Below are 552,450 nucleotides of genomic sequence, written 5' to 3' on the forward strand. Positions count from 1 at the left end.
TTGTTTTGAAGCCTTATAATGTTTTCATTCATTAATTGGAGTGGTTTTATCCTGGGGTGTTTGATTTTATTGTCTGTGATGGTATGAACAGTTGTTTTGAAGAAAATAAGACATTATAATAGCTAGTGCTGATTTAATATCAGCTTGTTTTGAAGTCCCATCAAGCTTTTGTTCTTCTGTCTCCATTGGTTTTATAATGTTATATCTTATTGGATTTTATTATATATGATAATATAAGCAAAATTTTTATAGACAAGGAGATATTATAGAAACCATTGTTTATTTTCTATTAGTTGGTTCTAAATACCCTGTAATACTGTCATTCTCTTGAATGGTTTTACACTGTCTTGTTATGTTTGATGCTATAGTATATGAAGGTATACTCAAATATTTCAAGGAAAGAGACACTATGGTAACTACTGTTATGTCAGGTTACCTTGTGGTAAAACACTATGTTGCTTAAATTGTTGACCTGTGTTATTATGTCCTCTTTTATCTTAATCTCCTTTATTTAAAAAAAAAAAAAAAAAAAAAAAGGATAGCCTGGGGCAGCTATTGGCCAGGAAAAGAACCAGCATGTCAGCCTGCACTTCCTGTGAGTCAGCAGCGGCCTTGGGCCAGGAAAAGAAGATCAACCTGAACTACACAGTCAGACTCTATCTCAAAAAACCACACACACACACACACACACACACATCAAGATTTAGACACAATTCCCCAAACTATAAAACAACTAGAAGAAAACTAGGAGGAAATTTCCATTATATTGATATGTGTAGTAATTTCTTAGATATGACCTCCAAAACAGAGTAAACAAAAGCAGATGTGCAAACGAAGTTGCATCAAAGTAAAATATTTCTACACAACAAAGGAAGCAATGAACAGAACAAGGAAACAAAAGAGAGAAAATATTTGCAAATCCTACATTGAATAAGGACACAATATCTAAAATAACAAGAAAACCATTCCTTTAAAAAAATGAGCAGAGGGCCCAAATAAATATTTGCCAAATCAGGAATACAAATGACCAACAGAAAATGAAAAAGAGGGCTGAGGATATGGCTCAGTGGCATAAATGCCTGCCTGACAAGTGCAAGGTCCTGAGTTTGATTTCCAATACAAAAAAAGAAAGAAAAGAAAGGAAGGAAGGGAGGAAGAAAGGAAGGAAGGAAGGAAGGAAGGAAGGAAAGAAAGAAAGAAAGAAAGAAAGAAAGAAAGAAAGAAAGAAAGAAAGAAAGAAAGAAAGAAAGAAAAGAAAGAAAGGAAGAAAATGAAAAAAATACTGAACATCACTAATCATCAGGCAAATACAAACTGAAACCACAGTGAGATGTCACTTCCTACCTTAGTTAAAAGGGCTATTGCCAAAAAGATGAAAGGTAAGTGTTGGTAAGAAGATTTAAAGGGAACCCTTGTATACTGTTGATGTGAATGTAAATTAGAAAAACAATACTGAAAACAATTACTATGTGACTAAGCAATCCCACTTTGGGGTACATGGAATTTTGAAATCAAAACATTGAAGTGGACTGGTCTCACATACAAAGCATTGGAGCTACGACAGAAATTTTAGGTTTAACTTACAACCAAAGTCTTGAGTTACACCCAAATGCTGGCTCCTTGTCCAGTTGTAAACAAAGACTGGTAATGCCAGAAAAGCATGTGTAAGCTTGCTTAGCATCACTCTGAGCCTATATGGATTTCAGTCAGTGCTTTGTATAATTGCTATGATTACTGCTATCAAAATGGTCCCAAAATATCTAGAAAAGAGGCTAAGGAAGGGAAGAGTAAAAAAAAACCAATCACAATAGAAAAGAAGAAGAAAATTGTGGAGAGATATGAGAGTGGCATTCGTGTGACTGATCTCACTAATTATATACAACACATCAAAATCCACAATCTCTCAGCATAAGCACCTGCCTGGCAAGCTCTAGGTTGTGAGTTTAATCTCTAGTACCAAAAAAAAAAAAATCCACAATCTCAACAATAATACAGAGAAAAGATTTATATAAGGAAGCTAGCATTGCTAAAAAGTGTTACTCAAATTAGTAAGCCATCATCAACAATGTTAGATCAAGGTGGAAAGGCTGTTATAGTGTAGATAAAAGGCAGATGGCAGGTGACAGCCTCTGTCAGTCTACAACTTGTGAAAAAGCTAGGGGTATAAATATAGACCTCTAAAGGACATTCCATTGACAAGTGATAATGGTGAAACATTTTGTGCCAATAAGGAGTGGTTTCACAATTTTACTATTTAAAAACTTTTTTATTTTAAAGATAATAAAACCAAACCAACGAAACAGAAGCGACTTTAGATCAAAGCAAAGTAGTGAAATTGGTACAGAATTTTGAAGTAGGATAATAGGAAATCAACAATGGCTACCATAGTATTTCTTATCTTTACAGTAGTTGTTCATTCCATCAGAAATATCAAAATCAAACCAAACCGAACAGAATAAAACCAACCCAAGCAGGACATTGAATAAAGCAAAACAATAAATCAGAACAAAACAGTGAGAACAATATTGGATTTCAAAAACAAGACAGAAAGAAATCCCCCATATTTGCCATACTGCATACTGTTATCTTCCCAATAGATGCTCAGTCCACCAGCCCAAGACTTGCAAAGTCAACCAAACAATTCAAGCATTCAGCTGCTTTTTGTACTTCAGTTGCTATCAACTCAGTCTGTCCTCCAAACAGGTGGTTGCTTGTGGACGGGGGGCGGGATTTGGTGGGGATAGTTCTTGATTCTCAGCCTGCACAGGATAGCTCAGAGGAGGTGCTTTCTGGCTTCTCTCTTCCTGGACCCTACATGGCTTGTTTGCATGGCTTACTGGAAGGTCTCAGTTTCACAATTTTAAAGTAAGAACTGAGATTCCTAGCATAACTAGCATGATGAAGTAGCCAGGGCTGATAAAAGGGCTTTTGAAAATTATATACACCACTTTGAAATGATGACACAGAGAAACAGCTTTTGCTGTCATGAAGTTTTCAACTGTGATGAGGGGATTACCACATGCAGGAGTTAGAATAGTATTGGTTTCAAGGTACACTGGGAACCCACATGAGGGGGCAGAATAGGCAATTCAGAAAAGAGAATTGTTTAAGGTGAGACATAATGGATGGCAAGAATAACTAGACTCAGAGGAAATGAAATCTCTTGGCTTGTATTTGAACTGCAATAAGGTAACATAAATGTCATCCTCTTTAAGGGACAGACAGTGGAGATTCTAGCAGAGAAAAAGGAGAGAGCATGCTAAATAGTAATTGAATTTGTACTGCCCCTTTTAAATGTCTTAAAGTTATTTTTCTGTTTTGTTTTGTTTTGTTTGAGACAGTAGCTTACTGGGTATGCAAACTGGCCTTGAACTTGTTTATGTAGCCCAGGCTGACCTCAAACTGATGAAAATCCTCTTGCCTCAGCCTCTTGAGATGCTGGGATTTCAATCATGTACCATTACATCTGGTTTAATATTCTTAAACTTGATATTTCCTATAATATATTTTTAATGAACATAAAACATTTCACAGGAGAATAAAAACTAAAAAGGCTTCAGTTTTTCTACTTATTTCCCATAAATTTTTTTTAGAGGGCATGGGTATTGAACCTAGGATCTTGTGAAAATTACTTTACCATTGAGCTATCTCCCGGTACCCTTAATTTTATTTAGAGACATAATCTTACTAAGTTGCCCAGGTTGATCTCAACTTTCAGTCCTCCTGTATCAACTTGTCAGGTATCTGGGATTACAGGCATATGCTATACCATATTTATCTTAATTTCCTTTCATATATTAATTTTTCACTGCTTTTGGTGTCTCCTAGTCTGGAAGTTTTCACATAACCTCTAAGTTAGAAACTCTTAGCATATATTTTGTATTTATTAGCATGGCAAAATGGAAATCTTGGTGAAACACAATAGGATAACCAGCTAAAAAAAAAGGACAATAGATATCAGATTCCTAAGAGAAGTACTAACCCAGGATTTACTAGATAATTGACCATTGAATTTTGAGGGTAGATAGTGGTCAAGGAGAAGAAAATACCAGCCCTTTTTATTTCTTGTATTTTGAGACTGTGTATTGCTAAATTGCCCAGGCTGGGCTTGAACTCAAAATCCTCCAGGCTCAGTCTCCCAGAATGCTGGAATTACAGTAGTTCACCACCATATCTAGCTGATTTTTGTGTCCTGTATGTAATAGATTATAAATGTTTTATTTCATAGTATCTACCACCTGAACACATTTGTGAGTTAATACTACTATTTCTTAGTTCAGGACTTGGATTTCACAAAATAAATCATACAGCTCAATTTTCTAAATTATTTAGTTTAAACCGGGTGTGGTGGTGCATACCTGTAATCCCAGCACTTGAGAAGCTGGTATAGGAGCCTCACCATGAGCTTGAGGCCAGCTTGGGCTACATAGCAAGTTTCAGGGATAACCTGAACTATGTAATGAGACCCTGTCTCAAGAGAAAAAATTAAATTCTTAATTTAGAATATTATCCTCCAGAAAGAACTAATGCAGACTCTGAAGTTCTTTACTTCCATTGAAATAATTTCCAGTGGTTAACATGAGACTCTAATTCAACAGATTTTGGAAATATGGAGCTATAATGATCATTTCACCTGTTTTTTTTTTCTATCTTGTCAGTGTATTATCAAATATAAGTACTTAATTTACCTCAAGTCGTTTTGATTTTTGTTTTTAATCATAATTTCACTATGCTGCCCAAGCAGGTCTCAAATTTGGGAATTCAGATAATCCTCTTGTGATCAGCCTCCCGAACAGCTGAGCCTTCAGGCATGGGAAGCCACACCTGACTCATTTACTGAGTGCACCAATCGAATGTTAGATTAGGTTTATGATATTATAATTGTCCATTTTATATTATTCAGTAGTGACATCATAGGCCTGTAATAAGAAACACTAGTTCTCTACGTATCTCTGTCTTGTGACCGGTATAAATCTAACCTCACGCTATACATTTATTTTTGGTAGTTTGAAAGAGAAAGTTTAGGAAACAAAAAATGTATAACCAAAGGCCCATTTACCAGAATGCTTCCAGTCCTTTACTTACTGTGACTGAATGGACGCAAGAGATTTTCTGAAAGTAGACTGAATATCAAACTGGAGCAGTCTAGGAATATCTGGGTATCCACCCAGCTGGGCCCAGAGTGATGTTATTGATGTCTTCTCTGTTATTGGATAGCTTGAGGTGGACAGATCAGCATTCCAAATGGCCTCCTTCACAACTTCTTTTTGTCTATAGGATCAGAGAATATTAGGTGGAAGTGTCAAATTCTCATGAGCTCCCCACCAATAAAATATGAGTCTTATTCTTCCTTCTTCTCTTTACCATCACTTTGTCCCGTAATGCCCTTCCTTTGCTGTGCCCACTTTGACAGAGGAATGAATTAAAAGGCTGATATAGTTAACAAAGCTGTATTTCCATAAGTTTACCTAGTAACATTTTTAAAATTACCTTCTTAGCTTCATCAAATATATAGGCCATATATCTTTTCCCCTGTTCTTCCCCAAATTCCCCCCTTCTTAGGAAGGAAGAAAAAAAAAGAAAGGAAAGAAAAGCAGTAGAGGGAAGAAAAACCAAAAAGGAGGGGGTTGATGTTTCTCAGTTTATTAGCTATTCTTAAAATAATTAGTTTCTTAGAAGAAATCAGCTTTATAGTTTTAAAGGAACTCAAAATCAAATGTTAAATATTTAAGTAGAAGTGTAAGTAAAACAATGTCTTGATAAATTAGCTAAGGAAATTGACACTCCCACATACTCTCCCTGGTATGTATCATCATGGGGAGTAAAAGGAAGTTCTTCGGCAGAACTAAAAACAAGCAAATAAATAAATAAAAAGCATTGGGTGCCACACATCCTACAAAGTTACAAAGTTTTATGCCAGTCCTTCTATTACATACCTAAATTTCTTGAAAACATCAGATTTTTTGTCCTCTTCAGTTAGTAACTCTAGGTATGGCTGTGTAACAAATTTGGTAGCGGCAGGTATCTGCTTTTTGGCAACTATCAAGGGGATAGGTTGACTAAGATTCAATTTATACATCTCTTGGAGCTACAAATAAGAAGAAAAAAGAGGAGTCACCTTATCATTTCACAGTCTTTTGACTAAGATCAGATAAAACAAAGGAATCATGAAAACATAGGGCCAAGATTTTTAGGAAAGTCTTCTAAACTGACTGAGACTAAACTATAGCTTCTTTTCTAGAGGTCTGAACATCTTCTTCCCATACTCTACTGCCAACGTGCAGTTTCAGAGGTAGTGGTTATGATCTATAAAAACCTTGGTCTTACTTAAACTCCACTCCTGTTCATCTGATTTCATAACTATGAGACTTTGGCTTATTAGCGTAATCTAGCCTCATCTCTTTTCTTCATTTCTTTCTTTTTTTGTTTGTTTTTCTTTTTGAGTCAGGCTTTCACTGTGTAGTTCACACTGTCTCAAACTCATCTAGTTTCTGGCTTTCCTGATGCCACATCCATATTCATCTTCTGTAATGTCCCAGACATTGTCATTCCTGTGAGATAGCTCATGTCACTGCCAACCCATCTTGCTGTACTCAATCTACATGGGCCCTATATGCCAAACCAAAAGCAAGCATATTGATTTTTTTTTTTTTTAACAAACGGCCATATTATTTAAAATGTAGCAGTGCTGGAAAATTCAGAATATTTGGTTTGGATGAGGTCATGATGAGAAGTCTCCTTGTGGCTGCCAAAGTAGCAAGTAAGTAAAATTTATAATTAGTGCTAAATGAAAGAATGTATAGATAGACAAGTGTTCCTAGGATTCTAGCTTGTGGTATTCATTATTAGTACTCTAATTTGTGCTAGAAGATTCATAACATATAATCCCAAGACAAAGAACCTAATCATAATTCTATAACCTTTTTAAAAGTTGCTATCACACCCAAAGGCATATTTATATTTACCTCAGAAGAATTCCTGAAAAAAAACAAAAAGAATTCCTGAACATAATGAGTGGATACTATGGTATAACAGGATCTTCTGTCCTTGGTGCTGTGTCACTAAGTTAAACAAATTCTTTTTTCCTTTGTTGTAAATTCATAATTTTTTGGTAAATTCATAATTTTTAACAATTTTATTTGTTTATTTTCATGTTTTTGAGACACAGATTTGTGATGCAGTTTAGGTTGACCTTGAACTTACTTTGTAGCCTGGACTGTCCTTGAACTCACAGCTGTGCCTTCTGTCTCATTTTCCCAAATGCTGGGATTACAGGCATGTGCCACAATTCCCAGCATAAATTCATGATTTAAAACTAACTTCTTGACAGTTTTGAGGTCAGAAATAACCACTTAGAATCAGTTAGAAAGCAGAAAACTCAAGTCATCTAGAAGCTGGTAAATGTGAGTTGAATAGGAAGCAATTGAGCATTTCTGGAAGTCTCTTCTATTCTCATTCTTTTCTCATCTAGAGATCCAGAAAATATAACTGTTAATCTCACTAGTGGCATGGCTTAGTGAGTTGAATGGTGTTCCTCAAAATATGTATCCATCCAAACCTGTGAATGTGTCCTTTTTTGGCAAAAGGGACTTTGCCAATGTAAATAAATTAAGGATCTTAAAATGAGATCATCCCAGATTAATCAGATGTGTCCTAAATCCAGTGACACTTGACCTTCTAAGAGTCAGAGGAAGTGGGGGAGTGGTGCATACCTAAAATCCTAGCATGCTAAAGCAAGGATCAAAAGTTGAGCTCAATTTGAGCAACTTAGTGGTTTAGTGAGACTCTGTCTCAAAAAAATAAATAGTAAAAATAAAAAGAGATCAGATACAAAACACACAAGGCCATTTGAAGAAAACAGAGATTGTAGTAATATGGCTACAAACTAAGGAATGCCAGTAATTGCTGATAGCCATACAATTTAGGAGAGAGGCATGGAAAAGATTGCTCAAAGTTTCCAGAAGGAACTAATCCTGACACTTCAATTGCATGAATTCTGGATTCGAAAACTATGAGAAAGTGAATTTCTGCAGGATTTTTGTTTCATTTGTGAAGCTGTGTTTATTTTTTTATTTTTATCTTTTTACTTGTACACGTTTGTGACATATAATAAATGCATTCCTTGTAGGGAACTGGTATGTATGTATCCATACCACATCTCAATCGTTTTGATTCCCCCTTCCCCTCCATCCCATCTCTTTGTAGCCCTAGATCCCTTTCCTGTTCCACAGAGTATGTAGTGTTAAATCAAACTTGTAATGTGTCATAGCAGCCCTAGAACCCTAATACACATAGTCTCTTCAGGTAAAGTGTTTTTTTGTTTTTGTTTGTTTTTTTTTTTTCCGGGGATTGAACTCATGACCTTGAGCTTGCCAGGCAGGCGCTTAGGCCACTGAGCTAAATCCCCAGCCCCCAGGTAAAGTTATTTTTCAAAGTTTGCCACTTTTGTTTACTGTTTGCAACACACTAGAGGAAAAGAGAGAATGGAAAACAGGTTACCTGGCTAAATAAGTGCACCATTTTCTGCAGGCCTTGATTTCGTTTCTGCTCTAAAGACTTCTGTTTTTCAGTCCAGACTCTCAACACCTTTTTCTGATAATCATCAATTCTGCTAAGCATGACGTAGAGGTTCTGGATCTCATAACCTTTCCCAGTGTTTTGAATGGCTTTTAATCGTTTGATTATGTTGTTTCTTAAAAAAAAATTAACAAGAATTAGATTGATACAGTTACTGAATCTGGCTCAGCAAACTTGCCCTTGGTTTCTTTTCACTTCCATCTTATCCCTATTAAGTAAAGAAGTAGGGGATGAGAAGCTTATCTAAAGGGACTTTATTCTAGTTCTCTATACGAGTAAACTTCTAATAATCTACCAAATATGAACTCTTCACAGTTTTTTTTTTAGTGTTACAATAGTGTTGCTTAATTACTATTTTATTAAAAATTCATGTATACTGATTTATAATAGAAATTATCTTAGGTGATAAAATACTTAATTTTTTAAAAAGCGGCAAAAAAAAAAAAATACTGGCATAGAGGCTGGGGATTTAGCTCAGCAGCATAAGTGCCTGCCTTGCAGGCGCGTGGTCAGTTCAATCCCCAGTACCAAATAAATAAATAAGAGAAAAAATAGGACCAGGGATTTAGCTCAGTGGCATAAGCGCCTGCCTGACAAGCACAAGGTCATGAGTTCGATCTCCAATACTGAAAAAAAAAAAAGAAAAGAAAAGACAAAAAATACTGGCATGTATAGGACCCATGGAATTATGAAAAATATTGTCCTTATCTTTGAAACATTTACAACCCCGAACAGAAGATTAATAAATCAAGAAATACAAACACGCAGTATGAGTGAAAAGAACACATAATTAGTTCTAAAAAGAGTAATAAAGGAGGCTTTATAGGAAAGCATAAAACCATGTATTTTTGTTGTTTTTTTGGAGACAGGGTCTCACTATGCAGTTCAGGCTGGGCTTGAACTCACTTTCTAGCCCAGGCTGGCTTCGAACTCACAGTGATCCTTCTGCCGCAGCCTCCTGAGTGCTGGGGTTACAGTTGTGTAGCACCATGCCTGTTTTTTTGTTTGTTTGTTTTTGAGACAGGATATCACTGTGTAGTTGAGGCTGGTCCTGAATGCATTGTGTAGCCTAGGCTGGCCTTGCAAATAGTTATCAGGCAACTGGGTAGTCAATGTTAAAAAAAAAAAAATGAGGTACGTATCTCATAACAGCAAATTATAAATCACAGACTTAACTACAAGATGAAAAATAATAACCAAACTTAGAAAATACTAAAGAAACTTGGAATTTACTTATTTATTTTTTATTTATTTATCGAGACAGGATCTTGTTAGGTAGTTTAACTGAACTCGCTATGTAATCAAGGCTGGCCTTGAACTCCCAATGATACCTCTGCCTCAGCCTTCTGGGTGCTGAGATTGTAGGCAATCGCTACCATACCTGGCTCAAGAAAGAATTACTAAAATGTAATTACTAAAATGTAAATTCTCTCAGGGAGAGAATTTCAAAGAAAGTACAATCCATTATTTAAAATATTGGTGTATTTAAAGATGCACAAATCAAATTTTTCTACAAAGCAATGTTGCAAAAAGAATCAAAATACAAGTGGAGGAAATTTAGCAATTTATATCAAGGACAAGAAGTTAATTTTCCAAATATTTAGATAGGCTATATAAATCAATTTAAAACCTTTTTGACAATCCAATTTTATTTTATTTTTATTTTTTTACTTTCTTAAGACAGGGTCTTGCTATGCAGTTCAGGCTGCCCTTGAGCTCACTTTGTAGCCCAAATTGGCTCGAACTCGCAACAATCCTCCTGCCTCAGCCTCCCAAGTACTGGGATTTACAGTTGTGCACTACCACTGCCAGATTACCAATTTTAAAAATAGATATCGGATTTGAAGAAGGTCTTCCAGAGAAAATAAAATACAGATGGATTTTAAATCTATGAAAAATGCTTAACTTTACATATGATAAAAGAAATGCAAAATAAAACAAGAAATGTTATATACTGTATTTCATCTATCATATTGGTAGTGAACAAAAAAGTTTGATAATACTCTTTGCTTTTGATGTGTAAAAATATTCTTTCATAATACTGATCAATATGTACATTATTATAATTTTTTGGAAGCAACTTGACAAAATATTAAAATTTAAAAAGCATTTACTCTTTGAGAAGTTCTAAATTGTAATGTATATGTAAGATTACTCACTGAAGTCTATTTTTTTAATAGCAAGATATTGAAGAATGCTAATATCCCACCAAAGATTAAATAAATTCTGCTAAGTCTAGACTTGGGAATACTCTGTAGCTATGTAATAAATGAGTACATTCTTTAATAATTTAATACCTATAAATACATCAGTTATGCTATAAAATTGTATGGTTAAAGTATATAAAAAGAGGAATAAAAGTATATGTCCTGTTCTACGCATGCAGAAAGTACTTCTGGTTGGACATTCATTAAAACTGGTGGTCCACGGGAGGAATCTGGCTGGCCAAAAAGAGGGTTATTAAAGAGAATTTCACTGTACTATTTGCATTTTTTGAGTCTTGTTAACACGTAATGTATGACTTACTTTTAAAAAATTAAATATAAAAAATGAAAAAAGAAATAGCAAACATGAAGATAACCAGTTCCAGAAATGTATCACTTAACATTCTCAAGTGAATGAAAATGTTTACATGTAAAATTTAGATTTTAAATTTCCAATTTTAGATTTAAAATTGGAAAGAGAGGGGCTGGGGATTTAGCTCAGTGGCATAAGCACCTGCCTTTCAAGTGCAATTGTGAGTTCTGTCCCCAGTATTGATTAAAAAAAAATTGGAAAGAGAGAACTAAATACAAGTATAGAACATTTTTCAACAGATCTCAGATGACACATTAAAATTAAAAATTCAAAAATTTAAATTACGTTAAAATTCTGCAGGGTATGATTGTACATGCCTATAATCCCAGTGCTCAGGAGACTGAAACAGAAGGACAACAAGGAGTTTGAGGCTAGCCTGGGCTGCACAGTGAGTTCAAGGCATCTTGAGCTACATAGCAAGACCCTGTCTCAAAGAAAAAAATGAGTAAAATTAAAAATACCAATTATAACTTGGAAAGGTTATCCTTTTGTATTTTGTTCCAATTCTTTGTTTCCAAATGAATTTGGTTCAAAAAATGTAAATTTCAAACCAGGCATTGTAATGCAAGCTTCTGATCCTAGCACTCAAGAGACTGAGGCAGGAGGATTACAAATTTAAGACCAAGTTGGGTTACACAGTAAGCTCAACAAAGACAGCCTGGACAATATTGTGAGATGCTGTCTAGATAGATAGATAGATTGATTTCATGAATAAAGGTCTTTGTTTTATTCCTCATTGTATCCTTAGCACCTAGAACAACAGTGGGCAAATTTTAAGTATTCAGTAAGTACTTCTCAAATGAATTATATAAATTATTCCTATAATTAATGAAAACCAGTCCTGTTACTGTTTTACTTAAGCATCCTGTTATTTTAAATGTACAAACTTCTAATAAATAATGAATTTGTAACCTCAAATGCAAATGTTGAGGATAGCAGGCCAATTGTTATTTACCCTGACCCATTTTTGATACATATTAGCAATTTAAAAACAAGCAAGGGCAGCAGCAAATTTACAGTGGCAATACTTTATGTAACCTATCATTCCCATTCAAAAGGTCATACATCTTTTGGTGAACCAAAGATGAAAGAAATTCAGAATAACTGGCATACATCTCTGAACTTTTGAAGTTGATACTTTGGAGATCAACCATGATCCACAAAATATACCTTAAAAGTTCTGCTAGAGATATAAATGGATGATATTGATCACGTTATATACCATTTCTTATTTCCAAAAACAAAAAAATCCTCCATTTGCTATCTGTTTTTTGTTTTTGTTTTTGTTTCTTTTTTTTGGGGCAGGATCTTGCCATGTAGTTCAGACTGGCCTTAAACTCACTGTATAGCCCAGACTGACTCCAGATTTGTAGCAATTCTCCTGCCTCAGCCTCCTAAATTCTGAGATTATAGGTGTGTATCACCACACCTGGCTTCTCCTTTTGCTATTTTAAATAAGCTTCTGTCCTACATTTCTTCTACAAGAGGATGTTTTAGAGCATATGGTCTGACAAATATGAATAGACTTCTAGGCAATGCAAGATACAAAGAAAAAAACATAATTACATCTACCTGGCATGTTGGATTAGCCTATAGGCGATATACTTGCGGGCCAGGTATCCCAGCCGGACTGTGTCCATGTGAAGTGTTCCAATTATGAGATTCCTAGCTGCTGTGTATTGCTGCAGTGGGAGTCCAGAAGTTTTTGTGGCCTGGTTTAATAGTATCAGGTTCTTCCTCTGAGCCTCTACATCCACAAAATATCTCTTCTCTATAATCTCTCTAGGAGAAGGAGGTACCATCATTTTGTGTTTCTTGGTATCTGAAACCAAAGTCAGCATCCAGGGTTGTTCTATGGAAGGGAATCGAGATTTCTGGTCCCCTTGAGGAGGTGAACTTCGTGGCTTTTTGGGTAGCGGAGCAACAAGAGACGGTAATGATGTTTCAGGCTTCATGAAAGTGGAAAGGACCCCCTCATCAGTGTAAGAGGTTTGTGAAACTGGTATCCTATACCCGGTGAGAGACAACTGAAATGTTCCAAATGGTTCCATGACACCAGTGTCTTGGAGTATCTGGGTTTCTTCATAAGTGTCGGAAAGCTCTGATATCTGGAACTTCTTACTGATGAAAGGAGCTTGAGATACCTTCAAATCTGAAGCCCTTGCCTGGACCACTGCTGATTTAGATTTTAGAGCAGAGGTAATTCCCAGTCTTTTCTGAGTGACAGAAGAAGACAGAACTCTCTGAGGCTTCCCTGGGGCTGAGGAGGCCCATAGTGTGGAGGGATGCCTAGTAGTGGGAGGGAGCCGTAATGGGGAAACTTGCCCAGGAAGCGTCCATGGTGCCAGAGGGTGCCTGAAGGTAGAAGGGGTCTGCAGAGGCTGCTCAGGAGTGGCAGGAGGCTGGAATCCCTGGGACTGCTCAGAGAAGGATAAGCGTTCAGATTCGCTGAACTCTTTCCTACCAATGGAAGAAACTTCTGGAACCAAGTACTGCCCAAGAGAGAAAGGAATCTGTCCAAAGTTGGGTGGGACTCTAGATACAAGAGGTGGCCTGAGGGTGAGACTGGCCTGAGAATCCAGAGGTGGCCAGGGAGTCAGAGGCCCTCTAAATATGAAGTGACCATCGCTAAGGGCCTCTGGTTGAAGGGGCTGCTTTATAGCAGGAGGGGCCCCAGATATTGGATGCTGCCCAGGAATGGGAGAAACTTCTTGTGGTAGAGGCTCTGCAGAAATGGATTGACCTTTAAGTACTAGCATCTGTCTGGAGGTAGGAACAATCTGTGGGCCCAGGAGCCTTCCAGGGGCAGAACTAATGCTCATTCGTAAGTGTTTCCCAGGAGTAAAAGGGGCTTGGCTGAGAAGAGGTCTTAATTTTTGCAAAGGAGAAGAAATCTCAGATACAGAGATCTTCTCAGGAGGAGGAGGAGCAGATAATGTCAGGGGCAGTCTAGCCTTTGGAGATAATCTTGATGTAGTGGACTTCTGAATGGAAAAAGCCTTCAATTGCTGAGATGGCCTAAGAGTGGAAAGAGCCAATGAGGCAAGCTTTTGCCAGGTGAGAGGAATGCCAAATGCCCGTACCTGCTGAGGGGTGAGTGTGATCCTTTGGAGCTGTTTCTCCTGAGGACTGAATGTAATCCCCAGGTCCTGGGCCTGCTGAGGAGTCACAGTGATCCCCAGGTCCTGGGTCTGCTGAGGAGTCAAAGTGATCCCCAGGTCCAGGGCCTGCTGAGGGGTCAGAGGGATCCCTTGAGCCCCAGCCTGCTGAGGGGTCAGAGAGATCCCTTGAGCCCGAACCTGCTGAGGAGTCAGAGTGACCCCCAGGTCCAGAGCCTGCTGAGGAGTCAGTGTGATCCCTTGAGCTCCAGCCTGCTGAGGGGTCAGAGTGATCCCCAGGTCCTGAGCCTGCTGAGGGGTCAGAGTGATCCCTTGAGCCCCAGCTTGCTGAGGGGTCAGAGTGATCCCTTGAGCCCGAACCTGCTGAGGAGTCAGAGTGACCCCCAGGTACTGGGCCTGCTGAGGGGTCAGAGAAATCCCTTGAGCCTGAACCTGCTGAGGGGTGAGTGTGATCCCTTGAGCCCTAGCTTGCTGAGGGGTCAGACTGATCCCCAGTTCCTGGGCCTGCTGAGGGGTCAGAGTGATCCCTTGAGCCCGAACCTGCTGAGGGGTTAGAGTGATCCCTTGAGCCTGAACCTGCTGAGGAGTCAGACTGATCCCCAGGTCCTGGGCCTGCTGAGGGGTCAGAGTGATCCCAAGGTCCTCGGCCTGTTGAGGGGTCAGAGTGATGCCCAGGTCCTGAGCCTGCTGAGGGGTCCGAGGGATCCCTTGAGCCCGAACCTGCTGAGGGGTCAGAGTGATCCCTTGAGCTCCAGCCTGCTGAGAGGTCAGAGTTATGCCCAGGTCCTGAGCCTGCTGAGGGGTCAGAGTGATGCCCAGATCCTGGGCCTGCTGAGGGGTCAGAGTGATCCCTTGAGCCCCAACCTGCTGAGGGGTCAGAGTGAGCCCCAATTCCCTCGCTTGTAGAGGGGTCAGAGGGATCCCTTGAGCCCAAATCTGCTGAGGGGTCAGAGTGATCCCCAGGTCTCGGGCCTGCTGAAGGGTCAGAGTGATCCCTTGAGCCCCAGCCTGCTGAGGGGTCAGAGTGATGCCCACGTCCTGTGCCTGCTGTGGGGTCAGAGTGATCCCCAGGTCCAGGGCCTGCTGTGGGGTCAGAGTGATCCCCAGGTCCAGGGCCTGCTGTGGGGTCAGAGTGATCCCCAGGTCCTGGGCCTGCTGAGGGGTCAGAGTGATCCCTTGAGCCCCAGCCTGCTGAGGGGTCAGAGTGAGCCCCAATTCCCTTGCTTGTAGAGGGGTCAGAGGAATCCCTTGAGCCCAAATCTGCTGAGGGGTCAGAGTGATGCCCAGGTCCTGGGCCTGCTGAGGGGTCAGAGTGATCCCCAAGTCCAGAGCCTGCTGAGGGGTCAGAGTGATCCCTTGAGCCCCAGCCTGCTGAGGGGTCAGAGTGAGCCCCAATTCCCTTGCTTGTAGAGGGGTCAGAGGGATCCCTTGAGCCCAAATCTGCTGAGGGGTCAGAGTGATCCCCAGGTCTCGGGCCTGCTGAAGCGTCAGAGTGATCCCTTGAGCTCCAGCCTGCTGAGGGGTCAGAGTGATGCCCAGGTCCTGGGCCTGCTGAGGGGTCAGAGTGATCCCTTGAGCCCCAGCCTGCTGAGGGGTCTGAATGATGCCCAGGTCCTGGGCCTGCTGAGGGGTCAGAGTGATCCCCAGTTCCTGGGCCTGCTGAGGGGTCAGAGTGATCCCCAGGTCCTGGGCCTGCTGAGGGGTCCGAGTGATGCCCAGGTCCTGGGCCTGCTGAGGGGTCAGAGTGATGCCCAGGTCCTGAGCCTGCTGAGGGGTCAGAGTGATCCCTTGAGCCACAGCCTGCTGTGGGGTCCGAGTGATGCCCAGTTCCTGGGCCTGCTGAGGGGTCAGAGTGATCCCTTGAGCTCCAGCCTGCTGAGGGGTCAGAGTGATCCCCAGGTCCTCAGCCTGCTGTGGGATCAGAGTGATCCCTTGAGCCCCAGCCTGCTGAGGGGTCAGAGTGAGCCCCAATTCCCTTGCCTGTAGAGGGGTCAGAGTGATCCCTTGAGCTCCAGCCTGCTGAGGGGTCAGAGTGATCCCTTGAGCTCCAGCCTGCTGAGGGGTCAGAGTGATCCCCAAGTCCAGAGCCTGCTGAGGGGTCAGAGCGATCCCTTGAGCCCCAGCCTGCTGAGGGGTCAGAGTGATCCCCAGGTCCTGAGCCTGCTGTGGGGTCAGAGTGATCCCCAGGTCCAGGGCCTGCTGTGGGGTCAGAGTGATCCCCAGGTCCAGAGCCTGCTGAGGGGTCAGAGTGATCCCTTGAGCCCCAGCCTGCTGAGGGGTCAGAGTGATCCCCAGGTCCTGGGCCTGCTGAGGGGTCAGAGTGATCCCTTGAGCCCCAGCCTGCTGAGGGGTCAGAGTGATCCCCAAGTCCTGGGCCTGCTGAGGGGTCAGAGTGATCCCTTGAGCCCCAGCCTGCTGAGGGGTCAGAGTGATCCCTTGAGCCTCAGCCTGCTGAGGGGTCAGAGTGATCCCTTGAGCCCCAGCCTGCTGAGGGGTCAGAGTGATCCCCAGGTCCAGAGCCTGCTGAGGGGTCAGAGTGATCCCTTGAGCCTCAGCCTGCTGAGGGGTCAGAGTGATCCCCAGGTCCAGGGCCTGCTGAGGGGTCAGAGTGATCCCTTGAGCCCTATCCTGCTGAGCAGTCAGAGTGATCCCTTGAGCCCCAGCCTGCTGAGGGGTCAGAGTGATCCCCAAGTCCTGGGCCTGCTGAGGGGTCAGAGTGATCCCTTGAGCCCCATCCTGCTGAGCAGTCAGAGTGATCCCTTGAGCCCCAGCCTGCTGAGGGGTCAGAGTGATCCCCAAGTCCTGGGCCTGCTGAGGGGTCAGAGTGATCCCAAGGTCCTGGACCTGCTGAGGGGTCAGAGTAATCCCTTGAGCCTGAACTTGCTGATGGGTCAGAGTGATCCCCAGGTCCTTAGCCTGCTGAAGTGTCAGAGTGATCCCTTGAGGCTGAGCCTGCTGAGGAGTGTGAGTAATCCTGAAGGCCTCATGCTTTCCTTGCACACTGGGGACCCCAAATATCTGTGACTGTTTCATTGTTGACGGAGTCTGAATTGCCTGAGTTTTTTCTGACATGAGAGATTCCTTTAGTGTCTGTGCCTGTTCCAGGGTAATTGGGGCCCTATAAGTTTGAGGTTGTTCCTGCATTCTTATGGTTTCTACTTCCTGTATCTGTTTTCTTATGAAAGGGAACTGCATTTCTGAAATGTGTTCAAGAGTAAGAGGTGCCTTCAAAGCCTGTGCCTGCTCAGAGGTAAGTGTTACCCCCAAGGTCTGAGGTATCACAGGGAGAGTGGTGAACTCTGTTTTCTGAACCTCCTGATATTTGGGAGTGATCCCTAGTGCCAGGGCCTGCGCAGGACTGAGAGTGAAGTATTTTGTGAGCGGCTGCCCAGAAACAAACTGGGTATCAGTTGGGGAGGATTCGGCAGAAGTGGGAGAAGTGACTAGTTTGGGGGGCTTTCCATCTGGAAGACTTTCTAATGTCTTAAGATTCCTTTGCATCTCTTTTCCTTGGTATAACTGGATCTTATTTTCCATTGCACTCTTGCTTCTTGAAGATAATTTCACTGGAGTTTGAGTAATTATTTTTGCTAGCTCTTCAGGTTCTTTTATCATCTGATACTCTGTCGTCTTCGGTGTCTGCATTTTGAGGTCCTGTATGTCTCTGCTCAACTTCTGCTTCTCCTCATCTTTTTCCCTACTCATTTTCAGGTCCTGGTGCCTCCTTTCTGTCTGAATATGCTGGATCATCCCTCTATCCTCCTCTTCCTCCAAGGACACTCCCTGTTCTTTCATCTTTTGCTTCCGTGCTTCTAGCTGCTGCTGCTTTGACTTCTGATAGTCTTCTCTCTCACTTCCCCATTGTTTTTGCTTCTCATCTTGTGGAGTCTGCTTTTGAATCTTCTGTTTTTGCTGTTCCTTCCCCATCTCTTCTTCCTGCCTCTGTTCCTGCTCCTGTTTCCTTTGCTTTATCTTCTTTATCTGGAACAATCCCTTTTTCTCCTCCAAATTCTCACTTATCATCTTATAGTTCTCCTTCTCAAGATTTTTTACTTCTAGTTGATGTTTGAGATCCGCACCAGACATCTGTTCTTGACCTTCTGGCAAATATTTTTCCTGCTGCTTTTTTCCTTTCAGAACTTTTGGAACATCTCTTTCACTCTCCATTTCATCCAAGATCATTTGTATTAAAGTGTTAATTAATGGATCTGTGCTCTCATTTGAGAGGAAGGACCTAATTTCAGACTTTGCATCAATCGATGACTCCTGAAAATGCAATCCTGGCACAGATGAGGTTCCTTGTTTTTGTTTTACAGGTTTCTCTCCAGCTTCTTCCATTTTTATATCTTTGTATTTTCTCAAGATTTTATTTACAGTTTGAGCCACTTTTTGGAAATATTCCTCCATTTTTGCCTTTATATCTCCTAACTTTTCAACTTCTGCTTTTATAAGTAAGTCTTCTTCCTTCAGCACACTCTTTTTATCAAGAGGTTTTCCTATGTTGTCAATTTTTTCTTTTAGAAAAGCCAGTATAGCTTTTTGAAATAATTCTAGATTTTTCTGTTCACTTTTGCCATCTGGACTTGTTAGAGTCTGTTTGGTGATCTCTGATGGTGCGTTAGCAAGTTGCTGAGACTGGGCTTGTTTGGTGAGGGCAAGCATCTCTTTCTCACCAGTTTTCTCTTCTTTGCTTATAATAGTTCCCAAAGAGATCTTGTGTTTCTTTCCTTCCATTTCAACTTTCTGTGGCTCAGAGGTGACACCAGCCTTAGTGGTGTGTTCTATATCAGTCTCTGGAACTGGGCCTTTTCCAAGTAAATATTCAGGTTTGAGCTTCCTGAGTTTCTCCCACAAACCTTTTCCACTTCTCAGTTCTTGGTCCTTTGTCTTTGTAGAAGAGATATGTTGGCTTTTTGATTCAGTAGATGACTTTGATTTGGCTTCAGAAGATGATTTTCTCCGTTTTCTTTTCTTTTGTGGGGTCTGTTGCTCAGAGTGTTGACCAGGTTTGGTCTCTAAGGCTTTTTGTCTATCTTTACCAGTACTCAAATTTGATTCAGTGGTCTCCTGTGGATGTGAGTCTTTTGTGAGATCTCTGTTTTGTGATAAATACCCGCTAGTGCCATCTTTTTTATCATTATCATCTTTCTTCATTGAGACGCTATCTCCAGAAATTTCTTGAGACACAATTTTCCGCTTTTTCTCAGGTATAATATATTGCTGGTCTGTTAAATCTGGAGTCATTTCAACTTGGGGTGTATATGAAACCCACTTTATCCCAGTGCCTTTGGTCCCTTTTCTTTGAGATTCATCTATATGTTCAAAATCTTTGTTTAAAATACTGTCCAAAGTGTCCTCTATGGTCATGGATGATGGTGGAGAAATTCCAGGTGGTACTTTCATGGTTGAGAAAGTGGATGATGATATGTATGCTCGGGGTCCTGGAACAACTTTAGATTGAATAAGTTCTTCATATTTTTCTTCTGCATCTTTAAGTTTCTGAGTAAGCATTTCATTTTGTTCACTGAGATCTTTGATTATTTTTAGGGATGGAACTATTTTTTCTTCTTTTGCTTCATCTACATACTTTACGGCATTTGAAAAGTTCATAACTTTTAATTCATCATTTAGCATATTCAAGGCTTTAGAAAAATTTATTATTGTTGATGATATATATTTAATAGCACTGTTTTCCAATTTGTTGAACATTGCTGTGCCTATGAGTTCCTGTAGCATATCTTGAATTTCTGAAACCTTTGTATCTGTTGCAAGTTGATCACTAATCATCTGCTCTGGTCTTAAAGCTTGGGCTGTTGCAGGTCGCTTTATAGCTCTATCTTTCCACAATTTCCATAGAGTACCTCTAGATACTGGAAGAAAAAATATAAAATGATAAAGTTGTATTTCTTCTTTCATGCTATGGTCTATCTATGTTTAAGCCTAAAAACTTTAGCTTAAATTAATGAATAACTATAGAATGAAGATTCCTGAAATATTAGCCCCAAAATAAAAACTATTATTTTAGGAAAAATGATTGCTTTTTTGTTTTGTTTTGTTTTTTTGAGGCAAAATTTGTAGTCTCAGTCTGTAGTTTAGGCTGATTTTGAGTTCACTACATAGCCCTGGCTGGTATAAAATTTGCACTGATCCTCCTGCCTCAGTCTCCTGGGTGCTGGGATTACAGGTGTGCTCTGCCACATCCAGAAGAATGATTGTTTTCCCACATCTACTTCAAGGGTTTAGGAAACTAACTCAGTGGTTACCTCAACTGACTTTCAGTTATAAATTTGGGATTAGATAAAATGTAAGCCAAAATGTTCCTCTGGCTTTGACTGTGCTTAGTATTTTCCGTTTCTATCTTGGGTTTCTGTCTCCCTACCTTTTTGGAATCAAAGTTAATTTTGGTTCATTCAAAGGGACCATAAATTAACAAGCAGAAAAGACCTGAAGTGATTTTCAGAGTGTGAGAAACTTAGTAAAAAATGTATCCCTAGAAATAATAATAAAACTAGAAAAAATTCAAAACAACCATTTTAGGATTTTGGAAATTGATTAAAGGCATTCAACAAATTGAGAAGTATTATTTTTTAAAAATTACTAAGCCTCAGGAAAACAAAACAAAACAAAACTACTGCAAGTCTGAAAACTTGGAGCTGTTTCTGTGCCCAACACCCTTTCCCAACGCTAAGATCCACGGCCTTAGCTGAACCCCAGTGAAGCAGGATGTGAACATCCACAGCCCAAAGCTGCACCACAGCAAGGCAGGATATGAACCTTAACAATGCTACTCCCTGAGAGGAGTGGCTTGATCTGGAGCTAAACTGGCAAGATGGTGATGCACACCTGTAATAGAGACTAAGATAGGAGGATGGCAAGTTTGAGGTCAGTCTGGGAAATTGAGCGAGATCGTGTCTCAAAATAAAAAACAGAAAGATTTTGGATTGTAACTCAGTGGTAGAGTGCTGTTTAATACTTACTACAGAAAAGAAAAATCCTTAACTCACACAAAGACTGATTTGCAGAATGAAAGCCTTTCTAGATTAATGCTTGACTAAGCACTGAGTGATTACTAAATTTTACTCATCCAAGAATGACCCTGGGAAGAAAGAAAAAAAGAACTGAGCAGAGAAATTAGACACTGGGAGAAACAGATTTCATAGAATTAGTTCAGGCACTAAAAAACAAAGGCAACAAAAACAAACCCCAGAGGACGTCAGAGAATCAGAACCTATGTACAGTATATAAAGCATCTAGTTGTCAACAACAACAAAAGAAAAACATGCAAAAAATCAGGATAATGTGATTTGTATAAATAGGAAGGAAAAGCAATCAATAGAAATTGTATCTGAAGGGGCCCTGGTACTGGACTTATCAGAAAAAATATTTCAAAACAAACAAACAGATCTGCTCACCTCATGGTGGCCAGTTAGCAGAAAGAGAGAGGGAGAGGAAAGGGAGCTGAAATTCTAATCTCCTGCCAAGGGCACAACCCCAGCAACCCAGTTCCTTCCACTATGCCCCACCTCCTAAAGTTTCTACCCTACTCCCAGGAGTACCATCAGCTCAGGCCCCAGCCTTCAATATATGAGCATTTAGAGGTCATTTAAGATCCAAACCAAAATACTCACTATCTGGGACTTTACAAATAAGCAAAAGAAGGAAAATATGATAGAATGATCCATATGGGTAATGAATTAGAGCTGGAGACATCAATAAAAATGTTTGTTTGCTTCTTTTGGCAGTACTGGGTATTGAACCCCGCTGGGCTATATCCTTAATTTCTTTTATTTTTTATTTTGAGATCCAGCCTTGCTAAAATGCCAAGGAAGATTTGAACTTGCAATTCCCCTACCTCAGCCTTCCTTAGTGCTGGGATTACAGGCTTGCACCACTAATCCTAGCAGTAAATACTGTACTTATATTTAGCTATTAGTTGCAGCTGGTTATGTACAAAAGTATTACTAAATTTCTTTATATTCAGCAGTTATCATACACATATTTCTTTTCTGTCAACTGAGAAGGGATAAACGAAATGAAACCCCAGTAACAATGAACACACCAAGCACTTAGACTTTGATTTTTCCAGTGAAAGGAGCCAGAACCTATTCCTTGGAGAAATAATTGATTCTGGAACTGAGACAGGAAACACCACATAAAACTAAAGCATGTGTCTTGTGTAAATAAAGTGCTAAAACAAGGAAATAAACAAAAACAAACCAACATGGATAGGAATTTGTCAAAGAGGCACAGGATCAGAAAAGGCACTCAGTGGCCAAAGCTAGGACAACTTGAGCAAGAAATAAAGATGTATTGTCCAATGTGTAAGATAGCCATCAGTCTATTTTTACATATCTAAATAGTGCATAAATTAATATAAGAGACAATCCTCCATATACAAGAATTTTAAATATTTTTTTCTTTTTTTGAGACAAGGTCTCTCTATATAGTTTGAGCTGAATTTGAACTCACTTTGTAGCCCAGACTACACTAATCCTCCTGCCTTTCAGCCTCCCGAGTGCTGGGATTACAGGCATGCACTACTACACCCAGCTTCAAATAATGTATGTAGATATTCTACTGTAAAAGAATGGCAGCTGGGCTTTCCATTCCTTAGTTGTGGGCTGCACACACAGATTTCCCTCCAAAGATTACAATATGGGAAGGGAAGAAAAAGTAACTTCATAGTAGAGAAAAATCTGATCATCTTAGCCTGGTAGTCAAGGTCAACATCAAGCCATAAATCATTTGATACCCTTGGTGTGGCATGATGATGAAAATAGCATTTTACCTCTGTGCTCTTTCTTCTAAAAATCCACAATTCCAGGCTAAACATGAAAAATCAGACAAGTTCCAATAAAGGAGCATTTTACAATATATCTGACTATACTTCTCAAAACTACCAAGGATATCAAACACAAAGGAAAGTCTGAGAAACTGTCATAGTCAAACAAGGCTAAATGGCTGGGGCTGACAGCACACACCTGTAATCCAGGCACTCTGGGAGACTCAGGCAAAAGAATCAAAAGTTCTCTATAGAGAGATCCTATTTCAAAATTTAAAAATTTTAAAAATAGCTTGGACTGTAGCTGAGTGCAAAGTTTCTGTATTCAATCCCCATTGCTGAAAAAGAAAAGAAATAAATTTAAAAAGCTAAGCGGACATGAAAACTAAAGGTAATTATCTGAAATATAAAAAGGTCAAAAACAATAAATTCTGAATGGTGAAATTTAATAATAATACTATCCCATCCAGGCTTTGTGGTACTTGCCTGTAATCCCAGGACTCAGGAGGTTGAGGCAGGAGGATCACCATGAGCCTGAACAGTGAATTCAAGGCCAGTCTGAACTACATAGCAAGACCCTGTCTCAAAAAAATAATAATACCTGGCAAACATGAGGTTGTGAGTTTGAGTCCCAGTACTATAATAATAATGTTCCAATATTGCTTTCATAAATATAAATTATGAAGTCATGGTTAGGTGGTGCACATGTGTAATCCCAGCTATTCAGAAGCCAGAGGCAGGAAAATCACAAGTTCAAGGCCAGTGTAAGCAACTTCGTAAGATTCTGTTTCAAAATGAAAAGGAATGGGGATATAGCTCAATAGCAGAGCGCTTTTCTAGCATGCATAGAGCTACAGGTTCAATTCCTAGTACTTCAAAAGAAGAAAGTATCCTAATAGCAAGTTTATACACTAATATAAGATATCAATAAGAGGAAGAAATGGGGAGGCTTATCATAACTCTTGTTTTTTTCACAAAACCTAAAACTGTTCTAAAAATTAGTTTGTTTAAAAGTGAAGGTGACATAAAGACATTCCTAGATAAAGACTGAGAATACTTTTTGCCAACAGATTTGCCTTACAAGAAGGATCAAAGAAGTTCCTCAGATCAAAAGAAATGACACCAGCTAGGAGCAGTACAGACAGGCAGGAGGATCACAAGCTTGAGCTCAGCATGGGCAATATAGCAATTTAGTGAGATCTTGTTTTAAATATGAAACAAAGAAAGGAAGGAAGGAAGGAAGGAGGGAAAGAAGGAAGGAGGGAAGGAAGGAAGGGAGGAAGGAAGGAAGAAAAAAAAGAAAGAAACTATAGAGATGTAGTTCAGTGAGAAGGTTCTGTGTTCACTCATGAAGAAACAAACAAAAAACAGAGTCTGGTGGTGTAGTGCATGCCTATAGTATCAGCACTCTGGAGGCTGAAGCAAGATTTTTTTTTTTTTTTTTTTGGTCTTTTTGTCTTTTTGAGACAGGGTCTCGCTATGCAATTTAGCTGGCCTTGAGCTCACTTTGTGGCCCAGGCTGGTCTCAAACTTACAATGATCTTCCTACCTCAGCCTCCCAAAGCAGTATTTAAATGATGATATATTTTAGTCTATTCAGGATGCTATAACAAAATATCATAAACATAAACAATAGAAAGATATTTCTCATAGTTCTGGAGGCTGGGTAGTCCAAAGTGTGGCAGTAGGATATGGTGGCACATGCCTGTAATCCCAGCTTTCAGGAGGCTGCGGCAGGAGAGGATCGCCTTTAGTGAGAGGCTAACTTAGGCTACATAGTGAGTTCAAGGTAAACCTAAACTACATAGTGAGATTCTGTCTAAAAAATAAAAATAAAAACTTAAGGTGCTGGCATAGTCTGCATCCAGTCAAAGCCTGCTTTTATAGATGGCACTTTTTGTTTGTTTTTGTTTTTGCTATGTTAGAGGGTAAGGATGCTCTCTGGAATCTTTTTTTTTTTTTTTAAGAATAGTGAGGGCTTTCACTTTAGGACATAATCATATTCTAAAGGCCAACCTCCTCATACTAGTACATTCATGACTAGATTTCAACACATGAATTTGGAAGAATTGAAATATTCAATTTATAGTAATAAAGAATAATTATAAAATTATATTGATTAACTTATAAATGTGTGCTGTGTATATCAGTGATAACACAAAGGAGTGGAAAGGAATGGAGCTATTGAGGCAAAGATTCTACATTTTATTGGAATTGGGTTAGTACTAATCTGAATTTAAAATACAAAGCCAAGCCTGATGTCGTGTGCCTATAGTTCTACTTTCTTGAGAGTCTGAGGCAGGAGGATCACTTGAGCCCAAGAATTTGAGGCCAACCTGGGAAACAGTGTTACCTCCATCTCAAAAATAAAAAAGGTTTACAGGGCTTTTAGCTCAGCACCTACCTGGCAATCAGGAGGTTATGAGTTCAATTCTTAGTACCCCAAAAAATAAATAAATAAAAATTAAAAATAAATAAATTAAATAAAAAGGGGGCCGGGATATAGTTCAGCAGCACAGCATGTGCCTGGAAAACATGAGATCATGAGTTTGATCCCCAGTACCAAAATAAATGAGTAAATAAGTAAATAAATAAATAAACTTTAAAAATGAAAAGCAAAGGAAAGGAAAAGAAATACCTACTATCCCTTTCCTATATGATGAGGGATACACTACAAGACCCCCAATAGATGCCTGAAATAACAGTGTACCATATACTATATATACTATGTTTTTGCTTATGCATATATACCTATCATAAAGCTTAATTCTTAAATTAGTTGAACAATAAAAGATTAACAATAATAACATAGTAAAACAATCATAAAAATATACTGTAATAAAAGCTGTGTAAATGTGGTCTTAGAATTTTTTTTTTTTTTTTTTGGTACTGGGAATTGAACTCACGACTGCATGCTTACAAGGCAGGCTCTTATGCCACTGAGCTAAATCCCCAGCCCAAGAATATTTTATTGTATAGTACTCATCTTTATTCTTTTGATGATGAGATGGTGAGGCGCTTACATGTTGGGATGAGGTGAGTGACCAAGTACATATCACACATGCAGTTTGAGGTATGACAGCAAAACTAATGTGAGTTGTTTTTCCTCCTTCACAACTTTATGGATAGAAGATTCAGTCTCACCATAGATCTTACAACCTCAGCATGTGGCTATTTTTCTTTCTCTAGTAATTCTAGAACTTTCACCTTCACTTGAAGGCAGCACTTTATAGCTTCTCGTTGGCATATCCAAACTGCCAGTATTACTGCTCTTCACTTCGGGACAATTATTATTGTTATTATTTCATACAGTGACTGTGGCCTGACATGGATCATTATTAAGTTAAATAAGGGTTACTTGAACACAAGCACTGTGATACCATGACATCAAATGATAACAACTGCAAAAAGACAAGAAGACAAAACCCCGGATGGGGACACTACTGTATGCCATGTTAGACAAATGTCTAACACAGAAGGCAGTAAAAGAAGATACAAGGCGTACAGAGCACAGAAAAATGGCAGGCGTAACTCAAACCATGTCCATAATTGCATTAACTACCAATGTTTCAAACATTCTAAAAGTCAGAGATATCAAACTTGTGTTTTTAAAAAATATTCCACAGGATCCAACTACAAACCGCATACATACATAACTTGAATTCAGGCAAATAGGTTGAAAGAAAAGTGGTAGAAAAGGATACTTTGAACAGATTATATTGATATCAGACAAAACAGACTTTTTGAAAAAAATAGCTCTAGAGACAGTAAAGGACATTTTATAATGATAAAGGGGCAATTCTTCAGGAAGCTAGTCAATTAAAACCATTATACTCCATACATACTCTGGTTTCTCCTCAGATCAAATATATCTTTCACCTTTTACTAAAAAAAAAAAAAAAATACACTCTAGCTTGCATCTAACACGTAAGTCCTCAAATACATGAAGCAAAAAATGGATAGAATTCATGGGAGGGAAAGATGAATCACCAGTAATACTACAGTTGGAAAGTTCAAAATTCCATTCTTAACAGTAGATGTAGAATAACTAGACAAAATTGGTAAGTATATAGAAGACTTAAATAACACTAAATACCAACTTTTTTTCACTACGAGACACTGAACCAAGGGATTTACACATGCCAGGCAAGCACTCTACTACTAGCTATAACCCCAGCCCTTTTTATTTTTTATCTTGGAACAGTCTTCCCAAGACTCTAAATTGCCCAAGCTGTGCTCAAATGTGCAATCCTCCTGCCACAGACTCCTAGAACCGACAACTTGGATCCTATCCCTTCTTAAAATTTTATTTTGATATGTCTTGTTAAATTGTCTGGGTTGGTCTTGAACTTACAGTCCTCCTGCCTTAGCTTCCTAAGTAGCTGGGATCACAGGAGTGCACCACTATACCCAGCTTAAACCAACTTTGGGATACTCCACTCCAGTAGAAATATATTCTTTTTTAAGCACCCGTGGAACACACTCCAGGATAGACAATCTGCTAGGCTAGAAAGCAAGTTTCAGTAAAGTAAAAGAATTGAAATCAAGCAAAACATGCTCCCCAAATGCAGTGGAATATATATATTCTCCTGCCTCAGACTGCTGAGCAGCTAGGACTATAGGCATCACTGTGCCTGGCTTAATACAAATTCTTAGTACAATACCAAAACCATGATTCATAAAAGAAAAAAAATTTTTGAGACAAGGTCTTGCTATGTAGCCCAGGCTGGCCTTAACTCTTGGCAGTCCTCCTGCCTTAGCCAACCAACTGCTGGCATAAAGGAAAATATTGATAAATTGATTGAACTTCATCAAAATTAAATGCTTTTGGGCTTCAAAATTACTACCAACAAATGAAAAGATAAGCCACAAAATATCCACAAATCATTTTTCTGATAAAGAACTTATATCCAGAAAATATAAAGAATTATAAAATTCAATAATATAAAAAGGGCAAGTCCCTAATTTGAACATTACACAATGTATATATGGATGGAAGCGTTATAGGTTATCTTGTAACTATGTATATTTTTTATGTTGCAGTTAAAAATGAACAGAAAAGGCAACTATTTATATATTTCATCAAAAAAGATAAAGGTTAGTAATGAGATGTTCAACGTCATTCATTATTAAGGAAATGAAAACTAAACCCCAGATGATACCACTTCACACTACTAGAATTGATATGATTTTTTTTGTCTTTTTCATTTTTATCGGTACCAGGGATCGAACTCACGACTGCACACTTGCAAGGAAGGCACTTATGCCACTGAGCTAAATCCCCAGCCTCTAGAATTGATATGATTTTTAAAAGACACAAAAATAGCAAGTGTTGAGGATATGGAGAAATCGGAACTCTCCTACATTACCCATGAAAATGTAGCAGTCACTTTGGAAAATGGATTTACCATATGATTCAGCAATTCTACTTCGCAGGTGTGTACACACCAGATAATGAATACATGTATTTATAACAATCTTATTAGCTGGATGTGGTGGTACATACCTGTAATCCCGGTACTTAAGAGGCAGAAGTAGGAAGATTACCATGAGTTTGAGCTGGGCTACATAGTGAGTTCAAAACCAGCCTGAACTACACAGTGAGACCCCATCTCAAAAGGCAAAACAAAACCAGGCATGGTGGTACATGCCTGTAATCCCAGCACTCGTGAGGGTGAGGCAGGAGGATCACTGTTAGAGGCCAGCCTGGGCTACATAATGAGACAATGTCTCAAAACAAAACAAAGCAAAGCAAAGCAAAACAAAACAAAACAAAAAACCTTAATTATAAAATCCAAAAGGTAGAAATATCCAAATCTCCCAACAACTGGTATATGAGTCAATAAAATGTGACATATCAAGCAACCATATTCAATTAGCAAAAGAAAGAGACTACCAATATTTACTGTAATGTGGCTAAAACTCAGAAGCATTATACTCATTTTTAAAAGGTAGCTATTAAAAGACAACATACAGTATGATTCTATTTGTATGAAATATCTTGGAAAAACAAATACATTAAGACAGAGTAGGTCAGTGATTATCTGGGGCTGTGAATGCGAATGAAGACATTTCAAATGAGCACAAAAGATCTTGTTGGAAAAATGGAAATGCTCTAAAACTGGACTGAGTTGATTATTGCATAACTGTACAAATTTACTGAAAATATTTGTGCACTTAATATGAAACATGCACTCAGGAGGCTGAAGCAGGAAGATTGCCACCAGTTTGAGATCAGCTTGGGCTACAAAGTGAGTTCAACCAGCCTGAACCATATAGTAAGACTCTACCCCAAAAAGGACAAAAACAAAAATTAAGGCAGGCAGATTATACCTCAATAAAGCTATATTTTTAGAAAAAGTCAAACTATTTCCAATTTCATAAAGCATGCTTACATGTTTTTTTCTTTTGCTTCGTCTTGTCGTCAAGAAAATATCCACCAATTTTACACATTATCGTGACATCATTGCTAATAATCTTTAATGTCTCTGGTAACATCTCCATTTGTGCTAGCCAGTGGTAGTGTTCATCAACATCAATTACAGTTATCTCAGATAAAATGGCATCTTGAAGAAAGTAAAAAAAAATTATTCGTGTGCAGAAAAATACATTGCAATGTAGACTTATAATATTAGACAATTATTTAATATAGATACTGGAGAATATAGTTGTCTTGCACTAATTGTTATTCTGAGGCTTTTCTCTGTGAAGAAATTATGAAGGAAGAGACTTAGAGTGAAGGGTTAAATACGTGAAAATATGAATCAGGTTAAAAACTATCGATCTGTTCGGTTTATTTTCCTAACTCATCTAAAATACAAGTGTATGACTTCTTTCAACAAATGAAATCCCTTTTTCCCTGTATTCTTACCTTATACATTCTTTAATTCCACCTATGTCTACTCTACTTTGTACCATTCTAGATGTTGTAGATAAAACATTAATTAAAATAAGTTCTTGACTTCATCCTACTTACATTTTAGTAGAAAGGAGACAGGCAAAAATAAAATATGGGGGGGGGGCAAGAAAATTCAGTTATATCATATATCAGATAGTAATCACATAGAATTTAAGAAGGGTAAAGAGTAATAGAGAGTGACTGGTAGGGTACTAGGAGACCTTGTTTTTAAGTAGGAGTAAAGCAGCGTATGGGCCATGGGGAAAATTGCTCTACGCAAGGAAGCTTCAAGCTTGGGGGCACTGGCCAGGAACATGCAAGCAACCTTGAAGGAAAAGACACCAGACTGGCATGAAAGGAATAAGCCTGTACTTGTCTTGTTCTTGCTTGAACAGAGGAAAATTATTCTCTGAATAACTTCCTTAGTCTTTCCTTCTTTAGGCTGATTAATGCCTCAAAATTTACTTATGGATTCTTTTCTCTATCATTTTTTATTAACTTCGTAGTTTTCCTCTGAACCACTTATGGAAACTTACTCCATTCTTCCAACCAGGCCAGAATGTGGGCAAGAGTCTTTTCTCTAAGATCAGCATCCTTAGCATAAGCGGCCATTTTCTCCAAAACAAGATTTCTTTGTGTTTTCTTGTCTTCTGCATAGGAGGTCTTTCTTCCAGGTGCGTTAGGATCAATAGAGGTATAGCGAGCTATTATTCGATGCACATTGTTCATTATGTCATTCAGCTGTGCATGAATGTCCTATTAGAATAAGAAAGAGCAAAATGTTAATAAATTTTTAGGGTTTTGTGGTTTTTTTTTGTTTTTTGTATTTTTACCGATACCAGGGATTAAACTCATGACCACACGTTTGCAAGGCAGGTGCTTATGCCGCTGAGCTAAATCCCCAGCCCCAATACATCTTTAGTTTGAAAATAAGCTTTGGTCACCTTTTTCCCCCAAAATGTTAATATGAAGCTGTCTAATTAAAGTCTTGTAATTTTGGCTTTTCAGTGGTCTCAGATTTTCCCTATTTAAAAAAATTCTTCATTATGTCAGAATTTTAAAAGATCTGGGAATATAGTTACATGGTAAATTGCTTGCCTACCATGCTCAAAGTCCTGGGTTTAATCCCCAGCACTGCAAAAATTAAAAAAAAAAAAACATTTTTTCTGTTTTCATCATCCTAGCAATGCCATGATACAATGGAAAGTGTACTGGATTTGAAGTTGTACTTGTATTATAAGTTTAACTCTGATTAAAATGAGTTTTAGTTCTTAGCATTGCAAAATCTCTGCCTCATTTTAGCTGCTAAAAGAAAGAAGAGAAAAAGAAAAAATAAAAATAGCTTTTTTTCATTTTTTACGTGGCCCTCAGACCTAAAATAAAAGTAGTTACCAGAATATTCCTCAAACTTTTTAAAATTATTTCTTCTGAGATAGAGTCACACTATATAGCCAGGCTGGCCTTGAATTTGCTATATAGTGCAGGCTGACCTTGAAGTCCTGATCCTCCTGCCTCAGCTTCCCAAATTATAGGATTATAAGGATGTGCCACTACTCCCAGCTTTCAAGCATGGCTTTTATTTCATTACCTGCTTTGTTCAACAATCTATCAGCAGATTTCTTCCATTTATCACCTTATCCCATTAGTTCTTTATGGGGATAACTACTGCCTCATGTGTAGTATTTAGAAATTTATGGAACCACTTTTGATTGTCACAGTGATTAGAAGAATATTCTACTGGCATTTAATAAAAGGTACTAAAGGATTGTAGCCCATGCTATAATACAGTGGACAGTCTTACACAATAAATTGTCCCACATCCTATTGCATTTTGAAAGTTCCATGGGACATTCATGTAGGTAAAACTCTTTTTATAGACAGAGTGTGGCAGAGCATGTGATGTGTATGTTACTATACCCAGAGATGTTCTAGGCGCCAAGCAGACCAAACAGTCACATACTAAAAATCAAAGGCTAGATATTACAAACTTCTAAGGTACACCTAAAGAGAGATGTATTCTTCTTGGATGGCATCCTATTGAAGGATAACAAATTAGGTGAGAATTTCTTTGTGTCATGTAATATCTCATGAGCAGACAGAGATGTTTGACTAAGTGGCTATTCTATACTAAGATGGATATTAAATATGTTTGAAGATAATATCATCATGATTGTCATGTTGAAATACCATGTGTGGCTTTTGATCTCAAGTTTTCTCTGTGAAACTATATAAGTGTGGTCTGTTAACATTGTACAGGGATTAAACTACTTAGAAAACCATGGGGAAAAAATAACAACCATGATTGATAAGAAATAATAGTCCTCTGATATACTTCATATTTCAAAGTACTTGATATTCAGATGAGATTGTAATAGTTAAATTCACAGCTCGCTCTGCAGTACTAATATAACTGATCTTCTCTTCTAGGTGTTCAGCAACTGAAGTTTGGAAATTAGCCCTAGAGAAGTAACTGGGCTAAGAGTTTGGGCCCTGGCTGTCCAAAGTCAATGAGGACCCCCAACATGAAGGAACATTTATACAGGATCCTACGATTTTGTTGAGTCACCCAACCTCCTGAGCAGAGAGATTGGTGGACCCCAGAGAACAGGAATCAACAAATATATAGTGTGCCAAAAGAAAGTCAAAAAAGAGTGACGAGTCTCCCATGTTTTCACAGAAAGCAACATGATCAAGGAAGACCATGACCCATTCTGACAGCTGACACTGACAGATGAGCTAGGAGGCTGTGTACATAGTTTCAAGAGTAATGCCTGAGGGACTTAACTGACCTTCATAGGCAGCAAGAGGTTAATTTTGATTTTCATGGGTTTTCATTTAACTTGGTTTTAAATATGGCAGAAAAGTATAACCAAGGACTGGGTATTTAGCTCAGCAGTGTAAGTGCCTGCCCGGCAAGCACAAGGTCATGAGTTTGATTCCAGTATTCCCCCCAAAAATCTTTATGGTGGCACATGCCTGCAATCCCAGCACTCAGGAGGCTGAGGTAGGAGGATCCTTGCAACTTGGAGGTCAGCCTAGGCTACAAAGTGACCTTGAGACCAGCCAGAACTCATAGCAAGACCCTGTCAAAAAAAAAAAAAAAAAAAAGCTCAATAAGTGTCTTTAAATTCTTTAGCCAAAAGTGTCCTTCAAACCAATGAACTCTCGATCTTCTTACAGCTAAAACTAGAGACACTTATGACAAGAAGTATCAGATTTATAATCTCCATTAGCATAGATCCAACTGGTTACAACTATTATTCCAATTCATTAAGAGCACTTTCTGAACATGGCTCTTTCCACAAACTGCCTTTCCATTCTACTGCTCATTCTTAATTGTATATGCTTTCATTTCTTGGGAGATTATTTTATTCCTTCCTAAAGACTGTGTCTGGAGGTACATCTGAAGATTAAAATCACAATAATCAGATTTGCTTGATTCCCTGAAGGATAAACAGAAGTTTGAAATTACTAGTATCACTTCTTTGAGATTTCCCATGATCTCATTAGAGGAAGGCTACCTTCTACTCACTAAGACTAACACCATTGAGACTAAGACTAAAACCATGAAGAATAAGACTAAATACAAGACTACAGATTTTTGAGTTGAGCCTGGTACTACAAGCCTGTAATCTGAGGCAGGGGGATCACCATGAGTTTGAGGCTAGCCTAAGCTACATAGCGAGTTCAAGGCTAGCCTGAACCACATAATGAGACCCTATCTTAATAAAATAATTTTTAAATATTATTAACCAAGGTTAATGATGTCAACCATATGCCCTTACTACCACTGGATCAATATTACATAAGCAGCTATACTTATAATCTTTTTGGTTGATCGTAATTTGTTTGTTTGGTTTTTGTAAGGGTTTGGGCTTTTTTTTTTTTTTTGGTTGATCATAATTTGACCTGTGTTGTACCTGTCTTGTGATCTTGGGCTATTAAACTTCCTTGAGAAGTGGGCTCACTGGCAAACCATTTGGGACCCTTCCATCTTAGCAATTTCTATCCCCAATTCCTATTCCCTGTTTCTTTTCTCTAATTAATCTTCCTACTCTTTTTTTAAAAAAATATTCCTACTCTTTTTAAAAAAATAAAAACAAAACACCCTTGGAGGCTGACAGGAGGATTGTGAGTTTAAGCCAAGCCTGGGCAATGCAGTGAGACTCTTTCCCAGAATAACAATATAGAAAGGGGGGTGATGGGATGTAGTTCAGTATGAGGTTCCGTGGTTAAGTCCCTGGTACTATGAGGAAAAAAGATGGAAAGGGAGAAATAAAACGTTATCTTTTTACAAACAAAAAAGTTTGTCAAACTCCTAAATTATTTACTGAAAGCTATCATTTACATGTTTAACATGTTCTTGATGAGAGAGGAGACCTCCTCCTCTTAGGTTGAAATGGGGTAAGTATGGGTTAACTGTACAGCCAGGCTCCCTAGGGAAACTGATGTAGCCAACCTCCCTGAGGAGGTGGATGATCATGACCTCAGGTGGGTACAGGTACAGCTATGAGGTAATGTCAGTGGAGGACAGCAGATTTGGGAAGCGCCATTTGAACAGATGCCAAGTGTGGTAACACGTATCTGTAATCCCAGCACTCAGGAGTCAGGAGGATTGCCATGAGTTCGAGGCCAACCTAGGCTACATAACAAGACCCTGTCTCAAAAAAAAAAAAATCAAACTAACAAAAAAGTTGAACATGTACTGACCATATAATTTGATCCATCCATTCTTTAATTCAGTATGCCCCCAAGAGAAACAAGGGTATATCTACATACAGATTTGTTTATATCAATGTTCCTGGCAGCACTATCGTAATAATCCCAATCTGGACACAATCCAGATTCCTGTTCATGGTTAGATAAATGGATACATGACTTATATATATCCATATAATCGAATACGACATACATGGGGGGGGGAATGAGCTATTATTGTAAATAACCACACAGACAAATTTCAAAATAATTATGCTGAATGAAAGAGGCAGATGAAAAGAGAGTGGATAGATGATTTTATTTATATATTTTTCTAGAAAATGAAAACCAGTCTATTGTAATGGAAAGCAGAGCAGTGGTTGAGAATGGGAAGGAGAAATTATGAAAAAAAACTTTTAGAGATGATGGATACGTTATGTTGCTTGTAATGGATGCCTTTGTGGGGTATACATGTGTCAAAATTTACCAAATTATGTAGCCTTAATATCTACCATTTATTGTGTGTTAATTATACTTCAATGGAGCTGTTAAAAATGGCAGTATCAGGTGCAGCCAAACATATGGAAGAACCGGACATCTCATACATTTCTAGTAAGAGTAGGAAATAATGAATCTACTTTAGTTATGAATTTGTTGTTTTTATTTTTTTGGTACCAGGAAGTGAACTCAGGACCTTGTGCTTGTCAGGCAGGTGTTTGTCACTGAGCTATATCCCCAGCCTTGCTTTCTTATAAATAAATACATGGTAACCACGTGTCCTAGCAATATTTACATCTAGGCATTTTTTCAACAGAAGTGAAAGTTTATGTTTATACATAAACTTATAAGTAAATGTTTTCTTAGAGACTTTATTCATAATTCCTGCAAACTGGAAATAACCCAAATTTCCTTCAACTAGCAGATGAATGTTTTATGCTAAGTGAAAGATAACAAGACTCCAACTGGGGGTATAGCGTGGTACCTGGCAAGGGCAAGGTGAAGAAGAAAGAAAGAAAGAAAGAAAGAAAGGAAGGAAGGAAGAAAGAAGAAGAAGAAGAAGAAGAAGAAGAAGAAGAAGAAGAAGAAGAAGAAGAAGAAGAAGAAGAAGAAGAAGAACTGACAGAACTATATACCAAAATGTGCATGTTTTTGGATGTGAATTTTACCTTAAGTTTTTAAAAATTTAAAATGTCCTGGAAGAATGTACACACCATACTGCAATAGACTCAAACTACCACACCTTGGTTTAATTTCAGGTTCTACCCATGACCTTGAGGCAAATTACCCAACCAAGCAAGTCTCAATTTCCTCATGTTTGAAATAGGATACCAACAGGATACATGTCCATATTGTATTATTATAAAGATTAAATGGGATAAACTACTTAACAGATAATGTGGTCAACATTGATCCAGGAAGGGAGTGGAAGTTTAATATAAGAGGGTAAATACAGAAAGCACCATAATCTGAGCTTCTAACCTGGACCAAGATAGAGCCTAAGATGAGATGACCAAATAATAGCAAAAATGAACTTCTGTATTATCTCTAGATACAGAAACAGAGCATCTTTAAAGGCTGTTGTTTCCCTTCCCAATGCCTGGAGATAATTATTATCCTGGATTTTATTTTCTCCAATTTTAACATTGTAGTACCAGATTGATGCTCTCAGCATCAACACCTATCTAAGAAGCATAAATGTTCCCTGATGGAAAAGAGTCTTTTCAGATGTGATGTTAAAGACTTTAAAATGGACAGATCATGTTGAGATTACTAGAGTGTACTCTAATGTAATCAAGTGTCTTAAAGAAGTAGAAGATTAAAAAAAAAAAGAAGTAGAAGATTCCATACAGACACAAATAGAAAGCAATGTGAAGATGCAGCAAAGACTGTAAATGCTGACTTTGAAAACTGGAGTGTTGTAGCCACAAGCCAAAGAATGTGACAGCCACCAGAAGCTGGGAGAGGCAGAAACAAATTCTACCTGAGAGCTTTTAGAGGAACAACAGCCTATTTATAACATTATGCTTTTGACTTGGTGATGGATTTCAGACTTTTGACTTCCAGAACTGGGAGAATAAATTTCTGTGTCTTCTACCACCTGTTTGCAGTTATCTGTTACAGTAGATAGATACACAGACAATAAATTTCATAGTTCTGTCTGTTTTTGACTGATTCTCCATACAGATGACCCCTTACTATAGTATCAAATTTTTTTTCTATAGAGAGACCTTTTGATATACCCATTATACATTGAAAGTATTATAATTTAAAAATGTACATTTCGGGTGTGAGGATACACACTATAATCCCAGCACTTGGGGAGGCTGAGGCAGTTTGCAATTTTGCAAGTTTGCAAATTTAGGACAGCTTGGGCAATTTAATGAGAGCCTATCTTAAAAAACTAAAAAAGGGGTTCACTAACTGTGAAGACCCTGGGTTCAATTTCAGTGCTGAACATATGTATATACAAATGTATATACATGCATCCATGCAATTAATACACCTACCCTACCTATCATAGCTTAACAATACATTACAGCTTCTCATCATGTGGCTCATGTGGGAGCTACAGTTGTCACTGCCTTCTATGTCGCTAGCCCGGAAAAAGATCAAATTTCAGAATTAAAAGTATGGTTTTTACTGAATGCACATAGTTTTTATATCAACATAAAATGAAAATATTGAAAGACAAATCATGGTCAGAAACTATCTACATAATTCTGTACCTTGATTTTTCCCCCTCAACATTGTTTTTGGCTCATCCATTTGAAGCGTATAGCTACAATTTATTCATTTTCACTGGTGTGTGCTTTGTATTTTATTGTACAAATAGATTATAATATAGTAAATCATATGGTTTATTCTCTACTCCTGTAGCAGAAAATGCCCCAGCCAGTCTGTTGGTTGCCCAGGTAATAGTTCCTGCTACAAGTTCCTGTTACTTCCATCTCATGTGGTCATTGTGATGTGTAGCTGATCACTATGGTACGTATGGTAAGAACCAATCAAAGACAAGCACGTATTCTGCCTTGTACTTCCCTTTGAAACCAACCCCATAAAAACCTCCCTCCCTGAACCTTTGAGGCCTGACATTTTGAGGATCTATTAATGCCCCATCAGTACCCACCCAACACCTCCAAATTCTGGGTGTTGCTTCTGTGTTTCTGCTTGTTGTTGCACTCCTGCATTGCTTTGGTTTTGCCTTTAAAAAATGAATTAACCTTTTTTAGTTGGAAGTGGTGACACACACCTGTAATCTCAGCAAGCAGGAAGTCAAGGCTGGAAAATCTCTTGAGTTCAAGGCCAGCCTAGACTACATAGTGAGTCGCTGTCTCAAAAAAAGAAAAAAAAGACAAAAAACAAAAAGGAGGTGAAGAGGAAAAGGTGATAAGAAAAGAATAGAGATGTTATGTACATGTACCACTCCCCACAAGGATGGAATCATATATTATGCATAGACTAATAAAAAATAAAACTAGGGCAACCCATTCAGGACCTTCCTGTCACAGAAGCTATGCCTATTCCCCATCCCCGATTCCTAGTGCCCATTCCTGTTCTCTAATAAATGATGGTGCACACCTGCAATCCCAGCACTCGGGAGGCTGAGGCAGGAGGATCATCGTGCATCCAAGACCAGCCAGGGCTACAAAGTGAGCTCAAGGCCAGCCTGAACTGCATAGTGAGGACCCTGTCTCAAATAAACAAACAAACAAGTGAAAAAATTTTAAAAACAATGCTAACCTTTTGAATATGCCTCCTGGGGCACCTGTTTGCTACCATGTTTCTAAAACCATGCTTTTAGTATGGCAGACACCAGCCACACGTGACTGTTGAAGAACTGTGATGTGATTAGTATGACTGAAGAAATAAATTTTAAGTTAATCAATACTTGATTCATTTATTCAAACTTTTCAGCACTGAAAGTATAATGTGGGTTAGGGATATAGCTCAGTGGCACAAGGACAAGATCCTGAGTTTGATTCCCACTACCCCCCCCAAAATGTAATGTGAGCATAACTTTTCAACTATAAATTTTATAAGTTATAAATGGAAATTTAGTATAGAACTTGAGATGTACTGTAAGTGCAAAAGACATACTGGATTTCTTTATTTTTCTTTTGAGATATGGACTCACTACATAGTTCAGATTGGCATCAAACTCACTAATTAGCCTAGAATTACCTCAAAATCATAGTGATCCTCCTGCCTCAGTCTCCGAAGTGCTAGGACTATAGGCCTGCGCCACCACACCCAGGTCAAATAGTATCTTGTATATATCATTAATAATTTGTATGCTGATTAAATGTTGAAATAATGTTATAGATATTCGGAGTAAATACACTAAATTACTGAAATTAATTTTACCTATTTTTACTTTTTATATTGTAGTTTCTAAAAAATTAAAAGTTATATGTAGTTAACATTTAATTTCTCCTTAATAGTGCCTCAAACTAATATTAAAACAGTCGAATTGTCAGATTATGCATTTTCAGCTTTATCTAATGAAGCCAAAGTGTTTTCCTAAGTCATCATACTAGTTCATATTTACCTGTCAAAGTATGAGTGTCCCTATTGCTTCACATTCCTGGCATCACATGGTAATTAGATGTTAAAAGTTTTTATCAAGACTTCCGGGAGAACATGGCGGACAGATAGCAGATACTACGGAGGCTTGGTTCAGAAGTCAGGAATGGTGCAGACTAAGGAGACATAGCCGGTGGAGATATGCTCTGCTGACTCAGGAACGAACTGGGCTGAGAGAAACCAACTTGGAATGCAGTCCTGGTGCTAAAACAGGAACAGAAAAGCCTCGGTGTGGAGGTTGGACCCTGCGCCATTGGAAGCCACGATTTGGGTTTCCCACCGCACGGCGACTGCCTCTACAGCGGCTCGGCAAGGAGAGAGACGCGCAGAAACTCTGAGAACGGGAGTCTACGAACGGAGTTGAAAACAGGACGGACAGGGAGGCGTACACTGACTTGTGGTGAGGTAAGTGAGAGAAACTGACACTACCACAGTTTGACTCCAGCGGAGGACTTTCTGGGCTCGGGCAGTTCTGCGGGAGCAGGGCGCGGTGGCAACTCCAGCCACACATTCCCCTCTTGGACGGGATTGGTGAAAAGTGCCTGGCCTGCGTGACGCTGCTGGCGGACTCGGTAGGCTGGCCCAACCCAGATCCCAGAGCCTGACGGTGGCCCGGAGGGGCGACTCCTGCGTAGGCTGCCTAGTCTGTAACTCCCTGGTGCGCTGCGGTGGGCAGGAACACCTAGCCAGCGCAATTCGATCAGGCTGTGGCTGACAGGGAGGGAAGCTGGGCCTCCTATGTAAGCTTGCATATATAAGGAACAGAGAATATGGGAAAAGGCAGCAACAAGAAAGGCTCCTCGGCCCCCAATTCTGAGAAACAGGCAATAGCGGACACCGCACCAATAGACATAAAGCGCCATATAGAGAGCCTCATAGACCAATTCAGGAATGAAGTTATCAACGACCTGAAGCTAGAAGTATGCAGAAGCATCACCCAGGAAAAAACAGATGGTGGAATGGAAGAACAGAAAAAGAGGGGAGAATTGTTTGATGGAGAAAACAGAGAAAGCATAGAGTACGTGAAGCAGGTTCAAAGGGACTACCAAGAAACTAAGAAGTCTATCCAAGACTGGCATAACAGCTTGAAAGAAACTAAGGACAGACTATCTGAACTGGAGGGCAGACTTGTAATATGGGAGAATGAAATGAAAAACTTCTTAAAAATAACAAAGAAACAAACAGCAATAATACAAAGACAAGAAGATGATAAGAGGATCCATAACTTAAGGATTAAGAACATAAAAGAAGAAGTAGGGACACAAACAAGTGAACTACAAAAGCTATTCACAGAAATAATCCAGGAGAATTTTCCTAATTTAGCAAAAGGTAAAGATACTCAGATGTATGGGGCATACAGGACCCCAGCTACCTACAACCCAAACAGAGCAACACCCAGGCATATAATAATAAAAATTCCAGAAATTCAATACAAGAACAGAATATTAAAAGCTGTCAGAGACAAGAAACAGACCACTTACAAGGGAACACCCATCAGAATTACAGCAGATTTCTCTGCACAAACCATCAAATCATGAAGAGCGTGGGGGGAAATAATTCAAGCTTTGAAAGATAATAATCTCCAGCCAAGATTGAGATATCCTGCACAACTGTCCCTGGAAATTGATGGAAAAACAAGGTGCTTCCAGGATAAAGAGGAACTGGGGAAATTTGCAACCACCAAATCAACCCTACAGAGAGTATTGCAGGATATTCTAAAAAAATAAAAATACAAAGAACCCAGAAATAGTGGTGGGGAGGCCACAATGAATGGAGCAGAGAACAAAATGAAGAAGACAAACTGACAGCTACTGACAGAAAAAGAGCTCAACAGAAATGAGACAGAGAAGATTGGATGATAGGAACAACTATTTTGGAGAAAATGACATCTTAATAGGTAATACTGATTTAGTATCATCTTGTTTTGAAGTCTCATCTAGCTTTTGTTCTTCTGTCTCCAATGGTCTAAATAGGTTGTATCTTATTGGATTTTATTATGTACGATAGTATAAGCAAAAACCTTTTAAAGACAAGGAGATTATACAGAAACCATTGTTCATTTTCTGTTAGTCGATTCTAAATACTCTGTAATGCTGTCATTCTCTTAAATGGTTTTACATTGTTTTGATATACTTAATGCTTCAGTATACGAAGTTGTACTCAAGGATTTCAAGGAAAGAGTCAATATGGTAACTACTTTTGGGTCGGGATTATCTGGTGGTGAAACACTATTCTGCTTAAATGGTTATGTTTTGATCTGCGCTGTTTCGCTGTTATGCCCTCTTTTATCTCAATCTCCACTCCATTATTTACTTTTTATTTTTATCTGTTTAATTAAAGGAAAAAAATAGCAGGATATATTATAGTAACCCACTTTGACTTTCTATTATCTCGATTTGAAGCCCTGTATTACTCTCGCCATCTTGTTTTTGACTGATGTTCCCCTATTCTGTTTTGCTGGATAGTATCAGGTTCGAAAGTTTAGGCATCAGCTGTGAAGATAATGAAATTAATTATAACGCCCATTCTCGTTGACTTTTATCTACTTTTGAAGACCTACAATGTCTCCAATGGTTTGGTTTTGTTGGTTTTATTCTTTACTGTTTTGTTCAATTGTATTATAACTAATGATATAGGCAATTCTATTAGAGATAGCGGGAGGCATTATGGTAACCATTGTTGATCACCTTGTATTATGTTTTTACATTATCTATTGTGTCCACCCTTTTGACTTGACCGATTCTGTTCTGTTATGTCACATTTGGTTTTACTCTCTTCCAAAAAAGCAATAAGAACCGTGGGAGCAATGAAACCCAAAATGTGTAATAGTCATTGTTCAAAAGAGAGGAAAAGAAAGTGCTCTAAACTATATAACTGCATGTATATTTAAGTGTATAAGATAGAAAATTATATCACAGAGTTTTATTGGATCATTGAACAGAACTGTTTGCAGTATCATTGTTGGAATGTCCACTCTACAAGCTTTAATTTTGTGACTTGAACAATTATTTCTAAGATGGCAATATGTAATCCATTAACTAGTGATTTCCCACTGTTCACTTTTTTTTCTGTAAATCTGTATAACTTGTACCCTTTCACTGTTTTTTTTCTTTTCACCTTAAATAAAATTTAAAAAAAAAAGTTTTTAATCAAACTGGTGGATTTAAGTAGTATGCTATGGTGGATTTAACTTGAATTTTCATGATAACCAATAAAATATTATGAAACACCTGTATTTATTTTGTGAAATGCTACTTTTTTCTGATTTTATTTTTCTTTCATTCATAGTAATTCTTTATGTACCCTATGTCTCAATCTGTTTTTTATTGCCATAGCCAAATACCTGAGAGGTCTACTTAGTTTACAGTTCTGGAGATTCAAAAGCATGGCACCAGTACCTGTTTGGTTCTGGAAACTGACTCTATGCAAGAGAGAGATTACATGGAAAGACAGAAAACCAGAGACATTCAAGGGCCAGAACACCCTTATATAATAACCTGCTCCCAGATGAAATAACTTGGGTCTTCATGTAACTATATAATCCCTTGAAAGGATGCAGTTTCCCTGAGGCTCCACCTCTCAAAGGTTCACCCACCTTGCAACATTTCTACAACAATGACCAAGTTTTCAGCACAGAAAGCTTTAGGAGCTTACACCACATCTAAACTATATCACTTTGCACACTTTAAAACTTATGATATGGTTGTAAATATTTTCTCCAGTTTGTGATTTTATTCTTTCTCTCTGTATAGAGTTTTGAACAACAAAAGTTCTTCTCTTTTTTTTTTCTTTTATTTGTTTAATGGAGGTGGAGAGGTTGTAGCCCAGTCTGGCTTCAAATCCGTGATTCTCTTCCCTTGGCCTCCTATTGTATATTACATAATGCTTTCCTAGAAAATTTTCCATTCCACCTAAATTTTCAAATTTACTGTCCCAAATTGTACTTAATAGTCTACTTTTTAAAAAAAGATACTGGTAATTAACATAGGGTCTTCACGCTGTGGTTTTGTCTTGTCTTTAGACAGGGTCTCACTAAATTGCCTGGGCTGAGTTTGAGCTTGTGATCCTCCTAGTTCAGCCTCCCAGAGAATTGGGTTTATAAGTATATTAGTTATTTTTCTCATTGTTGAGACAAAAATACCTGACACCGAAAGTTAAAGAAGAAAAGGTTTACTTGGCTCACAGTTTATAGAGGTTTTACTGCATAATTGATTGACTGCAGGGCAGGTGGCATGTCAGAGGGGCATTACAAAGGAGAAACAGTTCATGGCATAGCAGGGCAACCAGAAGGCAGCAAGCGGCAAGTCCAAGCAATCTTAGCAACTTCTGCTCCTTTTATATTCTGTGTAGGTCACTGGAATTAGGGTGGTGCCAAACCAATCAGTGGGTTGATTTAGTAGTCACACTTCCTTAATCCCATCACCCTTTATCTTAGCATTGCACCATGAATCAACAGCACACTCTAGATCCAGCCACTTGTGATAAAGCCCCACCTATAACCACATGAGGCTTTGGGGGGACATCTACACACAAACCATAACAATAGGGTGCCCACCACACCTGGCTAATATTTAACATTTTCTTAATAGTTTTTCAATTTTTGGTGCATCTGTTGTTATAGTATCTCTTTCACTCCTAGAAGTGAACGTGGTTTTTTTTCCTTGACCAACTATCGCAAATTGTTCAATTTTATTAGAGTTTCAAAGAATTATCTTTTGGCTTTCCTGAAGCTTTTTTTTTCTTCTTTTTGAGACAGGGTCGCACTATACAGTTCAGGCTGCCTTGAGCTCGCTTTGTAGCACAGGCTGGTCTCAAACTTGGAATGATGCTTCCTTGCCTAGAGCAATTTTCCTCATGGTCCCTACGCTGCTTTACTCCTACTTGAAAACAAGATCTCCTCATTCCCTATCAGTCACTCTCTATTACTCTTTACCCTTTTTTTTTTTTAATCTTTTTGAGACAGTGTCTCTCTATGCAGTTCAGGCTGGCTTTGAGCTCACTTTGTAGCCTAGGTTGGCCTCGAACTACCAATGATCCTCCTGCCTCAGCCTCCTGAGTACTGGGATTACAGGCGTGAGCCACCACGCCTGGCTTTTCCTGAAGGTTTTCAAGGTTTTTTTTTTTTTTGTATTTTATTTAATTAATCTATGCTCTATGAGTAAAAAGAAATTTAACCAGGAGAGGCAGTACATGTTTGTAATCCCAGCACTCAAGAGGCTGAGACTGGTAGATTGTCATGAGTCCAACGCCAGCCTGAGCTATATAGCAAGACCCTGTCATAAAGAAAAGAAAAAAGAAATGTAGAATGATTTTTTTTTGAGACAGGGTCTCACTTTGCGGTTCAAACTGCCCTGGAACTCACTATGTACCCCAGGCTTGCTTCAACTTGTGGTGATCCTCCCACTTCATCCTCCCAAGTGCTGGGACACCACTATGCCTGGCCAAGTGACCCATTTTTAAAGATAAAATAGCTAAACTTTGAGTGAAAAATTACTATCAGTTTTCCTGGAAAGTCTCTGAGCAAATGGAACCTTGGGAGAGAAAGATAATGAGTAAAAGAGTCTGTTAAGCCAGGGATGATAGCTCAGTGGCGTAAGCATTTGCCTGGAAAGTGCAAGGTTTTGAGTTTGATCCCTGGTACCAAATTAAAAAACAAAAAACAAGAGTCTGTTGAAAGTTGGTTTGAGTACAGTAATTAGTCACACTGTGATCCATAGTTGTCCAAAGCATCTGCTTCTCAGAAAGTCCCCCCAAAGAAAAAGACAATACTGTAAAGAAATCCAAACTCAAATTGGGAGGAAGACAGAGAACACACTGGAGTCACTTGGGAAAACTGTATCATAGTTTTCAGACAATGAAAAAATTGGGGAGAGAGACCTGCATGTTAGGGTTATGAATTGTTTGCTTTTGCTGCTCTGTTTGTTCCTATCCATCAGCTACTCAGGCTGGAGAGACCAACTGCATTAAAGCCTGTTCTTCCTGCCTCTACAGTGGAATGGGAGGCTGTCTAGACAAGTGAAACTATTTCTTGCAGTTCAAATTTTTATTTTATTTTTTGAGACAAGAGTCTCGCTATGTAGTTCAGGTTGGCGTTGGACTCACTGTGTAGCCCAGGCTGGCCTTTGAACTCATGGTGATCCTCCAGCCTCAGCCTCCTGAGTGCTGGGATTACAGATGTGTGTCACCACACCTGGCTCAAAAATTTTTTTTCTTTTTTTTTTTTTTTTAAGACTAGTCAAGTGCAGTAGTGAGAAGGGGGGAATGAGTAGAACAAGGAGTTCAATCTGTACTGACTGTGAACCATCAATTGAGATAACTCGCTGCCTTCAGACCAGCCTCAAAATTTTTATTATGTATTTCACTCTATATTAAGTAGGCTTAATTTGTTGTTTTTCCAATTTCTAAATTGTTCCTCTAGCTTAGACTTATTTTAGCATTTAGTCTTTAAGTGCATAAAACTGTACTATTTTGTGTATTTTTCCATGAACTGTTTCTGAATGTCAAATCACTGTGTATAACTTACAAATCTTTTGATTTTCTTCTAACCATCTACACGTTTTGCACAGTTCTTGAAGGCAGCAGCATCATCGCCTTTTATTTTTAAAGTTGGCCTGAGGCTGCTATGAGATTGAGGAGAGGGTTTCCACTTGTGTTTTCCACATGAATCCTTTCTTCTTCAACTTTGGTTCTTGTTCCTTCTGGACCTGCTCTTCAGTTCTTGTGTGTGTGTGTGTGTGTGTGTGTGTGTGTGTGTGTGTGTGTGTTGTTTTTTGATACAGGATCTCACTATCAGATTCAGTCTGGCCTCAAACTCACTATGTAGCCTAGATGGGCCTAGAGATCCTCCTGCCTCAGGCTCCATAGTGCTGGGATCCCAGGCATGTGCCACCACACCTAGTTTCTTCAGCTTTCCTTTTAAATTTTTTCCAATTCTGCAAGAAAAGCTCCAAGTATCATCATCATCACTCTCCTCTTCAAAATCTTCATCTTCCTCATCTGTTAGAGAATCTTCTGTGTCAAGGTTGACAGTGGGAATCTGGTCTGGCTGAGGCTTCTCTGACCATGAAGAAGGGGTTCTGTGTTGTTGGGGTGAAAGTGCCCTACTTTATTCTTTTGTAACCTCTCTCTCTGTCTCTCTAACTCTCCTAAAGTCATAGTCATGAGCCTTGTCAGGGCTTTCTCACTATTTTGTCTGTGTTTTATCTTTGAATGAGAGGGAGGCTCTTGAATCCTACTGTTTTGTTTTGGTTTTTGGTTTTGAGACAGGGTCTCCCTATGTAGTTCAGGCTGCTCTTGAACTCACTGCGTAGCCCAGGATGGCCTTGAATCTTCATCAGCCTCCCACCCAGCCTTCAATACTACTTTGACAGTTAGCTCAAATAGCCTCCCTTTCCTTTTCCACTGCTTGCAGATTTAGTGCAGGTAACACAATGGGCAGCAGTGCCACTTCCCCTCCACCCACTTGACTTGGGGCAACACCACAGGGCAATGCTCCTTCCCGTGTCCTAAGGGAAACAAAAATAATAGCAGAGACCCAGAAAATCTGTAAAGCTCCAGGCCAGAGCAGGTGTGTGTGAGCTACACAGTAGCTTGACGTATTGTAACCTTTTCCCCCACTGGAAATTCAGAGTGCATTATAACAGTGAATTATGGAAAAGTCATGTACTCTAGTTTTGAGATGACTCAGCACCCTGTCAATTATTCCTGTTAATTGTATCCAAGAGATTCAATGAGAGATACCTTGTTTGGGGGCGCCTGTCTTTTAAGTTCAAAAGCCTGGCTTATTATTTCCCCCTACTCTCCCCACCATCCCAGCATCGCATTCTCCCCTTTTTATTTCTGCTGGCACAAATCTCCTCTCCTGAGCACACTGCCCTATTGACTTCAGAAAAGGTAGCTGCTTTTCCTTTTGCCGTGGGTGTATTCAGTACTTGCAGTTCTTTGCTCGACATACACAAGAACCTGGAATCTGTCTCCTGGAACTTATCACACACTGTATCAGGTTCAAAAGTTGGCCTGGCTGCTTTGTCATTTTTTTATGCTTGGCTCTGGTCCCAAACAGCAGCCTCCAAAGGTCATACAAACATCACTGTGACTCACAGCTCCCAGAATCTTCTACCTAACTTACACATTTTATATCTTCTACCTAACTTACACATTTTTTTTTCTTTTTTTTTTTATTTAAGAGGAAAAAGAGAAAAACACAAAACAAAACAAAGCAGTGTAAGGTTACACATAATATAGAACTACAAAAAAAAAACATAACAGTAAGAAATCACCTGTTAATAGATTACATATTATCATCTTGGAAATAGTTGCTCAAATCACAGTATCAAAGAATACAAAGTAAACATTCAAACAGAGAGACTGCAAACAGCTGTGTTCAATGATCCAAAAACATTAATATAGTCAGCTATTTAACACACCTAAACACACTTGCTGTTATATCCGTTAGAGCTCTTTTTTTTTTTTTCCTCCCTCTCTTTTTTACAACAAAATTTACACATTTTGGATTTTATTACTCCTTAGTTCTTATTACTTTTTTTGGGGGGGGAGAGAATAAAGTCAAATATGGCAAAACAAAGCTGTAAGTCAAAACCAAGGATAGACATAGCACATGATGTAGAACAGAGTACAAGGTTATCAACAATGGTTATCAACATTGTCTCTTGTTTCCTTAAAAGGAATTGTCTATCTCATTAGATATTATAAAGTTGGACAAAACAGTGGAGAACAAGACCAATAAAACTTAGGCATTGTGAACATTACAGGACTTCCAAAGGAGACAATAGTCAAACCAGAATGGGCATCTTTGTGAATCTTATTGCCTTCAAATTAGTTGCCTATACCTTCAAACTTGCTACTATCGCACAGAATGGAACAGAGTCTAATCAGTCAAAACAAGATCTTGGGAGTATTACAGGACTTCAAAACAAGTTAATAGGAGATCGAAAAGAGTTACTATTATATATCCTAATTTTTTTAATTTTTCCCTTAATTAAAATAAACATAAGAAATAGCTAAATAATTTTTTTAAAGAATAGTAGTTACCATAGTGTCTGTCTTTTTCCTTAAAATATTTGGATAAAACTTCATATACTATAGCTTCAAATATTTCCATATCAAAAAGCCCAGAATAAAGCCTTTCTAATTAATAAGTGAAAATTTTATAAGGCTTCAAGGCCACATAATGGGGAATCATATTTTAAACCCTTTTTTCTAATATATAGTGTAAATTTCCCTGTAAGTAATGTGTATTTACATCCCATATGCATTTGCATTTAGTAAATTTGTTACTATACTGTTTGAATTTCTTTTTTTTTTTTTTGATATGGGTACTCACTGTGTAGTTCAGGCTGGCTTTGAACTCACTATGTAGTCCAGGTAGGCTTCTAACTTGCAAGGATCCTCCTGCCTCAGCTTCCTGTGTGCTAAGATTACAGGCATGTGCCACCACAACCAGCATGTTCTTCTTCTAAATATGTTCTAATTTCTTCACCTGATTTCAAGTGTGTGCCACCACACCTGGCTTAGTACAACTTTTTGATTTAGACTATTTTGTCTAATGCTAAATCAACAATAACAACTTTCATTTGGTTAGCATTTATCTGGTACACTGACCTGCTATCATTTTACTCTTTCTTTTAATTCTACAGTCTTTTTTGTTTAGGTTACTGAATTTTATCTGTTCATTCAAATAATCTTTGGGTTGAATTCTCATTTTTACTTGGGTGTGGAATACATCAAGCAGGGTGTACGCAGAAAAACATGATGTTTGGTATGTGACACATTTATACATTTAATGCAGAAAATTGTTTACATAGGTTGTAGAAGAGGTGAGAGATGCCAGTCAGGAAATTAAAGTGAAGAACCAAAGATTAACAAATCTAGGAAACCTCTTCCACTCCTAGGTTCCAAGAACAAAAAGATAGGGAAAAGTATTTCTGGAGCTCAGGGGCTGGCATGTCGTAGGCTTATAAAAAGCTGGAGTGATGAAAGAGACGCCCCTCCTCACACCTGGAGGTTCCTATCTTTCTTACTCCTAGCAGTGTTTTGCTTTTTGTCTTCCTGTGTCCCAACTCAGTAGACATCAGCTGACATAGGGACTTGGGAAAAAGCCTGTGGCATCTTTCCACTTCCTCCCCATTTCTTTCATGTCACATGATACAGAGAAGATTAAGGAAAATCTAAATGGGGCCCAGTAAAGTGATACATTTGCCTGATTTATACCATCTTATTTAGTGCTAATTATTCTTATTTATAATTCAAATGATTAGGAAGTACTAAATAAGACTGAATATGACACTTATTTTTCTGATTTTTCTTCTTTCTCCTACTTTTTAAATAAATATAGTTGTCTTTTTGAGTCAGGATTTCACTGTCCAGTTTAGGCTGGCCTTGAACCCTTCTCCCAGGCCCTCCTGTCTCATCTCAGCTTCCTGAATGCTGGGATTACAGGCATGTGCCACCATGCCTGGCTCTCTTGCTGCTTTTTGTATTGTCTTTTTTGTTTTGTTTTGTCTAGTTTAGTCTAGTTTGTTTAGTCTAGTTCCTTAGACTTTCAACATACGTATTTACAAACCAACACAATGTAAGGTAAATCAGTATCTAAAGCTACCTAGAACAGTTCAAAGATCTGAATGCTTTGACTCTGACCTTTATCCTTTTAGTATTCTATTGCCCAGTATTTTACATTTCTTATAAAACTCCAAAGATTGACAAATTGTTTTGTTCTTACTATTTTATAAATTTTCATTTATTTTTCTTTACAATATTATTTTCCACTTTCTTTTATGTAAGGTTTCTGCTCTGTAATAACCTTCCTTCTTCTGGAACATCTTTTAGGAATCCCTTTAGTGAAGGTCTGTTACTAGTTAGTTAATCCTCTAAGTTACTGATTGTCTGAAAATATTTTTATTCACTCTCATCCTTAAAAGATGATTTCACTGTATATTTCATTATCTTTATTTCCATTACTACTGCTATTAGGGAGACAGAGCTCAAACTGAACATGGCAGTGCATGCCTGCACTCCAGCTACACAGGAGGCTAAGGCAGGAGCACTGGAAAATCAAGGCCAGTCTAGGTAACTTAATGAGCCTCTGCCCCCCACCAAAAAAAATAAAGAAAAAGAAGATTGATTAGATAATAGCTGATAACTTTACATATTTTGGGGGACGTAAGGTAACAATTCTCAAATTTAGCACTACCAAATGATTTCAAGCAAGATAGTAAATCCATTCTTATACAGTAGTAAAATTACAGAAGACTAGATATAAATATTGCATCTTAAAGTAGCCAGAAAACAAATTCAGATTCCTATAAAGTAATGACATTTATACTCTTAGCTACTTCCTCAACAGTAGTAATGGAAACTGAACATCTTTCCAAAGGATACGACATAATTTCACCTCTATGAAACTTCTATGCAAATTTACACATTGAGGATCACTTAAAGACAGAGCACGCTGAGAATGCAAGATAACTATAGGTAAAGAGAGGAGGAAAACTCCCTGGTGCTCAGTCTTACCTACTTTGATTCCCTTCCGTCCTCCCCCAGAGCTCTACTATGAGCAAGGATAGTCTGATAAAACACAGAGACGACACAGGAAAGGCGCTAGCAAAGGAGTCAGAGAACGAACTGGAGCAACCACAAGAAAAGTTAAGCCAGGCATGGTGGTGCACGCCTGTAATCTGAAGCACTGAGGTGCTAAAGCAGGAAGATAAGTTTAAAGCCAGCCAATAGATAAATAATAAAAAGAGCTAGAGACATGGCTCAGCACTTCCTTGCTTCAACTGTCTGTATCAAGAAGAGGAGGAGGAAGATGAAGGAAGAGAAGGGAGAGGAGAGGAGAGGAGAGGAGAGGAAAAAAATCACATTCATTCTAAAAGTGGTATGTGACACATTTACACATTTAATGCAGAAAATACTAAAATAATTGAGCAGATGAGAACACAGGCATGACACAGGAAGTTATGCAGGGTAGTACTCACCTGTAATCCCAGTATAATGGAAATTTTATAGCAAGAAATTTTAAAAATCAATTAGTAACTTGTTTCTGTATTGAGACAAGATGTGCTCACCTTGCCTGTCACATAATTAGACTGTTAAACCTAGTCACCCTTGACTGTCTGTGTGCAGCTGCTTTTCATAAACAGCCTGGTTCAGGTCAGCCTGTCCCAGTCCAGCAGCAAGCACTATATTCTCTACCTAAGAATGTAGCCTGTTTTTCCAATGTGCTTCAAGAACTTTCTACCTGGGACAAAATACCCCAGCAAAGGACACATTTAACTCTACCCTCCCCCTCAGCACCACATCTTACTCAAGATTTCCCTACCTCATAAAAAACAATTCCCTTTGGTTAATTCTGCCTGACAATGTATGATTTAATTCATGTAACCAATGATATGATAACCTGCTATCAGCTTTTGTGCTTCCTGCTTACAAAATGTAAGTTTCTGTTTCACTCTCAGTTGGGGGTGGTGATTTAGAACTGATTCCCACCAGCCCACTAGTGTAATAAATCATTGCCTTCCAAACTCCTCAGTGCAAAGTGCCTTCCTTTTGGTTTAGAACTGCGTTTCTGCAACACCAGAACTCAGGGAGGCTGAGGCAAGAGGTCTGAAATTTCTAGCCCAGCTTGGGCAACTTAACAAGACTGTCTCAAAATAAAAACTAGAAAGTGTTATTTATGTAGCTCAGTGAGAGTGCTTGCCTAGTGTTTGAGTTACTTGCCCATCACTGAGACACAAACATGACACCTACAACTCTAAGGGAGGAAAGGTTTATTTTGGCTCACAGTTTGTAGAGGTTTAAAATCCATAGTTGGCTGGCTCCAAGGCAAAGCAGCATGGTAGAGGAGAAACCAATCATGGCAGCAAGGTAGGAAACAGAGAAGGGCAGGAAAGAGATGAACCCTTGCAGGCCAACTCCCAGTAACCCATCTCCTCCGAGCAGGCCTCACCTCCCAACATCACATTTAGTTACACACTCATCAGAGGCCTAACAGATGAATGTATCCCATGATGCAATCACCTCCCCAAAGGCCTGCCTATCATGTTGATGGGGGACATCAAGATATAAACCATAATGCCTATGTAGCATGTGTGAATCCTGGATCTGATCTCCACTAATACATGCACACATACATGTTGCAGAAGAGATTTGTAAGTTCCAAAGTCCTTAAATGCCAGATGCTATAAATAGTCACATCAGGGTTCTAATGAGATAACTTCTTTTTTCTAGATATAGAATTTAAAGAGAAATCAAACTCCAGGACAGGATTCTCTTAGAAGGGGTATTTCTGGAGAAGCAAAAAAGCTACTAGGAGAGAAGAAACACCCTGTAATCATTGGGTAGTGACTGAAGGGAGAAAAATAGAGAACTATATGGAAGCCAAATCTCAGAGAAAAGAGAGAAGCACTATCATATCAGGATTTATATTCCCTTACCACTAATGCAAACAAATAAAAGAAAATCCTCTGAAAGATTTGCTTGACTGAAAGAAATAATCAGAGTTACTCTAGAAATTTTTTTTTTCTTTTTGAGACAGGGTTTTATTATGCAGTTTAAGCTGGATTTGAACTCACTTTGTAACCAGGCTGGCCTTGAATTTGCAGTGATCCTCTTTCCTCAGCCTCCCAAGTGTTGGGATTACAGGCATGAACTACCACACCCAGCTCTAAACTAGATATCTATTTTTTTTCTTTTAGTCATTTTTGAGATGGTGTCTTGCTATGCAGTTCAGGCTGGCCTTGAGCTCACTTTATAGTACAAGCTGGTCTCAAATTTACAACAATCCTCTTGTCTCCGACTCCTGAGTGCTGGGTAGAAATCTTGTTAAACATTCTAATACCATAAAAGAAAATACATAATAACTATTACATAAAATTAAGAAATAAATTTACATACAAATCAAGTGATAAAACTTATTTCCCCCTCAAAATAATCAAGAAGTAGAAAAAAATTTAAATATGCATTACAAACAAAATTAACTATGTACAACGAAGTATTTAAAACTATGAAGCTGGGTGCAGTGGCACATACCTGTAATGCTCACAAATGGGAGGGTGAGGCAGGAGGATCACTGTGAGTTCGAGGTCTATTTGGGCTACATAGTGACACCCTGTCTCAAAAATAAACAAATGAAGAAAACTCAACAAAAATAATAACAAACTCAATTCAAAAATAGGCAAAAAAAAAAAGCTAGGCATGCAGGCATAGTATATACACAAGAAATTCCAGCACTCTGGAGGCAAAAATAGGAGGACCTTGAGATACTGAGACTCTGTCCCCAAAAGCAATACAAAAAGGCAAAGGACTTGAACAGACATTTCTCCAAAGAAGATATACATTAGAGCAATAAATCAATGAAAAGATGGTTAGCGTTAGAAATCATTAGAGAATTACAGATGAAAAGTACATTCTATACCTATTGGGATACTTATTATTTTTAATATTTATTTATTATTTATTTAGATTTTTTGAGACAGGTTCTTACTATGTAGTCCGGCTGGCCTTGAACTCATTGTATTATCCAGACTAGCCTCAAACTCACAGGGATCCTCCTACCTCAGCCTCTCAAGAGCAAGGATTACAGGTGAATGCCACCATGTTCAGCTATATATGATTTTAAAAAAACATAATAAAAGTTACGAGGATATGGAAAGCTGGAACTTTCTGCTACTGATGAGAATGTAAAATTATACAGCCACTATAGAAAACAGCATGACAGCAGCATGATGTTTAATATTTCCTCAAAATATTAAATGTAACTGTGAAGTTGTGAGTTCAATCCCTGCTATAAAAAAATTAAGCATAGGGGCTGGGGATTTAGCTCAGCGGCATAAGCGCCTGCCTTGGAAGCAGGCAGTCGTGAGTTCAATCCCTGGTACCGATAAAAAAGGAAAAAGACAAAAAAAAAAATGTGAAAAAAAAATTAAGCATAAAATTACCAAATGATAGGGCTGGGGATTTAGCTCAGCAGTGTTAAGTGCCTGCATGGCAAGCATGAGGTCGTGAGTTCGATTTCCAGTACCAAAAAAAAAAAAAAAAAAAAAAAAAAAAACATTACCAAATGATCTAGTAATTCCTGTTTTGGGTTTATAAAATATTGAAAGTAACAAATTGACATATATTGGTATGCCCATGTTCATAGCAATTTTACTCACAATAGCCAAAAATTGGGAGCAGTCCATCAATAGATGAATGAATAAACAAAATCTGGTAAATACATATAATAGAGTACTATTTAACTGTAGCTCTTGGACCATAAGACTGATTTTATCATCAAGCTGCATAAGTGTGCTCCCATCAGACCACGTTTTTTCCTCTTTCTTTCTTTCTTTTTGTCATTTTGAGACAAGGTCTCACTATGCAGTGCAGTATAGCCTTGAGCTCACTTTGTAGCCCAGGCTGGTCTCACTTGCAATGATTCTCGTGCCTCAGCCTCCCCAGTGCTGGAATTACAGGCATGTGCCACCACACCTGGCTTCCCATGTTTATTCTTTAAAGTATTTCTATTGATGATTTATTAATTTTAATCTTATGAATTTTACTATAATAAACAATGAGTACTTAACAGAACAATATCACAAAAATAAAGTATACAACTTTTAATGTCTATTGAGTGTTTATAAAAAAAGAATCAAAATTTCAGCCTTGACTGGTTTTTGGTGTACAAAGTCTAAAAAAGAACATCAGAAATAAATTCTCACATGAACTACAATGAAAATATCAATAGCACTGTACAAAATAAATAAACGTTATCACAGCTACAGCAGTCTGCACACGTGACAACAGCATATTGTATACACACACGTTGCTTTCACTGACAGCACGTGTCTTTTGCTTTCCTGGCCTTTTTTGTAGAACATACCTAACATCTTGCTGTTTTTTCAGGAAGTTCTTTTTATGTTATACAGTATGTAGTTAACAGGGGCATAAAACATCAATAAAATAAGTTATTACATTTTTATACATAGTATGCATTTAGAATAGACATTATCAACATTTTCATATCAGCTGTGTACTTGCTTACAAAACCTAAAAGAATGGGCTGGGATTTAGCTCAGTGGCATAAGTGCCTGCCTTGCAAGCAGGCAGTCATGAGTTCAATCCCTGATAAAAATGAAAAAGACAAAAAAAAAAAAAACCCTAAAAGAAAACATCAGAAATAACTACCTAGGTGAACTACAATGCAGATGCCAATGGAGCTCTACCACAAAAATAACCTGTGCTTCAACTGTCACGTCCAAAGCAGTCTTCACACATGATAACTGCATGTTCTATGAACATGTCTCGCTTACACAGGCAGCACATGTGCTTAGCTTTCCTTTCCTATGTGACAGTCCTGTCACCTCTCTTCTCTTCCTCTTTTGTCTGGAGCTTCCATATTGTACAACATGTACTTAACAGGGAAATAAAAGGTCAACAAAATACTATATCAAATATGTAACAAGTGGGCCATGGATATAGCTCAGCAGCATAGCACCTGCCTGGCAAGTGCAAGGCCCTGAGTTCAATTCCTGATACCAAAGGAAAAAAATATGTAATGAGTGCTTAGGATAGACATCAGCATTTTCACATCAACTGTTTACTTGCTTCAAAACCTAAAAGACAGCATCAAAAAATAAAAACCTACATGAACTACAGTGTATATACAAACAAAAGTCTACCACAGAGTGAGCTTTGCTTCAACTGTCACACCCAGGTCAGTCTTCACACTTGACAGCTGCATGATCCATACACAAGCATTGCTTACATTGATGGCACATATGTTTTGTTTTCCTGTGCTTTTTTGTAGAACATACTTGACTTCTTTCTTGTTTTCCTGTTCGCATAGTGTTTGTGATGCTGCTCCTGCCTGTTCACCTGTCAGCTCTCCAGTGTGCTCCACAATTTCTTTGTGTAGCTCCCTGGGCAGAAACATTTTGTTTTTCTTCTGCTATAAATGATCTCTTATGAGCTCCATTCCTGATCCTCTAAGAAAATTTCTCAATGATGTTTGCACTTGTTCTTTTCTTTTTTCTTTCTTTCTTTTCTTTTTTTTTCCACACTGGAGATTGAACTCACGACCTCATGCTTGCCAGGCAGGTGTTTATGCCACTGAGCTAAATCCCCGGCCTGCACTTGTTATTTTCTTTGAAAATTATCTAATTATTTATGACACATATGTTTAGGATGGAGTCAACACAACCATCAGCCAATGCTTTGTGTTTCGAGCGACAGTGGTTGCTGCATAACTCATCACTACATCTACTCCATGTTTAATTTTGTTGTTGAAAGTTTCTATCTCAGGCTTCTGTTTTATCAAAGTTTCCCTACCAATATTTCCACCATGGTGAAACACTGACATCAGCAGTACTAGTTTGCTTTCCTTTGCCATATACGAGGGCCAATGTTGTATCTTTTTGAAATCCTAAGATTATACTATACTGCTTTGAAACTGCATCATTCATTTGGAATTTCTGCTTTGTTCCTGTGTACAGTTCCTGGCGGGTCAACTTGTGCTCTGTTAGCAAATGTAACATCAAGTAGAAACTGGTAAACCAACTGTTCAATGTCACATTCTAATTAGTTTGGATGATGATAGCAACAAATCTGGTCACAACATCATATGGTTTATTAATATATGAATAAGAACTGATAGTTGAGTTCCAGGAAAAATGCCTAAATTGAAATAAAGAATAAGTCTCCACATCTACAAGAGCATAAATTTTTATGCATATTTTGATTCACTGCTTTTCCATAATTCTTTTACATTCCAGTAATCACCATGAGAAATCCCCCCTAAGTACAGCACATGTATGAATGCTTTCAGTTCAGCCAGTAAGGTGTCATAAATACATATTTTAATATGGCTATTGGTGCATACAGAACATTTTACTTACATTTCAGTCTTTATCTGTTTCACAGCATTTTGTAACATTTCCTCTGTTACAATTTCCAACACTGAATGGCAGTTCTGGAATTCTGTCTTATATGTTTCATTCCTGCCAAGACCTTCACTATATTTTCACACCTAATCCTAACATTGGATTCTTGCATTTGGTTGGGTGGCCATTTTGCAACATTGTAACTACTCAAATATGTACTCACATTGTGTTTTCTTTGTCATCTGAATCAAGGAGGTCTGCATTCCTTGTGCCTGCATCAACCCACTCTTGCTCTATTTCACTGTCATGGGAACTTTGGCTCACATGGTCAACATCAAAGTTATCATCATCATCATACACACACCACTCTTCTGTTATGAAACAGTTTTACCATAATGGATCATCTTCATCATCCACACATGAGTAATCTGATGATTCACTTTTGATCTCCCCTAAAACTTGCAAAATCTGGTTTTTCATGTGCCATTGTACTAAATTGGACTACTTGTTCCAGAAAAAACTAAAGAAAACTTTTCATTTTTAACAAACCCTGAAGTGTTGTGGGTCTATTGGATTTTCTGTGATGCTTGGGTAAATATACACAAGATCAGTTAGATGGAGTCTAAAAGTGGGTCCAAATCGCATTTTAATGCTTTTGCACATGTTCATATTCCTTGGTGTTAGCCATATCAAGTGAGTAAATACATAGATTGCTTCCTGTAACCTTCACGGAAAGGTACTGAGTTGCATAGCCAGATACTATTACACTGGAGTAAAAATTTACAATAGAAAAATGAGGGATGGGCCCCTGAACCCAGTCTTATGTCTTGAGAGAGCAGAAATTTTGACATGTAACTCAGATGAATCTCAAAAGCATTCTAAGTAACATAAAATAGTCACTAACGGACAACCTCATCATTTCACTTGTATCATGTACCTAGAGTATGAAAATTTTTGGAAATAGAAAGTAAATCCTGGCTGGCGGGAGAACATGGCGGACAGATAGCAGATACTACGGAGGCTCTCTGAAAGGCTTGGTTCAGAAGTCAGGAATGGTGCGGACTAAGGAGACATAAGCCGGTGGGGATATGCTCTGCTGACTCAGGAACGAACTGGGCTGAGAGAAACCAACTTGGAATGCAGTCCTGGCGCTAAAACAGGAACAGAAAAGCCTCGGTGTGGAGGCTGGACCCCGCGCCATTGGAAGCCACGATTTGGGTTTCCCACCGCGCGGCGGCTGGCTGCCTCTACATCGGCTCGGCAAGGAGAGAGACACGCGGAAGCTCTGAGAACAGGAGTCTGCGAACGGAGTCGAAAACAGGACGGGCAGGGAGGCGTGCACTGACTTGTGGTGAGGTGAGTGAGAGAAACTGACACTCTACCACAGTTTGACTCCAGCGGAGGACATTTTGGGCCCGGGCAGTCCTGCGGGAGCAGGGCGCGGTGGCGACTCCAGTCACACATCCCCCTCTCAGACAGGATTGGTGAAAAGTGCCTGGCCTGCGTGAGGCTGCTGGCGGACCCGGTAGGCTGGCCCAACCCAGATCCCAGAGCCTGACGGTGGCTGGGAGGGGCGGGCCCCGCGTAGGCTGCCTGATCTGCAACTTCCTGGTGTGCTGCGGTGGGTGGGAACACCTAACCGAAGCAATTGGATCAGGCTGTGGCTGACAGGGAGAGAAGCTGGGTCTCCTATGTAAGCTTGCATATATAAGGAACAGAGAATATGGGAAGAGGTAGCAACAAGAAGGGCTCCTCGGCCCCCAATTCTGAGAAACAGGCAATAGCGGACACCGCACCAATAGACATAAAGCGCCATATAGAGAGCCTCATAGACCAATTCAGGAATGAAGTTATCAACGACCTGAAGCTAGAAGTATGCAGAATAGTTAGAGAAATGCTAAGCACCACCCAGGAAAAAACAGATGGTGGAATGGAAGAACAGAAAAAGAGGGGAGAATTGTTTGATGGAGAAAACAGAGAAAGCATAGAGTACGTGAAGCAGGTTCAAAGGGACTACCAAGAAACTAAGAAGTCTATCCAAGACTGGCATAACAGCTTGAAAGAAACTAAGGACAGACTATCTGAACTGGAGGGCAGACTTGTAATATGGGAGAATGAAATGAAAAACTTCTTAAAAATAACAAAGAAACAAACAGCAATAATACAAAGACAAGAAGATGATAAGAGGATCCATAACTTAAGGATTAAGAACATAAAAGAAGAAGTAGGGACACAAACAAGTGAACTACAAAAGCTACTCACAGAAATAATCCAGGAGAATTTTCCTAATTTAGCAAAAGGTAAAGATACTCAGATGTATGAGGCATACAGGACCCCAGCTACCTACAACCCAAACAGAGCAACACCCAGGCATATAATAATAAAAATTCCAGAAATTCAATACAAGAACAGAATATTAAAAGCTGTCAGAGACAAGAAACAAACCACTTGCAAGGGAACACCCATCAGAATTACAGCAGATTTCTCTGCACAAACCATCAAATCACGAAGAGCGTGGGAGGAAATAATTCAAGCTTTGAAAGATAATGATCTCCAGCCAAGATTGAGATATCCTGCACAACTGTCCCTGGAAATTGATGGAAAAACAAGGTGCTTCCAGGATAAAGAGGAACTGGGGGAATTTGCAACCACCAAATCAACTCTACAGAGAGTATTGCAGGATATTCTAAAAAAATAAAAATACAAAGAACCCAGAAATAGTGGCGGGGAGGCCACAACGAATGGAGCAGAGAACAAAATAAAGAAGACAAACTGACAGCTACTGACAGAAAAAGAGCTCAACAGAAATGAGACAGAGAAGATTGGATGATAGGAACAGCTATTTTGGAGAAAATGACATCTTAATAGGTAATACTGATTTAGTACCATCTTGTTTTGAAGTCTCATCTAGCTTTTGTTCTTCTGTCTCCAATGGTCTAAATAGGTTGTATCTTATTGGATTTTATTATGTACGATAGTATAAGCAAAAACCTTTTAAAGACAAGGAGATTATACAGAAACCATTGTTCATTTTCTGTTAGTCGATTCTAAATACTCTGTAATGCTGTCATTCTCTTAATTGGTTTTACATTGGGTTTTTTTTTTTTTTTTTTTTTTTTTTTGTCTTTTTCGATACCAGGGATCGAACTCACGACTAACTGCTTGCAAGGCAGGCGCTTATGCTGCTGAGCTAAATCCCCAGCCGGTTTTACATTGTTTTGATATACTTAATGCTTCAGTATACGAAGTTGAAACTCAAGGATTTCAAGGAAAGAGTCAATATGGTAACTACTTTTGGGTCGGGATTATCTGGTGGTGAAACACTATTCTGCTTAAATGGTTATGTTTTGATCTGCGCTGTTTCGCTGTTATGCCCTCTTTTATCTCAATCTCCACTCCATTATTTACTTTTTTATTTTTATCCGTTTAATTAAAGGGAAAAAAATAGCAGGATATATTATAGTAACCCACTTTGACTTTCTATTATCTCGATTTGAAGCCCTGTATTACTCTCACCATCTTGTTTTTGACTGATGTTCCCCTATTCTGTTTTGCTGGATAGTATCAGGTTCGAAAGTTTAGGCATCAGCTGTGAAGATAATGAGATTCATTATAACACTCATTCTCACTGACTTTTATCTACTTTTGAAGACCTACAATGTCTCCAATGTTTTGGTTTTGTCGGTTTTGTTCTTTACTGTTTTGTTCAATTGTATTATAGCTGATGATATGGGCAATTCTATTGGAGATAGCGGGAGGCATTATGGTAACCATTGTTGATCATCTTGTATTATGTTTTTACATTATCTATTGTGTCCACCCTTTTGACTTGACCGATTCTGTTCTGTTATGTCACATTTGGTTTTACTCTCTTCCAAAAAGGCAGTGAGAACCGTGGGAGCAATGAAACCCAGAATGTGTAATAGTCATTGTACAAAAGAGAGGAAAAGAAAGTGCTCTAAACTATATAACTGCATGTATATTTAAGTGTATAAGATAGAAAATTATATCACAGAGTTTTATTGGATCATTGAACAGAACTGTTTGCAGTATCATTGTTGGAATGTCCACTCTACAAGCTTTAATTTTGTGACTTGAACAATTGTTTCTAAGATGGCAATATGTGGTCCATTGACTGGTGATTTCCTACTGTTCATTTTATTTTTCTGTAAATCTGTATGACTTGTACCCTTTCACTGTTTTTTTTTCTTTTCTCCTTAAATAAAATTTAAAAAAAAAATGAAAGGGGGCTGAACATGAAAACATAAAAAAAAAAAAGAAAGTAAATCCTAATTGTCAAGGGTAAGAAGAAGGAGTAAATGGAGAGTTACTGTTTTGTGTTTTGCTTTGGTTTGTTTGAGACAAGATCTCCTTACGCAGCACAAGTTAGACTCAAAATTGTGATCCTTTGGCCTCAGCCTCCCAAGTGCTAGGATTACAGGTGTGCACCATCATACCTAACTAGATGTTACAGTTTAATGGGTGCAAATTTTCATGTGAAAAAAGTTTTAGAGATAGATAATGGAAATAATTACATCACTTAACACCAGTGAACGGTACATTTTTAAATGGGTAAATGATAAATTTTATGTTATATATGTTTTACCACAGTTTTAAAAAAAAAAGCACCAGAGCTTTTTTTTGGGTGGCTGAGGTGGGAGGATCACCTGAGCCCAGAAGGTCAAAGGACACCAGCCTGGACAACATAGAGACCCTGCCTCAAAATTAATTAATTACAGTAAGTCCTCAATTTATAAACATTTGAGTTGTGAACTTGCATTATGAACACTTACAGATGCAAACACATCTCGAGAACAGCTCATGAGTCTGCCAGATGTTGCTGCAGTTGTGCTGTCGTGTGCTAGGGATAGTGCATAGTAGTGCGGGTCTCACTCCAAGCCCAGTATGTTGGGAAGTGAGGAGGAGCAGTGGTGACCCCAGTATTTGGGATATTAAGGCAGGAAAGGCGAGGCTGGGTTACATAGTGAGTTCAAGACCAGCCTGAACTATATTGCGAGACTCTGTCTCAAAAAAAAAAAAAAAAAAAAAAAAATGGTGTGAGGCGGTGGGAAAGGAGTTTTGAAGTTTGATATAGCTCAACGGTGGAGCACCCTTTGGTTTGATCCCATTTCCATAAAAACAAGAAAAACCCCTAAAACAGTAGCCAGGCCTGCTGGCACATGCCTGTAATCCAAGCTATTCAGGGGACCGAGAGAGGAAAATTGAAAGTTTTGAGACCAACCTGAACTACATAGCAAAATCCTATCTCAAAAGTAAAAAGGAACTAGGCTGGGGATTTAGCTCAGCGGCATAAGTGTCTGCCCGGCAAGCGTGAGGTTGTGAGTTCAAACCCTGGTACCCAAAACAAAAAGTAAAGTAAAAAGCTGCTAGGTAAGGTGACACACCTATAAGCCCAGCATTCTGAGAATCTAGGGTAGGAAGGTTACAAATTCCAGCCCTGCTTTGGCAATATAGGAATGTAGCAAGATCCTCTCTCAAAATAAAAACTAAAAAAATGCCGGGGATATAGCTCATTGCGAAAGCCATGGGTTCAACCCTCAGGACTTCAAAGGAGGCCAAAAAACAACAACAAAAAAACCACTGGGAATGTAACTTAGTGATAAGAGTGCAATGTGCAGGGTCCTGGGTTCAACCCTCAGTACCACCAAGGAACTGGATATTTACCTACTATATAACGTAGCCCAAACCAAGGTATTTATGCAAGAGAAATGAAAGCACATAACCAGCTAGTAACTAGACAACATCTAGAGCAGCTTTATTTATAATAACTCCAAACTAAAAATAGCTCAAAAACCATGCTATACTATGTGTGGCAGTGCATGCCAATAATCCCAGCACTCTGGAGGCTGAGGCAGGGGAATCACTATGAGTTGGAGGCCCAGCCTGGGCTACAAAGTGAGTTCAAGGACAGTCTGAAGTACATAACAAAACCCTGTCTCCAAAAAATAGATAATTTTTTTTAAAAAACATGCAATGGAAAAATATACAGCAATAAAAATTTAAGTATTCATACATTCAAGAATGTAGATAAATTTCAAAATAATGCAAAGTGAAAGAAAGCAGAAGGAGTCAGGCATGGTGGTGCACACATGTAATCCCAGCATTTAGAAGACTGAGGCAGGAGGATTGCCATGAGTTAGAGGCCAGCCGGGGCTACATAGTAAATTCAAGGCCATCCTAACCTATACAATGAAATCCTATCTTAATAAAAAAAAAGGGGGGGGGGCTGGGGATTTAGCTCAGCAACATAAGCGCCTGCCTTGCAAGCAGGCAGTTGTGAGTTCGATCCCTGGTACCGATAAAAAGGAAAAAGACAAAAAAAAAAAAAGTCGCATAATTCCACTTATATAAAATCCTTTTTTTGGTTAGTTGATTGGGTTTTTGTTTGTTTTTTAATTTTTTTTGACAGTTCTGGGGATTGAACCTGATGCTTTTGTACCAAGATATATCTCTACATCCTTATTTTTTGAGACAGAGTCTCACTAATTCACTAAGTGGCCTAGACTGGATTTAAATTTGTCTTTGTTCTGCCTCATTCTCCAGGAGGGCTGAGAGTAGAGGCATGTGCTATCACATCTGGCCTCGTGTATATAAAATTGTTAAAAATGCAAACTAAACTATGAAGACAGACTATGAAAACAGATCAATGGTTCCCTGGAGATTAGGATGGTAGCAGAGAAGGGTCCATGGGAAGACAGATACAGGCAAGAAGAAATTTGGGAGGATGATGGGTAAATTCAAGATTGTGATTGTGAATGTACCCATCCTGCTTCATGGATGTTTGTGTAGTAAAAAAAAACTTGGATATTCACTGCATGAAAGGTATCTCAATAAAGCTATTAAAAGCAAACATGGTGGTGGCTCACACCTGTAATCTCAGCACCCAGGAGGCTGAGATACGAGGATCCTTGTGAGTTGGAGACCAGCCTGGGCTACACAGGGAGCTGAAGGCCAGCCTGAACTGCATAGTGAGACTCTGTCTCAAAAAAGACAAAAAAAAAAAAAAGCAAAAAAGCAAACATGGTTATTGTTGCTGGAGTAATACCAAAATTATACCAATATTTCTATTCTTTTTTTCTTTTTTGGTTTTTGTTTAAGTCAGGGTTTCACTATGTAGTTAAGCCACTCTTGAATTCCTTAGGCAGCTCTACAGGCCTTGAAGTTAAAATCCTCCTAACTCAATTTGCTGAGTATGGGATCCTCATGCATGAACCACTATACCTAGTTTATTTACCTCTTAAATGGTTGGGGTAATTCCAGTATGAAGAGATTAATATCAAGTGAGATGAAATTGTCATTTGAATTCACAGTTATTTCAAATACAGGTAAATAACATGAACATAACATGCATTCTAAAAGAGAAAAAGTTTTTTAAAAAAAAGGCTTGTGCCAGGTGTGCTGGCACATACCCAAGAAGATTAACAATGAGTTCAGTCCAGGCCAACCTGGGCTACACAGTGAGTTCAAGGCCACCCCGAGTTCATAGCGAGACCCTGTCTCAAAACCAAGCAAAACAAACAAAACCCTATCATCTGCGAACTTCTGATTCGTGACCTACCTGTCTGGCGCGAAGGAGCTGAGCTTGCTGAATCCGAGAGATGACTGCCTGTACGGAGAATGGGATTTCAAGTTTCGGGCCCGTTGAAAGATCAAACGAAGGTTTGGACCATCTTTTTGTGATGCTGGAATTCCCGACTTCTTTTTCTGCTTCAGAGTCATTGCCTATCTCACTTTGCTTTCGGGCAAACATTTTGAGCGATTTTCTTTTACTTGTTTCCCACAGAATACAGGCAAACGCTACTAGGAAGCCAGAAGGCTGCTTCCAGAGGTTGCGTCTGAGCACTCTGCTGCCGACTGCTCACTCGCCATGGTGTTCTAGTCCTGCTGATGTCATAAGAGATCCGCTGTGACATTTTCATTGACTCGAATGTTTCAAGAGTGCTTAACGTATGCAGAGAACGAGGCATTCCATGTGCCATGATGGTAGCAGGGGGAAGGGGGCAGGAGGGAGGGAACAACAGACAACAGGAATGTTAAAAGACATAGAAGACATGGCCTTGCTTATGTGAATTTAAAACACAGGTGTGGAGTTCAAGGTCTGTGGTATCAAATGTAATTCTTGACTCCTCTTTCTAGGGTTTTCTTTTCTGGTACCAGAAATCAAACTCAGGATCTCACGCTTACCAGGCAGGCACTGTGCCGCTGAGCTCTATACCTGGCACTTTGTAGGGTTTCCTTAAATATTTTAAAGCTTGTAATAGTAGAACATTAAGTTGTCCCTGAGATTTTCCTACATATGTAGTAATTTGGAAGGTATTTAGATAAATATTACCCTCTTTGCACTACTTTTTTTACTCATTTTTTAAAGGAATTTGATGGAAGAAGACTTTAAAACTTGATACATGGTTCAAAAAAATGTAAAGAAATGTTAGAAGTCTTTCTACTTGAGGAGTGTGCTGGGCTCCTTGCAGAGATGATGAAAGGATTTAGGAGAAGGAGCAATTAAAAGACTGTATGGTTTTGTTGGCTGTGTTACTTTTTAATTAAAAAATATGAAAAAAGTGTGGGGGCACATGCTTTGAACTCTAGCACTTGGGAGGCTGAGGCAGGAGAATTTCCATGAGTTCAAGGCCAGCCTGTGCTATATATAACAAGCCCTACTCTCAAGAAACAAGGCAAAACAAAACAAAATGTACAGAAAGTGATACGTGTAACAAATGGCTATGTGCTCATCTTGAATTAGCAGATATTAACATTTGTCATGTTTGCATCAGATAATTTTTTAGCTTTTTCTTTCATTTATTTTCTTGAAATTTTGCTTCATAAAAGAAACATTAGAGAAAAACATTAGACAACACTTTTGTTATCCTCCGGATTCTTTCCTTTGCCTCTGTCTCATCCCACAATGACAATCATGAATTTGAACTCTATGTGCCTGGTCTATTTTCATAGTTTTACTGAGCTTATATATATATATCAATAAATTAAACACTATGCTTATATGTATTCATAAATGGCATGTTATATGGTATCATTTTTGTTTTGATGTTGGGAATCGAACTCAGGACCTCATGCTTGCCAGGCAGGTGCTGCGCCTCTGAGCTATATCCCCATGGTATCACTTTCAAATATTATACAAATTGTGAATGTTAAGTTTCTTTTACAAAAACTTTCTATGTTGAGTCTTAGCGTTTTGTTTTTGTTTTTGTTATTTGAAATAGGACCTCATTTGTAGTGTAGGGGAGCCTTGAACTCAAAAGGAGTCTCCTACCTCAGTCTCTGGAGAGCTGGGATTACAGGCTACATTATCACACTCAATTTGAGTATTTGTAAATTGATTGTAATATTAGTTCTATAATGAGTCCTAGTAAATTTAAATTTATGTTTCATAAATTGTAAAAACAATATAACTGTTCTGTTGTCTCTTAAAAATGGTAGCAAAAGGGGCTGGGGATTTAGCTCAGTGGCATAAGTGCCTGCCTTGAAAGCAGGCAGTTGTGAGTTTGATCTCCGGTACAGATAAAAAGGAAAAAAGACAAAAAAAAAAAAAAAAAAAAAAGATAGTAGCCAATTAAATATTTCCTCTTTTAAAATGTCATTGTCGGGGGTGGGGATTTAGCTCAGCGGCATAAGCTCCTGCCTTGAAAACAGGGAGTCGTGAGTTCGATCCCCGGTACAGATAAAAAGGAAAAAGAAAAAAAAAGTCATTGTCTAATTCCTTCTATGTTTCCAAAGCACTTTGTAAGCTATTCAGTACTCATCTCATTGAAGTGTAACGATTATTTATCTCTGTCCACTAGCTGGTGAATTTCTCAAAACTAGATGCTACATTGTGTTTTTGTGTTTCACACATTAGCTTATTCTTCATCAGTGCTTTCAGAGAAACTGGCTACAATGAAGAGATCAATTATGAGTTTCATAATCTCCCTCTCCTTCCAGAAAATTTTCTAAGCCACAGTTGCTTCGTTCTGATTGTTAAACCAATCTTACTCTCAACTCCTACAGTCATAAATCTCCTTTACTTTCCTATAAATCACGTCTATTTTCTGTATGAAGTTTGCATGCTCTTTCTTTCTTTCTTTCTTTCTTTTACTTTTTTCTTTTGAGACACACACTTGCTATCTAGTTCTGGCTAGTTCTGGCTAGTATCTTGAACTCACTATGTAGCTCAGGCTGGCCATAAACTCACTCAATCTTTCAGCCTCAGCCTCCAGAGCGTTGGAATTATAGGTGTGTGAAATTCATATTTTTATTGAAAGAATTGAACATCCCCAGCATGGCGACAAATGCCTGTAATTCTAGCACTCCAGAGCCTGAAGCAGGATGATCAATTGCAGTGAGCTGGAGGCCAGCCTGGGTTACATAGTGAGTTTAAGACCAGCCTGAACTATGCAGCGAGACCCAGTTTCAAAAATGAAAGGACTGAACAATTCAGGAGAATTATTTATTTTTATAAATGTGAAGTCTGATTAAAAATATTCTTTATTATATGTTGCTTTTTAGAATTATGAATTCACCTAAGTACTTTGCTGATACCATTAAGTTATGATGATCTGGGTCCAGGGTTTTACCTCAGTGTCTGCCTGACAAATGTGAGGTCCTGAATTCAAGTCCTGTACCATTTCCCCCCAAAAATTAAATAAATAAATAATGAAGGCCTTACATACTGTACCTTTTATTTCTTTTCTTGCTTAGGAATTTACAAAACAGCCTAAATGCTTATTGACTATTTTAGCACTATTGCTCTCACTGTATTTTTAATTTTTTTGTTATTTAACTTTTAAATTTATTGTACTTACTGTATTTGTTGTATTTATTGTATTTGTCATGCAGCATGGAATTCATCAGCAACGGGAAATGAAAGTATTTGAAAACAAATTTTAAAATCCTGCTAATCACTGAATTCAACCAGCATTCATTGCAACACTATTATCCTAAACCAAGAAGAATATCTAATAGGGGTTCCTGAAAAAGACACTGAAAAGAAAACAAATTAAAATATAGTAAGTGCTAACGCGGGACATGAAGAGATCTGTGGGGGACAAAAATCTTTGTCGGGAAATCCCTATGGAGAGAGATGGTTGATTAACACATGAAGGCGCTTCAGATAGGAAAGATACCTACCTTGAAGCCATGGCTTTGGAGGTAAGTACTTAGAAATTTGTATCTTAGGGAGTGCAGATTGGTTTAATCACTGAGACAAAGTAATGAGAGTTTTACTGGGGATTAGATGAGGGAAGGTCTGGGATGCCCACAGGAGCAATTTGATGGCAGGATGAATTTGGTATCCACTTGAAAAAGTGAGGAATTTTCTCTGATGTAAAGTAAGGAAGACTACATCGGGTCAGAATGGGAAAGTCTTGAAAACAACAGCAGCTTGCTGGAAAGTTTCATTTTAGGAGAGTTTAAAAAAATAACGAATGGAAAAATATTCGTTGGAAAACATTTAACATATTATTTCAAAAGATGATTATGTGAACTAGGGTAATTTTTCGTATCTTGTTTTAATATGAGAACATCAATGAAACAGCTTTCCTAGACTAAATATTAACATATTAAACGGAGATGTGGAGTAGCTTTATATTAATTAGGAGATTTGTTTCAAGTAAGCTCTGTGCAATAAAGGTCTAAAACCCAGTGCTAGGTGTGGTAACAACACACGTTTGTAATCCCAGCACTCAGGGGGCTGAGGCAGTAGGATTTACTGAGAGCTGGAAGCCAAACCAGCGTTATAGTGAGTTCAAGGCCAGACTGAACTGCAGAGTGAAACCCGGTCTCAAAAAAACACACAAGGGCGGGGGTTTAGCTCAGCTGCTTAAGTGCCTGCTTAGTAAAAGCGAGGTCCTGAGTTCAACCTCTGGTAAAAAAGAAACGAAATACAACCTATCCACCTAAAGGGCTACCTCCACTGTAAAATGGGGAATAATAGGATTTATGTATAGGGGTGTTTCAAGATTAACTCACGCAAAATGCTTTGTAGCGGTACTAACAGCTTTACCACAGGTTTTTGTTTTGTTTTTTCCTCTTCTATTTTTTTCCATAAACCACCACGTTTTCAGCAGAGTTGGGCAAACACTTTAATATACTATGCACAGAGAGGTTTTTACCCAGATCTACATTTGGAACTATTAAAACCGCAAAATTAACAGGGCTGTCGTGGCCACCTCTTTGGCAAATGATAAAATGTGTCAGATTTTTTTTTTTTACACAACCCTGTGGTTCAGAGTGGTATCTCCTTCTGAGAGTCTCCTCCCACGCCTCGCACACAATGGTACATTCCATGCTGCCCCTGGAAAAGCTGGTGCAAATATTGAGCTTGCCGGGGAATTTCTCTTCTCCCGGAAGTAATTTTTCTCCAGACCCGGAAGCAGTTGCTGTTTCAAGGGAGGCGAGACTGGGCTGGTCTGGCTGCAGCGGCTGACGGCGGGGGTGGAGCCGCATCCACTGCCGGGTGGAGGGGCAAAGTGAGTGTCCTTATCCTAGCGATTGTGGCTCGGGCCTGTGAACCAGTTGGAGTCGCGGCGGCGGGAACGATTGGGCCGAGCGGAGGGAAACATGTTGCTCTTCGTGGAGGTAAGTGGGTTTGGTACTCTGGTGCTGCTTTTTGGGAGAGATGGAGTGTGGAGACGCCGGCCGGTCCCACCGCCATGTGACTTTCCAGGCCGTACACGCCGCGGAACCGGCAGATAGGCTGACACAGCACCTGGGCCATGCAGGCCTGCAGCTCCACTCTACGCGTTCCCAACACTTTAGGAAGCTCTGAGGGAAGCTGTGGGGGTGAAGCCCAAGGCGAAAGTGCCTGGAAGGTAGAGGACGGAGGGATGGTCTTTTGGGGAATGAGGATCTGAGGAGAGGGAAAGTGTCCCATATGGACCTCATGAGGGGGTGCGGGGGAGGAGTCTGCGGGAGAAAAGGGGAATCAGGTGGGCGCATGCTGGGGCGACGCCAGGCGGGGGGGAGGGGCTGTGGGAGAAAGGAGCAACATGTGGGACCGGAGGGAGTGGGTGAAATGCGGCTGGCGTGCCCTTTTTGTTTAAGTGTTTTCCTAAGGAAAGTGGAAATCTTTTCGAAACCTCCGCCAGATTTTGTTCGGTCCTTATCGGTGGGTCTCTGGAACGTTCTGTGGGTGAGAGCAAGTTAATGTGAACACAGGAGAAACCAATAGGGGTTGGAGCCTTGAAAGGCACCGCTTTGACCTTTTGTAAAAGTTACTCGGGCAGCAGCTGCGTGATGCGGATTGGTTCTGCGAACCGATTAAAAGGCACTTTAGAAGGAAAATTCCAGGAATGAGAGAAACGTAGTCTAGGGAAAGCCTTTCTCTTTCTCTTCTCCCCTTTTTTCTTTCTTGCTTTTCTTTTTTTCATTGTTACTTGAACAACAGGAATACTTTTAATACGTATGACTGTGACGTCTACCTTTGGCCTATTTTAGGTTTCAAGGTAATGATACCTGCCTTACACAAATACCAAGCTTAATTTCTCTTATTTCTGTCCATCTGTCGTGTGCATTGAGCATCAGCTGACTGCCTGGCTAACACGCTGAGCAGATTCCAGATCATATTATTCCTACATTGTGAAAACGTGAAGCCAGCGAAGCTGCAACTTTGCGACTTGACGTTTGTTAAACTGTTCGTGAAAACATACCTTTTCAATGAGGGAAGAAATTTACATGTTATATAGTGGACCTGGGGCCAGCCTGTGGCGGGTGTTTTTCAGGGACGATGGGACACGCACATAAAGTAAATACGTGATTTAATTTTTACTTTATTTTTTGAGTGGAAGAGTTTGAGACAGGGCCTCCCTATGTATCACTCAGGCTGACTTTAAACTCACTATGTAGCCCAGGCTGGCCTCAAACTCAACCACAGTCCTGCCTCAGCCTCTCAAATGCTGGGATTATAGGCGAGCACCAAAAGTTTTTTTTTTAACCTTAATCTGATATCCTGTGGTTTATAAAGTTAGGCTTTAAAAAGACGTTGCTACCTTGTAGTATATCCAACATTAATGATAAATACTCGTTGGGATATTCCAAGCAAATCATTTAAAAATTTTAAATTACCTAACTCACAGGACATGGTGGCAACACATGCCTATAATCCCAGCACTTGGAAGGAGGTTGAGGCAGGAAGATCTCTGAGTTTGAGGCCAGCCTGCCCTACATAGTGAGACTCTTATCTTTAAAAAGCTCCAAAATTTGGGGCTGGGGATTTAGCTCAGCAGCATAAGCACCGGCCTTGCAAGCAGGCGGTCGTGAGTTTGATCCCCAGTACCGATTAAAAAATTTTAAAAAGCTCCAAATTTTAGCTAACTCATTCTTTCTGGGTTTTTTTTTTTTTTTTTCTCGTTTTTACCGGTACCGGGGATCGAACTCATGCCTGCCTGCTTGCAAGGCAGGCTCTTATGCCGCTGAGCTAAATCCCCAGCCCCCTGTTCTTTGTTTTTTAAACCCATGTTGTTTTCCTTTGGCAGAATTAAGAAATCAGATTTGATTTTTTTTTCTTTTTTTCAGATTTGATTTTTAAGCAAGCCTGCTTTGTGTTAGGAATGTTACGAGTTACTACAGATTTTAAGTGTAGTTATGATTTGATTTGCAAAGGCAAAACAAACCTAAGTTCCAATTATGTTGATGTGAATTCCAAAATAGAGTTTCAAGTTGATTCCTAGAGTTTTATTAATATTAGAATTTTAGTAATAGGTATATTTGTTGAGTGTTTAAAACTGGATTCTGTCCCCAAATCAACATTGCTTTGTTTTACAGGTGAGGAAACTGGGGCCAGCAGGTTAAAAGAAACAATATTTTGCGACAGGGATTTAGATCAAATCATTTTAATGTTAAATGAGTATTCTCAGTTGGAACAAACTACCACATTTCACTAAATTTATATGTAAACTTAGTATTCCCAGTAGTTATTTCTTTGTGAATCAGCACATCTTTCTTTTTCTCATGAGTTTTATTAAAAATAAGCAATTATTAAATGTTCGGGGGGATTAATATATAATATTAAAATCTCTTGGAAACAACACATTGGTCATTTGGCATTTTGTTAACTAATATTTAGTTCTTTGACCTCAAGATATAAGAATTATTCTAAATGATTCGGGAAGCAAAGCTCAGATGTTTAAAGTCATTGAAATGTAAATAATGTAGGGACTAAAGTCTGAAGTCTGGCTTTTAGAACCGAAGTCTATGGCTCCAAAACCTATTTTTTTCCACTTTTACCTGAGGCACAGATTCTTCATCAGTGTTCTTGGTAGAATTGAAGAACTACTTGCATTTCTTCTTCAGTGTTCTTGGTAGAATTGAAGAACTACTTGCATTTGGTTAAAGACAAAAATTTGCCAACTTATTTTCCCTAGCTTCTAACTGGAATCTAGATAGAAAAGATTTGAAAATTCTTTAAATTTCAGTGGAGGCAACAGGTTTGTGACTTTGTCACCCTCCCCCCTTTTTTTGTCTTTTTGAGACAGTGTATTCAATTTGGGCTGGCCTTGAAGTTGCAGCAGTTCTCCTGCCTCAGCCTCTCGGGAGTGCTGGGATTACAGGCATGAGCCACTATGCCCAGTGAAATCACTTATTTTAATATTGTATTTCAGATTTTGCAGATATTTTGAAATACCACTAACAAACTGTTACTTAAAAATGTGAAATGCATTATAAAGCACATTTACTAGCATACTGCAAATTTTTAAATATTTTGATGACTTCTTATGTAATTGCTGTCCTATAGAGTCCATATACTATTTTTAAATTTTTTGAGAGCATTATCCATAGATTAATTGAACTAAAGTGATCTGTGGCACAAACTAAGTTAAGAATCACTTTATTGCCGGATGTGGTGGTACATACCTGTAATCCCAGCACTTAGGCTAAAGCAGAAGGATTGCTGCAAGTTTGAGGCTGGCCTTGGCTACAAAGTTCGTTAACCAGCCTGAACTGCACAGTGAGACTCTTATCTCAAAAAGATTATAAAAAAACAACAGTTTGCTAAACCAGGTTGGTATAGGTCATCTTTGGTAAGGTTATCTAAGATCTGTGACTCCTCAGTAGTTGTTAAAATCACTAGCTCTGCTGAGTGTGGTGGCACATGCCTGAAATCCCAGCACTTGAGAGGCTGAGGCAGGAAGATCAATTGCTTATTTAAGGCCAGCCTAAATTACATAGCCAAATGTGTCTCAAAGAACAGAACAAGCAGGGCATAGTGACACACACCTGCAGTCCCAGCCCACAGATACTGAGGCAGGAAGATTGCTGTGAGTAGGAGATCAGTGTGGGGTATATAAGTGATTTAAAGGTAGGTCTGCACTACATAGTGAGACCCTGTCTCAAGAAAAAAGAAAGCCCAAAAGAACAAACTAAAAAATGCTCACTTATGTGCATTTTTCTGGAGAAACCCCAGCAAAATTAGTTTTAACTACAGAAAGCTACATGCTAGTAGTGATATCTATTATTAATATAAGGATATATACACATGTGTGATATTTACTGTGTCAGACCCATTAGATGTTTTTGCGTGTATACATGTATGTACATCTTCACAATATCTCTTTGAAATATATGTATTCATTTAGATGTAAGGAAACCACAAGGCTCAGGGGATTGTTTTTGATTTTTTGAGACAGGGTGTCTCACTATGTAGTTCAGGCTAGCCTTGAACTGTGTGGCCTATGCTGGGCTCGAATTCATGGTGATCCTCTTGCCTCAGCCTCGTGAGTGGTGCTAGGATTACAGCTGTGAGCCACCATGCCTGGCAACACAGGGAATTTAAGCTTGTTCAAGATTTTTTAGTTAATGGATGTTTTTTCTTTTTCTTTTTTTGTACTGAGGATTGAATCTAAGGCTTCACCAGTACTACAAGCACTGTACCGCTAAACTGCATCTTATCCTTCTAATTTTAAGACAGAGTCTCATTAATTTGCCTCAGTTAGCCTCAAATTTGCTGTTCTTCCTCATCCTCCCAAGTAGTTTGAATTTACTAGCACATGCCATTGCACTCAAACTGATGTAACTTTTTAACCTCATCATTCATGCAACAGCCTATGTTGATTTCAGTAGTTAATTGTGGCTGTGTATGTGTGTGTGTGTTTTCGGTTTTTGTTTAGTTTTTGTCACCTGTGTTCTGAAAGAGGCAGTGTCAGCTTCGGGGAAGAGGTTAAGTTTGGGAAAATCACAAAATTGTCAGACTTGGTGACTTGACTTTCTGGGAGTAGGGATGCCTGCCTGTAGTTTCAGCACTCTGAGAAAGAGGCTGAGGCAGAGGAGGATCACAAGTTCAAGTGCATCCTAGACTAATTACCAAGACCAAGTCTCAAAATTGAAAAAAATTAGCAGAGAACTGGGGATATAGCCTATTTCAAATGCCCTGGATTCAATCTTGAATACAGAAAAACAAAACTGATTTAAACTCTTTGACAACAACTTCTGTAAGTTTGAAACAGCAATATGTGCCTTCTTATGAATGCTATTGAGAGGTGTAAGCTTTGGAGCATCAAAGAGACAGATTGCATTTTTTTTTTTTTTCAGTTAATGCTTTCCTGAGTTTCTGCCATATTTTTCTAGTGTCTCATGATTTATGCTTGTTCTAGTTATTGGTTTTTCTTGACTGTTAAAACTGGATTTGTATTTTGTGTTATTCCTTGAAAATGAATGCTTTTTTGATGATAATGACTTGTACACCCTAGTTTGCTTTAGTATTACTTATCGTCTTAAAACTTTGTAATAGTGCAGTTCAATAGGATGTCGCTGGGATAATTGTTACTAATTTTGGGGGGCATGATTTTTTATTTTGAGACAGTGTCTCACCATGTAATTCAGGCTGTCCTTGAACTCACTCTGTAGCCCAAGCTGGCCTACAAGTCTTGATTCTCCTGCGTCAGTCTCTTGCATGCTAGGGTAGTAGGCATATACCACCATGCCTGACAGTTACTAGTTTTGTCTTAATCAAAGACAGTTTTTATTACTTTTATTTTAGAGAGAGATAATTTTGTCCCAAGTACCATACTCAGGGTTTTTTGTTTTTTTTTTTTTTTTTTTTTTTTTTTTTTTGTGGTTAGTAGGTTCTTGATTTGTAGCATTATTAGATGTCACTAGCTGAAAACTATGTTTTTAAAAAAGAATAGTTTGGATTCAGTACATGAGCATGTGAAATGTAAGTGAATGAGTGGGGTTTTTTGGTTTTGTTTTTTTTTTTTTTTTTGTCTTTTTCCTTTTTATCGGTACCAGGGATCGAACTCACGACTGCCTGCTTGCAAGGCAGGTACTTATACCGCTGAGCTAAATCCCCAGCCCCGAATGAGTGGTTTTTTTTTTTTAAAGCAGTTTGATTTTTGGAGTTCTTATTGGAGCTGGATGCAAAATTTAAACACGAATGAAAGCATTGCCAGATAATACAATGAAAATGTATACAAAAAGTGGAAATTGGAATAAATTCTCAGAAATGGGTATAAAGCTAGGTGTGGTGAATTGTGACTATAATCCCAGCAAATTGGGAGGCTGAGGCAGGAGGATCTCTGTGAGTCCAGGCCAGCCTGTGCTGTAGTGAGATCCTGTCTCAAGAAATGAGTATAAAGATGTGAAAGTACCCTCAATAGTGCTTCAGATTATAGTATGTAACAAAACCAATAATTAGAAATACTAATATTCATCTGTTTTGTTTCAGTCAAGTTAAATTTGTTTGAGCTGCTGGCAGACTCCATGTTTTTTTCCCAACTAATGGAAATATTGTTTGATACTATGAATGTTTCAAATCTGTAATTTTGGTTTTCTGTTGTGGTGCTGGATTGACTTAGTTATGCATTTTTAGGCCCTTTTTTTTTTGGTTCAGGGTTTCACTATGTAGCCCTGGCTGGCGTCGAACTCAATTTGTAGCCTTGGCTGGCCTCAAACTTGCAGCATTCCTCCTGCCTCAGTCTCTGTGTGCTGGGGATTTCAGTCCTATGCCACACTGGGCTATTAAGCTTTTTCTAGAGAGTGGATCTCACTATGGTCTTGAGCTTTTGATGCTATTTATAATTTGTTCCTGTCTGTCTTCAGACAGGTTGTGTTTGTAGTGTTTATGTATTAAATCTTATAATAAAGTCTGGGTGAGCTTAAAATAATGTATCATTTAAATCTCAACTGTATTGAATGTAAATGGTTGATACATAGTAGTTAGTAGTTGCCTTCAAAAATCACTGATCTTACTACTGTTTCAATTTTTTATTTTTTATGCTACAGAGACAATACGATATTTACAAATGTGAGTCTGATTTATTTTACTTATGAGGATAGTCTCAAGTTGCCTCCATTTACCTGTAAAGGCCTCAAGATCATCCTTTTTATAGCTGAGTAATAATTCTATTGTATAAAACACCACATCTTTTTCCTCCATTCTGTAGTTGTTGGGCATTTTGGTTGTTTCCAAGATTTAACTATTACAAATTGTGCTGCTGTAAACATGGGTGCACGTTGATCTTTTCAATTTTTCTGGGAAAATACCCAGGAGGGGAATAGCTGGATTGAATGGAACTTCCAATCCTAGTTTCTTGATGAATCTCCATACTGACTTCCACAGTAGCTGTGCTATCATTGTCTGTTCTTTTTTTTTTTTTTTTTAAACACATCGGTACTAGGGATTGAACTCACGACCACGCACTTGCAAGGCAGGCGCTTATGCCGCTGAGCTAAATCCCCAACCCCTTGTCTGTTCATTTTGTATGCTTTAATTTTATAGCTTGAACAACTTACTTCTAAGATAACAATACGTAATGTATCAACTCGTGATGATTTCTTAATGTTATTTTTTGAAATTCTGTAACATTTCTACCCTTTTTTCTGTTTTGCTTTTTTTTTAAATTAAACACTAAAATAAGTATATGTAATTCTGCAAAATCTATGAAATTCTGTGATGGTAACACCAATAATTGCAAAAACTTGTGAGATATCACTGATTAAGTTCTAATGCAGGCCTTTTTGCTGGTTTGCTCTGACTTTGGGCAAATTGAACAAGTTAATTTTCTTAAAATTATTTATAGTTGAGGACTGTACTTTGGCTGCACAAATAACATTTAAGAATGAAGATGATTGCAGTGTTAAAATAAACGTTAGATATAAAGAAATGCAAGTGATAAAAGCAGATAGTTTTCTGATACTTTGTTCTGTTTTTTGAGATAGGGTCTCATGTAGTTGAAGCAGGCTTACTGTATACGTAAGGTTGGCTTGGAATTTTGTGATATTTCTGACTCAGCCTTCTAAATGCTGGGATTACAGGTGTGCCTGGTTTAATTTTTTTTTTCTTTTTTTTTTGGTACTGAGAATCAAATCTGGGGGTACAATAGACTCCTGAAATTCACATGGGATATGTCCTTACAGCACCCATGAATTGTGAAAAACTGCAAATTTCAAATATGGTAGAAAAATACCTATTCTTAAAGTTTACTATGTCTAAGTATACTATGCCTCCCATAATTATGTAATTTAATTTAATAAAATACTTGATTAATAAAGCCTTAGATGGTTCAGGGTGTGGGAGAGACATCTTAGGGGTCTTAGGGTTTTAAGAACAAACGGAGAACAGTCAGTTACAACTGGTATAGCATCCTGTTATGATTGGAGAATGCTAGTGCATCTGCCAGAGATGTTTACACAGCATCAGCTAGTCAGTAGCAAGAGCTAAATAACACTCTCAGATTGGCTACTTGCAAATCTCCTACCAAAAGCAATTGTGGAGGCTATTTACCATTTCCAGAACTTTCTGTAAACAATTATTAGGTAGGTTCTAAGGAAAAATCCATGAACCATTTAGGCATGTACTCTGAACTGTGACTTTGAAGGGGGTATACTCTATCACTGAACTGTATCCTCAGCCATATTTATCTATTTGGTTGGTTCATTGGTTTTCTGAGGCAGGATCTCGTTCAGTACTTGAGGCTAGGCTCAAATTCAACACAATCCCCTTGCCTAAGTCTCCTTAGTGTTGGGATTACAGGTGTGTGCCACCATGCCTGACCTTTGTTTTTTATTTTTATTTATTTGTTTGTTTATTTTGGTACTGAGGATCTCAAGATCTCATGCTCAGGACACAGGTGCTTATACCTATACCACTGAGCTAAATCCCTGGCCCTGTTTTTATTTTTGAAACAGTGTCTCACTTAGTTGTCCACTCTGACTTCAAATATTTGATACCTCTGTCTCAGCTTCTGAAGTAGCTGGGATCACATGTGTGTGGTGCTACACCTGTCAGTTATTTTCTTTTTCTTGCTGGGTATTCAACCCAGGATCTAGGTAATGCTTTGCATATTAAAGTTTGAGAAACATGACTAGCACTTCTCATTGTTTTGTTTGACAAATTTTACTGTGGGTCTCTATGTTCTTGTCACTCACTAGAGAACAGTAAATCGTAGACAGGGTCACTGCCATTGAGTTTTCAGGCAATGTAATGTCAGATTAGGATAAGTACTTTGTGATGTAGAGTATGTTGTATTACATGAATTACATGAATATTATTTTCTTCAAATGAAATTTACTTGTACCTTTGCCCTAGAGTGGAAATTATCATGGCGCTATATTTACTTCTGCCCTGGGAACCCTAGTTCTTTTTTTTTGGTGGGGGACACCCTAGTTCTTACCTTTGGCTATTTTTTGTATCCATTCTTTTTTATAGATCAGCTATAGACAGAGCTGAGGCCAGAGGCCACTTGGCTTGGAGAGAGTTATAATATTCCTATAAAGTATAATTGGCTGTTTCATTTAAAATTTCCTCTCAGAGGCAGTAGTAGTATAGTGGCCAAGAGCATGGACTCTCCAAGACTACCTGTGTTCAAGTCCTGACTATTCTGTCTTTATTAGCTATTAGAAAGTGTCACTTTGTAAACATTACTTGGATATATAAAAACTGAACTTGAATGACTGATCTGCCAAGAGACAAGTAAGTTCAAGCAATTTATATATTTTATTTCTGTTTTACAGCATTTAGGGGGGTAAGTGGCCTGGGGTTTCTGTTTCAGAATAGTAAATAAGTAACTAAAACAAAAGATTGTATTTGCCCAAAAAGAGTTTTGCCATGTTTACAATAACTTTCCCCAATTCTTTGTACTGTTATCTTACAGTTGCACTTAAACAATAAAAGTAACAGTTTGATGGGAATTTGGTGTCTCCTTTTTTTCTTTTTCTCTCCTGACAAGATTTTGCATAGTTGAGTATAGTAGTAGTACACACCTGTCATCCCAGCACTCTGAGAAGCTGGGGAAGGAGAATCAAAAGTTTGAGCCCAGCATGAACAATTTAGCAAAATTTTAAAGGGAGGAGAGGCTTGGTTGTAACTCAGTGTGAAGTCCAATTAGCCTTAGGTTCAATTCTTAGGACTAATCCCAGCCCTAAAGATACATAAACTAGAAATAGGAATGATAGCTGATGTGTCAGTTTTGGGGGTTTTCTAGTATTTTTGAATGCTAGATTATGTATGATGGCAGATAGTTTTGGTGTACGTTTAAGTAAATCTTTAATTGTTATTTTATGCAATCGCATGATCTCACCAGCTTATCTCTGTATAGGGTTTTTGGTGGAAGGCTTTATTAAACCTTAGTCGAAGATAACTGTTTAGAACTTAAATGAAAAAGCTTTGTTTTGGTTTGTTGGGTTTTGTTTTTTGTTGGACAGAGTCTTGCTATGTAGTTCAGGCTGGCCTTGAACTCATACTGATCCTTCCTTATCCACCCAGAGTGCTGGGATCACAGATATGGGTCACCACACCTAGCTTGTTTGTTTTTCTCTTCAATTATTAGGTTCTGTTTAAGGTTTCTTCTTTAAAGACAATGATTGATCATTTACATCATTTTTCAAGAATAATTTTCCCAGTTGAGGTGTCTTTTAATTTGAATCACGTGTGTTTGTGTATATTTTCTAATTGTACCAGTAAAAATAACATTACGCCAAAAAAGTAATTCATATGAATGTTTCATGTAGCCATCCCATAATGTATACATACTTCAAAAAATGTTGTATACCAAAAACAGCTCGTTTTTTTTAAAGCCACAATATTTGTTAATTTAAACATTCAAAAACAGTATGGTGTTACATACAAGGAAAGAAGGCTGGGGGTGTAGTTCTAGGTTAGCAGGCCCGGATTTCAGTCTCTAGCATCATTGCAAAAAAGATGGAAAAATGCAGAAACCTACAAAAATGAAAATAGAAAGTGCTTAATACATAAGGATAACTCATGATAATTTATGAACATTTTCCAAATCTTTTTTTCCCTCTCCCATTTGTAGATTCCTAAGGACTTGGAGAACAGCATATAGGATTGTCCTGTGTATGCTGCCAGTTCCCATCAATAGTGCTAACTTGAATTGACTGTAGTATGGAATAAAAAGCCAGCAAATTGACGTTGATACCCGTCACGGAGCTAACTAGATTTCAAAAGTTTATCTATACAATCTGCTCTGGGATATGGGAGGACTGAAGTTACTCAACAAAACAGTAACTCAAGTTAGATTTTGTTTATATATTTATTTTTGCAGTGCTGGAGATTAAACCTAGGGTCTTCGTACAGGTTATCAGCTTCCCATTTTTATTTTTAGCTAGGGTCTCACGAGGTTGCCCAGGCTAGGTTTGAGCTTGAGATCCAAGATCCTTCTGCCTCAGCCTAAGTATAGTGAGGATACTGAGATGCTGGATTGCATAAAATCTACCACCAGGTCCAGCTACTTTTGTTTCTTTTCTGAAATTTTGTGTTAGTGTATGCTTGCAGTGCATATTGGTTACATTCCGCATGCGAAGTGTTTTTTAAATATTTTTGAGATAGGGTCTCACTATGTGGTCCATACCAGCTTTGTACTCACTATGTAGCCTGGGCTGGCCTCAACTCCCATCTTGATCTTTCTGCCTTGGCTTCCTGTTTCTTGGGGTTATAGGCATGTGCCTCCATGGTCAGTTTCAGTTATATATTTCTAACTTTTCACTAGTATAGAATTAGTGTGGGTAAACATCCTGGCTTAAATGTATTACCTGTATTTTATTTATTATTTTCAAGTAAATCTAACAAGTAGAATTTCGGGACTAAAGACTATATATTTATGGCTGTTTATAAATGTTGTTGAGAAAATATTCCTGAATTATAGGAGTGAACATTATCTTTACACTTGTCAAAGGGGTTTTAAGACTGCCATTCAGTAGATACAAAGAATTATTAGTGTGTGTTTGTAGTATTTAATGTTTACATCCATCTTAGGGAGTAGTGCATATACTTAACATCTTAATTCTTTTTATTCCTTTTCTCTGCCCCAAATGATTTTTTTTTTTTTTTTTTTTTTGGTACCAGGATCAAACTCATGACTTATGCTTGCCAGGCAAGTGTTTATGCCAGTGAGCTAGATCCCCAGCCCCTGATTTTTTTTTTTTATCACTATTCTCACCTATTATTTGCATATTTTCCCTGTTTGGGAAACAGTTTGTTATTCCATTATTGATAGGTTTGTTCTGTGTTTTTATATGGCTATATGTTTGTGCAGTAATTTTATGTGTTTGGTAACATAAATGATAAATCGCTTACATTGTTTGATTTTTTTTCACTGAGCAATATGCATATCTTATAGTAGTCACGTTTTATCCACCATGAATACCTTCCAAAACCGCTAGTACACGAAACTGCAAATAGTAGGAAATGTTATTTTTACTATTTTTTTTTCTATGTACATATACCTGTGATAAAATTAAGTGTTATTTGAACACAGCAGGGTCCACAGTACCTCAACTCACCCCATCCTACAGGTAAGGTGTAGGTTTGCTGATTCTTGTCACAGGAAAAGAATATGCAGGATGTGTCATATTGAGAGAGAATACCTTGCAGGCTCCTAACGTTTTGCCTTTTTTATTAGTGTATGTTTAGACATGGATGGTGGCCAGTTGGTATATAAACATATTGTATCTTGATCTTTTCTACTTTATCTTCTCACCCCTCCTCCTTGTCTCTAGTACTGTATCTTTCAGCCTTGAGAATGAAAGTCTAGGAAAGAAAATACAGGTGGGCCAGGAATATAGGTTGGGGGTATATCGCCTGCCAGGCAAGTGCAAGCTCCTGAGTTCGATTCCTGGCACACACACAAAAAAGAAGAAAAGGGCCAGGGATACAGCTCAGTGGCACAGCATCTGCCTGGCAAGTATGAGGTCATGAGTTCAACTGCCGGTACCCCCAAAAAAAGGTACATGCTCATTTTATAGGTGAAAAATATGACCCAAGCTTACAAGCTTATTGCATCTTTAAGGCCTTTAGGTATCTTTTTTGGAATGAGTATCCTGGAAGGAAGAAAGGCATTGTAACATTGGGTAACTTTGTGTCCTAACGCTGCTTTTTTTTTTGTCTTTTTCCTTTTTATCGCTACTAGGGATTGAACTGCATATTTTTTTTTCACAAGTGCAATTTTAAGATTATGATTTTTCGGGGCTGGGAATTTAGCTCAGCGGCATAAGCACCTGCCTTGCAAGCAGGCAGTCATGAGTTCGATCCCTGGTACCGGTAAAAAGGAAAAAGACAAAAAAAAAAAAAAAAATATGATTTTTCTTGTCTCCTTTATGTCTATCTTTATTCTGTCCTGCCTTCTTTCCCCCAAAGACTTTGACCCTTTTATTCTTAAGGGATTCTGGGGGCCACAGGTCTGTCTTTGGTTGTCTCAGCCTGATAGGGAGAACTGATTTCCCTAGTCAAAGACCAAAAAGTCTCCTGCTGACCGATTTAAGGGAGATGTAGGAAGATCAGGCTTATTGTGTGAAGAACTAATTTATTGATGATAAAGCTTTTAGAACATTCAATGATAATAAACAGTCACACATGCACCATAGGTTTGGCACCATTGGTATAGTTGTACCAGGACATCAGCAAGTCACTAAAGCTTAAGGCAGATTCTAACATTTAACTTACTAAGTCTTTTAAGGCAAACCACGGTCTTCTTAGAACATAATTTAAGTTGTCAGGAATGTATGGTATACATAATATTCTGCCTTAAGTTGGGCATCAACTTGACTTGGAGGTGGAGAAATATGGAAGATAAAAATTTCACAAGCACATTAAACAAGGAAGGAACAAAAGTTAAAAAGTAGAATAATGGCGAGTAGTGGTCCACAAAAGGATAGAAATCAGATAAAATTAGGTAATATTTGGCATAACTCTATTAATCTTTATTTGTCTTGGTACTTACTCAAATATAACAACTAAAAGAGCATACAGACTTCTCCCTGTTTTGCCCATAAGAAATCCGGTGCATTTCTAGTTTTAATTATGATAATGGTCAAGGAATAAAGTAAGAAAGAATGTTTTTATGTGGCCATTGAGCCATTCAAACTCCTATTAAAGGGCTCAGAACTTGAAAGCTGGCTACTACTTTATAGCTATTGTCTTTAACATAAACATAAAAAACAAGGTTTTTTTAAAGTCCTAAATGGACACATAAAGTTAACACACACAAAAAAAATAATGTTTAATAGCTAAAATACCTGGCAGGCAGATTTATATTAGGCAGCAAATCTTTACCAGAGGGATACTTCAATGTGCATCAGGATAACATAATGACAGTACTCTGAAGATAGGCTGCATGACAAATTGGGAGAGCTAATGGAACAGGGAATATGCACCTCTCATGGTTCTGGCTTTTGTTTCCTGGAACCTGCCAATAACGGTTGGCACAATATTTGGAGCACTTTTTAGACCTAGTTTACCCCCTTTTAGACTCTGTTTTCATGTTATTATAAATTACTGTACCTTTTGATTATACTTTTTTGCTGGGTATTTAAGACTACATTGAAATAAGATCTGTGTCAATCAAAATCAATCCCCCTTCCCCCAAGGTCAGACAAGACTCCTGAGGGTTACTTTTGGAGCCATCTGAGGATCCCTTTGGTGGCTCTTAGGTTTTCCCTCTACCAATTGCATCTTCTGCCAAGATGTCAGTGTAGCTTGACCATATAGCTTCTCTTGGAACCATGGAAACTTGTCCCACTGGCTAGCTGACTCCTAACCTCTGGAGTCTTAATAATTTCCCTGCTTATGATGTTAACTGACCCACAGTAGTTGCAAAGCCCTTTTAGAGGGGTCTTGTTCCCTGAGTGGGTCCTAGTTGATTTTGGCAGACAGGAGACAAAATACTGGCTATCCTCTTAACTTTATTTATTTGTTTATTTATTTAGCTTTGGTCTTCAAGTTTTGCCTGTTGAACCCCCAGGAGGCCAATTACACCAGTCTTGAAGTAGGAGCAGTTTTACTCCCAACTATTGTAGCTCTTTGTTGTTGTTGTTGTTGCACTTTTGAAATATAAAATGAGACTGAAAGACGTTTTTCCTTTTGTTTAACAGGGTTTAGTATTGGGAATTGATGTTATCTATATGTGCCCTGTAGGTGAAGCTGTCAACTCAAAATGTTGTTCAGGGGCTGGGGATATAGCTCAGTGGCACAGCACCTGTCTGGCAAGCGAAAGATCCTGAGTTATATTCCCAGTACCAAAAAAAAAAAAGAAATAATGCTCAGATTTCTATAGGAGAGCAGACAGTTGTTGTCAAGAACAGTCAGTACATACACTTGAATCAAAAAAATCCAATAAATCTACTTTTGTCAGAAAGCTATATCCAGGATTCTTTCAAATTCTTTTTATAAATCTGGCTGTAAATATTTTATTTATTGTATTTTATTTTGGTACCAGGAATCGAACTCATGACCTCACACTTGTCAGGCAGGCAATTATGCCACTGAGCTAGATCTGCGGCTCTAAATATTTTAAAGAAAAACAAAATTAGGGGCTGGGGATTTAGCTCAGCGGCATAAGCGCCTGCCTTGCAAGCGGGCAGTCGTGAGTTTGATCCCTGGTACCGATTGGATAACAAAAGACTGAGTAGGTGTGGATAAGACATTAAAGAAAGCTTTTAGCAACTGACCAGTTATAGCATTTTAGAATAATAGTTATGTCATGACACCATTATTTCAGGGCTATATTAGATTCATTATCTCTGCTCAAAGATAATGATCATAAGATAATTATGGGCACATAAATCTAGGAAAATCTTCAGTTTTAGTGTGGGAAGCACCAGTATGATAAGGTACTTACCTAAACTCTGATTTAGAAATTTTGTATGCTTGGGGAAGATAAATGCATTTTAGCACACTAGAAAATAATAGTATAAAACCCGCATAGAAGTCTTTTGTGTATTATTTTAGTTTTTGCATTTGAGGAGTTAGATAGGGTAACAACACAAAGAAGAATCAGGTTAACTGTAGACTGCTTACAAGTTTAGGAAACAGTTTTGGTGAGCATAGTCATCCAATAAACACATCCTATTTATATAGAACAAACTATTATTCAATTAAAACCAGTAGATGCAGGTCAGTTTTAAATGACAGGGCTATCCAAATTGCCCAGTCTTTTCTTATCTGAATGATACTGAAAATAAATGACAGAAATGCCAAAAAGTTTTACTTACCTTATCTGTTTAAGGTCTAGACAGAATATCTATTGTATAATAGAGAGCCCTTTATGGTTACTTTATACATACTAAATTTATATACCTTATGTTTTACAAACTTCTGTACATAACACAGAACTCAGGCATACAGCTTTTTTAGTCCTCTTTTGTATACACACCTCTAGTTTTAGATATATAGCGTCAAATATAATAATCTGAAATATTTTACCAGTTATAAACTGATTCACATTTTACAACATTCATGTGTAAATAAACCATAACATTTTAAAAACTTTTCTAAGCAATTGTAAGGCTAATAAAGTTACCTTGATCCTCATTTTTTTAGACCAATTTTTGTAAATTTTTACCAAGAGCAGATCAGCACTTTAAGAAAACTTTATTATTTAAATAATGAGCCTTTGGATTTACATAAATGTATTAAATTTTGAAAACTATATAACCTTTTACTTGTAGCTAACTTAATTACACACAAGTTTTTTTAAAGTAATATTTATTGAGATGTGGGATACTGGAAAATTGAAGCAGTTACCCATTAGTGGAGAAAACAGAAGCAATTTTTTTTTTGTACCAGGGATCAAACTCATGACTTCACATTTGCCAGGCCAAAAGAAGCAAATTGATTGAAGAAGCATTTATTTTTCAGCCTTGAAGGACTTTTAATCTGGTATTTTCTCAGGTTCAAGGGGAACCTGAGAATTTAAGGGGAAAATTTTTCCCTATTTACTAATTTTATAGAGGATTATAGCTTCAATTCTTCACAACTGTTAGTAAGCTTTTTTATACATTAACAGATTAGGAAGCCGGGCATGGTGGTGTAGGCCTGCAATCTCAGCACTGGAGGATTGAGGCAGTGGACTGCTTTGAGTTCGGGGTTAGCCTTCTACCTAGTGAGTTAAAAGTCAGCCTGAACTGTATAACGGTACCATGTCTCAAAAGAAAAAAGAAATTAGGAAAAATATTTAGTAGTTTTGAATACATTGTATATAAAACCTCAAGAAATTAAGACCACTTGAACTTAATATTTAACAACAGATTATTCAGCTATTTTATTATAAATATTCATTTTTAATCTACCTGGCTTAATAACCAATTTTATATAACTCTGGAAATCAAGATGTTAGACAAATCTGATGGGTTTTTTAAATTTTGTTTTGTTTTTTTCCTAAAAGCTTTTATATTTGAAGCATAGAAAACAATGGACATTATATCTTCATTATTTTTTCCCTAGTGCTGGGGATTTCACCCAGGATCTTCCAACTGAGCTACATTTCCACCCCTTATTTTATTATTTTTCCTTTTTTTTTTTTTTTTTTTGTCGGTACCAGGGATCGAACTCAGGACTGCCTGCTTGCAAGGCAGGCACTTATGCCACTGAGCTAAATCCCCAACCCCCTTATTTTATTATTTCGAGACAGTCTTGCTAAATTGTGCGTGCTGATCTTGAACTTGGATCTTCATGCCTCCACATAGAAATCTAGAATTAGAGGTGTGCCCTACTATGCACAGTAAGTTGTCTTTTTTTTTTTTTTTTTTTTTTTTTTTGTGGTACCAGAGATCAAACTCATGACCTAGTGCTTGTCAGGCAGGTGCTTTAGCAGCAGAGCTAAAGCCCCAGTCTAAGGCTTTTTTTTTGTTTGTTTGAGACAGGGTCTCTCTATGCATTTGAGGCTAGCCTTGAGCTCACTTTGTAGCCCAGGCTGGTCTTGAACTCACAAAGATCCTCCCACCTCAGCCTCCTGAGTGCTGGGATTACAGGCATATGCCACCACACCTAGCTGGCATTACTTTTTTAAATAAAGGTAAATAGGTTGACTGGCTGTCAACCTAGCTAAAATGTATATTAGCAGTTTTAAAGACATCCTCACTTTTATTTTCCTTAGGTAATTTAAATGAACCTGTTTGTTAAACTATGAACGAAAAGCATTTAGGCTAATTACATGAATATAATTTATCTATAAGTCAGCTTAAATAGAACTTTTGGCACAATAATGTATACCCAAGGTAGCATATAAACAAGTATACATTAAATAAGATAAAGTATAAGTTTTATGGCTTTAAAATTTTAGGGTTTTACTTACAGGGGGAGCCCAGCAGTTTGTGTGCCAGTGGTTGGATTTTAAAAAGATTTCCATTAATTTCCAAACTGAGTTTTGTAACCTGTGAATATATGGACAGTCTTTTTTTTTTTTTTTTTTTTTAAGAGTCCAAACATAGATCCAGAAAAGCCAACGAATGGATAAAAACTTAAAAAGAAAAATAAGGGCTGGAGATTTAGCTCAGCAGCACGAGCACCTGCCTGGCAAGCACGAGGTTGTGAGTTCAATACCCAGTACCAAAAAAGAAGAAAGAAAAACAAGAGGGAACGGGAAGATAAGATCAAAAGATGTTATAAAAAAAAAAAAATGGAGCAGCTCAGATACAGTGCTATAGCCAAGTATTACAAACACATATTAGCAAGCATGCAAACAGGGAAAAAAGTATGATGCGTTAAATACATTAATAGCTGGTATGTCAAATGCCTATTATCTTAGTAAACTGGGAGGTTGAGGCAAGAGGATTGAGAGTTCAGGCTAAGCATGGGCAATTTAGCAACTTAGCAAGACCATGTTTCAAAATTTAAAAAAAAAAAAAAAAAAGGAAAAGAAAACATATATGTAAAAGAGCTCAGTGCAAAGACCCTGAGTTCAGTCCCCAGTACCACAAAAATACATAAATCAGAATGTATTTCTAGATATATTGACTATGCTGGATTAGAATCTTTGTCTTAGTTTTAGGTCTATAATTTTGACCTAGTCAGTTAGAATTCTTAGGAAATGGTACTTTTTAGGGCATGGTAGCACATTCCTGTAATTCCAGCATAATGAGTTCAAGATGAGCCTGAAATACATATTGAGACCCTGTCTCAGAAAACAACAAAAAAATAAGGGTCAGGCTTGGTGGTGGTACTCACTTGTAATCCCAGTACTCAGGAAGCAGAGGTAGGAGGATCACTGTGTGAGTTCAAGGTCAGTCTGAATCCTGTCTGTGTGTGTGTGTGTATGTCTTTCTCTTTCTCTCTCTTTCGCTCTCTCTCTCTCTCTCTCTCTCTCTCTCTCTCTCTATATATATATATATATATATATATATATATATTACAAAATTGGGCCCATTTTATATATAGGCCCAATTTTGTGAAATACATTTTAGGGTGATCTTTTGTGCCTAAGCATTTTGTGGTCCATAATCTTTTAGGATGTGTATCTTTTAAGATCTGACTTGTGTACTTTTGAAAAGAGATTTAAAAAACATCCTTTTAGGTCCCCCATCTGGGTTCAGCTAACATGGTTTGCCTCAACTTTCATCACTGAGGTCAGACAATACACAAAGCCCGCCCCTGTTTTCCTGGAGTTGGACAATGAGACCAGTCCACCAGTTTTGGGTTCTGACAGCATTGGCCAGTTCCATTTCTGTCACAGCTAGAAAATAAAGGCATTCCTGCCCCTAGCACACAGCTGCTTCTAAACATTCCTGGAACCCCTAAGAGTATAGAGACTTGTTTGCCTTTTCATGTTAGGTGTTTTGGGGTGTGTGTGTTTTGTTTTGTCTTTGAGATAGGGTCTCGCTATGCAGTTCAGGTTGGCCTTAAGCTCACTTGGTAGTTCAGGCTGGTCTTAAACTCTTAAACAGTCCTCCTGCCTCAGCCTCCCAAGTGCACAGTATGCAACATACCAAAGAGTTGGGTTTTATTCAAATAGTTACTCTCAAAATCTGTAGGGACCTGCAATTGGTATAAAGACCTCATAGAGGGTATGTTAGTCATTTTGAGTCAAGAGGACAAAATACTTGATGTTTACAATTTAAAGGAAGAGAGTTTTATTTATATTCCCTTTGGTTTTTTGAGACAGAGTCTTGCTGTGTAGCTCAGACTGGCTTGTTAAACTCACTTTGTAGCCAGTCAGATTGGCCTGGAAATCAAAGTCATTCTCCTGCCTCAGCCAGTGCAAGGATTTTAGGTGTGCTCCACCAATGATTCAGTCCATTGTTGACTGGCTCCAAGGTAGAAAGGGCATACTTGAAGGGCTGGGGAAGGGAAACTGCTCACATCATGGTAGTCAGGAAGCAGAGAGAGAAAGGAGGATATGATGAGCAGAACACTGTTCCAAGTCACACTGCCCCAGTAACCCTTCTCCAGTCATGCCCAACCTCCTAAACAGCACATTCATCTCTGAGCTTCTCAGTGGGTGAATCCACTGGTGAGTATAGCCGCTCCACAATCCATTCTCTTTTTCAAACATATAAGACTTGGGAGATATTTTAGATTTAAATCATAACATTCTACTCCTCATTCCTAAAAGGCTCATGTGCATCTTCTGAAAAATGCATTTAGTTCATCTCTTAAAGAGTTGCCAAAGTTTTAATGTTTCTAACATTGCTAAAAAGTTCAGAGTCTCTGAGATTCAAGACAAACTCATAGTTATAAGCTCCTGTAAAAGTAAAAAGGAAATTTAAGTATTTCAGATATACAGTGCACAGAGTAAACTTTTCCATTCCAAAAGGAAAGAACAGGAGTATAGAAAGGAATGGGACCAAAGCAAGATCGAAACCCAGCAGGGTAAACATGAAATCCTGTGGCTGCATGTCCAGTACCCAGAGGAGGTTGTATTTAGATGTTAACTCCAGAGATCTTGAGCATCTCTGCCTCTGTGGTCTTGCTGGTTGCAGCCTACGTGATCTTTCTGTGTCTGTCTGTCTCTCTCTCTCTCTCTCTCCCTCTCTTCTCTCTGGCTAATTGGCTGACTGACTCACTGTGCTCACTATTGTACAACTTTCCCAGCAGGAATTCTGTGTTTCAGGCCAGGCAAGGTGGTGCATGCTTATACTCCCAGCACTTGGAAGGCTGAGGCAGGAGGATCACTGCAAGTTTAAGGCCAGCCTGAACTACACAGCAAAACTTTATCTAAAAAAACACAAAACAGACAAAAATACCTCACCACCCTGAAATACCGTGTTTCTGGCATCTCTAACGTCCTGCATTTCTGGTACATCTTCGCAGTCATTACTTTTAGAGAGCTTCATGCAGTGATCTCTCAGGGGCTCTTCATCTGGCTCCCAGATCTTCATTTAAAATTTTTTAGTTTGTTTTTGCTTTGGATTTTTTTTTTTTTTTTTTTATCTTTTTGAGACTGTGTCTCACAGTACAGTTCAGGCTGGCCTTAAACTCATTAAACTCATTTTGTAGCGTAGGCTGACCTCAAACTCCACAGTCCTCCTGCCTTGTAATATTAGGACTACAAGCATCCACCACCACACCTGGCCTTTATTTGCAATAAGGGTGGAAGCCTCTGTGACCTCAGTGTGCTTGCATCTTTGCATACCTGAAAAACTGGCAGCACCACATAAATGGCATCAAGAACTGTTTGCCAGCATGAGCAGTAGCCTGGCACCCCATGGATTATGGCTGTGTGTGCCTGTCAGTGCCTGCATTTTGGGGCACTGTGAAGTGAATTTTGGGGAATAAGTAATGAAAGATTTTAATTTAAAGTGAGGTCATTTGGAAAAAGTTTATCAATTTTAATTTCTAGCTATCAATGGTAAATATAGTCACAAATGCTCTTTTTTTGTGTGTGCATACACCCTTATTTTGTTAAAATGGTTCTAAGGCTTTGGTTTATGTTACTAGCCTAAATACAAAGAACACATATTTACACTATTATTGATACAGGGCAGTGATACAGGTCTCTAACCTCATTTCTCTGGGAGATTGAGGCAAGAGGACCACAAGTTTGAGACCAAGACCCTGTCTCAAAGTATTTTTAAAAGGACTAATACGTAGTTCAGTGAAAAAATCCTAGGTTCAATATCATTAGTTTTTAAAAAGCAGCAACAACAAATCTTACTGAAAAATAGTAGCAAAATAGAATACAATTGAGGGGAGGAGGAGGATGCAGTGACCAAAGCAAATGAAATTAAGTATTCAAGATGTATAGAAAGTATAAGGAGTTTTGATAAGGCATACATACTTTTAAAGATAAAGCATATGCTTTTCAGGATGATTACAAACTTTTATAGAGCAGCTTAATTTTTTGTTGGTGGTATTGTTATGACATAGTTGGCCCTCATTTGTTGAAATTACTCTTTAATTTTAAGAAAAAATATTGGCCTCTGCAGTCTGAGAGATTGAGTCAGGAACTGGAACCCAGCCTAGAGCAATTTAGCAATTTATTGAGCCTGTCTCAAAGAATTGAAACAGTTGGGAATATAGCTCAGTACAAAGTCCCAGGGTTCAATCCCTACTATTAAAAAGGAAGGGATGGGGAATAATGGTTGGATTGGGTCAGTTCAGAGGTTGGGTCATTTTATTTTTGCTTTTTGAGATGGTATGTAGCTCTTGCTGGCCTGAGTCTTACTACAAAGGGAACACACATCACTCCTGCCTTGACCTCCCAAGTGTTGGGATTATGGGCATGCACTGAGTTGATGCTATCTGAGTTGATACTTTTCCTGGAAATATGAATGGGAGAAATATTTCTTTGTTTGTTGGTACCGGGGATCAAACTCAGAACCTTACACTTGCCAGGCAGGTGCTTGCACCGCTGAGCTATATCCCTGGCTGAACCCGATGTTATATGCTAAGATTTGTCCTTCAAAGGTTCATGTGCTGCAGATTGGTCCCAAGTGTGGTGTTGTTGAGGTGGTATCTGATGGGAAGTTACTTATTAGCTCATTGGGGCTTCACTGTCATGAATACATTCTGCTAATCTGAAGTCAAGTCTACTTTGAATAGGCAAGTTCTCTCCAGCAGGTTGCAGCAAAACTACCCTGTGGGCTTGGTTTTTTTCTGCAGACTAATGCTCCTTTTTGTTTTTCTGCTGTGTTGCCACACAGCCTTTGCTAAAGGTTGGCACTCTGATGCTATTTGGGCCCTCAGAAACATGAGCCAAACAAACCTCTTTACTTTGTAGGTGCCTGGCAGCCAGGTATTTTGTTACAGTAGCATAAAATAACTAAGACATTTGGAAAACAACAGAAAATATTGGGTAAAGTGATTTTTTAAAAAATTTAAAAGCAAAGCTGAGTGTGTAGGGGACACCAATAATTCCAGCACTTGGGAGGCTGAGGCAGGAGGACCTTTGTAAGTTTGAAACCAGCCTAGTCTACAAAGTGAGCTCAAGACCAACCTGAATTTGCGTGGCAAGACACAGGAACACAAAGAAAAATAAAATTAAAAACAAAGCTGTGGGTTAGAAAGAAAGCAACTGAAATCTTCAGAAAAATAGAAAATACCAGAGAGATAAAGCTGTACTGAAGCTGAAGCTATCCTCTGTATCTTTTGGTCCTTAGGTGGCCTGGAGCTACAGTTTTGATTCAGTGCCCAGAGGCAGGACACAAAATAAGGGGGTGGGAGACTTTCCCAGAGAAATGGAAACTTGTCAGTTTTAGCCTGGCTTCTAGGTTGCTATAAGAGAGGTCTTTGATAATTGTAAACAGAAATCCTCTTTGATGCCAAAATAGAACTAAAATTCACGCTACTGTTGTTTCCAGAAACCCAAATTGAAAAATTTAAAGTGATTCTTAACTGGTAGTGTTTCTGGGCAGTCAATAGGAAAAGGAAAACAAATTCTTTCTTTAAGAGCCAGTTTCGTATATTTATAAACAGCCTGGGCAGTTTAGGAACTTAGTGAGACCCTGTTTCAAAGTTTAAAAATGGCTGAAAGTGGGTGTGTATCAGTGTGAAGACTTAAATTCAATCCCTGGCACTGTTAGAAAAAGAAAACAGAAAAACTTTACAGCTTGCAAGAATTGATGAGCTGGGATAAATATATTAAGAAATTGCTTAGAGTTGTCAGGAGTAGTAAACAGCACATGCCTGTAATCCCAGCCCTTGGGAGACTGGGGCAGAATTGCTGTGAATTTAAGGCCAGCCTGAAGTACATAGTGAGTCTTTGTCTCAAAACAACAATAATGAAAAAAGAAATTTCTCAGAATACTACTAGAAACAAAGAAATGGGAAAAAAGAAAGGTAAATACTGTACATGGAAGATATGAGAGGATGTAACATTGACTTTTATTTTATTGGAATTCCAGAAAAAAATAATAGAACAGGTGGTGAAAAGGCAGTGTTCGTAGGAGTAATGGCAATCTTCTTTTCATGGAATTGATGAAAGACATCAAGTTTCAGAGTGGTATGGGGACTTAGTGAATCCCATGTACAGTAAACAAAAAGAATTTCACTGTTTGGATGGGAATTGGACTCAAGGCTTCATGCATGCTGGCTAAGTGATTAGCCACTGAGCTGTACCTCAAGCCCAGGAGTTCCACATGGGGACAAAGATTGCAGAGTGGCATATCATTGGCAAAGATTGAGCAACAAGAAGGAAAAGAGTAAAAGTAGCAGCTAGACTGATAGCTGCTTTCTTTTTAACAATAAATATAAATCAGAACGGAATTGTCTTTAATATGCTTAATTTGAATATAGCAAGGATGTAGAATAAAAATAAGGGATATATGTATTTATTTATTTATTTACTGAGGCAGGGTCTCCCTGTAGTTCAGTTCAGGCTGTCCTTGACCTCCTTGATTAGAGGCCTGTTGTACTAGACCTGGCCAATAAAGGTTTGGGGTTTTTTTTTTGTCTTTTTTGAGATGGCGTCTCACGATGCAGTGAGGCTAGCCTTGAGCTCACTTTGTAGCCCAGGCTGGTCTCGAACTTGCAAGGATCCTCCCACCTCAGCCGCTTGAGTGCTGGGATTACAGGCATGAGCCACCACGCCCGGCTCAATAAAGGTATTTTAGAGAAAGTACAATTTGAGAGAAGTTACTAAATTCTGAGTGTTTTCCTTAGAGCCAAAGGATTTGAGAGGCAAGAAAGAATGGTGAGCATGGGGTGTGGTAGTGCACTCTCTAGTACTCTTGAAGACTAAGGCAGGGGGATCACTGAGCTTAAGACCACCCTGAACTATATAACAAGATCCTGTCTGAAAAACTAAAAAAAAAAAAAAAAGGAATCAAAATGTTCAGTAATTATGTAAAATGTAAGTGTTGTCATATAGAACTAAACTTTTAATGTATTAGGCACTGACATTTATACTCAGGTTTTCCAATAGATATGGTATATCCTTTTTTAAAAAGTTGTGTGTGTGTATATGTAAATGGATATTTTGGCAGGGGTTCCTGGGGCTAGAGTGGGACCTTAAGTATATAAGACAAGTACCCTGCTTACCACTGAACTGTTAACCCCATCCCAAGCTTTGTAATTTTTTTGACTCTAATGTAAAGTGGCATTTTAATACAATGGTTTATAAGGAAAAGAATTCTGGTCTGGATAATTTAGCTTATCATGTTCCCTTCCAGCCCATATCTATATAAATTTGCAGTTGTAATAATCTGTGAATTGTAATCATTTTGTGTAGTAAATGTAGCTTCTGAAGTTAGGGCCACTTGAGTTTGACCCTTGACTTTTAAAGTCTCTCTCTCTCTTTTTTGGGGGGAGGGGGACTTTACAGTCTTGTCTGTTTCCCTCTCCCCCATTCCCTCTTTGTGCAAGCTAAGCACATTCCCTGTGAAGGAGCTGCATCCCCAGTTTTCTTTCTGTATCTCAAAATGGGTAATCTGCAGGGTAGCTATACTGGTATTAATATGTGTTGTTTGACAGTAGTGCCTAGCCTACAGAATTGCCTAGCATATGCTTTTGTCATTATGGTGGTTCTGGATTTTCCCCCTTCGTTCTGTGAAAGCATTTTTAAAATTTGGTATTTATTGATCCTAAAGTACACATTTTAACTTTTCTGAAAATTAGGATACATTCTAAAATACTTGATGTGTCACCATTTAATAAGCAGCCTTTTTTCTTTGTGATACGCGTATCGTTTCACATTTTATAAAATGTGATATTATAACTTTGAATAGCTGTAAGTAATCTAGTGAGTATATCACAATTTCTTACTTGCCTGACTTTGGTTTATTCCCATTTATGGACTTTTACAAATGCTCCTAATATGTGGGAGTATGAGTTTCATTATTTTGTACAGTCTCCAGTGAAGGATATTTGCTAGACTTGGGGATTATATTTAGATGCATGCTAATCTAAGAAGTAAAAATGGTACTTCTAATTTTCCTGTTGTCTGTTTACCTTTTTCTTGATTTTCATTTTTTCAGTTTTTTGTTGCAATTTTCTAGTCATGTAATGTGATTTTTGCCCCCCTTTTTAAAATTAGTTTTTGTCTCTCCCTTATTCATCAAAAAATTATTTAATTTTTTAAAAAAATATATATTAACCAATAAAAAATGCTCCTGGATCTGTAGGGAAAAAGAAATCCTTTACAACTATTGGTTAGAGAGTAGACTAGTACAAACACTGTGGAAATCAGTGTGGAGATGCCTCAAAAAATTAGGATTAGAGGTCCCGTTCAACCCAGGTATTCCCCTTCTGTGTATCTTCCCAGAAGGATTGAAAAACATCACACCACAGTGACATATGTGAAACCATAAGGTTCAAAATATACAATAGTCACTGTGAAATGGGAGGAAACTGTTCAATAAAAAGAAGAAACTAAGATAGGGGAAAAGAGAAAGGATAGAAGGGAAAAGAAAAAAATGCAAGTTAGTTATACCATTAGTGTCACTTAGTTCATTGAATAGGAAAGGTTGTGCTAATATTGATTGAAGAAATTTTTATGCCCATATTTTGTACTTGAGTGACTAAAGATAATGATGTGTAATTTATCAACAATTGTTACTTTTTCATTATTTGGTTGTGAAAATTTGTTTTACCTTTTCTTCTTAATATTAACTAATAAAATAATTTTTAAAAATTAGTTTTTGCATTTCACTTTTGAAAGTGGAAGTGAGACAGGAAGAGAGTTGCTTTCCTTTCAGAACTAACATGCTGCATGAAAAGATTACAGAAGCTGGGTGTTTGGTTCCCACTGATCACAACATGAGTGAGTGAGGCAGGAAATGTGCAGTCAAGGCCTCAGCCTGGACAATTTGGTGGGACCTTTTCTCACAAATAAAATGAAAAGAAATGGGGATGTAGCTCAGTGGTTGGTGCTTTACTTAGTATGCCTGAAGCTGTGGGTTTATTTCCCAGCACTGTGGGGAAGGGGGCAAGAATAACAAAAAAAAAGACCCAAAATGCTTTATCTCAAGTACTATTGATATAGTAGTAGGGAGCAAGATATGGAGTGTTTATACTGAGCCTTAACTGCTTCTCCAGCACTGATGTAATTGTTAAAATAAGAAATTCTTAGGCAGGCATGGTGGCTCCCAGCAAGGGAGGCTGAGGCAGGAGGATTGTTGACCGTTTGAGACTAGCCTGGGCTACAAAGTGAGCTCAAGGCCAGCCTGAACTGCATAGCGAGACCCTGTCTCAAAAAGACAAAAAGAAAAAAGAAAAGAAATTCTTCAGGTTACAATTTAGGCACAGGTGAATTAAATTTTCTCAACTGTTTTAAATTCACGTGTTATTTCTAGAGCCTCAATCATTGTGTTTAAACAATAATTGAAAAAAAAAATTTTGTTTTACTAAAACACCATATATCAGTCCTCTGGGCTAAGAGTATTATTTCTGGATATATTACTCTTTCATTGTATGTTTCTCAGTTACAGATTTTATTCATTAAATGAATATTGTAATTTTTTAAATCAATATTCAGAAGTTTGATCTCTTTTCCTAAGAACCATGTTTCTAGGGTCATGTGTTTTCTTGGGCAGAGACATAACTTGTATTGTCAGAATTGGAAAGAGAAGGAAGATTATGTATGTAAAATACATAAATATTCTTATTAATTAAAAATCTTGTGAGGAGCTGGCACAATCATACATGCCTATACCCCAACAGTCAGGAAAGCTGAGGCAGAAGGACCATGAGTTCAATTCCAGCCTGGATAACTTACAGACTTTCTAATCCTGGAAATTCTGAACAGTGTAAGTGATAAAACACCCCTACAGCCATCATCATTGGAGACTTTTAGCTCTTATCCTTGAGATATGAGTGAACCTGAACATGGGAGATGGTGTTATATCTGGTCTTTTTCCCAGATTATCAGAACTTTTCAGTTGATATGAGGAAGCAGTTGCAGTAGAGTATAATTAAACTTTTCTTTCTTTCTTGTCTTTTGGAGACAGTTTCACTATGTAGTTCAGGCTGGTCTTGAACTCATCTTGTATCCTAGACTGGCCTCAAATGCTCAAAGCATTCCTCCTGCCTCAGCCTCCTGAGTTCTGGGATTACAGGCATGGACCATTCCTCCTGGTCCTCAGAAGTGAATCTTAAATGAGCAACTTTGTTTAGGGGTTCTGCAGTTCTACCTACCCAGTTTTACCTTGATTAAACATACTTAGGTGTTGGTGATACCTTAAAGGCTGAATTTGTTTTGTTTTTAACCTGTAATTTAGTGTCACTTGTAAGAACCTCTTCAGAAAGGAAGTTTTGACAACCTTCTAATAAATAGTTTGCTGTGCAACAGTTATTTTTCATAAAAGCTGAATTTCCAGTATCTTGTTACAAACGAGTTAATTGCCTGCTCTTTTCACCTACCCTCTTATTCCTACCACGGAGGGAGCGGGGCGCTGTGGCTGAAAAAGAAAGTCAAAAGTAACTATAGAGAGGGATAAACTTTTCATAACATTATTAATGTACTTGAAAAGGACTAAGTTATATTGTTTGGTCACAAGAGGTGAGAGAAGAGTGTACGTACATCCCAACATTTCTCCTTCCTTCCTTCCTTCCTTCGTGTCATCTTTTCATATTTTTTTCCTTACATACTCAATCCTCTTGCATAATTCCTGCTTTCATCTTCGTGTTTTTATGATTAGGTAATGCATGGAAAAGGTCACTTTAAACAGAAATATTCATAATTATATTATGGGCAATCAAAGTATACACTTTGTACCAAAAAAAGTACAAATCACCTTTTCTGTGACAGTTGGGGTGAACGCAAATGTACTCTACCGCTAAGCTATATTCTCACCCATTTTTATTTTGTATTTTGAAATGTATTTTCTTTAGTTGTCTGGGCTGTCCTCAAATTTGTGATCCTCCTTCCTCAGCCTCCTAGTAGCTCAGATTGTAGGCATGCCCCAACCATGATAGAAACAATCAGATTCAAAGTTTTTGGCCTAACTACAATAGCAGTAAAAATATTACATTCTGAAGCCACAATAAGAGTAAGAATAAGAGCATTATAGCATTTTGAAGATAGGTGAATACTTTGAATAAAATTTGTGAAAATTTCCAAGTAGGTTGGTGTAAAACACTTTTATTTTTTAATAACTATTAAAATTATAGGCATTTTTACAATATAGGTAATATTTACTGTATAGGAGTATTTATTAAAATTAAAATTATTCCAGTTTCTTCATATGTAAGTAATGGGAAAGCCCATTATCTACATTTATAACTTTGATGTACCTACTTTTAAAATTTACAAATAGATCCTTTGATTGTTTAGCAGGTAACATCTAAAGGGACTGGTTTAAATCCTAATGCCAAAGTATGGCAAGAAATTCCTTCTGGAAATCCTGATGCCACTCCTGTAACTCACGGAACTGAAAGCTCTTGGCATGAAACAGCAGCAACATCAGGGTCTCAGACTGAGGGTAAGGCCAAAATATTTCATTGGCAAAATTACATTTTGATTAAATATATGGCCAAAGAGGTATATAGAACTTTAGATACATCTTTTGATTATTTGTTGGGTTTTTTTGTTTGTTTGTTTGTTTAGGTTTTTGAGACAGGGTCTCACTATACAGTTCAGGCTGGCCTTGAGCTCACTTTGTAGCCTCGACTGGTCTTGACCACAAAACAATTTTCCTGCCTCAGCCTCCCAAGTGCTGGGATTAGAGGCATGTACCACCACACCTGGCACTCCTTTGATTATTTAATTACAATTCTACTTTATATATAATTCTTTTTGTCTTTTTTGAGAGTGGGTCTCGCTATGCAGTTCAAGCTGGCCTTGAGCTCACTTTGTACCAACTCGCAAGGATCCTCCCACCTCAGCCTCCTGAGTGCTGGGATTACAGGCGTGAGCCACCATACCCGGCTCTTATATGTAATTCTTATTTATACCCAACATGAATGGATTGTCACTAATTTGAAGTATTAGCTATAAACGTGAGATCCTGCATTTAATGTATTTATATTTATTTATCATTTGTAGCTTATTATTTTAGATTTTTGTTTGTTTTTATTTTTGGTTTTGGTATAAGGCCTGAACCAAGGGCCTCATGCACGCTAGGCAAGTGCTTTATCATTTAACTACACTTCAGCCCTTTTTATTTTATTTTGAAACATGTTCCATGTTGTTTTGACTGGCCTTAAACTTTTGATCTCACCTAGTCAATCATGTAACCTCAGCTTCTTGAGTAGCACTGGAATTACAAGTATATCTTACCAAATCAGGCTTATAGTTTTAATCTACTATCATTAGCTTTGAAGTTTAGTTACTATTTGATCATGGGCAAATGACTTTTTTTTTTTTTTTTTTTTTTTTTTTTTTTTTTTTGGTCTTTTTCATTTTTATCGGTACTGGGGATCGAACTCATGACTGCCTGCTTGCAAGGCAGGTGCTTATGCCGCTGAGCTAAATCCCCAGCCCCAGCAAATGACTTTTATAAACTATGTGTTTCCTCCATCTGTAGAACGAAAGTAATAAGTGCCAATAGTATAGGATTTTCTGAAAATTAAGTGTATCAAGTACATGGAACACACTGTTGCATAAGTTTTAGTTGTTGTTAATCATCTTAACTTACCTATAGTGGCCCAAACTTTTGTGTAAGTTTTTTTTTTTTTTTTAGACGGCTTCTTACCATGTAGTTCAAGCTGACTTTGAATTCACTATGTAGCTCAGGCTAATCTTAAAATCATGGTGATCTTCCTGCTTCAGCCTCACAAGTGCTGGGATTATGGGTGTGCATCACTACCCACACCCTAATTAAGTAAATATAATTCTTAAAACCATGTGGAGTTGCATATGGTATCACATGGCTGCAATTTTATGTACTTGGGAGGCAGAGGCAGAGTTGCAGATTTGAAGGCACCTTGAGTATGTAAAACCCTGTCCCAAAAATTTTTTAAACTGATATTCAGTCATGGCAGTGCATGCCTATAATCCTAGTGTTTGGGAGACTGAGACAAAAGGATCACTGCTAGTTTGAGGTCACCCTGGGCTACGTAATAAGTTCACGTCCAGCCTGAAATACATAGCAAGACCTTGCTAAGAAACAAAAACAGAAAAACAGTGCAGTGAGGGGATGACATGTCTCTGTGAATAAGGCTCTAGGTTCAGTCCCTTGGGTGGGGGAGATCTGTCCTTATTCAATTAAAAAAAATAATCTATGCTAAGGATATAACTCAGTGGTAGAGTGCTTTCCTAGCATGCATAAGGCCTGGGCTTGGTCTCCAGTGCTCCAAAACTACTAAAACCATGTGAACATTTTTCCAACTGATAGAATTTCTTGAAATTTTGTTCTAGAAGATATATTACCTCTGGAGATAGGATTAAAATTTTTTGTTTACTTTTAATACAGAAAGTACAGAGCTTTCAGAAGACATGTGTAAAGAATATGAAATAATGTATTCTTCATCTTGTGAAACCACAAGAAATACTACTGGCATTGAAGAACCAACTGAAGGAATGATTTTAGGACCCGAAGATATGAGTTACCAAATATATGACATTTCTGGTAAACTTCTGTTTTTATTGCTACAATCACAATTCAGCACACACACACACATCAAAAACTACTAAAAGGGAGAAAAAGAGACTAGTAAGAGAGATTAAAGAGCATGACTCACATCAGATAGTAAAAGAGATATACAGTAGTTACATAACTATATCCCAATTAGTTAAGTTAGAATCTGTCTTCAAATGTAGAATATGTTCACCTTTTGTTCTTTTAGTTGCTGTTAAGGAACACAGTACTTACAACATTTCTTAAATGTGATGGTGTTTTGCAACAATAACCAAGTGCTTTTGGTATTAATAGTTCTTTGTTGATTTCTTGATAAAGTAACTTTAATATGAAATTATCTGGAAAAGGGGATTTAGTTCAGCGGTACAGGCGCCTGCCTGGCAAGCGCAAGTCCTGAGTTACAAGGGTTTGGGTTTTTTTTAATACTACAGTGTTGTAAATTTTTGTTTTGTTTTGTTTTTTGTCTTTTTGAGACAGGGTCTCCCTATGTAATTCAGGCTGGCCTTGAGCTCACTTTGTAACCCAGACAGGTTTTAAACTCACAAAGATCCTCTTACATGCTGGGATTATAGGTGTGCTCATCCCCAGCTAGTATTATAAATTTTAATTTGTGGATACTTTGTGATTTCTGAGTATAACTTGTCAATTTTACCACCTATGATAACTTAGTATTAACTTTTGTTTTCTACTATCAGGAGAAAACAGTGCGGCAATCTCTACAGAAGACCTGAAAGAATGTCTGAAGAAACAGTTAGAATTCTGTTTTTCACGGTACAGAATCTTTTTCAGTTGATATATCTACTGTTCTTGAATTAATTTGGTTAATACATGTAAAATGCCTATGAAATATAGAAGAAAAATGGTAAATGTTGTTTCCCTTTTTAAAATTAATTAACCAGTTTTTAAATTGTTACCTTTAAATGGTAAGTTTTGGTATCATTTTTCAGTACATTTCTTAACTAGATTTCTAGGCATAGTCTCTGATTTAATATGCAAAGGATATAACCTGTGTTGTCTATTAATTTCTTCTATTAACAGAATACTTTCAGCCAAATGTTTTTGAAGTGTCTTATGGATATATGTATTTGCAGTTTAGATATTACGAAACTTCAGTATGTAGAAATGTCCCTATTAAAATAAACAAATTTGGGTATGAATGCATGTGCTTTTCTTTTGTTCTATCTCTGGTGAATGATGAGCCAGTTTTTCAAGCTACAAACCCGGAGTTTTAATCTTAGGCTTATTTATTTATGTACAATACACTGTTAACTCAGATTTGGTTGATTTTTCATCCTAAATATTTCCCATGTCTTTCTTCCTCTTTAATCTTTATCTTTATATTCCAGTACAGTTAGTAGTATGAAAGCAAGAACCTCTCAGCTTTCTTAAATCAGTTGTATCTGTGATACAGTTCATTTTCAGTAACACAGTAGTTACAGTAAAATCCTTGACTACAAACTGGATCATTAGATGGTCTTTCTAGTCATAATTTCTTGCCTTTTTGCATATCTTAAAAATGTAAATGTTGACTGTATGCTAGGTATTACATAGGAAGGAAGTGTAAAAGCAGCAGCTAAGAGTTTTCTCTCTGGACAGGGATTAAATTTCTGTTAGGCCATTTAAGTGAAACTGGATTGACTGAACTGGATCAGAACTGAACAGCCATTTTTAAACAGCTCACCTCTGATTTATCTGTTTTTAGGCATAGACCTCTTGGACTTTTAGAGTGTGGCAGTTTCCAGTCACTGTATTCTTTTGTTTTTGGTCTTTTCTCACTATGTAATTCAGGCTGGCCTTGAACTCAACTTTGTAGCCCAGGCTGGTCTCAAACTCACAGCGATCCTCCTGCTCTAGTGTTCCAAGTGCTGGGATTACAGGCATGCAACACCACACCCAGTCACTTTATTCTTAAAGTACCAAGACAAATCAGATGTTTTTAAAAGAGATTTGAGAATAGCTTTTTTAAAAAAACATTGAGGGACCAGGGATTTAACTCAGTGGCATAAGTGCCTGCCTGCCAAGCATAAGGTCGTAAGTTTGATTCCCCAGTGTCATACATACATACATAGAGGAAGGGAGTTTTTACAAAGGTGGTCAAGTCAGGCCTATTTGAGAAGAAAGCTTTTAACCATGGACTTCTATTTATTTTTAGACAGTCTGGCTAAACAAATACTTGATATGAATAAGAAGGCAAGAATTTGATTTTAGGGCCAGGGATTTAGCTCAGTGGCATAAGTGCCTGTCTGGCAAGTGTGAGGTCTTGAGATCAATCCCCGATACCAAAAAAAAAAAAAAAAAGAATTTGATTTGATTTTTGTAACATTTATGAATTAAACATCTTAGCGTGGTGATGTACACTTATAATTCCTGCACTCTGAGAAGCTGAGGCAGGAGAATAACAAGTTCAGGACCAGTCTGGGTAGTTTAATGGCTTTGAGAGATCCTGACTTAAAGAAAAAAATTTTTAAAAAACAGTCTAGATACAAATTCAGTCCCCAATCTTGGACAAAGGAGCCAAAACATACACTGGAGCAAAGATAGCCTCTTTAACAAATAAATAGTACTGGGAAAACTGGCTATCCATATGCAGAAGATTGAATCTCAACCCACAGTGTTCACCATATGCTATCCTAATATCAAATGGTTCAAAGACCTAAACATTAAAAGAAACACTTTACCTGCTAGAAGAAGGTAACACTCTTAAATGCATAGATGGGAATTTTCTCAACAGAACACCAGCTGTGTAAGAAATAACATCAAGAATCAACATAAGAGATTATGTCAAATTAAAAATCTTAACGCAAAGGAAACAACAAACAGTGAAGAGACAACATGCAGAATAGAAAAAAAATTTTGACCGCTACCTCTTGGATAGAGGATTAATATCTAGAATATGCAAAGAACTGAAGGAAATTAGACCATCCAGAATAAAAGACCCAATCAAAAAATGAGCAAATGAGATGAATAGACTGATTTCAGAAGAAGTACAAAATGATCAGGAAATACATGAAAAATGCTCATCTCTGGTCAACAGAGAAACGCAGATTAAAACAAGACTGAGATTTCATCTTACTCCAGAAACAAAGGTTATTATCAAGAAATTAAAGAATAACAAACGTTGGCAAGGGTGCAGGGGAAGAGGGACCTTTCCTTCTACACTGTTGGTGGGAATGTTAAAACTAGTACAGAAGTTCCATTTGACCCAGCTATTCCCTTCTAGGTAACTTCCTAGGGTTAAAGTCATCATACCACAGTAATAACTTATATTCCCATTTTTATAGCAGTACAGTTCATAATAGCTAAATGTTAGAACAGCCTATTTGCCACCAGCAGATAAATGTATTTGTACACAATGCTATAAGGAAGAGTAAATCTGTGTCATTTGTAGGAAAATGAGTACATCTGGAATCTATTGTGTTAAATAAAGCAGACACATGAGCTTAAATATGTTATGCTTCCCTTACAGGAGAAACTCAAAGTATAAATAAGTCAAAATAAAATAAATGATAGACAATGGGAAATGGAGAAATGGGTTCTTGGTAAATGGAAGGGACTAAGAGATGCTGGAAAGAGGAGTGGGAAAGGGTGGGGATGTAAAAAGATTTAAGATGTATCTTGTACATGCTCCAGCTATCTACCAACCAGTGTGTCAACTATGTATTTTAAACACATACTTATTTAGTGATGTAGTTCAAGAAAAACCCTGGATTCAATCCCCTGTCCTGTTTACCTCCCCCAAAATCCTTATATTTAATTCATAGGTAAACTTCCATTTTTTTTTTCCAAATGTATATAATAACACTGATGCTGAAGTGTTTTTTTTTTTTCTTTTTATCAGTACCAGGGATCAAACTCACGACCGCCTGCTTGCAAGGCAGGTGCTTATGCCGCTGAGCTAAATCCCCAGCCCCCAGATGCTAAAGTGTTTATAAAGTGAAACACTGATTCTTTTATACATGTTATTTAATATTAAGCTACTTTCCATAGCAATATAATTCCATAAAGTTCTTTGTCCAGTACTTTGGGCCAAATACTTTTGGAGAGTCAGACATTTTGTGAAAGTGTTACCAATGTATGTTACGTTAGTACCTTGGACGTTGAACTTTTAACTGAACTTTTCAGAGTTCAGCCTTTTATTTCTAATAGCATAAATGTGTTGCCCTGAACATACTGATAAAAATGAATAAAACTTCTTGAGATGGTTTTTAAGAATTTCTTGTTATATTGCTTTTGTTTATTTCTTTCAGAGAAAATTTATCAAAGGATCTTTACTTGATATCTCAAATGGATAGTGACCAGTTTGTCCCAATATGGACAGTTGCCAACATGGAAGAAATAAAAAAATTGACCACAGATCCTGATTTAATTCTTGAAGTGTTGAGATGTATGTAATAATACCTTTAAACTTGTGTTTGAATTTTAAGAAGTTAAACATTCTCTGGCTTTCAGGGAGTTTTAATGGTTCTCTCTCATTCCAGTAATTTATTTTCCCTGGTTGCTTGTCTATTGTATGTGTGTGTGTTCAGCTTCTGTAGTCTATATTTTGGTTGTTGTTCTTGCTGCTCAATTAACAAGTATAGGCAGTTAAATCTCATTTTTTATGGGCTGTTAGAAAGAGTGTCACCCTTATATCTGTTAAAGCAGTCTGTTTCAAAGTTGAACCCAGTGGGCCAGGGATTTAGCTCAACACATAAGCACCTACCTGGTAAGTGCAAGGTCGTGAGTTCAATTCCTGGTACCAAAAAAACAAAATGTGACAAGAACAACTTACTCCACAGCTGTCCATCTCTACCGCGTGCCTCATACAACTGAACTCAGTTTTATAAGTTAATACTGTTGTATTTCTTGATTTAGGTTCTAATTTTTAATGGTGTTTGTATCTTGTATTAATGTTTCTTGATAACTTCTCAAGTTTTTTTTAATTAACTGCTTGAATAAATAAAAGAGATCTTTACTTTTATATGAAGTCTGTTCAGAATGCTCCAAAGTTAAATATAATCAATATAACCATAGACCTATATGGGAGTATAATACATAGAGTATTATATAGACATCATTTCTTAAAATGTCTCAGTCTTGTCTACAAAGAAAATTATCAGAGGGCTGGGGATTTACCTCAGTGGCCATAAGAGGTGCATGCCTGGCAAGTGCAAGGTCATGAGTTCAATCCCCATTTCCAAAAAAAAGAAAGAAAGAAAGAAAATTATCAGTGACAAGCAAAATACTTTCTCTATTCTGCTACCATTTACCCATCACTACTTTTTAAAATTTGTTTACCTCAGGGAAATAATGCCATATTGCTGCTCTGAAGAAACTGGAAATACAAGTTTTAGCTATATGGAAGTATCTGTTTCCACTATTCCTCAAAATCAGCATCCAAAAAATGACTTTTGGCTCTTTGTTGTAGTAGATAAAAGTAAATATATTATTTTAAAAAGATGCACCGTATGAAGTCATAATTAAAAATATATGCTGCCTTAAGGCTTTTTTTCAACCGCAACACAATGCTAAGTTAAAGTATGTATTCTGAATATTTACTCAATGAATAACCTTTGAGGATATTTATTTGTAAGCCTCAGGTTGTTTTTTTCCCTCCCTTAATGATAATCATTGGCAGTTAACCTCTAGTAATTTATTCATTTGAAAATTAAACTAGTCTTTTGATGGCATTATTAATATCACTATCTATCACTTTTAAACAAGATCCTTCTTTTTACAATTTCAGCATCTCCAATGGTACAAGTTGATGAGAAAGGTGAGAAAGTGAGGCCGAGTCATAAACGTTGTATTGTGATTCTCAGAGAGATTCCTGAAACAACACCAGTAGAGGTAAACCATTAGTTACTGTTAAGTGTTCTTTAACTGTTTAAATTGGAGAAGTTATACAAGTGAAGTATAACTCTGACTTCGTATCAGTTATTGTCATTGAGATAAATACTAATGTTTTGTTAAGGCTAATTTTTAAAAAGATTAGTGAAATCAGACCCTACTGATAAATGATACATAAAAAAGGTGCAGTTATAAAGATGGTAAAGTATGTGCTAGAGAATGAAGTAAAATGGAATGAAACAATATAACCCAGAAACATAGTATCACATAATTATATATAATGATATTTAATAACTAATTCTATTTGCTGTTGTTTATAGTTTATAGTCATTTAAAGCCAAACATTTTATTATCTGTTTTCAGCTAAGAATCTGAGCCTTTGAATGGTTAAACAACTTGGCCCAAGGGTAAATGGACTATTAAATGACAGTCTGGGGGGGGGGAATGACAATCTGGACTTATAAAGCCTATGTTTCTTAACCATTATGCCTCAGCTTTGCTCTGAATTGCCATATTAAGCCACTTGCCAGATGACAAATATGATATCTTGATCATTTTGCCCATTCAGCATTAAATCTCTACATAAAAATTGCTAAATTTAGGATCAGTGAAAGAAATTAGAAAAAAAATTGTTTCAAGATCTTTGACTTAGAGCTGCACGTCAAAAGTAAACTAGAGCCTTTACACTGAATTATGTCTCTAACCCTTCTTAATTGTTAATTCTTTATTCCTAGCTAAGTCATGAATTTGCCCAGGTTGGGCTCAAACTTACAGTATTCTTGCCTCAGCCTCCCAAAGTGTTGGGGTTTTGACCAAGTACCCCCACACCCAGCTTTTTAAGCTTGTTTATTTGACTGGACAATGAAAAGATGGGAGAATTTTGTATAACAAAAATTTAGCGTGCCACCAGAAGTGAAAAACTTTTGTTTTGCTGATTGTAAAATAAAACTCCATCCTTAAAATTTACTTAGTTTTGTCCAGATTAAGTTACCAAATGAAAAAATAGGACTAAAAGGCTCAGAAATGCTCATCCTCACCAAAACAATAAATGCCCTTTACTGATACTTTGTTTTTAAGAGTTGACTACAAATTTTCTTTTTTAGGAGGTGAAAGCTTTGTTCAAAAATGAAAACTGCCCCAAAGTGATAGGCTGTGAGTTTGCACACAATAGCAATTGGTACATCACTTTCCAGTCAGATACGGATGCACAACAGGTAAGAAGATTTTTCTATTTTATCTTACTTATTTTTGGTATATTTTAATTAAGCCAAAGATACAGCTCAGTGGCATAGGTGCTGGCCTAGCAAGCACAAGGTCATTTTGATTCTTGGTACCAAAAAAAAGAAAAGTGCTTGCTCTAATGTTATAAAGACTAGTGGGCACATTGGTCACCTTTTTGTTTTTGCTTTGTTGGTTTTCTTTTTTTATTATCGTCATAAAGATTTTTCTATTTCAATTCTAAAGTTTACAGGTTTTACTCTTCTTGTGTCATCCTTAAAGGAAACATATATATTTAAAACAAAAATGATAGCATTATAAAATAACTCAGATTTTATTGTTCTTTGTTTCTTCATCTTTGAAATTTATCCTGATTGAATCAGATGATATCTAGTGCTCTTTTAGGTTTGTTTTGAATCTTGCATATTTTATCTGCAGTAATTCATACATGTGAACTGTAGCTGAGAATGTCTTGAGTTTTTACTTTTCATTCTCTTATCACCTTAAAATTTTTAAAAATAACTTCTGGTTGTAAACTCTTGATGAATAAAGATGATTTTAATAAAATGTCTGTCTGAATACTAATGAAAGTTCTTTCTGCTTTAATAGGCATTTAAATACTTACGAGAAGAAGTTAAAACATTTCAGGGCAAGCCAATCATGGTAAGAAACATTTGTACATATAGTAGAGGACAGTGAAACAAAAGCATTTTTCATTTTTTGCTATTCGAGAATTTAAGAAAATACAAATAGATAATATAGGCCTGTAGTAATTTTAAAGATCTTTTTGGATTGTATTATATGTTAGTTCAGAAAATTCGGTGATAGGGCATTAAAATATTTTGTTTATAGTAGTTCTTTCCAAATAACTTCATAAAGTGTTTGTTCAGTAGTTTACAACCTATAATTTCAGATCTCAAAATGAACAGCAGGTCTAATTTTCTAATTTTTTAAATTTATTTATTTATTTATCTTTTTTGAGATGGGGTCTCACTATGCAGTTCAGGCTGGCCTTGAGCTCACTTTGTAGCCCAGACTGGTCTCGAACTCGCAGTGATCCTTCCACCTCAGCCTCCCGAGTGCTGGGATTACAGGCATATACCCCATACCTAGCATACTCTTGATGTGATATTGTAATTTTATTATTTCCATATTTGTTTTTGTACCTGGTTTATTGTAGTTTTTCATGTGTACTGCACATTAATTAAAACTATCTTCTCTGTCTTTTGTGATTCCTTTTGTTTTTCATGTTTTCTTTCTCTTTGGCATTGAAGTACAATAAGTAGAAATAGTGTAGTATACTGTAAAATATTGAAATGTAAATTTAGTACTGGTTTGAATATATTTATTCTTTTTATTATAATATATTCTTTTTGCTTCTAGGCAAGGATAAAAGCCATCAATACATTCTTTGCTAAGAATGGTTATCGATTAGTAGATTCTTGTATGTACAGTCATCCCATTCAAACGCAAGCACAGTATGCTTCACCAGTCTTTATGCAGCCTGTGTATAATCCTCACCAACAATACTCAGTTTATAGTATTGTGCCTCAGTCTTGGTCTCCAAGTCCTACACCTTACTTTGAAACACCACTGGTAAGTGAGATCCTTACAGAATAATGTAAAATAACAAAATTTTAAATTCAAGTTGAAATTTGAAGAAATAAGCCAGAGTAATTCATTCATTGATACTGGTGATTTTTTTGGCGCGCGCGTGTGTGTGTGTGTGTGTGTGTGTGTGTGTGTGTGTGTGTGTGTGTGTACTGGGAACTGAACTCAGGACCTTGCGCTTGCCAGCCAGCTGCTATACCACTGAGTTATATTTTTGGCCCCTATTAGTTGGCTTTTAAATAGTGATACAGCTATCTATTCCTCCTTAATCTGTATATAGATTGGAAGATAGATAGAGGCTTTAGCTGTTGATTTCCACAATTTAAAATTTCTGAAATGATTTGAAAATAGTGTAAGAAATCAGTGCTAGGTTCTCTCAAATGTCTTTTTGACCCTCACTCCATGTTTCCCATTTATACAATGTAAACATAAACTTTTCTTCTAGGCTCCCTTCCCCAATGGTAATTTTGTGAACGGCTTTAATTCACCAGGATCTTACAAAACAACTGCTGCTGCTTTGAATATGGGTCGGCCATTCCAAAAAAATCGGTGAGATAAAAATCAGTTGAAATTTATTTTAAACAGTTCCCAATGCATCTTAAGGAATTGCTTTTGTTAGTAGCAGTACTTCTTGGTAGAGTCCATTAAAAATTTTCACTTGTTTTTCAAGAAGTATATAAGCAATTCAATCTAGAATTCACAAAGCCACTTCAACCTCAGTTGATAATAGATATGAAAAGAATGACGACTCAGTAGTAAAAGGAATAAGAAAAAATATAGTAGCCACTGTGTTCGCTCTTGCCTGGTGGCCATCCTCACTGCAGGGTTGCTTCTTTCCCTACTTTTACTTGGCCCAGACTCACTCTGCAAAGCCTGTTTCTTTTCCTACTTTTTTTTTGCTTTTCCTACTTCTAATAAATCTTTGCTACCATTAAACACATCTGTTTTTATATGGTAGCAATCTTACACATAGTTTAGTGTCTAAATGTTGCTTAGTATATTGATTAATATGTTAGAAATGTTAAGTAACATAATTTGAGTGATAAATATTGGGATATATATCATCAGATTTTGATGAATTGTCTTTTAAAGTGATTTCTATGCTACACAACATAGCAGATGATAACTAACATTTAGTATCTCAAGCTCTGATCCTAAGAGCTTATTTTTTAAATCAATTTTGTATAGAATAATTTATTAGGAGTCTTAGGGGGCTATTCCTCCAGCATGCTTGAGGACCTTGATTTGATCACCACCACTGGGGATAAAATTACTAGGAATCCTGGAAACTATTGCCTGTTAAACAAGAGGTAAATAAATCTTTCATGTTTTATTCTTCTTAGACATCAGATGGCAATCACATTATTTGGTGTGTCATGAGAGTATATGTGACTAGTCACTGAGTAAAGGGCTGATACATAAATGGTTTAGATTTCATATATATTATTTCTTGTGTGTTTGTTTTGTAAGCCCGTTGATTTCAGTGATTTCTAGTCTCGGCCAGATCTGATTTGTCCATTTGTTTTGGGCAAAAAAACCATATGGGATATATTTTGTGAGATTTTTATGAAATATACTTTATTGGAGAAAAGAGTTTACAGTATCAGAAGTATTCTCAGTGCATTCTATATGCGTCCTTCTGCACTACCATGCTCAACATTTTTGGACTCAGTTTTTGACTGAGTCGGGGATCCCTTGGTCCCAGAAGTTCAAGTCACAGCTCAAAAAGCAGGGTCCTTGTAGATGACTCATTTAGTTTGTACAGGGCTGTTTTTGTATCAAGAATCAAACTGACGACCTTAATGCTTGCCAGGAAGACATTTGTGCCACTGTATTATATTCCCAGCACTCTCGTTTAGTTTGATTGATAGTGGTTAACTGTAAAATTCATCATTGCTGTGACATAGAAATACAAGTACACAGACTCTTTCATCCTCCATCTTGATACTTGAAAAACATTAATTTCCATGGGCACACAGGGATGATAAAGAAAGTAGTTTTAACTTATTTATGAGAAAAAAAGTGAAAGATAAAGAAAAAATATCTTGGGCCAGGGATTTAGCACAGTGGCCTAAGTGCCTGCCTGGCAAGTGCAAAGTTGTGAGTTCCATCCCTGGTACCAAATGGAATAATAAATACCTTGCCAGAATTGTATAGCTTGGGGCTAGGGATTTAGCTCTACAGCATAAGTGCCTGCCTGGCAAGAGTGAGGTCGTGAGTTTGATTCTCCGTGCTGGACAAAAAAAGAAAAACAGAACTGTGTGGCTAGTTATTATCACTGGGCCTAAGATTACATTATCTAAATACCTTTTTCCTTCTACCATAAACTGGCATAATTTACTCTTAAAAATAATTTCATTAGAGTAAATTAAACCTCACAGCTTTTGTGAGAACACATTGCTCGTGATTATGTTAGGACTGGGCATGTAGCACAGTGGTAGAGAGTATCTATTACATATTTCACTGATTGGGGTATAGCTCAGTAAAAGAGCACTTGTCACCAGGTAGCACAGTAGCAAACACCTGTGGTCCCAGCGCTCAAGAGGCTAAGGCCAACCAATTGAAGGCTAGCCTGAATTACATAGCAAGAGCCTGTCTCAGAAGAAAGAGGAATTTAAAAAAAAAAAAAGAGCATTGCCTGTAAGTGCAAGACCCTAGGTTCAATCCCCAACCCTCCAAAAATAAGTACTTTGCTTTTTTTTTTTTTTTTTTTTTTTTTTTTGTCTTTTTCGTTTTTATCGGTACCAGGGATCGAACTCACAACTGCACACTTGCAAGGAAGGCGCTTATGCCACTGAGCTAAATCCCCAGCTCCAGTACTTTGATTAAAGATTACACTATACCAGACATGATGACTCATACCTATAGTCCAGCACTCTGGGAAGCTGACCTAGGAGAATCACATAAGCCCAGCTTCAACAATTTAGCAACTTTATGAGACTTTTTCCAAAAAAATAAAGGACTATAGATATAGCTCGGTGCAGAGGCTCTGGGTTCCATTCCCAATACCACCCAAAAAGAAAAAAATTAGGTGAATTTCTGATTCCTCCTTTGTTACTGGTATTGTTTTCTTGCCTTCTGGATCAAAGAGGTGAAATTATAAAACAAGGAATGAGCCAGGCGTGGTGACACATGCCTGTAATCCCAGCACTTGAGAGGCTGAGGCAGGAGGATTAGTGAAAGTCTGAGACCAGCCTGGGCTATAATGAGCTCAAGGCCAGGCTCAACTGCATAGTGAGATCCTATCTCAAAAAGACAAAAACAAAACAACCCTAGGAATGACAGAGAAATCACCTTGGCTCATATGGAAGCACATCTGTGGCTTTGAGGATATGGGATAGGTTTTCTACATAATTTTGCAATTTTCTGTGTTATATGAAATGATTTTTATACATTGGTCTTTTGTGTTTTGTTTTGTTGGAAATCAAGATTTCTTTACACAGTTCAGGCTCCACCTTGAACTCATTTTGTGGTTCTGGCTGGCCTCAAATTCTCAGCAATCTTCCTGCCTCAGCCCCCTGAGTGTTGGAATTACAGGCCTGTGTCCCCTTGCCCAGCTTTTTTTGTATTATTTTTCTTGAGAATCTTTATATATTTTTTTATTTTGCATCTTCCATATATTTGACCAATACTGTACAGATTGTAAATTTTTAATTACAGGAATAATACAAGAAAAAAATTTTTTAAAAAAAGAAAGTACACGAATGTTTCCCCTTATAAACAATAGAAACAGGGGCTGGGGGTTTAGCTCAGCAGCATTGCCAGCCTAGCAAGTGCAAGGTTGTGAGTTTGATCCCTGGTACAAAAAAAAGAAATACAGAAACATTCCACAGATGAAACTAAATAGCTTTTTTACCACCAACCCAATCTTTGTTTCCTTTTTGCTTATAAGAAGTGATGGCTACCAGGCCTTTATGTTTTTAAAAATTATTTATCAGAGCAGGGAAATGGAGGTGCACACCTGTAATCTCAGCACCCTCAGAGGTTGTAGCAGGAGGAACATAACTTCAGTCTGAGCAACTTAATGACTTAGCCAGACCTTATCTTGAAAAGTAAAAGTGAAGAATGTAGCTCAGTACAAAGGAGAGGCCCTGGGTCCAACCCCCAATACTGCCAAAAAGACAAGGCTTTCTAAAAGGACAAAGTAACAGGCCTTTGGAGGTTGTTGAATTAGCTTTATGACAGCCCAGTGATGATCACTAATCCTAGAGAGAATTGGACTAACTTTCAGATGTCCGGGCATTTTCCTACCTTTTTTATTTTATTTTTCTTTCACTTCTCTTTGCTTTTAATCTTTTGTCTGTCAATTCTTCATTCTATTTTCTGTGTGGCCTGGATTGAGATTGTAAGTCCCTCTCAATGAAGGGTAAGATTATGAGATCTGAGGGCTGTTTAAATTTAGCAACATAACCTTGAGGCCTGCTGAAATGCACGGTGAATGAAAATTGGGTGAGTAGTAGTTTCTGAACTAATTTAGTAGCATCTCTTTCACAAGGCCATTTTCAAATATAATAGATAATATTTTAAAATCTCCTGTTATGGGATATTCTGTACTTTTCATTGTAATTCTCTGAAAATGTATTGTCAAGCTGGATTTTTTATTTTCTATCTTAAATGTTAAATCTTTTTTTCTTTAATACTGGGAATAGAATTCAGAACCTTCACTGAGCATCGACAACCTTTTGACATAAGGTCTTCCCAAGTTACCAAGGCCTTAACAATCTCTACAATAAAATAGGACAGTTATAGATATGTCTTTTTTTTTTTTTTTTTTTTTTTTTTTTTTTTTTTTTTGTCTTTTTTGTTTTTATCGGTACCAGGGATCAAACTCACGACTGCCTGGTTGCAAGGCAGGTGCTTATGCCGCTGAGCTAAATCCCCAGCCCTTAGATATGTCATTTTGAGACAAGGTCTCACTGTGTAGTTTAGGATTTCTTGAACCCAGGCTGGCCTTGAACTTGGCATTAACATCCTGCTTCAGTCTCCTGAGTGCTAGGGTAATAGGTGGGCACCACCATGCTGGGCTATTACTGCAATTGTTAATCTCTGTTGAAGAAGCTATCAATGAGCAATGTGTTATTAATATGATAAATATGGAACAAATTTATTAAAAACAGGTTATATAAACTGAAAGCAAGGGACCAAATATGCATATCACATTTCCTTTTTAATTGATTATAGAGCCACAATCCTCAGTTGCTTAGGGTCACTTTAAAAGTTTTTGATGTTGATTAACATGCATCCTCTCTCCATTACCCTACCACAGTTTTATCTACATAAAGTGTTTTAGGAAGATGGTTCCTTACAGTTATCATCTAAGATAAAAGCTACTTTTATAGAAACAGGTTTGTAGATAGGGTGTTTTTTGTTTTTCTTATTATTTTTTTCTTGTTATTTTTACTGCATTGCACATCTGATTCATGAATTCATGCTGGGCTCTTAGTTGTGTTGCTGTATTTCCCTAGTTTTCTTTCATATGGATCATAAACAATTGACTTCATTTAGTGAAAGGTGAGATTTTAGTATATTGTATTTTTCACCCTTTTCACTGTCACACCCATAAAAATCCTTCTTAGACATTATTTTTTATAATGTCTCCTATAGTATGGATTATTATATATCTGCTTTAAAATGTTATCTATTACATTATATATACATAAAATGAGTATGCTGTCTTTGGTCTCACACAACTGTCAGTTTTTACTTGCATTAGTTTTGCCATTATTGAGAGCATGTGGTATAAACTCATTAATAAATTTAAAACCTAAACTGGGTGTGGTGGCTCACGCCTGTAATCCCAGCACTCAGGAGGCTGAGACAGAAGGATCATTGGGAGTTTGAGAACAGCCTAGGCTACAAAGTGAGTTCAAGGCCACCCTGAACTGCATAGTGAGACCCTGTCTTGAAAAGACTCCCAAAGAAAGGTCATAGCCTGCCTAATGTAGCAAATTTAAGAGCGCAGTTGGTTTAAACACAAAACAAAATGTTTAAATCCTAAATATACTTTTGACTTTTGAAGTAGAAGTAGTTTTATCTCCAAAGAACCTTGGATTTTCCCCCAGTATGTCTCCAGACACAAATTTATTGCAGAAATTCTTTTGCCTTTTAAAATATTGTATTGGGACATAAAAGAGTAATGTTTTTATATAACATTTTTGTTTATGGAAAATGAGAGTTTAGTTATAAAGTCAGTTTTTTCTGTCCTGATTTATATTTTCATGTATATGATCTTACATTTCTTATAGTGTGAAGCCTCATTTTAGGTCATCCAGTGGTACAGAACAAACTGCAGAGAGCTCTGTGCCATTGGGGGATGGACCATTGAACAGATCTAATTCAAGGAATTTTGCACCTGAACGGCATAACCCTACAGTAACAGGTCAACAAGAGCAAACTTACCTTCCAAAGGAGACTTCTGCTTTACAGCTGGAACAAAATGGGGACTATGGTAGAGGCAGGTAAGGAAATAACTGTGTATGAAATTTCTTTGATCATCAAGTGATCATCCTAAAATTTCAAAGACTATGATCTGTTGATCTTTTTTTTTTTTTTTTTTTTTTTTTTTTTTTTTTTTTTTTGCCTTTTTTCTTTTTTATCAGTACTGGGGATCAAACTCACGACTGACTGCCTGCTTGCAAGCCAGGCACTTATGTCACTGAGCTAAATCCCCAGCCCCTGATCTGTTGATTTTTGTTGTTTTAACTTAAAGTACAAAGTCATGCTGATGAATACATTGATTGTATGACATGGGGAAATAGTTTCTTTTGTCTTTTGGTGGGTTTTTTGTGGTGCTAGACATCAAACTCAAAGCCTTGCACATGCTAGCTAGGCAAGCACTTTGCCACTGAGATACCTCCCCACTCCCAGTAGTTTTTGTTTATTTTTTGTTTTTTCATAATAAGGAACTTAAGAGTATCTTTATAGAATATAATTCTGTATCAGGGGTTTATAGTGTGAAGTTCCATATAGTTTGTTGAGGAAATAACAGCTTAGAAAAATAGGATACCTGTCTGCCTTAGTTTTAATTTTTCCCCACCCCTGAACTATCGAAGTGGTGGTTATATATTGCCCACCATGTCTAAATTACACTTCAATTTGCTTCCAGTAATGGAGGAAATATTCTTAATAAAAGTGATCTAAATAACTTGGTGGTTGGTGGTGGTGATGATCATAGTGAAATTTAAGTAGCAGTCATTCCATCTTTGATACAATGGTATAACTGAAGAATCTTTTAAAGAGTTGTTTTACCTCTTTTGTTAAAAGGAGAGCTCTTTTCAGAGGTCGAAGACGACGAGAAGATGAAAGAATCCCAGTGAGTATTTTTAACCTTTGAATTTATCTGGGTTTTTTGGTTTGGTTTGGTGTTTTTGTTTATTTGTTTACTGTGGTGTTGAGTTGTTTATGGTCTTTCTTTTCTGTGCTTTAATCCCAGCACTATAGGATGCTGAGGTAGGAGTATCAAAACTAGCCCAGGCAATTTAGTGATTTAACAAGAGCCTTTCTCTATTAAACAGTTGGAGATGTAGCTCATTGTGAATGCTCTGCTCATTACAACTACAAAATAAATGAAAGAGAAGATTATATAACATTTACATTTTAAAAATAAACTTGGAAAGCTCAACTATTACATTATTGGTGGGCATTTAATAGTTTCGATCTTTTGCTCTTATAAACAGTACTATCTTGGTCACTTTTTACTTGTCGCTGAGACACAATACCTGATGCCCCGGTTTATTTCTTGCAGTTTTGGAGGGTTTCAGTCCATACTCAGTTGGCTCCAAGGCAGGGTGGCGTGTTGGGGCTGTAGTTCATGGCAGCTGCAAACAGCAAGGCGGCAATTGGCAAGAGAGACAGACACACCTTCTGGCCACCATTATATTGTATGCTATGTGGGTCTATACAGAGCACTGACACCATCAATCCAAGCTCTAGACAATGAACCAGTCACAAATGCATAATGCAAACACATGAGGCCTAGGGGCTACCGACATAAACCATGACAAGTACAGTTAGAAGTTACAGTAATAACCTTGTAACTGTCATTTGCCCTATGTATATTTATGTCTGAAAGAGTCCCTTGGATGTGGGATTTCTGGATCACAAGTCAATGATCAGTAACCAATATCGTTCTGTAAGGGTTGTGTCAGCTTTTATTCCCATAAACAATAGACAAAAGTTATTGTTCTGTGGCTTGTCCTATGGCTTTAGAATGTAAGTTGTTGGGGCTAGGGATTTAGCTCAGTGGCATAAGCACCTGCTTTGCAAGCAGGCGGTTGTGGGTTCAATCCCCGGTACCAATAAAAATGAAAAAGACAAAAAAAAAAAAGAATATAAGTTGTTTTATTTTTTTCAATGTGAGAGAGTATATAATTTCTCCTACTCTCTTCCCCAGTACTGGTGTTTGAACACACACCCTTTACACTGAACTGCATCAGTAGCACATCCTGACTTTGTTTTATTGTTGTTTGTTTGTTTTTGGGTGGTGGTGGTGGTGGTTGTTGTTGTTATCATCGGATTTTTTTGAGAGCATCTCACTAAATTGTTTAGCTGCTCAAGCTGGGCTTGGGTTTGTGATCTTCCTACCTCAGACTCTCAGAGTGGCTGGCATTAGAGGCATGTGCCACCACACCTACTGTCATTCTTCAAACTCTATATGATGTTAGAAATTGCTATATTGTTTATTAATTGTTTGAGGGCAGTTTTCTACCTACTAGCAATTCATATATCTGCTAGTCTTAGAAAACTTTATTTTGGTACCAGGAATCAAACTTAGAACCTCGTGCTCACCAGGTAAGCACTTATGCAACTGAACTAACTAAATTCTTGGCCCACACAACATTTTATAGATTTCAAAAATGTTACATTTTAATCTTAAATATTCTAGTTTCAAATTATTAATATTTTTGTTTCGTATAATTTGTTTATAATAAATGGCTGCCATTTCTTCCCTGCTTTTTTTTTTTTTTTGTCTTTTTCCTTTTTATCGGTACCGGGGATCGAACTCATGACTGCCTGCTTGCAAGGCAGGCGCTTATGCCGCTGAGCTAAATCCCCAGCCCCATGGTTGCCATTTCTTAAGTAGAAGTAAAAACAATTGGAAAAAAACATGAGAAGGCATGAAGTTCTCAAGAATCCCTCACTTGAATAAATAGTATTAGTTTTCCTTTATAGCTTTCTATATTGTGGGCAGCTATGAAAATTATAGCAGTGACATACTATCCACATGGGTTTTGTTTTGTTTTTTTCTGTGAGACAATATCTCACTATGAACTTCTGACCGACTTTAAACTCCTGGCGATTCTCCTTCCTCAGCCTCCCAAGTGCTGAGATTTCAGTCATGGAACATGTCTAATTCCATATGAATCCTTACATCACCCTCAATGATTAGAGAGAAGAGAAACTAGAGTTGGAGTCTGTTCAATGCTGAAAATGTCTAAATTGAATTCTAAAATTTAGAGTAAAGGAAAAGGAGGCAGACTTGCCTTACAGAAGGAAGGGCACATTAGAGGAACTCTTGTGGAGGAGGGAGATCTTAGCGAGAAGTGAAATTTAAGATTTGCAAGTTTATACATAGTTAATTTTAGTGATAAAAGTAGACTAAAAATGAGATGATTCAGTGTGTTGTTTGAAATATCCAAGTGAAATTTGAATGGAGACAGCTAATAGGCCCATGGATATCTGGGTTTCATGTAAAGGACTAGCCTAAAAGTGTACAATTCATTGATTTTGTGTGAATAATTTTGTAGCCATGACCAAAAAAGTGAAAAGGGTTATTTTAAGCAGTATTTGCCCTGGGTGTGGTGACGTACAGCAATAATCCCAGCATTCTACGAGGCTGGACAGGATTGCAAGCCCAATTTAGGCAATTAGTAACTCAGCCCAGACCCTGTCTCAAAATATAAAAGGTTGGGGATTTGGCTCAGTGCAAAGGGCTTAGGTTCAATTCTCAGTACCACTGATGAATGAGTGAATGAGACATGGCAGCACACAATTGTGGTCCCAGCACTTGAAGTTCAAGACCAGCTTAAGCTACACAGTAATGGTGTCTGAAAAAGGGGAAGGTGGTGCATCAGATTGGCGGAAACTAACGAAAGCTTAACTAAGGTAAGATGCTTAGAATTTATAGGGAAACAATTATGTGCATTAGATTAAGGGATTTTTGTTTGTTTTCTTGGAGTTTACAACTTCTGAGATGGCAAAGAATTAAAAGAATGTGATAGGCATATGATCTGTTAATTGATTTGTATCTTTTAGAGACCCCATCCTTCAGCTGAATCAAAGTCGCCAACACCAAAGTTTGACTTACTAGCTTCAAATTTTCCTCCTCTACCTGGGAGTTCATCAAGAATGCCAGGGGAACTCCTTTTGGAGAATAGAATGTCTGATGTCATTAAAGGTGTCTGCAAAGAAAAGGTGAGCACCAAAGCATGCAACATAGTTCTTTCACCAAATGATACTATATCTTATTTATATTTTATTTTTATCTCTTTACTTTCAATTTTAGGTGTTATTCATTAACTTCAGGTTTTATAATTGAGATCTTCCAGCTATCCCAGGGATTTAACCCAAGGATGCCATACCTCTGAGCTCCATTCTCCAGCCCTTTTTAATTTTGAAGTATTATTTCACAAAGTTGACCAGACTGCACTCAAAATTAAGATCTTTCTGTTCAGCTTCCCATGTAGCTACAGTGATGGTCATGTGTCACCACAGCCAGCATAAAGCTCTATTAAAGAACCACACATTAAAATTGTCCCATTCGGAGGCTGGGGATTTAGCTCATCAGCATAAGCGCCTGCCTTGCAAGCAGGCAGTTGTGAGTTTGAAGTCCCATTCACTGAGTGTATTGTGCATTCTCAAACCTAAGATATCATCAATTTTTTCCTTTTTTTGGGGGGGGTGGGGGGGTATGGGGGATCGAACTCATGACCTCGTGATGCCAGGGAAGCACTTACACCACTGAGCTATATACCCAGCCCTGATATCATCAATTTTAAGATATCCCTTATGGTAGTGTCACTAAAGGCATTGCAAGTTAGACTATAACATACCATCATTTGTAACACACTTGGTAATACATATTTTTTAAATAGCTGACACAGAATACTGTGATTGCTTATTTCTTCTTCTTTTTTTTTTTTTTTTTCTTTTTTGAGACAGGGTCTTACTATGTAATTCAGGCTACCCTTGAACTCACAGTCGTCCTCCTGTCTCAGTCTCCCAATTGCTGGAATTACAGGCATGTGCCACCGTGCCTAGTCTCTTCTTCTGTATTCTGAGTTACCTTAACATGGCTGTGTTCCTTGGACTTCCCCTAACCATCATCTTGGGAACTTTTTTTAGTCTCCTGTATTGGAGCTTGTTTTCTTCTTGTTTTAGTTTTACTCTCGAGTATTACAGTGTTTGTTTCTTCTTCTTTTTTTTTTTAATCTTTTTATAGGTACCGGGGATTGAACTCACGACCACCTGTTTGCAAGGCAGGTGCTTATGCCGCAGAGCTAAATCCCCAGCCCCTACAGTGTTTGTTTCTTCCAGAGTATCCTGAATAAGTGGTTGTGAGGCCTAAATTTCTTCTCTGATCTTGAATTCTGGAAATTTATTTATTGTCTCACCATCTGTAGTTTGTCTCCATGCTTACTTCTCTTTTAGAAATAATTTCTCTGGGCTGGACATGTGTTGCAGTAGTAGTGCATTTACCTAGCAGGTGCAAATTCATGGATTTTGTTTTTGTTTTTTTAAGGATCTGCCAGGTTGTTTTCTAAAGCAGCTATGTAGGCTGGGCATGGTGATGCACACCAGTTAATCCACCATTCTAAAGGTTGAGACAGGAGAATTGCCACAAGTTCAGGGCCAGCCTGAGCTACATAGCAAGACCCTGTCTTAAAAAACCAAAACAAGGGGCAGGGATTTAGCTCAGCACCAAGTGCCTGCCTTGCAAGCACATTGTTGTGAGTTCGATTCCCATTACCCAAAAAAAAAAAAACCCCAAAACATACATAGAGCAAATTTCCAATATTCTCATATCACCTCTTATAAAGATCTGTCTCATTTATTGCAGTCACTCTAGGAAGTTTAAAGTGATTTTTCACTATGGTTTTAATTTACCTTTCCTTAATAGATAATTGAGCATCTTTTCATGTATTTATTGATTATGTGTGTATCTTTTAGGAATAAAGCTTAAAAGTAATTTTGAATTATTTTTTACTTTAAGGAGAATGAAGATTTGAGAGCTAATGGCCCAGTACCTGAAGAAGATGCACAGGTAGACTGTACTTCAGCCCAGCAACTCAGTATGAGTACCAGTCCTCCATGTGCAGCTGAACTTCCTGCATTAAGGTACAAGTTTTAGCGCCCAGAATATAGCTCAGCAGCAAAATTGCTAGGGTTCTGAGATCAATTCCTAGTAACAAAGTAAAAAATGATACATGTTCCAGTATAAAAGATGACATTATGTTACTTCCTTTGCAGTAGCTTAACTGTTCTTGTGTACTGTACTAATTCTAATGCCAGGCTCTTTTTTTTCCTTAGCACAACTCAGCAAGAAAAGGATACAACAGATGATTCAGCTGTTCAGAAGGATATTCTTATTCAGATGACTACACCAGTCTCTTCCCCAAGTATTACAAAGCCATCAAGAGCAAATACAGCTTTACAGTGTAATAGTAACATAAATGTACCTACAGCTGTGCCCCTACAGGTAACTCAAAAGTTTACTATGTGAGGGGGCTAGAGGTTTAGCTCAGCCGCATAAGCGCCTGCCTGCAAGCAGGCAGTCGTGAGTTCGATCCCCCTTATCGATAAAAAGGGAAAAGTCAAAAAAAAAGTTTACTGTGTGAAAAAAATACATATTAGATTGGAGATGTAAAAAATTTTTTTCACATAGTACTTTGTTGGCACAAGAGTTATTTGGAATTAGTTCAATTAGAACTGCTTGCATTAGAAAAAAAGCTGAAGCAAGTTAAGGTCACTGAAGAAATGGGAAATTTACGTGAAAGAGTGAAGAATTTACTCTTCGGCTCTTTTGATTGTTTTTTTGTGATCATATCGTAGTAAGGCGAGCTTATTCAGATTGTGGTGAATTTACCATTTTTAAGATAATGGAAATGTACTTCAGCTCTCCTAATAATTTTGTATTACTGTTTTGCATATTACACTTTACAAATCATTGGAAACCACAGAGGCTACTGTTGGTTGTATTTGCTACCTTCCCAAAATCACACACATACACACACCCCTTTTAAAATTTTTAGTGAGATATCATCTCAGATGCTGATAGCCAGGCTGGACTCAAACATGCTATCTTCCTGCCTCAGCTATTTACTAGCCTGAGATTTAATCTGGTCTACTTTATTAGGCATTTATGAAACTTTTGTCACTAAACGTTTTTCTTATCCCTTCAGGAACCCCGAAAGTTAAGTTATGCTGAAGTATGCCAGAAACCCCCTAAAGAGCCATCTCCAGTTCTTGTGCAGCCACTACAGGAACTTCGATCCAACACAGTATCTCCCACCAAGAACCAAGAGAATGGAGCTCCTGAGAAGTCCATTGAGAAACCACAGGAAAAGCCAGAAGCAAGGGCTAGTAAGGATTATTCTGGCTTCCGAGGCAGTACCATTCCCAGGGGAGCTGCTGGGAAAATCAGGGAACAGAGACGCCAGTTCAGCCATAGGGCTCTACCTCAGGGAGTGACTCGACGTAACGGCAAAGAACAATACGTGCCACCCAGATCACCAAAGTAAAAACAAAACAAACAAACAAAAAAACTACTCAAAAACTTTCTCTCTTCCCATTAAACTTGAGCCAAGGCTGTTTGAACTGCTTTGGAAGGGGGAGGGAGTAGCCAGGAAGGATATGAAAAATGTATCCTTAAATCAGTATGAATTTTGGAGTTATGAGCAATAGGGTCCCAAAATTCATCTCTAAAGTGATTTTTAAATGCTGGAGGATTCTAATCAGTATAAATATACATATATAAATATATATATATATATACACATAAAAATATAATTTTTCTATTTTTGTTTTGGATTTTAATTTGCAGAGATTTTCTGCCTGGAATCAATTTTGAGGGTTCAGATTTAACTTGGGGGAGAACCATACATCCTTCAGTATAGGAGGTGAGGGAACGAGAGAAAATATTTTTTGAAGAAGCATTTCTGTAAAAATTAGAAATTACTTTTTTTAATCTATTTAAAGTTTGGCTTCGAGAATGCCATTTCCAACTACATGGCCTTGTGTCACCAAGCAGATGGGTGACTGCGGTGTCCGTTGTGGGTTGGAGCGCGTGGGAGAGTGATTTCAGCCAAATCTGTTGTGAGAGTAAATGATTTGAAAACTGAATGTAATACTTGAGTAGGTTTTAGTTTGAAATTTCATTTGTCCTTCTGACTTTACTAATATTTCATTCAACAGGCTGTTAAAGCACTGATTATACTTGGAGATGTGACTACCAATCAGTTTGATACTCAAGGAAAGACTAAAGTTACTCAGAATAAATTTAAATTCACGTCCCCCCTCTTAAAATGGAAAAAATTTTATTTCATTTGTCATTCTATTCCTTGATTAGAAATTGATTGCCCATTCCCAGAAGCAAAATCACCAATCACCTTTGGATTATACATTTCTGACTGCTTTGACCAGTCTAATCAAATCATAGCTGTTGTAAATTTCAGAATTGAATGAAGTATTTTATCCTTCTGTTGTCATACTTAGAAATAATTGAAGAGAAAATTTTTAAAGGATTAGAGAACTTTTTTCTGTTTACAGTTTATTGCCTTCAGTTCCTTGTCAAAAAAAAAAAGTTTGTAATTCACCGAATCTGAAAAAGCAAAAAGTTGTGAGATAAGATGATTGAAGAAAATTAATGCATAATTTTTCAGTGAATGAAATTGTAGCTGTCATATCAACTAGGCAAGTTTACATGCTGGTATTTAGAAAATGACTAAAATATTAAAAATCATGTTATATCTATTTTAAGTCATACCATGTTCAGAGTTCTGTGTAGGGTGTGGTTATATTTTTTCTTTTAGGGATAGTTTGTAATAGTAAGAACTGTCCCTTATGTTAGTGACTTACATATGTACAAATTGAAACTGTAAATTGTGAACACTGGAAAGCACCATTGTGACATAGAATATAAACATCTTAGTAATATATTAAAACGAATGTAAAAGGAGGTTAAAATTACATTACTGTGAAATTCATCTTCCAATTCTAGTTTCAGCTTTGGAGATTTCTATTAGTGGGTAACTGTTAAAAGCTTTGAAAACACTGCACATTTCTGTTCAAGCCAGAATTGTTATTTATAACTTATTCAGCTTGGCAATTGCTTATGGTTTAGTGGATTGATAACATGGCGTAATATATTTACATAGTTTGAAAAATCTTCATTTCTACACACTATTTTTAAAAATCGTCTACTAGATGAAACAATAAAACTACCTGTGCTAAATTTTTGGAGTGTAGGCCTTTAAAAAACAATAATAATTGGCTACATCTATGATAAAAGCAATTTTGGTTTACTTAGATAATACTGCAGTTGGTGGAAATGATAAGCATTTAAAATGTTAACACCCTGTGAATGCATTGGATATAAGAGAATAAACTTTTTGTAAAAATCACTCGTAAAGATTATAAACTTAATTATTGCATTTGAAATGAAATTTTTTTTTCTGCAGTGTATCACAGGTTAGGCTCAACTTTCTTGTATGCTTGTGTGATTTATTGTTAGCCCACCAAGTTCTAAATTTCTAAAGATTCTGTTTTGTGTTTTGTTTTGTTTGTGGTGCTCGGGATCAAACAGACCCAGAGCCTTACCACATGCTAGCTAGCCAAGGGCTCTACCAGTGAACTATATATACCCCTGGTCCTAAAGATTATAACTAAAACACAAGAAAGGAGTTTCTTTGTGAAGGAAGTAAATATATACTTTTTCTCTAGACATTACTGAAAGTAGAAATTTAAAGACATGACCAGTTTTTAGTTTGTTCAAAATTTTAGTATTTTTAATATAACTTGCCTCATTATATGTTTTAGTTCCCATATGATGGGATGATATATAGGGAAGAGAGTGTGTGTGTGTGTGTGTGTGTGTGTGTGTGTAAAATATATATATTTACAATCTGCATTTAGTGTTTATTTTATTATAGCAGATTTAAGGTTTGTATCCAAAAGATGCCTGTGAGTTACGTGAAATTACTGACTTTTCCAGCATTACTGTCACAGGGTTAGTGTTCATTTTAGTTCAACTATTTATTGATTCTTTAGATGGTGGAATTTAAATGTCAGATTTTTCTCTTCACACTTACTACTCAACATTTTCTTGGGCTCTTGAAGCCTAAAAGTAGATAGAAATGATACTGATTATATGGTACGGTGACCTGCCATAGTTATTACTGCATGAAAAGTCACATTGTCTCATCACCTTGCACTTCAAAGAGAAGATACATAGAAGAAGGCATTGTAAAACCTGTCCCCACTTCTTTAAGGTTTTCACAATATCTAGAATCTGTCTGTAATCTAATAATCTTAGTTTTGCCAAATATAGCCATTTAAATTCTTTTTCAACTGGATTTTGAAGGAAGATAAGATCTTTCAGTGAAATGGGTTTGTCATCATTTATGCTTAATTTGCAGGTGATCAAATGACATGCAGAATCCTAATTTATTTTTGGTAAATAAGGCTAGTTTGGATATGTTTGACATTCCTTTTTCTTTTAAAATAACAAGATTTGCTTTAAAAAGGCTTAGTGATAGAATGTTGGCATCTTCACTAGTGTAAAGGAGAACAAGAATAATACTGTTAAAACAGAAAATAGTATTTAAAAATTACTGAACATTTTACTATCGTTAGTTATGGCCTTAATAATTAGTCTCTTGGCTTATATGTCCACTGGTTTTACCTTGAAACTACAACACTGGGGTTGTCTCTGATATTCGTGTTGGCAATATACATCAATCATATTTTTTAAAGTACCAGGTTGTTTTTAATAGAAAACATAAAACTCGAATGAGAGTAGTGTATTCCTTCTGAGGGATTTTTTATAAATTCTTAAATATAATACATGATGGGAGATTTTCTAATTTTTATATATCCTTAGCAATTTGATGGCCATTAATTTAACTTTTTGGTATATGCTAATATAGCTGGTCTGAGCTTTCAAGAAGACACATTTCCATTTTATTAGCTAAATGACATTTTAAAGAAGTGAGTTTTTTAAGTTGAGAATAAATTCTCCTTGGAAATTCACCTGATAACTTCAGGTGAAATTTTTATGAATCTTTAATTTAGATAGTTCCTAAAAGTACAACTTAGACAATTACTAGCAGCATATTTTATTTTCAGTTTTGCGATAGGACATTCATTAGTATATGGAAAAAATATCACCATCAGTTTTGGTTGTTTTTTTTTTTTTTTAATCTGAATCAAGTGTCTCAAGTGACACCTCTCAAATGTTGGGGTGTGGTGGATCAGAATCAGTTATTTGATTTCTATTTTATCCATTGCTTAGGTTTGTTTCTGTTTCAAAACTGTTCCCCACCCTGCCAATGGTATGACATATGCTCATGCATAAGATGTTAAAATGGGTACATCCTTGTATTTGTATGTTTCCAACATTGCCAAGGTGCTATGGGAAATTAACAAAATTAGAAAAAAATAAAATTATTAAAAAGCAGGACTGGTTTCCTTTTCTCCAAGATGTTGTACATCTAATGACTACTCATATTTACTTTTCAGTAATTTCATATATTACTGACTCTTTAGTTCTATCATCATTTTGGTTTCAGATGGGGTTTTTTATTGTTGTTTTGTTTTGGGGGGGAGATATTTGTGGAATAAGAACAGAGAAATACAAGAATCAGCTTTATGATTCTGAGGTTTTCTTACCGTTGTTGGAGGGAAAACAAATCAGGTTAATACGCAAATTAAAGATTTTTGTCTCCATAAGGGCAGATTATGGCCTGACTTGAGTATTTGAATATTAATACTTAGCTAAAGGGGTTTTAGAGCTTTGGGGTGGGAGGAACAGTACTGGGGATCAAACCCAAGGTCTTGCACCTGTGAGGCAAGTGCTTGACCCTGAGTTAAATTAAGCCCAAAGTTTTAGAGCACCTTAATGAATAAGTTCAAACTGCACAGCTTAAAGAGAATTTTAGTCCTTTTTTTTTTTTTTTTTCTTCCTTTTTAGCAGCTGTATTGATTGATTGTTGAGACAGTCTTGCTATGCTGTTTAGGCTGGCCTTGAATTCCCTTTGTGTAGCCCAGGCTGGCCTCAGCGATTCACAGTAATCCTCCTGCCTCAGCCTCCCAAGCGCTGATTCCAGGCATGTACTACATCATGGCCTTAATAGCTGTAAATTAATGTGACATCTCAACTTTGATACACTGCATTGCTGGGTAGATGTGGTGGTGCAGCACTGGAAAAGCTGAGGCAAGAGGATTGCTGCAAGTTTGAGCCCAGTGTTGGCAATGTAGTGAGTATGGACTACTGGAAATTACATGGCAAGACCTTGTCTCAAAAAAGAAACAAACTTTAAAAAATAGGAAGATACAGTGTTTCATGGATAGTATACCAATTTATTTTGATTGTCAAAAGTTTTTCATGGTAAAAATCTGTGTCTTTTAAATGTGGCCAGATTGCAAATTAAAGTGTAATTCTTAGGGCTATTCAGTGTTCTCTGAGGTGACTGTGCAGCTTAGAGATAGTGCTTGCCTAGAGGGTACAAGATACTGGGTTCAATGACCTGTATGTCTACTCCCCACCCCACTACATTTAGTGTTCTTTTAAAAAAAAAAAAGCAAAAACAAGTATTTAGTATTCTGAGTTGTGATATGATTATACACAACATTTAATGTGAGCATTTATTTCAATGACGGGTCATTCAGTAGTAGTCTTTAACCTGTCACTTTGCTAATAGGTGCTTGTTTCAATGAAGGTCACTAATACCAGCCTTAAAAGGGGCTTAAATGGCAAGAAACCTATAGAAACCTTTGTGTCATTGTTTATTTGGCCAAGAAAAGTTACTTAATTTAAATTTGTCATATCAGTAACTAGTATAATTACATATGTTTGTGAATTAACAGCCAAATTGGTAATCGGATCTACCTAGGCTCCATTGTATTTAAAACCAGTGGGCTCAGGGGTGGGGTTAGGGTTAGGTGTGAGGTTGTGAGCTTGATCCTCAGTACCAACAAAATGAACTCAACAAGAGATTCATCTCAGATGTCTGGTATTTAACTGCACCCTTGTTAGCACTAATCTAACTGTCATGGCTCCAAGTTTCAGTTCTGTATCTGGAGATCATTATGAAAAGTTCAACAAAGCCTAGTGTGGTGGCGCCTCCTATAGTCCCATTACTTGGGAGGCTGAGGCAGCAGGATCATAGCAAGTTTGAGACTAGCGTGAGCTACGAAGTTAAGTAGAAGGCCAGCCTGAACTGCGTAGTGAGACCTTGTCTCAAAATGACAAAAAGAGAAGTTTAACAGTAAATTATCAAAGAATTGTGAGGTATCTTAAATTTTAAAACTACCAAAATAACCTTTTTTTTAAGATAGGGTCACACTGCATAGCCCAGGCTGACCTTGACCTGGGCAGCATCCTCCCTCAGCCTCTTAAATGCTGGGATTGCAAAAATGTACCACCATGCTCAGCCCAAGAGGGTCTTTAGTTTTTATGCAAGTGCAAAGAAATGGATTGTTCATTTTCTATACTGTTGGCCAAGGAAGGACTTCCAGTTTCTTCTGATCTTGTAAGGAGCAAGTTATTTAATTTTTTTCTTCCTCCCAGTACTGGGGATTGAGTTCAAGGTCTTTGCAAGGAGCTACATCTGTAATCCTTTTATTTTACATTTTTGAGATAGGGTCTTGCTACATAGTACAGGCTATCCTTAAACTCAGCATCTTTCTACTTCAACTTCACAGAGTGCTGGGATTACAGAGGTATGCCACCATACCTAACTGAGATGTGCTTTCCTGTGTTCATTGTGTACCTATTTTGTTAAATTTAGTGAGTTATATAGTAGGACTGTGGCCCTCTACCTTTGCATAATGCACATTGTTACGTATCTTTACACACTATTTTGTTTGGTGCTGACTGGTGATGAAAACAGCCTGGGACGGGGCTGGGGATTTAGCTGAGCAGCATAAGTGCCTACCTTGCAAGCAGGCAGTCATGAGTTCGATCCCTGGTACTGACAAAAAGGAAAAAGACGAAAAAAAACCAGCCTGGCATATGCTAGACAAACTTTCTGTTAGCTAAATCCCACAGCCCAACACACATTTTTGGTTTTTCCAGTCTCACTATGTATTTCAGCCAGGCCTTGAACTTGTGAAGTCAAGGCTGGTTTTGCACTTGAGATTCTCCTGCCTCAGCCTTCTGAGTGGTTGGGTTACAGGTATGTAGCACCACACCTGAATGCACTTAGCATTTTGAATGTTAAACATCTTTCTTTGCTAAGTGAGGTGGCACATGCCTATAATCCCAACACTCCAGAGGCTGAGGCAGGAGAATCACCACAAGTTCAAGGCCTGCCTGAACTGCATAGACCCTGCTCAAGGGAAAAAGGAAAAAGAAAGTCAGTTAATTAGGTCGGGAAAGTCCCTGCACCTACAGGATAGAACATGTTACCTTACAAGACAAGGCCAAAGAAGTAAAAGCCAGGCTCCTGGGAGAAGTGTTCATCATGGTGAACATCTGAGAGTCCTGTTAGATTATGCTCAACAATGATATGGCTGAGACAAAGTGGAAGATTTGAGTAATGAGCACAATCAATACCTTGGTGAATTAGATGGAGAGCAAGGCATTTGAGCATGGTACTGTGTCCTTGTCCTAGCTACTCAACAGGCTAAGGTAGGAAGAGTCTTTGGGCCCCAGGAATTGAAGACCTACTTGGAAAACAGCAGACACATCACCCAGAGATGTTGTTACAGGAGGAAAGGGAGGCATAAAGGCTGGCTGAATTAATTCATGGCCTACAGAGTAGATGACTATTTGGACTATTTACCATAATCATATTCATTACAAAGAACCATTTTGGAGCTGGGCATAGTGATGCACTGCTATAATTCCAGCATTCAGGAGGCTGAGGCAGGAGGACTGTTAACAAGTTCAAGACCAACCTGGGCTACGAAATGAGCCCAAGGCCAGCCTAAACTGCATAGCAAGACTGTCATGAAAACAAAAAAAATTTTTTTTGCACGAAGAGATTTTGATTGAAATTTTGAAATGATTATTTCTACAAGATTCTCTGCCTCCTCTGGTACTGGAGATTGATCCAAGGGCATTCCACAGAGCTAAATCCATCCCTGATACTGGTGTTTTGAGATGATTGCTCATGAAGATGCCTCATGAGAGTTGTGATCCTGCTGCCTTACTCTTCCTCATTACTAGGATTACAGGCTTGCAATATTGTACCCAACTCCTGCTTGATTCATTTTTTTTCCATTTTTATTATGTGATTTTTTAAAAATTTTATTTGAGAAAAAAGAAAACAAAAAGGGTACAAGTTATACAGAATTTCAAAAAAACAGGAAATCACTAGTTAATTACATATTGTCATCTTAGAAATAGTTGTTCAAGTTACAAAATTAAAGCATATAGAGGGGACTTTCAAACAGTGAGACTGCAAACTTTTGTTCAATGATACAACAAAACTCAGTAATATGGTTATCTATCTTATACACTTAAATATATATGCAGTTATATCTTTTAGAGAACTTTCTTTTCCTTTCTTTTGTACAATGACAATTACACATTTTGGGTTTTATTACTCCCACAGTTCTTATTACTTTTTTTTTTCTTTTTTTTTCTTTTTCTTTTTTCTTTTTTTTTTTTTTTTTGAAGAAAGTAAAACCAAATGTGACATACCAGGACAGAGTCAGTCAAATCAAAATGATGGACATAATACATAATGTAAAAACAAAATACAAGGTGATCAACAATGGTTACCATAATACCTCTTGTTATCTTAAAAAGAATTGCCTATATCATCAGTTATAATAAAATTGAACAAAACAGTAAAGGATAAGACCAATAAAACCAAAACATTGGAGACATTAGAGGACTTCAAAAGAAGATAATAGTCAACCAGAATGGGCATCACAATGAATCTTACTGTCTTCATAGTTGTTGCCTATTTCAAACTTGGTACTATCAAGCATAACAGAATAGAGGAAACTCAGTCAAAACAAGATGGTGAGAGCAATACAGAGTTTCAAATCAAGTTAATAGGAAATCAAATGGGTTACTATAATATATCCTGCTATTTTTTATTTATTTTTCCCTTAATTCAAAGGATAAAAATGAAAAAGTAGATAATGAGATTGAGATAAAAGAAAAAAAAGAGGGCATAACAACAAAACAGCGCAGGTCAAAACATAGCCATTTAAGCAAAATAGTGTTTCACCACAAGATAATCTCGACATAATAGTAGTTACCATAGTGTCTCTTCCCTTAAAATCTTTGGGTATAACTTCGTATACTGTAGCATCAAACATATCAAGACAATGTAAAACCGTTCAAGAGAATGACAGTATTACAGGGTATTTAGAATCAACTAACAGAAAATGAACAATGGTTTCTGTATAATCTTGTCTATAAAAGTTTTTGTTTATATTATCACATATAATAAAATCCAATAAGATACAACATGTTAAAACCAATGGAAACAGAAGAACAAAAGCTTGATGGGACTTCAAAACAAGAGAATATTAAATCAGCATTACCTATTATGATGTCTTGTTTTCTCCAAAATGGCTGTTCCTACCATCCAGCCTTCTCGCCTCATTTCTGTTGACCTCTTTTTCTGTCATTAGTTGTCAGTTTGTCCTCTTCATTTCGCTTTCTGCTCCATTCATTGTGGCCACTCTGCCACTATTTCTGGAATCTTGGTATTTTTCATTTTTAGAATATCCTGCAGTAATCTCTGTAGAGTTGAATTGGTGGTTGCAAATTCCCCTAGTTCCTCTGTATCCTGGAAGCACCTTGTTTTTCCATCAATTTCTAGGGACAGTTGTGCAGGATATATCAATCTTGGCTGCAGGTTATTATCTTTCAAAGCTTGAATTATTTCCCCCCACGCTCTTCATGATTTGATGGTTTGTGCCGAGAAGTCTGCTGTAATTCTGATGGGTGTTCCCTTGTAAGTGATCTGTTTCTTGTCTCTGATGGCTTTTAATATTCTGTTCTTATATTGGATTTCTGGAATTTTGAGTATTATATTCCTGGGTGTAGCTCTGTTTGGGTTGTAGGTGGCTGGGGTCCTGTATGCCTCATACATCTGAGTATCTTTACCTTTTGCTAAATTAGGGAAATTCTTTTGGATTAACTCTGTGAATACCTTTGTAGTTCATTTGTTTGAGTCCCTACTTCTTCTTTTATGTTCTTAATTCTTAAGTTATAGATCCTCTTATCATCTTCTAGCCTTTGTATTATTGCTGTTTGTTTTCCTGTTATTTTTAAGAAGTTTTTCATTTCATGCTCCCACATTACAAATCTGTCCTCCAGTTCAGATAATCTATCCTTAGTTTCTTTCAAGCTGTTATGCCAGCTTTCAATAGAGTTTTTAGTTTCCTGGTAATCTCTTTGAACCTGCTTTACGTATTCTGTTTTCTCTATTTTCTCCATCAAACAATTCTCCCCTTCTTTTCTGTTCTTCCATTCCACCATCTGTTTTTTCTTGGGCAGTGCTTAGCATTTCTCTAACTATTCTACTTATTTCTTGCTTTATTTCATTAAATACTTCACTTTTGAACTCATCTATGAGGCTCTGGAGATATTGCTTTATGTCTATTGGTGCCGTGTCTGATATTGCATGTTTTCTGTCTTCATTCTCTTTTGCATTTACCTTTCCTGGATCAGTGTTCTCAGGATTGGGGACTGAGGACCCTTTCTTGTTGCTCCCTTTTCCCATACTTTTTGTTCCTTCCATACAAGGGTATGTAGGAGGCCCAGTTTTTTTGTTTTTTTTTTTTTTTTTTTTTCTCTCTGTCTGTTACAGTTTGTTTGAATCCCCCGGCCAGGTGTTCCCGCCCACTGCAGTGTACTAGGGAGACACAGACCTGGGCAGCCTCTGCTGGGCCCGCCCCTCCAGGTCAACCTACTGAATGCTTCACTTCTGGGTGCACCGCCAGGCTCAGGGACCTGATTTGGGCTAGCCTACTGGATCTTAGTCCGTGGTGTCACCAGGCCAAGCGCTCCCCACCACTCCCACTTGAGAGGGGAATATGCGACTAAAGTCACTGCAGGGTCCTGTTCCGGCTAGTCTGCTCATTCCCAGAATGTCCTCTGTTGGAGCCTCCTAGTCTATGAAAGGGTCCCCATTTCTCTTACCACAGGTCGATGCAGGACTCTCTGCCAGTCCCACTCTCAACGCCGTTTAGTTCGCTGATTCCTGCTCTCAGAGCTTTTGCGCATCTCTCTCCCTGCCGTGTGGATTGGAACCCAGTAGGGGCAGCAGGAAATTTAAATCGCGGCTTCCAATGGCATGGGCTTCAGCTTCCACACTGAGATTTTATCTGTTCCTGTTATAGCATCAGGATTGCATTTCCAGTTGGTTTTTCTCAGCTTAGTTTGTTCCTGGGTAGGGAGGGTACATCTCCCCTCACGTAGGCCTCCTCACACGGCACCGCTCCTGGATTCTAAACTAGTAATCTCAAGAGAGCCTCCTTGGCTGCTGTTATTTGTCTGCCATGTTCTCCCAGAAGTCTATTATGTGATCTTGATTCATTTTTAAAATCTTAACTCTGGGGGCTGGAGATTTAGCTCAGCAGAATGAGCGCCTGCTTTGTAAGCAGGCAGTCGTGAGTTCGATCCCTGGTACCGATAAAAATGAAAAAGACAAAAAAAAAATCTTAACTCTGACAAGATTGGAAGGGGAGTAAAAACCAGTCCTTTGAGGCTTAGTTGTTTGATTTTTGGTTTGTTTTTGGTTTTTTTCATGGGGATTTTGGTTTTGGTTTTTAGACAGGTCTTATATAGTTTAGGCTGGCTGTGCTAGGTAGTCCAGGGGATAAATCTTGCCTCAGCCTCCCAAGTGTTGCAATTACTGGCATGTGCCAATTGGCCTGACCTTTCTGTATTTACTGATTTGTTTAATGTTTTTCATTTTGATGCAGAACCTTGCTAAGTTGCCTAGACTATGTTCCTCCAGCCTCAGCTTCCCATAGTGCTGGGCTTACATGTGTGCACCTCAATGCCCAGCAAAAATTTGGCTTATATTTGCCAGCTGTACCTTGATTTCATTGTTGCATTCTTAATCTCAATCATTTTCTTTTCCATCTGGGTAGTATCTGATTTCATTCAAGACTTACAATGTGATTTGACTTCGTCAGTATTACCAGGCACTGGATAAGAATAGAAACATTAAAATCATTATATATGTATGTGTGTGTGTGAATATATATGTGTGTGTGTGTGTGTATTTATACTCATTCATTCATTTAGTTTTTTGAGACAAGGTCTCATTGTATAACTAACCCTGATGCCTCCACCATGAAATCCTCCTGCCTCAGCCTCCTGAGTGCTGAGATTACAGGTGTGTGCCACCATGCCCAGCTTGCCTTTTTATTGTTTTACAAATATTTTCTTTACCAACTTGCCATTTTTCTGTAAATTCTTAAAAGAAGTCATGTAATGTACCCACTAATACAGTTTGAAGTTTGCAGAAAGTCTTATCAAAACTTTCCCCACTTTGTTGAATGAATAAAGCTTACCACAGTTACAGCCAACTCTAAATCTTGGGTGTAGTCAAGCTGTTTGTTTCCTCATACATAATATTAAGTAATAGCAAATACTTAGAAACTCTCCAGATGTAGACTTAAAGTTGCTTAAAGTGTTACGTACTGTTTTTCACCATCATTCAAACTTTGAGAAGATACCCACATGCTGATTTTCCATGACCTTAATAGTGTATTTACAACCACTTGTCTTTTAGAGTTTTTGTTGTTTTTGGTACTGGGGATAGAACTTGATCCAGCACTCACCAGGCAGGCACACTGTTGAGCTAAATCTCTGGCCCCATTTATGCGCAGTTTTATTTCAAATGTCTATGACAAATCAAGGCACTACAGTAGGTGCACAGAATGCTAAAATACAGATCCCTAGGCTTCATCACTAGAGTCGGGCATTAAGATCCAAAATATTGGCTGGTCCAATGGCAGTGGGTTATCAGAACTTATTAACATTAGTGTCACTAAAGTTGGTATACCCCCCCCCCACTGCTAAATTTGACTGACTTAAAAAAAAAAAAGATCCAAAATATTGCCATGAGAAGAACTGAATGCTGCTGTAGAATTAGGAATACACAGGTAAGAACGGCCCTCCTGGAGGGGAAGGAAGGTTCACTGTGTAGTCTGCCTTGACCACTTTATGTTGGTGACAGATGGCCCCTGCCAGCTGAGACAAGTGAGTCAAGGCAGAATGGAAAGCTGAGCACAATAGTTTGGATGGGTAGAGCATAGGTCTCAATAAGGTATTAACGAAATCTGAAAAGTTACGAGTAGTCAAGTCATGATGCTAAGAAAAGGAGTTTTCATTTGATTCAGTAGCGGATGCAGCACAACAAGAAGTTTAGGCACAGGACGAATGTGTGTATGAAATTGGATATGCTGCAAGCAGTGTCCCAAATTAGTTTGTCTAACAACAGTTGTATTGTCAACCTAAAATGTACTTTTATTTTTTAAAAATGTTTAAAAATCAAATTAGATTGGAATATAAAAGTACTATTTGAGGGGGTATGTGCGTGTATGTGATGCTGGGGATTAAATTCAGGGCCTTGTGCATGCTAAACAAGCACTCTACCACTCCTGACCCTTCTACTGTAATTTCACAGTAACCACAAATGAGGTATTTGGTGGTACACATCAGTAATCTCTGCTACATAGAAAGTTGTGGCCAGAGTGGAATGGGATATATTTCAGTGGTAGGTTGTCTAGCACTCATAGGGCTCTGACTGCCATCCCTAGTACTGCAAATTAACAAATTAACTACAGATTATTTATGGATCCATCTACTAAAATAATAAAAATGTACCAAGGCACTTGGAAAAATAACCTCAAGAAGACACATACCGGACATGAGGGTGATCTGGCTGCGACATCCATCTCCCCACTGATCTCCAAGTGTCCCCTTAGCCCATCACCCCTCCATGTGCGTCATTCCCAAACCTGTGAACTGGGTCAAAGAGGATTCTTTCCTTGGTCAAGGGGTTAACTACGCACCCCTGTGAGCACCTCCACACAAGCTCTCAGGATGGTAGCTACATTCGCCAAATATAGTTGTGCATGCCTGTAGACCTGGCATTCTTACTCTGTTGGCTGAGACAGTAAGACTGCAAGTTCCAGCCCAGCCTGGGCAGTTAAGCATCTTGATTGAGACCCTGTCTTAAAGTTTAACAGTGGGCTGGGCATGCACTCAGTGTAAAGGTCCTGAATTCAATCACCAGTTTAAAAAAAACCTTTTAATTCATCTTTGAGGAAGAAGAGAGGCTGTATATACAGTGTAGGATCTTCTATGTAAAGGTTGTTTTTGTTTTTGGTGGGGATCGAACTTGCAATCTTGTGCTTGCCAGGCAGGCGCTTATGTCACTGAGCTAAATCCTTGGCCCTGTCTTAAAATTTTTGAATCAGAAATGGTGAAAGCTATTTGTTAAATCCAGGTGGTGAGAGAGGTGTCTACGTTTGGATTTTTTTTTCTACATTTGGATATTTTTAAAAATATAAAGAGGACTCATGGTTTCCAGTCCAGCTTACCTTGAAAGTCACAATTTTATACAAATAATTAAAAAACTAAATCAACCAAAAGGTTAGCCAGTCTTAGGTACATAAGAAAATTGAGATCACGGGGAAAAGCACATCCCCAAAGTTGGAGAGACAAGTACAGAAATTCACATCTTGCTGCAGCAGAAATTTCTGCAGAAACCAGGACTGAGGCAGAGAAACCACAACTGCAAGTGATGCACTGCCGAAGCCCCAGAAGCTCCTGAGGGGCTGGGGATTTAGCTCAGCGGCATAAGCGCCTGCCTTGCAAGCAGGCTGTCGTGAGTTTGATCCCTGGTACCGATAAAAACGAAAAAGACAAAAAATAAAAATAAAAAAAAAAAAAAGAAGCTCCTGAGAAAACTCGCGAGAACTTTGTCACAGGGTCTCACTTACATAAGTGCTTCCTGCAGTGCTGGCCATTTCTCACAATCTCCTGGAATTTCCCTCCTTCCAGGGAAGGTAAAAGCCCTTTTCCAAAACATCTGCCTGTTAATGAGATCTACCTTCTGGGGAAAGTAACCAGACCCTCGTGGAAGTGGGGAGAAGAAAATGCAAGTGTGTCCTATCTGCCTTCCATACAAAGGGCAGCGGCCTCGTGCACCTTGGCCTGCTAAAGACAAAAGGAACTGAGCAGCCCTTTTAAGAGAATTTACAGTCCAGAGAATATATTGGAAGACAGACGTTAGTGATGTTTTCTAATTAAGTTTATTGGTACATGTTAGATATACACAGTGATCACATTCATTACAGGGAATTTGTATCTGTACATTATATATCTCCATTCATTTCTTCCCATTCCCCTCCCTTCCCTTCAAACTCTTCTATTTACAAAAGCTTAGTTTCCATTTCTTTTTTTTTCCTTTTGTTCCTTCCTTCCCCTCTCCTCCCTCCCTAGCTCCACTTTCTATTAGAACATTTTCTTCCTATTTCACAATATCTATTAAACATTTTGGTTCTTATTACACTTTGGTTTCTCACACTACAGAAACTGCAGTATTTGCATGTGTGTCCAATTTAATTTACTTAAAAGTGTATTCTAAAAAAAGAGGCAAACAGTGAGACATAGTGACACACGTCTATAATCTCAGTACTTGGAAGGCTGAGGCAAGAGGATTGCCAGGAGTTTGAGGACAGCCTGGCATACATAGTGAGTTCAGGGCCAATCTGGACTATAGAGCAAGACCCTATCTCAAAAAGAAAAAAAAAAAAAAAACTGTTCTCAAGGTGCACCCATTTACCTAGAAATGTCTCAAGTTTATCTTTCTATATGGCTGAGTATATATATATATATATATATATATATATATATATATATATATTCTTTATCCATTTATCAGTTGATGGGCATCTGGGCTATTTCTACAATTTAGCTACTATAAACTCTGCCACTATAGACATAGGTGTACATATATTACTCTCTTATGATGCTTTCCATTCTTTCAGGAAAATACCAAAAAGGAATAGCTGGATCAAATGGGATCTCTAGTCCTATTGTTTTGAGGACTCTCCACATTGACTTCGACAGTGGTTGCACCAATCTACACTCCCACCAACAGTGGCGAAGGGGTCCTTTTTTCTCACAGCCCTTTTCCTCGCAGGTCTTTTTTCCTCACAACAAATGCTGATGTTATTTGTTATTGGTTGATTTCTTGATAATAGCCATTGCTTCTGGAGTGATATGTTGTGTTGTTTTAATTAACATTTCTTGAATAACCAATGATATTGAACTTTTTTTCATATATTTATTTGCTCTTTCATTTAAGAAGCATCTGTTTATCAGGATGCCCTTCTTTGGACTGGATCTTTAAATTTCCTGGTATTTTCAAATTCTTTATATATTCTAATAGTGGTTCTTTGAGGAACAGCTGGAGAAAAAAATTTCCCCACACTGTGAGTTGTCTCTACACTCTTAGTGGTTTGTCTTGCTGTAGAAAATCTTTTCCTATAAGATGAGATCTCAACTGGGGATTTAGATCAGTGGTATAAGCACATGGCTGGTAAGCGCAAGATCACGAGTTCAATCTCTGGTACAAAAAAAAAGAAAAAAAGATGAGATCCCAGTTGTTGATTGCTTGTGATAGTTCCTGTGCAATTGGGGTTTTATTCATAAAGCCTGCTAAGTTACTTTTTACTCATTGCTGAGACAAAATACTTGAAGCACAAAGTTGGGAAAAGAAAGGTTTATTTATTTCTTACAGTTTTTGGAGGTTTTAGTCTATACTCAGCTGGCTCCAAGGGAGGGTGGCATAGCAGAGCCACACTTTATGGCGGCTGTAAACAGCAAGGCAGAAACCAGCAAAAGTGTGAGACACACCTTCTTCCTGCCATTACATCACATTGCTCCACCCCTATGTGGGTGTAGCACTGACACCATCAATCCAAGCACTAGACAATGAACAAATCACAAATGCACAATGCAAATGCATGAGGCCTGGGGGCCACTGACATAAACCACGACATTCCACCCCTGCACCCCAGGACTCATGTACATCTTTTATATAAAAAAATTTAGTCCATCTCCAAGAGTTGCCAAAGTCCTTAGTTTTAGCATTGCTAAAAAGTCTTAGTCCCAAGTCTCCTCCAAGATCTATGGTAAACTTTTAACTGTAACCCCCTGTACAAATGAAACAAAGTTAACCATTTCTGAAATGCAAAGGCACAAGATAAACATTACCATTCCAAAAGTTACAAACAGGGGAATATAAAACATTGGAAACAAAGCAAGTCCAACCTCCAGCAGGACGAACATTAAGTCCTAGAGTTTTATGCTCAGCATCTGAAGCAATCTGGTTGCAAGCTCCAAAAGGCTTGGGTGCACTTTTAGGGATTTTAGTTCCTGCAGATTTTTAAAAAAATCTTCTCTGCTTGCTTTTTGTAACTTTCCTTGGATTATCCACGTTTTTGGCTTTTCTAAACTTCTGGGGTCTCCACTGCACCTTTGGGTTTACCTCTACTTCGTTACAAATTGCCCTCTCAGGGGCACACTGCTTGGCCTCCCAGGCCCCTTACAATCAAGGTGGAAGCCGTCTTACCCTCAGAATTTGTGCATTTTTCTTGTATGTAAAATCAGGACCATATGGTGGTCGCCAAGGTTTGCTGCTACCTGGAGCAGTAGCCAGGCTTTTCTCTCTCTTGGCTGTAGGGGTCAGTTGCCTGGATTGCAGGGCTCTGTTTACTGGATTGTGAGGAAAAGCTTCTCTATGTTGCTGCCATTTTGGAACCTGATGTGGCCTCCATTGCCTTTCTGGAGCATGGTGCTCTGCAGCTTTTTCCTCTGAGCAAATTCTTTTATCCTTTTGTTTCTCCTCAGCAATCAAAGTCTCAACTCTGTCTTTACAATTCACAGCTTTCCTGGAATTTTCCTTCTGGCCAAACTCACAGTATTGCAAATTGTCCTGCTGGGTGGGCTCTTTGCTCTTTGCCCACAAGCCAATTCCAAAGCCTCTGGAAAAACATGGTCAGGTATAGTCACAGCAAAGGACCCCACTCTCTTTACCAAATTCTGTCTTAGTTACTTTTTACTGGTTGCTGAGACAAAATACTTGAAGCACAAAGTTGGGAAAGGAAAGGTTTATTTCCTACAGTTTTTGGAGGTTTTAGTCCATACTCAGCTGGCTCCAAGGCAGGGTAGCATGGCAAAGCCACACTTTATGGCAGCTGTAAACAGCAAGGCAGAACCCGGCAAAAGAGCAAGACATACCTTCTTCCCTGCCATTACATCACATCATGGCTCCACGCCTACGTGGGTGTAGCATTGACACCATCAATCTAAGCACTAGATAATGAACCAATCACAAATGCACAACGCAAATGCATGAGGCCTGGGGGCCACAGACATAAACCATGACATCTGCCTACCTCAACGTCTTTGAGAGTGCTACCTCTTCTAACAGCAAATTTAGTGTTTCTGTTTCTATTTTAATATTTAATATTTGGTCCATTTTGAATTTAATTTAGAACATGGTGAAACTGGCCTGCTGTTGGGGACCATGAGTTCATAATGGCTAATTTTGCATACTTCCCTATGGGATAAAAATGGAGGTTTGGGATGTATGGGTGTCACCCAACTGAGATTTCCTGTTGACTCTTCTTAGCATAAAATCATCCATGCCCTCTTATGTCATCCCAGGGTTATACTCCAGGACAATATGATCATCTACAACCTCTTGAGTAATCCTAGGATTATTCTTGCCCACAGAGTCATAAAACTCAAGTTTTCTGCTGAATTGGAATCAACTTTTTTTTACCTGGTACAGGGGCTGAACTCATGACCTTGCCCTTGCCAGAGTGGCTGAGCCATATCCCTGAAGCTGAACTGGAATCTTTCAACTAGCCCCACCTATCACTGTATACAGCTAATAAGTAATGGCTGTTGAGTGTGAAAGGAGGCCCCGTCAGGAGACATTGACTTCCCAGACATTCCCGTGTTACTTGCCTCTGTTTTTTGTTTTTCTCACCATATCCTTAACACGATTAGGACTCTTCACAGGGTCCCCAATAGCCTGTAGTTCTTTTTTGGTCAGATCCTTCTCTGGTTCTGGTATTGGGATAACGCTTGCTACCAGGAATGAATTTGTGAGTATTGCTTCCCTTTCAGTTTCATTAAAAAGTTTGAGAAGTAATGATATTAGATTTTCTCTAAATTTCTTGTAGAATTCAGCAATGAATCCATCAGGGTCTGGGCTTTTCTTTGTTGGTAGTTTTTTTTGTTTGTTTGTTTTTTGTTTTTGTTTTGTTTTTATCGGTACCAGACCAGCCCAGGTAGATTTTTAATTACATCTTCAATTTCATCAACTGATACTGGCTTATTTACAATTTTATCTCTTTTTTTTTTTTAACTTTTTTTTTTTTTTTGTCTTTTTCCTTTTTATCGGTACCAGGGATCGAACTCACGACTGCCTGCTTGCAAGAAGGCAGGCGCTTATGCCGCTGAGCTAAATCCCCAGCCACAATTTTATCTCTTTTTTTAAAGTCTTATGTGCTTCTAGTATTTTTATGATTCTATTTTATTTGGTGGGGGTGTCTGGGAATCAAACTCAGAACCTTGTGCTTGCCAGGCAGGTACTTGTGCCCCTGAGCTAAATCCCCAGCAATTTCTATCTCTTCTTGATTCATTCAGCTTTGGTAATTTATATGTATCTAGCAATATGTCCATTTCTTCTGTTTTCCAACTTGTTAGAATACAGGTTCTCGGGGCTGGGGATTTAGCTCAGCGACATAAGCGCCTGCCTTGCAAGCAACGCGGTCATGAGTTTGATCCCTGGTACCAAAAAAAAAAAAAAAAAAAAAAAAAACAGAATACAGATTCTAAGTAGGTCAGATGATCTGCTTTTCTACATGATCCACAGTGGTTTCACCCTTTTCATTCCTAATTCCATCAAAGAACAAACTCTTTGATTCATTGAGTCTTTGTATTGTTTTCTTAGTTTCCATTGCATTAATTTGTGCTCTGATCTTTAGTTTAATTACTGGGTTGATGCTTGTAAATTGCAAGTAGCTTTATTGCTAATAATCAGAACCCTTAAGAAATGACCACTTCTCAGAGGTATTTTCCAGGTAGCTGACTTTTGTGTTTTGAGTATGTTGCAAGATCCTATCTCTTCAATTTATTGGGGGTGAGAACTTGCTGCCTATTTGGCCTAGCCCCTGGTTCTTTGGCACTGGCCTGTACTTTATATTTTTATGACCCTAGGGAATCTCAGCCTGGCACACCAGGAAGAAGTACTGACTAGAATAATTACATCATCTTGGCTAAAGAAATATAATCAGTAATAACAATAGCATAAAACACAGCTTAGGAAATGACAAACTGTGGTAATTATTAATTTGCTACCTTTAACTGGAGGAACTAGATTTGTGGTTTTATAACAAAATCTAAAACAAACCAGAAAATTGTGTAGAATAAATATTACCTCAGTGTGGTGATTTTATCCTCAGGGGAGAAAATTTTAAAAGGGTTAGGGGAAAAAATAGACAAAAGGGGGCTGAGTTCGATCCCTGGTACTGATAAAAAGGAAAAAGACAAAAAAAAAAAAAATTCTGCTTCTGTGGGGCTGAGGATTTAGCTCAGCAGCACAAGTACCTGCCTGAAGCATGTGAGGTTTGAGTTCCATTCCTGGTACCACAAAAAAAAATCTGCTGCTATAAACATAGATGCACATATATCAGAGTGGTATGATGTTTTTAATTATTTGGGAACGATACCCAGAAGGAGACTAGCTTAGTTCAGTGACACCTCCAGTTCTAGTTTTCTGAAGAATCTCTACACTGTGTTCCACAGTTGCACCGGTCTGCATTCCCACAAACAATAGAGAAGGGGTTTTTTTCCCCCCACACCCACTCCAGCATTTCTTATTGCTTGATTTCTTGATAGTGGCCATTCTTTCTGGGGTGAGATGGGATCACTGTTGTTTAATTTTGCATCTCTCAAATAACCAGTGATGTTGTACATTTTTTCACATATTTATTTACAATTTGTATTTCTTCATCTGAGAAGTGTGTATTCATCTCAGATGCCCAATTTTGGATTGGGTCTTTAAATCTGGGAGGGTTTTTTTTATTTTTTGTGTATGAGTTCTTTATACGTTCTCAGTAGTATTCCTTTGTCTGAGGTACAGCTAGTAAACATTTTCTTCCATGTTGTGAGTTGTCCCTTCACTCTGTTGGTGGTTTCTCTTGCTATGCAAAAGCTTTTCAATATCAGTAGGGTGAGACCCCAGTTGTTGACTCTTTATCATAGTTCCTGTGCAATCAGGGTTTTGTACATAAAGTCTTTGCCTACACCAATGTCTTCAAGAGTTTTATCTATTCTATCTCCCAGCAGCTTTAATGTTTCTCTTTTTTTTAATTTTAACTTTTATTTTTTTCCAGTCAAATTTAGCAGTGGCGGGTGGTATACCAACTTTAGTGACACTAATGTTAATAAGTTCTGATAACCCACTGCCATCGGACCAGCTAATGTTTCTCTCTTAATATTAGGATCTTTGATCCATTCTGATTTTAACTAAATACGTGGTGAAAGTTTTAATCTTCAGCATGTATAGAGCCGTTTTTCCAGCACTATTTGTTAAAGAGGCTATCTTTCTTTCAGTGAATGTGTTTGCACTTTTGTCAAAAACAAGGTGGCTTAGTGTGTCTGCAGTTGTTTCTGCATCTTCTAATCTGTTCCATTGATCTTTGGGTCTGTTTCTTTGCCAGTACTATGCTGTTTTAATCACAGTATAATTTCAGTATAATTATAGTATAATTTCAAGTCAGAGATTGTGATTCCCTCTGTCTTGTCTTTGTTGCCTACATTTGCCTTCATTATTCTAGGTCTCTTCTGGTTCCAGATGAATTTTAGGGTTGTTTGCTCTCATCCTGTGAGATATGCTATTGGAATATTGATCAGAATTGCAATAAGTATGAGTTTTGGAAGTATGAACATTTTTACTATATTGGTTCTTCCTACCCAAGAATAAAGGATATCTTTCCATGGTCTATTAATCTCTACAATTTCCTTTTTCAGAGAACAGTGGGGTTTTTTTTTCTTGTTTTTTTTTTTTTCTTTTGTCTTTTTATCGGTACCAGAGATCTACCAGAGATCGAACTCACGACTGCCTGCTTGCAAGGCAGGCACTTATGCCGCTGAGCTAAATCCCCAGCCCTGAGAACAGTGGTTTTAATGTAAAGCGTCCTTCTTTATATGGATTCCTAGGCATTTCATTTATTTATTTTTGGATGCTATTGTAAGAACTCCCTCAGAAAGTTTGTTATTTGTGTGCAAGAAAGCTATTGATTTTTGAGTGCTGATTTTTTTTTGTTTGCTTGTTTTTGGTACTGGGGATTGAACTCATGACTTTGCGCTTGCCAGGCAAGCTCAAGTACTGCCTTTGTAACCAACTACATTACTGAATTTTGGTGGCGTTTTTGGGGTCTTCTAAGTAGAGTATCATGTCATCTGCAAATAATGATAATTTAACTTTGTTCTTTCCTATCTTTATTCTTTTTATTTCTTTCTCTTTTCTAATTGCTTCAGCTAAAGTTTCCAAGACTATGTTGCATAAGAGTGGAGACATTCTTGTCTTGTTCCTGATTTTAGAGTGAAAGCTTTCAGTTTTTGTCCATTTAGGATGAAGTTGACTGTTGGTTTGTCATAGATGGCTTTTATCAGATTGAGGTAAAAAGTATCTATTCCGATTTTCTGTAGGTTTTTAATTATATCATGAATGAGTGCTGGACTTTATCAAAACTTTTTCTGCGTCTATTGTGATGATCATGGCTCTGTTAATATGGTGGATTCCATTTATGGATTTATGCATATTGAAGCATCCCTGCATCCCTGGAATGAATCCCACTTGATTATGGTATACAACCTTCTTGACAATTAGCTGCAATCTGTTGACCAGTATCTTATTGAGGATTTTTGCATCAATGTTCATTAGGGAGATTGACCTGTAATTCTCTTTCTAAGTTGGGTCATTCTCTGGTTTTGGTATCAGGGTAATGCTTGCTTCCAGGAATCAATTTAGGAGTATTCCTAATTCATTAAAGAGTTTCAGAGGTAGTGGTGTTAGGTCTTCTCTAAATTTCTTGTTGAATTCATAAGTGAATTCATCAGAGACTGGACTTTTTGTTGTTAGTAGGTTTTTAATTACATCATTGATTTTATTGATTGATACTGGATTATTTAGGATTTTCATATCTTCCTGGTGCAGCTTTGGTAATTCATATGTATATAGGAATTTGTCCATTTTTTCATTTTATTAGATTGTTTTCAAAATAGGTATAGATGATTTTCTAGATTTTGGTATGATCTGTTGTGATTTCACCCTTTTAATTCCTAATTGTATGGATTTGAGTCTGTTCTTTCCTTCTTTTTTGGTTGAGTAAGGGTTTGCCAATTATATTTAGTCTTTCAAAGGAGCAACTCTGATTCATTGATTCTTTGTCTCCAGTGTGTTAATTTCTGCTCTGATTTTTGTAATTTCCTCCCTTGTAAAAGTTTTGACTTATCCTGCTCTTTCTTTTCTATATGTTTGACTTTCAACATTAAGTTGTTTATATGTGTTTGCTCTGTTTTCCTGATGTTGGTGTTTATTGCTATAAATTTCCCTCTTTTTAAAATTTTTTATTTTTATTTATTTTTTATAAATTTTCCTCTTAAGACTGCTTTCCTCATGTCCCACAAGTTCTGGTATGTTGTATTGTCATTATCATTCAACTGTAAAAGCTTTCTAATTTCAAAAAAAACCTCTCTAATTTCTTCTTTAATCTTATCTGTGACCGAGTGGTAGTTCACTAGGGTGCAATTTAATATCCGTGTTTACGAAGTTCTTGTGGTTTACTTTGACATGGATTTCTGATTTCATTGCACTGTAGTCTGATAGTATGCATGAGATAATTTGAGTTCCTTTGCATTTATTTAAGCATGTTTTATGAGCTAGTATTGGTCTATTTTGAACAGTGCCCCATGTGCAGCTGAGAAGAAGCTGATGTGGGGTAGAACACGCTATAGATATCTACTAAGTCCATTTGTTAAAAAGTTTTAGTTCTACTATTTCATTATTGATTTTTTGTCTAGTTGATCTGTCTTTATGAGACTGTGGGGTACTGAGGTCTTCCAATACAATTATTTGATTTTTCATGTCTGTTAGTAATTTTTTTTAAAGGCTAGTCAAGTGAAGCAGTGGGAGTGGAGAAGGAACAAAGAAATCTGTAACTGATTGTGGTCAATTAGTTGTAAACACCACTGCACTCGGACCAGCCAATAATTGTTTTATATAATTGGATACATAGTATTTATTGCATATATATTTATGATTGTTATCTCTTCCTCTTGGATTGTTCCCTTTACAAGGATGTAGTGACCTTGTTTATCTTTCTTAATCAGTTTTGGCTTGAAATTCACTTTTTCTGTAAATAAAATAGCTGTCCCTGCTTTTTTCTGGGTTTCTGTCACATGGAGTATTGTTTTTCGTCCTTTGACTCTCAGTCTATGAATTTATTTTTTAATTAAATGTGTTTCTTGTATGCAGCATATTGTTGGATCTTGCTTCTTGATCCATTCTGCCAGTCTGTTTCTTTTCCTTTTCTTTTTCTCCTCTCTCTCTTTCTCTTCTACTGGGGATTGAACTCATGACCCTGCATTTGCTAGGCAGATGCTTTCCCACTGAGCCATTTCTCTGGCAAGTCTGTGTCTTTGATTGGTGAATTAAGACCATTTACATTGATGGTTATAACTGAAATGTATTGACTTATCCTTGTCATGTTATTTTCCTGTTGTTGGCTTTCTCCCAGATTTTTCCTCCCTTTTTCTTCTAATTGTTTGCCTTCCCTCGTGGATACCTTCTGTTGGGGTTTGTGGAGCTGTAGTCCTTATTATCTTTTTCTGGAGTGCTGGTTATAAATTTCCTCAGATGTTCTTTGTCATGGAAGTATTTTATTTCTCCATCAATTTTGAAAGATAGTTTTGTGGGGTACATCAATCTGGGTTGAAAGTTGTTTTCCTTTAGAAATTGGAGTACTTCATTCCAAGCTCTCTTTGACTTAAGAGTTTGTGGTGAGAATCAGCTACATTTCTGATGGGCTTCCTTTTATAGGTGATTTGTTTCTTTTCTCTAACAGCTTTTGAGATTCTATTCTTTTTATTGGGGGGGGGTGCTGGGTATTGAATTCACAGCCTTGAGATTGCCAGGCAGACCCTTATACTACTGAACTAAATCCCCAGCTCTAAGATTCTATTCTTGTGTTGAATTTCTGGAGTTTTGACTATGATACGCCTAGCTGTAGGTCTTTTCGATCATTGCTAATTGGAGTTCTATATGTCTTGTTTATCTGCCTGTCAAATTCTTTTTTCTACCAGGAAAGTTTTCTGTCATGATGTCTGCAAACAGTTTTTATTAATTTTTTTATTATTTTTTTGGTACCGGGGATTGAACTCACCACCTTGCACTCGCGGGGCAGGCACTTATGCCATTGAACTAAATCCCTAGCCCTCTGCAAACAGTTTTTTAATGTCATTTGTGATGTCTCCTGCTTTTTCATTGGCTCCAATTAATCTTAAATTATTCTTCTTTGTGTCATCTAGCACCTGCTGGGTTGATTTCTTATAGTCCCTTGCTAGTTTTGAGAAATCTTTGTTTTCCTGGTTTAACTGCAAGCCTGTCTTCAGTATCTGAGATCCTGTCCTCACATTGGCCTAATCTGCTTCTAATACTTTCAATGATGTTTTTATTCTCCCGAATATCTGCTTGAATCTGCTTTATAGAGTCCATTTGTTCCCTATGCTGATTTTCCATAATTTTCTTAAGCTCATCTAGTTTTTTTGTCTATGTCCACTCTCATATTGCTAAGCATGGTGTGTATTTTATTAATCTCTGTGTTATTTGAGAGATTAATTCTGATTTCCTTTTCTCCAAAACCTCATTCAATTGCTTTGTTGTTATCACTTCAGAGAGATCTGGTGGGGGTCTCTGGGATTGTCCCATCTCATTGTCCCCTGGATTTGCCTTTGGCTAACCAGATGTCTGGGGTTGCATGTTGATGAAGTATGTTCTCATTTTATTTTCTCTCTCTCTCTCTCTCTCTCTCTCTCTCTCTCTCTCTCTCTTAGCTTATCCCTAGGGTAATGCTTGTATGTTGCCTATGGTGGGTTGCTTTATTGGTAGTATTTAGGACCCTCACATGATGATTTCTCCTCTGAGGTACCTTCCAGGTTATTAAGGTTTATGTCAGATGGCCTCCCAAGTCTCATGCAATCAGGGACATGGCTGAATCTAGCATTCATGTTGATTCATTGTCTGGCACTAGGATTGGTGGTGTGCTACACCCACCCAGGGGTGGAGCCAGCATACAGTCTAATGGCAGGAAGAAGGCATGTCTTTCTCTTTTTTGTTGTTTGTACTTGCTGTTTGTAGCCATGAATTACTGTCCTTCAGCCATGTCATTTTGCTTTGGAGTCAACTGAGTATGGACTGAAACCTTGTCCAACTGGTAAGAAGTAAACCTTTCCTTCCCTAACTTTGGGCATCAGGTATTTTTGTCTTGGGCTGGGGATTCAGCTCAGCAACATAAGTGCCTGCCTTGCAAGCACTCAGTTGTGAGTTTGACCCCTGGTACCAAAAAAAAAATTTTTTTTTGTCTCAATAACAAGAGAAAAGTAACTAGGAACAGGTGTAGCTGGCTTTTGGATTTTGAGTTTGTTGGAAGATCTTACCTCTTCATTTTGTTGGAGGTGAGAAGTTGCTTGTTGGCCTGGTCCCTGGTTTTTTGGCATCGTGACACCGTATTTTCTGTGACCCTTTGTTAATCTCAGTCATAGAATATCAGGACCAACAGCTGTTTAGAAGAATTATATCAATTTTGGCTATAGTGGTACCAATAGCATCAAACACAACCTAGAAAACAACAAAGTAAGCTAACCCTTAATTTGCAACTTTTGGCTGTGTGAACTAGATTTGTGATTATCTAACAAAATGTAAAACAAACCAGACAATCATATGCAATATGTAAGTTCATAATGTGTCAATTTTGCCTTTGACAGTTCAAATTTAAAATGGATTAAGGAGAAAATAGAGAAGTGGAAGAAGAGAAAGAGATTCAAAGTAAGTTTGGAGGACAAGTGGGGATCACACCAACTTGGGGGAACTGGTGAAAAACTGAAGGATATGAGAGATGGATGAGATAAAAGGAAGAACAGAATTACACTCACAAAGAGGTTAGGAACCACTTTCCTTATGAGGTTAGGAACACTCCTATAAAAACAGTGCAGGAGAAAGGAAAGAAAAAAGCAAACAGTCCACTTCCAGGATTCTCTCTGGGTTCACTAGTAGACAGCCTGTGGAGACAGAGTCCCAAATTGTGCAGCTCTATCCCAGCAAGCCAGCAGTTGCTTTGTGGTGCAGTAGTGGATAATCTCGGCAGGCCTGCCCTGAGGCCAGACTCACTTGGTTTGCCACATTCCAAGAAATTCTGGATTCTTGGCTTATCTGACCCATCTCCAAAATGGCTCCCAGCTAATTGCTCTCTCTCTCTGCAAGAGTACTGAGTCCTCTATGTCACCGCCAGCCAGTGCAGTCCCCCATGTCCGCCACTTAATTCTACTGCTGTGTCTCTCTGTAGAGGCCTCTAAGGTCACCAGCTGACACTGTCACTGTGATTGTACATCCCCAGGTTTAAACAGCTACTTGCATGCTAGAGTCCCATCTCAGAGTGAAGGTGTGTTACAAATTAAGAACAGGTGGTCAACTTAACACCAGCTGGATCACATCAGCATGGCACTGAGTGAAGATGCTCCACCTGAGGAAAGTTGCCAGCATAAATAGGTGGAGAAGGAGAAGGAGGTGGTTAAGGCATTGAGGTGTTAATGCTTTGTTCCATGGAGATATTGTGGGTTCTCCTACATGTTGCTGTTTGAGCCGCTGGTTCTCCTGGAGAAGCTTTGGTCCTCACATCGAGCATTGCTTCCTGGCTCCGGAGGGGAAGATGTGTGCCACTTGGTCTCCAGGATGAACTTGTCAAGCTGGCTTCCTGGTATGTACTCAACTGTGCTTATCATCAGAGGAGATCGGGGCCTCCATGTCACTGAGGATGGCTGTGGTGCTTTTCAGGACAGCCCTGGTCTTTGTTATGAGTGTGACTTCTCGGCTCCAGCGCAGAACCCTCTTCCCACCACTACAGCTCCTTCACCCCACTGGCATGGACTTTCTGGCTTCCACCAATGACCTTTGGGCATTCCCAGCATGGATCCGTAAAAGAGACTGGTGTGAGTCCTTCTTGTGGGCTCTAGACCTCCAGTTAGAATCATGGAAAGCATTGTCATGAGCTCAGGGTTTTCATTTGGACTCAAGTGTGGGACATTGCTGTGGGATTCAAGCCCTTGCCTAAATATTCTATGTCTTTAGTGTTGCAGATAGATTACCTGCATTTTCTTGTGTTAACTCCTGGTGACCCTTAGAAAAATAACATCATAAAGTCCATGTCTTGATTCTAATTGTTCTCTGCACAACCCCTATGACAAGGTGCTGCCAGGTACTGCCTTCTACCTTGAAATTTTTCTTTTTATTCGCTCTGTGGGCTTCAATTCATTCAAACTTCAGATTTTCCCTGGGTCCAGGGGACTCCCTTCCTTCCTTCCTGTCTTCCTCATGATGCTATATTCCACTATATAGTCATAGCATCTTATCTTGAGCCTTGAATCCAACTGACATTCCTGGAGCATTTTCTCTGCCATCCTGCTTTTAGAGGGTGATACAGGCAGGGAAACAGGGCTGTCCTTGGCTTCAAAGATTATACATCAGCACTTCAGCTAGCCCTATTTACATCGAGTAGAGCCAACTGAAATGCAAAGAAATAGTTCAGGTCTGTATACATCAGTACATGGAGATAAGGCCAGGTTTAGCTAAGAAGGAGGTAATTGCTCTTTATTTAAGGAGAGCTATTCTGATGGCCTCTACAAAGGGGAAGAGGAAGAGGAGGAGAAATCAGAAGAAAGGTTGGAGGGCAAAGGAAGATAATGTGAATTTTGAGAAACATAGGAGAGAAAGAGAAGGAAGAAATAAAAAGAACAGAACAACAACAAAAGCTAAAAACAATGTCTCTGTAATATAAAAACAAAAACAATTGAGAAAATGAAACAAAGCAAAAACAAGAAAAGAGAAAAAAAATCTCCACTTCAAGTCATATTTGCTGTCACCAGTAGACAAAGTAAGCAGATAGAGTCCAGATCCATGTTGATTAATCACAGCAAACTAGCTGTAGATTTATGGTGGAGTAGTAGATAATCCTAGCGAGCCTGAGCTTCCAGTTTCACTGAAGTTCAGGCGTATTTATTTTTAGATGTGAACCTGATTTGTTCAGCCTGCTATACTCTGTGTACCTCTTGTCAGTTTGAACTTGGCTCCTTGACCTCCTGCCAACTTGAACTCTGTTCCACCTCACCCTGACACTGGGAGCCACCAACAGAGCTGCTCTGATCTCTGAGTTTACTTCGTACCTATTCTTTTTTTTTTTTTTTTTTTGTCTTTTTCCTTTTTATCGATACCAGGGATCGAACTCACGACTGCCTGCTTGCAAGGCAGGTGCTTATGCCGCTGAGCTAAATCCCCAGCCCCTTGGTTCCTATTCAAGATGAGTGCGAGCCAACTGCCTTCTCCTGGGAGGCATCTGCACCTGAATTAACTTACCAGCCACTATAGTCTGCTGCATCACTACCCTGTTCCACTAGTGCATTTCTCCTTGCAGGCCTCTGGGGTCACAGGTAGTCACTGTCCATCTGCAGGTTTGAGCTGTCCCTCCCATGCTGTGGGTCAGGGCTCGGGGAGAAAGTGCCACCTGCTACCATCTTCTTCATTGATTCTCACTTTGCTCTCCCTGTGGGCTTCCATGCTTGTTTCAGATTCTTGCTGGGTCCTGGGACCCACTTCCTTCCTGGAGGAAGGCTAATTGCTAGCCTAGGTAGCATAGCTACCTCACTGGACAACTCAGCGACTTCTGTGCACTGATTGGACTCACCAAGCAAGGATAAATTCCAAAACCTGAAACATAACATTTTTTGTCATCAAGTGGCATAACCATAAGTGTGTTCCATCCATATTTATTAGTTAGAATATTTTTATTGATGAATTATTAATTGTAACTATGAGTTTTATTAAACAATGACTACTTGACAGAAAATAAGTCACAAAAATAAAGTATTGCATTTTTTATATGTATTGTATATTTATAAAAAAGCATCAAAATTTTCAACATCAATTGGGTTTTGTTATATAAAGTCTAAAAAAGAACATCAGAAGTAAATTCCCATTTGCACCATAATGAAAATATCAATAGCACTCTACAAAAAAAAATAGTCCACTTCAATTATCATACCTATGGCAGCCTGCACACATGACAAGAGCATGTGCCATACACACATCATTTACACTAATAACTCATGTCTTTTGCTTTTCTGGGCCTTTCTGTAGGACATATTTGACAATCCTGGTGGTCTTGCTGTTTTGTCAGGAGGTTATTATATGATGTGATGTGTGGTCAACAGGAACATAAAATATTTATAAAATAAACTATTAAATCCTTAATATTGTTGTACATTTAGAATAAACACCAACATTTTAAATGTGCACTTGCTTACAAAACCTGAAAGATAACATCAGAAATAAATTACTATATGAACTATAATGAAAATATTGATAACACTGTATGCCAAAATATTTACTTCAGTTACCACAGCTAAATAATTAGAAAATAAGATGTCAATAAAATAAAATATCAAATGTGTAATGAATTCTTAGAATAGCCATCAACATTTTCAGTTATATGCTGTATGTGCTTATAAAACCTAAGAGATAACATCTGAAATAAAAACCTATTGTCCTATCTTTTTGTTTTGTTTTGTCTTTTGGAGTCAGGGTTTCATTATGTAGTTCAGACTAGCTTTGAAAGGTTCATTTGTAATCCAGGCTGGCCTCAAACTCACAGTGACCCTCCTGCCTCAGCCTTCCAAGTGCTGGACTTACAGAAGTGTGCCACCATGCTTGGCCTTTCCTATCCTTTCTTATAAGGTGGAACTGACATCTTTTTGAGTTTCCTGTTATCATAGTAGACTTTGGGATGTTGCCTATTCACCTCTCTGCTAACCAGTGTGATCCACAACTATTTTGCATAGTTCCCTTGTCAGAAACATTAATTTTTTTTCACTGTAAATGATTGCTTATGAGCTCCAGTCCCAATCCTCTAAGAAAATTTCTCCATGGTATTTTGCACCCATTATTATTATTATTATTATTATTTTTTTTGTCTTTTTTTCCTTTTTATCGGTACCGGGGATCGAACTCACGACTGCCTGCTTGCAAGGCAGGCGCTTATGCCGCTGAGCTAAATCCCCGGCCCCCACCCATTATTTTCTGTGTAAGCTATTAAACTATTTATTCCACATTGTTCAGGATGGAGTCAAACACAAGCATTGGCCAATGCTTTGGGTTTCGAGTGACATCATCGTTGTTGTATAATTTGTCAACAACATCTGTACTGCCTTTGGTTTGTTGTTTCAACCTCAGGCTTCCATTCTGAAGTTTCCCCATCAGTTTGTCCACCATGGTGCAGTACTGACATTAACACTACCAGTATATTTTTCTTTGCCATGTAAGAGGCCAATGTAAATCTTTCAGAAATCCAAAGATTGTACTACACAAGTCTCTATTTTGAAATTGCAACATTCCATTGAGAAGGCGCAAACAAGAGAGGGGGAAGGGAAAAGGAAAGAAGGGACAAGTAAAAAAGAAAAGAAGGAAAAAGTGGAAACAAAGTTTTTGTAAATGAAGAAGGGAAGAAGGATTGAGGAGAGGAGAGGGGAATGGGAAAAAAAAGAAGCAAGACAGATTATGTACAGGTACAGGCTCCCTAAGATGCATGTTATTATTATGTACATCTAAAATATACCAATAAAAAGAAAAGGGAAGAGCATTGGAAAAAAATGAAACCCAACATTTCATTTCTGCTTGTTCCTGCTTACTGTTCCTGCACTGGTCTACTTGTGCTGTTAGCAAATGTAACATCAATTTGAAACCACTGTCAGGGTCACCTTCCCATTAGTTAGGGAGCAACAAGTCTGTTTACAAAGTCATTCAGTTTATTATTTATGAATAAGGACCTGATGGCTGAGTTCCAGGATAAATTTGTAAACTGCAAGCATAATAAGCCTTTGCGTTTCTAAGGGTGTGGCATCTAGTGACTCATCCTCTTCCATAAGTCTTCTTATATTCTTGTGAATATCATGAGAAATCTTCACTAAGTACAGCAGGCCTATAAATACTTTCAGTTCAGCTAGTGAGATTTCATAATAAATACATTTACTAGAAATTTTGCAACTATAACTAATTTCCCATTTTGTTCACAATAATATCTGTTTTAAGTAATAATTCAGTATCTGATGGCAGTTTTCAGGCAAGGAATAGCAACATAAACTGAAAGAAGTTTAAATCTATTTTCTTTGTTGTTACTTCTTATTGTGTAGTTCAGGCTGAACTCACTATATAGCCCAGGCTGACCTGAGACTCATAGCAATCATTTTGCCTCGGCTCCCATGTGCTGGGATTAGAGCTATACACCACTGTGCCTACTTTAGGATTTATTATTTTAACCGACCAATTGTGTGAAGTTCTCTGGCTCTCTTGTGCTTCTCTTAGTTAACCTCTTAGGACTGATTACAGGGTAGGTGGTGGTGGTGGGGTGTGCACTGAACAGGGAACATCACAAAACAGGAATGACGGGGCCAGGGGTATAGCTCAGGGGTACAAGCACTTGCCTGGGAAACCCAAGGTCGTGAGTTTGATCCCCAGTACCAAAACCAAAAAAACAATAAACAGGAAGGAAGTAAAAGGACAATTTTCCTTTGTGCTGCACTTATCAAGGAGGAAAACGCTGCCCAGGTGCTCTTGTTTTATCCATTTCCTTAGTCGGGGGTGGTGTGGTCTGGCGGCTGAAGAAGGCCCTCTGCTCAGTCCTTCTGATGATCTGTGTCACACAGCATTCCACACACGGTGGTGTACAGGGAAGACCACGTTAGGAGGCTCGCAGGCATTTAGATAGGGTGCAACAGTGAGGGGCTGTCTGTACCACATAGTTTGGGACTCAGCTGGGAAGAGTCACAGGTTAGGAATCAACTCAGCCTGGGTTAGGATGACTAGAGCTGTGAGTTGGGCACAACTTCCATGGCCTTCAGTGCAGCATAGGCGGCTCCCAGCGCAGCTACTGGATGTGGTGGGAAATGTGAGTGTGGGAAGGAGAGAACAGAGTTCTGAGAGGGCAGATGGGAGTACATGGCCCTCAAGGAACTGACCTCTCTGTCACAGTGTCATTCTGCAAAGTAGCTATACCCTTATCCACATTGAGAGCTGGGTGAAACTCACTCCTTCATTTCCGAAGGGTCAAAGAATTAGTGGCCTTAAAACTCCCTGCAAATGGGGATTTAGCTCAGCGGAATAAGCGCCTGACTTGCAAGAAGTATGTGGTCCTGAATTCAATCCCCAGTACTGATAATAAAGAGAAAGACAAACAACAACAACAACAACTCTCAGCTATAAACATGTGGAAAAAAAACAAAACAAAACAACAACAACAACAACAAAACCTCCCTGCAAATGGCCAGGGATTTAGCTCAGGGGCATAAGTGCCTGGCTGGCAAGTGCGAGGACATTGTTCAGTCCCTGATACCAAAACAGCAACAACAACAAAAACTCCCTGCAACAGGCCTCATGTGGTCCAGACCCTCTACAGTGTCTCCTTACATTGTTTCAGTTAAAACATTGCAAAGTTCACCCCCTCAAATACTTACGATGTTACATGCCTTTTTTGTTTGTTTTCTGGTTGGTTTTTTTGTTTGTTTGTTTTTGTTTTTTGTCTTTTGTCTTTTTGAGACAAAGTCTCACTATGCAGTTCAGGCCTTGACATCACTTTGTAGACCAGGCTGGGCTTGAGCTAGCAATGATCATTCTGCCTCGGATTCTCAAGTGCTGGGATTACACGTGTGCAACACCATGCCTAGTTTACATGCCCTGTTTTTAAAACTGACATTCTTGGACTGGGGATTTAGCTCAGTGGCATAAGTGCCTGTCTTGCAAGCAGGCAGTAGTGAGTTTGATCCCTGGTACACGATAAAAACCAAAAAGACAAAAAAAACCAAAACTGACATCCTTGTAGGGGTGGGGATTTAGCTCAATGGCATAAGTGCCTGCCTAGCAAGCATGAGGTCCTGAGTTTGATCCCCAGTACCCCACCCTCCAAAAACTGACATTCATTTCTCAATTTGTTTTTGAAGTTTTCCTTCCAGCCCATGAATGATATAAAATACTATTTAGAAATTCCTACTAATACATGTTGGGACCTGGTCTCCGAAGGACCAATTATAGAGCAGTGAGAAAAGAAAGTGAAAAGGCTGGAAATACATTAATAAAACAATCATTTTCACACCAAAACCATTTCAGTACCATAAACCAGAGCCCTAAAGACAATGTTAAAACATCTGTCTCAAGCTGGGTGTGTTGCTGCACACTTGGAATCGGGAGGCTGAAACAAGAGGATCACTTAGTTCCAGATCAGCCCTACATAGTGTACATAGCTCTACAGGCCTATATAATGAATTGAAGCTCACCTTCAAACACAGAAGTGAGAATCTGTCTCAAAGTAAAAACAATCTGTCTCTGTGGTAGAAATAGGCTATTTTTTTCCTCTATATTAAATAATGATGTTTTTGGATCACTCATCAGGCTGCACACTCAGAGGACGAAAAAGGAAAAAGATTGTTCTCTTGCAAATCATTAGATGTCTAGGTGGAAAACGAGTTCCCCCTCCAGCTTTTAGAAGCTGGAATTAGGCCAGGGATTTAGCTCAGCGGCAGAAAGTGCCTGCCTTGCAAGTGCGTGGTCTTGAGTTCGATGCCCGGTACCAAAACAAAAACACCCCCAGCTGGAACCTAAACATACAGGTGTTCAGGAGCATGCTTGTAATCCTTGTATTCTGTGAGGCCACGAATTGCAGATTCCCTAACTGCCCAGTTTGGGCAAATAGAGATTTAGCTAGAGAACTCAGTAACTTAGCCAGACGCTGTCTCAAAATAAAAAAAGATCTGGGGATGTGGCTTAGTGAGATGGCCAGGGTTTAATCACCAGTATGGAAGAAAAAAAAAAAGAAAAAGAAAAAGAAAAAGAAAGAAAGAAAGCTGTAACCCAAATAGATAAATACTCCCTGGCAAATGGAATCTCCTAAGTTCCAAGCGAAGGAAGTGGCTTGTGAAAAGGTCCTATAAATGTCCATCAGGAAATAGGAGAGGACGACAAAGACAAACACTATTAAGTGAAAAAAAGTACAAAAATAATACCCAGGCTCCCAACCCCCCCCCCCTTTTTTTTTTTTTTTGAGACGGTCTCTCTATGCAGTCCTGGCAGGCCTTTAGCTCACTTTTGTACCCCAGGCCGGTCTCACACTAGCAACAACTCTTCTGCCTCAGCCTCCCGAGTGCTGGGATTACAGTCCTGAGCCACCACGCCCAGTTTAACCCCTTGCTTTGCATTCCACCCTGTTGGCACGGTACCATCGCCCAGGTACACAAATCCTTCTCCCGAGGGGCTTGCCAGCAGAGGGCGCCTTGGGCCCGCGCCTCCCGTGCTGGACCGGGCGGCGGGGGCGGTGCGTCCTCAGGCCCGGGGCGTGGCCTCACGCTCACGTGACCCTTGCTCATGGCGGCTGCGGCTGTGGCGCTTGCGGCCGAGCGCCGGAGCCGGATCCTTTAGCCGAAGTGTGGGCCCGCGTGAGTCCGCCTTTCCTTCGGCCTCCTCTGTCGTCTTCAGGAGTGCAGCTGGCGGAGCTGGGATGGCAGAGCGAGGCCTGGAGCCGTCGCCGGCTGCGGTGGCGGCGCTGCCTCCCGAAGTGCGCGCCCAGCTGGCGGAGCTGGAGCTGGAGCTCTCAGAGGGTAGGCGCGGGGCGCGAGCGGCCGCGGGCCTCGGTCCCGTGGGTCCCGTCTGCGGGGGACGGGAGGCCGGACCCCGAGCTCTGGGGCGGGCGGAAGCGGGCGGCGGGGACTCTGGGCTGGCTCCAGGCCGCCCCTCGCCTTTGCCCCTGCGGCGTGTTTGTGGCGGCTTTCATTGTTTTCCCCTGCGGCGGCCAGGCTGAGACTGGGACAGAGGTCCGCCCGCCCCGGGCTGCTTCCGCGCTCCCCGGACCCCCACCCCCAGGACAAAGCTGCGCCCTCCGGCTGCTGCTCGGGCGTCGGGCCGGAGGGGGGTGGCGGCCAGGCGGGCGGCTGACACCTTCCTCTGCCTTGGCTTCATGGAGGGCCCGCGCTTGATCCAGCCCACCTCTCCGTGAGAAACGAGACTTGGACAAGCGGCGCCTGCGTTTCTTCCTCTCTAACAATGCGAGGTGCCTCCTCACTGCTGGAGGGAACTAGGAGCGGGGGTGCCAAGGGAGAGTGCAAGCGGTGGCTCTGATCCCGAGAGACGCACCGCCGTACCTTTAGACCACCTTTGTCATTAGGGCTTTTTGCTAGTGCTTGTGTAGGCGCTGAATTTTCTGAATCTTTCGGTCACCTTTTGGAGTCTCTGAAAACGGGGAGAGAGGTGACTGTCGGTAATGAGCAAATCCTGGCCCGCAGTATACTGGAAAGGTTGGATTTATTTTGAGAATTTTAAAAAATGCGATACAGTAAATCAAGGCAGTATTCTTAGAGTCCCTTTAACAACAATGAGAAACAGTGCTCTGTTGTGGCCGTGAGATCAGGCTTGTGTGTGCAGTTTTTGTAAAGTTCCTGTTTTTGTCTCAGGCCGCCTCTGAGACAAAAGCAGCATTTTTTCCAAGCGTGGTGTCAGTACTCTGGTGGTGCCCGCATAGTTACATATTGAGTTCCTTGCTAGAGGCCGTCTACACTGCCATTTTTGAAGTGAATTAAAAACTGGATTGGAATAGAAGAATGTGACAGGTCGCCAGGAGAGTTCTGACTTTTTTACTTGCCAAGGCACTGTGGTGTTCAAAATCCTTTACAGTGAAAAACCAGGAGTAGATTTGAGTGATACAAATCTGTTCAGGCATTGAAGGAAATAATTACCTTTAATAAGCCTTTTAGACTTTCCCAATGTGTAGGGAGGTGCTGTTTTCACCTGCACTTAATTACCAGCGTATTATTTTTCAGTTAATCATTTGGGAAGTGTTTAGGAAGATAGGGATCCTTTGGGCTTGTCTGCCCGGTGCTGACCTTCCACTAAAATATGCACCCAGGGGACCCGCTGGTAGGTGACATGAATGACTGAGCTTTAGTTTGTTAAACTGTAAATTTCTCCATTTTTTTTTTTAAACTCCTGCAAATTGAGAGGCTTTTGCTTTGCCCTCTCAAGAGATCTCATTTTTTTGTCCTGAAGTATTGTCTTTAAATCTCTGGTGACTTCCATTCAAATCTTTTAAAAGTTACTTTATACTAAGTCAGGTATCTCTGATTAGCTAGAAGGAGTGGTTTGGATGGTTGGTTGCCTCAGAGGAGATTAAAAATAGGAGTTGATTGCGTCTACATGGAAGGGGAAAGCCTGGGAGCTCCTTATTTTTGGTGCCTATTTGCTTCCAGCTGATTTTGTTTACATCTCTGGGTATTTCTAGACATAATCACTAGAAACATTTGAGGAACTATTTCTAGGACTCACTACTGATTAGCTCACCTTTTGCTCTTTTAGAAAGGTGTGAAACTCTGACAAGCTGTGAATGCCAGAGCTTAAGGGTTTTATGGACAAATGAATGGTTTGTTTTCCTATGCAGTATTGTTTTGGTTGGCGGGTGCCTTAGTTTGAATTTGTTTTGTACGCATTTATATTGTGTTACCTTCTATTTTATTTTCTTTAGCTCTGGAAAAAATACAGTTGAAAAAATGTGACTCTACCCTGTAATGTAAGCATATTGGCCATCTGTCTGTCTGTCTCTCTCTTTTTTTTTGTCTTTTTCATTTTTATCGGTACCAGGGATCGAACCGCCTGCTTGCAAGGCAGGTGCTTGTACCACTGAGCTAAACCCCCAGCCCCTGTCTCTTTTCTTTAAAGTGCAGAGCTGGGTGACTGGAGAACAGGTAGACATTAGGAATTTAACCTAACAGTCTAAGAGCCCCCTAATCTGTGCTATGACTTGAGGTACCTGTAGTATAGTTTGTATCACATTTTCTCTGTATTTCCTACTTGAACAGGAGCTCTTGCCTTAAAAAAAAAAAAGTGACTGTGTTTGTAATGACTGGTGGCATTGTTGTAGTTATTCTCTATTTCATTCATGTTTTTTCAGTTCAAGGCTTAAGCACAGGGGTGATCTGAGCTATATACTGTTAGAGAATTTTCTCCATGCTTGCTGATGTGCTCGGTTGCTGGCTTTGGTCTTAGACAAGCCAACTCTGAGCAGAAATGTGGGCTGGTGCCTCCTTCGGGCTGTTTGCTGCAGAGTGTATTGCAGAGGCTTGTGATATGTCTGGTACTTCAGGCAGGTCACTGTGACACGTTGCTTCCGGTTCTGCCCCAAAAATGACAGCCTGAAACTGTCTTGAGAAGCATTTAGTAATTGAATTAACGTGTAATTGTTTTTCCAGTGGATGTTGAATAGTAGGTTTCTACACATTTCCATAACTGTTCATACATCTGTGTATGTATCAGTCAGACAGCAAGCTCTCTCTCTTTTTTTTTCTGTCTTTTTGAGACAGGGTCTCGCTATTGCAGTTCAGGCTGGCCTTGAGCTCACTTTGTAGCCCAGACTGGTTTTGAACTCGAAACAATTCTCCTGCCTCAGCCTCTGGAGTGCTGGGATTACAGGTGTGAGCCACCACGCCCGGCTAACAGCAAGCTCTCTTGTCTGAACTTTATTCATATGTACATAAAGTAGCACTAATTTGGGGAATTCATTTTTAAGTCTTTCTACTAATATGTTTGTAGAATGATTTTCTTACACTTTGTTAAAGCTTTACTAAACTTATTTTTTTGAGACAGTATCTCATGTAGTTCAGGCTGCCTTTGAACTTGCTTATGTACCCCATTCCTCACACTCTCGGTGAACCTCCTGACTCAGCCTCCTGAGTGCTGGGATTATAGGAGTGCATCATCACACCCTGCTCAGATTTACTAAATTTAATGATTGAGTAGAATAGGGATCATTATCTTTCCCTCCTCCACTTTGCTGTTTAGCCGAAGGTTTTTTTTTTTATTTTAAAAATGGTTAAATGTTTTATCTAAAATTGCACATCTAATAAGTGCTAGTATCTCATGCTGCCATGTAATTATGGCATCTGAATGATTTAAATATCTAATCTGTTATTACACAAGCTGTTAACTGTATTTTTACTCTTAAGGAAATACAATCATACAGTTGTATACAGTAATTCTGAAGAGTCCTGTTGATTCTCTTTCTGACATCCCTCAAAAATCTGTCATGTCTGTGTGTTGATCAGCTGAGATACAGAGGTAAGTAGGGTGCTGTGTGCGTGCTCAGGGTGTGCTGAGCCCTAAGGAAACCACTAAAAACTATCAACACAACAGTACACGAGACCAAGGTACCTTCAAAGAGAAGAGGAGGCTATTTGCTTTGCTTATGTGAAAAAGGAATAGCAGAGAACTGTAAATACAATACTGGATTGTGTGGTTAGTAGAGAAGGCTGTGATTTCGCCTGTACAGTTAAGTCTAAGGGTCAGGAAAGAAGGTTGTTAATCATATAGATCTGCGGCAGGGCTCTGATGAACTCAAGTCTGAGAACCATCCAGAATTGGACTGGAAAGGTATTTAAAATAAAGTAACACTTACCAGAAGGAATCCTATCTTTTGTTCTTTGAATACTTCTCTGATCACAAAGAAACATAGATACATCTTGCCTTTCCTTACTTGTATCATTATTTATTTCTGGGCCCTTTCTTTTATTTTATAAAAATAAGGGCTATATTCTCAGTCATTCTTTGAAACTGGGTTTCATTAAGTTATTTGCCCAGGATAGACTCTTAACTTGGATTTCTCTTGCTTTAGTCTCCTATGCTAGGATTACAGGTGTGGGCCACTCTTCCTGGCTATACTGTGGCCCTTAAAGTATGGCACAGGGTCCTCCTTGCAGAGGGATAAAGGGAGGCTGCTTCCTGGGAGTTGCAGTGAATTCTCATCAGTAGTGAGGAAGAGCTACGTAGGAGAGTCTAAGAGGGATGGAAAAGATGCTGGGTAAATATTGTATTTTAGTCTCAGAAGTGGACAGGTAGACTTAAGCAACTGGAAATCAGTGAATCCGTTCTGCTGTCAGTGAATCCCATCCTAGAATGGGAAGCAAGGCCACTTATCCTCAGTAATTTAGCTATGGATTCATAGATTACACCTTACCACAGAGTGCATCCAAACAGTTTTACTACTTGATACTAGGCATTTTAAGGAAAGCAGGAGTGTAGTTTTTATGGATTTTTATCTTTATAGCACTGAGGATTGAACCTAGGCCTTCACGTTCTAGACAGATGCTTTACCACCAAACCACATTCCTCTCCCTCCTTCCACTCCTGTTACTAGTTTTATTTTTGTTGTTATGTTTTTTGAATCAGGGTCTCACTGTGTAGTTCATCCTAACTTTGAATGCACAGCTATCCTGTTGCCTCAGCCTCCCAAGTGCTGAGATTATAGGCGTGCGTCAGTATACCTGACATTTAAAAAAAATACTTGGATACTGACCAGGCTGATCTTGAATTTGCTGTAGCTCTCCCTTACCCTTCATAGTAACTTGTCACAGGCATGTGCCACTGTGCTAGGCTTTGTAGTTTTTTTTGTTTTAAGGTCCTAGGGATTGAATTCAGGGGCTTTTCATTAAGCTTGACACCCCTCCCCCCCACGCCTTATTTTGGTGACAGTGACCGAGTTTCCCAGGCTGGGCTCAGATCTGCCTTAGTTTCCCACAGTGCTGGGATTTTAGGCATGTGTCATCATACTCAGCTCTATAGAGTTTTTTTTTTTTTTTTGAGTGCTGTGTCTAGTGCCCTGCAAGCAGTGTACCACAGAGCTGTATCTGCAGCCCTCTGTAGATTTTTTAAATAACCAAAAATGAGCATTAATTAAGTGATCTGCCTCATAAAACTTGGATGGATACATGTATTTTTGCTGTGCTCTACTCTGTGTATTAGAATTCATTTTTAGAAATTGTGAGAGCTGTTGACACATTTCTTTGAAAATCCTCATGGTGACAAATTTTAATTCTTTGAAAGTGTTTCATTTTATAGGTTATTTGAAGTAGAGAAAAGTAGATTATATTCTTTTGAAGTTCAAACTTGCTGTGGACTGAGAAGATTGATATAAATTGATTTTAGTTGTAATTATCAGAACATTAGGGTGACTAAACTGGTTTCGAGGGCAGTTTCAGAAGAGAAGTGACAAATTTATGGAAGAATGGTTCATTTTATTGAAAGGATAGCACTTGTTCAGATACTCTGATATAGTTTATATTTCAAAAGTTAATCTTGTCCTCTGATTGTCTCATAGTTTTTTCTTTTTGTTAAAGATAGAATCTCACTGTGTAGCCCAGGCTGGCCTTGTGATCCTCTGGTCTCAGCCTGTGGAGTGCTAGGAGCTGGATTTTTAAAAATAAATCATTAACCTGGCATTGTTAGTTCAGTCCTTCTTGTTACTTTCTTTTCTGGCCTGGGAAAGGCCTAACAGCTGGGGTTTGAGAGTTCAAATGATTGACTGAAAGATTTCACTGTATGTTTATATTATAATTACTGTAGTTTTCTGCAGTTCTCTCGTGTTCTTTTTTTTTTTTTTTTTTTTTTTTTTTTTGTGGTGCTGGGGACCTAACAACCTCATGATTGTTAGGTAGGTGCTTATTCTGCTCAGCTAAACCCATGGCCTCTCTCATGTTCTTGAACCAGGATGCACTTTGAAACTAACCTTTTCCCGTATCTGCATATTTTCGTGCAATTCCATGAATTCAACTAAATATTAAACCTATTCTTGACCACTGTGATTTCCCGACCTTGAACCTTGTAGTACTTCCAGTTTATGTTGTTTAATCAATCATGTATTTCCTAATGATTAAAACTGCCTTTCACTTTGCCTTAATGTTGTCTCCTACAGAGGTCATTGATGTCTTAAAGTTCTTTGAATAACTTCAAACTGTATCTTTCTTATATTGGTTTAGGAGGGCAATAAGTTTTTGCTCATTTTAGTATGATTTGAATTGAAAAATCAAAATCTTTGACTTGTGGACCTGATTTTGGCCTAGGGCAGGATTGCATAATCATTTGAGAAACACATTTTGGCATCAGATGGGCCTAGGTTCAAGTCTTGGTAGTATCACTTTAATTCTGTGACACTGGACAAACTACTTAACCTCTCTGGATTCAGTTTCTTCTGTCCTTACAAAAGGACTGACACCTTTATTAGAGTTGTAAGGAGGTTAAAAACTGGGTAACAGGAAAGCTGAGTATAGTGTGGAGTGTAGCACATTAGTCTTCAATGCTCCTGATACGAGTGCTCAGTGACTTGGCTGTTTTTAGTATCCGGTGCTACTTGGTAGAAACAGGTTGTATGTGAAGTGATGAGTGGAGTCAGTTTGAGGGTATATTTTGTGTACGGTGGATGTATGCTCCACTTGTCAGTTGTTCCTGTTGGCAGCCATATTGTATGTTTCATGTAGATCTCTGGCATCTGCACATTTGTGAGCAGGTGCACTCAGGCTTTGAGTGATGGCTTTGAGATGGCTTTGACGCGTAAGCATGGTTCCTGAGATGCAAGCATCTACAGGCTAGGAACAGGCACATGTAGATACTCAGAATCTTCAAGTAGTTTTTGGCTGTTTCTTAGACTTCTATTTGTGCTTAGTGAACGCAATTGTTTCCTTTCATTTTTTTCTTTTCTTTTTAGTTGATTTTTTTCATCAGTCTTGAATATTTTTTATCAGGTCCAGCTGGCCATCAGTAGTATTCTTTAGGTTGTATGTTAATTTTTTGTCTTTGTAAGATACACTTTTATTTAAAACTATTGCCAAATCTAAGACTGTCACTCATTGCCTTCTAAAGGTAGTGGTGGTCTCCTGCATTCTTTTTGTTTCTTTGGTATTGGGGATTGAATTTACAGCGTCACACTTGCCAGGCAGGCACTTAGGCCACTGAGATAAGTCCTCGGCCCCATTTCTCCTGCATTCTTTAGGTTCATAGTTAGTGCCTTGTACATGTCAAGTAGCCTGCCTCTTTCTGTTGATTGTGATTTTTGGTTTTGAGGCAGGGACTTATGTAGCTCAGTCTGGCCTTTTTAACTCACCATGTTGCCCACACTGGGCTCAAACTTGCTGCATTCCTGCCTCAGCCTCCTGGGTCCTGAGATCCTGCCTCAGCCTCCTGGGTCCTGAGATCCTGCCTCAGCCTCCTGGGTCCTGGGATTACAGGCGTAAACTGTGATGGCTGGCTTGGTTGTTTTAGGTTAAGTAAAAATTTTTTATATCCTGATGTTTATGGTGAATAAAATGCTTTCTAGTGTGGATGTTCTGTGCAAAGTAGGCTCTGAAAGGCAAAAATCTTTGGATATATGAATTGGCTTCCTTGGATCTAAAATTGCACACAGAATTTTGAGTGTGTATTCTTACTGTTTTTGGGAGCAGCATCTACAGCTTTCATTCTTGAAGAGAATAATGAAGCAAAGTGCCAAGTGTTACTGCCTTTTATTTTCACTATCTTCTAGGGAAAGCCTGATCCCTCAGTTTCCCTCCCTAATACAAACTGATCCGTATCAGTTCCCACCCTTATCCTAGAAGAAGAAATAAAATATGTCTTCCTGTTCCTAAAATGTTTCCCCCTTCCTTTCTTTTCCCATTCTTTTGAGACAGGGTTTCACTGTGTAGTTTAGGCTGACCTTAGACTCATTTTGGAGCCCAGACTGGCCTCAGCCTCACTTTGATCCTTCTGCCTCAACCTCCCCAGTGCTGGGATTAGGGACATGTGTCACTTTGCTGATTTATCTCTTTTGTTTTCTTACTTCATCTGTCGTCTTCTGGGATCTTGGGATCTGCTTGCTTGCATGCTTGGTTTTTTTCTTTTTGTGTGTGTGTGGTCCTGGAGATTGAACTCAGTGCCTTGTAAGTGCTAGGCAAGCACTGTGCCACTGAGTTGCATCCCCAGCCAAAAGATCTGATTTCATTGATGATCCTTTCATTCGTAAGCTTTTTTTTGTCTGTCTCTTTCAACTTTAGCCTCACTTACACTTGATTGTCAGCCCTTTTTCTTTAGCCTATAAATTTGCTCCAGTTTTATTCCATTTGAAATAAGGAGAAAAAAAAAAACAACCCAGAAACCAAAACAAAACCACTCTCTAACCTGTCCCCCCCCAAAAAAAACCCCAACTTCCCACAATCTTTTGCTTTGTTTTGTTTTTTGAGATAGGGTCTTGCTATATAACCCAAGTTGCCCTTGAACTCACAGCAGTGCTCATATCTCAGCCTGCCAAGTCATACTCTTATATGAACATCTGTTGTTCCCTTGTGCTAGTGTTCTCTCTCCTCTAGACCTGAGGCATTTCCTTCTTTCATACCTTCATTCACTGCTCAGTTCATTGCTTCTACCTCATCCTGCCTCTAAAACATTAATCTTCACAGATAACAGGGACTTACAACTTTAGACTGATCTGATGCTGGATATGGTGTCTTTCTCTGCAGCATTGTATACTATGGGCCATGATCTTTTTGAAATTCTTATTCCTTAATTTTAATGGTATTGTTTCCTCTGGCTCCCTGCTTTCTTCTTGTGATGGCTTCCTCTCTCTGCTGATGTGTGTGTTTCTCAGGTATCTATTATTATTTTTTGCCTCACTTACATATACTTGCCCAGGGCTTTAGCTGTTGGTAGTTGCGCAGTTGGCTCCATAGCCTGTGTCTGGCCCGACTCTTCTCGGCTCTACACATCTCATTAGTGCCCCCCGGCTGATGAACCACTTCCTCCTTTAACCTCTCCCCCAGTATTCCCACTCTTCTTTCCAAAGGTAGTGTCTGCTTCAGAATGTCCACTTACTGTCTCAGGCTATTGTTGCTGCAGTGAGGTATCTTGGAATAGGCGAGTTACAAATAGTAGAAGTTTATTGCTCACAGTTCAGAGGCCAGAAATTTCAAGATAAGTTGCTCCCACATTTGATGTTTGGTAAGGGATTGCTCTGTGCCTCAAAGGGGCTGTATCTTCTAGCTTCTTCCTCACATAGTGGAAGGCAGCAGACTGGTGGTCCTTAGGTCTCTTTTGTAAGCACACTAATCCCTTTCCTGTGAGCTCTGTCACCTAGCTACCTCCTACAGGCCTCTTCTCTGGACACAGTCACACCGGGGATGAGGTTCAGCATACAGACTGAGGGGAGACATGACCTTCGATCGCAGCCACTTACCCATGTTAAAACCTTGGGGGTTATCCTCAGCTTCTGATCCTCACTGAGTCCTGTTAATTCCACTTCTTCCATTCTCCTCCTTTGCCTTAGGCGTTTAGCTCTTGCTTAGACTACTGTTGCGGTCTCCTAACTCATCAGCTTGCTTGTAGTTTTTTCTCCACAGACCAGCCTTCTGAACCTGTGGTGATCATTCTGATGCTTTCCTCATGCATAGGATAAAATCCAGGCTGGCTAGCTTTATTTATTTAGAGTTATGGGGAATTGAACTCGGGATCTTGCACTTGCCAGGCAGGCGCTGTGCAGCTGAGCTGCGTCCCCAGCCTCTGCAAATTATTGAGTGATAAGGAATAATAATGAAAATTCACCTCATTTCCTACTCCTTCTGTTTTCTTTCTGGTCACGTGACTTGTTCTTCCCTACATGTGCTGTGCGTTTCACTGCTGTGCCTTTGTTTATGCTGTTTTTCTGAAATGCCCACCTTGGCCTGTTCTTCCCTTTTTTCCTGTCTATAGTTAACTTCTCTTCCACTCAGTTTCCTATAAGAAACCTGTTTTTCCTAAGCTGTCCAAACAAGTTTAGATCTCAGTATAAGTATTATCAGGTATAAAATGCTTAATATATAGCTTTGTGTACCCTACTGACCTGTAAGTAGATGCTCAATAAATAGCTTCTGTTGTCATGACGAAGAGGGAACTGAGCTAGCAGAAAGCACCTCCTGAAGCCATGTGCCACTGTACACACCTGTGATGTCAGGCCTGAGGGAGTCTGAGACAGGAGACTCAGAAATTTGAGTCTGCCTGGGCACCTTCAGTAAGACACCCTTAAAAAAGCAAAAAAACCACACTTACAACAAAATGAAACTCAAGAGACTGAGGCAGGAGGATCACTATGAGCTGAGACCACACAAGCAAGACCCTCTCTCAAAAAACAAAAACCAAGCCAAACCAAACAAAAAAGCATGTGACAGCTGAATAGAACGAGCTGTATGCCTAGGTTAGATTTGAATCTGTGATCTTTGTGCCTCAGTCTCCAGTAGCTGGCATTATGGGCATGCACCACAGTGCCCAGAGAGAAAAATATTTTAGTTGTTACATAGGAGAGCCCTAAATAAAAATCTGTAGGCTTGCCATCCTTGTTTCTTTTTGAATCAGTGTCTCACTGTGTTACTTAGACTAATTTCAAACTTCTGGGCTTGAGTGAAGTGCCTGCTTCAATCTCCCCAGTGGGTGAGCCTACAGTGCTACAAGACAACAATTTAGAGAAAGTTTCCTTTTAAAGTGGAGCATGTAGAAAATTGTTGGTTGAGTAGTTCTGTAGTTCTTTGCTTGTTATTTTTCTTCAAGGAGGCTGAAGGAAGTACTAGAAAATGAATTTCCTGATAAAAAGACAACTTCCCCATTTTTGGTTCTCTGAGCTGTGATTTCTTTTATTCCCATAATGTGGTTATTTTTCAAATTATGTTGAAGTTATAAAGTTATCATTTGTATAAATATTCTCATCTCTCCTACGTAAGTTGCGTGAGGCTAGCACAGCCTGTCCTTTAGCATGAATGCTTTTTGGTTCATCTAGTTAACAAATCAAGATGCAATCTCTGCCTCCCTGTCCTTATTTCCTTTCAGTGTCTGACCCATTCTTGTAGAGCTGTCAGATTGCTTTCCTCATTCTTTTTCCTGGTAGGCTCATATTCTCATGTCATTGCCTTGCAGTGTGGATATTTTCTGGCAGGGCTGCCTTTTCTCCTTTTACCATCCTACCCTTGTTTCCAGGCCTGACCTGTGTACCCTGCATCATGAAAGTAGCTGACTGCTTCAGTTCATATTAGTCTCTTCTATTTTTAGACTATTATTGTATTCAGCTACACAATTTAACACTTAACTGGCCACTATCTGTTTCATTTACAGTAGGTTTACCCCCTCAGCTAAGACTTTGGATTTTTTTTAATGTAACACAGGTTTTCGTTTTAGAACCTCTATCTCTAGTAAGTTGCTGAACATGTCAGTATGTTAGTAAAGATGTATTGAGCCCATCTGTATTGATAAGATCAATTAGAAAAGAGATGTATGGATGCATATTCCTTGTTCTCAGCCACCTTTCAATGTAGTGACTTCTCAATATTCAAAAAAAATTTTTTTGGGGGGGGTCTTTATGAGACATGGTCTCCCTGTGCAGTTAAGGCTGGCTTTGGGCTCACTTTGTATCCCAGACTGGTTTTGAATTTGTAGTGATCCTCTTGCTGCAGCCTCTCAAGTGCTGGGATTACAGGAGTGTGCCCCCCACTCAATGTTCAAATTTTGAAAACATTAGTTGCCTTTGAGCAGTTAGAAATGTTTTTATTTCCTACTTGAGTGATAACAATTCAGAAATGACTCTTGAGATAATTCTGGGAAGATGGCAGCTTGATCACAGCCCCAATTTTTTTTTGTTTTTTGAGATAGGCTCTCATTATGCAGTCTAGATTGATCTCACAGTGATCCATTCTCCTGCCTCAGCCTCCCGAATGCTGGGATTACAGGCAAGTACTATCATGCTAGGTCCATTACTCTTTTTAATTTTTATTGTATTTGTTTATTTATTTGCTTTTTGACATAGGGTCCACTGTGCAGTTCAGGCAGGCCTTGAACTCACTGTGTGCCCAGACTGGCCTCAAACTCAGTTGTCTTCCTGTCTCAACCTCTGGATTATAGATGTGGACCAATGCTCCTGGATTTAAAAAAAAAAAAAAAAAACTTTATTAAAGTAAATAATTTCAAAACTAAAAGAAAAAGTACTTTGAGGTAGAATGGGAACTGATGAAGGTCAGATTTTAAAGCACTGGGAATTCAAATAAAGGAAACAAAAAGTATAGGTAGGCTGGCTTGATGGCCCGAGTACTCTAGAAGGCGGAGGCAGGAAAATTGCCAGATTAGAGCCCAGCCTGGGCAATTTAATGGTTTAAGAGACTCTGTCTCAAAATAAAAAATAAATTGGCTAAGGACATAACTCATTGTGTAGGTCCTGAGTTCAATCCCTAGTACAAAAAAGGAAAGAAAAAAAAAAAAAGAAGTGAAAGTAATAATTTGAGAAGGATAAATAAGTAATAGGAGGAGTTTTTTTAATATCCGGAATTGAACTCAGGACTTTATGCTTGCTAGGCAGATACTTGTGCTGTTGAGCTGTATGCTGGACCCAAGAAGATTTTCTTGAATTGAAAAAAAAAATTACAGGATTGTGGAACCATGTGGATATGAGAGCCAACTGTATTTCTGACTGGTGTAAAAAAACTTGGATCTTTGAGGACAGGGCCATAGAGGGGTGAGTGGGAAGCATTCATTGGAGTATTGGCTCAGGGACTGTGGGATTGAAATACTTGGACGAGAAGAAAAACATTTTGTTTATAATACTGTAAAATTATAAAATACTTCAGTTCAAGGCCAGCCTGAATTACATAGTAAGACCCTGTCTCAGAAACAACAACAATAGCCAACAGAGCCAGGCATGGTGGCACACTTCTGTAATCCCAGCACTTGGGAGGCTGAAGCAGGAGGATCATTGCAAGTTTGAGACCATCCTGGACTACAGAGTGAGCCCAAGGCCAGCCTGAACTGGATTGTGAGACCCTGTTTCAAAGAGACAAATAAACAAAATCAAAACAAAACATATTCTAAAATTGCTAAATTGAAAGCAGTATGCTGTTTACTTTAAAAATTAGAATGGGTAAGCAGAGTGCCTTGTAAGAAAAGCAGTTATGAAAATATGGTAAGTTTCTTTAGCTCAGACTAGCATTTCTCGTCTCAGACTAGCATGTCTCGTTTGATTTCTCTCTGAAATCAGAAAATATTTTAAAGTTGGCTAGGGCTCCATAGGACATCAGAAATCGTGACTTTCTTGATGTTCTGTTACCCTACTGAGCATGCTGAATTGTGAAAGGTAAGCCCCTTTTTTTTGCACTATCTTTGTGGGGTGCTCCACAGACAGGCTCAAAATTTAACACCATGGCAACCAGCAAAGGGTGGAAGTCTGCAAGGCCCATCTTTTTTTTTTTTTTTAAATGTACCACCGTGCCTGGTTATGCAGGGTGCATCTTAATTTTCACAGAGCATTCAGTGAAGGATGTACTTGGAACTCAGAGGCAATACATTGATAATAGACAGTCCTTGATTACTGTCTTCTCTTCCATCCAGCTCTCGGTGTCAAATCCCTAAGTGAGACTTTTGATCGTACGTGGAGAATATATCCTAAATCTTCCTCTGTTCATTGCTTGTCATTGCCTTGCCTGGGTAACCACATCTCTATCTTTGGTAGCACTTAATTTGGTATTGCTGTTTTCTTTTCTATAAACAATTTCCCATGGAACAGTCAGAAGACTTTTTTCTTCTCCTATTTATTCAATTGTTTCCTCATCTGTCCCTTTACTGTTCTTCTGTGCTCACTCCTGACCAGTTCCTGACTTTTTTTTCTTTTTCCTTTCTCTTTTCTTCCTTTCTTTCCCTTACTTGTTTATTTTGTATTTATTGAGCATCTGCTGTGTGACACATAGTTGCAGGTGATAGATACAACAATGGTTAACATAAAAATTCCTGCTCTTAGTTGGCTCAGCCCACCCCTGCCAAAGATTGATCCCTGAGCCTTTGCACTGAACTATATCTGCTGCCCTTTGGCTCCACTCATCATCCTCCTGCCTAAGCCACCCAGTGTGCTGGGATTATATTCTTTAGGAGTAGACAGAAAATAATACATACTGCTTACCAGATAGAAGTTTCAATGGAGAAAAATCGTAAAAAAGGGACAAAGAATAGTGGGACCAGGTTAGTGGGAACAGTTTAAAGTATTGTAGTCGGGGAAGGCATCATTATAATACATTTTAAGAAGTCTGAGGCTGGTCAGAATTTGTTTCTTAAAGTCGTTAAGCTCTGAGTGTTAAGTCTTATTTCTTGCTTTTTTTTTGCTTGGGGTACTTTGCTTCGAGATATGTGCTAGGCCTACAGTGTTGCTTCTTTTTCTGTCTCAAATCCAAGTTAATTTTTTTTTTCATTTTTTAAATTAATTTGAAGGTAATAAAATACAACAGAACAAGACAGAACAGAGCCAGTTGAGACAGTGCAGTAAAATTGGTACAGAACATCATAGCAGGATACTGGGGATAACAGTGATAGTTACCATAATATATCTCATTATCTTCACAATAGTTGTCTTTTCAATCAGGTATAGTAAAATCAAACCAAATATAGAACATTATAGAACTTATCAAAACAGAACATTGAATAGAGCAATATAGTTAATAAGAACAAAGCAAAACAGTGATAACTATTTGCTTTCAAAGAGATGGTAGAAGGAAATCCCCCATATTTGTATATTGCATATGTCAACCTCCCAAGAGATGCTCAGACCTCTGGCTCCCATTTGCTAATGGGGGTGTGATAGGGATGGGAAATGGGATGTTTGATTCTCAGCCTGCGCAATGGAGGCTCATGACTGCTTACCAGGGAGGTGAGCCTGGGTTGCTTTGTTTCCCAGTGTCCTAAGTTCGAACATGGCAGGATCTCAAGGGATGCTGGCTGGTTCTACCCCTGGGGTGCTTGCTGCTTGCTCAAGCCATGGCTGCTTACCCGGAAGGCCAGTGGGTTCCCAGTTTCTTCCCTCTTTTTTTTTTTTTTTTTTTTTTTTTTTTTTGGTCTTTCTCATTTTTATTGGTACGGGGGATTGAACTCACGACTGCCTGTTTGCAAGGCAGGCGCTTATGCCACTGAGCTAAATCTCCAGCCCCTCCCAGTTTAATTCTTAAGAGATGCATTTCCTAATGTCCAAGTTTGTTATTTTTATTTTTTTTTTGTTTTTGTTTTTGGTTATTGAAACAGGGTTTCACTACGTAGCTCATATTGGCCTTTTACTTGGTAGCAGTCCTCTTTCAGCCTTCTTAGTGCTGGGATTACAAATGTGTTCCATCATGACCAGCTAAAGCCCTATCTTTAAAGAAAAAAATATTCTGTCATGAACTTGAAGCTTATCTGTAGGACTGAGAGATAGAACTTGTGAAGTCTTAATAATTAAGATTATCCTATTTCAGTAAACACTGTAGAACCATGTTTAAAATGATTATTAAATGTATAAAAGCAGTGTATTTGAGGTGCATTGGGGATATAGTTCAGCAGTACCATGCTTGGGGAACTCAGGATGCTGAAAAAAAAAGATTAAGGTGATTATTAAATGTAATTACTAGAAGACCATCTTTGTCAGAAGTAAGTTGCTCATAATTCTGAGTTTTACCTATCTTGTAACTTTTCTTAATACTTGTAGAAAATAGTTTTTTTCAGTATTGATGGAGAGTCTTTCCTTTGGTTCATAATCACATTTAGCTGTCTCAGTTTTCTTTCTCGTAAAAAGATGAGGGGCTGGGGATTTAGCTCAGCGGCATAAGCGCCTGCCTTGCAAGCGGGCAGTCGTGAGTTCGATCCCCGGTACCGATAAAAAGGAAAAAGACAAAAAAAAAAAAAGAAAAGATTATAATAGATTGAGGATTATAATATATTGAAGTGAGCACAGAGTTAATATGTGAAAGTATAATTTTGAGGACATATAAATTATCAGGCTGCTTTTTAAAAAAAAATATGTCCAGATTTTCATCCACATAGAACTTGTGATTAGTAAACGGTAAGCTAGGTGTGTTGATCTGTTTGGTTTCTAGTTTTATCAAAGCAGAGTGACAGTTAAAGCAGTGAAGGTAATGGGAGCCTAATGGGTGCTGGGAGAGGAGGAGGACTTGGTGTGAATGACAGGAGCGCTCAGATGGTGTGCAGAAGAGTGGCACCCACAGAGCACTTGGGAGACAGAGCTGGAGGCTTAGCAATAAAGCCGGGGAAGGAGGGGTCAGGAGTCCTGCAGACAAAAGATTGATCAAATGTTGCAAACACAAAAATGGTGAAGATTAAGATGAATTAATTGAATTTTAGCTGCCAGCTGATTTATGAATTTAGTGTTTCACTGCTGTGGCATGAAGGTTAGAAGTTATGTTATAATGGGTTAAGGACTGAATGGGAAGAAATGGATGAATTTTAAAAACAACAGCTTGAGGGGGGTGGGGAAAAAATAAAAACAACAGCTTTCATAGTAATTTGATAATGTTTAGGAGTGTTAGGGCATTGGAATAGTTTCTTGTTATTAGGGAAAGTAAAATTTTGTGAACATTACCTTTATTTCCATAAAGGAATGTTGTAGGCAACGTACAGGGAAAGGATTTAATACAGGACACATAATTTATAGGATTATTTTATAATAACCCAAAGATTTAAATGCAGAAGAGTGTAGGAGATGTGTTCATACACTAACATCTTTTCAAAGAATTCAGCTGAGGGCCTGGATCCTGCGACAGTGTCCTGCACAAGTCCAGCTGAAGACCTGGAGCCCATGGCAATATCTGTGCAAGACTGTTTCACTGATCTGTACTGAGAATGCCGGAAGATCAGTGGTAGAAGCTAGAAAGTTTGTGCTAGTGGAATGAAGGCTCTGTGCCAGAGATGAGGGCTCTGCATTGGAGCCAGGAAGTGACACTCAAGGAAAGGATCAGAGCTCCTCCAATGATGAGAACAGCTGAGTTCATATCATGAAAATCAGTGTGACAAGCTTCTCCAGGAGAATTAACAGCACACTATCCCCCGCTCCAGTTCTCTTTTTGTGTTGCTGGTAACAATCTTCAAGTGGGCCTTCCACCACGCTAACTCAGTTTACTGAGTGTTAATTATGCTTATTAGTTATTTAATTTGCCAGAAGATACGTATAAATACTTGGAGGCTCATTAGGTGTACTTGTAGATTCTGGGAAGGATTTCCTGAAGTAGTAATACTGATATTGATGGACAGGGGTGGAGAATATTTTAGATTTGGAAAAAGGCATGGATTCGTGAATCATTGCAGCATGTTCTAGGAATGATGATTGATTTTTTTTTTTTTTTTTTATCTTTTTCCTTTTTATCGGTACCGGGGATCGAACTCACGACTGCCTGCTTGCAAGGCAGGCGCTTATGCCACTGAGCTAAATCCCCAGCCCCGATGATTGATTTTTCATTTTTTAAAAATCCGTTTTATTAGGGGCTGGGGATTTAGCTCAGCGGCATAAGCACCTGCCTTGCAAGCAGGCGATTGTGAGTTCAATCCCTGGTACTGATTAAAACAAAAACAAAAACATTTTATTCAAAGATAAAAAGAAAAAAGAAAAACTACAACAAAATTTCAAAGCACATCATTTAGGGGGCAACAGTGGTACATACATTGCACTTTGTTATCCCCAATTCAGAATGATGATTTAGTCACATTAGAACATTTAAGTTTAGGTTCAGGACGTCTGGTAACCTGGATAGGGAGCCCAGCTGAAGGCACTACTGGGGCAAGGGTGGACATTGTGGACCACAGAAACTCAGTTCTGTGCCTGCAGATCTTTGTTTCCCACTGTGGAAGTGCATTGTGGCAGGAGGAAGCAGCACTAAAGGAAAGTGTGCTCCCCTCTTGTAGGATCTGTTTGAGGTCTGGGAGAAGTTACTGCTGCATTGAGACATGAATAGACTTTAAGGAAGAATTGAAATACAATTACTTTCTTTTGATTTTTGTTACTGGAGCTCTGTATCAGGGCCTTTGTACTGAGCCATATCCCTAGCTCTGTTTTTTCAAATTTTGAAACAGGGTCTTGGTAAAAACTAAACTGCCTTGGCTGGGCTTTGATTTTGTAGTCCTCCAGCTGCAGCCTCCCAGAGAACTAGGATTACCGGCATAAATATAATATTTTTATTTTAAATTAAAAAAAAATTTTTTTTGTCTTTTTTGAGACAGGGTCTCATTATGTAGCTCAGGCTGGCCATGGGCTCACTTACTTTGTAGCCCAAGCTGGTCTCAGAATTGCAGTGATCCTCTAGCCTCAGTCTCCCAACTGCTGGGATTAACAGGTATGAGCCACCATGCCTGGTGATAAATATTCTCTTAAGGGTAAAGTTTATAAAGAATACATTTTGTTCTAGTGGCTGACTTCTTTGTGCTGAGCCCCTTCTAGACTTCTGGGCCCTTATCATTTTGTTCAGGGGAGAGTTTAAAGACCATCCAGGTAGGTCATAGAGGATTAATGAAAAATTATAGGCAACATTTAGTGACATCTTTATTTGGTGACAGTCACTGAGAGGAATAGTTTAAGACTCCTGCGTCACACAACCAAGGACACACCATTCTCATTGAAGACAATGCATGATAGCCCAAAATAGGTAAGAGCAGGCCTGAAGGAAAGAGAGGGCACAGATTCTTAAGGAGGCTGCTGAAGTGAGCTGTGTCTGCTATAGGATTAGAGAAGACTGAGTGAAAAGAGGTATTTAAGGAGGCAGAACTGATGACACCAGTGATGCATGTAAGTGTAGAAGTGATAGAGGAATCTACATGGACTCGTTTATATCTCTGATTTAGATATCTTGAAAGAAAGATAATTCTTGATGTAGAGAATGGGAAAATAGTTTTGAGTATGGGGGAGACAGTCAGTTTTGTTGACTTTGGGGTTATGTTGATAGAGATCCGTAGCCGCCTTGGAGTGCTTTAGAAAGGCCTGTCCTGAAATTACCCATTCAGTACTTTTGGTGTTACTGAAAATGGAAATGATGAACATGATTGAGGTTGTGTAAAGAGAGCATGTAAAGTGAAAAGAGGCTAATTACAGAGATCTGGGAAGCACCACCATTGAAGAACGAAACAGAAAAAAGGAACCTGGAAAAAAGTGGCCAGAAAGAGAGACAGAGTGATGGAATTTTCAGTAAGTATCTATTGTTACAGAGTTAGATTAAGGTGTGGATTGAGAAAATGCCTCTGGGGAGGTCATTGGTGGTAACTTTAGCCTGAATTGTTTCAGTGGCACTGAAGGAAGGCTGGGGTTGTGTGGAGAGGATGGTAACCTGTCCTGAGTGAGCCAGGATTCCTGTTTGAGGCAAGAGGAAGTGGAAGTAGAAGCTGGCAGCGTAACCTCCTCTTTCAAACCTAGCAGTGTGAAGTGAAGGAAAGATCAGTAGCTAATATGTGTATACATTTATCTGTGCTGTGTTTGTGTCCCCACTGGAAAATGAGTTGCAGAGGGCAGGAACTTGTTTCATTCACTGCTTTATCTCTAGGTAAAGAGCTGCTGAAGACCAGGCTTGGTGGTACATACCTGTAATCCCAGCACTCAGGAAAGTGGTGCTCAATGACTATCTGGTGAAGTGGGAGACCTGAGCTTCATTTGTGGGATATATGGATAACAGGGCTAGGAAAGAGGGATTTTTTATTTTATGTTTTTCAGTACCTGGAATTGAACTCAGGCGCTTGCCAGGCAGGTGCTTGTGCTGCTAAGCTATATCCCCAGCCCAGAAAAAGGGATTGAAGATTTAGAGGAGAAAAATGTAACGGAACTTGCTTTCCCTGAGTTGGCAAAGTTTGAGATCCTCAGGTATGCTTGTGTGATTATTCAGGATAGCAAGAGTGACTATTTTCTTTTTTCTTTCTTTCTTTATTTATTTATTTATTTTGTTTGTTTGTTTGTTTTTTTGTTTTTTTCCTTTTTATTGGTACCGGGGATCGAACCCACGATTGCCTGCTTGCAAGGCAGGCACTTATGCCGCTGAGCTAAATCCCCAGCCCCAAGAGTGACTATTTTCTAATACAGGAGAGAAGGAGGAAAGGACAGGAGCAGAAGCAGCTATTTATAGGTGGCAGAGAAGGAAGTTGTTTTCTCTTGATGGCCTTGAGTATTCTCAGTTAAATTAACAGGGAGTTGTGTTTCTTTGAAAGACACACACACACACACACACACACACACACACACAACCTCCCCCATTTGAGCCCTGTGCTTACGTGGAAAGTCTCTGTGTGACTGTAGGCACACACAAAGCTGTGGTCAGTGACTGGGTAGGTTGGGTAAGGATGTGCAGAGAGGATGAGTAAGAGTTGGCGAGACAATAGAGGTGGTTTCGGACTTGAATGTTGGGCTTGGCTGGAGCAGACAAGGAATGCATCGCACACCTGTGTGTGTCCCGTTTCATTCTGCCCACTAGCAGAATGCTGTTCTTGGGCCCTTAGGGAAGTGGGCGAGAAAGGGTAGTACAGGAGGCTTCCTTCTCTGAGAAACTGGAGACCAGAGTAAGTTAGAGTTGCTCTTTGTTAGCAGTTTCTCAGGTCTTCACCAGGTTGGCTTTCCAGTGTGATCTGTTTCTGATTCATTCAACAGGAAACTGCTTTCCCCACTTTGAATGACCTGTTTTAGAAGTAAAGGTAGTATGGAGAAGAAGGATGTGACACTGTTACAGTGAGTCAGAGAGCAGCAAGGCATGACCATATTTGTCTGTTGCACCAAATTTTATGTAGAAGCAATTTAAAGAATATTTAAGTGCTTGCTTACTAAGAAGTTCGTTTTTAGTTTAATAAAATTTGTCAAGAACTTTCTGAAAGTCAATAGAGAACAGTAAGGATGGGTTTACATTCTAGGCTTTAGCTGAAATTAAGTAACATAATCTTACCAAGCTGGTGGTTTTTTCTTTTGCTGATGTTTTATTGCAGATTGACCTCTGATAATTAAGCCATACATAGCAGGGTGGAATTAGACTCCAGTTCTGGCTGTTTCTGCTTTTGCATATTCGCAGTTAGAATGTGTTACCTATAAAGTGAGCAGAGGATCATTGAGAAAGAGAACAAGTTCTGAGGGAACCAAGCTGCAGATTCTTAGCATGTATTTAACTCTCCTACCAGGGAAAACAACTTTGTAGTGTAAAAAGTCCTGTTTCTTTCTGGAGAGAAGAGAAGTAACTTTTTCTTTCTCTTATAGAAGGTGAAATCAGAGATTGACTATGAGATAATTTTGAATTTGGTATCATTATGATTGGTTCAGTAATACTTCTTTGTTTTGTGGGAAACAGGGTCTTATTATGTATTTCAGACTGGCATTGAACTCACTAGTAGCCCAAACTGGTTTTGAACCTTTGGTAGTCCTTCTGTCTCAGCCTCTTTTTTTTTTTTTTTTTTTTTTTTGTCTTTTTCGTTTTTATCGGTACCAGGGATCGAACTCACAACTGCCTACTTGCAAGGCAGGTGCTTATGCTGCTGAGCTAAATCCCCAGCCTGTCTCAGCCTCTTTAAGTGCTGGGATTACAAGCCTATGGCACCACACTCAGAATGGATTCTTTTTTTTTTTCTAAGCCATGCCACCTCTATTGGGAGGTGGGGGAAAACTGTGTGACTCCAAATCTCGCTTCCCAAATTCCAAGGATTTCCCCCCATCTTTAGTTGAATAGTGGTCCAATTAGGGAATTATTTCAGGGAATAAAAAATGACTTTAGCTGGGCGGTGGGGGGGCGGTTCATGCTTAAGATCCCAGCTCTTGGGAGGCTGAGGCAGGATAATTACTGCAAGTTGTAGGCCAGCCTGGGATGCATAGTGAGTTCAAGGCCCGCTGAACTATATAGAAAGACCTGTCTTTTTTTTTTTTTTTTTTTTTTTAGTACTAGGGATTGAATTCATGTCCTTACACTTACAGGTCAAGTGCTGGAACTACTGAGCTAAAACCCTGGCCAAAAAGAACCTGTCTTTAAAAAAAAAAAAAAAAAAAAAAAATTTCAAGCAGCACTTTGGGGAAAACTCAGGCAACAAGAGAGTTATTTGACCAATTTTTCATTTTCATAGAGAACTAAATTACAGCTGAACAGAATATATGGAGAGCGAGAGAAAGAATGAAATGATTACTTTCTAGAAAGATTCTGAAGTTGGGCATGGTGGCATGCACCTCTAGTCTCAACTACTTGGGAGACTGAGGCAGGAGGATTGCTTGAGGCTTGAATCCAGGAGTTCAAAGGCAGTCTGAGCAATAGGGCAATAACCTGTTTTTTTTTTTTTTTTTTTTTTTTAAAAAGAGCATCTCCCGAGATCCAGCCATGTTGGAACTTAGGAGGCTGAGCAAGAAAGCACCACGCCCACCTTCCTAGTAAGCAGCAGACTGGAAAATATCTTAATCATGTTTGCTTTGCCTGTTGTAAGTCAAGAAGAGAAAGATGGTGAGCTGTGAGACATTAGGTAGAAACAGGGTCAAAGCGCATATTTTGAGAATGATGGCGAGGTGCTGGTTTGCGGAGAAGAATATAGTCTTGTCACAATGGATTTCATGGCATTGGCACGACTTTTGGGTAGGTTGTTGAGCAGGTGGCTGGTAGTGAAATATATCCTAGAGCAGGTTAGGGACCTGAGCATTGTCTTCCTGAGGTTCAGTAGGGTCACATATTTGAGGGGGAAAGTTGTAAAAGAAGCCAGTGAGAAAGGCCCATGTTTTGGAAGCCAGGGTGCCAGAGGCAGTCACCGGGACAGAGTTGGAGTGGGTAGAGTGTTACTTTTTGGTGGAGAAAATAGTCTCCATGTGAAAGTTATTGAGAAGTTAGGAAAAGGAGATGGAGGTATAGATTATCACTTACGTTCCTGTGGCTGAATCGGAGGCCAGCTTGAAAAAGATGATGAGAACATAGAAATAATGAATGTGGGCTACTCATTTTGAATAAAAAAAACAAGGTCAAGTTCATTATTTATGTTACTCGGCTGTTATTTTTAAATGACAGGATCCAAAGTCTCCTGAGGAATCTTTCTAGGCCAAGGAGGCTGAGAAAGAGGAGTTGAGTTAGTTAGGTAGCCGAGGAGCAGGTTGGACCCCCTGGGTATAGAGGAGGTGGCCTGAGGCAGGAGAGAGGACAGACTGGTTGGAATGGAGGAAGAGCACTGCTTCCTCTGAGCTATGAGGAGCTTTTGAATGCAGTGGCTCATTTGGGGAAAGGAAGTTGGTCCTGGGATGAAGGAGGAGGCATGAGGATTTGTGATTGTGAAGAGAATTGTAGCTATACTACAGGATGAGAGTGGGATCCCTAAGACCACAGCAGCATCGCCTCGCCCCTGCTGCTATGGTTGTCCGCGTGGATTTGGATGGCACTGTTGCATGATGTTTCTGCGGAGCTGACAGTCAGATGTCGTGGAGCCTATTAATGTGAGTGTCAGTGGCCCAAGGGTGATGGTAGGTCTAGAGGAAAGCAGAAGCCTGGATGTAAAAATGGAGTGTCCTGTGAGAAGAACTCTGAGGATTGACTACTGTTGACCTCAGCTTTATAGAGACTTTCTGTATTGGTAACTGCACATTCCAGTGTTGCTGTGTTTGTGTGCAGGTATGTGAAGCATAAAAAATTGTCTTATTTTAGAGTTATTGAGGGGAAATAAGGCATGCAAATGATTTTTTTCTTTCTTTGTTTTTGCAAATGCTTTTAAGGGTACTATGCATTATTTATTTATTTATTTATTTATTTATTTATTTATTTTTACTGTTCAATAGGATTGCTTCAAGTTCAAGGCCATGCTGGGCAGCATAGTAAGTTTAAGACCAGTCTTAACTGTAGTGAGTCCTTGCTTCAAGAAATAACACATCCCAAACCCAAAACTGTATTATGGAGTGTCTTGTACAGATAACTGTGTATAATGTGTGTGCACAGGTTGAGAGTTACAAATTGAGTACTGCTATGCGTATGATGTATATGATCTTGGTTAAGAATTAAAACTATAAGGGGCTGGAGATTTAGCTCAGCGGCATAAGCGCCTGCCTTGCAAGTAGGCAGTCGTGAGTTTGATCCCTGGTACTGATAAAAATGGAAAAAGACAAAAAAAAGACCCTCTTGCTTTCAAAAACAACATTTTTAAACATTGAAAAGATTTAAGAGATTTATTGCAAGTGAATTAGATTTTTAAGTTGTAAAGATTTTTAGTGTTAAAGTGTTTTTAAAATAAGGCATACTATACATTTGATAATGATTTTGGAAACTGCCTAAGTTATATAGGCTACTTGGAGGAACAGGTTTCCTGTATCTTTTTGAATAAAAGACAGTTGAACAGATAGAAGCACTCAAAGCAGAATTGATCATAGTGCTCAAGAAAATTGTACTCAGTTTTGATTGACTGAAAATAGATGTGATAAACTTAGCCTCCAGTATGTAAAAAAAATCTTTTTAAATACCTCTAAACTTCAGGGAAGCACTTTAGTTCAGTCTTTTAAAATTACTGCTTATTTAGTTTTGAGGCAGGACTTCCTCACAATGTTTAAGCTGGCTTTGAATTTACTATGTAGCCCAGGTTTGCCTTGAACTCTGCAGTGATCTTCCTGCCTCAGCTTCCCAAACAGTGGGATTACTGATGTGTGCCACCATGCTCTAATGTAGCCTTCTTTCAATTACACTTTGTTTCTTTTTTTTTTTTTTTTCAATTACACTTTCTGATAATATAACACAGAAGTCTCTGGAGTTCCTGTCCTAAGACAGACAGCATAATTCCTGAAATACAAGCATATGTACATTCATTTCAATGTGTTATGGGAGTTGGTTGGACATTTTCTGATGATCGCCGTAGTAATTAAACTGGGATAAAGGAACTTGTTTGAACATGAGAAACTGTAAGCAATTTTCCTCACTTGGGCTTGTGAAAGAATCTACAACCCGAGTTTTGGAGGGATCCCAGGTGTCCTCTTTACTGGCACCTTCTTTTTGCATCAGCACGCACTGTGTGAAAGAGAGAACAGTTTGGTCATGATGCCAGCCTACTTCAGGAAAGTCAAGTTTCAGAGTCAGGGTGGATGAAGAAAGTTTCCTGAGAATAGGTTAGATTTAGTATGGCTCAAGAGATTAAAAAGTAAAAATTGGGGTTGAAGTAACAACTCACTAAAACTTCTAAAATGCATGCACTTCATTTCTTATAGTCTTTGCACATTTCACCAAACAAAATACGATCCTTCTGTGCCCTGTTGTGGAAAAGCCTGATTTAAAAATAGTAAGTTTAGGGCTGGCGATTTAGCTCAACGGTGTAAGTGCCTGCCTGGCAAGTGTGAGGTTGTGAGTTTGATCCCTGGTAACACCCCCCCCCCCAAAAAAAAAATACTGTCGAGGAGGGTTATCTGCTAGCCCTGTCCCTACCTACAGAAAGGCTGGAGATTTAAAAAAAAAGGAAATGACCAAAACACTATATTTAGTGTTTTTTATTACTTATAAGAAAAATTAACAAGTAAGCTGGGTGTAGTAGCACACACCTATCATCCTAGTAATCCTAGCCCTCAGGAGGCCAAGGCAGGAGGTTTGTAGTCTGTTCCAGACCTACCTGGGCTACATAATGAGTTCACAGCCAGCCTGAATATATAGTGAGATGAGACCCTTTCTCACCTACTCTTGCGCCAGGAAAGAAACATTAAGTCAGAGTGCTTAAGCTGTTAGTAATAGTTGTAACTCTGGTTTGAAAGGTATACAGTTGTACAAGAACTGATCCTCTTACAGTTTGAAGGAATTTTCTGTTTTAATCCATGGTCACAAAGCAGTGTGTGTGGAGAACAGAAAATGTTTAATTCTATAGTGTAGCTTACTGTAGTCTGCCTGCCTGTCTTTCTTTTTCCTCTCTCCCTGCCTGCCCTTCCTCCCTCTCCTAGCTTTTTCAGACAGTCAGGCTGACTTTGAACTTGCTGTGTAGCCCAGGCTGGCCTTGAATTTGAGGTGATACTCCTGCCTCAGCCTCTGGAGTACTGGAACTACAGGTGTGTACTGCTATGCCCAGCGTTAGCACGTTTCATGTTTCCTTAAATTTTATAATTCCCAATATCTGTAAACCTGGACAATGTGTCTGATTGGTAGCTGTCTTGACACCTTTCTTGATGTGGAATGTTGTGGAATCTGACTCCTCCACTAATGTTTAGTTCACAGAAAAAATACACAGAACACACATACAGTAAGAGGGCAAACTGGAAAGTCTTATAAATAAGAATGCAGCATTTTTGTTAGAATTTGTAAAATTTAAGTGGTTTTTTTTTTTTTTTTTTTTTTTTGTCTTTTTTGAGACGGGTCTTCTATGCAGTTCAGGCTGGTCTCGAACTCACAATGATCCACCTCAGCCTCCCGAATGCTGGGCAGGCATGAGCTACCACGCCCAGCTCTTAAATCATTGTTACGTGTTTTGGTAATAGTTTTCCTTGTTTCCATTTTTCCTCCTAAATGGCAAAGATTTGTTATTCCTGAATTATCACTCTCCTAAAATCTACTCAGTTTGCTCAGACTTGTGTTATGTATAGAGTTTTATGTTCAGGTCCATGTCTGATGTGCAAGGATGACTGACTCAGATATGAATGATCTTATTATACTTGAGCTGTAGTCACACCTAGAAACCTTAGCAACAACAGGGCCAGTGTTTGATATACCTCACTTGTTAGATCCTGTCTGGGTTTTAGCATGTCTTCTGTGTGTTGTTCCTCAGCAAAACTGAACAAGTGCTAGAACAATTACATAGCTTTAATCAGATCTGTGATGACACTTTCTCACTTGGACCATACAAAGAAAATGAAACACCAAAACAAGTTTCTGATTGTTTCTTGTGTTGTTGCTTCTAGTTCAGTGGTTTCAGTGCCATACATTGTCTGCGAAGATAGGTTTTCATGGGTAAACTAAGGTTAAGACAGTCTTTCAATGTCTGGTGGCAAGTATATACCTTATGTGTTTATACATTTATTTAAGTGAGAAAGGATCTTGGTGTGTAGTCCAAGCTGGCTCAAAGACGCAGTCACACCTGGCAGGTTGTTAATGTGTTTTTTCAGACAGGATTTTACTGTGTAGAGCAGGCTGTCCTTGAATTTAGTATATAGTCCCAGGTTATTCTCAAACTCTCAGCATTCCTCCTGCCTCAGCCTCGCAAGTGCTGGGAATGCAGGTGTGTGCCACCATGCCCTGCTAAGTTGTTAATGTTTTAAAAACAGTTTTTCTTTTATTGTAGGAACAGCATGTACTTGGAGATATGAGTATTTCCTTAATCCTAATACCTAAACTTAAACAGTTACTTGTTTTATTTCCAGTTACTTTTTCCTTAAATATCTTTTGAAAAAACTGGATAACACTGTAAATTACACTGTAAATTCAGTTCTATTGAAAACAGTTGTGAACATTTTCTGTTTCATTGTTTAAAACAATGAAACATATTCTGTTTCATTGACTGCCATTGGTTTTGATACCCAGTGATAATATTCAGCTACTATTGGCTAGCTATATCTTTCAATTTTTTTTATAGTAAACATTTTTTTTTTCCTCTTGGTGGTACTAGGAATTGAGCACAGGATCTCCTGCATGCATGATCCTTTTATAATTTTTGAGAGAGGATCTTACTATATTGCCTAGGCTGGCCTTGAACTTTTCATCCATTGCTGCTATTACTGGTGTGTAGGTTGCCACAGTATTTATTTTAATTGAAATACAAGTTACTAGAAAGTCTAATAGTAAACATAGCTTATTAAATGTAGGGTATATTTTTCAGACATGTGAAACCAATCAAAGGTACATCTAGAAATCCAGCTCTTTCCTAGTTGTTGCCTCCCTCAAAGTTAGCAATGTTCTGACCTCTGTCATCATTGATTGTTTGCATTTCTCTTGAAATAGTCATATAAACATTCTCTTTCTGGCTGCTGTTGTTCAGTGTACTATGAATTTCACATATGTTAACTTATAGCAGTAAATTCTTTTTCATTCTGCATAGCAATTAGTTTATCCAGTTTATCCAGTCTACTTTTAGTGGACGTTTGGATTGTTTCTAGGTTTTTATTTTTTATTTTTATTTTTCCTTTTGAGACAGGGTCTCACAGTGCAGTTCAGGCTGGCCTTGAGCTCACTTTGTAACCCAGGCTGGTCTTCCAATTTGCAACGATCCTCCTGCGTTACCTCCTGATTGCGCTTGTAAACTCATGCCCCCCTAGTATTTCTAGTTTTAGCTCTAATGAGTTACCAACAGTGCAGTCATTTGTTCAAGGATATGTATGTGTTTGGCTTTATATAATAGATATTGCCAAGTATTTTTTTTTAATCTTTATCTTTATCTTTTTTTTTTTTTTTAAGATAGGAGCTTGCTATGCAGTTCAGGCTGGCCTTGGGCTCACTTTGTAGCCCAGGCTGGTCTCAAACATGCAAGGATACTCCTGCCTCAGCCTCCTGAATGCTGGGATGCATCTGAAAATCCCAAATGCTTTAAAAAACCTCAAAAGCTTTGAGTGTCAGCTCACTATAATACATGGGGACAAAAAGGCAGGAGCGCTAATTTTGTATCCAGCTATCTTCAGGCTTTATGTGTAAAGTGCACATAAAACATAATTTGGATTTAGACTTGGGTCCGATCCCTAGTAAATGTCATTTCACATAGGCAAAAATTCCAGGATCAAAAACAAACAAACAAACAAACAAACAAAGAAACACTTTTAAGATGCTTTTCTGCCCAGTGGTGTTTTTTTTTTTTTTTTTTTTTTAAATGGGGAGGGTTGGGGGATGACCAGGAATTGAACTCACAAACTTTGCGCTTGTCAGGCAGGTGTCCAAGACACTTTCAATCCTAAACGTTTGAGATTAGGTATAGCATCTTTCACTCACATCATCAGTGAATGAACCAAGTGTGGTGGTTCATGCCTGTAATCACGGCATTCAGGAGGCTGAGGCAGGAGGATCATTGTGAGTTTGAGGCCAGCCTGAATGACATAGGAAACCCTGTCTCAAAAAGACAAAACAAAATTTTAAAAAAATTTGTATACCATATATACTAACACTTGGTATTGTAGGTTTTCTTAGTTTCTATTATTCTGATAGGTTTGCAGTGATATTTCTTAGTGGTTTTAATTCACATTTTCTTAATGTCTAATAATACTGAGTAACTTTCCATATGTTTCTTGACCTTTTGTATATCCTTTGTGAAGTGCCTATTCAAGTGTTTTGGAAATCCTAAAAAATTGTGTTATTTTTCATTGTTTTTTAGTATTCATAAAATTTGGATATGAGTTTTTTGGATGTATATATTGTACATATTTCTCAGTTTCTTTTAGAGTCTTTATTAGTGACATTAATTACACTCTAAGCTAGAAACTGACATTGTTAATTTGGTAAAAACTGCACACACATAACTTGTTCTAAGGGTCATTGCTTGGAAGATAACAGGATAAGAAGAGTAGAAGTTCTGTTGTAGTTAGCTTTGCCTCAGCAATGCCAGATGTCTAAAAATTAAATGTGGGCCCTGGTTAGCATGGGGAACCAGCCTAGTGTATGGATATAGCAAATAAATTCATCTCTACTCTGCAGACTAGAAGCTCAATCCCTGATGATACTAGTTTGGAAAAGCTGTGCTTTTATATAATCTGTAGGTATAACAGAATAATGCTTAAATTGTGCACCACTGCTTAGGATCTTGATACATTTTAGTCTAGCCATTAAAAAGCATTTATGAACAAGTTTATGAACAAGTGAAAAAGCATTTATGAACAAGTTGGATGTTCATGCCATATGTGTGAGATGTGCTTCACTTAAACTTTGTTGCAGTGTTGGCATATTACCCACCTGAAGAAAAAACAAGTTAAACTGACAATATTTTTCTTCAGAGTTAGATTAAAATCTAACATAGTTGAAAGCCAAAAGTTAATACAGATACTAAGAGCTAAAAGACAGAAGTAGGTTTCATTTTCTGGTTAAGAGCTTGGGCTCTGCAGTAAGTGCAAGTTCTAATAGTTTGGCAATTTTGGCAGGTGGTTTAGCCTCCTTAAGGTTAATTTGTCTTTTCAAATCCACCTCATCAGTTTTTGTCAGGATTAAATGAAATAATTCAGCTAGGGGAAGGATGGCAAATTGGAGGCCAGCCCTGGCACTTTAAGTAGACCCTGCCTCGAAATTAAAAAAAAAGATTGCTCATTGTAAGGCACTGGGATCAAATCCCAGTAACACCAAGAAAACAAAGCAACACAATTTGTAAGGATGAGAAGAATTTTCATATTCTTTTGGAAAACAATTTGAGAGACCAAGAATAAAGTTACTAGTCATTGCAGAGGACTAAAATATTTTTCATCCTACTTTTTTTTCCCTTCTCCCAAAGAGTCATATCTGGGTTTAAAGTTGTCTTCCTTGTTGCTTTTTTTTTTTGAGGGAGGTTCTTGAGGCAAGGTTTCTCTTTATCTAATTTAGGCCTCAGATTCCAAGCAGTCCTTCTATCTCAGGCTCCTGAGTGTCCTGGGATTACAGGCATATACTCCATGCTCAGCATCTAGATTTTTTTTTTTAAGATAGGGTTTCACTGGGTAGTTCATGCTTGCCTAAAACTCTCTGTATAGCTCAGGCTAGCCTCAAGTTCTTTTTTATTTTTTTGTTTGGTACCAGGGATTGAACTTATGCCTCATGCTTGCTAGACAGGCACTTGGGCGTGCCACTGAGCTAAACCCCTAGCCCTGGCCTCAAGTTCTTGCCAGTCTTGCCTCCTCTTTCGTTACATCACTGTGCCTGGCTTTTTTTGTTTTTGTTTTCTTGAGGCAAGGTCTTACTATAGAGTGCAGACTGATCTTGAACTCACTGTGTATCCCAGGTTGGCCCCAAACTCACAGTGATCCTTGTGCCTCAGCCTCCTGAGTGCTAGGATTACAGGTTGGGCCATCACACCTGGTTCTTACTGCCTATTCTTATTTCCAGTGCAGCTAGCTTCTCTAGTCTGCAATTGGTAGCAGATACCAGTGGTTTGTTTTATTTAGCACAGCCACTTAGGCTTTTAAAAAATTATTTAAAAAAATATATTGGGTTTTGGAGTGTAGATTAGTAATAGAGTGAGTGCTTAGCATGTGCATGGCCTTTGGTTTAGTCCCCAGAAACAAAAACAAATAAAGTAAGACTGCTATGCTATATTTCACATGTATTTTATATGTGGATCTTTTTTATAACTCAAAAGATTTGTGAGAGTATCCTCCCTAGGGGATGGGTTGGAATATAGGATTTTATGTGAATGTAGGAGTTAATGGCCTATTTGTGGTCCTGATTATTTGAATAGGAAAAAATCATCTGTGTAAACTGGTCAGAGAGTAAAGCATTTTAAAAAATTATATAAAGGAGCTGTTTATACTTGCTGTTGCCATTCTTACCTGTCTTTCTTATTTCAGTGTGACTTTGGATATCGTAAATCTGTATGTAAAATATTTTTTATTATCTCATTGTGTTGTAATTATCTTTTTACTTACCTTCCTTCTTTAGCTGAATGTAAGTCCTTTTATTGTTTGAAGTTCCAGTTTTAGTACTCAATGCAGCTTAGCAATAATATTTAAAAACTGTTTTAGAACTATATAGACTTTCTGTAATAGCTTGTTATCACTTATTACAGGCATAACACATTTTTTGTTTCCAAATAATAGGCATGACAACTAAAAACCTTAATTGCCTTGGGCCCTGTACCTGAATTTTCTCTAAACTTTACAGTAATCTTCATAGGTAGGTCAGTGGACTCCTCATTTTATTTTATTTTTTTTTTTTAATTTTTAAATTGTTTTTGAGACAAGGTCTTGCTCTATAGGTCAGGCTGGCCTTGAACTCACTGTAACTCAGGTTGAAGTTAATGGAATCCTCACAACGCAGTCTCCTATGTGATAGAATTACAAACATTTCTCACCATGCCCGATTTGAACCCCCATTTTACATTTGAGGAAGTGGAGGTTCAAGAGGTTGGTTTTCCCCAGACCACTTTTGTTTGTGTCTCACTACCATGTAAACTAGTTTTCTTTCCATTACACATCACCCTGCTTAAGGGGCAATGTGTCTGTCAGAAAGAGAGACTGATGCAGAGCCAAAACATAGGCCACTTATCAAGAAGGCTGTAGAAAAAGCTTCATGAATGAAAAAGAGAGACAGAAAGTAGACCAAGAAATAATTTGGGAGGATCAGCCCAGCCTGAGAGGACCAGACCAGGTGACAGACTGTGCAAAGAAAGATAGAAAACAGAGAGAAGGGTCTACATACAGGCGCACCACTCACTGGAGACTGATCTTTTAGAGAGCTCTGCTTGCAGCAGTTTTTCTTAAAGCACGTTGGATTGGGTTGGGGAGTGGAGGAGGCTGGGTTAGACATGAATCCTCAAAGAGAAATACCAGACTGAATAGAGCGTGAAAGCCATAAATGACTATATCATTTTCAGCTCCAGATCCTGTGCCTAACACAGTAGATGTTCAACACATGCTTTGTTGAGTCAGTTATGAATTTATTTCTAACCTTTTGGAGTTGCTCACTTGAGAGAGATAGATGCTGAGAACTCTGTTGGACAAATACATTTACAACTGATGGTATTCAGAAGAGGAGCTCAACTGGATATTTGGGGAAAAAGTCAAGAACTTTTTTTTGAGAACTATTGTAATACATTTGGAATTCAAATTCTTTTTACATTTTGATTTTCAAAAAAAAGATAAATTAATGACATACTTTGGTCACAAATACAGTTAATTTCACATATACATACATACATATACATACATACATATATATATGTATGTATGTGTGTGAGAAACAAATACTTTAAGACAAATACTAATAGGTCAGACATTATGCAAGGTATCATGCTAGGCTAGTACTGCAGGGCTAAGTGAGATACTGAACCCTCCTTGTGAGCTCAGTCTAGAGAAACAGAACCCAGTGACAATACTTAGCATCAGGGCATGGGTGAGAAAATGCCAAAGGAAGCAGTGGGACATTAGATTTGGGATTATCAGAGACAGAAAACCCAAATTAATAATACTTAAGTGAAACATGTTTATTTTCTTATTATGGAAATAAATTGGGGCTGGCACATGTATAGCGTGAAGTTAACAGCATCCACACCATTACTCCGTGCTGTGAGGCAGCAGCCTCTTTCTTCAGGAGCAGGATGGGGACAGGATAAGGAAGAGGTTCAGGGATGTCTCTTAAAAAGTTCTAGAAACTTGTGCTTACACCCCATTGTCAAGAATTTATTTACCCTTTCATAATTAGCTATTAAGTGTGTATGTGTGAGTTGTATAACTGTGAAGGGAAGATGATTTTTTTCCAGATCAACTAATGGTTTCTCGTGGTACCAAATTTTATATTTTAGAGAAGGTGTTAAAGTGAGGCCTATAGATGGTCAGGATTATGCAGGTGAACACGATAAGAAAAAGAGTAGCACATTGAGAGGTAGGTGCTAGCAGAGAGACCTTGAAAAGATTGGAATGCTAGGACTTGTGACTTCAGCATTGCACAGATTGAAGGGGTTAGCTGCAGATGAGCCCAAAGAATCATTGAGAGCTACATCTGTCATTTTAATAAACTTGTATTTTGTCATCAGTGAGTGTCCTTGAAAAATTTTATTTATTGATTGATTGAGATAGGATGTTGCTCTGTAATTCAGGTTGGCCTTGAACTCACTATGCAGCCCAGGCTGGCCTCAAACTTGCTGCAATCCACTTGCCTCAGCTTCTCAAGTGCTGTGGTCTAAGACATATGCTACCACACCAAGCCTCTGAAAAAAATTATTTATTTTTTTGTTTTTTGAGACAGGATCTTGCTATGTAATGCAGGTAGGCCTTGGAGCTCACTTATATATCCCAAGCTGGCCTTCAACTCATGGAAATCCTCTAGCTTCAGCCTCCCAAATGCTGTATGTGCCACCTTTTTTTTTTCCCTTCTTTTTGTTTTGGTAGTGGGAATCAAACTCAGGACCTTGTGCTTGCTAGGTGGGTGCTGTGCCACTGAGCTATATCCTTGGCCCTGTGCCATCTCTTATAGCAGGCTTTTACATTTTAAAAAATTGTTACATTTACTTTATTTGAAATACTTATTAATAGCTTTAAATTTTGTCTTTTGGCTAGTAAAGCTTGAAATATTTACTGTTAGCAAGGGCAGTAAAGGAGTGTGTGTATGACTGTATTCCCAGGTATTCAGGAGGCTGAGGGAGGACGATCATGGGGTCAGAGTCAGTCTGGGCAATATTTTTTTTTTGTCTTTTTCCTTTTTATCGGTACTGGGGATCAAACTCATGACTGCCTGCTTGCAAGGCAGGCGCTTATGCCTATGCCGCTGAGCTAAATCCCCAGCCCCCTAGTCTGGGCAATTTAACAAGAGCTTGTCTCAAAATAAAAAAGGTCTGGGATGTAGCTCAGTGAAGAGTGCTTGCCTAGTAGGCATGAGACTCTGGGTTCAATCCTGAAGTAGTTGGGGGAGGTGAGGGATATGCTAGAGCTTTAAATGTACTGAACTGAAAGATGTCTGATTTACTGTTAAAATAAATCACGACACTGCTTATAGCATGGTTTCATTTTTGCTTAAAAATGAGTATGTTTTAAATTATGTGTGAGCAGGGGCCAGCTATTCAGGACCCACTTTTGTCTCTGTTTTCTTTCTCTCAGTAAATACTTCCTACACTTGAAAGAAAAAATTGTGTATGAGCATAGGAAAATCATTTATTTAAATGGTAATTTCCTCTGTAGAATTCAACTTAGTGTAGTGATGGGTGACATGTTTATTGTGTGTGCTTTTCTGACATTACTCAAAATATCTTTTAAGAAAACATAAAAATGTAGCGTAAGAAGGTATGCCCTTTAAAAATACATGTAGAACATGAGTGTGGTGGTGCACTCCTATAATTGCAATACTCAGGAGGCTGAAGCAGGAAGATTGTTGTGAGTTCAAGGCCAGCCTGGACTACAACATGAGTTCAAGGCCAACCTGAACGGCATAATGAGATACTGTCTCAAAAAAACCAAAAAAAAAGAAAGAAACAAACAAAAAACCCACCATCTAGAATGGTACCTCCGTTTGTGAACTTAATTCTTTGCATTGTGAAGTTTGTGAATCGAGGCCTCAATGTATAAATGTATCTGTGTATTCATATGCATACTCTTGTATGTATATGTGCAATGTATATGATATCTGTATATATACAAACACAGCTAGGTGTTATAGTAGCACACATCTGTAATCTCAGCACTGGGAAGGCTGAGCAGGAGGATCACTGTGAGTTTGAGGCCAACCTGGGCTACACACTGAACTCAACACAGCAAAGCCTTGTCTCAGAAAACAAAAACAAAAACAAAAAACCCAAACACATATATAGAGTGACTGTAATTGTCAGTTAAGCTACAGGATGCATTGTATTTCCATACTTTTTTTTTTTCTTTCCCAGGGTGGAGGATTGAGCCCAGACCTTGGTCAGCTAGGTAGGTCTTCTTCATGGAGCCATATCCTCAGTTTGGGTTGAGATACATTTTTTAAAGTGCAAGACACAAAGAAGCGCTTTTTGCTTACAAGTCTTCACGAACAGTAGTAATTTAGTTTAAGAGCAACAGGATTTATTCTTAAAATGTACAGTTTTCTAATACTGCAGTAATATCTATTCAGGTTTCCTGAACAGGTTATGGTTTGTTCTTGTCTCTTGAGTTAAAGTTTAAATTTTATGGTAATTAAGCAACTGTATGACCTTTGAAACTTAAATAAAGAAAGATTCCCTACTAGGAATTGTAAGTCTTCTAGGTACAGTTGCTTCAGGTTTGGACTATAAATTGTCTTCCTCTGAGGAACTTAGTGACTTAGTGAGACCCTGTCTCAAATAGAAAGAAAAGGAAGGAAGGAAGGAAAAGAAGGAAGGGCAAGCGAATGATCTGGGCATGTAGTTCAGTGTGAAGGCTCTCGGTTCAATCCCAGAACCAAAATATTTGAATTTTGTGACTTGTTTTTTGTTTGATAGATTTGAATTTCGTGTGTAATTCTGTTCCGCATGTAACAAGCAAGGCACCTAGTTGTATGAGATTTGGAAATATTTTAAATCCTCTGTTCAATGTCGTTAGCAACTTTAGATCTCTCTGGGACTCTCCGGTGTGCAGATTATCCAGACCTTGTCTTCTCCTCTAATCAGAGTATTGGTTGCCACTTTGTAGTGTCAGCTTTTTGCCCAGTGAAGGAAAATGAGGTGCCTAGAGACTGCATTTTGTTTTTTCAATCCTGATTAGTTTTATTTATAATGGGTAACATTAAATTTTAAAAGTCTTCATGGATCTCATGGATTTTAAATTTGGGGTTTAATAACAATGTACAGTACACCTGTTTTGAGAATCAAAACATCCCACAACTTCGTGGGACAGTCCCCTGCCCTTCGCTTCTTTCTTCCCCTCCCCCTTTTCCCTTGTACCCAAGGCTTGTATGCTGAGCTATGGCACATGCCTCTTTTTATTTTTGAGACTGTCCTGCTAAATTGCCCAGGCTAGTTTGGTACTTTGAATCCACCTGCTTTAGCTTTCCAGAATGCTGGGATTACAGGCATGGGCCACCTTGCTTGGCTTAGATAATTTTTCATTGATTTTTTTTTTTCATTTATCTTTTTCATGAGGCTAGGACAGTCATGAATGAATTCAGAAATTGGGCAGTTCAGAAATTGAGCAACTCCTCTGGCTGAGGCAGGAGGTGAATATTTAACAAGATATCCAATCTAAAAGAATGATTACCCTTGAAGATATTCATAACCTTTAGTTTATTAATAATTATAAAATTTTCCCATATTCTAGGTTCTTCAGGGGACTGGTTTGGATAACCTAGCAGTCTTTTCCATCTCTCATGATTCACTTTACTTATTGAAAAATTATCTTAAATAGAAGGAAATAAATAGACCTGGCTCTGAACAGTGCTGCTTCAGTGGGAAGAGAATGGTTTTTGTCAGTGCCTCTGTGACTGTTACTCTAGAGGCAGTTTCTATGTGCTGACTACCATTCTAGTACCCAGCTACAGGTGCTGCCTACATGCCTCTCAAAGCAAATGACAAATTGTTCTTTTTATAAGGATTTCGTTTAGCAGCATCTTTAAAGGATGTAGCTACCCTCCTTCCGAGCTATATGCCTAGCCTTTTTAAAACTTTGAGACAGACTCTTGCAAAGTTAGTCAAATTGGGTTGGAATTTTAGATCCTCCTGCTTCAGGTTCCCTGAGTGCTTGGACTATTACAGGTATGGTACCATGTCCAACATTCAGTAGGATTTTCAAAATACAAAATATAAGCTGAATATGGTAGCTAATATCTTTACTTGGGAGGCTGAGGCAGGAGGGTAGAGAGTGTAAGGCCTGTCTCAAAAAATATGATTTTGGGGACTAGGCTGTACCCCTGCTTACCCCCACTTTTCCCTCTCTCCTCTCTCCCCTCCTCCCTTCCACTGTCCCTCCCTTCCCTTCCCTTTCTCCCTCCTCTTTTTGAGACAGGGCCTCTCTATAGTTCAGGCTGGTCTTAAACTCACTATCTAGCCCAGCCTGGCAATTGTCCTGCCTCAGCCTCCCGATTGCTGGAATTACAGGCGTATACTACCATGCCCGGCTTTCTTTTCCTTTTTTTTTTTTTCTTTTTGTTCAGCCATCTATCCACCCATTTCTGAGGCAGTGTCATCTTTTTTGCAATGCTGAGGATTGAGCCCAAATCTTCATGCATGCTATGCGAGTGCTCTATCAGTGACCTGTTCTTCAGTCTTGATTTGTTTGTCTTGAAGTCTTTATAATCAAAACATTTGAGCCTGAATATGTTTGTGCACATTTGTAATTCCAGCCACTTGGGAATTAGAGGCAGAAAAATCACATTTTGAGGTCAACCTGCTTAATTTGGAGAGACCCTGTCTGAAAAACTTTTAAAAGGCTGGATGTGGAGCTCAGTACTAGTAGTAGGATGTTCTTTAGTATAGGTGAGGCCTTGGGTGCAAGCCTCAGTACTGCAAGAAGGCAAAGCAAAAGTGTTTATTTCTTGAGTGCTTTCAATTTATTAAGTACAGTACCACCTTTGTACTGGCGTGGTGCTGAGTGCTTTACAAAATACCTGCAAGAGTAGTATAACTTTCATTTACATAAGGCTTTGTACATAGAACTTTTGCAAGTATTATTGCTGTTAAAATTTTGAGCTCTTTGAATTGGGTATTGTGGGTGCACACCTATAATCCTAGCACTCCAGAGGTAAGGTCAATCTTGATTTACATAGGGAGACCCTGTCTCAAAAACCCAAAAACAACCAAAAAATCAATAACAATTAAAAAAAAAAAAACCAACCCAAAGCAGCAATACCACAACAAAACAGAAACCTTTGAGCTCATAGTAGTAGGCCTAGCATAAGAAAGGTATTAACCCATTTTATTTATTTATTTATTTATTGGTACCGGGGATCGAACTCATGATCTCGTGTTTGCCAGGCAGGCGCTTATGCTGCTAAGTAAGGTAAGTCCCCAGCCCAGCCCCATTTTATTGATAAGAATAATTTACACCCTTTATGGCTGTATGACTTTGTCTTTTGTGTGTCTGACCCACTAGGATGTAAGTTCTAGGAGAGTGGTGGTGAACCTACGATGTGTGCTCCACAGGAGGCATGCAGAGAGAGCCCTTTCTACTGGCATGTGAGCCAGGTATTCCCAGATCTTGGACATGGGCAGCTGAAACATTTTGTAATCTAAAAATTCATTTAGAAATTTCTTCAAGATTTACAGACAATTCTACAAGCCATCAGGAAATTTGCAAGGGATTTTCTAGTACTATAGCAGCTGCAAAGGAGAATTTTGTTAACAGATTTTTATTTCCATAAGATGGAGACAACCCTGTGGTTTCTTCGCCAGATAAAATCAAATTGGAAGAACTCGATCATTCCTGTTTATACTATTTAGATTTTGGAATCTGGAAATAGAGCTGTTGTCCTATGTGCAATAGGAGATGTTTATGCAGGGAGGACAAGAAGACAGAAGAGTGTGGAAGGGAGGACAAAGGACAGCCCGGTTGGTAGTTCTGAAAATGATATCTTTAAGGTGTGGAATTCTCTGCCAAATAAAAAAAAAAAATTTTTTTTTTGGTCTTTTTATCAGTACCGGGGATCGAACTCACGACTGCCTGCTTGCAAGGCAGGTGCTTATGCTGCTGAGCTAAATCCCCAGCCCCTCTGCCAAATAATTTAAAGTCAGTGAAAGCACTTGGGATTGCTTTTTTAAGTTTCTTTGGGTCATCCTATGCTTACGAGCAGCTGATTTCGGCTTTGAATCATCAGATAGATACAAGAGACACACTTAACAGATGACTCGAGTACTGCATGTTGTTGAGAGTGCTCCCTCTCAAACTAAGGAAGTTTGAGCCAAGGTTTAACAGATTATCAGAGTGCATACAAGAATAAAGCTCACATTAAAAGTTCAGTTTTTAGTCTAAGCCGGTTTATGGTCTCTGTTTCTTTTTTACTTGAATTTCTTTTATTATAACCAAGATTGATCATTTTGACATGTTTTGGAGCCATTTGTATTTTCTTTTCTGTCAACTTTACCCAGTTTTTTTTTTAGGCGACTGGGTTCAACATAACAGTATATAGGAAAACCATTAAGGCAAAGTCTTTTGTCAGTATATGATTTCTAGTTCTGCTGTTCTGTTTTTGTTTTTTTTTTTTTTTTCCCATAAGAGATTTGAAAGTTAGGGATTTAAATGTTTGGACCTTTTTGTCACATTTCTTTTTGGTTTGTTTTCTTTTTAAATAATAGCTTTATTGAGATATAATTTGCATTCCATAAACTTCACACTTTTAAAGTAGCAAGCAATTTAATAGTATATTTATAATGTTGGACAAACATCTTCTAATTGGGTGCTGGTGATCATGACTGCCATAACTCTAGCCCTGTTAGCAGTTAACTCCTGGATTTCTTCTCCCCCAATCTCTGGAAACCACCAAACTACTAGCTTTGGGCTTTCTTTCTTTCTTTCTTTTTTTCATATGAACAAAATACATTAATATGTAGTCTTTATTTGTCTATTTAATTTTTTTTGTCTTTTTCATTTTTATCAGTACCAGGGATTGAACTCATGACTGCACACTTGCAAGGCAGGTGCTTATACCTCTGAGCTATATCCCCAGCCCTTGTCTATTTAATTTTTATTTTTTGTTAGTATGTTTGTGATAATGAATATACTTGTGATCCTATTTCTTTTAAAATATCAAGTATCAATCACTAGTTAATTTAGAGTAAAATAGTGTAATAATTCTTTTATTGATAATATAGTAATATATTTCATATTTTGAGTATGTAGGGTTCACAGAAAACAGATAAACTTTTAAGTGCATTTTAAAGGGTAAAATTACTTTGAACCTTGGTTCCTAAATAATGTACCATATTACTGTGATGTCAACCTCTCCCCTCCTCAGTTTTTAAAAAACTTTTGGGGCTGGGGATTTAGCTCAGCGGCATAAGCGCCTGCCTTGCAAGTGTGCGGTCGTGAGTTTGATCCCGTGAGTTTCATTTTATCGTACCGATAAAAATGAAAAAGACCAAAAAAAAAAAAAAAAAAAAAAAACTTTTTGGAAACAGGTCTTCACTGTGTAGTTCAGACTGGCCTTAAGCTCACTATGTAGCTCAGGCTTACCTTCTTCCTCAGTCTCCTGAGTCCTGGGATTATAGACCTTGTAATATCTTAAAAATAGTATAATTTAACTTTTTGTTAACCTATAGGGTTTATTTTATTTTATTTTATTCTATTCTATTCTATTCTATTTTTCAAGACAAAGTCTTGCTAGGCAGTCAGTCCAGGCTGGCCTCGAACACTGTGTAGCCTAGGCTGGCCTTGAACTTGTGGAGATCTTTCTGCCTCGGCCTCTCAATTGCTGGGATTACAGGTGTGCACCACCATACCCAGCCCTAGGGTTCATTATTTTTGAGTATTGCCCAGTCCTGTTTCGCTGTAGTGGCTTTCTGATTTCAGAGTAAAACGGTTTATCTTGATACTACAAGGATTCTGTTTCTTGTGTTTTAATAATTTCTTTTTTAAAAAATAGTTTCTGATATTTCCAAGATTAGTACTTTTCCTTTAGATTGGAATTTGATTTAAATTTCTTGTTCCCTTATTGAGCAATGCAGGTTCCTCATAAATAAGCAAAAACGAGACAAAAATTACTGGTATACTGCAGAGATAACTGTTGTATCCTATTTTCTATCCTCCTCAAGATTATTTTTATTGCTCTGTATATGTAATGTTTACATTCCTTGCGGAAAGTCCATATATGTGCATAACACATCTTCATTTCCTTTTTTCATTTCCCTTCCCTTCCCTGCTTCTTCTCTGTGTCTCTTGTTAACTTTCCAATTTGAGAACGATCTCTGCTGTCTTTTATTCTGCTCTTTGTTTATAATTTGGGTATCTCATTTAAGATAAATCACGCAATATGTAAACTTTTTTTTTTTGGTCTTTTTTCCTTTTTATCGGTACCGGGATCGAACTCACGATTGCCTGCTTGCAAGGCGGCGCTTATGCCACTGAGCTAAATCTCCAGCCCCCAATATGTAAACTTATATATCTGATTTATTTTAGTTGACATAGTCTTCAGGTGGATCCATCTTTTTTTTTTTTTTTGGTGCTGGGGATCAAACTCACAACCTTGTGCTTGCCAGGTAAGTGCTTGTGCCGCTGAGCTAATTCCCCGGGCTCCATTTTTATATAGAAGACTCAGGTTTATCTTAGTGTAAATGCCACATTTTCTTTAGCCTGTCGCCTATTGATGGCCTTGCAGGATATTTATGAGATTTAGCTATTATGAATCGTACTGCTATAAACATGGTTATGCGTGTATCACTGTAATATGATTTAACTGTTTTGGAAAGATACCTGGAAGATAAGTAGTTGGGTCACATGAAATTTTCAAGTTTTAGTTTTTTGAGGAATCTCCATACTTATTTCTATACTGGTTGTACTAGTTTACATTCTCACCAGCAATGTAGAAGAGGGTCCTCCATATCTTCCAAGACTGACCAGCATGCTATTTACTTGATTTCTTGCTGATAGCTGTCCTTTCGGGGATAAGATGGAATTTGCAAGGCTATTTTAATTTGCTTTTTTAATGGTCAGTGGTGTTGAAAATTTAAGTGTCCATTCATTTTCACTTGGCCATTTTTTGTTGTCAGTTTGGCTTGGACCTAACTGGCCTCAAGTAATCCTCATCCCTCAGTTTCCCACCTAGATGTGTCTGGAGGCACAGGCTGCCTTGCCTGATGATTTTGCTGTATATTACTTCTGTCCTTTTTCTGTGTGTATGCATAGGTAAATAGATTCATAATGGGTTTAAGAACTTGTGTAATTCCTTATCTGTTTTTTTCCAAATAGAATCTGTTACTTACATTGGAATAATTCCCATCCAAATGTTAATCAGGCCTGACCTTGCTTAGCTTCTGAGATCAGATGAGATCTGGCGCATTCAGGGTGCTATGGCCGTTACATTTGAATATTTCCACAGTATCATTTTTAAAAAACATTAAATGTTTTACAACCTACTCCAAAGAGAATTCAAAGAGCAGATATATATAGACAGACAGAAATGCTGACATGAATTTGTTATCAGTGGTCTTTTGGGTTGGAGAATTGGTATTAGTTGCATTTCTTATGGACAAAATTTATTCGTGTTACCAGTTTTCTACAGTTTATAGAGTTGTAAAATAGCATTGTTCTATTGAAAAGATACCTAGTGTTCTCTCTCTCGGTGTTTTTTTTTTTTTTTTGAGACAGTGTCTCACTTGCACTCATTCCATAGCCCAGCCTGGTCTGAACTTGTGACCACTCTTCTGTCTCAGCTTCCTGAGTGCTGGAATTACAGGCATGCGCCACCATGGCCAGCTCTAGTACTCTTCTTTAATTCTACTCTTCTAGAATGCTTTTTTAAAAATGGACAAATGAAATGAATAGACACTTCACAGAAGAATAGTATGTTTGTAACATGTATCATAATATATTTAACTCTCCCCATATTAGTGAACATTTAGGTATTTTCCTTTTTTTAAACTTAGAAACAGTGTGCCCTTCTCAGTCTTGGGTGCTGTTAAGACCTTCTAATTTTTTTTGAATCAGTTTCTGTGCCCTGAACAAGCCATCTCTGCTTGTATCATTCAAGTTACTCCTCTTCTTCACCATGTCTTTTTTTTTTTTTTTTTTTTTGGTACTGGGGATCAAACTCATGACCTCCTACTTACCAGGCAGGCGCTTGTGCCACAGAGCTATATCCTCAGGACCATCTCATCTTTCAGGTCACACCTCCTTCCTCCATTACATATGCCTAGGCTAGGTTATATGTATCTTTTAAATGCCTCCTTAGTTTGTTTCCTCAACTTTTTGTAGTACCTCTCAGATTTCTCTTGTCTGTTACTTGTCTACCTCTTTTACAAGACTGTGAGCTATCATAGGCAGCTCTGGCTTCTTCTCACTCCCCAGCACTGAAATATCAACAGGCATGTGATATGTTTCCCTGTATCTTTATGTAGGTGTTTTTTTTTTTTCTCTTCTCACTTTAGGAATCAGACTCTACCTTCTCTATTGCTTTGGTTTGTGGGGTTTGTTGTTGTTGTTGTCTTTTTGAGACAAGATTTAACTGTAGTTCAAGCTGGCCTTGAGCTCACTTTGTAATCCAGGCTGGGCATGAACTTGAACTTGAAAGGATCTTCCTGCCTTGGCCTCCTGAGTGCTAGTATTACTGGCATGCGCCACCATGCATGGCTTTTTTTCCCTTCTCTGTTCTTATATAATACCTACACCTATAGGCCGTACTTACCATCTACTATTTGGTATTATAATTTAGTGCCAGTGTGTCTTCATAGGTCATCTGTTTTTAGGGTGAGGCTGTGTGACATTCATCTTTTTAAGCCCCAGAGAACTGAAGTCAGTGCCTTTGATGCAGCCTTAATGTTTTCATTGAATTGATTCGTATACCTCAGAAGGCATAAGTCATTCATTATGTGCCTCTTTATGCTCAGCTGAGCTCAGCTCATAAAATTTGCTTGCTTTTCATCTTGGGTGTTTTAAAAATTTTTTTATTAAATACGTAGCAAAATTTACCACTATTTTAAGCACTATATAAGTCAGTAGTGTTAAATATATGTATTTAGTGAAACAGACCTCCAGAACTTGGCAATATGTGTCTGAAACTTTATACTCATTAAACAGCTCCCCTTCGCATTATCTCCAGGTTGCTGGTAATCTCTGTCAACTTTTGTTTCTCTGGATTTTACTACTTTCGATATGTCATGTAAGTGGAATCATACTATATTTATCTCTTTGGGTATGGCTTATTTCACTTACCATAATGTTCATAAGGTTTACCTATGATGGGTATGAGATGGGATTCCTCATTTTTAAGGTTGAATAATATATACATATCTCATTTTGTTTCCTCATTCATCTGGCAAAGGACATTTAAATAACGTTCATCTCTTGCTGATTGGGAATAATGCTGCAGTGTTCACAAAGGTGCAGCTAACTGTTAAGAGTTCCCACTTTCTGTTATTTTGGGTGTACATTTAGGAGGAGGATCATGAGATCATGTGATAGTTTTATTTCTGACTATTTGAGGGGACTCCATAATTTTCCAGAGAGGCTAAATCATTTTTGAGTCTCACCAACAGTACTCAAGGATTCCAGCTTCTTCACATCCACAAGCAGTGTTTATTGTTTTCTGGGGTTTTATGATAGCCATTCTGATGAGCATGAGATAACATCTGATGGTGGTTTTGATTTGCATTTCTCTAAGGATTAGTGATGTTGAGCATCTTTTTTATGTTTTTTGCCCATTTTAGGGAGAATATCCATTGAAATCCTTTCACCCTACCATTTTCGATTTTAATTTTTTGTTCTTGTTGTTGACTTATTCTTGTGTAAATTTCTTTATACATTTAGATATTAACCTGTTACTAGATACAGGATGTACAAATATTTTTCTCTCATCTATAGGTTCTGTTTCTATGCTGATTTTGTCCTTTGATGAAACATTCTTAAGTGTGTTGTAGTCGCATTTGTGTTCTTTTACTTTTGCTTTCTTTTGATGTTATATCTAGGAAATCATTGCCAACTATAATTTTGTGAAGTTTCTATTTTTTCTTCCAGAAGTTTTAGGTTTTATGGGAACACCTTTAATACCATTTTGAATTAGTTTGTGTATGATATAATTTAAAGACCAAGATTCATAGTTATTTCTTTTCTTTTTTTTAATACTGGGGATTGAACTCATGACAACATGCTTGCAAGGCAGGCGCTTATGCTGCTAAGCTAAATCCCCAGGCCCATGGTTGTTTAATTTTCTTAGCACCATTGAGTTGTCTTGGCATCCTTTCATCTAAGCTGTTTTTTTTTTTTTTTTTTCCTCCTCTCCTACCAGGGATTGAACCGATGGCCTTTGTGCAGTGCTTGTCTGCCCTCTCTCCTGTATGTCCTCTGCCTGCCCACCTCTCCTCTCCCCTGCCCTTCTCCCCTGCCCATCTCCTCCCTACCTCCCCTGCAGCCCTCCTTTCTGTCTCTGTCTCTGTGTATCCCTATGTGTGTCTGCGTGTTTCTGTATGTCTGTTTCTTTCTTTCTTTCTTTCTTTCTTTCTTTCTCTCTCTCTCTCTTTCTTTCTTTCTTTCTGTTCTTTCTTTTCTTTTTTTTTCTTTTCTTTCTATTTTGAGACAGTCTTGCCCAGTTGCTTAGGTTGGGCTGAACTTCTGACCCTCTTGCCTCTACCTCTCCTAGAACCGGAATTATCAATGTGTGCCACCACACCTGGCTTAGATGGGCTTTCATGGTATAAATCTTGTCACCTCAGTTCTGTCTTATGTTTGTGTTTTAGGATTCAGCTTTCTCAGGTCTTTTTTTTTAAAAACATACTTTCTTTTACATTTTATCACGTAGGGGCTGGCGATATAGGTTAGTGGCATATAAGTGCCTTGCCTTGCAAGTGTGAGGTTGTAAGTTCAATCCCTGGTACCAAAATAAATAAATAAATTTTAAAAAATAAATAAATTTATCACATATCTGCTCTATACATTCAAAACTGTGTTGCTGGGGCTGGGGATTTAGCTCAGCGGCATAAGCGCCTTCTTGCAAGTGTGCGGTCATGAGTTCGATCCCTGGTACTAATAAAAACGAAAAAGACAAAAAACAAAACAAAAAAACTGTGTTGCTATTGTATTCGCCTCTTTGTGCTTGTGGGTTAATGCTTAATTTTTGTTTCTCTCCTGACATTTAATGAGAAGGCAGGAAGAGTGGAGACGGGCACACACTTTTTGCTATCTGTGCCGAGGAGTCTCTGGGTGGCCCTTCTTCACTCTCCATCTTGTGCTGCTCTTCTCATCTTGTACCTATTTGTGCCTCTGACTTCTCATTTGTATCCTCATCTTGTTGCAGCCTGTCATTTTTATTACTTACTTTTTGAAATTGCTGGTCCTTTACCTCATTGTTTTATTTTACTTCATTTTTTGAGACAGCGTCTTGCTATGTAGACCTCAAACTCACAGTGATCATCTACCTTAGCCTCCCAAGTGCTGGGATTACAGGCATGCATCACCATGCCCAGCTTCATGGTTTCCTTCTACCCTGTATTCTCATGGCATCTCTTGTTCTCTGTATTTCTGGGCACCTAGATCCACCACCGTAACTCTTCTGGCCTGTTCCTTGTCCATTTGCCATCTTGTGTGCTTCTCAATTCCCCTAGGTACAGAACAACACCCAACCCTGATAACTTTCAAGCTATGTTTGATTAGCTATTCCAGAACCTATTGTAAACAACAGCAAAACCATACACTCATTTGGGAAATTAAATCTGTGTTGATTTGAACTTGGTGTTGCATTTTTTCTTGCTGCCCTTCATCCTGTGTCATGTCTCTCACTCTTTGTTTCATTTTCTACTCCTCTATTGACACATCATCTTCCTTGCAGGGTTTTGTGGCTATGGAAACGAGTATTTACTTTTTAAGTAAAATAAACATTACAAATAGTACAGCCACCATTGTGTTGGAGTTAAGACAGGCTGAGTTTACTGTCTTAAATGACACATATTCTGAGTCTTTCTGAACCAATGCAGTCTTGTCCTTTATTTATAAAATAGGAATATTAAATTTCTTCCTATTTTATGAGACTTGGAGAAGCAGAGGCAAGAGATTAAGTGCAAGTGGGAAACTGAAATGATACATAATTTGTGTACCCCACCTATCTTACTCCTGCAAGTTAGCCAGATCGGTTGGATTCTTTTCAGTCCTCAGGCCAGGATGAAGGGACTTTTTTCAGTGGTTTTAGTGTGTGTGTCCAGTGTGCTGTTTTGTGAATTGGGCCACTCGGAGACAGCCACAGTGGGAGTCAAAGCCAGGAGGTGAAGGATTAACAAAAAAAAAAAAAGGTGGTAGTGGGGTGCTGGATGGATCTCCAGCAGCAAACAAGAAAGAAAACCAACTAGCATGAAACATGCTGTAGACTTTGCAGTTTGCCTCTTTTTCTTGGTTCTCTTGCCTTTAATTTAAAAATTGTGGCTGCATTCAGTAGAAGAGATAAGCTATTGTGGGCTTATTCCTATCTTGCCTTACAGTAGAAGTATGGTTTTTGTATCCTTTTTTTTTTAAAACAGTAAAACTGATAAAAATCAACTCCCCCTAAATTGCAGGGAATTAAGCTTTGTATGAATGATTTGAGAGGACATTGTTTGTGCCTTCCACAGTAGAACACAGTACTGATAAGGGTTTTAAATTTTTTCCTTAAGGATCTTTTCGCTGGATGTGAGCTGGGCCTTGGGATAGAGAGCTGTAATGGTAGAGTGCCATGATTGTGCTTCTCTTCCTGTCAATCAGTTTGAAATAGTCTTGAGTTGCCTAGTAAGAATGAATGCTTTGTAGAGTATAATTTGTTAATTTCAGGGCAGATTAAGTGTCAGCAGATACTAGTTATTGTCAGGAATTTGTGGAAGCAGAGAATTAGTTGGTGTTTAATGTGTTTTTCCTTGAAACTGCCCTGTTCTAGAGCGAATCACTGATATGTTATTATCAATTAGTACGTCAGACTTCCTGGGGAGATTTGAGAGGTGAGCTGGGCATGTACCTTTCCTAGATCAAATATACTACACTGTGACATGGTGAATGACTTTTCCTTATTGTAGCATCCTTTATAACTTGCCAGGTCGAAGGAAAGGCATGTGCATGTGAATTCTTCCATCTTAAAGGGGGCTGTGGGAAAGCTTCTGTTGACTTGCTGTCTTGTCACAGTTGCATCCATCAAGTTGGTGGTAAAGCTCAAAGAGACAGGTGGATACCTTTTTTTCCGCCTTTGGTACCAGGGATCAAACTCTGAACCTCATGCTTGCGGGGCAGGTGCTTGTGCTGCTGAGTTATATCCCCAGCCCCCAAAGGCAGATACATTTTATTCCATCTACATGGCAATTAGAAGTTGCCTGGTTTTGCTGTTGGCTGTCAAGTTTGAGTGCATAACCCACCCTCTCCTCCTTTTTTTTGACTTATCAGTGTTAACTTTTTGCCAAATTATGGTTGGACATTCAGATAAATTTGTACAATACAGTCCCTTAATTAAGCCATTATTTGAAAAGGTATTACATAAATATCAGATAAATACTAATCTCTAAAGATTATAATTTTGTACTTGTGGTTTGTTTTAGAGACAGGGTCTCACTGTGTAGCCCAGGCTGGCCACAAACTAGCATCAATCCCCTGCCTCAGCCTCTGGAGTGCTGTAATTACAGATGTGCACCACTACGCTCAGCTTGCCTTTGTTTTTAATAATTATTTTTAGTTACAAATATCAGATGTCATCCTTTAAAACATTTTTATATATTTTTATATTGTGACACAAATAAGTTAAAAATCATCTAACTTTCAAAGGAAGAATAACAGCTGTATCATGTTGACATCTGCTGATAGTCTTGCAGTTTTGTGTAGAAACTTGTCAGTTCTGTAAATGGTGTTAATAATGTCTTTGTTTTGGTTTTTGGCTGTGTCATGATTCCTTTATCATTTCCAAAAATTAACACTAGAAAATTTTCCAAATCCTGATTTAAGCTGAGAAAGTTCTGTGATCTTTCCTGTAGGTCTACTTAAAGTTTTGATATCCTACAAACGAATCTAATGACTTTGTTGTTTAAATTTTGTAGTTTGTAATATATATATTCTATATATGTGTGTATGTACATACATATGTACACTTATTTATATACTGAAATACCCAGCAGGCTCTAGCTATATTAATTGGATTAATGAATTGCTGAGCTTCTTGCTAACTACAAATATTGTTTTGCCTGAGACATTTTTGACATTCTAAAGATATAGGCAGATAATATGTAGCTATATCGTGCATAAACAAATAATTTTGCAGTATCTTAGGTTACTTGAAGCTGTCCTTTGAAAGAGTAGCTTTTTGTGAAACAAGGTTCTTAAAAGTTTTTGCTTCATTTTATCAACAAAACTCTTACTAACTGCTTAACTGTTTAGATAGTAGATACAACAAAATGATTGTGAGTTGTTTTGTGTCTTCAGAGAGCTCATGGTGTAATCAGGAACTGATTTGCAATGGAAGGTGAAGGATAACAGAGGTATGAAAAGCAAGTGCCATGGTAACATAGGGGAGGGACTGAGGAAGGATGGGATTGCCAGGAAAATTTGCAAACAATGTGTTGTCTGTGGCTGTAAGGGAGGTGGGTGTCAAGTTATCTGTGACCTTTGGAATCTAGGCTTTTTAATTATTTATGTGGCTTTAACATACATCCAGGACTGGAAATTTATTTTAAAAGCCATTTGTCTTTCCACTTCATCTTTAAGTGTCTCATTAGGAAAAGACTTCGGACACAGCTGTGAGAACCTCTTTATTGTTCATTACAACATAGCTCCAATTATACTGCTTTACATAGGTTGCTCTTTCTTTTCTAGCACATAGTATTTTTTGTTTTTGTTTTTTTCATTTGACCTGTAACAGTAAAGCAAAACTTGAAAACAAAATTTCCACATTTGGATCTGTTTCATCATCCTCATGTCTTCCTTTTCTCTTCAAAGCTAAGATGTTCATCACTTGCTGATAGAAAAATAATTACCCAAAGACCAAGCCATAGTTGCCTAAATTTTCTTTATTTTTAGATTGTGAAGTTCAGATACATTTTCTAGAAAAATGATTTTCAGCAAGTGGAACTGGAAGCATTTGCGAAAGAGAGAAAGTTTAGGATTGCCAAGTTTGTGGCTTGCTGCACTGAGGATGTGCTGGGATGCTTTTTTAATAGTTTGATTCAGTGAACAGTTTATTGAATGCTGGCAAAAAGACTCCTAGTATGAGGCTGGGGGGATTTATAGCTCAGTAGTGTAAGTGCCTGCTTGGCAAACACAAGGTGGTGAGTTCAATCCCTGGCACCAAAAAAAAAAAAAAAAACAAAAAAAAAAAAAAAAAAAAACCAAAAAAAAAAAAAAAAAGAAAGAAAGAAAAAGAAAAAAGACTCTTAGTAGATCCTTTCATGAATTAAAAAAAATAAATCACAAACTGTTTTTGAAGGAACTTCTAGTTTACTGCACAGCGTCTTAATCTCTGCCTTTTCTTTTACTATCTTTGACATTTCCAAATAATGTAAGTTAGAGCTGTAATTTTATCAAGCCTGTGAGCTGTAAAGTTTCTAAAAATAGTTTACTTAGAATATTGGCTGCATGATCTCTTTTATGCTGAAGGAATTTAGAATAAAAGCAAATATTTTGGCAACTCAGTGCCTCCTTTGGTAAATCAGCATTTGCATATGTGGCTTCCTTTCTTGGAGGGTCATGCTGTGCTTCTCCATAAACAGTATTAAGTCAGATCTGAGCAGCTCTTAGAGACAGTCGAACATTTGAGGATGTGTCCAGTATCAGCATTTTGAGTAGGGTGTGCAGTTAAAACAAAGGAACTCTTGGCATTCAAAATTGATTCCACATTTGAACCTCATAAAGCTATATAAGATACTGTCTGCATCTTTGGGGCTACACTAAGTGGTTAATATCCTTTTAGGTTTCTCTTTAAATCTGTCACATAGTGTTAGCACATCATCCAGAAGAAGCAATTTCCGTAAGATTCTAAATACTCCCACTTACCCAGAAACCAGAGTTCTGGCTTTATTAGTGCAACATTTCCCTTAAACAGAATATCTTTTTCTATACCTACTGTGCCCAGCGCTGTGCTGGGTGAAAGAGACAGATATACTGGGCCTGCTGATTTATGCCTGTAATAATCTCAGCATTCAGGAGGCAGACAGGTAGATCTTCAGTTCAAGGCCAACCTGAGCTATGTAGGGAGAACCTGCCGAATAGATTTCTTTCATTCATTCATTCATTCATTCATTCATTCATTCATTCTTGTCGATTTCATTTATTCTTAATGTCATCAGACATAGTCAAAGGAAATCATAATACAATTCAACTTGGATCTTCTTCCATCTGCCTGCCATTCTCAGTCCCATTTCCTGGCCTAGTCTGTAGCCACAGTGTATTATACTGAGTCATTTTTAGTCTGAGGAAGAGAATATACACATTCTGCAGAAAAAGGGAATGTATGAAAATTGAACTAACCATTTTTGAAAACTGTCTGCTGTCTTGAGTTTTGCGTGTTTGAACTATGATAATTGTAAGACTCTTGGTCCATAGACAGAAAAAAATTGTTGGCACAGTTTCAGTGTGACCATTACAACATGATTTGTTCACCTTATCCTTGATGTACAATAGATGTCAGAAACAGTAAAGCCAATATGCTTTGAGTCCTGGACAGTGTAGCTATTGGTGGAGAACTTCATTTTATTTTTTACTTATCTTTTCCTTTTGTGATACTGAAAATTGAATCCAAAACTTTTTTGTGTGTGTGTCTTTTTCCTTTTTATCGGTACCCGGGATCGAACTCACGACTGCCTGCTTGCAAGGCAGGCGCTTATGCCGCTGAGCTAAATTCCCAGCCCCTGAATCCAGAACTTTTACATTGAGCTACCTCCCCAACCCCTTTTTATTTTCTTTTAAGTTTTGAGACAGGTTTTTGATAAGTTGCCTGCGCTGGGCTTGAGCTTGTGATTCTCCTCCTCAACTTCCTTGAGTGTCAGGAGTAAAGGAGTGTACCATGATACCTGGATGGGAAGTGCATTTAAGCACTGATAACTGATGGTGCTGATTCAGAGCAGTTTTGTTTTTATGATGGAGTCCTAACATTATCATGGTTCAGCCAGGCAGAATCCAGATTAGAAGACAGTCTTTAAAAATGGTTAGTTCAGTTTTATTGATGTTTACTTTCTCTGCACAATGTGTATTTTCCTTTCCTCAGACTAAAAATGGTGGAGATATTTGGCATCGTCATTAAATTCATTTATTCAAATAATCTGTCTTCCTAAGTATCTTTAACAAGACAGAAATATTTATGAGTTATATTTAAGTATTTGGAGAACATTTTTTTGTGAGTCAAATTGTATTATGATTTTCCTTGACATGTTTGATGACATTAAGAATTGTTGGAAATACTTCCCAATCTTGTAATCTGATAGTAAATGGGACACTCAAAATTATTTCAATACTAATTATGTGTTCAATGTTGGCAGTTTCATTTTATAAACATATTTGAAGTACAACATTCTTTATCAAAATACTTAAGCTTCCATCTAAGAGGAAGACAGAAAACTACTAACAACATTTTCAAAAATTTGAGCAGGGAATGGTGGCACATGCTTGTAATCTCAGCACTTGTGAGTTTAATGCCGGAGCAAAACCGTAAGTTTGAGGGCAAAGTGGGTGACACAGTGAGATCCTGTCTCAACCCCTCCCATCTTGAATTATTTTTCTAGGACTAAATAGATTAATCTAAAGATAGTTTTCAGTTAAACCCGATGTTGTCTTCTAGAAGTGGAAGCAGGATATAAAAGCAAAACAGTAAATAGCACCTCTTTTCTCCACTCAGGTTGGATAAATTGGAAAAAATAAACACAAAAAATATATTTTTGTGATACTGGGGGTTGAACCTAGGGAGAGCTGAGCTACATCCTTCAGCCCTTTTTTATTTTTATTTTGAGACAGTGTTTTGCTGAATTGCTGACAGTATCCTCAAACTTGTGATCCTTTTGCCTTAGCTTCCCAAGTAGCTGGGATTATAGATGTACATCACAACACCCAGCATATGTCACTTTTATTATTGATAAAAGTGAAAGTAAAGGAAGCAGTTGAGTGTTAAAAAACTAAATTGGCTTGCTAACTGAATACCATAATAGGCAGATGATCCCCTGGCCACAGTGGAAAAAGTATATGGAATAGTATATATGAACTAGTGATAGGGAACCTTTTAGAACTTTAAATAATGCAGTCAGCCAAATGCAGCATACGTGCCATAGGTTTGCTACTGCCGATATAAGCCCTCTGTTTAACCCAAGTCCCACACGCAGATTATACACAAGGCACAACTGTACTATTTATTTTCCTTGGGTTGCCAGTCAGATCAGTTGCTTTCCTCTCTGAGACAGATTTATATAAGCGGCAAAGAATATGGAGACATTTACAGTGCTAGAACTGGATTTAGGGAAGGAGACTTCAGAATGAATGTCCTCTCTAACACATACTTCCTTTTTATATCCATGGTTATGAAGAATGGCTTCGTGCCAGCATAGGAAATGGTAGTGTAAGTAAGCCAAGGAGTAAACCTTGTTTTGGGGAAGAGGCATACAACAACTGGCTTCTTGGAAATTGTAGCAGGCATTTGTTTATGGGAATGAGTAGTGGGACTTCTGTGTCCTTAGGCAGTTTTCTCTACCTGTCTCAAAGGTGTCTGGTTTAGCATCTCTTATTGAGCACTGAGGCCAGGTTCACAACTTTGTTTACTATTATTCTTCAACATTTTAAAGTATATTTACCTTCTTCAGTTTTAGTCTTCTGTTTTTCTCTCAAACCCAGGTGTTTTTCATGATAACCACTTTTCTTCTTAATTTGTTTGTTGGTCTTCCCTTGGCTCTTGTCAGCCACTTACACAGCTGTAGTGTGAGGTGTGTCCACATCTGTGTCTTCTCTTCAGACCTCTGTTATTTGCTTATTTATATGCAACATTCTGTATGCAGTTTCGCCTGTGCCATCTGAAATTAAGCTTGACTGCCACTGTCTTTCAGCAGTAGCAACTCAGAAGCCCTTTCCTTTTTTCTGTGTGTGTGTGTGGGTTCACACTCCTTATGAATGACATCCACAGCCTATCACTAGATTAGGTCATGAGTCTGTCACTTTAGGCTTTTCGTTTGTCACTACTGCTTGTCTCCTTATTTCTTGTCTCCTTGGTCAGGAGTCAACAAACTGTGGCTCTTGCATCAATTCAGGCCAGTAACTACTGTGAGCCAAGATGACCTTCATGCTTTCATTTTTAAATATTTTATTTTTTACTTTTAATTTTTTTTTTTTTTTTTTTGGTATTTTTGTATTTTTACCGGTACCAGGGATCGAACTCATGACTGCCTGCTTGCAAGGCAGGCGCTTATGCCGCTAAGCTAAATCCCCAGCCCTTTACTTTTAATTTTTTAGGCAGCGTCTTGCTGGGTAGTTCAGACTGGTCTTGAACTTTCAAGATAGTCCAGACTGTCCTCAAACTCAAATCTTCTTGCCTGATGAGTACTGGGATTACTAATCTCACGATATGCCACCATGTCTGGCTTGATTTTTTACATTTAAACAAATTTTTAAGACAAATAAATACATATCTATGACAGGAACCATATGTGGTCTTCAAAGCCTAGGTTATTTACTATCTGACTTTTTTGTAGGGTAAGTTTGGCCATGTCTGTCCTAGGTTAGTACTGATGGTTTTGCCTCCAAAACATCAGTGTTGATTGTTTCCATCTCTACCGTACTGCTTCTAGATCTTACCTTCTTTTCCCTTAGAATACTGCACCTAACTTGTTTCTTTCTCCACATTGTTGTCAGTGTTTTTAAAAACACAAATTTAATATTGTTTCTTGTTAAAAGGAAGATAAAACTTATCTGAGCCTTTCTGCCATATTTTTTTTTCTTTACTTTTGTCTTTTTGAGACAGGGTCTCACTATGTAGTTCAGGCTGACCTCTAGCTCACTTTGTAGCTCAGGCTGGTCTCGAACTCACAGCAATCCTCCTGCCTCAGCCTCCCGAGTATTGGGATTACAGGCAGATGTCACCATGCCTGGCTTTTCCTCTAGTTCCTGGTTGCAACAACCTCTTCATTTTTTAAGAATCTGCTCAATTGTCACCTTTTTCATTTAGCCTACCTGTCTCTGTTTCACACGTTGAACATTTCTGATTGATCCTGAGAACTCACTTGCTGTTCAGTGTTCTCTGTGTTGCACACCTGGAATGCAAGTTTCATGTCCTGTTCATTTTTATACTTGGCATGATGTAGGACCTTAATGAGTTAATACTAATAATGCATGCTTTGAGGAACTGTGTATGTGTATGTGTGGTACTGGGAATGGAACCCAAGGAATACTGAGCTACATCCCCAATCCTTTTTATTTTTTGAAATAAGGTATTGCTAAGCTCCCGGGCAAGCCTCAAATTTGTGATCTTCATACCTTACACTCCTCTGAGTACAAGGGATTCCAAGTGTGGGTCACTACACCTGTCTTTTAATCCTAAAACATGAAAAATATTAGTAGTCTAAGAAATATTTTTGAGCAATTTGAGTTAATAGGGTTTATAGCCTTTTAAAAGAAAACTTTTCATTTTGAGATAATTATAGATTAGCATATAAGAAACAATGCAGTGATCCTAGTTATAAAATTATAACACATTACCACAACTAGGATTTTGACATTGAAATAATCGGATACAAGATATTTCTTTCCTGTAAGGTAGCTTGCTTTCCCCTCCCCTCCCCTCCCCTCCCCTCCCCTCCCCTCTGTTCTGTTCGTACTGGAGATTGAACTCACAACCTCACACTTGCCAGACAGGCACTTAGGCCACTGAGCTAAATCTCCAACCTGCCTTTTCGTTTTTTATGATGACATTTTATGCTCTCTCATTAGCCCCTGGCAGCTGCTAACCTATTATCCATTACTAATGTGTTCCTTAGTTCTATAATTTTGTCATTTTAAGAATATAATATAAGCTGGGTATAGTAGAACATGCCTGTAATCTCAGCACTCTGTGAGGCTGAGGCTGGAGGATCTCAATCAAGTTTGAGAGCAGCCATTACCAAAGTTAGTGAGATCCTGGCAGGGTTGGAAGATGAAGTCTGGTCTGGAACTCAGTATGAATATCCAGAGTTCAATGTTCAGGCCTAGGACTGGAGGTGGACCGGAGGTGGAGTGGAGGTGGGGGAATGCTGTATAAATTGATCACAAGACATGTAAATTTTTTTGAGTATTGAAATTTTATAATCAGCATAATTCTCTAAAAGGTTGTTCTGTATGTCATTGGTTTTTTTTGTGGTTGAAGTTTTATCATTTTTTTCTTTTCCATTGTTTTGTAATACTAGGGATGGGACCCACCTGTAGCTTCTTAGATAACTTAAACTTTTTAAAGTTTTATTCACTATTAGTTTTGGGCTATCAGTGCAGATAGTTTATGGATGTGAAGTTTGAGAACTGTTTTTGAAGATAACAAGAAGTAAACTTTGCAGACAGCTTTTTATACAGTGAAAAGAGGAAATAATATCATTATTGAAAGTTTTTACTTTGTAGGCTCCCCTAAGTTTTGGTGGTGGTAGTGGTACCCCACAAACCTGTGGATGGCATTTCAGAGAACTAACTTTACAGTAGTTTCTGACTCTACTTTCTACTTCTTTCTTGTCTCCTCTAATTTCCTCTGTTTGCCTTTACTTTTGCTGACACAGACCCTGTAGGTGTTTCTATGGGGTTGAAAAGCATTTCCTGTCAGGTCTCCACTCCTACAGACAGCTTCAGACAGGTATCAGGCGAATGCTGGGAATAATCTTGGGCACATAGGGAAAAACCGGTTCATAGCCTCACCTTAGCCTCCGGGGGCAAAAGCAGTAGGGAAGGGCCACAAACCTGCTAACCTGGTTGGCTTGCTCCAGTGTGCATTCAGAAATTGGTCCCTGCACAAGGGCCTGAGTCCACAGTGAGACATTAGCTGTGAGTCATATGCGTTACTTGTAAGTCTCAGGCTTCAGAGGGGGAGAGACTGAGGCTATAGAGGAGCCTCCAGAGGTTTTGGGACTGTACACTGTATCGTATCCCACTATTTTCATTCTAACACATAATTATTTACAAGAAAAGATCTATGTAATAAACCTTCACAGTCAAGAGATTTTTTTCTACCTTGTAACTGGATACCTCCTTTTGTAACTTAACCTTATTTTAGTTTTTTCTTAGTTTTTAATAAAATTAAATATTTAATGATAACCTTATGCTATTTCTTTATATTCTGAAAATAATGTGTTGGTTTTTTGTGTGTGTGTTTTGTTTTTTGAATTTTTTGAGATTTTGTTTGGTCTGGCCTTGAACTCATTATGTAGCGTAGGCTGGCTTAAAATTTGTAGCAGTGCTCTTGCCTCAGCCTCTAGAGTGCTAGGATTACAGGCATGTACCACTGTGCCTGCTGCTCTAAAAACAATTGAATTACCTGTGTCTTTACTCCCGGTCTACTTTATCCTTTTTCTCATCTATTTTAAATTCAGATCATGTAGTCCAGTGGTTCTGAGCTAGGGTGGTTTTACCCACAGAGAACATTTGGCCATGTCTAGACACACTTTTGCTTTTTCACAACTGGGTGTTTCTGGCACACATGCACGTGAACACACACACACACACACACAGACACGGGCTAGGGCTGTGGCCCATAGGGCCAGTGTAGCCCAGAGTTAGACAGTAGAAGAGCGGTTGATATTTTGTTATTTTTTTCCCCCCCAGGACTGGGAATAGGACTCAGGACCTTGAGCTTGCCAGGCCTGTGCTTGTGCTGCTGAGTTATATCCTTTGCCCACTTCATTAGGTTTTTAGAATTGTTTTTTGCTGAATGAAAAATTGGCTCAGTGGTACAGTGGGCAAACAGTGAACATTAGATTGTGTGTTTGAATCTCAGCACGTACCCTTGTTCTTGATATTAATCTAGAATTGTGGTTTTATTTTGGAGAAAATATTTGATTATATTCAGCATAACAAAATACATTTTAAAAGTAGGGTACATTTGGAATTATGCCTTATATTTGTGCTTCACAGATAATTTTTAAACCGGAATGACTACAGCTACCTTTTGACTTAAAAATACAAATTCCAGCCAGGCATGGTGGCACGTATCTATAATCCCTGTAAACCCTGCCTGGGCATTTTAGTGACTTAGGGAGACTCTGCCTCAAAATAAAAAAAAGAACTGAGAGTTTCTCAGCGTGATGGTACAGGAGATGGGTACAAGTTTGAGGCCAGCTAGTGTTACGTAGTGAGCTCAAGGCCACCCTGGCCTACATAGTGAGACTATCTCAAAACACTAAACTAAACTTCTAGTCACTAATTCTGATTTTTAAAAAACTTTCTGTCTATAGTTCTTGGGAGGCTGAGGAGGAGGATGAGCATGAGTTTTAGGCCAGGCTGGACTAGCAAGACATCTTAAAAAATAATGCTTATAGTGAAACAGATTTGATAGTCACAGAAACAGGTGTGTGTTCAATGAGCTGAAAAGTAGATGGGCTTTTAAGGCTGCTCCTGTGTATGGAAAATGTCCTTCGTTGCCCTCAGAAATAATATATGGTACTTATACACTCTCTCGGGCAACCAGTTCTGATGGTAAAACCAGTCAGATGGCCCTTGAGTTAGTCAGAGACCTGATTCTTTCCAGCTGTGTGGTGTGCAGTTAGTTCATCTAGTTGGCTACCAGCTAGGTTTTATTTAGAGGGAAAAGGGTGATGAAGAATACAGCTAGTAAAATCTGAGAAATACTGTTTTCCTTATATAGCAGGAGGAGAATTAATTTCTACTCGGTGCTGATTTCTGCTCATCAACTGTTTGCTGCCTTCCTTTACCGCAGTGCCAGAATACCTTTAAAAGCTCCTTCTATTCTGAGTTGGCCTGTGTGGGCAGTAAAAAACACTGGGAAGCACAAAGACAGCCCCTCTATTCCTGAGGCCAGGGTCCTCTTCAACTTTATTTCTTGTTGAGTAAAAGGAAAGGTAGTGAGGATGAACTTCTTTGTTGCAGTGTATAATGCCTGATACTTTGTGTCAATCTGAGAAGTTAGAAGTTTAAGCTACTCAGCAAGGGGCCAGGATCCTCATTTTGTAAGCATCCTCAGCCCCTGCTAGAGGAGAGCACCTGTCTTGTGAGTGTTATATCTGCCCTGGGCGGAGAGGGTAACCTGCTTACAATACAAGCTGGCTCCACGCTTTTTTTTTTGGTACTAGGAAATGGAACTCAGGACTTCGACCTTGCCAGGCAGACTCTGCTCTGCCAAGTGCCCCCACCCACTTTGTTCTTGTTGGTTTTGCTGCCTTCTGCCCCTGTGAACTGTTGTCCCTGTGCCACCTTAACCTGCCTTGGAACCAGCTAATTGTGGACTGAAACCTACATAAACCATGAACTAAACAAACATTTCCTCTCTTAAAAATTTGGGCTTGAGGGATTTTGACTCAGCAATGAGAGAAAAGTAACTAAGTCACAGTGAAGTCATGAACAGAAAGAAAAGATGGGTACTTTTAACTTTTCTATTTTACTTTTCTGGGGCCAAGATGTCAGTTTCCTACTTGCTGGTTGAGGTAGAGCTTTATCGTGAGAGCCAGGTGAGCCCCTGCTCCTATCCCACCTGCTCACAGGCAGTGCTGGACAGTGCCAGAAGCTGCAGGGCTTGGTGGAGCAGCATGGAGGCTAGAGAAGGCAGCGACTTTTGAAAGGAAGCGCGTTTCATTCTGTTCCTGATTACTGGTGGTTAAGTGCATTAGAATTTTATGAAAGTTTGTAATACTAGTTTATATTGGAAGCATAACATAAATACTGATTCTAGCTTTGTATTACTGTTGTAGCTTTTTTGGGGGAGGTTACTATGTTAAGGATTGAACTTGGGGCACTGTATGTACTACTGAGCTTCATCCCCAACCTCTTTTTATTATTTATTTCAAAACAGTGTCTTGTTAAGTTGCCCTCAAACTTCTGATTCTTCTGTCAGCCTCCTAAGTAGCTGGGATTATAGGAATGACTACCATGCTTGACTGTTTTTACTTTTTTTAAATGGAGAATTACAAGCATGTACCCATCACCTACCATCAGTAATCATCAACATATTGCTAATTTAATTTAATTTAATTTACTTATTTCCCCATCTACTTTCTCCTCTTGCACTCCCACCTCTAGTTATTTAAAAACATACCTCAAATATCAATATATGATTTCGTCCAGAAACATGAGACAGTCAGTGGTCACATTTCTTAGGATTACACACACACAAAATTTTTCCCTTATAGTCGGTTTGTTGTCTGGTTTCTTTTTTAAAGTTGAGTGAAAACCAGGTAACCAAATCAAATTCTGGGAATTTGTAGAATTCTTAATACTCTTTTGAGAGAGATATTTATTTGGATTAGATTTCCAAAGAGGATATTACAAATCTAATTCTTGGTATAAATTTAGATAATAAAATTGGCCAAAGGTAATATTTAGTATATAGAAAAAATAGTATAGAATTCTATATCCATAAACTCCAGGAGGTGTCATGATTGCCAGGAAAGTCCTGCTGATAAGTCCCCTTCCCTCTCCCCGCTTCCTCTTTTCCCTTTAAGGAGAAGTTCTTACAAATTCAGTAGTTTAGACCCGATTTGAACTCACTGTGTAATCCAGGCTGGTCTTGAATGCATGGTGATCCGCTGGCTCATCCTCCTGAGTGCTGGGATTGCACTTGTTTTCTCAAGTTCTAAGGGGACTTGCATATTTTTCTCCAGACTTCACATACTTCTTCTGTCCTTTCAACTGATGGCTTGTTTCGTGATGCTGTAAGAAAATAGAAATCATTCCAGAGAAGGACACCTCCATCTTTCTTCCCTTTACCATATCTGCAGTCCTTTTGGTGCTCAATCACCCTTTCTGTGGCGCTTTGGTTATAGTATAGTATGTACTCATGTCTTATACCCCCAGAATGCTTCAGCCTGTTTCTCTCCTTTATAGGACTTTACTGCCTCTGTATTGTCCCTCACCCCTCTTTTTTTTTTTTTTAATTTCAGAACAAAATAATTAAAGGGTAACACAGGTTAATACATTGCATATTGTTATTGTTAATTGAGTTATTGAGAGTACAAGATATTTGCATTTAATTGTCCAAAAAATATTAGCACAAAGATTTTTCAATGAACTAAGAGAAATTAGTAGTGTAATTATCTTTTTTTTTTTTTTTTTTGTTACCAGGGATTGAACTCATGACCTTGTGCTTGCTAGGCAGGCGCTTATGCCGCTGAGCTAAATCCCTGGCCTGGTGGTGTAACTATCTTAACTACTATATTTTTATATATTTATATATATATAACTTTCTGCTTGTCACATGAGGGAGACAGTATTTACACATGCAAGTCTTGATTTATTTCACTTGAGTATGGTCTCTAAATGCATCCATTTACCTATAAAAGTCTTCAGTTTATCCTCCTTTATGGCTGAGTATTACTCCAGTATATAAAAATACCATGCCTTTTTTTTTTTAATCACATCTTTTAAAATCCATTCTTCAGCTGACAAAATGATCATTTAGGTTGTTTCCAAGATCTAGCTATTACAGATTGTGCATAAGTAAATGAAAACAGTTCAACCTAAATATTTGATTATTCTTCTAACTCTCTTCACAAAGGACAAAAGGACTTGGAATAATACTTAAATGAAAGTGTTATAAATTAAACTTCTGTTAAGTACTTGTGCCATACTGTAGGTACAATTTGAGATTTTCCTAGTATGATTAGGTGTTTTTTGTCTTTGTTATTTTAAATGCTGAAGGTTGAACCTAGGGCCTTTGCACTGAGCTGCAGCCAATGCACACTGTCCCCCCCTCCACCCTCACTCCCACCCCATTTAGATTCAAGATCTTACCAAGTTGCCCAGTCTGGGCTCCAACTTTGAATCTTCCTGCCTCAGTTTTCCAGTGTTGGGATTATAAGTATGTGCTACCACACTTAGCCTATAGTTTTTGAGTGGGTGTGGAATCATTATTTCACAGAATATCTTTTTTCAGGGAAGTCTTTCTGTACTCTTGAATTGATCCTTCTGCTGGCTAATGAATAGGTCCCTATAAAAAGCTACAGTTCAGTTAGCTACAATTCAGTCTTAAGCCAGCTGCTGCATTGCTTTCATAGTCGCTGTTCTTTAAGATTGTAAGCCTGTTTCAGTAGACCATTATAAATTTGGGGTAGGTAGGGATGGAGTCAAGTGAACTGAATTTCTGAAATTTATATTACTTCACCTTAAAATGAAGTGGCCTCTCCTCACCTTTAACTGGTTGAAGTTGCTGCTATTCAAATAATTTTAAAAATGTGAGTAATTTTATTAGTAGCCTTAAATGCCTTTGTTTTGTCTACCATGGCACGTATTTGCCACACATGTATTATTTGCTGTTTTAAGTAGAATAAAGTAGGAGTTGAGGGTTAGCTGCTGCTACTTTCTCTCAGGTGGTCAGCAACTGCATTCTGGAAAGGCAGCATTTGAACTGGTACCTGACTAGCAAGACGTAGTCAGTCAGTCAATGAGAGGATCTAAAAAACATGTTTCAGACACAGGAAATAATTGGCACAATGAGTCCCCAGCTTAGGAATATTTGAATTGTGAACTTCTACGGGCATGAAAGATTAACTTTGTGTGAGACTCACTTTGTCTGACTATGAGCAACTCCGACTTAACGAATGTTAAGGAATGTTTTCCTGGAACAGAACTGGTTCACAGGTCAGGGACTCTCTGTATGAAGAATTGATTTCAGCAGGGAGGGTTGTGAGGACATGCCGTCATGACACAGGTCAGCAGGGCAAATAATATGGGATTTTCTGGGCTAGAGGACGGTTTTTTTGTGTTATTTAACATTTTAACAATGACTGACCATCTGGAAAAGATACAGAAGTCATTAAGAGGAGAGATTTGAATATTCTAATAGAAGTAATCATTAACATAATATACTAAGATCTGCATGCTGCTGAGTTGGTGTGTGTGATCCTGAGGTTTGAACGCAGGGCCTTCACATTAAGCAACATTCATAGGGCTGTCTGTTTATTCCTTTTTGTTTTTTTTTAAAGATAGGCTTTTAATATGTAGTCCAGGCTGGCCTTGAACTTATTATGGAGCTCAGGCTTGTTTTAAGCTCTCAACCATCCTTCCTCAGCTTCCCAAGTGCTGGGATTATAGGTGTGCACCATCATGCCTGGCTTTTTAAAAAAGGTGTTCATTAAGCCACTGAGTTTCTCAGGCTGGGCTCCAGCTTTCGATCCTCCTTCCTTAGCCTCCCAGAGTGCATCACAAATGCTGATTTTCCTTCTTTTCTACCTTTCATCTGAGGGAGAAAGGGGACGCCAGAGAGTTTGGCAGAAAAACATTTATTTCCCAGGCTCCCTCTGTTTGAAGATCCTATTTGTGGCCTACACTAGAGAGGGCTGATAGTTGAAGGCCAAGGAATGAATTGTTACTTTGTTGTAGCACTTACTACTGGAGGATCATTGTTGTCATCATTAAAGCACTAAAAAAGCACTAAAAAATCACATTCTTAGACAGTACAAACTTGAACTTTGGTGAAAACGTAATCTAAAATTTTAGCTTATTTGTAGGCCAGAATTCATCTGAGGAAACTCCTTTTGAAAGTTAGATGCACTGTCTTTTACAGAGTAGGAATTAAAGGAATCTGTTCCACTTTTCCATAGTTTTGGAAGACCAAGAAGCTGCAAGCTAAATGTTGTCTTCTTTGCATTGAATTTCTTTTCTAATTCTTTTGTAAAAGAAGATCCAAATTTATACCATAAAATTCTTAGGCTATATTGAATAAATGAGGGATCTTACATTTTGGCTGCTATTTCACATATCAGAGAACTAAGATGATGTCATTTCTTAAATTTTAGATAATGGCGATTATTTTTACTTTTTCACAGATAATGGTATAAGGCAATGTGTCTACAGGCCCTGTCCTGTCCATGATAGGTACTTCTTCAATTTTGTTTTCCTTCCTTTGAATTCTGAAGTTATTGGGCATTGTGATATTCCTTGGACACCTATGGCTTATGTGTCCGTTACAGAACATGAACATGACAATTCGTCATTATTAATACTGCCTCTAGAACTTTCTCTATATTCTCTAAGCCTGAATACAAGGCAATTAAATTTCACTTTCAGCTAAACTTGACTTTTATGCATCTGCAGCTTTTTTTTTTTATTTTATTACTTTCAATTCTTAGCACTAACGTTCGTTGACAGTGGATCTGTAATTTGTATCCCTCTCCCCCATTTTTTGGTCTTTTTGAAACAGGGTCTTGCTATGTAGTTCAGGCTGATCTTGCACTTTGTAACCCAAGCTAGTCTCAACTTTGCAGTGATCCTCCTGCCCCAGTCTCCCAGATGTTAGGACTGCACGAGTAATTTGTATGTCTTGCTGCCTGATAGCCTACACCATGGATGGTATATGCATGACTGTCTCATTGGGCAGGTTTTTATCAATTTTGTTAGAGATTAGAGCTGTTTGTGCGACCAGTGGTTCAAGCTAGCAGGTATATTAAACTCCATACGTTAAGTAAAAGTTGTATTTAGCAGTAGATTTAAAATCCTAGTATAAGCCTGATCCATTGCGCGGATTGGTCTGTGGGCCTCGCCTGAGAGGGGACGGAGATGGAGGGCTGGGCAAGAGAAAAGAGAGACGGAGACAAGGCGGGATTCCATTCAAGTCTCCTTTATTCTTAAAATGGCTACAACTTATATAGGGTGGAGGCGGGCCAATGGGGCAGGAAGAGGGCACGGAGTGTTATCTGATAGGTCATCGTCACATCCGGATATATGATGTAAGCAGGAGAGGATTATGGGAGATGTAGACTTAAGCGGGAAGTTGCTCACGTCATGCGCACCATAGGCAAGGGGAGGATCATGGGCAATGTAGGCTGACACACAAAATGCCCTCGGGAGGGGCAGGGCAGCAGCAGCCATTCTGAGCCACTCCCTACATAGGCCCAAAGTTGAGTTTAATTGTAGAAGTGCAGAATTTACTGGCTTTGGGGTAAAACATAAGACAGTTCACAAAAGGTGTGTCCCACCTAGCACATTGTTCTGCTCACTTTGCAGATGAGAAAGAGCCTATCAGACATTAATATGGTATAATGGGCCCCATAGTGGAGATCACAGGCATAGGCATCATCAGAAAATCAGCACCATGGTTCCTACTGGGATCACATCCATTGTTTCAGTTTCAGTATGGCAGCATTGAAGCCCAATAAATCCTCCTGTGTTTCTTCAGTAACTGGAGCACAAACCCAAAAGTTGCCCTGTGTTTGGATGCGAACCTTGACATCTTTTCTTCTTTGGTCTTTGATCTAAACTCTCAAGTTTGTAAGGCTACTGTTTATCTTAAGGGATATTGAATTAATTTAGGTTTGTTTTGTTTTATTGAGACAGGGTTTCACTGTGTAGTTCAGGCTGGCCCTGAACTCACTTTGTAGCCTAGGCTGGCCTTGAACTCACAGTGATCCTCCTGCTTCAGCCTCCCTGGGATTACAAGTGGGCATTTTGTTTTGAGACAGGTTTTGCTGTATAATTCAGGCAGGCCTACAGTGATCCTCTTTTCTCAGCCTTCTAAGTGCTTGGATTATAGATGTGCACCACAATTTAGGTCAGTATATTTATGTGAAGCTTGGGATGTGTATTACTTTATGTGATACAGATTAAGATATCTATACTTAATCAGTAGAAGGATTTACATAATGTTGAGACTGCAACATTGTCAGATAGGAAAGGTCATGAAAAATATTAACACAAGGTATTTAAAAATTTGGTCCAGTTCATAGATGTAGTTTAATGTGTAAAAAATTATGTTTTGCTAAGTTTTTTTGGTGTTGTGTAGCAGTTTAAATGTTTTGCTGTTTTTATTTTACTGAACTGATTATTAGATAAGATTATGTAGTTTAGTTTAACAAAGTAACCATTGTAAGCCTTGAATGACAAGGCTTTTTTGGAAGGAGGTATTGGGACTCAAACTCAGGACCTTGCACTTGCCAGGCATGCACTTAAGCCTTGGAGCTATATGCTTGGCCATGAATGACACATCTTAATGGGCTTGTGTGTACTGCTGAGATCCACCTTTTTGCTTTTTTAGCTGTCGTATAGTTTAGTTTGTTTTGCTGTGACATTTTTATCTGAAAGGGAGGAGCTCTGCTTTGAATAATGTGTTATGTTTAAGAAACAATTTTCAAACTACCATTAAATGTCCATATAAGTTACATTGGAGGTTAAGGCGCAAAAGTATTAGCACTTTGGCAGCTGCTGGCTCTCGGGAGACTAATATGGAGCAAACTCTGGTTCTGTGTGAGTGAGCCCACATGGTGGGTAGGCTCTTGACCCTTTGTGTATTAGTGAGTATGTTTAGAACTAGAGAGGAAATCTAATTTTTTTTTTTAACAGAAAAGTAGGATACATCAAAATTACACTTGGTGTAATCATTGAGGAGAATGCTATGTCCATGTTGGTCAAGTATGATTTTCTGTTACTCTTGACAGTTGTACATATTTACCAAAAAGTGTATTAGCTAAGTGTGGTGATATATGTATGTAATCTCAGCATGCTGGAGACTGAGGCAGGAGGATCTTGAATTTGAGGCCAGCCCAGGCTATGTAGTGAGTTTAAAGTCATCATGGGTAACATAGGAAGATGCTGTCCAAAATAAAAGAAAATGGAAACAGAAACAAAACCAACTATGTGTGTATTGACTTACATTGTAATAAGCTACTCCTTCTCTTGAAGGAAAAAAATCTCCAGATGGCTTCAAGTAAAACATATGAGAAAAACATTAAGCAATATGTAATAGGTGGTCTCATGGAAATACAGTGAAGTGTTCTTCCTTTTCCCCTTCACCCTCAGTCTGCTACTCAAACCTCAGGTTTTAGGATTTCTTTGTTGCCTTGTAATCTCCTAACTCTAGGTCAGCTCCTGGCACAGTTTCTTTCCTGCTGTATTTCTGGTATTTACAGAGTTCAGGAAAGCTAGATAATTGTATTGCCCTTTGCCATCTTAAGACATAGTACCCTGGGCCTGGAGATTTAGCTCAGCAGCCCAGTGCCTGCTTGGCAAGTGCCAGGGTCACCAAAAAAAACAAAAAACAGTACTCTGAAAACTTCATGGCTTTAAGTTGTTGATTCATGTAAGAATTTAATCTAATTTGTCAGTGTTTTGTAATTGACATTTTGTTTCTGAGTTCACTTAAAAGATGATTTAGGTATATCAAAAAGGGCGTTTGGTAGGGGAGCTTGTTTCAGAAATGTAACAGTAAGAATCGGAAATGAGAAACAGAAAAATGGAGAGGTCTTCTTAATGATCTCGTTTTATGTATGAGTTGGGTTGTGTCTGTTGTATATATTGGTAAAATAACATTGACAAAAGCAGTGTATGTATAGCTAGAGGATGGTCATTAGCATGCACCCAGTATAAGGTTGCTGAGTTTACAGCTTCCCCTGCTTGTCTCTTCCAACAGGCTCTGTAATTGCCAGCCCAGCCTCAGTTTCCCCTTTGACATGTATCCAGGACTAAGAAATACTCAAAAGTTTAACCTAGTTTGGGTGATCCCCAAAAAGAAAGTGAGACTAGCTAGACATAGTGGCACATCATTGTAATCCCAGCACTAGTTTGAGTTCAGCCTGGGCAATTTATTGATTGAGACCTTGTCTCAAAATAAAATATAAAAAGACCTAGTATAGCACAATATGAAGGCCCTAGATTCAATCTCCAGTACCATAAACAAACAAACGAGTGGGATTAAAATGGATTGAGGATTAGTAAGGAGTTAACCAGCCAAAAAATTTAGATAAATCTGATTTATATAGTTTTAAAAATAGTCATAATTTGCTCAATCCCCAGTGCCAGAAACAAAACAAAACAAAAACCCACTTGATCACTGTTACTTTTTATGGCAAAATAGGTATCATTTGCTTTAAATGTAGTCAGCTATTTATATAAAGTCAATAAAACTTGCATTATTATTAAAAATTAAGGGTTTTTTTTTGAGGGGGAGGGTTTGAGACAGGGTCTCATGATCTTCCTACCATATAAGCTAGTTTTTGTCACGTAAGTAGTTAAAAGCTCATTTACTTCCCCGGTCTTTTGTGAATTATTGTATTCTTTTGCTCTTTAGGCAAAGCCTTTGCACTGAGTTGCATCCCCAGTCTTTTATTTTTGTTTTGAGATGAGGGGCCTTGCTAAATTACTAAGGTTGCCCAAACTGAACTTCAACTTGTGATCCTCCCAGAGTGCTGGGATTACAGGCGTGCACCCCCATGTCTAGCTGTGTTTTTCTTTCTTAATGCTCTCCTTTAGGGCTAGCTTGGACGACTGTGATCTTTTACCACTATTTTTTAAGATGTGTTCGGGTTTGTTATTTTCCTTTGTTTCATATACCAGGTAAACACTGAAGTACTGAGTTGGATATTTGTATTCTCGTTTTTACAGATACAGGTACTAAAGGAGGGCTGGAAATGATCTGCACATGACTGTACAACTACTTAGGGACAGAACTGCTTGCCAACTAGATTACTTTTTTCTAAAGCCAGTGCTTTTTATGCTGTATTATACTACCTATGTTGTCTGTTAAACAGGTCTTTTCCTGAACAAAGAAAGTTCTTTTTGCTAGAGAAATTTTTAGTAAACCTCTTCCTGTAATACATACATTCCAAAGTATTTTAAAAAGTGGTTTCTAGTTGTTGAACATTTAGATTTTTCATGGTTAGTTGTCATAAAAATAACCCTGAATGGACAAGTTTCTGCCTGTCTTTTGGATAGATTTCTGGAAAAGACACTGAGTCAAAACACAGAAACCTTTTAAAGACTCTTGAACACTGCATAGTTGCTTAACCTGAGGAAGTGTTCTGATTTCATCATTTCTTTGTTTCACCAGATGTCCATGTAATATAGAAAGCTTCATACGGTATGATTCTAGCTTGTGTTCAAGGAGATTGAAGTTATTGGTTCTTATTTTTTAGTGTAGCAGCTATCAACACCATTTTTTTAAAAAAAAAAAAACTGTTTTTTCTCTGTTGGCAGTTGGAGATAATGAGATTGTGGTCCTCGATGTTGTCTTGTTCTTTTCCTGATCATATAAAATGGTTCTGTTAAGAAGTCTGTATTTAAGGGCTGGGGATTTAGCTCAGCGGCATAAGCGCCTGCCTTACAAGCAGGCAGTTGTGAGTTTGATCCCTGGTACCGATAAAAATGAAAAAGACCAAAAAAAAAAAGAAGTCTGTATTTACATTCATATTCAACTGCTTCCATTTCCTGCAGCTTAACTAAGCAGGGGAAAAAGACGGAAATACTGACAACTTTGGTTTTTAATTAGTAAGTTAACTCCTAGAGGTGGTGTCAGCTTTATAGAACCTGAAAGTTATTTTCATGATAGTAATTAACTTTTGCTCATTCAGGGTGGAAGGCAAGCAAATCCAAGAATCACGTTTGAATTAAAGACATCTCTACCCCTCAGTTTTAAAGATAGAGCTAGGGCAGTATTCAGATATCTTTCCCAATGATTTCCCAAATCACTTCTTGGCCAGTTACCAGCTAACATCAGATGAAGATAAAGTATTTTCTGAGAATTTGCTGTTTTCTTCAGCCATATGAACAGATACTAGAGTAAGTTGGCTGCTTTTCTCCATAACAGTGTCATTGTTAGAGTATGTGCCCCAACGTGGGTGAAACTGTACTCCCTGTATTGAGGAGCCTGGTAACAGTGTAGGGTCCTCCCACTGGAAGCCTCAGGTTGGAGCATGCTTTACGAAAAGCTGCAAGTCTGGGCCTTCCCCACCTGCCTTGGATTAGCTGCTCTTGGCTCCTTTCTGCCTTTTCCCTGGGGACTCCAGAAACGCATTCACCTGCCTTCTGTAGGTAATCGTTTTTTTTTTTTTGTTTGTTTTTGTTTTTTTTTGTCGTTTTCCTTTTTATCAGAACCAGGGATTGAACTCACGACTCCCAGGTGCTTATGCCACTGAGCTAAATCCCCAGCCCCTAGGTAACCATTGTAATTGATTGGTTTTTAAATAGGGGGCTTGCTTTTGAATTGTTTCTGTGAAATCAGAGGGGTTCCCTATGTATCTTTTTCCTTCTGAAAATTACTTCCAGAGATGAGATTTTGCTTAGAGCATTTAAGCCTAGATCAGGTTTGTTTTTCTGAATTCATTGGGGTTTTTTTTTGTTTTAATTTTTTAATTTTTATTTTAAAGGGAGTAAAATTAATTAAACACAACAAAACAGGACAAAATAGGACATAAGAAAGCAATGTAAGAGACACACATTTCAAGGCTAGATGACCGGAGATCTTCACCTTCTATCATATTGTTTCTTGTTTTCTTCCAAATAGTTGTCCATGTCTTCGCATATAGAGCATTCATACAAAACAACAAAGTATAAAACTGATCCGAACAGAACGAAGAAGGCATTTTAGGTCTTCAAAACCAGACAATAGGGAAGTCACTAATGGGTGTTGTAGAGTCTCTTGTTCTCTTCAAAATAGCTGTCCATACTTTGATGTATATTGAAGTTCAACAAAACAAAACAGACTGGGGGGAGGGGTTGCATGGTTTCTCGTTGCTCCAGGTCCCAGCTTGGTGTGGCTTCTGTCCTGGGCCGCTGCAGCATGCCACGCTCACAGCCGCTCACCAGGGGAGGAGGGGTTGCCTGGGTTTCTCGGCGTTCCAGGTCCCGGCATGGCGCGGGTTCCAGTAATGCCGGTGGCTCCCATCCTGCCACACTCATAGTTGCTCACTGGTGGGAAGGGTTGCTTGGTTTCCCAGCGTGGCTCGGGTCCCAGTAAACGCCAGCAGCTCCCATCCTGGGCCACCGCAGCCTGGAATTCATTGTTTTGGATAGTTATGTCCTGTTCCTGGAGGGCTTAGCCCAGAAAACTTTTCAAAATACCAGAGTGGCTAACTCTACTTCAGGCTTTGCTCACATCTTACACTTTTAAGTGAGTTTGATTGCCTTGTTTTCAGACTACAACCTAAGCAGATTGAGGGGGAAGAGAACAAGAAGTCACCAGCAGCAAGCCCTCCTTACTAATTGGTGCTGCCATGTGAGGGCTACTGAAGGGAGAGCCAGATACCAGCCTTTTCCCTTGAGTCAGCACCATTCCCCATTTGTGGACTGAGGGGGAAAGGAAAAAGAAGTCACCAAGAAGCAAGTCCTTCTTGTGAGTCGGCACCATGGACCGGCTGACGTGGAGAGAGCCAGATGCCAACCCCTTGTGGTGCACAGGCTGGGAAACAAGAAGAGCCAACACTCCCTCCCCACCCCCAGCACACACCATAAGTGAGTGACTGTCGATCCAGAAAAACATAGGCTGCAGTGATGGCTATTGAGGTGGAATACAATTTAATGCTTACAGTGTTTAGTGTTTCATTGACTGCAGGTCTGAAGCCAGTGGTCTGATCATCTATTCAGAGGGGGATTTCCTATGGGGGATTTCCTATGGGGGATTTCCTTCTGAGGGTGGTGGCCATTGTTGATTACCTGTCTTGTTTTGAAGTCTTGCATCATTTCATTATTTTGTTGAGTTGGGTTTTGTTCTCTTTTCGTTTGATTTTATCATATTGAATGCCATGGACAGCTATTTCAAAGATAACAAGATATATTATGGTAGCCATAATATATGGATTTACTATTATCTTGTTTTGAAATCCTTTATTATTTTTTTATTCTGTTCTATTTTGTTTGATTTTTTACTATGTCTAAAAGCATCTGCAGTTTTTTTGAAGACAGCAGGAGGCATTATGGTAACCATCAATGATTTCCTATTGATTGGCTTTATTCTGTTTTGTTTTACTTGGTTTTATTCTCTTTAAAAAAAAAATTTTTTTTTAAATGCTGCAGACTACCTCTCCTGTCCAAAGCCCCAAATCTTGCTGTCCTTTTTCCAACCTTTTCCTTAGTCCTGCCAACTTTCATTCTGTATTATGTTTATAATTCATTTATTGTCTGTCTCTTCTTCAAATTCCAGCTACACAAGCAGATCTTCTCTGCCTTGACACACCCAAGTGCCCAGACCAGGGCCTGACTATTAATAGGAGATCAGTGTCAATTGAAGAGGAAGATGAGTAACATATATTGTGTGCATTTGTGTGTGCATTTATGTAAACACATATTAATGTATACTATTCACATACAAAATGTGAGGAGTAGGTTGGCCAGGGAAACTGCTCATTGAAAGATGGTTTGCTTTTTATATTTTATATAAAATAATTTACTTTCTGTTTGGTTTTTTTTATATCATGGTCAGTTAATGAAACACTTTCTTCCTCAACAACATAAGTAGGCCCTGTGTCAAAAAACCAAACCAAATCAAAGAAACAAAACCAAACAAAAAACACTACAAAAACAGCCCCCAAAAAAGCCAAAGAAAAGAAAAATTAAATGGGAACAGGCAGAATACATGCACTGTCAAATGGTGTGATTGTATCAAAGAAACTGATGTATAATTTAGTATATATATATATATAATATCTTTTGTCAATATAATCAGTTTCTAAAGTAAAATGTAATATTTACCTAATTTTTCCCCCAGCAACTAAACAAGTGATCCTGGTTTAAAGAGAAAAATAGCCAAAGTCATGCCATTTTAGAAAGCAAAAAATATAATGTTGCCTGCAAATATATTCAGATCTGAGAAGAGAACTATGCAGAGTGGGAGGAATTGGGAAGAGAGAATATCCAAGTGCAAGAAGCCAGGTGTGGTGGCACTTGTGGCTGAGGCAGGAGAATCACCGTGAGTTGGAGGCCACCCTGGGCTACATAGTGAGTTCAAGAGCAGCCTGAATTACAGAGGGAGACCCTGTATCAACTCACTCACAAAACAACGGCCACCAAAAAAACCGAGCAGCAATTGGAAACAAATACTTGATGTAGACTTCATTTGACTGTGTAGACCACTGAGGTCAAACCTTACAGAGTTTTCATTGATACAAACAGCCTGTTGCAGCATGAGTGCCATAGCTTCACCACCCCTGGCCTATACTAATGAAGCGTGTAACTAACTTGGGAATCAGATCTGTATTAAAAAGTCTCAGTCACTTTGTGATAGCCAGGAAAAGAGAGGTAATAACTTTGTGCTGTATTTTAATAACGTGGAAGGCTATTGGTTGTATTTCAGATTTTTAAGCTACTTGCCATTAGTGATTAAAATGGATTTTTCAGCTAGTACAGGATCCAGTAGAGGTCTTTTCTCCGAAACTGCTCAAGGATAAATTCACAATGATGATTAAGCTGTGGATTTGTTCCAGGCCTTGCCTTGCTGAATGAGAACACTTTGAGGAAATGTTGACCTTGGCACCCGCCAGAGCACCAAATTCCTTTCTTTGTATTGTTTTATATCTCATGTAAACTCCTAGTGAATTATACTCTCCTGGAAATTGATATGCATTGAATACTAGGCTTAAGCACAGAATAAGCCTTTCAAAACATTCAGTTCAGAGAAGAACAGCATTATTTGTAGTTTAAAAATTCTAAAAAATAGTATATACATACTATATATATATATATATACTAGATATAGCAAGGAATATGTTCAAACATTCCATTTCTTTATGAGCTAACATTAAGTGGCAGTATACATGTCCTACATATAAGTAAATGACAGTAATAGATTTTTTTATGTGTGCTCTTTAAAGTTATTAACTAAGTTGCATTTTTGATAGTTAACACTTTTAATACTTGTTTATGGTCTGGTAAGTGGACAGTTTTTAGAAATGTAGTGTTTGTTGAAACAGGATATATATTAACAAGTATTCCACAAGATGATTAAGCTCTACAGAAAATCGAGTAACTCTTTCAGCTTCTCATGGATGGTACATGGCTGGCATCATTTCAGATGTACAAAGGATAAGACCTCCATTTTTTGTAATGCATAGAAATAAAATGATGAATTGCTTAAAGATTCTTATAAAAGACTTAGAAGTTTGTATACAATATCATTACTATTTTCTAGCAGATAGTATCTTTTGATTAGCTATGCTTTGATTTCTTAAATTTTAGATGTGGTAAGCTTTTCTTAAAAAAATAAAAATATAATTGCAGCATGTGTGCCTTGCATTCATAATAAATTGCCTAGTAGTAGACTTTTTTTTTATGGTTGGCCCTATGAACGTTCTCTCACTTAACACGTTCATGATGATCATGTCTCACTGATGGGTGGCACTAACCCACTGGTGGTACGTGGATGAGTGTCCCAGTGGGTAGCATGAGACAGATCTATTAGGTGGTATAAATCATTTATTTACACTGGTGGTTCAAACTAGCAGGAATGTGTTAATTCTTACAGCAATCCTGTGGACAACTCCATTGTCCTTTACAGATAGATTAAAAAAACAAATCAAACTTCTAGAAACCATAAGTAACTCATCGAAAGAGACAGTAATCAGAGCTAGGGATGAGTCAGGCCTGCAACCCAGATCCGATTTCCAAACATCACACAGATATGGATGACCTAGACTTTAAAACTTGTTTTAAAGGATAATGTTATTACTTTTCTTATTTTTAAAAATAATTTTATTGGTACATTTTATTTTATTTTTATTTTAAAGGGAGTAAAATTAAACACAACAAAACAGAACAAAATAGGACATAAGAAAGCAATGTAAGAAATATACATTTCAAAGCTAGATGACCTGAGATCTTCACTGTCTATCATATTGTCTCTTGTTTTCTTCCAAATAGTTGTCCATGTCTTCACATACAGAGCATTCACACAAAACAATATAGTATAAAACTGATCTGAACAGAATGAGGAAGGCGTTTTAGGTCTTCAAAACCAGACAATAGGGAAGTCACTAATGGGTGTTGTAGAGTCTCTTGTTCTCTTCAAAATAGCTGTCCATACTTTGATGTATATTGAAGTTCAACAAAACAAAACAGGCAGTGGGGAGGGGTTGCATGGTTTCCCAGCGCTCCAGGTCCCAGCATGGCGCCCGTCCCAGTAAACGCAGGTGGTGCCTGTCCTGGGTTGCTGCAGCCTGCCACAGCCTTTCACTGGGCAGGGTGGGGGATGGTGGGGTGGTGTGGTGCTTCAAGCTTTTTCTTTATAATGAATTGGTCATTTCACTGCCCAAGTTCTGAAATGGCCAACAGACCACAGAAAGACATCTCTTTAGGCTCCTGCTTGAAACCAACAGTGTCAGGAAGCTGCCGGCCTTGTTTCAGGACAAGCGTACATTTTAGATACAGGTAATAGATTTAGCTCAGTGGCATAAGTGCCTGCCTTGCAAGCTGCAGGTAGTGAGTTCGATCCCTGATAACTGACCAAAAAAAAAAAAAAAAAAAAAAAAAAGACTACTAGAATTGCTTTTGCTATTCTGGTCTCTTCTGGTTCTAGATATACATAATGATCACATTCCTCATAGGGAATTTGTACCTAATATATCTGATTCTTTTTTTTCCTCCAAGCCCTGTCCCTGCCCTTCAACTTTTTTTTTGAGTATCAGGGATTGAAGTCATTACTTTATGCTTGCTAGGTGTCCTCTTCTTGTTTACAAAACCTTTGTTTCCTCCCTGCCCCTACCCACACCTTGTTCCCCTTCCCCTTTGAACATTTTTCTTCCCGTTTCACAATAACTATTACAAGTTTTGATTCTTATTTACACTTTGCCCCCCCCCCCCCCCCCCCCCCCCCCCCGCTTTTCATAGTGAGGTCGAACCTGCTTGCCAGGCAGGTGCTTGGGCTAAGCTACTCCCCTGTCAGTTTTGTACACCAGAGATACAATGTGAACATGTGTATCCAATTTATTTTACTTGAAGGGTATGGTCTCAAGGTGCATCCACTTAGGTAGAAATTCTCTAGTTTATACCTCTCAAGCAGAGTAGTGCTTCATTGTGTGTGTGCGCGCATATATATATATATACCACATCATCTTTATCCATTCATCAGTTGATGAGCATTTTAGCTGTTTCCAAGATTTAGCTATTATGTACTGTGCCCCTGTAATCATGAGTGTGCATATGGTACGATGCTTTTAATTCTTTGGGAAGATACCAAGAAGGAGAGTAACTGGGTCGAGTGGAGCCTCTAGTCCTAGATTTTGAGGATTCTTCACAATGTTTTCCACAGTAGTTAAATCACTTCCACCAGCAGTGGAAAAGGATTCCTTTACCACAGACCCTCCAACATTTGTTACTGGTTAATTTCTTGATAATAGCCATTCTTTGTGAAGTGAAATGGAATCGCAGCATTTTAATTTGCATCTCTTGCATGACCAGTGATGTTGAACATTTTTTTTTTCACATAGTTATTTGCCCTTTTTACTTCACCTGGGAAGTGTCTATTTCAGGTGCCCATTTTGGGGTTGGGGCTTTTTTGGGGAGGCAGTTTTTTTTTGGGGGGGGTTCTTTGTATACTCTAGATAGTAGTCCTTTGTCTGAGGAGTAACTGGCAAAAAGTGTTTCTCACACTGTAGGTTGTCTCTTCACTCTGTTGGTGGTTTCTTTTGCTGTGCAAAAGCTTTTTAATAGGATGAGATCCCAGTGTCTGAGTCTTTGTAATATTTCCTGTGCAATTGGGATTTTGTTCAGAAAGTCTTTGCCCTATACCTATGTCTTCAAGAGTTCTACCTGTTCTGCTTTCCAGCAGATTCAGTGTTTTTGTTTTAATATTTTTAACTTCTAAAATTAAGTTCATTAGTATATTTTAAATATACATAATGATCACATTCATAATAGAGAATTTGTATCTGTATGTGATGCATCTTGATTTTTTTGTTTTGTTTTAATATTTAGATCTTGGATTGAGTTTGATTTTAGTTTGGTGCCTGGTGAGAGATAATGGGTCTAGGCTTGATGTTTTGGCATGTAGAAATCCATTTCTCCCAGCACCATTTATTAAAGAGACTTTCTTCTAGTGAAACATTTGGTCCCTTTGTCACAGATAAGGTGGCTGAGTGTGTTTGGAGTAGTTTCTCCATTTTTCTGATGTGTTCTGTTGATTCTCAGGTGTTTTTTCTTCCAGTACCATGCTGTTTTTACCATGGTAGCTTTGTTATAATTTTAGAAGTAAGGCCATTTCCACTACATCGATTTTTCTTACCCAGGAGCAAAGGATATATCCATTTTCTGATATCTCTTTTGATCTTGTTTTTCAATGTGAAAGTTTTTCACTACCTTCGTTAGATTGATTCCTAAGTATTTCATTTTTTTCAATGCTATTGTGAAGATAGGGTTTTCCTAATTTTTCTTTTAGTGTGTTTGTTGTCTGTGTATAGGAATGGTATTGATCTTTGAGTGTTGACTTTGTATCTAGCTATGCTACTGGTTACAGTTGTTAATCTAGAAGTCTTTTAGTAGAGTTTTTGGAGTCTTCTATGTAGAGTATCATCTGCCCAACGATTTACTTTTTCTTTCCTTGACAGCATTTTTCTATGATACTGAAGAGGCAGCTGGTGCTCTATATCTATTCACCAAATATTGAGTGGTTTTAAGATCTGGTAGAAGTGGAAAACATATATATATATATATATATATATATATATATATTTTTTTTTTTTTTTTTTTTTTTTAACAGATCCAAGCTCTGGAATCTAATCCATGTAGCAACTCAAGCTTTCAGTGTTTATTTTGTGACTTTTTTTCCTACCAGGAATCAAACCTTGTGCTTTGTGATTTTATGTTAAATAACAAATGTTCAGAAAACAGCTTAGCTCTCTTTTGCAAGTGAAAAAAAGAAAGAAAGAAAAGAAAGAAAAACCCAACCCAGGGGTAGTGAATGGAAATCCTGACGTAGAGCCCAGTTTCTGAACTTTGACCTGGGCTTTCTCTGCACCCGTGAATTGGCTTAGTGAAGCATTTTGAAAATTAAGGAGTGGAAATAAAGCAACTAAAAACAAGCATTGGCCTTGCCAAATGTTTGCTGTGTAGTGTTACTTTCTTGTACCACTAATATGGCACCATAATGTGGCACTTTTTGGCACCAGAGCCAGTGCTCAACTATTCTAAAGCTGTCATTTAATTATTACTGGTTATTCCTTAAATTACTTACTGTCTTGTTTTCTCACCTGGAAAGGAGATCATAATTACACTGCCACAATAAATTGTCGAATCGGAAGTAGTTAAGGTAAAATGAACTAATACCTAGTTTTTTTTTTTTAAATGCAGAGCTTGGAAATAAAGGCAGAAGATGATGTATGATTTTAAAAAAAGATCTTACGGTGATTCTTGGTTTGGTGACACACACCTGCAGTGCTAGCTCTCTGGTTGGCTTGAGACAGGAAGAACAGAAGTTTGAGCTGTCTGAACATGGTGGCACATGCCTGTAGTCCCAGCACTTGAGAGGCTGAGGCAGGAGGATTGTTGTGAGTTTGAGACTAGCTTGGGTTACAAAGTGAGCTTACTGGCAATCTGAACTGCGTAGTGAGACCCTGTCTCAAAAAGACAAAAACAAAAAAAGTCCAAACCCTGGACTTCTTAGAGACTCTGTCTCAGAATAAAACAAAAAGAGTGCTGGGGATGTAGCTCAAAGGGAAGACACTGGGGTCAATTCCAGGTATTACCAAAGGGGGATATCTTATGGCAAAGGTAAGGGTCTTTTCTCAAACACAGTCTTACACTAAAACATGACTCAGTATAATCAATAAGAGTTGGTCTAGTGCTGACTTGGGGAATTTCCTAGAATTACTAATTTTTTTTTTTTTTTTTTTTTTTTTGTCTTTTTCCTTTTTATCAGTACTGGGGATTGAACTCACGACTGCCTGCTTGCAAGGCAGGCGCTTATGCCGCTGAGCTAAACCCCCAGCCCCTAGAATTACTAATATTTCTGGTACATAAAGCTTCAGTCTAGACAAGGGAAAAACATCGTTCTTCACAGTTTGCTTGTTTTAAGGCTGTAGACTTTCGGTAGTCAATAAATTACTATTTGGAATTTGGGTGCATGTGTCTATCTTAAACTGATACTGTAGTTTACTTTGATTGTGTGTGTGTGTGTGCGTGTGTGTGTAGGTGCAAATGCACCTATATAAAAGTGTACTGAGAATTAAACCCAGGGTCTTGAGCATGGCAGGCAAGTGCTTTACTGAGCTATGCTCTCAGCCTATTTAATAATATTATTATGGGAACTCATTGCATATCAACTGGTTGCTGTTTTTACTTCAATAGTGAAAATAAACACAGGTCCCACTTAGAGCATTGATTGTAGTAAAACCTTCCATGGAAACAGCAGCTGTGAGAAATTGTGACAAGAGCGTGTATCTATTGGTCAGCTAGTTGAAGATTTTGGTGTGATTTTAGATAATTTTACATTCTAAGGATTTCTTTGCAATACTCTTGATTTTAAATAAATAAACCTAAGTTTGTAAGATTTCAGCCTTCATATATACAAGCTTAGACTAGGTGGAAAAATTTTTATTAAGAAATCTGACACTGAAAAGGTTTTTTTTGTTTTGGTTATACTGGGACTTGAACCCAGAGCCTTTGCACTTATGGACACCCCACCTCCACTGCCCCACCCTTTTACACTTCAGAGACAGTCTTAATAAATCACCGGTTTGCCCAGGGCGGGCTGAAACTTGGAATCTTTCTGTCTCAGCCTCTCAGAGTGCTGAGATTATAGGCATATGTGATCATGCCTGGCAACATTGTAAAGTTTATAAGGGGTAAATCTGACTTGCATAATAGTTAAATTAGCTCTTAAAAGTTTTAGTACTATGGCTTGTGGTTCTGGCAGGGATACTAGCAAGCAGCAATTATTTGCAGCAACTGAAAGAAAATTGTCTTACTGTGTACTGATCTTGAATTGGCTATGATACATATAACAGATACTGTAAATAACATATTTAAACAAGATAGAAATTGCTGTGTCATGTAATAGTATAACCTACTATTGCAACTCTGTCACCTTCTTGAGTTCATCAGGTTGCAGGCTCCTTCTGTTGTATTCCTTCCCTGTTGTTGGTTCTATCTGCTTGTCCAAGATGGCTGCTTACCACAGTCCCATTTCAGCCATCAGGAAAGAAGAGACGAAGGGAATAGAGGACATACCCTTTTCATTTAAAGAATAATACTTGAAAGGTGCATACATTCTTTCTGCTGATACCACATTGTTCAGAATTTAGGTATTTGATCATACTTTATTCAGAGGGTACTGGGAAAGATGGTCTTTATTCTTAGTGGTGATTTGCCGTGCTAAAAATATCAGTATGGAAGACCCAAAAAAAAAAAAAAAAAAAAAAAAGGGCTGGGCAGACATTTGGCTTACATTAAACCCTTTGGTATGCAAACTACTTAGGTTTGGCTTTTCCCCCCTCTTCCCTTTTGTGTTTGGCATTTATAATGATGTTTTCAACTCATTCTTATAAAAGTATCATGATTGCATTCTTTGGAGGGAGAGTGTAGAGACAGGATATGTATTTCACACTGGCCTCAAACTCTTAGTGATCCTTTTGCCTCAGCCTCCTGAGACCTCATATTATAGGTGAATGCCACCATGTCCAGCCTTGATTGCTTTTTTTTTTGGGGGGGGGGTGCTGGGGATTGAACTCACTACTTCACGTTTGTCAAGCAGGGCTAAGCCCCAACCCCTTGAATGCATTCTTAAAAGAGTCTCATTCTGGAATGTAATTCAAGTACCCTGAGAGGCTGAGACTGCAGAGTTGTAAACCAGTCTGGACTGTATAGTATAGTGAAACCTTGTCTCTCTACACAAAACAAACAAAAACAACAAAACCACACACAAGCAAACAAAACATTTGTTTCAAGTAAGAGATTATGGAAGAATTATTTCAGATTCACAATGATAATATATTTTTAAGAATTTTCAAACTTGTGAAAAATTCCAGGCATATAATATAGATGTAACACCTAAGCATAATTGAACAAATTGAACAAATTGAACATTTGCTTATGTGTTTTATTCTAGAATAGTGGGGTTTTTTGGTACTGGGAATTGAATTTATGATCTTGCACTTGCCAGGCAGGCGCTTATGCTGCTGAACTAAATCTCCAGCCCTTATTCTAGAACAGTAATAATGGCTTTTCTAAAAGTCTGTAATTTTTGTAAGTCAGGATGTGTTGATGGTATTTTGTTATCTGGGGATGAAAAATGCTATGCAAGAGTTTTTGTTATTATTGGGAGTAGTGTTTTTTTCCTTTTAATTTTTAGTTTGATTGTGATTAGGACATTGAGTGAAGTACAGGAAATATCTGTTAGAACACTGAATTATTCCTTGCATTGTTGTCTTTGTTATTTTAGGATACGGAATTTGTGTGTGGGGGTGTTTCCCTCAAGTGAGACGGCAGGAAAGACATGAATTTTTCATAATAATATTGGAGGTTTAAATATTTCTATGTGGTCAGTAGACACAAATTACAGAAATAGAAAAAGCATCCTATATTAGCCAAACCAAGAGTTATATTTTCTAAATACTGATGGATAGGTATTTACAACCTTCATCATGTTATTTATGTTAATTTTTTAAAAATGCTTTCTTGCCTGTGAAGTATAGCACTTATACATGCTGTGAACAACTTTCTTGCCAAGTCATGGCTGCACAATTGTTTTTATTCTGTGTGGTTACTTCCCCACCCTTCCTCAAGAACCCCTATTCTTAAGAGTATTATTAACATTTAACATTTATTCTTTTGCTGAGGCCACATTGAGGGGATAGGTTGTTTTTATGTAGTCTTTAAAAATAGTGACTGCCAGCGAGTTATTTTAAATTTTGTCATAATAAAAGAGGAACCAGAAGCAGCAGCTGGCTGGCAGTTGAATATGTGATCTGGGGGTGAAACCTGTGGAATGTAGGTGTGCCCCTTTCCTAACGCTTGCCGCACATGACGTCCCTCCACTTTTCTCATTGTGACCCCCAAAGCCATTCCCTTAACCACCAGTATTCTCTTTAGTCTCTGTACTTTCCCCTGGGCCTTCATGAGCCATGCCCAAGAAAATTTCCAATTTTAGTGTTTCCTTTAAAACATAAATTAATCTTCAGTTTTCTATATTCTTGATCACTTGTTAATGATTTTTGTCTTTAGAAAGAAACAAAAAGCAAGTCTTGGGAGTAGGGAAGCAGAACTAACTCAGGAGGGAACATGAACATCTTCTTGGGAGTCTTTCACAGATTCCTTTTGGCCTTCATCTTTTTTTGGAATCCTTTTCCTTCTGTGGGAGATTCATTCTGCCGTCCCACGATGGAGTCTGTTTCCCATAGAAACTTCAAACATTTATAGAAGTTAGGTTAATGCTACTGCAAGTCAGTTATTCAAGAAGTGTTTATTGTTGATTATCGGTCAGCAAATACTTGCTAGCCAAGATCCCCACTGCTCTCTGCCATTTAGGTGTCACTACCACCTTTAAGTTATTGCAGTGATTAGCCTTTTCCCAGGAACTACTGAAGGAAATAACAAAACTGGGAATTCATGCTACCAAAAATTCGGTTCTTTGGGCTGGGGATAGCTCAGTGGCTCAGTGGCAGCCTGGCAAGTGCAAGGTCATGAGTTTGATTCCTGGCACAATGAATAAATAAATAAATAATTCTGTTCTCTGTCTCCCTGGGTTCTTAGCATTGTCTGGCATAAATAGATTTGTCTTAAGCTAACTTCCTCTAAATTAGAGCAGCACATGTCACTGAGTGTTTTCTATATTCTAGGAACTAAGCACTTTGCCTATATAATCTCTTTCAATGATGTATAGGTTCTGTTACCATTTTAAAGGTTAACTGCATTAGACTCCTAATTAACTATGAACATTGGTGGGTCTGGCTTACAACCTGTGAGTGTGTGCCTCCTATTGCTATAGTGGCCACTCTTGAGTTTCTGTTAAGAAGCCTTTGGTATGATAGTGAGGAATAGTTCAGGACTTGTACTTGAGCTGATTCTCTTAGGTTGTGTCCTTGTGGGGGTTACATTCTCACCTGAAAACAGACTCATAAGTGAACCGTGGGGGTTGTTTTGAGAACAAATAAGTTACTGTGTATGAATGGAACTGGTATGAAATATACTGTAAATTAATGTAGAGAAGATAGACAAAAACGCTTTATTCTCCTGGGAAGAGTTAGAAGTCATCAAGACAGAATTCGCTTATTATCTAACCCCATTCTTAGTGTTCCCTCAATATCTACGTCTACTGACTCATTTTAATCTTTTCTTTCTTTCTTTTTTTTGAGGAAGAAGTATCATTATAATGCTTTCACTTTTTTTTACATTGTGACAAGCACAGAAAATAATTGTTCCATATAGTAGAGTAAAAACTATCTGAGGTGACTGGCTCAGATTTCCTGTTCCCTCAGACTTTGTTAGACTACCATGGGCCAGGGACAAACATTTCCACAGCCAAAAGGACAGATCAAGGACATGTACCACCTTCCAGCCGAGGTCGGGAAGCCCTAGAACTGACTGCTGAACGAAGTAGTAATGTGAAGTAGGCTGTTGAAGTTTGTCAGAGCCCTTGGCCCCCACCTCCATCAAAAGTGTAATTAAATCATTAATTACAGAATTGTTTCTCTATGTTGGAAGAGACTATAAACTATATGATCATGACTCTAAATGCTAGGACTATGTCTCAAGCTAAAGTAGTGCTTTTCCTGTAGGCAATTCATAGTATTTGTTGGTTGAAATAGTATTTCAACTTCCTTCCAGTAGTTCTTTCTTGGTAACATATAATTTGTCCATTTTAAAGAAAAAGACCCACATCTCTTGACTCCAGCATTCTGTAGATACTGCCTTGTATTTCGTTTCCTTTGCAGTGTATTGAAAGAAAGAAAAGATACCTGGGAGACTGAGGCAGGAGGGCCACAGGTTTGAGTTCAGACTGGGCAACTTCGTGTCTTAGCAAGATCCTGTCTGAAAGTGAGAAATGCTGAGGATATAGCTTTGAGTGAAGGTCCTGGGCTTAATCCCCAGTTCTGTGTCCTTCTCCCCGAAAAAGGTAGGAAAGAAATCAAATCTGTTATGCTCACTTCATGTCTTTGTCATTCTTTAGTATTCTAAATAGTCCTCCTTCTTCATTCTTTGTTCCTTTAAAATTGTTCTTAATTGGACCACTGGTGACCTAGATGTCAAACCCAGGAGGATTTTTTTAATGCTTATTTTACATTTGTGACTCTGGATTCTTCTTCTCTCTTTCTTCTGTGTCCTTTTTTCCCATTCTTCCTGGTCTCCCACCATATCTCAGTATGTCTCTTTTTCCTCTGCCTGTTCTTTAACTGCTGGTTTACCCCAGGATTCTTCTTTTGGCCTTCTTCACTGCTCATACTGCATTCCTCCTGGGTGATATCATTCACACCCAAGTCTTCAGCTACTACCTCCTACACTGATGAGTCCTAAAATCTGTATATCCACACTGGAGCTTATCTGTTGCCTGCTTGATACCCTTCCTTGCTTTTGATTTACCATGTTAGCAGTGGCAGACAGGTGGCATTCATCAAACATTGATCAAAAGCAGCAAAGAATGTCTATGTCATCTTTCCTGCAGATGAGGAAACTGAGGCTGAGAGTATTGTATATTGGGGTTGTCTAGGATTAGAGATCTGCTTTGTAGCAGAACAGAAAGGACAACCTAAATCTCTGGATGTGTGGAACCCGAAATTATAAACCCTGCAAAATATGTAAGATCTGTTTTGTGACCCATTGGAGTACTCTTCCCTTTCTGATCCAAACGACCTATTTAGTTTGTGATCCACACACTATACTAGCATTGTTAGTGTTCTCACTTGTTTTTTTCCCTGTACATCTTTGGTTTCCAGGGCAGTATAAATTGCCTACCAACAAAATCCTTCATCTCTTTAAAAGAAATTCATTTTATGAGCCAGGTTTGGTGATACGTGTCTGTAATCCCAACTCTGAGGAGGCTGAGGCCAGAGTACTGCTGCAAGTTTGAGGCCGGCCTGAACTGCACAGTGGCACTGTGTTATTTACAAATAGCATTTTGATTATTCTCTGCTCATTCTGGCTTAGACATTTGTACCTCTTGGAGATGTCACTTTTCTCACATTTAGACTGTTAGCAACTGAAGGCACTAATTTTGTTGGCTTAGTGCTGAGAATTCAGCACCATGATGTACCTTTAGAGACACATCTCCACACTCTCTTTTTATAAAGAGAGCCATCTGGAGGTCAGGTGTGGTGGTGCACACCTGTAATCCCAACACTCAGGAGGCCGAGGCAGGAGGATTGCTACAAGTTCAAGGCCAGCTTGAACCATATAGTGAAACCATGTCTTAAAAAACAAACAAACAAACAAACAAACCATCCTAGGTATTGGCGATATTGCTCAGTGATAAAGCACCTGTCTAAAAAGAATCAACCAGAGCCAGAGCCAGGCGCAAAAGCACATGCCTGTTATCCCAGCACTTGGGAGACTGAGGCAAGAGGATCACTGGGAGTTTGAAGCCAGCCTGGGCTACAAAGTGAGTTCAAGGCCAGCTTGAACCATAAAGTGAAACCCTACCTCATTAATAAGATAAAATAAAGAATTAGCTGATTCAGAATTTTCTTAAAAGCCTTTTCAAAAGTAAAGGTATTGTTAGGACTTATGGATGAGGTGTATCAGCTGAAACTAGTTAAGTGTGTGCTACGTGCGAGGGACTTTGCTTTTATTCTCACTGAAAATCATCACAGTATTGAAGGCAGGTGTTATTCCAGTTTCACTGACACTGAGGCAGAGTTATTGAATAACTTGTCCAGTAGTAAGAGAATGGCAGACTGAGGGTTCATACCTAGATATGTTTTGAACTGGAACCCTTGCTTTGTTCTTACTAGTTGAGCTACTCTGTTCTTTTTAAATATGCAGGCAGTTTGGATAGCAAATTGTTATTTGTAGGCATATAACAAATGAACAAACAAACATACCTTTTGCATTACATGGATTAATTTAACCGTTGCCTGATGATGTAGTCATACTTACAGTTCAGTTTCTCAGTGTCTCAAGTGTTTTACTTACTGCTTTTTCTTTGTTTAAACTTGCTTGGTGCCTTAGGTGAAATACCATTTGTAAGAAGTCATATATATTTGACTAGTAAACTTGAGTTGTGTGGTTAAACCAATTCTGTGATTTGTATTTTGGGAGAAAGCAATGTGGATTTACCCTCTAATTCTTGACATGGAACATGTGTGGTTAAACCAATTCTGTGATTTGGATTTTGGGAGAAAGCAATGTGGATTTACCCTCTAATTCTTGACATGGAACATGTATAGTTCAGATTATTGTCCTAAATGAGATAAAAAGATGTCTGTTGAGAATGGAAAGTTAAATGTCTTAATTTCCTTAGAAAAATTTTTTGGTGACATTAGCATTGTTGAAATAAAAGAAGACACTAGCTGCCAGTTGAAACTTTTAGGACCACTGATTTTTTTTTCCAAGAGAAAAATTAGATAATAAAACTCACCTACCTTTCAACAGATTGTATATATTTTAACAAAAAATTTATTTCTGGCTGAATTATAAAAACAATTTTCACACTCTCTCTTCAATGTAAGGTTAATTTATTATTATTGTTTTGTTTTTGAGACAGGGTATTGCTATGTAGTACAGGACAGCCTTGAACTTACAGCCATCCTCCCACCTCAGCCTCCTGAGTGCTGGGATTCCAGATGTGTGCCACCATGCCTGTAAGAGTAATTTTATTTTTATGTAGAAAAATACTACAGAGATTGCTGAGATATATTTTTAATTCTTTAAAGTTATGTTGGACACTTTTGGTTCAGATATACAAGAAAAGTATGGAAAGATAAAGGCCAACAGGTGGTTGAAGAGAGAAGGCCTTTGTATTGTTATCATTTTGTATGCGAGCAAGCTTTTATATGATACCCCTGGAAGGAAGATGTTTGAAGAATCAGTGGTTGCTGTATGTAATTCACTGGAAACAATAAGGAAAACATGATAAAGTTTTGTTTTGTTTTGTGAGACAAAGTCTTGCTGTGTAGTCCAGGCTAGCCTTGAACTCCCTTATACGGTCCAGGCTGGCCTCAAACTCACAGCAATCCTCCTGCCTCAGCCTTCTGAGAGCTAGGATTACAGGCATGCGCCACCATGCCTGCCCATGATAAAATTTAATAGTAAAAAATGTTGTTTTTGACCAGTGTCTCTGGGATGTGATCCTGGTCCTCTGCTGTTTTCAGCTTTGATTTAAGAGTGACTTCATTCATATTCTCAGCATATTTTTGTCTCTCTGTGTTGGTCTGTTTACATTCCTCATGTACAATAATCCTGGTTCTACTCCTCATCTCCAGCCATAGCCAATCTGTATCACCTCCTCGTCTAAAATGTACATATAAAGGATAAGTTAATTAGATACAAGTATAGATTTAAAATGCTAACTCTTGAGAACTTTTATTTTTAACCCCTTAAATCAATTAATCTCTTTTTTATTTTGTTTATTTCTTCATGGAAAGGCCACATTCTGTGCTAGATAAATCTTTAGTAATGATGACTAATAACCTACTACCCCCTTTCTCTAGTACTAAGGATTGAACTCAAGGAGTGTGAGCTACATTCATAGCCCTTTTTAAAATTTTATTTTGAAACAGGTTTAAAATTGTCCTGCCTGGCGTCAAATCTCCCAATTATTGGGGTAACAGGCTTTACTATCACAACTGGGCATGGTGGTGCATGCTTATAATCCCAACACTTAGGATTCTGAGGTTGGAGGATCTCCTTGAGTTCAAGGTCAGCCTGGGTTAAGTAGTTCAAAGCTAGCCTGAACTACATAGTGAGACCTTATCTCAAAACTACTGCACCTAGCATTGTTAGGTATCTTCATAACAACTAGACACTATTCTCATAGTTGACTGTCTCATTTCAAACATGAAAAGGGCCAGACTTGATGGAATATGTCTGTAATTCCAGGACTTTGGGAGGCTGAGGCAAGAGAATCTCAAGTTGAAGTCTAGCTTAGGCAACTTAGTGAACCCTGTCTCAAAAATTTTAAAAAGAGTTGGGAGAGTAGTTCATTTGAAGGCACTGAGTTCAGTTCCTCAGTATCAAAGAAATGGTTGGGGGAAGTGATTTGAAAATTTAGATTGGTGGCTGTTATGTAGCACTATTTAATGAAGAAGGAAGTACTATATATCAGTGACTCAGGAGTTAGACATCAGCCCTAAACTTGGAGTGACTGCAGATTTCATGTTTTTTGTTTCTTTTGAGTATGGAGTCACACTGAACTACATCTCCAGTCCTTTAAAAATTTTATAGTTTGAGATATAGTCACTAAGTCACTAAATTTCCATACTGTCCTGCGTTAGCTTCTGAGATTACAGGTGTGCACCACCAAGCTAGAGTCAGACTGTGAGTTTTGTTACACTGTATCAGTGATGGTGAACCTTTTAGAGCTTTCAGTGATAACAGACAGCTTGCTGAGGAACTTGTGTAGGTTAGCCACCACTGGCATTGTATCTTCACTCCCAGATGTATGTCTGTCCTGTCAGCCTTCTAGACTCAGCCTCAGCGCAGCTTTTGTGACATCTTAACAATCTTTTCTCAGACTTGAGAGCCTCTCTCCAAAAATGAGCATAGGTAGAGATTCAAAGCAGGGATTCTAGCTGTCATGTCTCTTCATGGTACCTCACCCTGTACCGTAGGATGCATTTATATTTTTCCTCCTCTTACTTGACCCAGACTCACTCTGGAAGGCCTGTTTTTCCCCTCTACCTCTTTAGTAAATGTGAAACTTTGCCACTCCATTAAAAAAAAAAAAAAAAAAAAGCAGGGACTCGAGCAAAGGCTGCATGGGTTCAAGTCCTGGCCACAGTGCTGACTGGATGTGCAAGCTGTTTGCATTTCCTGTGTGTAGGAAAATTCTCCCCTGGAAAATGAGAGTGGTGATAGTGTCACTGTGTAGGATTTCTTGGAATGGAGACTGATTCTTTGGAAGCCATTGCTAAGCCTTGTAGTCACTCATTTATGCTTATTGCCATATAATCTCTAGGGTGGCACTTGTCACTTTCATTGTAATTAGTTGTTTAGAGAGGAAACTTTTGAAAGAGACTGTTATATTCATTTTTACTTAATATTGTGTCATCTGTTCGGTGGTGAAAATGTTTTTCTTGCATTCCCAAAGCCCCTCCAGACCATCTCTCATTAGTGTTTTGAAATAGTGTTGCGGCAGCACATACCCTTTTGTTTGTGTTGGAGCAGAAAGATTTTAATGGCTGGAATTGTAATCCTTGCTGTCTTATCAGCCAAGTGAGTTCCCTAGAGAAAAAATTTATGTGTGAATTGGTGACCCTCCAGAATTTTCCAGTCATGTTTATTTTGTATCTAATGGCTCAGTGTTCTGCACAGGGTTACAAATGAAAACTGCTTATTACCCTACTTCTCTGCAAGATAAGATTCCTTTTTAATGTGAATGTATATTCTAGTGGCAACTGAAAGACCATCCTCCCTGTTACCTCTGGCACTGAAGGGTCTTGAGTTGCTCTCTGTACTGCTTCCCACCTTTGTCTGTCAGCTTACTTGTGGGCCACTGTTCCAAGCAGTGTCTGTTGACCCCACGTGGTGAGGAGAGGCTGGGAACATGATTCTTCTCTGTATCACCCAGTGTGTGCTTCCTTCCATGGGCCTGGCATTGATGATTCACGCTTGGGTAGGCTTAGCTAGATGTGATTGTACCTGTTGTCTCAGTACTCAGGGGGCCAACACAGAAGAAATTCCTGCAAAGTCAAGGCCATCTTGGGTAACAGTGAGTTCAAGGACAGCCTGAACTACTTAATGAGACCCTGTTTCAAAAAAATAAAAGATTGTGGTAGGGCCAATACTGCTGAACTAGTCATGCAGGTGTCAAAACTGCTCATGGCTTGTCTCTTGGTTGTTTGGGTCCATACCTTCTTTTAAAACTGTACAAGCACACTGTCAGGTGCTACAGACCCCTGGACACAGCTATTCTTCCAAGTATGTGTGGGTGGAGACATATGTTATGCCAATGGAAATAAAAGGCTAATCCTCCCTTTATTTACTTAGTTCTCAAAAAACTTGAACAACAAGTTTGCCTTAGACACATGCCATTTTAATGCAAATTTTATTTTACACAGGTAGTTATGGCACTCCCTCATTTCCTTATTCCAGATGACAAAAAAATCTGTTGTAACAGTGGCTATGGTATGACTTAGTGTCAGTGAGCTCCCAAGTGCCCATGTTCTCTCTTGGGGCTGGGTAGCAGACAGTATTCTTCCTGATCTTCCACTTTGCCCTCTGCTCACATTAAGTCAGCAAAACCACCCAGCACAATCCCAGGATGGATAGATGGATGGATAGATGGAATCAGAAACATGCTATGTAATACATGGGTGCCGTAAACTTGCTGTGGAGCTAAGACTGGCCTTGAATTCATGATCTTTCTGTTTAAGCCTCTTGAGTGTGGGGATTTTAGTGCCCTGTGGGAGTGTGCCATCAGGCCCAACTCCAGGCAGGATTATTGAGTGCAACAATTTTCAAATGTCCCTGACTTTCAGATCCTTTGAAAAATACAGTACTTATCAGAAGTACAGATTTCTGCCAGGCCTGGTGGCACACATCTGTAATTCCAGCACTTGGGAGGCTCAGGAAAGAAGTTTGCTGCAATTTTGACTGACAGCCTGAACTTTGTAGTGAAATGACCCTCCCCTTCCAAAGAGTACAGATTTCTGGGTCCTAATCTAGTCTCAGTAAGTCAGAATCTTGATGGGAGTTTGTTTTTACAAGCCTTCCCCTGTGGTTCCTTTTTTTTCTTTGACAAACTGTATATTAAATTTTGTATCATTATGGGGTATTGATATCTAATTGCAGCTTAGAATCTCAGGATTCAGAGGAGTAGTAAAGTAGCAATAGTGAATTTGGGTATCTGGTCACCCAAAAGTACCTACCATTCAACCCCTGCTTCTTCAATGGCTGCCAGATGGATCACCCTTCCACTGGAACCATCCCAGTCCATAGCGAACACAAGAGCATTGGCAGTGAACTGTAGACACTCCTCCTTGGTCATGCCTTTCCAACAGCCCTGGATACATGAACTCCCAGAACCTCCAGTGGCAAAAGACTGCCTTATCATTGTACTTCCCGTGGGAACTGAGTAGACCTGCCCTCCTCCTTGAGAGTCCCAGCTTGGAATGACGATTCCTGCCATCAGATCTTTCCCATTACCGGTAACATGTCTCCTTAAATTGGTTGGCTGCTGTTTCCAGTGGAGGCTCATTTAGCTCAATGCTGTGGAAACTAAGCTGATAAGTGACAGCATCTGCTACTACCTGGGTATCAGTTGATAGATCTGAGCAACAGCAGAAAATGAGGTTGTAAATAGGAGTCAACTTGTTAGTCACTGGATTGGTGATTGGCGAGGTAAGACCAAGTGGTTTTTCTGGAGTCATTTTCAGAATCTTGCCTCCGTCAAACTGCACAGCGTTGATCATGGTCCCCATGGAGACTTCTTGGTTTCTCCAGGCTTGGGTGGTGGCTTTCGGCTCCCAGGCAAGTTCAGGTCCCAGAAGCCACAGTCTTTTTATTCTGCCTCCACCGGCCCCACCCCCCACCCCCAGTGAGTCTTTTAAAAATAGCCAAGAGTTGAGGTAGAACAGTGGTCTAGCATTTGTGAGGCCCTGCATTCACCTAGCACCACTTTTTTAAAAAGTTTGGAAAGTATTGCTTTAGTGCCACAAAATCTGCTTAACCCCAGGTAGGGAGAGTGATTTAACACAGGCTTTAGGTGGTCAGTTACAGAAATATTGAATAATAAATCTGATAGAACTGTGGGGGACCGGCAGCGGCTGAAAAGATAGGAAGTATGAAATATAAATGACCTTTATTTTGAGAATGCGGGGAGAGACACCCCTGAACCTCTCCGTGGAACACGTGGAGTGAGGCACATTAAGTAGCCTCGGCTTGGGGTGGAACCTAAGGGGGCATTAGGGATGCACAGATAGCCCATTGGTCTTTGGCGCCATACATAAATTCCTAGGGGTGGGGGAGATAGGAGCTCTTTGATTCCAGCCAAGGCTTTTCCAGCTACAGTATCCTGCCTGGGTCAAAATTCTTTTATTTCCTTCTGTCATGTTGAGCTAAGAGATATATTCATATGGTGTGGAGCTCCTCTGGCTTTGAGTATTTTGTGATTTATACAATATTCCTATCTTCAGGCAGTCCAAGTGTTGCTTTGTGTTCACTTTTTTAAAGGTCTGTTGTCAAATTTCAGTAAACTTCTGGCTTACTAAATCCTTTCCTTGGCCTTTCAGCTTCTTCTAAAATAAAGCTCTTTTTCTGCCATTCCAGTGTTCTACCCAAGTACGCATGTCTTTTTGATTTATTGTTCTCTCACTGCCTCCATTTTACTAATTCCTTAGTCACTCATTCAGCAAATGTCTATTGTGCCAGGATGTGGGCGGGCTAGAGATGAACAAGGCACAGTCCTTGCCTTCAAGTGCACAGTGTAGTAGAGGACAGAGTTTAAACAGATAATTGAAATACTAGTGATGTACTAAGCACTGCCTTAGAAGTGTGCATAGTGTTGCAGGAGCCCTAGGAAGAGTAACTGACAAATGGTGGAAGGCTCTCATCAGAGGGGACTTGAGAGCAGCATCTGGTAGTCCAAGAAAGAAGAGGCACTTTCAGATTTCTGTATGGCTTACCATGGTGGTCCTTATATTCTCACCATGCTGCTTTTCTCAGGTCTTCTCAGTTTCTTTGCTCAGTTACAGATCTAACAAAGCTAATTGGCATGGCTGAATTAGACTCTCTTGATTGACCCCTTTCACAATCCGAGGTGGTTAGCAGTTGATGGATGTCCCAGCTGCCAAATCTAGCAGTTTGTCATGTGATCATTTGCAGACAGTGAACGATTGAGACTGTAAGCATTGAAGAAAGCTGTTTAACCACTGTTTGTCAGATGTATCCTGAGCCTTTGTGCCCATCCCAAGAAGAGGAAGGAAGGAAAGAGGCAGAGGAGCATGTGAGTGTGGAATGGAAATAAAGTAGTCCATTTTACAATAAAAACAGTTTCTGTTTCCATTGTAAGTTTCCTTGGTACTAAATTCCTGTTCCTCTTGTGTATTGAGATAACTCTTGGGTTGGTTAATTTGAAGACAGCTGGATTAAAAAAAGATTTCCAGATTAAAAAAATTTTTTAATACAGAAAAAGACATGACGAACCATCGTGATTAATTGTATAGTTTAATAAGTAGCCATAATTGAAATGTTAAAATACTTGTTTCCTTAAATAATAATGTTCATTGTGGAAAAATTAGAAAATGTAGGAGACAAAGGAGAACTAAAACCTATTCAGAAGCTGTGAGCTGTACTGTTCATATTTTGGCACAGGCCTGGGGTTGCTGCTTAGTAGTACAGCACTTGCCTGGGTTGTGCAAGGCCGTAGGCATGATCCTCAGCACCACCAAAACAAAACAACATTTTTTTGTAGACATGTTTACTTATTATGCTACATGTGTTTAAATATACTGATATTCTAAAATTTGAAAATACTATGTAAACTATATTTTTTCTGTTGAATATTTTGGTCACTTACTGTGTTAGCAAGTATATACCTACAGACTATCCTTTTGTTTTTGTTTAGTGGGGAGCATCATGTTTAATGAAAAAAAATTAAGATTATAAATCAGGCTTTGTTAAAATCAAACTCAAAGTATATAAAACAAAGCCAAACTCCCTCATAATCCTATACCCTAAGAATAAACATTTGGTTTATAGCATTCCAGATTACTTTCTGTATATATGCAAACATATCTATTACTATATTTTATAAAGCTATATCCATATACATGCCAATCTGTTGTTACCTGTTATACTTAATATATCATATTTATTTATTTTTGGTTTGTTTGTTTTGAGATACGATCTCATTATACAGTTGAAGCTGGTCTTAAACTCATTATGTAACCCAAACTGGCCTCAAACTCATGGTGATCCTACTGCCTTAACTTCCCAAGTAATGGGATTATAGGCATATGCCCCCCCCAGCCCCTTCTCTTTCTTCTTCTCTCTCTCTCTCTCTTTCTTTCTTTCTTTCTTTCTTTCTTTCTTTCTTTCTTTCTTTCTTTCGCATACTGGGAATTGAACTAAGGACCTTGCACTTGCCAGGGCATAATACACTTTAAACATCTTTCTGTGCCAGTATAGAATACCTACATATTATTATGTAAGTCGGGGTTCTTCACTGGCAGCATTTCTGACATTTTAGGCTGGAAAAGTCTGTGCTGGGAGTCTGTTCTGTTTGCTGCAGGATGTTCCCTACCTAGTCACCATTCTCTAGGTGACTAGTAGCACCTCTTCCTTTACCTGTGCAAGGTATTCTCAGATATTGCCAGGTGTCGGGGCAGGGAGGGGTGGGTGCATGTGTTTTGCAAATGTACATGCTCACAAAATAGCTCTGAGGTGGAAGCCTTTGAGACACATGTTGGCGACTATTTTGCTTTCAGGTTTGGGGCATGAGTATGCTTACTGATTTTTGTGCACAATGTGTAAATATGGAAGCTAAGTAACTTTTAGAAATAATGGTTGCTACGTCCAGGTTTCAGTAGAAATTGCCAAATTACTTCAGCTTCTCTGTGGTTCCTGCATCCCTGATTGTCTTTGTCTAGTGTAAGGCTACTAGTCTCCTCTGGCTTTGAGCACTTTGTGATGTGTCCTATTCCTCTCTCCAGGCAGTCCACGTGGCACTGAGTTCTAGATTCAGATAACTGGCTGCTGATGAAACATCTCCTCTTGCCCCCCAGGCCTGTCGTAGGTGTGTCTTATCTTCTTAGCCCACCAGACACGTATCTCTTGCCAGATTTCTCTGTCAAAGAGTAACACCACCTGCCTTGTTGCTCAAGCTAAAAGCCACCACAGCCAGCCAGTCCACAAATCCTTGTCCAGTGTTCCTCTTTATTATCTTTCTTCCTTCATTTGCTGCTTTTCATCTTCCATTGCTGGGTTTAAGGCTACCAGTAGCTTCTGCCCAGATCTTTGTAACAGTGCTGGGACAAGTGTAGTCTTTGTGGTTTCTAGGCTCCTTCTGTAGTAGCTCACTCTTGTTAATGGAACTTGCTGTTGCATGGGCACTCCTGCGGTACCCTTCAGTGAGCTTCTCTGGCTCCCTCTGCCCACTTGGGATTGGGCTGAGGCTGCCATGCATAAGCCTGGACTTCAGATTTCTGCAATCAAATCAGTGTACCCCCAATCAATTGTCTATGTAAAAAAAAAACACGAAAGCTGTGAATCCTTCAGGAGACTGAGACAGGAAGATCATGAGTTTGAGGTCAACCTGGATTACATTATAAGACCCCATCTTTCCCAGTACTCAGGAGGCTGAGGCAGGAAGGTCAGTGAGTTGGAGGCCAGCCTGAGCTACACAGTGAGACTTGGTATCAAACAAATATAATGTTAAGACTTTGTCGCAAAAGAGAACAAAAAAGAAAAGGCTGGAGGGTATAGCTCAATATCAGAGCCTGCAGAAGGCCGTGGATTTAATCCATACTACCACAAAAAAAAAAAAAAAAAAGAATTTTTTAAATGCTAAGTTCTGTTGACATTTTTCTGTTTCGTGCATTGGGTTCTATGTAAGAGTTCATTTTACATGCTTTCTGAATTTTAAAATCACTTTGGAAAACAGCACTTTATTGTGGCAATGGTACTTCAATGGAAGTACGTATCTCTTGCCTCAGCCTTGACTTCACTCATCCTCCCTTTAATGGCTTTTGGTTCTCTGCTTTCTGTTCTTTCAACTCTGCTTGCTACCTGTTCTCTGTTCCCTTTCTTCAGTATTTGTCACATTTCTTGCCACTTGAACTGCATATTTTCTCATCAGTTTATGTTTGTGCTTGCTTCATTTGTTGTGTATGTATTTTGTGCTTCATGCATACTTTTAAATTTAACCTGTAGAAAAAGACAACCATATGTATAAAAAATACAAAACAGTGGCTCAATAAGAATAAGTGAATTCCATTACAGATGTTAGATACAGAACACCCTTTAAATATCCCTGCCCAGTGCCTGAGTCTTGACTACTTCTTTTTCTTAAGACAGGGTCTTAACAATCATAGATAGCTAAGTTAGATAGAAATATTCTAGGCAGTCAAACAGGGCTGGGGACTCAAAGGAGTCAGTGCAGGTGATGAGAACATATTACAGCTGTGGGTAGAGTTGTTTGAGGTCAAGTTCCAAGATAAAGACAGAATCACCAGGCCTACCTGCCTACCTGAGGGATAAGGTAATTGATATCACTTGGTCCAATAAAGTCTGTAGATACACATTATTTATCCAGGTAAATGACCAGAACCTTCTGATCCATCCCTTCCTTAAAAAGGTCCTTGACTTTTCCTGTGTACTTGCTACATGACCTGCTTTCCTATTGGATCAATATTACCTAAGTGGCTATAGTTGTAATCTGATTGGTTGATCATAGTTTTGACCCCACATTGTACCCATCTTGTGATTTTGCTCTATAAAACTTTCTCTGTAAAGTGGGGTCCATGGCAGCCCACTTCTGGGTTCACTTCTGTCTCTCAGGAGCTATCTTTTTAAATACATTTTTTCCCTACTCTTAAATCTCCTTTTTCCTTAAAATTCATTCTTCAATTTTTGGGAACACAAACTGAAATCTAAAAGATTGAAGTTATATTATTTCCTTAATATCACTTCTATAGCCTAGGCTGACCTTGAATTTGCTATGTTGCTGAGGCTACCCTCAAACCTGTGATCCTCTGGACTATCCATCCTGAATTCTAATTCTAGTAATTACAGGAGTGTGCCACTGCATTTACTTTACTGTTCCTTTTAACGAGACTTCTGATTTTATGTGGTTCTCTATAGCAGTGTTAGAGAATTAAGACTTCACAAAACAGTTGTAGTCATTTGGTTAAACCGAAACTTCTAGGGAAAAATCATTGTCTATCAGCCTCATTCTGTTTTGGGGATATTTTACATACCAAGGGACTTAGTGGTGCTTAGGACCTTGGGAATCTCTACCATGGTATGTGGCAGATTGATAGATGATGTAGGGAGAAGCCCTACTGTTTCCCACAAGAAGTCAACTCTAAGCCCATGGGAAGTCACTTAGCAAAATCTTGGCAAAAAACCATACATTCTTCCCCCACAGTTGTGTGGTATTTCTGTATTGCTCTGTAATTAATATTATTTTTACAGTGAACCACCAAGAATAAGGATAATGCATAACCTATTTCTGCTTTCTTGCTATTTTAGGGGACATCACACAGAAGGGATATGAAAAGAAAAGATCCAAACTCCTGTCTCCATACAGCCCACAGACACAAGGTAGGCACTGAGAAATGGTTTCCTTTTTTTCTGTATTTTTATACTAGAGAGATGCTGTCTTCTAAGCGATCTATCTTTTGTTTGTTCCTACTTTTTCCTCCCCACCTCACTATGGGAGAGAAAAACGGAAGGAAAGAAAAGAGGAAATGAATCTTAATTGAGCATCTTTTGTGTGCTAAGCACTTTTTAAATATCCAAGGTCATCAGATCATTTACACCGAGCTTGAGCAGTGTCACATGAACCACTAACCAAGATACTCAATGACAAACAATTTCGGGCCATGGAAAAGCTACATTTAACTTATGCCAGAGCACAAACTGTGATGGAGTGGAGCAAGGAAGGCAATTTATGAAGCACTGACTGGTATTGCAGGGTGCCTTGAGGGTTGGAGGACTGGAGGATTCATCCCAGGACCCCACATAAACTCAAGGATTAATTCACAACCTGCCTTATTGCTTCTGAAAAGAGTCTGCCAAGTTTTCTAAATATATGAAAGTCCAAAATCACTTTTGTGGAGGTATTGTTTTTAAAATTTATTTATTTATTTAAAATACAGGATCTTGTTATGTAGCCCCGCTGGGCTTCGAACTCCCCTGAATCCTCCTCTCTCAGCCTTTTTGAGTGCTAAGATTATAGGAATGTACCTCCCTATCCAGTTTACTTTTGTATTTAATTCCAGAGAATTTGCCTTGCTGTGGCCTCTAAGCAAGGCTATCTTTAAGTCTTCGTTTTCTTTTTTCTCCACGATGGGAATTGAACACAGTATGCCTTACATGCTATTTGAGTGCTATCACACAGAGTTACTCTTTTTATCCTTTTTATTTTTGTTATTTTGAGACAGGGCCACTCAGAGTTGCTCAAGCTGAATTTGAACCAAGATCCTCCTGCCTGAGCATCTGAAGTAGCTGTGTACAGGCCTGTGCTGCCGTCTCTAAGTCATTATATTTTTAATGCTGTGGTCTTTAAGTTACTCTGATTCCAGGATTTCCCTTGACAGCCAATCTCTGCCATTTCTGTAAGACATTTTTTTTCTTACGATTGTCCCCTGAAATCAGTGTATTCTTCGATTAATTCTGTCAGTCCTTTGTGGAGTTAATTGCTCTGTTGAGGACTTTGTATATCTCTTGGTTGTCAAGTTAGGCGTTCCACAAGATTTATGATCTGTAAATATGTGTTGAGTGAATAATGGACTAAACAATTAAATGATAGCATACTAATAATTCCACTTGTTTTATTTCCTGCGTGGTTCTTGGAAATATAGTTGTCCGTCAGTAACTGCAGAAGGTTTGTACCCAGATTTCCTGCAGATACCAAAATTTAAAGGTGTTCCATAAGTTGCTTATATAAATGGTATAGTATTTACATGCGATCTATACACATCCTTCTGAATACTCATCTCCAAATTATTTACAATATCTAATGCAATGCAAATGCTGTGTAGTTATAATTGTAGTACCATATTGTTTAGAAAATAGTGAAATGGAAAAATTTTGTATATTTTGGGTATAGACATAGCGCCCTGCGGGGCCCCCCACCCCATTTTCTATCTCAGGTGGATTGAATCCATGGATGTGGAATCTGGAGTGCTGACTGTGCCTCTCTTTAAAAACTAATAGATCAGTATAGAGACAGGTAGTTTAAAATACATTTGTGTACACACACACACATTTTTTGGTGGGAGGGTTACTAGGGATTGAACTCACAACCTCATGCTTGCCAGGCAGGCATTTATGTTATTGAACTAAATCTCCAGCCCATAGTTTGAAATATATTAATGAAAAGATGGATGTAGAGATGAATTGAGATGGAAGAAGCAGCACTTGGGCCAGTGACAGCTAATAAAAAGTCACCATTTACTAAGCAAGGAGTTGGAGAGGATAAAGGATATTATTTTGATTGCTACTTAACGTAAAATCTGTCCCATGTTTCTTAAAGTCCGGAGATTTTCTTCTGTCACTTTGTACAAAGTGAAACAGATCCTAGTGAACAACTCAATAGGAAATGTGATTACAAAAAGGACCATAATCTGTCTGTAGCCTACTCAGGCTATGGGTAAACCAAATCATGTTTTAAAAATCTAGATTTAAATTTAGAAATTTACCACTCCCCCCAAAAAAACTAACAATCAACAAAACAAATTTTTAAAAATTATGAATTCACTCTGAGAAATATTTGTTTGTTGTTTTTTGCTTGCCACACTGACTCATTTCTATATTCTCAGCTACTCAAAAGCAGAATCACAAGTTTGAAGCTAGCTGAGGCAATATAGACCCTGTCCCCCCCAAAATTCTTTTTTTCTTTTTTAAAAGACTGGAAATGTAGTAGAACACTTGTGGTAACATGTGTGAGGTCCTGTGTTCAATCCTCAGGGCTGCCAAAAAATAAATAAGCGGGGAGGGAGGAAATTTGTGTTGTCAGGACATTCTTGCTTTCTGGACAAACCTACATAGGAGCCAAATCATAAATATACAGTTGCTCAGTGAGTATGAAGTAGGTCAAGAGAACGCAACACATCTGATCTGTATCTCAGTAGGATGACCTTGCAGATGACCCTATATGGAACCCTTTTGATGCCAGCTCCTCCAGCTTCCGGCCAGCAGACTTCAAACTTCCCACATCTGTGCCCATCCATGTTTACTTCCTTCCTTCCAGTTAGAAGGTTATCTGCTCATGCAGTCAAGGGCAGTCTTTCCACTTGTGCTTTGCACCCCAAGACCTCCATTTTCAGCAACCTTGTGTGATCCAGTAGCACCAAGGACAGGGCATTGGGAGCCATCCAGGCTGGTTGCAGACAGTGTGAGGCACAGGTCTATGGAGAATTTACAGTGCAGTAATAATACTGACCAGAAGTTGGTCTGTTAGCGTTTTGCACAGCTCTGATCATCGCCTCTGTGAAACACCCCACTGTTGAGGCGCAATGCCACACTCCCTTGCAGCCAGATTCCTCCCTCTGTGGTTTGTCATTCCGGTTACTGTCCTGTTAAAAACAAAAACCTAAAAAAATACTTCCCCTTACTAGACAACTACTTCTGTGTTTATCCTCTTGCTGTCTTACAATTAAGCTTCTCAGAACAGTCTGGCCTCTCAGACTCTTTTTTTCTCAGCGTCTCACTTCTTAGTTCATTGTAATCTTTCCTGGAGCTATCACCTTCAAATCTCCGTAGTACTCAGCCCTAAAATTCTTACATCAGTTCTTTTGAAGGACTTCTCATTTTCTTATCCATATCTTGCTGTTCCTCTTAGCCATTCTTGCAGGCTCTTTCTCTGTTAAATGTTGAAATTCTCCAGGAAAGGCCCCAAGTCCTCTTGACTTCTTACTGTCAGTGGCTCTCAAATTGGATCCTGTGTTAAAATCACTGGTGGGCTTGTTAACACAGATGGAGGGGCCCCCATTTTCAGAATTTTTAGTTCAGTAGGGGCCTGGAAATTTGCATCTGTCAAGTTCCTGGGTAATACTGATATTCTAGGGACCACACTTTGAGAAGCAATGTGTTAACTTGTTATATTATTTTAAGCCATATCTATGGATTTTTCATTTACCTGCAGACAACTCCCAAATACTATGTTTAAGCCATATCTCTTCTAAGCACCTGTCCCTACTTAAAATCTCCACTTATCTATCTTTGTCTTTTTGAGACAGGGTTTCACTGTGCAGTTCAGGCTGGCCTCGAACTTGCATCAGCCTCCTAAGTGCTGGGATTATAGGCATGAGCCACCATGCCCGGGTTCCACTTACATATCTAAAGGTGTCAGTGTTTCAACATACTCAAAAATTAAACCACCTCTTACCACCCCCCCCAATCCCACCATGACAACTGGATAGTTTTTATGTGGTTTTTCTAATTTTCCTCTTTATGTCCATAGGCTGAACTTCTTAAGAGATTTAATTTAAAGTCATCCTTATTATCCCCATGTTTTGCAAGTCACCACATGATCAGTTTTCTGTTTCTTCCTGAGCCAGCCTTGGTAAATTTTGTTTTCAGGATTGTATACATGTTCAGATTTAAGTAATGCACAGCACTCTATTTTTAACATTCTTATTTTATTAGTGCATGTTTGTGATGCATGACTTTTCATCGTGGACATTTGGTACATGTACCTGACTGGTCTTAATTCTTTTTTCACCCCTGTCCCAGTCTTTAAAGCTGACTTTATTGGTACTGCAGTTCTCTCCTTCCCTCCCCGTCTTTCCCTTCCTCCCCCACCCCCTACTTCCTCCTGTCCCTCTCTCTCTCCTTAATCTGCCATTCCAGAAGTTTTATCTTTTCAAAGAATAAGCTTTGGGCTTTATTGACCTTTTTATAGTGTATCTTTGTTTTCTGAATGTTTTGGGGCCCTTTATGTATTTATTTCTTCTCTTTTTGCTTACTGTTTTGTCCTTGTTCTACATTTTCTAAGTTGTAGGCTGACATTGTCTGCCTTCTTTGCTAAGACAAGTGTTTCTTAATTGTGTCATGGTCAGAACATGCCTGTACTAACTGCATTTTTAACATTTCCACTTATATCTTAAAGGCAAAAATCAAGTATTTTGTTATTTGTTAAGGCATGCCTAAACTTTGGTTAAATTTCTATAACTCATCTATTTTGTCTACTTGTTGAATTGATGATTCTATCTCAGACTAATTCACTGTGGTATTTGAGTCTTCGCTATTTTTACTTGTGATCTATCAATTCTTCAAGAAATGAGCTGGGCATAGTGGTGTACACCTGTAATCTCGAGCACTCGGGAGGCCGAGGCAGGAGGGATTGCTACAAATTCAAGATTAGCCTATACTGTATAGTGAGACCTTGTCTCATTGCCCGCCCCTACCAGTCTCAAAGAAATATATTGAAAACCTGCACTGTGCCCATGTAATTGTCAGTTTCTCCTATAATTCCATTAAATTTTGCTTTTCATATGTTTTGAAGCTGTGTTATTTGATTCATTTAAGCATTATATCTTTTGAGGCAGAGGATATGGTAAAGCTGTTGCCTGCCCTGCACAAGGGCCACCATAAGGCTTTTTTCTTTTTTAAATCTACATCTACTATTGTTACTAGTCATTGAATTATCCGAGACAACTCAGGACTTTAGAATGCTTCAGTGTGGATCACCAGCATTTCTCAGCTCATATTTTCACAGCACCTGGTTGACATACCCCATTACCAGTTATTAGTATTTTTGTTTTGTGAAGTCAATAAGTATTTGTTTGTGCCCCCCTCCTTTTGTACTATTGGGGATTGGGCTGAGAGCCTTTACCCTGATCTACATTGCTAAGCTTTTACATTTAAAAAAATTTTATTTTGAGACATTAAAAATCATCCTGCTTTAGCCTCCCAGGGTGTTAGAAATAGCTGGAGTATATCACCATGACCAACTACTCTTTCTTTTTTATATTTTTCTTATTCCTTAGTTCACTTTCTTCCTGAATACATTCTTTAACAGTTATGTACTTAGGTAAGTAAATTATCTCAATTTGTGTATTCCCAGTAGAAATTAAAGCTGGCCATGATGGGGTACCCCTGTAATCCCAGTACTTGAGAGGCTGAGGCAAGAAGGTCGCTATGTATTTGAGGCCAGCCTGGGCAACAAAGTGAGTTCCAAGCCGGTCTGAACTGCATAGCGAGACTATATCTTAAAACAAGAGGAAAGTAGGGGAGGGGAGAGGATGAAAGGAAGCCTGGGTATGGTGGTACACATCTGTAATCCTGGCACTCAGGAGGTTGAGACAGGAGGTTCACAAATTCAAGCTTAACCTAGGTACTTAGTAATTTGTTAAAACCATGTCTTAAAAAAAAAATGATTAGGAGTCTTAGAGTCTTTCTCTCCTGCTTGATCACATAGATTTCTACCAGGTACTTCCTTTTCTCCTTTAACATTTCTGTCACATTTCTCAACAAATTCTCCAGGCTGTATTCTATGTATATGCTGTATACAGATTCTCCAGGCTGTATTCTGTGTATATGCTGTGTATGTGCTGTGGTATCAGCACGTAGTGTTTGTTACAATTATATAAACATTATGCAGAACTAAGCCATGTGACTTTTTATATTTCCTTTGTTAAAGAATTCTTTGCTTTTTTCAGAGTTCACCTATGAGTTCTATTAGTCTTTTTGTAGAGTTGGCTCCTAATGTCATCCCTTCCTGTGTCCATCCAAGCCGATTGTTCCATTGTAGGCCTTCATTATCATTCCAGTGGCATTTTGGGAAGGAGAGAATCTGCCTTGTTCAGTTAGAATTCTTTGTCCTAGCATTTCTATGCAAGGATTGTTTGAGATTTGCATAAAGATAAATTTTTATTTTAAAGAGAAAAAAATTTCAAAATGATAATTAGAAGGGAACAATGGTTAATACATTGTGTGTTATTTTTAAATTAGCTGCTGAGAGGACAAGATATCTGCATTTGATTTGCACAAAGATAATTTATATCCATTTGAAAGGTCTCACAGGTCTCAGTACCTTCTTTTGACTGTTTACAAGCAAGCCGAACAGCCCAATTTAATTGTTAAAAAGGGAGGCCTCCTTCCTCTGGCTGAGTCTGAGGAGAACAGAGGATGCTCTGGCTCTGCTCTGACAGCTCTATTTAAAGTTGCCATAGAATTTCTACAGTGGTTTCTTCCCTGGAACCCTGAGTCTTTCACTTTAGGGTGAGCTGCAGCTTGTGTTTGTTAAGACATCGGTGAGGTTATTCCAGTCTGTGTTAGTGTATTTGAGATTCTTTTTGATCTTTGTGTATTTGTTTTTCTTTCTTCATTCTTTGGCTCTCCCCCCACCCCCAAGATCCTTTCATTTCATGTAATTGTATTTGTTTCCCATTTCACAGTAGAATTTTGCCCCATGGCTGATATATTTCCACAGTGTTTTTCCTGGGGCCCTCAACTGTTGCCTTTTTAGAGATAAGATATAATCTCTTTGTGATAGTGGTTATGTGCCTGTCCTGGAAGAATTTCCAGTGGCCTGTTGGTTTCCTCAAACTTCAGTCACCTGCTGCTTGTTTTGCTAGGGGGTGTATTCTCATCAGTGTCCAAGTACCTATGGGTGTACTGTGGCTCTCCTGATGTTTTGTGCTCCTGCCTTTAAGGCTGTGTAAGTGTTTGTATGACTGAGTTAATCCGAAGCAAAGAAAAACCTTGTTTCTCTCCCATCCCCCAGTAAAGCCTCTTGAGAGTAGTCTGGTAACACTGTTTTTAATTAATGGCCTCATGTAAGTAATATGAAAATAGTTTTTTAAAATGTATTTATTTATTTCTATCATATCATGGTATTGGGGACAGAATCCAAAGTCTTTGTGCTGAGCGATAGCCCATCATTTTTTACTTTTTAAAAAAATTTTGATCCAAGGTCTCTAAACTGCCCAGACTGGGCTTAAATTTGTGATCTTCCTGCCTTAGCCTCCTGGGTACTGTAATTAGAGGTGTTTACCATGGAAACAATAGTTTTGTGTCTAAAACTTATGTGACTTACAGTACACAGGTAAGCAAAATATTTAGGCTAATTTTTAATCATATTAGCTAGGTGTGGTGGCTAAAGCAAGAGGATCACCATGAGTTCAAGGCCAACCCAGCCTCCATAGTGAGTTTAAGGCAGCCTGGACTACATAAAAAGATCCTGTCTCAAACCAAACAAAAACCTCAATATTTAACCGTGTTCTTTAAATAGATAGCTCTTATTTTCCCCTTTGTTTTTCTCATACATTGTCTCTACTTGAGGTAAGGTGGCATACAAGATTTTAATGATTTGCTGTAACCAAAATATTAGGTGCCTGCAATGTGAAAGACCAGTGAGGGGCAGTTACCACAGGAAATACAAGATGATAAGACTAACCTTTGACCTTAAGTCATTTATACTATAACAGGAGGGATTACACCGTTACACAGATGAGGTTCATAAAGAGAGAGTAAAGTAAGCAGTGTAAGAGAGTTCTGAAATGCTGTAGAAATCCAAAGGAGCTGAATTTTAAGCCAGCTGTTGACCTCAGGAATGATAACTGGACATGGTGGCACACACTTGTTATCTCAGCTGCTTGGAAGGCTCAGGAGGAGAATCACAGATCAAGGAGAGCAAGAGCAGCTTGGTGAGACAGTCTCAGAGAAAGAGAGACTGACTGACTGACGGACTGACTAACTTATTTTTCTGACACAGATACCCAACACCCAAAGTTAAAAAGGGAGAGGTTTATTTAGCTCACAGTTGTAGAGGTTTCCATCCATAATTGGCTAGCTCCGAGGTAGCATGCTGTGTCAGGGACATCACAGAGGAGAAACAGTTCGTGGCAGTCAGAAGGTAACAAAGCAAGCAAAAAGCTTAACAGTGTCTTTCTGCCCCTTTTATATTCTATCTAGGGTCCCAGGAGTAGGGCAGTGCCAGACCAATCAGTGAACTGATTTAGTAATCACACACTCTTAATCCCAGCATCACACACTCCAGATCCAGCTACCTAAGGAAAAGCCCACCCTTTGACTGTATGAGGCTCTGGAGGACATCTATACACAAGCCATAACAGAGAGAAATCAGGAAGGGCATTTTGGGATGCTAGAGCACTAGAGAACATTTCCAGCTATGAGTATTAATTAAGCAATGTGCTTCTGTAGGGTGTGGGTAATGAAATTTTCTTTAATCTGTCATTTTGAGTGTAAAATTTCTTTCCAAATGAAGCTTATAGCATAATGGAAAGAATGTAGAATTTTTTTTTCCATTTCCAGTTCTGCCCTTTTGTTGCTGGATTTGAGTAGTATCAGAATTGCTGCAAATTAGAGCACACATTGTAATGATACATGCCCCCGCATATTTTATGAGAATGAAATCTAGGATCTTCCTCTTGGAATTTCTTTCCTTCTCAATTGTCTGAGAAACCTCAGGAATATGGGCAGTGCAGGAGAGACAGACAGTTCCAGCCACACTGCGAAGAGCCTTAGAGACTACTGCTGAAAACAGAGCCTCACTGTGTGGCTGGCTGTGGGTAGAGCCCCCTTCAGTGTCTGCCTCTCTCGTGTGTTCTGAAAAGTCCATTTTACTTGGCTCACAAGTCACCTTTCTTATATTTCTAGAGCACAGTTCCTAGCATTTAGCTTCTTTAGCCTCTTATGCAGTCATTTGCCTGATGTCAAGTGGCCTGGAAAGCTCTGGGTCAGGATCTATCGTAGTGCCTACCTCTTTGCAGACCAAGGACTCCTAACCCTCTTCCCTATAGAACCCACTCTGGAATCAGGAGGGTGGCCTCTTCAACAGACTCCCAACAGCACTTCCATTCCTCCTTTTCCCCCAGGTCATGTTAACATATTCCCGTTGGGGCCAATCATTTGCATGTCTCATTGCCTGGTGGCTATGAACCATGATGGTACAAGCTGCCTGTTGGGATAGCCATGAGTGTACAGTGGCAGTTCTAGCTGGTGGGAATGTGGTAATCACCTGTGCATCTGAGAAGGGCTTGCCCCAGTGATTCACAGATGCCTTAGCCTCTCAGGGAAGACTCCCCACTAGATTCACTGTTCCCCACTGTGTCCTTGTTTGATGGGGTGGGAATGGGCACAAGGGCCTACGTTTATACTGATTCAGGGTGATTATTGGTATGCAAATCTGATGAGTATGCTGCTTGTTAAAACTGTCTGGTCACACAGCATTACTGTGAAGGTAAGATGAGATGATGTCAAGCAAGTTTAAGGAGCCACAGAAATGTTCCCATTATTGTTCTGCCATTTCCTGTTGAAACATCAAAAAGGGCTATCTACCAGGCTCAGGACAAGTGGACCTGTCTCTGCTTTTCCTCTCAAGCTTCGTTTCTAAACTACTCACTCTCTCCCTGTTTGTTAGCCCTACCAGTCTTTCCTAAAGTTCGTTTTCTGTCTCACTGGACTTCTGTAAACACCATGATTTTGTGTAAAGTGACTGCTTAGCTAAATTGTGCATTAATGTGTCCTTTTAACAGATTAATATGTTCTCGATGGGTGTGGTAGTAAACACACCTGTAATCCTAGTGAAATGAGAGCCTGAGGCAGAAAGATTACAGTGAGTTTAAAGATGCCTGGATTACATAGTGAGGACCTGTCTCAAAAACAAAACAAAACAATAGATTTACATCTTTCCTGAGACCCTAATATAAGTTGAATTCACCATTATGTAGGTTCAGAAGAGACCCTCGTCTTTTTCCTTCTCAGCACATACTATACTGTTGTAGTATGTTTAGTATGTTCCTTCTCTGGAACCAGCAGCAGTACCAGTGAGATTATCTGCTCTGTTTATCCCTTAACAGTTTAGATATTATGTTCTTAGTTCTCAGAGCTCATTCTACTTCCCTATTTACCCCTACAAGTATAGTGATCTGTTAAATCATAAGGAGAGTTGAAGATAAACTGAGTTGGTTTTCTCCTGTCCTGAATAGAAATTTTGTGTAATTTTATACCAGTAAATACCTGCTTCTTTTCCAGGTTATCATTGTTACTATGTTTGAACTATAGAAACACAAAAGACTATACTGTGTCTTTCTGACAAATAACAATAAATTGTATACATGTTGATTATTGATAAAGAATACTTAGTATTACAGAATTTTTATTTGTTTCTTTTCTCTTTGAGGTAAGGTCTTGCTGCGTAATTCAGGCTGGCCTTGTACCCACTTCCTAGCCCATGCTGGCCTTGTACTAGTGATAGTCCTTATGTCGATTACAGGTGTATGCCATACACCTAGCAACAGAAGAATTTTGAACGGGTGGTTTTTTTTTTTTTTTTTTTTAACTTGCTACTATTAAACCTTGTATCAGCACTATTTAAACATAATGGTGACCTCTAGTGGTTATTCTGTTCAGCTAGCTGTTTGGAAAGGTCAGGAGTCTCCAAGCTGAAGCCATTGCTGTTTAATGATGAGCAGCAAGTAGTTTTTTTCTTAGGATCTTTGGTATGATTTAGAAGTTATAAAGGAGATGCCATATGTAAGGCTGCGAGCTTTATTCCAGTACTTGTCTATATTTAGTATCTTTCAGAATTCAATTTTATGCATAAAAGTATTTCTGTAAACAAAACAATGAAATAGTAAAACTATGGTATAACTCATCGGTACTTCATCCTAAATACTTTTGTGTCCCATCTAATCCTTGTAATCATATATAACGACTTTTTACATACATAATTGTAATCATATTGTGCACATATTTTGTGCTGTTTTATCACTTGACATTATTTTACTTAGACCAAAATGTCTACATAGTCTATATGTTTTTCCTTTTTTATAAATATAGTATTTCCTTATGTTATACATATCCTTAATTCTGTCTTTGCTTTTAGCTTTTCTTTCCCATGGCATTGAAACTGGCACACTGTATTCAAAACCCAGGGTTGTTTCTGAGGTCCACTGGTGGGGGGCAGATGGTTGCATGGGCAGGGAATTATTCTCTTGTGGACAGTGTCTTGCCTGCTCAGGTCCGTGACATAGATGGTGAAATAATACCCACCCTAGACACCTTCCCTTTGCTCCTCGCTGAGACCTGAGTGTTATAGATTAAAAACTGATGGTCAACTTAATGTCAGCTGAATTAAATTAGTATGGTGCTGAGCATAGATGTTCTATCTGAGGAAAGTGCCAGCATAAATAGAGATGTGGAGACCAAGAGGCTAGACGTTGTGGGTTTCTCTAAGTGTTTCTGTTTGAGCCATTGGTTCTCCTGGAGGAGCTCTGGTCCTTACATGGAGCATCACTTCCTGGCTCTGGACGGAAAGACGTGTGCTGTTTAATTTCCAGGACAAACTCATCATGGTGGCTTTTTGACATGTACTTGACTGTTCTTATCATCAGAGGCGCTCAGGACCTCTGTGTCACTGAGGATGGCTGTGGTACTCTTTAGGACAGCCCTGGTCTTTATTATGAGCATGACTTCTCAGCTCCAGTGTATAACCCTCAACCTACCAGCACAATTCCTTCACCTGCTGGCATAGACTTTCTAGCTTCCACTGTTGACCTTCGGGCCGTCCCAGCATGGATCTGTAAAACAGACTGGTGTGAGTCCTTCTTGTGGGCTCTAGAACTCCAGTTGGACTCCTAGGAGGCGTTGTTGGGGGTTTGGGTTTTCATCTGGACTCATGTGGGACGTTACTGTGGGATCCAGGCTCTTGGCTGAATGTTCTATGTCTTTGGTGTTGTGATTTCCTGCACTTTCTTGTGTTAAACTCTGAGTGACCATCATAAATAATATTATAAGTTCTGTGTCCTGATTCTAATTGTTCTCCTTATAACCCCTGACTACAACACTGAGGTATATTGTTTCCTGGCCCTCCTGTAGTAAAATCAGTCCCTGGCAATTAAGCTAAGGTAGGAATAAGCTTTACAATATTTAGTCTATGCAGGATGCAATTTCTTCTTTTTTATCCCCAAACACTTGGGTGTATTAGTTTACCAGTTGCTTTGGGAGTAAATGAAAGAAAATAATTGATTTAGGCGGCTGGAAAAATCCTGCTCATAATATTACAATTTATCTAGGGAGCTGAAAACCAAATGCTACTTTAACTTGATAGGTCATGACCTTCAAGTTTAAAAATCCAATATAATCTTTATTCCTTATACTTACCTATGTCCTCTGTGTTCTACAGTGAACATCTATATACTTAGAAAAATATTTTTTCTAAATTATAGAAAACATGTAAAACTCCCATCTAAAAACTATAGGAAAATATACATACCATCCTAAAGCACATCACTTAGAGATAATTGTTACTGAATTTTTATTGTTGCTTTGAGTATTTCCAATACACATAGAAATATATTTATAATCGGATATTGTGGCTCATTCCTAGGTATCTGGAGGCTAAGGTAGAAGGGTCACAAATGTGAGGGCACCTTGTCTCAAAGTAAAAAGGGCTAGGGATGTATTTCAGGGATAGAGTACTTCTGAGTTTACTCCTTAGTACAACTGAACCAAACCCCAAAGTATGTATCATTTATAATTTTTATTTATCTATTGTGAAAATATATTTTTATAATGAGTATTATGTCTATAAAATTATGTATAGCATATATAAATCTTAGTATTTAAAAAAGTTACAGTACCTGAAAATAAAAATTTATAAAATTCATAAAACAAATGATTATTCACAGTTCAAAGAGATTAACTACAAGGTTTCATTATTAAGTATTCAGTTCCTAGGAATTCATTTCACTCTTTTTTTTCTTTTGTAACTTTTTAAGATAGCCTCTTAAGAACTCACAGCAACTGTATTAACATTTGCACCAAAGTTGTACTATTAGAAGTCTGTGTTGCTGTTGTCTTGTGCTTTGGACACCTGAGAAATACTCATTGGAACTTTGTCTCAGCCACCTATTAGAACTGCAGATTGATATTTTGGCATCATTTCTGACAAACTCTAAGAAAATGACTGTCATAATACTAGAGCCCCAAGAGACCTGGTTTGCTCAGATGAATGACTTCCACAGGGAACTGAGCCGGGTACTGGGACAGTGCCTTAGTGTAGTCCATCTGTTCAGGGCTTTGGGATCTCCTGCCACTCTGCATTACATTTCTCTCCTGCATTCTTCTGTTGACAGGCTTTTGTTTTCAATAGTGGGGAAAGGAGGTTTGGAGTCTATAATAAAATTTTTCCGTCTTCAAAGAAAAATGCAATACATATATATTTTTTTACTTGTACTGAGGCTCCGTCTTGAGTCCCAGGGCAATGGAGCATGCAGCTGAAGGCCTGTGGCTGTCAGCTCTGTCAGAAGCCCTGGTGTGGTGTTGCCTAGAAGTTTGATCTGTGATAATTTCTAGCTGACGGTGATCCGCAACATGCATCTTCTCTAGTTTTTCCCCAACAGAATAAAACTCCTAGTTCTCCTGCTTACCATGTCTTTGTAGTAATTTTCACTCTTAGACCACACTATTATCTCTTTAATCTAGTTAATTGCATTGAAAGACATGAAACAAAGGTGAAGGAGGAGTACTGAGAAAAGATATACAAACTTTTGTATCCTTTTTGAAATTATAATTAGATTCATTCTTTTCTCCTTTTGAATTAGTAACTGCTCTTTTTTAATTTATAAAAACTGCTAGATAATTCAGTTGTACACTTAAGACCCAAAAATAACAAAAAAATTGATGTTTTAAAGCTTTGTGCTCTATGTGACACTAATTTGTTTGTACCTATTTACATGCAAAGTAGCTCACAGATACTAATCTGATTTCCTTCTAATGTATATTATCTGACGATATCACCATAGAAATAAAAATAGCCCCCCCCCCTTTTTTTTTTGGTTCTCTATTTAAAGTTAATCAGAGTGACTGGGCATGGTGGCACACACTTGTAATCTCAGCACTTGAGAGGTTGAGATGGTAGGATTGCTATGAGTTCAAGGGCAGCCTGGGCAACATAATGAGTTCTAGACCAGCCTGAACTGCATAGCAAGACCCTGTCTCAAAACAAAGAAACAGACATAAGTAATAAAGTTAGAATATATTTTTTGTTTTGTTTTGTTCTGTTTTTGTCTTTTTTCTTTTTATCGGTACCGGGGATCGAACTCACGACTGCCTGCTTCCAAGGCAGGCGCTTATGCCACTGAGCTAAACCTCCAGCCCCAATTAGAGTATATTTTAAGTGATTTTTTTTTGCACTTGGCAGGTGGTTGGGTATTTATAGGCTTTTCTTTCTTACTGCTACCTATCTGGTGACTTTAAATCTTGAAGCATTAGATCCTCCCACAGTAAGTTAATAGGTTTTGTTTTTCTTGCAATATTGGGAATTGAACCCAGGGTCTTTGAGCCTTTTTTTTTCCTTGAGTGATGCACTGAGGGGGTAAATGGCAAATGCTGAGTTTGAACTTATACTCATTCTTCTTAGCATCATGCTAGGATTAAAGTGTGAACCCCTGTACTCAGTCTAATTGCTTTTTAAAGATAAAAGTCTGGAGAGTTTTTCTTTTTGTCTTTTGAGATAGGATCTCACTAATGTAGTTCAGGCTGGTTTTGAGCTCACTGTGTAGCAGAGGCTGTCCTCAAACTTGTGACAATTCTCCTGCTTCACCCTCCCAAGTGCTGGCATTACAGGCATATGCCACCCTGCCTGATTTAGTTTGGGGATATTTTGCTTATTTGATTGTTGTTGGGTTTTTGTTTGTTCATTCATTTGTTTGTTTGTTTGTTTTTGTACTGGGGATCAAACTCATGACCTTGTGCTTGCCACACAGACACTTATGCCACTGAACTAAATCCTGGCTGGTTTTTGTGTTTTGAAACAGGATCTCACTACGTATTTCAGACTGGCCTAGAATTCACTATGTAACCAAGACTGGCCTTAAACTCAAGGTGCTCCTCCTGCCTCAGTCTTTCAAGTGCTGGGGTTATAAGATATGTACCACCATGTCCCACCTGAGATCTTTATATAGCCTTTTTCATAATTGTAAAACCAGACAGAGCTGAGTTTGCTTTTTGTCTGCTCTTTTTCCTTTAGTGTGACTTCGAGTCAATTAATCTATGTCTCTTTAAAAAATCCATGTCTCTATTCTCTTTTCTGTAAAAAGAGGATAAGGCTAGTTCTGTCTTCATAGGTTTGTTGTGAGAAATAAGTAAGAGAAAATCTAAAAACTGTTTGCATAGAGCCCCATACAAAGGAAACACTTAAATATTAGCTTTCATTGTTATAGACCAGATGATATTTGAGACTGAGCCTGGCTGTTCCGATAAATCTGTTGAGAAAAACAGTCAACCATATTAGGTCCATAGGTTCTACTTTGTTGACTCCTATTCACAACTAATAGAACTAACTTGTGCAAAAAAGAACAGAAAATATTGTGAATTTAGCACAGGCCTGTTAAGTAGATTTTGAAGAGAAATTGAGGTTGATTTAAAATTTTAATTTACAACCTCAGACACTTAAAAATCTCAGTATTTGAAATGTATTCTACTCAGTTTATAACAAAATTCTTGATACTCAGGAACTATCAGAAACAGACATTTGTAGATCCATTAATACATGTTAGTGGAGAGCATCCGAAAACATACTTTTCCTTCCCAGCTTAAACACTATATAAAGAATAATCTAGGGCTAGGGATATCGCTTAGTGGTAGAGTAATTGCTTTGTTTATTTAAGGCTCTGGGTTTAACCCCCAGTTCTACAAACACAGCAACAAAAATACCTTAATTTTAGCTAGGATGTAGTAGTGCATGCCTATCATCCCCACACATGGGAGGCTGAGTCAGGAGGATCTCAGCAAGTTTGAAGCCACCCTCGATAACATAGTGATTTAAAGGCCAGCCTGAACTGGATAGTGAGATCCTGTCTCAAAACAAAACAAAAAATAACTTTGAAAAAATCTGTTGTATTTTTTTTTTTTTTAAATCTTTCTAGTATATGTTACAATTTTGTGGGTCAAGAATTAGACCCCGGGGCTAGGGATTTAGCTCAGCTGCATAAGCGCCTGCCTTGCAAGCAGGCAGTCATGAGTTCGATCCCTGGTACTGATTAAAAAAAAAAGAAAGAAAGAAAGAAAGAGACCCGAAGCCAGGGGTAAAGCTCAGCAGCACAGCGCCTGCTGGCAAATACAAGGCCCTGAGTTAGTTTTCTTTCATTCTTTCTTTTCTGTCTTTTCTTTCTTTCTCTTTTCTCAGTTTGATTTCTGGTATAAAAAAAGAAAAAAGACAGACAGACAAGAAGTAGACCCAGCTTATGTTGGTGATTGCTCTACATGTTAACACCTGGAGATCTGGAGTCCTACTGGGGTTTCTATTTAATGAGTGGGCTGCATGGACCATATAAGAGGACTTTCATGGGTCTTACAGGGAGGTTGAGTTCAGTTGAGCCTGTCTTACACCTGGCCTTTACTACTTTTTTGTCTGTCTGTCTGTCTTTCTGTGTATCTTACCTATCTTTTTTTGGCTTTTTGAAACTGGGTCTTGCTATGTACTTCAGACTGGCTCTGAACTCACTGTGTAGCCCAAACTGGCCTCGAGTTTGTGGCACTCCTCCTGCCTTAGCCTCCCAAGTACTGGGTTTATAGTTGTGCACCACCACATCCAGACCATTTAAAAAAAATGATAGGACATTTTCATTATGAATCTCAGTTCTTGTAATATGTTGATGCCATCAGCTCTTTCTGGGGTATGTAGAACTACTGCTTATACACCCATACTGCTATGCTTTAAGCGTGGTGAGGTTGTTTGTTTGTTTGTTTAAAATGTTGGTTCTCAACAGGATTCTGGGGCACTGGCTGCATAGGTATAGGACATCCCAAATAAGGACATCTTACTGTATTGGGCATCTCATTTACTATATATAAACTGCCTTGCTGGCCACCACTAACGGCCATTAAGAAACTTAAAATATGCCTTAAAAAAGAAAATCTTGTCGTATATAATAGCAGGGATGAACCTAGAGGGCTTTACACTAAGTAGGGTAAATCAGTCACACAAGAACAAGTACAAGGTATCTGAAATAGACTGTTAGAGAATGTAATGATTATTGCTAGAACATATGGGGAGAAATGGGAAATTGTTATTCAATGGGTAGTTTTGGTTGTACAGGAAGTGTTTTTCTTTAGCTTCCCCCTATCCCCTCGCTCATTCTTGATGAGCCAGTGGGTGTTGGGAAGCAGAGAGTATGGGAACAGATGAGTTAGATTGGTGACTACAGGGGAAACAGGGGAGTAGGCTTGACCTGTAGTGAAGTTTTTGTGACAGTCCCATTTTGCATGTGTATTGGGAGTGACTCATGCTGTGGCAGCTGAAACTCCTCAGGTGATTCTTCTTCACTGTCAATTAGAGGGTCATGTGCTTGTACCCCTATGTCCCTGTCACCTCCAGGTCTTGGAGTCTTTTGAGTGGCCTTTTTTTTCACTTTACCATTATCATCCTGCTATTTCTCTCTCTTCTGTCAGCATATTGTTTTTTTCCTTGAGTTAGGTATCTGGCCTTTACTACTGAAGGTGTCTGGTTTCTATGTTTTTTTGTTTTTGTTTTTGTCTTTTTCATTTTTATCGGTACCGGAGATCGAACTCACGACCGTACACTTGCAAGGCAGGTGCTTATGCCGCTGAGCTAAATCCCCAGCCCCTAGCCTATTGTTAGTTCTGATACTGTAATGGTATTTTTGGCCTGAATGTCTTTCCATCATACTTCTATGTATATAGTAAAGCTCTCCAACCCCTGACTATTGATGGGGTACAGTACCTAATTCATTGTTACGAGGATAAAGTACTCAAGGGACATTAGGTATTAGTAGATAACCATCTTCCAAATTTCCTTTTCTAGAAACTGATTCAGCAGTGCAGAAAGAACATAGAAACCAGACACCTGCTCCAGCTACAGCTCAGACTTCGGCTCCCTCTAAATACCACCGAACTCGCTCCGGAGGAGCCAGGGATGAACGATACCGATCAGGTGAGAAGCACCTACAAAATTACCAAAGAGTTTTTACTGACTGCGTGGGGGACTGTGTGTCTCCTGAGAGCTTCTATGGTTGTCTTTAGTTTTTTCCCTAGAGGCACCTAAAGTCTGTGTTAATTTATCCATTGATTATATATTTAGTTCTTACTATGTAGCAAGGGTGGTAGATGCTCACTGTTTTTTGGCAACCCAGCAGCAAATGAGATCATTTCTGCCATCAACAAACTACAGAAAAAGCAGGCCAGAGCAAAGGCAATATGAATATATAAATGGAAGCTGAGGTCACTGGGATTTACTGGGAGGGCCCAGTAGACTCTTGGAGGAGGCAAGTCCTTCTGTGCTTGCCGACCTGTTTTTGTTTGTTTGAAGCCAAGGTTTTGCTGTTCTCAGTCCAATTTGAAATTGTGATATCTTGCCTCAGCCTCCGAGGTAGCTAGGAATATAGGCATGCATACTTCTGTGTCTGGCTGTAGAGGTGTTAACAAAGTATTTCCTTACTCAGTGGAGCTAGAACAAAAACTCAAAATGAAATTTTAAATTAGTGAATGCTATTTTATTTTTTGTGGCTCAGAAAGTACTTGTTTGGAAGAGAAAGGCAAGATGCTATGCCTGGCAGAGGGAGCATATTCTACTTGCACTGTGTCCAGACCCACTCAGCTACTAGGCATGGTGTCACATGCTGTAATTCCAGTACTCAGGAGGCTGAGGCAGGAGGACTGCTGCAAGTTCAACACCGGCCTAGACTGCTTAATGAAACCCTGTGTCACTAAAACAAAAAACAAAACTACTCAGCTATCAGTACCAGATGTACCACTCTGATTAGAAGACAAACAAATCACAGAGCCCAGTAGGACATGGGGCATAACATGCCCTTCTGATACACATTTACCATCTGCTGTGCTGAGTAGTCTCTGCACTACATATTGTACTTCAAGTGGCAGAGTTCAGATGAATATTACTCTGCTTTCTTCAGATTTTGCCTCCCTTTCATATCATCTTTTCTTTTAAAAAACAATTATGGTGGGGCCTGACAGGCACAAGCTCCTGAGTTCGATTCCCCCACATCTCCCGAGAAAATTATGGTTCCAGGAATTTGAATGTAGGGCCTCTTGCATGCTAGGAAAGTTCCATATCCAATGAGCTGCAACCACAGTTCACCTTAGCTTTTTCTTTCTTGAATTAAAAAATAGGAAAGAGGAAGAAAGAAAAAGGAAAACAAACAAACAAACAAAAAGGAAAACACTAAGGGAAGCTCCTCATCCGAGTGACTTTACCTAGTAGTTAAAATGAGTGTGGCACAGAAATTGGCATACAGCCTATTGGACTAGATTGACAATTTAAGAAATGGACTAAGGACAACCCACTCGGGACCTCTTCTGTCTCTCTCTCTCAGATGAAAGCTTTCTTTCTTTCAATAAACATTCTGCTCTAAAAAAAAAAAAATGAACCAAAATACTCGTGGAATTTAGTACATGATATAGGTGGCATTGCATATCAGGACAGAAGAAAAAAATTTTTTTGGTACTGGGAATCAAACTCAGGATCTTGCACACACACACACACACACACACAGTACCAGGGATTGAACTCATGACTGCGAGCTTGCACGGCAGGTGCTTATGCCACTGAGCTAAATCCCCAGCCCCTAAAAATATATTTTTAATAAATGGTCCTATAAGTTAGTTTGTGGTGGCACATGCCTATAATCATAGCTACTTAGGCTGCGGCTAGCCCAGGCAACTTACTGAGACCCTGTCAAAATTTTTTTTAAAAAGGCTTAAGACGGGGCTGGGAATTTAGCTCAGCAGTGTAAGTGCCTACCTTGTAAGTGTGTGGTTGTGAGTTCAATCTCTGGTACCGATAAAAATGAAAAAGACCCAAAAAAAGGCTCAAGACATAGCTTTGGGTTCCCTAGGTTCAACCCTGAGTCCCATAAATTTTTTTCCATAAATAAAAGTAAAACAATTAACTAGAACAGCTGGAAAAAGGTTAATTAGCTTCACATCTTATTCTGTATAATACATACGTAAACATTAAATGGATCAGAGATCTATCTGTGTGTGAGAAAAAACTCTGAAAATACCTAAAGAAAACATCAGCACATTTTCTAGGGTGTGGATTTGTAGAAAGTCTTATAGAAAAGATTTCCAGCTGAAACTCAGAACCCAGTCCACATAAAAACATTTTGTGGTTAAAAAAAAAAATAGTGCATAATATAAACCTGTCACCCTTAAGTGCTAAGTGGGAAGAAACAGGCTCAGGCTTAGGTTTTGCTGTGTTGCCAGGCTCATGTTTAATAGTCCCACTGCTTCCTGCTCTATAAGCTGGGACTTCAAGTCCGTTCCGTTCTGCTCAACTTGACCAGTTTTTTCTCCTTGTGTTCTGGGAATTAAAACCAGTCTTGATTGTGCTAGGCAAGTGCTCTACCAGCCTCTTGACAATTTTAACAGCTGCATTTCTAACTGGAGGCCTGGGGTTGGACAGAACTATTTCATTTTATATTACTGAAACTTTACTTGTTTGTTTATTCATTTTCCAAACCATTTTATTTCAAGGAGTAAAAGAAGAAAAAAACTAAAAAGAATTTTAAAACCGTGTCTATCAGGGGGCAACAGTAGTACATCCATTGTGCATTTGTCATCCTCAAATCATTCACCTAGAGCATAAGACATCTGCATTCACTTGTCTGAACAATACCGGCATAAATATTTTTCTTCAGTGAACTTAGAGAAATGAGTAGTATAAATATCTTAACTGTTTTTATATACATATATTTATGTACACATATTGTTTTAGCTTCTCACACTGAGACAATACTTTTTACACTTGTGTGTCTTATTTCACAAATGAGTATGATCTCAAGTTGTACCTATTTATCTATAAAAGTGTCCAGTTTATCCTTCTTTATGGCTGAGTATCACTACATATATAAAAATACTACAGCTTTTTTATCCATTCCTCAGTCAGTGGGCATTTAGGTTGTTTCCAAGATCTAGTTATTACAGATTATGCTGTTATAAATCAGAGTGTACATATATCACAGTGGTATGCTGTTTTTAATTTTGGGGGTTACCAGGAATTGAACTCATGACCTTGCACTTGCCAGGCAGGTGCTTATGTCACTGAGATATATTCCCAGCCCAATGTTTTCAATTTTGGGGGGAAGATACCCTGAAGGGAAATAGCTGGGTTGTATGATATCTCTAATCTTAGTTTTTTGAGGAATCTTCACACTGATTTTCACAGTGGTTGCACCAGTCTGCATTCCCACCAGCAGTGGAGAAGGATTTTTTCTTCCATAGCCCCTCCAGCATTTGTTATTGCTTGATTTCTTAATAATAGCCATTCATTCTGGGGTAAGGTAGAATCTGTGGTTTTAAATTTGCATCTCTCAACTGATCAGTGATGTTGAATTTTTTTTACGTATTTATTTGCTGTTCATATTCCTTCACCTGAGAACTATGAAATCATCACAGATGCTCATTTGTGGGTTGAGTCTTTAAATCTGGGAGGACTGATTTTTATTTTTCTTCAGTCCTTTATATGTTCTCAATAGTATTCCTTTGTCCGAGGAACAGCTGGCAAACATTTTGTTCCATGTTGTGATTGTGTCTTCACTCTGCTGGTGAATTCTCTTGCTATTCAAAAGCTTTCAGTAGGGTGAGATCCCAGTTCTTGTTTCTTTGCGATAGTTCCTGTGAATCAGAGTTTTGTTCATAAAGTCTTTGCCTCCACCAACGTCTTCAAGAGTTTTACCTACTCTATCTTCCAGCAGATTTAATGTTTCTCTCTTAATATTAGGATCTTTGATCCATTCTGATTTTAGCTTGTTACATGGTGAAAGATATGGGTCCAGTTTTAATCTTTGGCATATGTAGAGTCAGTTTATCCAGCACCATTTATTAAAGAGGCTGTTTCTTCCAGTGAATGTGTTTGGTACCTTTGTCAAAGATAAATGGCTCAGTGTGTCCACAGTTGTTGTTGCATCTTCTGATCTGTTCCACTAATCTTCAGGTCTGGTTTGTTTTTTTTTGTTTGTTTTGTTTTGTTTTGTTTTGTTTTTGCGCCAGTTTTTATCACACTGCTTTTATCACAATAGCTTTGCCATTTTTTATCACACTTATCACAGTAGCTTTATAGTAAAATTTCAAGTCAGGGATTTTGATGCCCCCTGTCTTGTGTTTGTTGCCCAGGATTACTTTCACTGCTCTAGGTCTCTTCTGGTTTCAGATGAATTTTAGGATTGTTTTCTCTCATTCTGTGAGATATGCTATTAGAATTTTGATTGGGATTGCATTGAATCTGTGTAACAGTTTTGGAAGTATGGACATTTTCACTATATTGGTTCTTCCTGCCCAAGAGCATGGGATTTCTCTCCATTTTCTTTTATTCTTTGCAATCTCCTTTTTCAAAGTACTATAGTTTTCAATGTAGGGGTCTTTTATATACTTTTTTGGGTTGATTCCTAGGTATTTACATTTTTTGGGTGCCATTATAAAAGGTATTGTTTTCCTGATTTCTGTCTCAATGAGTTTATTATTTGTGTACACAAAGGCTCCTGGTTTTTGAGTATTGACTTTGTAGCCAGCTATGTTACTGAATTTGCTTATTAAATCTAGAAGTCTTTTGATGGAGTTATTGGGGTCTTATAAGTAGAGTGCCATTCATCTGCAAGTAACGATAATTTAACTTCTTCCTTTCCTAACTTTATTTCTTTTATTTCTTTGTCTAATTGCTCCAGCTAGTTTCCAGGACTATGGTGAATAAGAGGGGAGACAGTGGATATCCTTGTCTTGTTCTTGATTTTAGAGAGAAAGCTTTCAGTTTTTTTCCATTTACTATGACGTTGGCTGTTGGTTTGTCATAGATGGCTTTTATCAAATTAAGATGATCATCTGTTCTAGTTTTCTGTGGGTTTTTTTTTTATCACAATTGGGTGATGGACTTTGTCAGAAGCTTTTTCTGCATCTATTGAGATGATCATATGATTTTTGTCCTTGACTCTGTTAATATGGTATATATTACATTTCTGATTTACTTGTGTTAAACTATCCCTGTGTTCCTGGAATGAATCCCACTTGATCATGGTGTAGAATCCTCTTGATGATTTGCTGCAGTCTGTTTGCCAGTATCTTATTGAGGATTTTTGCATCAATGCTCAGAAGGGAGATTGGCCTGTTCTTTGTTGGGTCCATCTCTGGTTTTGGAATCAGAATAATGCTTGCTTCCAGGAATCAATTTAGAAATATTACTTGCCTTTCAATTTCATTAAAGAGTTTGAGAAGTGATAGTGTTAGGTCTTCTAAATTTCTTGTAGAATTCAGCAGTGAATTCATCAGAGTCTGGGCTTTTGTTTGTTGAGAGGTTTTTAATTACATCATTGATTTCATTGATATTGGGTTATTTAGGATTTTTATATCTTCTTGATTCAGCTTTGGTAATTCAGATGTATCTAGGAATCTGTCCATTTTCTGATTTCTCATCTTTCAGAATATAAGTTGTGAAAGTAGGTATAGATGATTTTCTGGAATTCTGCAAGGTCTGTTGTGATTTCACCCTTTTCATTCCTAATTATATGGATTTGAGTCTTCGCTTTCCTTTTTAAAAATAAGATTGGCTAAGGGTTTGTCAATTTCATTTGATCTTTCAAAGAAACAACTCTTGGATTCATTGATTCTGTATTATTTTGCAATCTCCAGTATGTTGATTTCTGTTCTGATTCATATAATTTCTTCCCTGGTACAAGCTTTTGGTTTAGCCTGCTCTTCCTTTTCTAGAAGTTTGAGATTCAACTAAGTTGTTTTTATGTGCTTGCTCTGTTTTCCTGATGTGGGTATTTATTGCTATAAATTTACCTCTTAAGACTGTTTTCATTGTGTTCCACAAGTTCCAGTATATTGTACTCTTGTTATCATTCAACTGTAAAAACTGTCTAATTTCTTTAATTTCATCTGTGACCCTTTGATTGTTCAGTAGGATGCTATTTAATTTTCATGTATTTATGAAGTTCTTATGATATTCCTTGCCATGGATTTCCAATTTTATTGCTCTGTAGTCAGATAGTATGCATGGGATAATTTCAGTTCTTTTGCATTTACTTAAGCGTGTTCTGTGAGTCAGTATATGGTCTATTTTGGAGAACGTCCCATGTGCTCCTGAGAAGAATGTGTATTCTGATATTGTGGAGTAGAAAACTATAGACATCTACTAAGTCCATTTGCTCAAAAGTTTGATTTAGTTCTAATATTTCATTATTGACTTTTTGTCTAGTTGATCTCTTTGTGATGGGGTATTGAGATCTCTCAATACAATTGTATTAGGACTTACTTGTTTTTTCATGTCCATTAGTAATTGTTTTATATAGCTAGATCCACTGGAATTTGTTGCATATATATTTATGGTTGTTGTCTCTTCCTCTTGATTGTTCCCTTTGAGAGATGTAATGACCTTCTTTCTCTTAAACAATCTTGGCTTGAAATTCATTTTGTCTAGAGCAAATGAACTAGCTACCCCTGCTTTTTTCTGGATTCTTGTTGCATGGAGTATTGTTTTGCATCCTTTAAGTCTATAAATTACTTTTTTGAATTAAATGTGTTTCTTGTATGCAGCATATTGTTGGATTTTGTTTCTTTGTTTTGTACAGGGAGTGATCGAATTCACGACCTCACACTTGCTAGGCAGGCACTTAGGCCACTGAGCTAAATCCTCAGCTGGATCTTGTTTCTTGATCGATTCTGCCAGTCTGTGTCTTTTTGACTGGTGAATTGAGATCACTAACAGTGATAGTTATAACTAATAGGTATTGACTTATCCTTGTCATGTTATTTTCCTGTTGTTGCATCTCCTCCTTTTTTCTCTTCCTTCTAATTGTTTGCCTTCCCTGGTAGATTCCTTCTGTTGGGGTTCCTGGAGCTGTAGTCCTTATTATTTCTTTCTAGAATGTCCTTCAGACCATTTTGGAGTGCTGGTTTGGTGGTCATAAATTTTCTCAGATGTTCTTTGTCATGGAAGTATTTTATTTCTCCACCAATTTTGAAAGGTAGTTTTGTGGCATACATCAATTTGGGCTGAAAGCTGTTTTCTTTTAGAACTTGGAATACTTCATTCCATGCTCTTATTGACTTGAGAGTTTGTGCTGGAAGTCAGCTGTGATTCTGATGGGGCCTTCCTTTATAGATGATTTGTTTCTTTTCTCTATCAGCTTTTAAGATTGTGTTCTTGAGTTGAGTTTCTGGAATGTTGACTATGATATGCCTGGGTATAGATTTTTTTTCTTTTTTGCATCACTGCTAATTGGAGTTCTGTATGCCTGACTTACTTGTATGTCAAATTGTTTTTCTCTATCAGGAAAGTTTTCTGTCAGGCTATGTGCAAACAGTTTTTTAAATGTCATTTGTGGTATCTCCTGCTTGTTCACTGACTCCAGTTAATCTTGTTACTTTTCTTTGTCTCATCTGGCAGCTGCTGGATTGATTTTTCATGATCCTTTGCTAGTTTTGAGAAATCTTTCTTTTCGTGGTTACTAACTGCAAGCTTGTCTTCAATATCTGAGATCCTGTTGTCATATTTGCCTAATCTGCTTCTAATACTTTCAATAGAGTTTTTATTCTCCTGGATATCTGCTTAAATCTGCTTCATGGCATCCATTTCTTTCCAGTGTCCAGCTTCCATAATTTGCTTAAACTCGTCCTTTTTTTTTTTTTTTGGTCTGTGTCTGCTCTAACTTCACTAAGCATGTTGTGTATTTTGTTAATCTCTGTAGTTATTTGAGAGATTATTTCTGATCTTGTTTTTTCCAGAGCCTCATCCAATTGTTTTGTTGTTACCACTTCAGAGAGAGCTGATTGGGGGCTTTCAAATTGTCCCGCCTCATTACCCCTTTAGTTTGCCTTAGTGAACTGTATGTCTGGGGATGCATAAGTTTTTTCCCATTTCTTTTGTTTTGTAGTGTAATTCCTGGGGTGATGTTTGTAAATTGCTGTTTGGTGGGTTGCCCTGTTGGAGGGATTTAGGACACTCGGTGATGATTACTTCTCTGAGGTATCTTACAGGTGTAGGTGCTTTTTGGGTTTTGAGTCTGCTGGAAGATCTTACCTCTTCAGTTTGTTGGAGATGAGAAGTTGTTTCTTGTTTGGGCTAGTCCCCTGGTTCTTTGATACTGTGCCCCACAGTATTTTGTGTGATCCTTTATTAATCTGAGTCATAGATTATCAAGGCCAGTAGCTATTTAGAATAGTTATGTCAATTTTGGCTGTAGTAGTACCAATAGCATCAAATACAACCTATAAAACAATAAACTGAAGTAACCCTTAATTTGCAACTTTTAATTGTATGAATTAGGTTTGTGATATATAACAAAATGTAAAACAAAACAGATAATTATATGCAATATGTAAATGCAATATGTGTCAATTTTGCCCTTGTTAAATTTAAAATGGATTAAGGAGAAAAAAGAGAAGAGGAAAAAGAGAAAGGTATTACAAGTAAGTTTGGAGGACTAAGATGGATCCTACCAACATGTGAAGACTGGTGCAGAAGAGTGAAAGAAAAGAGAGGTAGAAGAGATAAAAGGTAGAACAGAAAAGAACCACATCTATGAAGAAGTTAGGAACCAGTCTCACATTCATAAAAAAAAAATGAAAGAGAAAGAGAAAAAACAAACTGAATAAAACAAAACAAAAAAACAAGAAAAGAAATGAAATAGAAAACCAAATAGTCCACTTCCAGAATTCTCTCTGGGTTCACTAGTACCCTTGGAGTCAGAGTCCTGAATTGTGCCACTGTATCCCCGCAAGCCAGCCGTTGCTTTATGGCAGAGTAGTCAGTAATTTAATAGGCCTGCCCCAGACCAGACTCATTGGGCTTCCTGCAGTCCAAGCAGTTTCCACAGATCTGCACCCAGCTAGGAGCTGCTGGAAGAATCCAGCAGCAGTTCTGGTTCCAGGTTATCTGGCTCAAGTCCAAGATGGCTCTTAGCCAACTGATTGCTGTCTCCCGTGGGTGGACCGAATCCTCTGCACTCACGGCCAGCCAGAGCTGTTCTCCATGTGTGCTACTCCCCTCCACTGCTGCATCTCTTTGCAAAGGCTTCTGGGGTCACCAGCCACCGTGGTCACCACGACTGTGCGTCCCCAAGTTCCAGCAGCTCCTTTCTCACAGTGAGTCTGGCTCCAGGCAAAGGCGCAGCCAGTTATAGCCTTCTACTTCATTGAAGTTTTTACTTTTTACCCTCTCTATGGGCTTGAATTCACACTTCAGATTCTCCCCAGGTCCAGAGGACCCACTTCCTTCCTTCTTGTCTTTCTCACAATTCTATATTGCTGTGTCTAGACGATGACTCTCAAAAAGGCTGTTTTCTGTGCTACTTATTGTGCCGCCATCTTCCCATGAAGTGTTTTGTGCCTCTTTCTGCCACAGCGCAGCCGTGCCCTGCTGTGCGCAAGGCATGGGGTTTAGGGGATGCGGGGTTTGGGGGGAGTAGGAGACGGGGAGGAAAAAATGCCTGACACGCTGGTCAGGGAAAGGTGGCGGAATGAGGGAGGGTGAGGTTGGCTGGAACTCCTGTAGGGAGGGGAGCGGAACAGAGAGATACCTTTTTTTTTTTTTTTTTTTTTTGATCTTTGCAATTTGGACTGGCCTTGAACTCACTTTGTAGCCCAAGCTGGTCTCAAACTTCTGCTTCTCCTCCTACCTCAACCTCCAGAGTGCTGGAATCATAGGCATGCACCATCATGCCCAGCCCATAAAAATTTTTTGAATAAAAACTACACTGCAAAGAAACAACAAAGCAATGCCACTGACAATGACAGAAGACAAATGACCACCAGCAAGAAAATATTTTAACTTATTCCTTACACGTGAGGGAAAATTCATGGAACATAAAGTCTGAAGCTCAGTGGCAAACGATCACATGACATGGACATTTATTTCACTTAAAAATAAGCAAGAAGCTGGACATGGTGACACATGTGTGTAAACCTAACTAGTTGAGTAGCTGAGTCAAGAGGATCACAAGTTTGAAATCAGCCTGGGAAACAGAATGAGATCCTGCTCAAATTAAAATTTAAAAAAACCACTTAGGTGCAGCTAGGTGACTAACATATGCAATGCCTTGGGTTCAGTCCAAAACCCTCTTCCCAAAAGTGAGTGCTTAATTACTGTTTCATGCTCAATTTTGACATTTTTGTTGGTTTGTTTTATGCATTGTTTTATGAGTAGCCCCGGGTTTGGCCTTCAGTGCCATTTTTTTTAAAACAGTAAAACAAACACTGTACCGCAGTCCTTAAATCCTCTATACAGACATTTAATCTTACCTAGGATAAAAGAAATGCAAATTAAGGCTACCTAGAGATACACCATTTCTCAGCTATTGAGTTGGCAACAATCAGAAAGCTAACTAGCATACACTGAACATGGGGCCATGGGATTACAAGTATGTCTAAACTGTGGCAGGAATGCAGTGTGGTAGAAAAGGAGAATTTTTCAAGATTTAAAAAACTCAATGTAGGACTTACAAGAATTTGTTTTGAAGTTATACCCTTATCAGTATCAAAATAAGTTTGCAGAAAGCTTTTGTATTGTTTTGTTTTTGAGACAGGGTATCACTGTGTAGTGCAGACTGGCCTTGAACTCAGTGTATGTGGCCCAGGCTGACCTCAGACTTAACTGTGCTCCTCAACTGGCTCAGCCTCCCAACTGCTGGGGTGACAGCACATCCCAGCATGTCTAGTTCCATAACACTAATACATGTATTTTCAAGTTGCAACATTATTCATTAGTATAAAATATGGGAGAGCCTATATGCCTAGATAGGGTTAGTAGTTTAATAAACTGTGATATACTGAAGGGTCCTGTGTAGCTGTAAAAGGGAATGTAGAAACTCTTAACAGCTAATATAGAATATATCCAGGATCTACTATTGGGTAAAGAAAGGAACATGATGTGTGTGTGTGTGTGTGTGTGTGTGTGTGTACATGTGTACATATATATGTGTATATATATATATATATACATACACACACACTCATTCTCTGTGTGAAAGATGGGCAAGTAAGACAATATACATGTGTCTGGTTATTTTTACAGAAAGAAGTACAAGAAAGTTATGTCACTTAGGGAGACTGATTGCCTCTAGAAATAATTGTTGTTAGCATTGGCATAACTTTGTTTACTTTGTGGCATTATTTTGAATTTCACACCAAGTTAATCAGTGAGGATAGGAAAGACCTAAATTGTATTATTTAAATAAATAATGTGACCACCAAGGCAGGGAATGGTGAGAATTTATCCACTTAGCTTTTATAATGGTGTGAGATAGCAGGTTTGTTCATTCAGTTTTTTTTAAAAGCAATATTGAGGACTGAACTCAGGACTTTGTAAGTGATAGGCAAATTTTTTGTTTTTGTTTTTTGAGACAGGATCTCACTATGTAGCTCAGACCAACCTTAGAATCACTGGATAGTCTAGGCCAGTCATCCTGAATCTTTCAGAGCCTTTCAAAAAGCCTGGTACAGTGCAGGGTATCATAGGTCTCCCACCACTGGTCTAAGCTGATCTTTTGCCTTAGCCTCTTGGTGCTGGAACTACAAGCATGCACCACCACATCTGGCATTTTGAAAGTAGGTGTCATGTAGTATTAAGTCAGTGAGTAAAAAATTGAAAATACCATGAACTATATTTCTTGGTGTTAGGGAAAGACATTAAAAATGGAAAAGGAATTAGGATGAATTCTGCAGTGTGGAATTGAAATTAGGGCAGTAGTATGAACTCAGTGTTTCAATATAGATAGAAATCACTATAGATATGTATGTAAATGTTTATATCTTCACTTCTCTATCCTCTGAAAGATATTTTTAAAAGTGCCCTAATAATACTGAGTACCTCTAATTTCAAGATATAAACTAAATACCATTTATTCTCTAGTAAAAGGAGCTAGAACTTCTGGAAGAAAAGTATAATTTTGAGGCTAGAGCAGGAAAAGAACCAGATGAGCCCCCAGCACGTCTTGTACCAGAAAATAAAATTACCTAGAGTGATAGAGTTGCCTATCACTTATTATACAATGGCTATAAGAACCAGTCAAAGGATTCCTGGGTACCATATCTGGGCTGATAAGAGCATCAAGATAAGTTACAGTAACAGAACAGTAATGGAGTGAAATGATAATCATTCACCAAGACCAACTTGATATAAAAAAAGTGAGGAGAGCTGGGGATGTAGCTCAGCAGCACAGCACCTACCTGGCAGACACGAGGTTGTGAGTTTGACTGCCGACACCAAAAATAAATAAATAAATAAATGAGCAAAAGGAAAACTTTCATTAAAATGCCAATAATAAAGTCATAAAATCATCATATAATAACCATTGTGCTATTTTTATATAGTTCCAAAAGTATCTCCCTACAAATAAGTTACAAATTACTTATTCATACAGAAGAACTGAGTAATCAAAGTTATCATTATCAGTATTACAGCAAATGCTTCCTGACATGTTTTGAGAAAAACATATTTCTTGTCATAGCTCTGCCAAAATCTATCAAAATCGGTCCAAAAAAAAAAAAAAAAGGAATATTTTACAAAATGATTAGCATGCACAAAAATGTCGGTGTAATAAAAGACAGAAAAGCTGATTACAGGAGGATAAAGAGACAGGACGGCTAAATACAATATATAATCCTATATTTCTGAATCAGGAGAAAGGAAAAACTAGGATACTATTGGGACAATTGGCTAAATCAGAATCAGAATGGATTATAGATGAGATAATCAGTGTCTTAGTTACTTTTCTTATTGCTGAGACAGAGTAGTCGGAGGAAGGATTTATTTAGCTCACAGTTTGTAGAGATTTCCGTAATGGCAGGCTCCAAGTAGGGTGTAGCTTAGACCAACCTTAGAATCATTGGATAGTCTAGGCCAGTAGTAGTCCAAGGTAGGGTGGCATTGCAGAGGGACATCACAGAGAAAAAACAGTTCATGGCAGGCAGAAGACAGCAAAAACAGCAAGCAACCAGCAGCAACAGTAGCACTGTCTTTCTGCCCCTCTTATATTCTGCCTAGGCTACCGAGCTTAGGGAAGATGCCAAACCAATCAGTGGACTGATCACACACCTTTAATTGCGGCATCACACTTTCTAGATCCAGCCATCTCTGAAAAAGCCCCACCTGTGGCCACATGAGGCTTTGGGTGGGTGGGGGTGCATATTGATACAAGCCATAACAATCAGTATTGAATTTCTGTATTTTGACAAAATATACTATGGTTATGTTAGAGAAAAATTCGTGTATCCTTGTTCTAAGGAAATACATATTGCAGTATTTCCAGAATAAAATATACTTTGATCTCAACAATTGTTGGAGTTAATCTTAAGGGAAAGTATGTGCTTAATTCACTTGGTAGAAAAATCTAGAAGCAACCTAATATCTGATATTACAGGGTTGCTTTGATTTTGGTACAGGAAATGGAGTCCTTTAAAGTTAAGGTTATTGTATATTTGTATTTAGAAAATAAGATGTTTCTAGTCTTATTAGTGAAGGTTTTCTTGTTTCCAGGAAAGAGATGCCAACTTTGACCATTACTTTTTTTTTTTCTACTTTGACCCTTTTAAATAACTGTGGTAGGTCACAGAAGTAAGTGGGACAGCTGAGAATCCCAGCACAGGGAGAGAGAATTTGGGATCTCACTGTCAAGTTTTCTTTCTGGGTACTGTCCTTATAGTGGCTTTAGATTCCTTCAACAATTATCTGGTTTGTCCAGCTCTTCTAGCACAGTAAGGCCTGAAGGATGGAAAAGAGTTTTTAAAAAAAAATGTGTGTACTGCCGATCATGGTGGCTCACACCTGTAATTCTAGCACTCAGAAGGCTGAGGTAGGAAGATCATTGCAAGTTGGAGACCAGTCTGGGCTACAAAATGAACTCAAGGCCAGCCTGAACTGCATAGCAAGACCCTGTCTCAAAAACACAAAAGAATCAAAAGTTCTGTTTGGATATGGTAATTTTGAAATTCCTATTAGACATACAAGTAGAGAAGTGAATTGTTTTGCGGCCAGAGTGGCAAACAAATAACATCTCTTATATTTTTCTATATCAAAGTTATCCCTTCTGTTCCTGTGGCAGAGAACTAAGAAGTCTCAACCAAGTTTTCTTTCAGATCATTAAGCAACCCCTAAGCTGCTTTTTTGGAAAAATGGCGTGTCTTCTCTAGGCACCGTCACAGCCTGCACTTCACTTAGTGGTAGGAGTCCCTCCCGGCACAGATGCGTGTCTGACTGCACTGCCTGCCCTGCTTGTCACCTCTGCATTTGGTGTGTTGGTCTCTACCATCTGGACTTCATTTCCCTCCTGTGTGGAATTATCCTTGACTTACTCTTTCTGGTTTTTTGTTTTTATTTATTTAATTATAATTAGTCTAAGTCAAAAGATCACCTGTGTACCTACTTTACATTTCTCAACATTTAAGAGGAATGGTTCAGTCCCCAGTAGTAAATATTTGATGAGCCAAGATAAATGTGAATAAGTGCAACTGTTTGACTTTTCAGATATCCACACAGAAGCAGTTCAAGCTGCCCTGGCAAAGCATAAAGAACAGAAGATGGCTTTGCCCATGCCCACCAAAAGGCGGTCCACATTTGTCCAGTCTCCTGCGGAAGCCTGCACACCTCCTGGTAGGTTTGTGAAAACCTTTCTACCCTGACAGTTACTGTTGTGATTTTCCTGAAATGAAGTCTGCCTTTTCTCTCTGAGGTAGAACTGGAATGCTCTGCACATTTAGAAGTATATAAGAAGGTGGCAGATTTTGATTGTTAACCACATGTAAACAACACTCAAAAACAAGCCTTGAGGATAAAGCTACTTGAAACAAAATAAAAACCTTTCCTTCTAACAGCTCACTATTTCCTTTGCAGTCTCCAAACTCATGTAGTCACAAATAAATGTAGACCAGGACTGCTCTAAATCAATAGTGTTTTCATGGACACCTATAATATGACCTAAGCCAGGTGTGATGTTGCATGCCTGTAACCCTGCACTCGAGAGGCTGAGGCAGGAAGACTGCCGCAATATCAAAGCCAGCCTGGGCTACGTACCAAGTTCAGGTACAATCTGAACTGTATAGCCTGTCTTAAAACAAAAGACCCAAGATCATACATTAAATTCATTTGTGTTCCTAAAATTGAGGCTTCATCTCTGTTGCAGGCATAGAAGTGGATGGACTTGGTACAGAATTTTATGTGTCTTTAAAAATTATGGGAGATCATTCATACATATTTGTAATAGATCTAAAGACATGTTTGTAGTATGAATGTATTTAATGTCCATTTGTATATCCTTAAAATCTGAGATTAATGGGAACTAGGCATCTTTACCCCATACTTAGTCACCAGACTTGCAATCTTTATTCCTCCTCACAGATTTAAGAGTTACAACGCTGAAAAAGAAAATAGTTACAACTTCATTTTTGGAGAACAACTGAAACGGCTTTAAGCTGTCTTATTTATTCAGAGTTTTCTTCAAAGTTTTTCACAAACCTCAAAAAAAATTTTTTGCATGAAATCCCAGACAAGATTTTGATAGAGGCCTCTCAGAATAAATGTTATAAAATCTACATTGGATCCTCAGTGCAGTGTCTGTCTATTGTTACTGTTACTGCTAATCAAGTCTTTGGAGGAAATTTTTGCCCATACAGTTGTGGCCTACTTTGGGGAGATTCCTAGGAAGTCATAGTGTTGTTACTGATTTTTATTCACAGCTGTCATATTGTTGAGCTATTTACATTGATCCTATTCACAGATTCAGACTCAGTATTAAAAGCTTTTGCCTAGATTTTGGCTAACTTTTCAGAGCATTTGGGTTTGCTGTGGGCTTATTAACTGTGTGTACTCTTTTTCTTTACATCTGTAGTATCAATATGTTTGAAAGAGAAATAGCTCTGTGGCTTCAAGTGTTTCTCTGAATGTAACACAGGATACCTCTAGCTTACCATCACAATAAGGCGTTTTGTGTCTGTACTGATGCATACTTCAAACCTACTCATTCAGAATCTTGGATGGGTTCCATTCCACATTAGTACAGTACAGTGGGTCCTCACAGACAAAGGGGGCTCTTAGTTTGGTAGCCGTTTCTTGTTGGCAGATTCCACTGCAGAGCAGCTGAGGGTTCATTTACAGTAAATAGCAAAGGGTAGGGAGCAGCGTGATGGGAGGTTTTTAGAAACAGTCCTCTCCAAGGCTGTGTTAAAGCAATGCAGTTTCACAGTAAATAGGTTTCTCTCAAGGCCTTGGGTTAAGTGTGAGAGTGTAGCAAAGGATCTTGAGAAAGTGGAGATAGAGTGGAAACCTTTCTAATCTTCTACAGCCCGACGGGAATTTATTAGCTCTAGAAACAAATCTTAGCTGTTTGTTGCTGAATGGGACCATAGTCTTTTGGAATTTAATATAGGCTTCTGTGTTTCTAAACACTAATGTTCTGCTCTGTATGAACCCTTGAAGGTAAAACATAGCTTTTTGGGGGTTTTTTTGGTTGCTGCTTTTTAAGATAAATAAATAAATTGATTGATGGATTGATTGATTGGTGCTGGGAATCGAATTCATGACCGCACGCTTGCCAGGCAGGCACATACACGCCGCTGAGCTAAACCTCCAGCCCTAAAATTTATTTTTATTTGTTTTTTATTTTTGAGACAGGGTCTCACTATGTAGTTCAAACCAACTTTGAATTCACTACGTATCCCAGGCTGGCCTCAAATTTACAGTGATCCTCCTGCCTTAGCCTTCTGGGATTATAGGCATGTGCCACCATGCCAAGGGTCATAATGTTCTTGATCACTCTGCATATATTAATTTCATGAGTGCAGAGATGTAGTCCTCTCTCTTAAGATCTGTATTCTGCAGAGAAGCGTAATAAAGTGGTTCCCTATCCATTAATCTTCTGTTTTGGGAATTTCTGAATAGCGTCTGAGAAGCCTCAGTGTGCTAGTGGTATACATGTTGCTTATTAGAATGATCTCCTAAGCAAGAGGAAATCATGATTTCTCATACAGTCCCCACATGGAACAGATCTTGAAGCTCTCATTCAGCAATCATACACATGCCTAGGACAAATACTTTGCTGTGGCGAGGGAATGTAGAAAGAAGCATTGTGTGTCCAAAGGCTTCTGTTAGCACCTTCCATTTTAGCAAGTGTAATTTGCTTTCTCACGTTAGAATTTCAAATTCTACTCTCTTTCCAAGCTTCTCAGAGCCACAGTTAGGAGAATTGGGTGCTGTGCTCACTTTAGCAGCACATACACTAAAATGGGAGTGATGCAGAGATTACTGTGGCCTCTGCATAAGGATAACACCCAAATTTGTGAGTGTTTTGTATTTTTCTGACTGCCAAATAAATCATCTTTGTGACAACAACAAAAAAATTTTCCCACTGTTCTCTTGTAGTTCAAGCCTATTATCAGCATCTCCCATGATGTGTTACACCTGACCCAGAGCTGGCAAATAGATTTTCTCTTGCATATATTCTGGTAGTCCTGGAAACATCCAAGTTTAGAAAAATACTACTGTTGCTTTCAAGGAATGGAGAGTGTGAGGGAAGAGAGTTGACATTTCTTGTATTGGTCTTTTTTTTTAAAAATCAGCTTCAGATCAGCTATTAATAACGTAAAAAGATACACCATTTTGCACGAAAGAGATAACGTGATGATGCTTCACAATATTTTAGACATCTTCCTTTGCACGCTGTTTGAGTTGTCACAGCACATATCCCAGAGCATACTCCAGATCACAGCCTGTACGTACTCTGCCTACTGCTGTCGTGATAAACTTGGTCTCTGGGATGACTCTTAGAATTTGTTGGTTTTCTTTCCCTTCTTTGGGAGAGACTTGATACATATATAACTGGTCGAATTACTCATTTGATGAAAAGTAGAGCTTCTTTTGGAGGGACTTAGTAAAAAGAATTGAAGAGTAAAATGTCTTAAGTCTTCATTTATAGCTTCCTATAGTCTGGAAGGTAAATAGTTGGCATAGGAAATAATTTATCTTTTGTTCGTAAATCTCTCAAATAATAAGATGTCAGTCAACCTAAAACTTGCTTATTGATATGTGCACTCATTTCTGCTATGATTTGAAATATTTAAGTTCTCTTAGATGGTAATAGTCTATGATTCTTTTAATGCTCATGGCTTTTTTCAGAGCCCGTAGACTATTTGAATCCCTGCCATCCAGTTCCCTTTATGTGCTGAAATCATTGACTAATGTCACAAGGCAATTACCTCAGCTCCGTCTTTGTAGGAGTTCTTTGTGTAGCACTATTACTCATTCATACAGAAGAACACAATACAAAAACAAGCATTTATTTTTTTTTTTCCTCTGAGCGTTTTCTGCACTCTCATGGACCGGCCCTTCACTGCAGCCTGAGGATAGATAGGTATAGACTACATAATGACCCAAAGCACACTGAGCCATTCAACTGGCTTATGTAGAAAGAAGCTTAAAAGTAAATACCTATCTCACCTAGGGCCCTACTACAGTGACTGTAGTAATTCTTAAGGCTATAAATTCACCCCTCTGTATTTCTGTATTGAAAATGCTGTCCATGGACATTGTTATATCTTCAACATACTTCACCAGTGCTTTGTGGAATTTTATGCCTTATGTGCCGAGTACTTTCACATATTAGTGACTGTCCTCCCTCTCTTACTCATCTTAAATACTCTGTTAAGAGATGAGGCAGCTAGCAGGTTTCATTCATGGTCACTATGTGATTTACCCCAGGAAAATTCTTTAAGTATTAGACTTGAAGTCTTCTTGATTGTGTATATTGCTCTACTCAAATGTCATGTGTAGCTGGCTATGGTGGTACGTACTTCTAATCCCAGCACTCTGGGATGCTGAGGCAGGAGGATTGCAAATTCAATTCTAGTCTAGGTAATTTAGCATTCTACTACTGAGAGTTTGTCTCAAAATGAAAAATCAAATAGATTCACTTCCTAGTACTGAAAAAAAAGGTCTTGTATAGAAAGTACTTACCTGCTAAGTGCACAAGTATGTAGGGTACTGGAATGGATAATATTCCCAACAAAATAGCCATTTCCTTTTGGGAATTTAAATCTCAAAACACATACCTTTGTAAATGTTCTCTAATTAATTGACATTGTTTTAATAGCCCACTTTCATTATTGGTATGGATTATGAACAGTGATCTATAATTGCTTGTGAGAACTAATATTCAGTACTCTAAGTGGAAGTACAAAAAGAAGCCAATTCTGCAATGTGTGGTGCCACACACCTATAATCTGAGGTACTCAGGAGGCCGAGGCAGGAGAAACACAAGCTCAAAATTAGTTTGCACAATTTGGAAAGACCTTGTGTCAAAAAAAAATTTTTTTAAAGAGGGCTGGGGTGTAATTCAGTGGTAGAGCATGCCTAGATTTAATCTCTCGTACCACCAAAAAAGAGAAACAAAACCATTCTTACCTAGGTTGAAATTATGTACTTCAATAGCTGCTTGTAAAATTTAAGGTTTGTAAATAAAAAGAGAGTGTATTGCACCCTCTGTGGAGAGAGAGAACAGGAGAGTGAAAAATTTATCCTGTAACAGTTGAGTTCATTAGTTATGATGGGTAACAGTTGTGAGTTCCTGGTCAGCTAGCACAGATTCAGTAGAAAATTGGTAACTTTATTTCTATTAGTGTTTATTTAGTCTTGCCAAAATTGCTATCAATCCATAGCAGTTTTGTAGGTGATTACTTTCCAAAAAAAAAAAGTAACAGTAAATTTTTTGTTGGTACTGGGGTTTGAATTCATTACCTAAATAATTTTTTAAGGGTTAGGCTCATTTTGCTTTTTAAGAAGATGCTGCTTTGAGGCAGTGCTCACATTTTATGTGCACTGAACACACAGCAGCTCTAAGCCTTGCCAGCCAGGTTTGCATTTGTGAACTCATTCAGGGAATCTTATTCCTAGCCCCAACCCCATTTCCTAGTTTGCATGATTTTTTTTTCATTTCCTTTTAGTACTGAATAATAGTCCCATTTTGTGGATATGTCACAGATTATTTATCCATTCACTTACTGAAGTACTTTTTTTTTTTTTGTCTTTTTCATTTTTATTGGTACCGGGGATCGAACTCACGACTGCCTGCTTGCAAGGCAGGTGCTTATGCCGCTGAGCTAAATCCCCAACCCCCTGAAGTACATTTTGTTTGCCTTTTTTTTTTTCCCTCCAAATCCATTTTATTTCAAAGAGAAAAAGAAGCTAGGGGTTTAGCTCAGTGGCAAAGTGCCTGCTTGGCAAACGTGAGGTCATGAGTTCAATCCCTGGTACCAAAAAAAAAGAAAGAAAGAAAAAGAAAAGAAACCATCAGTGAGCTCAGAGAAACCATTAGTGTAACTTTCTTACTAGTTTGCATGATTAACGTGGTATGTTTTATTCAGTGCCTATTAATTTACCTTCCTATTTATAGGGAAGAACTAGTTATTTAAATTACTCTCATGGAAAATTAAGATGTTGTTGCAAACTAAATAGAAACCATTTTTATTTGTTTGGGGGTTTTGTCCCCCACCCCCACCCCCTCTTTTAGAGACAGAGTTACACTATGGTTCAGGCTTCCTTGAACTCATTTTGTATCCCAGGCTGGTCTCAAACTCACTGCAGTTCTTCTGCCTCAGCTTCCCCAGTGCTCGGATTATAGGTGTGCACCACGATGCCCATTTCACCCCTTTTGATTATCCTCCTGGGGATAAGAAGGGGACCTGACATACAGTGACCAGCTGCTGCTCTGTGCTGATACAGCTGTAGTGCTTTTTGAACATTGTCTTTCTTATGAGGCCTTAACAACCCAGGCAACCTGCTCATCTGGCTGCATCTTTCATCACTGCAGTTTCGCATCCTATGCTTTGACTTATCTCCAATTCTTTAAGATGTCCAAGTGTGCCTTGTTTTTGTTCCCTCCAGCTTTCTTAGATATTATTCCTCTCTACCTGACACTGCCTTCTCCGCATCCCCATGTTCTTTAAGAAAGTCCTCCTTACCCTGCAGGCTTTGGTTTAGGTGTCAGTTCCTTGGGTACCCGCTCTGAACTCTTGTAAGACTCCAATCTGTGAGAGTCAGTACTGTGCCTTTCTGCTCAACCTATTATCCTTGCAACTAACATAGAGCATGGTTATACTTGGCAAATGGATGAACAAGCAGCGTTTGCAAACAGATAATTTTATCCCCACACCACACAGCTAGTTTAAGAGGTGGACTCCACAGTTCAAATGAAAGACTAATATGCAATCCATGTTTTCCCTACCCTATGCCTCTTTGTAGCTATAATCATTAAACACTGAGGAGGATTGCCAGGCAGATTAGATAACTGAATTGGAATAATGTACCCAGTTAATTGATTCAATATAGGAACATAATGAAACCAGTTTTCCATAAACCTAATCATAAGAATATGTTTTTACTTTCTTTTAAAAATCGGATTATTTTAATTTTAGACTTACCCAAATTAAAGTAAATGGTGCTATTGAAAATGGCAGCTGGAAAATCCAGTGGAATTATATATCCTTTTTCTCTTTCAAGGAATTTCATCCCTTTGAGACCTGGTCATTATCTCTCTTTTTTTTTTTTTTTTTGTCTTTTTCCTTTTTATCAGTACCGGGGATCAAACTCACGACTGCCTGCTTGCAAGGCAGGTGCTTATGCTACTGAACTAAACCTCCAGCCCCGTCATTATCTCTTTAGCGTCTTTCCCTTCCCCTCTTTATCTCCTCAAATCTTTATCATTTGCATAGAAATATGTGCAGTTTTGGACTGGTTGCTCCTCTGTGAAACGTTTTGCTTGCCTCATTTCTTTTTTTTTGTCTTTTTCATTTTCATTTTTATCGGTACCAAGGATCGAACTCACGACCGCCTGCTTGTAAGGCAGGTTGCTGAGCTAAATCCCAGCCCCTGCTTGCCTCATTTCTAAGCTTGTTCTAGTCTGGGTCATGTCCCTTGCACCAGACTGTAAGCCTTTTTAGAACACTGAATGCCTTATAGGCCCTCTCATATATACATCAGAGTCACTGGGCTAACATAGTTCACAGCACATACTGTGGTTGTGTAGGACATGTTTTAAAGGCTGAAACAGCAGGCTTGGGCCTCAGATGTTACTCAATATGAAATAATAAATTGATGGTACAGAGCAAGAAGCAAGTATACAATAGTTATTTTTAATTTTCTTGCTCTGAGCCTGCAGAATTGGACTTCTGTTTAGGTTACTGTTTCATGGTGCTTGCAGTTTTCCAGGCTGGTTAGTTCTTCCTTCCCTCCCTCCTTCTGTCCCTCCCTCCGTCCCTCCTTCCTTCCTTCAAATACATTTTATTTCAAAGAGAGAAAAAGAAAACTAATTTCAAAACGCATCAATCAGGGGCACCAGCGGTACATACATTGGGCATTGTCATCCCTAAGTCCTCTCTTCAATTCTTTGAACTAACGTCGGTTGTGGATTCATGGTTTTACCTGAATTAAAGGAAAGTGTTCTGCCGAATTAATCAGTCCCAATCTGAATCCCACTGTCCCTCCCTTCCTCCTCCTTTTACTCCCTCCTCTCCTCTCTTTCTCCCTCCCTCTCTCAATCTCTGTTTCAGTGCTGGGAGAGTAAGAATTGAACCCAGGGTCTTACTGTGATAGGCAGGCATTATGCCACTGAGCCTGTATATCTAGCCCTATAAAGTTTTTAACTTGGGGCTAGGGATTTAGCTCAGCGGTATAAGCGCCTGCCTTGCAAGCAGGCAGTCGTGAGTTCGATCCCTGGTACCGATAAAAAGGAAAAAGACAAAAAAAAAAAAGAAAAAAAAAAAGTTTTTACCTTTAAAGACCTGGATAGCTGGACGTAGTAGTGCACGCGTGTAATGGCAGCACTCAGGAGGATCACTGCGAGTTTTAAGGTTAGCCTGGGCTACATAGTGATTTAAGGGCCAGCCTAAACTACATAGTGAGACCCTGTGTCCAGAAAAAAGAAAAAGGGGGAAATAAAAAAAAAAAAACGCTTGAATAGATTCATTCACTTCACAGATCACAAAACAAAGCTCCCCAAATCATGTAGAAGGATTTGTTCCATCTCAGACCAAATGGCTTGTTTTTTTTTTTTTTTTTTTTTTTTTAAAGCCTTTTGTGCCTTATAAGCTTTGAGTTTAGAATAATTCTTGACTGCTGTTTCCCTCAGCTTTGGCTTCCCTATGCTTGATTGAAGCACCCCCAATCCATGCATTTCTAATTTAAGCCTTATTTTCCTGAAGTCAGACCAGGCTAAATAAAGATGTTAGTGAATTTTTTTTACAGTTTTTCTCTGAAAATTAAAAGAAATCCAGATGCTGTGCCCTCCCCTGTTCTGTTTACACAGTGTCCCTGTCACGTTACTTATTGCTTGGTACACAAGTTTTTAACAAGATCAAGATCATTTCCTTTTAGGTAGAGTCTAAAAAGTAATTGTAAAAATCAGTGTTGGCCATCTCTCACGAGGTGTACTAATTAAGAGATGAAGAAAGATCCACAGGCACTTCAGTGTTACTTGAACATAAATGGATAAACTAGAATTTGTGTACTAATTAAGTTTAGAACAAAAATGATGAAACTAAAGGTTACTAAAGGGATTTGTCTTAAAAAACAAAAACAAAACCCAAAACTTAAAAAAAATAGCTCCCAAGTTAGGCTGTTTTATTTTTACAAGCTTTGCCCCAGTACAGATCTTTCCTTGAGTTTCTTGAGAATGCGAATGTTTTGCTGGTGTCAACATCAAATGCATAATCAGTGAACAAGAACTGAGAAGCTGTTGTAGGCGGCAGGATGGAGAACTTCTTTTTTTCTAATTCCACACAGACACGTCTTCGGCTTCGGAGGATGAGGGCTCTCTGAGACGCCAAGCTGCGCTCTCTGCCGCCTTGCAGCAGAGCTTACAGAATGCTGAGTCCTGGATCAACCGTTCAATTCAGGGATCGTCCACCTCCTCCTCCGCATCTTCTACGCTGTCCCACGGAGAGGTCAAAGGAACCAGTGGGTCTCTAGCTGACGTATTTGCCAATACTCGAATAGGTAGGAGCTGGATCTACTCAAGAAGTCCAAATTCTGTTACATTTGGCACCCAGTATCCACAAAACAGTATATTATTTGTGTTAGGTATTTTATGTGATCTGAGAAAATATAATCAGAAAGAACATGATGGTTAATGAGGCAAAGAAGGAAACACCAGCAATACATTTTTGCAGAAATGATAGATATTATCTACATTATTGGTGCCTAGTGTTGCCCACCTGAAGCCATATCTATTTCCATAAGCAATACTCAAGCTGCAGGATATAATGCCGGTCTGAATATGGGCTTAGCCCAGTTGAAGAATATTCCTTATATAAAAGTTATTAAAATATATGATACCTTAGATTTTCCCAGGATTTATTATATATGGTCTGTCCAGCAAAAAAACCAAAACACAACATTGAACTGAGCAGTCCTATACCAGCCAGTGTTGGGGAAGCCTTTTGTCTTCACATAAAGACTGGTTTTATTATCCTTGCAGCTGTGATATTGCTACACCTGGAATGTGCAGGCTGAGGCTGTTGGTACGCATGAACTACTGCCTGCTGCTGATGGGACCGTATGGAGTATAGCTTTTGCTTGGCTCTGCTTTATGTTTTGTTATTGTTGTTGTTGTTGTTCTTTAAAGAACTGTGACATCTGCAGGTATGATACAGATCTTTGTTTTCGCCTCATTGGTTAGTACAAATTGAACTATACATCTGTGGTATCTTTTTTCTTGTCCAACTTTATCTTAATTTTCCTCTTTAGTGACTTTTTTTATTTATTAAGTAATTTCTGAAAAGAAAGAGTTAGAAATGTTTTTAATTTAGGATAGCAATTTTTAAGTAAAATAGCCACTGTGATTACCCATAGTAAAAGCTGTGTTCCAGTTGTAGATGATTTGCCCTTTGCTCTTGGCTCTGCCCTGAAGTTCATTGAGCCTGGAGAGAAGCTACATGTAAATTATACATCCTCGGTGCTCTTCTTTAAGGGTCATGGTTGATGTGCTTTTGTTTCCTTATCTGTCTTAAAAAGACACCAGTTTTACTTGTAAAAAGTGTTACCCAAATATCCAACTAATATTATTTGCATTTTTGTTAACAAGATTTTATCTGACCTGTTTTTCTGTGGCTTTCATGACTTTGTGAGAAGTTACTGGTTTAAATTACACAGACTCTTATTCAATATTATTGCCTTTTGGATGTTTGCGCTAGAGAAGTAATTCATGTTCCTGATAAGGAAAATTCAAAAACATAATGAAAGAAAAATAATCTACAATCCCACTTCCTATGAATAACACATTAGTGTTACCTCTTTGAACTGTATTTTGGGTTTTATTTACATATGAATATGTAAGGCTTTGGTTTTGAGTTTACAAAAATGAAATTGTCTTGGACATAATTTTCATTACATCTTTTCTTAGCATTATATCACAAGATCTTTTTTCATCATTATAATTATTCTGGAAATGATTTCATTGTATACTTTTTTTAAAAATATACCATTGTATGACTATACCGTGATTTATTTCTCCAGTCCCTATTTTGATATCTAATATAGCTAAATCAAGTGTAGTGGTTCACACCTGTAATTCCAGTTCTTGGGAGGCTGTGCAGCAGGAGGATCATCATGAGTTTGAGGCCAGTCTGGGCTACACAGTGAGTTTAATGTCAGCCTGAACTACTACATAGTGAGACCCTATCTCAAAAAAACAAAAAACAGGAACAATGACAAGAGAAGTATCGAGTTTTTTGCCATTATGTAGATGTTGGACTAAACATGACTGAACATACAACTTTTTGTGTTTATCTGTTTATTTTTTTAGGATATATTACTGTTAGCTATAAATCAACTTGCTAGATTAAAATTTCTCACTCTCTCTTTTTTATAAACTGGGAATTGAACTCAAGGAGTGCTAAGTTACATCCCTTGTCTGTTTTGTTTTTGTTTTTGTGGTGTTTTATTTTATTTTGTTGTCCAAACTGGCCTTGAACTTGTGATTCTTTTACCTCAGCCTTCCAAGTAGCTGGGATTGCAAGAATATGCCACCACACCTGGTTAAAATGTGCATCTTTAATGCTTTCTGTTGTCAAATTATCCTACAGAAAGTTACACTGCATTATACTTGTGTTTGCCAGGCATAGTGGTATATCTGTAATCCCAGCACTCAGGAGGCCAAGGCAGGAGAATCATCAGGAGTTTGAGGCCAGCCTGAGCTATCTAGTGAATTTAAATTACTTAGTGAGGCCCTGTCTCAAAAAACAAATTTTTAAAAAATTTTTTTAAAAAATCAATCCGTGTATTTCCCTGTGCTAATACATATCAAACTTTTAAAAAATATTAAACCAGTAATTAACAGACCTGGCAGGCATAGAAACCATACCCCAAACTGATTTTTAAAAAGTTAAATTTAAAAACTTTTTAATTTAGTTTTTTAGTTAGGATCTTAACTTTATACTTTTGCCCTTGAATTCACTATGTAGCTTTAATGGTGTAGGCTGGTCTTGAACTTGCAGCAAATCTCCTACCTCAGTCTCCTGAATAATGGTATTACTATTGGTGTACACCACCATAGCTGGCCCCTGATTTGATTTGATTTGATTTTTTTGTTCTTTTTGAGACAGAGTCTCACTATGCAGTTCAGGGTGACTTGAACTCACTTTGTAGCTCAGATTGGCCTTGAACTTGCTGTGATCCTCCTGCCTCAGCCTTCCAAGAGCTGGGATTATAGGCTACCATGTCTAGCCCAAATTGATTTTAGAAGTTGATTTATATCTTTTCCCCTTTTCAATAGTTTTAATTATTTTATGTCATATATTTTATTTCCTCTGATTCTCTTTTTCTTATTTCTTCTGATGTGTTTTTAGTTTTTTTTTTTTTTTTTTTTGAGATAGGGACTCCTTTATATCTCAGACTGGCCTCAAATTCACAATCCTTCTTTATCTGAGTTTTTTGTTACACATCTCTGTTGAATTTATCTCTTGTAACTTACATTACTCACTTTCCCTATATTGAGTCCTTTTTTTACTTAAAGCAAGAAAAGCAGTTGTCTGTTCTTTACCTGGTTTTCCTATGCCAGCAAACCTGAATGGTCTAACCCACCCTCAGACACTGTTTTGGTCTTCTGTGATCATGAAGAAATGTTCAGCAGACTATGATATTAATAGCCAATTAATATCTTACTTTAGTTTCATTTTGAAATCAACTTTTATTGATTTCAGATACAACTTTTTAGTTTTGATTGTCTTTGTGACGTGTTCTACTTGCATTCTCTGTAGAAAATGTTTTGTCTTGGTTTTGGTTCTTTTGTTTTTTTGAGGTTTCGCTATGCAGTTCAGGCTGCCCTTGAACTCAATATGTGGCCTCCAAGTGACAGTGATTCTCCTGCCTCTACCTCTTGAGTGCTGGGATTACTGGTGTGTGCCACCATGCCTGCGAGAAAATAATGTTTTTGAGAAACATTGACTCTGTGATTTGATCTCAAACTACCCAAATATAAAAATAACGATTTTAGGATCTTCATATATTCTGACTTAACCTCTTGTTTTCTCGCTATAACCACTGGTAAAATTTGATTCAAAATCTTAATTGATAATAGCTAAAGAATGACCTGTTTACATAGTTATTAAACCAAATTAGAGGTTTCTCATTTTTGCTAATAATGCCATATAATTCTGTTTTGTTTTCTCCTCTCTTAGAGAGTTTCTCTGCTCCCCCTGATGTCACCACAACTACCTCTTCCTCCTCCTCATCCTCAGTACGCCCAGCAAATATTGATCTGCCACCCTCGGGAATAGTTAAAGGCATGCACAAAGGAGCCAACAGGTCCAGCCTTATGGATACAGCTGATGGTAGGGGATTGTTTCTGGTAGCTAAATAGGGAGTATAAATTGAATCGAAAAATTCAAATTGTAAGCTGTAGTAGTTCAGCCCCTGCAGAACGACATCATGTTAGCCAGCTCAGGGCAGTTTGTCCAGAGTGCCCCTTTCCATACTCTGTCACACTTAGTCGGTGCTTCTAAGACATGCTTCAAACTAAAATCCAAAGCAGCAAAAGCACAAAGTGCTACAGGAAATAAGAGATCTTAAGTGAAATCCTTAAGTGTCATATTAATAATAACATTGTATTTATTCTCTGTTATCATGAGACTTGTTATTTATATATTTATACCTGTGTGACCTGATTAAAATAGAATGTGAGACTATGGTCAAGGCCCAAACAAAGGACATTAGAAATAAAGCTCATGAGGAAGCTGAGACTAAAATGCCTTCAAGTCATGAATTTTAATTGTTACCATTGTTTTCCCTTACAGGTGTTCCTGTCAATAGTAGAGTATCCACAAAAATCCAGCAGCTTCTCAATACTCTGAAACGACCCAAAAGACCTCCATTAAAAGAATTTTTTGTGGATGACTCTGAAGAAATTGTGGAAGGTAGTAGTAAAAAAACCAAAAACATGTATTGATTAAGCAGATATTTCTTAAGCAGTTACTAGACATTAGATATATAGGATGAGAGAGATTCTTGGTTCAAAGGCTTCGCAGTTCTCTGCTCTTTTACCCCAGAGACATTTATATATTCGATCTCAGATGAAAGATGTAAGGAAGGCGGGAAGGGAAAGAAGAGATGAGGCAACTAAGAAGCACAGAACTCTTTGTTAATGTGCTCTTGAATTTAGGGCTACCACAGGTGTCTATTTTATATTTATACTTGACATTTCTCTAGGATGTGGACATCAGGTTCAATCTGAAATGTCTGTCTACCTAGTCTTTTTTTATTCGTTTAACACAGTCCTTTCATTAAATCAGCCGGTCACATTTGCCTTCTATAAGATAGTGTGGTAGATGAAAAGGGTCCAGAGACTTACTAGGAAATTACTTCTTTTGTGGTTATGATTTATACCAAATATATGCTAAATATATACTGAAATATATACATTTAGAACAGTGTGGCCAATAAGTTTTTCAGCAGATACAGGCAATTGGGAAAAGGGAAGGCAGCAGTTCCATCTGTGTGGTTAGAGAAGGCTTCTCAAAAGAAGTTATAATCATTAGAGCTTTATTTAATATTTTAAAAATTATTTACAAGTGAAGTCATGATTTCTAAGATCAGGGAAAAATGGGAGGTGAGAGGTGTGTCAGTATAGATAAATTGAGGCACCTATTTAATAATTACTGAAGCTAAATAATGATTAGTTCTACTTAATAAAAGCTTTTGTCAAGAAAAAGGGGTTTTTGTGTGTGTGTGTGTGTGTGTGTCTTTTTCTTTTTTATTGGTACTGGGGATTGAACTCATGACCACACACTTGCAAGGCAGGCACTTATGCCGCTGAGCTAAATCCCCAGCCCCAAAAGGGAAATTTTTGTTGATAGAACCACGCCTTGGTATCTTTGTAGTTCATTTTCATGTCCTGAGTCAAATAATAGCACCTCCCAGTCTCATCTCCATACTAGAGGTTGAATTCGGGGAGTGAACTATATCCTCAGCTCTTTTGAAATTTGTTTTTATTTTTAGACAGGGTCTCACTGAGTTACCAGGTTCCCAGGCTGGCTTTAAATATTTGATCCTCCTGCTATAGCCTCCTGCGGTGTTAGAAGTATATCCATCGGCCACCACACCCATATTTCCCCCCGCAGTGCTGGAGGTTGAATTAAGGGCCTTCACACTGAGCTACATCCCCATCCCTTTTCATTTTTTATTTTGAGACAAGGTCTCACCAACATCGCTAAATTGTCCAGGCTGTGTTCAAACTTGCAACCCTTCTGCCTCAGCCTCAGAGTACTGGGATTAAATATGTGTATCATGACACCTGGTTTAATAGTACCTTTGATCACATTAGACAGGTAATGGAATTGAGCAGTTCAGTTCATGCAGCAGAAGCAAAAAGCAAGCTGACATGTTTTGGTTTTTTTCTTTTTTGACTTTTCAAGACAGGGTATCACTGTGTAATTTAGGCTGGCTTTGAACTCCGTGTATCCCAGGCTGTCTCAAACTCATGGTGATTCTCCTGAAATACCAGTTTAAGATGAGATTGTGTCTCTTAGGAGTCACTAAATGACGTCCTTCATGATGTCCTGATGCCCAAGTTCTCTTATTAGTATTAGCCTTTCTAGTCTTCCTAGCACTGTTTATTGACCTGGCAAAGGAAGGTGGAGGTTAATCAGATTATACTTGAACAATTTGCATTGGCAGAATAAACCTAACAGCATTCTAGTAATTAACACAACACTTGCTTATTTGATTGGTTGCTACTTTTGGAAAAGAAAAATGCAAGTTTCATAAAATGTGTCCAGAGCCTGCGTTGAGCTCTGGTGCAAGATGGCTTTAATGCAGACACTTATAGTCAGAAAGCCATGCCTACCATGTATAGTCTACCTGTTATCGAGAACCACCATGGTTTTTTAAAATTTAAATGAATTAAACTACTATACAAAATAGAAAGGTAACAGAGACTTTATCTGGAGCAGTGAATTAGAGAGTAAAACTTTTTCTCAAGTTTGATATCAGTAGAAGACTGAATCAAGACACTTTAAGCTTCCCAAATCTTTCATTATATTCAACTGTAAAACACTACTTATTTCCTATTTATTTTGCCCATGTAACCTTTCGTGCCTCTGTCTTTTCCTTCCCCTTTTTTTGGTTATGTATGTCCCTTTTACCTGGCAAATTTTCTGTCTACCCTTCAATACTTAGCTCACTCTTTACTCCCTCCTAGTGAGTGCTGTGTCCTTCCTCTCCCAGACTTGCCTTTGCGCACCATTCACATTGTCCTGGCCTTAGCTCAGAGTGTGTAGGTCCCCACCTGCATGCTTGATGCTTGGGCCAAGTGCATATTAGGCATATAAATGTTTGTTCAGAGTATGATATCCAAAGAATTTATTTTCTCAGTGTTTATCACATTCTGTGTACATGATTAGCACATACTTGACCATTTGTTCCATATATACATTGTCTTCCCACTTAGGAAAATGTGGGATTTAAAAAAATTATTTGAATAACATTCATCATAGAAAAATTAAGAAAATTTTTGTTTTATCTATATCAAAGAATATGAAGCGTTATTCACCTCCAGACCTCCATCTTGGAATAACCACGTTAATAATCTAGCTTTTATTTGTGTGTGTTTTTTTTAATTCAGTTGAAATCAACTTAACACTGTTGAGCCACTTCTGTGTCCTAAGCACACGAGGCAGTGAGAGGAGGAAGAACCATTTCTTCCCTCAGGAAGCTCCCAGTCCCTGGTCGGGGCTGGCACACAGTGGAAGCCGCTGATCTTTAGTGATTTGATGAGGGCCAGGGACTGCACAGTGGGAGCCCTCAGGAAGGAACAGTCCCCTCGAGGAGTGGTTGAGAATGGTTCCTAGGGGATGTGCTTTTGGAGCCAGTGCAGAGGATCAGTAAGAGTTTACCAGGAGGCAGATAGCATTGTGAGAAACGTATACACACGTGGAAACACAGAAGGCTTGTTGCCCATTATCTGCTTGAATCTAACAATGACCCTGTAGTACAACTATCACTGTCCCCATTTTACAGATGAAAGCAGACGTTAGGCAAATGAATTTGCTTAGGGTTATACTAGTAAAATAATATATAAAATTGGATTTTCTGACTACAATTTAATGCTTTTTCATTAAACATAACCTGGTACTATGGGGCCTGGCTCTGTAACTCTGGATATACAGTTTAAAGCACCAGGAAAAGAGTTACTAATGATTGTGAAATAGCTAGAAAGAAATTTATATTTTGTGTTTTTCTGTGTGCAGGATCAGGATTTTTTTTATTGCATGAAACATGTTGTATATGATTTTACCATTAAACAGAAAATTGAATTAAGGCCCAGTTTATAGATTACTGTTTGTAACTATGTATTGTTTTTTAAGTTTACATCAGATAAATACAAAAAGAAAAGGAAGATATGTTTGCTATAGGATTGTTTGTTGGTGCTTGGTCTTATTTCATCTCATTTCTTTTTGGTAATAGTACCTCAGCCAGACCCCAACCAGCCCAAGCCTGAGGGGCGACAGATGACACCTGTGAAGGGAGAGCCCCTGGGCGTCATCTGTAACTGGCCACCTGCTCTAGAATCTGCCCTGCAGCGCTGGGGCTCCACTCAAGCCAAGTGCCCCTGCCTGACTGCACTGGATGTGACAGGGAAACCTGTTTACACGCTCACATATGGTGAGTGTACCAGAGTCCAAATTCTTCTGTTTGCTAACAGTTCCTCAGAGTGTCGTGGGTTGTATTTTTGTCTTGATACTTAGCAGTTGTTTGTCATTACGCTTCAGAGGATCTTTCCAATTATTTAATATGAGCCTAAGTTCTAAGTTAAAGCTTTTGTCAAATGTTTTTATTTGATAATGTGACACGCACAAGCCACTAATATTTAAAGACTACAAAAAAGAAAGAGACTAGATCTATTGATGCTGTATTGTTGGAAGAGGATTTATAAAAAAAATGGTTAGTATGATGTATGGAGAAAATCTTCTTTTATCTAAAAGTTGAAACCGAATGCTTTTTTAAAAAACTTCATCCATTTTGTTCATGATAGGCACAAATTCAGTAGTGAACAAAGAATCAATACTTTTTATTTCAGTTTGCATCCGATATGTTATGTTGTATTAGATCAGTCCCAGTGCCTAGTGTATACTAAACAAATTCTGTGGCTAAGCTACATTCCAAGCCCTGAAGGTTTTTTTCTTTTTGAAATCTCGTCAAGAAAAATGGAGTCACTCCTGGTTGATGAGACATTTGTTTGTTTGTTCATTGTTTGTTTTTTGAGACAGGGTCTCAGTATGTAGTTCAGATTGGCTTTGAACTCGTGGCAATCCTCCTTTCTCAGCCTCCTGAGCGCTTGGATTATAAGCATGTGCTACCATGTCCAGCATGAGATCTTATACTAACTAGTTTTTTCAAGTAGATTCTTTCCTGTTGATTGTCTCTAATACTAGATTGAAAATAGTTTTTGAGAAAAAAATAAGTTTTTATTTAAAAAATGTGGCAGACTGACCTAGTTTAAGCCTTGAATACCCCTGTTAAGTAATTGATAGATAAAAATAGTAGCTATTTAAAACAGCATGATTTTTTTTTTTTTCTTAGTCTAAGAGTAGCGGGGTGTGGAGGTAAGAAGGAAAGAAAAAGATTGATTTTTTTTTTTTTTTTTTTTTTTTTGGCCAAAAGAGTTTAGCATTCATCTTAGATGTTGAATATTAATTTTGTCTCTGTAACCCTTAAATCAGCCGGATCTTGCATGTTTAACATCTGTGAATATATCCATGTGTCTCAAACAGTGCATTTCCATTTCATTATCCATTTTTAGTGAATTACAGTGGTATGGAATGTTGAATCTTTTTTTTGGTCATTTTGAGACAGGGTTTCATGAGGTAGTTCAGGCTGAGGTTGGGCTCACTTTGTAACCCAAGCTGGTCTCAAACTTGCAATGAACGATCTTCATATCTCACCTTGTGCTGGGTATTGAATCATTTTGAGACTAGCTTTTTGCTTTTCAGTTCCCTGAAGTATCTGACAGAATCTATTGAATTCTGTAGGAAATGCTTAGGACAAAACTAGTACTCTGTTTTTCAGTTCTGTGGAGGGGGAAATTATTTTTCTTTCTTTAAATGTGATTGACTCACAACAAATTATTTCTAAGGATAGTCAGGAAATCAGAAAACATTAAAATATTATATAAACCAGGATAATTTATTTTTGTTTTAAGACAGGAATGGCCTTTAGAAACTGGGATGAGTGGAAAGCTCTCTTGGGAAGAGGGCTGCTTCTGTGTTGGGGAGGGGCAGCACTTATCACCTGCAAGTAGCCTGGGTCTTGAACTTCTGAGGAAGCTGAATACCGTGTTGCTGAAATCAGCCTGTATTTTTATGACTTTTTTTTTCTTTTTCCAGGAAAATTGTGGAGCAGAAGTTTAAAGTTAGCCTACACACTGCTTAATAAGCTGGGGACCAAAAATGAACCTGTGTTAAAACCTGGAGACAGGGTAATTAGTATTTTTGGTTTTATTTTATTTAAATTTTTTTATCTTTTTGGGTTTCTTGAGGCAGAGTTTTGCTATGTAGCTCAGGCTGCCTTAGACTACTGTGTATCCTAGCCTGGTCTTGAACTTGCTTCAATCCTTATGCCTCAGCCTTTTGAGTCTTGGGATTTATATGTGTGTGTGTGTGTGTGTGTGTGTGTGTGTGTGTGTGTATAACTTCACCCTGCTGTGTTTTGGTTTAAGAAAGGTGACATTTATCATTTTCTAATGTGTACATTCTGGGGCTTTAATGTACCACAGGAGATTTTACACAACTGTTTCAAAATAAAAATGGTGTCTGGGTGCAGTGGCACACATCTGTAATCCTAAGTGCTTGGGAGACTTGATGCAGGAGGATAATGATTCTACTCCAGCCTGGGCAACTTAGTGAGAATTTGTCTCAAAATGAAAGAAAAACTAAAAAGGCTAGAGATGTAGCTCATTGGCATACTGCCCTTCAGTTCAATTTCTAGTACCACAAAATAGTAGGAAATTTAAATTATTTAGTTCCACCCCATGTTAGCCCAATACTAGGTGATAGTTTTTCTAGTCAGAGACTGAAAGCAGTTCACATTCCCTTTTCTGAAGCTGTTCAGTTTGTAAGCTCTCAAGGTCTAAGAAGAGACAAATATAAATCTTTCTGGGAATAAATACTTCAATATTTAAACAATAAAAGTAAAATTAACACTGAAGTACAATGGTAACCATTTTCGATCACCTGATATTCTATTTTTGCATCACGTACTATGCCCATCCTTCTGTTCTAACCGACTCTGTTTTGTTTAGTCACGTTAGGTTTTATTCTCTTCAAAAAAAGTAATAAGAACTGTGAGAGTAAAAAAACCCAAAAAGTGTAATTGTTATTGTAAAAAAGAGAGGAAAGAAAGGTGGTCTAAGGGATATAACTGCATGTATGTTTGAGTGTGTAGGATGGAAAACCATATTACTGAACTTTTGTTGGATCATTGAATGGAACTGTCTGCAATCTCGCTGTATGGATATCCACTTTATATGCTTTAATTTTATAATTTGGACAACTGTTTCTAAGATGACGATATGTAACCTATTAACTAGTGATTTCTTACTGTATTTTTTTCTTAATTCTGTATTATTTGTACCCTTTTACTGCTTTGTTTTTTATTTCCTTTCTTTTTTCTCTTTAAATAAAAAAAATTAACACTGAATTCTTTACAAAGTGCCTCATAAAACTTTTTCAGCAGTTTTCTCTTGTTTTCTATAGAAAAGGAAAGAGATTTATGTTGCTGCTCAGAAAAATGAATTGATATTTAATTTAATTAAAAGTGACAAGGCACTGTGTTCACTTTTGCCTGGTGGCAACCCTCAGTGCAGGGTTGCTGCTTTCCCTGCTTTCACTTGGGCCCAACTCGCTTTGCAGATCCTGTAATAAAACTTTTTCTACCTTTAATAAAACTTTGTTATGTTTAAAAAAAAAAAGTGACATTAAGTTAAAATTTTTTTGTTGGTTTTTTTTTTTTTTTGGTCTTTTTTATTTTTATTGGTACCAGGGATCGAACTCACGACTGCCTGCTTGCAAGGCAGGCACTTATGCCGCTGAGCTAAGTCCCCAGCCCCCATTAAGTTAAATTTTAAAAAATGTTTTTGAAGATATTTTCCTATTCATAACTTCCTAGATACGATTACTTCTTATTATCATGCATTACTTTTCTTTTTGTATTTTAAAAGCAAAAAAAGGATAAAAATAATTCAGAATTTTTTAAAAAATAGGAAATTAACCCTAGTTAATATATTGCATATTGTTATCTTGAAATTAGTTGTTCAGATTACAAGATTTAGGCATGAAAAAATGATCAATCAGATAATGAAAACACAAACTGTTCTTTTTGATGAAAAGAGATTAGTATAGTTATCTATTTTGTATATATTTACAAACACACACACACACACACACACACACACACACACACACACACACACACACACATATATATGTATATATATAAAATCTTTTCCCGCCTTTCTTTTTTAACCTTTTGCTTATCCCAGTGGTTCTTTCCTTTTGAGCACTTTCTTTCCCTTTCATTTTCACAATATCTATTGTATATTTTAGATTTGATTTACTTAGTTGTTGTTGTTTACACTAGGAGACAGTACGATTATTTACACATATCATGCATTACTTTTCATTTAGAATTTGTGGAATGAAATACCAACTACATAACAAAGTTTTTAGCAGCTTTAAGAGTACATGACCAAGTAAACTACCCTGGTAAAATACTTTCTACATTTTGGCAATATGGTTTTCAGTTATAGATGTAACACTCAAGTATTTCCTGTGCCTCATTAAACTCTTATAAGAAGGTGATGTATCCATCTGAGTGTCCCATGGACATTGTGCATACAAAGGAAATTGCCTGAAAGCCTATGGAATGAGGATGTTGTATCTTTAGGAAAGTTTACAAGTTCAAACTGAACTTATTTTAGAAGTAAGCTAAAAGACTCTGAAGTCTTGTATGATGGCAAATGCATGTAATCCCACACTTTGGAGGCTGAGGCAGAAGGATCATTGTAGCAAGACCCTGTCTCAAAAAACCAAAAAGAAGAGGAAAAAAAGTAAGAGAGAAATTGAAAGCAGAAGGGAAAACAAGAACCTAGTGATAGGCATAATGTTAATCTATGAATCTCAAACCAGGTAACAAATTCCATAGTGATAATAGCTTCTGTGTCTTTGCATTCATTGAGTAAATTTTGAAACCTCAGTAATTCTGCTGACATGGAGCAAGTGAAATCACAAGTTTGAACCCGTTACAGAGTTTCTGTTCCACTGGCTTGTTTGTTTGTAAACAGGGCCTTGCTGTGTAGTCCAGACTGGTCTTGAATTCACTGTGTAGCTCCAGTTGGCCTCCAACTCATTGTGATCCTTCTGCCTCAGCCACCTGAGTGCTGATAATTACTGGCATATGCCACCACAGCTGGCAGTTTTTTTAATGGTACAGGAGTTTGGACATTGAATTCAGGGCCTTTACACCAAGCTATATCCCCAGTCCTTTATTTACAAATAAATAACTTATTGTTTCATTCATTCGATTTTACGACACAAGTGTAGTTCAGGCTGACCTTGAAGTCACTATGTGGCCTAGACTGACCTGGAACTCACTGCAATCCTCTTGCCTCAGCTTCTGGAAAGCTAGGATTATAAGTGTGTACCACCATACCTGGATGCATTTCAAATTTTGAGACAGGGTTTCACAAATTGTCTAGGCTGGGCCTGAACTTGTGATTCTTTTGCCTTAACCTCCTAGAGTGCTGAAATTACAGATGCATGCCTCCACACCTGGCTTCACTGTTTGTTCTGTTAATGAATTAACTTCTTATCCATAATGCTTTCTCCGTATTATTTGCACTTCTTTTTTTTTTTTGGTACCAGAGATCGAACTCATGACCATGTGCTTACCAGGCAGGTGCTTATGCCACTGAGCTAAATCCTCAGCCCTTTTTTGCATTTCTTACAAAGTACCTTCATGCCAGAACACTTGCTTTGTTGGGTGGTTATTGATTAATGCAATGAATTAAAGAGCAAGAGGCCTTATGTTGGCCCTAAAGTGGTGATTGAGTCAGTCAACACTTGTAGGCTGCCTCTGCAATGTAAAGCTTATTCTTTAATATGCTATTTTCTCTAGAGAAATCCATTATGTGTATTTTGTTGCTTTAGCAGTGCACTAAAGTAAATTGTGCTAAGTTTCTTAAGTACCATATAAGGCAAATTGCTTACTGATAAATAAATATGATATGGCAATTAATTATATTTTTATTTTTCAAAATCTATAATATCATGGAAATGATGGAGATACTTTTGATTTTTGTGTTACCAGTAACTTAATTTTCATTAGAACAAATTCCTATTAAATAGTTTGATTTATTTTGCTTTTGGAAAAAGTGGCATAAAAAGAGTTAATATTTCTCTATTATTGAATGTCTTTATGAATTTTAGGTAGCCCTGGTTTATCCTAACAATGATCCAGTCATGTTTATGGTAGCTTTTTATGGATGTCTTCTCGCAGAAGTGATTCCAGTGCCTATAGAGGTACCACTTACCAGAAAGGTAACATTGTTAAATGGGGGGGGGTGAGGGCGGGGATTGTTTTGTTTTTTGAGACAGAGTCTTCCTATGCAGTTCAGGCAGGCCTTGAATTTGCAATAATCCCACTACTTCAGACCCCCAAATACTGGGATTACAGGTTTGTGCCACCATTACTGCCAACATTGCTAAACTGAAGCCGAGTGTGATATGACAGGCCTTTGATTTTTGTTGGATTTATTTGTCACCACCATGACATTTAAAAACAATCTCACCACTTTCTGAAATAGCTTCACTTTTTAAAGTTACAAAGTTTAGAGAAAAATTATTTAATAATTACAAATATCATACAAATAATATTTCTATCAAAGAGAATGTTCTGTACCTTAATATATTTTTTGTATATAATGTATTGTGTATCACTTCAACAATCGTACTTGTCAATAATTTCTATTCATAAAGAATCCTGCTCTTGTTTCAGAGGCCTTTATAAAGGAATGTCCTTTAACCATGTTACAGGTTATAGGTTTTCCATTAAGTGGGAGGGTGATTCAGGGTTGGTGTGTTCTTACACTGGAATTATAGGATTCTACTTTAACAACATATCTGCCCTATTGAATGAAGAGTATATGACAGTTCCGTGTTTGACTGAATTATGTCTCTCAAATTATTTATACTTGGGTTTTGTTTTTTTTTTGTATCGGGGATTGAACTCATGACCAGGTGCTTGCAAGGCAGGTGCTTATGCCACTGAGCTAAATCCCCAGCCCTTATACTAATTTTTTTTTAGGGAATTTATTACTGAGAGTTGGTGTTAGTGATGAATATGGGGAAGACAGTAGATTTATAAGAAAAAAATTACTTTTTGAAAAGAATTAAACACATTGGTGACATTCCTAATAAGATACAGTATTCTTTAGTTAGTCAGGAAATCTTGGGGTTCTTAAATATTTAAGTTGGCAGTATTTGTGAGGTTTCATAAGTTTACTTTTAGGATGCCATTTTAATGGAAATACTTTAGATTGTATTGTTTGTTGTCTTTTGCTGCTGTTATTTTAAAGCTTACCCCTTGCTTCTAATACTGTCTTAAAGTTGAAAAATAAAAGGAATAAATGGATTCAATATTTCTGTCCACTGACTTTCATTGTAAATTTGGACATATTGCATCTGTTGGCATTATTTATTTTGTTCTGATCTGAATTGGTTTCTCTTGGATGTGGGGGTAAGGTTAAGGGAAATGTCAGCATTTATTTCATTTGCCTAAAACTAGTTTTAAAAGAGAATAATTGCTAACTCTTGAATAAAAGGGTCACGTTCGCCAGTAGAATTCAAAGTTAGCCCTGATAAATTAATAAAATAATGTACTTTATACTTTGGAAGTCATCATATTGTAGAAATTATTCAAAAGAGTGCATTATCACTGGATTCGACTTTTGCCAGCTATTGGTGGGACTCCCTGAATGTTGTCGCACAAATGCCAGAGCATTAGGAAGTGCTGGATTTGTGGCCTGGGTGTGCTCACTTTCTCTCCCCTGCCATGCTCATTATCTTTTCTCCACAGGATGCTGGAGGTCAACAGATTGGCTTCTTGCTAGGAAGCTGTGGTATTGCCTTAGCTCTTACCAGTGAAGTTTGTCTGAAGGGACTGCCAAAAACCCAGAATGGAGAAATTGTACAGTTTAAAGGTGATTAATACTTGTATGGAGATGAACAATTAAAAGTTAAAATTTATGGGGCTGGGGGTTTAGCTCAGCGGCATAAACGCCTGCCTTGAAAGCAGGCAGTCGTGAGTTCGATCCCTGGTACCGATTTAAAAAAAAAGTTAAAATTTAGTTCCTTAATTAGCATTTTAACTTAGTCCAGCTAAGTTAGGTACTTTATATATTGTCACAATCTGATGAAGGTAGGTTCCATTATCCCCACTCTACAGGTGAGAAAACTCATACCTAATAAATGGCAGAACAACAATTGAACCCAAATCTGTCTTCTTCTTTTTTTTTTTTTTTTTTTGTCTTTTTCCTTTTTATTGGTACCTGGGATCGAACTCACGACTGCCTGCTTGCAAGGCAGGTGTTTATGCCGCTGAGCTAAATCCCCAGCCCCCCCCAAATCTGTCTTAATTCCACAGTTCACCCTTAATCTTTATGCTGATGGTTGAAAAAAGCTACCACTTTGTACCTTAAAGCTACATAGACAGACAGAGGATAGACCACTAAGCTTGGGGGACTTCCCATTGCCAAATAGACCTCCTACTTGTTGAAATAATGTCAAGGCCTGGCATTAGCATATGGAACTATTGTACTTTTGAAAGAAGGTATAATTGGTGATTTATAATTAAAAACATATAAAAATATTTGTTGCTCAATTACATTAATTTGATTTCTTCATGTGTAATATGACCAATCCAGTGTGAACTCTTTCCTTATCAATGAGGCAATTCAGTTTTTACTTTGGGTTGATTTAGGTTGGCCCCGACTCAAGTGGGTTGTAACAGATTCCAAGTACCTTTCCAAGCCACCAAAAGACTGGCAGCCCCACATATCACCTGCTGGTACAGAACCAGCATACATTGAGGTAAGTCATGAGGCTGGAAACATGTTTTCTGGCTTTCCTTTTGCTTTGGTCACAGTTTTAACATTAGATGATCTTCTTGTTTTGTGAGATTTCCATGTTATAACTTAGAAAATGCCTGTAGTAAATTTTCTTTTCTAGTTACTTTGATCATAAATGCTCAAAAAAAGTACCAAAAGTTGATTTTCCATATAAGAAAGTGACAGAAGACTTTCAAGAAATATAAAGACTTAAATGATTTACTGGCTGAGAAATTGCTGTTATTTTATAGGGAGTTGGGAACAATGGAATGGAGAAATGAGGGAAAACATCTTTGGTTGAAGACAAGTTAGACAGATGGAATATAGGAACAAGAAGAAACAGTTGCTAGAGTTTTTGATATTGAATGTTAATGTAGCAGCTTGATTGACTGAATGATGTAATTGCAGGATTAAGTCTTACTGCACTAGGAATCAGGCTAAGTGCTCTTGGTGCATTATCTCATTTAGTCCTTCCAAGTGTACCCTGTGAGGCTCAGAGTTTTATGAAACCTGTTTTATAGATGAGGAGGAACTTAAGATTTACAAACTATAAATAACAAAAGGTCACACAAACTCAAGTTCTCTGATTCTGAAGCTGTACCCTCTACCTTTCTGTGTCTGGCTTGAGATATATGCTTATCAGTTGATTGCTGAATTAATAAGAAAATCAATTTTTTTTAAAGATGGGAAAAATCACCTCCTTGAGCACTATGGTGATGACAAGTATAGACAACTATGACATTAACTGAGAGGCAGTAGAGTAGTATCACATGCAAGGATTAGTAATCACATTCCCATCTCTATCATCTGTCAGTGCTGACACAGTTCCTCATTCCATTCCCTGAAATTCTAGCCACCAGTCATTGATTTCTTCCTAAAAGGCGACGAGCCATTGCACAGCTCTCTGGCCTCATCTAGAACCTGCTGTGCTCTATATTTCTGGGCTTCTGCTATTCTGAATTAATTGAGAATTCTTATTTTAGGACTGCCTACTATGCACAGGACTCTTTCAGTGAGTTTAAAATAGACTGTAGGTAAAGGGAGCAACTTGTCAGGAGGAGAGTAATGAGAATGAATCTGTTACAAAAAGGTCTGTCTTCCTTTTACAGTTATCCAAAGAGTGCAAACTCAGGGTAGTAGGAATAGAGGAAAGCACAAATGGGTAATTAGGAAGGAAGTAGAACAGGCAGGACTTAGTTGAATGACAGTGAAGAAGGAGAAGGTTAAAAAAAAAATCTCAGGTTTTTACTTGAGCACCTGGGTCGATGATGGCAAATATAGCAAGAGTCCGCATAGGTAGAGGAGAGGTGATGAAGTGGGGAGAGGAGATATATTTGGTTTCATAGCACTGAAGTTACTGAGGAACACTAAACATTGTGTACCTAGGTCTCTGAAAGAGAGGCCTGGGTGGGAGAGAAAGACCTGGGAATTGTCACTATTGCAGTACCAATGGATGAAAAGAATAGAAAGGAGAACAGAACTCTCAGGGAGCTCCAATATAGAAGTGATCGCTAAGGGGGCTGGGGACTTAGCTCAGTGTCATAAGCGCCTTCCTTGCAAGCACACAGTCGTGAGTTTGATCCCCAGTACCAATAAAAAAAAAAAAAAAAAAGGGAGTGATCGCCAATAGAGACTGCTGAGAAAGAGAAGAAATACAAAAAAGAAAAAAAAGAAAAGACAAGAAGAAAGTATCAAGAAAGACTAGTGAAAGCTGGGTGTGGAGGTGCACACACGGGGGACTGAGGCAGGAGGATCACAGTGAGTTTGAGGCCAGCCTGAACTTCACAGCAAAACCCGGTCTCAAAAAAAATCAAGATATATAGAGGCACAGATTTTCTATGATGAATATGATCATTCTGTGTATCTAAGTTGTACCAATAAACTTAACAAAAATGTAGGGAAATATTTTAGAAAAGTATGTAAAGTGTCTTTCAGAGTTAACAATCAGAAAGCTTATGACCATCTCTTCTTAGCCTTTTGGCAAAGATCAAGGGCAGCATCTGTTCTTACCAATTTAATGTCAGATGTGCCTTCTCTCAAGGACAGCATAGGAAATGGAGTTTTGGAGCTGGGAGACTGGAATAGGAACTAGCTCCACTCTGTGCAGGGACCTGGATGGAATAGCAGTGCTTCCAGGAGCAGTAGATCTCCTTGGTGACCTTTCTAAAAAGCAACAAGAATGGAGCAGTGAGATAAAGGCAAAGGAGTGGATGGGCTATCCATTTCTAGATCTTCACCTTCAAACTAGATGCTTCTAATGGATAGGGACCATATCTCATCTCTAACTCTACAGTCTTGTGCTTGACATGTTGTTTGACATGTCTCACTCTATATTTGTGGATTCTACACGAGGATTCAACCTCAAATACATTTAGAAAAAAATTGTATATGTACTGACCATATACAAGCTTCTTTCTTGTCATTATCCCCTCAGTAATACAACTGTTTACTTAGCGTTTACTTTGTAGTAGGTATTGTGACAAACATAGAGATAGGAAGTCTGTAGGAAGTTGTTTTTAAGTCTTTTCTCACATACTTTTTTGAGCTTTGTCATCCTCTACTTCTTTATTATGAGTGCATAGCCTTAATAAGTATTTATATTCAAAAAGTTAAATTCTGCTCATGATGGTTTGTCTCAGTTTTATTTTTGGATTCTAATTTTGTCATCTAAATTAACCCATTTTGTCACATTTCTTATGTTTTGTTTTTGTTTTATTTTTCTAGTATAAAACCAGCAAAGAAGGAAGTGTAATGGGAGTTACCGTGTCCCGACTTGCCATGTTGTCTCACTGCCAAGCTCTGTCCCAGGCCTGCAATTACTCTGAAGGTCAGGCCTCATTTCATGACTACACCATTGTCTTCATTTTCCATGTGATTCCAAGCAGGCCCTTCAGTGATTGGATTCCATTTAATGACCAAATTCAGAAGGAAATGCTCTAAGACACATTCTTGGCTTGCTTTTTTCTTCTTTTTCACAAATAATTTCATGTAATTTAAAGGAACTAAAGTTCTGAGTGAACCAAATATGTAAAGCATGATTTCTAAAGGACATAAATATACAATCATAATTAAAATCATGTATTTACTAGCTGTGGAATCTCAGGTATCTGCATTTTTCTGAGTATATGGAGCTGCCAGACTTAAATAAATTTAGTTACCAGGAAGTATAAATTAAAACACAAAAAAGTGTTTTGTAGTGTCAGACTATTTGCTTTGGAATGTTCTGTGAAATACTAATGTTTTGGAGTTTCAGTTTTCTTTTGCAAAATGAAACTAGTTAATATGTTTTCATTTTAGAGCAGAATTACTTGATAAAAATATATATCATAATGTATATATAATAAAGCAATTAATATGTCCAAAAATGGAAATTGATTTAATTATAATGTGTTCATATGATAGATAATACCTTGGGGCACTAAAAATCAAGTTTTTAAAAATTAAAGTAGGGAGAAATGATTTCAGTATCTTCCTCTGTGCTGCGCGCCCCACCCCCGCCCCATTTTTAAGACATGGCCTTACTGTATAGTTCAAAGTAGCCTTGAACTCACTATATGACCCAGGTTGCCCTTGAACTCTCAGCAATCCTGCCTCAGCCTCTAGAGTGCTAGGATTATATGTATGTACCACCATACCTGGGTCAATAAATGTATCTTTAAATGCAAAAAAAAAAAAAAATTTTCACAGATCTATGTACCAATTTTGTTTGATACAGTATACTTCTATATGCATATACAGATATAATTTCTGTAAGAAACATAATTTTTATATATTTGTAAAAATTACAAAATTTCTAAAATGTGTTCTTAGGCAAGCATGGTGATACACACCTATGATTCTAGCAGTTATAAGTCTGAGGCAGGAGGATCACTGCAAATATGAGGTCAGCCTGGTACAAAGTGAATTCAAGGCCAGTATGAATTACACAATGAGACCTTGTCTCAAATAACATGTATGAATGAATGAATGAATGAATGGTGCTTCTTATGGTAGGAGGAAAAATATTCCTGTAGCCAGGCATGGCGATACACACCTGTAATCCAAGCATTCCAGAGACTGAAACATTAAGATTACCTCGTGTTTGAGGCCAGCCTGGAATAGGGACACCCTGCCTAAAAACAACAGCGGGGCATGATGATACAGCCAGTAATCTCAGCACTTAGGAGGCAAAAAGGAGGATTGCCATGAGTTCAAGGCCAGCCAGGGCTATATAGTGACTTTCAGGTCAGCCAGAACTACACAGCAAGACCCTGTCTCCAAAAAATCCAAAAGAAACAAAACTCTTGAAAAAATACTTACTGATAAGGAGTTTTCTATACATTGTCTCTGTTCTGACAATACAATCCTGTTGATCCTAAAGCCAGTGGGCAGTTACCTCAAGCAACTAAAAGATTTTGAGAACTCTTAGTCATTTCGTAAAAAACATTAAATCATTTGTTTAGTAGTGGTAAAGGACACAATTTTGCTGCTTAATACTAAAGATGATTTCCTTTTTTCTACTTTTTTTTTTGTTTTTTTTTTTAGGAGAAACAGTAGTAAATGTTTTAGACTTTAAGAAGGATGCTGGGCTGTGGCATGGCATGTTTTCGGTAAGCAACTCAGAAAATTAAGGCCTTTGATACAAGTTGTGTTTAAGGTTAAGGGTAGCATGCTGTGTAAAATTGAGCATCTCTCGGTGCCTATTTGACGTTTAAGCTCCCAAAAGAATGATATTTTCTAGAACGTATTTAGCCATTCCATTGGACCTACTATATTGAAAGACTGCCCTGTTTAAGCTTTGTGCTGCATCTAAAGAGAGTCACAAGGCAGTTGTATATTTTCCATAATAGAGGAACTGTGACACGTTGTGGGTATTAGAGAAAGATGACTTCCTCTTGGCTCTGGACATCAAGACAGTTTTTCTGTGGTCTTTGGAAAACACTTAAGCTTTAGCCATAAAGACATTTGCAGAGTGGGATAGAGGTAGAAGAGAAGACATTTCATTTTTTTATATAAATGTGGTGTTTTGGAGAGAAAAGAAATACAGAATACTGTTGTTGAAAAGGACCTTAGAAAACATCTAGTCCATCTTCACCTGTATGAAGAATTGACTATAAAAGCACTTTTAATCCTGAAACCAAAAGTTTCTCACTAGAGATAGAAACTTGAGGAAGGGATGGTATCCTGGTTTCTGTGGGCCACTTGGGTGGTGAGTGAAGTGACCAGTCTGAATACTGGCCCATGTTTACTCTGCCTGCCTCGGTCTCTGGGAACAGCACATCCTGGTGTATTCCATCTGCGAGGCAGGACAGAAACCAGACTGCACAATCCAGTGTCATTCCCTCTGCCTCCTGATCACACACTTTACCATCTAGGCAGAAACGCCTGCAAGAGATGGGGCAGCTTGATTTACCTTGTAACACACCCCAGCATAGCACTTGACAATTGGAGGGCAGTTTCGCTGCACCTGTTAGCATTTTTAAACCATCTGCCCTGGGATCCAGCTGTACTGCTTTGCTGTGTATTTCTGTGCAGATGTATCAAATTTGAGGTTGTGATCATCTCTGAGGGACAGAGGAGGGATCTAGAATAGAGAGTAGGTATTAAGGAACTTCAACTCTATCATTAATGACTCAAGATTTTTTTTTTTAAGAATGTGTATTTGAGTAATATTTCTATAATTAAGATTGATAAAATGTCAACTTAGTTTGGAAATGCTATGTATTGATATTGATTGCTTTTTGTTTCTTTGCTTTTCAGAATGTAATGAATAAGATGCATACAATTAGCGTACCCTACTCTGTTATGAAGACATGTCCTCTTTCTTGGGTCCAAAGAGTACATGCCCACAAAGGTAGTCACACACATCTAAACTTTAGTTATGTAGATGTTTGAATTAAGATTTTAGGGGTGTCTTAGTTACTTTTTACTCACCGCTGAGATAAAATACCTGATGCCCAAAGTTGGGAAAGGAAAAGTTTATTTCTTAAAATTTTTGGAGGTTTCAGTCCATACTCAGTTGGCTCCAAGGCAAGATGGCATGGTGGGGCCACAATTCATGGCAGCTGCAAACAGCAAGGTGGAAACCAGCAAGAGAGAGAGACACACACCTTCTTCTTGCCATTACATTCTATGCTGGCTCCACCCTGAGGCGGGTGTAGCACTGACACCATCAATCTAAGTGCTAGACAAAGAACCAATCACAAATGCACAGTGCAAACTCATGAGGCCTGGGGGCCACTGACATAAATCATGACAAGGGGTTTTCAAACTGCCCTTCTACAGACACATTATTCCGTGTCTTGGTACCTTAACAAATTTTAGAGTTGTTATTGTGGTCTTTGGTATTGTATGTTGTCTATTTCTTCTCAGTGATATCCTTTCCTAAGAACTGGGATGAATTCTCCTGAAACTGAGCCCAGAATGAGATTGATTGAGAGTTATGTTATGCAGAGTTTTCTTGGCTGGGATACTATGTCCTACCTGGCACAGTAAGCAGCCAGTTATATGTCTAGTGAGTCATCTAAATGTGATGTTTTCTTCCTCAGATAGCTGGAGTAGTCTTTTTGAAACCTTTGTTGTTTTCTTCAAGTGAGAATTAAGATCCCCAAAATAAATTAACACACAAATAGCATATCGCATATTTGCCAGATTTTTAGTGTGTCTGTAATGTTAACTTTATCCCCTTTGATTTATAGCCAAAGTAGCTTTGGTAAAATGTCGAGACTTGCACTGGGCTATGATGGCACATCGGGACCAGAGGGATGTAAGCCTAAGTTCTCTACGCATGTTAATTGTGACTGACGGAGCTAATCCCTGTGAGTACTTCTGCAGCATGAGCCTAGAGATAGCCATTCCTTTGTGGATTAAAGCCTCTCACATACCCTTTTCTATAAGATTAGGTTTGGTTTGGTTGAGACAGGCCCTCAATGTGTAGTCCAAACTAGTCTTGATTTCACTATGTAGCCCAGGCTTATGATTTTCCTATCTCAGTCTATTATACAGCTATGAGTATTCCTTAGAGAAATGGAAGGTAATTTACTATAACCAAGTGTGAACTTTAAAGTACATGGGATGGGCCTTAATAAAACATTTGAAAAGATCACACAGAAGATGGACCTAAGCCAAGACTGCATTTCATTGGCTATGCTAGTTATTTCAGGAAGGGCTGCTCAATTATGAACCAGCTACATACCACCTACATTGTTGACTCTAATATTGATTTTGTCAGGCAGAGTCATATTCCAGATTATAATTTTAGTGTCAGTGACCTTGCAGGTTGGATGAACATTAATTTGTCTTTGAAATGGTGTTAGACACCCTCACAGGCTCAGTAAAATACTTGGATGAAATGAATAGTAGACATATGAGTTCTGTCGAGAAACAACTATATATCAGCTCTCCACTCTTTACCAGTTTCATGTAGCAATGAAAATTAACAATTTCAGCTGTCAAGTTGATCTGCTCCAACTCTTTAGGGTCTGTGTCATCTTGTGATGCCTTCTTGAGTCTGTTCCAAAGCCATGGGCTGAAACCTGAGGCCATCTGTCCATGTGCGACATCTGCTGAAGCCATGACCGTAGCAATCCGAAGGTACTGTGCAGATGCCACTTCTCGTGATGTGTGCTTCAGTTTGAGTGAAATGTGCAGCTTTTACCAGTGAGTGAGAAAGGGGTGCTAACAAATATTCTGCTTCATAAGCGGCAAACCTAAAAGCCTAAAAGTGAAAATTACTTTGTAAAGTAGATTGAAATATCTCATTTATGTTTCACATTCTTTCCAAAGTATAAGTAGTGCACTGAAAATTTAATTGTTTTGATTTTATATTTGTTAAATATTTCTTGCCAGTTCCTTCATTTGTGAAATATTTTTCTGTTATTTTGCTCTTTAGAATTCTTGGCATTTTAGACCAAAACTACATGTTTGTGATTATTGCTTGAGTATTAAATTTATATTATAAATATTACATATTTATAATGTATTTTATATATGTATTTATATTGCAGTACTTTACACACACACATACACTCTGTGGCACATCCTAGGGTAGCCCAAGCTGGTCCCAAACTTACTGCAATCTTCTTAACTCAGCCTCCTGAGGACTGGGATTACAGTGTTCATGAAAAATGCCCATACCAGTATATTTTTAAGAGTACTTTCAGTGTGGTTTGGTTTTTTTGAACCAGGAATCAACTCAGGACCTTGTGTTTGTCAGGCAGGCGCCTTGCCACTAAGCTATTTCCCTGGCCCTACCAGTATATTTTTAATAAATGATTAGAATTTTCCTCAATTGAAAGTTTTTGTACATGGAAATTTGATTATTTGGCATAGTTTTGTTAGAGAAAATAGAGATTTACTTGGTAACCAGAGGAAAGTTCATACATTATGTCCATATTTTTCTCTTGACATAATTTAATTTGCCAAAGTTAATGGGTTTTATTTTATTTTTCTAGGCCTGGAGTTCCAGGGGCTCCTCTGCCAGGAAGAGCCATTCTCTCAATGAATGGGTTGAGCTATGGAGTTATCCGAGTCAATACTGAGGATAAGAATTCAGCACTGACTGTCCAGGATGTGGGACATGTGATGCCTGGGGGTGAGTCAGGGGGCTCACTGTTGGGATTGTCATAACGATGCATTGTCAGAGGTAGGGCCTAAGAAAATAGGAAGTCCAAAGCCAGGAATCCTAAGTCCAGTAATCACAAAATTTCTCCAAGCCTCTCTAATAATTAAGTAGAATTATGTTGACTGTTCAGGAGTATTGTGTGATTGATCAATCAGGAAGACTTCAGATGTATTTCTTCTTGTGGAAAGTATTTGAGCAATACCCAGGTTACCTGGTTTTCACTGTGTTGCCAAAGCATTGAGACTAACAGGAAAAATGTACTACTACTGTGAGTGTTTGAATTTGACCTGCCTAGTGGAATATCCCAATTCATTTAACCTGCTTCTTTGTACTTTCTGATTATTTTTTTTAATACATCACAGTCTCAAACAGATTTAAATTAATCTTTTTTTGCAATAGGAGTGTTTGAACTCAGGGCGTTGCACATGCTAGGTAACCATTGTACCACTGAGTTACATTCCCTAGCCCTTCAAAAAGCTTTAAATTTCACATATGCTGTACTTAAGGTAGCTTCAGCTTTATTTTTAGTATTTCTGTTTGGGGTGTGTGTGTATCTGTCTGTCTGTCTGTCTTGCTAGGGATCAGACACAGGGCTTTGCACGTACTAACCAAGCACTCTACCACTGAGCTGTACCCCTACCCTCTCTTTAGCATTCTTTTAAAAAAATTTTTCATTAGTGTATGTTTGCAGTACATAATGATTACATTGATTGTGGGATATTAGTATATCTGTTTAGTATTCTTAATGCCACTCAGTAAATGTGAATTTTTCAAGGTTTTCAGAATAAAGCTGTTTTTTGCCAAGGTTTTCCAGGATTTGTCTCTTACTTGTGTTTTCTGTGCATCAGGGATGATGTGCATTGTGAAGCCAGATGGACCTCCCCAGCTCTGCAAAACAGATGAAATTGGAGAAATTTGTGTTAGCTCCAGAACTGGAGGCATGATGTACTTTGGGCTTGCTGGTGTGACAAAAAACACATTTGAGGTACATATTTGTTATATATTTCATGGAGGAAGTATAAGCAGGCAGATCTGCTGGCTCATGGATACACTACATGGTGTTAAGAGCTTGCTCTCTGGAATAGAGGATTAAGATCAAATCCCGCCTCTCCCACGCACTGGCTGATCTTGTGTGGGTTGCTACTCCTCATGTTCTTTAACTTAAAACGTGGTAACAACAATTACTACCTCACAGGTCTGTTTTCAGGTTAAATGAGTTAAAGTTTTATAAAGCACTTAAAACATCTCCTGACACAGGTATACTGTTATGTATATGTTAGATAAGAGGCCCTCATAAAAGTCTTGTGTTTGCCATAGTTTAAGCTTTATAAGCTCAAAAAAATTTTATTTTTCCTTTTTCACAGTCTGCATAGAACATAGGGCCATTTTATGCTAGGCAAGTACTCATTACTGAACTGCATCCCTGGCCCTTAAAAATTGAATTTTGAGAATACTGTAACAGTGGCTTAGGTTATGCTAGATCAGTAAGTAAAATTAAAGAACTGATTTTTTGTTTGTTTGTTGTAAAAACATTTTTGATTTTTTGAAATAGGTCTTGCTACATAGTGCAGGCTGAACTTGACCTCATTCTATAGCCCAGGCTGGCCTCAAATTCATAGTAGATCCTCCTGTTCTAGCCTCCCAAATGCTGAGGTTATAGGGACTCATTACCATGCCTGGGTTTGAAGAACTATCTTATTACAGGGTTCAGATTACTTACATTTTTTGGAGTTGCTGTCAGATTTTTTGAGCATCTTTTCTGAGGGTTTGGCCAAGTTTTAGATGGCTTGCACTACATGAGAAATCAATGCTTCTGATAGACCCTGCACTTTCTAATGAGACAGCACATTGCTTTCCTGCAGGAAGCTCTGTCCGTGAAGTCAAGCCATTATGAGAAGTTTGCCTAGTGAACCTGGAAATAGAAACAGGAATTTTTGTGAATAGGATTGTATAGCTTTAGGGACCAAAGAAATTCATTTGATAAATAGTCTCCTTCACACTTAGCAGAGTTTTATGAACGTTGCCAATTTTCAGTTCTTTGAGCTTTTTTCTCTATAATGTAGACTAGTGATTCTCAAAAATAACAGGATATCAGTGTCTACCTTCACATTTGAAAATGAATGCATGTGACTATACACTGACAGATGTTACTAGAAAGGGAGTGCCATCCGTGTGATAGCATATCTGTGTTACCTGTGGTGTGGCGCCTTGAAAAGAGTTAAGATTCTTGGACTGACCATCATCTTGCTCTTTGTGTAACCTGAAATCCTTTACTGGGAATCAGTGAATGTCTCAACAGGAGTGGGCATTCAGAAACTCATCAGGCTTGTGTTTATCACCATTTCCTTGGATTATTTTCATAGGTGATTACCTCTTTTAAATATGTATAAGTTTCTTTAGATATACACATTTAGCCATTTTAAATCTCACATTAGTTCTCCGCCTTTTTGGGGGCAGGGGAGGGATTAAACCCATGGCTGTGGGCACACTAAGCATGTGTTTAACGTTGACCTACATCTCCAGCCCTTATTTGTCTGTCTCTCTGTCTGTCTGTCTGTCTCTCTGTCTCTCTCTCTTGTTTTCTCTCTCTCTCTGTTTTCTCTCTCTCTCTCTCTCTCTCTCTCTCTCTCATGTGTGTGTGAGAGAGAGAGACAGAGACAGAGACAGAGAGACAGAGAGAGTCTCACTATGCAGTTTTGGCTGGCCTTGGGTTCACTTTCTAGCCCAGGCTAGTCTTGAATTTGCAGTAATCCTCAGCCTCTCAAGTGCTGGGATTACAGGCCTGTACAACCACACCAAGTTTATTTCTCATATTTTAAGTGATTGGGCTACATGTTTTTTCAATACCTGTAATTTTCTTCCTTGGGTTTCTCATACTAAAAACAAAATTTTAAAAATTAAAAAAGCCAAATGTGATGATGCATGCCTGGAATCCCAGGATTCAGGAGGCTGAGGCAGGAGACTTGCTATTAGTTCAAGGCTAGTCTTGGCTACACAGTGAGTTAAAAAAATAACCTGAACTACATACCAAGAACCTGTCTCAAATGGATGTATATAATACCTCTTTTTTAAAAATTACTGTATTAATACATGGATTTTTTTTAATTCAAAGCTTATTATAAAATTATATTATAAAATTTCAGAGCTTATATTATTATAATTATAAAAGCTTCTATTACTATGATTTTGTAGTAAGATCTTTTAAAAAGTCAAACACATTGAGAAAAAGCCAAGGTTTTTACTTTGTTTCTTTTATCTTTCAGGTGATTCCAATGAATTCTGCAGGCTCTCCTGTTGGAGACGTGCCCTTCATTCGATCAGGATTGTTGGGGTTTGTAGGTCCAGTAAGTGATGCTTTCATATTGATTTAATACTAATATTTAATCTTTACATCTGTTCTAAATATTTGGACTTTATAGAACAGTACAAATTCTGACTAGCCTAAGGATGTTACAGTGCCTCTTAGCTTCTATTTACTTAGTTGCAGTTCTTTAATAAGAATATCATAAAATGATGCCTGGCTTGGTGACATACCCAGCACTCGAGAGGCTAAGGCAGGAGGGTCAACTCAACTACATAGGGAAACTGTATCTCAAAACAAAAAAAGAATATCCCAGCACTCAGGAGGCTGAGGCAGGAGGGTCACATCAACTACATAGGGAAAAACTGTATCTCAAAACAAAAAAAGAATATCATGAAATGAGTTACTATTTATTTATTTATTCTTTTTTTTTTTTATCGGTACCAGGAATCGAATTCATGACTGCCTACTTGCAAGGCAGGCGCTTATGCCACTGAGCTGAATCCCCAGCCCCAAGTTACTTTTTATTATTTCTGTTACCCAAGTTTACCTGACTCCTTTAGACTGACTATTTGTTTTGTTTTTATTTTATTTATTTATTTTTATTTTTAAAGGGAATAAAACAAAACAATGAGAACAGTATTGGATTTCAGAAGCAAAACAGTAGGAAATCCCCAGTAGTTGCTATATTGCATGTTATTGTACTCTGTATAGATGCTCAGACTACTGGCTTTAGGCCTGCACAGTTGCTATCATCTCAACCTGTGTTCCTCCAAATCAGCTTGGCATGGGAAGGATGCCGCTTCTCTCTTGGCCTGCTTGCCAGTTGGCTCATCGAAGGGCAGGGCTTGGCCTCTTGGTTCTGACCTGGCCTGAGACTGCCACTGGCTCATGAGCAGGCACAGCATGCTTGTGTTTTGTTTTTAAAATACATAAAGTACAAAGCATTTTCATACAGATTATCAGTATAGTACACCCTGTGTATTAGTAAAGTTTTGAATGAAGGTGACTTTTTTCATTCAGCAGATAGTGTGTATTTATTGGCACTAGGCTTATCCCACCTGGGCTTCCCCTCTCTCAAGAGTCCCTGAAGTGCTGTGCAGCTGTGTCTCATTGGTCTGAACTAGTCCTACAGCACACCTAGCTTCAAAGGATGCTGCAATGCAATCTTATTTTGGTTAGCTGTGCCCCACTAAGAAAAAATGAAATCTAGGTATGGTGGCACACACCTGTAATCTAGCACTGAGAGGCTCAGACTGTAGAATTGCCATGATTTTGAGGCCACTCTGGGCTACATAGTGAGTTCTACGCCAATGAAACAGTATTTCAAAAAGAGGGAAAAAAAAAAAAGGACAAACACATTGGCAGGGAGGCAGTGACTGTCTCAATCCCTTTGCTTACCTACACCAGCAGAGTTTCAAACTGTGCTAGGTATGACTGTCTTACTCACTTTGTCCAGTCACTGCCACCTCTGCATTGTGCTTAGTGTGTTGCTAAGTGGGCTTCTATCGGCAGCACATGTTCCAAAAACCAGGAAGTCAGTGGGTGAGTTCGTTGGTGATTAACTCTAGGTCACTGAATGTGTGTAAGTGGCCTGAGATTTTTCAGGATGTTTTTTGGGTTTTTTTTTTTTTGTTTGTTTTTCCAGTACTAAGGATCAAATGTAGAGCAGTGATGGCAAACCTGTGGCACATGTGCTGCAGTGGGCACACACAACCCTCTGTCAGCAGTCAAGCCAAGTCACCGCAGCAGCCAAGTATTGGGCAACGATGTTTTTGCGAAACTAAAACCTCAGTTGGGCATGGTGGCACACACATGTAAACCCAGCACTCAAGAGCCTGAGGCAGGAAGATCATTGCAAGTTCAAGAATAGCCTGGACTACAAAGTGAGCCAAAGACTAGCCTGAACTGCATAGCAAGACCGTCTCAAAAAGACAGAAAATAAAAATAAAATGAAACCTCAGTATTTGCTTTTAGTTGTAGTTTTAACACTTAACAGTGAGTAAGTGGGTTTTGGGTTGCAGTTTGGGCACTTAGCCTCCAAAAGGTTCACCATCATTGACCTAGAGAGTGCTAAGTTATATCCCCAGCCCTCTTTATTTTGAGACAGGACTCACTGAGTTGCCCAAATTGGCATTAAAATTATGATCCTCCTGCCTCAGCCTTCTGACTAGCTGGAATTATAATCATGCACTAGTGTGCCTGGCAGTATTTAAGATTCTGTAAGAAATGAAAAAAGTTAATTCATTGCACATGGATCTGGGAAAAGTACTTACTCAATGATGCTCGAGGACTGTGATAGCAGTTTCCTGCAGTGCTGTGTTCTTCCTGCAAAAGAAAGCCTTCTCTAATGTTCCTGAGACTTTTTTTGGTTTTTTGAGACAGGGTCTTACCTTGTAGTTCAGGCTGGCCTTAAATTCACTGTGATTATCCTGCCTCAGCTTCCTGAGTGCTGAGATCACAAGTGTGTACTACCACATTCCCAGCCAGACCTTTTTTTATTAGGCTGTTTCTAGTCTTGCCAAATGGAAACAGCTTTATCCTTAGAAACCTAAAATGATGAATCTTGTGCTCAAGCTATTTTAATCCCTTCCTAATTCTAGTAGTAAATTAATTAACATTTTTCTCTGCATTTAACCTATGACTAGTTATAGGAGATAAAGTAATGCGTATTCATGGCCAGGAAAAAAAAAACCATACTTGTGTGGAATCCTAGTTGCTTTCTTACAAAATTCTTCTCTAAAAATAAGAATGAGTCAATTATTTCTTTATATATTGTGAATGTGATTGGCTATAGGACGTCACTGATTTCCCCATTGATTTCAGAGATGTCAGGATGTGAAAAACTTCTTTAAAATTCCTAAACTGTGATGTTGTTTATTCATATATATGCACACATTTTTAAATTTTTTATCACATAAAACTCAGAGCCACAAACATGGTAGGCAAGCATGTCATGTTTTTTTAAGAGTATACAACAGAACAGAACAATGAAGCAGATCAGAACAAAATAATGCAAGCAACACAGGATTTCTGAACAAGACAACAGGAAATGAACTGTGGATACCACACAGTGTCTCCTATTCTCCCTGATACAGTTGTCCATATCTTCACATATACTTAATTCATACAAAACAAAACAGTATAAACTGATCAAAACAAAAGAATGAAAGCATTACCGGCCTTTAAAACCAGACAACAGGAAAATCAACCATGTCTATCCAAATGTCTCTTGTTCTCTTCAAAGTAGCCATTTTTCATGTTTTTTATAAGATTTATTTTAAAACAGGAAGTAAGTAGTGGCACACGCCTATAATCCCAGCTCTTGTGTTTTCCTGTTTAAACCAGGGAAACCAAGGTAAGTCACTGTTATCTTTCAGGGCAGCTTGGTATTCGTAGTTGGAAAAATGGATGGATTACTAATGGTTAGTGGGCGAAGACATAATGCTGATGACATCGTTGCTACTGGCCTGGCTGTGGAGTCAATAAAGACTGTGTATAGAGGAAGGTGAGTGGTACCGGTTCATGTATCCGCGCTTCCAGGGAGCCTGAGAAGTCCCCACAGGATGACAGCTGTGAGCCTCATAGGGTCTGGGTCTTTGGGTGTAACTGATCTTAGCCAGAAGGGCGAGAAGCAATAGTTTATATCTAAGAATTATTTCTCGTACATGTTTTTAACTAAATTATTATACCATTTTAGTGTGTAGATTGACATAGCCCATAAATACTAATAATTTCAAAATCTATGGAAACAGCCATCTTTTTTCTTATTACTGCAAGACAAGATTTTTGCTACATATTTGGGTAATGTCAGCAGTTTACAGTCCTGGATATCTACCTTCAGAGCAACTTTGGTGTCCTTTTAGTTCTTTAAAATAAATCAATGAAACCAAAAAAGAACTGGTTCCTGAAATGGGGGGAGTTTTGTAATATTGTGGCTTCCTCTGAGATATAAACCACATGGGACTCTGGACCTCCTGTCTTTTGTCACAGTTATGTCCCTAACTCTCAGCACAAGGCTTTTACATGCCATAGCTAATCCTAAACCTGTGTGGGTGTGAGGGAGACAGGTGGCAAGCTGGCAGGTCCTGCTCCAATGGCTTCCTATGCTTTCATGCATTCATTAAGCAACTCCTCGTCAGATGCCAACCACATCCCACTGTTCTAGATGCTTCAGCTGTGGCTTTGAACAAAACAAGCCAAGTCTTGCACATCCATGAGAGGGAATTAGTATCAGAGGGGACAGGGAAATAGATCTTGTGAGAGGCTGATGCCGGCTGCATTTCCATGAGGGGAGGGGCTTGCTTGCTTACATGAGATGGTCTGGGAATGCCTCACTAGTAAGGGGACATTTGAGCGGAGACCTCACTCAGAACCAACTCCATCCTTCCTCCCTGACCTCCCAGGCCTCTGCGATCTACCCTCGCCTGTGTCTGACTCTCCCTCCTGCTCTCTGCTTCACCACTTTGCTCCAGGCACACTGGCCTTCTTGCTGTTCCTCAAACCTGCCAAGCTCGTCCCTACCTCAGAACCTTTTCGCTTTCCGTTCCTTCTGCCCGGAATCCTCTTCCTCCAGATCTTCACGTGGCTCGCGTCCTCACCTCATTCAGGTCTCTGCTCCAGTGTCCACTCCCCAGGGAGGCACTCCCCAACCACCCACCCCCCAGTCCTCCCAGCCCTGCCCTGTGTGCTTCCCACACACATGGCAGTGTGGCCCTTTTATCCCTTGTTGGTTTTGTTCTGTCTCTAAAACGTAAGTTCCGTGTAGACAGGAACTGTGTTTTATTTTCCACTTTGTCCCTAACATTCATGACAGTAGTGCTTAATACATGTTTGAATGAATCCATCTTCATTTTGGTGATAATGATTTGATTGCACATTTTCTTTCCTAAACTACTCATTTCTGAGTGGTATGATGGGGTTGTCTCCTCTCTGTAATTCCAGTTAAACAAAGTAAGTAGGACTGGTTGTGAAGGGAGTCTGATGTGTTCGATCTGTCTCTCTTAGAATTGCTGTGTTTTCTGTGTCTGTATTTTATGATGAGCGCATCGTGGTGGTTGCAGAGCAAAGACCTGATGCCTCCGAAGAAGACAGCTTCCAGTGGATGAGCCGCGTGCTACAGGTGAGTGTATCGGGCTGCAGCCATGGCGGAGGCACATGCTTTAATGGGCCACTTATGCCACCTTAATTTTTTCTTGCCAGTCATTGCTTAGATATTCTGGGCACTGCTATCAAAGTCAGATAACTAACATCATTTCTCTTAGTGGACTACATGATATTTTTCTACCTACTTGCTAAGAACAATTGAACGGATCGCCTCAGCAGATTATTTCATGCCTGAATGTTCTGTGCTTATGGCAGTTTCTGCTATCCGTGTGCGGAGTGGGTCTGCACTGTGATGAGTGCACTTGGCAGCAGTCAGTCAGTCGCTCACGCTGCCAAGTGTCACCTTGTAGATGAGGCTCCCAAGAGAGTAGAGGATGTGAATGTTCTGAAGGAGCTGCTGCAGAGTCAGAGGTGATGCAGGGACACAAAGCATGTGAGAAGGGATTTGGACTTAGTATCCAGGATATGTTTCTAGTGGGGAGCAGAATGCAGGGTAGAGAGTTTAGGTTAAATTCTGGAGTTTACAGAGAGTGCTGAATTTGAATCTCCTTACTCCTAGACAAGTCACTAAACTTAACTGTGAGTTCATTTCCTAACATGTAAGTAGAAATAAATTATCTATTTTACAGAGTTATTAGAAGAAGTGAATGAGATAATAAAGTACATAGTTTCTGTACTCAATGATGATGATGATTTTTTTTTCTTTTTTTTAACTGCTAGGGATTGAACCTGGGGACATTCTATCAGTCTTCTCCAGCTGCAACTCTAGAGCCCCCTTTTTTGGCAGGGGAAGGATCTTATTAAGTGGCCCAGTCTGGCCTTGAACTTGTGATCTTCCTGCCTCATCCTTTCAGATAGCTTATATTACAGACTTGATCATGACTCTTATTAACATTAAAAAATAGCAAGAGGCAGTAAGGTAACCATTGTTGATCACCTTGTATTTTGTTTTTACATTATCTATTATGTCCATCCTTTTGATTTGACTGACTCTGTTCTGATATGTCGCATTTGGTTTTACTCTCTTCAAAAAAAGTAATAAGAATTGTGGGAGTAATAAAATCCAAAATGTGTAATTGTCATTGTACAAAAGAGAGAAAAAAAAAGTGTTCTAAAGGACATAACTACATGTATATTTAAGTGTATAAGATAGGTAACCATATTACTCAGTTTTGTTGGATCATTGAACAGAACTGTTTGCAGTCTCATTGTTTGAATGTCCACTTTGTATGTCTTAATTTTGTGACTTGAACGACTATTTCTAAGATGAGAATATGTAATCTATTAACTAGTGATTTCCTACTGTTTATTTTTTCTGAAATTCTGTATAACTTGTACCCTTTTTCTGTTTTTTTTTTCTTTTTCTCCTTAAATAAAATTTTTAAAAAATTAAAAAATAATGATCATAGTAAGCATTATGACTAATAAGGAGATTGAGAGAAGTTCACTGTATCTTAAATAACATTCTCTGTCCCCACTCTTCTTTTTCTTTCTTTCTTTCTTTCTCTCTCTCTCTCTTTTTTTTTTTTTTTTTTTTTTTTTGTACCAGGGATCGAACTCATGACCTCACACTTGCCAGGCAGGCGCTTATGCCGCTGCGCTAAATCCCCAGCTCTTCTTTATTTTTCTACTTAGCATTTACCACCATAAATAGATACATGGTTATTGTCTATTTCTGACCCTTATTGTAAGACCTACAAAGGCCAACATATCCCTGTCTCTTCTGTCACTGGTCAGGCTTCAGACCTGCCAGCTATGCTTACACTTACCATAGTAAATACTTGTTGGCCAGCTGGATAGTCTGAAGAAAGCGCAGGCAGCCTTTGCCATAACTTCCATGTTACTTGACAAGTTCCAAGTGCTGTAACTTTTTTTCCTGGGACATTTGTGTTTATTAGAAATGATGCAAGCTAGCCTGAGAGGAGTGACAACGTTAGATGACTTCAAATTTCTTCCACCCAGTCCTCCAAGGGTTTTCTTGGGTTTTGTTTTGTTTTTTTGAGATAGGGTCTTGCTCTTTACTCCAGGCTGGCTTGGAAGGCACTTTGAACTGCGTCAGCCTCCTGAGTGCTGGGTTTATAAGAGTACACCTGGCTGTGGTGTTTTTTTGTTTTTTGTGAGTTTTGGGGGGGTTTTATTGTTGTTTTGTTTGTTTGTTGTTTCTCTTTGAGACAAGGTTTCACTTTGCAGTTCAGGCATAGGTGAAACTCAATTTGTAGCTCAGGCTGACCTTAAACTCACAGCAATTCTCCTGCCTCAGCATCCTGAGTGTTGGGATTGCAGATGTATGCCACCATGTCTAGCATATTTTTGTGGTTTTTGAGACAAGAGTTCACTATATAGCCCTGACTGGCCTTAAATTCACAGTGATCCTTCTGCCTTACCCTCTCAAGTCAAGACCACAGGTGTGAGCACAGCTTGACTTATCAGTTATGTTTTTTATCCTCAGAGTCTGTCATCCTGAATTATTAGCTAATGTAGCATAAGCTAATTGTAGTAAAAAAATCAAAGAAAGGGAAATGAAAGAAAATGACTAAATGTAAACTAAAAAATGTAGGAGTAGCCTGAACTCTGAAAGATGGCTAAAAAGCAGACATGCAAAGTAGTTTTCCTATCATTCATATTTTCAAACAAATGCAGACCTGCTTGTTTTACAAAAAATGAATGTTGGGACATAGTGATAGAAACTTGTGGTAAAATACACATTTTTTTTTTTTTTCCTATTACAAAGAAGTAAATATACTTGAAGTCCTGAAGATTTTTCCCAGGAAAATAACCATAGAAATTATCAATTCAAAGCCTTATAAAAGTGGGATTTGGTATCTGATATAGGCATGAAGTTAATGCTATTATCTTCCTAGGCTTCGTGACCTTTCAACTGGGTCCATGTGAATGTGGATGAGGTTGTAGTAGTTTAAAGACTGAGGATAGCTAATTGCAAGTCTCAAATAGGTACCTAACTCAGCACTTTCCAAGGAAAAGTGGCTAGTAAAATGATTTACCAGATGCTATGTTTTCAGGAGACAATCTAGGCTACCTATAATACATTTGATAACTTTTTGTGTAGTTTATTATTTGTTTGGGTTGTTTTGTTTTGTTTTTTAGAGCAGAATATATTTATTGAGAGAAAGAAAGCTTCTGTCTGGGAGACAGAAATGGTCCTGAGTGGGTTGCCAGAGACTTTGTCTTTCCTAGGAGCTTTTATAGAGCAAAACTAAAAGATGAGATGGGTCCAAAATGGGAAAACATGGGAACTCGCAAGGTAGGCAGGCATGAGATGGAACAGAACTATGGTCAACTAGTAAGATTAATTTATTTGTTCAGGTAAAATTGACCAAATCAGGGACAAATGCTGAAGCATGTCACATAGTAAGCAGGCATGCTTAAAAATTAGTGAATCTTTCTGTAGGGGGCTGGGATGGTGACTCCTGGCTTCCTCAAGGTGATCTATACGTGTTTAACATATCAGTCCCTGATGTTTATACTGGGAGTGTGGTTGCATTTGTTGTCTTTGTCTTGAAGTCTGACCCACAAAAGGAGGTGTCTGTCTCCTCCAGTGTTGCAAGATATCTGGTCTTCAGGGTCCAGCCCTATCTGACTGCCTATATTTCTAACTAACTTAGCTCCCTATAACATTCCCCGCTCTGAAGAAGTAACCCAAACTACCTTAAGGGAGTAAAGGGCAGTGGCTGATTTGGCTTCTTCAGGATCAAGAGGGTGGTAGTTGTTGATCAGCAGTCAGAAATACTCTGCAGAGGTTCTATCTAAAGGCCCTTAACAGACACCAAGCATTTTCATCGTAGGTAGACATACAACTTTAAGTCTGAAGGAGACAAAACCAAAGAAACAATTAAACATTCATGGGCCAAATAATAAAATCAGCAGGGTAATTATGAGTATAATTAACAAAGATTTCTACCAGGAGGAACTAGTAATGGCTTCATATAAGAAGGATAAGGATAAGGTTCAGGGAATTTTAGAATCTAATATGTCGTTGATTTGTTATCTACTATCTTTTTTTTTTTTTTTTTTTGGCCTTTTTCCTTTTTATCGGTACCAGGGATCGAACTCACGACTGTCTGCTTACAAGGCAGGCACTTATGCCGCTGAGCTAAATCCCCAGTTATCTACTATCTTGAACAGTTACTGAGATATTAGCAGGAGGGTCAGGAATGTACACACATTTAGTTTTTACAATTTACAAGTATGTCCTGCACTGCATATGAATGTAGAGGATGGCCTGTCTCATTAATTTTACTTCTTCATTTACTAAGTGGAGAGAGAGATTAGGTGCAGTGCATTTAAGGCTTGCTGAGTATAGTTAGTTAAGGCCTCAATATGTATCATGTAACTTTCTCTCTGGACAGGATCTGGTGGATTCTAGTAAAAGGAATCTAAAAAGAATGTAGCGGGCTGGGGATTTAGCTCAGCGGCATAAGCACCTGCCTTGCAAGCAGGTGGTCGTGAGTTCGATCCCCGGTACCGATAAAAATGAAAAAGACCAAAAAAAAAAAGAATGTAGCATATTTGTTAGTGGTATTATCTATATGATTACTTGGGTTTGGCATCCTTTAGGCACGAACAAATTTTAATCAAAGCATATATAATCAAAGTATGTGTACAAAGGCATATATAGTCAAAGCACACGCATTACCTAATAGGTAAGTTTAGAAACTGATTCTGAGGGATAGCAATTGTAACACATTGATATTTAGGTTCCTTCATTTATGACATTTTGTCATAAATGCCTCTAGCTTTCATCGTAATTATCTCTAAATTTTTGATAATGTATGACCAATGAAAAACTCTTTTAAGTTTTTGTATATGAACAACAATATATACTATATTTGTAAAAACCAGTCTCTGCGTCATTTTGATTAGTTGACAACTTGGATATAAATGGTGGACACAGACCTGGTTTTATTATAGGCATGTATATTTTTTAAGTCTGAGCTAGATTTTATTTAAAACCCATTTTACAAAAGTTTATATTAAAAGTCTACCAGAGGTGTTCTAATATTCTTTTTTTTTTTTTTAAATAGGTAATTTTTATTTTCATCATAGTTTGCTGGCTCTCCGATTTTCTAGGGTGCACCTCCATTTGGGGGGTAGTTGTTGTTGTTTGTTTTTTTGGTACTGGGGGTCGAACTTAGGAGCTCAGGGGCGCATGCTGCTGAGTTAAATCCCCAACCCTCTAATATTCTTTCTAGCATTACTGTCTAAATAAAATCAAGCAAGGAGTACCAGTAAATTTAGTAACTAGTATTTTGTTTTGTTTTGTTTTTTGGTACCAGCAATCGAGCTCATGACCTCGTGCTTGCCAGGCAGGCACTTATGCCACTGAGCTAAATCCCCAGCAAGTAACTAGTTTAAATGCAACATGTACAAGAACAAAATAATAAAAATGTGCCATTAAAGAAATATCTTAACCTTATAATTGTCCCATGTTTTAACTTAGATTTATCATGATTTCACCAAAACTATGTAAGAGACAAGGTAATTATAGATAGTGGGTAAAGACAAATCACAAATAATTATAAGCAATGGGCAAAGAAAAAAAAGCAAACTTTGAAGCATAAAAATTTGTTACTTAAATGAGTTCCAGGCCAGAGTCTATGAAACAGAATCAAACTCTTAGCTCCATCAAGTGATATCTGTGGAAGACCTCCAAATGATATAGGGAAATGAAACTCCCAGTCTACTAGATGTCTGGTACAAGTTCATGTTCTCTAAAATCAGAGAATGAATTTGAGAAACAATGGAGGTTAAGAGCAGAATATATTTATTGAGAGAAAGAACGCTTCTGAGAGAGAGACAGAAGAGGTCCTAAGTAGATTGCCCTTTTGTTTTGTTTTGTTTTGTTTTGTGTTTTTACTTTTTTGTGTATTCTGAAAGACAGTGACTCAATAACTCTTGCAGACTTCATACTTCACAGTCGTATGTGTTGGTTCCTAGGAGAGACTGAGGAAGATGTGTTTCCTTGGTTTTTTAAAGTTTTTAATAAAGCCTTATCCATCTCTTATGATTCACTTTATTGTGGCTGTAAGTCCATTGTCTTTCTAAGGTTCTTTGTAGTTGCAGTTCAGTAAGGCCTATGAGTGGTGTAGTAAAATCTTAACAGGTGTGTTTTGAACGGGTATTTGGTTGGTTTTAGGAGGCAGTTGAATTTAGGCTTGGCTACACACAGTAGTCCAAGCTACTTAAGAAGCTCAGGTAGGAGGGTGACTTGAGCCCCAGGAGTTTAGGAGCAACCTGACCAACACAGACCCTATCTCAGATAGATGGATAGATAAATAGATGAGTAGATAGATAAACAGATATAACCGAAATTTATAAAAATGAAAAAAACTTCAAATATTAAATTTGAACACAAAAAATAAAAGTGTATTCATCTAACTTAGAGTAATATATTTATAAATTATCCAGTTTGAGTTCTGGGTAATCTTCTATAAATTGTAGCCAAATGCATCATCTTTGGTTTCAGTCTTTTTGCGTTTGTATTGTATTGTTTATGTAATACTCAAACTGTGTGAAACACAGCCATCTTGGGCATTGTAGAAACAAGCACAGTTGACTCTGAGTGAGTATATGGTGACGTCACTGGTAGCAGTCTACACCCAGTGTAGCCCAAGGCCTTAGCTGGTGTTTTGCAGAGGTGTTTTGCAGTGGTAACATGGTAAATCACTTAATGAGAACCCATTTAGAAAGCTGCTTTGAGGGGCTGGGGATTTAGCTCAGCGGCATAAGCACCTGCCTTGCAAGCAGGCGGTCGTGAGTTCAATCCCCGGTACCGATAAAAATGAAAAAGACAAAAAAAAAAAAAAAAAAAAAAGAAAGAAAGCTGCTTTGTTTTTGTAAGACAAATACTTTGTCTCTGTTTAAATGAGTTATATTGGCCAGGTAAAACATTAAAAAATTGAATTTCAAAGATTTTGATGGTTATTGTTTGAAAGAGAACACGCTGAAGCTAACAAATCAGTATGTAGCCTTAGCCATTTAGAGTGTGTTACCCTCCTGCTGTAACTCTGCCATAATTGACAGATATGTGGTATCTTAATAATTTTCTTTAGATCTTAAGATACAGGCGATCAACCAGAGATATAGCTAGTGGCACAGTGCCTGCCTGGCAAGTGCAAGGTCCTGAGTTTGATTTCCAGTACCAAAATGATACAGAATATCACAGTGATCTACTGGACTGTAGCCCTAGTGTGGATAAATAAAATCCTACAGTAAAACTATGGATTATGCCAGGAGTATATCAAATGTAGTAAGAGTAATCTCAATACTTTTCTTTGTATTTTTCTAGGCAATCGATAGCATTCATCAAGTGGGGGTCTATTGTCTTGCTCTGGTGCCTGCCAACACACTGCCCAAAACGCCACTAGGAGGAATCCATATATCTCATACCAAACAGCTCTTTCTGGAGGGATCTCTGCATCCTTGCAACATACTTATGTGCCCACATACGTGTGTGACGAATTTGCCAAAGCCTCGGCAAAAGCAACCAGGTAATGCATTGGCTTTCAGGGCATAACATTACAGTTGGAACTTTAAGAAGCTGATGTCTAATGGCATGATTTTTGTTTAGAATTTGACTTTACAAAGACTAGTGACATAGGAATAGCATTGGTTGACAAAAGGTAAGGCTCGAGACCCTACTGAATAGGCTTTATTGTATTTGTTACTATCTCTTCCAAGTAGTATGCTTCTAATTTTTCTGCGTATAAAGTGTGGGTCAAGATAATCAGAATTCCACTGGTAGAACTAGGTAAAAAGAAGTGCTTTAAGGGAAGATTCTGATACCAAGAATAGCTGGTATTAGCATCTTACATATACAATCCTAAACTTTTGCTCTCATCTGTGGAAACTAAAGATCAGAAAAGTTAAGTATTCTGTCCAAAGTCATGAGATTTACATAGTGTTTCTAAAACCCACCCTGCATACTAACATAGTATGGCCTTTCAGTTGGGAATCTCTTATCTAGAGTCATCCCCTCTCATTCCTTGTCACCTGTAGGGATTCCAAGTTGGGCCTGAAACACCTCTGGAAGCAAGATAATTAGCTCAGAAATTTTTTGGATCATAAGTGCAAAAATAATCAGCCTACTTTGTGTTAGTTGTATCCCTGTGAGTGGAAGGTGCAGCTAACAATATGTGACTTTCTTATAGAAAAGAGAAAAAAAACAAGTAGTTGTACTTTTTTCATAAATTCTGACCCGATGAATATTACAGGACTAAGTAGGAGGCTAAGAACAGGAGTAATTAGTTCAGGATCAGTCATGATAAAGTTGCCATTAAATCCAAACTGTGACCATTAGATTTTATTGATTCTTTTCATTTTTAGAGCTGGAAGTGAGAGGCTCCTAGTTTTTTATATGCCTGACAGCAAATGAAAGCCAAAATCCGGCATTCCCAGGCCATGCCACATATGCAGGTACACATAGTGTACATCAGCCTCCAAATGTGTCAGGAAAAGGAGAGGAAAGTTGAAAGATGAGAAAAGGCAGGAAAGGTATGACTTTATTTCTGCTAGCTTTTTACTGAGAGGTAAACATGATACATAATAAGTATAAGGTAAGCCTCGAGACCCTAGGATATTATCAGACTATCAGGATGTTGATATGCTTCAGTGATTACTGCAGTGACCTGTTGGCTGAAGGTCACATCACACTGGTTTACCTAGGTGTTGTTAGCAACTCATCAGCTGTTGCTATGTACTTGTAATCCCAGCACTCTGGAAACTGAGGCTGGAGTATCGCTGAGGGTTCAAGGCCAGCCTGAACTGGAGAGTGAAACCCTGCCATGACCAGTGCAGCAACTACCATAGCTTTTGGGGATCCCAGGGTGAAGGACCTCAGATGGATGAGAAAAAGAGACAAAAACTGGGGTCAGGTAGAGGCCTCTTTCTCCTGATGAGAGGGAAGGAACTGCCCCTTACTATAGGGGCATTTATTTATACATTTAGCAATTTAATGTCACATGATACCCTGTTGCCTAGTAATCTACCCTAATGGCAGACCAAGGGCCTGATTTTGGGGGCCCAGAGTCACGGTTTTTGCAGTTCTTCCCAGGTAGTCTTTATTCTCAGACCTAGTGGGCAGCTCCCTACAAAACCCTCTCTCAAAAAGATAAAAACTGTTGTTACCCTGTTGGCTGGGATGGGGATTGAACCAGGGCTTTCTTTCACACTAAACTATATCTCCAGTGCTTGTTGAAACAGGTTCTCATTAAATTACCTAGGCTGGACTCATCCTGCCTCAGTCTTTCAGAGTGCTGAGATTAGACACTTGTGCCACCATACCATGCTTCAATTACCCATCTCTTACAGCCATTATTTATAAAATATGTGTGATATTTATCAGCTTTTGCTAGTGGAAAAAGGAGTTTATTAAGGCTAATATTCTAAAGGGCTGTTCAAAATCAAGAAGTTTGCATTACTGATCAAGAAATACATAAAGAGAACCAAGTATAATGGCACACACCTATACTCCCAGCACTTGGGAGAGTGAGGCAGGAGGATGGCCATGCATGCAGTTATCCATCTAGGCATATGACACATAAATAAAACACTATTGTTGCTGAGTGTGGTGGTGCACACCGGTAATCCCAACACGAGAGTTGGATCCTAAAGCAGGAGGGTTGTAGATTTGAACCTGTTCTAGGTAATTCAGTGACTTAGCAAAACCCTGTCTCAAAATAAAAAAGAGCTGTGGATGTAGCTCACTGCTTATTCTCAAAGGCTCTGGGTTCAATCACCATTATCACAGAAGATACACATATGTGCACGTGGGACTAAGAGTTTTGCTGCATGATGGGATGTATGCCTAATATCCTTGAGGCTCTCGGTTTAATCGTAGTGCCAAGTCTCCACTGTCTGCCCAGATCTCTCCACGTTCCACATTCTGCTATGTTGAAGTTCTATCTTACTATCACATGGAAAAATCCTATTTTGAGTACTATTTAGTGTAGAATTCTTTCAACAAAACATTTAGGTTGTAATAAAAGATGTTACAGGTGGGGGCTGGAGATTTAGCTCAGTGGCTTAAGCGTCTGCTTGGCAAGCACAAGGTCATGCGTTCGATCCCCGGCACAAAAAAAAAAAAAAAAAAAAAAAAAAAAAAAAAAAAGATGTTACAGCCAGACCTGATACAACCCTGTATCCCAGTACTCAGGAGGCCAAGGCAATTCTTGACATGCATGAGGTCCTGAGTTCAATTCCCAGTATTTCCCCCGCCACCTAAAACTACAAAAAGTTAAGATAGGAGGATCACTGTGAATTTGAGACCAGCTTGGACTACATAGAGACTTCAAGACCAGCCTGAACTGTATAGTAAGACCCTGCCTCCAAAAAAATTTTTTAAAAAGCCAGACGTGGTGGCATATGCCTGTAGTCTCAGAACTTTAAGGCTAAAGCTAGAGGATTCCCAGCCTTAACTCAAAAAGAGAAAAAAAAAATCTAAAAACAGAAAACCTAAAATTCTTCTGTATTAGTATATGTTTGTAGTACATTATGTTTATTTCTTTTGTGGAATTGGTACATGTACATATGTAGGGGTTGTGCAAGCAAAGGGAAAATAAAGGGATCCACACACTTAAGGGTCAGCAAACTGGCTGCCACGTGGCCAGCATAAACAAGCAGCTTTTATTGAGATAAAGAACAAAGAAACTCATATTGCACATGCTTAGATTGTATAACTTGTTTGCTTCTTTTCCTTACGGGACCTCATGTTTTTACCTTGGTGGGAATGTTTCAAAGCCTGTACCTTCTACCAAAACACTGTCAACTGGATGTGTCTGGGACAAAATGGAGTCAGTGTGGCCTCTCTACATACCTACACATCTGTTTTGTTTTTTAAGGCAGGGTCTTGTTTTACAGTCCAGACTGGCCTCAAAATTGTGACAGTCTTCCTGTCTCAGCCTTCGCCATGCTGGGATTACAAGCAGGCATCACTACACTTGACTGCATGTATACAACACATTTTAATTCTTTTTTTCATCCCCTTCCCCTCTGTTTCTTCTGTCCTCCTTTCATTTCTTGATCTCCTTCAAGGTCTGTCTCCCTATTTCCAACACATCATAAAAGCTAGTGCTGACTTAATATCATCTTGTTTTGAAGTCCCATCAAGCTGTTGTACACCTGTTTCCACTGGTTTTAACATGTGGTATCTTACTATATGCGACAGTATAAACAAAATTTTTTATAGGCAAAGAGATAATGTAGAAACCATTGTTCGTTTTCTGTTAACTGGTTCTAAATACCCTGTAATTTCTTCATTCTCTTGAATAGCTTCAGACTGATTTGATATGCTTGATGCTATAGTATATGAAGTTACACTCAAATAATTCAAGGAAAGAGGCACTATGGTGACTACTATTATGTTAGATTATCTGAGGGTGAAACACAGTGATACTTAAATTGTTCGGTTCTGACCTGTGTTGGTCTAATACAATCCTTTTTTAAAATTAAGCTGTTTTTTTCTTACATTTTTTTTCAATTAAGGGAAAACTAAATTAAAAAATAGTGGGATATATTATAGTAACTTTTTTGTTTTCCTATTAACCTGATATGATCCCCAGTATTGCTCTCCCCATCTTGTTCTGTCAGATTTTACTATATTCTATTTTATTTGATAGTATCAAGTTTGAGGGTATAGGCAACCACTTTGAAGGCAATAAGATTCACTAAGATGCCCATTATGGTTTGACTATTATCTTCTTTTGAAATCCTGTAAGGTCTCCAGTGTAGGTTTTATTGGTCTTGTTCTGTACTGTTTTGATCAATTCTATTATACCTGACAATATAGGCAACTTTTTAAAAAAAATAGCAACAGGCACAATGGTAACCATTTTAGATCACCTGATAATCTATTTTTACATCATGTACTATGCCCATCCTTTTGTTCTAACCGACTCTGTTTTGTTTAGCCATGTTAGGTTTTATTCTCCAAAAAAATAGTAAGAATTGTGGCAGTAAAAAAACCCAAAAAGTGTAATTGTTATTAAAAAGAGAGGAAAGGAAGATGGTCTAGGGGGTATAACTGCGTGTATGTTTGAGTGTGTAGGATGGAAATCCATATTACTGAACTTTTGTTGGATCATTGATCAGCACTGTCTGCAATCTCATTATATGAATGTTCACTTTACATGCTTCAATTTTATAATTTGGACAACTATTTCAAACATGACAATATGTAACCTATTAACTAGTGATATCTTACTGTATTTTTTTCCTTGACATTCTGTATTATTTGTACCCTTTTACTGCTTTGTTTTTTTAATTTTACTTTTTTTTCTCTTTAAATAAAAAAAAAAGATATATCAATTTTCCTACAAATGACTCAATTTTTATATTTCCATATGGCAAACTACATGGTACCTTGGTTCATGAATACTTTTTTGTTTGCAAACAGTTTGGTTTACAGAAACATTTGGCAAAATTTTGTTTTTGTGCTGGGCGTGGTGGCTCATGCCTAATCCCAGCACTCCGGAGGCTGAGGTGGGAGGATCATTTCGAGTTCAAGACCAGCCTGGGCTACAAAGTGAGCTCAAGGCCAGCCTGAACAGCATAGCAAGACCCTGCCTCAAAAAAAAAAAAAAAAAAAAAAAAAAACCCTCAAGTGTATAAAAGACTTATTGCTCAGTCTCCAAATATGTAGCGTCCATTTCATTCCTTCTGATGAAAGCACTATGTTTAGATTCAGTATTTTACTTTCTGCTGGAAGCATATGTGTGAGGCCAAAGTAGTTGGAGAATCATGAGTTAATAAGGGAATAGCGTAGAATTGGGGACTTGAGAAAAATACAGAATATCAGAGAGAAAAAAAACGTTAACAGTAGCTTCAACAAAAATCAAGTTTGTTTGTTTCAGGTAAGAGTTCAGAATTAGGCAGCCCAGGGCTACCATGGTCACTCCTATTCTAGCTACCTGACTTTTTTACTCTCTGTTTGATCAGTCAGTTATTATTATAGTTATGCCACATACCACATACCCCAAGAATCCAGCGCCCTGAAATAACAGCAGTTGTTTTTCACTGTGAAATACTGGGTTAGCTGGGCTGGACTCTGCCTCCAGCTGCAAGTTGAGTTTAGAATTGTTCATGCGGCTCCTCTTCATGGGACCAACAGTTCCCAAAGCTGTATTTCTCTCAGGGCAGATGGCAGAAGCAAGAAGACCAGCCAAACCACACAAGCTAAATTTTCAGCTTGTATTATGGTCTGCTAAAGTTTCGTTATCCAAAACAAGTTAGACTGTGCCCAAAATCAGAGATCAGAGAAGTGGATTCTTCTCATGTGACCACAACTAGGACAAGAAGGAAAGGATTCTGAAAAAATCAGCTGATCTGCCACAACCCTCTTGCTCGACTGCCTCAAGGTCCATTAGGTTGCCTAGTAGGTGAGAGAAAAACTTGAGAAGAGAAACGTTTTCCTTGACATATTTTCTAGAAATTATACCTATGACTTCCCTTTGCATATTTTGCTTTCATGCTGAAGAATACAGTTTTTTTCCAGACATGTGTCTAGCTGGAAACTGGGGCCTGGGTTATTAAGGAAGAAAAGAATAGGTATTAGGTTAATAAGTGGCTTTTGCCACAAGAAACTTACAGAGCTTTGTTCAGAAAGACATGTTTACAGGTGCATCACTGCATCTTTCTGGAGTTACTAGCTTTAGTACTTTTCTCACTTACCTACAGACTTGAGAATTGCACCCAGGAAAAAAATAATGCACACAAAAAAATCTCAAGATATTGCCACTGAAGTTTTGGTGGCTTTATCTTTTTTGTTTGTTTTTTAAATGGTACTGGGGATCAAACTCACAACCTCACACTCACTTGCCAGGCAGGCACTGTGCAACTGAACTATATATCCCCAGCCCTACGGTTTTAAACTACTGTGCAAAATTTACTTTAAAAAAAATCTCATGCTAGAGCCAAGCATGTTAGTGCATGTCTATAATCCCAGCACTCAAGAGGATGAGGAAGGAGGATCACTGAGTATAAGACCATCGTGGGCTACATAGTGTGCTAAAGGCCAGTCTGAATTACAGAATAAGACCCTGTCACCAAAACCCAGAAAGAAACAGTTTGCCATGCATTTATTTTTATAGTGTGAATTCAGGATTGGACAGTTTCCACAATCGAGTACATTCTAGGTCTCTGCTTTAGGGCTCTTTCAGAAGTGATATATCTGCAATCTGTTATTCATTGTCCTAAGAAATGTTGCATATTATATTCAGAATTGCACTAGATACTTCGTAGCAAGTAGATTCATAGTCAAGAGTGTAGGGACTGCATTATTTTTTTTTTCAACCTTTTAATTTAAAAAGGGAGGCAGAAGCTGGAGGATCACTGTGAGTTTGAGGCCAGCCTAGGCTGCATAGTGAGACTCTCTCAAAAACCCAAAAATAAAAATAAAAAATAAATACAAAATTTTTTACGTAGTTTCACATTTTCAGAAAAAGTTACCAAATGGCACAGAGACTTCTCTTACTACCTTTATTTGGTTTCTCCCAAATGTTTATCCTTTTTAAAATGATTGTATGAGCTAAGTGCTTTTGTTTTGTTTTTTAAAGTTTTAATGTATTTATTTTGGTGTTTTGAGACAGGGTCTCACTACATAGTTTATGCTAGCCTTAAATTCAGTATGTGGCCGAGGCTGGCCTTGAACTCACAATGATCCTCTTGCCTCAGCCTCCTGAGGGCCAGGACTGAAGGCATGTACTACTGTGCCAGGCATTCATCTGTTTCATTATATTCTGAATCTGTAGATTTTGGCAATATTTATTTTTTGGGCAATATTTAATATTAATCCAGTATAGTATCAGTGCTGGTCAAACCCCAGTTGGCAGTCAGTTTGTTTTGTTACCGTTTTGCCATCTCCCCAGTTCATTGAATTGAGGTCTTAGTCTTCAAGTGACTGTCAAGCAAGACAGGCATCCTAGCACCTTCTCCTGTAGAGCTACCCCTGTACTTATTCTGAAGTGTTAAACCCATGGAAACTTATTCTGATCCCCTTACTTATTCTGAAGTGTTAAACCCATGGAAACATAGACAGGATAGCATAGTGCACAACTATATTCCGTCTCCTAGATTTACTGGTTGCTAACATGTTGTTTTTCATTGAACTCTGAAAGTAGCTTGCAGACCTCATGACATTTCACCCATAAGGATTTCAGCAAGTATAAAATACTTATAATCAAGCAGAAGTCTATTATTATCCTGTTGAAAAATTTAGCCAGTTGTGATTCTGTAATGCCTGTAATACCAGCACTTTGAAAGCTGAGACAGGAGGATATTGAGTTCAAGGCCAGCGTGGAGGATATACCAAAGACCATCTCTAAAAGGAAGAGAGGGGTAACTGTAATCTGATGCTATCAGCCAATTAAAAAAATTTCTCCACTTGTTTATGATTGACATTTTTGGGATAATGAGCTACCTCCCCAACGTTTTAAAAAACTGACTGATGGATTTTTGTTTTCCGGTACTGAGGACTAAACTCAGAGCCTTCACACTGAGCTTTTGGTATTTTACTTTTTAAATTTTGAGACAGGGTCCTTATGTGCTGCTCAGATAGTACTTAAACTTAGGTTTTTCCTGAATTAAGAAATGCTGGGACTTCCAAGTACTGAGATTATAGTCGCTTGTCTTTGTTTGTTCATTCATTTTTTGGGACTGGATCTTGCTTGGTTGCTGAGGATGGCTTGAACTCGCAGTCTTTCTTTCTTGGACCCCTGAACAGCTGCTATTGCAAGTGTGTGCCACTACACCCAGCAAAACTTAGGCATTTTTAATTTTTTTAGTAACACATACTTATACGTATATATGGGGTATAGTAATATATTTCAGTGCATGTACATTATGATTGGACCAGGATAACTGGCGTGTCTCTTCATGTATCCTCTCTTTGTGTTGGAAATACTGAAAATCCTCTCTATAGTGCTGAGCATCGGTACTTGCCTATAATTCCACTACCTGTACTCAAGAGGCTGAGGAAGGAATCTCAAGTTCTGGGCCAGCCTGGGCAACTTGGAAAGACCTGCCTCTAAAAAGTAAAATAGGATGGGAATATAGTTCAGATATAGAAAGCCACTAGATTAAAAAAAAGTTATTGCCAGGTGAAGTGGCACACACCTGTAATTCTAGCACCTGGGAGGTTGAGGCAGGAGGATCACAGTGAGTTTGGGGGCAGCCTGGGTTATACAATGAGTTGAAGGCCAGCCTGAACTACATAGTGAGACCTGTCTCCCATAAATGGATGGATGATGAGTGAATGTTTTGACCAATTTTAGTCTGGAAGTGCTTTGGAAATGTGAAGCTTGAATTATTGTCTCCAGCGAGTTAATTTCTGCCTGTACTTATAGGTGTTGGTCCAGCTTCTGTGATGGTTGGGAATCTGGTTGCTGGAAAACGCATAGCACAAGCAGCTGGAAGGGATCTGGGGCAAATTGAAGAGAACGATTTAGTACGCAAGGTAAGTGCTGACTTTTGAACTGAGTCAAGGGCATAACTTATATTGCAGGGAACAGAAGAAGGATGAATAATAATGACTTTTGAAAATTGCTTGCCTTTTTCTGCTTTCTGACTACAGCATCAGTTTCTGGCTGAGATTTTGCAGTGGCGTGCCCAGGCAACACCTGACCATGTCCTCTTCATGCTGTTAAATGCCAAGGTAGGAAAGTTCAGTTGCACATCTGATTGGCTGCATCTTGTGGGAGTAATTTAGGGCTCTTGGTTTCCTTTAATTAGAAATTGTTACCACCTCTGAAGAAGTTAGTACTTTCTCCTTGTTTTTATACACGAGGATAGGTTGTGCAGGATAGGCTCCAAGGCAGTGCAGCATGGCATAGAGGTGTTACTCAATACAAACAATCCATGACATGGCAAACAGGAGGCAGCAGGCAGCAGTGGCAGGCCTGCCTTCCCTCTGTCACTTTGTGTTGTAGCCAGGCCATAAACCCCAGGGTAGAGCTTCCATCATCTGCACTCCCAATCCCAGTACCACACCTTTAATCCACATTCACACACCATAAATCTAGTCACTGCAGAAAGCCCCACCTATGACCACATGAGGCTTTGAGGGAATATCTGCATACAAGCCATGACATATCTTGTGATGAGTCATTACAAACATTGAGAACCGATGCTTTTGTGGTAGAAAATATGGGTCTTCTTGCTCCTTATATCTCTGTTATGCGGGCTTCTTCTTAGCTCACGGATTCACAAAGATTCTTACACATCATTAAGAAGCTGTTAGCATACTCAATTCTCCAGTTCCTTCCCAGACCTGGCTATGGTTAAAGTTGTGGATGCTATGAGATTGATACTCTCTAGGCATAGACTCAATTTTGTTTCTTGGTTAGAGAAATAATATAAGTGAATGACTGCCCAACAGACATGTATTTCATTCTTCTACACTTCCTGATATTCTATGTTAGATTTATCCAGGCTGGCAGTGTCCTAACGACGTGTTCCTTATGGCTAGAACATCATTTTACTGAACTTTAATTTGCTGCTGTGCTTTATTAATCCCTGACTTTAGCCAAAAAGATACTTATTTCAGTGTTATAACCTTACTGCCCAATAATAGAGAGCTAAATAAGTTATGGCATACAAGCATGATAAAGTACTGGGTATATCCAGTGCAGTATCATAGAAGAATGTTTGTTATCCAAAAAAAAATCATATTAGAGGAAAATAGGATATAAAGCATTAATAATTGAGTATATACTGAAGATCCTAGTCTAGGTACATTCCATAGTATATAAGAAACCAAGGTGCCAAGGGCCAGGGATATATATAGCTCAGCAGCACGGCATCTGCCTGGCAAGTGTGAGGTCCTGAGTTCAATTCCCAGTATTGAAAAAAGAAAAACCAAGGGGTATAGATCACACAGTAAGGAGTAGGGTTAAGAAATTAGTTCTTTAAAAAAGTTTTTTTTTTATCAGTTACAGTGATGCATGCCCATCATCCCAGGGCTCTAGGACAAGTTCCTGCCCAGCCTGGGCAGCTTAGCAACTTAGACCATGTCAAAATAAAAAAAAGGGCTGGAGACATACCTTGATATCTAAGCCTTGGGTTCAGTGTGCTATTTCAGCACATGCCCGCAGCATGCACCAATCAAATAGAGATAAGCTCTTTCCATTCATTTGAACTTAGGCTGTGAGCACACATTTTTTTTTTTTTTTTTCCTTTTTCTTTTTCTTTTTCCTCAGTACCAGGGATCGAACTCACGACTGCCTGCTTGCAAGGCAGGTGCTTATGCTGCTGAGCTAAATTCCCAGCCCCAAGCACATATTCTTAACCAACACACTCTACAGTCTTTGACAGGTCATATAGTATAATGGTGCTGCTTTTAAATTGTTATATATAAAATTACTTATATTGTATACTAGTTTTTAGTACTGTTTTATGTTAATCAAATTTAAAAGTTTTTAAAGAAATAGCTTTGTAAAACTTGTATTTTGTAGTCAGACAGCATGAATATGTAATCCCAGCATTCGAAAAGCTCAGGCAGAAAATTCACTGTGGCTTCAATGTCAACCTGGGCTACAAAGTGAATTCAAGGACCAGCCTTAACAGCACAGTGAAACCCTGTCTCAAAAAGACACTTTCTCCAAAAAAAAAAACAACTTGTGAGATTTTTATCCATTTTAAAATTATAGTATGAGACAGTCTGTACTAGCATGATAGAGAACAACCACCTAGAATACCATTTGGCATGTCCAGTATGATTGAAGCTTGGCAACCTGCTGACCCCCAAGTTACATTTTGAGCCCTGTACCATATCAGAATTCAGTGTGTTTAACCATCTGAATACATGTCCAAAAATGACAGTGTTCATCAATAGTAAAATAGATAAATTGTCACATCTTCACACAATGAAATATTATATAGCAGTAAACATAGGACTGTGACTACATACAGCAGCAAGATGATGCTTATATTTGAATGAAAAAAATAGCACAAAGGAGCTGGGCATGATGGTGCACACCTGTAATCCTAGTAATCCAGAGACTGAGGCAAGAGGATCTTTATAAATTCGAGACCACCCTGGGCTACAAAGTGAGCTCAAGGCCAGCCTGAACTACATAGCGAGACCCTGTCTCAAAAAGACCAAAAAAAAGAAAGAAATAGCACAAAAGGGTATATACAATACAGTTTCATTGATATACCTCCAAGAAATTTCATGTATGCTAAAAATGTACAGGAAAGAAAATCAATAGTTAAAAAAGTCAAGATGATAGTTATCTGTGGAACAAAAGAAAAGACTGTGAGTGGGGGACCTATAAGTGATTTGAGCTGCCAGGCTCACTGATGCTGGCTTACTGGGTTTTCATAAACCACCTGTATGTTTTGTACTTTTCCTTACATATGCCATATTTTGCAAGGAGGGACTTCAAAAGCCTAGCTCAGTAAAACTTTATGAAGGTGCACAGGAGCAATTATTCTCAAGATCAAGAAAATTGACCCCTGCTGGGCATGGTGATACACACCTGTTATCCGAGCACTCGGGAGGCTGAGGCATTAGGATCACTGTGAGTTCGAGGTCTTCCTGCACTACAAAGTGAATTCAAGGCTAGGCTGAACTGCATAGTGAGACCTGTCTCAAAGAGACGAAAGAAAGAAAGAAAAAGAAAATTGACCCCTTTCTCATCTCTTAATCTTTACTAATAGTTGGTAGACTCTATTTTTGTTAGTAAATTCAGAGCCAAATTTGTGCTTTTGCACAACAAATGGATCAGCACTGTCTTTCTGTTTGTTTGTGATACTAGGGAACTCATGGGGAGCTTACCAGGCAAGTGCTGTGCTGCTAAGCCATCTCCCTGGCCGAACATTTACTATCTTGACCTCACTCTTCCTGCTGTCCTCATTCTATTATACTTTGAATTCTTTTATTTCCCTCTTCTCTTATTTCCTCACTTAAAATTTTCTTAATTGTGTATTTTTAAAATCACGTTAAGCAAGAGAAACTTTAAATATTTGATGTAAGTTAATTTTAATATATCCTGAGTACCTGCAGACACTGAAAAAGGGAGCCTCCCACGAAGCTTTTTGTTGGTTTGTTTTGGTTTTTGAGACAAGATCTGCTGTCTAGTTCAGGCTGGCCTCAAACTTACAATCATCTTTTTGTCTCAGCCTCCCAAGTGCTAAGATGACAGGTGTGCACCACCATACCCAGTTGCCCCACCTAGCTGTTGATACTTAGGAAATTTTTACAAATGATTCACAAAGGGTAATTTGCCAAAGCGCGAGCCTTTTAGGCAGTGTGTCATGGTGACTGTATTTGCCCTATTTATTTCCTCACTGAGCTTCATGTTTGTTTGGGAGTTGTTCTGTGGCATGGGAAAGTTCCACTAAGCTACCTTGCCACCTTATCCCTTTTCACTAAATTGCCTGTGCTGGGCCACAACTTGTGATCCTCTTGCCTCTGCCTCACAGAGTGCTGGTATTAGTGTGTGCCTCCACATTCGACCACCTGACTAAGCTTTGATTGGCTTATCCTTTTCTCTGTTTAAAGGGAACTACTGTGTGCACAGCCAGCTGCCTCCAGCTTCATAAGCGAGCAGAGAGGATTGCATCAGTTCTGGGTGACAAAGGACATTTAAATGCAGGAGACAATGTGGTATTGCTCTACCCACCTGGTAAGTATCAGTTTACTGATAGACTAGACTCCCATGTTCCCTTACTCCCTCATGTACAGAATTCAGGGCCAAAGTCAGCAGCCATGGAAACTGCATTCCTGGCACCAAGAATATCAGCTCAAGAGCTAAGATGCAGCCCCTCAGAGCTGTCCATGGGATGGCTCTGCTAGAACCAGATCTGCTGTGCTTAGACTTCCATTATCAGTTCTTGGCACCAAAGGCCCTCAGGAAATGTTGAATATACATGAGTGAATCAGTAAATGAATGCCTGAACTTTCTGACTTTGGGGAACCCTCAGAAGCTCACACCAATTACAGTGAGAACAAGGGGTCCAGTTGCTTTTGTACAGCCTTCAAGATACTTAACGAGAGCTTGGGCTTCCTGTCTCTGTGTTTTCCATCCTTTCACTTCCCTACATAGGCTTCCCTGAATTTTGCAGGTTTTTTTTTTTTTTTTTTTCTAATTAATGTCGGTTAATAACATTAACTTACTTTCAAGCATCTGTCAAGAGTTTCTTCTTTGCTATTTATTTGTGGCTTCTTAGTTTTAAGTTGTTTTATATGCTTCTTCATTTTCAGTTTCTTTTACTTTTTAAAATTTCTTCTGATATCTTGTTAAATTGTAGTCTACATATCTCATGTCAGAAACTGATTTTAGAAGATCTGCACTTAGTTTCTTAGTGATATTAGGGAGTGGTTTTGTTTGTTTATTTGGGGTTTTTTTGTTGTTGTTGTTTTATTTTTCTTTTTTTGAGACAGGATCTTGTTATGTAGTTTGGGCTGGCCTTGAACTCACTGTGTAGCCCAGGCTGGTGTCAAACTCACAGAGATCCTCCTGCCTCAGCCAAATTCTGGGATCACAGGTGTGTAGCACCACACCTAGCTTCTTAGTGGTACTAGTGGTTAATGATCTCCTAACCATGCCCTTTGTCTTACAGGCATTGAGTTGATTGCTGCATTCTATGGCTGCCTATATGCAGGATGTATACCTGTGACCGTCAGACCTCCTCATGCTCAAAACCTTACTGCCACATTGCCTACTGTCCGCATGATTGTTGATGTAAGTATCAACTGTACCTTGCTTTGTCTTTATCTCATTAAGCCCAAATTCAAACAACTAAGGATCCTTAATAATTTTCTAGTTTTGTTAAGAAGTCAAATTTCGGGCTGGGGATTTAGCTCAGCGGCATAAGCGCCTGCCTTGCAAGCAGGCAGTCATGAGTTCAATCCCTGGTACCGATAAAAAACGAAAAAGACAAAAAAAAAAAATTAGAAGAAGTAAAATTTTACTAAATGTGATGGCGTGTATTTGTAATCCCAGCACTCAAGAAGCTGAGAGGGGAGGATCATCAGGAGTTCAAGGCCAGCCTGGACTACATTGTGAGACCCTGTCTCAAACCACTCCCCCTCAAGTAAAATTTTAGCTGGGCATGGTGGCAAATATCCACAGTTTTAGCACTTAAGGAAGTTGACACAGGAGGATGCAAGTTTGAGCTCAGTGTGGGCAATTTAATAAAATCTTGTCTCAAAGTAGAAAAAGGACCAAGTGTGGTAGCACACACATGTAATCCCAGCACTTGGGAGGTTGAAGCAGTAGGGCCGCCACAAGTTTGAGGCCAGTGTAAGCTACACAGTGAGTTCAAGATCAGCCTGCACTACAGAGTGAGATGTTGTCTCAAAAAAAACAAAACCGAACTTCCGGGAAAACATGGCGGACAGATAACAGCAACTACCGGAGGCTCTCTGGAAAACTAGGCTCAGAAGCCAGGTATGGTGCGGACTAAAGAGACATAAGCAGGTGGAGTTATGCTCTGCTGACTCAGGAACAAACTCGGCTGAGAGAAACCAACTTGGAATGCAGTCCTGGTGCTAAAACAGGAACAGAAAAGTCTCGCTGCTGAGGCTGGACCCTGCGCCATTGGAAGCCACGATTTGGGTTTCTCGCCGTGCGGCGGCTGGCTGCCTCTACATCGGCTCGGCAAGGAGAGAGACGCGCAGAAACTCTGAGAACGGGAATCTGCGAACGGAGTCGAAAACAGGACGGGCAGGGAGGCATGTTCTGACTTGTGGCGAGGTGAGTGAGAGAAACTGACACTCCACCACAGTTTGACTCCAGCGGACTTTCTGGGCCCGAGCAGTCCTGCGGGAGCAGGGCGCGGTGGAGACTCCAGCCACACATTCCCCTCTCGGGCGGGATTGGTGAAAAGTGCCTGGCCTGCGTGACGCTGCCGGCGGACCCCGTAGGCTGGCCCAAACCAGATCCTAGAGCCTGCCGGAAGCCAGGAGGGGCGGGCCTCCGCGTAGGCTGCCTGGTGCGCAGCGGTGAGTGGGAACACCTAACCGGCGCAATTCGATCAGGCTGTGGCTGGCAGGGAGAGAAGCTGGGCCTCTCATATAAGCTTGCATATATAACGAACAGAGAATATGGGAAGAGGCAGCAACAAGAAAGGCTCCTCGGCCCCCAATTCTGAGAAACAGGCAATAGCAGACACCGCACCAATACACATAAAGCACCATATAGAGAGCCTCATAGACCAATTCAGGAATGAAGTTATCAACGACCTGAAGCTAGAAGTATGCAAAATAGTTAGAGAAATGCTAAGCCCCACCCAAGAAAAAACAGATGGTGGAATGGAAGAACAGAAAAAGAGGGGAGAATTGTTTGATGGAGAAAACAGGGAAAGCATAGAATACGTGAAGCAGGTTCAAAGGGACTACCAAGAAACTAAGAAGTCTATCGAAGACTGGCATAACAGCTTGAAAGAAACTAAGGACAGACTATCTGAACTGGAGGGCAGAATTGTAATATGGGAGAATGAAATGAAAAACTTCTTAAAAATAACAAAGAAACAAACAGCAATAATACAAAGACAAGAAGATGATAAGAGGATCCATAACTTAAGGATTAAGAACATAAAAGAAGAAGTAGGGACACAAACAAGTGAACTACAAAAGCTACTCACAGAAATAATCCAGGAGAATTTTCCTAATTTAGCAAAAGGTAAAGATACTCAGATGTATGAGGCATACAGGACCCCAGCTACCTACAACCCAAACAGAGCAACACCCAGGCATATAATAATAAAAATTCCAGAAATTCAGTACAAGAACAGAATATTAAAAGCTGTCAGAGACAAGAAACAGACCACTTACAAGGGAGCACCCATCAGAATTACAGCAGATTTCTCTGCACAAACCATCAAATCACGAAGAGCGTGGGGGGAAATAATTCAAGCTTTGAAAGATAATAATCTCCAGCCAAGATTGAGATATCCTGCACAACTGTCCCTGGAAATTGATGGAAAAACAAGATGCTTCCAGGATAAAGAGGAACTGGGGGAATTTGCAACCACCAATTCAACTCTACAGAGAGTATTGCAGGATATTCTAAAAAAGAAAAATACAAAGAATCCAGAAATAGTGGAGGCCACAACTAATGGAGCAGAGAACAAAGTGAAGAAGACAAACTGACAGCTACTGACAGAATAAGAGCTCAACAGAAATGAGGCAGAGAAGATTGGATGATAGGAACAGCTATTTTGGAGAAAATGACATCTTAATAGGTAATACTGATTTAGTACCATCTTGTTTTGAAGTCTCATCTAGCTTTTGTCCTTCTGTCTCCAATGGTCTAAATAGGTTGTATCTTACTGGATTTTATTATGTATGATAGTATAAGCAAAAACCTTTTAAAGACAAGGAGATTATACAGAAATCATTATTCATTTTCTGTTAGTCGGTTCTAAATATTCTGTAATGCTGTCATTCTCTTAAATGGTTTTACATTGTTTTGATATACTTAATGCTACAGTATACGAAGTTGTACTCAAGGATTTCAAGGAAAGAGACAATATGGTAACTACTTTTAGGTCAGGATTATCTGGTGGTGAAACACTATTCTGCTTAAATGGTTATGTTTTGATCTGTGCTGTTTCATTGTTATGCCCTCTTTTATCTCAATCTCCACTCCATTATTTACTTTTTTAATACTTTTTTAAAATTTTTATCCTTTTAATTAATGGAAAAAATAGCAGGATATATTATAGTAACCCACTTTGACTTTCCATTACCTCGATTTAAAGCCCTGTATTACTCTCACCATCTGGTTTTTAACTGATGTTCCCCTATTCTGTTTTGCTGGATAGTATCAGGTTCGAAAATTTAGGCATCAGCTGTGAAGATAATGAGATTCATTATAACGCCCATTCTCGTTGACTTTTATCTACTTTTGAAGACCTACAATGTCTCCAATGGTTTGGTTTTGTTGGTTTTGTTCTTTACTGTTTTGTTCAATTGTATTATAACTAATGGTATAGGCAATTCTATTAGAGATAGCGGGAGGCATTATGGTAACCATTGTTGATCACCTTGTATTATGTTTTCACATTATCTATTATGTCCACCCTTTTGACTTGACCGATTCTGTTCTGTTATGTCACATTTGGTTTTACTCTCTTCCAAAAAAGTAATAAGAACCGTGAGAGCAATGAAACCCAAAATGTGTAATAGTCATTGTACAAAAGAGAGGAAAAGAAAGTGCTCTAAACTATATAACTGCATGTATATTTAAGTGTATAAGATAGAGTATGATATCACAGAATTTTATCAGATCATTGAACAGAACTGTTTGCAGTATCATTGTTGGAATGTCCACTTTACAAGCTTTAATTTTGTGACTTGAACAATTATTTCTAAGATGACAATATGTAATCCATTAACTTGTGATTTCCTACTGTTCATTTTTTTTCTGCAAATCTGTATAACTTGTACCCTTTCTCTGCTTTTTTTTTCTTCTTAAATAAAATATTAAAAAAAAAAAAAAACCAAAAAAAAAAAAAAAAAAAAAAAACAAAACCGGGACTGGGGATTTAGCTCAGCAGCATAAGCGCCTACCTTGCAAGCAGGCAGTCGTGAGTTCGATCCCCGGTACCAATAAAAAGGAAAAAGACAAAAAAAAAAAAACCAACAAACAAAAACAATAGAATAAGGGCTGGGAACAAGCTGAGTGCAAGGGGCCTGGGTTCAGTCCTCATTATTGCAGAAAAAGAAAATTATAAGTTTTTCTCATAACACCTATCTCCTGTTCTTTAATCTGGCCATTGACCATTGTTATTTAGTAAAAGAACTGTAAAAAGGTAGTTATTAGTGAGATGTGGAATTGTGGGTATTTATCATGGACATTAAGGAGATAAAACCTTCATTAATAATTCCCCCTAAAACTTGTCCTTCCTTCATAAAACATGTTATCTGTCTGATACTTTCCCTGTACAGTAAGAAGGGTAATTTCCCACACCAATGTCTGATTCTCTCCCTCATGTCAGGTCACTTTTATCTTTTATTTTTAGTTTTGTAAATTCAGTCAATATAGCATTAAAAGATGTCCAGGGCTGGGTGTGGTAATGCATGCATGTAATCCCAGCACCCTGGGAGGCTGAGACAGCAGGAAGATATGTTTGAGACCATCCTGAGCCATTTAGTGATTCAGTGACCCTCTCTTTAAAAAAAGCTAGGCCTATAGCTCAGTGTGAAGGCCCTGAGCTTAATCTCTACTGCAAAAGAAAAAGACAAAAACAGATGTTCAGGGCCCAGTAGTATAGCACTCATCTAGCATGTGCAAGGCCCTCATTTGATCCTTAGTACTGCAAGAAAAAAAGGAAGAGACATCCAAATTTTATTCTGGAGTATGAGATATAAAGTTTTTACCAAATTAAGGAATTGAATACGTCTGTCTTACATCATATTCTCCTGTACATTAAAGCACAAGGCAGTGTTCACCAATGGGCTGAAAGGTTACAAAATTCTAATTAATGTTTGCTTATCTAAGAATTCCTGTTCTGTCAACAGCATAAAAGTTCATCATAAATGGTTTTATTACACAGCTTAACTCAGTAGAATGCCCTTATTATGGTCAGAAAAGCAGGGAGAGCAGTTTCTTCCTGTTGATACTCAATTTCTGTTGGTTTTCATTTGCAAGAGTCCTGGGCTGGGCTCCATGACCGTCAGGGCTTCTGTGTCGGTGTCCCATGAGCACTGCAATGGTCAGGCCGCATCACCTCTTGCACCAGACCAGTGCACTTGGTCGCTGTCTTCTCACTCCCTGAGCGTGCAAAAGTCCTCATATTCTGAGCTTCAAGAAATACAGGATTGCAGGATTTGTACCAAGATTTCATAAGCTATAACTTGTTGCTTGGGGAAGAAATTCCATTATACTAAGAGAATTAAGTATTGTACACTTACACTTACAGCAGTAAAAATCTCAAGGCAACTATTTAAAAAGTTAATAATACCCTGCCCAGTATGGTATGTAAGTTGCTTTTAGCAGTAGCCAGAGTTGATTGCTGTTTGATTTCTAGGTCAGCAAAGCAGCCTGTATTCTTACCACTCAGACCCTAATGAGGTTACTAAGGTCCCGGGAGGCAGCTGCAGCTGTGGATGTGAAAACCTGGCCAACCATCATCGATACAGGTGAGAGAAAGTGTTGTATCTCCAGATCTGTTGCAAAAGCAAGAATATTTGTCATGTGGGATTTTCTACATTGTTATGTCAGACATGTTTGTATAACTTTTGTGTTGAAACACATTACGGCTGCTAAAGAAGAGAGAAAATCTTGCAAGCAGCAGAATTGGGCCTTGTTTTTTTTAATCCAGTCTGCCAGTCTGTGTTTTATTTAGAGAGTTAAGACTATTTATGTTCAAAGTCATTATAGACAGGCATGCATTAGGTCCTGTCATTATGTCTTTCTAATACTTGATTTCTCATGCTTAGTAGCCTATGTGCTCTTCACCTTCTGTGTATTGAATTCCTTAAAGTATTTTCTGCAATGATGGCGTAGTGGTTGTGAACATTTTAGTTTATGCTTGGGAGGTCTTTTATTTTTTCCTCTTCTTCCTCTTCCTCCTTTTCCTCCCCCTCCCCCTCCTCCCCTCCCCCTTCCCCTCCTCCCCTCCCCCTCCTCCCCTCCCCCTCCCCCTCCTTCCTTCCTCTTCCCCCCTCCTCGCCCTCCTACCTCCTCTTTCCTCTCTTTTTCTCCCTCCTCCTTCCTTCTTTCTTGAAATAGGGTCTTGCTTCGTAGTGCAGGCTGGCCCTGAACTCACAGCCATACTCACGCCTCAGCCTTCCAAGTATTGGGATTCAAGTGTGTACCACCACACCCATCTTATTTCTTCATTTTTAAAGGAAGACAAAAGTTCATATTCATTCAGCTGTACATCCAAAGGACTGTACAGTAATTAGATCCAAAGAACCAGCTCATAGTACTCTTAAGAGCTCTTTTTAAAAAATACTTAGCCAGGCATGATGGTGCACACCTTTAATCTCTATTCTCGGAAACTGAGTCAGGAAAATCATAAGTTCAAGCCTGCCTGGAAAGCTTAGTAATTTAATGAGACCTTACCTTAAAAGGAAAAAACTGTTTAAGAGAAATTGTTCTTTTTAAAACTTTATTCTTGGGCTTGCAATTTTGCTCAGCGACATAAGCACGTGCTTTGCAAGCTCATGGTTGTGAGTTCTATCCCCAGTACCCAAAAAACCAAAAAGCTTTATTCTTTTGAAATTGCCTGGCTCTGTAACTGCTTCATGACTTTGTAATTACTTTCTTGACCCCTGTAACCACAAGGGTGTAACCCAACTATAGGCTTGACTGTACCATTGTACGAGGCTTCATCAACTGATTACCATTAATCTATCTTTGTAACCAGTGATCTCACCCTGCTAACTAATCAGAAGAACTGGTAGGCCATTCTATGTTGCCTTTCTGTCCCCTTTGTACCTCCTGCTTGTGCATCATATAAAAACTCTAGACCACCAGAGATCAGAACCTGATATTCTGGAAATGATCCCAGTCTGCCTGTCGATGTAAATACAAATGCCTTCAAGTCCTGGGTGTCATTTTAGTGTTTCTGCTTGCTGTGTCAGCCTCAAAAACAAATAAGTGGGGTGCTGGTTGTACATACCTGTAATCTCAGCACTGGAGGTGCTAAGGCAGGAGGATCACTGCAAGTTAAGGTCATCTTGGGCTATAAGGGGAGTTCATGGCCTGCCTGAACTACATAGTGAGACTATGCCCCCCCAAATATGTATGTATGTGTGTATGTGTGTGTGTGTGTGTATATATATGTATGTGTGTATATATATACACACATACATATCAACCAAATGCATAAACATTTTAAAAAATAAAATACTATGCTATCACTTTTGGTGATTAGGATATTATACCACCTGTGACCACATATATATATATGTAGAACTATATGAAATACTGAGACAGTCTGACCCTTGACTACTAGAGCCAGCATAGTTGAGACATTGGACTAGAAGACCAGAATGTGTCACTAGAGCTCACTGCCTGTACCTTTGACTGCAACGACCTTCTCTAAATGCTGCCTCTATAACTGACTCCCATGTTCACAGCTTTTTTTTTTTTTTTTTTTTTTTTTGGTGCTGGGGATCGAACTCATGACTTCACGCTTGTCAGGCAGGCACTTACAACGCTGAGCTAAACCCCTGGCTCCTGACTCCCATATTTATTGAGGAAATCTATCATATGATAAGAAGATTTCAAAACTGTAACATGTATGAATTTTAGGTGATGCTCATAAAAAGGGAGAGCCAGGTGTGGTACATACCTATAATCCCAGCACCTGGGAAGCTGAAGCAAAAAGATTCTCAGTTCAAGCCCATCTTGGTCAACTTAGTGATTTGGCAAGACATTGTCTCAAAAAGGCCCATTCCCAGTAACACACACACAGGTGAGAGAACTGCATCGTCACATACCTCATACAATAATGCTGGGGTTTAAAGACCAGCCGCCTGTTTATCACTGTGCTGTATTAATCCTTAACTAACCTGCTAAATGAATTCATCAGATGTAGATTTGCTTGTTGATATTTTCTAGTGGTGTCTTCAACCCTCTTCCTGCCTCAGAGTGAAATTCATGAACTACATGGTTAAATATGAGGAGCCAAGCTTTCACAAATCCCAGAAGCTAAATTTGGTTAGAGCAGAGCCACAGAAAAGCAGTTGAAGAGCAGTGGCTTCCATGTTCTAGTGTGTGTGATAACACTGAGATTTTTCTTTTTCTTTGCAGATGATTTGCCCAGAAAAAGGTTACCTCAGCTGTATAAACCACCCACTCCTGAGATGTTGGCATATCTTGATTTCAGCGTCTCCACAACTGGCATGCTTACAGGAGTGAAGGTAAAGTAGTTTGGATGTATGAACTCACCAAAAGCTGGTCAGATGCCAGGCTGCCATAAATAGAGATGACCACTGCTTCTGAGACATGTGATGCAGAGGCCAGCTGGTTGAACTGGAGGCCAGTAGGTGGGGGGATAAAGGATCCTTGCTATATTTAAATAAAGCCTTGGCTCTTCCAGAATAAGTTATCCTAAGGAATCTGTATTACAAATATCTGAACCTAGCGTAGAAGCTAACTGATAATAATAAGAGTTCCAGTTAAGGTCACTGTGTGATCATAGATTGATATAACATTTGGGGGAGGGGGCTTGAAACAGGGTCTCATTGCACAGTGAAGGCTGACCTTGAACTCACTATGTAGCCCACTATAACTTTTAAATCTGCGTCTCTATATTTGGGATGCCAGTTCCATTCTGTTCCATGTTCCTTACTTTTTAGATGTCTCACTCTGCAGTTAATGCTCTTTGTAGAGCCATCAAGCTCCAGTGTGAGTTGTATTCTTCTCGGCAGATCGCTATCTGCCTTGACCCTTACTGCGGACTTGGCTTTGCACTCTGGTGTCTCTGCAGGTAAGAATGGAGAAGCCAAAGAAACAGAATGTATGGGGCATTCCTGGGGCTCTCATCCTTCCCTTTGCTCCCTTAATTTGCTAAGGTTTTTAGTAAAAGACTTTGTCTGAGATGTCTGGTTTTGTCTGGATTCCCTTTTCTTCTCTATTTTATGCTTCATATAAGAGGGCAGTTATTTGGTTACCTTTCTGTACATCTTCCTATAATCCTTGTTTTAGAAGCAAAGCCAGATGGTAGGCTGATACTTGGGTGAAACATGACGTGCTTTGACAGCCAGAATATACTCTCTCAGCTTGGCAGGGAAGAACTGCATGCTGGGATGCAAGGATAGCATGTGGCCTGGAAGTAGTTCGTTTGTCCTGGCCAGATTGCTTCTTGAGGGAGAGCAGGTTCTAGCTCCTTCCATCATTTTCCCCAGGGACTTTATGTCAGACCTGTATTTTCACTTACTTGTGAACATTCTGAATGCTTTACAAATAACTGTGACTCAGTGTTCTCCTCCTCTGACCCCAACTTTGTTAGGTTGGGATTATCTAGAAAGGTGTCCAAAGCATTATCTTCAGCGTCTATATCTGCTTGGCCTACGTAATTAAATGTTATGTTCTTTGGCTCAGTTCTGTACTTACCTGTCTATAAGAATCAACTGTCTTTAACACATTCTGCCAACTCGAACCACTGGGGGTACATGTGTGACAGTATCAGCATATAACTTGTATCACTGGTGGTTCAGGCTGGTCAGCTACAAGACATACAAATTGCAGACACATTGTGAATGTTAACAAAACGAAGACAGATGTTTTTGTAGTTCATAAGTGTGATGACTTGGTCTTCACACTATTGTGTGAGAAGCATCTTCCCTCAGATTTTGATACAATGTTGATACCTTTTTCATCTAATGTGGAAAAGAGTATTTAACAGACTGTCTTAGTTTTGTAGAGAAGGCACCCACAACTCCAATATTTTCTAAATGCAGGCTTCCTGGGCTCCTCATGTTTCTGATCTATACAGGGTGCATGGCTACAGATCACATGTATGATACATGACTATGCCATTCCTTTGTTTTGATCCTAGTTGCTCTGTTGGGGTTCAATCTCATGCTTTCCTTCCCTCATCTGTATTGTTGCAAATAGATCGTCACAGCCTTTCTTCTCAGTGTTCACCTTCCAGTGGCTCATGTCTGTAATCTCTACTCTAGTTGCCGGTTTTGCTTCAACTAAAACCACCCTTGAAGGGTATAATCTAACCTACCAAGGCTAGGTAAGCCCTTTCAGAATTTAGACCCAGCCTTTCTAGCCTTCCTCCCCACTGTTCCCAGTGTAGATTTTCACTGGAATGCTATTCCTAACCATGCACACCCCATACATCCCTGCCTTGGATGTGCTGTTCCTCTGCCGTGAATACCCTCCCCTTCCTCCCCACTTCTTACAGCCACTCAAATTCTTCCTCATTCTTCGGACTCCAGCTGAAATGCCTCCTACCCAGTAAAACACAACCACTTCCCCAACTTCCTCATTTGAACAAATTGCTCTTTATTCTACAAACTCAGTGTCCTTTATTCACAGCTGTTGTTACCACACCTGCCATAGTCCGCTTTATTTTGTGGTTACTGCATCTTGTGAATTGCATAGGAACAAGGCTGATACTTAGACCTTCCATTCTGATATGACTGTCCACTGTCCTTCCCATGTAGTAAATATGTGTTACATTGATGGTGTTCTAAAACGAGGTGTCTAGGATGAATTAATAATGTAAGTTCTTGCCTTTCTTCATTGCAGTGTCTATTCAGGTCACCAGTCCATCTTAATTCCTCCCATGGAGTTAGAAAACAATCTTTTCCTTTGGCTTGCCACGGTCAACCAGTACAAAATAAGGGATACCTTTTGTTCCTATTCAGTTATGGAGCTTTGCACTAAAGGACTGGGTAACCAAGTGGAAGTGCTAAAGGTAAGTTGCAGCCACAACAAATAACCTAAGAAACCAAGGCTAGGCTGGTCCGATGGCAGTGGGTTATCAGAGCTTATTAACATTAGTGTCACTAAAGTTGGTATACCACCCCCCCCCCACTGCTAAATTTGACTGGCTTTAAAAAAAAAAAAAAAGAAACTAAGGCTAAGTAAGTCATAAAAGCCTGTAGAGATATGAGCCAAGGCATGATAATAACAGAGTAGAGTTTAGCAGAAATACTTACCTGCCTTTGTCCAGCCAGACATTTAAATAGGTGTTTTATAAACTGAGGAAGTTTTAACTCTTCGCTTTACCAGTTTCAGTCTACTAGTGTGCTCTTTCAGGATCTAACCAGATTCTGGCATTGTAATGAAGAAGATAAGACTGAGAGCCTGAACAGAAATGACTTCATGGGCTAGGCACCTCAGTGGCACAGCACCTGCCTAGCAAGCGCAAGGTCAAGTTTGATTTCCAGTACTAAAGAAACAGAAATGACTTCATGTAAAGATAAAAAGAAACTCTGACCTCCAGTAGAATTTTCCCAATAGAATTTGAAATCTCAAAACATTTCAGACTGGAGATGGTCCCAAAGATAAGGGCAGTTCACTAATGTTTGTCTCCAAGGGTCCTATTTCTTTTTTTAAAGTTTTTACTAGGCATGGTAATGCATGCCTATAAAAAAAAAATCCCAGCACTTTGGAGGCTGAGACAGGAGGATTGTTGCAAGTTAAAGGCCAGCCTGAACTACATACCAAGACCCTGTTTCAAAAAGACCAAAAGAATTTTTTTTTAATTAGTACATGTTTACAGTACATGATGATTATATTTGTCATGGGTTCATGTACATACTACAAGGATCCTATTTGTGTCACATGAAAAAATGAAAAAATGCTGAATTTTCTTTAATAAAGAACTATGACTTTAAGAAGGAAAAGGAGAAAACAATAGATTAGATACCCAGGTTCTGTATTTACTTTCTCAAATAGAGAGAAATCTAGGATTCACAACTGGAGAATAATAAAAATATATTTTTATTAAAATCCAAGATGTTTAGATGAAAAAGGGAAGGAATAAAGAATAAGCACACCTACCCATGATAATAATTTTCTTTTTTTGTCTTTTTCATTTTTATCAGTACCAGGGATCGAACTCACGACTGCCTGCTTGCAAGGCAGGCGCTTATGCCGCTAAGCTAAATCACCAGGCCCTATGATAATAATTTTAAAGGAATGTGTCTTGTGTTTTCTTTTTTGAAAGCTGCTTTTCCTGTATATCTGGAGTTAAAAAAAGAAAGAAATTTAAAATTTAAAAACAAAAACAGTTCCTTGGCTTTTCTTGGCTGAGAGCAGTGGCGCTACATGTTTGGTTTTCTGCTGACCCTACTGCCTCAGCCTGTGTGCTGCGTGTCTTACAGACAAGAGGAATCAACCTCTCCTGCATCCGGACCTGTGTAGTGGTGGCTGAAGAGCGACCCCGAATCACTTTGCAGCAGTCCTTCTCCAAGCTCTTCAAAGATATTGGCCTGTCCCCTCGGGCTGTCAGCACCACTTTTGGATCCAGAGTCAATGTAGCAATATGTTTACAGGTGATGCTACCAAGTCTTGTTTGCTAACACAGCTCCACCTCTAGCTCACTTCTGGTGGGACCCGAGGCTTTTTACTTTGCCTGCCCTGTGCCTCATTTTGCTTGTCTGTAAAATAGAGATGATAGTTCCATTCTTCCCATGGTGGATTGCGGAATCCCAAGTTACGAGGTCAGAACAGATGAGAAGCTGACCGAAGGCACCAGTGTAAATACTTCCTCTTAGTAGTGATGGTGTGATGCATGACAGTGAACCAGAAAGCTCTCTGAGTCCTATTTGGAACATTCTATTTGGGCTTTATTTATATCTGACCTATTTTTCCATCTTTGTATATTTTATACCTTTTTTCTTCCAAACTAAGCACAAGTAAACTTGTATTCTTTTTTCCTAGTCAGATGGTAAGTTCACCATGTTATTCTTTATGGGTAAATAGCAGAAAAGGGACTAGAACTGAGTCTGATTTTGTGCAGGCTCAGAGCTAATAAAACAGATGAAGACATAGGTGAGACTGTAAAAGAGGGTGGTATATGTGGGTAGGTACTTGCAGGTCTTTGGTGGCCATAGTCAGGTGATTTTTAGGAAGTGTCATTAGACTTTCACTGTGGCACCCCACTAGGACCTCTTGCTGTCAGCTGGGGCTAGTGTTGATTTTGAAAATCTGGGCGAGCCCTGGGCATCGTGGCACACACATATAATCCCAGCATTTCTGAGGCTGAGGCAGAAGGGTCTCTGTGTTTGAGGCCTGACTAAACTACAGAGTAGGAACCTGCCTCAAACAACAACAAAAAGAACATCCCTGGGCTAGGAATGGAAGCCCTCCTTGGTTTGGTAATGTTTCAGTGTTGCTACAGACTATGATGAAGGGTAGGAAATGGGGAAACATTAGATCGTCAGGCCAGAGTCACTTGCAAGTGGGTTGTTAACTCCACCCTGCCTCATTTGGTTAAAAAGAAAGTGAGCTTTCAAAATTGAGGGGATAGTGCATGCAGAGAGGTAAAATACCTATTTCTTAATTCGAACATGTGAAGTAGGAAAGGATAGCTTATTTAAATTTTAACCATTTCACTGCTTTGTTTTTCTTTAGGGAACCTCAGGGCCTGATCCCACTACTGTGTATGTAGACCTGAAATCATTAAGACATGACAGGTATGCCACTGCCTGTTAGCATCCCTAAGCATAGAATTCAAAAGCCACCGTTTCCCCTTGTTCCTTTCATGTTTGCATCTTCTAAGAGGGATCTGGGAAGGGGACAGGAGCCTTTATTAAAAGAAAGTTTTTGGGGCTGGGGATTTAGCTCAGTGGCATAAACGCCTGCCTTGCAAGCAGGCAGTCCTGAGTTTGATCCCCAGTACTGATAAAAAGGAAAAAGACAAAAAAAAAAAAAAAAGCTTTAACTCTTCTCACAGTTCCTGCACTATGGTACTAAAAATATAATACTATTTTGTGACATTTGATACAGATTAGAATGATAGTCTCATTTTTGTGAGAGTTTAAAAAATAAGATAGGACAAACAAGATTTGTGAAGCAGAGCAGAGTTTTATTTGAATTCCTGGGTATAAGCTTGCCTTCTCAACTTAGAAGGAAATTTTAGTATTGTCCTTGGTAATTACTGGCCAAGACACTGCTGGAATGTCCTCTGACATGTCATATCACTCCTGAATCCACTCTGAGGCGATTTGCCCCCCACCCCAAGGACACTGACAATGTGTGAAGATATTTTTGTGATCACATCAGGAAAGCCACTACTGACATCTAGTGGGTAGGGGCAGGATGCTGCTGAACACCCTGCCACAAAAGACTGACTGAGGCAAAATGCACACGCCCAGTCTGAGAAAGCCTGCTCTCAAGGGAGGAGGAAAGACCAGTTAGGAGTCTCGGAGAGATGGGAGGCGTGGTAAAGTCACTTTTAGAAAGGTTTATGTCAGAGGCTGGGGCTTTAGCTCAGTGGCATGAGCGTGGTCATGAGTTCGATCCCCGGTACTGATACAAAAAAAGAAAGAAAGAAAGGTTTATATCCAGTAACTTCTTTTCCTGAATAGGGTTCGTCTTGTGGAGCGGGGAGCCCCTCAGAGTCTGCTGCTGTCGGAGTCAGGAAAGGTACAGTCTGTGCACTATGGGGGGGACCCTGCAGAAGCCAGGTCAAACACTAGACTAGTGTCCAGAGTAGAATTTAGTGGAAATCTGGAGATCGTTCAACTGCTTCAGCATCACTAATACTTCTAACATTCATTTGGGTACCTGTTAAAGGAGACTAGATTGGGCCACCTTCTGTAGTTTTCAACTCAGCAAATCAGCAAATGCAATGAGAAATCAGCAGATGCAATGCAAAGTGGTAGCTGAACAGCACTTAAAGAGCCAGTGTTAGCTGTCACATGGGGAAAGCTAGAGGTACAGATGTGGGGTGGTATAATGTAAGGCCAGGGGAAGACATAGCAGATTTAAAACTGAAAGAAGTCAATATGGGCAAGAGAGTAAAGATAGAGTGCCAGGACCACAGGTATGTGGTGACACTCAGGAGGCTGAGGTGGGAGAATGAGGAGTTTGAGCATAGGCATGGGTGCCCAGCATGTGCACCTTAGCAAGACTTCATCTCAAAGTAAAAAACTGAAAAGGGGCTGGCAATATAGCTCATTGTGAAGGTCACGGGCTTAAACTTCAGTACCAAATTTTTAAAAGGAGAGATTGGGCTAAGAGCAGCTCACTAAGCATATTGGCCAGAGTGTTACACTGTCAAAACAGAGGGGCCTTCCTATCCCTTGACCGGAAAGTGTGTGTTGCCTCAGGATCCCTAGTAGATTTGGAAGCAGGCGTACAAGGGAAATGAGATCCTGCTATTTCCAGGGAGCGCTGGCTCAGTGTTTTCTGCTGCAAGGAAGCCAGGTGGGTGGGTATGACCTCATCAGATCTGCCAGTTGGGTCAGGTGTAAATGGGAGCCACTGAGGTTTTTCTCTTGGTAGGCCCAGAGCCCATCTCAGGCTGTGCCTGGTTTCAATCTTCCAAAGGAAGATCCTGGGCTTGTGAAGTCTTTCATGGTCCCAAGACACAGTCATCTTCTGTTCCCCTGCAAAGCCGCCTCTGTGCTGACTTACCTTACTCTTGCAGTTCCTCAAGCTGATGGCTGCAGTGGAGTCTCTCAGGCTCAGCCTTCCTTTCTGTTTGAAGGGCTTTTGTGTTGGTGTTCATTGAGCAAGATAGACTGTGAGAAAAGAAAGTTACCTGACTGTTACCAGCCCTCTCACTCTAAAGATACTAAGCTGATCCCTATTTTATTTTTTAGGGTAAATCTTTTAAGACCTGTAGTCTCCACTGAACTGAGGAAGATTCAGTGGGAGCAAAACATATGTCTGCAGTTATTCCTTCAAGGCAGCCTTAGTAACAGCCATTTCCCCTTCCCTTTCCCCCATCTCCTCCAGTGGCTGCTTGGTTTTTGTAGAGGTCATGAGGTTTATTTAATTGGTTAATTTCCTAAAGGCCATTACTACTCAGTCTTTGTTTTCTTTTTGATTCTCAGATTTTACCGGGAGTGAAAGTGGTTATTGTTAATCCTGAGACCAAAGGGCCTGTTGGAGACTCTCACCTGGGTGAAGTAGGTATAATTTTCAGTTTTACTCTGAAAAGTCAGTGACTTTAGGGTTTACATTCTGAAAGCCAGCCAGATGGACTTAGCTTTTCCTTCACTGTGGATTCTTTTTTATAGGGTAAGAGACTGAAATGATACAAAAGGAGAGATTGAGTCTGGAGTCCTGGGAAGGTTTAGGTTCCCAAACTAAAATTAGCCTCAGATTTGTTCACTGCCATCCCCTTATCTGGAAAAGAACTTGGGCAAATCCACTCTTTGATAGCTGGAACTAGAAGAAGTCACATACATAAAATTTTTAAAATTCATGCAATTATATTTCAAAATGTATCCCTTTTTGCATTAGTATAAAATTATTCTTGAGCCAGGCATGGTGGTGCCTGTAACCTCAGCACTCAGGAGGCTGAGGTGAAAAAAACAGCTGCAAGGCCAGCTGGGTTTACACAATGAACCCAAGGCTGGCCTGAGCTACGAGAGCCTGTCTCAAAAAATAAAATTAAATTTAAAAAAAAAAAAAAAAAAAAAAAAATATATATATATATATATATATATATATATATGATTTTTCTTCCCCCTAATCTTTGAAGGATCCTGATATTTGATCCCATACTTTAATGGGAGACCTGATGAGCTAGGCTCCCACAGTTACCAGCTTCTTAACTCTAGATCAGCTTCTTAACTTTCCTTAGCTTATTTCCTCATCTACTAATAATAATAGCTTCGGGGCTGGGGATTTAGCTCAGCGGCATAAGCGCCTGCCTTGCAAGCAGGCAGTCGTGAGTTCGATCCCTGGTACCAAGAAAAAGGAAAAAGACAAAAATAATAATAATAATAATAATAATAGCTTCAGCCAGGCATGGCGGCCTGTAATCCTAGCTCTCAGTGGCTGAAGCAGGAAAAAGCCAGTCAGTTTGAAGCCAGCCTGGCCTGCATAGTGAGTTTAAGGGCTCACTCTTTCAAATAATAGTAGTAGTAGTAATAATAGCCTCTACTTTACCTACAGAGTAAAATTTTGATAGTTAAAGACCTTACTACCTTCATTTGCAAAGAATTCCTGTCTCATAGTAAGTTCTCAGATACTAACCACATCATTGACACTGTTATCAATTACCCCTATTAACATTGTAAACTCAAATGGCCTGTGGCATTCCTCCCAGGGCTTTGTATCATACCAGTAGTTACATCACAGAGCACAGAGATGACCTTTTCATACTTTGTGGAACTCCAGAAGCAGATGAAAAATGAGCCAGAGACACAGGGTAGCCTGGTGATTAAAAACACATCCTCTAAAGCCAGAGGTGGTGCACTGCTGTTATCCCAGCACTGGAGAGGCTGAGGCTGAAACAGGAGGATTGCTGTGAGTTTGATGCCAGTCTAAATTACATAATGAGTTCGAAGTAGGCCTGAACTATATAGCAAGACCCTGTCTTAAACAAAGAGTTTTAGGGGGCTGGGGATTTAGCTCCGCAGCATAAGCGCCTGCCTTGCAAGCAGGCAGTCGTGAGTTCGATCCTCGGTACCGATAAAAAGGAAAAAGACAAAAAAAAAGCAAAACAAACAAAAAGAGTTTTAGGCCAGGAATGTAGCTCAGAGTCATAATGCCTACTTGGCAAGCGCCAGGTTGTGAATTCAATTCCCGGTATCCCCCTCCGAAAAAAGACAGCAGGAAATATAGTAAAAGAAATATAGCCAAGGATTTAGCTCATAAAAAAAATATAGAAAAAGTGAGAGAGCCATACTGTCATATCATGTGTATTAAGGGAGTTGGAGTTTAAGCATGTGAAGTCCCTATCACCTCGTTTGTGCACATAGGAAAGACAGTAATTGCCGGCTGCCGTCATTGTTGCAGTTATATTGTTAATGTAGCAGTGAGAATCCAAGTGAACATACTCTCAGAGAGTCTGTCAGTTCCTGGTGTAGTGTGACTACTGTCCTTTTCTTACAGATTTGGGTGAACAGTCCCCATACAGCCAGTGGCTACTACACCATCTATGACAGTGAGACTCTTCAAGCAGATCACTTCAACACTCGCCTCAGCTTTGGCGATGCTGCTCAGACGCTCTGGGCTCGAACAGGATACCTTGGGTTCGTCCGCAGGACTGAACTCACAGCAGCCACCGGAGGTACCTCCCCTCTCTGCCCATCCATGGCACTGGCCAACCTTCTTCTGCCCTTGTGCATGTGGTTGTCCCCCATGCTCTTGAACCCATAAGAGAGTTAATGTTCCTTTGAAATGACTCTCGGTCCTCTGCAGTATCTGGAGGAAAGCGCCTAGGGCCGCTGTGTGAGGATCCCAGGAGTGGGTGTTACATGGCCAGTCCATCATAGAAATGTGCTAAGGGTGGATAGCACCTCAGGCACATAGCGAAATGCTGAGCTCTGGGGGGTTGATACTAAATCCTAAACAAGCTCCTGGGACAGGTATAATACCTGGGAGCAGAAGGAATAGCCCTTATCTCTGGGCATGGTGGTGCATACCTATAATTCCAGTTCTTGGGAGGCTGAGGTAGGAGAGCTGCCATGAATTAAAGGCCAACCTAGGCTACATAGAGACCCTGTCTCAAAAAACTGCCAAACTCCATCCTAACCCCTGAAGAAAGGTTTGTTCTAAGGAGCCATTCTGCTTCTCTATGTTGTATATAAGGTTTTTTTGTTTTTTGTTTTTTTTTTCCAGCAAGGCTGTGGTATAGGGTTCCCTGCAGTCACTCTGTCCATTTTGTTGGTCATCACTTTTCCTGATTTATGCTATGCCTTTAACCTTTCCTGACTGGCATTGGTAACCACTTTAAAATACCCAGCACTAACTGTATTGTACACTGAAGAACTGATAGAGATAGCTGTCTGAATTTTAAAGGCTAAGCTAATGTGGACTGTTCCTTCCTCCTTAGCTTCTTGCACCTGTTTCACACTGACCAGCCTCCATTGTCTCTCCCTAAGAGCACATACGAACCCTGTTCTTTTTAACACCATTATTATAATGCCTCACTGTGTGTCTGAACCATATTTTTCCCCTATATCAGAACGTCATGATGCACTATATGTGGTGGGAGCTCTGGATGAAACACTGGAGCTGAGAGGATTACGATACCACCCCATCGACATTGAGACCTCGGTGTCTCGGATCCACAGGAGCATTGCTGAATGGTAATTACCCCTACACAGACTGCCATAGTGCTGCTTTGAATGACCTGGCTTGCCAGTGACACACACTGTAATGTCAGCACTGTTGGAGGCTAAAGCAGGAGGATCCCAAATTCAAGTCCTGGCTGGACACTTTAACAACTCTGTCCAAATAAACATAAACAGAGGGCTAGGATATAGCTTAGATTAGTATGTCCATGGGTTTAATAACCTATATGGGAAAAAAAAAACCTCTGGATCTGGATAGTCATTTATACCAAACACCTATAAAAATGCAAAATTTCATGGGACGTAAGGAGATAAATAGACCAGGTCTCATCTTGGGTATATGGTTCACTATACTGTTTATTCATTCTTCTGATCTGAGCTTTGTGGAAGAGATCGTTTTTTAAGGACATAATTGGAAGGGGCTAGGAGTCTGCCTCTAGGAAGTCAGTGCAGTAAGGAGGGAAGAACCATGATTTAGAGTCAGCGCTTTACACTGCTTTCCTCTCAATGACATGCCCTTTTCTGAGTCCCGATTACAGAAAGGAGCAGTGAGTGTGGGTTCTGTAAATGTCAGTAGGACACGGAGGGAAAGGATTAGTCTTTCGATCTTCCCCACTTCCCCTGTCATGGAGGGAGTCCCCCCACATTTTCCCTGATAAGAGATTATGCAGCTTCATCCAAGTCCTTTCTTACCTGTCAAGTCCATGTCTTTCCCCAGGTTTCCCCCTCTAACCAGCCAGTTTTTTGGTGGTCACTGATGCTGTGCAGAGACTCCTTGGTCTACAGATGTTCTTGTCTTGGTCAGTCTCTCCCCAGATGTGAGCAAGCCTCTGACTCTGCCTATAGATGTTTTATAGGCAGAAGAGAATCTGGCAAGCATGTAGAGAAGCTGGGTGCCATGGCCACCTTCTAATTGTAGACATTTGACTGTTGTAATGCAATATTGCATAGTTTTTAATGATTAGAATCTTTAAGTAAAACATTTAACACTGTATATCACAGATGAGGTCATATGCTCTAATATGGAAGGTGACATTGTATTTCAGGGGGCTTGTACATACTGTGAAGTTAGACAGCCTCCCTTCCTGGTGAGTTTCAGAACATTATCACAGTTAAAGCACTTTTGTCACAAGTAACAAAAAGCCTTCAAAATAGCTTAAACAAAAGAAAGAATAGAAAGAAGACTAGAAAAACTTTTGACTGTGGGTCTGAGGACAGGCAGGGGCAAAGGCCAAGAATGCTTCAGGAAGTTCTCTCCCTTTTTCTGGAGCAGGAGCTCTTCTCTTCCTACATTCTCCACTCCTTGAGGGGCTGCACTCTGTGCTACTTTACTTTGCACCTGTGGCCACCCCAGCACTTTGACATACACATGTCCTCAGCTCAGGTGACTGACCAGCTAACAACTGTCTGTCCCACATTGATTCCCAGGAGGGTGTGGCTGGCTTAGCTTATCAGCTGTGGTCATCTGGGCAGGTCTTATAGCAGCTAGTTAGGATCCAGGAGAGAGGACAGTTCTCAGGGGAAGGGGTGGAATCTCCGTAGAGAATGTAGAAGATGACAAATAGTGGAACAACAATTAACTGATGCCATTGAAATTTCAGTGCTGTGTTCACATGGACCAACTTGCTTGTGGTGGTTGTGGAACTGTGCGGTTCTGAACAAGAAGCCCTGGATCTAGTTCCTTTGGTGACCAATGTGGTCCTGGAAGAGCATTACCTCATCGTTGGCGTTGTGGTTGTGGTGGACCCCGGTGTCATTCCGATCAACTCCCGGGGAGAGAAGCAAAGGATGCACCTGCGAGACAGCTTCCTAGCTGACCAGTTGGACCCCATCTACGTGGCTTACAACATGTAGCCGGCTGTGTGGGCACCGTCCCGAGACTCACTAGGCCAAGGCCCACAGCTGGAAGCAAGCACGTGGATGATGCAAAGGGAGCTGAGGCAGCTGTGTGACTTCCTTCATCTCATTCTGTGGGGTTCTGCAGTCATATAGCACATAGGGAAGGGTAAATCTCCAGTGGCAAATGAAAAAAGCGTTACCAGGCTGTTAGACCCGAGCTTCAGCAGTGTGAGCAGCACGTTACTAATGCAGTTACTTGCATGTTACATTTTTTTCATCTGTTGTACATACTTGTATTTTTATCTAATGCCAATTTAGAGTTTTGTAAGGGAGTTTAATGAATTCATGTGTAAGAGTGGCCTGAATTACACAGATCCCCACTCTGTACTGAATTTTGCCATTTTCCCATAGCTAGATACTCTGCAGGTTTTCTTAACATGAAACTATGTAGCTTACTTTGAGTCTACCCATGAGCAAAACTGATAACCCCACTAAATAAGCGAATTACTTTATATATATAGTTCTTGACTGTAAAACATTTTGACCAGTGTTTAGACATGTAAATACATACAATTCAGCTAAAGAATTGAAGAATTGGCATATGTAATTAAAACAAAGTAGAAACTCTTCTACTGTGAGAGAATTTCATTCTCTTAATGTAGTGTAATTGATTAGATAACTAAAAAGTGCAAATTGTTAGCAGGTTTTGCTGCACATTATGTCTTCGTTGGCTGGTGTATTACATAGACTAAAGCTGCCTATGTTTGTTTTTAAAGCTCGCATTCCTGGAATCAAATTAAGCTTCTAAAATTCATCCTGTTTCTGTGAGATGAAAATCTCAGTTTTAAAATCAAAATGTTAAGAGAAAGCCAAGATGCATTAGATCCCACCCTCTCCTAAGGAACCACAAAAGCTCGTTCTAGCCCCATCTTGGAAAGTGTCTTGCACACTTACAGTGACTACAAAAAAATTTAGAATTTCCTTTTTCTGGTCCTTTGTAAACTGTTGGTGCAGTTTACATACAGAGCTTGTCCTTTACTGAAAAGTGAAGCATGTGCCCTGTCCCTCAGGCTGTGAAGACAGGGAGCCAAGGGCAAGAGTGATAGGCTTGTGAAGTGGCTTGGCCATCACATGAACTGTAAGGCCAGATAACTGCACATCTCAAAACTGCCCGGTTCAGGTTGCCAGAATAGCCAGACTTACACTGAAATAGGGAAGTCTGACATATGAAGAACTCTTTAGAAATAATTGGTGCCTAGGCCAAGCACACTAAGTGCGGAACTGAATTTGGCCTCCGGCTCAGCTTCCTTTCTTTGATCTGACACTTCGTGTATTTGAATATAACTAAATTTAATTATTTTTTTCTTACAGAAGTATTTTTAAAAATTAAAGAAAATCTCAAAAGTGAAAAGAATTAACTTGTTAAATCAGAATGGTTCTCTTTGACTCATTCTGATCTATTGTGTAAATATTTATTTAGACTATTTTAATAATACATATTATTTACCCCACTGTAACATCATGTAAACTAAATGTGTTTTTAAACAATTTGTAAGACTTGTAATTACCCTGAAAATAAGGTTTGTAAAGCAAAGACAAGGCCCATCACAAGGCTGTGCTCTGGGGCTGCCTTTGCACAGTCTTGTGGTTCAGAACCACTTTCTGACTTCTTTTTACATCATCCTCTTCTCCCAGCTCATTCTCCACATTGGGAAGACCTTGAGATGCTTCCAATTCAGGTCTCTTTTTCACCATTTTGGATGGAATTACTCTACACTCAATAGGGGAGGGTCTAGGATGTACAGGAAAAATCACTTCCGTTGGGGCAGATGAGGTTCCAGTCTCTAGCAGTGGGTTGGTTTGCAGAGAAAATGACTCACTTACTAAAAAAAGCAATTTTTAATAAGTCACTAACAAAAGCAATGAAACCTGAGTATTAAATAGTTTTATCTCCATAATCCACAAGTTCTAAGAAAAATTATAGGCAGCTTCTTTCCTGTAAGTTAATAATTCTTCCAAACACTACTTAGATCATCAGTACCTAGGGACTCATTGTCCACTACAGCTGTAATAATGTGAGCCACATCTATAATTTAAAAAATTCTAGTAACCACATTTTAAAAACTAAAGATTATATCCATTTTAATATCTTTAATGCAGCATACCAGAAATACTGCTGTTTTTATTTGTTTTGGTTTTTTTGAGAGGGGACCAGGAATTGAACTCTCAATACCTTGCACTTGCCAGGTAGGTACCATGTGGCTGAGCTAAACACCCCAGCCCCTCAGAAATACTGTTTTAATGTAAAACCAGTATCAAAATTATTAATGAAGTCTTTTACATTTTTTGTATTAAGTCTTAGAAATTAAATGTATGTTAACCATATCTCAATTTGGATTAGCTGTATTTCAGTCTGTATGTGGCTAATGGCTATCGTGTTGGGACAGCCCAGGCCTATACACATTCCTTTAAGTACAATACTCATCTCAGAAAGTAGTTTCCTTGTTCCTCAAGCCTCTCAATCTTTATTTACTCCTTCTGAATCAGCTGATTTGCTTTGTTTTGTTTTGTTTTGCATATGCCCCAAAGCCACATTGTGCTATGAAGTAAGTTGAGAGCTGTCCTTGGGGAATCTCATCAGTAACTGGCAAAGTATCTTGGAGGAGAGGAGAGTCCTCTCTTAGCCTTGCTGGTATTCATGGGGCATCTGCATATTTTAAGTCTTCAGGACTTTCTTAAGGTCTATTACAGACCTTAAGAATAAAAATTTTTTTTGATGACACAATGTTCTGTCCTGTCCCTAAGTGGAAGCTGTGTTTTAGAACTGTTTAAGCAGGCCTGAAAGGCCATTATTGGTAAGCAGCCCTGCAGCCATTGTAGGCCTCTGGGACACAGTCCACAAGGGCTTTTAGGCCATGAAGGAACGCAAGCAGTCAACAGTAAGCCCCCATCTTGTTAGGGGAAAGCTTTTGGTCTGAAAGTTTCTCAGCTTTTTTCTGGCCCTCAGCAGAAGCATTTGAGGCAAATCAGGAAAGGGTTGCAGAGGAAAATTCCTAAGCCCTACAGAGTCTTTGAGCTACACAAATGCATCAGTAAAACCCTAGTATGTCCCTCCTATTAATTGCCACTAGGGAATTTACATGATTGTTTTTGTTATGGGAGCAGGGGTGTCCTGGGAGTTGGGCCCAGATCCTTTGCATTGAGCTGTGTCACTACCCCCCACTTTTTTTTTTTTTTATACAGGGTCTCACTAAAGTGCCCAGGCTGGCCTCAAACTTGTGATCTTCCTGCCTCAGCCTTCTTCCTGAGTGTCTGAGATTACAGGCATTCTTTGTAAAGTACTAAGTCCCTTCCTTTTGCTGTTGTGTTGCCTCAGGCTGTTCAAGACCATCACCTGTCTTATCTGAGTGTCCCTCCTTACTTTATGCTCTGGGCAATGCTTTTTAATGCTTTTTTTTTTTTTTTGAATCAACAAAGGGCCAGAGGCCTTAAGTTTGTTTTAAGGTCTCTGCCCCAGGCATGGTGCTCAATTTCTTGGCCAAATAAATTACTTTCCTTAAATTTCCAGGAATCCTTTTGACTAAAGCAATGAGGAGTTACCACCTCTTCATCAAACTCCAACATGATCTATGCCTTAGTGTCATTTTTGTTGTCTGCTTTGACGTAAAAGCAAGAGTATTTGGAGCAAGAAATTGCAGTATGCCAAATAATAGGCCTTTTGTTTGTCATTCATACCACATTTCTGGTTTAGGTATATGTACATGGGCCATGTTATTTGTCCAGAGGAAAAGATTGTAAAGATATAAGAATAATTTTTTAGTCCTAAATGCTGTTTTGTTTACTTTCTGTCAAGATATTTACCCACGTCAAATTCAGACTATAGTACTGTGTAATTATGTATAAAGTTTTTTATTTATTTGAAATTAGACTAGATATACATTTTTAAATTTAACATCTGGCTGACAATGTTCTGTTAACTCATTGAATGTGTTTCTTTTGTGTTAATAAATATTGATGCCTGATTGTGTTTAATCCTTCACATGTGCAGTGTGGCTAAAGAGGTGACAGATTCCATGTGTGTTGGTGGGGTCAGGACTGGCACCTGGGACCCTGAGTGAGATAAGCGAACATACGCCCCTGAGCTGCGGTCCCAGCCTGAGAACTGAGGGGTAATAGGTTTCCCCTCAGGCAGGAAGACCCTTGGTAGCTGGAAGAGACCAGCCAGAGTAAACACAGTGAACCAAGAAACAGTAGCAGTGTATGAAAACTAACAAGGCTGTTGTCAGGACTTTTTGAGATAGATAACAATTATAGTTTAGTTTTCTGCTTGCCTTTGTGGCATTTAGTAGTTTTAAACTATTGTTCATACTGACACACACACCCAAAAAAACATCACCTGGGCATGGTGGTGCATACCTGTAATCTCAGCATTCTTGGGAGCCTGAGACAAGAGGATCACATGTTTGAGCCAAGCCTGGACAGTTTAACAAGGCGCTACCTCAAAAAAATAAAGGTTAGGTATGCCATTCGGTGTGAAAGTCCTGGGTTCAGAGGGCTACTATTGACCATAAACTATTTTTTTCCTAATCTGTAATTAGCCTAAATTTCAGTGTTTTCAAAAATGATACTTCACTTATTGTTTCTACTTTTGATACAGGAGAAATGTAAGTCCCAAGGTGCTAGATGTCAGATGTACTACCCTGAAATCAAAGAATGAATTCCAAAGGACAAAGATTAAGAGTGGAAAAGGTTTATTGAGAAATATGAACAGCATCTGAGAGACAAGCATGGTCCCAAAAGTAGGATGGCTATGAGGCCTTTTGTCGAGGGCAGTTTGTTTTGTTTGGGTTTTGGGTTTTGGGGGTTTTTAGGTTTTTGTTTGTTTGTTTGTTTTTGTATCAGGTATCAAACTCACAACCTCGTACTTGCCAGGCAGGTACTTAGGCCACTGAGTCAAATTCCTAGCCCTCAAAGGCAATTTATACAGCAGAGTAACAATATGGGTACAATGTGGGCCAAACTGTAACCAGCCTATAGGATTATAAGCATAGCTGCTTAGCGATGTTAATCAGTAGGGAAGCAGGCACATAGCAAGGCCTTATGGATGATACCATTACCTTGGCTTATCTGTGACCCCTGAAACAGGAACAGATTTGGAAGAGGTGGGTCCAGATGTCCTGGTCACCCACCAAGGTGTCTGATGCATTTCTAACCTTAATGGACTGTGTGGTGCTAATTACTATATAATGTCAAGTTTCCACTTCACCCTTTAGGGAAGCATCCCAGTGTGGCTATTGGGACTTTCTCTTGAAGCCCTGCCTTTAGATGTGCTTCCACCTGCAACTCTAATATCTGTAATTTCCTGCTGACTGATGAGAGCCCAGCCTCTCTTGACTGTATTAATGTCTGTGTAACTCAGCTGCCTAGATGTGGTAATCTATAGAAAAAGGGAGGAAGTAGGGAAAAGGACGTGAGGTCAGAACCAGAGAAAAGCCTGCTGAGAGGCCTTTGCCATAACTTGACAACACAGTACTGCTATTTGACTTTGCCCTGCAACATTCAAGTGTTGAAACTCTGGTCAGTGTGATGACTAAAAGGTGGAACCTTTAAGAGGGTATTAGGCATGCCCAGGTCACATTCTGTTTTAGAGGTAACAAGTACAAATAAGTTTTAAAAATATATATTTTAGCCCATGAGGGTTCTTCCCTTAAGTATAGATTAAAGCTCTGCTTAAAGGAAGTTCCCAAAGCACCTTTTTGGCTATCGGGCCCTTAGGGTTGTGGTGCCAGCATTCCTGGCCTCCAGAGGATGTAGCAGTGAGGTACCATCCTGAGAGAGCAGCTCACCTGCCCAAACCAGTGAGCAGGTTGATCCCTGACTTCTCATTCTGCAGAACTGTAAGCAGTGTAGCTCTTCCTTATACACTGTAAGCAACACAGCTTTTCTTTGTGAACTAGCAGGCACAGATGTTTTGTTATAAGGGCAGGAAATGTACTGAGACACGCAGCAAGGACGCTTCAAAGAGTTAAGAATGGAGAAGACAGAACATGGGAAAACTTTAGAGACAGGTTCAAACCACTGAATATTCAGGCTTAGACGGAGGAATTCAAAGTAACTCAGATTTCTGGCTTGAGGGGCTAAGTAGAGATAGGGCCATTAACCAGGAGTGGAAACAGAAGAAATTACAATATTTGGGAAAAAATGCCATATTCCACCTAGTTCTGTTCTATATCCAGTGAAACCAGGCTTCAAAAGTGAAAGAGAACCCGCAGTCTGACAAAACCCTCACCCTTTAATAATGAAAAACTTGAGAGTTTTCTCTCTAAGGTTGGAAATCAAGGAAGACAGGACTGTTCTCACCTTCCCTCGTCAACAGTATTTAGTATTGGTTCTGTCCAGAGTTGTGAGGGAAAAAAAGAAAGCAACCTATCTCTATTCACAGATAAAATTTACTTGCATGCAGATAATCTTAAGGAATGCACACACACTACTTACCAGGTAAATGACTTCAGCAAAGTTGGTTAGTTTTTTTCATTTGACTCTGGGACAGATCCTTGCTATGCAGTTCAGACTGGCACTGAATTTAGTGTGTAGCCTAGGGTGGCCTCAAACTCTCAGCAATCCTCTTGCCTCAGCTTCCCAGTGCTGAGATTACAAGCATATGCCACTGTGCCTGGCTTTTTTTGTTTATTGTGTTTTTAAAATTTTTATAAGCATGTTTGCAGAATAATGATTGCATTCATTGTGGGAAATTGGTGCATATACATAGCATATCAATTCATTTCAGTTACAAATTTTTGGTTGGGTCTGATGTATTGGGGGGCCTAATTTTTTTTTTTTTAGTTCTTTATGTATTCAAGATACTAGTCCTTTGTCTGAGCAGTGACTGGCAAAACTTTCCCATTCTGTAAATTGTCTCTTCACCCTGTTGGTTGTTTTCTTTGCTATGCAAATCTTTTTATGGTCTTTTCAAGACATCGTCTCAGCTATGTAGTTTGGTCTGGCCTTGAACTCACTCTGTAGCCCAAGCTGGCCTCAAACTCAGTGATTCTCCTGCTTCAGCCTCCCGAATGCTAGGATTACAGGTATGTGCCACCATGCCTGACTGCAAATCTTTTTAACTCAGTGTGATCTCATTTGTTGATTCTTTTTTTTTTTTTTTTTTTTTTTTTTGCTTTTTCCTTTTTATCGGTACCAGGGATCGAACTCACGACTGTCTGCTTTCAAGGCAGGCGCTTATGCCACTGAGCTAAATCCCCAGCCCCACATTTGTTGATTCTTGATGTTATTTCTTACGCAGTTGTGTTTTGTTCAGAAAGTCTTTGTCCTCAAGAGTTTTACCTATTTTATCTTTCAGTAGTTTTGCCTTTTTAATATCAAGGCTTTGACCCATTTCAATTTTACCTTTGTACATAGTGAGAGATATGGATTAGATTCAATCTCCTGGATAAACCAGTTTAGAAAGGTTGCAAAAGTCAGTTTTATCTCTTGCTTAGCAGTGAACATTGCAAAGTGAAAAAACTTTTGGGTGGTTTTGTTTTGTTTTGTTTTGTTTCTGTACTAGGGATTGAATTTAAGACTACACACTTGCAAGGCAGGCACTTATGCTGCTGAGCGAAATCCCCAGCCCTGAAAAAAGTTTTTTAAAAGTCCATCTAAAACATAAAAGGTGGCAGGCATGTTGCCACACATCCTGTAATCTCAGGAGGCAGAGGTAGGAAGATTGCCATGTGTTCAAAGCCAGCCTGAACTACATAGTGCGACCCTGCCTCACAAACAAAAACAAGGAGGGCGAGGAATGTAACTCAGAGTACTTGCCTGACAGGCACAAGGCCCTAAGTTTGATTCCAAATAGGACAAAAGGAAGAAAAAAAGGGAGCCAGGCATATTGGTACACATGTGTAGTCCCAGCACTGGGGAGGCTGAGGCATCCCCAAGAGTTCAGGCCAAAATGAACTTCACCAAAAAAGAAAAAGCTCATGGGGATAAAGTTCCTAGTACAAAAAAGTACTCAGACCAGATGTGGTAGTTAGGAGGTTGAGGCAAGAGGATTGACATGAGTTAGAGGCCAGCCTGAGCTACACAGTGAGTTCGTGGCCAGTTTGAACTACATAGTGAGACCCTCTCTCAAAAAAAGGTGGGAAGGATTAGGAAACTACCATATGATAAATCTTGACCCTGGATTAGGTAATGGTTGTTTTGTTTTGTTTTTGTCTTTTTGAAGCAGGGTCTCTATGCAGTTTCAGGCTGGCCTTGGGCTCACTTTGTAGCCTAGGCTGGTCTTGAACTCAAAATGATCCTCCTGTCTCAGCCTCCTGAGTGCTGGGAGCTCAGCTCCTGAGGCATGAGCTTACGCCTGGCTAGGTAATGGGGTTTTTTGTTTTTGTTTTTTGTCTTCATTTTTATCGGTACCGGGAATTGAACTCACAACTACCTGCTTGCAAGGCAGGTGCTTATGCCGTGGAGCTAAATCCCCAGACACCTAGGTAATGGTTTTTATAGTTTTTTTTTGGCTTGGGTTTGGGTTTGGGTTTGGGTTTTTTTGTTGTTGTTTTTGTTTTTGTTTTTGTTTTGGTGGGGACCGGCTTTGCACACCCCACTTTGAGTTTTGTTCCCTGTCTTTTTGAGACAGGGTCTCTCTGTGCAGTTCAGGCTGGCCTTGGGCTCACTTTGTAGCCCAGGCTGGTCTGGAACTTGCAAATGATCCTCCTGCCTCAACCTCCCACGTGTTGGGATTATAAATGTGTGCTGCCATGCCCAGCCCTCACCTGTTTTTTAGTTTTATTTTGACATAGAGTCTCACTAAATTGCTAAATTCTCCCAGGCTAGATTTGAGTTTATGATCCTTCTGCCTCAGCCTCCCAGCAGGCTGACATAAGGGGAATGCATCACCACACCTAGCTAGGCAACAGTTTCTTTGTGTGTGTGTGTGTGTGTGTGTGTGTGTGTGTGTGTTGTTGTTGTTGTTGTTGTTGTTGTTAGACTGGGTCTCACTGAGTGGCTTAGGCTGAACTTGAACTCACTGTGTAGCCCAGGCTGGTTTTAAACTTGAAGCAGTCCTCCTGCTGCAGCCTCCTTAGTGCAGGTACTTTCAGTGTGTGCCACATGCCCAGCCAACAGTTTCTTATAACAATGCCTGAAGTACAGAGGGGGGACCAGTAAACTCAATCAAAATTTTAAGATATCAAATGATATCAAATGATAATCAAGAATACTATACTAGTGATATAGGAGAAACTCTATTTGATAGAAGTCAGATATGTCAAGTTTGTGTCTCTGGAAATCAAAGAATGAACTTTAAAGGACAAAAGAAATTCAAAGTAGGAAACATTTATTGGAGAATAGGAATCGCTCCTGGGAGCCAGGAGGGATCCCAGAAGTGGGTTGCCACTGAGATCTTTTCTCTAAGAATGTTTACACAGGGCAAAATCACAAGTTGGGTACAAACATAGGTCAGATTATAATCAACCCAGGGCCAGGGATATAACAGTGCAACAGCACCTTCCTGGCAAGCACAAGGTCCTGAGTTTGATTCCTGGTACAAAAAAATAGATAAAATCAACCAGTAAGATAAGTGTAGCCACTTAGTCAATACTGATGAAGTAGGGCAGTGGGGCATGTAGCAAGGGCATATGGATGAAATCATTAACTTCGGTTTATCTGTGATTTCTAAAACAGGAACGTCTTGGGGGGAGGAATAGAGACAGTGTCTCACCATGCAGTTCAGGCTGGCCTTGAGCTCACTTTATAACCCATGCTGCTCTCTGAATTTGCAACGATCCTCCTGCCTCAGCCTTCCGAGTGGTGGGCTTACAGTCAGGCGCCACCATACCCAGCTAATGTGTGAATTTTTTTTATCTTAGTTGCCTGTAATATGATGTGGTATCTCCATCTGCAATGAGGGGAGAATAGGGTACTTTTAATCTAGCTGCTTGGGACTAAGAAGGGAAGATTGCAGTCAGGGGCTTTCTCCAGGGAGCAAGTCTGCTGGGCCTCAGCTAGAAGTCATGTTGTAGTCCAACAGTTAAGAATTCTCTTGGCAAGGTCGACCTTGTGAATCTTTGTACAAAGTGTCTGGCACACTTGTTGGTTTGAGTTTGGTGGTCTCTAAGAAAGCACAAACAAGTTTGTAAGAGACTAAAACACATATAACAAAAGCATGAATACTAGTATGGAAAGGCAGACTGGGAAAAAAGCCACGTCCAGACACTGGGGCTCATAGACGTCTCTATTGATTGCAGTCATCTAGAAATCTGATACTTGTCACAAGTTTCTCTAGTTTTAACTGAAGGAAGATGAAAAGTGGGTGGTTTTGAAGGACAGTTTGAGCTAAGGAATTTAAAGGCTTCTGCTTAGCGTTTATAGCATTTCCTGTAGCTTTTTAGCTTCATTAAACCATAACAGCTGAGCAGAGAGACTTGCCTGATTCTAGGTGGCACCATCCACTATGGTTGCACCCCAGATGGATGAAAGGGGAAGGAGGAAGAGGGTCAGCCTGGACTTAGAACCTCAAGTCTGCTTGAGTGGGTGTCTTTTGCTGCTGCCATTCCCTGTGGATGCCAGGCTCCAGCTTTGTAAGCCTTTGAACATGAACTCACTTGTTTGTGTTTTGAGATAAGGTCTTGCTATGTGGTCTAGACTGGACTTGAGCTTACTAGGTAGCCCAGGTTGGCCTGGAACTAGTGATCTTTCTGCCTCAGCCTCCCAAGTGTTGACATTACAGGCCTGCACCACCATGTCTCACCAGCAACCCTGGAGGGAGCTTCCAGGCCTCTGGAACTGCTCTGCATTCTGTGTCCTTCTTGCTGTGAGGCTTTCAGCTTCTTGGACTGAGTAGCTGCTGAATTCTCTAGCTCTCCCTCATGCAGACAGCTCACAGATTACCTAACTTCCAAGCCTGTAAACTCTCTAATGTGTGAAGTCCCCCACGTGGACTCTGCTCTAGAAAACCTTAGCGAGTACACACACTGCATCCTGCCCTCTCACCCTAGCAATATTTCTCTGGTCACTATATCAGGTGACAGTCATAGCCGCTAAGTCTGGAGCTACATGAGCTAGCTGATCCCAAAGTGGCAGAAGCGACAGTGGTGTAACACACAGAATGAGAAGTTGATGTCAAAACCTGGCAGAATCACAATGCAAGCTACAAGGAATCGGGAAGAAGAAACTTCCTGCTGGCGCAGAGAATTGTATGCCTATTGAACAGTGGCATCTCTTACACTGCTGCAGGGGAAATGGGAAATCTGACCAAAGGACACAAAGTGACTATGCGTCTGGGTTTTGTTTTGTTTTGTTTTGTTTTGTTTTGTTTTTGTTAATACAGAGTCTTGCTATATAATCTAGGCTGGCCCTCCAGTGATTTTCTTGCCTCAGCCTCTTGACTGCTGGATAATAGGTATATGCCACCATGCCTGGTGCAATGATACATCTGGAATTTTCCACCAATGCTGAGTTATGTCAGACACTGTGAAGTCTTATGGGCCTAGTACCAATTCCATCATAAGATAGGAATGTTATACCTGGGATCAGGCCTGAGCAAGATTATTCAAGTAGTCTGCACAAGCATACAACCTGGAGCTCTGTGTCCTGAGTGTCCTTCACTCAACTTGTACCTGTGGCCATTTGGACTGGGGAAGCATCCAGCTCAAAGTTGTGGGGAAAGCCCAAATTTGGTTGATGCTTGGTCATGGCAGCTGAATTACAGTCAGTCTGTTTTACGGGTGCCTTTTCTTGTTTTTATTTTTTGTTTTTGCTTTTTGAGACAAGGTCTTACTATGTAACCCAGGCTGGCCTTGAACTCACAGTGATCCTCCTGCCTCAGCCTCCTGAGTGCTGGGATCACAAATATGCATCACCATGCCTGGCTTTAGCGGTGCTTTTGAAGGGGAGAAGCAAGAGAAGTTGTCCCAGTGGGCAGGTAGTAGAGCAGTTATTTTGTGTGAAAGAAGTTCTTTGAAGTGAAAACATGAGATGCATCACAGTGGCAAATGGCCTGGCCAGTGAGTCAGCGCTTTGGAAGGCTGGATAAAAGGGCTGGAGGAGAGTGTGTGATTTAACTATGCTGTCTCTGAATTCCCAACTACATTACCAGAAACCAACACTGAGCTCCCAGTATTGCAGCACTTTCTCTAGAAGAGAGAAACGAATTGGCCATTTGATAGCAACCTGACAACACTGCACTTCTTTTACACTGGGAGGGCCAGTGGTTTGTTCTCAATAGATTTACCCTTTTAGGGGCTGGGGATTTAGCTCAGCGGCATAAGCATCTGCCTTGCAAGCAGGCAGTCGTGAGTTCGATCCCTGGTACCGATAAAAAAACGAAAAAGGCAAAAAAAAAAAAAAATTAAAAAAAAGATTTACCCTTTTATTTTTTTGTTTTTGAAACAAGGTCTCAGTACATGGCCCAGGCTGGCCTTGAACTCACGGTGGTACCTTCTGGTATCACAGCTGTGTGCCCCCCATACCAAGTCAGCTTTAGCTGTTATGGGAGGGGTCTGGCTGCTCCCCTTTTCCTCAGTCCAGTAGCCTGTGGGACTTCTTGTTGCTCTGACCAACACTGAGAAGCCTCTACTGGAACTGTCAGTTCCAAGCTGTCTTACTTCATAATCTTGAAAGTTAAGTGATTTGTTTGCTTATACAATCTAACACACACAATAACCAGTGTTTGTCCACTGTAAAGTTTTATTAGTTGAACTAGCAGGCTACTGGAATATGCAAAGAAAGAATGAGAGCTTGGACTAAAATGGTAGTTACTGGTGGGGTAGAGATGAGGGGGAGGTCACAAGCAGAAATTTTTTTTTTTTGTCTTTTTCGTTTTTATCGGTACCAGGGATCGAACTCACGACCACACACTTGAAGGCAGGCACTTATGCCGCTGAGCTAAATCCCCAGCCCCTCAAGCAGAAATTATTTTACTCTGTATCCCAGCAACCAAAGTAAACTAGTTTAAAGTAATAAGGGGCTACTTAGGTCTCGGCCTGTCATGGTGGTGCACACGTTAGTGCCAGCTACTCAGGAGACAAAGGTAGGAGGATTACTTGACATAGTAAGGCCAACTTGGACAACATAGGGATACCCCACCTCAAAGAAATAAAAGAGGCGGGCACTTACGAAAAGGACAAAAGGCATGGAAACTAAGGGCCATGGCAAGCAACTGTGTTTCAGGCAAGTTCCAGAACTGGGGCCTAGCTGGGGATTTAGCTCAGCGGCATAAGTGCCTGCCTTGCAAGCAGGCAGTCGTGAGTTCGATCCCCAGTACCAATAAAAATGAAAAAGACAAAAAAAAAAAAAAAGTTTGATAACAGAACTGGGGCCTAGAAAGTTTCCCTGGGCTGCTCTCAGCTTATCTGCATTGTTCCCAGGTGGAAGATATTAGCAAGTTCTAAGCTTTAAATCTGCTCATGCAGTTGATTTGTGTTCCATATAGCACAAATGGCAAGGTATCCCTTTCCTGCTCATTATTAAAGGTCATTACCAACACCATATAACAGAAGGCAAAAGTAACAAGAGAAAACCATCACAAATGGATTTGATCATAGTTTTGTGTGACACAAAGCCCTTCAGATTGAAGACCCAAAGAGCCAGTGACCCAGGTGAAATATCCATTGTTATGCTTAGGTTCAATTAAACAAGGACAGCCAAGTAGGAAGATGATTGGCTAAAAAGCAGCTAATGAGCCAGGTATGTGGCTCAGGCCTGTAATCCCAGCACTCATGAGGCTGAGGCAGGAGGATTGTTTCAAGTTCCGAGACCAGCTTGGGCTACAAAGTGAGCTCAAGGCCAACCTGAACTGCATAGTGAGACCTTGTCTCAAAAAGGAAAAAACAAAACAAAACAAAAAAGCTAATGATGATGATAGGCTGGGTGGGGAGCCTAGCAAGGCGTGTGCTTGATTTCTGAATTGTAGCCTGTCTTCAGGGAAGGGGCAGAACCCCTATGCAATCAAAGTCTTCATTTCTTCATGACTAACTCGTCGACTGTTTTGTAGGCCTTTTAAGTTTTATGGCTGGCTTTGGGGAAAAAGGGTTCTGGTTTCTACAATCCACTGTGAGAAACACGAATCCTAGTTTCTATGGCTTGTTTCCAGAAAGAACAAGGAATGACAGGCTAGAAGGTAAGAAAAAGTAGGGAAAAAACTGCTTTTAGCTTAAGGCTGAGGCCGGCATATTCTATGCCAGTGTGAGAAATAAATTAAGCGGGGGCTGGGGATTTAGCTCAGTGGCATAAGCACCTGCCTTGCTAGCAGGTGGTTGTGAGTTCGATCCCCAGTACTGATAAAAAGGAAAAAAAAAAAAAAGAAATTAAGTGAATTCAAGGCCAGCCTGAACTGCATAGCAAGACTGTCTCCAAAAGCAAAAAAAGACTGCTTTTGAGGCCTTTATTTTGGGGTACCAATTTTTTTTTTTGTCTTTTTCCTTTTTATCAGTACCAGGGATCAAACTCATGACTGCCTGCTTGCAAGGCAGGCGCTTATGCCACTGAGCTAAATCCCCAGCCCCAGGGTACCAATTTTCAAGCCCCAACAAATTTAGGACTTGTCTAAGACTGCATCTTTCTGGATATAAACTCAAGTTGTTTCTGTTTTTTTCTTTTTCTTTTTGAGGCAAGGTCTCACTATGGGGGTTCAGACAGCTGATCTCAAACTTAACAATCCTCCTGCCTCAGTGAGTACTGGGATTACAGGGAGTGCACCACCGCGCCCAGTTTGGATTTAAGTATTGAAGTACAAAAAAGCAAAAATAGTCCTATTTTATAGGCCACAGGGCTTTTACTAGAGCTTTCAACAACTTCCTGCCTTGCTGGGGGAGGGGGATAGAATTCAGGTCCTTCAGACTGAACTACATCTCAGGCCCCCCCACCCCCGTTTTTCTTTCTCTCTCAGCCCTTTTTTAGTCAGGATCTTACTAAATTGCTCAGGCAGGACTTAAATTTGACTGCCTCAGCCTTCTAGAATGCTGGCATTCCAGGTTTGTGTCACTAGGTCTGACTGTAATTTTTTTAAAAAAACATTTCTGAGTTGGAAGAAATTACGGTCTAAACAGTCATACCCTACCCAATTAGGGTATCTAACTGTTTTTATTTTTTGAGATAGGGAGTCATGTAGTTCATGCCAGCCTTGATCTGAGTGGCCTCAAACTCATGGCAACTCTCCTGCCTCAGCCTCCGGAGTGCTGGGATTATGGTCCTGAGCTCACCATGTAGCCCAGCAGGGGTGGGCGGCTGTGCATGCCTGTAATCCCATCACTCATGAAGTTGAGGTAGGAGGATCACTGCAAATTTGAGGTCAGTCTGGGCTACATAGTAAGTTTAAGACCAGCCTGGACTATATACTGAGGCTTGTCTCAAAACAAAACAAAACTGTACTTTAGTCTGGTTTTCAACTCACAGTGACCCTCTTGCTGCAAATACAGGCTTGTACCACCATGCCCAGCTATCTTGTGTTCTATTTTTTTTTTTTTTTGTCTTTCTCCTTTTTATCGGTACCACGGATCGAACTCAGGACTGCCTGCTTGCAAGGCAGGCACTTACACCGCTGAGCTAAACCCCCAGCCTGCTATCTTGTATTCTAAATCAAGCTCTATAAAAAGTTCTTTTCGGTTGGGAGTACAACTCAGCACTAGAGTGCACATATAGCATGGATGAAACCTTGGGTTCAATTCCCAGCACTGCCCTAAAAATTTTTATGTGGGGTTACTGGCTACAACAAAATGTTTTCTTTTCCGGTATTGGGGATTGAACCAACTACATCGTCCCCTTTTGGTCTCGCTATGTAGTTCATATTTGTTTTTGTCTTTTTGAAACAGGATCTCAGTTCAGGTTGGCCTTGAGCTCACTTTGCAGCCCAGGTTGGTCTCTGGAACTCTCCAACAACCCTCCCGCCTCAATCTCCCAGTGTTAGGATTAAGGCGTACACACCACGCCCTTTCCTTATTTTACAGGATTAAGAATCATCTGAGTACGAGAAGCTAAGGAAGCAAGTTTCCAACAATTCCCTTGTCCGTCCAAGCAAACACGCAGACAGCGGTGTGGGCCAAAGGACACAGCTCCAGGTCTGTCTCACATGACAGAGCAAGGATCTGGGTAAAGGACGCCATTGCACGAAGAAAAATGCACCCCCAACGAAAACTTCCACAGAAATCCAACAGTTGAGGGCCTGCGGAAACACATGTGGGAGGAACTGGGTTAGAAAACTTGCAGCGGAAAAAAAAGGAAGGCGACTTCCGCTCTACTGGCGTTCAACGGCCTCACACCGTGGGAGGGCACACCGAGCCTTCCGGAGAGGCCAGGCCAAGATGGCGGCGCGTCACGTGAGCAGCGTGGTGACGCACGGGGCCCGCACGGAGGCCCCGCCCAGCCTCACCCCCCACGCACTCCTGCACTCGGTGTCGCCCCCCCTCCCCTGCCCCCGGCCTGTTGTAGATCATGCCGCCAGTGGCGGCCCAGACGGCCGCGAAACGGTAGCCTAGGACAGTTGGCTGTCAAGTGACACTGATTTTCCCAGCCCCGCCTGACCCCCTGAGAAACAGGCACGTCCCCCACCGCAAGAGGGGTGGGGAAGTGGGTAGTGAATTCGGATCCACCTGGGAGGGGGGCGTAGAAGTTCCCGCCCCGGAGAGCGGCGAGGCGACAGCCACAGGTAAGCGGGGGAGGGTGAGGGGTAGGACGTGTGCCCCAGCCCCGGGCGCGGAGGGCTCTGGAGTGCGACGCAGCCTGGGAAGCCGCGCCGATCGGTCGCGCGCCAAGTGGGGGTCGCGCGCGGCGGCCGCGGTGGGGGAGGGGCGCGCGGCGGAAGGGGGAGGGCCGTTGCCGTCCGGGCCGAGCGCGCTTCCGGTGCTCGCGCCTCCGCCGCACGCCTTGCGCTCCAGTCAGTCGTTCGTCGCCTGTCCCCCTCCCCCACGCGAAAGTGGAGGGACGCTCCCGCTGTCGGTGGCTGAGGGCCAGAAGCCGCCCATCCGCGGTGGGAGGCGAGAGCTCGCGGCGTTGGGTCGGCGGCCGCTGGTAGGGCGGCGTGGCCTTGGCTGGAGCCGTGAGCCCCGCGAGGCCCCGGCCTGCTCAGCCACCATGCCGCGCACAGGCCGGTGGGGAGGAGGCCGGCAGTGCCGGAGTCACAGACGCCCCTACGCTGCCGCGGAGGTGCGAAGGCTGCGGACGGGCAGGGTCCTGGCGGAGCGGGGAGGTCGCCTGCTTCCCGCCCGGTCCGAGGGCCGACCCAGGAGAACTGTCCTCGTTGGTTTTCTAGTGGTTTCTCAGAGTCAGCTACACTGTGCAGCGTGCGGGCAGCGTAGTCGCTTTGAGATTAGTGCGGATGTTGGTGTCTACTGCTGTTAACGTCAAAGAGCACCCAGGCAGTAACCAACTTTGAGAGCCCTTAACATTCTGAGGCAATTTTGGCGCCGATCTGGTTTGATCTTTGTCAGATTAGCCTCACCCATGAGAAGAGCTGCATTTCGGCCGGCAAAATGCGCCTCATTCCTACAATTTTGTTACCAAGAAATGCGTGTTTTATCCAAGTAGCGTTTTTTTTTTCCATCGACTCAGAGGCAGTCTGTTGTCCTAAAGTACATTGTAATAGCTGTATAGCACTTGAATCTTCATGGATGGTGGCTCACACCAGTAATTAAGCACTCAGGAGACTGAGGCAGGATGACTACAAGTTTGAGATTCAATTGGTCAGATTAGCGAGACCCTTTTCGAGGCCAACGTTGGCTACATAGTGAGACCTTGTCTCTAAAACAAACAGACCCTCCCCCCCAAATAATACAGTACCGTGTACATTAATATAGTTTATCCTGTAGGGCTGTTAGGTTTGTTATGTCCCTTCAGTACGCCCTTCAAAAAACACACTTTCACTTCGTCTCCTGCTTGGTGTAGTGTCTTAGTGCTTCCGTTGCTTTGTTTGCAAACCTGGTGTGCAGTAAATCTAAGAAGTTTCTGTATCCAGTGTTCTGTTTTACTAAGTAGATGTATCTAAGTAAACGGTAATTTATTTGGCGTAACTGTGAACGCGTTAGTGCCTCCCTGGGAACGGGATGTGGTCTTCCCTAGCCTGGGGCTTCCTTTCTGGTGGGGACCGAAAGGCCAGGGCGGTGCTGTGCTGGGCGCTGGCGGCTCTGTCGGGGCTCTCGCACAGCTGTGACCGAGTCGGCGCCCGCTCTGAGAGCGACGCGGATAGCGCCCGGAGGAGAGGACGGAGTTTAGACAGGAGAGGACTGTTGGAGGAACTGAGAGAAGCCGTGAGTTTTACATTTATTAAAAGTAGGAAAAGAGGTTCTGTACAGTGAGTTTGGGACAAGCAAAAGAGAAAAAAAGTACACTATAACATGACATGGACTGCTGTAAAAACAAAAATAGTAGTGAAGATTCAGGGGTAGAAATAGGTGAGGGAAGAGTGAACTCGGTTGTGGAAATGTGTACTGAGCAAGGGCCCACTGTGTCCTACAGCTGATCATAGTTCAGCATCCTCCGTCAGCAAGGAGACCTCCCTTCTCAGATGGAAACACTGTCCTGTAGTTAATGCTGCTTACGGTTTAGTACAGGAAGGTCTCTTAGGTCCTTCGGCAGTTTAAAAGGGGAAACACAGGCCAGTTAACACACCTTAGTGTTAAGTAACTTCTTTAGAAATGTGGGCTAAAATACAGTACAGGCATTAAGAGAGAGAAGGGGCAGTTAAGAAAGGTAATTTGAGGGTGTTTTTGTTAGGGAGGGAATATAGGTAGGAAGTTTCCATTAAACAGGTTTAGCTTCATCCATTTGTTACTGTGAGATAATAGTAAATGACAAGTTCTTTAATCTTTTCCTCTCCCCTTGCCCCCTCCCTTTCTCCTTTTCTGTCTGTCTATCTGTCTTGTCTCTGTCCCTGTTTCTACCTCATTCTGTCTCAGCAGGGTCACACTGTATAGTCCAAGGCTGACTTTGAACTCTCAGTGGTCTGCCTTAACTTCCTGAGTGCTGGGATTACCCACTATGCCTGGCTAGAGCCTTGATTTACAATAGGAATATCCAAGAGATGACATCAAAAAGTTGGTAGGAGCTGGGCATGGCATGGTGGCACATGCCTGTAATCCTAATACTCTTGAAATGCTGAGGCAGGAAGATCTTAAATTTGTGCCCTGCCTGGGGAGTTTAGCAGTTGAAAATAAAAAAGGACTGGGGATGCAGCTCATTGCAAGACTCAGAATTCAGACTTCAGCTCTTCAAAAAGTAAAAATGCTCTTAGGGGACTGGTGGTATAGTCAACGGTGAAGTGCTAACCTAGCTTGCTTGTGGCCCTGGATGTGATCCCTAGCTCTACCAAAAAAAAAAAAAATTCTTAGTTTCATATTTCATAGCTTTATAGTTTTTCTTTACGGATTTCCTCAGAAGTGTCCTACATAGCATTACAATTCTCTGGGTCAGCAAATTCTTTTTTGTTTGTTTTTGTTTTTTGGAACAAGGTCTCCCTATGCAGTTCAGGTTGGTTTTGAGCTCACTTTGTAGTCCAGGCTGATCTCTGAATTTGAAACCATCCTCCTGCCTCAGCCTTCCAAATGCTGGGATTACAGGAGTGTGCCAATATGCCTGGGTTGGGTCAGCAAATTCTGAGTTTCCTAAATTGATTCTGTTGGTGGTCCTTTTGTTTTTGTTAATCATTTTTTTTGCCAGAAAAAGTAGGGGGCTTGCTTTGCAGTGTAAGCTGGTCTTGAACTCACTATATAACCCACGTTGGCCTCAAATTCTCAGTGATCCTCTTGCTCCAAAGTGTTGGGATTATAGACATGTGCCACCATGCCTGGCTTCTGTGTTTTTTTTTAAAAATACATTGTTAATTTTACCATAGTTTTAGGAAGAATAGTTTTTTTTTAAAAGAGAATAAAGATTATACTGTATTTCAGTAAAACTTACAAATAGTATGTATTCTTCATTACTTATGAGATGAAACTATAAAGTTTGGTTTTTTTTTTTTTTATCGGTACCAGGGATCGAACTCACGACTGCGTGCTTGCAAGGCAAGCGCTTATGCCGCTGAGCTAAATCCCCAGCCCCCAAAGCTTTTGTTTTAAAAAGTAAATTCATCATTTATAAAACAAATCAGATGGCTTTTTTTTTTTTTTTTTTTTTTTGGTATTGGAAATTGAACTCAGGACCTTATTCTTGCCACGCAGGTGCTGAGATGGTGTTGTAATTAAGATTTTTTTTCCCCCTATGGTACTGGAAGTTGAATCCAAGGCTTTTACACTGAGCTACAACTCCAGTCGCTTTTAAATTTTTAGTTCTGAGACAGGCTGTCACTCACTCCTTAAATTACCTAGGCTGGGTTCAAACCTGAGATCCCACAGTACTCAGGAGGCTGAGGCAGGAGGATTGCAGAGAGTTGGAGGCCAACCTGGCATACATTATGAGTTCAAGGTCAAGTTGGACTAATAGTGAGACCCTGTCTTTAAAAAAAAAAAAAAAAAAAAATTCAAACAAAAGAAAAACCACTTTGGATCCTCTCGTCTCAGCCCTTAGAATGCTGGGATTATAGGTATATGCCTTTATGATTGACTTTTTAAAATTGCATATGGTACTTACAAAATTTACCATTTTAACAATTTTAAAGGTATAATTTGGTAGTATTAAATACATTTGTGGTGTTGTACAACTAACCTCTGGAACATTTTTACCCCCATGGTAGTGTGGATTAGCCCTGACCCTCCTCTCTGGCTATATCCCAAACTCCTGCCCTTTAAAACTTTTTATTTTTTAAAATTTTGAGACAGAGTCTCCCAAAGTCAATACTCCTGCCTTAGTCTACGAGAGTATTACAGGCATGTACTACCATTCTTGGTTCTGTTCCACTTATGTGAGATATCCAGAGCAAACTAATAGAGGCAGAAAGTACATGGTAATTGTTAAGGGTTTGCTCAGGATACCTCACATAAGTGGAATTATACAATCTTTGTCTTTTTGTGACTGGTTTATTTCACTTGTCATAATGTACCCAAGTTTCATCTATGTTGTAACATGTTTCAGAATTTGTTAAATGTTAAAGCTAATATTCTATTATATATATATATATATATATATACTACATTTTTATTTTTGTTCATCTCTTTCCTGTGTGTGTGTGTGTGCGCGCGTCTTTTTAAGACATCTTGCTGTGCAGTTTGGGCTGACCTTGGACTCACTTTGTAGCCCAGGCTGGTCTTGAACTCACAGCAATCCTCCTGCCTCAGTCTCCCAAGTGCTGGGATTGCAGGCATGTGCCACCATATGTGGCTGTTCATCCATCTTTTTATAAACATTTGGGATGCTACCACTTTCTGGCTATTGTGAATCATGTTCCTATGACCATATCTCTGTGCAAATAATCTCTTTAAGACCTTGCTTCTATTCCTTTGGAGATACGTCTCAGAGGGAAAATTGCTGGCTCATTGGGTAATTCTGTTTTTAATTTCCTTGTTGCTTTTGTCTTTTTGAGACATGGTCTCTCTATGCAGTTCAGCCTGGCCTTGAACTCAGGTAGCCCAGACTGGTCTTGAACTTGCCACAATCCTCCTGCCTCAGCCTCCCGAGTGCTGAAATTACAAATATGTGCCACCACACCTGGCTTGTTTTTAATATTTTTGAGGAACCACTGTACTATTTTCCAAAGCAACCACTTTACATTTCCACCAGCATAGTAGTACACTTACTTTTTGGGTTTGATATTAGCCATTTTAATAGGTGTGAGGTGATGTGTTGTACATTTGATTTTTAATTTCCTTAATGATTAGTGATATTAAGCATCTTTAAATATGCATGCTAACTAGGTATTTGTTTTTTAATATCTTTATACATATAAAATACTTTTATTCTCCCCATCTCTTTTGCCAGTCTCTTTCTATTTTACATACTCAGTTTCTTTTCTTTTCTTTTTTTTTTTGTCTTTTTCCTTTGTATCGGTACCGGGGATCGAACTCACGACTGCCTGCTTGCAAGGCAGGTGTTTATGCTGCTGAGCTAAATCCCCAGCCCCCATACTCAGTTTCTTATAATTTACTTATTTTCATTCTTACTCTGCTTTCATACTCCACAGTTATGTAGATCTGGCATATTCAAACTTTTGGCTTGCCCCACTGAGTGAAGAGAAATTGTCTTGGGCCACATATAGAATTAATATTTTTGTATATAATTAATAAAACCTGCCGGGTGTGGTGGCATATACCCATAATACTAGCACTCAGGAGGCTGAAGCAAGAGTATCATAGCAAGTTAGAGACCTCCCTAGACTACAAAGTAAGTTCAAGGCCAGCCTGAACTGCACAGTGAGACCCTGACTCAAAAAGACAAAAAAAGTATATTTATTTATAAAAATACATATAAATACATATATGTAAATAAAACTTCATTTTTTTAAGCAAAACTTCCTTTAAAGGTACTTTTTTTTGATACCAAGGATTGAACTCATCACCTTGCACTTACTAGGCAAGCTCTTGAGTCAGTAAGCTAAAGCCCTGGCCCCTAAAGATACTTATTTTATAACATCTTTAAAAAGAGGCAGATTTGGCCCAGAATGTAGCTGAGTGGCACAGCACCTGCCTGGCAAGTGTGAGGCCTTGAGTTCCATTGAGCTGGACGTGGTGACACAGGCCTGTAATCTCAGCACTCTAGAGGCAGAGGCAGGAGAATCACCAGGAGTTCAAGGCCGCCCTTAGCTACATAGTTGAGTTCAGGTCCAACTCACTATGCCCTGTCAATAAATAAATAAATTAATTAATTAATAAAATAAAATAAAATAAAATAAAAGCAGATTGTATATGCCTCATCTACATCTTTAAAATGTCTGCAAGCAGTTTTATTTGTTTGGCTTTTAGTGAATAAATTGTGAAAATGATCAGGAATTCTTCCCTAGAATGGAGAAAGAAAGGAATATATGTGTACGTGAACAAGAAGATTCATTTGGTTATTCATTTTTTGAGTGGGATAACATTTGAAAATTTAGTAACAATAATTTATGTACATATGTATGATTGATTAAACTTAAATGTTTGTGGGTTTGTTAGAATTCAGAAAAATTGCTGGGCAATCAATGCCTGTGATCCCAGTTACTTGGGAGGTTGAAGTAGGAGGGTCCCAAGTAAAATATAAAGCCAACATGTACGATTTAGCAAGAGCCTATCTCAGTATGTCAAAAAAATTAAAAAGGGTGGGAATGTAGCTCAGTGTTGCCTGGATTAAATTCACTAGTATTACCAAAAAATTTTTTTTGTTTTCAAAAAATGTAAAAGTATGCAAGGAAAAGTCTCTGTTTTATCTCTATAGCATCCCTACCAGCTCTGTTCTGTGGAGGCAACCAAGTGATCAATTTATTTTATTTTAATTAATTTTAATTTTGATTTTTAATTTTGAGATAGGTGTCCAGGTTGGCTTCAACCTCATGGCAGTCCTCTTTCCTCAGCCTCCTAAGTGCTGGGATTACTGGTGGGTACCACCATGTCCAGCAAAAATGATCAGTTTTTACATGGGTTTGTGTTGTGTGATAAATAGTAACTTTTAACTATTTTTTTTTTCTCTTCCAGTTGATTATGGAAGATTCTCACAAGAATAACACTTCAGAGACTTCAGAGACTGCTACAACAGTTCAGGGAACTCATATTTCTCATATTGCTCAGCAGGTAAGACAAGGACCAGCCAAAATATTGAGCTAGTTAAGACTATTTTATGTGCAAATTAATATTTTATTTCAGATCTTTTAGTGCTGATGTTCAGGGGAAAAAAAAGCAAGTAAAAAAAAAGAATTATATATTTATTTTTATTTTTTGAGACAGGGTCTCACTATGCTGTTCAGGCTGGCCTTGAGCTTACTTTGTAGCCCAGGCTGATCTCCAACTCATAGCAGTCCTCCTGCATAGCCTTCTGAGTGCTGGGATTACAGGCTTGTGCCATGCATGGCTATAAAAAATGAATTTTAAAATGTTGAACTATAAAGCGGGAAGGTAGGCCTTTTTATTTTTATTTTTTTTGTAGCGCTTGGACTTGAAGCTAGGTCTTTTGTTTTGAAACAGGATCTTGCTAGTCACTAAATTGCCCAGACTGCTGCAATTTACAATCCTGTTGTCCCAGCATCCCAGAGTGTTAGGATTACAGGTATGCACCACACCTGATTTGATTTAAACCAAAAAATTTTATCTTTTTTCACATGAGGTCTCGCTATGCAGTTCAGGCTGGCCTTGAGCTCACTTTGTAGTCCAGGCTGGTCTTGAACTTGTAATGATCCTCCCACCTCAGCCTCCGGAGTGCTGGGATTACAGGCATGAGCTACCACGCCCGGTTTAGGGTTTTTTTTTTTGGTCTTTTTCGGTTTTTATCGGTACCAGGGATCGAACTCACGACCGCCTGCTTGCAAGGCGGGCACTTATGCCACTGAGCTAAAACCCCAGCCCCTAGGGGGTTATTTTGAGACAGTGTCTTGCTGTGTAGTTTAGAGAGGGATTAAACTCACTATGAATCTTAGGCTGGCCTCAAACTAGCAGAGATCCTCCAGTCTTAGCCTCCCCAGTGCTTGAATTACAGAATCACACCACCATGCCTAGATGCACCACCATGCCTGGTTTGGCTTAAAATTTTGTTTAGACCATTTGGTTATTCCTTTATTTATTTTTTGTTTTGTTTTGTTTTTGTGGTACTAGGGATTGTCTTAGACCTTCTCTGCACTAAGGAACATCCCCAGCCCTTTTAATTTTTTTAAAAATTTGTATTTGAGAGAGTGTTGCTAAGTTATCCAGGCTGATCTCAAATTTAGCATCCTGTTTCAGCCTCTCAAGCAATAAGGGTTATAAGTGTGCACTTCTGTGCCCAAGTTGTATTTTATATAAAGCATATCGAATTTTTTTAATGTGGACTTCTCAAAATTCCAAATAGATTTCTTTTTGTGTGTTTTTTTTTTTTTTTTTTTTTTTTTTTGTCTTTTTCGTTTTTATTGGTACCAGGGATCGAACTCACAACTGCCTGCTTGCAAGGCAGGCGCTTATGCCGCTGAGCTAAAACCCCAGCCCCTTTTGTGTGTATTTTTGAGACAGGGTCTCATTATTGCAATTTAGGCTTGGCCTTGAGCTCACTTTGTAGCCCAGGCTGGTCTCAAACTCACAATGATCCTCCTGTCTCAGTCTCCTGAGCGATGGAATTATATAGATTTTTTTTTCCAAACTGCCTTTGTTGCAACAGCAGAGAAACAGGAAAAATACAAGGTTGTTTGTTTTGCTTTTTAATCTAATGTATTAATGATTTCAGGAAGTTAAACATTTTTATTTGAACAAATTATCATGAATATATTGGAAATGATTTTTCCGAACTGGGAAATAGGCACATTCGTTTTTTAAACATTTTTTTTTGGTGCCAGGGATCAAACTCATGACCTCGGGTTTGCCAGCAGACACTTTGGCCTAAGTGAGCTAAACCCCTGACCAATAGGCATATTCTTTAGAGAATTTAGGTAAATTAGCAGGGATACATATTATAGTATGTAGATACATTTTTTTATTTCAGCCTGTATAACCCTTCCACCTAACCCACTTCAAGGAAATGACTGACAGTATTGGCTATCAGGGATAAGATTTGAATTTTCACATGAAAATGAGAATTGTGGAAAATATCTTGCCAGTGTTGACAGACTTCTGGTTACAAAATTGTCTTACAAAACTATGCATAGGTGCAAGAGCCATTCACAGTTCAAGACAGACCAATAGTTGGTTATGTTTTATTTGACACAGAATCTTGCAGCATAGTATAGCATAGTCATAGCATAGTCTGCCTTTGAAGTGTCTGTGTAGCCCAAGATGGCTTCCTGAGTGCCACCATGACTGGCCCTACATGAATGGAGTTTAATACTAACAGAATATACAAAGTCCACATTGTACCTGGGATAGCCTTTAGGAAATTACAACTTGTTGAGTCTTGCTGTTGTGTTAGCAGCTATGCACTGTTACTGAAAAATATTGAAACTCACCTTTTCTAACTAGTAGCTGGTACGAGGTTAGATTTTTTTCATATTACCTCAACCAAAACAACATATTTATCAGTGTCAAGGGACAATTTTGTTTTTTATTAAGCATAGAAATTATAAAGAGATAAGGCAACGCCATTTCTCACAATTTCTTTTTTTTTGGTACTGGGTATTGAACTCATGACCTCATGCCTGCCAGGCAGGTGCTTATGCCACTGAGCTAAATCCCTGGCCTCTCACAATTTTTTTGAGAAAATTATATTAAACTATTAACTTGTAATGGGTTTGTGGTTGTTATTTTAAAATGAACTGTTAGGCTGGCATGATGGCACGTACTTGCAATCCCAGCACTCGGGAAACTGAAGCAGGAGGAAGGGTCACTCACTGAGTTCAAGGCCAGTCTGGGCCACGTAGAAAATTCAAAACCAGCTGAACATCAGAGATCCTTTCTCTATTTAAAAACAAAACCTAAATAATACAAATTGTTAGATATTTTTAAATATTTTGTGTTGTAGGGGTTCTTCAGTGATTTTAAAGGAGCCAGGTATGATGTGAATGCTTGCCAGTTCTAGCATTTTGGAAGCTTGAGGCAGCAAGATTGCAAGTTTAAGGCCAGCCTGGGCAGTTTAGCAAGAGATTTTTTTTTTTTTTTTCCTTTTTCCTTTTTATCGGTACCAGAGATCGAACTCATGACCGCACACTTGCAAGGTAGGCGCTTATGCTGCTGAGCTAAACCCTAAGGCCTAGCAAGAGATATCTTAACGTAACAGAAGGCTGGGAATGTAGTTTAGTGGCAGAGCACTTGCCTAGCATGTACAAACTCTCGGGTTGATTCCAGCCTGGGAGGGGCGTGAAGTCCTTAAAGAAATGTTTTAGTTCAGTTGCCTTATGTATTTCAGTTATTTTGACTAGGTGTGAATTTTTCCTATGCTTTCTCAGAAACGCTTCTAATGAGGTGTAGAATAAGCACATTTCTGGATGATGAATCATTTCACAGTGATGTTTAAAAATTTTTGCTTTGTATCAAAAAGTCTTACGACTCAACTACTTTTTTAGACTCTAAATTCTCTAAGAAGACAACATATAACATTAATTTAGTATAATTTGGTGATAGGGCAGTAAATAAAAGTGCCAGCTTTGATGGATTTCAGTCTTAATTTTGGAGAATCAAGTACCAAAACAAATTATCAGTTGGCGATATGGAGACTAAAAAAGCAGGATAGGAGGGAGTTTTGGGTGGGGGCAAAGGAACTTGCCCTCTTTTTTTGATGGGGGGAGTGGTGGTGGTACTGAGTATTGAAGCTAGGGCCTCCATACTGAACTGTAACCCTAGCACTTTAAAAAATTTTTTTTAAAACTTTGCGACAGATGTTGCTAAGTTGCCTAGGTTTAATCTGAATTTGTGATCCTCCTACCTCAGCCTCCTAGAGTGCTGACATTACATGTGCCTTTTTAAATACCAAGTAGTCAGAAAAGTCCTGTGTGAAGAAATACCCCTACAATTGTGTGGACCAGTAGTTGTAGAACTTCAGAGTGATATGTGCTTGGTCAAGGAACAGCAAAGTAGCCAGAGTGGTGGAGAGGGCTGAATGATGGGAGAGTGATAGTTGAGGCAGAGAGGGTTGAACTAGAAAGGAAGAGTGCCAAATGATGTTGGGTTTATATGCTGTGCTAAGATTTTTTGTTTTAATCTGTGGAACCATGGAGCATTTGGGGTGAAAACTTTATCTGACTGATATTTTAAAAGGACCACACTTGTGCTTAGTGGTGTAAAAGGAAAACCCCAGTTAGGAGATGTTATAGTGACATGCAGGAGAAGTAACAGTGGCAGTGGTAGTAGTAAAATAAAGTTAGATTGAGTGTATATTGGATTTGTTTTTTTGTTTTTGTTTTTTTTTTTTTTGTCTTTTTGAGACAGGGTATCTCTGTGCGGTTCAGGCTGGCCTTGAGCTCACTTTGTAGCCCAGGCTGGTCTTGAACTCGTAACAGTCCTTCTGCTTCAACCTCCTGAGTACTGGCATTACAGGCGTTAGCCACCACGCCCGGCCTGTACATTGGTTTTCTTCTTTTTTTGTCTTTTTTGAGACTGGGTCTCACTATGCAGTTCAGGCTGGCCTTGGGCTCACTTTGTAGCCCAGGCTGGTCTCGACTTTCAGCAATCCTCCCGCCTCAGCCTCCCGAGTGCTGGGACCGGCTTGTATATTGGTTTTAAAGCCAATACTATTTGCTTTTGGATTGGATGTGGAGATTTAGAAAAGAAAGCAATAAAGATCAACTCTATAATTTTTGGCTTGAGTAACTAAAAATGGAGTTGTTGTCCGAGGTGGACAACACTGGGACATTTTTGTTTTCAGGGTAATGCTGATAATCAGATCTGGTTTTTAGATATGTGAAGTGTGTGATTCTATTAGTTTTCCTGGGTTATAGAACAAACTGCCTCAAACTTAGAGACCTAAGGCAATGCCTACTTATTATCTCATAGTTTCTGTGGGTCAGCATGATTTTACCAAGTTTTCTACAGGTTTCAAAATGCCATCAGAGTGTTGGTGAGATTCTTGCCTTGAAATCAGGCTAGAGAAGAGTGCAAACTCAGATTGTTGGCCGAATTCATTTTATTGTGGTGTTAAGGCTGAAAGTTTCAGATTTGTTGACTGTTGGCTGAGTGCTACTCTTAGAATCTAGGGGCTGTCTACAGTTTCCCTGCCATGTGACCTTTTCCATAGACGGTGTAGCTGGTCTTGTAAGTCCAGCAAGAGAGTGATCTGTTTATAAGACTGGGTCCCCTGTAATGCAACATAGTAAAAAAAAAAATAAAAATAAGACTTCCCATCCTTATTTATCAGTTTTTGGTTTTCTGAGATAGGGTCTTGCTGTGGAGTTCAGACTAACCTTGAATTTACAACAATCCTGCCAGCCTCCTGAGTGCTGGAATTACAGGCATGCATCACTGTGCCCAGCTTCATTCCTTTCTTTCTTTTTTTTCTTGTTTTGTATTTTTTGAGGCAGGATCTTACTGTGCAGTTCAGAACTGGCCTTGAGCTCACTTTTTGGTCTTGAATTTGCAAGGTCCTCCTACCTCAGCCTCCCAAATGCTGGGATTATAGATGTGTACCAGCACATCCAGATTTCCATTTTTTTTTTTTTTTTAAATAAAATGTAACGCAACCATGGGAAGAACAGCCCATCATCTTGGCCATATTCTTTGTGTGTGTGTGTGTGTGTGTGTCTTTTTTTGGTCTAGACAGGATCGAACTGTTTGGTTCAGGTTGGCCTTGAGCTCACTTTGTAGCCCATGCTGGTCTTGTGTTTGCCAAGCAAGCAGGACTTATGGCCGCTGAACTAAACCCCCCAACCCCATGCTGGTCTTGAACTTGCAATGATCTGCCTCTCTCAGCCTCCCAAGTACTGGGATTACAGGAGTGTGCCACCACACCCATCTTACATTCTTTATTTTTTAAAAAAATTTTTTTGTGGAGTTGGGGATTGAATCTAGAATCTTTTTGGTATACTACATTCTCAGCCCTTATTTATTTTTATTTGGAGATAGTGTTTTACTAATATTGCCCAGGTGGGGCTGGAACTTGGAATCTTCCCATCTCTGTCTCTCTGAGTACCAGGGTACAGGCATGAGTTCATCTCCTGCCCATCACCATTTTTCCCATATTCTGGTGGTCAGCAACAAGTCGCAAGTTCTGTCCTATGGTTTTCAGATTTTGGGGTGCTGGAATTTTCTTGGGTTTCTAGGTTCTTTCTGTCCTGCGCAAGGATTTAGTTAAGACAAGCACAAACAGCAGCAAAGTTTTATTAAAGGTAGGAAAAGAAACAGGCTCTGCAGAGTGACTTTGGCCCAAGTAAAAGTATACCCTACAGTGTGAGGGTGGCCATCATACCACTGAGTGACAAAAACTCTGTGGATTATCCTGTTTGTGTCACCACTCCTCAGGCTGATGTCAGGTCAGGTCTAGGCCATCCTATCAAAAACCTGCTTAAGTTCTTGTAAGAAGCCCATGTGCAAGGCCTTGGTCCCTGTTCTGTGCATGTGTTCTGGGATCTAGTCATGTCTCTTTCTCAGCCAGCTATGCCACATGGTAATCTCTCAGATTCACACTTAGCATAAACCAGATGTTGAAATTCTTGGATAGTGAATTTAAAATAACAGTGAGTAGTATGTTATTAGTGGAAGAAGTAGACAACATGCATGAACAGATGAAAAGTTTTAGCAGAAAGGTGGATACTATGAAAAAGTCAAATGGAGGTGGTAGAGACAATAGCAATGCTGCAGATGAAGTAGTGCTTGGATTTATTAGTAGACTTGACACAGCTGAGCACAGAATCACTGAATTTGAAGGCAGGTCAGGAGAAATCACCCAAATGAAAAACAACAGAGCATCCAAGAGCTATGGGACACTATTTAATGTAGATGTGATGGAAGTTACAGGATTAGATGAGAGTACCAAGAGGAATCTAGTGAGAGGTGAGGATCAGGTTCGTTTCAGCTTATACTATAAACAGTTGTCCTTTTATGATCTAATTAGTGCCACATGTTTTGCATTTTGTGCTGTTGTAAATTGTGCTATCTAAAAGCATAGTGCTTTAGTACTATGTGCCTATGGAGTTGATGTGTCTTAGAGAGAAAATGCCTATTAGATAAAATTCTTTCAGGCTTGAGTTGTAGGGTTGTTGACCATAAATTCAATGTTAACAAATTAGTGTATACAAGGGGTAATAGGCAAATATGGTGAATGTTTAAATTTGTATTATACATAAGCGTCTGCCTTGCAAGCAGGCAGTCGTGAGTTCGATCCCTGATACTGATAAAAATGAAAAAGACAAAAAAAAATTTGTATTATATATGTATGTATTTGAGACAGGGTTTCACTGTGCAATTCAGGATGGCCTTGAATTTGTATGTAGCCTCAGCTGGCCTCAAACTCAAAGTGATACTCCTGCCTCAGCCTCCCGAGTGCTGGGACTAGAACATTTAAATTTTTTTTTTTCTTCTTTTTCCTTTTTATCAGTACCGGGGATCGAACTCAAAATGACTGCCTGCTTGCAAGGCAGGTGCTTATGCCGCTGAGCTAAATCCCCAGCCCCTGAACATTTAAATTTTTTAAAAAAATTTTTAAATTACATTAATAAGTTAATATTCTTCCTCACTTTTTTATTCTATTGTTTCTGCTTCTTTCTTTTTATTTTATTTCTACTGCTTTCCGAAGTAATTCTGAAAGTTCTTTTTTGTGAGTATCAGTGAGGGGTGATAAAATACATAATGAACATTGCTGTTGAGTGCCAATCAGAGGAAAGGCAGGGTTATAAAAACATTATAGCATGTCTCCTCTTATTCACTGAAACTGGCATACAGACAACTTGTGGTTCTTCCTCGAAGTCAAAATCACTATGGAAGGTAAACATTTCAAATCAATTCAGAGCACTGAGGCAACCACAATAGTACAACAAAAGACACTCATAAGAAAGACTTGCAGAACTGTTTCAGAAAGTGGCAAGAACCATGGGATAAACATATTAGAAGAGAAGGGGAGTTTTTTTGTGGGGGGGGGTTCTTTGTTTTCTTTTTTTGTCTTTTTGTGACAGGGTCTCATTATACAGTTCACTTTGAGCTCACTTTGTAGGTCAGGTTGGCCTCCAACTCACAGTGATCCTCTTGCCTCAGTCTCCTGAGTGCTGGGATTACAGGCCAGTGTCACTACACACACCAAAGGGAGAGTTTTTGTTTTTGTTTTAAATATTTTAAATTCAGTGATTTTACGCAGTTTATTTATTTGAGTGGGGTACCAGGCATTGAATTTAGGACTTCACACTTGCCAGGCAAGTACTGTACCACTTACCTAAATTCCCAGGCCCCAAAGGGAGTTTTTTTGAGACGAATTAATGGAATGTGTGTTTGAGTGTAATTTTTTAATTTATATACATAGCAAAATTTTTTAAGCCAGGCGTGGTGGTTCACGCCTGTAATCCCAGCACTTGGGAGGCTGAGGCAGGAGGATCGTTGCAAGTTCGAGACCAACCTGGGCTACAAAGTAAGCTCAAGGCCAGCCTGAACTGCATAGTGAGACCCTGTCTCAAAAAGACAAAAAAAAAAAAAAAAGCACTGCGGGGAGGGGGGGGGGCCTGGGGATTTAGCTCAGCAGCATAAGTGCGTGCCTTGCAAGCAGGCAGTCGTGAGTTTGATCCCCGGTACTGATAAAAAGGAAAAAGACCAAAAAAAAAAAAAATTTTTTTTAATCACACCTCATACTACCTTAGATATCTTTCAATAGAAGCATACATAAAACAAGGTTATATGTTGGCCATTTGATGAAAGTGTATTCCAGTAATTCCCTAAGAGCAGTGGCTCAGTAATTACTAATTCACTATATATGGCAACTTTTTATCTACCACAGTTGCAGTAACAATAACTAGGTTTTACAGTATGGTTCATTGAAATCCTCGACAAGATTGTTTCAGTGGAGATAAGAGATGAAAACCTAATTTGATCCCGAGGATGTGGCAAGACAAAGGGGAAAACGAGAGCTGTGGAACAAAGTAGTATACAGGATTATGGTCCACGGCAGAACTCTCCTTAAAAGCTAACAGACATAGAAAATAAAGGACTTTTAGGCTAGTACCAATACCTGAGAATAACCACTTAAAGGCAGAACAGTTTTGTGTTGGCTCATGGTTTCAAAGGTTTCGTTCTGTGGTCAGGTGGCTCCATTGTTCATAGGCCTGTAGGAAGGCAGAGATATTTCTGTGGCAGAAGAAACCTCCTCACCTGATAGCAGCTAGGAATCAGAGAGAGAGGGAGAAGGCAAGGGAGGAAGAGGGCTGGAACCAGACACAGGTCCCCAGCACACACCTTTGAGACCTGCCTTGTCCATTTAGGTACTTCTTTCTAGTAACTTTATTAAGCTAGGAGTCATTAATCATTGAAGCCCTTTCTGATTCAGCTACTTTGCAGAAGTCCATCAGCTGGCACCCAGGCCATGGTCTCTAGGGGACATTTCCATAGCCAAACAAAGTTTGCTAGGGTGAATCCTTGGGACTCCATTTTGTCTTGAAGAGTATCAGGAAATCATGGGCCTTTAGTCCTTCAGTTTGTCTAGTACAGTCCTTAAAAATCCTTTTCTTTTAACATGTAGCTGCCATATTAGAAAGTACCAATAGAGAATACATCCATCGTTACAGAAAATTTAGGTAAGGACCAGAAGCTGCAGCTGTTTTCCTCTTTCCTCATGGTGGGGAGTCAAACCTAAGTTTTGCACATGATAGGCAAATACTCTACCCACAGAGATGGGGCAACAGGAACCCAGGTCATTGAGAAGGACATAATCTGTGTTGTGGAAGGTTTATATCACAGAGGACAAAAAGGATTTACGACTTCCAAGTCTAGTCAGATTCTGGCTAGAACAAACAGTGCAGTACGCTTTTGGTGTTGGTGAACTTCCTCACATATTTAAGGGGTCTAGAATCTTTTAGAGGCAAGGCATTGGGCTGACAGAAGCCACGACAGAATTGGTCAAGTCTTTTTGTGGTTGGGGGTGATGGTTAGGTAAGTTGTTTATGCTGAGTTTGCAGTTCTTAGTAATTGGATAAAAATTTTTACATAAAATTTCATGACGTGGGGTAGTTTGAGAAGTGATTAAGACTGGAGTTTTACCTGGCCTGGGAAAGAGGAAAAGAACGTCCAGTGAAGGGAAGAGAGTGTTCTTGGGACCTAGGGCCAAGAAAGAAAAGAGGAACAGCGAGGAAGGTAACTTTCAAGGCCTGAAAAGCAGCCTGAAATTTTGTGATTTATGTCCAACAGGAATATATGAACCAGAGTAATCTATAAGAGGCAGGGTCTCTGTTAACAACCTACTTGAGGAAGCTACTTGGAAGAGAGAACCTGTGGGGTGAGACTTGAAATACGATAGGTGGGCTTTTCATATTTTAGCATTTTGTTATGAACCCCTGTCAGATTCTCTCAGAGTAAATTCTGATTTAATGTCAAGATACCTTAGGTGGCATTTCTGTCACTTTGCCTCTTGACTTCTTGATTAGTTTCCACCGGATCTTTTCATAGTATCGTATTCTTTTTTTGTCTTTTTCCTTTTTATCGGTACCAGGGATCAAACTCACGACTGCCTGCTTGCAAGGCAGACGCTTATGCCGCTGAGCCAAATCCCCAGCGCTCACATAGTATGGTATTCTAAAGAGCTCGCGTGGTTTTGTATAGTCAGTTCTTCTGTCTGGAGTGCCTTGTAGTCCTACTTCAGTTCTGTGCCCACAGGCACCCTTTTATCTTCAAGACCAGGTGAACTTAATGCCCTTTTTTCCTTTCTTTGTTCCCTATAATACAGTTTCTTTTATCTGTTACAGATTTTTTATTTTTATTTTTTAAAATTTATTTATTTTTTTGATGCTGTGGATTGAACTCACAACTTTGCATTTGCCAAGCAGGCATTTATGCCACTGAGCTAAACCCCCCGCCCTTAAATATTTAAGGTGTTTTTTTTTTTTTTTTTTTTTTTTTTTTTGTACTGGGGATTGAATGCACAACCTTGTGCTTACCAGGTGAGCACTTACACCACTAAGCTAAATCCTGGCCCTCTGTCTGCAGCTTTTATAGTATGTTATAACTGGTTTGTGCTCTCAACTCCTACACTTAAACTGAAGTCTAAGTGTAGAGGGAAATACTGTTTGGATAATAGATACGATTAAATATAATCACTTTTGAAATATGTTTTCCAATGTTAACTCAGCTGTCTTATGCATATAGGTACAAGATACAATTTGTTAATTGAATTTTTATTTGTTCTTAGATGTCATTAAGAGGATCTGCGCCAGTGACAGTTGTACCTCTTCCTGGAGAGCAAATACAGGTTCAGGGGGTCATCCAGACAGCTCAGTCTTCTGTAATTCACCCAGCACACGTGCAAACGGTACAGCTATTCAAAGATAGTAGTTGAAACAAAAAAAAGAGAAAAAGAAAAGAAAAAACAAAGATAGTGTTTGAGATTGGGGACTTTTATACCCTGAGAGCTCAGATACACTGAAGTTGCCATAGTTATGGTATAAACCAAGCTAACAAAGTTTTCTTGGAAATTAGCGTATAGATCCAATGAGGTTAAATGAAAAGTGTTAGAATTGTTTATTAGATGTGTGTAATGCCTAGTGAAATAATCAGTTTTGAGAGGTTACTGCTAAGAATTTAAGGCAAAGAAACTTTCTTCAGGGGAATAATCCTTTTTCTCAATAATACCATTCATGAAAGGAATTCTAAAGCAAGGGTAATGGTTTGAAAGTATTAGCAAAAGAAGTAACAATCTATCTTATGCTTTGTGGAGATCAAATTGGAGAGTTCTCACAGTAAAAGACATTTCTTAGTTACATCTATCTTCATAGTGACTCCTGACAACTTTAGGAAAGAAAGAGGGCCACCCTGGATTTCTTTTCTGCTTTCTTCCCATTTTATCTTTGATTCCTATGAATCCCAGAATCCCATTGGGTCTTCTTTCTGTTTTAGAAGCAGCTATCTGAGAAGCAGTGAGGAATGTAGTGCCTCTTCTTTTCCTAACTAGGTAGTGACTGGCAGTCCTGTCAGCTGTAGCATGCATCTTCATTTGGCAGTCTTATATGAAGGGTGGCAGCTGCATGGATCTTTGAGTTTTTATTTTTTGCTGTTGTCATTAAGATAAATATTTGATCTTAAAAACAATTAATTCCTTCATTTAGAAATTATTTTCTTACTTGAGTACACTTTCATTGAGAGACACTGGAGTAAATTCAGGGATGGATTAGAAATGATGCTTGAAGAGTACAGGATGATATCTTTCTTTTTAAAAATCATATTAGTTACTATGACTAATTAACTTTTTGAAAGATAATAAAATGTAAAACAAGTCTTTGGAAATTTAATGGCAAATCTAAATAGTCTAAGCTTTTCTAATAATGTAGAGAACTGATTTCTTATGTTTCTTCTCAAAGAAGCAAGATAGAATTTTTGGAGATGAAGCTGGGTATGGTAATGCACATGTATAATCCCAGCACTCAGGAGGCTAAAGCAGGAGGACTGCAAGTTTAAGACCAGTGCAGGCTACATAATAGGGCCCTGACTCAAAAACAAAATAAAACAACAAAAACACGAAGAAAGTCAGGTATCATAACGTTTTAGTCAAGTTTGAGAAATGTAAATATATTTTAAAAGCTGAAAATAACTTTGCTCAATTGTAAAATATTGTTATAACTTAAGACTTGCCTTTTTTGTTGATATAAATTATTGTTACGAATAGTGCCAAGTGTGCTGGTGCATGCCTGTAATCCTAGCTACTTAGGGGGCTGAAGCGAGAGAATCAGAAGTTCTGGACCAGCCTGGGTAACTTAGTGAGATACTGTCTCAAAATAAGAAGGGCAGGGAATACAGCTCAGCATCCGCTGGGTTCAATCCTCAGTAATATACTCACACACAAAGGTTAGTGATATTTATTGTGAGTACCATGAGATGAGGTAAAGTAGATTACTGCAGATCTTTAAGTCACATATATTTAGACCTGCTCTTTATAATTACCACCTTGCCAAGTAAAGTGATCAATTCTCAGTCCTTGTTTTACATTCACATAGGTGACAGTGGGTTCTCAGTATGTCTTCATTAGTTTTTCCAAGAAAGCTCATTCATTTGATTTTCTGCCGTCCTCACTGAGGATTCCTTTCCAACCTTACTAGCTCGTTTTCCTCTTCTTCCCAATCTCTTTTAAGGTTAGAGTTTTCCTGAGCTCCTAATTCTATCCATATATACTCCTGTACTGAGTTTCTCTCATGGCTCAAGGGATTCCAAAGAGCTCTGCTTTCAAATTAATGTGTCTAACACAGACCTCCTCCCTGGATTGAGGCTTATATTTTCAACAGCCTCCTCAGAGTGGGCAACTAGATATCTAATAGTTTTTTAAAATCTAAATCAGGAAAAAAAAAAATCCAAATCGGATAGCATTAGTGATTTTTTTTTTTTTTTTTTTTTTTTTTTTTTTTTTTTTTGGTCTTTTTGAGATGGTCTTGCTATGTGGTTCAGGCTGGCCTTGAGCTTACTTTGTAGCCCAGGCTGGTCTCGAACTTGCAATGATCCTTCTGCCTCAGCCTCCCAAGTGCTGGGATTACAGGTGTGAACCACCACGCCTGGCAGCATCAGTGATTAAAAAAAAAAAAAAAAAAAAGCTTTTATTTATTTATTTATCTCACTATGGTTTCCCAAGCTGGTCTTTACCTACTGAGATCAAGTGATCCTCCTACCTCAACCTACCGAGTAGCCAGCATCACAGGCATGTGCCACCACGCCCAACTAAAAATCTTTGAGCACTGCGCTAGAACTAAAAAAATGGAGGTTGAGATCAATAACTAGTCTTAAGTGTAGTAGCATAGTATTACTGTATTCATCTTAACTCTGAGCCTACTGTATTGTATGTTTCTTTCATTAGTTTTCACTCTAGAAATAAACTTTCTCTTTTTTTCTTTTCTTTTGGATTTTAGACTTAATGTACAGGTGAATTTGGGTGGCAAGAGACAAATAATTTTTTAAAATAAAAATTCAATTCTTTTTCATCTGTATTCTTCCTTATATTAAAACCAGTTTTGTTTTTTTAGGTATCATCTTTATCAGAAAGTGAAGAGTCCCAGGACTCATCTGATAGCATAGGGTCCTCACAGAAAGCTCACGGGATCCTAGCACGACGCCCATCCTACAGGTCAGTGTGCTTTTTATTAAGCCCTGTAAACCTTATTGCCAAACTAAAGAGGGAAATGTTAAGAGAGGCCATTGGGAGCCAGATTGTGGAGGGTTCAGTTCACTGGGTTGGAGATGATTTTAGGACTTATCTTCTGGCACAATTTTAAAATTTCATATTAGCGTAGAATAGTTAATAGGAATATGAAATAATATGGAGATTAAGAATCAAACTGTTTTGTGTTCCCTTTCTCAGCTTCCTAATTCTGTGTCTTTGTTCTACATACTACAATAATTCCTGTACATACTTCAGAAGCTTCTCTTATTACCCTTTTCTCAGCAACTCCAAGACCAGATTAGTTCTGTTTGATTAAGTCCTTCTATTGAACCCTCGTATAGTACTTACCTCATCCATTTTATATGAGGGCATGGCCCAAGTAGTATTTGTGATCTTGGGGGTTAGCAAAGTGCCATCCCCTAGTAGATGCCCAGTAATCAATGAATGAAATACTGGAGGTACACTTTATTGAAAGAAAGTGTTTCAAGTAATTTGGTGACTATGTCAGAGAAATAGGAGACAGAAAATGAAACAATGTTTGAAACATATGCAAATGCAGTAGGATTTTAAATAATAAAAGAAAACTCTGTACAGGCATGGTCAGTCCTGTCTGGTGGAATAAATAGGAAAGATACAGAGATGTGACTCAGATTATCACAGTCTTTTATTTTGTGATTCTGGGACAAAGAGGAGTTTCATTAAGCTAGCAGAAGAGCCGTTTCAGCTGAGGTACAGCTGAGGTACAGGTTGACTAAAGAAATAAAATTGGCCTGTTCTGTGACTTGGGAGATTAAGAAACGTGGAGGAAGAGGTTGTGTAACACAAAAGATAAACAGGAACCAGATTACTTCCAGCCTTGCTATTTTGTGAAGGATTTTGGCCTGCATTGATAGTCACTGAGCAGATGTTATCAGTCAGCTTTGCATTACTTTGACCTAATACTTGAGATACTCAACTTTTAGAGAGCAAAGTTTTATTTGGCTCATAATTTAGGAGGCTTATTAATTAGCCCCATTGCCTTTGTGCCTGTGACAAGAACCAAGCTGTTCATTTCATACCCAGATGATGAGAAAGAAAGGGCTATAGTCTTGCTGTCCCCTTCTTGGGCCTACTTGCACTGACCTATTCTCAGGGCCCCCCACCTTACAGGTTCCCCCACCTACTAGTAGCACCACCTTGAGGGAACACTTAGCCAAACCATAACAACAGACACTTTTTGCCTGTGAACTGTTGTGAACTTGTGAACTGTTCTTTTTTTTTTTTAATTTTTCTTTTTGAAGATAGTAAAATACCACAGAACAAAACAGAACAAAGCCAATTGAGACAGTGTAGTGAAATTGGTACAGAACTTCACAGCAGGTTACCGGGATGACAGTAATAGGTATCACAGTATGTCTCCTTATCTTCACAATGGTTGTTCTTTCAGTCACGTATAGCAAAATAAAATGAAATACAGAATATTATAGAACTTACCAAAACAGAATATTGAATAGAGCAGTACCATTAATCAGAATAAAGCAAAACAGTAGTAAAAATATTTGCCTTCAAAGAGATGGTAAAAGGAAATCCCCCTTATTTGCTATATTGCATATGGTCAACCTCCCAAGAGATGCTCAGATCTCTGGTTCCCATTTGCTAACAAGGCAAGGCAAGTGGAATGTTTGACTCTCAACCCATGTGCCAGTAGGCTCACTATTGCTTACCAGGGAGGCAAGCTGGTTGCTTGGTTTCCCAGAGTCCTAAGTTCCATCATGGCATGGAGCTCAGGAGACACTGGTGGTTTTCCCCCTGGAGGGGCTGCAGCCTGTTGTGAACTGTTCTGTGTGAAAATAAACCCTAAAGAATGAACTCAAAACTGAAAACCAAAAAAAAAGGTGGGGGGCAGAAGCACTATTAGCAAATAGCAACAGATGCACTAAACATTGTTAAGTCTCTAAAGCACTTCAGATAATAAAATTACTAAGAAAGGTTTGAAGTAATTTGGTGACTATATAAAATTAAAAACAGCATAAAGAAGGAACCCTTCTGGCTGGGCGTGGTGGTACACTTCTGTTTTACGTTGTACTCAAAGAATTAGTCAAGAAGTTAAATAGATGGACCAGATTAGAAAAAGAAATAAAATATGCACAACTATGATCTCATACTGTTTGGTTGACTGTAATAGACTATCAGCCTGGGTGTTTATAGAGAAAGTAAATTTCTTTGGCTCATGGTTTTGGAGGCTGACAGGCCCACAGTTAAGGAATTGATGTAGCAAGGGCCTATTGTGCTATGTTATCCCATGGTAGAAGGCAGAACTCATCCAGAGATAACTAAGCTACTCCTGCAGTACTTGCATTAATTTGTTTATCAGGGTAGAGGCCATATGACCTAATCACCTCTTGAAGGTCTCACATTTAAGCACTGATGTATTGAGGAGTAGGTTTGTAGCACATACCCAAACCATAGCATTTACATAGAAAATCCTGAGGAATCCCATAAAATAGAACTAATAAATAAGTTCAGCAAGGTTGTGGGATATAAGATTAATATACAGAAATGAGTTATCCATATACTGGCAATACAATGAGATTAAGAAAACAGCCCCATTTATAATAGCATAAACTATAAAGTAAGCTTAAAATTAAATGTATGAGTATAAGTTAAGTAAGGGAAAAGGGGATAAAGGGGGGGAAATGACCAATATGCACTATATTCATGTAGCAGTTCCCCAAAGTGGATAACAGTATCCTGTATTACTAATAAAACAATAAATTACACATATGACTTTAACAAAAGAAGTATAGTATGAAAACAACAGAACCTTGTTGAAAGATATTGTAAAAGATCTTAAATGAAGACTTTCTGTGTTGACTGAAGAATATTATGACAGATAATCTAATTAAAAAATAAGCCTGACTTAATAGAAGCCATCAGAATGGGGAGATACTGGTAAGAAGCGAGGAGATAGCTGCTGGAGGTCCTTCTAAAGGTACAATTGAGGGATCGGGATAAAAACTGTTGGTTGAATGTTTATACATGGTGACACACAGTTACACAGTAATCAACTCTTTTTTTTTTTTTTGTCTTTTTCATTTTTACCGGTACCGGGGATTGAACTCACGACCGCCTGCTTGCAAGGCAGGTGCTTATGCCGCTGAGCTAAATCCCCAGCCCCAGTAATCAACTCTTAATACTCATGAGACCTCCTATACACATTTCACACAGCCAAGGGATTGCCTTTTACCTCTAAGAGAAAGGATAGTTCTTTCCTCTAAGGAAAGAACAGCAGATAAAGCAGAAGATAGCAAGCCTGCTGGAAAAGAGAATTCAGATTGAAAAATGACACTGCTCCAGCTCCCTTCCTCAGCTTAGCTATTATAAAAACCCTTTCCAAGGGGATGTGTCTCATTGAATGATAGTGTATGTGCATACTGTGCCCTGGGTTCAATCTTCAGCACCAGAAAAGAATAAAAGGGGAGGGAGTTGAATAAGCATGTCTCCAAAAAAGATACATAAGTGACCGATAAATGTGTGAAAAATGTTAAACATGACTGATAATCAAGGAAGTGCAAATCAAAATTATGAGGCACTATTTGAGAAAAAGGTTAGATAGTAACAAGGGTTAGTGAGGACTCTGAGACATTAAAACCCTCGTATTTTGCCAGTGAAAATTTAAAGTAGTACAAGTGCTATGGCAAATGGTTTGACAGTTGTGTGGAATGCTAGGTTACCATATGACCAACCTATTCCAATGCCAGGTATGTTCTCAGAAATAAAGACATGCGTCTGCATAAAAATTGCACATGAGTGTTTACAGCAGTATTGTTCATAATAACCCCAAAGTGGAAACAATCCAAATGTCCATCACTCATAAATGGATAAACTACAATTCTCAGTGTGTATAATGGATTATTAACAGTAAAGTACTGGTTATGTTTCAATATGATGAAACTTTAAAATACAAGTAAAAGAAGTTAGTTACCAAACTGCATACTCTGTGATTCAATTTATGTGAAATGTTCAGTTTTGGTAAATTTATAGAAACAAAGTAGATGGGGCTAACAGTGCAACTCAGTGGTAGAGCACTTACCTTGCATGCGCAAGGGCCTGGGTTCAGTTTCTAGTACTACAAAGAAGAAATGGAGAAGGAAGGAAAGTAGATGAGCAGTTGCTTAGAAATTGGGAAAAGGAAAAATAGACTGGGGATTGACTCTTAATAGATACTAGATTTCTTTTTTTTTTGAGACAGGCTCTAGATACATAATCCATGCTGGTCTTTCACTCACTATGTAGCCCAAGATATCCTTAAACTCTTGGCAGTCTTCCTGCCTCAGCCTTCCATGTGCTGGGATTATAGGTGGGGGCCATCATGTCTGTCTTTAAGTTTCTCATATATTGTCCCCTTCTAAAAGAAACATTGAGTTATACACTTTAAATGAATTAATTGTATGGTGAATGACTGACTGCAAGGTGTTTTCCTTAAAAAGATTACAATGATTAGAATGGATTTTTTAAAAATGCTTAACTATTTAGTGAAATGCTTAACTAACTAAACTGAAGGATGGCTAAAGATATACCATGAAAACACTAATGAAAACTAACGTTGCTATCAAAATATCATACAAAATTGACCAAAGCAAAGAAAACTACCAGAAATAAAGGACATTTCTGGGGACATAGTTCAGCAACACAGCACTTGCCTGGTAAGTGTGAGGCCCTGCGCTCTATCCTCGGTACCTCTCTCTCACAAAAAGGACATTTCTTACATAGTGGTAATTCAACAAGAAGACATAACAATACAAATATATACACACTTCACCAAAAAACTTCAAAGTACATGTATCAAAACCTTAGAATTAAAAGTAGAACAAACAAATCCACCTATAGCTGAAGACTTTAGCCATACCTATCTCAGTTTGACAGTTTCAGTACAATTTGGAGTGAGAAAATCACATTGTAGAATTTAATACCAGTAACCAGGGGACCTAAGTGAACGTTTTTGGAGTCCTTCGCCACACAGCTATAAAATGAACATTATTTTTGACTGCACAAAGAGCATCCACCAAGAAAATACCATATCTGTGGTCATAATCTTTAATTTTAAAAGAATTAAAATCCTGCATATTGTGTTCTCTGATCCACAGGCATTATACTTTTTTTTTTGGTCTTTTTGAGACAGGGTTCCCTAGGCAGTTCAGACTGGTCTTGAGCTCACTTCGTACCCAGGCTGGCTTTGAACTGACAGCCTCCTGCCTCAGCCTCCTGAGTGCTGGCATTTATAGGTATGCACCACCACACCTGGCTTGTTGGCATTATACTAGAGATCAATAATAGAGTTTTGGGGGAGGCTGGGGATACAGTGCAAGGTCCTGGATTCAATCCCCAGTGCACAAAAAAATTATTTTAAAGGAAATAAAACAAAACAAACAACATGACAAAACAATGAGAACAATATTGAATTTAAAAAAACATGACACAAGGAAATCCTCCATAGTTGCTATATTGCATATTGTTATCCTCTAAACAGATGCTCAGATTATATTGCCCCCCCCCATCCTGCAAAGCCAGCGTTAGGTTATTTTTGTACCTCAGGTGCCATCCCAGTATGTGTTCCTCTGAATCAGCCTTGCCTACATAGGGGGAGAGGCCCTCTCTTGTCTGCCAGCTTGCTCCTCTGCTGGCTCGCATCTGCTGGCTCACAGCAAAGGCAGGCCGACTTCTTGGGTCTTTTCTCAGCCTCAGCTGGCTCCAATAATAGAAATATAAAAAGAAGGTTTCCAAATACATGGAAATTAAATAGCACAACTAAGAAACAATTGAGTTACCAAATTGGGTAAGTGCAAGCAAATCAGAAGAAAGGAAATGTTAAAGAATAGCAGTCAGTGAAATTTGCAAAGAAAAAACTTATTAGCAAAAGCTGGTTCTTTGGAAACAGTGAAGTTGACAGTCCTGTTGGGTGGGGGAGTAATTGGAGATGACAATAAGTTATGGAGGGGCCAGGTGTGGTGGCGCACACCTGCGATCCAGCACTCTGGGTGGGTGAGGCAGGAGGACCATGAGTTCAAGGCCAGTGAAACTCTGTCATGGAGGACTGGTTATGGCCTTGGAAGGGATGGTATTTATTCTGAGAGAAATAGGAAGCCAGTGCAAATGAGTGTAGGTCTGATTGACATTTTAAAAAAGAAGACTTCTGTGTGGAGAATAGACTGTAACAAGGGGTAGGTAGACAACTGGAGACCAAGAGAGACTATTGTGACTGTCCGGTCAAGAGGTGATGGTGGTATTTATTGGGTGGAGGTGATGAGTAGGTAAGAGTAAGACAATAGTTGCTTATGCATTGGTGATGGGCTGTGAAAAAAAAAGAAATGATGACATTAGAACTTTTGGTTTAAACAACTAGAAAATGGAGTTGGTATTTCCTGAAAAGATATCAAACATTAGATTTTGAATATGCTAGGTTTGAATTTCCTGTTGGAATGGAAGTGTTCAATGCAAAATTGGATATAAAAGTAAAGTTCAGGGGAGAGAATGGGGAAGAAATCAATTGAAGGCCCACCAATGTAGACTGAGTATCCAAACTCATAGAACAGATGAGATTGCCAGAAAGAGAGGTCAAAAATTAAAATAATGTATACAAATGATATACAATAATATAGAAAATGTTACGTTGACATTCGTATCTGTAACTTGATTTGTTTCTGCTCAAATTATTTGAAACAAATTTGAGTGTGGTGGTATATGCCTACAATCCCAGCACTGTAGGGGAGGCTAGGGATGAACCAAAGTTGAACTTCAAAGCCCTGTGTGGTGGCACATGTCTGTAATCCCAGCATTTTAGAGACTGAGGCAAGAGGATAGTATCCCTGCCTCAGTCTGTATAGTGCCTGAACTGCATAGTGAAACCTTGTCTCAGAAAGACAGAAGGGAAAAAAAAGTTGGAGCCCAGACTGGGGAAGTGAGATCCTGTTTGAAAATTTAAAAAATAGTCTGTGTGATGTTTCTTGGTAGGGGCTTGTGTTGCTGAGCTATATCCCCAGACAAATGCCCTGGGCTCAATCCCCAGGTTAAAAGAAAAAAATCGGAACCAAACGTGGCATAATATTAGTATATGTTGATTTATGGTATGTGGTGCATAGTTGTTTTATTTTAAGTATTTTTCTTTAAAATTGAGAAATAAATGGGCAGAGCATTCGATGGTATCATGCTAGGCTGGTTGCATGAGGCCACATAGACATTGTTAAGTGGAATCTAGAGCTGTGTCTCACCTCACAATCATTAGGGGTATGGGGATCTGGATTCAACAAACTTTCCAGAGAATTCCGATACATAGACAGGTTTAGGAATCACCATACTACAAATCCCTAAAACATAGTCCTGTAGTCTCACCTCCCTTGTTCTGTTTAACTTCTGCTAATAGAATCTACAATTCTGTTAGCTTTTGCTGGGAATATTGTGTAGAGAAAAGAGCTGGAGCTGGAGAAGGATCTTCAACATGTCATAGGAGAATACATGAAAAAACTACAAGTGTTCAACTTAAATCATACCTGTGGCAGTAGTAAAATATCGCATGGTATAGAACATAGGTACATAATTGGGTTAGGCTTAAATTTTTCTAGCTTCACTGGGAAGAACCAATGTTGGGTTGAAGTGAAAAAGAACTCTAATTATGCAATAATAGAAGAGTGTACTTTTGGAAGTAGTAGATGACTTTTCAAGGAAGTGAATAAGTAAAGTTGTGAGGAATGGGCTGGAAAGTTGGCATAGATATCACTAGAGACTCCTTTCGCCTTTCAGGATACCTTTTCAGCAAGAACTGCTTTCCCACACCTTTGCCTGTCATACATACCATTTCACCAAGTCTGAGATACACCTCTGGACTATTTACCTCTTTTTGTTAAAATGAGCAGTTTTACTTACTGCTGATACTCTGCCTATTTTTTTCTATAGTACTGGAGATTAACCTCAAGGAGTGATGAGCTAGATGCTGACCTTTTTTTATTTTGACACAGAATTTTACTAAATTGCACACACTGGCCTTTAACTTGCCATCCTTCTGCCTTAGCCTCCTGAGTAGCTAAGATTATAGGCTTGTATCTAGCTATAGTAGCGTGTCTAGTCTTGATTTTTTTTTCTGAGAATTGAAAGCTGATAAGACAAAATTGACCTTAAGTGAAGGTCACTGACACTGCTTAATGAATATTAATTGAATAATTCACAATAGGGACATCTCTCCTATAGAGAAATAGGTTTTTATTCCCTTTACAAGGGCCTCTACAAATGCCTAGAGACTCTTTTTTTTGTTGTTGTGCTTTTTTGATAATGGAGTACTTTTTTTTTTTTAATGCATAACTTTTTTTTGACATCATAAGCAAAATGTAACTAGCCTGGAGCACATAATGATGATGGTTTCTTTTTGGGGGGAGTAGTTGGGGGTTTTTGAGAGAGGGTCTCACTTTGTAGTGCAGGCTGTCCTCGAACTCACAGCAATCCTCCTGCCTCAACCTCTTGAGTGCTGGGATTATAGGCATGCACCAGCATTCCTGGCCTGTGTTTTACTTTGTTTTGTTTTTTTGGAACAAAGGCTCACTATGTAGTGAGATTGGCATTGTACTCATGGTGAGCCTCCTGCCTTAGCTTTTTAAGTGTTGGGATTACAGGAATGTGCCACCATACCTAGCAAATGATGATGATTTCTTGACACAACAATTTACAGTTTACTAGCTCTCTAGAAGATTATTGTACCTTTTTGAGATGAGGGTCTCACTATGTTTCCAGGTTGATCTCTAACTCCTGGGCTCTAGTGATCCTCTTGCTTCAGCCTCTTGAGTTGCTGGTACTACAGTTAAATTAGAGTGAGATTGAGAAAAGTTTTTAAACAATTTTGTAAAGGCATGCATATTACCAACATTAATAGAGTTCTATTTTTCACAGAAAAATTTTGAAAGATCTGTCTTCTGAAGATACACGGGGCAGAAAAGGAGACGGAGAAAACCCTGGAGTTCCTGCCGTCACTTCTATGTCTGTTCCAACTCCCATCTATCAGACTAGCAGCGGACAGTACAGTATGTATAGGAATCATCTTCACCTGATGGATACACAGCTTAGGTTTTCTGTGGGAAGAGGTGTTATGAAGAAAGACTGTCATATTTAATAGTGGTAATTATTAAAAGATAATATTTTGAGCCAAGAATAATATAAAATACTTTTTTAGTGTTGTCTCATTTACTACTTACAGCAACTTGTTGAGGTAAGCAGTTACCAGTTTATGAGGGAACAAAATATTAGAAAGTTAGATAATGTTCAGGTTACACAGCTCATAGGTGATGGAATATGATGCAAAATTAGATTCATTTGAATCTAGAAATTTAATTTTACCCCTAATTACAGTAACTGCTATATAGACTGCTCTTTTGGACATCTGCAGTTATATCTATGACCTTAATTCTGTGTAATTTACTATTTGAATTAGTTACAAGATGAAAGATTAAATATGAATGTTAGATTTTCAGTGTGAAGCTAAGGAAGTTTGAATTATAAAGAGAATTCAGAATCTGCAATGTAATTTACCATGAATAATCGGGGGTAATCACCTTTAATGAATCACTGAATCTCTATCTGAAAATGCTACAAAGATTGATCAGGGCCAAGTGTGGTACACACCTGTAATCACAATACTTGGGAGATTGAGGCAGAAGCATCTCTGTGAGTTTGAAGCCAGCCTGCGCTACATAGTGAGTTTGAAGCCAACATCAATTATATTGAGAAACTTGTCTCATAAGTAAGTAATACATGGGTTGGGGATATGCTGAATACAAAGGCTATGGGTTCAGTCCCTAATACTGCAAAACAAGGAAAAAGAATAAAGTCATAAAAGACACAAATGGGTCCTTTGTGTGTGTGTGTGTGTGTGTGTGTGTGTGTGTTAGGGTACTGGAGATTGAACTCAAGTTAAAATATGACTTATTCTAAGACTATTGAAAGTCAAACCACACATAAAATGTATCATGTTATAATTGAGATGTGTACATTACAAACCAGTATATAGGGCAAAGCTTCCTGTGATGATGGAAATGTGTATTTGCATCACTGAGTATAGTAGTCACTAAACCAGGTGACTGTTGAGTCCTTGAAATATGGCTGGTGAGACTGAGGAACTGAATTTTTTATTTTGTTTAACCTAATAGTTACACAAGGCTATTGGCTACTTTACTGAACAGTGCAGTTTTAGAATAAGTACAACCAGGTAAGTAACATGTTAAGACTAGAAAGAAAGTTTGCAAAAATGGAACAGTTCTGTATTATCAGATATATTTAAAATCACTACCTGCATCTACAAATATATAATTTTGATTTATGTATTACTTTATCAATAGTCTTGATGAGCATACAGAAAGACTGGGAACAATGTACACCAAAAGTCACTCACTTCAAGATGTAAAGGGTGCCCACCCCCAAGTGAGTGTCACCACACTGCTTGAGTCTTTCAAGATATAAGTTAAATACATGTAGCAGTGGGGAGGGACAAGAAATGCCTTGGAAAAAATGCTTTTTATTTATGACCCCATCCAATACCCACACAGTTTATTTTGGCTTCCTGGAAGGCAAACTAAAAAAAGGAAAAAGGTTGTGGGTTTAGCTCAGTAGCGTAAGTGCCTGCTTGGCAAATTCAAAGTTGTGAGTTTGATCCCCAGCGCCAAAAATAAATAAAATAAAAAGGAAAAAGATGTTGCAGTTGCAATTTGAAAAGAGAGTACAGGGATAAAACACTAGGTTGCACGGGAGATTTTTTTATTTGGAAACTGCATAATTCTAAAATAATTTCTGTTTGGTTATGTGTTACGGGTTTTAATCTAAGGGAAGACCATTAATACAAATATAATTCAGTGACAAATACCTGTGGGGAGCTAAGTAACATGATCTGATAGGTGGCTTTCTGGAGTAACAAGGAAATGAATGAACAGATTATATTTCTTAAATATCAGTTAGGTAAATAGCATGCAAAATTACAATGTTCATGTTTTCTTCTCTTTTTTTTTTTTTTCTTTAAAAATAAGCCATGGGGCCCCTCTTCTGATGTTTTAGAATTTCTGTGCCATTTGCAGTTAGCATGGAGCACCCCATGGATTCCAAGTGTGCTGTTTTCATCAGTCAGCTATACAACTTGAGGCTGAATTTAAGGCAGTACAGCTGAACTATACAAAAGAAATACCACTTTACTTAGTCTCACTGTTTCCTTCACACAAAGTGGTACACAGTTACCAAGCAAAGTTGCATTCATAACAATTTGAATACTTTGTTACCATTCCTTAAAATTCAGTGTATTATATAGCCTTAAATACTATTTTCTCTTTTGGGTTAAAGTTGCCATTGCTCCAAATGGAGCTTTACAGTTGGCCAGTCCAGGAACAGATGGCGTCCAGGGACTTCAGACATTAACCAGGACCAATTCCGGCAGTACTCAGCAAGGTACAATTCTCCAGTATGCACAGACCTCTGATGGACAGCAAATACTTGTGCCCAGCAACCAGGTGGTTGTACAAAGTAAGTATGCTTAACTGTCATGGAAAGTTTCCCAAAGTACTTTCAAAGACACTTAGCAATTCACCTTTCTGACTTTACAGCTGCATCAGGAGATATGCAAACATACCAGATCCGTACCACACCTTCAGCTACTTCACTGCCACAGACTGTGGTGATGACATCTCCAGTGACTCTTACATCTCAGACAACTAAGACAGATGACCCCCAACTGAAGAGAGAAATAAGGTTGATGAAAAATAGGTAAGCAGTAAAATTATACTATCAGAATGGATAAGTTTTGTAAATTTGAAAACATACCAGATATTACAACAGTATAATTACAAATGAGATTTATATCAGCTTCATTTTACTATGTGTGAATTGTCTCCTTCATTCCCAGTAGATCAGTGAATCTCATTGTTTATCTTCTTTAATATGGTATATGCTTTAGAATCATTTCAGTTTTATTGTATCCTTTGAAATAGCATTGTTTAAGTTTGTTCTTGCTGGGCCCACAGTATTAAATAAAAACAAGCATACCATGGAGATACTGTAGGCTTGGTTCCAAGTCAACATAATAGAGCAAAGGTTACAGTAACGAAAGCCAGTTTTTGGTTTGAGTTTTTGGTTTCCCAGTGTGTATAAAAGTTACATTTACAGTATACTTGTCTATTATTGTGATAACAGTATGTCTTAAAACAGACACACAAAAAATGTATATACCTTAATTTAAAACTACTTTATTGGTAAAAAATTGGCAACAATCATCTGAACTTCTAACAAGTCTGATGGTTTTGCTGGTGGAAGCTCTTGCTTTAGTGTTGATGCCTACTTACTCATTAGGTGGTTCTGATTACTTAAGTTAGTGAGGTCTGTCACAGAATAACATCTCTTGAAAGGAAGATTTCTCTGTAGCATGTGATGCTGCAGAAGAGCATTTTGTCCATAGAACTTCTTTCAGTCTGGACATTAGTCCTCTCAAACCTTGCCTCTGCTTTATTTCATTTCAAGAAACCCTTTTTCGTTTTGGGGAGGTAGGGCAGTACTGGAGATTGAACCTAGGACCTTCACACTGAGCTACATCTGTAGCCTTTTAAACATTTTTTAAAATTTTGTGACAGGGCCTTGCTTCAACTTGCAGAGCTTACCAGAGTGCTGGGATCAATAAGCCACTTTCTTCACTTAGCCAAAAGATCCACCTCCTTCTCCGTTAGTTTTACTACAAGATAGAAGCAGTTCAGCCAGGACTTCAAGCACTATTTTTAATTAATTAATTTTGCAGATTTAAGCCAGACTTCACACTGAGGTACATTGCCAACCCCTTTTAAATTTACTTTTACTGTTTTGAAGACTTGTATTGTTATTGTTTTGAGTTCACTGTTGTGGTTTATGTCTTTTGCTTTTTGTTGTTTTCTCACTTCTCTTTTTTTAATTAAAAAAATAAATTTACTTTTATATACTTTTTTTAAAATTAGGTATGTTTGGCTCCATAGTAATTGCATTCATTTTGGGAAATTGGTACATGTATAATATTTTAATCATTCTTAACACCCTTTCCTTCTCTTTTGTCCCTTCCCCCAGCTTTTCTTTCTCCATGTTCAAGGAGTGTGTTTCCCTGTTGTCTATCATCTCTCTCTTTTTAAAATACTTTTTAATTTATATTTAAGATTTCTCATATAAGAGGAACCATGTGATAATTATTAGCCTTCTGCACCTAACTTATTTAACATTGTTACCTGAAGTTCCTTCTGTTTTTGTACATCTAGGCATGGAATTTTAAAAATAAACATTTTATATGGTTGTTTTATTTTTGTTTTTGAGGAATTGCCACACTTTTTCCAGAGTGATTGTACTGGTTTACATTTCCACTGCCAGTATAGAAGGATTCCTTTTTCCCCTCACTAGCATTTGTTGGTTTATGTGTTCTTTTGTCTTTTTGAGTCTTGCTATGCAGTTCAGGGTGGCCTTGAACTCACTTTGTAGCCCAGGCTGGCCTTGAACTTGCAATGATCCCCCTGTCTCAGCCTCCCAAGTGCTAGGATTACAGGCATGTGCCAGAATACCCAGCAGGTTTCTGTGTATGTGTGTTGTATTTTTTAAATTTTTTTTCTTTTTTTATTGGTACTGGGGATCAACTCACAACTGTGCACTTGCAAGGCAGGCACTTATGATGCCCAGTTTTTGTGTTCTTGATGATGGCCATTCTTACTGGAGTAAGATGAAATCTTAGTGTAGTTTTGATTTGAACTTCTCTGATGACTGCAGATATTACTTATTGGCCATTTGTGCTTCTTCTGAGAAGTACTTTATTTCATTTGCTGTTTCGTTTTTTGAGACAGGGTCTCACTGTGTAGTTTAGGCTAGCCTTGAACTTACTATGTAGTCCCGGCTTACCTTGAACTCAAGGGGATCCTCCTGCCTCCGCCTGCCAAGTAGTGGCATTACAGGTGTGTGCCACTACTCCTGATCCCATTTTTTGATTGGGTCATTATTTATCTGTATAGTATCATTCTTGCATCCCTCTCATGAAACTAACTTGATAATGATCTTTTTGGTTTTTTTTAAAGGAAATAAAATGGAACAGTATTGGATTTCAAAAACAAGACAGAATGAAGTCCCCCATAGTTGCTATATTGCATATTTTTATCCTCTAAATAGATGCTCAGACTACCAGCTTTAAGCCTGCAAAGTTAGTCAAACTATACAAGCATTAAGTTTTTATGTGGGTTTTTTGTTGTTGTTGTTGTTGTTAGTTTTGTTTTGTTTTCCTTCAGTTGCTGTCAGCCTGCGTTCCTCCAAATCAGCCTGTGCTTATGGGGTGGGGGTAGGTGGCAAGATAGGTGTTTTTCTTGTCTCCCAGCCCAGCTAGCTCACAATAGGGAGCAGGTTGGCTTCTTGGTTCTCCTCCCACCACTTGGTCATGATCTTTTTTAATGATTTTTGTATATTCTGTTTACAAATAGATGTTTTGGTTTTTTTGTTTTTTGTCTTTTTGAAACAGTGTCTCACTAAGCAGTTCAGGCTGGCTTTAAGCTCAATTTGTAACCCAAGCCAGTCTCAATTTGTAACCCAAGCCTGCAGGTTGTTTTAGTCTTCCAAGTGCTGGGATGACAGGTGTGCACCACCATGCCCAGCTTGTTTGTAGATAGTTTGAGAAGTTTTGCATATGTGTTCATCGGAGATACTGGGTTGTAGTTTCCTTTTCTGTTGACTCCTTGTCCAGTTTTATTTTATTTTTTAAAGAGCATAAACAATATAATGAGAATGACCATAGATTTCAAAAACAAGACAGAAAGAAATCAACAATAGGGTATTGTACTGCATACTGTTATCCTCCAGATAGTCACTTAGACCACTAGATACAAGCATGCAAAGTTAATCAGACAGTAGTTGTTTTTTTACTTCAGTTGCTATCACTTCAGAAGTTTCAGGTGTGTGGCTTTCAATTTCTTGTGTCTGCGTCTCCAGGACTTGTTTTGGGTAGGGCTCACCATGGGACTTGTCTTCTTGGGTCCATGGAGGCCTTTTCTCTAGGTCTTCAGCCACTGGCTTTCAGGGTAGGAGTGTGGTGACTTCCTCTCCAGTCTGGTGGCGGTTTATGGGAGTGTGGCTTCTCCTGGGACCTGAAGTGGAAGCCCTAGTTTTCTTATTTTTGCTGGGTTCCTGTATTGTCTCTCTCCATGGGCTTCAAGTCTCACTTTAGATCCTTGCTAGTCCTAGAGACCTCTCTCCCTCCTTTTTCTCTTCCGCATGTTGCTATATTCCACTGTCTAGACACCAAGTCTTTGGATAGGCTCTTTGTTGTTCATCACCCTGCCATCTTCCTGGAATTCTATCCTTGTCCAATTTTAATATTGTGGTTATGCTGTTTTCACGGAATGAGTTTGAAAGCGTTCCTTCTCTCTTAATTTCATGGAAGAGTTTGAGGAATATTGGCATTAGTTCTCTGAAGTTCTGGTAAAATTCAGCAGGAAATCCATCACAGGAAATCCTAGGTGTTTCTTAGTTTTATTTGTGTAATTCTCAAAAATCTGTAAGGTATAAATATTAGTTTTACTTTTTTGACTCAAGGATACTGAGACCTACAGATGTCACATGATTTGCCCAAGGTTACACCACTTTATAAGTGGAAGTGGTACAATTTAAACTTACATCCAGGCTTCAGGCCCAAGGTTTTACATAATGCCATTTTGCCTCGCAGAAGAGTCAGCACAAACAGCAAATAAATGAATGAGTTTTGTCAAGTCTTCAGTTATCCAGTGAATATAGGGAAAGAAATAGGTCTAGGAAGAGAGGCAAGAGGGAGGAAAAGAGAAAAGAGAAAAGAATAAGGTCTCACGTTTAAAGAAAAAAAGATATCATTGAAAAATCGAACATCTAGAGAATGTAAAAAATAAAAATTGTAAAATAGAAAACATAACAGTGTATTCATCTTGAGGTGGGTTCATGAACAACAATATAGGTATCCAAGTAGCCAAATTGATAAATTTGAAATTTAATTAACTGAGCTCAGGACCACTCGTATACAGACCCCCCCCCCCGTTTCAGAGTCCAAACAAGTGGCCCCAAAACTGAAAAATTACAAAGCTTTTAAACAGAGAACCATAAAAAGACATCCTGTTGGAAACAGTTTAGCTAGAATCTTACATTAATTTTTAGTTGACACCTATATCCTGCTTCTTTTGTTGAGCAGGTTAATTTTTCTCTTGTGGGTACAGCTCATTCTGTTTTTCTCATGGGACTTATACCCTGAGTAATTTTCCATTTTCCTGGGTCAAATACAGGGCACTAGTTAAATGCAGGGCTCAAGATGGAGTCAGTTATGCCAAGCTACAACAATCTAAAATGTCTAAACACTGTATGGAAATTCTTGCCAGTTTATTAAGACAGGAAAAGGAAATTACACAGATTAAAGTAAAACTGTTATTGATACACAGTTGCCTACCAAAAGAAACCCCAAACTGGATGTGATAGTGCCCACCTGTAGTCCCAGCACTCAGGAGAGTGAGGCAGGAGTTCAAGGCCAGCCTCAGCTGCATAGTAAGACCCTCTCTCAGTGAAACAAAACAACCCCCCAAAAAAACTCAAATAGATGTACTGAAGAATTAGAAGTAATGAGTTTATAAGGATTTTAGGTACAAGAGCAGTTTTTAGAAATAACTGTATTTTCTTATGTCAGCAGTACAACGTTTGAAAAAATAATTATTTAAACGGTATCAGTTCAAGCTAGGTGCAATGCTCTATGCATAATCCCAGCCCTTTGAGGGATTAGGTAGAGAGATCAATAATTCAAGCTCACTTTGGGCAACACAGCAAGACTTTGTCCCACCCCACCTAAAAAAAGCTAGAGATGTAGCTCAGTGCAAAGCCCCTGAGTTTAGTCCCCAGGACTGCACACACATACAGGAAGTATCAGTTTTGTTATGAACAATAAATAAAATATTTAATAATTTTCTAACAAAAATGTTCAGGACCAGGCTGAGGATTTAACTTAGCAGCACAAGTATGTGCCTGACAAGCACAAGGTCATGAGTTTGATCCCTGAACTCTCCACTCCCCACCAAAAAAAATGTGCAGGACCTTATTATGGAAAATGTTCTAAAACATTTCTGAAAGATACTAAGAATATTTAAATTAATATATGGGGCTGAGGATTTAGCTCAGTGGCCTAAGTGCCTGCCTGGCAAGCATGAGGTTGTGAGTTCAATCCCTGGTACCAAATATAAATATAGAGTATATTACTGTGCTCTTAGTTATAGGAACTCAGTATTATAAAGATGATTATTTTTCCCATTAGAGCATTTCCATTCAAAATCCAAACAGGTTGCTTAGAGAAGTTACTCTGCAGAGCCAGGAATAGTCAAAATAGTCTAGACAAAAATAAGGAGAAGAGATAGCAAGAGTTATTAAGAGCTGTGGTCATTAAAATTATCTGGTAGTGGCCCTGAGATATACAGTGTGATCAGTGATATAATCCAGAAACAGATCAAGGAACATGAAACACAGATAATGACAGATTAGACGGATTACTGGAACTCTTCAACAGATGGTGTCAGGATACTTGGTGTCATATGTGAAAAATTTGATTTCCTTTACATTATGAAAAACTTAAATGTGAAAGATAAAATTTTATTTTTTGAGACAGGGTCTCATTACATTGCCTGCTATGCCCAGCTGAAAGATGAGATTTTAAAATTTTTAGGTAGAAACATAATCTTCTAGGCCCAGGACTTCCCAAACAGCACAATGCACCTAAAAACATCAATGTAAAAGATTTATAAATAGGACTTCATTGAAATGAATAGTTTATATTTCTTGAAAATTATCTAACCAAGATTTATTTGAAAAAATATAAAAATACATCCTAAGAGGAAAAAAATTCGTTAAAAGGTGTAAATAGGCAATTCTTAGAACATGAAGTGCAGTTAGTAATCACAGGAAAGAATGCTCACTCACCCTTACTAGTAATCAGGAAATACAAATTAATATCAAACATTCAGATACTGTTTATACCCAGCGAATTAGTTAAAGAAATTAATTCTGACCAGAGTTGTTGGTAAGAATTTGGACTATTGGAAGTCATCTACTGCTACGAGAGGGGAATTTGGTGCAGCCACAGGAAATGAGGGCTTACCTTGCACCGTTACCCAGAATATGCTCTGTGATCTTCACTTGCTCTGAGTAGATGACCAAGAGGCTTTTGTAGGAAGTGTGTATAAGAATATTTTTAGCAGCAAAAGTCAGTAAACAATCTAATCCATTGAAAACAAAATGAATACAGGCTGGGTATGGTGGCTCATGCATGTAATTATAGCATTGGGGAGGCTGAGGCAGGAGGATCACTGAATTTGAGGCCAGCATGGGCTACATAGTGAGACCCTGTCTCAAAAAACAAAACCAAATCAAACAAAGCAACAAAAAAGCACCCAAAAACGAACACATAAATTGTGGCTATATTTACATAATATAATAGTGTACATTTACAACCACTGACGGCGTGACTAGATCTTGGAAAAACAAAGTTGACTGAATAAAGCAAGTTCTAATACATGTAGTATTTTATAATTTTAAAAAATATAGTAAAAAATAATTCATGATGCAAACATGTACTGGAGACATAAAAGTAAGAAAGGAATTGAAGCTAATAATCACTGTAAGAAGCAAGGGTGTGTAATGAGGAAGTGGTACAGAGGGCTGTTCAACAGAGCGGTGAAGTTGGGTCTGCACACGTTCATCTTATGCTTTCATCACTTACATCTACACTACGTGCACTTTTTTGTGTATACACTGTTTTATAATAAAAACACAAAAAGAAAGTCACTTTAGGGAAATTTAGCAAGGTGTTGTATTAGCATTCTTTAGAGAAACCAAACCAGTAGTAGGATTATATATAGGGAGGGAGAAGGCAGGAGGAGGAGATGAGGAGATTTACTGCAGCAATTGGCTCACAAGAGGATGGAGGCTGAGAATTTCCATCTGAAAACCCAGGAAAGCCAGTGATGTGATTCAGTCCAAGGCCAAAGGCTTAATAGGAAGAGGCAGAGATAGGCAGTAGAGGAAAAGGTCATGGAGAGCAATTTAAGTCCCAGAATGCAAAGATCAGAGAAAGAACTGTGAGGACTCCAGTCTGGGCATGGGCTGAGGAGGTAGCTCAGTGGTGGAGCCCTTTGTAAGGCCTTGGGTTTGAGTCACAGCACTGCACTGTGTTCATGCATGCACATACACTAATCCCTCTGGAAATTCACACAGTAATCTTTTACCAACTAACTCAGTCAAGTTGATAAGCAAAATCAACCACATTTTCCTACAATCATAACTTAAAAATAATGGGGTGGGGGGCCTCTCGGGATTTAGCTTAGCGGCATAAGCACCTGCCTTGCAAGTGCGTGTGAGTTTGATCCCTGGTACCAGAAAAAAAAATGGGAAGTAAGAAAAAGTAATGAAAGTAATGTTACATTTATATTAATAACAAAGAGACAGTGCATTTAATAGGAAAGCCATAGGATGCATATTTAAAAACCATTTTGAGAACTTAGTGTCTAAGCAAATAGAATATATACTGTGTTCTTAGATGGAGGTAGTTAATATAATCAATTCTTTCAGATTTCACATAAATTTTTTTTTTTGTATTTTTACCGGTACCAGGGATTGAACTCACGACCACACGCTTGCAAGGAAGGCACTTATGCCACTGAGCTAAATCCCCAGCCCCAGATTTCACATAAATTTAATGTACTTTCAAATTAAAATCTATAAATTGTCAGGGAATTAGACAAAATAAGCTGAAAGTTCCCATGGGAAAAATTTCCAGGTATTTCCACTCTGTGAAGAGTAGAAAGAAGAATAAGTATCTCATTGGGTACTGAATGAAATGTACTTTAAGCCAGTGTAATTGGCAGTATCTTGGTGTCAACAAAAGGATGGACAGTTACATTAGCAAACTGGACAGTGAATCCAGAAATAAGCTTCCTGTGCTAGTCAAGTACACTTGTATAGAATTACTTATTTAACAGTGGGTGCCAGCAAGCAGCTCCATATCTAGAAGAGTATTAAGTTGCACCCTTGTTTTATGCCATGTACAAATGTAATTTGGGGTGGATTTGAAGATCTTATGAAAAGGAAACAATAAAAAAGTTTAAAATTTAAAGAGAGCTACAAACTAGGATTAAAGATGTACACCTGTAATCCCAGCTACTCAAGAGGCCAGACTTGGAGGCTGGGGATTTAACTCGGCGGCATAAGCACCTTGCAAGCAGGCAGTCGTGAGTTCGATCCCTGGTACCGGTAAAAACGAAAAACACACACACACACACAAAAAGAGGCCAGACTGGGCAATTTAGTGAGACCCTGACTCAAACAACTTTTAAAAAGACCTGGGGATAGTTCAGTGTCAGCTTGTCCCTGGGTTTAATCAGCAACACTGGGCAAAGGGGAGGGGAGAAAGACAGAAACAATGAGAATGAATATAGTGAATGCTCAAGGAAAACAAGTGTAAGGGGACAAGATACAAAAATATCACGGATGATCTTAGTAATGGTGAGAAAACTGAAAAATGGGCCAGATACATGGAAAGTTTATAGATGAAGAGATCAAAAAGACGAAGAAGCTTGCTTAGCATGTGCAGTTTCCTAAGAGGACCTTGCAAAGAACTGTTTGCTTAAGCACTGGATTTGATTCCTAGCCCTGTTACTTTAAAAAAAAGCTTTTGAAAAGATGGTCAATCTTGTTAGTAGTTCACAAAATTAATTAATGGAAATGACTCACCAAAATCAAAAAGTGAAATTAGCCATTGAGCATGTAATGGAAAAGACATTTCACAGGAAGGAAAAATGTGAAGTTTACAGTATACCTAAGCATTTTAGTTCTGTGTAACAAAAGACAGCAGGAACAAACTTAAAAATAGCACTCTTTTTTTGTCTGTTTGTTTTGTCTTTTTGAGACAGGGTCTCTATGCAGTTCAGGCTGGCCTTGAACTCACTTTGTAGCCCAGGCTGGTCTTGAACTTGCAATGATCCTCCTGCCTCAGCCTCCCAAGTGCTGGGATTACAGGCGTGAGCCACCACGCCTGGCTAAAAAATAGCACTCTTAACTGGGAAGAATATTTGCAACATATAAAGAATTGTAGAAGGGCCCAGGGATATAGTTCAGCAGCATAAGCACCTGCCTGGCAAGGTCCTGAGTTTAATTCCTGGTATCTAAAAGAAAACAAGAGCTGTAGATACTTCTATAAGTAAATTTAAAAGATGCATAAGAGAAGAAAAAATACAAATGGCCTGTAAACATGAGATTATACCAGACTTCATGCATAACTTAACGAGAAGGTACAGGTTTTGAGTCACAGAAGCAGGTACTCCTTCGTTCTGCTGACAGGCATGTACATTGGATGCCTGATGCTCTGCATTTAGCAGATTTGCTGTGGAAGCAAGCACACTCAGATTCTGGAGCCAGTTTGGCATTGTCTCTTGATTTTAAGTGAACATAGCTTCTGACTCCATAAGAGACACACATGACAAAGTCTGGGAGGGAAAAATTACACTGTAGTATATTCATATTGTAGATTTTCTGTAGTGCTTTTCAAAACAGAGGTCTGTGTACTAACATAGAAACACCATTAAAACTGAATATTTACACATATTTTGTAAATGAAAATAAGTACGGCTTATGTGTGTCTTAACAGAAATGTCCTGAGAGGTCATTCACAGAACTATTTGCTCAAGCACTGCTATAGTTCTAAAGTTAACCAGAGGACTCATAAATTTCACATTCATATTTATTCAAGAGAAGTTAAGCTTAATAAGAATATGCATAGTAGCTAACTCTAGAAACAGATCAAGAGAACAAGTGTAAACAGTTGTGGTTATATCCATGTAATGGAATATACCCAACAATATAAAGGAATAAACCACCATGCAGCACTGTGGATAAACCTCAGAAAATGCTGGGTAAAAGATGACTGGATACAGCAGTACAGACAGAATGACAGTTGTAGATAAAGAAAAACAGGAAAAACTTCTCTATATTGTAAAAATCAAAAGAATAGTTGCTTGGAGCAGACTGACCAGGAAGGGGATGAGAGAGCTTTCTGGGGCAATGAAACAGTGCTGTTTCTATAGGGTGTGGATTATTCAGGTAATATGCATTTGTCAAAACCTGTTCTTAAGGGGCTGAAGATTTAGCTCAGCGGCAAAAGCGCCTGCCTTGCAAGCAGGAAGTCGTGAGTTCGATCCCCAGTACCGATAAAAAGGAAAAAGACCAAAAAAAAAAGCCTGTTCTTAAGATCTGTGTATTTCAATGAATGTAGATGGTTTCTTACTTTTTTAAATGTGTAGGGGTAGAGGAGTCAGGGAGATGACCAGAAAATTACTGAAGTACATTTACTATTTAAAGAATGTGAAATTTTTTCTAACATGGGTTTCTTGTTTTGTTTTAATGTTTAGAGAAGCTGCTCGAGAATGTCGCAGAAAGAAGAAAGAATATGTGAAATGCCTGGAAAATCGAGTTGCAGTCCTGGAAAATCAAAATAAAACTCTAATAGAAGAGTTAAAAACTTTGAAGGATCTTTATTCTCATAAAAGTGTTTAATTCTTTTTAAAAAGAGTATTTTTGTGGACTTGTCTAAAAGATTAGTTGGATTTCTTTGTAGTGGAGTTTTATAAATTAAAAGGTCAAAAGTGAAGCTAATTTCTTTATAGGCTTTTGCAATGCAAAGATAAATGTCTTATCCACGAGATTTGGTGACAGGATACCGTGGGAAGTGACCTCAAGGGAGCTAGTGGCACAACTGGAAGCTTTGTAAAAATTAAACAGAAGAAGCAAGCAATGAACTTTCAGCAGTTTAAACATTCTAACTGGTCATCAGTCTAAATGGCAGAAAAGTCATCAATCCAAATTCAGTAGATAGAAACTTTAAAAATAAATCAGTTTCCCCTATAGGTTTGCATTTCTGTTTCCTGAAATTTACATTTTTAGGTGTATGTGTGTCTGACGGGGTGTGTGCGTGTGTATGTGTGTTGTTTCTCCCAATAAATCCTAAACTACAAATTAAAAGAAAAGCTGATACATTATGAAATATATAAATTATGTGTTTTGATTATGTATACTTGTTTTAATGTCAGATCTTCTAAATGGGCTTTTAAAAGTTTGTTGAACTACAGATGATTTTTTGAGACTGGGTTAACTATTTTTGAGGTCTTATCCTAAAAAGCATCTAAGGTACACAAATGGAATGTGGTGATTTCGTAACTTTTTTTTAAAATCAAAATGAAAAGAGCACTATTTAAAAGCTTGAAACTTTTAAATAGTTGGGTTTTAGCTTACTCTGCTAAGGGTGATTTTTTTTTTTTACAAAAACATAATAAATTGGCTTTTTGATTTTTATATTCTATATGCAGTTTAATATCCATTACTTGTCCTGTTGTGTTTTAATAGAATGAAATGTTTACAGGCCCTTAAAATACTTTTTAAAAAACCTTAAGATTGCATACCAAAGGTTTTCCAAGATTTTATGATCAATTTAAAGTTCATCAGGTTCTAAAATAGTACAGTTATTAAGACAACTTTATGTTAGAGACTATTTTGTAATGAAGTGAATGGTACCTTTATAAGAATAAAAGTGACTGCCAATATATTTTTATAGCTAATCTTTATAAATTCTAATGTTGAGTTTTTAATGAATATTTTAAATGTTTATATAGTTTGTTAAGTGAAGATTTTGCATCTCAAAAGTATCACTTTTATATTATGGGAAGTGAAATTTTCAGATTAGCCAATATTTGAATTGTACATTTTATATGCAGTTTACCTAAAGTTCAAAATGCTGTCAGTACACCAGTGTTTAACCTCTGTATTCTAATTTGTATACACTTTTAAATTGTACTGCAAAACTATTGTGTGCTTCTTATATAATACATTTCATATTGTTGTCTATGAAATTAAAGAACATTTGCTAAAAGTTTGCTGAATACAGTATAAAATATTAGTGCTATATTGACAAGTTTGCTGACAGCCATTCTGTTAATTACATTAATAGCATTCTAGTTTTAAAGTGAGGACAAATTTACAATCCTGATGTACACAGCCTGTTTTAAAGGGGAATACTTTTCTGTTCTGATTCAGTCAGAATCAGTTATAATAAACTAAGCTAAAATTTCTGTTCTACAAATGTTTAGGACATTATTTAGGAGCCTGTTACATAGAAGCATTTAGGTAACTGATAAATTTGTTATTGATCTTCCTGGTAAAATTGCTTATTAAAAGGGTCTTTTAAAATGAGACTCCTGCTTTGACAGCAATTTTTGAAAAAGAAAAAATTTGATCACGCATCCATCTTGTGTAAAGTCAGAATCTTAAACTCACAGCCAGTTAGGCCTGAAGAATACTAGGGCAGGGCCCCAGGGTTATGTCCTGGGGTTTTCACAGATGGGACCTTGGGTGGGTGTTGGGCATGGCCGCAGGACCAGTCTTACTGAGTCCTATAAATACGTTCATGTCATACATGTGTGACTGTCCCATGCCACCTGATGGTACCACTGATGCTTCAAGCCGGTGGGATGTGCCAGCAGCTTACTGCAGACTTGGTGCAGAGCCTTGAGTGCCAGAGCCGGCTGTGTGATGAGGCCAGGCTCCCACTGCTCCCTCTGTAAATGCACATGTTATTTTCCTCAAATCGGTGTGGAGCTTACCAAATTTTCAGTAAGAATATATGTTGGATTATATTCCAAATGTGAAATTAGATTTCAAAGTGCATACCAAACACCTATTTTGCATAATAAGTTACCAGTTTGTATATATTCTAAAGCAAATACTGCTCATGAACACATCTAGGATATACAAAATAAGATGCCCTTTATACGACAGTATGAAGGATGGACCTTGTTAGAGCTTTGAAAATGTTTAATCTTTCAGTAATTATCTTGAAGTTATGTGGTTAAACCTGTATTTTTCTCCACTTAATGTGGACAAAGGAGAGGTTCTAAGATACCTGTTAGGTTTAGAATTACATGATCTGCTTGGCTTGGTGGTGCACATCTCTCAGCACTCAGGAGGGTGAGGCAAGAGGATTGCCATGACCTCGAGGCCAGCCTGAATTACATAGCAAGGCCCTTCTCTAAAGAAGCTACTCTTGCAGCATCATCTACTATCATAACCCTTGTTTTCAATATTTTTTAAATTAAAAAACAGACGGACACCTCCATTGAGGTAGAATCTGAAAAGCTCATTAAGAGTGTGTGTTCAGTGTATGTGAATGTACTGGGGATGGAAACCAGGACTCTGCACTGAACTGTGTCTCCAACAACCACTTGCATTTTTTTAATCTTTGAGACAGGGTCTCACTATGCAGTTCACTATGGCCTAAACTTATTTTGTAGCCCAGGCTGGCCTCAAACTTGCAGTGATCCTCCTGCCTCGGCTTCCTAAGTACTGAGATTACAGGCGTGTGCCACTATGCCTTACCAGCCCTTCTTATTTTTAAGACAGGGTCTCCCTAAATTGCCTGGATTAGGCAAGAACTTGCAGTCCTGCCTCACCCTCATGGAGTGCTGGGATTACAGAATTTGGATCTTAATGTTATCTTTGTGACTAGTAGTTACCTAAGGTTCCTAGCATTCCTGACTAAGGATTTGAGATTGAAATGCAACTTAACCACTCAACAAAATAGTACAACCTCCCCAAACATACAACGCTAAGGTGCTGTGTCTTCTATCCCAGTCTAGTCTGGTTCACAAAGTGCTTCATAATTGTTAAAGGAATGCAGGTTGGAGTTCAGACTGTTACACAGAGCTTCAACACTGTCCAAACTCATACCATAAACTAACATTCAGACCTTGCACTGATCAGCCTCAAAGTGTGTGAATTGTTTGCTTGGTTTTGTCTTTTAATGCTGGGTGTCACCCTGTTGCTCAGACTGGCCCAGACTCCTCTTGGGTGAGACAGGAGCACTGCCCAGACTGAGTCTTCCTGCCTCAACCTCTCAAGTTGGTGGGATTACAGGTGTGGACCACTGTACCTGAGTTTGTGGTTTTACCCATCAGTGTATCTGCATCTTCTTTCTTACCTGGGTGTTAATGAATCTAAAAAGCTTTGTTCTACTCCATTTTAAACATCCTATACAAGATTTTCTTTATTTTGTCCTTTTGGGACAGGGCTTTGCCGTACAGTTCAGGCTGACCTTGAGCACACTTTGTAGCCTGGGCTGGTCTCAGACTTTCAATGACCCTCCTGCCTCAGCCTCCCAAGTGCCAAGGTTATAGGCGGTGCCATCACACCTGGCCAAGATTTTAGAAGTTCTATTTAAATATGTCCACTAGATGGCAACTCTCCATTTTTAAAATCACAGTTTTACCAACTTAAAAATAGAGCTAATCAAATCTATGCATACCTGCCACCCAGAATGTTAATATTTTGTAATCTTCAAATCTAAAGAAAAATGCACCAATATATAGGTCGCTATAATCCTTTGCCTACTCTCATTTCCTTCTCTAACAGGGAAGCCACACAACTTTGGTACAGACCTGAGGACTAGGGATTTAGTTCAGTGGTATAAGTACCTGCCTGCAAGTGCAAGGTCATGAGTTTGATCCCCAGTAACCCCAACCAGAAACCAAACCAACCAAACAAAAAAAACCCAAGTTGGTATGGACCTAGTTTTTTTTTATATTTAGTTCAGTGTTTTGTTTTGTTTTGTTTTATACTGGGGATCAAAGCCAACTTCACATTTGCCAGGCAGGCACTTGTGCTAAGCTAATCCTTGACCTAGTACAGGTATGAGTAAGTCAGTATTTTTTTTTTTTTTTTGGCAGTTTGTAAGTGGTCCCTTAATGTAGCATTCTATAGATGAGTCAATTAGAACAAAGAAAACTTAAAGGAATTTTTAGTTACTGGGGAATCTTTTGCCTGCAGAGGGTTGGGATATAGCTTAGTGCACCCTGGGTTCAATACTTAACTACTGAAAGAAGAGGAATGGGGGGCTGTGGATTTAGCTCAGCGGCATAAGCGCCTGCCTTGCAAGCAGGCAGTTGTGAGTTTGATCCCTGGTACCGATAAAAACGAAAAAGACAAAAAAAAAAAAAAAAAAAAAGAAAGAAAAGGAATGAAAAAACTCACACAAAGTAAACTAGGATGTGTCATTGTAGTAAGGTGCACACTAATATCAGAGACTATGAATTTCAAAGCGTTTATGAAACAATTTGGTCAATAAAATCTGCCTTAACAAATTTTCAAAGGATTGTTTTATATCATTCCTTGATCTATGTGTATCCTTTCACTAAAATGATACTGCCTTGATTACTGGATCTCCTTGTCTGTCTCTGTCTCTTTGAAATAGGGTCTCTTTTGGTAATTCAGTCTGGCCTTGAACACACTATGTCGCTCAGGCTCGCCTCAAACTCATGGTGATCCTTCCCTGCCTTCCTGAGTTCTGGGATTACAGGAGTGCACCACCATCCCCAATTGACTAATCTTTGAGACAGTATGCAGTCCAGACCGTGGACTCACTATGTAGCCCAAGCTAGCTTCAAATTTGCAGTGATCCTTCTGGTTCTACCTTCTGTGCTGGAATGACACCACTACTTCTGTGTGGAATGTGCACCACCACCACACCTGACTTGAACTTTGTTAACAAGTCTTGAAATCAAATACAATGAGTTCAAGCTGGCTTTTTTTAAAAAAAAATTCTTCAAACTTATTTTGGTATTCTGGTTCCTTTGTCTTTCTATATAAATTTTAGAATGAGCCTGTCAAAAAGAAAGTCTGCTGATGAGTATGATGGTGCTCACCAGTAATCTCAACATTCCAGAGCTGAAGGTCCTGTATTCCCAAAATTTAGGAGACTGAGGAGGGAAAATCTCAATTTCAAGCCCTTTGTAGGCAACTTAGTGACTTAGTGAAACTCTCCAAATGAAAGATTTCCAAAGGCTATTGATGTAACTCAGGGCAAAGGCTTCTCTGGGCTTGCTTTTCAGTAACACTCTCTCATGGGAAATGACTAGCAGTACTTCCTCCTAAGGGTGAACACACACTGCAGCCATTTTCCCCGTTCCAGGATTATTTTGTAAAGTTTTTCAGCCTCTAAGAGCAACAGTTACGTTTTGTGTCTGGGTAGAGGACATACAAAGCTTCGTACAGTCATGGGGGCAGACCTGGAATTTGTGAGTGACTCATAGTCCATTGCTGGGCTTATGGATGAGTGGTGGGTGTAGCCTACATACATTCTAAGGGGCAGAAGGAGTCCTCTCATGCTCCTCTCTTTTTGCTCTCCTTGCTTTTGCGGTTTTCCACTGCCATGAACAGTTGCCCCTGTGCCACCCCACCCTGCCTAGGAGCCAGCTGATTATGGGCTGAAACTTCTAGAAACTGTAAGCTAAATAAACCTTTCCTTCCTTCATTTTGGGTGTCAGGTGTTTTGTTCCAGCAGCAAGAGAAAAGTAACCAACATATCAACCATTGGTTGACACTCAATTCTGGGCCTTCACTCTTTCCTTCATGTCATCATCATGTTCTCAGCTGACATACTTTTTTAAAAATTTTTTTATCATACTTTTGTTTAATGCCAACCATACCATGCTCAGAGTGACATGAGCAAGGTGGACACCCTTTTATTGCTACTCTTGTTCCCCACCATGTGACCAACCTCCTGGACTATGACAGCCCACCATTCCCTTATACCTGGAGTTAACAGGGAAAAAGTCAGCTTAATTCAAGTTAAGAATGACAAAATCAGCTAGATACGGTGGCACACACCTGTCACCCCAGCACTTGGGAGGGTGAGGCAGAAGGATCACCACAAATTTGAGGACAGCCTGGATAATATAGTGTATTCAAGACCATCTGGAACTACATAGGGAGATACTGTCTGAAAAAAAATAATTGTGAACCAAACATTAGGCACCATTCTTAAAAATTCCGGGTTATTTTCAAGGAAAATTATTCATTAATATAGATGTACAGCCAGGTATGATGGTGGATGCCTGCAACTCCTCAAGAACCTGAGACAGGAAGAATACAAGTTCAAGAGCAATCTGGGCAACTCAGTAAGACTGCCTCAAAAAGGGGCCACAGATCGTTCAGTGCTCCCTGAGTTTAATACCCAGTACCATCTCGAAGGGGAGGAAGAAAAAAGGCAAAGGAAGGGCTGGTGGTGTAGCTCAGGAGTGGTGAGTTTGCCCAGCTTGCAGAAAGCCTGGACTAGATCCCCAGCACCTCCACCTCTAAAACAAAAGTCAAAAATATAGGAAGTAGGGGAATGAGATTTTGAAGTAGGAGGGATCGGGCTCAACTCCAAATACATCATGCGAGAGTTAAGAATTTATAGCCGAGGAAGGATGATGATCAGTGGTTGGAAATACCACTGAGAGAGTACATCAGAAATAACAGTGATTGTAGTTAAACTCACTTAACAGGATTCTGGATGAAGACATTGTTATAACCTAAGCCCCCCTAACTATCCTAAGGTCTGTTCTAAGGTATAAGCCCACCTGCTGCTTCCCCTCCCCTTCTCCCTTCAAATTTAACTAGGTTAAGTTTTAACTTCCTGAAGGCCATAAAACAAAGGCCTGAAGTAATAGCTCCTCTTCCCTACCCGGTAGCCCGTCACAAATTGTGCTAATTGCATTAGATTGTATTAGATTGTACATTCTTCACAAAAATATCTTCGTTTGTATCACAGTAATACCTGTAACTTGGCCTTACTGTAAATGTGTGTTTTCCTTTCCCTCTGGGCAAAGGATTGATATGTTAATCAATGCTCTCCTCTGTAAAGAATTGTAAAATCTTACCTAATTGATATGTTAACCATTGTTGCCCACTACAAATAGAACAGTTGTGGTAGGTAACTAAGGTTGTTAATTGCTGTTAGACCTCTCTATTCTTTGCTAAGGAAAACAAGATTTCTTCTTATCTAAACTTGCTAGTATGCAGGGAGACTTGCAATTGCCGTTTTTGCTTTGTAGTGCGTCACACCCCCATCTCCCTCCTTACATTGTGTGACCAGCAGCTGTTTGTGGATTTACAAGATAAAAAGTCCTGACTTTTAGCTGTGAGGTGCGCAGTCTCCAAATTGGCTCCCGGAGACTCGTCACCAGGCCTGGATTTTACCTAATAAAGCCTTTGCTTCTCAAATTTTAATTTCTTGCTTTCTTGGATTTTATACCGGGGTCCGAGTTATCACAACATCACCTCAGGAGAGTAGGCCTGAGGTCCCTGATCAAATATCAGAGGTGGGAAACTCAAGCAAACAAGGCTTTACAAGAAAGGGCACAGATTGTCCTAGAAGAAGACACAGTAACCTCAGTTTTGGTTGAGTAAGGGCTCTCTGTCACCTGCAACAGTGATATCTTCACAGATGACTTTTTGAGTTAGGCCTGGTTCACTGTTCTATTGTGGGGTTGCCTACTTGTTTCCTGGCTTCCTTTACACAGTAACAGATTGCTAGTCATTGTGTGAGGCACAGCCATGAAGCAGGCTACACACACACACACACACACACACACACACACACACACACACACACACACACACACACACACGCACGCATGCGGATGAGGCAGGGTGCAGTTACCAAAGGTCAGGTTCAGCCCTCAACTCTGTAGGGTAGTTCCTTAAATCTGATTTTATCAACTCATCCAGAGTTGATGTACTCAAGGCATCCTATTGAAAGCCATTAAGAGATTGATCTGCAGCACAAACACTGGGCTGCCCAGCGGTTGGACGGCCTCTAATCCCAATCTCTGCACCTGCATGGCTGGGCGCTGCCTCCCCAGCCTTGGCCATGGCCGCGGTTTGGACGCCACTGCTTTTGGGAGCCTCCCTGGTGCTCCGGGTCTGAGCTGCAACGTCCTGGGGCCTGCACACGGTCTCTCTGTCCTTTGTGCCGCTCGGACCCAGGGAGGTGCTGCCATTAGGGAAATCGCAGCGGGTGTTGGGAGGGCAGCACACTCGATGCGCTGCCGGCCATGAGCGGGCGCCAGTATCGTCGTCATCCGGGCACCTCGCCGGCCCTCGCGCCCGCCGCCATCTTGCGTCCGTCCGCTGGAGCCGGCATGGGGCTGGTGAGACCCGCGCTGTTCCTATTGGGGAGCGCGCTCCTGTGCACCCAGCACCGCTCGCTCTCCAGAGGGGCCAGCGGCTTCCCTCGGGCAGAGGCGGCACACAGGCTGCAGCAGGCCCCGGCCCCGCCGCGAGGGCCGGCCACGCAGGGCAGTACCTGTTCACCCGCGGGTTCGGTCCCCGCACCCCTCCCTCCGCCGGCCCCCGGGGGTCGCTGGGCTCCCTCCTTGTGCCCTGTCCCGCTGCCTCAGCCACCGAGTCGCAGGCCTGAGCTGCTTGGTTCGGCGTTTACATTCGCATCGTGCGGATTAATAATTCCTGGGCGAGTCGAAAGGGCATTTAGGGACCTTTTCACGGCCGGTCGGAGCAGTTACATGGCTACCGCACTCGCAGCGCCCGCCCCATCCAGCCCCTCGGGCTGGGGCTGGGGCTGAAGCCGCGAACCCCAGACCTCACCCGGCCGCCGCCCACGCAGCCCCCAAGTTTCAGGCTCTTAACTGCTGTTTTACACAGGGCAGGACATGAACCTCGCCGCAGAAACTTACAGTATTTTTATACTTTTGGGAGTAGTTTTTAAATGGTGCAGATGTCTATTTGAAAATAATCGACGCTGGTATGGTTATTTCTCCTTAAAGATTCTTTCAAAATCTAGGCATCACTCAGGTATCTGTTTTGACTCATCAGGGTTTTTTTTTTGTTTTGTTTTTGACTTTTTGAGACAGTCTTGCTATTGTAGTTTCAGGCTGGCCTTGAACTCATTGTGTAGCCCAGGCTGGTCTCGAACTGGAAACGATCCCCTGAGTGCTGGGATTACAGGCGTGCACTACCATGCCCGGAGACTCATCAGTTTTTAAAACAGGAATTTAAATGTGTTCCGATTAGGAAGTAACAAATATGGTAATATAGATGCTCGGTTCAAATAATACTCCATTTTTATCTTTAGATTGCGGATCAGCACCACTTAGAGATGCACACACAGGGTCTCGGATTGTAGGAGGCAGAGAAGCGCAAACTGGGGTCTGGCCGTGGCTCGTTAGCCTGCAGATTCAAAACAACCATAACCTCTTTCATGTGTGTGGAGGAAGCCTGGTGAGAGACAGGTGGGTCCTCACAGCTGCCCACTGCACTAAACAAACTAGGTATGTATTCAGCACGGAACTCCTGTTTGTCCCCACTACACAGTATTTTGAATTGGTAGAGGACCTTTTGACTTAACTATGTTCAGTTAAACCACATAGTTTATAAGTGGCCATAAATTATAATGCATTATCCTGTACTGTAATGCATTCATTTGAAGTGTATCATTTAAATCAGAATTTGGGACAGTTATGCAGTAAAAGGAGCAAATGCTTTAGTGTTCAGTTATATGGCATCTCTTCCAGTTACTTAGTGTAATCACAAGAAATACCTAAATGAATATGGTTCTGCTCCAGTAAGACATGTTATATAAACATGAGGTTAGTGCCAGGTGTGGTGGCACATGCCTGTAATCCTAGCTGGTGTGAGTTTGAGCCAGCCTGGGCTACACAGCAAGACTGTAAAATCAAAACAAAACAAAAATCCCCTATGAGGTTTACAGTTCAGATAAATTAACCAGGTACACATTATTTTGTTAAGTGCTTGCAAATGGGAAAAACATGCTTTGTTTGTGGGCTAGATAAAAACCACAGCATGTTCTCCCTAGAAGTGTCACTTCTCTTGATTTCTAAGACACATTGGTGGACAACAATGCTTTAAGTGGGTGAGAGGGAGGGGGAGAAGAAAGAAAAGCAAAAATTAATAAGTAGAAAATAAATGAAAGCTGGTTACGGAGGCAATAAAAACGTTTAAACTTCTGGCAAGGATGTCACAGATAAAGAGTAAGACTCAAATCATGAATACTGTATCAGTAAAGAAACTGGAAGCAGTGAGATACTGCAGCCATTGAGTGGGTAACAGTGGAACGCTACTGTAGTCCAACTTGAAAGGTGAAAAGGTATCCTGGTATTTGCAAGAAGTAAAAAGTCCTTCCTAACTCAGTTCCAGGGGTAGCACCTGTTACCCCCCTGGGGATATAACTGGGTGATGGATTTTTCCTTGTTTAAATTTCCTTGCCTCCTTCCCTTCCTTTCTCTATCCCTCCACATTGATCTCTTCTTTGCAAAAGATCTATTTCTCTGTTTCTTACTATCTTTTATTAAGCTCTGTTTTGGGACAATTTATACTCTCATACTTCTCATATAAGAGAAGTCATGCAGTATTTAAGTTTGTATGCTCAGTTTATTCCAGTTAACATTACAGTCTCAAGATGCATCCATTTCCCTACAAATGACTCAAGTTTAGCTTTAGAGCATAGTAGTACTCCATTATATATAAATACCATATTTTCTTTATCCATTTATCTGTTGGTGAGCGTATATATCCACTGTCAGGCTTTAGCTGTTATGAGTTGTCCTACAATAAACATGGGTATGCATGTATTACTATAGTATGATGTGAGATCTCTGAGAGATACCTAGAAGGGGAGTAACTGGCTTGAATGAAAGTTTGTTTTAGCTTTTTAGGGATCTCCGTACTGATTTCCATAGTGGCACCAGTTGACATTCCCACCAGTGGTGTAGAAAGTGTCTTTCCTTGCAGCACCACATGCTTGCTTGCTTGCTTGATTCATTTGCTTACTGACAAGACAGTCATTCTTTCTGGAGTAAGGTAGAATCTCAGTGTTTTTCTAATTTGCATTTCTCTTACAACCAGAGTATTTTTCACGTATTTGGCCATTTGTACTACTTTTTTTTTTTTTTGAGACAGAGTTTTGATATGTAGTTTAGGCTGGTGCTGAGCTCACCATGTAGCCCAGACTAACATCAAACTCACAGCAGCTCTCTTGCCTCTGCCTCACGAGTACCGATTACCGTGGTGTACACCGCACCCAGCATTTGTACTTCTGAGAAGTGTCTGTTCATTTTGGTTGCACAGTTGTTTTAGTCTTTTATTTTGTGGAGTCTAATTTTTTGAGTTCTGTGTAATACATATTAGTCCTCTGCCCAAAGTCTAGCTTACAAAAGTTTTTTTCTTATTCTATAGATTGTTTCTTCATTCTACTGTTCCCTTAGCTGTTCAGAAACTTTTAAATTCAATATATTTTAACTTGATATTGTTGTTTTTTGATGCCGTTTCTTTTACAATTGGGGTTTTGTTTAAAAAGTCCTTTCCCATTGGATGTGGTAGTGCACACATGTAATTCCAGTATTTGGGAGGCTGAGGCAGGAAGATTGCTGGAGTTTGAGGCTAGCCTGGACTACATTGTGAGTCCAGGCCATCCTGAACTACATAGCAAGAGCCTATCTCAAAAAGCAAAAAAGAAAAGTCCTTTCCCAAAGCTATGTCTTCAAGAGTCTTACCTATTTAATCTTCCAGTGGATTTGGTTTTTCTGTTTTAATAACTATGTGTTTGATCCACTTTGATTTTTTTTGATGCAGGGCAAGAGATAGGAGTCTAGATTCCATCTTTGTAAAGCTTTCTGAGCACCATTTGTCGCAGAGGCTGTTCTGGCCCCTTTGTTGAAGACGGAATAGCTGAATGTGTCTGGGGATGTTTCTGTACCCTCGGTTCCAATGGTAGCATGCTTTAGGGCGTGCCGTCTTACAAACACCTGCTGCAGCACTCCCGCGCTTTGCCGCCTCTGTTCCGTCCTCTCCCATTGATCTGCGTGTCCGTTGTTGTGCTAGCACCGTACAGTGGGTTTTTTTTTTTTTTTTTTTTTTGTTTTTATCATGGTAGCTTTGCAGTGTAACTTGCAATCTGGATTGTGATACATCCTGCTTTGCTTTTGTTGATCAGGATTGCTCTTGTAATTCTGGCTTTCTTTTTTCCCTCGAATCTACCTTATTCAAAGATAAAAAGAAAGGAAAAAACAAGAAAAAAAAAACACTACAAAATGTCAAAGCACATCAATCAGGGGGGAAAAATGATACATACATTGCACATTATCATCCCCAAATCATTCACCCAGAGCATAAGACATCTGCACTCAGTTATCTGAACAATACCAGTAATACTTAGCGAACTCAGAGAAATCAGTACTGTAACTATCTTACTATTTGTATATACATATACATATGTTTTTTTCTTCCAGCTTCTCACACTAATGAAACAATACAATGTTTACACATGTGTGTCTTATTTATTTTACCATTATGTTTTCAAGGTGCATCCATTTACCTATAAAAGTGTCCAGTTTATTCTTCTTTATGGCCTAGTAGTACTCCATTGTATAAAAATACTTTTTTTTTTCCTCCATTCCTCAGTTGAGGGGAATTTAGGTTGTTTCCAAGATCTGGCTATTACAAACTGTGCTGCTATAAACATGAGTGCACATATATTGCTGTGGTATGATGTTTTTAATTCTTCAGGGAAGATACCCAGAAGGGGAATAGCTGGGTCGAATGTGACCTCCAATCCTAGTTTTTTGAGGAATCTCCACACTGATTTCCACAGTGGCTGCACCAGTCTGCATTCCCACCAACAATGGAGAAGGGTTCCTTTTTCCCCACGGCCCCTCCAGCATTTGTTATTGATTGATTTCTTAATACTAGCCATTTTTTCTGGGGTGAGGTGAAATCTCAGTGTAGTTTTTTTTGTTGTTGTTGTCTTTTTCCTTTTTATCGGTACCGGGGATCGAACTCACGACTGCCTGCTTGCAAGGCAGGCGCTTATGCCGCTGAGCTAAATCCCCAGCCCCCCTCAGTGTAGTTTTAATTTGCATCTCTCAAATGATCAGTAATGTTGAAATTTTGTTCACTTATTTATTTGCTGTTCGTATTTCTTCATCTGAGAAGTGTGTGTTCATCTCAGATGCCCATTTTTGGATTGAGTCTTTAAATCTGGAAGGACTGATTTTTTTGAGTTCTTCATATGTTCTCAATAATAATCCTTTATCTGAGGAATAGCTGGCAAACGTTTTCTCCTAAGTTATGTGTTGTCTCTTCACTCTGTTGGTTTCTCTTGCTGTGCAAAAGCTTTTCAGTAGGATGAGATCCCATTTGTTGATTCTTTGCAATAAGTCCTGTGCACTCTGGATTTTATCCATAAAGCCTTTTGAATTTGAATGTTTATAAAAATTGCAATACTCTTAAATTGAAAAATACTTGTAATATACATTTACAATACATACAAAAATTATGTATTACTTACAAAATTCCGAAATGAGAATGAGAACCACCAAGGAACAACAAAGGGATAATAAAAATTTACCACTGAGTTTAATAACGTAGCCATTGTTGACCATCTAGGATAGTGTTGGTGGTTGGTTTGCTTTGTCATAAGACGGCTTTAGTAACCTGAGATAAAGACCTATTCCAATTTTCTGTAGTTTTTTTTTTTTTATCATAAATGAGTGTTAGATTTTGTCAAGAGCTTTTTCTATACCTATTGACAAGATCATGCGGTTTCTGTCTTTGGTGCAGTTAATGTGGTGTAGTTACTGATTTGCATGTGCTAAACCACCCTTCCATCCCTGGAATGACTCCTACTTGGTCATGATTTATAATCTTGATGATTTGTTGCGTTCTGTTTACCAGTATTTCGAAGATTTTTGCATCTATGTTCACTAAGGAAATTGGCCTGTCAAATCCTTTTTTGGTTGGATACTTCTCTGGTTTGAATTGATTTTTTTTCTCCAAACTTGAGTTTTCACATTAGGTTGGCTTTTTGGAGAGGGTACCGGAGCTCAAACTCATGACCTCTCACTTGTCAGGCAGGCTCTCATGCTGCTGAATTAAACCCTGAGCCCATTATGTTGGTCTTTCATTATTCATATTCTGGGTTCTGGGTTTTTTGTTTCACTTCAGTTTGGTTTGGTTTGGTGGGGGCAGTGTTTGTTTTGGGATGCTTTTTTTTTTTAGCTTTTTTTCTGCTATGGGAATTCACTGCTATAAATTTACCTTGTAGGACCACTTTCGTTTTATAAATTCTGGTACAGAATGTCAGCATTATCACTTAATTGTAGAAATTGTCTAATTTCTTAATTTCATCTATGACCCATTGGCTATACAGGAGGGTGTTCAATTTCCACATTTTTGTATTTTCTTTTGCCATTGAGTTTCAATTTCATTGCACTATAGTCTGATAATATGCATGGGGTAATTTCAGTTCCTTTGCATTTACTTAAGCATGTCCTATGAGCTAGTACGTGGTCTATTTTGGAGAATGTCCCACGGACAGCTGAGAAGACTGTGTATTCTGATATTGTGGAGTGTAGCACTCTGTATACAACTACGATATCAATTTGTTTTATGATTTGGTTCACTTCTGGAATTTCTTTGATTTTTTTTTGGTCTTATTAATCTATTTGTGACAGTACTGTGGTCTCCCACTAAAATTCTTCCCACTATAATTGTATTAGTGCTTATTTGATTTTTCAGGTCCATTAATATTTGTTGTATATAGTTAGATGTATCGGTATTTGGTGCATTTATATTTGACTGGTATCTCTTTGTCTTGGATTGTTGCCTTAGCAAGTATGTAGGAACCTTCTTGGTTTCTCTTGATCAATCTTAGGTTGAAATTCACTTTGTGTATACAACAAGCTGGACTTACGGGGCACAATGAAAGCAGTTCTAAGAGGAAAATGTATGGCAGTAATACCCATATCAGGCAAACAGAGCAAGCCATATAAACAACCTAATGTTGAACCTCAAACTTCTAGGAGAAGATCAGGCTAAGCCAAAAGCTCATGCAAGGGAGGAAATTATAAAGATCAGAACAAAAATTAATGTATTGGAGACTAAAAAAATACAAGAAATCAATGAATCCAAGAGTTGGTTCTTTGAAAGATTAAATAAAATTGACAGACACTTAGCCAATCTGATCAAAAAAAGGAAAAAGACTGAAATCTATGCAATTAGAAATGAAAAGGGTGAAATCACAATAGACCCTGGAGAAATCCAGGTCATCTGTACCTACTTTGAAACCTTGTATTGTAGTAAGTTGAAGTATGTAAAATAAATGAACAGATCCCTATATACATATGAATTACCAAAGCTGTGTCAGGAAGATAAAAAACTCCTAAATAAACTAGTATCAATCAATGAATTTGAAGGTGTAATTAAAAACCTATCAACAAAGAAAAGCCTGAGCCCTGATGGATTCACTGCTGAATTCTACAAGAAATTTAGAGAAGACCTAATACCATTACTTCTCAAACTCTTTAATGAATTGAAAGGGAAATAATGCTCCCAAATTCATTCCTGGAAGCAAGCATTATTCTGATTCCAAAACCAGAGATGGACCCAACAAAGAACAGGCCAATCTCCCTAATGAGCATTGATGCAAAAATCCTCAATAAGATACTGGTAAGCAGAATGCAACAAGTCATCAAGATTATACATCATGACTAAGTGGGATTCATCCCAGGCATGCAGGGACAAAAATCTATGATCATCTGAATAGATGCGAAAAAAGCTTTTGACAGAGTCCATCACCCAGTCACAATAAAAGCCCTATAGAAAATTGGAACAGATGGTCTTTATCTCAATCTGATAAAAGCCATCTATGACAAACCAACAGCCAACATCTTCCTAAATGGACAAAAACTAAACCTTCTAAAATCAAGAACAGACAAGGATGTCCACTGTCTCCACTTTTATTCAACATAGTCCTGGAAACTTTAGCTGGAGCAATTACATAAGAGAAAAAAATGAATAAAGATAGGAAAAGAGGAAGTTAAGTTATTGTTGTTTACAGATGAAGTGATATTCCATATAGAAGCCCCAAAGACTACACTAAAAAACTGCTAGATTTAATAAGCTAATTCAGTAGCCTAGCTGGATACAAAGTTAACACTCAAAAATCAATAGCCTTACTGTACCATGAATAACAAACTCACAGAGAGAGAGAGAGAAATCAGGGGAAAAAAACCCTTCACAGTCGCATCCAAAAAAAGAAAAAGTCTAGGAATCAGTCTAACGAAGGATATAAAAGACTGCAACAGTGAAAAACTACAATACGCTGAAAAGGAGATTGAAGAGAATATTAGAGAATGGAGAGATATCCTGTGTCCTTGGGTGGGAAGAACCAATATAGTGAAAATGCCCATACTTCCAAAACTGTTATACAGATTCAGTGTAATCCCAATCAAAATTTCAATAGCATGTCTCACAGAATGAGAGAAAACAATCCTAAAATTCATCTGGAACCAGCAGAAACCTAGAATAGCAAAGGCAATCCTGGGCAACAAAGGCAAGATAGGGGGCATTGTAATCCCTGACTTGAAATTATACTTTAAAGCTAATGTGATAAAAACAGTGTGGTACTGGCAAAAAAAAAAAAAAGACCCAAAGGTCAATGTAACAGATTAGAAGATGCAGAAACAACTGCAGACACACTAAGGACTAAGCCACCTTGTCTTTGAAAAAGGTGCCAAACACATTCACTGGAAGAAACAGCCTCTTTAATAAATGGTGCTGGATAAACTGGCTTTACACATGCTGAAGATTAAAACTGGACCTTTATCTTTCACCATGTACTAAGCTAAAATCAGCATGGATCAAAGATCTTAATATTAAACATTAAACCTTCTAGAAGATAGGGTAGGTAAGAAGACACTGGAGTAGGCAGACTTTATGAAAAAAAAACTCAAATTGCACAGGAACTATCAGAAAGAATCAACAACTGGGGTCTCACCCTATTGAAAAGCTTTTTCACAGCAAGAGAAACCATCAACAGAGTGAAGAGACAACATATAACTTATGAAAAAATATTTGCCAGCTGTTCCTCAGACAGAGGATTACTATCAAGAACACATAAAGAACTCAAAGACATCAGTCCTCCAGATTTAAAGACCTAATCAAAAAATGGGCATCTGAGATGAATACACACTTCTCAGATGAAGAAGTATGAACATCAAATAAATAAGTGAAAAAATTTTCAACATTACCTATCATTTGAGAGATGCAAATTAAAACTACGCTGAGATTTCACCTCACCCCAGAAAAAAATGGCTAGTATTAAGAAATCAATCAATAACAAATGCTGGAGGGGCTGTGGGAAAAAAGGAATCCTTCTCCATTGTTGGTGGGAACGCAGACTGGTGCAGCCACTGTGGAAATCAGTGTGGAGATTCCTCAAAAAACTAGGATTGGAGGTCACATTCGACCCAGCTATTCCCCTTCTGGGTATCTTTCCTGAAGAATTAAAAACATCATACCACAGCAATATATGTGCACTCATGTTTATAGCAGCACAGTTTGTAATAGCCAGATCTTGGAAACATTTAAATACCCATCGACTGAGGAATGGATAAAAAAAAAAATGTGGTATTTCTATATGTGGAATACTATTCAGCCATAAACAATGATAAACTGGACATTTTTATAGGTAAATGGATGTACCTTGAAAACACACAGATTAGTAAATAAATATGACATACATGCATAATCATCACAGTTTTAGTATGATAATCATAAAACATGTATTTTGTCCCAGAGGGAATGACTTCAGCCAAGCAGTGACTCAGGCCACACCTATCTTTACTTTGTCCACTGTGAGCCATTTTTAGTTGACTTTTGGATGTTTTACAAAATTTCTGATGTGTTCCAAGGTTTCAGTTTTTTGCATGTGGATATCCAGTTGTTTCAGTATATCTATGGAGGGTACAGTCCTTTCTCCATTTAATTGATTTTGCATCTTTGCCAGAAATCAAATGTGTTATGTCAGTATCAATTTTGGGACTTTATATTGATACTTTGGTGTTTTATCTGTCTTGGAGCCAATGCCATTTTGTCATGATTGGTGTAACTTTGTGATAAGTTATGGGATTGGAGAGGGTGGAGCTCTAATTTTGTTCCTTTATCAAAGTTGTTTAGACCATTCTGAATCCTTTTCATTTTTACAGAAATGTAAGAATCGAAATGTTCATCTAAAAATGACGTTGACAGTTTGATAAAGGATTGTGTTTTCTTATTTTTATTATGTTCTATTTTTTATTTCATTCTTTTATTTTTATTTTATTTTTTTTGTACCAGGGATCAAACTCATGACCTTGTGCTTGCCAGGCAGGTGCTCAAGCCACTGGGCTAAATCCCTGGCCCATTCTTTTATTCTTAATAAATTTTTTAAAAAAAAATTTAACTACCTAGATTCTGTCTTCTTATAGACTATTAATCTTCATAGTAAAAACAGTAATAAAAGTGATTAGATCCGTTTGTACCACCAGTAATGCAAACCACTTGATGGACTGGTTATGCATATATCACTGGTGGTTCAAGCTAGTGAGAACATGTTCAGAGACGATTGTGAGTCTGGATCAAAAAACAGAGTCTAGCAGTGGGTTGCCTCCACTGTATTACTTTTTATCAGCTTTTACTAATAAAATTAAAATCTGCCAGTGGGACAGACATGCATGTTTCATCGATGGTTCACGCTGCCTGGCAGTGAGATCTACAAGTCATAGCCTCAATGTGAATGAGTTAAACAACACTAAGATTCCATCTTACACCAGCAAGAATGGTGATCATCAAAAGGTCAGCGTGCTGGCATGCATGGCTGTGGCACAAAAAAAGGAACTGTGCTGCGTTGTTGGTAATGTTAACCAGTACAGTTGTTATTGGAAATCAGTGTGGGATTTTGCCAAGAAGTAAAACTAGAAATTGAGTATGAGCAGCTGGTCCCCTTCTAGGGATCAGGGCCCAGTAGACTGTACTATGCCATTATTGGCATGATGTAGGGAGAGGGGGAAAGAAGGGAAGAGGAAGAGAAGAAGGGAGAGGCAAGGCAGAGATAAAAAAGAGAGCCATGTTCTGTTGGCATTTCTCAGAGCTGGGTTAAAGTGTTAGTGTCGAGGGGTTTAGCAGGGGATTTGTAGCCCCAGGAGGACCCATCCAGGGGGAGCGTATGTAGTTAGAGCCTGAGAGAAGCTGGGGGGCTTTGGGGCCTGCTGCTGTGTCTGGATCCGCTGCGCACTGCTCGGGGAAGCGCCAGCCCGACGCGACAGGACGGCGAGTGGTTTCCTTCGGGTGGAGCCCTGACCTCCCCTTACCCTCCTGCCACACGGGGACACCTGGTACATACGTGTCGCATGGAAGGTGGAGAAGGGGGAGGCGGGATAGGACACTGGGGACGGTAACAGAGTAGGGGGCAGGAGGAGACAGAGGAGAAGGAAACTGACAGAATTTAAAAGTAAAGCTAAAAGGTAACACTGGTAAAGCAGCAAAGCAGACCGGGAGAGAGATTCAGAACCCCGCACGGGGCGGGCGGGAGCCACCGTAGGGCGCCAAGCCCTGGCGAAGGTGTGCCGGGGTGTCCCTCGGCCACCGGCCCCGCCCCACCCGCCGAGCGCGCGTCCCCCCCAGCGTTGGCGAGCACCGAGCGCCCTCCCGCCCGCCGCCCGAGCCTCTCCTTCCCCTCCGGGCCGGGTAGGCGGGGCCGCGGGAGCTCAGCCGGGGCGCTGGGGCGGGCCTGGGCGGAGCAGCTCTCCCGGCTGCCGGGGGCCTGCGTGTGTCTCCCCCTTTCCTCGCGGCAATTCGTGGCGTCTCTGGGCTCCGGCCGCGCTTTGCTCCCACTCGGAGAGAAGGTGGGATGTCTGTGTCCCGCCGCGGCTGCCCAGCCTCCGGGGTGCGGGGGAGCAGGGACCCAGACAAGTGACACCGCTCCCCTTCCTCGGCACAGACCTTGACTTCGATCTGGAGCAGATTGCTGTTGGTGTTGTGCACTGGGTGGGACTGCCACCCCTTTCAGAACACCGGTGTTATTTGGCGTCAGCCGCTGGAGTGTCTCCAACACACCTCTGCTGCAACCAAAGCCGTGTGTGTGTGTGTGTGTGTGTGTGTGTGTGTGTGTGTGTGTGTGTGTGTGTGTGTGTGTTAATTTACGATTATTTGCTGCTGCTTTTTACCTTCAGTGTAATGCTTCATAAAATTCCCCTCCAGAGTCTTGCTATGTAGCCAGGGCAGCCTGCAGTTCATAATCATCCTGCCTTCGCCTCCCAAGTTCTGGGTTACAGGTGTGTGTTACCACACCTGACCAAAATCCTTTCTCATGTCTTTGTTACATATTTATTATGTATTATTCAACTATTTTCTGGTCTGATTTTTAAAACATTTCCATGGTAAGTTTATTTCAATTTTTATTATAACACTTCAAAAAATAGAAAAGTCACCACATAGCTTCAAATGATCACCTTCTGTCTGCTCTTCTCAGCCGCCCTTCCTCGCGCCTCCCTTCTGTGGTAGTGGAAAGCATTTGTTCTGCCCCTGAGCGCATCTCCAGCCCAAGGCTCCAACCATTTTGAAACAAATTTCAGACACTTTTAATCTCTTTGGATGTCTCTAAAAGAAACTCTTTAAAAGACTTTTCATTTAAATATTTAATCCATTTAGATTTTTATGTTGTAATTTAGTGTTAATCCAGAGATTTAATTTTATTAATTCTATTTCTCTTTTCAAACAGCTGTCTCCAAACTAATTATATATATATACACATTATATAGGAACCAAACTATATATAGTTACATATATCATACATATATATAGTTTAACCTTTTGCCCATAAGTAAGAAATGCTATCTTAATCATAGATTCATTTCTCAAGTACTTAAATCTCTGTTAGGATTTTCTGTACCATTGATGGTTTTTTCTCCTCTACATCATGGTATCTGGACTGCTGCCTTTTATTTTTCCAAGCACTGGGGATTGAACCTGGGTCTTTGCACCGAGCTACATTTTTAGTACTTTAAAAATTGTTTTTATTTCGAGACAGGGTCTCATTAAGTCATTCAGTTGCCCAGACTGGGCTTAAAGTTCTGCCTCATTCTCCCCAAGCTCTGGGATTATAGTGGCCAAGCTCCATTACTGGCTCTGAGCTTCTGTTTTATAACTTATGTCACATGATGATAGGATTTAATTTTTTAAAATCTAATATGATAAAAACAAAAGCTTGTGGAAGACTCAGAATATTTACTTAAATAAACATGTGTAAAATAAAAACACTTTGTTTCAGAGATCCTTTAAAGTGGAGAGCTGTAGTTGGAACCAATAATCTACACAAGAGTCATTCATATACCAAGAAGATAAAAGTTAAAGCAATTATTCTCCACCCAGACTTCATTGTGAAAACTTACGTAAATGACATCGCACTCTTCTATTTAAAAAAAGCCGTACGGTATAACAACTATATTCAGCCTATTTGTCTACCTTTTGATACTTTCCAAAAACTGAATGAAAATACAGCATGTTTTATAAGTGGCTGGGGAAGAACAAAAGAAGAAGGTAATTATAGTCTGAATTTCATTGATATACATACTCCTGCTTATTGGCAAAAGATGGTCAGTGCTTTTATATGCAAATATTCTTTTGTATATGTGTATTTATTTATTTATTTTTATTTTTTTCTTTTTGGTACCAGGGATCAAATTCATGACAGTGCACTTGCAAGGCAGGCTCCTACGCCACTGAGCTAAATCCCTGGCCCTATATGTGTATTTAAAACATTTATGTGCTTATTTGCTCTGTCAGGGTCAAATCCAGGGCTTTTTGCTTGCAAGGCAAACACTGTACAACTGAGTTGCATTCTCAGCCCCATTTTATGTATTTATTACCTTTGTTGTGTGAGCAAATAGATTGAACCAGTAATCAGAAGTCTTCCATTCAAGCAAAGCCAGGAACTGGTAGCTTTATAACAGTGATCCTCCTGCCTCAGCCTCCCTAGTGCTGGGATTATGGATAGATAGGTCTGTGCCACTACGCCTGATGTAAACATCAGCATTCTAAGTCACTGTAAGAATGCCTGCTCTCTAAAATATTTTACTGGCTTTCTGTTGTTGTTAACAGGTAATGGCACACATATATTACAACAGGCAGAAGTACATTATATTTCTCGGAAAATTTGTAACTCTGAGAGGAGTTACGCAGGAGCAATTCCTAACACTTCATTTTGTGCAGGTGATGAAAATGGAGATTATGATACTTGCAGGGTAAGACCAAAGAATTTTCCCTTAAGATATTTTCTAAATCCAGAAAGGAACTTGAATAAGAAGTTCAATTATTTCTGATGATCTTAGTTATCAGGAGTAAATATACCAAATTCTTTTTTTCTCTAGCTACTTAGTCCAAATCTTTTTTCCTGGTTCTTTTAGTTTTTAGTTTCTTTGGGTTCACACTTAGGCACAATTTCCCTTGAATTTTCTTTCTTTTGTAATCATCTTTAAGATACAATGCATTTATTTACACTATATAATTCACCTTTTTAGTATATTTATGGACCTGTTCAACAGTCACCACAATGTAATTTTAGGATATTTTTGTTCACCTCGAAATGAAACCCGTATCTACTGGAAATCACTCCTCCTTCTCCTCCCACCTACCTCTAGTCCCAGCATCCACTAATCTCTGTAGAGTTGCATATTCTGAACACTTACTGTCTGGACATTTCTGGAGTAATTCAGTATGTGGTCTTTTGTAACTGGCTTCTTTCCCTTAGTATGCTTTCAAGGTTCATCTGTGGCCCAGAATGTGAGTTCTTTGCTGATTTTATTGCCTTCTGCATCATTGTATGGATGAGTCACATTGTGCAGCCATTCATTAGATGATGGTTATTTGGGTTGTTTTTCTTCTGTATCTACTATAAATAACATTGCTTTGAACTGCCCAACTGTATTCCAAAGTGGCGACACCATCCGGTGTCCCACAAGCAGTGTTTGAGTAGAGTCATCCTTGTGTGTGTGAAGTGGTTATCTCATCATGGTTCTATTTGTGTTCTCAAGTGACTAATGATGAACGTCTTTGTAGGTACTTATTAGCCATTTGGGTGTCTTCCTCAGAGAATGTTTCTTTGGGTACTTTCCCCATTTTAAGATTATCTTTTTATCACTGCGATATCAACATTTAAAAAACATATTCTGGACACCTGTCCCTACTACATGCATGTCATACAAGTATTCTCCCCCATTTTGCAGAGGTGCCTTTTCACTTTTCTAATGTTGTCATTTGTAGCATAAAAGTTTTAAATGTTTTAGGAAATTCAGCTTATTTTTTTCTTGTCTCTTTTGGTTATCTTTTCTTTGCTCCCATTTTGGTGAATGAACCCAGGGCTTCACGTACACTGAGCAAGCATTTGTGTGCTTTTTGACTCTCACTTTTCTTTTGTTTACCAGCACCCACTCTATCAGCCCTTCAGTTTCAAGGGTAACGCGTGCTCCCATCTTTTCCTAGTCATTCTTATTTCTGCAGGTTCTAAGGTTTACCCTTCCTGTGATATTTGTCTTAAAAATCTAGATAAATAAAATAGTCAAGAATACAATCTAATTAAATTGCATTTCTAGCCAAAATATCTTTTTTTTTTTTTTTTTTTTTTGTCTTTTTCTCTTTTATAAGTACTGGGGATCGAACTCATGACCGCCTGCTTGCAGGGCAGGTGCTTATGCCGCTGAGCTAAATCCCCAGCCCCTAGCCAAAATATCTTTATCATCACTAAATAATTATTCAACATCTGCTTTTCACAGAGAACCATAAACACTCAGAAACATTCTCCTTAACCTTTAGGGACTGGCAGTGTGTTTATTGCTTTGAATTAGCAAGCCTTACAAACAGTTTTGAGTGCATTAACAATCTTGTTAAAAGGTATTATTATTTATAATACTATTTAGAGTCTTCACAATTTATTCTCATTTTCGTGCACTAGCCAATGTCCACATCTAAAAAGATAACATCTTTTGCAAGATACTAATTTATTTGTCTCCTCTAGCTAGAGGAGGCTGTGTATATACAAATCTGGAAAAGTCCTTCATACATCTTAAAATTTTGCCTTTAACACAGTGTTAACAAGAGAAATATTGTAAGGAGCAGTTTTTACAATATTTTTGTACACTTATTTCTTATAATTGTATTTTTAAAATTCAAGCAGTCTCATTTATAGTATTCTTGTTCAAAAGTGCAGGTGAGTTTATCTACTAGCTATATGATTTCTCCCAATACCTGCGCACTCAGTACTTTCTAAGTTGGAATTAAACTAAAAATATGTTGATCAGTCAACCATGATGCTAATGTGCTATTGTGAGCTGTGTGTGGTGCCTCTCTACTGAGACACTATCTCACTGTGCTTCCCTTTCCCCATGTCGTTCATTTGTTTTGTTTTGGCAGTACTGGAGACTGAACCTAAGCCTTCCTTTCTTTTTTTCCCTCCTCTCCTCTCCCCATCTTAGTCTTGCTAAGTTGCCCACGTAGTATTTAATTTAGCAACTACCTCAGCCCCTCAAAATGCTCAGAAAATAGGTCATTCCATTATTAAGGTCTAGCTAGCTATTGCAAAAAAAAAAAAAAAAAAGATTAGCTATTACTTGGAGGAGTAAATAAATGTTTATATAATGACAGGGTTAAAGTGATCAATTTATCTCAGTTCTACCGTGCTTAAAAATACTAAAAGTAACTAATATTATTTTGGAATTTTTTGATAGGGTGATAGTGGTGGACCATTAATGTGCTACTTACCAGAACATAAGCGTTTTTTTGTAATGGGAATTACCAGTTATGGATTTGGCTGTGGTCGAAGGTATTTTCCTGGTATCTACAGTGACCCATCATTCTACCAAGAGTGGCTGACAGATCATTTCTCCAAGGCAAGAGCTACAGGCATATTTAATGTAGATATTTTAATTGTCCAAACCCTTACAGCTTTAGGTTCTATCATCTTCCTAGCAACAATGTAAAAAAATTCTGAAGATTTGCTACTTTATTTTGTATTGTATCCTCTTTTACATCATACATAATGAAAGCTATTTATTATTTTAGCAATTAATTACTCACTTTAAGAGTTCCCCCCAAAAGCATTTTTTTTAGGAAAAAAAGAATTGTGACATAATTACATACACAGTTGTAAATCTGTTCTACCAAACCACATCCATGGTAGAACTTGATTATTTTATGTTATAATCATAATTTTGTATTTGGAATACTTTGCTAGCAGTTTGCATAAAATATTTAATTAAAACATGTTCTTTAGGTGTATGAATATCATAATAAAGAGTTTATAATTAAAATGAAACTGTTCTTTGGTTAATCAAAATTATTTTGTAATTTATGATCTATAATTTTAAAAAATTATAATCTCGTTTCTCGTTCTTCAAGAATACTTGGAGAAACAGTGTTTACTTCTCATTTAAGTTCTAATTTGGCTGGGAGTTTAGGTCAGTGGCATAAGCACTTGCCTGGCAAGCATGAGGTTATGAGTTTAATCCCCAGTACCAATAAATAAATAAATTCTAGTTAAAGCAATTTATATAATGTGAATACTCATTACCTATAAGAGAGAATTGCAAAGTAGACATCTCCTATTCATTTACTATTTTTATTCAGGGATTTATGAGGAGACTTTTTCTAACTGACTTTCTAAATTTTCTTTTTTCTAAAGACTATCTTGGGCTCCCTGAATTAACTGGAAAGAAGGGATTCAAAGACATGCTTAAAGGACAGAAGCCAATCTGGCGTAAATTTTATGTTGACTAATCTATAAAATATATTACTGAAAAAAAAGAAAATGTTTAGCACTTGGCCGGCATGCATGAAGCCTGGAGTTTAGTCCAAAGTGTGTGACATGAGCCAGTACACTCGGTCTGCATTTTCTCTGACACTCATGTGTTGATGGATATATAGGCCGTTTCCATAGTTTAACTATTGTGATTATGCTGCTATAAACATGGGTAACATGTATCACTATAATGACTTTAATTCTTTCAAGATGATACTCAGAAGAGGTACAGCTAGATCAAATGGAATTTCTATTTTTAATTTTTATGAAGAATCTTCATACTGCTTTTCAAAGTGGTTGTACTAGTTTGTACTTCCACTAACACTAGAAGGGTTCCTTTCCCTCCACAGCCTCACCAGCATTTGTTGTTGAAGCTTTGATAATACCCATTCTTACTGGAGTAAGATGGAAGCTCACTATGGTATCGATCTGCATTTCTCTACTGGCCAAAGATGAACATTTTTTCATGTACTTATTGGTTGTTTGGGCATCTTTCTGAGAAGTGTTCATTCATTTTAATTGACTTTTTTGATTGAGTTAAATTTTTTGATTTCTTTATACATTCTAGATATCAATCCTCTGGTCCAGGGAGTAGCTGGCAAAAAATTTTCCCATTTCCATAAACCTTTACTCTGTGGATTGTTTTCTTTGCTGTGCAGAGCTTTTAAATGTGATCTGATCTCATTTGTTGATTCTTGGCATTATTTCTTGTGTAATTGGTGTTCTACTCAGAAAGTCTTTGCCCATATGCAAATGTCGTTCAGAGTTTTATTTATTTTACCTCCCAACACATTCAGTGTTTTTAATATCCTGGTCTTTGATCCACTTTCATTTGATTTTAGTATATGGTAAAAAGTGTGTGTGGAGATTCATTCTTCTGCATGTACATAACCAGTTTTATTAGCATCATTTATTTGAAATTATGTTTTTCTGCAGCATATGTTTTGGGCCTTTTTGTCAAAATTCAGACAGCAGACAGTAGATGGAATTATTCTTGCATCCTTAATTATGAATTTTTTATTTTAAAGAGGATAAAACCAAGGAAAATAAAACAATAAAACCAAAACAAACCAGTGTGACACAGGACTTCAAAACAATGCAAAAATCAATAATTTCCATAATGCCTCTTGTTGTATTCAATATAGCTGCAGATACCTTCAGACATAGTAAAAATCAAACACAACAGAATCAATAAAAAAAAATGAATGCAATAAAAAACTTCAAAACAAGACAATAGTAAATCTAAAATGGCTACCATAATATATCTTGTTATCTTTGAAAATGCTGCTCATGCCATCGGATATAACAAAATCAAACAAAACCCAAACCAACAAAACAATAAAAATGATACAAGACTTCAAAACAAGACAATAGGGAATTAACAATGGCTAACACCTTCAGAAGGAGATTCCCCCTAGATGCCACACTGTGTACCCTTATCCTCTGAACCTATGATCAGACCTCTGGCTCTAGACCTGCAAAGTCAGTGAAACACCAAAGCACCGCAGGCATCCAATTGCATTTCACCCCCATAGCTATCATCACAGCCTGTTTCTCCAGATCTGCCAGTCGCTTACGGAGTGGGTGATGAGTGGGTGATGAGTGGTGATGACGGGGAGGGGTGTTTCCCTCTTTGCCAGTCTGGGTCCTGGAAGGGACTTGGGTCTGGCTGTGTGTGACCCCACCCCCCAGATGGCCTGCGCATGGCGCTAGTTTGCAGGGATGGCTTGCTTCTTGGCAAATCCTTATTCTCTTCCTTTGCAGTCTGCAAATGGTAGTGACTCACAGAGGAAGGCTTGGGTCTGGCTGTCTGTGTCACCACCCCCCCACCCCCGCCCTCGCGGGCTTCTGGGTGAATTACTCTCCCTCTTTAGTCCGTGAATAGCGCTGATTCATGGGGGAAAGCTCTATTCTATTTTTTTATGTTTATCCCCCCCCCCCTTTTTTAAAATTTCAGTACTGGGAATCAAATTCAGGACCTTATGCTTGCCAGGCAGATGCTGTGCTGCTGACCTATATTCTTGGCCTGTGTTTTGTTTTTGAGATAGGTTTCACTACTTAGTTCAGGCTGGCCTTTAACTCACTTTGTAGCCCAGAGTGGCCTTAAACTCCCAGCAATTCTCCTGCCTCAGCTTCCTAGGTGCCGGGGTTGCTGGTGTGCACTGTTAGGTCTGAGAAGAAGAGGGAAGAAGAGGGGAAGAGGGGAAAGAGGTCCGTGGAAGGAATGGAGTGGACGGCAGTGAAAGTAGTGGGCGGCGGTGGCTTTATTTCGGGAATGCGGGGAGAGACACCCCCCCCCAGCCCCTGGGGCGCAGCATCTCCACTGCACCCTGGCCGGTGGTCTCTCTCTGGAACACACTCTCCCTTTCTCCTTCTCCTTCTTCTCCTTCAACACGTGGAGTCAGGCCCATAAGTAACCTCTGTCTGGGGCGGACCCCAAGGGGCATTAGGGATGCACAGGTATTTCATTGGCACACGTTTTGGCGCCAGGGTTACAGGGATGGGGGTATAGGGTTACAGGCAAATCTATAGGGGCGGAGGAGGTAGGAGCCCCCTAACTTGGCTGCCGCTTTTCCTGGTTAAGGTGTCCGGTCTGGGCCAGCAACTCTTTCAGCACCACCGCACCCACTGCCCAAATAAGCTAGTGATGCATCTCAAAGTCCTAAAAAACAAGATTAACTCAAACCTGAACTTTTGTAATAAAGAAAGAAATTATAAAGATCGGAGTAAAAATTAATGACTTTGTGATTTAAAAAAGACCAACAAATCAAAGTTGGTTCTTACAAAGGATAAACAAGATTGTTAAAACCTTAGCCAAATTTATCAAAAAAAGGAAAAAATTTCATATCAATGCAACTAGAAATGAAAAGCTGAAATTATACTGCCAAAATCCATAGTATTCTAAGAGATTATTTTGAAAATTTACATCCTAATAAATTAGAGAATACCAAAGAAATGGATAAATTTCTAGGCACACACAAATTACCAAAATTGATCCAAGAAGACAGAAAAACCCTGACTAGATCAATAACAACCTGAACTGCATAGCAAGGCCCTGCCTCAAAAACAAAACAACCCTTTTAACTAACAAAAGTCCAGGATCTAGTGGATTCAATACCAAGTAATATCAGGTATATTTTCTGATCACAATGCTAAGAAATTATACATCAGTAACAGGAATTTCAGACAGTTCACAAGTACATGGAAATGAAACAGCACATTCCAGAACAACAGGAGTTCAAGACTTGCCTGGCCAACACGGAGACCCTGACAAACACACACACACACACACACACACACACACACACACACACACACACACAAACACACACACCCGCCAAAAAAAAAAAGTAAAAAGGATTGGGGAAGATCTCAAAGACAAGCTTATGTTACTTCAAGGCAGTAGAAAAACAACAACAAACTAAGCCGAAACTTATCGAAGGAAGGAAATAATAAAGATCCTAGCAGAAATAAAGGCCAGCAAAACCATGTAAAAGACTGATGCAACTAACAGTTGATTTTTTTGAGATAAACAAAATCAAGAAATGCTGACCCATGATTGAAGTGGGTTCATTAACAATATAGCAATCCAAGCAGCCAAATTGATAAATTTGGAATTTTATAAGCTGAGCTCAGCGATCACCCACGGACCCCTGTTTGGCACTGAACTGGAAAGTTACAGAGCTTTTAAAACAGAAAACCACCAAAAGACATCCTATTTGAAACAATCTAGCTAGAATCTTACATTAATTTTCTGTTGACACCTGTATCCTGCTTCTTTGTTGAGCAGGTTAATTTTTCTCTTGTGGGTGCAGCTCATTCTGCTTTTCTCATGGGACTCTGAGTAATTTTTCACTCTTCTGGGTCAAATAAAGGGAGTAGCACAAGATGGAATTAGTTATGCCAACCTTCAACAATGATAATAAATGAAAAAGAAGGTGAGGGCCAATTAAGTAAAACAAGAAATGATTATGATTGTTTGGAATTATAATTAATACAATTATAGTTAATAATTAAGTCAAAGGAGCGTCAATAACTACTGTGAATAATTATATGCCAACAAATCAGATATACTAGAAAAAATAGCTGAATTCCCAGACAAATATAATCTTCCAAGAATGACTCATGAAGAAATAGAAAATCTGACCAGGTAAGTACTGAGTAAAAAGATTGAATCAGAAATCAGAAGTCTTCCATTAAACAAAGCCCAGGAACTGATGACTGTTATAACTCGGGCCCCGGTATAAAATCCAAGGAAACAAGAGTCCAAAAATTTAAGTAGCAAAGGCTTTATTGAGCCAGTCCTGGCGGCACAGTCTCTCCTGGATCGACCCAAAGACTGCGCGCCCAAGACTGGGGAAAGGGGTTTTTAAAAGTAAGGGAAAGTGGGGGGAAACCTGCAAGACCATTAAACCTGTTGACCTGCATCTGGAAACTGTATTGCTGTCCACTTAGCTCTGACAATCTCGGGAGTTCCTGGTATTCTTTAAATTACTCCCATCCTGCAGACTGACATTATCTCAGAGTGGCACGTCTGCAGCAATATTTGGAGAAGAAAGTGGAGAGTTAATTATCTCAGGACAGCTTGTCTTCCCTAGTGAGTGCGAAGGGGTCACGAGTTATGAGACGCTGGAACTTAAGTTTTACAAAGATCTGATATCTAACTCATTTGATACATACAGAACAAAAGGAAAGCACTGATTGGGGTTTGGGCCATAGTATTACCCGGTAATTTCTTTTAAGCTAAGCAGTTCTTAAAATTGGGGCAGGCTCATTTTATGACAGATCATCACCGGGTCGGGGAGAGGTCACCAGAAACCCAAATTCTTTATGGCCCAGATAGGTGGGTGGGGGGAGGCAATAAGGCGCGCTACAGAACAGGAAAACGGCGAGTATCTATCTTGTGGGAAAAGTAACTAAGGTTAGGTAAAAAGGCTAAACTCATACACAAATCTCCCTGCATAAAACAAGTTACTTCAAACAATGTGTAAATTAGTGGGCCTTCTAGTCTTCTTTAGCTCTTTAGCGAAGAATAGAGGCACCTAACCGTGATTAACAACCCTTGTTAGCTTGTTTTAGCACCACTCTTCTTGTTTGTAGAGGGCCGCTCTGGTTAACATCTCAATTAAGTGAAATTCTTGCAATTCTTTACAGAGGAGAGTATTGCTCAACATATCAATTGGGTCACTTAACATATCAGTTAGGGGAAAAGGATAGAAAAAAAAAAAACATTTAGTAAGCCATGGTATAGGTTTGCTATAATACACAAAATGATGAAGCTACTTTCTTAGAGTACAACAATGACTTCACACAGTTCTACTAAACATTTAAAGAAGAACTAATACCCATCCTTTTCAACATCTTCTAAAAAATTAAGGAAAGGGAATACTTTTGAACTCTGTATGAGCCTAGCACTATCCTGACAATAAAATCAGAAAAAGATATAAGAAAATTACCTCCCAATAATCTTGGTGAACACATGCTAAAAATCCTAATTTTTAAAAATGCTAGCAAAGTAAATTCATTAACACTTAAAAGGGCTGTAGATGTCACTTGGTGGCAGAGTGTTTGCCAAACCCTGGGTTCAACCCCCAGTACCAACAACAGACCACTTAAAAAGGAACTGACATGATCAAGTAGGATCTATCTCTGAGATGCAAGGATTGACAAAATTTAATATCCTTTCATGATTAAAAGAATCACAGCTTTTGCCAAATTATGCACTGATGCAATATACCTCAACACAATAAAGGCCATTAATGAGAATTTAACAGCTACCATTTACTCAAAAAGTTGAAAGTCTTTCTTCTGGGTGGGGGATACAGCTCAGCAGCATAGTGCCTGCCTGGCCAACAAGAGGTCCTGAGTTTGATTCTCCATACCAAAAAGTCTGTCTGCTGATACATGGAACAAAGCAAGGATGCTCGCTCTTGTTGCTTCTATTCAATATGGTATCTGAAGTCACTGCTAGACCAGTTAGGCAAGAAAAAAAAAAAAAGACACCAAAACAAGAAAGAAGTATGGGAAGCAGCTGAAGCTGGAGATCAATCACAGGTGCGGGGGGGTAAAGCAAGGTCAGCCCCCAGGACAGAGAGGCCTCAGGGGAGCCACTGTTCCAGCTCCAAGAACACAGCCCAAGGGGATCCAGGCAAACAAATGGGCAGAGGGGTTTCAATGGGTAATAGCCTCCTGGGTGTATAAATAAATGCACTGCAGGCCTTGGTGATTCTTTTTCTTCCTTCAGGAGAGGAGGTTCCACCTGACCTCAGCTTTCTACATTCTGACTCTTCATTTCTTTATCCTTCACTGACCCCACCCTGGGAATTTCAAGAGCCGTGCTGCACGTCAAATAAAAGCTCACTGCTGATGACATGGTCATATACGTAGAAAACGCTAAAACTCCACCAAAAAAAAAAAAAAAAAGATAAAGTTGCAGGTACAAAATCAACATACAAAATCACTAGCATTTCTATATATAATGAACTGTCTGAAAAGAAATCAGGAGAATAATTGCATTTACAATAGCTACAAAAGGAGTAAGTTTAACCAAGGAGTGAAATGCCTTTATGTTAAAAATTCTAAAACATGATGAGACGGCTGGTGATGTAGCTGAGTGTAAAGTCCTTGCATAGCATGTGTGAGACCCTGAATTCCATCTCCAGCATGAAGGAGGAAAAGGGGAGGAGAAGAGGAGGGAAGAGAAAGAAGTGGGAAGAGGAAGAAGAGGAAGAGGAAGAAGAGGAGGAGAAGAACAAGTAGAAGATGGAGAAAATGGGAGGAAGAAAAAAGGAGAGGAAGATAGGAGGAAAAGAAGAGGGAGAAGAACAGGAGGAGAGAGACAAACTAGACACAAATAAGTGAAATATTTCATGTTCATCAATTAGAAGACAATGTTATTTAAATGTCCCAAATACTCAAATCTACATATTTGATGCATTCTCCAGTAAAATTCAAATATCATTTTTATAGAAATAGGAGAACCAATTCCAAAATTCATATGGATCTACAAAACACTGAAATAGCCAAAGCAATTATGAGCAAAAAGAACAAACCTAGAAGTATCATATCACCTGATTTCAAACTATCTTACAGTGCTATCGTAAATTAAAGCAGCACATTGTTGACCAAAACACCCCATAAAAACAAACCAAGCTCACAGAAGACATAAGTAGACTAGAAAGCCCAGAAATGAAATGCAAAAGGGAAGACACTCTACAATATATGGTATAGGGAAAACTGAGTTTCCTCACGCAGAAGACTAAAACTAGTCAACTATATGTATATTACTATATACAAAAACAACAAAACAAAATAAAAAAACAAGCTGAGACTGTCAGGATAGCCTGCATGAGACCTTGGGTTCAATCCCCAGTACTGCAAACAAAACAAAACAAAACAAAATAACTATTAATTTAAAATGGAATGAAGACTTTAATGTCAGACCTGAAACTGTGAAACTACTAGAAGATGGGGCTGGGGATTTAGCTCAGTGGCGTAAGCACCTGCCTTGCAAGCAGGCGGTCGTGAGTTCGATCCCTGGTACTGATAAAAATGAAAAAGACCAAAAAAAAAAAAAAAAAAAAAAAAAAAGAAACTACTAGAAGAAAACAAGAAAATCTGTACAATATTGGGCTGAGCGATGATGTTTTTGAATTTGATTCAAAATACTTAGGCACTTGCAAGCAGGCAGTCGTGAGTTCGATCCCTGGTACCAGTAAAAAGAAAAAAAAAAAAAAAAAGAAAAACAAACAAACAAAAAACACATAGGCAACAAAAGCAAAAACAGACAAACTAGATTACATCAAACCAAAAAGCTTCTCCCCAGCAAAGGAAATAACACTGTGTAGAGACAACCTGCAAATTTCAGGACAATATTTTCAATCCCATATGGAACAGTATAAAAAAATAGGAACTAAAAACTTAATGCAAGACACGATTTTTAAATGTCAGGAATCTGAAAGACATTTCTAAAAAGACATATGGCAAATGTGATACAAAAGGCAAAAACGTGAAAAGATGCTCTATGTCACTAATCATTAAGAAGCTACATGCTGGGCATGGTGGTGCATGCCTGTAATCCTATCCCTTAGGAGGCTGAGGCAGGAGGATTGTGGCGAGTTCCAGACCCACCTGGGTTACAAAATGAAGTCAAGGCCAGCCTGAACTGCATAGTGAGAACCTGCCTCAAAAATACCAAAAAATACACAATCCAGCAATCTTTTTTTTTTAAATTTTATTTTGAAAGTATACAACAGAACAAGACAGAATAAAGCCAACTAAGATCGTACAGTGAAATTGGTACAGAACTTCACAGCAGGTTATAGGGATAACTAATAGGTATCACAGTATATTTTGTTATCTTTATAATAGTTCTTTCCATCACGTATATCAAATTGAGATGAAATATAGAACACTATAGAACTTATCAAAACAGAATATTGAATAGAGCAGTACCATTAATCAGAAAAGAGCAAAACAGTAACAAAAATATTTGCCTTCAAAGAGATGGTAGAAGGAAGTCCCCCTTATTTGCTATGGTCAACCTCCCAGGAGATGCTCAGATTTCTGGTTCCCATTTGCTAATGGCAGTGGGGGCGAGGGGAGAGAGAGAGGGTAGGGGAAGTGGGATATTTGACTCTAGGCCGTGCATCAGTAGGTTCACTATTGCTTAGCAGGGAGGCGGGCTGGTTGTTTGGTTTCACAGCGTCCTAAGTTCCAACATGGCGCGGATCTCAGGAGCTGCTGCTAATTCTCCCCCTGGAAGGGCTGCAGTCTGTCACACTGCCACCGATTACCAGGGAGGAGAGGTGCTTGCTTTGCTTCCCAGGGTCCTAGGTTCCAACAATCCAGCAATCTTACTTTGGCAATCAGTGTATCACAAAGGTGTCAGTACTCCCATGATTACTGTAGCATGATTCATAATAGCCATGTTATGGGGTCAACATATGTACATCAAAGGATGTTTGAGTGAAGAAAGTGTGGTCACATGTACATACACAAATATTCAGGCCTAAGAAAGAAAGAAACTTATCATTTAATTAATTTTCTTCTCTTTCTTGGAAGGAGGTATAGTGGTACTGAATCCAGAACCCTGCACATGCTAAGCTCAAATTCTACTACTGAGTTACAACTCAGCCAGAAATTCTGTCATCTGTGACAGTATAGATGGAATTGGCAAACACTATAATAGTAAAATAAGTCAGGCACTAAAAGGCAAGTACAAATTCTGATGTAGAGATGGAAACTAAAACTAATACAAGTGGAGAGTAGAATGCTGGTTACGGTGTGGAGGCTCAGAAGGATGGGCACATGATGCCTGTCTTAGTTACTTTATGCTCGTCACTGAGACAAAAATACCTGATGTCCAAGTTGGGAAAGGAAAGGTTTATTTCTTACACTTTTTGGAGGTTTCAGTCCATACTCAGTTGGCTCCAAGACAGGCGGACATGGTTGGGCTGCAGTTCATGGTGGCCGCAAGCCGGAACTAGCAAAGAGCAAGACACACCTTCTTCCTGCCATTAAATCACATCCTAGCTCCACCCCTAAGTGAGTGTAGCACTAACACCATCAATCCAAGCACTATACAATGAACGAATAACAAATGCACAATTCAAACTCATGAGGCCTGGGGGACACAGACATAAACCATGACAATGCCAAAGTGTATTCAATCTCAGAACCAGGTGAGGGGTGGTACACACTTGTAATCTCAGCTGCTTGGGAGGCCAAGGCAGGGCTCCCAAATTCGAGATCAGCTTGGATAATCTGGCAAGGGGCCATGGATGTAGCTCAGTGTGATGGCCCTGGGTCAAGTCCTCAGTATCCATCGCCACCTAAGACAGAAGGAATATGATTTTGTTTTTTAGTTCAGTTACTCAGCATGGTGAATAGCTAATAGCTAATAGGACAACATTGTATATTTTGAAACTGCTAAGAGAATTAATTTCAAAATTTACACCACAAAAATGGTAAGGATGCTGCTAGCTATGTAAGGTAGGTTGATTTATATTACTTCACGTTGTATTTATAAATTATAATATCTCTAGGTGTGGTAGCACATGCCTATAATCCCAGCACTCGGGAGGCTGAGGCCAGGGAATCATTGCAAGTTCGAGACCAGCCAGGGCTACAAAGTGAGTTCAAGGCCAGCCTGAACTGCATGGCGAGACCCTGTCTCAAAACGACAATAAATAAATAAATAAATAATAATATCACTTTGTAATTCATAAGTTTATACATTATGAACTATCAATTTATAATTTATAAAAGAGAAAAAAGGGGCCATGGATACAGCTTGGCGGCACAGCACCTACCTGGCAAGCATGAGGCCCAGAGTTCTATTCCCAGTTCCAGAGATAGAGAGATAGAAAGAGAGAGAGAGAGAAAGAGAGAGAGAGAGAGAGAGAGAGAGAGAGAGAGAGAGAGAGAAAGACATGCATATCGGTATCAATACTGAAGAGGTGCTATGTCTCTAGACCCTACAGACATTAAAAGGATAAGGTAACTATATGAAAATATGTGCCAATAATTCAACAAGTTGAATTTAATAGGTAGAACATTCCTGATAAATTATCAAAACAGACATAGCTTGGCATTTGGTACACACTGTAATACCAGCACTTGGGAGGCTGAGGCATGAGGATCTCTGAGAGTTCGAGGCCAGCCTGGGTTTCATAGTGAGACCTTGTCTCAAAACAAACATGAAAAAAACAAACTAAAAACTAAAAACAAAAACAAAAAATCCAGATATACATATAAGAAATAAAATTTAATAAATTTAATAAAACCTGAATATTCTTATATTTACTAGTGCTCTTAAATTTTTTTTTTTTTTTTTTTTTGGTCTTCTTTCTTTTTATCGGTACCAGGGATCGAACTCACGACTGCCCGCTTGCAAGGCAGGCACTCATGCCGCTGAGCTAAATCCCCAGCCCTGTGCTCTTAAATTTGTAATTAAAAACTTTCTTATACCAAACAAGAGGTCCACATGGCTATACAAGTTAACTTCTTAAAATAAAAATGACAAATTCTATCATAAAATAGAGAACCCTTCCCAGCATATTTTGGGGATAGTATTATTCACACACCAAGCCAAAGATAAATATAAGGTTGATTTAATACTAAAAAAAAAAAAAAAAATCAATAGATTTTGTGAATATACAGACACCGCTAAATCGTACACTTTTAAATAAGATTAACTTTATTGTATTTATGGTTTATCTCAAAAGTCCATGATAGCTGGATGTGGTAATACACTCCTATATTCACAGTACTGGAGGCTGAGACAGTATATGATAGCAGGCTCAAACATGACTGGCAACTCAATGATGTAACAAGACCCTATCTCAAAATGAAAAATAAAAATGGCTTGGCATGCAGTTCACTGTAAAGACCTTGGGTTCGAAGCAAGCACCTCCCCTCCCTGGTAAGTGGTGGCGGTCCGGCAGACTGTGGCCCTTCCAGGGGGAGAACCAGCAGCAGCTCCTGAGATCTAACACTTAGGACGCTGTGAAACCAAAGAACCAGCTTCCCTGCTAAGCAGTAGTGAACCTACTGATGCATGGCCTAGAGTCAAACATCCCTCTTCCCCTACCCTCTCCCTATGTCCGTCCGTCCCCCTCCCCCTCCCCCATTAGCAAATGGGAACCAGAAATCTGAGTGTCTCCTGGGAAGTTGACCATAGCAAATAAGGGGGACTTCCTCCAGCATCTCTTTGAAGGCTAGTATTTTTATTACTGTTTTGTTCTGTTGTGATTAATGGTACTGCTCTATTCAATATTATGTTTTGATAAGTTCTATAATATTCTGTATTTCATCTCATTTTGATATACGATTGAAAGAACAACTATTATAAAGATAACGAAATAGACTGTGATACCATTACTGTTATCCCAGTAACCTGCTGTGAAGTTCTGTACCAATTTCACTGTACGATCTTACTTGGCTTTATTCTGTCTTGTTCTGTTGTATTTTACCACTTTCCAAAAAAAAAAAAAAAAAAAAAAAGACCTTGGGTTCAATCCTTAGCGACAAAAAGAAAAGTAATTATGTTAACAGACTAGAAAGCATTGTGTGGGCCCCAGCAGACAGAGAAATTTTACAGAAAATGAAAATATCTACTCATTACAAAAACTGAGCAAAGAAGAATAGAAGAAAACTTACTTAGCTTAAAAATATATTTATAAGCTAAGGATTTAGTTCAGTGGCTTTAGCACCTGCCTGGCAAGCATAAGGTTGTGAGTTCAATCCCCGGTACCAAAAAAACAAAAAAACCAACTAAGACATTTTTTTTTTAATGTACTTATAAAAATAACCCTATAGTTAATCTCATACTTAATGGCAAAAAACTAAAATGTTACAAGAACAGGAATAATGCAATTACGTGACTCATCACTTCTACAGTAATGGAGAGCCTAGCCAGAGAAATAGGGCAAGAAAATTAAATAAAGGCATACCCATTAGAAAAGAGGGAGTAAAACTGTCTTTATTAGCCTGACAATGTGATATGTGTTCAGAAAAATGCTGAGGAGTCTGTTTTATTTTTGTTAGGTTTTTAATGAGGCAGGGTTTCACTATGTAGTGCAGGCTGGTCTTGAACTCACTGTGGTCGCCCCAATGGCCTTGAAGTCCTCTGCTCAGCTTTCTAAGTGCTGGGATGATAGGCAAGCACCATTATACCAGGGAAGAATCTAGTTTAAAAACTACCAGAATTAATAAATGAATGCAGCAAAGTCAAGAAATACAGGATTGATATGTTTTGTATTAGTGTATTTTTATATAGTAGAAAATAACTTGAAAATATCCTTTAAAAGTTAGTTTATCATGGTATGTAAAATATAAATTGCTTGGTTATAAATGTCAAAGTAAGCGCAAAACCTTCAAGTTGAAGCTATGAGGAAAAGTTGCATATAAAATGCGAAGATAGGCGAGCCACCTGCTGCTGTGTAGAGTGAGTGAAAGTAAAGAAACAGGCAGGGCCTGGAACCCAGCTCTGCAGCCCTCAGACCTACATCTGGGTATCCGCCCCGGCCAATTCCACACCTGGGGATTCATGCCCTGGCCATGGCCACCTGCCAACTCCAAGCCCGCTCTCTGTTTTGTTTCTCTTTAGTTAGCTGGGAATAGCAGCGGCTCCAACCAACTGACCAAGCAGGCCTTGGATGAACGTCCAGGAGAAGGTAAGCCCCAGGTGGGTGGTAGAGATAATGTATCAGGCCAGAGCATTAGTCCCAAGAAAGGTCCATGGCTATTTTTAAATTACAAAAACAGCATGGGGTTTTATTCCCAAAGAGACTTCTTCACAGCAAGCCAGAAACAGAGAAGGAACCAGTGCAGTGCCTGCCACATTGCCAAGAGCGTGTTCATATCCGTCAGAATTTACTAGAGAAACAGATTTAAAACAAGATATATAAATATGTAAGAATTTACAAGACTGGCTTCCAATGGCTGCCCACGGAGTGAAGTGTGGAAGAGTAGCTAAGATCCGTGGGCAGGAGGATTAGAAGGATCCGGGTGAAGGCCTGAGCCAGTGAATCCACGCAAGTCTGTGGGAGGAGGCCAAAGGCTCTGCACTGGGAGCCAAGAGATGATGTCCACGGTGACAGCAAAGGCTGACGCTCCGCCAATGAAGACAGAAGCAAACCTTCCTCGCTTCCCTTTTACACCATTCTGGTGACAATCCTCTCCTGGGTGGGTCTTCCACGCTCAGAACTATGGCAAGGCAATTTAGTTGGGCACTTTTTTACTCAAGTTGACACAATCAGTTAACTCTCACGGTGTTTAACACCATGTGCCACTTTGGAAAGGGTTAATGGCCACAAAACAACCCCATTTCAGGGTTTCCAGTGTTACCCTTCCACAGTGACTGGGTGGGAGACAGCCACAGAAGGCAGCTGCGGAAGAGCTGTGAGCTAGATCCAGGCCTACACTGGGAAGGACGTGGGGCCCACCCTCCATGCTAAGAAACCGGGCTTGGTCAAAGTGCGGGCAGAAATTCACCAGTTTGCTTGAACCCCTGTCTTGCCATGCACATCCAGCAGAGTCTAATTGCTTTTCTACCTACCAACATGAGCAAGGACACATCTCGGATTGGACAGTTGTGCAGTCTGGGGTATGTGGACAGAGGGACCTCTGGAGCAGGCAGAGGCCACGGAACAAGCAACAGGTCTTAAAGCTAGATGGAGAAACCCGTGACTTGCTGAATTCCAAGGCTACAGATCCAGGAAAGAAATGACTCCTTTAAAAAGGCAGAGAAGGGCCAGGGTTTTAGCTCAGTGGCATAAATGTCTGCCCGACAGGTGTGAGGTTGTAAGTTTGATCCCCAGCACAAAAAATTAAAAAATATATAAGTGAATAAAAAGATAGAAGAATTATTTTACTCTTTGGTTTTCTTTCTTTCTCTTTCATTGGTTTTTGGAGCTTGGGGTTTTCCTATTTTCTTCTTTTAATTCTTTTTTTTTTCTTTTTGCTCTGGTTTTCTTGTTCTTTTTATTATTTGTTCTTTTAACTTTTTCTCTAGTATAACTTTCTTTCATTTCTCATTTCACTTGTCTCTCCTTTTCATCTTCCATTAATTAATTTTTTAATTCTACGTCATTCTCCAGTTTACCACCCACTTTATCCTTACTAGTGTAACTATTAAGCTTTTAATTCTTCAGTTAGCTCTGTGCTCGTACTGTTGAATACAATAGTTAGCGGAAGTATAGTTCTTGCCACTAACATATTTACTATACATCAATATTTGGCTTGTCTTATAATTATAAATGTTGGCTTGCTTATATTATAACTGTAAGTCTCTTTTCAATGGTGAAGAGTGTACACTGCAGGTTCTTAGGGTATATCAATATGTAGCTTGTCATTAATGTTATTACTGTTGCTGATTTTGTTGCCAGTGTTGTTGCTATTAACTGGTTTCCTCTGTATGCAAATACTGTGGCCCTTTACCAGGGAACTGGTTGTTGAGCCAAATATACTGCAGCCTCCCTTTCCCAGATAAAGGTGGCCGGATTTCTTTTTTTTGTGTGTGTGACCTCATTCTTGGCAGGCAGGTGCTGTGCCACTGAGCTATATCCACAGCAGGTTGTTGAACCTTAGTTAGCCTGATTAATCTAAGATTAATGGACAACCAGAAGAGAGCACCTATAATATAAATCTGTTTATAAAAATAATAGCAGAAAATTTTCCATGTGTGGGGAAAGAATTTAACTGATAAGTGAGGCATACAGAACCCCAAATAACCACAATCAGAAAAGAAACTCCATGACATATCAAGTTCCAGAAGTCCAACAGAAGAACAGAATCTTAAAAGCTGTTGGACAGCCAGGCGTGGTGGCTCATGCCTGTAACCTCAGCACTTGGGAGGCTGAGGCAGGAGGATCATTGCAAGTTCGAGACCAGCCTGGGCTACACAATGAGTTCAAGGCCAGCCTGAACTGCATAGTGAGACCCTGTCTCAAACAACAAAAGAAAAAAAAAAAAACTACTGGAGAAAAGCAATGACTTATCTATAAAGGTAAACATGTTAGAATTACAGCAGACTTTTCAACACAAACCTTAAAGGCCAGAAGAGCTTAAAGTGAAGTGTCTCAAAGCCTAAAAGAAAACAATTTTCAAACCAGATTGATTTATCCTGCAAAACTTTATTTCAAAATTGATTGAGACATAAGGTCTTTCTGTGACAAAAATTACCTTCATCATCACAAAACCAGCATTCCAAAAATTTCTCAAGAATATCTTAGAAACAAGAAACACAATAATAGCAAAAGTCTAATAGAATGTGTATTCCAGGCCAGGTGAGCAGTTAAGCAGAAGGTGGGGAAAGGGAAATAGCAACAGGAAAATAATGCGATGACAGGAATCAGTAATAACTCGCAGTGTGAATGGTCTCAGTCCCCCACTCAAAGACATAGATTGGTGGAATGAGTCAAACCAAAACCCAGTGGTGTTCTATACACAAGAAACACAGCTAATGGAAAAAGAGAGGCACAGCTTGGAAAAGTGAGGATGAGGAACATTATTCCTGCAATAGGAACGTGGAAAAAAAACAATACTAGCTATCTTGTTTTCAGACAAAGTGGACTTAAAACCAAAGCTAATCAGAACAGACAAAGGTCACTACACACTGGCTAAGGCAACAATTCAACAGGGAGAGATAAGTCATTAGAAACAGTATACGCACCAAACACTGGCACACCCAACTTCATAAAGGGACATAAAGGGTCAGATAAATATTAACACAATGATAGTAACAACCTCACTACTTCACTGTCAAAATAAGATCAACAAGAAAAAAAATCAACAAAGAAATATCAGAGTCTAATCATACCTTTGAACAAAGGCCTTAATAGATCTTTAGAGAATGTTCCACCCAAACACATCAGCATACACATTCTTCATAGCAGCATGTGGAACTTTTTCCAAAATAGATCACATAATAGCCCATAAATCATGCTTAAATAAATACAAAGGAATCAAAATTATTCAACACACATTATCAGATGGTAACACAATGAAACTAGAAGTCGATGGCAAAAAAAAAAAAAAAAAACCCACAGGAATTATACAAACACATGGAAGTGGAACGATGTACTCTGAATAATCAGTGCCTCACAGGAGAAATCAAGGAAGGAAGGAGGTAGCCCCAGAGTCACACGGTAACGCTAGCACATCAAAACTTACGAGACACAATGAAAGCAGTACTAAGAGGGAGTTTATGGCTATGAATGCCCACTTTAAAAAAACAATGAACTCAAACACATAACCTAATGATGGACCTCAAGATCCTAGAAAAACATGAACAATTCAAATCCAAAGCTCATAAAAGGAAGGAAATTATATAAAGATCAGTGTAGAAATTAATGAATCGAGACTTTAAAAAATGCAAAGAATCAGTGAAGCAAAGAGCTGGTGCAGGGTTGGGGATTTAGCTCAGCAACATAAGCACCTGCCTAGCAAGAACAAGAGCATGAGTTCTATCCCCAGTACCAAACAACAACAACAACAAAAAACAACAAAGAGCTGGTTCTTTGAAAGAATAAACAGAACAGACAAACCCTTAGTTAAACATAGCAAAAATAGCAAAGACCTATATCAATGCAATTAGAAGTGAGGAAGATGCAATTACAATGGACACCACCAAAATCCAGGAGATTATTAGTGTCCTAATTCTGTTCTTTAATAAGTTGGAGAATCCAGAAGAAATAGATTCCTATATACATAAGAATCATCAAAACTTAAAAACCCTAAAAAATCCAATAACAGGCAATTCAATTGAGGCAATAATAAAAAGTCTACCAACTAAGAAAAGCCCAGGACCTGAAGGATTCACTGCCAAATTCTGTAAGAGCTTCAGGGAAGATCTAACACCAACACTCCAACTATTGAATGAAATTGAAAGGGAAGGAGTACTACAAAATGTATTCCTGGAAGCTTGCATTATCTTGATTCCAAAAACAATCAAGAGGGCAGGGGATATAGGTCAGTGGCACAGTGCCTGCCCGGTGAGTGTGAGGTGGTGAGGCCATGAGTTTGATCGCTGGTACCAAACCTAACCTAACCTAACCTAACCTAACTTAACCTAACCTAACCTAACCTAACCAAACCAAACCAAACCAAACCAAACCAAACCAAACCAACAAGAATTCAACTAAAGAAGAAAGCTACAGGTCAATCTCATTAGTGAACACAGATGCAAAGATCTTCAAAAAGATACTAGCAAACAGAATGTAAGAAATCATTAAAATGTCCTACCTTACGACCAGCTAGGCTTCATTCAGGGATACAAGGATGGTTCAACATACGCAAATAAATAAATGTAACACACCACATAAATGACAGCAAGGACAAAAAAAATCATGTGCTTATCTTAATACAGAAAACAGCTTTGAATAAATCCAACCTCTGTTGATCTTTTTTTTTGAGACAGGATCTTGCTATGTAGTTTAGGCTGGCCTTGAACTCACTATGTAATCCAGGTTGGCCTCAAATTTGCAGAGATTCTCCTGCTTCATCCTCCCAAGTGTTGGAATTACAGGCATGCATCAACCATGCCTGACTTATTCATGATTTTTAAAAGATCCTGAGGAAAACAGATATAGAATGATCTTATCTAAATCTGATAAAAGTAGTTTATGACAAATCTACTTCAACATCGTATTAACTGGGGAAAAACAAAGATTTTGCTCTGAACTCTAGAACAAAATAAAGATTCTTTTTATCACTACTTTTTTTTTTTTTTGTCTTTTTCCTTTTTATCGGTACCAGGGATTGAACTCACGACTGCCTGTTTGTAAGGCAGGCACTTACACCGCTGAGCTAAATCTCTAGCCCCTCACTACTTCTTTTCAATAGAGTACTTGAAACTTTAGTCAGAGCAATCAGACAAAAGGAAGAAATTAAGGGGTATGTCTAGAGACAGAAGAAGTTAAATTGTCCTTATTTACAGACCACACGATCCTTTACATGTAAGACCCAAAAACTCTACCCAAAGACTTCTAGAATAAATAAACAAATGCAGCAAGATAGCAGGATACAAAACCAACACACAAAAGTCAGTACTGTTCTATACATTAATAATGAACTCACCAAGAAAGAAATTATATACCATTCACAATAGCATCAAAACAATTAGGAATTACCTAAGGAGGTAGAAAAAAAACCTTCTTAACAAAAAATATAGTACTGTGGAAAAGGAACATTAGAAAATGGAAAGCTACCCTGTTCCTAGAGAGACTAACCAAAACTGTCAAGATAGTCAGGCTTCTAAAACTGATATACAAACTTAATGCAATCCCAATCAAAATACCAACAACATCCATCTCAGAACTGGAGAAAACAATCTTCAAATTCATAAAGAATTAGAAGAGGAACAGAATAGAAAAGCAATCTTGGGGAACAGAAGCATCACAGGAAGCACTACAATCTGGAGTTCCTGTAATATTATAAAGCCACAGTGACAAAAAATCGGCATGATATTGGCATAAAGACACATGTAGATCAGAGGACCCAGAAACAACCCTCAACATATCTAGTTATCTGATCTTTGACATATGCCAGGGAAAAAGAGAGCCTCTTGCAAATGGTGCTGGAGAAGCTGGCTATCCAATGCAGAAGGCTGGATCAGATCCACATCTCTCACTATGCACTAACATAAATAAAAGTAGATCAAAGATATAAATATTAGACAATCTGCTGGAAAACTCATAGGCATAGGGAAGGACTCTCTGTTTAAATCACTAAGCTCTGGAAATAGCCTAGATATCCATCAAGACAGTAATGGATAAATGTACATATATATATATATATATATATATATATATATATATTGTTTTCTTTACCCATTACTATATATATTATGTATATTATATGGTACACATATTTATTATATTATTATATAATATATATCATATATACATATAATGGACTATTATTTGGTCATGAAAATGAAATAAGTCATCTTCAGGAAAATGGATAGAACTTGAGACTATAATTTTAAGTGAAATAAGTCAGACACAGAAAGTTAAACATCATATGGCTTCTCTAAGATGAGAAATCCAAAAAACATAAGAGTAAAATAAGGGAGAGATAAAAAATAAATAAAAATAAAAAATAAAAAAAAAATAAGGGAGAGATGGTAGAAAACAAAAAGGCAGATTTCTTTGGAAATGGGGAAAGAGGGATCAAGGAGAAAGAGGGTAGGGGGAGGAATAAAGGTGTTGAAAATCATCAAGATATACTACATGTACGTACCAGTTCCCTACTGAGAACCTACTATGTATTATAAACATACTTTAAAAAAAGATCATGTAAGCCAGGCATGGTGGTGCATGCCTATACTCCCAGCACTGTGGGAGGGCGTGGCAGAATGATCCTAAATGTCAGCCCAGCCTAAGCAATTTACTGAGACTTGCTACAAAAGAAAGAATAAAAGGCTGGGAATGTAGTTCAGTGTTAAGATTCTGGGTTCAACTTCTAGTGCCTTAAATAAAATAAAATAGGGCTGGGGTTGTATTTCAGTGGTAGGGGACAATTGGGTTTGACATCCAATAATGCTATAAAATTACATCATTTTTTAACAGTGACAATCTGGCTTCCTCTGATACCATTTAGATGTTCTCTATTTTGAGAATATCAATTCTTTTTGAAATGTTTGGTATAGTGAAGCTATATGGTCCTGGACTTTTCCTCGATGGGAAATTTTCTTACAAATTCAGACTTTTTGTCTGAACTATTTGTTATTGGTCTATTGAGGTGTTCTATTTATTCATGATTCAGTTGTATATGTGCCTGTAATTTGTCCATTTCTTCTAAATTTTCAAATATGTTAGTGTATAATTTGTCATAATTTCAAATGATCCCTTATATTTTTGTAGTATCAACTGTAATGCCTCTGATCCCTGATTTTATTTGAATCTTTTTTCTTTTTCTCAGTCTGGCTAAAGGCTTGTCAGTTTTGTTTATTTGTTTTTTTTTTATTTTAAAAAGAATAAAGCCAATCAAAACAAAGCAGTAAAAGTGGTACAGAACTCCAAAACAGGATAACAGGAAATCAGCAATGGCTACCGTAGTATATCTTGCTATCTTCACAGCAGTTGTCCATACCATCAGACATAGCAAAATCAAACCAAACGAAACAGCATAAAACCAACCAAACTATAACATTAAATGAAACAAAACAGTAAGTCAAAACAGAACAATATTGTGTATTGTTATCTTCAAAATAGTTACTCAGGTTACCAGCTGTAGATATGAAACAAAACAGTAAGATGGAACAAAACACTAGATTAAAAAAAAAAAAAAAAACAAAGGCAGGAGGCAACGCCCTACGGCTGACACAGTGCACCTGCCGTCCTCCATGTAGAGGCCCAGACGCCGCGACCCAGGCTGCAGTCATCAAACTCCTCCCTTCCCCTCAGTAGCTATCATCTCACCCTGGGGCCTCGAATCAGCAGGGTGGTGGTGTGATGGGGAGATGCCCTCCTGGTGCTTCAGCCCCTTCCTGTGGCTCACAGGAAGGTGTGGTTTCTTTTTGTGGCTGAGGCTCTTACTGATCAGCATAGCAGAGCCTGCTGCACGGAAAGGCATAATTTCTCTAAGGGTGGGCGGACACTCTTCCCGATCAGCAAGGTGGAGCTTGCTTCTTGGGAAGGTGTGGTTTCTCCTTGTTTATCTTTTTTAAAGAGCCAATCTCTACACTTCATTTATTTTTCATATTCTGAGTCTCTATTTTACTTGTTTCTGTGGTCTTCCTTTCTCTTCACTAATTTTGGGATTGTCTTGTTTTGGTTTCTCTAATTCCTTGAGATGCAGCGACAGGTAATGAGATCTTCTACAGGTACCCACCAATGCATCAGGTGGTAAACCATGTTATTTAACAAGCATTTTATGCCCAGAATACATAAAGTATTCTCAAAACTCTGTAAGAAAACACCCAATTTAAAAATGGACAAAAGATTTGAATAGACACTTCACCAAAGAAAATATATGAATAATGTATCCATTAAAAGATGCTCAACATCGTCAATTGCCTGGAAAATTAAAATTAAAACTGCAGTAGCTTAGTCACTCAGGAGGCTGAGGTAGGAGAATCACAAGTCCAGGTCAGCCTATGGTCAACCTTTTAGAGACCGTGTGCCCTAATTACGACCTAAAAGCCATCTATTTATTACAAAGTGCCAACACTGCAATTAAGCAATTAACAGTCACATCTTCTGTCTTAAAAGAAAAACACAGTGGGGCTGGAGATTTAGCTCAGCGGCATAGGTGCCTTGCCTTGCAAGTGTGTGGTCATGAGGTCCATCCCCGGTACCAATAAAAAAGAAAAAGACCAAAAAAAAAGAAAGAAAGAAAAGAAAAACACAGTAACATAAATGCCATAGAGTTGCCACAATTGGCCTAGGCAATCCACTGAGATTTCCACCCCATCTCAAGTGGTGGGGAGTAAAACAAAATAAAACTACGCAGAGAGACACCTGTAGAATGGCTAAAATTTTAACAGCTAAAAAACGACTGTATCAAGTGATGTGTGTATAAAAAGCAAGTAAATCTCTCATGCTGCTATGGTAATATAAAATTGCTCAATCTTTAGAAAACAGTTTGACAGCTTCTTAAAAAATTAAAACACAGACCTAACATATAATCCATACTTGTCTACCTAGAATAAAGTCAACCTAATCAAAAACAAAAATTACAATTATTTGGGGCCAATGTGCAATGCAATTTGGTAAAACAGATTCAACAAATCTTAAAAATATGCTCCAAGTTTTACCAAATGGATTACTATTATTTAGACAGAGTCTTGCTATAGTCCAGGGTGGTCTGTGCCCCTCTTGCCTCGGCCTGCATGCGCCACCATGCCTGGCTACTTCGAGCTTTAAAGTGCGAAGGGGAAGGACCGCCAGCGCGGGGGACTAGAGGAGCTAAGCAGACGCGCTCCGAGAGGACCCAGGAAACCGGGGTACTCTGTGGTGGAGGAGGCTCTGACACCCTGAACAGGAGTACAAACCGGGAAGGCAGGCGCGAAGACCGGACGAAGAACCCATCAGGGGAGGCAGGGAAGCGGGAACAGCCACGCAGCGCTCGCCCGCCTCGCCTCGGGGAGCCGCCTTGGAGAGCCGCGCTGGAGACGCGGGCCGGCCGGAGCCGGGGTCCAGCTCCGCCCCTTCCAGGCCGGGAGGAGAAAAGGCGCCTGCGGAGGCCAGCTCTCCCCACCGAGTCGCAGTTTCCCACGGTTCCAGGCCAGCTGCCACTGTCCTCCCAGGACTCCCAGCAGGTGACCTTGTTTGTGGCTCCCGGAGGGCCCCGCTGATCCCCACCCCACCCCCGACTGTGGCCCCTGGTTTTGCTCGTGAGCCCGCCCGCAGATGCCAGCATCATGGGGGCTGAGGTCCCAGCTCAACACCAGCCCGGATCCACACAAAGCCAGGAGTGAACTGAGACTGAACTCTTGGGGCTGTTTGTACTTGGCAGTGGAAAGAGACGAGGTGATAGTGGTGTTATGGGGTTCAGGACCAGAGCAGACCGAAGACACAGCACCAGAGCAACTTTATTACGCTAACGGATGAAGGGAATCTCAGCTCCAAATCCTCAGCTTTGGGTTTGCTTATGTAGGTTTGCAAGTACATAAGCTGATAGCCAGTTAGTGTGTAATTGGTTACATAGGCTGGGTCATATGTTGTCAGGAAGATTTGTTCTGGGTAGGGTAATTCGGGTTATTATCCTATAAAGTAAGTAAGTAAGTGTGCGTGTGTGTGTGTGTGTGTGTGTGTGTGTGTGTGTGTGTGTCTGTATGTCTGTGTGTGTGTGTGTGTGTGCGCGCGCAGGAAGAATCAATCATTGTCGTTAACTGAGCCAGTCTGTCCTTAAGAACTTGAAAGCAAGTTAATATAACAAGATGTACTGTTCAGCTTACAAGTTCCAGCTGACACAGGGCTGTCAAGGCTTAGCTGAATTTCGTGGTTTTTCAATATGGGAACAGGCTGTGCTTCCCAGCCTGTTCTAATACTATGCAAGGATACATAGTATTAGAAATACAAGTTTCAAAATTTCCTTTGTATTCAAAATTGCATTTACAGTGTGGCTGCATATAATCAGTGTGCAGTCGCGGCAAGGAGAAAATGGTGTAAACACCAGTGTTTCTGGCCAAGCAGGCATGTGTGAATCAGCCGTCCATGCTTTTTGGTGGAGTATCTGAAGTAAGTTCCTACTGGAATTGTTCTGTGTTTTTTTTTTTAACTTTTTCTCCTTTTGCTGTAAGCTGGTGCCTATTTAGTTTTTTCCAACCTGAACTCCAGTAGCAATATTATTTTCTTGTCTTGTTTCTCTCATTTTTAAAAATTCCTCCTTTCATGTGTGTAGTGCACCACATCCTGCTCTCTTTCAGTCGCTCCTATCTTTTCTTGTGGACACTCTGGGTCCTTTCTATTCTTTCCCTTTACTGTTCCTTCTCTCATACAGGTACAGCCCCATCTTCCCTGGGCTCTTTCCACACTGTAGGTGCACAAATGTATTAACAGATTCCCAAGGTCTCATCTCTTTTCTCAATTTGAAAATATGCCTCCCTCCTGAATCCTGTCCTCTTCCCCACAAATATCTTTTGTGTGTGTGTGTGTGTATGCTTGGAATCGAACTCAGGACCTTGTGCTTGCCAGGCAGGTGCTGTACTGCTGAGCTACATCCCTGGCCCCCCACAAATATTTTCTTAAAACCCTCAAAACTGGAACTGAGGATTTAACTCAGAGGCATAAGTGTCTGCCTGGCAAGCGTGAGACTGTGAGCTCGATCCCCCATACCCCCCCCAAAAAAAAACCCCTCAACACTAACCCTTCAAGCCAGCTCAAAAGTTCTCTAACAGAATCTGACCCCATATCTAATTTTTTTACCTATCACTGTTCTCCATGTCTACTAACACACTGCACACTTACACTCCTTTTTCACCCACACCTCAGTCTCCCCTCCACTTCTCCTGCCACATCATAGAATAACAATTTAATATAGGCTGCAACAAATATTGATAAAAGGTAAAAGTGTAAGTGCAAAGTCTACTACATGTAAACAGTGAATGGTTAGATCTGATTATGCTGTTGTAACCAGAAGTAATTCCTCAGAACACAGAATGGAGTCCAAATCACTTCAATAGCTGAAAGGATAAATACTATCTATGAACAAACAAAGCCAAGAATACGTCACAGGAAGGCAGTATCTTAATAAAAAGATCTTCACATCAATTATTAGTTTTTTGTATCCTGCAAGACTGCAACCTATGGCAGCAAATAAGGGACAGAATAAAAACCAAATACAAAACACAGATATACAGGATCATGGGAACATGGGCAACAAAAGACTCCCCCAAGGTCCCCAAACCTCCAGGGCAATCTAGAATGTACACATGGAGAGGGAAAGCAAGCATCAAGCAGTGGAGCTCTACAAATTGTTTAAAGAAAGAGATATGGGCTAGGGATTTAGCTTAGTGGCATAGGCGCCTGCTTGGCAAGTGTGAGGTTGTGAGTTCAATACCTGGTACCAAAAGAGAGAGAGAGAGAGAGAGAGAGAGAGAGAGAGAGAGAGAGAGAGAGAGAGAGAAATTTGGAGAGTTCAAAGAGGGCATGACCAAGAAGTTCATGAAATTATCACACTAAATGACCAATGCAGGAAACAAAAAATTGGAAGAGCTAATCAAAAGGGTTCAAAACATGAAAAATTTTCCAAAGATATAGAATCAATGAAAAGATACCAGAAAGAAATTCCAGATATAAAAATATCATGTTCATAAATTGCAGAATTGATCAGTGTGAAGATAGGGTTTCTGAAATCAAGGACGGAATGATGTATTATGATGAAGTACAAGGAAAGTCTCAGAAAACAAGGGAAGTGAACAAGAAAACCCTCACCCAGTCGCTTCCAGGCAACACTAAGAAGACCAGCCTAAGGCTAACTGGAGCTAGACTCTAGAAAACACAAAGAGTAATTAATTTGTTTGCGGAAATCATATAGAAAACTTTCTAAATACGAAAAAAAATTCAGCTTGCAAGCAAGCCACGGTTACAGAACACCAGCCATAATGAAAAGAGAAGCTCATGACACATCTTAGGTGCAGAGGAAGGGCTGGGGTGGGTCTGGAGCGCCTGCATCCACCTCCCCGTGTGTCTGGAGGACTGTGGATATCTCAGCAAGCAGGGGAGCATCACAGGTTCCAGAGGCCAGTGCACTCTGCCCAAAGCCCAGACTGTTCGGGACCCTCCAGGCTTCCAGGTGCAGTGAAGTGGATAAGTGGGTTTGAGGCATCTACATCCGCCTCCCCATTCCGGCTGCGCTTGGAGAACTGAGGAGCTTCCAACAAGCAGGTGGGTGCACAGTGTTCCTGAAGCCCAGCTTATCTGGAACTACGGAGTTCTAAACAGGCAGAAGAGTGCCACTGGTTCTACAGGCCCAGTGGCTTGGGGTAACTGGGTGCCAGAGTCTCAGGAGCTGCGAATATAGAAGGGGATTTCCAACAGACCCTGAAGAAGCTTTCAAATAACACTTGAAACACAGAAATATAGGAAGACAAAATGAAAGACCAAATTACAACCTCAAACCTCCAGCCCATCTCAAGAAACCCTAGAAGCAATGTATACAGAAGAAAATATATGTCATTCACCTCAAATATCGGACATAATAGCTACTGAAATTAAGCAACTCCAGGAAGCTTTAAAGGAATTCAAACTCGAAATAATCTCCCAGGTAAAAGAAGAAATGATAAAAGAAATGAAAGAGATTCTGAATATATCTAAAGAAAACACAGTTAAAAAATCGGAGGAACTAAACAAAAAGATAGAATCCCTAGGTGAGCAATATAAGAAACAAACAATACATAATGCAGATGCACAGAGATATACAGGAAATAAAAAAACTCCACTGAAAGTTGTAAAAACCACCTCAATGAAAGTGAAGATAGAATTTCAGACCTTGAAGACAGGATTGCAGCTAGTGAACAGGAAAGGAAAGATCTTTTAAAAATAACAAGGAATCAGGAAACAACAATTCAACATCTGCAAGATGATGCAAAGAAAAATAACATAAGAATGATAGGGATTAATGAAAAGGAAGGAGACAACATAAAGGATGTCAAGAGGATATGTAGAGAAGTAATAGCTGAAAATTTCCCAAGCATGAGGTCAGAAACCAACATCAGGATCAGTGAAGCATATAGAACTCCAAATAGTCATAACCAAAATAAAACTACACCCAGACATATAATAGTCATCATCCCAGAAATCCAACACAAGAATAGATTATTAAAAGCTGTCAGAGAGAAAAGACAGATCACTTATAAAGGAAAACCTATCAGAATCACAGCAGACTTCTCAGCACAAACAATAAAGTCAAGAAGAACATGGAGTGAAGTACTCCAGATCCTAAAGCAAAATGATTTCCAACCTAGACTGATGTATCCTGAAAAACTATCATTCAAAATTGATGGTGAAATACGATACTTTCATGACAAAGAACAGCTGAAGAACTTCATGAACACCAAACCAACCCTGCAAAAAATATTGAAAGACAATTTAGATACACAAAGGAAAAAACCACTAAGCAAAGCAGATAATTAAACAGAACAGAAAGATAAAGATGCAACAGCAGAGAGATAACATTCCTACAATTAACCAGCATTTAACAGTAAATAACCATTAATGTAAATGGTCTTAATGCACCAATCAAAAGAAACAGACTAGCAGAATGGATCAAGAAACAAAATCCAACCATATGCTGTTTACAGGAAACCCATCTAACCCAGAAGGATACTCACAGACTGAATGTCAAAGGGTGCAAAACAATACTTCATGCAGCAGAAATCCAAAAAAAAAGCAGGAGTAGCCATTCTGTTTGCTGACAACGTGAACTTTAAACCAACAATGACCATGAAGGACAAAGAAGGTCACTACATACTCGTTAGGGGAAAACTCCAAGAGGAAGAGATAACTATCTTAAATATATATGCAAAACTCCAGAGCACCCAGTTATATAAAACAACTATTAACAGAAATGAAAACTCAAATTATCAGTAACACAATTGTAACAGGAGACCTTAATACGCCATTGACACCAAGGGACAGATCAACCAGACAGAAAATGAGCAAAGAAATAACAGAACTGAATCACACCTGCAAACAAATGGATTTGATACACATATACAGAATGTTCCACCCAACAACATCAGAATACACATTCTTCTCAGCAGTACATGGATCATTCTCTAAAATAGACCATATATTAGCTCACAGAACATATTTAAACAAATGCAAAAGAGTTGAAATCATCCCTTGCATGTTATCGGATCACAGCGCTCTGAAATTAGAAATTAATGATAAAAGATACTGCAAAAATCCCACAAGCACTTGGAAACTGAATAACACACTCTTGAATAATCAGTAGGTCACAGAAGAAATTAAAGAAGAAATTAAAAAATACCTAAAAGAAAATGAAAATGCAGATACAACTTACTGGAATTTGTGGGATGCAATGAAAGCCGTGCTCAGAGGAAAATTTATTGCACTGAGTTCCCACATCAGGAAAACAGAACAAATACAAATAAATAACTTGATGTTACACCTCAAACAGCTAGAAAAAGAAGAGCAAGTCAAGCCCAAAGCCAAAAGAAGAGAGGAAATTATAAAAATCAGAGCAGAAATCAATGCAATAGAGACTAAGAAAACAATCCAAAGAATCAACAAATCAGAGTTGGTTCTTTGAAAGAATAAATAAAATCGATAAGCCCCTAGCCAACCTTATTAAAAAAAGGGAAGAAAAAGCTCAAATTCATGCAATAAGAAATGAAAAAGGTGAAATCACTACAGACCCAATAGAAATACAGAAGATCATCAACACCTATTTCGAAAACCTCTACTCTCAAAGGTTTGATAACACAGAAGAAATAGACAGATTCTTAGAAACATATGAAGTACCAAAGCTAGATTAAGAGGATGTAAAACTATTGAATAACCCAATCTCTGTTAATGAAATTGAAATTTAATTAAGTCCTTACCTACAAAGAAGAGCCCAGGCCCAGATGGATTCATGGCAGAATTCTACAAGAAATACAAAGAAGACCTAATGCTGACACTCCTCAAACTATTCAATGAAATTGAAAGGGAAGCAATCCTTCCTAAGTCATTCCTGGAAGCAAATATTACTCTAGTACCAAAACCTGAGAAAGACCCAACTAAAAAAGAGAACTATAGACTGATCTCCCTAATGAACACAGATGCAAAAATCCTCAATAAAATATTGGTAAATAGGATGCAGCAAATCATCAAGAAGATTATACACCATGACCAAGTGGGATTCATCCCAGGAATGCAAGGATGGTTCAACATACGTAAATCAATAAATGCAATCCACCATATCAATAAAGCCAAAAGTAAGAATCACATGATCATTTCTATAGATGCAGAAAAAGCCTTCGATAAGGCCCAACATTCATTCATGATAAGAACTTTACAGAAAATTGGAATAGATGGTCTTTACCTCAATATAATAAAGGCCATTTATGACAAACCAACAGCCAGCATCATACTAAATGGCCAAAAATTGAAAGCCTTTACTTTAAAATCAGGCACAAGATAAAGATGTCCTCTATCACCATTCCTGTTTAATATAGTACTGGAAGTACTAGCCAGAGCAATTAGGCAAGAGAGAGAAATAAAAGGGGTAAAGACAGGAAAATAAGAAGTTAAATTATCATTGTTTGCAGATGACATGATACTCTACATAGAAGACCCCCTAAACTCCATTGAAAGACTCTTAGGTATAATAAATAAATTCAGTGATGCAGCTGGATACAAAATCAATACTCAGATATCAATAGCATTCCTACACACGAACAACAAAATCACAGAGAGGAAAATAAGAGAAACCACACTCTTCACATTAGCAAGCAAAAAAATGAAATATTTAGGAATTACTCTTACAAAAGAAGTGAAAGACCTATACAGGGAAAATTATAATACACTGAAAAAAGAAATTGAAGGTGATCTCAGAAAATGGAAAGACATCCCTTGCTCATGGATAGGAAGAACAAACACTGTGAAAATGGCCATTCTCCCAAAACTGTTCTACAGATTCAATGCAATCCCAATAAAAATACCATCAACATACCTTATAGATCTAGAGAAATCACTCCTAAAATTCATCTGGAACCAGAAGAGACCTCGAATAGCAAAGGCAATTCTAAGCAGCAAAGACAAAGCAGGAGGCATCACAATCCCTGACTTGAAATTATACTACAAAGCAACAGTAGTAAAATCAACATGGTATTGGAATCAAAACAGAGCCGAAGATCAATGGAATACATTAGAAGATACAACAACTACAAACACACTCAACCACTTTATCTTTGATAAAGGAGCCAAGCAGGTTCACTGGAAGAACGACAGTCTCTTTAATGAATGGTGCTGGAAAAACTGGCTCTCCATTTGCCGAAAACTAAAGCTAGACCCATGTCTATCACCATGTACTAAATTAAAATCTAAATGGGTCAAAGATCTGAATATTAAAACAGAAACACTAAATCTATTGGAAGACAAATTGGGTAGAAACCTTGAAGACATAGGAGTAGGTAGAGAATTCATAAACAGGACACAAACCGCACAGGAAATACTTCCCAGAATCAATAACTGGGACCACTTCTTATTAAAAAGTTTCTGCATGTCAAAAGAAATCTCCAGCATAGTGAAAAAAAAAACCCCACAAACCGGGAAAAGATTTTAGTGAACTCTCTCTCAGACAAGGGACTCTTGTCTAAAACATATAAAGAATTAAAAAAACTCAGACCCCCAAAATTCAAAGATCCAATCCAAAAATAGGCATCTGAGATGAATACGCCCTTCTCAGATGAAGAAATACAAATGGCAAATAAATACATGAAAAAATGTTCATCATCATTGGTCATTAGAGAAATGCAAATTAAAACCACACTGAAATACCATCTCACTCCTGAAAGAATGGCCAGGATCAAGAAAACCAACAACAACAAATGCTGGAGAGGCTGTGGGGAAAAAGGAACTCTCCTGCACTGTTGGTGGGTGTGTAGACTGGTACAACCTTTGTGGAGGTCAGTCTGGAGATTTCTCAAAAAGCTGGGATTGGAAGTCCCATTTATTCCAGCTATTCCACTTCTAGGCATATTCCCAGAAGAACTGAAAGCATCATACCATAGTGATATATGTGCACCTATGTTTATAGCAGCACAATTTGTAATCGCCAGATCTTGGAAACAACCCAAGTGTCCATCAACTGAGGAATGGATAAAAAAGCTGTGGTATTTCTATAAAATGGAGTACTACTCAGCTATAAAGAAGGATCACATTGAGATATTTATCAATAAATGGGCGCAGCTTGAGACCATACTCATAAGTGAAATAAATCAATCTCACATGTGTGAATACCAAATAGTTTCCCTAATGTAAGTAATGATTCAAGTATATAAAAATATGTGGTAATCATGATTCCCATTATGTGGCCTTGAAGCTGTATAAAGTTTTCACTTATTAATTGGAAAGGCTTTATTCTGGGCTTCTTGATATGGAAATATTTGAAGCTATAGTATATGAAGTTTTATTCAGATATTTCAAGGAAAAAGACAGACACTATGGTAACTACTACTAAATCAGGTTATTTGGTGGTGAAGCACTAGGTTGCTGAAAGTCATGCTTTGACCTGTATTGTTATGTTGTTATGTCCTCTTTTATCTCAATCTCTCCCTTATTCACTAAAAAAAATTATTTATTTTTTATGTTTTTTTTAATTAAGGGGAAAAATTTAAAAAATTAGCAGGAGATATTATAGTAACTTTTTTTGATTTCCTATTAACTTGTTTTGAAGTCCTGTAATACTCCCACTATCTTGTTTTGACTGATTAGACTCTGTTCCATTCTGTATGATAGTATCAAGTTTAGGGGTATAGGCAACTACTTTGAAGGCAATAAGATTCACTAAGATGCCCATTCTGGTTTGACTATTATCTCCTTTGGAAATCCTGTAATGTTTACAATGTTTAAGTTTTATTGTTCTTGTTCTCTACTGTTTTGTTCAACTTTATAATACCTAATGAGATAGACAATTCTTTTTAAGGAAACAAGAGACATTATGGTAACCAGTGTTGATAACCTTGTACTCTGTTCTTATATCATGTACTATGTCTATCCTTGGTTTTGATTGACAGCTTTGTTTTGCCGTATTTGACTTTATTCTCTTCCAAAAAAAAAAAGTAATAAGAACTAAGGAGTAATAAAACCCAAAATGTGTAAATTTTGTTGTAAAAAAGAGAGGGAAAAAAAGTGCTCTAAAGGATACAACTGCAAGTGTGTTTAGGGGTGTTAAATAGCTGACCATATTAATGTTTTTGGTTGGATCATTGAACACAACTGTTTGCAGTCTCTCTGTTTGAATGTTCACTTTGTATGCTTTGATACTGTGACTTGAGCAACCATCTCTAAGACGATAATGTGTAATCTATTAACTGGTGATTTCTTACTGTTTTGTTTTGTTTTGTTTTGTTTTTGTAGTTCTGTATTACTTGTACCCTTGCACCGCTTTGTTTTGTTTTTTCTCTTTTTCCTTTTAAATAAAATTTAAAAAAAAAGGCACATCCTAATTAAAATGCCAGATGTCTGAAACACAAAAACAAAAACCCAAAACAGTAAAAACTTTTTTTGTCTTTTTGAGTCAGGCTCTCATTATGCAGTGCAGGGTGACCTTAAGCTCACTGTGTAGTCCAGGCTGGCCTCAAACTTGCAACGATTCTCTTGCCTTAGCCTCCCAAGTGCTGGGATTACAGATGTGTGCCACCATGCCTGGCTCCCAAAACAGTATTTTAAAAGCAGTCAGAGGAAAAAAAAAAAAAAAGGCAGTCAAAGAAAAATAAGAAATAACATATAAAGGTAAACCCATTAGAATTATAGCAGACTTCTCAACACAAAGTTAAGGGGCAAAATGCTTGGAATGAAGCCCTAAAAGCAAACAACTTCCAATGAACATTAACATATCTAGCAAAATTTTTTTTAAAAGTTGTACTTCATTTTCACGAAGTATCTTTATTTCTCCATTTATTTTCCATCAAGATATTTTTCTTCATCAAGATAGAGTATGATTACCAAACCAAAAGGTCAGAAAATATTCATAAATATTCTAGACAGAAACAGTGAAGCCAGTAAAGCAAATAAAAACAAAACAAAAAAAAACATAATATAGATGGAATGAATACATTAAGCATGGCTAATAGATTTTTTAAAAAGTCAACAGAAAAGAACAAAGTGTTAAAAATTAATCAATAACCTTAGTAATAACACTCAGTGTTAATGGTTTCAGCTCTACAATTAAGACTCGGATGGGCAGAATATTAAAAAAGTTTCCAACCATCTGTTAGATTCAAGAAATTCATCTAATAAAAAATAGCCAGAAAAACAGTATTTCATGCACTAAGACTCTGAAAACAAGCAGGGGTAATAATTCCAATCTCAGACAAAGTAAATTTAAGCTAACACTGATCAAAAGAGACAAAGAAGGTCACTACCTACCAGTGAAGGGACTATTCCAGCGCAGACCATTTGGCCACTGAAATAACTTGCACGGAACACTGCTCAGAGCTCCAGGCCTCTGACTGGCTCCTTTGGATCCCCAGCGCAGACCTTTTGCAGTCTTTCATACTCAGCTCTGTAAATTCTTATGTATTTGTGGATCTTGTATACCTGTGTCTCCAGTAAACACTAATACAATGGGTGATTTCAATACTTTTGCAAAGAAATAGGTTAGCTGAACAGCGTATCCGTAAAGAAATATCTGAACTCAACCACATTCTCCAACATACAGATTTTTTTTTGTCTTTTTCTTCTTTATCGGTACCAGGGATTGAACTCATGACCACACACTTGCAAAGGCAGGCGCTTATGCTGCTGAGCTAAATCCCCAGCCCCCGACATACAGATTTAACAGAAATCTAGAGTGTTCTGCCCTCTTACAACAGAGTATACACTCTTCTCTGCAGCACTCGAACCTTCTGTTAAACAGGTCACATAATAGTCCACAGAGCCTGCTTAAATATGAAAGAATTGAAGTTACCCCATGTTTACTACCAGACCACTATGCAATAATAAAAATCAACTACAGGGGGAAAAAACCCAGAAAATTTAGAAGTACTTGGAAACTCAATAACATGCTCCTGAATACCCAATAGGTTAAAGGAAAAAAAAATGAAGGAAAAAATTAAACCATTTCTGAAAGCAAATGACAGTGGCAGTACAATGCATCAGAACTAGTAAAACACAATGAAAGAAGCCCTGAAAGGAAGTTCACTCTAATCAGTATTCATATTAGGAAAACAGAGTGAGCTCAGATAACCTAATAAGGGAACAGGGATCTAGCTCAGTGGCACAGTGCTTGCCTGGCAAGCACAAGGTCTTGAGTTTGATTCCCAGTACCAGAAAAAGAAAATTGAAATAGGGCTGGGGATTTAGCTCAGCAGCATAAGTGCCTACCTTGCAAGTGTGTGGTTGTAAGTTCGATCCCTGGTATTGGTAAAAAAAAAAAAAAGAAAGAAAGAAGATTGAAATAACCTAATGAAGGACATGAGACACTTGAGAATCAAAAACCAAAATTAAGGAGGGGAATCACAGATCAGTGCAGAAGTTAATGAAATTAAGCCTAAAATAAGTACAAAGAATAAATAAAAGAGCTAGTTCTTTGAAATAGACAAAATAGACAAACCCTTAGCCAGACTTACCAAGAGTGAAGACACATCCATGCAGTTAGATTGCAGTCAGTTCTCAATGTAGCCTACACAATGGAAATACAGAATACACTGCTGCGAAAAACTGTATTTCAACAAATTGGAAATCTTGAAATGGATAGATTCCTAGACTCATGAATTATCAAAACTAAACCAAGAAAACATAAAAATATTGAAGAACTCAACAACAAGGAACAAAGTTGAGACAGTAATAATAATTATAATCATAATCATAATCAAAACACTAACTAAAAAAGTCCAGGACCTTGGGCTGGGGATTTAGCTCAGTGGCATAAGCGCCTGCCTGGCAAGTGCAAGGTCATAAGTTCAGTCTCCGGTACCGCAAAAAAAAACAAAAAAACAACAACAAAAAAAAAACCAGGACCTGATGGATCGGATTAATTGCTGAATTCTACAGTTTTTAAGGATGAAATGTCACCAATACCCAGTCATACTCTTCAATGAAATTGAAAGGGAAGGAGTGTTTCCAAACTCATTTCTGGAAGGCAGCATCACTGATCTCAAAACCAGACAAAGAGTCAACTAAAAACAGTACAGGCCAACGTCCTTAATGAATATAGATGCCAAAATCCTCACTAAGATACCGGCAAACAGGCAGGGTGTGAACACCTTTACCAGAGAAACTTCATTGCGATCTGGGGCTCCCAGCAACAGACCCTGTCCCTACCGTCCTCCTGTGGAAATGCCTGGCCTACTCCTGTAATCCCAGCACTCAGGAGGTTGAGGGAGGAGGATCATTGCAAGGTGAGAAGGCTGGGGTACAAAGTGAGCCCAAGACCAGCCTGAACCAAATATCGAGACCCTATCTCAAAAAGACAAAAAGAAAGCAAGCAAGCAAGAAAGCAAGCAAGCTGTCTTCTCAGAGCCCTTGCCAAATCTCCTAGTGTATTACCAGAAGTACATTCATGCCAAAGACTTGTTCATCTTTAAAACTGCATGCAACCACACCCTGACAATCTGCCAAGACCTGGATTCACACTTTCCTGTTAAAGCAATTCGAGGGCTTGAGCAAGCCTAAAAATGAACTGGAAAATCTCAGATGTAAGCAGATTGCTTCCATTAAACACTGCACACTGCCAGGACGACAAAGTGCACCTTCCAAAATGAGACTCCCCTGATCAAGAGACCCCTGGAAGCATCCAGGACCAGACAGCCATCCAGGACCAACCTGTGTTCTGCCTGTGGATGGACTGAGCGCTGTGTGCAGGTGCCGAGTTAGCCCTCCATTGCTTGCTGTCCAACGTGACCAAACTGGCAACCAACCCAGAATTCTTTTTAAGTCTTTGAAGCCTAACATAACATATCCAAGGGGACTCAAAACACTGACTTTTAGCATATATATATATATTTTTTGGTCTTTTTCCTTTTTATCGGTACCAGGGATCGAACATTTAAGAATTAATGATACGGGGCTGGGGATTTAGCTCAGCAGCATAAGCGCCTGCTTTGCAAGCAGGCAGCCATGAGTTTGATCCCTGGTAACGATAACGAAAGAAACAAACAAAAAAAAATTTATGATACATATGAAGACAAAGCACAGGAAAAAAAGGTGAAAGAGTTTATAAAAGGATTAGTCGTAAGTCTAGTCTGGGAATGAAACTGTAGAAAAGATGTTCTTTGTTAATTTTTATTTTAAAGGGGATAAAATTAAATAGAACAAAATAGGACATAAGAAAGCAATGTAAGAGATATAAATTTCAAAGCTAGATGACCTGAGATCTTCACTGTCTATCATAATGTCTCTTGTTTTCTTCCAAATAGTTGTTCATGGCTTCACATACAGAGAATTCATACAAAGCAACATAGTATAAAACTGATCCGAACAGAATGAGGAAGACTTTTAGGTCTTCAAAACCAGACAATAAGGAAGTCACTAATGGGTGTTGTAGAGTCTCTTGTTCTCTTCAAAATAGCTCTCCATACTTTCATGTATACTGAAGTTCAACAAAACAAAACAGGCAAGGGGAGAGGGGTTGCCTGGTTTCCTGGTGCTCCAGGTCCCAAGATGGTGGGGGTCCCTGTAAACAATGGTGGCTCATAGCTGCTCACTGGGTGGGGGTTGCCTCAAGCTGTTTCTTTCTAATGAATTGGCTATTTCACTGCCCAAGTTCTGAAATGTCCAACAGACCATAGAAAGACATCTCTTTAGACTCCTGCTTGAAACCAACAATGTCAGGAAGCTGCCGCCCTTGATTCAGGGCCAGGAGTTCTTAAAAAAAAAAAAAAAAACCAGAAGTTCTTCATCACATTTTGAAAGTTGTGCTGGGCACAGAGAGTGCACTGCTGTACTTCTAGCACCCTGGGAGGCAGGAGGAGTGCATGATCAAGCACAGCTGGGCGGATAAGTAGTTAGTGAGAGCCTCTCTCAAAATTTTTGAAAGAGCTAAGAATTAAACTTACTGGGAAGGCCTAGGTCCACTCCCCAGTACTCTTCCACCCCCACTGTTTAAAGCTAGCCTGCAGGCAGGCAGACAAGCATTTGTTAAGGAGTGGTCACCGTGCTATTACTCTTTAAAGATTTGAGGTTTTGTTCTCCCCCAAGCCCACAGTAAAGGGATTTCTTGGAAAGTTTCAACTGCAATGTACATTTTCTCTGTGATCATTTAAGGTCAAAACCACTTGTTAATCTTCATATCTAACACAATACCTAGAGCTGTACCTTGTAGTTAATAAATGTTCATTAAATTAGCAAGGATCAGAGAGAGTTTTAATGTTAGTCATCACTGATGTTAAAAGTAGGAAGGCTGGTTGGCCAGGGATTTAGCTCGGCAGCATAAGCACCTGCCTGGCAAGTGCTGGGCTGTGAGTTTGATCTCCAATACTAAAAAAAAAAAAAAAAAAGGAAGGTAGACAGCCAGGTATATCCTATGTTACCTTGTACTCAGGAGGCTGAATCAAGGAGATCACTTGAGCCCAGAAGCTGAAAGCAAACCTGGCAACAATGTAGTACAACCCTGTTGGGGTGGGGAGATAATCAAAACTTGATTTGGCCTTCTGAATTTACCACAAAACAGGTTGGAATGTCCATCTTCAGCCCTGAGTTCTAAGAGGTCCAGCACATTTAATTTTTTTTAAACTCTGACTGACATCTTTGACACCTTTCTGATTAACCCTCAGATGATAAAGGCAGGCTTAGGAAATGATTTTTATGTTGGGCCCTAGTCTGGCTTCGCTTTTTGTGTGGTTCCCATAGTGCCTGGAGAAGCCAGTCTCTTAGCCTTGCTTGGAGCCTCAGCGTTAGAGGGAGAGAGCTGACTCAGGTGGTGAAGATGACTCTGAGGGAGAAAACCTGGGTTTCGGGCAGATTAAAAGAGATGATGTAAGTTTCCTTTTGTTCTCTCTAGCAGCACTGTGTATCAGGTTGCTTGTGAAGAAGCTGATGCAGAAGTTGCCTTTTTGGAGTTATGAGTTGAGAACTCTTAAAAGGCTTTATTTTGGGAAGCTGTCCTTTGATTTGGAAGCAGTTTCCCAAATGCCAATTTTTATTTTTCTTTGGGACTTGACTTTTCCTGCTTCTGTCCAGGTAATATTCGAGGAACATTTTCAAAATTTATCATAGTTTCTGATAAAATAACTTATTAGAATGAATTTTAAAATAAAAGCAAAGATATTGGCAAACAGAATGCAGCTTATCATCAGAACATACATCATGACCAAGTAGGTTTAATCGAAGAGTTGCAAGGATGGTTCAACATATGCAAATCGATTAATGTGACACACTACATAAACAGAAATATGAACCAAAACTACATGATCATATCAGTAGATCCAGCAAATACTTTTGACAAAATCCAATACACTTGCCTGATGAAACCTTGAAGAAAGTAGATATAGAAGGGCCTTAACTGAATCTGACAAAAGCTGCTACAAATCCATGGCCAACATCATATTAAATGAGGAAAAACAGAAAGTTTTCACTCTAAAAGCAACAAGACAAGGATGCTCATAATTACCACTCCTGTTCAATATAGTACTTGAAACATTAGCCACAACAATTAGGCAAAAGAAAGAAATTTTTAGAGAGGATATGCATAGGAAAGGAAGAAGTCAAATTTTGGTCTGCACATGACATGATTGTTGTACCCTAAGAAAATAGCTTTGTTATATGTGTATTATAGCAAACCTGTATAGGGGCTTACTAAATGTGTTTGTTTTATCCTTTTTTTCTAACTGATATGTTAAGGGACCTAATTGATCTGTTGAGCAACACTCTCCTCTGTAAAGAATTGTAAGAATCTCACCTAATTGATATGTTAACCATTGTTGCTCTCTACAAACTACAGAAGCTGTGCTAAAACAAGCTAACAAGGGTTGTTAATCACTGCTAGGAGCCTTTATTCTCCTCTAAAGAGCTAAGGAAAACTAGAATGGCAATTAATTTATATTTGTTTAAAGTAACCTGCTTGTGTGCAGAGAGATTTGCGTGTGAGTTTAACCCTTTACCCTGACCTTGACACATTACCGCCGTTTTCTGTTCTGTATGGCACCTTATTGCCTCCCTCTCCCCTCACCTATCTATCTAGGCCATAAAGAATTTGGGTTTCTGGTGACCTCCCCCCAACCCGGTGATGATCTGTCGTAAAATGAGCCTGCCCCAATTTTAAAAACTGCTTAGCTTAAACAAATTACCGGGTAATACTATGGCCCAAATCCCAATCGGTGCTTTCCTTTTGTTCTGTATGTATCAAATGAGTTAGATATCAGGTCTTCATAAAACTTAAGTTCCAGCGTCTCATAACTTGTGACCCCTTCGCACTCACTAGCGAAGACAAGCTGTCCTGAGATAATTAACTGTCCACTTTCTTCTCCAAATATTGCTGCAGACGTGCCACTCTGAGATAATGTCAGTCTGCAGGATGGAAATAATTTTTAAAAAACACCAGAAACTCCCTAGATTGTCAGAGCTAAGTGGACAGCAATACAGTTTCCAGACTCGGGTCAACAAGTTTGATGGCTCTACAGGTTTCTTTGTTTCTCTCCCCCCGCCCTTTCCTCCAGCCCCTTTTTAAAGTCCTCCCTTCAGCTTCTAGGGGACAGTCTCCAAATTGGCTCCCGGAGACTGGTCGCCAGGCCTGGAAATAAAGCCTTTGCCACTAAATTTTCGGTCTCTTGCCTCCTTGGATTTTATACCGGGGCTCAAGTTATAACATTTGGGGGCTCGTCCGGGATGGAAGCAAGACCCCAGACTCATTTCTGAACATTTGAAAGTAAGTGCTCTGGAGGATTTGTTTGGGCCGCGGTCAATTTGTAATTTTGAGGGGATGCCCTCAATTTGGGAGCGGGAACCACCCGAGGACAGAGTCAGTTGGTTTGTAGGACAAATTCTGTCCATTTGTGACTCTGCCCCGGGTGGGGAACAGCTCCGTTTGGAAGGGGACGCCCTTAATTTGGGAAGTGAAACCTCCTGAGGACAGAGTCAATTGGTTTTTGCCATTTGTGACTCTGCACCGGGTGAGGAACCACTCTGTTGGTTAATTTGTTAATTCCTCCAGATCCCAAAATTTGACTAATTTTTGGGCAAAGGCCATTTTTGCTGCAGCTTGTCTCGTCTTGTATGTCTGTTTGTTTGTCCATTTGTTCTAAATGTTCTCCTTTTGGTTACCCTAAATCTAACAGAACATTCTCTCCTAGGAACCCCTTCTACGAGCCCAGAATGGACAAAGGGATTTAGATATTGATGTGCAGTGTTTTTGTTCTTTAAAATTGTTTGCCTGTTTGGATTTGTTACTAACTTAGGGGCTTGTTGCCCATTTCTGTTGCAGGATCCATATGGCTTATTAGATTCAAGCTTCATAATAAGAAAAATTATTTCCTTTAGCTCACCAAACTGTGCAAAAAGCACCCTTTGTTTGTGTCTTTAATGTTGTGGCGCCTTGTTTAATATGTAAGTCTTCAACTGATTGCTTGCAACCTTGGCATGCCTTTTAAAAGGAGTATTTTTCTTTCTGGTTAAAAAGTAAATATATGTGCACATATATGTGTATATTTATGGTTTTTAAGAATCATATCAACTTTACCAAGTAAAAACCAGGTCATACTGTAATTGAGCCAGTTAAAAGGTTATAGCTTTAAAAAACCCAGCATTTTAATGTGGTAAAAAGACATAAAATTAATTAAATATGTTTTAGACTACTAAAAGGTAACTTCAAGGGTTTTGTTGAGAGTTTTAATGTTGTCTGAGAAGCGAAAAAAAAAAGATAATTGACTGGTGATAGTAAAAAGGAGGGACAAAGAAAGTGGTTTGTCTTCAAGTAAAATGTCTGCTGTGCCAAAATGTAAAAAAAAGATAAAACTTAGAGGTATATTATAAGTTATAAAAAGCTCGAGATGATATAAATTTTGTCTTGGTTTATAGTACTGAAGACAACAGGTTTGACAAGAAGTAAATGTGTTCAAAGTTTGACAGTATTGGATCAGTTTTGATAGATTTATTTATAAGATTCTAAACCTTTGCTGCAAAGTGTTTCCATTAATATGAGATTATAGATGATAATAGAGATAAGATATAAGTTTTCACATGTGCTGTGGACCTCTGGGAGATTATATGGCACAATTTTGTTACCTATGAAAAAGCTTCTTTTTGTTAAATATGTAATTTCAGTAAAATGATGGCCTGCCAGGTGGCACCCTGGGACAAAAGGTGGTGTGCCATCCAGATAAAGCCTGCTCTCTGATATGGAATGCCAAAACCATGTTGTCCTTTTGTCCCAAGCCGATTGAACATCCAGAGGTAAGGAGGTTTCCCTAGTATCGCCAGTTGGTCTCTTTGCAACTCAGTCGGCCCCACATGTTAGAAAAAAGATTACAAAGGTTTGAGAGTTTAAAAAAAAATGCCCCTCAGCCAGTTGATAGAGATAGCACAAAAGGTCTTTTAAAACTAAAAAAATTACCGTCTACTGGGAAATTTGTCCAGCGTACCTGAGTCCTCACAACTGACTTAGAGTTAAAACTGTTGGGCAAATGGAATCAGGAGATTCCAGAAGTCTGGGCAGAAGACAATCCTCCAGGGCTAGCAGTCAGCCAAGTCCCCCTTCTGATGGAGCTCTTACCCCAAGCATGCCCCTTCTGCTTGTGACAATGCCCGATAAGCCTGCAGGCCCGGAAAGGGATTTAAAGTCCACATGCAGAGGCTAAGAGACAATGATATTCTCATTCCTTGTGTCTCTCCCTGGAACATGCCCTTGCTTCTAGTCACTGAAGCCAGGGACAAATAACTATCGCTCTATACAGGATCTCGGAGAGTTAATACATGAGTTCTGAGTCTATACCCAACAGTGCCAAATCCTGAGAACACCTGGTACTCTGTTCTGAACCTGAAAGATGCTTTCTTCACTTTGCCACTTACTCTGGTGAGTCAACTCCTTTTTGCCTTTGAATGGACTGACCCAGATACGGGGGTAAAAAAAAAACAGCTGACCCGGACACATTTACCTCAGGGTTATAAGAACTCTCCCACTCTTTTTGATGAGACATTAACAAGAGATCTTTTAAAATTAAAAAAAAAAAAACACCCTGAGATAGTGCTCCTCCAGCACATGGATGACTTGTTAATAGCCTCGACCCCCACGGAAGCTTGTAAGCTTGTCAAGAGACAACTGAAAAACTGTTAAGGACTTTGGGGCAATTAGGCTATAAAGTCTCGACTAAAAGGGCACAATTGTGCTGTCAGGCTGTGACTCATCTGGACTACAAATTGCAAAAAAAAAAAAAAAAGGAGGAGGATTTTGTCTAAAAAAGTGTCCAGGCTATATTGCAGATCCCATTCCCAGAAACTAAGAAACAGGTGCGCAAATTTCTGGGAGCTGTCGGATACTCCAGGCTGTAGATTCTAAATTTTACTGAAACAGCTCACCCCCTGTAGGGCTCCCTTAAGGAAAAAACTCACTAAACTGGACTGATAAATGTAAACTGGACCTTGCGGCAGCTCAAGTGGGCCTTGACAGAGGCCCCAGCCCTGGGACTCCCTGATGTTACCAAGCCATTCACCTTGTTTGTAGATGAACTCAGGGGCATTGCCAAAGGAGTCCTAACCCAGGACATTGGCTCTTGAAAGAGGCCTATAGCCTATCTTTCCAAAAGGCTCAATCCAGTAACAAGAGGGTGGCCTCCATGCCTAAAATTCTGGCCGCTGTGGCAATGCTACTTAAAAGAGGCCCCCCCCCCAAAAAAAACCTCACTTTTGGACAGAAGATTTCTGTAGTGACCTCCCACAGTTTAGAGACTCTTATCAAAACCCCTCCTGAAAATGTGAGTGCTAAAATCTCACACTATTAGGCCCTGCTCCTAGACCCAGAATTGATAGTTTTCAAGACTTCTTCAGTTTTAAACCCAGCCACCCTTATGCCTGACAACGACCTGAGAAATTTCACAGATGAAAGCAGCTTCATCCAGAACGGCAGAGGCAGATGAGTGGCCGGGGCAGCAGTGACCATCAAAAGGAGGTACTCTGGGTTAAGCGGTTAGAGCCTGGCATCTCTGTCCAAAAGGTGGAGCTCATTGCTTTGACTGAGGTACTAAAACTAGCCACAAAAAAGAGGGTAAACATCTATACAGATAGTAGATATGCTTTTGCTACTATACATGTACATGGAGCCATCTATTAAGAGCGAGGTCTCTTAACCTCGGCCAGGGCAAAGATTTAAAAAAAGGGGGGGGGTGGCTCCACAGATCCTAGATTTGCTGGCAACAGTCTGGCTGTCGGCAGATTGCTGCTATTCACCTGAGGAAACAATTTGGCAGATCAGGCCTCTCAAAGAGTAGCAATCACATCAGAGGGGCCAGCCGAGAAAGTAACTGCTCTGATGCGAGTCCCCCCGACCTTGTCAAAACCAGTCTACACAAAGAAAGACTGCACTGGTTGTTGTGAGCCATCTAACAGATTCCAGTCCCTGTGACTAAAAGACAAGTGCAAAATTTCTAGGAGCCACAGGACTGATCCAGAGTTTGGGACCCTGGCAGAGGTCTGTTGTCTACCTTTCCAAGACACTTGATTCTGTAACAACCAGATGACCACCCTGTCTGTGGTGATTTCCTCAGTAGCCCCCTCATAAAGGAAGCTTAAAAATTGACTTTTACACACAAACTCTTGTTTCTTCCTGTTCCCTGGAGACTCTCATCAAGGCCCCATCAGACTGCGGATGTCTAATTCCTGAGCCATACATTATCAGGCACTATTTCTGGAAACAGCGGCTTCAAACTCTGGCTACTTTGCTGCCTAAGGATGACCCCTCGTTGCCTCACTACAATTGTACTGAGGTCATTGATCACCTCACAGGACTTCGACCTTATCTAGTGGATAAGCCATTATCTAGAGTTCCATCCTACTTCTCTGATGGAAGCAGCTACGTCTATCAAGGTAAGCGGGTCTTGGGAGCTGCCGTTACACAAAATCTCAGGTTCTATGGGAACAAATCTTAGAGCCAGAGACATCAGCATAGTGGGCTAAACCCATTGCCCACACTGAGGCCTCAAGTTGTCTTTATCAAAAATGGAGTTTATTGTCTTCTGGAGTCAAAAGATTAAATTGCTCCCCAAATTTGGACTTGTTGGCTGCCATCTAGATGCCAAGGAGAGTGGCTACTATCTGCTATATAAGCCATTGGGCAGAAGATGATCTTGTTATAGGAAAAAATAATTTGGCAAATGCCACCTTCCAAAAGATAGCCAGAAAGCCCCAAAATCAGTGGGGATTGAGATAAGCTTGACATTACTGCTGATCCCACCTATTTTCTTTGTCAGAGCCCATTTACACTTAAAAAGACCAGCATCTGGCAGCTCAACTTCCGAGAGATTCCCGGGGGCTAATATCAAGCTAGCCCAGTCTGTGAGCTTCAGATGCCCTCAGTGCCAATTGGTAAATCTAAAAGTACTGCAACAAATAGAAACCACTGGTTATCGTGAGACTATGCCTAAAAACACTAAAAAAATAGATTTTACAAAAATAAAAAGCCTAAAACTTCAAGGATATAAATGTTATAATGGTTGATACTTTCATTAGATGAGTAAAAGCGTTTTCTACTTAGTCTGAGTCAGCTCTGATAGCAGTTTCCCTGATTTGGTCTCCCTTTTTATCCATGGGGTCCGACAATGGCCTGGCTTTTATAGCCTAATAACTCAAATTAACCTAAGCTTTGCAGATCAATTAAAAACTCGATTGGGCTTACCAGCCTCAGAGTTCAGGAAAGGTAAAAAGATAAGTTAGATTTTAAAGACTATAATTACTAATGGCCTTAAAAACTGGCGAAAAATGGGTAAGTCTCTTTTCCTTCTGCCCCTTTGTGTGCGTGATGCATCCCCTATGTTGCAGATATTTCCTCTTTTGAGGTTTTATATAAGAGATCTTCCTCTTATCATTAAAGGTTTCTAAAAATTAGCTGATTTAACTAATGAAGATCTTATTAAGTCTCCCCCAGACTTTTCAGCCAGCTCTGACTTCCATCCACTGGTTATTTCGCTGCTGCCCACTGCGAGCTAAAGAGCCTAGGCACCTAGACAAGCGACCTCACCATAAATCACTTGAGCTGCAATAGACTGTCAAAGTAGCTGAAAGCCTGCCTGGATTCAACGTTCCCACTGCAGACAGGTCCCAGCTTCAAAAGACCATTAGCCTGTAGATAAATAAACTGTCATTTCTTCCAAGGACACTTTAAAGCTTAAGATTGTCTAATATAACTGATAATTTTGTGTTCTCCTCTTTTGTAGAGACCCCTAAGAGGCCTCTGTCTGACTTAAAAATTGTTACTTGTATGATAAAACAGAGTAAATTTAAATGTTGGTTTTCTTTCTCCTTTTGGTTAACAGCTTTAATGACAGCTACAAGACCTTTGTTAATCCTCCTACTGGGCCTTGTGTTGTAAACAAGTTGATAAACTATGTCAAAGTTCTTAAAAGCTTATAATTATAAAGACACATACAAGGTTATAAACAGATGGTAAGGAGTCAATGATTTGACACACTGACTAAAATCAGTGGGGAATGTTGTACCCTAAGAAAATAGCTTTGTTATATGTGTATTATAGCAAACCTGTATAGGGGCTTACTAAATGTGTTTGTTTTATCCTTTTTCCCTAACTGATATGTTAAGGGACCTAATTGATCTGTTGAGCAACACTCTCCTCTGTAAAGAATTGCAAGAATCTCACCTAATTGATATGTTAACCATTGTTGCTCTCTACAAACTACAGAAGCTGTGCTAAAACAAGCTAACAAGGGTTGTTAATCACTGCTAGGAGCCTTTATTCTCCTCTAAAGAGCTAAGGAAAACTAGAATGGCAATTAATTTACATTTGTTTAAAGTAACCTGCTTGTGTGCAGAGAGATTTGCGTGTGAGTTTAACCCTTTACCCTGACCTTGACACATTACCGCCGTTTTCTGTTCTGTATGGCACCTTATTGCCTCCCTCTCCCCTCACCTATCTATCTAGGCCATAAAGAATTTGGGTTTCTGGTGACCTCCCCCCAACCCGGTGATGATCTGTCGTAAAATGAGCCTGCCCCAATTTTAAAAACTGCTTAGCTTAAACAAATTACCGGGTAATACTATGGCCCAAATCCCAATCGGTGCTTTCCTTTTGTTCTGTATGTATCAAATGAGTTAGATATCAGGTCTTCATAAAACTTAAGTTCCAGCGTCTCATAACTTGTGACCCCTTCGCACTCACTAGCGAAGACAAGCTGTCCTGAGATAATTAACTGTCCACTTTCTTCTCCAAATATTGCTGCAGACGTGCCACTCTGAGATAATGTCAGTCTGCAGGATGGAAATAATTTTTAAAAAACACCAGAAACTCCCTAGATTGTCAGAGCTAAGTGGACAGCAATACAGTTTCCAGACTCGGGTCAACAAGTTTGATGGCTCTACAGGTTTCTTTGTTTCTCTCCCCCCGCCCTTTCCTCCAGCCCCTTTTTAAAGTCCTCCCTTCAGCTTCTAGGGGACAGTCTCCAAATTGGCTCCCGGAGACTGGTCGCCAGGCCTGGAAATAAAGCCTTTGCCACTAAATTTTCGGTCTCTTGCCTCCTTGGATTTTATACCGGGGCTCAAGTTATAACAATGATCCTCTATACAAAAGACCCAAGAAGTCTATCAGAAACTCTTAGAATAACCAGTTTCACCAAATAGCAGGATACAAAATCAATGCACAAATATGAAGTAAAATTCATGTATACCAATAATGAACTCAATAACAGAGAAATTAAGAAAAACAAATACTATTCAATACACCATCAAGTAAAGTAAAATACCTAAACATTAACCTAGCCAAGGAAGTGAAAGACCTCTACAAAGAAATCACAGTACTCTGGAGGAGACAGATGAGGACGTGAGACAATGGAAAGATGTCTATGGCCCCACCACCCTGAACGTGCCCAGTCTTGTCTAATTTCAGAGGGTAAGCAAGCTGGGCCTCGTTAGTACTTGGATGTGAGGAAATGGAAAGCTGTCCTGTTCTTAGATAGGCAGACCCAATATTGTCAAAATGGCCACACTAAGCCGGGTGTGATGGCACATGCCTGTAATCCCAGCACGCAGGACACTGAGTTTGAGACCAGCCTGGCTGTACAATGAGTTCGAGCCAGCCTGAACTATACAGCAATATCCTGTCTCAAAACAAAACAAAAACAAAATGTCCATAATTCCAACACCGACACAAAGATTTAACACAATCTCGATCACAATGCTAACTGCATTCCTCATAGAACTAGAAAAAGCAATCTTAAAATGTATACACAATCAGAAGAGACCTAGATTAGGAAAAGAAATCCTGGGCAGTAAGAGCTAAGCCGGAGACATCATAGTACTTGTCATCGAGTTATACTACAAAGGGAGGACGATAAGGACAGTATGGTACTGGCAAAAAGCAGACGAGGATCAGAGGAACAGTGTAGAGGATACAAAAACACTCCCGGACACATTCTGCTATCTTATCTTTGACCAAGGGGTCAAAAACATATGCTGGAGGAAGGACAGCTTATTCAACAAAGGGTGCTGGGAAAATCGGCTATTGCGGAGGATTGAAGCCAGATCCATATCTCTTACCATGCACTAAGTTAATATCAAAATGGATCAAAGTTCTAAACATTAAAACAGAAACTTTGCACTTAGTAGAAGATAAAACAGGTAAAAACACTTGAAATCACAGGTATAGGCGAGGGCTTTCTGAACAGAACCCCAGTTGCACAAAAAGCAACAGCTAGAACAACAAATGGAATTGTATCAAATTACAAAGTTTCTGTGCAGCAAAGGAAGCAATAGAGTTGTTATGGTTGACACACTGTGTCAACTTGAGAAGTTTAACTGAGAGACCCAGCAGGGAGCCAGGATCCTTACTTTGTAAATAACCTCATGCTGTGCAAGAGGAGGGCACAGAGATTTTGTGAGCGCTACACCCACCCTGGAAGGGGGGTGAGGTGTGTGTGTGTGTGTGTGTGTGTGTGTGTGTGTGTGTGTGTATGTACAATATTGCTCTGGTTGCTGCCTTGAAATGTTGTCCCAATGTCATGTCATCCTGGAACCAGCTGATTATGGCCCTGCAAAAACTAAAATAAATAAATCTTTCCTTTCTTCATTTTGGGTGTCACATATTTTGTGCCAGCAACGAGAGAAATGTAACAGTAAGATAAGAGTGAAGAGACAAACTACAGGATGGTACAAAATTTTTGTCAGCTAATCTTTAGACAGAAGACTTCACATCTAGAATATGGAAAGAACTTTAAAAAAATTAGACAATTCAAAATAAAAGACCCAATTTAAAAAAACTAGGCAAGTGAAATGAATAGACGTTTCTCAGAAGACATATAAAAGCCCAACAAACATATGAAAATTGTTCAATATCTGACCATCAGAAAAATGCAAATTAAAACAATGCTAGGATTTCATCTTATACCAGAAAAATGGGCAATCATCAAGAAATAAAAAAATAACAAATGCCAGCATGGCCATGGTGAAAAAGGAAGCCTCCTGTATTGGTGGGAATGTAAAGTAGTACAACCTTTATGGATATCGGTAAAGAGATTTTGCAAAGAACTAAAATTAGAAGTTGCATTTTTTCCCCCAGCTATTCTCCTTCTAGGTATCTTCCCAAAAGAGCTAGAGCCATCACACTACAGTGACACATGCATAGCAATGTTTATGGCAGCATAATTCATAATAGCTAAATTGTGGGAGCAGTCTGCATGCCCGTGAACAGACAAATGGATAAAGAACAAGTGATGTCTATGCACAATGGAATACTACGTGGCTGTGAAGAAGAATAACTGAGAGACTTGCAGGAAAATGAATGCTCCTGGAAAGTATGTTAAGGAAATAAATCACACTGCAAACTTAAATACCATATGGTCTCTCTCTTAAGGCAAAGTACAAATAAAGAGCAAAATAAAGGAGAGGAGGAGGAAACAAAGAGATGGATCTTTTGCAAATGGAATGGGCCCAGGAGAGTGAGGGCAAAGGAAGGAGGAAGAGAAAAATGAAAACAGGTGTAAGGTGTGTGCTGACAGGTACCAAGTCCCACAGTGGATGTAAACATTATGTCATATACATCACAGTAAAATCCCAATAATTAAAACGGGGGAAGCAAATTTAGAGACAAAAGGATGTTAGTGGGAAAGGAAGGGAATGTTAAAGACTCAGGCTGAGTTACCCATATGCTAGAGAGGCGCTTGTGCCGCTGAGCTCTATTCCCAGCCCTTAAAGTATGCTTTTGTTTCTTTTCTGTTTGGTTTTGGGTTTTTTTGGTACCAGGAATTGAGTGCTGGACCTTGTGCTTGCCAGGCAGGCACTGTGCCACTGAGCTACATCCCTGGCCCTGTATACACACCTCATGCTCCTACTCCTTTTTAAAGACAAAGTCTTGGTATTTACTTCAAGCTGGCCTTGAACTTCAAGAAATCCTCCTGCCTCAGCCTCCCAAGTGCTGGGATTACAGGCATTGACACCACACCTGGCTATACCTATTCCTTAAGGTGGCTATAAACTTCATGTACTATACACAAGCACTATAAAATTAAATTTAAAAATAAACTTTAAAGGGATTGATAATGACATTATTTGTTGATCAGGGAATTATTGACACTGGCAGGAACTGTCTTGTAAAGAAATGACTGGATTAAAAAGGAAAAAGACAAAAAAAAAAAAAAAGAAATAATCCCTTTGGGGCTGGGGATTTAGCTCAGCGGCATAAGCGCCTGCCTTGCAAGCAGACAGTCGTAAGTTCGATCCCCGGTACCGATAAAAAGGAAAAAGACAAACAAAAAAAAAAAAAAGAGAGAGAGAGAGACAAAAGAAGTGACTGGAGCCGAGGCCAGGTGAGTGACGCATGTCTATAATACAAGCTACTCAGTGTTATAACTTGTAATTTTCCACAGATCGCTCTACGCTGAGTTCCTGTTCTGTATTCGTAGCCCCCCTCCATTTTCTGTTCTTTCTTAGCTGGGTTTATGAAGATAAGCTAACCACCAGCCTTGTACCTCCCCCATCCCTTTATTCATAGAAACATTCTGCACCTAGCCCTCAGCCCCGTTTTCTGAGACCACTGTGCTCCAGATGTCCCTTGTAAAACTCCCCGGACTCCCACCTTGTTTGATGAACCTCCACTTGTTTTGTGGTTTTTGCCAATAAAAGCTGCGCCCCCACTACGTCGGCACGCAGAGGTTGTCAGTCTCCACTGCTCCCTGGCTGCCAGCTAAGTAAAGCGCTTCTTTTTCTTCAAAGACATCTTCCTCGTTCCGAGCAACATTTGGGGATCTCATTTCCAGGCTGGAACACTCAGGAGGTTGAGGTAAGAGGATAACAATTCAAGGCCAGTGTGATTACTTAGACCATCTCAAAGTAAAAAATAAATTAAAAAGGCTGCGGGGGGGGGGTGTGGGGGGGGGAGCTGTAGCTCAGGGATACAGTGTTTGTTTAGCATGCAAAAGGCCCTGGGATTTGATCCCTAGAACCACAAGAAAAAAAAAGTGGTGGGAGGCAATCAACAGAACATCCGCAAAGTATGTGTAGGGTGACACAAGCAATGAAATGGTCCCTCCATCCATCACCTGGCTCGCTTGCTTGCTTATTTATTTATTTATTTGTGGGCATCAAGAATCCACGCAGGCCAGGCAAATACTGCACTGCTGAGCCCTACTTACCACCCAGTTTTAAAAAATAAATGTTACTCTTGTTTTGAATTTTTTTGTGTGTTCCCTACTCTAAAATGTAGTTTTTCTTGTTACAAATGGATACTTGCAACTATTTTCTGAATCCTCAGACCTCCCAAATGTGAATATTCTGAGAATTATATATATATTTTTTGAGGCTGAGGGTCTCCCTACTTAGTCCAGGCTGGCTTCAAACTCGAAGCAATCCTGCCTCAGCCTCCCAAATGCTAGGAATACAGGTGTGTGCTACCCCCCTGGCAGGACTGTATTCTGAATCAGTTGAGTAATGCAGTACTCAAACACAATTTAAAGTCAAGACTTGCTCTTTAAAGACGGCAGCCCAACCGGCGATTCAACAGTAAGCTGGCTGCTGAGTTACCATCCAAGCCTCAGCCCAGAGTGGAAGAGAAGGAATTCTAGTTGACTATGGCTAGGAAAGCACGTCATTTCCTTTCTTTTTTAAAAACAGGGTTGGTGGAGGTGGGGTGCGGGGGGCGGGGGTGGGTGTGGCGATAAAGGAGCTCTGGCGTCCTGCCCCAGCCGGGCTCCACAAACACACTGTTTCCTTAGAAAGGATCGGAGGAAACTCCAGCTGGAAAAAGGGAGAGCAAAGGAAGCAGATCCCTGCAAGGCTGTAACCAACCTCCGTCCCAGGGGGAGCCGGACGGGTCGTCTCAGGAGCACAGCACGCGCAGCCTTTGGCCCCGGACGGCAGCCTCCTGCCCAGGCCAGCTCTGCGGTCCCCGCGGCTGACTGGCTCCCAGCGCGCCCGGCCGGCCGGGGCAGCGGCTTCCTGGACGAAGGCGGCAGGCTCCAGCTGTGCCTGTTTTCTCTCGCTCAGAAGATGGCGTTTGCTATCTTTGTCCTCCAGCTGGTCATCTACATCCTGTTATTTCCCCTGTACCTGCTGAATTTTCTGGGTTTATGGAACAGGATTTGCAAAAAATGGTTTCCCGTCTTCTTGTCAAAGTTCACAGTGACATACAACCAACAGATGGCCAGCAAGAAGCGGGAGCTCTTCGGCAACCTGCAGGAGTTTGCAGGCCCCTCGGGGACGCTGTCCCTGCTGGAGCTGGGCTGTGGCACCGGGGCCAACTTCAAGTTCTACCCGCCTGAGTGCAGGGTGACCTGCATGGACCCCAACCCCAACTTTGAGAAGTATTTGGTCAAGAGCATCGCTGAGAATCGACACCTCCAGTATGAACGCTTTGTGGTGGGTGTCGGTGAGGACATGCGCCAGGTGGCCGATGGCTCCATGGACGCCGTGGTCTGCACGCTTGTGCTGTGCTCCGTGAAGAGCCAGGAGCAGATCCTCCGCGAAGTGCGCAGAGTGCTGCGGCCGGTGAGTGGAGGGACCCCAGGGGTCAGTGCAGCCTTGTCCCACCGGGGCTGCCAGCTGCAGCGAGAGGCTGACGCTAATCGTGGGACTCCTAGAGAAGACACTGTTGAATTAAACCTTCAGAGGGAGAATCTGTAAAGGGAAGAATTGACACATCTGCAGACTAAAATGTCCCAGACATAAAGTTTAAGTACAAAAACAAACTTGGAAAAACTATTTCTCAGGGATGCTAAAGTGAAGGATTAATCTCTTTCATGTCAAATGACTTTACAGCTGAAAGCCGCTGGTGCCTGGCTGTAATTCTAGCACTCTGGGAGGCTCAGGCAAGAAAGCAAAGTTCAAGCCCCGCGTGAGCGAGACTCAGGCTCAAAAATGTGTTGTGGGGGAAGGGGACTGACTGGGGTGCAGCTTAGTGGGAAGGCCCTGGGTTCAATCACCAGTACTAAAAGAAAAAAAAGACATTACAAATTAATAAGGTCAGTAGTTTTTTAATCAGCAAGAAAAACAAAAGAGGAAGAGGTATGAGTAACAAATACAAATTAAAAGAGCCAGTCGTATGATTAAAATGCTCAGAATTAAAGAACTGACTAAAGTAAGCACCATTTGGCTACTGTTATTGCCAGAGACTTGAACTCACGACCTTGCGCTTGCCAGGCAGGTACTTATGCCACTGAGCTAAATCCCATGCCCACCAGAGACTTGTGGAGTCAACATGATACTGAGGTGGGTTTGGGAAACTGGACACTTTCATGCACACTGGTGGGAAGCCTTTGAAGAGTCATTTCACAGTATCCAAACTGAGGATTCCAGTAGGGCTGTATTACACAGTTCAGAAACACAGAACTTGTCCATACACGAGGAGATTCACTACCACAATAGAAAATATTAAACAGCACAAACTGGGAATCACTAGTGCGCCCATCAGTGGGAGAATGTTTAGGCAGACAGTCACAGAGCATAGAGCAATAAGTACTAGTTCCCTATCTGAAAGAACAAGCGTGGTCCCTGTCACTAGGAAAAAATGCCTGAGAGAATGCAGATAACAAAAGCAATCAAAATACAGGATATAGAGCAAAAGACCCACTGCATGAAAGGAAAAAGGATCTGCATGCCTGCACATGTTCTTACAAAAGAAATATATACAGTAGCTACCTTTGAATGACACCAGATGCAGAGTAGAATAATTTTTCTTTTTGTATCCTTTTGTAAAGCCTGAAATTCTTCATTCTTGTAATTTTCACATTAGCTTTTATTAAAAAAAACTATATCAAAATTGTTTTATTTTGAAGGAAGCTGAATAAAGGACGGATATCTTCACATTTTAGTTTACTGTTCTAAGGGAAAGGGATTTTTCTGTAATCTCCAGTTTTCTTATTTTATTGGTATATTTCAGGTATACATAATGGTATCAGGGAGTTTGTACCTCTATGTGATATATTTTGCTGCTGCTTTTTTTCCCCCCCTCATTCCCCTTTCTGCTCCTCTCCTCATTTTTTTTTTTTTTTTTTTTTTGGTACCAGGAATTGAACCCAGGATCTTGTACTTGCCAGGCAGGTGCTTATGCCGCTGAGCTTTATCTGTGGCTCTTCCTCACTTATTTACAAAAGATTTGTTTTCATTTTTAAAAATTCCTTCTCCTCCCTCCAGTTTTATTTTTAAATAGAAGTTTCTCAATAAGAAAAAAGGACCTGAAAATAGGTTTAGAGGCATAATGTAACCCTACCTCTGGGCCAAGAATAAGCTAATATCCATCAGTGAATAAGAAGGGATTCTCATGCTTGAATGCTGAGCTTTTTGTCCTAAACCTGAGAACTCACTGGCACACTAGTCAATGTTTTGCTTAAGTGATCTCACAAAATCCCTGCAAGCCAGGTCCATTTTATAGCACTGATAATACATTTAATTCTTAAAAGGATCATATTCTGGGCAATCTTCCTCACTCCTATAAACCACCCATTCTCTACTGCGTGGAAACCGGAGCATTATTACATAACCTTCACAGTCATTCTTTAAAGCAGATATTATCTTCATGTAGGGACAAGAAAACAAACACAAGTAAGAAACTTGCTAAAGTTACACAGCTCGTGAGTCTGACTTTCAAATGAAAACATTCCCACTGCTGCACCAGGGTGCTTTCCCTGGAGCTCTGTCTCTCCGATGTCACCATTTCCACCACCTCTTCCTCTCCTAGCCCCTAGACAGGGAGCTTCTTGGCTCTCATTTTTCTTATCTACATTTCCAGGCAAGTGTATATGCTTGGACCTGTCAGTGTTTTCAACTACTGCATAGACACAGCATCCAAATTTACATGTTAACCTCAGATCTCTTCTGACCCCACACCTGTCAGTCTCCTAGATGACTCCAGGCATCTCTAGTTTCATATATTAAACCTGGAGGGCAAAACCAATCTATCCAAACCTCTCCCTCCTCCTTTATCACCTCTTTCCCATATACTAACAATCTTTTAACATTTTCCTTTGAATCACGAAATTCCAAGTTTTCTATTCCCAAATTCAGAGTCTTATTATAATTTACCCACATAATCTGGGGACACTCCATCACCAGACTTTGAAACCTGTACTAAATGCCCTGCATCTGTCAAGGGAAGGCTGGGAAAGGGGCTGAGATGATGTGACAGCCCCCTCAGTCTTAAAAGTTAACAACCAAATTCTTTAGCCCCCTGCAGAGGTAGGTAGGTTAAAAACTTCTGAAGGCCTCTCGGTAAGGTAATATGTGATGGTTTCTGTGGTCTTGTACTTGGCTCACACAGACTATCCAGGATGGAAGTAGCAGGCATTCATTCCCACCGGGAATTTACACTTAGCTTCATGGTTGAATAAAATACCCAATGACAAAAATCTTACCATGAACTCAATGCTTTTAGATAAATCAACATTTATTATCACATACTTATTCAAGAAAATGGTACAAAAGTATAAAACACAGCTATTTGGCCAATGAATTGCTTCCAGCTCTCCTGCTAGAAATCTATGGTGCTCCTACAGGTTTGTGAGGCAATGCCTGACGACAGTCTGCAGGCTAAAGTTTTTAGAAAAGCTAAAAGTAGGGGCCAGGGATTTAGCTCAGCAGGCACAAGCACCTGGCAAGCATGAGGTCATGAGTTCGATCCCCAGTACCAATAAATAAATTAATAAATAAATAAAATAAAAAGTTTAAAGTAGGAGTAACAACAGCAAAAAGTAGTTAAAAGACAACAGAAAACTGGGAAAGGATTTGTAGTATAGTCTTAAAATAAAATCAGTAAGGAAAAAAGTCACTACATGTAAGAAAAAAATAACAAAACATATCAACACACAGAATCAGGGAAGAAGAAATCCCAGTAACCAATAAACTTCACCTAACTGTTTTATACTTAATTAAGAATATTAAAGCTGGGTGTGGTGGTGCATGCCTGGAATCCTAGCACTTGGAGGCTGAGGCAGGAGGATCTCAACCCAGGCAATTTATAGACTAAGAAAGACCTTGCCTCAGAATTTAAAAAAAAGAAAAAACAAGCTGGGTAGGAGGTTAGTGAGAAGGCCTTGTGGATCTGATCCTTAGTAACAAATAAATAAATACATAGATTTTTCAAAAACAAATTATCACCTTGTCCATCAAATTGACAAATAATTTCTTCAAGTGACGAGTGACCAGTTATGGACATGCACAGTTACATCTATTCCCAGCTTGAATGTAAATGTGATGCAACAATAATTTGAAAATTTATACCAATGACTTTAAACAAGCACCTACCACTGGCTCAGCAGTTCTATTTTTTAAAATTTGAATTACTTGTTGGACAGTAACCAGAGACAGTTATCAAGATGGCTATAATTTGCTAGAATATTCACTATAAAAGTATTTACAGTGTGAAAAATCAGAAATGAAAATGGTTAAATAAGTGATGGCACCTTTAGCAGTATCACATATTGTATAAAAGGTTTTTAAATTATATTTTAGATATAAATTTTAAGGCAATACACAAAATTTAAGGCAAATACACCAATTCAGATGCACAATAAATCTTGACAATTCTCTCTAGGTGATAGAGCTCTTCATTCTTCTTAAAATTTTCTGTATTTTCTGAACATTCTAAAATGTGTCTGTAAACACGTATGTTGCTGAGGTCCTTCTGCCAGTCTGTGGAGATCGCTTAGGCTCAAAGCCTGCTTCTAACACCTGCTAGGTATGCCACTCTGGGCAAGTTACTCATTTTCGTTATGACCAGTGATGATACTAATAACTTGGCCAATAGTATTGAGAAGATTAAGTCAGTTATTAAGCATTAAGGATAATAGCTGGCATGCAGTGAGTGCTTTAAATTTTAGCTATTGTAGCTAGGCGTGGTGTTGCAAGCCTGTAATCACAGCACTTGGGAAGCTGAGGCAGGAGAATTGCGGTGAGTTTAAGGCCAGTCAAGGATACATAGTAAATTCAAGACCAGTCTGCACAGAGCAAGACCCAGTCTACTAACAAACAAACAAACAAACAAACAAACAATTTTAGCCATTATGGATTACTCTTCTTACTAGAAAATACATGTTAATTGCTTTAGGTTGTCAGCTCTGCATAATATTTGATAGAAATTGGAACTACTGACTCAAACAGTATCTTACCAAATTTTACTTTATCTGTGTCCTCTCAGAAAGTTGGTCTCTGGGACTCCTGAAATCTGAAGCTTTAGCCATCTCATCAATCTGTTTTCTGCAAGCCCAAATCCTTAAAAGCTTTTCTTTCTTTCTTTCTCAGGGAGGGGCTTTCTATTTCATGGAGCACGTGGCAGCAGAGCAGTCCACATGGAATTACTTCTGGCAACAGGTCTTGGATCCTACCTGGCACCTTGTGTTTGACGGCTGCAGCCTGACCAGGGAGAGCTGGAAGGCCCTGGAGCAGGCTGGCTTCTCTAAGCTGAGGCTGCAGCACCTGCAGGCCCCACTGTCCTGGGTGCTGGTGCGTCCTCACATCTATGGATTTGCCGTAAAATAGCGCGGGAACCAGTGGAGAAGTGCTGCAGCTTTATGGTCACCATAGTAACTTGGAAAAGGGAGACTCTTGTTTTTAGGCAGAGTTAAATCCACCCCCAAAAGTTTCTGTTATAGTGTATTTAGCCATCTTCTTTCATCTCCCAAAGAATCAAAGCCAAACCAAAATAAATACACAAATAACAACGAAACTTTTGAAATCTCCCGTCAAAGGAGAAAATGGACCTCTGTAATTGAAGTCCACCATTATCTCCAAAGCTTACTTCATTTAGTGACTTGGAAATTTTTTTCCAATTATCTTATTTAAATTGTTACCCATCAGATCTAAATCTCACCATGTCTTTTAGAACATGGTACTACAAAGCAGTCAAATAATTTCAAAATAGACTTTTAAAAGGGAGCAGGGCGGGCTGGGGATTTAGCTCAGTGGCATAAGCGCCTGCCTTGCAAGCAGGCAGTCGTGGGTTTGATCCCCGGTACCGATAAAAAAGGGAAAAGACAAAAATAAATAAATAAATAAGGGAGCAGGGGGAAAAAACCTTAATAATTCACAAGCTGAACAAAGAAATACAAGCTAATTGAAAGTTCAAGTTCAAATAGCACCAGTTTCCTGAAAAAAATCCAAACCTGTTTGTTATTCTCAGTGTTGCTGGTTTGGTTTGCAGAATTACTGTGCTCACCTGCCACACGCAGTGCCGCCCAGCGTGTTTTCCATTCCAGGGCTCTCCAGTTTGTTTGCCTGCATTCCAGCCCTTAATACTTAAGATGAAGACTATATTGACACACACTGATATAACCATAGAACTATTTGAGGAAGTTAAGGTTCACTTATTATCTAGCACATACTTTACTGAATTATAATAGGTTGCAGGAGAGGAAAGAGGCCGTTGTAATTACGAAAAGCTTGTGTAATTAGGTATATGATCTGAGAATCCTTTGAAAAATCAGTCAATCCATAAATCCGTAGACGAGGTGGCAAGTATACTTTGGATTATTCATATCAAACTCTACTCTTGTCCCAAGATGATTTCTCTGTTCTTTACAATTATGAAAACCGTAAAAATCACCACGAGTGCTTTTGAAAAGTGACAGGTTGTTCAGAGGATTTAATAAGATCTTCACCAATAGTTTGCCTGTAGTTTAACAAATACAGTATATGTTCTGAGATTATTTTGCAAAAGTACTATTTTAAATGTCAAGTCAATAATATACTCACATTCATTTTAGGAATGGAAATAAATGAAATAGTTTATATCTTTTCCAGCTTGGTTTCATTTCTTAAAATGTCTAGGGAGGCCATGTCTTCATTTTTAAAAATTAAGCTAAACTTGGGGCTGGGGATTTAGCTTAGGGGCTGGGGAGTTAGCTCAGGGGCTGGGGAGTTAGCTCAGCAGCATAAGCACCTGCCTTGTAAGCAGGCGGTTGTGAGTTCAATCCCCGGTATTGATAAAAATGAAAAAGACAAAAAAAAAAAAATTAAGCTAAACTTACAGATTTTTTTTTTTCTCTACAGCTAGGTAAGCATAAATACAGCTAAGTATATTTTAGAAAAAGCAATATTGGAAGGATCATGATGGGTTTCAAAAGTGTAAGTGCAAAGTTCTCATTTGTGCAGAATACAAAGCAAGAAGATAGGAAGCTCTCTGTTCTACCTCTTGGTACAGTGAGGGCAGGTCCCTACCTAAGGTCTCCTGAGCTCTGGACCACGAGTCTCCTTTCTCTGTGGTCTCCTACAAGTAGGAAATGCCTTCATCTACCCACTGCACTAGTGGGAAGGTGGAGCCACTGAGAGACATGAAGGGCCTCAATGTACCTGGTGAAAGTTATCACACTGAAAGGTACTACCAAAGTACTAGGCGCATTCTTGCTAATTTTCTCTTCTCTAAGTGATGCGGCAAATTTTGCCTTGACTTTTGATTAGAAGAAACTGAGGGAGAGAGCTATTAATAAAGGAAGTTTCTTACAATTATTCCACAAACAAGTTTTAGAAACCCTGAGACTCTAAGCCACAAAACCTGCTTTGGTAAGCATCGCTGCCATATAATCTTCTAACTGTGTCCACTCCTAGGCCCTTATTTTTAACACAACTTGGTTACCTGAAGAGCCCCATGACTAAAAACAGTATAACAAAGCGGAACGGGGGTGAGAAAATATGTCCATCGCCTTTCATATCCTGTGCTGGTCACAGTTCCACTGATTATAGGCGCACCTTCAGCAGGGCGCAGGAACTTTTATCAGGAGCCAGATCTTTAGGTCATCTCTGCGTTGCTTCTTTGCCCTATTAGGTTAACAAGTTGGCAAACAGTGCAGTCTTCGTGTTTCCCGGGCCTAAGGCTAGTTGTGCTTTCACAAAAACTCCAGCTAAAGGCCTGTAAGCATAAACTGGTCCCAACTGACAATACTAAGTCACAGGATGGTAGGGATAGATTATGCTGCTTGGCTGACTATAGGTCAGAGCGTCTTCCCCGGGCCGAGCACATGGACTGAGAAAGGAAGGGTGTATCTTGTTGGTGGTTTTTTGTTTTCTTTTTAAACAGGGTCTCGCTATGTAGTCCAGGCTGGCCTCAAACTGGTGGTAATCCTCCTGCCTCAGCTTCCCAAGTGCTAGGATTACAGGTGTGTGCCACTATGCCAGGCTCTCACCTTCCTAATGATAACAAGGCCTGTGATGGATGAGAGTTTGGAGTAGATGCTGAGAAGGCACACAACAATGCCAATCATTAGCCCATTGATGGATTTTGAACAAATCTCTGTGATGGCAGATAACATAATACAGTTCCGTGATGGGTGGTTTTTCAGTGGGACAACTGCAGGTCACAAGAAAAATAAAATGAAACACTGGCTCTGACATTAAAGTGACCTAGATCGAGTCTTTGCTGTAGTTTTGAGAAACTACACTGTTAAAGTACACTGTTGTGGCATATGGAGTTAAAATTACTCACACACCCCCCACCCCCAGGGGTAAGACTCCTTTGCCCTTATGCTGTTACTCCAAATGAGATGGAAGTCTCATACCAGCACTGCTAAGCCAACCCTTGACTTACTCCCTGCTTAGCCGAATGTCTGCCCATTTTCAGTTCACTACTCTGTCCAGTTCAGCGTAAGTCAATGGATGCTAACCGCTTTTTGGGTCTCTATTTCTTGTTTGTGGGATCCCCTTACATTATGCTTTTCTTTTCTAATGTATGTTGATTTAATTCTCTGACTGAATCATGACCCTCAGAGGATGGAGGTAGAATTTTTCAGTGTCTGCAGTCATTTGTTGGCTCTGACCTTGGGCAAATTACTTCTCTAACTTCAGATTTCCATATCTGTAAGTGGGGATAACGTCTGTCTAGGGTTACAGTGAGAAGTAATGAAGTGGGGTAACCTGGCACGTAATACATTTGGACTCTCTTCAACAATTTTTTTCTTTCTGTGGTAGTTGGGGTTGAGCCTGAGCCCTTAAGCCTTGTATATGCTAATCAGCTGCTCTACTCTGAGCTGCACGCTGAGCCGTGGCTCTATCACCCTCACTTTTTATTTAACTGACACACACTGTCTACTGGACACTTACTATGTAGTCTGCTCTTAGTACTGAGAAGAGCTCCGAATAAGGTACACATGGTCCCTGCATTCACAAGGTAAATGTGATGTAATCTCTGAGGAAAAAGGACAGGCTGCCAGGATGGTCTACACCCACCTACCTGGGAGAAGGAGATGTGAGGCTTCCCTGTGGAGGGGACCTTTGAGTTAAGTTCCAAGGGGTGACTAAGCAGTATTTCAGACTAACAGAATGGCGTATGCCCTGGCTGAATAAAAGAGGAAGCTGTCCAAGAAACTAAAAGCAAGCAAGCAGAGCTGGGCATTGGAGTGTGGGGGGTGGGTTCTGGGTGGCTTCTATTTCCATCAGCTTCTACTTAAGTTTTGGGCCCATAAGCTCAACACATATTTTAATGGATAACCAAAAAACAAACAAAACCACAGGAAAATTTCTTGTATTTATAGCCTAAGACATTTGATTCCTGAGTATTCTGTTCCCTCTGATTTCCACATATTTCATACTTGAATAGAAAGAGAAGCAAACATTGCATAATAGTTCTTTTTGTACTCTTGACCCCAAAATAAACTTCTCTTGGTGTTGAACTGAAAAACAACTCAACATAACTGAAATTCAATTTTTGTTTGATTAAGGCAATTGAAAATACAATGAATTACAGCATACTAATGTCAACAAAAGCAAAAAGAAAACTATTCTGTGTGCTTGTCCAATTCTTTGTTTAGAACACTGAAAAAAAATCCCCCAGGTCTCATAATCTGGTAACACTGTCCCTTTGTCCTGTGTACAACTGCAAAGCCTGGCAAAAACAGAAGCCCATAAAGATCAAAGCCAAGCAGCAGGACCCCAGTCTGGGAACCGATGCCATACATGGGCCGCTGGCGGACTGGAACAGACAGACCTCAGCCCCTTCCCGTGCACGGCTGGCAAACAAGAAGTGCCAATACTACAAAAGATCAAAAACTGGAATCCCATCTTAGCAAAAAGCTTTTCCACAGCAAAAGAAACTGCTGATGGAGTAAAAAGGCAACCCACAGGGTGAAAAAAATCTTAGCCAGTTATTCTTCACAGTACTAATATCTAGAACATATGAAGAACTGAATAAAATCAGATCCCCCCAAATTTAGACTCAGTCCATAAATGGGCACCTGAATTGAATAGCCACGTTTCAAAAGAAGTATAAACCGCAAATAAATACATGAAAAAAGTTCAACATACAAGGGATGCAAATTAAAACAATGCTGCTATTCCATCTTACTCCAGAAAGAATGGCTATCATTAAGAAATTAACCAATAACAAATAGTGGTGAGGCTGGGGGTGGGGAGGAACCCTTCTCCACTGTTGGTGAGAGTGTAGTCTAGTGCAACAACTGTGGGAATCAGTGTGGAGAGTCCTCGAAAACTAGGACTACAGGTCCCATTTGACCCAGTGATTCTCCTTCTTAATGTCTTCCCAAAAGAATTAAAAGCATCAAGAATATATGCACACTCATGTCTATAGCAGTACAGTTTGTAATAGTTAAATCTTGGAAACAACCCAAATGCCCATCAACTGATGGAAAAAACAATGTGTGTGTGTGTGGTTTTTTTTTTAACACAGTGGAATACTAGTCAGCCATAGAGAAGGATAAACTTGAGACATTTATAGTTAAATGGATTCACTTTGGGACCATACTCTTAAGTGAAATAAATTGGACATGTGTAAATATCCCATTCTCTCTAGTGTGAGAAACTGAAAGTGTAATAAGAACCAAAATATATAATAGATATTGTGAAATAGGAAGAAATTGTTTGAAAGGAAAGGGGAATGGGCGTGGGGGTGGAAAGGAACAGAAAAATTAAGACAAATGAATAAGATAGAAACAAAGCTCTGTAAATAAGGAGGGGAAGAGGGATTTTAAAGGGGGGGGGGAATAGGAAAAAAAGGGAACTAAGAGACCTTATGCACAGGCCCAAGTTCCCTATGATGAATGTGATCATTATCTAAATGGTATATCTAAATTATGTCAATAAATTAATTCAAAAAAGAATTTATCAGAGAGAATAGACAGACAAAGATGAAGGATAAGTGACCCCTCACCTACTTTCAATAAAATGCAAGGGAGACAAGGGGTGGCCACCTAACAGGAAACTCGTTAGTATACAAACACATACAGCTACACGTGCTCTGCATTTCATTCTAGGGACCCTGTACTACTGCACAATGCATACCCTCACTTAGTCACTAACTCTAAGCTGCCCCCAACCCATCACAAAAGGGCAGGAAGGTGTGGGCACACAGGCAAGGGTCAAAGACAGCCAGAGCCAACCAGATCGTGACAAGACCCAGTACCTGCATGGAGGGAAAGGTCACTAGTCCTAATAAAGGAGCCAGAGGCTAGGCCTGGGGGTGTCCATCTTTCCCTTCTTCAGGGCAGCTTACTGTCTTTTTCCTTTTTCCTTAGAAATAAATCATCTTCTCAGGGGCTGGGGATTTAGCTCAGTGGCATAAGTGCCTGACTGTCAAGTGCAAAGTCATGACTTCAATCCTCAGTTCCAAAAAAATTAAAAAATCATCTTCCTTTTTAAAGTCTGTCTCTGTCATGGGTGCTGACTTTACAATCCAGCTGGCTGCTCATCCCAGGAGAGTACTCTCTATGGAGTGATTTGTAAGATACAAAGTTTTTAAAAGCTACATAACGGTTTTAAACATCCTCAGTGAGATACCTCCTCTGCAAAAAAGAATGGCAAAGAACAATAAAGAAGAAAATACTTATCTATCTCTATTTTTGCAAAAAGAAACTTAGAATAAGATATGTAATAACTCGGACCCCGGTATAAAATCCAAGGAAGCAAGAGACTGAAATTTGAGAAGCAAAGGCTTTATTTCCAGGCCTGATGACGAGTCTCCGGGAGCCAGTTTGGAGACTGTGTGCCAGAGACTGAAGGGAGGACTTTAAAAAGAGGCTGGAGGAAAAGGGGAGGGGGGGGGGGACAAAGAAACCTGCAGAGCCATCAAATTTGTTGACCCGAATCTGGAAACTGTATAGCTGTCCACTTAGTTTGGGAGCCTTTGGCGCCTTTTGAGTTACTCCCATCCTGCAGATAAGAATTATCTGCAATAGCATTTGGAGAAGAAAGTAGAAAGCTATCTCAGGACAGCTCGTTAACACTAACAGGTGGGGATAGGTCTGCAGAGGAGGAGCTGGGCAGATCTGGGGTGCCCTCACTGGCCTCTCTGCGTGTCTGGAGGACTCTGGATTTCTGCGCCCAGACTGCTGGAGTTCCCTCAGGCTTCCAGGTGCAGTGAAGGAGAGAGGTGGGTTTGAGGCTTCCACATCAGCCTCCCCATTCCCGGCTTCATTTGGAGACCTGCTGAGCTCCCGATAGGTGGGCTGGCCCACACTACCAGCCTAGCCCAGCCTGTTTAGCTGCCGCGCCTGGCCATAGGTCTGCAGAGGAGGAGCTGGGCAGATCTGGGGTGCCCTCACTGGCCTCTCTGCGTGTCTGGAGGACTCTGGATATCTGCGCCCAGTCTGCTGGAGTTCCCTCAGGCTTCCAGGTGCAGTGAAGGGGAGAGGTGGGTTTGAGGCTTCCACATCAGCCTCCGCATTCCCGGCTTCATTTGGAGACCTGCTGAGCTCCCGATAGGTGGGCTGGCCCACACTACCTAGCCCAGCCTGTTTAGCTGCCGCGCCTGGCCATAGGTCTGCAGAGGAGGAGCTGGGCAGATCTGGGGTGCCCTCACCGGCCTCTCTGCGTGTCTGGAGGACTGTGGATATCTCTGCAACCAGGGAGGGTCCACAGGTTCCTGAAGCACTGCGGCCTGTGGTGAGTACCCTAACCCGGCTGTGATTGAAGAACTGTGGAGCTTCCAAGGGGCAGGTGGGCGCACAGTGTCCCTGAGGCCCAGCTTGTCTGGAACTGCAGAGTTCTGAGCAGGCAGAGGAGGGCCACTGGTTCTGTAGGCCTAATGGCTTGGAGTAGCGCGGCGCCAGAGTCCCAGTAGCTCCAAACATAGAAGGGGATTTTCAACAGATCCTGAAGAAGCTTTCAAATAACACTTGAAACACAGAAATATAGGAAAATGACAAAACGAAAGACCAAATTACAACCTCAAACCTCCAGCCCATCTCAAGAAACCCTAGGAGCGATGTATATAGAAGAAAATATATCCCATCCACCTCATATATCGGACACAATAGTCACTGAAATTGACAAGCAACTCCAGGAAGCTTTAAAGAAATTCAAACTCGAAATAATCTCCCAGATAAAAGAAGAAATGATAAAAGAAATGAAAGAGATTCTAAATATATCTAAAGAAAACACAGATAAAAAATTGGAGGAACTAAACAAAAAGATAGAATCCCTAGATGAGCAATATAAGAAACAAACAGAATACATAATGCAGATGCACAGAGATATACAGGAAATAAAAAACTCCACTGAAAGTTGTAAAAACCGCCTTAATGAAAGTGAAGATAGAATTTCAGACCTTGAAGACAGGATTGCAGCTAGTGAACAGGAAAGGAAAGATCTTTTGAAAATAACAAGGAACCAGGAAACAACAATTCAACAACTGCAAGACGATGCAAAGAAGAATAACATAAGAATGATAGGGATTAATGAAAGAGAGGGAGACAACATGAAGGATGTCAGGAGGATATTTAGAGAAGTAATAGCTGAAAATTTCCCAAGCATGAGATCAGAAACTGACATCAGGATCAGTGAAGCATATAGAACTCCAAACAGTCATAACCAAAATAAAACTACACCCAGACATATAATAGTCACCATCCCAGAAATCCAACACAAGAATAGATTATTAAAAGCTGTCAGAGAGAAAAGACAAATCACTTATAAAGGAAAACCTATCAGAATCACAGCAGACTTCTCAGCACAAACGATAAAGTCAAGAAGAGCATGGAGTGAAGTATTCCAGATCCTAAAGCAAAATGATTTCCAACCAAGACTGATATATCCTGCAAAACTATCATTCAAAATAGATGGTGCAATACGATACTTCCATGACAAAGAACAGCTGAAGAACTTCATGAACACCAAACCAACCCTGCAAAAAATATTGAAAGACAGTTTAGATACACAAAGGAAAAAACCACTAAGCAAAGCAAATAATTAAACAGAACCGAAAGATAAAGATGCAACAGCAGAGAGATAACATTCCTACAATTAACCAGCATTTAACAGTAATAACCATTAATGTAAATGGTCTCAACGCACCAATCAAAAGAAACAGACTAGCAGAATGGATCAAGAAACAAAATCCAACCATATGCTGTTTACAGGAAACCCATCTAACCCAGAAAGATACTCACAGACTGAAAGTCAAAGGATGGAAACCAATTCTTCATGCAGCAGGAATCCAAAAAAAGGCAGGAGTAGCCATTCTGTTTGCAGACAACGTGAACTTTAAACCAAAAATGACCATAAAGGACAAAGAAGGTCACTACATACTCATAAGGGGAAAACTCCAAGAGGAAGAGATAACTATCTTAAATATATACGCACCAAACTCCAGAGCACCCAGTTATATAAAACAATTATTAACAGAAATGAAAACTCAAATTATCAGTAACACAATTGTAACAGGAGACCTTAATACACCACTGACACCAAGGGACAGATCAACCAGACAGAAAATGAGCAAAGAAATAACAGAACTGAATCACACCTGTGAACAAATGGGTTTGATAGACATATACAGAATGTTCCACCCAACAACCTCAGAATACACATTCTTCTCAGCAGTACATGGATCATTTTCTAAAATAGACCATATATTAGCTCACAGAACATATTTAAGCAAATGCAAAAGAGTTGAAATCATCCCTTGCATATTATCGGATCATAGCGCTCTGAAATTAGAAATTAATGACAAAGGATACTGCAAAAATTCCGCAAACACATGGAAACTAAATAACACACTCTTGAGTAATCAGTGGGTCACAGAAGAAATTAAAGAAGAAATTAAACAATACCTAAAAGAAAATGAAAATGCAGATACAACTTACCGGAATCTGTGGGATGCAATGAAAGCCGTTCTGAGAGGAAAATTTATTGCACTGACTTCCCACATCAAGAAAACAGAACGAATACAAATAAATAACTTGATGCTACACCTCAAACAGCTAGAAAAAGAAGAGCAAGTCAAGCCCAAAGCCAAAAGAAGAGAGGAAATTATAAAAATCAGAGCAGAAATCAATGCAATAGAGACTAAGAAAACAATCCAAAGAATCAACGAATCAAAGAGTTGGTTCTTTGAAAGAATAAATAAAATCGATAAGCCCCTAGCCAACCTTATTAAAAAAAGGAAAGAAAAAGCTCAAATTCATGCAATAAGAAATGAAAAAGGTGAAATCACTACAGACCCAATAGAAATACAGAGGATCATCAATACCTATTTCGAAAACCTCTACTCTCAAAAGTTTGATAACACAGAAGAAATAGACAGATTCTTAGAAGCATATGAAGTACCAAAGCTAGATCAAGAGGATATAAAACTGTTGAATAACCCAATCTCTGCTAATGAAATTGAGAATGTAATTGGGTCCTTGCCCACCAAGAAGAGCCCAGGCTCAGATGGATTCACTGCAGAATTCTACAAGAAATATAAAGAAGACCTAATGCCGACACTCCTCAAACTATTCAATGAAATTGAAAGGGAAGCAATCCTTCCTAAGTCATTCCTGGAAGCAAATATTACTCTAGTACCAAAACCTGAGAAAGACCCAATTAAAAAAGAGAACTATAGACCGATCTCCCTAATGAACACAGATGCAAAAATCCTCAATAAAATATTGGCAAATAGGATCCAGCAAATCATCAAGAAGATTATACACCATGACCAGGTGGGATTCATCCCAGGAATGCAAGGATGGTGCAACATACGCAAATCAATAAATGTAATCCACCATATCAATAAAGCCAAAAATAAGAATCACATGATCATTTCTATAGATGCAGAAAAAGCCTTCGATAAGGTCCAACACTTATTCATGATAAGAACTTTACAGAAAATTGGAATAAATGGTCTTTACCTCAATATAATAAAGGCCATTTATGACAAACCAACAGCCAGCATCATACTAAATGGCCAAAAATTGAAAGCCTTTACTTTAAAATCGGGTACAAGACAAGGATGTCCTTTATCACCACTCCTATTTAATATAGTACTGGAAGTACTAGCCAGAGCAATTAGGCAAGAAAGAGAAATAAAAGGGGTAAAGATAGGAAAAGAAGAAGTTAAATTATCATTGTTTGCAGATGACATGATACTCTACATAGAAGACCCCCTAAACTCCATTGAAATACTCTTAGATACAATAAATAAATTCAGTAATGTGGCTGGATACAAAATCAATACTCAGAAATCAATAGCATTCCTATACAGGAACAACAAAATTACAGAGAGGGAAATAAGAGAAACTGGACTATTCACATTAGCAAGCAAAAAAATGAAATATTTAGGAATTACTCTTACGAAAGAAGTGAAAGACTTATACAGTGAAAATTATAATACACTGAAAAAGGAAATTGAAGATGATCTCAGAAAATGGAAAGACATCCCTTGCTCATGGATAGGAAGAACAAACATTGTGAAAATGGCCATTCTCCCAAAACTGTTATACAGATTCAATGCAATCCCAATAGAAATACCATCAACATACCTTATAGATCTAGAGAAATCACTCCTAAATTTCATCTGGAACCAGAAGAGACCTAGAATCGCAAAGGCAATTCTAAGCAGCAAAGGCAAAGCAGGAGGCATCACAATCCCTGACTTGAAGTTATACTACAAAGCAACAGTAGTAAAATCAACATGGTATTGGAATCAAAACAGAGCTGAAGATCAGTGGAATAGATTAGAAGATACAACCACAACTACGAACACACTCAACCACCTTATTTTTGATAAAGGAGCCAAGCAGGTTCACTGGAAGAACGACAGTCTCTTTAATAAATGGTGCTGGAAAAACTGGCTCTCCATTTGCCGAAAACTAAAGCTAGACCCATGTCTATCACCATGTACTAAATTAAAATCTAAATGGGTCAAAGATCTGAATATTAAAACAGAAACACTAAATCTATTGGAAGACAAAATAGGTAGAAACCTTGGAGACGTAGGAGTAGGTAAAGAATTCATGAACAGGACTCAAACCGCACGGGAAATACTTCCCAGAATCAATAACTGGGACCACTTCTTATTAAAAAGTTTCTGCATGTCAAAAGAAATCTCCAGCATAGTGAAAAGAAAACCCACAAACTGGGAAAAGATTTTAGTGAACTCTCTCTCAGACAAGGGCCTCTTGTCTAAAACATACAAAGAATTAAAGAAACTCAGACCTCTGAAATTCAAAGATCCAATCCAAAAATGGGCATCTGAGATGAATATGCAATTCTCAGATGAAGAAATGCAAATGGCAAATAAATACATGAAAAAATGCTCATCATCATTGGTCATTAGAGAAATGCAAATTAAAATCACACTGAGATACCATCTCACTCCTGAAAGAATGGCCAGGATCAAGAAAACCGACAACAAATGCTGGAGAGGCTGTGGGGAAAAAGGAACTCTCCTGCACTGCTGGTGGGAATGTAGACTGGTACAGCCTTTGTGGAGATCTGTCTGGAGATTTCTCAAAAAGTTGGGACTGGAAATCCCATTTATTCCAGCTATTCCACTTCTAGGCATATTCCCAGAAGAACTGAAAGCATCATACCACAGTGATATATGTGCACCTATGTTTATAGCAGCACAATTTGTAATCGCCAGATCTTGGAAACAACCCAAGTGCCCATCAACTGAGGAATGGATAAAAAAGTTGTGGTATTTCTATACAATGGAGTATTATTCAGCTATAAAGAAGGATCACATTGAGATATTTATCAATAAATGGGCGCAGCTTGAGACCATACTCATAAGTGAAATAAATCAATCTCGCATGTGTGAATACCGAATAGTTTCCCTAATGTAAGTAATGATTCAAATATATAAAAATATGTGGTAATCATGATTCCCCATTAGGTGGCCTTGAAGCCTTATAAAGTTTTCACTCATTAATTAGAAAGGCTTTATTCTGGGCTTCTTGATATGAAAATATTTGAAGCTAGAGTATATGAAGTTTTACCCAAATATTTCAAGGAAAAAGACACTATGGTAACTACTATTAAGTCAGGTTATAAGGTGGTGAAGTACTAGGTTATTGAAACAGTCATGCTGTGACCTCTATTGTTATATTGTTATGTCCTGTTTTATCTCAATCTCCCCCTTATTGTTTCAAAAAAAAATTATTTAGTCATTTCTTATGTTTGTCTTAATTAAAGAAAAAATTCAAAAAAATTAGGATATATAAATAGTAACTCTTTTCGATTTCCTATTAACTTGTTTTGAAGTCCTGTAGTACTCCCACGATCTTGTTTTGACTGATTAGACTCTGTTCCATTCTATATGATAGTATCAAGTTTGAAGACATAGGCAACTACTTTGAAGACAATAAGATTCACTAAGATACCCATTCTGGTTTGACTATTGTCTTCTTTGGAAGTCCTGTAATGTTTACAATGCCTAAGTTTTATTGGTCTTGTTCTCTACTGTTTTGTCCAACTTTATAATATCTAATAAGATAGACAATTCTTCTTAAGGAAACAAGGGACAATGTTGATAACCATTGTTGATAAACTTGTACTCTGTTCTACACCATGTGCTATGTCTATCCTTGGTATTGACTGACAGCTTTGTTTTGCCATATTTGACTGTATTCTTCCCCCCCCCCCCAAAGAAAGTAATAAGCACTAAGGAGTAATAAAATCCAAGATGTGTAAATTTTGTTGTAAAAAAGAGAGGGAAAAAAAAAAAGAAAAAGAGCTCTAACGGATATAACAGCAAGTGTGTTTGGGGGTGTTAAATAGCTGACTTTATCAATGTTTTTGGAACATTGAACACAGCTGTTTGCAGTCTCCCTGTTTGAATGTCCACCTTGTGTTCTTTGATACTGTGATTTGAGGAACTATTTTCAAGAAAATAGTGTGTAATCTACTAGCAGGTAATTTCTTACTGTTATGGTTTTTTGTTTTGTTTTGTTTTGTTTTGTTTTGTAGTTCTGTATTGCGTGTACCCTTACGCCGCTTTGGTTTGTTTTGTGTTTTTCTCTTTTTCCTCTTAAATAAAAAAAAAAAAAAATCAAAAAAAAAAAAACACTAACAGGTGGGAAGGGGTCAAAAGTTATAAGAAGCTGAAACTTAAGCCTTTATAAGGATTTGGAACTTAACCTTTTTGGTGCATTTGGGTTAAGCCACAACATTTTCCTGTAATTTCTCTGAAGCTAAGGCACATTTTATGACAGACCACCACCAGGTCAGGAAGAGGCCACCAGAAACCCAAAATCTTTATGGCCTAGCCTAGATAGATAGGGGAGAGGGAGGCAATAAGGTGCCATACAGAACAGAAAACGGCGGTTATGTTTTTCTTTCTTTCTGGGGAGGGAGATCAAGGTCAGGTAAAGGGTTATGCTAATAAGCAAATCTCCCTGCACACAAGCAAGTTACTTCAAACAAGTGTAAATTAGAGGGCCATCCTAGTTTTCTTTAGCTCTTTAGTGGAGAATAGAGGTGCCTAACAGTGATTAACAACCCTTGTTAGCTTGTTTTAGCACAACTTCTGTAGTTTGTAGAGGGCAACAATGGTTAACATATCAATTAGGTAAGGTTTTACAATTCTTTACAGAGGAGAGCATTGATTAACATATCAATTAGGTCATCGAAAGGGAAAAGGAAAACACATACATAAGCCGTGTTTCAGGTTTTGTTATAATACACATATATCGAAGCTACTTTCTTAGAGTACAACAAGATACAAGTGAAATTAGTGTATTTGTTATGGGTCAGAGAAACAGAATGGAAATAATGAAGTGGAGTGATACATTTTTAGCAACCAATTCTTTTTTTTTAAGGAATAAAACCAATCGGGGCTGGGGATTTAGCTTAGTGGCATAAGTGCCTGCCCTGCAAGCAGGCAGTCATGAGTTCGATCCCCGGTACCGATAAAAAGGAAAAAGACAAAAAAAGAAAAAAAAAAAAAGAATAAAACCAATCAAAACAGAACATTGAATAAAACAAAACAATAAATAGAAACAAAACAAAACAACAATATTGGACTTCAAAAACAAGACAGAGGGAAATGCCCCATGTTTGCTACACCCCTTACGTCATCCTCCCATAGACGCTCAGTCCACCAGCCCCAGGGCTGCAAAGTCCACCAAACAATGCAAAGTCTTTTGTTCCTCAGTTGCCATCAACTCTTCCTGTCCCCGGAACCAGCCGCTGGTAGGTGGGTTCACCTGAGCACTCTCTGGCTTCTCTCTTCCTGGGCCCTGTGGGGCCTGCGTGGCTTACTGGAAGGGCTAATTGGCTGCTGCTTCTGGATGGGCTCTTTCCAGCCCAAGCAATGCATTTTTAATGTGATTTGTTATGTAATTTTTGGAACCATGCTAATGTCTCACATAAAATACCGTGAAAAGTGAGGGGACAAAAACACCTGACTCTATTCTACATGAACACTAAGCACACTGATGGGGAAGGGGCCCTAACCCACTTATCTTTCCCAAGTGAACCCTTCCTCTGTAACTGTAAAACAGAGGTCCACACTTCTTCCTGCTGAGCCCACAGCAATGCCCCCTCCCCATTAGCCCAAAAGAAATGACAGAATGGACAGATGAAGCCCCAGGTGGCCAGGAGCCTGGTTTGTTTTCCACAAGAAAGAGGATGAGCTGAAGTCGGTTGAAAGTGAGAAAGCAGAGGTGGACATCAGCCCTGTCTCTCTGTTGCTCTCCCTCCCTCTGTTCCTTCCCCACTTATAAATAGGAAGATAGTGATTGGAGGGAAGAGGGTCCCTCCATCTTCTAGGAGGTAGCTTTGGATAAACCCATTTTCCTTTTACCAAATATATGGTGGGTGTCCTTTGATCTGTTCTGTGAGCAGGAGAACCTGAGCTTATGAGCCTAAGAGGCCAGTCACGGCTACCTTGCTGGAGACAACCAGGACAGGATATAGCTCTGTCGTCCAGAGTAACCTCAGACTCACAGTCCTCTTGCCTTGGTGCACGCTATGTAAGTGCTCTACCACTGAGCTACAACCCCACTAAGTAACTTTTTAAAAGTAACAGTTTGAGATATGTAAGTTAAGCACCATACAAGTTACCTAAATGTAAAATTCAATAATTTTAGTATATTTAGGGGAGTTAGATAGCCATCATCACAATCTATTTTAAAACATTTTTCATCACTCCTAAAAGACCCCAGATCAGTGTGGTGAACGTATGGCATGCTTGCCTCAGTGGGATGTGTGTTATCACTGAAAAGTCTCAAAGTTTCACCATCACTGCCCAAGACCCACCAGGATTCACTCCCTATTTCTCTCCCATGATCTCCCAGCCCTAGGTAACTATAGGTTGCTTTCTGTCTTTACTGATTTGCCTATTCAGGATATTTAATATAAATGAAATCATACAATCTATGGTTATTTGCTTTTTTCATTTAACACGTTTTCAAGGTTCATTCATGGCATAGCACGTATCAGTACTTCATTCTTTTTCTAGTAATATTCTGTCACATGTCTACATTGTATTTTAGTTACTCATTTATCAGTGGGTAGATATTTGGGTTGTTTCTGTTTAGGCTATTGTGAGTAATGCTGCTATAAACATTGTGTAAAAATTTTATGTACACATTTTCATTCTAGGTAACATTTGAACATAGCATAACAAAAAAGATCTGTAAACAACATTTCACTCCTTTCAATAGGGCTGCTTTTCACAGAGGTGAAACTTTCTGTGTATTCTAGGTTAAGCAAATAAACAATATGCTGAGGAGAATGAAAGCCAGGTTCCTGACATTTAGAAGGGAATTACAAATATGTTTGTGCACTAGGAATTGAACTCAGGACCTTATAGATGCTAGGTAAATACTCTACCACTGAGTCCAGTCCTGGGAATTACAAATATGAAAAAGACAAAACTTAAATGGCAGAGATTACTACTATGAACTCATAGTTTTAATACATATTATTACAACTTGTATCTAGATTTCTCCCAAGAACCTCATGTGTTCACAGGCACAGCTTTCGGAAGGCAACTGGATTATGGGGGTGACAGCTGGTTTTAATATTAAGAGGTAGGGAGAGCAAGCACAGGGCTGGGCAAGCAGGAGGGAAAAGCAGGCGGTGGGCGTGGCTGCTAGCTACGGATCCCAGGGCTGTGAGCAGATGTCTGCTGCACGCTCATTTTTTTCAATTTCTTAAAAAAATTTAAATCTGCAAATCTTGCATTTTTTAAAATGGTGCTGACCTGGGGTTGACAGGCAGCTTTCTCTGTATCAAGATGGACTTTGCCTTTTCTGTTCTGGGCGCCGATGGTGGCCTGATTACCAGCTTCCTCTGGGCATTTTCGAGACCAGAGGCTGGGCAGTGCATGTAGGTGAGTCGCCCCGTGGAGCTGTCCCGTTCTTGCCACCATTGTTAGTCTTCAGGGTGGAGAAGAGTGACCCTGTGTGCCCCGCGCTCTGCAGATGCGCTGCAGGCCAGCTGAGGCGAGGCTCCTGTCAGATGACAAGCCCGCCTGTCCCGCGCAGCTGCCCCAGGAGCGGCCCCCTACCCCCAACACCCCCCCCCCGCCCCGTGCGCCGGGAAAATGGAGGCTGTGATTGAGGCGTGCTCGGAGGCCTCTTCCAGACCATCATCAGTGACATGAAGAATTTACCCTCTGCTCAAAGGTATGAGCTTTGCTAGACTCTCCGGAGAACATGGCGGATAGATAACAGCAGCTACGGAGGCTCTCCGAGTTAGCCAGCTTGGAATCCAGGAATAGTGTGGTGTGAGAGGGGAGATACACCCTGCCGACCCAGGAACAAACTAAGCTGAGAGAAACCAACTGGAAATGCAATCCTGGTGCTATAACCAGAACAGATAAAATCTCAGCCCCAAAGCTGGAACCTGCGCGATTTGAATTTCTTGCCACAGCTGCTGCATCTGAATCAGCACTACAGGGAAAGAGATGCGAAACCTCTGAGAGCCAGAATCGGCGAAGGAGTTGAGAGCGGCACTGGTGGGGAGACCTGCATTGACCTGTGGTGAATGAGAGGAACGGGGACCCTTTCATTGACTAGGAGACTCCAGCAAAGGACATTCTGGGACAGGCAGACTAGCCAGAACAGAATGTTGCAGTGACTTCAGTCACATATTCCCCTCTCAGGCGGGATTGGTGGGGAGCCCTAACCTGGGTGATGCCGCTGACTAAGACCCAGTAGGCTAGCCCAAACCAGGTCCCTGCACCTGGCAGTGCACCCTACCAGTGAAACCTTCAGTAGGTTGACTGACCTGGAGGGGTGGGCCCAGCAGAGGCTGCCCAGGTCTGTGTCTCCCTAGTACACTGCAGTGGGTGGGAACACTTAGCCAGCACAATTCAAACAAATTGTAACTGACAGAGAAAGAAACTGGGACTCCTATATACGCTTGTATGGAAGGAACAAAAAGTATGGGAAAAGGGAGCAACAAGAAAGGGTCCTGGCCCCCAACCCTGAGAACACTGATCCAGGAAAGGTAAATGCAAAGGAGGATGAGGAAAGAAAACATGCAATATCACACACGGCACCAATAGACATAAAGCGATATCTCTGGAGCCTCATAGATGAGTTCGAAAGTGAAGTATTTAATGACCTAAAGCAAGATATAAGTAGAATAATTAGAGAAATGCTAAGCACCGCCCAAGAAAAAAGAGATGGTGGAATGGAAGAACAGAAAAAAAGGGGAGAATTGTTTGATGGAGAAAATAGAGAAAATATAGAATACGTGAAGCAGATTCAAAGAGATTACCAGGAAACTAAAAACTATCGAAAGCTGGCATAACAGCTTGAAAGAAACTAAGGATAGATTATCTGAACTGGAGGACAGATTTGTTATGTGGGAGCATGAAATGAAAAACTTCTTAAAAACAACAAGAATACAAGCAGCAATAATACAAAGGCTTGAAGATGATAAGAGGATCTATAACTTAAGAATTAAGAACATAAAAGAAGAAGTAGGGACACAAACAAATGAACTACAAAAGCCATTCACAGAAATAATCCAGGAGAATTTCCCTAATTTAGCAAAAGATAAAGATACTCAGACGTATGAGGCATACAGGACCTCAACCACCTACAACCCAAACAGAGCTATACCCAGGCATATAATAATCAAAATTCCAGAAATCCAATATAAGAACAGAACATTAAAAGCCGTCAGAGACAAGAAACAGATCACTTACAAGGGAACACCCATCAGAATTACAGCAGACTTCTTGGCACAAACCATCAAATCACGAAGAGCGTGGGGGGAAATAATTCAAGCTTTGAAAGATAATAACCTCCAGCCAAGATTGATATATCCTGCACAACTGTCCCTAGAAATTGATGGAAAAACAAGGTACTTCCAGGATAAAGAGGAACTAGGGGAATTTGCAACACCAATTCAACTCTACAGAGAATACTGCAGGACATTTTAAAAAAAGAAAAATACCAAGATTCAAGAAAAGTGGCAGAGAGGCCACAATGAATGGAGCAGAAAGCAAAATGACAACTAATGACAGAAAAAGAGCTCAACAGAAATGAGGCAGAGAAGGTTGGATGGTAGGAAGAGCTATTTTGGAGAAAACAAGACATTATAATAGCTAGTGCTGATTGAATATCATCTTGTTTTGAAGTCCTATCAAGCTTTTGTTCTTCTTTCTCCATCGGTCTTAACAGGTTATATCTTATTGGATTTTATTATATGTGATAATATAAACAAAAACTTTTATAGACAAGGAGATTATACAGAAACCATTGTTCATTTTCTGTTAGTTGGTTCTAAATACCCTGTAATACGGTCATTCTCTTGAATAGTTTTACATTGTCTTGATATGTTTGATGCTACAGTATATGAAGTTATACTCAAAGATTTCAAGGAAAGAAACACTATGGTAACTACTTTTATCTCAGGATATCTTGTGGTGAAACACTATTTTGCTTAAATGGTTATGTTTTGACCTGTGCTGTTTTGTTGTTATGCCCTCTTTTATCTCAATCTCCTTTTTTATTATTTATGTTTTTATCTTTTTAATTAAGGGAAAAATAAAAAATAGGATATATTATAGTAACCCACTTTGATTTCCTATTAACTTGATTTGAAACCCTGTATTGCTCTCACCATCTTGTTTTGACTGATTTTCCTCTATTCTGTTTTAGTTGATACTACCAAGTTTGATACTACTAGGCAACAACTGTGAAGACAGTAAGATTAATTATGACGCCCATTCTGGTTTTACTATTATCTTCTTTTGAAGTCCTGTAATGTTTCCAGTGTTTTGGTTTTATTGGTTTTGTTCTTTACTGTTTTGTTCAATTTTATTATAACTGATGATATAGGCAATTGTTTTTAAGATATCAAAGAGATATTATGGTAACCATTGTTGATCACCTTGTATTCTGTTTTTACATTATGTACTATGTCCATCCTTTTGATTTGACTGTTTTGTTATGTCACATTTTATTCTCTTCAAAAAAAGTAATAACCGTGAGAGTAATAAAACTCATAATGTGTAATTGTCATTGTACAAAAGAGAGGAAAAGAAAGTGCTCTAAAGGATATAACTGCATGTATATTTAATTGTATAAGATGGATAACCATATTACTGAGTTTTGTTGGATCATTGAACAGAACTGTTTGCGGTCTCACTGTTTGAATGTCCACTTTATATGCTTTAATTTTGTAACTTGAACAACTATTTCTAAGATGACAATATATAATCCATTAACTAGTGATTTCCTACTGTTTATTTTTTCTGAAATTCTGTATAACTTGTATAACTTTTTTTTTTCTTTTTCTCCTTAAATAAAATTTAAAAAAATTAAGAGGTAGCATCTGGTAGGCAGAGGGGAGTTGAGGGGAGCATGGCCTGACAGAGTTTTCTTCCTCCCGGCTCCTTCTTCCGTTCTCTCTGCTTCCTGGCCATGAGGTGAGCAGGTTGTCCTCCACCAGGCCCCTCCTCTCTGCTGCCTGCCACAGAGCCAGGTGACAACAGGCGGGAACCTTCATAAGTGGTGGGCTAAAACAAACCTCTCCCTGTAAGTTGTGGGCATTGAATATGGTGTCCCAGTGATGAGGAAAGTGACCAATACATGACATACAGGGAACACAAATATGTGTAAACCAATATAAACCATGTCTGGTAGAGGGGTTAAAGTAATGGTACTTAGAGCAATGGTAATTTAGTAACAAGTAATGGTAATCTAGTACATGTAGTGTCAAGAACATCATTTCCTAATACTGTTCTTAAGTAAAATGAATCAGCACTCAAAGAACTGGCTGGTTTCAAGGTTGAGGCAGACAAACCACAAGTTTAGCTTGAAACCACTTATTCTACGACATAAATAGGTGTTCAAAGAATGATAGGGCCATGTCATTAAGACACAGGGGCCAGCTTAGAAAGCCTCGCTTAACTGGGCATGGTTAGCACTTACCTCCAGGAGGCTGAGGCAGGAGGAGTGTAAGTTTGAACTCAGTCTGGTCAATTTAACAAGAACTTGTCTCAAAGTTTTTTTTTTAAAGGTTGGAGATGTAGCTTAGCATAAAGGCCCTGGGTTCAATCCCTAGTTCCTTCCACCAATCCTCCCCTGGCTCCTTCTTCCATTCTGTCTGCTTCTTGTGGGATTCCCACAAGCTAAAGCTGGGAACATATGACCATCAAAATAAGTTCTCACAGCAATGGAGTATCTATTGAATAAAATAGGAATAATGGAGTCCAAATTGGTATAAATAGATGAGAAGACAGAGAGCCCTTATAGAATTTCAACTAATTAAATGCATTAGGAATGATGAATTTAGAAAACTCGCCATTTGGCAAGCAAAGAATTGACTGATTTAGGCAAAGATCATCAGTGTACACTGAAATTCAGGAATTAAAACATGATAAAATATTGAATTATTCATAAACATTTATAACATTGGGGAAAAAGTAGTAACTTTACAGTGGAGAAGCTGGCAGATACCAGCTTAATCCACTTTACCAAAGCAGAGGTGTGCCAGAGCTTGACACATACCAACTCAGGTACACGGCCCAACGCCGTGTACCCTGATGACAGAATCCACTCTGAAATGGGCCGTGAGGAAGTACGCACACCTTGGAAATTGGCAAATGCTCCAAATCATGGCTTTTCCTCCAGTGTGGAGTCAGCAAATATTTGGTAAATATCTGCACACAACACTGAATCAAAGATTAGGACCGTCAAATTCATTTTACGTTATCTCTTGAAATTACTGGAAGGACACAACATCATGTTGTGGTTATTCTTCCCCAAACACACAAACTCAATCCAATGACAGAACACTAGGAGTACATGAAATTGAGAATCATTCTACAAAATAACTGCACCGGCAAAATATCAGTTACAAAAGATGGTATCTCAGAATAAAGAACAACAAAGAGGTGACAACTAAAGGAGTATGTGATCTTGATTGGATCATATAAGAGAAAAACTTTGGTATGAACAAAATTATTGGACAACTGACCAAATACGAATCCAATACAATACGAAGACTAAATAGCATTTTATCAGTTAATGTACCAATTTTTAAAAAGTTTATTTTGAATGTAGTAAAAATACAACAGAACAAGACAGAACAAAGCCAATCGAGACAATGTAGTGACATTGGTACAGAACTTCACAGCAGGATACTGGGACAGTAGTAATAGGTACCATAGTATATCTCATTATCTTCACAGTAGTTGTCCAGTCAATTAGGTATAGTGAAATCAAACCAGCAGAACAGTGTAAAACCAACTGAAGGAGAATATTGAATAGAGTGAAACAATTACCACAAAACATAACAGTGAAAATAACCTTTGCCTTCAAACAGAACATAGAAGGAAATCCCCCTTATTTGCTATACTGCAAATGTCATCCTCCCAAGAGATGCTCAGACCTCTGTGACCAGGTGCTGATGGGGTGGGGAGATGTTTGATTCTCAGCCCTGTAGGCTCAGGGAACAGATGACTGGTTCTCCTCCTGGGCGCTTACCAAGAGGGCGGGCAAACAGCCTTCCTGTGCAGACACCTAAGTCCCAACATGGCCGGGTCTCGGGTAGCCGCTGGTTCTAATTTACCTATTTGATACTTATACTATGGCTAAGAGAATACCCAAGGCACACTACAGCATTCAGAGGCAAAGGCACATCAATGGCAACGTACTAAGAATGAAGGAAGGAAGGAAGGAAGGAAGGAAAAACATTAACGAGGGAGAATCTGGGGGTCAGAGAGTCCTCGATGCTATTTTGGAAACATCTCCGTGAATCTGAAGTTATTTAAAAATTAAAAGTTATCAGGTAAAAATCTTGAATGACCTGGTCCTCTGTCGTCGTTCTGAAGTCTTCACGTTGAGGTGGTTGGAGGTGGGGAACAAGCTTTTCTGAGGCCTAAGGAGCCTCAGGGAGCCAGCCACCTTCGCTGCGCCGCCCTCAGGTGTGGCGCAGGCGCAGAGAGAATCTCTCCCTGTCTTCCCGCGCGACCCTGCTTTGACTTGGATTGGCCAACTCCCCAGTGACGTCATACTTTTCTGGCAGACCTCAGTACCTGCAGGTGTGAGGACCTAGCCCCAGGTGCCTCTCTCCTTACCTACAGGGACACATAGGCGTTCTGTACATTTGCTAATAAGTCCAGATAATTTTAATCTTTGTCCTCATCTGTTAACTTTTGGTGACCTGAAGGCATTTTATTCTCTAGTAACAACAGAGCAGTATGGTTGTTGTGAGTCATTCAATTAAAGAATCTGTTTAGCTTCTTCCAATATACTCCCGATTATGTGCTCTTCTGTGTTTGACTTTGTCCTTAAAGGACAGTGCAAATCTTGGCCTCAGATGCCTTGTTCCCTTCTATTTAGGGCTCTGGTATCAGCAACCAAGACTCAGTCACAGGGGATCTGGGAGCTCTGCTGTAAGGCTCATTTAAATAAATGCATACTGTTCCAAAGTGTGCATGCGTTGGGGATCCAACCCAGAGCATGTTAAGCAAGAACTCAATCACTGAGCTAATAACCAGTTCCTTGTTTTTTAGTTTGTCTCCAACAGTCAAATGCTACAACCAGTGAGTTTGTAGTGGAGGTGGTGGAGGCCTTGGCCCCTCCCTCAGGGAGGGAGGGTAGTGCTTTCTGGCTTTCCTATTATCAGTTAATTGGAAAGTGCAGGGAAATGTGTCCTAGCCTTACAACACCTCTTCCATTCACAGATTTTATTTTTTTCCCTTTTAAAGAATTAGTACATGTTTATAGTACTTTTTAGTACATGTTTACTGTACATTTTACAGTCATCTTTTGAGGTGGGTACATGCACATTGAAAAAACTCCCCTCTTTTTCCTTCTCCTCCTCTAACTGAAACAACACCTGGAGACAGGCAGCAGGTGGTGGGGGTACCAGCAGGTAGAAAGTATTGTCTCTGCCACGTACTGGGTTACATTTTCTAATGGAAAAAAGATTTGTCTTTTTTTCATTTTTATTGGTACCAGGGATCGAACTCACGACTACCTGCTTGCAAGGCAGGTGCTTATGCCGCTGAGCTAAATCCCCAGCCCCAAATGGAAAAAATATTTGGGAGGATGGTACTGGGGACTGCACTCAGAAACTCAGACATGCTAAGCAAGCACTCCACCAACAAGCCTTCTCCTCAGCCTCTCTGACGAAGTCACGTTCAAAGGACAAAGCTACAGTGTTTAAATTTGGGGGTTGTACAGTCACAGACCAAGCTGTTGATTGGACTTAAACTTTCCTGTCCTGACTCAGCAACAGTAGCAACAGTTTATTATTAGGACTATTAAGGACTGAAAGTCTGTTAAGGACTGCTGAAATGTATGTTTCTTTGTCCTATAAGTAACTCTGGCCTTGAAGCTCTTCGGTCTGAGGTTTATAGATTTTTCTGTATCTTCCATTACTATTGAGAAGCATTGAAAACTTGTGCTTCTAATATTTTATGGCACCAGAAGTGAGAGGCCCAGAATTGAGAGACTTAGGAGTCAACTCAGAACAAAGCTCTGATAGGAAGCTTGGGCTTTCCTGACCTGAGATCTTGAACTTTCTGGGGTTCATTTATCTGTTCACTGGCCCTTTTTGCTGGCTTTCTATGTGTACCAGATACTGAAGATGACTCCTAAGTGAACTCTGAATCAAAGAAGTGGTCTTTTGATTGGTTCTGGAGTCTTATGCAAGTGAACATCTAAAAAAAATCTAGATGGTTGGTCATGGTGACATGACCACATACCAGAAATACCAGCACTCAGGAAATTGAGGCAGGACGATCACCATGAGTTCAAGGCCAGCCTTGGCTGCCTAGTGAATTCAAGGCCAGCCTGTACTGCATTGTGAGACCCTGACTCAAAAAAAAAAAAAATCTGGCTGGATGGGGAATGTAGCTTACAAGTAGAATGCTAACCTAGCATGCAGGAGTTCCTGGGTTCAATCCCCAACACTGAAAAAAATTAAGCACTAATATTATGTTTTACAATCTGAGATGTCTGAGATTCCTTTCTTCTCATCTGGAGGTTTAAGCTGCTTTGAGCATTATTGTTGCATACTGAAACCACGCCTCTTTCCTTGTGCTCATGTCATCTGGAAACTTAAAATAATTTACTTAGATCTGACTTTCCAAAGCATGAACATATCAATTCCATAAAATCTTCACCACATCTATATGAGTTATGTACTTGCATTAGGTGTCGCTGCAATTCTAGCAATTTATGTTATTCTTCACATATCAAAAAGAACCAAATTTGCTTTTAATAATATTCTGTTCTAAAGTTTCACTTAATTGAATTAAGGCTTGTAAGAGCACCCGTAAGAAATAATTTTTTAAATTTTTATTTTGAAAGTATACAACAGAACAAGTCAGAATAAAGCCAACTAAGATCGTACAGTGAAATTGGTACAGAACTTCACAGCAGGTTACTGGGATAACAGTAATAGGTATCACAGTATATTTTGTTATCTTTATAATAGTTGTTCTTTCAATCCCGTATATCAAAATGAAATGAAATATAGAACACTATAGAACCTATCAAAACAGAGTATTGAATAGAGCAGTACCATTAATCAGAAAAGAGCAAAACAGTAATAAAAATATTTGCCTTCAAAGAAATGGTAGAAGGAAGTCCCCCTTATTTGCTATGGTCAACCTTCCAGGAGATGCTCAGATTTCGGGTTCCCATTTACTAATGGGGGGGGGGGATAGGGGAAGTGGGATATTTGACTCTTAGCAATAGGTTCACTATTGTTAAGCAGGGAGGCAGAATGGTCATTTGTTTTCACAGCGTCCTCAGTTCCAACATGGCGTGGATCTCAGGAGACACTGCTAGTTCTCCCCCTGGAAGGGCTGCAGTCTCCATAAGAAATAATTTAATGGTGATTTTTTTCCTTTGCATTTTTAAGTACAAAAACAACTCAAGAATTCAAACGTACTTGAACAGATTATTGTAATGAACAGAGATTAGTCACTATACCTGTTGTAGTAAATTATTTTGCTAGAGAATAAGAAAGATGAAAGTGTATCCTGCTAAATTTAATTATATACAAAATATATACAGAGACAGAGACACTATATGACACTGACTTTAATCTCTAAACAAAATCAATTTGAAAACCTTAGTTTGATTAAGGAAAGGGGGCCAATTTTTGCTAGAAAATAAATTATGATAAAGTCTGGATATATATTATTCAGTAGTTTTGTTTAGCTACTATTATTTTAGCAATATCTATAGGATGTCTTGCTACCCGATGAAATGTCCTGTGCAGATAATTTATAAAATTTTTAATTGAGTTTTTTGGTCTTTTTTGTTATGCTCTATGCTTATTGCCCTAGTTAACCAAGCACCAACTACACAGCTATAGATTAACTGACCGCATCATCATGCTGTTCTGTATGCCTTGTTCCCCCAACCCTAGTAACCTGTTTGCTGTGTCAACTTTTGTTCCCCTTGTAAGAGACAAATGATGCTGTGTCAACCATTGTTCCCTTTATGAGACACAAATGTTCCTGGAATTGGCAGACCAAGGACTATGAATTGGCTAACCACCCTCTGTGAAATGCCTCTGACCTCAAGCAAAGGGGAAGAAAGGCCCACCTTGTTTCTGTTTCTCATCACTATGTACTTAATGATCAATGAGCTAATCATAAATGAACTATAAAAGTCAGTCAAAATTCTAACTCAGTTGCCAGCTTTGCAAATTCCATCTGCACTGTGTTGCTGGGCCAGCTAAAATAAAAGCGCTTCTTTTTAAAATGATGTCGTCTTGCCCTGCTTTTCATCTTGGGGGCCCTTTTGTGGAAAGTACAACATCTTTGAGATAGGGTTTCCCTCTGAAGTTTAGGCTGGGCTTGAACACACTTTGTAGCCCAGGCTGTCCTTGCAATTGCAGCGATCTCCTGCCTCAGCTTCCTGAGTGCCAGGATTATAGCATGTGCTACCATGCTCAGTCTTTTATTGATTATCTTTTTTTTTGTCTTTTTGAGACAGGGTCTCGCTATGCAGTTTAGGCTGGCCTTGAGCTCACTTTGTAGCCCCGGCTGGTCTCGAACTCCCAACGGTCCTCCCACCTCAGCCTTTTGCGTGCTGGGGTTATGGGCGTGAGCCACCACGCCCGGCTCTATTGATATCTTAACTCACTTTCATCATTATAAAATATATTCTGTTAGGGTACAACTCAGTGGTAAAATGCTTGCCATATGCCCTCAGTTTAAATCCTAGCACTGCAAAACAACTAAATAAATGTAACCTGTTTACATTTTTCAAAATTGTCCTATGATAGCTGTTAAGGTCTGTATATGCATTCTGTGTATTTGAAGTCTTTGGTGACAGATTATTTAGTTTTACTTCTTTTGTTTAACATTTAATATATAGATTTCTCTTTAGTAATACAATAAGTGTAGTTTTTTTTTAGCCTCAGACACAATGTAGCCAAGAATATTGTTGAATCATTTTTCATGATTTTTGTTTGTTTCCTTGTTTTATGTTCCCAAAACTAGAATTTATAGAGTAAGAAACATACTTAGTTTAATACCATTTATTATATTTTTCTAGGATTTGTTGCAAACTTACGGAACTTACAGCACTGCACCTGTTTACCTGTGCATCTATTGTCATCATATTGCTGTTCTTCTCTCTCTCTGTATGTTTATGGTCTTGCAAACAGATTAAACCCAAGACTTCACACATGCTAGGCAAGTGCTGTACCGCTGAGCCATACTCTCAGTCCCCTTTTTTGCCTTTTGTTTGTAGTGTACCATTTGTTTTTGTTACAATTTTACTTTTTGCTAATCATCCTATAAAATATATATAAAGGTAGTTATTCAGATCCTTATTTCTGCTTATTAAATGGATCCTGTAAAAATAAAATATATTCTCACTCATCCATAGAAACATACATATGTAAACAAAGTTAATCAAAGTTTACTATCTCACATAAAAAGCAACTCTACTATATGTGCAGAATAAAACATGGAACCTAAAGTAAAAAGATAATGCTGTTTATAGTAACCACAAATGAAAATAAAATGCTTAAGTATAAACAGACCATGTATACTGAAAATTACAGGATGTTAAGAAATCAAAATCCTAAAAGACCATTGTTTCAGGATTAGAAGGTTCACTATGCAGTAAAAATGTCAATTCTCTGAAAATTGATATATTAATCTAAAGAAATTCCTACCAAACTCAACAGGTTTCTGTGGACACAGGCAAATTTATTCTAAAATTTATATGGAAAGGCACAAGACCAAGAATAGCTGAGACAATCTACTTTTCTCATTTTTATTGTTAATGTTTTGGTTTTAGGATAAAGTGGAAGGAGTCTACCTGATCATAAAATAGTTTAATAAAGAGCAGTGATGGTGAACCTTTTAGAGTGTTTGATGATACAAACATCTTGCTGTGGCCTATATAATACAGGTTCCCTGGCATTGGTATAGATATTAGTAAGATATGATTTAGATCATTCTGTAACTACAGGAATGAAGGCAAAGTGGCTATTGATGGAGAAATAGCTACACAAGTGAATGCAATAGAATAGAGAACCCGAAAAACACCCACATTTTTACTGTGTAAAAATTTGCTTTGCTTCATATAAACATATGCCATTTTATTGTTTTTTTACTTTTTTATTTTAAAGAGAATAAAACCAATCAAAACAAACCAGTGTAAAAGATACAGGACTTCAAAACATTACAAAATCAACAATAGATACCATAATGCCTTCTGATGTCTTCAAAATAGCTGTAGATAACTTCAGACATAGTAAAAATCAAACAGGACAGAATAGAATAGAAACAGTAAAAATAAAACAATGAATGCAATAAAGGACTTCAAAGCAAGCCCTTAGTAAATCCATAATATATCTTGCTATCTTTGAAATAGCTGCTCCTGCCATCAGATTTAACATAATCAAACAAAAGAAAATAAAACACAACCAACAAAACATTGGAAACAATGTAGGACTTCCAAGACAAGACTAAGGGAATCAACAATGGCTGTAACCCTCAGAAGGAGATCCCCCTAGATGTCACACTGCATACCGCTATGCTCTGAACCTATGATCAGACCACTGGCCCTAGAGCTGCAATGTTAGTGAAACTCCAAAGCACCGCAGGCATCCTATTGCATTTCACCCCCATAGCTATCATCACAGCCTGTGCTTCTCCAGATAAGCCTGTTGCTTATAGCAGGGATGGGGGGACTGGGTAGCTGGGGTTGGCACTTGTTTACCAGCCTGCACACCAGAAGGGGCTGGGGTCTATTTGCTCCAGTCCAGTGGTGGCCTGTGCATGACGGTTCCCAGACTGGGCTTGCTTGCTGGTGTGGCCTTGTTTTCTCTACCTCTGGTCTGCAAATGGCCACCATTTTAGTCTTTAAAAATCTTTTATTAGTACATTTTTTCCATACACAATGGTCACATAAGGAATAGGGAATTTGTGCTTCTATATAACATGTACATAAATTCTTTTTTTCTCTCCACTCCCTTCAACTTTTTATTCCTTCTCCATTTGCAAAAGATTTGTTTCCAGTTTTTCCATTCTTTTTGTTTTAAAATCCTTTTCTCTCCGCTTTTTCCCCTTCCCGGTTTTTCCCCTTCCTACTTCCTGATATCTCCCCTTCATTATGCTCCTTATTTCTCCAAGACAGACAATGCGGTATTTAAACTTGTGTGTCTGATTTATTTCACTTAAAATTATGGTCTTAAGGTGCATCCACTTACTTAAAAATGGCTCAAGTTTAACTTACTGTATGGCAGAGGAGTACTCCATTGTATATACAAACAGTATTTTTCTTTATCTGCCCATCCATTGGTGGGCATATGGACTGTTTAGATTTAGTTATTATAAATCATGCTACCATAAACATGAGTGTGCATATGTCACTATGGGGTGATACTTTTAAGTCTTTCAGGAAGACACCTGGTAGGGGAAAAACAGTCAAATGGAATTTCAAGTTCCAGTTTTCTAAGGAATCTCCACACTGATTTCCATAGGTGTTGCATTAGTCTACACTCCCCACCAACAATGGAAAAGCCTCACCAGCATTTGTTGGTTAATCTCTTTTTTTTAAATTTTATTTTAAAGACAAAAGACCCCCCAAATTTCAAAACAAGATAATCAGGCAGTAACAATGGCTAATACATTGTGTGTTGCTATCTTTAAATTAGTTACTTAGAGTACAAGATACTGGCATTTACTTGTCCAAACAGTATCAGCACAAACTTTTCCTTTCAATGAACTAAGAGAAATTAGTAGTGTAACTATTTTAACTGTTGTTCAGGAGAGTGTTATTCAATTTCTATGTTTATGTGGTTTCTGTGGCTACTTTTGCCATTGATTTCCAATTGTATTGCACTATGATCTGATAAAATGTATGGGATAATTTAAGTTCCTTTGCATTTATTTAAGCATATTCTAAGAGCTAGTATGTATTCTATTTTGGGGACAGTCCCATGTGTAGCTGAGCAGAGTGTATATCCTGTTGTTGAGGGGTAGAACCCCCTGTAGGCACCTACTAAGTCCATTTGTTCAAAGATTTAGTTCAACTCTTGAATTTCTTTGTTGCCTTTTTGTCTAGTTGATCTGTCTATTTGTGATAGTGGGGTTTGCGTTCCCCTATTACAACTGTATTAGTTCTCATCTGATTTTTTCATATCCATTAATGTTTGTTTTATATACAGTGGTGCATTGTTCACAAACTTAATTCTTTCCATAATTCTGATTGCAAGACAAATTGGATGAGAACTGAATCAAATTCAATGGTTAGGTTCAATGCTGATCTTTCGGGGAAATTTAATTCAATTCTCAGCCAATTCAGTTTGTGACCAGAGTCCTGGAAAGAGTTCGGTTTGTGAGCCAAGGTATCACTGTAGCTGGGTACACTAGATTTGGTGCACATATTTTATGATTGTTGTCTCTTCCTTTTGGATTGTTCCCTTAACAAGTAGGTAGTGATTTTGTCTCTTCTGATCAATCTTGCCTTGAAATCTACTCTGTTTGCAAAAGAATAGCTACCCCTACTTTTTCCTGGGTTTCTGCCACATGGTGCATTGTTTTCATGCTTTAACTTTCAGTCTATGAATTTCTTTTTGAGTTAAATATGTTTCTTGCATGCAGCATATTGTTGGATCTTTTCTTTCTTTCTTCTCTCTCTCTTGCTGTCTTTCTTGGTGTTTTTTTTTTTTTGTTTTTTTTTTTTTTTGCAGAGGGTCTGCTTTGTAATTCAGGCTGGCCTTGAACTCACTATCTAGTCCAAGTTGCCCTTGAATTTGCAGCAATCCTCCAGTAGCAGCCTCCTGAGTGCTGGGATTACAGGTGTATATAATCCCACACTCTTGTTTCTTGATTCATTATACCAGTCGGTTTCTTTTGATTGGTGAATTGAGACATTTACATTGATTTTTATAACTGATATGTACTGACTTATCCTGTCCTATTGTTGATTCCCTTTCTTTCCACTCTTAAATTGCTTGCCTTGCCTGGTGGGTTCATTCTACTGGGATTCTTGGAATTGTTGTCTTCATTGTCTCTAGCGTACCCTACAGAATGTTTTAGTGTGCTAATTTGGTGGTTATGAATTTCTTCAGGTGTTCTTTATCATGGAAATATCTTATTTTTCATCAATTTTGAAAGATAATTTTGCACTATACATCAATCTGGGTTGGAAATTGTTTTCTTTCAGGCCTTGAAATACTTCAAGCTCTCCTTGACTTGAAACTTTGTGCTGAGAAGTCTGCTGTGATTCTGACAGGTTTTCCTTTGTAGGTGATTTGTTTCTTTTCTCTACTGCTTTTAATGTTCTATACTTGTGTTGAATTTCTGAAATCCTCACTACTGTATTCCTTGGTGTAGTTCTTTTCTGATCATGGATAATGGGAGTTCTATAAGTGTCAATTATCTGTATGTCAAATTCTTTTTCTATCTTTGGGATTTCTTTGCTATTACTTCTGTGTACAGGTTTTTTTTTTTTTTTTAAAGTCCTTTGTACCATCTTCTGATTTTTCATTGATTCCAATTAAGCTAATATTATCCTTCCTTGCACCATCTAGCAGCTGTTGGATCTTTACAGTCCCTTACTATTTTAAGAAGTCTTTCAGGCTGGGAATGTAGCTCAGCGGCACGGTGCCTGCCTGGCCAGCACAAAGTCCTGAATTTCATTCCTGGTACCCTCCAAAAAAGTCATTTGATGTTATAAACTGCAGCCCATCTTCTACATCTGACCTTCTACTTTCACAGTGGTTGATTTTGCTGTGTATACTTTCAATAGAATTTTTAAATCTCCTGGATATCTGTTTGAATTTGTTTTATGTAATCCAGTTCTTTCCTGTGTTGGGCATTCACAGTTTTCATAAATTTCATAAGCTCTTTTTTTGCAGGGGCGGGGGACTGGGGATCGAACTCATGACCTCACACTCATTAGGCAAGTGCTTACACCACTGAACCAAATCCCCAGGCCCTCTTCTGTATATTTTTAAAAATCTATCTGCTCTAGATTCACTAACCACATCCTTCATTATGGTCATTATCTCTTTAGTTATCTGTGAAGTTATTCCTGATTTTTTCCCTAGAGGCCCATTCATCTGTTTTGTTATTTCTACTACTACCATTTCAGAAAGCTCAACTGGGTGGCTTTTGATTTCTTTGATTTCTTGTCTTGGGTGAGATTGAGGTCTGGGGTTACATTTTGCTTCTGTGCTTCCTAATTTTCTAGTATCTTTCTCTTATTTCTCTCAGTTTTCTCTTACCTCTTTTACATTTTCTCCCCTTGGAGTAAACATCACTCTACTGAGGGGATATTTACTGTTTATTCCCTGCACTGTGTATTTCCTGTACAGGAAAATTTGTTTCCACATTAATATGTGTAAATTGCTTGTGGTAGATGGCTTTATTACTGGTATTAAATGATTTTTATGGTTGTAAATGATTATTTTTCAGAGATGTCTTTTTGGTGTAGCTGGTTTTTGAGTCTGTCCCAAGATCATGCTTTTCAGTTTATTAGGGATGAGAGGTTGCTGCCTACTCGGCCCAGCACCCCGTTCTTTGGTACTGGACTGTGGTGTTGTTTTTGACCCTCGGACAGTCTTGGTATTGGCATACAAGGAAGAACAATGTGTCACAACAACTGTGTCACCTTGGCTAAAGTAGTACAATCAGGGATAACAATAGCATCAAGCACAGTCCAGAAAATAACAAACTGCAAATAACTTAATTTGCTGCCTTCAAGGTACAAGATTCATAGTTATATAATAAAATCTAAAACAAATCAGAAAGTTATATACAGTAAATATCCTCTCAGTAGAGCGATTTTTACCCTCAGGGGAGAAACTTTAAAAGCACCAAGAGTAAGAATTAGAGAAATAAAAGAAGAGAAAGATATAGAAGCAAGGCTAAAGGAAAATTACCCGAGCTTTGGAAAACTGATGAAGAAGACAGGAAAGAAAGAAGGAAAAAACTAAAATATTACAAAACAAAATGAAAAAACTGAAAACAATGTTCACTTTCATGAAAAAAAAAAAAAAAAAAAAACCCCAAAGCAACTAACAGAGGTTTCTCAGTGATGTCAGGCCGCGGCTGTCTTCTGGGGTCTACAGTGCTGCGCCGACCCCGGGCGGCGCGTCCCTGCTGTGGCTGGTAGACAAGGAGGCAGCGGGGGCGCCCGGGTCCGCGGGGCTGATCTCGGCCGCACGCCACCTCCTTCCTCTGCGCTGCGGCTCTCCTCCTCACTTCCTCTGGGGGCTCCCATTTTCCCCTCAGATTCTTTCTGGGTCCCGGGGATCCTCCTCCGTCCTTCTTTTCATCCCGAGTTGTTACAGTGCATGTCTGACCTCCGGATCTCCGAGAGGCTGATCTGTTGCTGTTTACACCGCCATCTACCCGCTCAGTTCCTTTCCTCCTCTATCCGCTTCCTTCCCGTTTGAAAAAGATCTCCCTGCTTCCTATTACCTTTTATTTTGTTGTTTAATTATATTTTGGGTTTCTTGTATAAGAGAAAACATGTGATAGTTAAACTTGTGTGTCTGATTTACTTCACTTAACATTGTGGTCTCAAAATGCAGCTTTAAAAAAAAAACGACTCCTTTATCATTCTTTATGGCAGAGTAGTTATAAATATCACATTTTCTTTGTGCACTCATCTGCTGAGGGTGTCTAGGCTATTCCCAAGAGTTAGCTATTATGAATTGTGTTGCTTAAACCTTAAATTTTAATTTTACAGGGAAGCTGGCTTTAAACCCAGATTAAAAGTTAGGCCGCTAGGGGGAACTCTAAATTAACATTTCAAACAATTTGTTACAGAAGGTAAAGCAAGATAATTAAAAAAAATTTTTTTTAATAAAAAATAATTCCAAAACAAAATAATAGATTACCACTGGTTAATATACTGTGTACTGCTAAATAAGATAATTTTTTAAAATGAGGGGGGATGTTGAGGACAGGGAAGGGAAGTCTGGACATAGGTCATCACATCATATTCCTCTGGCTACTTCTTGTGTT

General features: G+C 39.0%; 6 protein-coding genes, 5 non-coding genes and 2 pseudogenes across 24 annotated transcripts; 9 read left to right on the plus strand and 4 right to left on the minus strand.

Annotated features, from left to right (window-relative positions):
• Nucleotides 1-5,081: 5,081 nt before the first annotated feature.
• Fam186a (family with sequence similarity 186 member A) lies at nt 5,082-64,963 on the minus strand. Its single transcript, XM_063254730.1, has 11 exons — nt 64,691-64,963; nt 30,490-30,709; nt 29,451-29,621; nt 17,622-20,143; nt 17,046-17,189; nt 15,199-16,973; nt 13,810-14,175; nt 12,727-13,707; nt 8,500-8,692; nt 5,937-6,088; nt 5,082-5,271 (listed from the first exon to the last, which is right to left on the minus strand). Exons 1-11 carry the CDS (start codon nt 64,880-64,882, stop codon nt 5,082-5,084), a joined length of 6,906 nt encoding a protein of 2,301 aa, XP_063110800.1. The 5' UTR covers nt 64,883-64,963.
• Nucleotides 64,964-69,503: 4,540 nt separating this feature from the next.
• Nucleotides 69,504-127,576, plus strand: Larp4 (La ribonucleoprotein 4). Of its 5 annotated transcripts, none has more exons than XM_063254733.1 (16): nt 69,506-69,705; nt 99,000-99,147; nt 101,080-101,235; nt 101,940-102,015; nt 105,492-105,628; nt 106,970-107,073; nt 108,177-108,287; nt 108,901-108,954; nt 109,675-109,887; nt 110,348-110,451; nt 116,148-116,360; nt 117,166-117,214; nt 120,157-120,315; nt 122,114-122,238; nt 122,431-122,599; nt 123,303-127,576. In XM_063254733.1, exons 1-16 carry the CDS (start codon nt 69,688-69,690, stop codon nt 123,639-123,641), a joined length of 2,175 nt encoding a protein of 724 aa, XP_063110803.1. In that variant the 5' UTR covers nt 69,506-69,687; the 3' UTR covers nt 123,642-127,576. The 5 variants fall into 5 exon arrangements, with proteins under 5 accessions (XP_063110805.1, XP_063110803.1, XP_063110804.1 ...); XM_063254734.1 differs by having other exon boundaries at nt 69,522-69,705; nt 99,003-99,147; XM_063254732.1 differs by lacking the exon at nt 69,506-69,705 and adding an exon at nt 69,777-69,938 and having other exon boundaries at nt 116,166-116,360.
• A 31,273-nt stretch (nt 127,577-158,849) lies between these two features.
• On the plus strand, nt 158,850-378,907 carry Dip2b (disco interacting protein 2 homolog B). 5 transcript variants are annotated; one of them, XM_063254739.1, is made up of 38 exons: nt 158,850-159,103; nt 256,291-256,362; nt 274,562-274,690; nt 289,232-289,357; nt 298,532-298,744; nt 302,425-302,577; nt 303,040-303,162; nt 306,707-306,904; nt 308,626-308,717; nt 312,724-312,834; nt 314,372-314,495; nt 315,275-315,384; nt 318,126-318,228; nt 319,926-319,990; nt 321,141-321,234; nt 322,079-322,198; nt 322,859-322,973; nt 323,834-323,973; nt 324,852-324,988; nt 327,267-327,347; nt 330,685-330,812; nt 332,312-332,426; nt 339,717-339,918; nt 348,766-348,875; nt 348,993-349,073; nt 352,923-353,046; nt 353,984-354,105; nt 359,399-359,510; nt 362,134-362,243; nt 362,682-362,812; nt 364,588-364,756; nt 366,171-366,341; nt 367,423-367,484; nt 368,379-368,436; nt 369,852-369,926; nt 371,863-372,040; nt 372,938-373,061; nt 374,648-378,907. In XM_063254739.1, exons 1-38 carry the CDS (start codon nt 159,004-159,006, stop codon nt 374,898-374,900), a joined length of 4,731 nt encoding a protein of 1,576 aa, XP_063110809.1. In that variant the 5' UTR covers nt 158,850-159,003; the 3' UTR covers nt 374,901-378,907. The 5 variants fall into 5 exon arrangements, with proteins under 5 accessions (XP_063110809.1, XP_063110811.1, XP_063110813.1 ...); XM_063254741.1 differs by having other exon boundaries at nt 312,724-312,816; XM_063254740.1 differs by having other exon boundaries at nt 158,851-159,103; nt 303,040-303,159.
• Nucleotides 188,801-188,893, plus strand: LOC111753341 (small nucleolar RNA U13; annotated as a pseudogene).
• LOC111753322 (small nucleolar RNA SNORA2/SNORA34 family) lies at nt 234,230-234,366 on the minus strand. The gene has a single exon (XR_002788140.2). It is a non-coding gene; the product is annotated as a small nucleolar RNA SNORA2/SNORA34 family (small nucleolar RNA).
• On the minus strand, nt 249,908-250,703 carry LOC106028939 (proteasome subunit beta type-6-like; annotated as a pseudogene).
• On the plus strand, nt 291,954-292,057 carry LOC111753371 (U6 spliceosomal RNA). Its single transcript, XR_002788176.1, has one exon. It is a non-coding gene; the product is annotated as a U6 spliceosomal RNA (small nuclear RNA).
• Nucleotides 317,363-317,553, plus strand: LOC134477483 (U2 spliceosomal RNA). The gene has a single exon (XR_010049534.1). It is a non-coding gene; the product is annotated as a U2 spliceosomal RNA (small nuclear RNA).
• On the plus strand, nt 363,606-363,710 carry LOC111753340 (small nucleolar RNA U13). The gene has a single exon (XR_002788155.1). It is a non-coding gene; the product is annotated as a small nucleolar RNA U13 (small nucleolar RNA).
• A 12,423-nt stretch (nt 378,908-391,330) lies between the features above and the next one.
• On the plus strand, nt 391,331-436,740 carry Atf1 (activating transcription factor 1). Of its 6 annotated transcripts, none has more exons than XM_003475783.5 (8): nt 391,331-391,521; nt 398,405-398,500; nt 409,629-409,748; nt 412,441-412,541; nt 421,491-421,621; nt 423,921-424,100; nt 424,181-424,340; nt 435,017-436,740. In XM_003475783.5, the coding sequence occupies exons 2-8, from the start codon at nt 398,411-398,413 to the stop codon at nt 435,159-435,161; spliced, it is 927 nt and encodes a 308-aa protein (XP_003475831.3). In that variant the 5' UTR covers nt 391,331-391,521; nt 398,405-398,410; the 3' UTR covers nt 435,162-436,740. The 6 variants fall into 6 exon arrangements, with proteins under 6 accessions (XP_003475831.3, XP_063110816.1, XP_013014839.2 ...); XM_013159385.3 differs by lacking the exon at nt 391,331-391,521 and adding an exon at nt 391,837-392,018; XM_013159383.3 differs by lacking the exon at nt 391,331-391,521 and adding an exon at nt 392,092-393,118.
• Nucleotides 436,741-443,123: 6,383 nt separating this feature from the next.
• On the plus strand, nt 443,124-463,102 carry Tmprss12 (transmembrane serine protease 12). The gene is made up of 5 exons (XM_013159039.3): nt 443,124-443,771; nt 444,565-444,760; nt 456,595-456,863; nt 457,425-457,567; nt 460,046-463,102. The coding sequence occupies exons 1-5, from the start codon at nt 443,528-443,530 to the stop codon at nt 460,295-460,297; spliced, it is 1,104 nt and encodes a 367-aa protein (XP_013014493.2). The 5' UTR covers nt 443,124-443,527; the 3' UTR covers nt 460,298-463,102.
• Nucleotides 463,103-497,461: 34,359 nt separating this feature from the next.
• LOC111753320 (small nucleolar RNA SNORA2/SNORA34 family) lies at nt 497,462-497,598 on the minus strand. Its single transcript, XR_002788138.1, has one exon. It is a non-coding gene; the product is annotated as a small nucleolar RNA SNORA2/SNORA34 family (small nucleolar RNA).
• Nucleotides 497,599-512,049: 14,451 nt separating this feature from the next.
• Nucleotides 512,050-519,105, plus strand: Tmt1a (thiol methyltransferase 1A). The gene is made up of 2 exons (XM_003475782.5): nt 512,050-512,867; nt 517,614-519,105. The coding sequence occupies exons 1-2, from the start codon at nt 512,370-512,372 to the stop codon at nt 517,848-517,850; spliced, it is 735 nt and encodes a 244-aa protein (XP_003475830.2). The 5' UTR covers nt 512,050-512,369; the 3' UTR covers nt 517,851-519,105.
• Nucleotides 519,106-552,450: the final 33,345 nt, after the last annotated feature.

Source organism: Cavia porcellus, unplaced genomic scaffold (genome assembly GCF_034190915.1).
Source record: "Cavia porcellus strain 051 isolate PalLab524CR breed Dunkin Hartley unplaced genomic scaffold, mCavPor4.1 scaffold_8, whole genome shotgun sequence".
In the NCBI taxonomy this organism is placed as follows: Eukaryota; Metazoa; Chordata; class Mammalia; order Rodentia; family Caviidae; genus Cavia; species Cavia porcellus.

Excerpts from the sequence above, each read along its gene's own strand:
- Fam186a (XM_063254730.1), bottom strand. The coding sequence starts at position 64,882 with ATGTTTGCCCGAAAGCAAAGTGAGATAGGCAATGACTCTGAAGCAGAA. Across the intron at positions 29,622-30,489 it reads GGCCTGGTTGGAAGAATGGA|ATGCCATTTTATCTGAGATA; the intron begins GTAAGTTTCCAT and ends ACTTTCTTCAAG. Across the intron at positions 16,974-17,045 it reads TCACTCTGACCCCTCAGCAG|GCCCAGGACTTGGGGATCAC; the intron begins GCTGGGGCTCAA and ends ACCCCTCAGCAG.
- Larp4 (XM_063254731.1), top strand. The coding sequence starts at position 69,843 with ATGCAGGCCTGCAGCTCCACTCTACGCGTTCCCAACACTTTAGGAAGC. Across the intron at positions 109,888-110,347 it reads CTTACTTTGAAACACCACTG|GCTCCCTTCCCCAATGGTAA; the intron begins GTAAGTGAGATC and ends CTTTTCTTCTAG. Across the intron at positions 122,239-122,430 it reads GCTGAACTTCCTGCATTAAG|CACAACTCAGCAAGAAAAGG; the intron begins GTACAAGTTTTA and ends TTTTTTCCTTAG.
- Dip2b (XM_063254739.1), top strand. The coding sequence starts at position 159,004 with ATGGCAGAGCGAGGCCTGGAGCCGTCGCCGGCTGCGGTGGCGGCGCTG. Across the intron at positions 318,229-319,925 it reads GGCCTGCAATTACTCTGAAG|GAGAAACAGTAGTAAATGTT; the intron begins GTCAGGCCTCAT and ends TTTTTTTTTTAG. Across the intron at positions 366,342-367,422 it reads ATGTAGCAATATGTTTACAG|GGAACCTCAGGGCCTGATCC; the intron begins GTGATGCTACCA and ends GTTTTTCTTTAG.
- Atf1 (XM_013159383.3), top strand. The coding sequence starts at position 392,915 with ATGTGGTCTTCCCTAGCCTGGGGCTTCCTTTCTGGTGGGGACCGAAAG. Across the intron at positions 393,119-398,404 it reads TGGAGGAACTGAGAGAAGCC|TTGATTATGGAAGATTCTCA; the intron begins GTGAGTTTTACA and ends TTTCTCTTCCAG. Across the intron at positions 421,622-423,920 it reads GACTAGCAGCGGACAGTACA|TTGCCATTGCTCCAAATGGA; the intron begins GTATGTATAGGA and ends TTTGGGTTAAAG.
- Tmprss12 (XM_013159039.3), top strand. The coding sequence starts at position 443,528 with ATGAGCGGGCGCCAGTATCGTCGTCATCCGGGCACCTCGCCGGCCCTC. Across the intron at positions 444,761-456,594 it reads CACTGCACTAAACAAACTAG|AGATCCTTTAAAGTGGAGAG; the intron begins GTATGTATTCAG and ends ACTTTGTTTCAG. Across the intron at positions 456,864-457,424 it reads GGGAAGAACAAAAGAAGAAG|GTAATGGCACACATATATTA; the intron begins GTAATTATAGTC and ends TGTTGTTAACAG.
- Tmt1a (XM_003475782.5), top strand. The coding sequence starts at position 512,370 with ATGGCGTTTGCTATCTTTGTCCTCCAGCTGGTCATCTACATCCTGTTA. Across the intron at positions 512,868-517,613 it reads TGCGCAGAGTGCTGCGGCCG|GGAGGGGCTTTCTATTTCAT; the intron begins GTGAGTGGAGGG and ends TTTCTTTCTCAG.